Source organism: Symphalangus syndactylus, chromosome 21, assembly GCF_028878055.3.
Source record: "Symphalangus syndactylus isolate Jambi chromosome 21, NHGRI_mSymSyn1-v2.1_pri, whole genome shotgun sequence".
Lineage (NCBI taxonomy): Eukaryota > Metazoa > Chordata > Mammalia > Primates > Hylobatidae > Symphalangus > Symphalangus syndactylus.
The window spans coordinates 23172197-23659783 of record NC_072443.2 but is presented as its reverse complement, the minus strand read 5'-3'; the positions used below and the strand labels follow the sequence as shown (position 1 = coordinate 23659783).

The 487587-nt window shown below is 38.1% G+C and overlaps 1 protein-coding gene and 2 long non-coding RNA genes across 6 annotated transcripts; 2 read left to right on the top strand and 1 right to left on the bottom strand.

Annotated features, from left to right (window-relative positions):
- Positions 1 to 253: 253 nt before the first annotated feature.
- COL8A1 (collagen type VIII alpha 1 chain) lies at positions 254 to 152657 on the bottom strand. Of its 3 annotated transcripts, XM_063630587.1 has the most exons (5): positions 152570 to 152640; positions 98862 to 99031; positions 54851 to 54970; positions 8425 to 8755; positions 254 to 5203 (listed from the first exon to the last, which is right to left on the bottom strand). In XM_063630587.1, exons 4-5 carry the CDS (start codon positions 8750 to 8752, stop codon positions 3297 to 3299), a joined length of 2235 nt encoding a protein of 744 aa, XP_063486657.1. In that variant the 5' UTR covers positions 8753 to 8755; positions 54851 to 54970; positions 98862 to 99031; positions 152570 to 152640; the 3' UTR covers positions 254 to 3296. The 3 variants fall into 3 exon arrangements, with proteins under 3 accessions (XP_063486657.1, XP_063486656.1, XP_055115816.2); XM_063630586.1 differs by lacking the exon at positions 98862 to 99031 and having other exon boundaries at positions 254 to 5206; positions 152570 to 152657; XM_055259841.2 differs by lacking the exon at positions 98862 to 99031 and having other exon boundaries at positions 152570 to 152657.
- Positions 148524 to 452309, top strand: LOC134735473 (uncharacterized). 2 transcript variants are annotated; one of them, XR_010118622.1, is made up of 8 exons: positions 148524 to 148677; positions 149436 to 149557; positions 316162 to 316336; positions 360174 to 360291; positions 372742 to 373097; positions 373255 to 373374; positions 373757 to 373911; positions 452195 to 452309. It is a non-coding gene; the product is annotated as an uncharacterized lncRNA (long non-coding RNA). The 2 variants fall into 2 exon arrangements; XR_010118623.1 differs by lacking the exon at positions 149436 to 149557.
- On the top strand, positions 276314 to 290224 carry LOC129471360 (uncharacterized). The gene is made up of 3 exons (XR_008653564.2): positions 276314 to 276418; positions 282421 to 282503; positions 289863 to 290224. It is a non-coding gene; the product is annotated as an uncharacterized lncRNA (long non-coding RNA).
- Positions 452310 to 487587: the final 35278 nt, after the last annotated feature.

Genomic DNA, 487587 nt, shown 5'->3' with positions numbered 1-487587 from the left:
ACCGTGGAGATGACGGCAACACCCTTGACGTAGAGGAGCAATAAGATGGAAGGAGCCTGGTAGTGACTGGAACTACCATGTGAGTCCTAGACTGCTTATCCTAGGAGCTCTTATGTCAAAGAGGAATAAATTGTTCTGTGTAAGCTATGCTTATTTTAGGTCTCTATTTCAGTAGCTAATTCATAAGAGTAGGAATTTAAAAATACTTGTGAGGTTCAGTGTCAACTGAATGATATGAACAAGATGAGAAACACACTTTTAAAGATATTTAATGATGTTTTTCAAATCAGTACAAAAATTTAAATACAAAAATGATTTGCTATTGACAAGTCTCAAATCTGTCATGGAAACTCAAACAGGTTACCAGTCTGTTCACCGTTCATTGTATTCTATAAAATATTTGATAACAGTCACCCACTACAGACATTCTTTTCCCCTGTGGGATGTCATACTGCATTAAAACTCTGTATTTACATAACAATAATACAAGTTTGGTCCATTTCACATGGAAGAATTCTGGTTAATTTTGAACTAAATAGGGATTATAGCACAATCCTTAGACTTTAGACCATGTGGTTGTTTCATCTGCTTTTACACTAATATGTTAACATGTTGTGCAGCACTCAAAAAGGAAATACAGGCACATAGATAATTATTTAAAACTCTTTTTTAAATTAAATGGAGTATCATTTAGATCTGAGATTAGCACCATTGTAGAATGCTCAGTATTTGGCATAGATGTTGCTCCTCTTCTATCTAAAAGTTAGAAACCTATGTCTGATAATACACATACACACACATGCGCACACATACACACACGCACATATATATATATAGGCAATTGAGTAACAACCAATAAATAAGTTGGAAGATATTTTGAAAAGTGAAATTTGGTTTTAACTAAAAAGATAATTTCCCTCTTTCTTGGTGGGAATTAAAAGCCCATACATGTACAGATAAATACAAATAAAATTTTACAAATCACCTGATCTGACTTGCTTTTAAACCATTTCGGTGTGGCTATTTAGCAGAAGGAGTCCAATGGATCCATGTTGCCCCCATAGTCATCAGCCCAAACCAGTATCCTCAAGAACAACCCAAAGTATATTTGGCCACATAGATGCTGTCTGCTTTGAAAACAAAGGTTGTGGAGGACATCTTTTTGTTGGGAAAAGATTGTTGTATAATAGTAGTGACAAGAACCGCTGTGGTAGTGGACTAATTTCTCTTCTTAAAAATTGAGAAGAAATGGTGCTTGTGTACTATATAGGGAAATGAGCTATTGGCCAAGAGAAGAATTTTTGTGGTGGTAATAATGATTCAGATTTGACAAAGACACATTTCCATGTGTTTTCGTACCGTATTTATTTGTGTATTTTTCCATCTATATCTATCCCCTTAACTCACGGTTTTATTTTTGACGAAAATATACAAGATTCCACCACCATAACCCCACATTGTTGCTCCAAGTGACTAATAGAGTTAGCAGCAGGCTAATAGCAGGCTCGAAATGGGTCTTCGGTGTTTGGAGACCAGATTAGAATGCCCAAAGCAGTTAGTATGTGCCCAAGCAAAAACCTGGAAAAATATTTATTTCTCCTTTTCAGACTTGTATTGCCCTTTGATTTGTGCCAAGTACAGGATGACATTAAAAACACAGGCTCTTGTTCCCCTTTGACATTCTACATAGCCCTTCCACAGTCCGCTTCTAAAGAAACAGTTCTTTTCCTATAATTTTACTACCTACATCCAGAAGCAGCACATCCGTTTTTAAATTCGAAATTTCAGAATTATTTTTTTCAAATATTAATTTTTCTATGTAATTCTGAAACTCCCCCCTCACCAATTATGGCTTGGATTTTGAAAATGACTTTGGCCGGGCGCGGTGGCTCATGCCTGTAATCCCAGCACTTTGGAAGACTGAGGCAGGTGCATCACTTGAGGCCAGGAGTTTGAGACCAGCCTGGCCAACATGGCGAAAACCCATCTTTACTAAATATACAGAAATTACCCAGGCAGGGTGGCGCAAGACTGTAGTCCCAGTACTTGGGAGGCTGAGACAGGACAATTGCTTGAACCCAGGAGGTGGAGGTTGCAGTAAGCCAAGATCGTGCTACTGCACTCCAGCCTGGGTGACAGAGTAAGACTCTATCTCAAAAGAAAAAAAAAAATTGACTTTGTAACCTCAGATTATACATCAATTTGCATACATGCTAAACAGAGAAATGTCTTCAAAATTCAGTTACTAAAAATTACTGATATCTCCATGATTAGAACCACACTGTGGTTGTGTGTGTAGTCAAAGGAGGAGAATTTTTAACGCTATATAAGCATAACTGATAACTGCTATTAAAAATAAATATTCCACAAATTTGGAAAGTTATTGGAGGAAGAGTTTTTTTTCCTTGTAATTTCCAGGTGTTTATATTAGTTGGGCCATAGTAAAAATTACATTGAGGAAAGAAAATAGGAAAATAAATCACAGAAAAAAAAAAACAAATAGAAACTCTGGGGAACAAGTGAGTTAATTACTGCTCATGTCTCCATCCGGTTCTCTAGCTCCTTGAGGGTTACTGTCTAATGCTCCACAAAAGTGCCTTACCCAGTGCTTGGTACAGAGAAGGCACTGAATAAATTCACAATAGCCGATTGGTTCACCCATTCTTTTAGAGACAATAGACATGCAATTCTGGTGAGGACTGCTGTTACTAAAAGACACAGCCTCTGATATGAGAGAGATATCCCTTTGACTAAAGCATTACCAGGGTCCCCAGGGCCCCCTCCCACTGGGGCGGTAACACTACAGGTCTCCCCACCATACATTCCATGTCAAGGTATCTACACAAATACAGAGGAAATTAAGCAAGTAAATACGGTATGTAATTGTTATCATTTATATTTCTTTAAGGCATATTTATAAATATTTTAAAGTAAACAATATGAGTGAGTGCCTTTCATTAGCTGTGATCTTTCATACTGATATATTTTGACTGATCTGAATAAGCAGATTATTGTGGAAGCATATAACATAAAACAGCTAATATGATTCCAGTGGGTACAACCAAGTGTCAGTACTTGATACGTAAATCTATCCCATCATTCGCAATTACAGGCTGCTGTGTGGAGTATTAAACATGCATCTTAGTTTTTATTTGTACATGATGGTCCAAATTTTCACTTACATATAACTTTCCAACTGTATAAATGTTTTGAAGCAATTATGTTTTTCATTTGGATTTTTCTGGTGTGTCATTTTCTTCTATAAAATCTCTTTCTTTGTTTTTTGTTTTTTGTTTTTACATGGGATACAATAAATATCCTGAAAAGGAGGAGTGGACATACTGCCCGGCATACAGTCCTGCAGCCTGTTCTGAGGGCATCTGGAGGAACACCCGGTCTCCGGGCCTGAGCAGCAGCACCGCACTCCCAGATGCCTGGTCCAGGTAGCCCTTTTTGTACTCGTCGTATGTGTACATCACGGGCTCGTTGTTTTTGAATAGAGCAACCCACACGTTGCCCCCCTTGCAGTGAACGTGGTATGCAAAGTAGTAGACACCAGGGACCTCACAGGTGAAGATGCCCGTCTGCGGGTTGTAGTTCTGTCTGCCGTTATAGAGCAGTTTGTCAAACTTCACTGGGGCCCCCACCGGTGGGAAAGGTGCGGTTAGCTCGGCGGTAAAGGCAGGCATCTCGTAGGCTGGCCCTCCATTCTTGCCTTTCTTAGCCCCGTAGGCATGGGGGGGTTTCACGCCATCAATTCCCAGCCCCATATCTGGCAGATACTCTCCCTGGGGTGGTGGTGTAGGGGGCATCACAGCTGGGGGTCCTGGAGGTCCTGGAGGGCCTGGGGGTCCTGGAAGGCCAGGCTGGCCTTGAGGACCAAGGGCACCAGGCTTCCCTGGGGGGCCATGAAGTCCTGCCACTCCGGGTTTCCCTATACCAGGGAACCCAGGGGGCCCTGGGAGGCCCGGCTCCCCTTTGGGGCCTGGAATCCCAGGTGGTCCAATGGGACCGCTAGGGCCCCCAATCCCTGGGATACCTGGGGGGCCCTGTAAACCCTGATCCCCTGGGATTCCTGGCTCTCCCTTAGGTCCGAGAAGCCCTGGAACACCAGGGAGTCCTGGCACACCTTTTTGCCCAGCTTCCCCCTTGGGCCCTATGGGACCTGGCAAACCCCTCACGCCAGGAGGCCCTACTTCACCAAGGAAACCTGGCTTTCCTGGGAAGCCTTGAAGCCCTGGCTCACCCTTGGGACCTGGTGGCCCCTGTGGCCCTACAATCCCACCTTCTCCTTTGGGGCCAGGAAAACCAATAGCACCTGGAGGGCCCATAGGACCTGGGATTCCAGGCAGGCCTGGCTCTCCTGGAGGACCCCCTATTCCTGGGGCACCTATTGGTCCTTTCTCCCCTCTTGGTCCAAGAGCCCCAGGAACACCTCCCATGCCCCGGTCACCTTTGGGTCCTGGGAAGCCTGGTTTCCCAATCCCTGGAAGGCCTGGGGGTCCTGGTAGCCCTGGCAGTCCTTGCTCCCCTTTGCCACCTGGAAATCCTGGCTGGCCTGGGATCCCATCCTGGCCTGGCTTTCCAATTCCGGGTATCCCAGGAGGTCCTTGAACCCCTGGTACCCCAATAGGGCCTTGTGGCCCAGGTTCTCCCGGAGCCCCTGGCTTTCCCAGGGGGCCCTGGGGCCCAGGGAAGCCTGTCACTCCTGGTTTGCCCACTCCTGGCAGTCCAACAGGGCCGGGAGGGCCGTGCATCCCTGGAGGGCCCTTTACACCTGGCGCACCTGGCATCCCGAAGCCCTTGTCTCCTTTAGGACCCCGAAGGCCTTGAGGTCCTGGTAGTCCTTTGGGTCCTCGATCACCCTTTGGTCCTGGTTGCCCTGGTATCCCTGGCCCACCTGGCTTCCCAATGCCAGGAAGTCCATGAGGCCCTGGAGGTCCTTGTGGTCCTGGGATCCCCATAGGCCCGATTTCCCCTTTCTGTCCAATTTCTCCTTTTGCCCCAGGCATGCCCATGGCTCCTGGCTTCCCTGGCATTCCAGGCATACCTGGCTTTCCAACTCCTGGGTATCCCTGTGGCCCTGGTTTTCCTTTAATTCCAGGTATCCCATGACCTGGCAAACCAGGGGGCCCAGGCGGTCCTCTTGGGCCAGGCTCTCCACGGGGACCTTGTTCCCCTCGTAAACTGGCTAATGGTATTTCTACTGGGAAGAGAAGAGAGAGAAGGGGTATGGGGGGAGAGAGAGAGATTGATTAGTAGATTGTCTCTCACATCAACGAAGTACTGACACCCATTATTTAGTTCTGACACGTTTGCCTAATACTTATCAAGAGGAAAGACTAGGAATAATATGCTCATCTTCTAGAACTTAAAAATCAGGTCAGGCATGGTGGCTAGTGCCTGTAATCCTACAACTTTGGGATGCTCAGGCAGGTGCATCACCTGAAGTCAGGAGTTCGAGACCAGCTTAGCCAACATAGTGAAACCCCATCTCTACTAAAAATACAAAAATTAGCTGGGTGTGGTGGCACGCGCCTGTAGTCCCAGCTACTTGGGAGGCTGAGGCAGGAGAATCACTTGAACCCGGGAGGCAGAGGTTGCAGTGAGCCGAGATCACACCACTGCACTCCAGCCTGGGTGAAAGAGCGAAACTCTGTCTCCAAAAAGAAAAAAAAAAATAAGAAAGAAAAATCAAGCTGAGAATTTTTTTTATGTATTTGAGGTATTTTTTGATAACTGATATGTGAAGCTGCTTGTATCAGCATTGGTTAAGTAAAGTAGCTAAAAAGTAATGAAGAAGAAACATTTTTCCAAGTATAAAACTTGGAGATATTATGGTGTGTTTATTATAGTGAATTTGGAAGATTCAAAGATGTATAAAGAAAAATCACATTTGCCTATAAGCCCACTACTCAGAGATAATCACTTAACATGTATATATATTTTCATCTCATTTGTTCTGGGTACGTGTGTGTGTGTGTGTGTGTGTGTGTGTGTGTGTATGTATTTTAAACAATATTGGAGTCGTTATCCAAATTATTGTTGTATTTTATTTATGGAGTACAAAGTGATACTATGATTCATGAATACAATGTGGAATAATTAAATCAAGCTAAATATATCTGTCACTTCAAATATTTTTATCTCATGAGAAATTTGAAATTTACTCTTTCAGTGATTTTGAAGTGTGTAATACATTATTATTAACTATACTCTCTATGCTATGCAATAGATATCCAAAAAACAACTTATTTCTGCTGCCTAACTGAGGCTTTAAACCTTTCATCATCATCTCTCCATTCTCTCCCTCCTACCCCACCCCAAGGCCTCTGGTAACCACCATTCTCCTCTGGGTTTCTATGAGTTTGATTATTTTAGATTCCACATTTAAGAGAGAATATGCAGGATTTTTCTTCCTGTGCCTGGCAAAGTTTTTAAATATAATAATTTATGGCCAAGATATTTCCTCTTATGCTTAAATACAGTATGATGTGGAATATAAAAGGAAAGAATAGAGTTATTTTTTGTGTGGTTCAATAACATCTTTCCACATCTCTCCTTTAGAATTAGTAGATTTGCTTAATTTCTTGAATGTGCTGTGGGATTTCCTAAGCATCAAATATTAGTTCATTAATTTAACAAATAATTTCTCATATGCAAATCTGGCTTTTAAGTAGGAGAGATGAATAAGATATTTTAGAATGATAAACAGTATGGATGAAGTTGAGAGCTTGATTTAGGAACAAGAAGCTCTGCTTATCTTTCCGGTCTTGGTGTGAGATTGTGACTGGGTCCCTTAAGCCATCAGCATCTCTGCTTGCCTATCTATACAGCAAGAATAAGAATAATACAGCCACACTACAAGATTAGAGAATAGATGTGAAAGGTGTCACCGTTTCTCAAATTGTTATTGAAATACACAGCACATGCTGTTATAATGAACATGCTGTGCCTTTCAGATAAACATAACTCTGGATCTCCCATGCTGCTCGGACTAATGGATAACATGGAGAAATGAAATGTATGGTCCGAATATCTTCTTGGCGTAATACTTATGTCACTAGTAGCACCTTAATCCTGACCATTGTACTTTTCACTGAGCTACTGTCAGAGAATAAAATACAAACAGAGAACTCATATTATTTTAAGATATGAGTACCCATCAGAGTAAGTACAAGAAGTGCCAAAGGCCAGGCAAGCCATTCAATAAAGGAAGGAAAAGAAATGTCTGAGATAATCTTCTAAGTATAATAGTAGCTCCTAAAGAGAAGAAAGTCAGGAATACTTTCTTTATATGAATAGATATGATTATAGTACTATTCAGGCATGCTATTTCTAACCAGCGAATTGTGTAGTTACTGTATTGAGGAGTTATTTGGGAAGAGTAGGAGAGATGAATCAGGAATCCCTGGTGTCTAGTGCAGTGCCTGGAACACACTCTGTTCTTACTGAGGATTTGTTGAATGAGCAGTTGTAGCAACTCCAATTTCCTATGGTGCTTTAGCATTTGCTCAGCACTTTACTTACCATGTATATCACTGATTCTCTCAACAGTCTTATTTTACAAATGAAGAAAAATAGGCTCAGAAAGGTCAAATGACTAGGTCTCTCTCATTTCTGGCATCCAGGCATCTAGGCCTCTAAGTTCCAAATCCAGTAGTTCTCCAGAGGTGGAGCTTCCTGCCATTGTAGGGACTAGTGGGACTGGCTCCACTTCCTCAAAGGTAATTGCTGCTCTGATGCAGCAAGTGCTAGGTTTCTGAGAACTCCAGACAAACCAAATGAATTTATCGTCAAGTGTCTGTCACACTGAGTGCTAAATAAATATGCCAAGAAAGCAACAGGAGAGATTTTCAGGTGTCATCCCTAGATGCAGTCTATACTCTTAGTTTCCTTCTGTTGATCTATTGATTGACATATGTAATTAGAGTAGTATTAAGAACACTTGCACCTATCTAATACTTAGTTCGCAAAATGCTTTCCTGTGACTTTTCTTTTAACACAGAAGGTCCTTACGACATTATTCTCTTAGTTCAGAAGACTGACTTGTCACCTTTCTTTTTTTCACTGCTTTAGCTCCCAGCATCTGGCCCAGAGCCTGACACAAATAGGTGCTCACTATGGATAGTTGCTGAATGTTTGAATAAATAAACAATAAGGGGATAGACTATTTGTGATTTAATATATTTTATTTCATCTGATTCTAGTTAAAATAATAAAGCAAAACATAAATGATAATCTTATCTGTGTCTTTAAGGCTTGAACTTTTCAAGAATATGGTTAGAACACAGTAGGCATTTTAAAAATGCCAATAACAAATTCTAAAACTAAAGTTTCTAAAATTTATCTTCCCTCTCTGATCCCATAATTTAGAGATTTGGAAAGCCGTTGTTTTATAACAGCCTGGGAGTATGATGTTACCTTTGCCTTTCTTGGGTACTGCTTCCTTGCCCATTCTTGGCGCCGGTTGAATTTCCTTCATATATTGGGGTAGGTGTGGATACTCTTTGCCATACTGCAAGTGGGGCATCTCCTTGCCCATGGCAAGGCCATCTTTGGCCAAAGGCATGTGAGGTACTTGCTGACCCAGGGGCTGGTATTGTGGAATTTGTGGTGGCATCTGAGGAGGAATTTGAGGTGGCAGCGGCTTGATCCCATAGTAGGCACCAGCCTGAATGAGCCTGATGGAACTCAGGGAAATGGTAAGCAGCACTCCCAGCAGCTGCAGAGGGCCAGGCAGCACAGCCATCACCTGTGGAAGGAAACAATGCACCAACCTGGTTAAACTCTGCAAGGCCAAGTGACTTGAGTTTATTTAGAGATAGAATGGGGAAAAAAAAAGAGAAAGTCTTTAACATCAGAACTTCATGATAGAAGGCAAATGAAAAGGAAAATGCTACCTTTCTATAGAAAACAAACAAACAAAAAATAGAGAAGAGTGGAATCTGTCAAATGAAGGTAATTGGTATGAACATAGACTGTGGGAGAGACTTCTGGTTGTCCCCCATATCGATTCTGCCTTTCTTGCCCTGTTTTCCTGTCTTCACCTGGGAATAGAGCAGCCCAGAATGAAGACATTTCAGCCAGGCAGGGCCATTTCAGCCATTCTGGCCAATTGTGTATAGTTGTCATGGGTGTACCTTCCAGGAGGAATCCTAAAAAGGAGTGGATATGTCTTCCCCTTCCTCCTTCCTTCTGGCTGGATTGCTGATATGTTCCTGGAAACAGACCACACATCTTGGACCATGAGGTGAATGCAGTGCACAGAGAATGATAAAATGAGCTAGAATAGACCTCAGTCCTGGTTGAATACAAGATGCCATACCAATCCTTAAATCTGGACTTTGTTTACCCAAGAGAGAAGTGAAGTTCTATCTTCTTTAAGCCACTGTTAGTTTGGGCAGTCTACATTTGCATGAAACCTAATCCTAACAGAATACATTCTGATAAAAGGAGGCAAAACTGGTGACGTTAGTCTTTGTTAATAAGTGCCAAAATTGTATTCTAAATGGAAACAGTTAATAATTTATAGGCTTTATGCCACAGTAGAGATTTTTCATCTACCAGATGAGGGCTGCTTTGATGTAGTCACAAATAAATGTAAATGTAAAGAGCAAACAGGAACAAAGACTGCAGAAGTCTTCTGAGTTGAAGAGAAAATGCTTCTTCATGTGACAGTATGAAATATTTTAAAAATCACTATCATAATTATGCACCTTTATTTCTTGTATTAAAGTACTATGAATTCATTAGTTTAGAAATTGGTTAATTGGGCCGGGCGCGGTGGCTCACGCCTGTAATCCCAGCACTTTGGGAGGCCGAGGTGGGCGGATCACGAGGTCAGGAGATTGAGACCATCCTGGCTAACATGGTGAAACCCCGTCTCTACTAAAAAATACAAAAAAATTAGCCGGGCGAGGTGGCGGGCGCCTGTAGTCCCAGCTACGCGGGAGGCTGAGGCAGGAGAATGGCGTGAACCCCGGGGGACGGAGCCTGCAGTGAGCCGAGATCGCACCACTGCACTCCAGCCTGGGTGAAAGAGCGAGCCTCCTTCTAAAAAAAAAAAAAAAAAAAAAAAGAAATTGGTTAATTGGACTATTAAAGTCTATCTTTGTTCTTTTCTGAAAGAAAGGAGTTTACGAAGCAAATGAGTTGTATAAATAAGAGGGAGATGTTTAACTATTGATAAGAATACGCTGCTTCTAAGCCCATTAATAGCACTCTTCACAAATTGGCAGTAAACAGAATTAATATAAATGGGGCTTATCTGTTTATAAAAACCAGCTTGAAAAGACCTCTGTTTGGAAACGCCCTAGGCTTAAAACCAGACAGCCCAGAGAAGTTTATTGTTGGCAAATGCACACTAGAGGGCAAGTGTGATACACACTTAGGCCTGTTCAATATTCTGCCTGCTCACCCCCTGCCCTCTGTAGTACTAACGCTGGGCATACACCCACTCCATGCTCACACTTTATTAAGGGACTTAATGAAAATCTGAATCTTAAGGGGCATGTCATCATAGTGCTGGAGAGAGAGAGAGAGAGAGAAGTGGCAAATTTCTCACATTTTTTAACGTAAGTATCTTCTTGAAAACTTTGAAAAAACTTGTCTATAAATAATTCAATTTCCATTCTCTTGAGAGTTGTTTTCTTTGCTTTTGCCTTACTTAATTCTGGATCATAGTTTTCTACTTCTTAGAAAATGTGCATTGATTTTGTAATATCCTATTTAAGGGTAATGCCAAGAGTGTATACAGGCTACAAAAGGATTGGTTAATAAAAAGCACCTAAGAAAATATTTAAAATGAATCCCTATCACAAAATTCAAGCTTTACAATTTTTCTAAACATACTAACTAATCATTTTTCCCCTGAAAAAATGAGGAAACAGTTGCTAGGCCCATTTTGGGTTACTAAGATGAATATAATAGGGTCGATGGGCCTTACCATCAAGGAGTTTGTACTTTTAGTGGGGGTGACAGATGTGTAAACTGTTATTGAGTAGCAAAGGATATCTAGCAAAAAGTAAATTTTCCTCCTACTTCTGTTCTCCAGTATCTAAAATCCCTTATGTTTGAAGCAACAATTTTTCCTCATATTTTTCAGATAGTCTGTGGATATGCACGTATAATATACATCCCTTTCAAACATAAATTGCAGTATACTATATACACTTCTATTTTTTGCTTTTTTCACTGAAAGATCAGTACTTATTTCTTGTCTAGTTATGTGTATCTAAACAAATTTCTTTAAGTTCTTCATTTATTAAAATAAGACTTGGATGTTCCCTTAAGTCTTTTCTAGCTCTAACATTCAATGTCTGTAAGACAGTTACTAGAGATCTGAAAGTGTTAATCCATACCAGAAATGTGTGGTAATATCTGGTAATGTATAAGCTGGTACTTAATTCTACTTTTGGGGATGAATGATTTTAATTATTGAACCCCAGACTTGTGGTGAAGTCCTTAATAATAAGCTAGCATATTTGGCCCTTGAGCCTTCCATCAATTCAGTGGATGTGTAGGATTATACTTCATAATCTTTAAACCAGGACAATCTAATGAAATACTGGAAAACTGGAAGGAGACAAAATGCCTGGAAGAATACCAGTTGAATTATTTCCTCTCATCGCTTGGCCTTTCTGTCCTGTAAACCAGCTCTTTAGGTCTGCCTTCTGCCGTTTCTCTGGCTCTTTATCTAAATAAACTTTGTTCAGTTTTAACTTGAATATTTATGTAAGGGCCCTGGTTAGAATTTACCGCTTTACTTATTCCTACTAATTTTTCTCCTGTCCCTGAGGATATTTTTGGTGGTCAAAGTGGTGTGGTGGTTCTCCCAAATCACTCAAAAGAACATCAAATTTGGGTAACTTTATACAAACACCTGGCGAGAAAGAAGGAGCCTTGGAATTTTTGCTGGGAAGAAATTGTGATAGTGGGTTTTCTTGCCTCTCTTTCTGAGAATGTGGAGCACAATAATATTGTGAGTTCTCCTTAATATTTTCTTTGATTTCTATTTGTTCGACAGCTGGTGTGTGTGTGTGTGTGTGTGTGTTTGTGTTCTTGAACATAAGCATATCTAATGTGTGTGAACATTGAATCTTTGCCAGCCAGGCTGGCTTAGTGATGGGTGTCATGTCATATGACAAAAGCACTGTCAAAGAAGTCAACAGACTTGTATTTAAGTTTTGGCTCTGCCATTCTTCATGCCTATGACCTTGGACAAGTCCTTTATGTTCGCTAAGCCTCAGTTTTCTTACCTGTAAAATAGAAATTATAATCTCTGCCTATCCCTCAGAGCTGTTCGGGGTACAAATGATAAAATGAATTCTTCGTAAGCCAAAAATGACTATTGAGATTTAAGTTATTATTAATTGAGTGTGACCAGAAAGACAAATCAAAACCAACTAAAATGTCAAAGATTTTCAAAGAAAGATACTAGCAAAGTAAATGTGAGGTTAACTGCAATAATGATAACCTAACATGAATAAAACAGTAATGGCCATTAGAATGCACTTGTTAAAAATGATTTAGAAAAAGAACAGCTGAACCAAGGCAGTCATTCATTCATGTGTCAAAAATTACCAATCCTAGATATTCTGAACAGCCCTAAATGGCTTCCTATATTTGGGCAGGGCTGCAGAGAGTTTCATATTCCTCATATGACCTGTAATGTATATAACAGAATAATGTGATATATTTATTAACAGAACAATGTGATAGATATTTTAAATGCTCGTCAGCATTCTATTTGTACATTTATCCTCATTGGCTTACTATACAGAAGAATGTTTAAATATTTAATCTGTTGGTCCTTGCCTTGAATCCAACTTTCCCTTTCACATAGGCTAACACAGCATGTCTTTGTGTATGTATGTGTGTCTCTGTTGTGTGTGGTGTGTATAAGCCTCTCTAATCAGCTCCTGCGCTGGTCCTCTGTGCCTCCTACTTGTACAAGATTTGTAGTCTCTCAAGAGCCTCAGATTTGCCACCCTAAAGCAAGGGAAAGTCAGGCAGAATCCTCTTCCAGTGTTCACCAGAATTGCCTTCCTGATTTTTCCATGCCTCTCAAAGAAAATTCTCTCTTGATTGCATTTCTCAGGGCAATTCATTCATTAGATATACCTATTGAACACCTACAAATTGTTAGGAAATGTTCTGAGTATTGGAGATACAGTGGTGAATTAGAGAGTGAAGGTCTTATCTTATTGAACTCACAGTCTAGTGTGGAGAGACAGGTGATAAACATTAAAAATAAGTTTTATAATTTGAGATTTGAGTGCTGTGAAGAAGCAATGCAGGTGTCTTAGTCATTAGGGCTGCTATAGCAAAAATACTATAGGTTGAGTGGTTTATAAAGAACAGCAATTTCTCAGTGTTCATGAGGCTGGGAAGTTCAAGATCAAGGTGCCAGCAGATTGGGTGTCTAGTGAAGACCCACTTTCTGGTTCATAGATGACACCGTTTTGCTGTATCCTTACACGATAAAAGGGGCAAGGGAGCTCTCTGGAGTCTCTTTTATAAGAGCACTAATTCTATTCATGAGGACTTTGCACTCATGATCTAATCATCTCCCACAGGCCCCACCTCCTAATATCATCACTTTCAGGGGGGGTCATATTTTACCATATGAATTTGGGGACATAAACATTTAGTGTATAGCAGCAGGGTAAAGGGTTCAATAATGACGGAGTGGAAGAGCTCCGATGTTTTGGAAAGAACAGTAGGGAACGACATCTGAGGAAGTAAATTTTGGATAGAGATGTGAAGGTTGAGAGATTTATCTCTCATAAGACAATGTATGGGGAAAAAGGAAAGAGTCCTATTTACTACAATGTTAGTTGAAGGTACCTTTCACTAATATAGACTCATTTCAAAAGTAGGTTCTTCATCCATGCCTGACCTCATTTTGACTTCTTTATTTACGATATTCTTTTTTCCTAGAAGATAATTATTTTCCTTTTGTTTCTCTGTAGATTTCAGTCCTACCATATAGTTTTCTCTGGTTGTCATAACAAAGTATCTCAGACTGGGTGGCTCAATAGAAATTAATTTTCTCACAGTTCTAGAGACATTGAAGTTCACGATCAAGATATTGGCAGAGTTGGATTCTGCTGGAGCCTCTCGCCTTGGCTTGTAGATGGCAGTCACCTCGCTGCGTCTTCACACGGTCTTTCCTCCATGTGTCTGTGTCCTAATTGCCTCTTCTTATTTACCAGCCACACTGGTCACCTTAGTGACCTCATTTTAACTTAATTTCCTCTTTTAAGGCCCTATTTTCAAATACGCTTAAATTCTGAGGTACTTGGGGTTCAACATATGCATTCTGGGGGACACAACTCAGCCCATAACACCTTCTTTCCTCCAGACCAACTCTATTCCTGCCTCCTCTGTGAAGCCTTCCCCACCTTCTCCATTATTGTTATTCTCCTAAAGTTTAATACAAAGTCAAATGTAATTGTAACCAAGCTTATGTTTTTTTCCTGTTGTTCTTTGTCCATTAGACTAAACATGATTGTAAGCTTTCTGAGGACAAGAATAATTTGACTTGTCAATATTTACTGATGGATCCTCATAATCAAAAGTCTTAGTGTGTTGATAGGGGCTTTCAAAAATACCTAATTCAGCTTCACTCCCCATTGAAAATTCTACCTACAGAGGTTGTTGATAGAAAGCTCTCATATTTTTGACTTGGATATTAATAGTGATGAGAACATTTAAAAGGCAGCTCGTTATTTTGTACAATTTTGTTGCTTTTTTAATTATCTAAGCAACTTTTAGAGAGACTTACCTTTTTTGATTGGATATGGAGGTGCACATGTACCTTACTATTTGTAGTGGAGGAAGGGAGGGCATGTTGAGAAAATGAATCCCAAAACTAGGTCATAAGATAAAAGATGGGCACATGACCTTTTATTGTTATGCTAAGATCATTTTCAAATAAGCCCACCTTAGGGTCATCTGATCAAGGATATGTACCTTTGTTGCAAAATTGATTAGTATTAGAGATATTAACGACTCTAACTATATTGATCTATGACCCTTAGGTAAGTAACTCAGCATTATCTCAATATTGTTTTTTATTTACTGGAAAAAAGACCCAGGTACTATGTAGTCATGAGGTGCATAATGATGCTTCAGTCAGCAAAGGACCATATTTTTACTGGTGGTCCCATGAGAATATAATGGAGCTGAAAAATTCCTGTCACCTAGTGAGGTCTTAGCCATCATAATGTCTGTGGTGCAATGCATTATCTTTTCTATGTTTAGATATATTTAGGTACACAAATACTTACCATTGTGTTACAGTTGCCTACAGTATTCAGTACAGTAACATGCTGTATAAGTTTGTGGCCTAGGATTAATAGGCTATGCCACGTAGCCTAGGTGTGTAGCAAGTGGTACCGTCTAGGTTTGTGTAAGTACACTCCATGATGTTTGTACAATGACAAAATCAGTTAATGGTGCATCTCTCAGAACATATTCTCGTTGTTAAATGACACATAACTGTACTTCAAATACATTATATCATTAATCCCATATCCATTTCTTAGGTCTTTTTTGACATTATAGTTTCTAATTGATAATATCCCCATCCTATATTTATATGATTGATTATTTTACTGAAATTCAAGACTGTATACAGTTATTCCTGTTACATTCCTAGTCAAAAATTGAAAATTGTTATTTAATTATGTGTAGGAGCTGCCATCCAATATATTAGCTGACAAAGTTCCAGCTTTGTTTTACAAGGTACAGATCCGTCTAACTGCACAGTCAGTTTTCTCCATCTTGTCTTCCAAATATCAAGACCCTCTTTTTGCATGAAATAAGGAATTCTTCTGTTACGTAAGACAAGCTCTTAGACAGGCTTTCTTACTCTTTGGTTTTCTGACTAGGAATACAAGCTTAAAGTATTCATTAAGTCACAAAGCCACTGGCAAGGTAAATATGCTGAGATGGAGCCTGATACAGTTTGGCTCTGTGGCCCCACCCAAACCTCATCTCAAATTGTAATCCCCATATGTCAAGGGAGGGACCTAATGGGAGGTGATTGGATCATGGGAGTGGATTACCCTTTGCTATTCTCATGATAGTGAGTTCTCATAAGATCTGATGGTTTAAAAGTGTTTGACAGTTCCCCCGCAACCCCGCACCTTGCGCGCATGTGCTCTCTCCTGCTACCTTGTGAAGAAAATTCTTGCTTCTCCTTCTCCTTCCATCATGATTATAAGTTTCTTGAGGCCTCCCCAGCCATGTGGAACTGTGAGTCAATTAAACCTCCTTTCTTTATAAATTACCCAGTCTCAGGTAGTTCTTTATAGCAGTGTGAAAATGGACTAATAGCCCAAATAGATAAGCCTGTCAGATTCTGGTCAATCAATCACATGGAAGCAGTGGGCAAGACCATCCAATAAACATTTACTGGTTTTGGTCAATCTGCTCATTTACATCTACCAGGTTGGCTATAAATGTAAAACAGCCTAAATTATATGCTTCACTAACAAATCCTGAATTCTGTAATTAAGAGCAGGCAATCACCCCCATGTACTAGCTATAGGCAGATAATGACCTCATGGGACCAAGAAAACTTGAGAAGTCAATTAGGTTGTGCCCCCAGCTCTAGAAATGAGCCACACACATAATGCCTCTGAAATGAATGGCCAACCACCACATTCCAAAGGTTCTCCAGAGGAGATTTTACAACATTCCCTAGTAACCAGTTGTAGGATTTCACCTTAGATTTCTTAATATCTAATCCGAATCTCTTCTGCCGAACTGTAAGCTCATTGCCTTTTTTCCACTCTCAAAGGAGTTGGGAAACATCTGGAGAATATTTTTCTTAAAATAATAGCTCACATATTTGAAGTTTGCAATTAATTTTTTTTGTTTCTCTAACTGGAATAGTGTCAGCAGCTAAACAGTTTATATAACACTTGAGAAAACCCCTAAAAAAGAAATTCAAAGTAGAATATATGTTTTTTCTTTCCATAATATGAAAGCATCATTGCTTTCAGAGCAGAAAATACCTAAGTTTTAGTTCGGACCCAAGTAAGTCACCTATCCTGACTGGGCATCAGTTCCCTCATTTGCAGAATGAGAACATTAGCTATATGACTTTGAGGTCCCTTCTACTTCTAAAGTTTTTTTGTAATTGTGAATGTGAAGAACATATCCCCACACTTACAAATAAATAATGTCAGGGGCCGGGTGCAGTGGCTCATGCTGGTAATCCTAGCACTTTGGTAGACAGAGGAAGGTGGATCACCTGAGGTCAGGTGTTTGAGACCAGCCAGGCCAACATGGCAAAGCCCTATCTCTACTAAAAATACAAAAATTAGCCGGGCATGGTGGCACATGCCTGTAATCCTAGCTACTCGGGAGGCTGAGTCAGGTGAATTGCTTTAACCCAGGAGGCGGAGGTTGCAGTGAGCTGAGATGATGCCACTGCACTCCATCCTGGGCGACAGAGCGAGACTCCATCTCAAACAGAAATAAATAAATAAATAAATAAATAAATACATAATACTAATTTTAGGAACTTAGGTACTCAAGGCTTTGTATGTCAGAAAGATCAATCTCATACTTGCAGTTACTTTTCAATATTGCACTCTCCCTTCTTACAGCTGGCGGTGGAATAATGATGGAGAGTTTGTACACCCGCTACCCCCCGTAAATATTCCTCTGGTCAAATAAGCTATACTTGTCCAGAAACCAAAGGAAGAAATAAGAAACGTGATTTAGGGACAATAATAACAATAATACATAGCTTTTTTTTCTTACCATATTCAAAGGTTTAATACAAATGTGAAGCTTACTGAGAAACCTTTAAGAAGTGACTATAAAAGATAAAAACTTCCTACAATGTGTGTGCTCAAAAATTCCTGCAGTCATTCAGCAAATATTGATTAGGTTTCCAGTCATAAGAATGACAATTACAAAGTATGCACATTGGAAAGGGGAAATGGGTAGTTAATGAGTGTGACATAGTCATGTTTTAGGAGCAACAACAATTTTGTAAGAAAAACGGAAGATCTAAAATCCAGAGGCAGCTCTACAGTAAAGTAGGGCATTGGGAGGGCTCTGTAAGAATAAGGTCCTTGCCATTCCATGGACCTGGCGATACACAGCAAGGTGAGTTCCTTCTTGGTATGACTCTAGAAGGACTGCGGAACACTGTTACTTACATGAACAGCTTTCTGCTTTCTCGGCACTAGTAGTTTGTGTAACCAACACAATGTAAAATAAGTGTTTTAAGGCCCTTTGCAAGGGAGAGATGTGTGGGGAAATTTCATCTAATGTAATCCATTAAAGTGGACATCGTAAAAATATTTATTTAGAGCAAACAACTATAATGTGTTATGTAAAATATACATTTTATAGCATGTTTCTTGGGGGTCCAATTGTTGAAGTTTTGTTTAGCTAAGGTTATTTTAAATCATATAACCCTGAATGACTTGATATTAAAAGTTAAGCCAAAGTTAAGTTTCTGTCTTACATGGGGAGAATATTAAATCATATCAATACACTTGGAAAATAAAAATAATTAATCAATGTTTTCTAAAATTGGTTCCTCCTACCCCCTCACCCACCACCACACACAAAGGCACCATTCAGTCAGAATGGCAATCCTACTAAAGTTGCAATATTTAGTCCTGACAATTTCTGAATTATGAAAGAACTAAAACATCTTGACAATTTCTTGGTCAGTGAAAATGTGGATTTGTTCTTTCCTTGGTGCATGGTTCAGGAGTAGCAGAAATCATTCCACAGGACTGTTCCCAACAATAAATTTAAATTGAAAAACATTTAGTTCTAAACCTGGGGCTAAGCCTAAAATACTCAATTGTGATAAATCATCAGCCACAGAGAGGGCAGTCTCTAAAATCCACCACTTTTCAACCACAGCCCCATCTAGATAATTAGCCTGTGTGGTAACATCCTGCTCTTTGAACAAAGGCAAAGCTCGGAGAGCAACCAAACCACAGCTATCTTGGTATTGGAAGTTCCGTTTATTTAAGGGGTGGAATTTATTTTGAGGGATAGAGAGATGGATGTGGTGTCTGGAAGGAAAAATCATAAGGTTTTCACAGTTAATCCACTGAACATTTTTCAAAGAAAAATGGAAGTGGAGAAAGGAAAGGGCAGAGTATTATGTAACAGATGCCAGGTCTTCAGGATATATCAGTTAAGGAGGCTGAGAGTGTAAAGGACTTTTCTTTTTATGAGCAAAACTCATTACAAGGCACCAGAACTTACAAGAACATATGGAATTTCGTTGATAAACATGGATCACAAATGTTATTTCTTAGGACTTAGAGTGTGAGTAGGGCACTGAGCTGGAGATGGGAGACTCGGAGTCTTCTCTGTAAACTTCTCTATCGTGATATCCTTGTAAACCTTTCAGGTCTTCCTTTACTAAACTGTAAAATGAAGGGAGTGAATTAGATGGGGGATTGGGGGTTGTAGAAGCCCAGTGCCTACAGGAAGTAGTGAGGGGCATGAATGAGTCCAGCTGGCTGACTAGAGTTTGTGATGAAGTTAGCAAGAGCAGAAAGTATGAGCTAAACTGCCTGAATTAAATCCTGATTCCATCACTTATTAGCTGTGTAATCTTAAGCAAGCTACTTAACCTGTCTGTGCCTTGGTTTCTTTTTGATAAATTGCTGCTGATGATAACGTTACCTGTCTTATGAGGTTGTTGAGAAGATTAAGGGAATTAATACAAGTAAAGTGCTTACAACAGTGTCTAATATGGTAAGCACTTTATAAGTGTTAGCTATTATTTAAATTAAAAAAAAGAAAACAGCGGTGGTGGTGGAGGAGGAGCAGTGGTAATAATAGATGGGAACTTGAGCACACGTTCCATGACACTTTGCTTCACTGCAGTCTCATCTTGAAGAATTTGTAAGGTAATGATTTTGTTTTTACACTGCTCCAGAACTGTTTCGAAAACTAGGCTTACCAATTGTCCCCTGGTTCAATGTTCTTGAGATCGATGATAACTTTTACTCATTTTCAGGATGCTTATAAGATTCTATTTATATCTATGTTAAAGGTCTTAGGCTTAGCTCGAGCTGAATGACAGGATCATGGAGGCATTTTTCTAAATCCCCAGTCTGAGTATGCAATTTAAGACTTTTCATTGCAAGGAAAAATCTCTGAAGTTCTCTTTGTCTGAAGAAAGGCAAAGTAAAGACAGTTTCTAATAAGTGAGTAACAAATATTATGTCTGCTTGCCCACTTCAGTGCAGCACGTCTCCTACCTGTTAGCCACATGGAAACACGAGTTCAAAGGCTGGATCTCATCCTGCTCCCTTTCCCCCAGAAAACTGGCCACTCTGGGGAGCCTTCTTTGTATTGACTGCAAAGGGCTTTGGCTTTGAAATTCAGAGAACTGAAGACTTTTCTGCCAGGTGATAGCAGCAGGTTGCCCTTGTGGGAGTGACTATAGAATTTAGGCTATCTTTTACTGCTGAAGGAAGTAAAATCCACAAGTAATACATATATAAACCTTTAGGTCAGCAAAATCATCAGCTTACAATCACTTTTTAAGCTTTATCTTTCCATGCTGTTTTGGGGGACTTGAATAATAATATTGCTACAACAAACATTTATTTATTGTTTATCATATTTAAAGAGTTATGTCTAAAAGATTCATTCCTTACCCATAGACCTCTACATAATTTTGTGTATGAAGAAAACACAGGATTTGTGTATGAAAAAACACAGACTTAATTCAGTATATACTTCTTTTTATACATAGTGAAAAGTAGTATCCTCACATCTAAAATGCCAAATAGATCTCAAACAATATTTAGCCATAGGTATTTGCTGAAATACAAAAGGTTAATTTCCCCCCAAGTGAAGTAAATCTGTAATGCATTTTATTTTGAAAAACTAATTCTTGGTGATAAATTCTAGAAGCTGGCTTGGGGAGGGACATGCCATGTAACAGCTCACTCAAGTGTCTGGGGGAATAGAATCAAACCTTTATCTTTGGGAATTCTCTTTGCACTTAGTTCATAACTGTGCAGAAAGTAGTCTTGACAAATGCTTGTCAAATGGCACCATTTTCATCCTGCCTACCCCTTTTCTAAATGTTGAAGTACCATGTTGGTACTTGAGAGAGCCATACTTGAGAGAGCACCCGAACACTGGATCGATGTTACTCTTCCCCATGCCTACTGTTTCCATTCTTACTCTCCTGATTTTGTGTCCTGAGGTCTCCTGCCAGCTTACAAGAATGGAAAATCCTATATAATAGCCATTCTTTCTTAGAAATTAATAAAGAGTGCTATTTTTTTATTTTAAAAGCCCTGTAAAGAATGATGAAGGGTTGACCGATGGTAAAATATTCTTGAGATCAGTGATAACTTTTACTCATTTTCAGGATGCTTGTAAGATTCTCTTTATACCTATGATAAATGTCTCAGGCTTAGCTTGAGCTGAATGACAAGATCATAGAGGCATTTTTCTAAATCTCGTCTGAATATGCAATTTAAGACTTCTCATTGCAAGGAAAAATCTCTGAAGTTCTCTCTCTCTCTCTACAAAAGTAACCTCTAAGACCCATTTCCTTGTTTGTAAAATCCAGATTGTTGGACTAAGTGACCCCAATGTTACTTTTAGGCCTAAAAACTCACTGTCGTTGGCCCTACCCATCTTAGTTATTTTTGTTGTTGTTGTTGTCTTTAATCGTGCCAGGGACTGGACTGAGTCAGGCAGTAGGTTATTGGAGTCGAGTATTAACATGAAATGGGATGGGTGTTGAGAAAAAGGAGGAGAGATGAGCATTTTATTATTTCATATTCATGTGAACTCTTCAATAGCACTTTGCAAAGTTCCATAATTCTTTTCTCTGTGATGGTCTGTTTTGTGGGCCACGTCCTTGCCATGAATTTCTGTCTCCTTGCTGTGGAAACCAGCCAAGGATACATTATTGACCACCTGCTCACTTTCTTACACAAGATGTCTCCCCAGACTTATTTTCTTTGCTTTCCTCTCCTGCTGGTTTATAGCTTTCCCTTATGTAGCAATAAAACTCTTTGAAAGTTCTCTTAAGGATGAATTAATGCCACTTAAGTATATTTCCGTTAGCTGCCCTTTGATGGTTCTCTTTAAAAATAAAGGGAGAATTGGGGCAGCTTGGTTCTTATTGAAATTTTCCTTCCTTTTGCTTTAAAGTTACCACTCCTCAAAAACAGTTATACTCCAAGAGAGCTTTGTTAACACTAGAAAAACGTCTGGGAAATATTGTCAGAAGACAAACTTACCATCTTTCAGTAATTTTTTTTCCCATTGGAAAGATATTTACACTATAAAGAGACCCAGCTCAGTCTGTGTGAGCTTTCCTTGTATTCCTTTAAATACCAGAAAGTGTGTCTGAATTCCGGAGGAGCAGAATGCAATCTTGTTCTCCACCCTCATAGCAAGCAGATTAAGGATTGGTTGTCATGATTCCAGTTCAACTTTATGCAGTCTGAAATTTATTTTACTTTCCCCATCTTTTATATTTTATTCGTCCATCTGAATCTCACAGTTCTAACTCTGAGAGTTGGGAAATGTGGTGTCTGTCCTGAGCTCGCCACCAGCCTCTGTGACTCAGCTTCTGTAGGTTTCTGGCTTCTCTGCTGTAAAACAGTAATAGAATCTGGGTATTGAGGAAAAGATTCCCCCAAGACAGGCACTACTCTCTAGTGGAGTATTTTTCTCAAAGGTGTTCAAACCAGAGCAACTCCATCTTGAATAGGGGCTGGGTGAAATAAGGCTGAGACTTACTGGGCTGCATTCCCAGGAGGTTAAGGCATTCTTAGTCACAGGATGAGATAGGAGGCCGGCACAAGATACAGGTCACAAAGACCTTGCTGATAAAACAGGTTGTGGTGAAGAAGCTGGCCAAAATCCACCAAAACCAAGATGGTGATGAAAGTGCCCTCTGGCCCTCCTCTCTGCTCATTATATGCTAGTTATAATGCATTAGCATGATAAAGGACACTTCCGCGAGCACCATGAGTTTACAAATGCCATGGCAATTTCAGAAAGTTACACTATATGGTCTAAAAGGGGGAGGAACCCTCAGTTCTGGGAATTGCCTACCCCTTTCCCAGAAAACTCATGAATCCACCCCTTGTTTAGCATATAATCAAGAAGCAATTATAAGTATTCTTAGCTAAGCAGCCCAAGCTGCTGCGCTGCCTATGGAGTAGCCATTCGTTTATTCCTTTACTTTCTTAATAAACTTGCTTTCACTTTATGGGTTTTCCTCAAATTCTTTCTTGTGTGAGATCCAAGAAACCTCTCTTGGGATCTGGATTGGGACCCCCTTTCCGGTAACATTTTCATTTATTCCTTATTTTTTTTGCTTACAAAGTGAAACTAACCAGGGGACATTCAGTGAAGTTTGGGGCAGTGTTGATGACCCATTCCCCTGAGCTCATGACCACACACCACTTTAGATTTCTTGTTTATCCCATTCAACAAACATTTTTGAACTACCATGCTAGGAGCTGTAGAGGATTCAGGCACAACTTAAAGGTCACTTCTGCCTCAATGTCAATCCAAGGCAAAGACAGAAATGAAAAAAAAAAAAAAAGCCAAAGAAACCAGTCCTGCTTCCTTTCCTTATCAGACTTTCTGTTTTTTCCCCTTTTCTCTTTTACCTGTGGTTTCCCTGATTCTTTGCCCTTTCCCAGGTTTCTGAGTCCCATCCGGTGCTTACAATCTCATCAGATCACTTTGAACTTGAAACACAGTAAAGACTAATGTCCTTCACAGGCCACAGTGGGACACTGAATCAAAATCATCTTCTTCCTCACTGGTTCAGGGGCCAACTTCTTGTAAGCAAGAAGGAAATGCCAATGTGATATAAGTAGGGTGGCATTAAAACTCAAAATACCTCCTCCATAGGTCTGCTGTGTGCCTGAAATTTCTATTAAAGTTCCAGAATTGTAAGCAAACAAAATAAGGAATAAATGAAAATAGTCCACTAGATGGTAGTGCCTCTTTTGGAGGGATCTTTTCCTCAATACCCAGATTTTATGACTATCTTGCAGCAGAAAAGCCAAAAGCCTACAGAAGCTAAGTGACTTACCCACAGTCCAAAGATTTGTATGACAGATGATTGATCTATAATGGAGAACAGGGCCCAAGGAACTGGGACTCAGGAAATTTAGGAGTATTGGGCCTGGGACAGTCTGGGAGGTATAGGTGGATTGCCCTGGCTGGGAATAGGTAGAGAGTAACATGGAGGCACAAGGTAACAGGAACCCTAGAGAAGCCTAGCCTCATCATAAGCCTCTCTCACAGTTTCTGGGAAGAGAGGCTGGCCATCATGGCACAATTAATTTGTGTCTATCACATCACCACTTAGAGACAAGAGTTAATGTATTCAAGAGGAAACTCCTGCAGCCTGGCCTTGCAGGAAAGGAATTGACCTCCACCAAAGCTCCATGGAAACTGGTTACAGTTTACGCATGAGACGAACAATCCTGATCATTGGCAAGGCTTGGACCCCAGCCCTCTTTTCCTACATCATGCCAAAGAAGGGTATGGTGCTTCCCACACATGCACATGGATGGGGCAAATCCTGCCACTAGCCCACCATGTTAAATAGCTAGAGTTATAAAACTTGAATCTCATATGCCAGATGGGAGAGCACCAGACAGCCTGGTGCTTTCTTTAGCCATGATTGATGAGTGGCAAGGAGAGACTGGAGCCCAGGTTCTGCTGTGTCTTATTGGTATTTTATCCCTGATCACATCAGGGGAAGGGCTGATGCTTCTCTAATCATGTAGTTTTAAATGCTTTATAATGCAAGGGGCAGGAGACCTCTTGTAGCATCTGACTTTCAGGCCTGCTGGATCGTTGTGTACGACCCTAGCCAGGAATGTGCCAACATAACAAGGGATCCTCACACCCTCTACTGTTTCTTCCTCTATACATTTTCCCTAATAAACATTGCTTGGCCATTTACTTTGGTTTGCTCAACAATCTCCAGATCCATTCTAGTGCTCAACTTGAAGATTGGAGGTCTAAGACTAGAGGAATGTAGAGAAATGCCTTCACCTATTAGTTAATTCATTGATCGACTTTTTCAGTACTTAGCAAGTGCTGAGACACAACAAGTGCTGGAGACTCACTAATGAGTGGAGAATGAGGCTCTTGTCCTGGAATGACTCACAGTCTAGAGGGGTTGCCTAGCTGAGGAGTTCACTCCTCAGACGCCTTCCCTGTGTCAGTTTCAATCTCTGTGAAATGAGTAACAGGGAATCATTAAACTCTTGTTCATGTGTGTTGGGCCGGATATGAGCAGCCCAAAACACGTGTTGGGCTTGGGTAATAGTTGCCAACATTTTTACAATCTCGTGCTGGCTTCTGTCCATCTCCCAGCATGTGATTAGGCTTCTTCTGCTCTCCAATCCTTGATGTGTATCCATAAAAAACAAACTTATTTTAATATCAGTCTGAACAAGACTTGCAAAGAATGCAAATGGAAGACATTGCATAGCAAACATAAATAGCTTTTGAATGGTCTCTGTGAGGACCTGGCCTTATAGAGGTGCACACTGAAAAAAATGATGAGTTATTCATAAGAACTCTGAGGCAGGCTAAGCATTACTAAATATACATATTTTTTGGCATATAATGATATTCTGGATTTTTTTTAGAGGAACCATACTAGATTCTTGCTGCTGGATTCTACTTGTTCTGGCTTCTAACACAATCAAATAGCACCATAACTTGTGAAGAAAATTCTTTTTTAAAAAATGTATGTCTATCGGGTTGGGTGTGGTGGCTCATGCCTGTAATCCCAGCACTTTGGGAGGCCAAGGCAGGTGGATTGCCTGAGGTCGGGAGTTCAAGACCAGCCTGGCCAACATGGCAAACCCGCATCTCTACTAAAAATACAAAAATTAGCTGGGCGTGATGGTGGGTGCCTGTAATCCCAGCTACTCAGGAGGCTGAGGCAGGAGAATCACTTGAACTCAGTAGGTGGAGGTTGCAGTGGGCCAAGATTGCATCACTATATTCCAGCCTGGGTGACAGAGTGAAACTCCGTCTCAAAAAAAAAAAAAAAAATATATATATATATATATTATATATATATAAAATCATCTACTTACCTATATATTCATTTTCTAACCTATCATTTCTCTCCCCTGCATAGTTATCAATGCAGGCATAATGGTACAGAAACACAGGGTAAGCTACATAGGGTAAGCTATGCATGATCCTGAGTTCTGATTGGATATAGAAATAAACATTTCCAGCATTCGTTAAAGTGCCTTTTGGATTGAACACATAAAATGTAATTATATATTATAATTTACCTAAAGCTTTTCCTTTAAAGACCTCAAGTTAATACAAAGTTACTTTTAAAATAAAGATCCCTACAATAAAGATTCTACGTGAATAGAAATAATATCAGCTGAGGCTTCGTTTTATCCTGTCCTACTCATGAAACATATAGGTGTAGATAACAATCAGAGGAGAAACTTCATACTAAAATGCAGTGATAATTGGTTAGAGGAGGGTTTGGCTCACTCTTGACTGCCATTCCCCTTAAAAACCCAGAAGAGCCTGCTCACTATGACGTGGAAGCCAGTCATTAAACTGGAACTGCCATGGCCTACTTGAAGTCTTGTTATTATTAACAATTCAAACAACATATTTTGTGAGGGCTTAGACTGTTTTCAAACACTATTACGCTCTACTAATAATGACTATATTCAGTCACATCACAAACTTTGAATGAAGGTTTACCAAGTTCTGACACTGCGCTAGATGCTTTACATAAATTATCCCATTTAATACAATCCCAGTAACCCTGGGAGGCAGTTGCTATTATTATAATCATTTTGAAGACAAGGAAATGAGGGCCCAAAGAGGTTAAACCACTTGCCTGAGGTCATCACACAGCTAATAGGTAGCATAGTAGGATTTGAATCTGCTGGTCTATCTCCAAAGGCCTCACTCTTTAGGACTACTCTGGATTCAAGACACTGGAAGACTACATGGCATCAATGCCTCATTGTTATGTATGGGTTATTTGTTCTCATTAGTACAGACATCTTCAGGCTGGCAACATCCTCTCCAGGAGGCCACAAAACACACTCCCTACGAGTTCTGGCCGTTGTTCGGTGAGCCCTGGATCCTTTGGCATCCCCATCAAGCTGCTTGGGATTACTCCTTGAGATCCTCCACATAAACCTGCTCCCCATTTTTTAATAAGATCTAATTTTATTTCATTCTGCCATGTATCACTTAATTTCTAAAAACTGACTTTATTTTTTAGGGCAGTTTTAGGTTTACAGGAATATATGGGAGAGTACAAAGTTCCCATATATTCCTCCTACCCCTACACTGGCACAACCTCCCCCATTATGAACATTCTGCTCCGCAATGTTGCATTTATTACAAATGATGAGCCTACACTGAAACGTCATTATCACCCAAAGTCCATTTTACATTAGCATTCACTCTTGGTGTTATACATTCTATGAGTTTTGACAAATGCATAATGACATGTATTGTACTGAGTAGTTTCATCGCTCCAAGAATCCTTTGTGCTCTGCCTGTTCTTTCTTCTCTACCCACCCTCCCCAACTGCTGAAAACTCCCCATCTTTTTACTGTCTCCATAGTTTTGCCTTTTCCAGAATTATACAGTATGTAGCTTTTTCAGATTAGCTTCTTTATTTAGTAATATGCACTTAAGATTCCTACATGTCTTTTCATGGCTTGATAACTCCTTTGATTTTAGCACTCAATAATATTCTATTGTTTGGATGTACTATTATTTATTTATGGATGTGATCTTAAAGCCACAGTTTGGGCTTCCTGGAATTCTCCTCTGACTTAAGAAAAAATGCATACGGACTTTGCTAGGTAGTAACTGGATACTTTAACAGACCAACATTGGAAGGTATTCATGACTGACAATGGTATCATTGGATTACTCCTTCAGAATAAAACAGTTGTCTTTTACTAGAGTTCTGGTCACCCAAGGAGGAATTTGTGACGGGGAAGCCAGGAGTCTGAGGCTCACTCAGGACCTTTGAGGGAAGGTGGCTTGTTAATGGCCCCATATGGCACCATATGGACACCTCATCCTACAGAGGGGGTGAGCTAAGATCCCTTGAAAACCTAGCCATGCCTAGTATTACACTTTTGGTCCATTTGCATCTTCACAGTTAGCGTTATGGGATTTTCATGAAAGCAAAACACAGAAGAGACGCTGGCTTATTCACAGCTGCACAGAATTAAAATCACAAAACTAGCTTGATGAGCTAGAAAGGCTCCCACTCAACCATGACTGTTTTGCAGAAAGCACAATTAGGCTTGAGGGGCATTAATTTCAAGTGGAGTTTACGTTGCCTGGCATCTTCTTGGCCAGAATTTATTAAAAGACACCTTTTTGCCTCACACCTAATAAATGATGGTCATTATAGACCTCCAGGTCACTGAAATATCCTCAATGACTTCTCAATCATTACATTTAACCTAGTGATGTTAAAATTAAACTTCTAGTTAGAATTAGTATATTTTAAGTTGCAATTATTCAAAAATGGTCATCAGTCTTTTCATGAATGTATTTAACTTTGTTAGAGTGTGATTATATGAATATTCTCTCTTATTTAACAAATGTAAATCAGGTCATAGCATTCTTTTAAAAACCCTCCAATACCTTCCTATTATTCTTTGAATAACATACAGTCTCCCTTTGGTGACTTACAGATCCCTATCTTGTCTGATTCTTTCTTGTCCCTAATTCCATTTCCACCTGTTGAATAAGCATTGGCCACACTGACCTTCTCTCTGTTCTTTGGATTCACCAATTTGGTTCTGCCAGGGCCTTTGGGCAAGCTGTTTTTTCTGCCCAAAAGGTCTTCCAGCTCTGCACATGATTGGCCGCTTTTCATGTCATGCAGGTCTTGGTGAAATGCTGTCCCCTCAGACAAGACTTCCTTGACCACTCTGGCGAAGGCAGTGCACAAACCCAGTCACTCTCTATCACATTGCCTCATTCATAGCATTCTCAATAGCTGAAATTATCCTGCGTATTTAATTTCATTGCCTATCTCCTCTGCCATGTTTTTAAACTCTGGAAGAGAAGGGACCTGGCCTATCTTATCACCACGCTGTTTCCCCAGTGGCTGGCAAATAGTATGTGCTCCAAAAAGTGTGGAAAAAAATGATTGAATGGATGACAACATGGATGCTAATCACTGTCCTTTGAGTATGATTCTGTGTCTTGTGAATATATATGTATATGCATATATGTGTGTACCTCTTGGTAGAACACCTCTTTTCCATTCTCTCTTTTATTGTCACCTGTGCTATCAGGAAGCCCAGTTCACTGGCTGTCATTTATTTCTGCACTCTTAAGTGCTTAGCACAACATTTGACACATGGTAGTTGATGAATACGTGTTTTTGAGTGAATAAATAAATTTGTAGGCAATGCGGATGAATCTCTTTAAAAAGCAGGCTATGCCATTTTGGCGTTGATACCGTGAAGGACACACTACTCTACAATGTGATACCTTGGCATACTGAGTGTTTTAAGGTGAAGGTAATTGAGAAAACCTCAGAAGCAAGAAGGTCACGCTTTGACCTTCTCCTGCCTTTCTTTCCTGAAATGAGCCTAAAAGAATTCTCTGACCTACCTCTCCTGAAAGTAGGTCATACAACCCTCATTCCAAACATGTCCTGCTCTATACCCAGAGGCCATGAAGAATCTGAACAAACAGGCCTTGCTAAGTTCCCACTTACCCCCAGTTAATTAACACTAGACCATACCCTTTTGTTCTCTAATCATACTTCTGCGCAACTGTTCATTAAAATGTTTGTCCTGGGTCTTTGGGTCTTCATTTCTGAAGGCTCCCATGTCACATATAACTTATATTAAATAAACTTGTCTGTGGAAGCTTGAATCAAAACAAGAAATTGTATGATTTTCTCTTGTCAATCTGTCTTTTGTAATTTTTTTTTTTTTTTTTTTTGATGGAGTCTAACTCTGTCGCCCAGGCTGGAGTGCAATGGCGCCATTTCGGCTCACTGCAACCTCCACCTCCCGGGTTCATGCAATTCTCCTACCTCAGCCTCTTGAGTAGGTGGGACTGCAGGTGCGTACCACCACACCCAGCTAATTTTTGTATTTTTAATAGAGACAGGGTTTCACCATGTTGGCCAGGCTGGTCTCAATCTCCTGACCTCGTGATCCACCCACTTTGGCCTCCCAAAGTGCTGGGATTACAGGCGTGAGCCATCGCGCCTGGCCCAATCTGTCTTTTGTTACAGGGGTCCCAGTGAAACTTACAATGGGTAAGGAAAAGATAGTACTTTGTCTCCTTTACAGCATATAGCAACATGATGCTAATATTGGGAATGCCAATCTCTAATGAAGCTTTAATGACAGGACACTGTCTCACCAGCCCTCTGAAGTCCCTGCTTTTTGGAAAAGTTTCCTTTTCCAAGAAGCACATGAATAGTTGGCAGGCTACCAAGGAGGCAGATAGCAGAATGTCTGCCCTTATCAACAACTAGAAACCTTGTCAATCCAATATCCCTAGTAAAATGATGGCAGTCTATGTCAGGTGTTAGCCCCATGGCTCTTGTCCTTCGGGAAATGGTTGGATAGGATAAGGACTGACATTTATTAGATGCCCTTCATATGCCAGGCAGTGTGTTTGGTGCCAGACATACATAATCTTATTTAATTGTGACAACACTACTATGAAGAGTTGTCAACTTAAAAATAAGTTGAGGAACCAGAGATTCAGAATATTGAGTTACTTGCACAATTTTACATACCTGATATTGACAGAGCTAGGATTTCAGCTTCTTTCTGACTCCATATGCCGTGCTCTTTATACCACAGGCACCACAAAAGCAACCAAATAACAACAAAATCCTTTCCTATATGATTCATTTGAGTTAACAAAACCCTCTTCTGAAATGCAAGTACTCTCTGATAGAGTTATCCTATGAAGTCATTCACACACATGAATAACTTAGAATTCACATGTGTCTGAATAACTTTGATAAGATTAACCTTTACCTATTCTCTAATGGAGACCATTATCCCAGTGAGAAGGTACCAGTTGGAATGAAGGGCTGGGCAGATGGAGAGTTTCTGAGAGTATAGCCTCTCAGGGAGGAAGACCTCCGGTAGAGTTAGAGACTGGGGACAATAAGAAGGGTGAGGGTGGTGTCCAAGGACTGCACCAACCTGGCTCTGTACTAACCTTTTTTATCAGGTACTCAGAAAGTTGTTTACTGAGAATTCTGACTGGTAAGATGGTAAGTGTATGAGAGCCAGCATAGCAGGAAAGTTATGTGTATGAGATCTAAAGCAGACCCTTAAGCTTCAATGCTGTCTCTGCCCCTCATGGTCTTTGTGACCTTGGTCAAATCACTTACCCCGTGCTCTTCACCTATAAAATGATGATATCTAGAAATACATATTACACTTGGGTGCTGTTAAGGGTAAATGAGATTTCTCCATATACAGTACTCTGAAAAGTATCTGGTAGCTAGTGATTCATAAATGTCAGCTGTTAGTGTGCAGTAGCCCATACCATCTGACAGTCCTATTTGCTATCAGCAGATTACAAACTATGAGTCCCATGTGATCCTTCTAGTACATGTAAAATCAGACCAGGTGATTTGGAGCTTGATTGTAGGAACAACTGTGCAAAAAAGAAAATGTCTTTCAGTATTCCTTAACTTTCAAGAGTTTGAGTTTATGGGAGCCCCTTATCCAGGAATGTAGGACCTTTCTGAGAAAAGGAATGTTTATTTTGCCCTTACAACTCTGCTAATAATTTGCCTTACTGTCGCCAATTTTGATTTTATTTTGAATTTGAATGGGATTAGTTATGTACTGAGCTCAATCAAATGTGACTTTTATGCAGACAAGCTTCCATTGTATTTTACTGTTCATGACAATCTCCTTATATCACCTTCAACAGGAGAATGGGGCAATATTCTTGTTCCAGGCCCAGGAAATTGATATAATTCTTCTAGTATTAGTTTCTCATGCTAACTCATTCTGAAAAATATGACCTTATTATCATTAGTATTATCTTTACTTCTCACTCCTTTATTTTGGGGCATTTGCTTTGTCTTTTATAATATCTTACACCTCTATACCTTGCTGCATGTTAAGACTCAGAGGTTCAGTGGCAGGATGCCTTATATGTTGATCCACTTTTTGGTGATCAACTGAAAGGGTGATGATGGGCTACAATATAGTTGGGTTGCGGCAAAACATTCATCCTAATGAAATGTGACTTTATGAAAGAAATGCTCCTAATCATCTCAAGGACTGAGCCAGGTCATCACGGGTAAATGAAAGGTATTTGAGGTTTCTTTCTTTTTCCAAAAAAACATGTTGGGTCCACCAGCTGTTACCAAGAATATTAATAAAAATCTTGTCAGCTTAGAGTTATTGCTGTTCCTGAAGAAAAGATAAATGTATGTAGTTTTAAATCTGGACATATGAGGTTTTAAAAATATTGTTGTAGAGTTCTCCTGGCTACATTTCCTTAGCTCTTTTCCAAGCCTTGGGCTGGAGAAACTTAAAAATGTCTCTGTGCCAAAGTTAAATATTAAATGAAAACCTTGTGTCTGAGGAGCTCTAAGATTAATAAATGGTGGCAAAATAGGTAAGATCCTAAATCATCAGAGAAAGCAAGCTCTAAAATGAATGAAGTTGTATTGTAAAAAGTGTCAGCTTCTGAGCCGTAGGATCAAACTCATAGAGAAAAGATGAACCACAGAGTATTTCAGGCTTGGAGGAGGCACCATGTCTTTGAAGGTGTCACAGTACTACACTTATTATTGTTAAGGTAGAATGCAAAAACATATCTGAAGGAACCAAAAAGAGTTAATGCTTTATACAAATTTGTGATGAAATATCATAAGAGAGTCCCCCTCCCCTAGAGGACATCATTTTTTTTTTTTTTTTTTTTTTTTTTTGAGACAGAGTTTCGCTCTTGTTGCCGAGGCTGGAGTGCAGTAGCATGATCTTGGCTCACTGCAACCTCTGCCTCACGGGTTCAAGTGATTCTCCTGCCTCAGACTCCCGAGTAGCTGGGATTGCAGGCGACTGCCACCACACTTGGCTAATTTTGCATTTTTAGTAGAGATGGGGTTTCTCCATGTTGGTCAGGCTGGTCTCGAACTCCTGACCTCAGGTGATCCACTGGCCTCGGCCTCCCAAAGTGCTGGGATTACAGGCGTGAGCCACTGCACCTGGCCAGGACATCAACTTTAACTGTCAGTGGTACTGGCTTCTGAGAGGCAAGTCCAATTATTATGGTGAATATTAATTTTAATAGCTTCACATTTTTCCTTGAGGTTGATTATATTCTTTCTCAAAGAAAACACTAGGGGAAAATGAAGTATTGTTAAAGGATTATATTAATGAGGAAAGAATATAAAAGTTTACTTTTTCTTCTCCAGATAATTGTAGTGATAATTTGCTTCCCAGCCTTAAGTGCATGGATTGAATGAGCTGTTAAGTCTCAGTTCTTCTTTCCCAAGTATGCCTCAGTGATTGGGGATCATGTGCTGTAAGGTGGCCTGCAAGGTGGAAAGAGCCTATGGGCTGCAGAGTCCTAGCCACCTGGATTTGGATCCTGGCTTTGCCACTGATCAGCTTTGTAACCTTAGAGAATACACAGCCATATCTTAGCATGAAAAATGGGAATAATAATCCCTATGGGGATCATATTTGGTAACAAATGCTGATGCCTGACAATTAGCAGAAACTCAACAAAGGGTAGCTTGACTAATATACAGTATATAGCCTTTGTATTCTTGCCACTACTGTGGTTCCAGGATCCAATAGGATATTAATATTCTTTTTACCAACCAGCTCTGGTACCTTCGGCACATCTATGAACAAAATTGTCCTTAAAAGAAGTAATATCTCCTGGGTCTGTTGAGCTAACATTTGAGATATAAATACTATATATTAGCCTAAGAAAGAAAATACCTGTGGTCACAGCCACTTTGTGTTGCATTGAATGGTGTTTAGTACACTTTTCTGAAATTGGAATGTAATTTTAGTAATTTTGGTAAGGCATCAGAAGATATATCTGTTGTGTTAGAGAAGAGAATGGTATTAAAAACATCTAGTAACCATGAAATGTTAACATTCTTAGGTTGGGTGCCAAGAACATAGATTTGACCAAAAGGAGTTAAAGGACCAATCGAGCATTACTCTGGTTACAGGGATCCCTGACTTATGTGAATGATATTGAGAAAATACCACATTCTAATGACGTAAACTAGAACTAGATGTAGAATAAGAAGTGTTCCAAGCTTTACCTTGCAGAAGGCCTGGGGACGAATTTGGGAGGGGTTTGTACAGCAGATGTTAACATCACAAAAGAAGGAATTTGGCCTCCAAAAAGGATTAGACTGGTGCATGTGCTTTGAAACGTCTTGGATACAGCAGTCCTGCTGTAATTCCTTCTGGCTTCATTGTAGAGTGTAAACAAGAAACGACATGGTTGTGGATTCTCATTGTACTCCCTGTTCTACTAGATACCCTTTGCTGAATGGATGGGATGTTGGCTGGGGACTGTGAAGTTCATTGTCTTGCTGTTGGTTGGTGTGAGTTTGAGCAGTTGTACCAGACTGGAGCTAAGACTGAAGTCTGTGCTTTCTGTTATTCTGAGAAGGGTGAAGCCTCCTCTAAGACAGAGCAGAATAGTGAATCAGCTGATAATGATGATAGCCAAGACCATGTCTCTGTGAGCCATTTCATAATGTAACTTGTTACATTGCCTACACTTGGTGGCCAATGCAGCATGTATTATATTCTGTTATTCCTTGTTGTATCGTCTTTGTTATTTTTTCTGTTAACTATTATTATTAATAACTGTTCTCTTAATAACCATAAAGAGAAAGTATGGTTAACAACTTCATCAATCCCTTAAAAAATGCAACTATTTTATGTGTTGAATGGTATCATATTTATACTTGAATTATGGGATGGTTTGACATGACAGCTAACATTTATGGAGAACTTACTATTGGCCAGACACTGTTGAAAGCACTTTACATTGATTAATTTATTTAAGCACCTATATTGGTTAACTTATTTAATTCTTAGAAAAATCTGCCTGACTGCAGAGGTTGCAGTGAACCAAGATCTCGCCACTGCACTCCGGCCTGGGCGACAAAGGGAGACTCCATCTCAAAAAAGAAAAAAAGAAAAATCTGCCTGACTGAAAGCTACTACCATAATTATTCTTACTTATCTATGTGGAATTCGAGGCACAGAGGTTTTAAATAGCATGTCAAAAGTCCTACAGTCAGTAAGTAACAGGACTGGAATTTGAGCTCAGGGAATCTACCTCCAGGTTCTAAGCACTTAACTACTAACAACATATTACTTGTTTGAATGGGAACTTTGAATATTGAATAGATCGTGGTGTACATGCACACACATATATGTACAGAGGCACATACATACTTTCCATATTCGTGTAACACAATTGAATTTGAAATGTTATACAAATGTTGTTCTGCTCTTTATATTCATTGAGCTGCCAGATTAAAACTCAGAGTTATTGAAGAATACAGCAGGACTTTATTTATTAAGAAATCTCTGAATATCTCTTACATGCATAGAACTCTACCGTAAATTGGAAACAAAAATAAGGCACAATCTCTAATGTCTTGTGAACCCTAAGACAAGAAAATAAGAAAATTCTCATGCACAAAGCTTCTATATAAAAAGTTCAGTTAGGTGTTAAGAGAATTTGGGAGTGATATGGTTTTCCAGGCCTCTGGTGGGTGATGGTCACTGGGCCTGAAAAGGAGGAGGCTGTTCTTACCGCAGAGAAAGCAAGAAATCCTGGGTCAGCCAACGAGACAGTTCTTCTAGGTCAAGCCTCCAACTACTGGAGTCAAATGCATGGTTACTTGGGGAAGCCTGGTAGAGTAGATGGTGACCAATTGGCTGAGCTGGCTAGTCCTTGGGTGGTAGATCACCCCAGGTGAAAGCAAGAAATCTCAGGTCAGCCAAAAAGAGAGTTTTTCTAGGTGAGGCCTCCAACTCCTGGGGTCAAATGCATGGTTACTTGGGGAATCACAGCAGAGTAGATGGTGACCAATTGGCTGAGCTGGCTAGTCCTTGGGTGGTAGACCACCTCAAGAAGCAGAACATGGTACTGGGTGCATGGATTCTAGAGCCACACTGCCTGGGTTAAAATCCCAGCTCTGAACGCTATTACCTACGTGACTTTAGGGAAAGTTTGTTTTTTTTTTCCAAAAATGTTTTTGTGCCTCATTTTCCTTTTCTAGAAAATGAGAATAATAATAATAATACTGACGTCATAGAACTTTAATGCAGATTAAATAAGTATATGCATGTAAAGTGTTTAGAATGATGTCTGGCATGAAGTAAGTGCGATATAGGTATTAACTGTTATTATTATTGTTATCATTAGTGGTAGAGGCAGGAGTGGATTCAGAAGTTTAGACAGGCAGGAGTTGCACAGCCTATCTTACTTAGAACAAATGTAAACCCAAGGAACCCATCCTTCCCTCTCATCTCCCAGAGTACATTTCTCTGACTTCTGCTTATTTTGTCTTCTAAAGAAATTTATGACAATGAAATATGTGCTTGTATTCGCTCCTCTTAATTAAAGTTATTTCTGTGTTAGATAATAATTCATTGTTATGATGTCTCCTTTGGAATATATAACAGGCTGTGTTTCTTCATTGGCTTTGGACCATTGGAAACTGGGGCAGGAAATCAGATGACTGCACTTGCAATTCAAAGAGCAAGTTGCATAATCCTCAGTGATACCAAGGTGCAGATATCTTGCCTTATATGAAGCTAGGGATCTTGAATTTCTAGTTCCAAATCTCTTTTGAAATACCTTTCTCTGCCACCTAGAAGGTATGAATGAAAAGCATGCAGTTAAAGAGGTTGATTCCCACTTATTCATTACAACAAAGGGGACATTAACTCCAAGTACTACCCAGGTTGGGCCAAGAGGAGCCTTTGGTCTGACTGTTCTCCAGCCATGTCTCCCCCAGCTGCCATGGGGTGAGAAGCCAAAGGATTGTGCTATGCAGAGCCCACACTCCTAGACCATGCTCTGGATGCACAGGATCCTGGAATTCTCTGTGCAGATGATCTTAAGCCCTTTCTAGTGTCTGCACAGGCTTTTGTTCAGGGTCCTGCCTCTTGACATACACTGTATCACTGGGGTGCAAGCCTAGGACCAACGTGGGGCTAGGGAACAGCTGTTTGCTGGAGGCTGTGTATAGAGTTTTGCTGTGTGAATGGGGTGTTCACGTGCACGGCTGTGAAATCTGTTGTGGTCCATGGCAGAGTTGAGGGTGGGAACAAAAGAACTCAGCAGCAGGCTGGTCTCCCTGCATCTTCGCATTCAGAACTCCAAAGAGTCTGAAAATTTGAACTTTATCTCCCAGCTTGATATGAAGACATATTGCCAAGGCAGAAGGATAGAATATAATTTTTTTTAGCAGTTTGTTAACTCAACTGATAACTTTTAAGTGTTTACGTATGGTATCTGGACCTTTATTTGTACTTTTGCCCAAAGCATGACAAATGTTAGGAGTGGGCCTGATTAACATAGATACACATTAAAAAGCCCACGCTAAAATGTGCGTGATTTTCTTTGCTGGTATCAAAGTGCTCAAGAAATAGAGCAGCCAGAGGAGAGAGCAGAGGAGAGCCAACGAAATACCAGCGATGACTATCTATTACCATTTTTATTATTTTCTTATCTCAAAAATGAGATTTCTGAGAAGGGAAAATATGATCATATTAATAAAAACCAATAACGGGACAGTTTCACTAGAAGAAAAAGCAGAAGAAAGCAGAGAGAAAAATCCCTAGAGGTCAGTTGTACCAAACATGGCATGTATCCCCTCTGTGTTAGCCAAAGCTGTGGTGTCTAAAATTTATTGCTGGAATAGCCGGAATTCTTAATAAAAATTCCATGAAACCTGGGGGCTTCTGAGCAGCATATGTGAAATTAAGAGAAAAGAAGTATTTCATTTTCTGTAAAAGTCACAAGTACAAAGAACAAGGTGTTAACAAGATAACAACTAGATATGAGAGGGTGTCTGTTTTCTTCTTTTCATGTTCCATATGTTTTCTCTAGATATCTAAAGCCAGAGATATCTAGATATTTAGATATCTAGATATCTAAAGTCAGAGAGGATTGGAGAGAGGGGAGGACTCCATTTTTGTCCCCTTATTGTTCCTGGGGAAATTTGTGCATAGGCTGCTCCTGCTTGGCGAGGTAGCATTCCTGACATGCACACAACTGCCTGACTAATCCTGACCTAGTAGTTACAGCTTCAACACAGGCTGCGAATTTATTCCTGTATCATGTGCAAGGAGGTGCAAACTAGCAATAGCAAGTAGAGAAGAAACTTAGTCTTAGAAATCTGACTCTTTCCATTTAAATTTCAACTCCGAGAATCAGCTGGGGACTCCTTTGAGGAGTCAATCTCAGTCTCTTCATTTACAATCATTGTGTCCTCTGCCAAGTTACAGAATCACCATAAACCTCAGTTTCTTTAGGTGTACCATGAAAATAATAACTAACCTTTGAGGTTTGCAAAAATTGCCAAGACAGTGCCAGGTCCACAATAGATGCTAAGTGTTTTGGAGCTCCTTCAAAATCAGTGTAGTATTTTAAGAGAAATTGGTATATATTTATATCAGATATATAGTGTTTCCTTTTTTATTTCAATAAGAAAAATTCTACCCCTCCTTAAGTTTATTCAATCATTGTTTCTATATACACGTCATGTGGGTATAGTTCTGGAGAGTAAGTCTATTGGGAGAGCAAATGTGAAACTAGAAGATGTTCTTTGACTATTTTCTACCTCTCTTCCAAAGAGTAAAAAATTCATCTGGCTCCTATTTTCTGCAGAATTTTGCTTATTTGAAATGTTCAAGACATCAATTGATCTGACTTCAAACAGACGAGGCTTTGCTGGCTATGTAAAAGCCCTGTTTGTGTCACTCCCAAGTCTGGACTTTACAAGCAGCCAATTCCCTTCATACCTTAGTAGAGGACTTCTTTTTGGCTGCCTACCCTCTGTGCTGAGCTAAATGTCAGGCTGGGAATGGAGGCGATAAATCTCTGTGGGTCTTCATAGTTAGAATTTCTCCTGTTGCTTCTGATAAGGAAATGACAGAGTCTCTCAGGTCTACACATGAATGTCAGAGAAATTTGTAATCCAAATCATGTTTAGCTCAGAAAATGGTAAGCAAAATGTGCTAAACCTGGCTTTGAGTTAAGTCAGATGGTTTTGAGGGTTTGGGTTGTGAACGTAGAATTTATGTTCATTCTCGACTAGATTGCCCTTGGACATTTTTAGAATAAAAAAATTCCTATCTTTTAAAATATTCTGACTAAATATTTAATATTTCTCTATGGGAGAGGGGTCAGCAAAATTCTTTCTAGCTGAAGTTCTTTGCAAAGAAAGGATCTTTTCTTTGCCTAGTAGAGCCACCTCACTGTTTGTACCCCTCCCTTTGCCTCTTACCATTTATTTTGGTACTTCCAAGTTTCATGCTAAGCCTCAATGACTGACTGAAATGAATGTGATTGGAGACCAGGAATTCCTCAAAGATGGAAAGATTTTTCTATGATGTATTCACATGCTCTGAGATGACTAATGAAGCCAACCCTGATCTGGCCAACTCCCTCATGAGCACAGTGAAAAGACATTCTCAAAACAAGGAATACCTTTTTTTTTTTTGAGTCTCTAGTTGATTTTGAGTCTTTTCTATCCAACAACATCACTGACAACATTCACTGTCTGACATTTTAGTAGAAGTGGTAAAAATTGCTTCATATAGCAGCAATTCCTAGGCCTTACTCTCATTTGCCTAAGACTCAAAAACATATTAAAGAAGAGGAAGAGAATGATGTGATTGTCCATGGTAGAAATACTACATGGGTTTGGTTAGCCAAGTGGCCCCTTTCAAAAGAACCATGATCATACTGTAGGAGAAACCCATTTAAAATGTTCTCTCCCAAGCCTACAGCCAGTCAGCTCCTGAGGATGATTTTGTTGGCACAAAGCAATACAATCAATGAGTTTGGCACAGTCATCATTTGAAGTGAATTGTTCTATCTATTCTTTTTACGGTTGAAACAACTGGCTTGGGTTTTATTGATTTAACTAGCTCTTTTGGTGTCATGTAGATACAGCTTTTCAAACTAATAAAGCAGAGTCATTGTGTGGCTAAAAAAAAAATTGGTTAATCTGAAAATCATGTACATTTGATCTTGGAGTGTGTTTTTTACTTATGTTTGAACATGGATGTGTCTGACGTCCTGAGGGTTCATTTCAAGCAAAATATTGAATCATAGAATGAAAAATCTACCCAGATATTTTAGCCCTCTGTAGTTTTCCCTTTTTCTCATGTTTATGCTATGACTTGGGACAGGGTAGTTTAGGAAATCATTTTGAGGATATTTCTAGGATAGAAGTCTTTCTGTCGCTTTTTACCCTTATAAATTTTAGAAGCTCTGAGAGAACTGAGAAATTACATAGCAAATACAACTCCTTTGCTTTCATTTGTTATGCATTTGCTAAATGCATTAATTTAACAAATACTTTCTTACTGTCTACTGTGATTCAGGCACTGTACTTCTAGACAGTGACAAATAAGACTGGTGAGATTCCTGTTCTCGTGGAGCTTGTATTTTAGCGAAGGGAGCAAGACAATAAACCAAACAAAATAATTTTAGATAGAGGTAACTGCTTAAAAAAAAAAAAGGAACAGGCTCTTGTGATGGGTTGGGAGTAGGATCGATGCAACTTTAGATGGGCTATCAAGAAAGGTTTTCCTGAGGAGGTGGCAGCTGAAAGAAGCCAGCCATATGACTCTCTGGACAGTGTACAGGCAGAGTGTTCAGCAAGTGTCAAGGCCAATAATAGTCCTTTATAATAAGAACTAAATGAGCTAGTATGTGTAAAGTGCTTAGAACAGTGCCTGGCATCTATAAATGCTAGTTGTTTTGAATTCACTAAATATTCATTGAGTGTCTACCAGGTTCCAGTCTCAGTGGTAGGCGCAGGGAATTAAGGTTTATAAAGAGAGAGACCTGACTTCAAGGTGCTCAAGCCAGACTTCAGTGAAGTATTCCTCAATGTGTGGTTTACAGACGACTTGTATCTTACTCACTTGCTTTCCTGGTTCCCAGTCTTCTCTACGTGGAACGTGATGAGAAAGGCTTGGGGAGTGGACCAGACATGTGCATTTTCTACAAGCATACTCTAGTTGATTTTTATGTCCCATAAAGGTTGAGAACCACAGTCCTAATGAATAGGTTGTGATTAAACTGTGGTTCTTTTCAATACAGTATCTGTTACAGCATCCAGTATAACCAATTGCCCACACTGCAAGAACACCTCATAATATTCAAGGGGAGCTCTGCTCAGTTTGTACAGCCATAAATGTAATGGAATTATGTTTCACAATTAACATCCTGAAATCCTCAGGGCTAACTTTTTCATTGATCTTGAGCTGGCTGGGGGAAGTTGGATTAACCTGCTTTTGGCTATGGTTTGGAAAGTTTCCCTCTCAAGTGTCATTTAAAACCTGACAAAGAAAAAAAAGGTTTTTACCTTTTAGTAAGAATGTGCTAACTAATGTTTGCCGAAAGTTCTTGAATCCTGGAAGATATTCTACTTGTAAGCAGATTAGCCTAACTGAAATTCCTCCTTTGGGCTCCTGCTCATACCTATTTTTAAAGTGTGATGTCACCAAAAGGCGAGATGAGAAAGATTTATTTTATCTGTCTGTAACATTCTACTGCTAGCTTGATGCAAAAGTAAGTTTTTGCCATTGAAAGTAGTGGCAAAAACCATGATTACTTTGGTACCAACCTAAAAGAATGTATTCTATTATATTTATTTTTTCACTTTAGAATAACTTATACAAATTTTAAAAGGTTTTAGATTCAAAGATCTCAAGGAACACTTGATACAAGGATAGATTCATGTTGATCAGGCTGAGTGACGGTAGCCTCTAAAATCCAGTCTAGATTCTATGCTGTAAAAGTGTGAGGCTTCTGTTTTCTCATTAAATACTTTCTGAAAAGGGCCTTAGTTTGGGAACAGATGTATCCCATTCAATTCCTTCTTCATTTCTCATTTTTATCTCTTTACTAGTTTTCATCCATAGGTACTCAATAGCTACGACAGATAAAATGATGGTGATGGAAAAAAGGCCAGCCCTGAGCATGAGGTCAGAACTGATAAAGGTGAATGAACTGATAGAAGTTTAAGTCAGGCTAGAATCTTAGACATGGATCTTAGAAGATTAGACAGAATTAACAAGGCAGTCAAAGAAGTCATCTTTTGGGGCTACCAGCCTGACAATTATGTAGTTATTTGTTTAACTTTTCAGGTTGGTAGTGCTCCCCAACAAAGAGTATGAAGAATGGGTGAGAAATGTAGACCCCATAAAATCTGCAGGAACCTAAGATAAAAATCTGTTAATGCTTAGTCAATGTCATGAATGATCAATAAGAGGTTAACTGTGACACCAGAGAAAGAGTGTATTAGACAAGAGTTGCACCCCGAGGAAGAAAAGTTTCTCCCAACATTTTTATTAGGTTTCACCTGACAACATGAATTTTGATGTAAAAACAAGTAGAAAAGATTCATTTCTATTTTATTTTTCTCCTTTAAATTCAGCAATTTATTCAAGCTTTTCTTTATTCATTTTTTTATTCAATAAAGATTTGCTGAATGCCAGCCATTTGCCAGGTACAGTTCTAATTGCTGGGGATACAGCAAGAAGACAGAAAAGTCCCTGTCTTTCTAGAGTTTATATGCCACTAGAATTTCATTTCTTCTTCATCTACAAAAGTGATCATAGCTAATTCAGATCCATCAGAGAAGCTAAAATATTTAAAAGGAATATTCTCTGTAAAAAGTAGGGACTGACAAAGAAACCAAATTTCCTTGGAATTTAGTGATCCTTCAGTTTTCTCTGCATATGAATCTTTACACTACTGTTTACATAGTTTTGGCTCTATGCTGGATTTACTGGTGATTTTGGTTTGTATCCCCAAAGTGAGTGTTTTCTTGATCATGCATAGGTGATGTGATGGTACTGTCCCCAAATCTTTGAGTCCAAGTTCAGCACAACATAGCTGCCTGGAAATTGAAGTCCCTGGTTCCCATAAAAGAACCACTGGCTCAGAGACCAAGCACATTTCTTCCCATTTCTACTGTAACATTTATTTCTTGAGAGTATAAATCTCAGGAAATAACATTCTTTGTAACTGAAATGTGGACATTTACCTTGTACTTCTTGGAAGAGTTAGGCGCTAAGCTTCTATTATTCATATTTATAAACATGTCCTAAACAGGAGGCATGATTTTATAATTCATGAGTCTTTGAAACTATTTTTACAAAGGAACACTTAGAAATATTACATCATATCAGAACCATGGTCTGGTTCAGAATTCTAAGAGTGGAATACTCCATGTGGCAGAATATAATTATTGCTATACATGGCTTATCCTAAAACAGGTGGTGACATTTTCTAAAGATTCTTGGACTAAAAGTCTTTTTCACTTTCAAAAATGAATTCTCAAATCAAGTTCACTGGTACAATTAGAGGATTATAAGATTCAGAAAATGATTCTACCCCAAGCTCCCCTATTTTGATAAATGGTATTCGTACTTATCTAGTCGCTCAGGCTCAAAGTGCAGGAGACATTCTCGATATCTTTTCTTCTCACACATCCAATCCATCTGCAAGTTTTATGATCTCTTTAATGAAAATGTATCCTGAGTCACTGGGCACCGATCATGTTTTGCCTGGACCACTGCCTTACCTCCCTATCTCCATTCATGTGCCGAGTCCAATCTCCCCAGAGAAACCAGAGTAATGATTTAAAGAAGCAGACTAGATCCTGTCACTCTGTTCAAAATCCTCCTGTGGCTCCCCACCCCAGTTCATGTAAACTCTGAACTCCCCTCCACAGCCTGCAAGACCTGAGTGATCTGGCTCTGCTCTCTTCTTTGACACCATCTTCTGTTTAGTTACGAGGCTCTGGCCAGTGGTCTTCTTGCCATCTTGCAACAAGCCAAACTGGTTCTCAACCTTGGGACTTCCCATTTGCCTGAATTGTCTTCCAGATCGTTGTGTTGCATGGCCTTGCCTTCTTCAGATCTCAGATCACATGTCACCTCCTCAGAGCGGCTTGTGTTGACCATTCGATTTTAAACAGCATCCCTCATCCTATCATTCTCTATCTCTTTCCCTTATTTGATGTTTCTTCGTGATCAACATGGTATTAGATATTTATTTATATTCACATTTATCATCTCTTCTCCAACTAGAAAGAATGTAAGCTTTAAGTGTAGAATGGCATTTTTGGCCTCATTCACTGCTAAACTCCCCAACCTAAAACAGTGCCAGCCACATAGTAGATTCTCAACACATGTTGGTTGAGTGAATTAATAGAGTGTTTACTATCCTTGAAGTCTAATTCATCATTTACTTCTACTATATTTGTATAAAGAACTTTTATAAAACTCAACTATCAGAGGGAGTCATCTTATATCAGGATTTGATTGTTAAACTATAATTGTGGGGCCAAGCAAGGCCTAATAACTAGGATATATGAACCCTCACTTATTTTTTCAAGTTGTTTAAAGTTTCTTTGCTTCAATTTCCTTTGTTTTTCTTTACACTTCTGTGCGTCAATATCTTTATGTCTCAAATGGTGTTGATAATAAACTTATCTAGCCAAATTTTAGGGTTGCCTTGGTGACTAAATATGTGCAAATACTTGACATGACATCAAGAAATCTACTAAAGTGAGGTACTGATAGTTTACCCTACTATATTTTAATTGTTACCTATTATTCCTCCGACTCTGTCTATGTTTATTTTTCCTTCATTACCATGAATTTGATGCCAGCAAGTCTTAGCATGTTATACATATACAGGTGCAAAGAAACCTAGTACTGTAGTACTTTGGTTTGATAACTCTGGTTTGGTCTATTGAGATAAGAAATTATTTGGTAACTGAGATGTTTTAGATAAGGAGCTAAAAGGATTATCAGGGACCTGGTTTTTAAATCCAAGAAGATCTCTGGTAAGAGAAGATTGGAGTGAGAGGGGGTTGGACCTCAATCCACTGGCAAATATGTGATCTTTCTGTACAAGTTCTTTGGTGAGGACCCTTGGGAGGCAGAGAACAGGCAGGGATGCAGAGCTCAGGTCCACAGGCCAAGTACAGTATTCAGAAAAATAAAGGAAATGCGTATCTTTCTTATTGAGCTCTTTAATTCTCCCACAAACACCATGAGTGTTATTGTTTACTGCTAGCACTTATGGACGGTAGACCAGGAGATCAAATCTCTTGTCCTGGCTTCTTTCACACATGAGAGACAATTTGAAAAAAAAAACAGTATAGTTATTATCCATGATCTCCCTCTTTGCTCTTGTGATTGCATTCAGTGGATAACTTGAGCAGCTACTCTAAAATTTAGTCTGACTTTACAGAACCCCCAAACCACATCTTTGGGAATTACATAACTATGTAAACTATGGTTTTATTTTTTCTATTTCATAGATGAAAAAGTGGATCTAAGTGACTTGTCTAAGATTGTATAGCAGGTGGAAAAATGATTCCAAATCTTAATCCAAGTTGGTGCTCATTTTGTTGCATTTGGCTTCCTGTAGGTAGAAACATTTCTTTAATTATTGGATATGAACTGATTTCATTTGGAAGGATCAGAAAAAATTTATTTATTCACTGTATACTTAATAAAATTTTGCAGACCCATATCTGTAACTGACAACTGTTTACAAGTACTAATTGTTTCAGCAACTATGTTTTAAATTGATATAAGAGAGACTGGTTAGCATAGTATCTTCCCAGTAGCTGTCTAGGTTCAATCCAAGCTCTACCATTTTACTGACTGGGCAACCTCAGGCAAGTCTTTTCATTGCTTTGTACATTTGTAATTTTATTTCTTGTCTCCAAAATGGGAAAATTTGTATTATCTCATTGGTTTGCTGTGAATAATTGAACATATATAAAGCATAGAACCATGCCTAGCACATAGTGAGTACTATATATGTATTTATTTTTATAGTACTGAGATACAAATGTAGATAAGACTAGAGCACATTAGAGTTTATCCTTAAGGGTTCTCATTTTGAACATAGTTTTGTGTAAAAAAAAAAAAATAGCAGTTTCTAAATGAAAAAGCATTTCATTCTGTAGTCTCTTGATGCAGTAATTCAAAGTCATCACTAGATGGCAATTGTGATCCATGCGACTTCAGCTGCAGCAGGTACTAACTGATGGGTCCAACACTGGCGTCAGTGTTTTCTATACCTTACAGCATTGAGAAGTCAGGCAGTTTCTTTCCCACAAAGTGAGCCTTTAACAAAATTCCAGTCAGCAAAGCTTTCATTCTGTGGTCACCCTTGGGGCTCGCCCGTAGGCACCTAGTCCTTCTGATGGCAGCCTCACAGAAGTGTGGGTTTACTTGCCTGCATCTTATCATATTAGGAGCGCCTTTCACCAGATAACAACAGGGCAGTGTCAGGATCCTGTGTCTAGGAGATCAGTTAGTGGTTCTTAAAGTGTGGTCCCCCTGCCAGCAGCCTCACCATCATCTGGCAATTTGTTAAAAATGCAAGTTCTTGGGCCCCATAAGATCTACTGACCAGTATTTTAATAAGCCTTCCAGATGATTCTGATGTCTGCTAAAGTTTGAGAACCATTGAGATAAACCAGTGCATAGCATCATATATAAAGGTTGGTGCTGGAAGGGTCCTCAGATAACATTTTGCCCAGTCCTGCCATTTTGCTGAGAAGGAAAACTGAGGTCCAGAGAAGTTAAATGACTTACTACAAGTCATAGCGGTAGGCATGTGGCAGAGCTGGGCTCCAGGGCTGGTGAGTTGCATGTCCCAGCTTTCCTCATATACCCATCTCCCCTTCTCCCCCTCTAAACTGAGGCCACTAGGCGCACATTCTAGCCTGACACCTACTCATGAAATTAAAAAGTCATTTATTTATGCAGGAGTTTGTTCATTTCAATAGATATTTCTATGGTGATAGAAAATTGAGTGTGATGAATTCACTGTAGTCCAGAGTGTGTGCACATGTGTACATGCATGTGTGTGGGGGGGGGGTATGTGGGGGGCGTGAGGGAGAATCAAGTAAAAGTCACCATCTCAATTGATAGGAGAGGGATATATGCAGAGTACCATGGGAAACAAGTGAGTGCAATCAGGGATTAGGTAACACAGGTAAGAGGAAAAAACTTTGGAGCTGACCTTGGGTGATAAGTAGGAGTTCAGCAGATATAGAAGTCAGGATAGGGCATTTGGGGAAAGGGATCAGAATATACAAGCACATGGAGCCATGAAATAGTGTAGGGGGATCACAAGAGTTTTGCTTGAAGGGAAGGGTGTAGTGGAAGAGTGATCATGTTATAAATAATAATAATATTACTACCACTACTACTAATAGCTGGGACTTATTAGATGTTAACTGTGAGCCAAGCCCTGTACTAACCATTTTATATCTATTATTGATTTAATTCTTAAATAATTTTGCAAGAGTCTACTCTTATTTCTACTTTACAGATGACAATGAACATGCCTGCACTGTGCTAGTTTCCTTAAAACCAAGTGTTACTATTTTCTATTTCTTAGACCAACATTAAATTTAGAAAAAGAGCTTTCATGTTTACTTCTTCCAGGATGTCCATAATGCAAAGTGAGTATCTATTTACAGGGGATGAGGAGTATATTCTTAATATATATAATTTTATTATAAGCATATTTTCATAAATGCATTAAATCAGGAGGATTTTGGCAATAATTTGGATTTTTTAACTCAAAGAATGAATGTCCCATTATTCTTCAGCATATCAGCAACTTTAGAAGTAGCCAGTTTTTCATGATAATAGAAGAATTGTGTCTTAAAAGTGGCTGAGAACGCTCATTTCAATTGCTTGACTCACTAAAGAAAGGAAGCTGAGTAATGAATGAATAACCTGGTCTGAAATCATTGGTCTGTTTTATTTTTAGTTTTAACTTTATAAGTGTTCATTGTGAATGTGCTTTCCACAGTCACTGTTAGCGTCTTTCCTTCATTGCGTAGGACTGCCCACAACCAAACTAAAAATTTGAGTTATAATTAAAGTTCTAGTAGGATTCAAAATACCTAATTTTTCCTAGGTAAGATTCAAGATGTTTCTGGATTCTTTAAGATATTTTTGAGTGATTTTACTTTTTCCTGAGAAGATAAATTTTCTTTTCTTTTTTCAGAGTCTCGTTCTGTTGCCCAAGCTGGAGTGCAGTGGTGCGATCTCAGCTCACTGCAACCTCCACCTGCCAGGTTCAAGCAATTCTCCCTGCCTCAGCCTCCCAAGTAGCTGGGATTACAGGCACCCACCACCACACCTGGCTAATTTTTGTATTTGTAGTAAAGGCAGGGTTTCGCCATGTTGGCCAGGCTGGTCTCGAACTCCTGACCTCAGGCGATCTGCCCGCCTTGGCCTCCTATGTTGCTGGGATTACAGGTGTGAGCCACCATGCTTAGCCCTGAGAAAATACATTTTCTCTTCCTACTTTCTCATCTGCAAAATACTGGCATTGGAGGAGATAATCTAGAAGGCCCCTTCCAGCTCTAATGGTCTGTGGATTTATGATTTAATGATTAAATGGCACAAATAACTCATTTCTGAGTTTTCTTTGTAATAAAATTTTAGTATTCATGAAAGAAATTATAAGACCAAATCTCTCTCCATAAATTTTTAAATGGCATCTCTAAAATAGCTCTATATTTCACTTTTTAGGATCACTGAGACTCTATCCAGCTCAAAGATGTGTTTATGTATTTCCATCTGACATTTTACACATCTTAGGAGCCAATAATAAGGCCAGTTTTAAGTAGATGCCATTAGAAATGATTGATGGCCAGTTTATGTTTTAAGGTGAAAGAGGTACACTTTAATGATGCTCTGCTTTTCTGATTGCCACAATAACAACTTTCAGCTTTACCAGCCCGTATTACAACTTTGATCTTTACACTCATGTTCATAGCTGCAGGTGAAATGCTTTCTCAAGAAAATCTTGAAAATTCAATCCAATTTTTAACCTTCCTTGTCTAGAGAAGTTGAATAGCCTACAGGTTGCTTTATCTTGAATCAAAGAAAGGGCAATAACACCTGGAAGGAAGAACCTATTACATTTATTATTATTTTTTAAAAATTTTGTGATTGAGAGCAAAATTTGCGTTTTTCTCCCCCTGGACAATTTTGTCTTTATCACCTATCGATTTTGGAGTCGATTACAATATTTTCTGTTTACCAATTATAAAAGCAATGTATGTTTTTTTGAAAAATTTACAAAAGAGTATACATAGGTGCACAAAACTGTCTCAAATTCTGCCACCCAGAGTTGGCTATTAATATTTTCTTTTTATTTAATTCTAGGTAAACATGAACATTAGGAAACTGGGGCCAGGTGTAGTAGCTCACGCCTGTAATCCCAGCACTTTGGGAGGCTGAGGTGGGTGGATCCCTGGAGGTCAGGAGTTCGAGACCAGCCTGGCCAACATGGCGAAACCCTGTCTCTACTACAAATACAAAAATTAGCCAGGTGTGGTGGTGTGCACCTGTAGTCCCAGCTACTCAGGAGGCTGAGGCAGGAGAATTGCTTGAACCCAGGAGGTGGAGGTTGCAGTGAGCTGAGATCATGCCACTGTACTCCAGCCTTGGCAAGACTCTATCTCAAAAAAAGAAGAAAAAAAGAAAAAGAAATTGGCAACAAGTTATACATTCTATTTTGAAATATTCTTTAAAAAATTAATATATAGTTAACTCATGCATAATTTTAAATCTCTACCTTCAAAGGTAACTTGTTATCACTATTATTGTATAAAAGTTTATAAAACTCTTTAGTTTTCATTATTTTGTGATTTTCTTAGAGCCATTTTGATTTAGGTTCCTTTTGTTTGTTTGCTTTCATCTCTCCTTGTTCTCGAAAATATTTAAGGTAATTTCAGCACCTCTTCTTCCAAGTGAGTATAATGGAGGAAAGCAAACCTCTGAAATTCAAACTACGTAGTTTATTTTTTAATTTTTTTTTACATAAGACCTTTGCTTTATGAACAATAGGTAAATTTTAACAAACTGAGGAATAGCACTGTAAAGATTTGTGTTGGAACATAAAGAAGCCCTTTAGAACATGAATAGTGACTCCCCTTTTATTTAGTCATAAGTATGCATTTTTCAAAAGCATGTTCATAAACCTATCAATCAGTGCTCTCTTTGAGGGTAGAGCTCTGGTCTTATTGCTCAATATTCCCTCAGTGTCTAGAACTGTTCGTAGTCCATTATATTTTCTAGGTAGATGCTTGTGGAGCTTAAATGAATAAAATAAAATCAATTCCAAATATTCTTATACTGTCGTGATAGGTTATGATTTTAAATTGCTTTGAAATAAGAAGCAGTAGTGGTTAAGACCTTTGGTTCTGTTCCGTCTTGCTGATTTTCAAAGCCCTGTAAAGATGAAGTGAGAGAACCTTGGTGTAACTCTTAGCATGGTACTTGAGCCCACATAGTAACTGCCAAGTAGATGCTAGATTTTAGTTATCTGTGCTATTTTTTACTGTACATATTTTTTCTTCTAAATAAGAACTCATTTTTCCTGAGGACTTTCAGTTAGATTGTTCCATAACAGAAATAAGCTATTTATTTAGGGATTGTATGTAAAATATCTTAAAGACTTTGTAGGTAGAATAAAACATACTGTACAACAAAGTTATATATAATTATTATTTTACATAGTATATATGAGCCTAACAGTTTAATGCCTCATTCATTCATAATGTTTAATGGGAACATATTTGAAAATAAAGAGTGCTATAGAGCCGTACTAATTTATAGTTCTTGCCATAGCACTTTTACTTCTAAGTCTCTGAAGTATTCAACAGGTATAAAATGGACCCTTTTAATGAATGAGCAAATTGGGGCATCAACTAATGAAGCCAGATTTTTTCCTGCATGTGGAAGATGTGTGAGAATGCCCAAATCATTGCCGCTAATCTACCTTGCCCTCTGTTTGACAGCATCTTAGGGAATTTGTATCAGCCACATCAAGCCAGGTACATAAACAAGTCCAGTACTGTGAAATTAGTATGTGGGCTCTGAACAATGGAATCCTCTGGTCAGTGCTGTCGCATAGGGACAATGTGAGTCACATATCAACTTTATGTTTTTTATTATCCATATTAATAAGTAAAAAGAAACAGGTGAAATTAATTTTATTAAACCGTATTTGGTAATATTTATTAATATATTTATATTTATTTTATTTAACTCAAAATATTAAAAATATTATCATTTCAACATGTAATCAATATATAAAGTATTAATGAGACATTTTACCTTCTGTTTTTCATTCCAAGTCTTAGAAATTTGGTGTATATTTCACACTCACAGCACATCTCAATTGGGACTAGCCACATTTCATATGCTCAGTACCAGAATGTGGTTAGTGGCTATCATATTGAACAGTGCAGCTATAGTCATTCCTGCTTTGCCACCACTGGAGGTGCCAGAGGGTGGCAATGTGGTGTAGAGGAAAGACAAAGACCAGCCGGGAATCTTAGACTATGACTGTTCCTGATTCGAAAAAGCAATTTAGTTTCACTGGGTCTCAAATTCCTCCTCTTTATAATGGGGATCGTTAATAACTGCCATACTCTTTTCAGGAAGCTGTGGGGAAGATTAAATAAGATATTGTATGTGAAAGTGCTTTGTTAGATCATAAAACACCATACACATGTAAAGCATTATTAGCTCTTTTATTGTAGATTTACTCTCATGACTTGCCCAAGGCCACATTCCAAGTTGGTAGGAGAATGAAGGATAGAATCTGGGGCTTCTGACTTTCAGCCATCTGCTTCAGCTGAAGGCTATTCATACCAAGCTAGTTTTAAAATTTCTTTTTATTTTTAAAAGTCTTTTTATTTTAAAAAATTGAGGAAGGAAAACAGTGGCAGTAAGAAGTAAATTCCATATTGAACAGTAAGGGTCTTCTTGGCCACAGTCATAATATTCTGCAGTAAAATTATACATACAGAATATTTATATACTTATATACTCAGAATTACAGCCATCGAAAATTGGAGTTTATTGCTGTCTTATAATATAAAATCCCATGTTCTTCAAAGTTTCAAACAACTTTTAAAATGAACTGTGGTTTCCCCACTCTATTTATTTCCAAAGTGTAGTACAACCACAAGAAAGCCCTTCCGTAGTGGGCTTGATTAATAAAACAGATATGGATCAATTCAACAGGTTTTCCATGGATATTTTTGGTTACAGATGTAGCTCATTAATTCCCATGTGTGGGACACCACCTCTCTAGTGTAAATCCAAGAGACACATTAATAGCTGAACAGAAAATGGGAATAATTCAGTTCAACCCATATTATTTAGTACATACTATGTGTAAGGCACATTAGGTATCTTAATGAGAAGAAGCTTGATTTTATGATTATTGTCACTTAGAGGTATATGTTATTTAACTTGAGGAAAATATAGAATCTGTCTACCAAAATGTCTATGTTCTATCATTCAGGAATCTATATTTTTGGAAGGTAAAAGGATCAGAAAGAGAACTCTAGATTATTAAAAAAATAATTTAAAAAGTTACATTCTGTGCTTTTGGAGGGCATGCAAAAGATTAGTTATCATGATCCATTTCCATTTTCTTAGTTGTATGCCTATCATGGTGTTCATATTTAAGCTATTTTGGTCATTATTTACATTCGTTTCAAATACATTTCTTCATAGAACTTAATAAACTACATAAAACACTAAGAGTTGTATAGTATGTCAAGTTAAACCAAGTCCATTTTTACTGAGAAAAAGGTGTACATTCAAAAAATTCTTTAGTCTTTTTTTCAGTCAAAATTCATTTCAAAAATACTTTCAGCTGGTTATTTTCACTGAAAAACTTATCATTTGTAAGCTTCAGGCCTGCCTGGATTGATGACCATGTTGAATAAATGTAATTTTTATTTTTACTTGCTGAATCATTGCTGTTGACCATTGAATGAAATAGTTATTGAATAGCCTTTAAGTTTTATTGCTTTTGCACCCTAGTTTAAAAACAAAGAGCTTAATTTCTTAAAAGTTCAATAAAATGTATTTTTGATATTTCCACCAGAACTTTACAAGCAATTTCTCTCCTCTGCCCTTTAATAACCACGTTCTGCATTTTTATGATTTAGTTTAACATTATTTTTATACTTTTTTTACTGGGAGAGCTCATCAATGCTCTTGGCAGTAAGATTTTGTTACAAGAAATTGAGAAGTGGAGCCTGTCATTGGCTGCAACAATTATAAAGTTTCTCTGGGTTGAGTTCAGAGGCTTGCTCTGACATTATGACTGTTACCCACATCATGCCCCCTTCCTCAGTTTTTCTAATATCCACAAGTCCTATAATCTGCTGCTTCAATGAGCATGTATTTTTTTATTCCCGGGGTTTGCATTATAAATATTTCATTTGGAGAACATCTGGCTTTGATGGAATCCAGGCAAAATAATTAGTGGTACCTATATTAAAAATGTAATGCCTTAGTAAAATCATTAATGTATTTGCGTTTCTCCAGGAACTCTAAATGGATGCATTCTAGACAGGATGCAGTCAATGAGGGATTAATGATAGGGCTAAATGCTGTGCTTTTCCTTTTGTTCAGGTATCCACCCCGCCCCAACAAGAACACGAAAAATCTGGGGAATCTTAGCAATTCATTCTCTTAATTATGAAATAAAATTAAATCGACTATAAAAACTATTGTACTATTATATATTAGGAAATATTGAGTCGTGTGTCTACACTTAAGACCAGGCAATAGTAATAAGCGTAGGATGGCTGTGGATACTATGAGATAATGTCTACTTGTCAGAAATGGATGGTATGTTGTGGGTTTTTTTTCCATCAAAGTTTGAAAATTAATGATGTATTTTATGTTTTTATTGCTTCTGCTGAGAAATCAATTAAGGAATAAAAGGGATTCTGGCATGCTGTTATTATTATTTTTCGCTGGGGGTATATTCAATACCACATACAAAGAAAACCATTTCTGTCATATCATGCTCTGTTTCATTCATCCTAGATTGTTTTTAGGAAAATTTAGTACATATCACTTCAGTCATCTGAAAGGAATCATTTCTTCATTACAGCTCATAACTTAAAGCTATAAAATATCCAGAAAAAAATTGGCCCAATTAAGAGAAATATGATAATGGTAGAAAAACACATGTAGACATGACTGAGAGATGATAAGATTATTTTAATTTTCCCATTTGCACTGGAATTATTTATGTTACAAATCTCCAGATCTTTTATTACTTAAAACCCTCTGCTGAATCATGAAAAGAAGCTTAAGTTTGCAATTTTCCTCTGCAAAATCTAACTCCTAGCATCTGGTGAACATTTGGATACCTAGTCAAGTTCTACGGAAATGATTATTTTAAGACTCTATTCAACATGCCTAGACTTAAAAATCAGCTAGGATCACACTCTGCACATGTATTTTACTACAGGGGATTTGAAAACCTAATATTAGTAGCGATGGTCTCAAGGCTTTTACAACGATGGAGATAGGGATGGGAGACAGGACATGCAGGCAGGCTAGACACTGAGCATCTGCCAAGGGCCCTTGTGCTCCTGGACAGTGATCTGCGGCTTTACCTGTGGACCACCCAGACCACTGCCCTGCCCTCTGTTTCTCCTCACACTTACATTTATACTTGACAGGACTGCTGAATCAAAGACCAATGTCCTTGCTGGTGCCTTCCTGTAATACCTCTGGGGCTGATTTCTGTCTCTTCAGCAGATGCTGCTCTGCCTTCACAACAGCTTCTAAAGTAGAAAAAAGAGGATACTTTTACTCGAGGCAATTAGAAGTGCATTGTCAAAGTGTATTATTCTGGATCTTAGGAGAACTTGCATAATAGGAATGTATAAATACATAAAATGCTATTAGTTTATTTTTCTGCTATACTATATGTAGTTTTTGTTCAAATAAACAACAAATTGTATATCTTTATTGCTTTTCATGGTTATATTATATGATAAGTTCTCACTCGTTCAGTTTCCATTAATACAGATTGGAGATAATTGGAAAGACTTTGGGCATTTGCCATAGAGAATGCAAATTTATGAATAAATATTAATAATACCTCAGGGAAAAAAGTTAATTTTACTTGAGAAAAGTGAACTTTTTAAACAATACATTTCCTATCAATTTACATATAGCAGTATTTGAGTTATAAATTATTCTTGGTTATTTATCAAATCACTTGTGATGGGGCTTTAATATGGTGACACTTTTATGTTTTCATTTGAGTTTTTGGCACAATTTAACTAGTTGAATAAACTTTGTAAGTTCTCTATACCCTAGACTTTTTACAAATCTTATGGGATTTGTCTCCAATTAAAATGTATTTCAGAAATTTAACTCCGTTTTGGGTAATAGATACTCTCTATTTTATTTTCGTGTGTTTCACAGGAACTTGTTTAAGAAATATCAGCCGGGCGGGGTGGCTCACGCCTGTAATCTCAGCACTTTGGGAGGCCGAGGCAGGTGGATCACGAGGTCAGGAGATTGAGACCATCCTGGCTAACATGGTGAAACCCCGTCTCTACTAAAAAAATACAAAAAATTAGCCAGGCGTTGTGGCGGGCACCTGTAGTCCCAGCTACTAGGGAGGCTGAGGCAGGAGAATGACGTGAACCCAGGAGGCGGAGCTCGCAGTGAGCCGAGATCACCCCACTGCACTCCAGCCTGGGCGACAGAGCAAGACTCTGTCTCAAAAAAAAAAGAGAAATAGAGATACCATCTCACACCAGTTAGAATGGCGATCATTAAAAAGTCAGGAAACAACAGGTGCTGGAGTGGATGTGGAGAAATAGGAACACTTTTACACTGTTGGTGGGACTGTAAACTAGTTCAACCATTGTGGAAGTCAGTGTGGCGATTCCTCAGGGATCTAGAACTAGAAATACCATTTGACTCAGCCATCCCATTACTGGGTATATACCCAAAGGATTATAAATCATGCTGCTATAAAGACACATGCACACGTATGTTTATTGCGGCACTATTCACAATAGCAAAGACTGGGAACCAATCCCAAATGTCAACCCTGAGACTAAGGATCATTTAACATTGAGTGTTTACCACATATTTTTAAAAGAGGTTCTTTTCTCTTTATGATCCAGAAGAATGTCCTTTAAAATAATTTCTAATTAAAAGACATTTTTGTTGCTGTTAATGTGATGACACTTTTTTACTTTGTTATTCATAATACTGTGAGAAAGAGTGCTACAATTACTGTTTATGAAATGAATCAAATTATTTAATATTCAAGCACCATTGCAGGAACTAAAGGGAACCATTAGCTACACAGGCAATGTGTAACTCATTGTATTTCAGTTAATTTTTGAAGAATGAGCCAGAAATTTGGCACAGTACTAAGCAAGAATTATTTAGTTAGATTTGTTTTTTCTTCTCCACACAGCAGCTGCATAATTAAATGTATCGTCTGACCTGCATTTATAAAGTGAAGTTTCAAATATGTCACTGATGGAAATCTAAGGATGAAAAGAATTAAGAATTAAATTAATGCAACTACAATACTTAGTACTTAAAGTATTTGAAGACCAAAAAGTAATTGTTCTAAATATATTAATTGGTAATGTCCTTGATGTTGTAGACAGATGCTTAAAAATAATTTTTGAAAATGAATTATGAAGCAATGAAAGAAACCAAAAGATAGATAAGCATATATAAATACTTAAAAACCAGTTGCAGGTGAAAATATCATGAACAAAATTAAAAGATGAAGGGGAGTTTGCTTTATTCCTTAAAAAATGTTATACCTTATGGAGGTTTTAAAACATGGCCAGATTCTTTGTTTCTCCTGTGTGTTCTCTCCCATTGAATCTGGGAGAGCTTACGAACTGATCAATTGAGCACAGTGGAGCAGGCATTATGTAACTTCTGCAGCAGGATCACAAAAGGCCATGAGGCTGACCTTTTTTGCTGGAACATTGTTTTTTGGAGCCCTGAGTCTCCAAGTGAGAAGTCTGACTACCTAGAGACCACCACGCAGGAGAAGCCATTTGTAGGCACTGCTGTTGACAATGCCAGCAAATCTCAGCCTTCCTTTTATCACTGCCAGGGTACTAAACATGTGAGTAAAACCATGTTGGGCCCTTCAATCAACCAGTTGCCAGATGAGTAAGTCATGAGAGCAAAAAAAGCTTCTAGACCTACCTCAATTCCTGACTCCTAAAATTGTAATATAAAATGTTTGTTGTTTTATGCTGCTAAACTCTGATGTGGTTTATTATGCAGCAAAGATAGCTGGAGCATACTCTCTTGTATTTATGATATTTTTACAACAGAAAGTTGGAAAACTGAATGTGGAATACACTCTGGGAAAAGTTGTTTGCAAGAATTAAAAAAACAGTCTTAGTATCCTTCCAATATAAAGAGCTCTTACAAATCACCAAGAAAAAAATACTAACACCATATAGGAAAATAGCAATTAAATTTACAAAAGAAGATATTAAAAAGCTAATAAACATATTAGAAAGCCTTCAATCTCATTAGTAATGAAAGGAAATGCAAATTAATCTATGAAATTAAAATTTCAGTTATCAAATCAGCCAAGATGAAAATATATTTAATGTTGGTTGGGTTAAGTGAGAGTATAAATGGCACAGACTTACTGGAAAATAAATTGACATTATATACCCAGAGTTTTAAAAATATTTATATTCTTTGATGCTTCTAGGAATTCAGATAAGGAAGTAATCAGAAATAAGGTAAAATAATATAGAAAATGTTTACTACAGTTCTATTTATAGAAGTATAGAAACGAGCTAAAAATCAATACAGTTAAATAAATTATGTATTTTATATTATAGAATATTGTTTTATTATTTAGAATGGAATTTTCAATATTTTTCCTTTGTTAAATCTGATCTGGGCACACCATAGCAGAACAGAAAAATCTTGGTACGGACACATAGACTGAGCTTTGAATCCTAGATTTGCCATTTACTTTTCCTGGTGATATGGTTTGGCTGTGTCCTCACCCAAATCTCATCTTGAATTGTAGTTTCCATAATCCCCACATGTTGTGGGAGGGACCCAGTGGGAGGTAAGTGAATCATGGGGGTAGTTACCCTTATGCTGCTCTTGTGACAGTGAGTGAGTTCTCACAGTATCTGATGGTTTTGTAAGGGGCTTCTCACTGCTTCACTTATACTTCTCCCTGCTGCCACCATGTGAAGAAAGACATGTTTGCTTCCCGTTCCGCCTTGATGGTAAGTTTTATGAGGCCTCCCCAGCCATGCTGAACTGTGAGTCAATTAAACCTCTTTCCTTTATAAATTACCCAGCCTTGGGTATATCTTATTAGCAGCATGAGAACAGACTAATACAGTAAGTTGGTACTGGTACTGGGGTGCTGCTATGAAAATACCCAGAAATGTGGAAGTGACTTTAGAACTGGGAAACAGGCAGAGGTGGGAACTGTTTGGAGGGCTCAGAAGAAGACAGGAAAATGTGGGAAAGCTTGGAACTCTTGTTGAATGGCTTTGACCAAAATGCTGATAGTAATATGGATAATGAAGTCCAGGCTGAGGTGGTCTCAGATGGAGATCAGGAACTTGTTGGAAACTGGAATAAATGTCACTCTTGCTATGTTTCAGCAAAGAGACTGGCACATTTTGCCCCTGCCCTAGAGATCTGTGGAAATTTGAACTTGAGAGAGATGATTTAGGGTATCTGGTGGAAGAAATTTCTAAGTGGCAAAGTGTTCAAGAGGAAGCAGAGCATAAAAGTTTGGAAAATTTGCAGCTTGATGATGTGATAGAAAAGAAAAACCAAATTTTCTGGGGAGAAATTCAAGCCTGCTGCAGAAATTTGCATAAGTAATGAGGAGCCGGATGTTCATACCAAGACAATGGGAAAAATATCTCCAGAGTATGTCAGAGACCTTCACAGCAGCCTCTCCCATCACAGGCCCAGAGGCCTGGGAAGAAAAAATGGTTTTGTGGGCTGGCTGTTTGCACCCTAGGGACTTGGTGCCCTGTGTTCCAGCCTCTCCAGCTATGGCTGAAAGGGGCCAAGGTACAGCTTGGGCTGTGGCTTCAGAGGGTGCAAACCCCAAGCTTTGGCAGCTTCTGTGTGGTGTTGAGCCTGTGGGTACACAGCAGTCAAGAATTGAGGTTTGAGAACTTCTGCCTAGATTTTGAAGGACGTATGGAAATGCCTGTATATCCAGGCAGAAGCCTGCTGCAGGGGTGAGGCCCTCATGGAGAACGTCTGCTGGGGCAGTGCAGAAGGAAAATGTGGGGTTGGCCCCCCCACATAGTCCCCACTAGGGCACTGCCTGGTGGAGCTGTGAGAAGAGGGCCATTGTCCTCCAGACCCCAGAATGGTAGAGCCACTGACAGCTTGCATTGTGCACCTGGAAAAGCCATAGATACTCAATGCCAGCCATGAAAGAAGCTGAGAGAGAGGCTGTACCCTGCAAAGCCACAGGAGTAGAGTTGCCCAAGGCCATGGGAGCTGACATTTGCGTCAGCATGACCCAGATGTGAGACATTGAGACAAAGGAGATCATTCTGGAGCTTTAATATTTGGCTACCCTGCTGTATTTTTGACTTGCATGGGGCCTGTAGTCCCTTCATTTTGGCCAATTTCTGCCATTTGGAATGGGTGTATTTACCCAATACCTGTACCCCCATTGTGTCTTGAAAGTAACTAACTTGCCTTTGATTTTATAGGCTCATAGATGGGAGGGACTTGCCTTGTCTCAGATGAGACTTTGGACTTGGACTTTTGAGTTACTGCTGGAATGAGTTAAGACTTTGGGAGACTGTTGGGAAGGCATGATTGTGTTTTGAAATGTGAGGACATGAGATTTGGGAGGGGCCAGGGGCAGAATGATATGGTTTGTCTGTGTCCCCACCCAAATCTCATCTTGAATTATAGTTCCCTTAATCTCCATGTGTCATGGGAGGGACCCAGGGGAAGGTAATTTAATCATGAGGGTGGTTACATTCAAGCTGTTCTCAGGATAGTGAGTGAGTTCTCATGAGATCTGATGGATTTATAAGGGGCTTTTCCCCCTTTTGCTTGGCACTTTTCCTTGCTGCTGCCATGTGAAGAAGGACATGTTTGCTTCCTGTTTCACCACGATTATAGTAAGTTTCCTTAGGCCTCCCCAGCCATGCTGAACTGTGAATCAATTAAATCTCTTTCCTTTATAAATTACCAAGTCTTGGGTATGTCTTTATTAGCAGCATGAGAAGGGACTAATACACCTGGATATTTGGAAACTTGATTTACCACTTTGACTTGGATTCTTCATATAAGGAAAATGAGCTGTGTACCTATTCCATTGAATATGGTGATGATTAAAAGAATTTATGTATTTATAAATAACAATGCATAATCATTTTATTTATTAGTTTTTGCCTTAAAACAACAAAAATATATTCTCTCCAAGTCTGGAGTCTGGAAGTCTGAAATCAAGATATTGGCAGGGCCATGCCCCCTCTGAGGGTTCTAGAAAAGAATTCTTCCACCCCTTCCAGCTCTGGTGTTTGTTAACAAGCCTTGCTGTCTCTCAGCTTGTAGAGGCATCACTCCCATTTTGTTATGTGGCCTTAATAGTTTTATACTTATATTTGTGTGTTTATAAATAATAAGCATAATAATTGTTCATGAGTGTTGTCTCTTCTTATAACCCAAGGACACCATCTGATCTCCATGTCTGAATTCACACCACTTTCCAAATTTACTGAAAGTTCTTTCACTCTGGCTCCTTTGATACCTCCATTTCTACCATAATCCAGTTTCTATGCCATAGTGAGATCTTGAGAACAAAAACCAAAACCAATGAGTCAGTTTTCTTGCTTACATCCCTTCAGTGGTTGCAGTTGCCTTAAACACACATCTACTCTTGCTCTACTCTCCACACAGCAGATGAGGTGCACTTTGAAAAATGTAGATCAGATCATGGCATTCTCCTGCTTCTGTACCCCAGTCCCCATACCCAATAGCTCCCCATGGCACTGAGAATGAATCTAAACTTATTTCCTGGCTGCTATGCCCCACATTATTCCCACTTGCCTTCTTTCCAACCTTGACCCTTCCCTTCTTATCCTTCACCCCTGGCCACACTGGCCTTCAACTTATGAAAAACAGAGCTGATCCTTACTTATAGGGCTTTGCCATTCCTCTGTCTATAATGCTCTTCCTCCAGAACACTGCATGGCTGTCTGGACGCTTCACCAGTTCAATCTCCTCTTGAATATCACTTCCTCAAAAAGGTTTTTCTTGAACATCCAATCTAAAGTTAAGCACTCATTTTTATATATCTTTAATTCTCTTTAATTCTGTAGTAACAGTGATAGCTTCCTTACTTAATTATACATATTGTTTATTTTAAGTCTGCCTCAACACCTATCGTTCTTCTCTCCCCAACTACTCCAAAGCAGGAAACTTGCTTTGTGTACTGTAACATCTTTTGCAACCAGAACCAGGCCTGGCACGTGGTAGGCATTCCATAAATATTTACTGGACTCCTTACAAATAAATATTCTTTGTACTTTTGAAACGCAGAACTTAGCACTACAAAAGAAATGTCATGACATGATTTTTAAAAAAGAACAGAAATTGTAAACTATATGGGCATTTTAAAAGACTTTAATGGTTCTGATTAGAGTTAAGTACATAGCTTCAATTTTGAAAAAAGAAAGCCCACAAATGAAATTACAAAAGCATAAAATTATTTCATGAGTTCGCTGAGAGGTCTTTTGTCAAATCAATATTTTAAAAACTACCACCACTCAACAGGCTCCTTGCTTTGAAATGAATAACGTTCACTTCTCACCAATATTTTTATTGCTGCCGAATATGTGATTTATTTACTAAGGAACAAGTCTTAATAAAAAGACTTCCCTTTCAGCACTGAAAGTGTTGAAAAAAGTGTTTCATTTTTGGAGGCTAGTTTAATACAAGCTTCCAGAATGAGATGTCTTAATGACTCCATTGAGTGCATGGGAATTCAAGCTGTTTCTCTGTCATTCACTCTGGGGTGCAGGAAACTTAGTGGCTGGGCCTCAGTGGCCAGGTATGATAACCAGACTCAAAATCTGAATTACAGATATGTCATAACATTTCAAAAAGTATATAGTATTCTCTCAGATGATCAGGCAGAAGTTTTTTTTTTTTTTTTTTTTTTTTGAGACGGAGTCTCGCTCTGTCACCCAGACTGGAGTGCAGTGGCGCGATCTCGGCTCACTGCAAGCTCCGCCTCCCGGGTTCACGCCATTCTCCTGCCTCAGCCTCTCCGAGTAGCTGGGACTACAGGCGCCCGCCACCACGCCCGGCTAATTTTTTTTTGTATTTTTAGTAGAGACGGGGTTTCACCGTGGTCTCGATCTCCTGACCTCGTGATCCGCCCGCCTCGGCCTCCCAAAGTGCTGGGATTACAAGCGTGAGCCACCGCGCCCGGCCCAGGCAGAAGTTTTTATATGCACTTCAACATAGCCTATCTTCACCAGTTTTGAATCTCCTTCACAAAGCAGGCTTACCACATTCTTATGGTTCCTGAAGGAAGAGGAAACACATATTTGTTAAACATGTCCTTTGAGCCAGTCTCCTTCCTAATTGTGTTATCTGCACAGTCTCATTTAATCTGTGCAGTAAATGAATAAGGGTAATGGAAATAAAGATTCTATTCTTTCATGCAATGTTGAAGGAGAAGATTAGTGAATGAGGAATCAGGAAAAGAAAGGAACTGCCTATTCTTATCCCATTGACATCATCCCAGCGTTTGGCTTCAAGTTTCTTAAGGGATACCGTATTTTATTTTACTGATTCATGGCAGTTGTCTGGAGCATGACAAATGTTCATTGATCAACAATGCTATTAAATTGGGCACAAGGTTTCCATAAGAACTGCACATTTGTGTTGTATTAAAGTGCCAGGATTTAGAAAAAGACAATTGGGTGAGGCATCTTGAGGTTCCTTTAAGCTATTCTTACCTTCTCATAGAGTAGTACATCTGATTTGGTTTCATGCTACTTATAATGCTTGGAGAGCTAGAGGAAGGGGTGGGGAGAGATAATTTCCCTTTCTTTACCCATCTGAAGGAACTCTTTAAGCCTTTGGCTGATTTTTACAGAAGCTAAAGGTTGTATAGTCTCATAAAACTCAAGGATTATGACATCCATTTCTAAATAAATAGAATCAGTTCTGAACTAACAGCTAATCGTGATAAATTAGAAGAGAGGAAAAAATTCCCTAAGATTGTACTAAGGCACCATTGAGGGTCTAGACTGGTAGATCACTGGCTTTCTTTTGAGTACATTATGGTTAGAGAGACCTTAATTTTCCTTTTTTTTAAAAAATAAAACCCATGCAATGGTCTCATGACCATATTTAATGGTTTCAAAGTTCAAAGAAGCCAAACCTAAATAATCTGGTAAAGGAAAACACTGAAAAAATCTAAATAACTGAAGTATATATGAAATCTTTGGATTCTATTAGTTTGGAATAAAGAAGGTAGGTGTGAGAAATTAACACTTCAATATGTAAGTAAGTTTGAGAAATAGCAACATTAGCTTAGAGAGCTGGAGAACAGAAGCTTCCATAGTTGGAAGCTAAAATTAGGCCATCATACTATAATTTAAGTGGCAATGTTTGACAGAAGATACCTATAAGATTTTCATTCTAGTGCATCCTTCTGATACTTTTGCAATAGATGGAAATATATCAAATGTTTCCCAGAATTCCTCATTCTTGTTGAGGAAATACGGAAGGTGAAATACTAGCTTTTTTTCAAATGAAACAACTGGATGAACCTTCAGTCAGGATAACATATTGAGAATATAATGGTGATGCAGGACATGGTCAGAGGTCTTCTAAATAACAGAGGTCAGGAAAAGACAGGCTTTTCCTAATGGTAAATATTAAAGGAGAACATGGCAGGAAGTCTTCTTTTACTTATCCAGATATTTGAGAGTATAGAGCAAATCATAAATTGAACCAAGAAGAGTGAAGTAAGTGAATTCCTTTGCTTGGTCTAATAATATTATGACATACTTGTATTCAATTATCTTGACATTTACATGATGATCCATTCATATATTTAACCATACAATTAATTAATTGAATAATTGATTAATTAATTAAATACTATAGGTCAGCTAAGATGGCCAGTGAAGCCATTTGTATTGGGCAAGTTTAAAAAAGAAATTCATCGAGTGACTACAATTTGACTTAGTTTCTCCTGAGGTTAAAAGCTGATTTATTCCTGTCTAAGAGTAATTGTTGATATGGATTCAGTAAGAGCTAAATCATTAAAATGATGTTCTATAAAATCATTTTATATACCTTTAAAATAAATGTGAAAAACTTCAAGTGTATTTTCGTAGTCGCTTGCCCTGCAGAACAACCATAATCCAGACCATGGTAGGAGGGAGCAGGAAGGAGAAAAATATGTGCTGTGTGTGTTTGGGATATGATCCAGGTTCTGAAATGCTCTAGAATCTGGGTAGAATGAGCAGGTAGAATGAGCTCTGTGCCAAAACACTTTATGATGTGCTGCTTCTTTCAGGAAATGTAACATTTTACAGTAAGAAAAGTTTTCAAACAGACATTTAAAAGAAGCTAAGAGAAGAACTTTCTTATGGCAGTGGGTGAGCTCCGCAATGTCCTTCTGTCCAGAGAGAGTCCGGTGAGAATCCAACTCATGGATGATTCCTCTTCTTCCCATAACAATCAAAATACATTGCCCTTAATCCAAGGTAAAATTTGATTTCCAGAGAGAGCACTCCCCCCAGAATTGCTCTAAATTAAGCCTCGTTCAGTAATAGTAACAGCTGTTGTTTATTGAGGATGTCTTACATGCCAGGCTCTGTGTCAAGTATACTTTAACTATATTATACATCATTTAATCCTTACCACAATCCAAAATAAAGTTGTGGGGTGGGGGAGGGGGGAGGGACAGCATTAGGAGATATACCTAATGCTAAATGACAAGTTAATGGGTGCAGCACACCAACATGGCACATGGATACATATGTAACAAACCTGCACATTGTGCACATGTACCCTAAAACTTAAAGTATAATAATAATAATAATAAAAGATCATGTAATCTTAAATTGACTATTACACACACATAGACACACACACCTCCAAATATATCATATGAAGCCAGAGTCTATGTTTTGTTCCCTTTTCTTTCCCCAATACACAGTGAGTGGCTTATAATTGGTGCCTAGAAAATATTTGTTGAATTAAATGAAATGTCATTTCCTGTGCTTTCTGTGAGAAACAGGTTTTCATCAATCATTTTGTTCTCTGAAAACCTAATTTTGAAGACCCTAGATATGAAAAAGCATTGGAATTTTTTAACCTAACTAAGAAATGTGGATTGACTTATCTCTGTCTTCTTGGGTCAGTGAGGAAGACTGATGTAAAAGAAGGTTGGAAGGGGTTGTGTGGGAATCAGTGGGAAAGAAGAAATATTAATCTTTGTAAAAATGACTTCTGTTCCCTCTAGACTATAAACACAAAGAAATAAGAAAAACAAGATACTGTGAACTTGATAGTCTTCCAGGGTGTGTCTGAGATTTAATAGCCTGGTATGGCAATGGGCACTGGCAGACACTGCTCTGAGCTGAGAACTCCAGCAAGACTGGATTTATACACAAGAGAAGGACGGATCATGGTGGAAGGAAAGCATGCAAATAAATGCATTTTGATTTCTGTGCATTTTAGGCTAGACTTAGATTTTCTAGCTGCTGATTGGGCCCTTGTCCACACTGCTGACTGCCCTGATGACTCCTGACAGACAGTTATCACCTTGGTATGTGACATATAGGAGGACTAACCAATGACACAGATTCTGCAAACTGAGTCCTCTCTCTCCAACTTTAGCTAATCCATGGGATTATTTTTTGAGCATCCAGTCATGTCAGGAACCATTATTGTCAAGGACAGTCACATGGTGTCCACCTGCATGTACACACAGTGTCGTGCAAAGCAAGTTAAACAGACTCCATCCTTCACCTTCAGGAGCTTGCAATAAAAACCAGACAATAGTTGTGGCAAACACAATGGGGTAAACAGACACACAGCTGTATAAGCGGAGAAGTACAGCAAATTAGTGAATTTTGGTATGAACTGTTAGTGCATGTGCTGTTTGTGGGTTGGAAATGAGAAGAAATTCTGCAAGATGAAGAGAATTTGTGTGGACTCTGTGAAGGTAAGGAAGAAGAGGGCTGATGGTGGTGGGATAACCATCCTGCTCCTTTCAATTAGGAGAGAAAGTTTTCCTTTGGAGTTAAGGGTGAGGGTATTTCCTTCAGAGGAATCTACTCAGAGGGTACATGTATTGCTACTTAGGTTTAGGTTTTTCTAAAAGATTTGGTTGTAACCAACTGACAGAAGGAAAATAAAAATTGTAGTAAGCAGGGCATAGCCTGCCAGAGAAATTTCATAAGCCTTCTTTCCACTGGAAACTAGGCTAAAAAGAAAATAAAACAAGAATGTATTATAATTGAACATTTCACTTATAACCAACTACCATATGCCAATTAACTTTCCAAGGAAATGATTACTTCGGTGAGTTTTGTTTTTGTTTTTGTTTTAAGGGGCAATATTGCTTGCCACTGTCTAGCATTTACAGTCTTTGACATCCTGAGCATTGTCAGGAACTAATCTGGACTTGCAGAGAATTCAGCTGAAAGCAACTTCCAGGCAGGTCTCTACCTCAACCACCCTGAGCTGATAGGTATCTCTCTTCTTTTAAGTATATTCAGATAGAGAATTTGAAAACCTCTCCAGGAATCTTTTTCAGGGTTTATAAAATCTTCACTGCCAATAAGATCTTTCCATCTAACTTAAATTCCTTTGGTTCTAATTTAAATTCATTTCCTCTTTTTTGCTTGTTAGAGAGCAGAATACTACTCACCAATAGGCATTTCTCAAAATACATCTGCTAAACACACATCTTAGGCTTCCTTCCTGAATGTACATGACTTCATTTCAGAAGTCATCTATTTATTACACACACACACACATACACACACACATACACACACACAACTTTGGTCTCTGGTTTTTTCTCAAGATAACCCACTACAGATCCCTTAAAATTGTGTTTCCATAACTAATTTCATGAGGTTTATTCTACAAATATTGACAGGTAAATATGTTCTATTTCTCTAATTCCAATCAGATGTTATTTACTAAATCATAATCGTCTATAAGAATGTTGGAATTTGTAGTTTATGCTTCCTTGGAATGGGTGAAGTGAACGATAGTCTCAAGATAGTGATGGTCACTTCCTAGCTCTTAACACTTCAGGCAAGAACATTACCTCTAGATATCATGATGAGAGGAATGCCTTGTTTTGCAACTATAAAATGAAGAGATGGACAAAAAATGTTAGGTTTTATTCACCTTTAATACTCAACAATTCTATGAATATGTTCTAAGTATTCCTTTGGCCAAAAAGAGCAGCTGTTTTCTTTTAACTCTCATTAATTTTACCCACAATGGTCAATGTGTGTCACATTATCACTGATTTCTCAAGCGAGAACTTCTAAATTAGTTTTTAATTGTTTTACTCAGGCATAACTTACATATTTTAATATAAGTTTTGTCAGGTACCTACTCCTGCTTATATGACAGATTAATGTCAAAGGGTGTAAGTTTACAGCTTGGTGGGTTTTTGCACATGCTAAATCATTTTGCAGTTAATTATTGCCTAAATGTCTTTGCAAGGCCATTGATATCATATACAAGAGTTTTTATTAAAGGGCTTTTATGCCACTGGAAAGGAGTCTGTAATTCTCAATCTCTTTTATTCACATGGATGTGTTTCCTGTCTTTCATGTCCTGGAATCTTTTAAAGCACATGGTAACAAAATGAGCCTTTTGAGAATATGATGACACAGAGAATTCCCTTTAGCAGGTAATTCCTTTATTTCAAAAACTTAAGTACTAGGGATTAAAAAAATTATGTGATCAAAAGAATCCTCAAAAGTAGGGCATTGAAAAAAGTCCATAGCATTGAAAAAAGTCCATAGCAGCAATATGTTGATCTGTTTCTCCTGTGATTATCTATTGAGTATCAATTTTCACTTCATTTCCTTTTAAACTTTTGCTGAACTTTGAATTAAGCAGAAAAGGGCACATCAGAGTTAGCCACATCACCACCCGCATAAAAAAAACCCAGTGCTGCAATCTTCTCAGGGATTTTATAATAAAGGTGGATAGACTCTTCTGTTCTTTTGTCTTTTCACATATCAGCCTGACTTTCCCCTGCCCTTTCACTTGCAGACATACCTTTCTTTAAAGTCATTTTCTGCTTGACTTGAAAATGTACTTCACCAAACCTGATGGCTAATTAAACAAAGGAAGTCTGAATTTAATTATACTCCAGATATCAAAATAGGATGAATAATTGTTATAAAATTTAAGCCATTCTTCTTCTATTACAACTGTATCAGCATTTTATTTTCTACCTCAAACAACGAATCTGCCTGGGTTTCCAGCCATTTCCTTTGGCCTCCTGTGGGCATCCCCAGGGTCCCTGTCTCCTCTCTCTCTCAACCCCAACCATCCAGGCTTTGCTTCCCTTCCCTTCCCTTCCCTTCCCTTCCCTTCCCTTCCCTTCCCTTCCCTTCCCTTCCCTTCCCTTCCCTTCCTTTCCCTCCCCTCCCCTCCCCTCCCCTCCCCTCCCCTCCCCCCTCCCCTCCCCTCCCGTCCCTTTCCTTTCCTTTCCTTTTTCCTTTCCTTTTTCCTTTCCTTTCCTTTCCTTTCCTTTCCTTTCCTTTCCTTTCCTTTCCTTTCCTTTCTTCTTCTTCTTCTTCTTTTTTTTTTTTTTTTATCTAAATTGTGGCTTCTGTGACACTGAGTGCAAAACAGGTGTTCTGCTCTCTGGCTGGCTGATGGGTCTGCTGAGCCATCCACTGACATTTTAAATGTCTTTTCATGTTTTTGACCCATATTACATTACACAACTCACATTAATTGTTCCCTGAGTAACATTTGCACTTTTTGACCACTGGGAGTGCCTGCCTGGCAGTCGCCCAACTTGGTGCTGGAGTTGGCAGTGAGCAAAGGGGATGGCATGTTTGCTCTTTTGTGCTTCACTATCTGTAGTGGTACTCCCCAAATTCTCAGTGTCTTGGAGAATGCTCTCCATCAGCCCTTTCATCTTTTCCTCCCCTTCTTTCCTTTGGTTCACCTGTCTTCTTCGGCCCATTCTCCGTTTCTACTCACCACACTGAAATCAACAAAGCACTGAGGGAAAAGTGAGGGTAAGGGGATCACTATGAAGGTCTTTCCTCCCATTCACTTTAGTTCTCAGAAACTCCTCACCATCCTTCTAAAATCTTGCTTTAAATTAATTCTTCCCCACTTTTGATTCCAAAACCAAAGATTGTCTTTTCTTAATCTCTAATCCAGTACTTGGTTCTGGTTTTTGAATACATGACAGTTCTTTCATTTTCTCAATGCACTGACCACTAAGAAGCTCATTTTGCTATGATGAGCCAATTCACACAGAGCTCAGAGCAATAGAAAAGATTGTTTTAATTTAGGTTCACTTAGGTATTTATGTCAGCTTGCATGATACGTTTATATGAAAGGCTGCCTTTTGGTGAATGTAATTCCCTTGAAATATCCTATTGAGGATCTATAACTATTATTTTTATAATGTTATCGCCTTGAATTCTGAGAAAGAAAAATTCAGATTGGCAGAATTCTAACCATATAGGAAGTTACCCATGGTACTATATTGTTGTTTAATATACATTAAATATTGATATCAATAACATATTAAATGAAAGGTCTATAGGAATCTGGAACTTTTTTGTTCCATATCTATCTTACCACTTACCTCCTTCCTTGAAAATTTTCCATCTGTCATTCAATATTAGAAAATAATATAAAATGTTCTGAGGCTGGGTCAGCCAATGCACAAAAAGTTAACTCGCCTTCTTTGCTCTAACCTTAGCAGAGAGAGATCTACTAGTTCAGTCATAATATGGTATTGGGAAGGTAGCCAAGTGAGAAATTTTGAGAAATTCTATAACACAATTAACAGATCTAATTGGATCTACTTTTGATAAGAACTGCCTACCCACAGAGTATGGGTTCATAAGGTTCAGGATAGTTTTGGTCTTAGAGACCACTGCCACAAAGATGGGTCTGTGTCTCAAAACCATAAACGATTATAATTCTAGTAATGTGGACTAAAAAATTTACCAATATGCAAATGAATACCAAAGTTGATCTAGCTCAAGGCAAGTGTTAGAATTCTGAGAGTCCATTGAAATGGAAGAAATGACCAGAGTGATCATTCTGAAGCCCATGTCACTCACTCACTTAAATAATTTACATTGCCTCACTGCTGTTAGAATCTAAGTCTGGGTCCCTAGTACTGTACTCATAGCCCTACTGACATCTACATCTTCTTTTCTCCTCTCTTCACCTCTCACTTCATCTATACAGAACTACATTCATTTAAATGAAGTCACCATACTCTCTTACCTTCTGGATATGCCATACATTGTTACCTCTGATTTTCCTGGCTAACACTCATGCTTCACATTTCAGCCTGGATGTCATTTCCTCCAGAAAGTCTTACCTGTTCCCATGAGTTTGGATTAAGTGTTCCTCATATCTGCTCCCAAAAGCCCTGTACTACCTTAGCAGAGCAATCACTCTGGACAGGAATTGCCTGTTGATTTGTCACACCAGACCTGAAAATTAGGACTCTGTCTTGCTCACTGTTATATTCTGAGTGCCTGTCACATTTTAAGGCTGTTGTGAGGAGTAAATGAAATTTCTTATTCATTCAACAATTATTTCCTGAGTGCCTACTATGGGCTAGGAACTCCTTTTGGTTGAAATATATTAGTGAACACACACAAATTGTAAAAAATATTTGTATCTGCTAAAAATATGCATATATAAGTTACCCAACACAGAGCCTGAACTATGGAGAGTCTTTTTAAGTCTTTAATGATAATAATAATAGTAATGATCAAAAGCTAATATTACTGAATGTCTACTATGGGCTAGATACTTATTTAAATATTTTTTCACATATTTCTCAGTTTAATCCTTATAACAAGTCTCTGAGCTGGTGCTATTAATATCTCTACTTAGTAGACAAGGAAAGTGAGACACAGGAATGGTAAGTAACTTGCCCACACAGAGTTATAGAATCAGAATGCAAACCCAGAGTGTTTAACATTTGAACCTGCACTCTTAACTTTTTATTATTTTTGTTTAATATTTAATATTCTATTATTATCATCTTCATGATTGTAACTGTCATGAGGTACTCAATAAATTCATGCTAAATAAGATGAAGCTGGAATATGAAATCTTTTCCTAAGATGTTCCCAATGCCACTTCCTTGTATAATGATGCTGTGGCATTCTGGTACACGTAAGTATGCAACTGATTTTTTTTTTTTTTTTTTTTTTTTTTTACTAATTTTGGCTCATAACATTCCATATCATTTATCTTTCATCACATGGATTCAATAAAGTTTTTCTTACCCCAGAAAAAAGGTTAACTTCTAAGGACAGGACTTAGTGCCAGAAATCAATGCTGCAGAAGTAGAAACCTCAATTAGAAACAACTATCAGTCACTTGGGCAGTTTCAAGTGGATTTCCTCTACATTTCAAAGAAAGGATTGTAGGATGGAATTAGAAGTAGCCTATCTTCTGTCCTTCTCTGCCCTCTCTAATTAGTTCTAATTAGTTCAAAACCTGAATCAAACTTGCCAGTTTTCAGTTTTTGTATTAGCATTGAGGATTCCCAAAACTTAACCAAGAACAGTTGGAGAAACAAGAAAATGTTTGTTCTCCTCTCTGGCCCCCCTGCGTAATCAACTGAGTATTACTTGAATACCTACTCTCAGCTCATTCATTACAATGTTCTGCTCCACAACAGTTTGGTAAGGCTAAGCCATGGTACTTGTCTTCAAGCGGCCATCATCTAATTGGGAAGATAAGATGTGCACAAGAAATAATAGGGATAACATAATACACAGTGGATTACTGTGTTCTCAGTTGTGTGGACTAGTCTTGGGGACTACAGGTGCTCATAAGAAAGGGAATTTGATTAAGGCCAGAAAAATGAGGGAAGATATTATGGAGGAGATGGGAAGCTGGGTCTTGCAGAGTGAATGGGAATTGGATAAACGAGGGAGATTATTGTGCATTTGGGGAAAAAGTTGGCAATGGAATGGATGTTCGTGAGATTGCAAAGACCCTGGTCTGTTTAGAAGAGAAAAAACATTTTAGAGACTGATGAACAATATGTGTCCACGTAAAGGGTAACCTTGAATAACAAGAAGAACAGTAATAAAATATTTAGAGCTGGATGAGCCCTCAGAGAGTATCTGAATTGAGCAATTCCACCACAACAAAAAATGTAGCTCCAACTTTATCTACAGCCCTAGTTTGGGCAAGTCAAGCTCTCTGAAAGATCATCATTAGTTAAAAAAATAAGAGCCATCACTAGAGTAAGAGAGGTTTTAAGTTATATACCTAATTGGGGTTTGGGCTCAGTCTGCTGTTAGCTCATTACTAAGTTGCATGACCTTGTAAAAGCTACTTAATTTGGTGAGGGCTCAGTTTTCACATCTAGAAATAATAAGTTTCAACCATTTTATTTCTAGTGGCACTCTGAGCAGTTAAGATTTGTGATTTAATGATTTATTTTGCATTTTTGAACCGATATAATCTTTTATCATGTAACTAGATTGTCAGACTAAACTCAACTAACAGCCTAGATTCTCTTAGATTGTTCTAAGTGGTGTATTGGATGTGTCGTGCCTTTGAGGGACCATAAACAGTCCAAACATCAGATCAAAGATTTTAAGGCTAAAATAAGCCCTGCCAAGCATAGGCTGAAATGGAAAATGGTGCTTTGTTAGTTACTTTACATAAATGTGGTGGTGTTGCTGATGATATAATGAGTAATATTTGTTATTTACTAAATGCCTATTTTGTGCCAATAATTTTACATAAAATATGTCATATAATAACCCCTCATATAAATATTATCTTCTATATATAGCACAAAACAGAGATATTACTACTTTCTTAAATTCACTTAACTTATCAGTGGCAAGACTGAGATTCAGTTCCAGGACTGCCCATACACAAACCTATGCACTTTTTGATAGGAAGCATTGTCTCCATGCTCAGTGAAGAATTCAGAGGTATAACATTGCTAACATTTAACACAGGTCTTGATTCCATATGAAGCTGGGAAAATTCAAAGTGAATGCTGAAGAATTAGACCCCTTGGAAATAATTAGGATTTTGAGTTCCCTATTATGTTTAGGCCAGAGAGTCAAATGCCATGGCTGGAATTTAAAAGGGACTGAACAATCTTATGACTAATAATAGCATTTGTAGTCATGAGGATTGAGACAAAAAAGGAGCAAACAGCAAGCTTTAGAGTCAAATATTCAGCACCAAGGGGTTAGAAAAATACTTTTTTCCTCAGTTCAAATGTCATGCAAAGAAGTGCTGAGGGTTGGCTGTAATTGTGGCTTGTGTCACTAATAGGGCTTTTAGGAGGGGCATCATGAGTCATCTGATGTAACAGGAAGGACACCTACTACGTTTTCTGTCTAGGTTTTGACTTTGTTTGGAATTGTTGACAAACTATGCTGATTGAAATTTTTATTATTTAATAAGCTTCCTTTTTGTAGCACATTTTAGAACATGCATATAAAAGTTTCACTGTCAATATTATTAAATGAATCTATGTATTATCTTCAGGGAGTTAATGAATTTGCATTTTGGTGCTAATCATTCTGATGGAATGTTTGTCTTACAAGTATTTTTTTCCAGTGCAACTGCCTCAGTGTTTAAGATGCTGGTCTGATGGGTGAGCTTTCACAGGGTGTAAGAATTCAGATAAAAAAGGTGCTACCCCACCAATGTGAGAATTAGATTGCTCAAGATAGTCTTTTCCATTATGTTCATGCATCAACCAGTTTTAGTAAATAATTCTACTAAAAGAACTATTACTCTGTACTCTCCTGGTTAATTATGGCCCTGTAATTACCCACTTGTGTATGATGGAGTATGGTAAACTGAGATGTGGCACACCAAGTTTTAATTTGGACTCAAATGTGTATCACATAGCAATCAGTTTGCTGATTGCAAATTCTTCTACCTTTGGACGAAAAGGGTTATACCACTGTAAAATTATTTTAATAAAGGCAATCTGAGAAATATCCCAGAGTGAAGGCATAAGACCTTTTAATTCTCTGTCACAGACTCCATGAAATAGGGAAATGCAATAGAGTGTTCAGAGTCATCTCCAGGAGTCCACTAGTCTTTGCAGAATGGTCTAGAGAGTAAACACTTCAAGCCCTTACCCCAACCCCACTTTAGTATTCCCACTTGCGAGTGATGCAATAAAATCATTCATTTCGAGGGGAGGACTGCAAAATAAAAAGCCATGTCTTTGCTTGTTCTCTTATGTTTTTATATTCTAGAAAAAAAATTATTCTTTCTTTGCTGACAGCTTATGTAGCTCTGGCTCCAACAAATTTTTGCTTGTTCTGAGATAAACACAGAAAAAAAGCATTGGGAGGTTGGGAACTGTCATTACAGATACAAGTTCTGATACATAAAAAGCCTCCTGCTTCTCAGGACAACATGGATAAAATGGAGAACATTTAACTCATTCTGCCTCTCTGGATTAGGGTTATTCATGGGGAGCCAGTCTCAGGAAAGGGCACTACAACCTACCCAAGGGCAAAAGCCCAGTACTTCAAATCATTCTTCATTCTCCTCTTTCCCTTGTTTCTCACATCTGAACGATCTGTAAGACCTGTCAGCTCTATCTTTAAAACAAATCCCTAATATATTCACCTCTTACTGTTCCACTAATAGTCCAAGCCACAATCATTTCTCATTTGTTTACTGCAACAGTCTCTTAAATATTCTTCCTGTGACCACTCTGGTATCCTGCATCCCTCCTGACCTCTAACTCTCCACCCAGCAGTCATATAGATTCATTACAATTATACAACAGATCATGTCACCTCTCTTCCCCCAAATCTTTCAGTGACGTTTTGGTGGTTTTAGAATGACACACAAAGTTCCCTTAGGCTAGACATCCTATGTGAATCTCCAACTCCATCGTAACCTGACTATACTGTGCTTGTTTTCCTACAACCACAAAGACCTTGCTATTCCCGAAACACACCAAGCTTATTGCTCCCTAAGGACTTTGCATTTACAATGCTTTTGGTTTAGAATATTATTCTTTCAATTTTTAAAATTATTCCTAAATAAAGTAGCTAAAGTGTTATTTCCTCAGAGGGGCTTTCCCTATGTAAAGTGGTTCCTTCTCCCTCTATGGCACACCTCTGTTTATTCTTTATGGCACTCGTCATCTGAAAAATTTTATTTATTTATTTTCTTATTCAATATCTGTCTTTCCACTAGAGTGTGAGCACTTTTAGATAAGGAATTTTGCCTGCCTTGTTCTTTACTTTATTCCCAGAGCCTAAGATCATGGCTTAAATATTTGTTGAATGAATGAAGAATGGATGGATAAATGAATGATAGATACATGGATGGAAACAGGTCCCTGGGACTACTGTCAACAAACATAAAGGGAGCTGCTCACAGGTGGCCAGTAGGATGCAGAGTATATTTAAGTTGTAATTGCCCCAGAACAAAGGTCAGTTCCTCAGATAGATTCCATTTCATCATTCTTCTGTTAACATTTTGGAAGCACTAGCTACCTAAATCAAAAGCTCCATGAGTCACTTGTTTCCTTGAGAATCTGGGAACTTTATGGGATAGGCTTTAGAAATTGCTTCCTTCTAGCCAGCCTGTCCAAATGCTTATGCTTTTCTTTCATAGTGGAGGGCACCCTTGGGGAAAATAGAATGTAATCCCTGGTCATGATGTTGAGGTAGGTCAGGTTTTAGGAAGTCCAGTACAGCACTAAGTTGAAAACAGATGGTCTGAATACAAAAAAGATAGAGCTACTTGCATTACAGCCACAATTGTGTGGTGGTGGTCTCTGGCCCACTAATCATAAATACATGTGTTTTTAGACAAGTCCAGGGAGAGCTATGTCAGGGGCTCTCATTTAAAACATGGAAGTCTGAATTTGTCATCCAAGTGCATCTATGGTTAAACTCCCGGGTTGGTTGTGTTTTTCATTTGCCTTGATTTTAAGTGTTAATCTGGAGATACATCCATAATGTCTTTTTCTCCTCCCCTCTCATCACAGCCACAGGCTCCTGGCATTCTGTTTTTATATAGGAAACCAGATTAAGTAAAACAGCTTCTTCTATAAGATAAATCCTCCAGTGGCCAGTCTGGGGCAAGTTGGCTCCTCTTGTGCAACTACATACTCAATAGAACACTGTTAAAATTTCTTTTAATTGTATTTTTTTTTCACAAATCCATTCCCAGAGCTTATAATACTCTTAAACGGTAAGCCAAGCAATTACAGTGGCAACCTTATTGAAACAATACCACTGCTCCTTGAGAGAAGGATTAAACAGGGCTCACGACAGCCGTCTGGCAAGGTGCTTAGCTCACCAGAGGTTGCCCAATGCTCAGGATCAACGGCTGAAAGAATGCTTTAGAGGGAAGGCACTGAACGTCTTACTGATGCAGGTTTCAAGTAACCTTGCTGTAAGAGTTTGCAGCTTTATTCCATAGAAGCTCGTGGATTCTGTTTTAGGAGGTGCTAAACCAATTGCCATTTAACAAGTGTGAGCTTTACTGGTTTCTCTTTTTCTTAATCTGTTGCTTGAGGGAGCATCTGGCATCTAGCAAGTTCTTGGGGTAGCAAAAATAAGACTATGTCCTGTTCTAATTCCATCTTAAAATTTAAAGAGGCTGCACGTGGGGCATGAGAAGACTAAGTGGTTGAAGGGGTTGTTCTTGGCTAAGTTCAATGTACTTCATGACATTAATTCTGGCTTTATCTTTACTACTTGTGTGAACTTGGGCAAGTTACTTGAATTTCTCTGTTCCTCAGCCTCCTTATCTGTAAACTGAGGACAATAAGAAGAAGTAACTCTCAGGACTGTAATCAGGATTAACTGAGATAATGTTTGTAAAGCACACAGCAGAGGCCTGACACAAATCAAGGACTAATGAATATTAGCTACTATTATCAGAATTTTTGTTACTCTTTTCCAGCTTGCTCACATTGCACAAGCTGTTCTCAACTTTGTGAAAACCTTCCTTTCTCTACATTTGAGTCTATAAAAGACTTGAGATGACTTTCTGGCTCAAATATAGAGAAAAAGAGAAATGTAGAGAAAGAAAGGCATCTCAAGTCTATTATAGACTTCAGTTGCCTTTGTGGCTCAATTTTCCCAGTTTGCCTGAAACTGAGGGGTTTCCAGAGATGCAAGACGTTTAGCAATAAAACAAGGAGAGACCTGGGCAAGCCAGGGTGATAAGTCACTCCACTTTTGGAAAGCTTCCATGTCTGTCTAATTCCCAGTTCTGTGATTTCTTCCTTAGACTAAGTAATCCTTCAAAAAACAGCCACTTCTGAGGCTTTTTCAGATTCACCTTGTTTCTGGAAAATCTTTAGCTCTTTCCTTTTATGCCATCATCTCTGCTGATATGGGGCAGAAAAGGAAATGTAGTGTTTCATACGCCAAGAGAAAGTCATATTTGTTAGGCATCCTCAGCTGCCTTTGGTTTTCAATTCAGGGCCTATAAATCATAAGCCCGGATGTCCGACAGGCTGGGAGGTGGACTGTGGAAAAGAATCACGATAAACTGAAATGACTTTTTGCCATTGGCTTGGCCAGCACACCTTGCCAAGCGGTTTTCCCCTCAATTTTAAACAAATCAGTGTTATAAAGGGAAATGTACTCCATATGTTGCTGATGCCTTTATCCTCAATTCACAAAAATGCCATCTTCTTAGAGAGGTAGAGTTTCCAGGAATTGTTTGGAATCTTTTTCCTCAAAGAAAGTACCACTTGAATAGTCACAAATAACTAAGTTTCTTTTCATGGTTGTTGGTGAGGATAATAACATCTGATTTTGGTTTCTGCCACAAATGGCCCCAAATGCATTCTCTTCTAACCTTTTAAAACCTTTCATTTCAAAGTATGACTGTATTGCTTTCCAAGGACTACAGGTTTTCTGTTTTGCTCACTTCCAAGTTTACCTGAATTTAATAGAGGTCAACAAAACCCTGAAAGGCTCAAGTATTTTTATTAGTGGAAAGAAAGTCACAAACCAAGAGTATTACTTCTATTTACTGATAGCATCAAAATGCTTTTTTCCCCCACCAGCCTTGGTTTGGTAGACATAAATCATCATTAGGAAGATAGAGAGGTAGAAAATATTATCCCTATGTTGCTGACTATTTTTGTAAAAGCATTCTGTTAAGAATAAAACTACTTAGTTTGACCTTATAATTCTCTGTATCCCATATACTCTCTGTCTACTCTCAAAGTAAAATTCACCTTTTTCCTGTGATTGCATCAATTTGCTGCTAAGCCGTGATGTGATTCTGTTTGTCAATGGTCTGAGGACCAGATAGGCCTGAAATCCTTTGCCATTTATCAGTCGGGGCCCCACTCCCACATCCCCCAGGTATTAGGTCACCTCCATTTGTTTGTCTGGTGAGAACTGGCTTCGTTTTCCAAGGCTGGAGGCCAGATTGGTTCAACACCAGAATAGGAACCTGGAACTGACATTGGTTTTGCAGATGTGCAAAAGAATCCCAGGAGTTTTGAAAAAGGAAAGGCGAGAAAGGGTTTTGAAAAGAGAAAAGAAAAGGTTTTCAGAAGGCTGAAAACAAAACAATTAATCATGTGGTGACTATTACATTTGTTTCTATTAGTGACTTACTTTCCCTGTGTTTTCAGACTCTAGTTCAATTCCCTTTTTATGTAACTACTGAATAATGATCACATTTTGGGGGGCTTTCTCTTGTTTGTTGTTTCTTCAAGCCTGAGGTTTTCAAATTGTCTCCTTCTAAACCAGAAAAGGAAGTGATTTCATATGTGAGATAATGAGGTGAAAAAGCAGGACTGACCACTGTGAAGATTTGCAATTGAAAAAATAATTTAGAAAATAGTCTTGGAATTGTCACAATAAATTGCCTATAGTGATAATTTTTTCAAGACCCTCCCCTCCACCATTTATAGTTTGAGAACATATTTGCCTTTTGGTACCCATTAAGAGTTCCAAAATGGTGGATTTCATCACCTTTGGGTAAGGCCCTGGAGTGGAGCCAGAAATTCCATCAAGAAAATAAAGTATATATTTTATCTACCTCACATTTACCTACTTCTTCAAGATATTATGATTTTAAGCAGAAGTTTCCAGATTCTTAATAGCATAGGGAGCATTGACCCAGGACTCATATAATCTGATTTTGGATGTTAACTTTACCACTTAGCCATTTGTGTGAATGTGGGCTAGTGATTTAATGTCTTTAACCCTGTCTCATCTATAAAATAGGAATAATGATAATAATATTAATAACACACATGCCTGGTCCACATGTTAGCACACCCGTGCCTGGCACAAACATTATTGTTAACAGCCAACAGACTGGCTGCTCCTCCTGACAGTAGCTGACCAAGTGGATTAAACTCATGGAAGGTTTGTGAAAAACCTCTTTCTTTATGCTCGAATTTCCACAGCCTTGGTTCATTAAATGCTATTTGGAATTTTGCTCATGGGCCATTGGCAACTTAGCTTAGTTTAACAATGTCCCTTTTATTTGGACATAACTGACATTCCTTAAAATATACATAACTTTATTATTTTCTGTATTAAATCCTCCTATTGGTGCTTGGAGGGAATGGAGATAGTGGAGTGGGCTTATTTTTTCTATGCCCTGTGGTTTTTGCTGTGTCACAACCTGTTCCTCCCCATGATGCCATTTCCTTTGTGGGCGGGGCAAAGAGAATATTTGGTGAGTAGCTCAGGCAAAAGTCTGGGAAATATCGCAGTTCCATGGATGACAGTGTTGCTGCTCTGCTCTGGGATTCCCAGGTCATCTTTTTTCTAGTTTAACATATAACTCAGAGTTTTGTTTCAGTGATACAACCTTTTTAGTGTTAAATGTGTGTGCACATGCACACATACATGCATGCATACTCTCGATGAAATGCAGAGTTAAATGGCATTTGAATGAGTGTATGGTTTAAAAAATTTATAATGGCTATTTAAATAGCCAGTATAGTTCTGAGATTCCCCTGTCCCCTCCAACAAAATAAATAGCCTGATAGCTAGGTTCTCCTTACACATGTGAAGAAGGGAGTTGGCTCTTAAAAGGAATTTCCTTATGCGTCATTATCTCTCTTTAGCTGTATCTTGATAGGAAAATTCTTTGCATCTTAAGCTTTGTTCTTAAAAACGTTTCAAAAAACATTACACCAAAACACTCATCTTCTGGGCAGAAATTAATTTTAATCACTGATAATGCCTCTGTTGCTATTCACAACATTGATATGATCACACAGGTCAAACCAAATAGATATGGGGTCAGATTCAATATGGAGAGGCATATGACATTCTGTGGGTACTAGTTTTTGGCTAAATTTCTCATAGAAACATCTTTTGATTGCTTTATTGCCTTCTTTAAAAAGTGGAGTGAGATTAGTTCCTGAAACACAGGATTTCTTTTAAAAAATAGCTCTGCAAAATTTATTTGCTGTAATTTGGGTCAATAAATATTTATTGAGCACCAACTGTAAGCCAGAGACTGCCTAGCTTTGAAAACCCAACTATGTCCCTGTACTGAGAGAGTTTATGTTCTGATGTAGAAGATAGACATTAAAGAGGTCATTGCCAGAATGATGCAGGGTTAGACAGGGACTATGGAAGGGTGGAGTGTGAGACTGAACTCAGTATAGAGCAGACGTTCTCCAACTTTCATGTGTATATGGATCTCATGGGAGTTTGTTAAAATTCAGGTCCCTAGGCCCTGGGTAATTCTGATGTGGGTGGTCCACAGGCCACATTTGGGAAACACTGATATAGTGGGTCAGGGAAGGCTGCCTTGAGAGTGAACAAGGTCAAAAGGATGAGAAGGAGTTGCATTTCTAACTGGTTGGAGGACGAGACGTCTAGGCAGACAGAAAGAACAAAAAGGGCCAAGGAGGCCAGAAGGGTAGGCTACATTCCTTGGTTGGGGCGGGGGTTGGGGTGTTAAGCCTGCTTGTCCAGGGGCAGAGCCTTGGTGTTGTTGCTTCCAGGGGTTAGTCTAAGGAAGGTAACATTTAGGGTTGCATTCTCAGGTGACCATTTGGAAAGCAAGGCCTAGTTTTCCAGGAAATACTTCCTAATACCAAAAAGGAAAGAAAAAAATAGAAAGAAAGAAAAGTATGCACCCCGGGTCTAATTTCACCCTCAGACTATTCCCACTACTGGAAATGAAGTGGTTGGAAAATGCCTTTATAAGCAAAATTTGGTGTTATAATTAGAAAATTATCTCTCCCTAGAACATTTTGTGAAATTCTGCTGTGAGGTGTCAACAGGTCTTTGTGGGGCCCTATCCAGCAGAGATCAACTAACATGTAAAATACAACAGGGTTCCAAGAAAGCCACTGTAAAATCTCAAGTATGTGAAGGAGTTTGGTATGCTTGCCAGTATGGTTTTTCCGAAAAAGAAAAATTCTTCAGAGATCAAAGAAGGGCAGAGGAAGTGGGCTCCAGCCTCGGGTGGAAGGTTTTATCATCAGAATAATTCAAGCTGGTGATTTTCTGGCAAGGCAAGCCAACGGGCCAAGTTAGAGAAGTGAGTGTCTTAGCTTTTGACGTGGGCCAAAGAGGAATGGAGACCCAACAATGAAGGAGAAATGAGGAATTAGGGACAGGCACTCCCTCTGAGTTATGTCTCTGACCACAGTCTGTCTTGAGGCATCTGGCATCTTCTTCAGTTTCCAGTTCTAGGACAGAACTCACTCAGTGCATGCACCCTTGGATGCCTGCTCACCACATAAGCAGTGACGTCTTTGAGAAGTGGTTGAGGATGATGTAGGGGTAGCACCATTAACACTCTGTGATTTTCCCTTAATTTTTTTTAAATGGAGGGGAAATCATGCTAAACCAAAGAAAAAAGAAATCAGACACAGTAGTCTCTGGAATGTGTGTTGTTGAAGGGTGAAGGATGAGGCAAAGAAGGTGCTGGATGGAGTTCACAGCTAAGAGGGGAGCTCTGGAGTAAGACTTTTAGGTCCAAATCCTAACTGTCCCACTTAGTGGCGGTGTGATTTTGAAGCAGTCACCTAACCTCTCCCTGCCTCAGTTTCTACATCTGCAAAAAATAAAAAATAAAAAATAAAAAAAAATAACAGTATCTGTCTCATGGGGTTGTTGGTAGGATTACTTGAATGAAACGTAAGGCTCTTAGAGCAGTATCTGCACATAGTAAGTGCTCAATTAAGGTTAACTATTATTTTATTAAACATATACATGGACAGAGACTAGCAGGTTTTTAATCTTATTACTTTTCTTACTTATTTATTTTATGTGTTTGTTACTAGATGGCACTTTCTGCAGTTTTGTCTCTGGAAGTGCCGCAAGTTCGGCAGGGCGTGGGCCCAATCATGTAGATCCTCTGTCTTCCCTAAACTCTTACCTAGCGAATAGGGATCAAAATCAAGAGGAAGCAAGGGACAGCCCAGTGACCTTTTCCTAAACACACCTGCCACGCTTGTAAGGGAGAGTTGAACACCTGCACTCCCTCGGGAGTGATGGCTAGTTACAGGCAGAAGCAACGAGGACAATAGTTAGCTAACTGAGGCTTTGAAGCTCCTTGGTTTTACCACTAACATGAAGCAGAGAGCTCTTTAGTTGGATGTGAAGTCAAACCAACACTTGGTGCCCTCTGAGGGCTTGAGAGCCTGGTTATTCAGCCCAGAAAGTTCTGTACTGCACCTTTTCTCAGACCAGTGCAGCTCTACCCTCTTAGTGTGTCAGCAATGGTGGTGAGACGTGGGTTAATTTACTGTGTGTCTTTTGATAACTGAACATGTTTCCCTTATCACAGGGCCTGCTAAAGAGACCGCGGCCTTACCTGTGGCCTCCGTCTTACAACTGTACAGCGTGTCTTCATACATATTCAGGGTATCCTCTTCACCATACTGCATTTCACTTTTCTGTCCTTAGTTCCAATTTAACTCATCTTCTTTACTTATTTTTCATCTATTTTATCTTACTATGTTATTTGTGTCATTGTAAGTTGATCCAGATCCTTTCAGAACAAGGAGAGCTAAACATTTGAAAACATGTATATAAATCAATCCAAGGCACTGATCATCAAACTAGATTGGTGTAGCTCCTTTACTTACATTTAGCTCTCTTCCCGGGTACTCTATGAGAATGTTCCTTTTGCTGTGATTTCAAGAAAATCCAATATTACTCATGAACAGTAAAGTTTATAAACCTTTCTTAAGTAATTACTAAAATCTACCATTGCAGAGCTGTAAAGGACAGAGCTGAGTTAATTATTTAGAAGTGATATGAAAATATGCACATCAAGACGACTGAATTGATGTCATTTATGTTTTATAGTGAAGGCAGCCGACACACTCTGGACTTAACCAGTCCTAACCAGCCAAGGAGTCAGAACTGTTTATTATGATCAAAGATAAAGGGAATTTGGTAACAACACAAGGCTGTCAGTCTGAAAACATGTTTAAAGTTTTGGAATTCTAGTGCTGGAACTCTTTTTAGGGTTTGGCAATGTTTCTCTATTTTTTCTTAGGAGAATGACTGCATCAGATATGGTTAGCACCTTCTGTTTCAGAAAATGACTGAACATCCAGTTCTCCTGAGCTGGGTTCTAGGTAAGGAATGAATAATAGAAAAAAACCACTCTGGGAACAAAGCTGGTTTTCATTGAGAAAATTTCCTCTGCTTTTAAAAATGAAATTATGTTAGGAAAATAGAAGACCTGAACCAGAGATTAACATCCTTTCCTACTGTCAAAAGTTCACACTGTCACTATTTTTCCAGTACTGAGGAGGGCAGGCACAAACACAAACCTGTGTGGTCTTTTTTGCTGGGTGTATAGTGGAGTAGGGTGAGGTTGTACAGAAGGTGAGATGATGTTGCCCTTTCCTTTTCCAAAGTGTGCATACAGGCTACATATTTTTCCTGACCCAACAGTAAGTTATTTACCTGTCACTCAGTTGACTGTAGTTATAATTAAGGACCATACAACTTGGATCTTTTTCTAAAAATACCTAAGATATTTATGAAAGTGTGGAATAGAAAGATACAAAAATGTAATGTATGCTAAGAAAAAAATTGACATTTAAAAATAGGTATTATTACTTATTCATTATCATATTTGTTCTATGCTGGGTAAAAAACTTGGACAAATTAAATTAATAAAATAATTATTTATCTTTTATTGTGTTCATTATGACTTCCCCAAAAAATATCATACCTGGGGGCAGGAGTTTATTCATCCCCAAGACAGGAGCAAAGTCTCCCTGCTTCTTATAAATAAGTGAACTTTTGAGATCTTCTCATTTTAGGAACACGAATCATTGTCTTTTTGTGCTGACTGTTATATAAATTAAGTGATCTGTCATGTATTAGAGTTTTATCAACCAGTATTATGATAGATATCTCTCTTGGAACCTTTAGAAAAATTGTACCATGAGGCTTTCTCAGCATGCAAATAATTCAAGTACAAAGAAAGGGAGAGAAATAAATAAAATCAAGGGGTCTGCTGTCCCTTCTTCTGGATTCCAATGCTCTCTTTACATTAAGGCAAAGGCAGCATGTAAGTTCTAGTAGAGAAAGAATACAAATAACCTTTCTATTTGCCACTGGGACAAGTTCCCAATGGCATAAATCAGTAGTTAGAAGCTCAGAACATAGATTGCCTATAGAAACGGTGGAAGTTGGACATTAGGCTGGCCCTCAGAGGCCTACTTAATTCATAACAGAGGCTCCATAAATTTGTTAAATGAATAAATTAACTTTTACATGATTCACTAACCTGGATGTACATCAAAACTACTTGGGGATTCGAATGGGAAACCGGGTTTTTGAATTAAATAACTCTACCATTACCTTGTTTTGTGGGGGCTGAAAGGAGAATAACATATAGGCCAGAAGAAAAAAAGGTGTAGAGAAAGTTGTCATCTATTTCTGAGGTACAGAGTCACACCTGTCAAATTTGAAAGGTACATGTCTTGCTGGGCTCCTCTTCCGCCTTGCAATATGTTCTTTCCCAAACTTCTGGACATCTAGTCCCTTCCTGCTGCCCTATGCTGCCTGCTGGGAACTTCCCCTAGGACTGCCACCCTGTTCATGGGATCCATGTTCAAAATTGCCTGGCTCAGCCTCTCCTCTCTCAAATCAATTAAAACTCCTGCTTTATCAGGGGCTCTCCAAGTGGGTGAAAGAGAGAAAAGCCCTAAGCACTCCTAGAGGTGCACTTTGTAAGACTTACAAAGTGCGCACTTTGTAAGACTTACAAAGTGCGCACTTTGTAAGACTCAGATTGGTACTTTGGAAGTGTAATAATGCAAAGTAACCCAGATTGTTCAGAGTCTGCAGGGCTTGGAGAATGGACCAAACCTGACAGCAGGATGGATTGAGGACTCAGCGGGCCAGCGCTGGCAGGAAGCTGACCCCAGGGCTGCTCCAAAGAGCAGGGGCTGCTGCTCTGTGTAATTTGACCCTGATATTAACTACTATCTTTGCATATTTTTTCTTTTCAATATAAAAGATATAAGCCTTCACACCAACATGGCACATGTATACATATGTAGCAAACCTGCATGTTGTGCACATGTACCCTAAAACTTAAAGTATAATTAAAAAAAAAACAGAAAAAAAAAGATATAAGCCTTGTCCTTCTGACAAGGTTGTAAAATCTTTGAGTGTAGGAAAATCCTATGTGTAGTACTGCTTTTGCTTTCCCTTTAAAGTGTTAAGGCACTAAACAGATTCTCTTTGAGCTGAATTTGGTTCTTGGTTATCTGGTGGGATTCATTCTATTCATTCAATTTTTAGACAATCTTCAAAAAAAGTGAATGAGAAAAAAATCATTCTTAAAGTATTATTTTTAGTACATAATTATTTATGTATCTGTAGTTACATTTTACCTAACTATATATGTAAACATTTTACATAATTGTGTAAAAAGTACAGCTTTTTATTAACATTACACATCTAATTTTAAGGGTTCTAAAATTCTGGCACATCATGAAAGAAGCTAATTTAGTTATGCTTCTTTTTGTTTTAAGATAGTGTTCAAAACATTTAATCACAACTTTCTCTTAGAACTTTTGGCAACCAGGCATTGAATTAAAAAAAAAAAACTGTAGATGAGAAGTGAGTAAAAAATATATCCACTGTGGAGAATTTCTTTATAAGTTTTAAATAATTAGAGAAACACAGGTTGTCTAGGAGTGAGGGTTGAGAATCTTGAATGGGGAATATCAACAGAGAGATCACTGAAAGCAAACTTTGGTTCTTTCCACATGCCTCTTAACTTTGTGCTGGGCAGGCCTGGCAAAGAAATGTGCAAGGCCCTCTTCCAGTATTGCAGTTGACAGTTCTGGTAACCGAAACAAAGTCAATATGAAATTCTACTAATAACTCCGATATTACTGCCTTGTAATAGACTTTCTCCTTTTTAACTATGTGACACAGTCAAGTGTTTCTGACTCATTATCTACAAAGTGCAACATGGTCTGTGAAATAATGTCAATAGAATGAGGAAAAATGATGTTTCTTCTTCCTATTAGGACAACCCCTAGTGGTCTCATTCCATTGATATTTGCATCAGTTTTCCTTGCCTCTGCATTTAACATCTTTCTTGAGGAGTGGTAGAGTGTAGAGGTTAATAGCATGACCTCCGGAGCCGGCTGCCAGGTCTGTTCTCCTGGCTCTGCAATTTACCGTCTGTGTGACTTCTCTGTTTCAGTTTTGTCATCTGTAAAATGGGAAACAGCGCAAATCTCATAGCTTGTGAGACGTAAATCAGTTAATACAGCACCTGCATATGTTTCCTTAGAGTCTAATCTAAACAGAGCAGCCAGACTGATTCTCTTAAAATATGACTCACATCACATCACTTTTCTGCTCAACACCCTCACTAGTTCCTTATCTTCATTAATGTGAAAACCAAGGTCTTGCTGATGCATTATGAGGTCCTGCATATTGAGGATTCCTCTTTGACTTCAGCTTCTGCCATTCTTCCCCCTTGCTTACTAAGCCCTAGCCTCACCAGCTTCCTTGCTTCAAACACACCAAACATGCCCCCCATTCAAAATATTGCATGGGCTTTTCTCTTGTCTTGAAATCCTTATAGCTCACTCCCTCATTTCCTTTAGGTCTTACCCTGAAGCCTTCCTTGACCGTGTCTACAGAAAAGCAACTCCACCTAACAACACGTTTTCTTTAGCTTTCTATATTTTTCTCCACAGCACTTTACACCATCAGATACATTCTGCATATACTTATTTGCTTGCTATCTCTGACTACTTACTAAAATGTGAGCTTCATGAAGGGTCAGCAACTGAAACAATGCCTCACCCATAGGAGGTACTGAATAAGCATGTGTTGGATAAATGAATGAATTGATAAATGAATGAATAAAAGTACTTAGAATAGTACCTGACACACCTGACATTAGCTGTCATTGTCATCGTGATCATCATCACTCACAGGAATTGAAATCTGCCCTGCATTGCCCCTGGAATATTAGTAGTCAAAAACATGTTGATTTAATTGGAAATGATAACTTATCTTTATGTTCTCTTTGGACACTAGTCAGTCCTTAGCTACAGTTACTAGAGGCAACTAGACTCTAAGTTAATTTTGCTACTTATATTTTATTGCATGACAATAATGGTTAAGACCTGGCTTAAGCAAAAGTGTGGTGCAAGTTAAGTTCGGCATACTTCATCTCTCTTTTTTGCACTTTTTCTTCTTTTTGTGGGCTTTCTGATACTCAGACCAAGGCTCTATTTCTCCCATTGTGGGGAGAAGTGTCTTATAGACAAACTCAGAGTTGTTTGTTAATGACTTTAAGTATCATTTCTCAGGAATGTTTAAATTTCATGACAGGGCACTAGAGAGGGTAATGCTTAGCCCGAAGTTCAGAATATCTAAGAGTGGATGCTGTTGATGTGTGGTAGGGCTGGGAGACAGTTAGCAGAAGTCTTTCTATTGCCTTTTAAATAACATTATGAAGGAGACAAGTTCTTAGGTTCATGCATAGTTAGTGGCTTATATTACCTCGTTCTTCATCATAGGCTCCTTCTGAACAATAAAAATATGAGAGGGTAGAGGACAGTAATGGGTCCCAATAATATCAAAGTGCTTTCTAATTAAGTTTTTCATTCTTTCATGTAAAACTTGAAATAGTTTTCCATATTATAACTATGTGAAAAGAGCATGGGATTGTGAATTAGAAGTCCTGGCCCTGTCTCCAATTAAGAAATATTAATATTTCCCTGAAAAGGCCTCAGTGAGGCATGCATGGAGGATGATCTTCCAGATCTAAAATTAATGATTTCTAGAGTTATATAACTCCAGAAGTTGGAAGTTGATAGCTGAGAGATTCAGAAACAGACTGGAAAAGGACTCCACAATTCAAGAAAATAAACTACTTTCAAAAGGACAAAATTAGGAGGATAACACCTCTCACTCAACGAAACTTCTGCTTACTCTAATTTCCATTTTTGTACTACAGACTCAGGTTCCAAGAAGTGGAGGAGAATGCAGATCCCTGTGGGCATGTGTTGTGTCTCATTGATAACAAAATACTCCACTGCCAAAGGACATGCCTCTCTTTCTCTAGTAAGGAAAATTCTCACCCATTATGTGTAGGGGTAAAGCTTTCTAAGGGAAAGTTTGTGCTGTGACCACCCATATTTTGTTTGGCTCTAGTTAGCACCATTATTTTTCTCCTTTCATGTTTTAAATGGGGTGAAATTTGCAAGCAGAAAGGAAAACACAAACCCAAGATCTTTTACTATATATGTGTTTTGTGAAAAGTAAATTGAAACCAAATGAATTCAAGACTGATCTTTTTCTTAATAGACTAAACTAAAAATGAGTGTGTTTCCCGGTTGCCTCAGCCAGGGCCTTGCTATGATTTTAGATGCCTCTCAGTGAGCTGTGAGTGACCTCTGGTCCTTATCAGAGGAAAAGAAATTCATGCTATTGTCTGGATATTTCTCTTGTTTTGCTTTTCATGTTGTAAACAACTCCTTCTGAGCTCAGGAGCCTGACGCAAAATCATGAAGCTACGGGAGGAAGAGTGAGAAGGCCTATACGTGGGAAGCTACTAGAACTTTCCAAGTGTAAGTCAGCCCACGTATAGAGACGTAACTTCCAGAAAATAACCAGAACGTGGTCCAAATGTCCAGCATACACATGGCCAGGGTGTGTTTATGTGTGCAAACACATGCGTGCACACAACACAACTTAAAGGATGACTCAGCCATGTTTTGGTAGTGACAGCATGTCTGAGTCTGGGCCTTTCAGATTTCATAATCAGCTGATTTAAGAAATTTCAAAAACAGTCATCTTTTCTCTTGAGATTTTGGTAAAGGTGGTAAAAATGGAAAAAAGGCAGCCAAATGGGTTTGGCAGAATTAGGAGTATTCTTTCTGATTCTCAGTTTTGGTGGTTTGGAGGTTAAGCCCACTGAGACAAGTAAGTAACAAAGATGATATATGAAGACTTCTCTCCTCTCACAGTAGAAGGTGGTGAGAAACTTACTGCTCATCTAAAAGGTGACTTCAGGTACCAAGTGGGGCCAGAAGAGCGTGAGGGTGCATGTCTATGCGGTGGGAGAGTGAGCCTGTGACTCCCAGTGGAGTGTTTGTCTGTCTGTGCTTGTCCCTCTTCTGTGAGCACCAGCTGTGGAACCTGGAGCACACCATTTCATGCGAGTTCTTTTTTTTCTTCTAAAAAATTAAAAAAAGCAATAGGATACACGTGCAGAACGTGCAGGTTTGTTACATAGGTATACGTGCATTTCATGCTATTTCATGCTCTGCATCTATAAAAATGAGGGAGTTTCCACGAGGATCTCTGAGCTTCCCTGTGCCCTTGTACCTTGTTTTAGCATCTTGGTTCTCAGAGCAGCAGTTTCTATATCACTTGGGAGTTAGAAATGCAGAGTCTCCGGTCTCAGTCCAGACCGACTGCGTTGGAGTCTGCGTTTTCATGACAACCCTAGATGACTCATGCGCACATTAGCACTGGGGAGGCACTGCTCTCTAATCGTGTTTTTTATTCATCTGATTATTTAATCAACAGCCAGGAATTTCAGCACACATTATGAGCAGGACTCTGTATTAATTATGACTAGACTGTTTGATCTGTACTTAAAATGTTAAAAAAGACTGTATGTTTGTGTAAGAGTGTGTGTGTGTGTGCATATGTGTGTGTGTATGTGAGGTGGTGGGGGACAGAGAGAGAGGATGTCTATTTATTCAGAATGGAGAGTTTACTTGATTCTTAAAATTTTGTGATTAAAAAGTTTTAGCTTGCTTTTTTCCCCTTAGAATGGAAAATTAGCTATATTTTTGGTTAGAATGGAGAAAGCCCTGTGCTCAGAGTGCAAATGTATTTGAGAAAGTAAAATAAAGCCTAAGAAAGAAATGTCTCTAAAAGGTCTTTGAGTTGAAGCTCTTAGATAATTTTTCATAGTATTATCTGGTGTTAATTATATTAACCTTTGATCACCTGTCTGTCCAAGTGCAGTGCTAGGTTCTGCAGAGGACAGAAACATCATAAAATTCTATGATGTGAGAGCAGGAAAAGGAAGGTGGACAGATTTAGTCCCTCTAAGCTCCTCACTGTGCAGATGAGAAGACTAAGGCAGAGACAGGCTGTGATTTACAAGTCCAGTGTTTGCCTTTAGATAACCTAAAGTAAGGCCGGGCGCGGTGGCTCACGCTCGTAATCCCAGCACTTTGGGAGGCCGAGGCGGGCGGATCACGAGGTCAGGAGATCGAGACCAAGGTGAAACCCCGTCTCTACTAAAAATACAAAAAATTAGCCGGGCGTGGTGGCAGACGCCTGTAGTCCCAGCTACTTGGAGAGGCTGAGGCAGGAGAATGGCGTGAACCCGGGAGGCGGAGCTTGCAGTGAGCCGAGATCGCGCCACTACACTCCAGCCTGGGTGAAAGAGCGAGACTCCGTCTCAAAAAAAAAAAAAAAAAAAAAAAAAAAAGATAACCTAAAGTAAATGTTAATGGGGGCTGGTTCAAATGTTGATGGTGTGAGTGGAGGAGAGTTTACAGATGAGAGAGAAATGGCTGGAGTAGTCTCTAGAACTTGGACAATTCTTGGCTGTTGGGTAGTAGCAAAGTAGGGAAGTGGCTGTAGAGTTTGGATACATGTGATGGAGAGAATGGTATTTTAATGAACATACGCGGTGGGTGTGGTGAGAGGAAGTTTTAGTTTTGAATTTATCACATGGAGAAACTCAGGAGCTAGCCTATAAACTATTCTACTAGTGGCACTTCTTTCTGCTTTTCACATCCTCCCTCATTTTGGTGGTCCTCTGCTTCTTCAAATTTGACTTATCTTGCCCGCTTCTATGGAGCATTCCTTGACTATAAAACTTCACTGTACTCCTCCTCTAATGCTTGGAGCTCACATTATTCGCATCACTTTTGAATACCTAATGATATACAGCTGCAGATGATCTATTTTATTCAACATTAACACTGACATTCGTCATTCAACAGTCTCAGTCTCTCCCATGGAGCATACATTCTAATAGGAAAGACATGTCATAAATAAGAAATATACATACAGTACATACACAGAGCAATTTCAGATGGTGACAAGTGATATAGAGAAAATCAAATACAGTGATGGGATGGAGCCTGGGGGCTACTATTGTATTAATTTTTTAATGGAGTGGTTTAGCTTCTAATTGTGTATGTTTTCTCTCTCCAACTAGAACGTAAGGAAATTGAGGGCAGAGATCCAGCTTTCTGTTACTTTGGCATCCTTCATAATTTCCTTTTGAATCAGTGAATGACTTGAACACTTACACTAGATCCTTCTCTGACATCAATTCTGCTATTTCTCTTACACAAATATTTGTATTCTGAGCTGGCCAGGTAGCACTAGTTCTATCAGTAAGAAGAAAAATACACATTGTGGAAGACAGTGTGGTGATTCCTCAAGGATCTAGAACTAGAAATACCATTTGACCCAGCCATCCCATTACTGGGTATATACCCAAAGGATTATAAATCATGCTACTATAAAGACATATGCACACATATGTTTATTGCGGCACCATTCACTATAGCAAAGACTTGGAACCAACCCAAATGTCCATCAATGATAGACTGGATTAAGAAAATGTGGCACATATACACCATGGAATACTATGCAGCCATAAAAAATGATGAGTTCCTGTCCTTTGCAGGGACATGGATGAAGCTGGAAACCATCATTCTCAGCAAACTATCAAAAGGACAGAAAACCAAACACCGCATGTTCTCACTCACAGGTGGGAATTGAACAATAACACATAGACACAGGGCAGGGAACATCACACACCGGGGCCTATCAGTGGGTGAGGGGCTGGGGGAGGGATAGCATTAGGAGAAATACCTGATGTAAATGACGAGTTGATGGGTGTAGCACACCAGCATGGCACATGTATACCTATGTAACAAACCTGCACGTTATGCAGACGTACCCCAGAACTTAAAGTATAATTAAAAAAAAGAAGAAAAATACAATTTGGTATGAACTGGATTATAAATTAGGAAGTGAAGAAGAAATGCTCAAATGTGTATCCACAAATTTTTCCAAAGAAATTGGTCTTCCAAGATGTAAGCAGGTGCACCGAATCTTGAGTATCTCATGTCTTTTAACTATCTTTGATCAGTGAGAATTTGTAGCCCTCATTGTTAGAATTGCGTATTTTTCAAGCTGGAGACACTCCTAGGTGCTGAAAGAGTCTCAAATCACCTTTCTAGTGCCAAAGCATTTTCAGTTAACTCCCTAAAACATGCTTTTATCTCAGCTTCCCCCATCTCTTTAGGCAATTCCAGCATTTTAAACAATTTGGTTGTTTTCCTTTTAACTTCCTAATCTGACTAATTTAATTCTGAGTCATAAACTTATAAAGTTTATTAGCAGATCTAATCATTCCAAAGGTTTCTTTATAGCAGCCACCCCTTTAATGTCTCCTCTAGTTAACAGGAAATATTTGATAGCTCAAATATACACTCAAGTTCTTTGTGTTATTTTAAATTTTGTGTATATTTCAGGTGGGGATTATAGCAAATGGACTAAATTACAACATGTTATTTTTGTTAAATGTGAAAACTCAAGAAGAAAGTGGGTTTAAGAGGTCGATGGTGAAAGTATGACAAAGTAGATTTGAATCTGTTTCATGAATTACAAACTACCTCTATTTCTGAAACTTCGGTTACCACAGTAAACTCTGGTAGTCAGAATCTGGTGTGAGCATGGCTGGTTTTTGTTTCTGTTATGATGGTGCATTAACCGCGTAACCCTGGGGACTGATGAATGGCTGCTCATTGTCTCTTTGCTGGAGCCCTGGTAGATGGAATCTCCCGCCAGCAGCTGGCCATATGCAAACAGGCCTCCAACATCTTTGGTGCTGTGCTGTCTGCCTGTCCTCTCAGAGGGATGTTCCCTCCAATCTGCTCTTCATCTTTGGTTTCCCTCTTTGGCCCTGTTTCAAGCTTTCTTTCTGCCTTAGCCGCTGTGGTTGCTCTAGGTGAAAATATCCCAACTGTCAGATTTGTCCTCCTCAGTCCAGGCTTCTCCTGGTAGGGGCCCCTAGCAGATCCTTCCTACCCTGGTGGATAGGTCCTGGAGAAGCTCTAAATCCTGTTAATCTTGAGAATATTTGAAAGAAGAAGTTATTCTTAAATATCCAGGAATGGAAAGTGCTACAGAAGTTGAAACTTTTGATATCTTCACTCTTTCTGTTTAGTCTATCAGATGTTAGGATAAACAATATTTAGAATTCTAGAATTCTAGAGTTTTTAATGAAAAAACGATTTACCTTTATACTCACCTAGCTGATACTCTTTACTTTGTTTTTTTTAATTCTTTTTGAGATGGAGTCTCACTCTGTTGCCCAGGCTGGAGTGCAGTGGTGTAATCTTGGCTCACTGCAATCTCTGCCTGCCGGCTTCAAGCAATTCTCCTGCCTCAGCCTTCTGAGTAGCTGGGATTACAGGCACCTGCCATCACGCCTGGCTAATTTTTGTATTTTTAGTAGAGACAGGGTTTCACCATTTTGGCCAGGCTGGTCTCAAACTCCTGACCTCAAGTGATCTGCCCACCTCAGCCTCCCAACTTGCTAGGATTCCAGGTATGAGCCACTGCTCCTGGCCTGTTTTTTAAATTCTTTAACAAATTTTCAGTGATTCTTATATGCCAGGCTTGGGGGCAAGTATTCTAGATATAATGATGAACAAAACCTTTGATTCCTGCTCTACAGAGCCTATATTTTGTGCAATACATGTTAAAAAGAAGGAAAACAACAAATAAATGAATGATTAAAAATTGTGGCAATGCTATGATAGAAACAAAAGTAGGAGGGAGAGAGGACCGGGAAAGCAGGAAAAGAGAAGGAGGGAAAGAGGGAGAGAGAGAGTAAGAGAAAGAGGGAGGGAAGGAGAAGAGAGAACATCCAATCCAGCTGGTCTTCTGATTTTTAATTATTTTTATTTTTTATGGAGAAACCTGACCAACTAACTGCAAATCTCACCCATGGTGGTGAAAAAATTCTTCAGTTTTCTCTTGGAGTTTTTTGATAAAAAAAACAAGAGACCATGACAATTCAATTGTCTTAAGACTTATGCTGGTTTATTGCCAAAAATGGCTTTTAAATTGTTTAAAAATCATTTATGCTTTTCTTGTAAATTTTAACCATTTTCTTCTAATCTCTTAAGATTAACATGCTTTGTGGGGACCACTATGACTAATATAAAATACCTCTTGAGTAATTTTTATTTTGATTACATGTTGAAATGATAATATTTGAGAAATATTGGCTAAGTAAAATATATTATTGAAATTAATTTAACCTGTTTCATTTTACTTTTTAAATGTGACTGCCAGATAATTTATAATTATATATGTGGTTCTCATATTTCCATTAAGTAGTACTCCTATAGGATCTTGGTATGAAAATTTATTTATTATTTGGTTGGATTGTGGTTTAAGATGAGTACTCTTAACAACTATTACTAAACAAAAGAAAATATTTGGCCAAAGAGGATGTTAATTATATTCCCTAATATCTGTCTTTTATAAGAGTTTACTGCAGCTTTTACTACTGCCAGTAGTAAAAAGTTTCTTGAGAACCAAGAAAGTATGCATTTTGCTGAGTTCTTAGCTTCCTTTCATGCTAGACATTTTTATTATTTGGCTAAACTTTGTAAATCACCTAATCTTGTCACACTGAAGAATGCTGATCTATCAATAAAGCCCTGCAATCTTATATAAGATGAAGAGGTTAAGAACAAAGAACCCCTCAAAGGTACAAAGATTTGCAGGTAGCAAAGAATTGAAGAATGAGGAAGATAATTGATAATTTAGATTTATCAGGCATAAAACAAATACTGAAATTAACTTTTGATTTGACATATTTAGTTTGACAATTCTCTGATGTGATGATCATGTTAAATGCTATGAGGGAGAAGAAAAAGATCATTTTCAAAGCATGCACATGGCACTGTGCAGTTCTTTTTTTCTTTTCTTTTTTTTTTTTTGAGATGGAGTCTCACTTTGTTGCCCAGACTGGAGTGGAGTGGTGCGATCTCAGCTCTCTGCAACCTCCGCCTCCCAGGTTCAAGTGATTCTCTTGCTTCAGCCTCCTGAGTAACTGGGGCTACAGGCACCATGACCAGCTAATTTTTATATTTTTAGTAGAGATGGGGTTTCATCATGTTGGCCAGGCTGGTCTCGAACTCCTGACCTCAAATGATCTGCCTGCCTCAGCCTCCCAAAGTGCTGGGATTACAGGTGTGAGCCACTGCACCCAGCCACTTTTTCTTTGTTGTAAGTACAATTATCTGTCGCATGATAGTGATGTGTTTTGAGAAATGCGTCATTAGGCAGTTTTGTCACTGTGTGAACATCATAGAGTGTACTTACACAAGCCTAGATGGTAGAGCCTACTACACACCTAGGCTATAGATATAGCCTATTGCTCCTAGGCTACAAACTTGTACAGCAAGTTTCTGTGCTGAATACTGTTGGCAATTGTAACACAGTACTATTTGTGTATCTAAACATAGAAAAGGTACAGTAAAAATACAGTATGAAAGTTTAAAAATAGTGTACCTGTATAGGGCACTTTACATGAATGGAGTCTGCAGGACTTGAAGTTGCTCTGGGTGAGTCAGTGAGTGAGTGGTGAGTGAATGTGAACACCCAGGACATTACTGCCCATTACTGTAGACTTTATAAACATTATATACTTTGGCTTCATTAAATTTATAAACATTATTTTTCTTCAATAATAAATTAACCTTAGCTTATTGTAACATTTCTTCCTTTTAATTTTTTAACTTTTTGAATATTTTAAAATAACACTTAGCTTAAAACAAACATTGTACAGCACTACAAAAATGTTTCTTTCTTTGTATCCTTATACTATAAGCTTTTTTCTATTTTTAAATGCTTTTATCTTTTTACTTTTTAGACTTTTCTTTTGTTAAAAACACAAACACACACATTAGCCTAGGCCTACACAGGGTCAAGATCATCAATATCACTGTTTTCCACACCCACATCTTCACATCTTATCCCACTGGAAGAACTTCAGGGACAGTAATACACATGGAACTGTCATATCCTATGCCTTCTTTTGGAAAACCTGCCTGAGGCTGTTTTACAGTTAACTTTTTAAAATATACTTGGAAGGAGTACACTCTAAAATAATGATAAAAATATGATATAGTAAATACATAAACAATAGCATAGTCATTTACCATCATCAAATTTTATGAACTGTACATAATTACATGTGCTATACTTTTGTTTTTATTTTTGTTTTTTTTAGACGGAGTCTTGCTCTGTTGCCCAGGCTGGAGTGCATGGCACAATCCTGGCTCACTGCAACCTCTGCCTCCCAGGTTCAAACGATTTTCCTGCCTCAGCCTCTCCAGTAGCTGGGATTACAAACACGCACCTCTCAAGTAGCTGGGATTACAAACACACGCCACCATGCCTGGCTAATTTTTATATTTTGAGTAGAGACAAGGTTTCACCATATTGGTCAGGTTTGTCTCGAACTCCTGACCTCAAATGATCTGCCTGCCTTGGCTTCCCAAAGTGTTGGGATTACGGGCATGAGCCACGCGTCCGGCCACGTGCAATACTTTTATACTGCTGGCAGTGCAGTAGGTTTGTTTATACCAGCCTTGCCACAAACACCTGAGTAATATGTTGTGTTATGATGTTACAATGGCTACAACTTCACTAGGCTACAGACTTCAGCTCTATGGTGATCTTACAGAACTACTGTAATACATGCGGTCTGTGGTTGACCAAAACGTCTTTGTCTTTATATAGCTCATGACTGTATAGTACCTAGGACTTTTTCTCAGGCAAAACCTAGAATAGTCTTGAGGCAAATTGAAGAACACATTTGACTTGCTAAGACCAAATGCAGTGTGATCAATTGTTCTTTCAAATGGTTTTGCTACTCTTCCTGATTTTGATAGTACTAACTTGCCTTTTTTCTTGGTCACCGTCAGTAACAAGAGTGAAAAAAGGAGTGGGAACAAAATGGAAAAGAAAAGATTGCCCCAAGGCAAAAGAGACTTGTTACCAGGGAATATACAAATGTCCATTAAACTCAGTATTAGTTTAGATATGGCCATAATATTATTTTCTCAGCCTACTATCCATTTTTCTGTGGTTGTTTGAGATATACTTGGTTTTTGAGCTACAGAAGGTTTCAGTTATTTTAGACAAGGTAAATGCAGGTTGCTGAGGAGTTATTTATTAAAACTGAGCTTGTGAGCATCCTGTGCCATGGATGCATGTTGTTTCTGCCAATTTTCATAATTGAATCACACTTGATGGTGCTGGTGGTGGTTGTGGTTGGTGTGTGTGAGTATGGGTTGGTGGTGAGAGACGGAGGAAAGAGGAGAGTAAACATCTGGCCCAAGTATTGAGGCTTTACTACCACCTGGAAAAGGAATGAGACACCCTGTAACTCAATTCTTCTCTAAGTATCTCCAGGAATAACGTAATTTCATTAAAAAGTAGTCATTTTTAGGCTTAAAAAAGGGCTTTTCTGCAAGAAGAAAGCATTGGTATTCATTTGTTGTAATATTAACACTTGGCAATTTAATCCTATCCCTTTGGTAACATTCTCTTGAAACGTTATAATAAAGCACACTGGAAAACTAATAACAAAATCTGGGTTCTGTTCCTAATTAGTTGTTTGGTTTCAGGAAATCAACTTTACCTCTCTGGGCGTCAGTTACCTCACCTGTTGAAAGAGAGGGCTTGGATTACTAGAGGCTTTTTTTTTTTTTTTTTTTTTTAAAAAAAAAAAAAACTCACTGCTAATTCTTCCCTTAGAATGAAGCCCCATGAGGGTGGCTGGGTGGCAGTGAGGTAGGTAGAGAGTGCTCTGAGGGGCCAGGAACAGAGTTAGCAAACCTGTGTACTGGCCCACCTGGGGATCTTATAAAAAGGCAGATTCTGGGGTGAGGCCTGAGTTTCTACATTTCTTCCAAGAAGACCCCAGGTGATGCTGATGCTGCTGGTCCATGGACCACACTTTGAGTAGTAAGATGCTAGATGACTTCTTCCCCAACTTTCTCATTCCATAGGTGAAACTGGATCCTAGAAAAGCAAAGTGATTTACCCAAGCTCACACAACAGTTGGGTAGTACACCCTATATAAGAATTCATGGTATCATGACTATCAGTTTGATTACAATATCACTTGCTACATCTCTCATATGGCTTCTGCTGCTAAAAGCCATTTGAGGATGACATTTTGTGGTTCACCTGTCTTAGGAGGCGTTCTGGGCTCAGTATTTTGGCCACATTATCTCATTCACTTTCACAATGTCATCTCAAACGATATGCAGCGCAGTCATCCCTTGGTATACCCAGGGGATTGGTTCTAGAAATTTGTGCATGCTCAAGCCTGCCATCAGCCCTGCAGAACTTGCATACAGGAAAAGTCAGCCTTTTGGTATCCTGTGAATACTGAATTTTCAAGCTGTGCTTGGTTGAAAAAAATTCATGTGTAAGCAGACCCTTGCAATTCAAATCCACATTGTTCAGGGGTCAACAGTGGTTGTTAGGAAAATTAAATTTGTTACATTAACTAATTTCATGGCTTTAATCTCCATTTAGAATTCCCCTTGCAGGTTTGTGCATTGTGCACAGAGAGGAAGTAAGAGTCCTCCAGGGAAAATATCCTGTTTGCTGATTCCATGAATTTTAACAGCTGTCCGTTTATGCTCCTCAGGTGATATCAGCTACAACAAAGATTGTCTTTAGATTACTAGGGCCCACATTCTGTGGAACATTATGAGTTAAGATAAAATGAAAGTTAATTACTTCTCAAAGCAAAGAGGTAGCCAATACAAACCATGCTACCACCAGTAAAATAACTGCCACATTGTCCTTCATGTTCATCATCCACATCCGATAATATTTTTTGAGTCCCTGGGGGTGCAAGGCAGTGATTAACAAAGTTAATCAAGAAAAGACAGCCTGTACCTCTAGGGACTTTAAAAACTAAGGTAGAATGCATTTTAAAATATCCATTACCCTAGAATTTGTTCCCACCTTCGTCTGAGGAAAATAAAAATTTTTCTAATCTAGATAGATCAGGATTTCCCAAAATACATTCCGTAGAATATTAGTCTCATGAAATGCTCTTAGAGAAAAAAATGTTTTTTATCACATAAATTTAGGACTGACTGATTAATACATATTTTCCTTTAAGTTTCACAAAGTACAGAAGAATATTAAAGTATCAGAAGTTTTATAATATATATGTCATTTTAACTTTAATAACATTTCCTAATCCTATTTGACCACAGATCTTACCCCTATTCTCCACCCACTCTTCCTCATGTAATGCCTGTTAAGATCCTATAGAACTAACCGACAGTGGCATGCACTTTGGGAAATGCTGATTTTTCAATTTGCTTTGTCTATAGTTATCGGGCTGATGTCTTATGTGGAATGTGTCAGTACAAATTGTTTGGAAATGCTGTTTTTTAAGGGCATGCGTTTTAACTGTCATATTTTAAAGAAAAATAAAAAGGAAGATTTTTAGGTAAAGTGTGTAAACAGTAGCCCGAGTTTTTCTTTCTGGGTGTGACAGCTTTCAGCATTTCTCCATGAGCACTTTGGTTCACTGTCCTTTGCTGTTCTCTCGTCTTTGAGAAAGTTGAATAGATGGGAAGACATTTTTAGAATTCAAAGTTAAAAATTCAGGCTTTTGCTGATGTTGGTTGCGTCCAGGTCTGTGTTTTTCAAAGTATCATATGTGCAGCTAATAGTGAGAAACTTTTAAGTGGCACATGGATGAATGTTAAATAATTTATAGCCATGTATTTTATTTAATGTGTTTTAGAAGAATTACATATTGCTAAAGTAGTATTTATGTTTAAAAAAGTAAGTCAATTTAAAGATGAATTCCAAATAAATAATGGCAAAAATTATGAAAAGAAGTGTACAAATGACTAAAGCTTGGGAATTAATGCCTAGAGGATTAAGCAAGAAATGGGTTCCAGGGCCTGGTCTGTATCTTTTTAGAGAGGCTATCACCTCTGTGCCTGAGAACAATCACAGTATAATGGAAATAATGCTGGGTTAAGATTGAGAAGATTGTGGTCTGTGGAAACAAAGACAGTATGACTTGATTTCTGCGACTAAGGGCTCACAGCTTTTGGAGATGTTGCATATTAAGTTTCTACTCTTAGTCTGATATCCAAAGAATTAAATGCCTCATGTGTAACCCTACACTTAAACAGGCCATGTAGAGGAGTTAGTGTCAGTGAATAAAACTCAACTCTGACTTCCTTGGACAAATAACATTAGTAATAAATAGAGCCAAAAATGCTGAGATAAATGACTTACACTTGCCCTTTTAAATTAGTCATTAATTAATATCGCTGGATCTTTTGCTTTCTAAGAGTTATTGCCTTAAAGGGGCTATTACAATAATTTGGCTGCTTTCTGTGTAGAATAGTGGTTCTCTACTGAGGGTGATTTTTTCCACCTATGGGACATTTGGCTATGTGTGGAGACACTTTTGATTGTCACAACTGGGGAGGGGAGAATGTCTATGGGCATCTAGTAAAAGTCCAGGGATGTTTCTAAAACTCTCACAATGCACAGGTCAGCCTCCTACAGCAAAGAAATATCTGGTCCAAATTTCAATAGTGCTGAGGGTGAGAAATCCTGAGTTGGACTGACTTAGGCAGGAAGAATTGAACATGATGATTACAGAGCTCAATCACATGGGCTCATTGGGCATATTCGAACATAATTTTTAATGCTGCCAATTCATTATTTTCCTTCAGAGATGAAGTAATAATAATACAGTAAACTAGCTGTGGTGTGCCGAATAATGAACCTCCCAAAATGTTCATGTCTCAATCCCCAGAATCTATGAATATATTGTTTTCCATGGCAAAGGGGACTTTGCAGGTGTATTAAGTTAAGGATCTTGAGATCTTGAGATTGGGTGACTATCCTGGATTGCTTGGGTGGGCCCAATCTGATCACTAGGGTTCTTATAGAGGGAAGGTAAAAGTCAGAAAGGAAGATGTGATGCCGAAAGCAGAGGTTGGAGCGATGCGCCCTGAAGTTGGAAGAAGAGTCCACAAGATAAAAAATGCAGGCAGCTTCAGAAGCTGGAAAGACAAGGAAACATTTGCCCCAGGAGCCACCAGAAGGAATGCAGCCTTATTGACACCTTGGTTTTAGCTCTGTAAAACTTTTTTGGATTTCCAATCTCCAGAATGGTAAGATACTAAATTTGTGTTGTTCGATGACACTAAATTTGTGGTGGTTTGTTACAACAGTAAGCAAGAAATACATTATCATTTGGCATAATTTGAGAGTAGATACGTGTTTCCACATATAACATAAATAGATTTCATATTTTCGTTGTATTAAAACACAAAATACAGCTAAACCTATAGCTATTTGGAACATTTTATTCCCTTAAAGGTTTGGGAGGCATTTTGGGATTTTGCATGAATATTGATGATCATACGGGTGAAGTGCTTGTGGGTGTAACAGCTGGTTGATAGAATCCTAAATCAGCCAACTCTTTTGTGCTGCCTTCTTTCACGGGCACTTTATGGGGATAATAATCCATCAAATATGTTGGAAGATGCAGAATACAAGGAACTATTGTGACAGTAGCTGAACAACTATTTGCAAAATTGCCAAAATGATAAACATTATGCTCTTACTTGAATGGTTTCATTAACTTTTTACAACTATGTTAAGTTGGTTGTTATTATAATGTTATTAGTATAATAAATTTCTCACCAAATCCTCACTGAAATGCTGCTTTTCAGTTTGAACCCTGAATAAAGATGGTGTCAGTTTTCCCTGGTCCGTATCAGCTACGTGTGGAAGCAATTGGATGACATTAAGAGCACAGCAGAGTCTTATACCGCCAGCACCTAGTGTATGTATTCCTAGGTGCTCTGGTGTGCACATCTGCAGCCTCCTGCCCAGGCATAGCTCCCCACTCTCAACCTCATCACATGGAGTGCAATTCTGTCATCTACTCCTCTCCATTTGTGACATGTGAAAGTTGTAGACACACACACACATGAACAGATAAGGATAAGTAACATTTGCATGATGCCTAACAGCACACAAAGTGCATTTTGCCTCCATTATCTTACAATCCTTAGCACAAACACTGTTATTATCAATATTTTGCAGATTAGGAAATATGGGCCAAAAGAGTTTCAGTGACTTGTCTACTGTCAAAAAGGCAGTAAGTAGTTGAGGAAAGACTTGAATGTTAGTTCTTTGACCTGGAAACCATTGGTTGGTCTGCTGCTAGGTGGCTCCACATTGCCTTTGGATTTTCAGAGATGGACAGTTACAGGCCGGGTGCCGTGGCTCGTGCCTGTAATCCCAGCACTTTGGGAGACTAACGCAAGAGGATCGCTTGAGTGCAGGAGTTCAAGACCAGCCTGGGCAACATAGCGAAACTCCCTACTCTATAAAAAACAAAAAAATTGGCCAGGTGTGATGGCTCATGCCTGTAATCCCAGCACTTTGGGAGGAAGGCAGGGGTTGCAGTGAGCCAAGATCGTATCATTGCTCTCCAGCCTGGGCAACAAGAGTGAGACTCTGTCTCAAAAACAAACAAACAACCCCCCCCAAAAAACAAACAAAAATTAGCCAGGCATGGTGGCATGTGCCTGTAGTCCCACCTACTTGGGAGGCTGAGATGGGAGGATCACCTAAGTCTAGGGAGGCTGAGGCCACAGTGAGCTGTGATTACGCCACTGGGCAACAGAGTGAGGCCCTGTCTTAAAAAAGAAAAAAAATAGTAAGAGATGAGCAGTTACAGAGCTCGGCCAAAGTCATTGTGATGATCACACTGAGCACTTATAGCTGGAGTGCCCACTATGTGGTCCAGTCCACTTGCTCCTAATGTTCTCTTGCTCTGAAGACTGTATTTCTTTGCCTCTGGGCCATGAGAGACCTCCTATTGAATCTTCACTGTTCTTCTTCTTAGGATAGGATAAGGAAGGCATTTCTCTGACTTCTGGTTTTCATAAGACCCTCTCCTCAGGGTCTTTCCTCCTTTGTGAATTCAATCTTTCTCTAAATTTACTCTCTCTGAAATCTACTAAATAAAGCAACTTGGAATGAAATAAATGATTAGCTACTTTATTATTCTCTTTTCTTCGTTTTCATACATTGTAACAAGCTTTATGCTAAATCAAATGAAATGTATCATTAATATTACATAGTGTATTGTAGTAAATTATATTAAAAGATGTCTGCAGGTCTTTGGTAAAAAATGTAACTAATGGTAAAAAATGGTTCTATTATTATTTTGAGGATGCGACATGTTGTTTAAATTTACTATGCATTGTCTGGGAAATTTTAGGACCTATTGAGGGCTATGTGATTAGTTCAGATGAAGTGAGTTGATGCTTGGTTACAACTGATTACAATGATTTTGGTTTTGTGTGGATTTTTCAAAACTAGCTACCTACCTCTGGGAGATTTTTGTCCTACTATTTGATGAGGGAGATAACATTAAGATTTATTAGAGCCAAAAGTATTTTATGTAATATTGAAAACAACAAAGATAAAAATAAAACCTCTCATATGGTTAAAAAGGTTGCCAACTCCCTTGCTGTGTGCCTCACATGGGTAAGGTAGTCTGACTATTATATTCATATTTATTTAATCATGGAGAACTGCCATGGTAAATAAACTAGCACTCTTATTAAGAACTTATTCTATTTATTACCATATTATAGACTTAAATAAATAAAATCAACATGATTTGGCCATAGGCTTTTAGTATCCAGAGGAAAGTTCTGTATGTATGGATTGAAAACAAAATCATTTACGCTATGTGGAAAGGTATCAGAAGAAGAATTCTAAATGGAAAACCAACATAGGAGAATTAATAAAAAGACTCTACGATTCCATAACATGAGACAGAGAGAAAAGGTAGAAAAAATACCTATTGCAAAAGGGCATAGTATAGACTGTGCAGGGACGGGTGAGTCTCACTTCTTAACTTCAAGTTGACACGTTTATATTTGGCAAATTTCTAAGATCATGCAGAAACTAAAAAAGACATAAGATTAGCAAGGATAGAAATAATATATTAACTTTACTATCCAGTATAATGTGACTAAAATAATATTATTTCATGATTCTACATATAAAATTAAAAGTAGAAGCCTGAAATATATGGCATTTGGAAGATACTAAGATTTGGGGCATACCAAAAGCATGTAAATTCTTATTCCTCCTCATTGCTTTTGATGATGGTAAGACAGTGTTAAGAAGTATTCCTTTCCATTAGCTTCCAATGCTGCATTTTGCATCATCTGCATTTGTTTTCTTAGAGTCTGAGCTTTCATTTTAGTTGGTTGATGTCATTTTTTCTGAGTTTTTATTATATTAAGAATACATTTATTCCTCAGAATGAGGCACTAAAATGGCATATTAATATTTTTAAAGATGGTAAAATCTGCAAACTACTTGGAAAGATTTACTTTATGAATAGCATAGTTCAGTTTTAAATATCACTGGAGGAAGTCGGTAGAAAAGCAATGCCTTTCATTCTCCCCTCCCAGCTGCAATTACGCCAGCAAATAGGATGATAATTCAGTCATGCTAATCTAGTCCAAAAATATTTCCATTTCTTTTAAGAGTGAGACCTTGAGGTCCACTTGAATTCTTGTACCGCCTCTTCTTCCCAGTGCCTTTTTAAATTTTGGCAACATTTTGCAATTAGGTAATGGAAGCACAATTCCCGTTCAGAAAATTACTCTACAAGGAGCCAAATTCAGACATTATAAAGTAAACATACAACTCTACCTTAAGAAATGATTCCATCATTAAAATAAATACTGACAATTCACAAATAGCAATGGGAAACGGCTTATTGAGATCTGACTACTGTCCATTTCAGCAGGAAAAAGATGTACAACTGGGTTGAATTGAGTGATAAACTCTAAAGATTAACAATTGCATATTCAATATGCCTTACTAACCTGTTCTATCTTTTTACAGTTTTCAGGATCAAATGCCAATAAATGATACCAGTACCCCAACCCTCCTGCTTTAGGAAGGCAAGCAGAGAGATACATTTGAGTCTGAATCCTGACTCTAACCTGGTAGCTAGACAGATAGCCTTGGGAAATTTGTCCAGTTTTACACATTTAAAATAGAAATAATGACCCTTGCCTTACAAGATTATTTTTAGGGATATAGAGAATATATACAAAATGTCCAGTACAGTACTAGGCACCCAGGAGGAGCTCATTACACAGTGATTAAATTTGAGAAGAGCGCCCTTCTTGTAAATTCATGCTCTAAATTTGATTCGGTGGCATGGTGGCCTTCCATCACCTGCTACATGACAGGCCTAAACAAGTGCAGAACATCATGGGGATTTCAGACCCGAGAGCACTGAAGTAGTGTCCAAGAATCAGAACCTGAACCTGTTTGACCGCTCTGAACAGTGTACATAGTCAATTCACTAAAACAAAACAAAACAAACAAACAAAAAAAAACTTCATTTCAGTTTTTGGCACCTAAACCTAATTTCATGAAATGTTGGATTTTTTTTTTTTACCTTATTGTTTTGGTCTTATAGAGACAAAAGTCCAGTCACAGCACTTCTGTTGGGCTGAAAGCATGCACTTAGGTAAAAACAGAATGTTTGCAATATGACAATATTGGGTTAAACATTTGGGCTTTTCTTTCAGTGTGAGCTTGTTTGTGGCACAATCAGGGTAACTGGAAAGAATCATTGGATTGAGAGGATTCTTGAGGGTTCATTTAGAATTACTGAGTCACAGAAGTTCAGGCTGGAAGAAATCTTGTGGTCCTATCCACCTGCTTCCCAGAAGGACAACCCACTCCTTTGAGAAAAAAACCCTAAAATTTACCCTGTCCCTCAAGAGCTGCCAAAAAGAGAGTTCTGAAGTTTTAAACAATCATGAGGGATGCTTACATATTGTGCCTAATTATAGGTCTTCCCACATCTAAATGAAACAAAAACTTATCTCCATTTTCAATGAAAAGTCTTATTTTCAATGAAATAAGTCTTAGTTTGTGAAATAAGTTCCAGTTTATATATTATCTCCTGTGATTTTCTTTTCCTTCTTTTCCAGCTGAGAACTTTCATTTATTTATTTTTTATTCAAGCATTCTTTAACAGATATTTTATTAGTAGCTACTATGTGCCAAGCCCTGGCTGGGTAAAATTTTGGTAAATATGGAAAAGAGCAAAGGACAGACTTTGACTTGTAGAATATAGAGTCTTATGGGGGAGAAAGGCATGTAAAAATAATTAAAATATGATAAGTACTATAATAAAGCTATGAAAAAATTCTATGAGAATTCTACAACTCCATACCACTTAAGGCACTTCTTTTAAAAAAATTTCATATTCATGTTATTTAATTCTGAACATACAAAGGAGAAAGCAAACAATGACCCTACTGGTGATTTTTCTCTCTGGACTTTCAAAAAGTTCATACAGAAGATAACGATTCTCTGTTCTATTTTTCTACACTTCGTGGCATATTTCACACTTAATGTCAGCGAGTTCTTTCCTCTGCAACCTAAATCCCGTGTTCAGAAGGTAAAGTGGGGAGGGAGCTCGTGCTCACTGAGTGCTAAACACAGTGTTGTGTGGTCGTTATTATTTTTTTTATTTTTCAGACTTTATTTACCGTTGAATTTCTGATGTGAGTGTGTACATGCTCAACAGATACTGTTCAATAGGTAAGAGAGGAAATTGAGCATTGGAGGGCTTAAGGGAGATGTCTGAGGTCACAAAGCTGGTGATAGCTTATATGTTCTATGGTCTTTCTACATCTCTAAACCACTTAAGGCACTTCTTTTTTTGTTTTTTAATTTCACATTCCTTTTATTTAATTCTGAACATAAAAATCAGACCAGAAGTACCCCAACCTTATAAGGATTTAAAATATTTATAATACAGAATCATGATGTAACATGTTACATGTCCTTGTTAGTGAGCAGGTGATTATAATACTGTGACAAAAGCATGCTTAGGACACTTCTAATTATTATCATTATTATTATTATTGAGACAGGGTCTTGCTCTGTCATCCAGGCTGTAGTGCAGTGGCACAATCTTGGCTCACTGCAGACTTGACCACCCAGGGCTCAAGCCATTCTGCCACCTCAGACTCCCGAGTAGCTGGGATTACAGGCATGCCCCACCAGGCCCAGCTAATTCTTTTTGTTTTTTAGTAGAGACAAGGTTTCGCCACGTTGCCCAAGCTGATCTTGAACTCCTGCCCTCAAGTCATCCTCCCACCTTGGCCTCCGAAAGTGCTGGGATTACAGGCATGACCCACCAAACCCGGCCGACACTTTTAATTATTTCACAATTGGTGGAGATGGAGAACTTTGGATTTGTATAAAAGGCCTTCCTACATTTGAAAGTTAAATTCAATAGTTTCCCTTTCTTATTCCAAAGAAAACTGCAACTAATTATGTGAGACTCAGTCCATCTCAGAGAGGCAGCAGAGCCTCATGGTGAAGAGAGCTGGCTCTGGAGCTCAACACCCTGGTTGCATATCACACTCTGCTGCTTGCTAGCCATGTGATGACTCTTAGTCTTCTCATCTCCAAAATGAGAAAAGTGGTAACACTTTTTTTACAGGGCTGTTGTGAATGAAAGATGATAACCAATGTAATATACTTAGCACAAGCCTCAATATAGAAGCCCTTCATACACATGAGCTAATATTAGCCTCATATCTGTCCTTAGTCTTAAGATATCCCTGAGAAGTGGTGAAAATCTCCCTTAGTGACTTGTTTCGGGGACCCAACCAGGAAATAATTTGGGTCTAACCCAAAGCACCACCTGCTGTTGTAATTGAAAGCAGTCTTCTTGGGTTTTAGTCTTTGAGGAAATAGAGAGCAGCTGGTCTTTCATATTCTTGATGACTTTTATTAAGCCACACTTCATAGTTTTTGTTTCTAGACTAAATACACTCCCCACTCAAAATCTTTCTACCTCCTTTAAACTTTCTTCGTAAATCTTTTTTTTTAAATTCCTCCCTCCAATCTTTCAGTCTTCTTTGGACCCTATGGAATAAGGCCACTGGTGTGAAAATTTTACGGATGGAAAATACGAGAGCTTTTTCTCAGAAAATAAGTAGGGTCCTCTTTTGAGAAGTGTCTGTTCATACCCTTCGCCCACTTTTTGATGGGGTTGTTTGATTTTTTTCTTGTAAATTTGCTTAAGTTCTTTGCAGATTCTGGATATTAGCCGTTTGTCAGATGGATAGATTGTAAAAATTTTCTCCCATTCTGTAGGTTGCCTGTTCACTCTGATGGTAGTTTCTTTTGCTGTGCAGAAGCTCTTTAGTTTAATTAGATCCCATTTATCAATTTTGGCTTTGTTGCCATTGCTTTTGGTGTTTTAGTCATGAAGTCCTTGCCCATGCCTATGTCCTGAATGGTCTTGCCTAGGTTTTCTTATAGGGTTTTTATGGTTTTAGGTCTAACATTTAAGTCTTTAATCCATCTCGAATTAATTTTTGCATAAGGTGTAAGGAAGGGATGCAGTTTCAGCTTTCTGCATATGGCTAGCCAGTTTTTCTAGCACCATTTATTAAATAGGGAAACCTTTCTCCATTTCTTGTTTCTGTCAGGTTTGTCAAAGATCAGATGGTTGTAGATGTATGGTATTATTTCTGAGGGCTCTGTTCTGTTCCATTGGTCTATATCTCTGTTTTGGTACCAGTACCATGCTGTTTTGGTTACTGCAGCCTTATAGTATACAGAAATGCAAATCAAAACCACAATGAGATACCATCTCACACTGGTTAGAATGGCAATCATTAAAAAGTCAGGAAACAACAGGTGCTGGAGAGGATGTGGAGAAATAGGAACACTTTTACACTGTTGGTGGGACTGCAAACTAGTTCAACCATTGTGGAAGACAGTGTGGCGATTCCTTAAGGATCTAGAACTAGAAATACCATTTGACCCAGCCATCCCATTACAGGGTATATACCCAAAGGATTATAAATCATGCTGCTATAAAGACACATGCACACGTATGTTTTTGTGGCACTATTCACAATAGCAAAGACTTGGAACCAACCCAAATGTCCATCAATGATAGACTGGATTAAGAAAACGTGGCACATATACACCATGGAATACTATGCAGCCATAAAAAGGATGAGTTCATGTCCTTTGTAGGGACATAGATGAAGCTGGAAACCATCATTCTGAGCAAACTATCGCAAAGACAGAAAACCAAACACCACATGTTCTCACTCATAGGTGGGAATTGGACAATGAGAACACTTGGACACAGGAAGGGGAACATCACACACCAGGGCCTGTTGTGGGGTTGGGGGAGGTGGGAGGGACAGCATTAGGAGATATACCTAATGTAAATGATGATTTAATGGGTGCAGCACACCAACGTGGCACAGGTATACATATGTAACAAACCTGCACATTGTGCACATGTACCCTAGAACTTAAAGTATAATAAAAAAAAGAAAATGAATAGGGTCCATAATTGCTGACCTAGAATTACTGGAAAACCTTAACCAAGATGGTTGAAGTAACAGTTGCTAATGAAGTAACTCAAGAATGGAAGTTTTTGTGGATATTAAAAATACACCCCAATCCATATTTATGTATCTTTCAGCTACAGTAATTAATCTTGTTAATGTGTTTTTCTCAACTCCCAAATAGAAATTCTGACTTGGTCACTGCCATGCCAGAAACAGATTGAACCTTTTCTACAAATATAAACCAATTTGCAAAAAGACTAGAATAGTTCTGAAAATGCCTGTGGAGATAATTTATCTCATCTCTCTCGTTTGACAGATGAGGCAAGCAAACTTAGAGAAGTTAAATGACTTGCTCAAGATCATATACCAAGTTAGTGAAAGAGTGAAGTATTTTGACTTCCATTGCAAGACTCTTTATTTGATATTAAGAACTGTCTCTCCTGCTGATGATTTCAATAGGCTACTATTGATGAATGAAATGCAATTGTCTAACAATGACTGGAAACTCTATTATAGAAGGAAAGAGGGAGACTTTCCACAACTTATTGGATAGATATACTTTTTCCATTTTCTGGGGATTATAGAGAGCAAACAGTAATGAGATCCTATAAAGAGAACATAGATGTGAAGGGTTTTGCTTCCTTGTTCTCTGTTCTTTTCTTTGCTATTATACAAACGTCACTTCTCATGTGTCCAGCTTCTATCTGGATTGAACACAAAAAGAGAAGTCAGTAGTAATATTATTTCATATTCTTAAACTGATCTTCCTAGGCTTTGACAATTACCTAATGAGTATTTTCAAGCACATTTTGGACTTGGAAGATTGCAACCTTGGCTCAGAAAGAAACAGTCTTATTCTTCAGGCTATTTTTCTCAAGCTCTGAAAGCTTTAGTGAAATAATGCGCATATGGTGCTCATCTCAGATGACTGCTAGAAGTTGCCGAGTTCTTTATCCATAAGAGATAGCTATGTGGATAGAGTGAGTATGTATGTCAATATTTATATGGATAATCATCTGTGCTTTTCATCCCTCAATATATAGGACAATTTAATTTCTAGTGGGAGAAAGAAAAATCTAAACATATTTTAAAGTATAAGATAATAAAATGAATCCTAAGGAGTTGGTTTTTGAATGAATTGTCTTGTATTCCCAATGTGAAAAACACTATCTAATACATTTTTGCTATTTTACTACTATCTTTCCCAATGACTTCACCTGAACAACATTAGTAACTATTTTTGTAACTACTAGTAACTATTAGTAACACCTCAATAACAATAGTAATTATTTTTGAGGAGAATAAACCATTCTGTCACGGATTTTTTTTTTATAGCACACGTAAGGGAGTCTTGAGAGGCAGCATAGTGCAGAAAATGACAACAACAACAACAAACAACCCAGAAAAATGGAGGTCTATGCTACTATCTGGGAGAACTTCTAGATGCCCAATGTGCTCACATTTCTTGGTCTCAAACCTTCTCTTCAGCTGAGCACAATGCTGGCAACATATCCTTCTGGTGCATTCACCTCCCCTTCCATATTCACCATTGTCTTTCCTTTCTAAAAGTCTTCTCTGGGCCAAGGAGGAAAATATCCCAGGCACTTTTATTACATGCTGTATTGTGTCCAAGTCAGCATGGCCAAGCAGTGGTTGAGAAACAAACCAGCAGTTGTTTGAGAACTATCACTGGCCAATGACTCAGCCCCCAACATTTCAGACAAGTTGTTTTGGGAATTGTATGGCCTCAAGCAGGGAAAAGGCAGACTTGCTCACCCACATGCTAAAGGGTCGAAAGCAAGGAAGATGGTAATTTGTTCCCCTGTTTAAATGTGTTCCACCCACTCACAGCCACAAGTGGGAGTGAAGGATGGGTTTTTGACCTAAGGGTGGAGCCATACTGGTCCCCCTCATTTCCTTGTAGGGATGTTGGGGAGACCAGTGAGATCATGTCTATAAAGTGGATTGACTGGAACGTGCTCATGTTGTCCAATGTGAATTATGCTAGTAAGATTTTCTTTAATTTTTCTTTTCTTTTCTCAGTCACAAACCATTGGCAACCTGTGTAGATTTTCCCATGTCCTTACATTCAAGTCTCTCTGCCAGCACACTCTGGGTAATTCATTTTTGGTTTTGTGTAAACGGCCAAGTCCTAGCTCTTTGTCTTGTGAAGCCTTCCCATAGACAGCTGAAGCTGTTCTGAGTGAGGAACTGTATGGAAACGTCTGGAGGAGTAAAAAGAGGATTTCAAGTTGGCCCTGAATTCTAGCAAATTCATCATAAATTCACACATTATTTGAGTACTTTCCACCTTGCCTGACGTAGTATTCAGAAATTCTCTATTAGTTCAAAATTGCTTCCCTAAACACTTTGTATATTTTCATGTGACATACTATAAGATATTCTGCATTAAGAAGCTATCTGATTTCATGTAAGATTATGCCTTTAAGAGACTTTGGACTATCGTGTATTAATTTATCCTTATTTTGTACTCTCCCTGTAAATAAAATCAATTTAAAACAAGGCTTCTTGGTAAAGACCATCGAGGCTAGGAAGAAACTGCATCAATTAACGAGTGAAATAACCAGCTAACATCATAATGACAGGATCTAATTCACACATAACAATATTAACCTTAAATGTACATGGGCTAAATGCTCCAATTAAAAGACACAGACTGGCAAATTGGATAAAGAGTTAAGACCCATCAGTGTGCTGTATTCAGGAAACCCATCTCACATGCAGAGACACACATAGGCTCAAAATAAAGGGATAGAGGAAGATCTACCAAGCAAATGAAAAACAAAAAAAGGCAGGGGTTGCAATCCTAGTCTCTGATAAAACAGACTTTAAACCAACAAAGATCAAAAGAGACAAAGAAGGCCATTACATAATGGTAAAGGTAATAATTCAACAAGAAGAACTAACTATCCTAAATATATATGCACCCAATACAGGAGCACCCAGATTCATAAAGCAAGTTCTTAATGACCTACAAAGAGACTTAGACTCCCACGCAGTAATAATGGGAGACTTTAACACCCCACTGTCAACATTAGACAGATCAACGAGACAGAAAGTTAACAAGGATACCCAGGAATTGAACTCAGCTCTGCACCAAGCGGACGTAATAGACATCTACAGAACTCTCCACCCCAAATCAACAGAATATATATTCTTTTCACCACCGCACCACACCTACTCCAAAATTGACCACATAGTTGGAAGTAAAGCACTCCTCAGCAAATGTAAAAGAACAGAAATTATAACAAACCATCTCTCAGACCACAGTGCAATCAAACTAGAACTCAGGATTAAGAAACTTACTCAAAACCGCTCAACTACATGGAAACTGAACAACCTGCTCCTGAATGTCTACTGGGTACATAATGAAATGAAGGCAGAAATAAAGATGTTCTTTGAAACCAATGAGAAAAAAGACACAATATACCAGAATCTCTGGGACACCTTCAAAGCAGTGTGTAGAGGGAAATTTATAGCACTAAATGCCAACAAGAGAAAGCAGGAAAGATCTAAAATTGACACCCTAACATCACAATTAAAAGAACTAGAGAAGCAAGAGCAAACACATTCAAAAGCTAGCAGAAGGCAAGAAATAACTAAGATCAGAGCAGAAATGAAGGAGATAGAGACACAAAAAACCCTTCAAAAAATTAATGAATCCAAGAGCTGGTTTTTTGAAAAGATCAACAAAATTGATAGACCACTAGCAAGACCAATAAAGAAGAAAAGAGAGAAGAATCAAATAGACGCAATAAAAAATGATAAAGGGGATATCACCACCGATCCCAGAGAAATACAAACTACCATCAGAGAATACTGTAAACACCTCTACGCAAATAAACTAGAAAATCTAGAAGAAATGGATAAATTCCTCAACACATACATCCTCCCAAGACTAAACCAGGAAGAAGTTGAATCTCTGAATAGACCAATAACAGGCTCTGAAATAGAGGCAATAATCAATCGCTCACCAACCTAAAAAAGTTCCGGACCAGATGGATTCACAGCCGAATTCTACCAGAGGTACAAAGAGGAGCTGGTACCATTCCTTCTGAAACTATTCCAGTCAATAAAAAAAGAGGGAATCCTCCCTAACTCATTTTATGAGGCCAGCATCATCCTGATACCAAAGCCTGGCAGAGGCAAAACCAAAAATGAGAATTTTAGACCAATATCCTTGATGAACATCATTGCAAAAATCCTCAATAAAATACTGGCAAACCAAATCCAGCAGCACATCAAAAAGCTTATCCACCATGATCAAGTGGGTTTTATCCCTGGGATGCAAGGCTGGTTCAACATATGCAAATCAATAAATGTAATCCAGCATGTAAACAGAACCAATGAGAAAACCCACATGATTATCTCAATAGATGCAGAAAAGGCCTTTGACAAAATTCAACAACCCTTTATGCTAAAAACTCTCAATAAATTAGGTATTGATGGGACGTATCTCAAAATAATAAAGCTATCTATGACAAACCCACAGCCAATATCATACTGAATGAGCAAAAACTGGAAGGATTCCCTTTGAAAACGGGCGTAAGACAGGGATGCCCTCTCTCACCACTCCTATTCAACATAGTGTTGGAAGTTCTGGCCAGGGCAATCAGGCAGGAGAAGGAAATAAAGGGTATTCAATTAGGAAAAGAGGAAGTCAAATTGTCCCTGTTTGCAGATGACATGATCGTATATCTAGAAAACACCATCGTCTCAGCCCAAAATCTCCTCAAGCTGATAAGTAACTTCAGCAAAGTCTCAGGATAGAAAGTCAATGTACAAAAATCACAAGCATTCTTATACACCAATAACAGACAAACAGAGAGCCAAATCATGAGTGAACTCCCATTCACAATTGCTTCAAAGAGAATAAAATACCTAGGAATCCAACTTACAAGGGATGTGAAGGACCTCTTCAAAGAAAACTACAAACCACTGCTCAATGAAATAAAAGAGGATACAAACAAATGGAAGAACATTCCATGCTCATGGGTAGGAAGAATCAATATCATGAAAATGGCCATACTGCCCAAGGTAATTTATAGATTGAATGCCATCCCCATCAAGCTACCAATGACTTTCTTCACAGAATTGGAAAAAACTACTTTGAAGTTCATATGGAACCAAAAAAGAGCCCGACTGTTGTGGGGTGGGGGGAGGGGGGAGGGATAGCATTAGGAGATATACCTAATGCTAAATGACAAGTTAATGGGTGCAGCAAAACAACATGGCACATGTATACATATGTAACAAACCTGCACGTTGTGTACATGTACCCTAAAACTTAAAGTCGAATAATAATACAATTAAAAAAATTTAAAAAAAAAAGAAAGAAATGATCCAACTTCAAACATTTGATTTTCATGCAGACTTTCAGCAACACAGTTGTTGAGGAAAGTAACGTATGCTGATATTCATTCTGTGCTGGCCATTGTGCACTCAATTACATTCCTGGGTGTTTGCCAGGGACAATTTCTAGCATTTTTTCCAGGTGGTGAGGTATGTGAGTGTTGTTGCTTTTACCGAACAAAATGTAGAGCCTGAGCTGCATAGCCAGAATAGAGAGTCAAGTCATGATCTGGGGCTGGAAGACTTTTCATGTGTGAGGCAGTGGCAGGATATTGCTTTCCTTCTTGTCAGCCACACCTTCAAGGCTTTTTTTTTTTTTTTTTTTTTTTTTTTTAAAAAAAAGGAGACAATACACTTTATCTCAAAGGTATATTAAAAATGGAACAGAAGTTGGGTGGAGTAGCAATACCACAGTCCAAAACCTTTACCTCCTGGTTGACAGGGTGGAGTGAGCAAGGCATTCCTTGCCAGGCATGTTTATCTTGGCCCATAGGACCAGCAGGGAGGTACGAAGGCACACTCTGGCCACAAAGCTGAAAGGTTCTTATGTTACCTCAACTCCCTCCATTCCTGAGAGATTTCCTATAAATAGTCTCAACGAAAGTATTGATTGAAAAAAGGAAGGGTTATTTGGATTCATAATTTTCAAAGCACCCATTCATGAAAAAGCAAGAGATCATAAAAATTGATAGCATAGGATTGTTTCTTTCCACATGCCTTGAAAGTTTCCCAGAATTAACGAAATAATTGGGCTAGGTTATGGAGATGTCTGTGCAAAAACACCTCATGAAAATTTGAAATATAATAATATGTAACATGTGTTGGGAACTATTCTAACTGCGTTATGTGTAATAACTTATTTAGCCCTTTTTATAAACTTATGTGGTAGGCACTATTATTAACATCACCATCCTTATTGTTCAGATATGGAAACTGAGATACACAGAGGTTAAAAAGCTTCCCCATGTCACACAATCAGTAGTAAGTGACTGAATTCAAACCCAGGCAGTCTGACTCCAGAACTGGGAATTGAATCTTAATACCTATGCTCTGCCACCTCTATTAAAATGGCACATAAAATGATATTCTAAAAGAAATCTCCCAAAACCAATAATTATCTTAGAATCAGAGTGAAAGAAAGGCAGGAAAATAAAATAATAAAAAACAAGAAAAAGAATTTCCTCCCCAAAATATTGTTCTTCAAAATTTACTTTTATATAAATGTTAAAGACTAACACTGTTTAATGCAGTGAATAAGAAAATCATATTATTCACACCAAAGGCAAGAAACTGTTTTAATATATAAGGAGGTATAGAATGATTTAGACAAGCTCATGGGTGGTAGTCCCATAAAGGATTTTGAAAGGAAGCACAATGTCCCTAATATCCGAGTCTGAAAAGTCTTTTGAGTCTTTTTAGCTAGAAAATTTCAGGACTTTTATTCTTGATCAAGGAGGGCAACCAAGCCCCTCTCCCTAACATTTTGGCATCAAAGTAAGTGATACTGAGCTATGTGTTGCCCATTCAGTAATCACATGTAGTGATTTTGATAAAATTATGACCTTGCATCGGTTTTACTTACAAAGCATTTCTTAATTGTTAAAAAAAAAGTCTACAAAAATGAGAGTCAACATGTCTAAATCGTATGTGAAAAGTTCTTTGTACACTCGAGGTATATATCTGGAAATAGTCTGTCCAATTCATGAAGGGAGCTAGAAAATCTGGTTCAGAGACAGTCCTGGGATATAGCATGGGGATATGGAATGGAAACAGATGATCTTCCCTGGGTGGGTGGGTGGAGAGACTTGCGGAAATTGAAAGTCTAAATCTGAGGTACTCATGGGATCTTAATCATAATCCAAGCAGTGCACGAACACAAGTCTAAGATAAAAATTGTCTGGAACTGGTGAAATATATAGAGCTCCACAAAAGAAAATGGAGAACTACTCCAAAAGGAATTTCCACAGCTCGTGGAATAATCAGCATACAGGTGTGAGGCAACTCTCTGAAGATGAGCTCATAGACCAAAATTATAAAGTATTAGCAGAGACTCCCTGCTTAAGGAAGTTAGTTAATGCAATAAATGGAAGAATTCTATTAGACAAATTAAATTATTGATAGTATAATTATCTTTAAAAGACTTAAAAATAAGTGTGTTAAGAATGATCAATGATAATGGAATGAATAAATTTTATGAGAAAACAAAGGCACACTGAAAAAAAAGCATTTTTTTAAAAAAGAACTAAATATAAATTCTAGAAATAAAATATATTTATTAAAAAGAAAATGTGTTATAAAATTTTTAAAAAACCTCAAGAGATGAATTAAAGGACTAGATAAGCTGACTACATAAGGAAAGCACTCAATGTAATCCAATGAGATAAAAAGATGGAAAATACAAGAGAAGTTAGAAAAACATGGAAGATAGCTATGAGTAGTTCCGATTGACATGGAAATACCAAAATATGAACCAAAGTAATAGTTATTTTTTTCCAAAAAAGAAGAAATGATGTTGCCTACATATAAGAAATTTAGAAATTGAAACAGAGAATAGGTTTTCTACCTCTCTTTTCAATAGCTTTTCTGAAAACAAGGAAGTTAATTAATTCTTACTGCTCTGAGCTGTGGAAACTTCCTATGGATGAGTTTTGTGTTTGCCTCTGTGGAGCCCTTCAGGTTTCACCAGTTCTAGATTGCTTGTGTCTGTTCTCTGTTAAAAGCTCTCAGGCTCTAAAGTGGCTAACTCAGCATAATTCAATTAGTGTGTTCTATTGAAGACAATAAAATTGAATAAAGTTTCCAAACACCTGCTTTTTTCTCTTGTAGCAGGTTGGGTATATTCTAGATAATTAAATACTTGCTTCTCTCAAAATTTGATGTCTATATCTCGGCTAGTTTGAGTTATTCTCTAATGAACATGGGGGTGCAGGTACCTTGACATACTGATCTCATTCTCTTTGGATATATGCACCCAGTTGTAGATTACTGGGTCATATGGTAGGTCTATTTTTAATTATGTGAAGAACCTTCTTACTGTTTCCCATAATGGTTGTACCAATTTACATTCCCACCAACAACGTACAATGCTTCCCTTTTCTCCACATCCTTCGTAACACTTGTTATGTGGAGTATAAAAAAGTCAAACTCATAGAAACACAGTAAAATAGTGGTTACTATGGGGTAGGCGGTTGGGGACTGGGAAGATGTTGGTGAAAAGACACACCATTTCAAGTACAAGGGATCTATTGTACATCATAATGACTACAGTTAACGTATTGTATACTCGAAGATTACTGAGAGTAGATTTTAAGTGTTCTCCACAAAGAATATGAGGTAATGCATATGTTAAGTAGCTTGATTTGGTTATCCCACAATGGATGTTAATATCAAAACATCATGTTGGAAACCACAAATATATGTAACATTTTTTGTCAGTTAAAAAAACGGATGTACATATCAAGAGCTGTAAGTTTTCTACCTTAGAACATCCTCTCATCAAAGACATTAAAAAATGTTTTTGAGCCTTACCACATCTGAAGAATTATCTTCCCTACAATCCTCTCAAACAATGTTTTGAAATCACATAATCTTACTTATTACTTGTATTTTTCATATTTGTTTTAATAATCTTATTCCTATTCCTTTGAGATCATCTTCCTTCCCATTAGTTCATGCTCCACATTCTTTTAAAAAATTTTTTCCTTGAGGATTTTGATTCAGTTGTAGATTTATAGAGAATTTGCAGAAAGGAGTTATACTTTTAAATAACCCCCCCAACAACACGCATTTCTAACACACACACATTACACAAATGCACACACACACACACACACACCCCAGATGAGCCTGAATGTGCTACAACTGGGGAAGAAAGAAGGCAAATAATTCACCATCTCAAAAGGCAGTGAATGGGGGTACCTTAAACCGGCCATAGATATATATGTGGACTCTAAAAAAGTTGAACTCATAGAAGTAGAGAATAGAATAATAGTTAGCAGGGGCTGAGGGTATGGGGAGGGAGGAAATGAGGGCTTGTTGATCAAAGGGCACAAAATATCAGACAGGAGGAAGAGGTTTTGAGATTAGCTGTACAGCAGGTGACTATTTTCAAAAACAATGTGTTGTATAGTTCAAAATAACTAAGAGAGCAAAGTTCAAATATCTCACCACAAAAAGTGACAACTAAATGAAGTGATAGGTATGTTAATTATTTTGATTTAATCATTCCACACGGTATACATATATCAAAAAATCACATTTATAATTATGATTTATCAATCAAAACTAATATTAATAATAAGAAAAAGGATATCTTTACAGACTCTAAGACTCACCAGCTTTCTCTCCAAAAAACTGGTTCCAAGTGTGTTTACTCATCAACCTAGCAAAGGATGACTAAATTTGACTATTATTAGGTCTGACTTCACATGAATGGAAGAATCGTGAATGTGTAGTTCTATTCAATGTATTTCATGCAAACATACTTGAGATGCAAAAAGAGAGATGGCTGTTACTACTAAATTCATTTTTGGTTCAAAAAACTTCCCATAATGGTTCTTATTTAAAAATATTTTTCTTTTTAGTGATTACTGCTAGTGTCAGTTTGATGTTACCTTGTCTTCACCTCATTGCAAAATAAACTCTTTAGCTAAATACAAGAATATGTATATATTTCACACCAATGCAAAAATGCTGAGTTATATATGAATCTATGAAAATATAAACCGTCTCTTCTTTGGGTCCTGGAGGTGATGTATTGCATGTTTTTGAGTCAGAAATTATACAGAATTTTGGAGCTCAAGAAGGCTCTAGAAAACATTTTTTCTGCTGGAATGAAGTGAGAGAACTAGTTGTAAAAATTTCAACATTACTCTATGTATCTATAAAGCACTTTCTCCCCCCAAGCCCACCCCTCAAAGAGCAGGGATCACACCATGGCAATTAGATATTAGAATTGAAATATAAACTTTCTTTCTGTTCCATCAGGGACTGGTTGTGACATAGCTTCCCTCTATCTCTTTAGCACTTGTAATTTTGTCTCTCCTATCTTTCTTAAAGAGATAGAGGTTGACTTATATGGTTATTATGTAGGATATGGAAGTGGGATTCCATTTCTAGTACTACAAAGGCAGTTCATTCTTTCATTCGTTTATTTATTCACCATTTATTGAATATATATCATTTGCTAGACCTATTATCTCTGAGCCTTGGTTTCTCCCTTTATAGTCTTAAACTCTAAAATTTGCTGGTTCTAAGCAAACATAATTCTTCTCAATTATCTCAGTTAATGGATATTATGCCATTCCAGTTTAACTACAGACATTAACAATGCTGTGCTTTTTAATGACTCAATGCATTTACAGACCCTGCTCCTGTCTGGAATGACCTTCCTTTTTGTATTGATCTAATGAGTTTTCACTCTTTAAAATTCAACTTAAATGACAACCTCCTAGTTTGGTTTAGAGTGTATCTCCTGTGATTCTACTGCCCCTGTGCTTTTCTCTTTCACAGCATTGATCATGTTTTACTGTAAAATTATGAGGCAGATAAATTCTAACATATCCCCCAATTATCCCTTTGTCCCTGCCTCTCTCTCTCTCTCTCTATATATATATATATATATATATACATATAATTTTTTAAAGACAAGGTCTTGCTCTGTTGCTCAGGCTGGAGTGTAGTGTCATGATCCTAGCTCACTGCAGCCTTGACCTCTTGGGTTCAAGCAATCCTCCCACCTCAGCCTCCTGAGTAGCTGGGACCACAGGTGCAGTCCTCCACACTTGCTAATTTTTAAATTTTTGGTAGGTATTCGGTCCAATTTATTGCCCAGGTTAATCTCAAACTCCTGTCCTCAAGTAATCCTCCTGCTTCAGCCTACCAAAATGCTGGAATTTCAGGTATGAAGCACCTGCCTCCATCTTGTTAGAAGATTCTCTCAGTTGCTGTTTTGACTTGCATGCTTTGATGAAGAAAGCAGCCATGCTGAGGAGGCCCATGTGGCAAGCAATCAAGGGTGGTGGCCTTCAGACAACAACCAACAAGAAACTGAGGACCTCAGTCCCACAGGCCACAAAGAACTGAAACCTACCAACAACCATATGGGCTTGAAGGTGGATCTTTCTCCAGTTGAACTTTCAGATGATACCTCAGCTTCAGTAACACCTTGGATTGCAGCCTTGTGAGTGACCCTGAAGCAGAGGATCCAGTTAAGCTATGCCCAATTCCTGACCTACTAAAGCTGTAATATAATAAATGTGTATTGTTTTATGCTGTTAAGTTTGTAAGTAATGTGTTATGCAGTAATTTACTTGTCAATTTGTTTATTTTACTCTTTCTTAGATTCTGACTTCTTTTGACCTGACACCCTGTGTTATTCATCAGTGTATCAACAGAAGCTAATACTGTGCCTGGCATATTACTATACAGCTACTTATTAAATGTTTTCTGAACAGTATGGTAGTAAAGTAAGTTCACTGGATTTGCAGAAAGGAAATCATCTGCCACCAACTTTATAAACTCCTTTTCATTCAAGTTCTGAGCCTCAGGTATTTTTATGTGAAAAATTAGAGTTAGACTTAATTAGAGCTTAGCTCTAGTAGTTTCCATATCTCAGTTTTTCTCCTTAAAAGTAAATATTAATGATACATGTGAAATGGCATTATGTTTTAGAAGATGACTTGATCTTCGATGTGTTTCTATATTCTTTTTAAGTCTGGTATATTTTTAAGTCTGATGTGTAGTTATGGCAAGAATAGTGTATTTTTTACTTGTAAAAATGACGACTTTACTTAAAAGAAATCCCCAAAGAATTAAATAATGAAAACACAAAAGTTGGAATAAACTTATGAAAAATTGAAATCATTTTTTAAAAGGGCATTTGATGACATGTAGCATGACATTTAACAGCTTTCCTAATTAAACGGACCGAAAACCTGATAACACAATTTTAGTCAGGAATTTCTTTTTCCACACTGACAGGAAACATTTGTTTTAGCCAGACGGTTTTTAAAAATGCTATTTATAATAGCATTGCCAAAGTTTAAAAAAAGGGAGGTCTACAAATTCTCATTTCTATTTTTTTAAATTTGCTGTGTTATCTTTTCAAATATTTTTTTCCTTTTACTGAATGCTTAGCTGATAGGAAAATCATTATTAACTCAAATACTGATAGACATTTTTCACATTCTGCTCCAGCTCATATGGAGAAAATAGTTCTTATTAAGCATATTAGATAATTTTTTTATGAAATCAGTGTATCTATCAGTTGGAGCTAATTTCTTATGCATTATTTCTCCAAGGAGATAAAAACCTAGGCAGAGAGGATACTGAATATTTGTTATTTAAAAGAGGAGTAGATGAGGAAGTGCAATTGTTTTTCTTTTATGTAAGACTTGAGCTACCCATCTGCCCATTTATGGACATTTTATTTCTTCTATTTTTAATCTGTGAAAACAGACAACCACTGCAACACTAATTACAAGAAGGAATTAACATTCCTCGTGCTTTCTCAACACAATACTTCTGTATCTTCCCTTAAGCGCATCCTGTCTTATTAGTTCCTGTCTTAAGAAAGGAACAGGAAAAAAATGATCAAATTCACTCTGAAGTACTGACAATACATTAGAATAGAAGAGAGCCACATCAGACAGAGAAAAATTCTTCCTCCTAATAGTAAGCGATAGATGATCTTCTAAGGAAAGCTGTACAATCTGTATCTGAGGGAATCTCTAACATACCCAACAACAACAAAACCCCACTTGTTTAAGTAGAGTATTTTTGAGTCCTAAGGTCAAAGAAGATAAATCTTCCTGATATTTCTTTTATCTCCATCACTCACAACACAAAAGTGCTGCAAAAATTAAGGTATACTATCTTTTATTATGTATGGAACCAGCAACAAAAAATGCTTAATGATGCCTCTTACAAGAAAATAAAATAGTTCCATGGCTCAAAACAAGGAACCCAAAGGAATAGTTTAGGAAACTCAGAGCTCATTTGATAGGAAATTGTATGAGTTAAGAACTAGGGTTTGGAACTAAATAAATGAGGGTTTGAATTTAGGTTCTGTCATTGACTAGCCAAAAACCACATGCCGTGCAAGTTACTTAACCTTCCTGAATCTGTTTCTTCATGTACAAAATGCAGATTATGATTCTTTTCATACACATGTAATGAATACAAAGTAAAATAATAATATATAATAAATGCTTTCCACAGAACATGCTACAGAATAAATAATAAATGGGCAATAAATTATCCTGGTCCTGTATTGATAGAAAAGGAAAATAAAGAGTAGAGGTTAAGTCTTGCCAAATGTCATGTATTTAGTTTGAGAACTTGTGGTGGAGCAAAGGGAATTTCTTCCATAAACTTGAAAGTTCATTACGCAAATATTTTTCTACTTAGTTCCTATAGCATTTCTTTGAGAAAAGTAGATATTACCCCTTAATACTGAGGGAACAAAGGAAGGACAGAGAGGGAAGTGGGTTGTATAAGCATAGGAGACAAATTTCAACAGAAAGTGGAAACAAACAAAATTAGATTAATCCACTCTCCCCTACCTTAACTTTCCACACTAGTCTAAATTTTTGTTCCCTGGATGTATATTACAGATACATGTGTCTAATGTGTTTGAGGAGGATCCAAAAAAGTTGGTGAAACTGTGAATGTGAAAGCAAAACCACATCAACTGTCCCACTTTATCTGAGTGTGGAAGAAAGACAACCCAGTGACAAGGCCCACGATATGAATCAAATCTCAAGAAGGATGATTATACAACAAACGTTCTGCTTCAGTATTCTGATGGCATTCGATGCCAGGAGCTAATGAGACATTTTGAAGCTCAAGGAGCTCAAGGAACTTGCAGCAAGCAGAGATGAAAGACTGTCTCATTATCAAACAGTTCCGTTTTTAATTTCCTTCTAAGTATGAATTTAATTTTTAAAATATTGTCCCTGTTATTTCCTCACATGGGAGATTTTTTGATGATTAGAGCACCTGGGAAGCCATGCAGCCAAGAACCTTGTGAAGTTTCAGAGTGGGGTTTAGATATTCATGTAGTGGTCTGAAGTCTCCAAGATTTCATCAGGATTCCAGACATGACACCTACAAGTTTCTTCCAGAAGATTTCAGTTGGAGGCCTGGAATTTCTGATCAACATCTCAGGCACCTACTGCTCTATCAAGAATTAATTCAGGCTGGGCGCAGTGGCTCACACCTGTAATCCCAGCACTTTGGGAGTCCGAGCCAGGCAGATCACTCGAGGTAAGGAGTTCAAGACCAGCCTGGCCAACATGGTGAAACCCCATCTCTACTAAAAAAAAAAAAAAAAAAAAAAAAAAAAAAAAAAAAAAAAAATTAGCTAAGTGTGGCAGCAGGCACCTGTAATCCCAGCTACCTGGGAGGCTGAGGCAGGAGAATTGCTTGAACCCGGGAGGTGGAGGTTGCAGTGGGCTGAGATTGTGCCATTGCCCTCCAGCCTGGGCAAAAAGAGCGAAACTCTGTCTCAAAAAAAAAAAAAAAAAAAGAATTAATTCAACAAGTATTTATTAACTGTCTCCCCACTGCTTCCAAAACAAGGCACTATGCTAGCCCCTGAGAGAGGTGTGAATATAAAAGGCAATATTTATGTGGCATAAGTAACTGGATGCTAATGGGACTTTTCCTATTGCACTGAAATTGGTGTGTATGGTCCCAGTTGAAAACAGAAAGATGGTCAAGTCTAAAAAGATTCACCAATCGCTCTTCATACCCAAAGGTAGATGTACTAAGAGACCCCAGAAGAACCAGCCCTATGGCAAAGACACCTAACACTTTCCCTCTCCTCCATGTTATCTGAGAAAGGACATAAAGATGGGGGAAAGTTGGAGACTAAAACCGTCTGCCTGTAGAGAAGTCAGCGATCATGGTGAGAAGCTTTTCTGTGAGAGGGAGGAGATGGTAAGTACTTTCTATTTCCCAAAGCCAAGTGAGAGGCTGGGAGTAGAGAGGCAGGCAGCTCTAAGAAGCTCTCTTGTGAGAGTTGAGAATACATGCAAGAAGGAGAGAGCCTGGCACCTGCTCCTTGGACTTCTAGTCTGAGAAATGGCAACATGGAAGGGGATGGGAGAGCATGGAGAAGCTCACATCCCACTTTTGGATGTGATGAGGATGTGTGAGTTTCTTGGGAGTCAAGTGGACTTTAGAGATGGTAGCTGGACTGAAATTCCCAGGGGAGAGCAAGAAGCTGCAAGTAGGACCTGGCATCTGAAGGACAGTGGAAGCTAAGTTTCTGCTTCAAGGAAAAATGCAGTGGAGAGGCGCACTCCTCCCTTTCATTCCCTCCAGCATTCTCCAAAGAACTCCCACTTATGTCCTGGAGAGAAGCAGCACTGGGGCTGCATGGCCATGCCTAAATATTTGACAGCCGGTTGATACTACGCAATTAAGATGCTTCAGTCGATGGAAAGCAGGTTGCAGATAGCAGGTTGAATACAATTTTTAAAAAGCTAGTCCAGGCCGGGCGCGGTGGCTCACGCTTGTAATCGCAGCACTTTGGGAGGCCGAGGCGGGCGGATCACGAAGTCGGGAGATCGAGACCACGGTGAAACCCCGTCTCTACTAAAAATACAAAAAAATTAGCCGGGCGTGGTGGCGGGCGCCTGTAGAGGCTGAGGCAGGAGAATAGCGTGAACCCGGGAGGCGGAGCTTGCAGTGAGCCAAGATTGCGCCACTGCACTCCAGCCTGGGCGACAGAGCGAGACTCTTGTCTCAAAAAAAAAAAAAAAAAGCTAGTCCATTTCTTCTCTCTCCTCCCATCCCCAAACACCTGAGGACCTAGGTCTCCACACAGGGAAGTGGGAAGATGGATGTCGGAGTCGGGACATGCCCAGCATCCACAACAGGGCACTGAGCTGGGAGGAGGAGTAAAAGAGCAGGGTACAAATATAGCTGTTGGTGGGAGAGAAGAAAGATTTGCATTGAATTTGAGGTTAAAGTTTTAAACGGGATTGAGCCTTTAATTGCTGAAAGTGACCATGAAGTTATAGATGTCATTAAAGGACAGCAAAAGATGGCTTAGTAGAGCCAGTCTGAAAGCTGTGATTGGAGAAAAATATCTTGTTACATTAATTCATTCAACAAATAGTAGTTGAGGGCCTAAGTTGTGCCTGGCATCACTCCAGGCCTTGGGGAAACAGCAAGCAGGGAACAAAAACAAAGTCCCTGGTCTTGAGAGCTTACATTCAAGTGAGGAAAGACCAATAATGAACAACAAACAATTGTATAGTTGCACAGTGGATTCTGTTTAACCATATCCTTTCTATGATGGGAGAATGTACTTAGAAATTCTACTTTGGTCCCATGGATAGACTCAATGCTAACGTTGCTGTTATACACAGAGTATTTGGTAACTAGGGTTAGGCCTTTTGTGTTGGAACTCCTTCCCAACCCCCAAATCAATGAATTGTGAGGGAGTGTCCATTGTGTGCAGGAAACTGTGTAGGGGAGTTTGTAGAATTGGGGCAGGACATAATTTGATAGAACTCATAGTTTTAATCAAAGATGGTATGCATTAAAAAAACCTACATTAATCATTTTTCTTAGATGTATGGAGAAATTTTACAAATATTTAAGTTAAAAATATTCTCCCCAAAAAACAAAATCTGGCTTCAATAAGGGATCCAGATCTCTCTCTCTCCATGGGAAAAATTTCACCATCTTCACTACTTTCTTTGACAGTTTGTTTCCTCTAGTGTAGATTTCTCATAATTTCAGAAATCAATTAAAGAGGGAAAATGACAGTAAGCATTGTTGGAAAATATGATTTAAAGGTCAAAGAGTTAGACATCAGCTTGCATTGGAATTTGGTAAATTTATAGAGCTTACTGCAGCGAAAAGACAAAACAAAACACCGCCACTACCGCTTGGATTAGAATTCCTTTAAAAATAAATCCCCAAACAACTGATATTTGCTTGAATTTTGCAGCCCAACATTAGCAAAACATAGAGGAGGAAACGACAATTTTGAGAGGCCTTAGAGCAAACAGCAAAAGGAGTGATCCCTGTTGTGGCACAGGGTTAGTAAAAGTGAGGAGTGAGCTGGGCTTGGTGGCCTGCCCCTGTAGTTTCAGCTGCTTGGGAGGCTGAGGTGAGAGGACTGCTTGAGCCTAGGAGTTCGAGGCTGCAGTGAGCTCTGACTGCACCACTGCACTTTAGCCTGGGCAACAACAGAGTGAGACCTCACCTCTCAAAAAACAATAAAACAAAATTTAAAAACATTATTTTTGCAAAGTAAGGAGTGGGCTATGATAGGTGTTGACTCTGTTGAGGAATACTTAGTCATTCTCTATAAGCATTCCTCATTATTCTCAGGACTTGTGATCAAATATCTGAAATCCTTTTACACCTGGATTTGTCAGAGTGGAGTCATCTACTGGGAGTGAGAACATGATACCTTTGAGAAAGTCGAAAGAATGCATCTGGATCAGAGATACCATTGTTTTTCTTCCTTAAGCAGCCCCTACTCCAATATGATTGGGGTCCTTATGAAAAGGGGAAATTTGGGGACAGAGACAAATATGCACACAGGGAGAACTCCATGTGAAGATGAAGGCAAAGATTGGGGTGATGCATTATCTACAAGCCACAGAGCACTAAAGATTGCCAGCAAACCACCAGAAGCTAGTGGAGGCATGGAACAGATATTTTCTCTCAGCCCTCCACAGAAACTAACCCTTCCAGCCTATTGGTCTTGAACTTCTGGACTCCAGAATGGCTGCAAGTCACCCAGTTTGTTGCATTTTGTCATGCTAGCCCTAGAAATCTGATAGTCATTATAAGTACATTGTTATGAAAATTGCTTTTCAAGTCAAAAGATAGATCAAATATATCCTTCCAAGTTAATACATGCATATATACAACATCTTTTCAGTGACTGCATGGGATTCTATACAATGGCTATTTCTCATTTGAAAGACTTGCATGTTTTCTCTATCTTTTCACTATTACTGTAATTAACAACATTATTCTATTTTTTTTTTTTTTTTGAGACAGAGTCTCGCCCTGTCGCCCAGGCTGGAGTGCAGTGGCGTGATCTCGGCTCAGGGCAACCTCTGTCTCCTGGGTTCAAGCGATTCTCCTGCCTCACCCTCCCCAGTAGCTGGGATTATAGGTACTCATCACCATGTCTGGCTAATTTTTAAAATATTTTTGGTAGAGACGGGGTTTCACCATGCTGGCCAGGCTGGTCTCGCACTCCTGACCTCAAGTGATCCGCCCACCTCGGCCTCCCAGAGTGCTGGGATTATAGGCATGTGCCACTGTGCTCGGCCCATATTAACCATTTTTAAGTGTACAGTTCAATGGTGATAAATATATTAATATAGTTGTGCAACCAAGCTCCAGAACTCTTCGTCTTGCAAAATTAAAACTCTATACCCATTTAAAAATAACTCCCCATTTTCTGCTTCCCTCATCCCCTGGCACATCATTCTACTTTCTCTGTCCGTAAATTTGACTACTCTAGGTATCTCAAATAAATGGAATCATATAGTATTTGTCATTTTGCAACTGGCCTATTTCACTTTGCATAATGTCCTCAAGCTGTTGTAGCACATGTTAGAATTTTCTTCCTTTTTTCGGCTGAATAATATTTAATACAATATATATGCCACATTTTGTTTATCCATTCATCTATCAGTGAATATTTGGGTTGCTTCTACCTTTTGTCTACTGTGAATAATCCTGCCATGAACATGGATTGTAAAAATATCTCTTGGAGACCTCACTTTCAGTTCTTTGGAGCATATAACTAGAAATGAAATTGCTGGATAATATGCTAATTCTATTTTTATTTTTTTAAGGAGCTGCCATTATGTCTTTCGTAGCAGCTGTACCATTTTATATTCTCATCAACAGTGCACAAGGTTTCAATTTCCCCATATCTTCACTAACAATTGTCATTTTCTGGTTTTTGTTTTTTGTTTTGATACTAGTCATCCTAGTTGGTGTGAGGTAGCATCTCACGGCAGTTTTGATTTACATTTTCCCTAATGATTAGTGATGTTGAACATCTTTTCATGTGCTTGTTGACCATCTGTATATCTTCTTTGGAGAAATATCTATTTAAGTCTTTTGTTCATTTTGAATTGTGTTTCTTTTTGTTGTTTTGATGAGTTGTAGGAGTTTTTAAAAAATGTTCTGGATATTAACTCTTTATCAAATATATGTTTTGTAAGAATTTTCTCCCATTCTATCATCTGTCTTGTTACTCTGTGGATTGTATCCTTTGATGAACACCATTATTTTTATATCCTAAGACATACATATTCATCTTTGCACATTTATCTTACATGTGAGAAGGATAGCTTCTTAGGTTGGAATTACTAACTCACCCTCTAAGAGCCATACCAATTTAGCTTCTTACCAACAGTATGTGATCATTACCCCATTTCCATTTCCTTTCCAGCACTGCATGAGGTGTATTTTAAAAATTGACGTAGACATTGAGAATGATGTTTTCATACATGCCACTCTGTTTTTCAAACAGTAAAAGCCTGTTACATTATGGTTAGCTATTAAACAAATTTGGGCCAAATCATGTTCCCTGGAGTTTAACATGTACATAAAGTAAAAACCTGTAATTTAGAAATTGGTTCTGCCCCCAGCTCTAGGGTAAAAAGCTCTTACTTTATTTCTATTATAAGCTTTCTAACTGGTTCTTATACCTCAGGTGATTTACTTTAATGACTAATAAATGGTGCCATTTTATAAATGAGTAAATAAGTCCACCCCAATTCATAGCTAGAGAAATATAGGAGAAGCCCATATGCCAGAACAATTCAGTGTATGCCAGGGATTCAGTCTCAGCCCAGAATCCTTCTACCTATTGCCAGCCCCCTTGCACCATCACAGACTTCCGGTTTTAGGGGCTGGAAAGGCTAGGCTGACTGCAAGGATGTAACAACAATGATGGGAGATGATGTCCCACTGATTTGGTGGGAGTTATGTCACTGCAATTGAGAAAAGGACCTGTCTCAGGAGGATATTTCTTTTATGGTTATATTTAAAAAATAATAGTTATAGGAAGATAATCATGATTTTAGGTCTTGGGACCAGAAGTAGAAAAAGGCATGCTTTCCCCCTTCAATCATACCACCTGTATAAAGGCATATGAGGTCCCTACACTGACTTTGGAGAGCTTATGCAAAGCCACAGTGCCCTTAGGAATTTCCTCCTCTTTCCCCGCTGGAACTTTCTGTACAGAGCACTTGTGACGCACCACACTCACTTGTCCTGCGTGATTCCGGGTGGAATGTAAATGTCTTCCTGTTCCTAAGGTTCTCTACTGCAGTTTATTAAAAACCAGAGAAGCTGGGTTCGTGCTTCCACACAGTTTTTCTAGTTTATTGGCTCTATTTGCTTGTAAAAATATGTTTTCAATTACACCTAAAAGGTTTGATTCAAACTACTCTGGGAAAAGCAATATGTATTGTTTTTCCTGCCCAAATCACATATATTCTGGTTCATCGGGAATTTAAGGTGCAGTGCGCTGACTTCAAATGGCCAGCAATAGAACAGGGTCTCGGGTGGAAGGTAAAGGATAACCGTAAGCTATAAATAATAGCAGAGAAACAGAAATCGAGTGTTTATTCTGGACTCATTTTGAGCACGGCAGATTATGGACACGATCATAAAGGACAAAAATATATATCAAACCCAGGAGAAAAAATGAGACTGCTTGGAACACAAGATCAAAACAAGGAATACTAATTTCAGGTAAACCTCTTTTTCTGCCATAGAACTTTCTAGAAATGCTTTTGTGAGCCAGCCATATCTACTTATTTTTCTTTGTCAATAATACAAAATTAGGGCTTTAAAACCACAGTCTCAGTGGGGCTAAACGGGACATTATTGTTTTCCTCAGAGGAGTATTCCCTTAGAATGATGGGATAGTTATTATTATTAGCACTTTATCCAGGTCCTGGACAAGGGAATATTGTTTTATTCACTGCTGATTAAACATTCATCTGCCCAGAGAGAATGCACAGATGGATTATACTGGACCATGCCCCAAACAGGGAAGGGGAGGCAGCAGTGAGAAGTTAAGTGGGAGTTGTGACTAATGTGCCGTGAAAGCACTGGCTCCTCCACATACATATGACCCTTGTTGAAAGTTCTAAGGTCCAACCACGAGCCAGCTAGGCGTTAGATCATCATAGATGAAGCAGGGTGAGCGTGGCCTTATCTATGAGTCACGTACTACATGTGGAGCAACTGGGGTCTCACAGTGCTGAGCTAACCACCATCAGGGAAAGGTATCTGCTTTCTGGTCTTGTTCTTCCTAGTCAACCAGCTATTGTTTTTGTCTCCAGTTCCAGCCTGAAGACCTTAGGATGCGTAAGAATCACCTAGAATGCTGGCTTGAAATGCAGATTTCTGGCCTCAACCCATGAGACTCTGATTCAGTAGAGCCAGTGGGGATGTGGAATCATGACGCAGGTAGTCCTTAGACTACACTTTAAAACACTCTGGGAAACTTTGCCCACAGTGAGAATGAGAGGGACTGATTGAGTGATGTGATTATCAAGTTTGCTTACCATTATTGCTAAGGGCCTGTCTTAGATCTTTTCTTCCTGCCTTGAACTGTTGGTTGCTAAAGACGTCTTGTTTTCCGACTTCTTTGATTAGACTTTTGGCCACTCACTTTTCCTAGACCCTTGGTTGACCTTTGTATCTGCCAGTTTGTCTCTGATATCTGCTTCTCTGAATATCATTTGTTATCCTTCCTTCATTCTTTCATTAACAGCACTGAGTACCTGCACTTGGTTTCAGGCTCTGTGCTGGGGAAAGACTGCTTGGTAAGGCAGACTCAAATCAGGCTGTAACTTGGTTTACAGGCTAGCCATGGAGACAGTTAAACAGAAACAGTGAGAGTATTGGATGCCATAGAGGGATGCTGGCAATGTGAGAGCACAGGGCAGGGCCACTTTATCTAGGCCAGAAGGTCAAAGGAGACTTCTGGGAATGCTTGGGGAGTTAAGAGGTGATGAGAAGGCAGGGTGTTCTGGGAGGAGAGAACAAAACATTGTAAATAAAAGCCCTAAAAATTAAGAGGTCTGACAATTTCAAAGAAAGCTGTGACTGTAATGTAGGGTGGGGCTGGTGACAGCAGATGGTATAGCAAGGAATGGGGCTGAGAAGATGGGCAGGCCCAGATGATGAAGGCCTGAGATGGTGTCAAGACTCCAGTGGAAGGCTATGAAATATCTTTGAAAGGTGTTTTTTTTTTTTTTTTGAGATGGAGTCTTGCTCTGGGGTGCAGTGGTGCGATCTCGGCTCACTGCAGCCTCTGCCTCCCGGGTTCAAGTGATTCTCCTGCCTCAGCCTCCTGAGTAACTGGGATTACAAGAGCACGCCATCACACCCAGCTAATTTTTGTATTTTTAGTAGAGACGTGGTTTCACCATGTTGGTCAGGCTGGTGTCAAACTCCTGACCTTGTGATCCACCCGCCTTGGCCTCCCAAAGTGCTGGGATTACAGGTGTGAGCCACTGTGCCCGGCCCTCTGAAAGGTTTTAAACAGGGGTGAGTCACAATCCGGTGTGTACTGAGAAAGAACACTATGTGTGGCAGATGGTGCAAACAATTAAGAGTGAAGTCTCCAGAGGGTAGGAGGCATGGGGTGAGGGGCACTTAGAGAAGAGGTGAGGGAAAATGAATGAAGATAAATAGCTCCTCTACTGTATCAGGAGGGAAGGTGTAAGAGACGGCCTGAAGCTAAGATGCATTAAGTTGAGGGTGTTTCATCCTCCTGGGGAGAAAAGAGTAAAGACACTTTTGAAACATTTCTGAGAGCATTTTAGGTAATGAGATTTTAGTACTGAAATAAATTATTCAACTGGGTGATATGTAGGCTATACCAGCTACTCAGTCTTATCAGCTAAAAGATGACACTAGCCATTTAGAAATGTACCGATACTATTATTTTTCAGACTGTGAGTGTTTTTAAAAATTAGAATCAAAACGAAGAAACAACTGTAAAATAATTAAGAAGTCAGGTGCATGCTAGGTCTAATAAATGAGTTAACACCCATGAAAGCCCTTAGTACACTAGTGTCACATGACTATGTTAGATTGTGACAACATCTAAGAAAACAAAAGGCATGACATCTGATCAAGCTTGGGATGTGATCATCAATTTTACTGTAGGAAATGCCTTAGTGAAGATTCTCAGTACGTCTTTGGCTTTCTGAAGCATATAGATCTTTTCCTCCCATAAAAGGATGAAGTCAGTTTTTTAGGTACAAAGCTATACCATTTTCCTATTTGTCCTGAAAGCAAGTTCAAGCTGAGAAACCATCTTAAGGTTTGAATGAGGAAGTTCTGATAAAAAAAGGTACAGAAAAACCAACTCGAAATTCCACTGAAAGGCAATGTTCAGCCATTTCTTTGTCAAGAAAGTTCTGACAACACAGAAGGGCTTCAATGGGGATGGCATGCCCAAGTGGACTTTTCTCAAAAATGCATAATACTGGACAGATTTGGAATGTGCTGTTCTTTCTGCTAAAGACATTTTTCCACTCTTGGCCTTCCAAAACCCAGAGTTCAAAGCTTAACTACTAGTTTTTTATGCAGGAGCAAATTGACCACAACACTATTAGAAAAAGACGTGAGTCAGTGTGTTTGGCTCTTTGTTTCTTTATTGTGTTCTTTGGAAAAGAAAGATTGTAAGGAAAGAAAAGCAGGGCAAGACTGACGGCCTTTGCATCTTTTCCTTGAGGGGTGTTTGCTTACAAAATAATAACCCCAAACTGAGCTATTATTGAGATTTATATTAAGCATTTTCAAGTTTTGAAATAGGAACAAAGCCCAACAGACCCCTGTGAGGCAAGCTTTTTTTTTTTTTCTCATTATACAAATAGATAAATTGAGTTACTGACCAGTGAAGTAACTTCCCTGGTCTTGGTTGCATTAAATGAAAAGAAAGCACAAACTTAAGATTTGGGATTTTAGATAACCACTTTGATCATGTCAAGCTGACAACCAAAAAGTTAATAATGTGTTCTACTGTGTGTTAGGGAGATGAGGTTTTCTAGCTTAACAGGAATTCTATTTCATATAATTTATATGTATTTATGCATGTGTGTTTGCATAGACACACACATATTAGAATAACCTCAACTTTCCACAATCTTTAGGAAATGAGACGGTTTGGATAATTAAAATTTTCCCAATAGCTGATATTTTATACCTTTAAGGATCAAAATATACTTGTTTTGATATATACTTAAAATACATAATGTTTTTCATTTTTAAAAGATGCTACCAAATATGTCAATAAATTTATAATTAGCTGCGATTCAGTGATTCTTTTAAAGATGTCCTCAAATCGTACAACTATTTGTGTCCACAGTGAATGCCATTTTGCTTTCTAAATTCTTGTGTTTGTATAGCTTCTTTTTTTCTTGCTTTCTTGTTAGGCCTCCATACTTTTCTTTCTTCCTTCTGTCAATGCACTTACTTGTTGCAGCTCCTCTCCTTTTTCTAGGTCAGTGCTTCAAGTCGGCTATGTTCTGAGAACTCAGAGAACCATTTGTGTTAACATTATTCATGAAGTAAAGGTAAATAGGCTCAAAGTGAAGACTCCACATGACTGCTTACGAACATAAACCTTAAAGACCATTGTCTTTTATTCTCTGTGCACTTTTGTTTTACTTTTTGTCCTCAGTTGTGTACTATGAAGTTGAAATTGTCAAGAGTTAGAATTTTAGATAAATGAAATATCACTTTAAATATATTTTACTTCTAAAACTCAACTTGCAATAATTTAGTTTTTCTCCAGCGATTCAGATACTATTTACCCAATGAGCATTTACTGAATGCCGAGTGCCTCTGTCTGCTGCAGGGCCTCAGGACCTCACAGTATTTCAGGGTCATTCCTGGGACCACCAGTTTTCATTGTATAGTAACTTGATGGCAACAAATTTAAGATCTTGTAACCATTTTAGTTGAAAGACTACCATGTAAAGACAGTTTCCTGTTTTGTGTATTTTAAATCTATGTGTGTTGAGTGTCTCAAAAGACACCTATTAGGTAGCTGACTTTCTAGCTTTTTGGCACCTAGTGTGTGGGATGGGTCTTGAATTAGTTATCCTTGACAGTCCTTGAGTGAGAGCCTTCTGCTGGGTAGAGATGGGTATGATGTGAGAGGACACTTGCCCCAGGGAGGGCTCAGAGAAATGCAGAAAAAGTGGCCTCTCTTCCATAGTAAAAGGAAGAAAGGTGTTTTCACATTCCCCGTGCATTTGTTCTCTAAGTGGCTTTTTACTGGTTTCTGTGCCTTTCAACTGCAACCTATGGGTGCAATAGAAAGAGTCCTTGTTGGCATCTAGCACAGGGCTTGGCACATGGTGGGTCTCAATAACTATTGAATGAATGAATAAATGAGGTTGGCATGGAAGTCCTAACCAAACAAAACTGGGATAATAGAACTTGAGAAGAAAAGTCTTAAAAAAAAAACTCTTATGGTCCTTCTTCCTTTGTTTTTATGAACTAAAATCTCTTCCACTATAGCTTGTAATTTCCTTTATTCTCACATTGTGCTTTTTTTTTGAGACAGGGTCTTACTCTGTTGTCCAGGCTGGAGTGTAGTGGCACAATTACAGCTCACTGCAGCCTCCACCTCCTGGGCTAAAGTGATCCTCCCACCTCAGCCTCTTGAGTGGCTGGGACTACAGGCATGCACCACCACACCTGGCTAGTTTTTGTATATTTTGTAGAGATGGAGTTTTGCCATGTTTCCTGGGCTGGTCTCAAACTCCTAGGCTCAAGTGATCTACCTGTCTTCATCTCCCAAAGTGCTGGGATTACAGGCGTGAGCCAATGTTCCCAGCCACACTGGGCTTCTTAGAGCCATTTTCTTAAGATAACCTGGACTGATTCTTGGTAATTAAGACACAGGGGTAAAAAAGTCAGGACATTTCTGACAGGAAAATTGAAATCATGTAAGGTAGAATTGTGATAGTTAATATTGAGTGTCAACTCTATTGGATTGAAGGATGCCAAGTATTGTTCCTGGGTGTGTCTGTGAGGGTGTTGCCAAAGGAGATTAACATTTGAGTCACTGGACTGGGAAAGGCAGACCCACCCTCAATCTGGGTGGGCACCATCTAATCAACTGCCAGCACGGCTAGAATAAAGCAGGTAGAAGAAGGTGGAAAGAGCAGACTTGCTGAGTCTGCTGGTCTTCATTTTTCTCCTGTGTTGGATGCTTTCTGCCCTCAAACATTGGACTTCAAGTTCTTCAGCTTTTGGAGTGTTGGACTTACACCAGTGGTTTGCCAGGGGCTCTCAGGCCCTCGGCCACAGACTGAAGGCTGCACTGTCGGCCTCGCTACTTTTGAGGTTTTGGGACTTGGACTAGCTTCCTTCCTCCCCAGCTTGCAGATGTCCTATTGTGGGACTTCACCTTGTGATCATGTGAGCCAGTAATCCTTAATAAACTCCCTTTCATAAATACATCTATCCTATTAGCTCTGTCCCTCTAGAGAACCCTGACTAATACAAGGACTCTGGTACACTGACATTAAATATTGTAGGGAATATGCATAGGGCTTAAGGAGATTTATTGGTGCATCAAAGTACAGGGGCCAGGATGCATCTAGGATGCTGGCAGCCTCAAGGAGAGTGTAGTAGAGCACAGCAGCACAAAACTCCAGAAACTCATGAGGTAAGATCTTAGATGAGACATTCAGAACAGCCAGATTTTTCCTGATGATGCCACAGCTGCCCACCACACACACAGAGACACACACACACACAACCTACACGTGGACTCTATATATACTGTGCATTGACATGGTGAAGGGAGAGAGGTGCCTGTGAACTGGACAGGCATTGTGCAACCAGCAAAATTTCCTTTTTGGGGAACTGGTGGGGAGATTGAACTCTTGCCATTTAGTGCAAACAAAGAACAATTAAACAAAAAACAACCCCCCCACCCAAACCAAACCAAAACCAAAAAAAAAGACCAAAAATGTCAATCAGCCCATAAGTAGTTTACACTGCCACCATGACCAATGCACAGCAGGACTCTGGCATAGTAAAAAGCTCATTAAATGAGCTACAAGGCACAGAGATCCTTAGTGCCCTTATTTGCAACATGTAGACAGCGACACTTGGAGTTGCTGCTCACCTAAATGACCGCTGTGCTGGCACTTAATTAAATATTTAATAATTGGTTTTCATTAGTATTAAATAAATTTTTATTGAGCACCTTCTGATTAGCAGACACTTTCTTACATGTTATCTTATTTAACTTTCACATCAATCCTGAGAGGTAAGTTTATTTTAGAACAGAGGAAGCAAGGACTTGGCAAAACTTACTGTCTTGCCCAGGATGGCTGCATTGTTCAGTGGTAAAAGTGGGACTTCATCTCAGGGCTTCTTATGCTAACTTCAGTGCTTTTTATTCAGGTCATGGTAGTAGCTTCCCATAGATAATTTAAGGTATTTTATTTTGTCCGCATAAATTACACACATTTGGGCATTAAATAAAAAGGGGGATTTAAAACTATCATTTAAAAATTTACAGACAGGTTTAAAATGGGTGTCCTTTAAAATCATAAACTATACAGGAGATAACCTACAAAACTATTCCTGCTGACTAGCCCATCAAGACATGTTAGCTGCCATATTATTGAGGAGAGTTTGGGTTCTCTTCTTGAAAAGCACATTCTCAATCACTTTTCCCTAAGCAAACCTTGCAGGTCGGTCTGCCTTCTTTTGCTGCACTTTCTTTTTTTTTTTTTTTTTTTTGCTACCAGGATGCTCCAAACTATTTCTGGATGTGTTAAGATTAAGCCTGGATTAGTAGAAAGAAGAGGACTTCAGGGATGGGATGATCCCAGGTTTATATTCCAGTCCCAACACTCACTATATTACTGATATAAAGAAATTGACTTAATCTCTGTAAGCCTCTACTGCCTTATGTGTAAATTGTAGATAAAACCCCTCCCTACCAAATTCAAATGAAGGAATGTACATAAAATAAATGTAGTAAACTGTAAGTTTCTCCACAAAGGTTATTATCATCATTATTCATAGATTATTTTCATGTTTCAAAGTTCCCAAATTAAGATCCTTGCTAACACTCTTTTGCTGATGTGGCGACAATGAATTCTATTTCATAAATACGAGAAGCTAAACATCTCCAGTGTACTTTCTCTGTGGAAAAGGAGTCATGGATTCTTCCTTTAGCCACTGGCTCATGTCTGCAGATGAGAATTTTATTTATATGTATTCAAATGTGATTTAAACACTTGGTGATTCTTTTATGGCTAGATATAAAAAATTTACAAGTTAAATGTTATTGCTATCTTTACCATTGACTCTAGAGCTTTCTTACGATACAATTTGTAAACATTTTACAAAGCAGAGGAAAATACACACCCATAATTATTTCTCGATGTTGTCTGGCTCATGACAGCAGGATAAAGTCTTTTATTATTTTGGAGTTTTCATTGAAGGTTTTTCCAGTCATTCCAAATAAACTTAGCTGTGAATGGAAAAGATACAGCTGATTGCCCTGGCTTCTGGAGTGGCTCTCCTGCCCTTGTCCTGCTCTGTGCTGAGTCAGAAGGAAAGCATGTAGGGTAGCCGACCTCTGAAATCATAAACATCTCTGTAAACTATTGCTGTTAGAGATTCACTCTGGCTTATTTTCTGAAGGCTTACTAATAGGTTAGAATCTAATCTGCAGACAGAATATTTGATCACTTTGCTCATGGCTTTGCCAGGTACGGGATTTTATTGCATGATTGGCCTCTTGGCATGATGATTCCTGAAGGGCTGTCGGTAAGCCAGCAAGTGCCAGGGGCACATCATTGTCAAATTCCCAGACATGCTACCTCCCCTGACCTGCTGGCGGAGAGCTTAGCCTTCTTCACAGTGTTTCAGGTTGTCCACTGCAGAACACAGAAATAGATACAAAAATGCTCTGGGAAAATCTATGATAAAGAACTACTTTTCTTTAAAAGGTGGTGAGGTTTCAGGAAGAAAGAAAAGCAAAAATCTGTGAGCTGAACTTGTTTCCAATACCCAGGTATAGTCTGTCTCTGTAGAAATGGTCATATTGAAGACTGAAGCAATTGTATGTCTCAGCAGGCATTTAAACCATGCTTTTTCCCCAAAGGGAAAAGAAATGAGATGGTAATGAATAATGGAACTTTTTCATTCCTCATCTCATTTTGTTTATATAGTGATAAAGAATCCAGGCAGTGATAGGGTGTCATTCTGAGGGATTTTAAGCCACTAAAATAAAGGAAAAAAAGGAGGCAAACACCATTTGTACAATATTATTAAAATTACAGATATAGGGAAGAAGACTTCTTTAAAATAACATAACAGTTGGCAAAAGACCCTGTAGTCAGGCAATGCACTGAACATGATATTTAATGAACACTACTGGAGTCATTGCATTCACTGGGGATAGAAAAAAGCATATCTTATTCAATTGTTTCAGTAGTTTATATGCTCACCAAGGGACCTAAACCATAGCACATAAAAAGTTAAATAGTTTCTTGTTCAATACAGTATCCACTAGCCACATGTGGTTATTTAATTTTAAATTTAAAGAGATTAAAATAAAATGTAAAAAGTCCAGTATCTCATTTGTGCTAGCCACATTTAAAGTGCTTAGTAGTCCTAGCACTTTGAGAGGCCAAGGTAGGGAAAGCACCTGAGCTCAGGAGTTCGAGACTATCTTGGGCAACATGGTGAAACCCTGTCTCTATTAAAATACAAAAATTTAGCTGGGTGTGGTGGCACGTATCTGTAGTCCTAGCTACTCTGGAGGCTGAGGCAGGAGAATAACTTGAACCCCGGAGGTGGAGGTCACAGTGAGCAAAGATCATGCCACTGCACTCCAGCTTGGGCTACAGAGTGAGACTCTGTCTCAAAAAAAAATAAAATAAAATAAAAATAAAGTGCTTAGTAGCCATACGTGGCTAGTGGCTATCATATTGGAGAGCTCAGCTGTAGAAGGTAGAATGATTCCATCATTGCAGAAAGTTCTATTAGACAGCCCTGACTTATTCAATACAGTGTATAGGTGACATATTACTGACATTTAGAGTAACTGCTTGTTAGTTGAGAATAGGGAAGGATCAGTGCTTGTTATAATATTGATGAAGGCTGTAATAGGATTTTGAAATTATGGTTATTCTGACAGGTTGAAAGGAGAACAGGGGACATTTTCTGTAGACAAAGGAAAAAGGAATGTTTGGGGGAGTAGTAGCCCATTAGGTTTAATTCCTGTTTATAGACTTGAGGGAGGTGAAGACGAAAAGAAGCTTTGGAGTGAGATAGGTTGTGAGACTCGACTGTCAAGCTAAAGTGTTTGTTCTACATTTCATAATGCCATTAAATCCTTTTGAGCAGGGTACTAACAATCCTGGGACAATGGTCACATGGAAAATAATTTTTCTTTGTGTAACCTGGTATATGGAGCACCAATATTAATATTAGAATACCATTAGGCATTCATCTTATGCCCCATGGTTAGCTGCAGAGTTGAGTCAAAGCTTAGTAACACTGTGTATGTGTGTGTGTGTGAGAGAGAGAGAGACAGAGTGAGCAAGAGAGAGCACATATTCATGCTATGGGATGGGGAGGAAAGGGAGATGTGGAATGTGGAAGCTCAGTTCTTGGTTCTCTCAGAAAACCACACGGAAGACTGGGGTAGTGTTGGTCATTTCATGAAGTCCTAAAGAAATCAGGATATTCTAAATTTTATTCAGAATGTTTATTCTTTCTAAGATGTATTGATGAAATAAAGAATATTTCAGAATGGAAAGGAATTTCTACCGTATCTGGATATACCCCAATTACATCAAAGCTTCAAGAATGAACTTAGGCCAAATTGTCCCTTTTTAGAACAATTTATGGGGACAGAGAGTAGCACAATTAAAATCTTCTTTATTCACCATCACCTCATTTTATTCCCCCACCCCTATTTTTCTCTTTTCACATTTATTAAGCCCTTATTATGTGCCAAGCATTGAGGGTGCAGAGGTAAATAAGGCACAAATCTTTCTGCAAGGAGCTCACGGTCTTTATGGAGATGGATACACAAATTAAACCCATGCCATCATAGAATGGAGACAACTGTGGCAGGGCTTGAACAGAGTTCTAGGGAGTCTGGAGGAGATCCACGAGGCAGCTTGGGTCAGGCTGATTTCAGGCATGTTCTCACAGAGGGGAAGATACTTAATCTGAATCTTGGAAGAGGAGTATAAATTAATCTAGTAGATTAAGTGAGAAATACTACAAACAGAGAGGGAAGATCAAGAACAAAATCCAAAAAGCATAGGAGAATGTGAGCATGGGGAAAAAGCTAGGCTTTATTTCCTTTTTTGTCTTTGGCACAGGATAAAGGAAGGGCTTGAGGTATATTTATTTCTATATATACTCTCACTGCAGGCTAAGCAGCAGGTGTAGGCAACATAGACATTTTCCTAGGTGACTGTCATGGCTTGGGGGAAACATTTAAGTCATCTTTACTGTCATCATCTGGCTATGGTTTATGGTAAAAGCCATGCCAAAGAGAATAATCTGGGGAGCTAGATACAAGTTCATTTAATGTGCCGAAGTGCCTTTGCTCTAGTGTTTCTCAGAGAATCATGGAAATTTCTATTGCCTTAAGAATGACATGCCAGACTGTCACTCTTTTTACCGGATTGGTGCCAAGCAACTTGTCTTCACTTGGGGAGAGTTTATGGACTAACTTTTAGCCCTTAAAAATTACCCTAGGGAGAAATGATGTTTTTTGTTTTGTTTTGTTTTGTTTTTTGTTTGTTTGTTTTTTGCTTTTCTAATTGCTCAGTCCTTACTTTTTTGGCTCTGAAATGACAGCATGCTTTTAGATAAAAAAAAACAAAAAAGAAAAAGAAATTAAAATCACTGTATTAAACAAGAAACAGAGCCAGTAAGCAGTGTCTAGGAACAGAGCCACTAGAATTCTCTCACTTTCTTTATGAGTCAGAGGCGTTGTCATAGGAAGTTTATTTTTATTTTTTTCCTTTATGATAGGACAAGGCTTCATGAGAGGCAGCACAGCCGGGCAGGAAGACCATGGGCTTTGGAGTGTGACCTGGATAGAGGCACCTTCTCTGCCTCTTCCTAGCTGTGCGGCCCTAGGCAAGTTGCTAAATGAGTGGAGGCTTAGTTTTTCTCGTTGTTAAATTGGGAATAATAATACCCTTCTTGTAGGGTTGACATGGGGAATATAGATAACGGGACTAGCACAATATCTGGTCCTGTTAGATAACAAATAGCTTTTATTATTATAACCGTTAATGATGTGTTTGAATTTCTCCCTTCTCCTTTAGATGACTATGAGCTACTTATTTTCTTAAAGGAGAGGGTGCTCAACTGTGACACTTATGGGATACTGACCTCCAGGCACTAACTTTGTGAAGTGGAAAGATAATTCCCAGAGTAATGTCCTAAGAGAAATAGTAAATTGTATGGAGTGGGAGGTCTGAGTGTCATAAACGAAATAATTCCTCATTCAGTAAATTACACCAGAATATCAGTGTGTTCCTCCTACAGAAATTAGCTCCCTATTGATGGTGAGAAAGCAAATGCTCAAAGAAAATATTTGGCCAACGATCTTGGTTAGTTAATGATAGTAAAGATAAAGCAGGGAATTAACAGCTCCAGAGACTGATGAGCTAGTTCAAAGAATTATCTAGGCTCCTTGTTTATTGAACTTAATGCTCATTGTTGGCCGCTTCTCTCTGTACAGTATCCAGAGAGTGGGATGGAAAGGAAGAGACAACTTCAGTTTGTCCAGTGTTCTAAAGATTTTTTTGGGTAGAAGTAGAGGTTGAAGATATGAGAGAGAGAGAGAGAGAGAGAAAGAGAGAGAGAGACTTGAATAATAATTCTGGCATTCTTGCTATTATGGTAATAAAGAATTGAGCCATAGAACCAAGGCATGTTATCTGCTTCTTTTGTTCCTTTTTCACCTGGGTTTTAGAAATCTCTCTACATATCTCATAGTGCCATTCAGTATGTATTACTTAACAACTAGCAAGACTGAAAATACCATGTTCTGACTGATGTTGAAATAATGCTGCAGGAAGTGATTCTTAAACTATTCTTAAGCTGTTCCGTAGAATATCAGTCCCAGGAGATGCGCTCAGGCAGGGTAGATCTGTCATCAAATGTTTAAGGAACACTCAATTGTAACATCTTTGAAGGATGAAAATATATATAGCATATAAAAATTTCTGTGAAGTCATGCAGTGAATAAAAATGTTTAATATTGTTTCATTGAGTGTTTCTAAAACTTATTTGACCACAGAACTTTTTTCTGTATAAACATGGATGAATCCCAGGTAGTGGTGTTTTGAAAGACACTTTGGAAAATGTTGAAGCAAGAGATACAGAGATTTTATACAAAAGTCATTATTAAACAGTTATCTTTCTCCAGTTAAAATAGAGTTTTTAGATCAGAAACCCTGTATTGTATGTGAGAAATTCCCCTTTGGCTGGTCTCAAAATACAGATTGGTAAGAATATAAGCCTTTTAAGACTCTTTAAGCCATTTTCTAATTATTATTTGTTTTTTTACTTTCCACTTACCCTTGATCTTGTTTGACCTTTTGAGATATGTGGGATTGACCTCTGTATTCTGAGAAACAAAAATGCTCTTTCTATATCTTGGAAGGTTATGTGGCTATTTGACATTTTATCCCATTTTGACTGATTTTGTATAAATACTTTGAGCCCTTCCTAGGTACTGTAAATATAATCCATTTACCATACTAAATTAGTAACCATAAAATGCATGCTTAATTAGTATCTTTCTGAAAAATACTTGACAGGACCTCACATGTCTCTAAGTGGTAAAGAAGGTAGTTATTTAAAAATTGTTCTGCTTAAGATAAATAAATTAAGGCGCAGAGATGATCAGTGACATGCATCTTGCCCCAGAGAGAGTCAAGGTGTTTTTGAAATTAAAACACTGAAGATTTTCTGGTGATTCACAAGTCACATGCACACCAACTCCATAGCTTCATCTCTATGGATGCAAAAAATGATCTTAGAGGATTGCTGTTTTGCTGTGAATGTCATAATTTTTACTAAGCAAGCAGCTCTCCTCTGGTGTGCCAAGGATTTTTTTATGGTCCTAATTGATCTCTATCCCCCAAAGGGTTCTGAATTATGCAAGTGTCTCAAGTCTTAACAAGCCATCCCCACACAGCTGTGCAATGGAAATGTTCAACAGAAAGGTATTCACTTCAGTCTAGGCAAGACCCTGGCTGCTCCCTGGAGAGACCCAGGTTTAGGGGAGCAGGTTCTGGACCCTCTGAGCTGGAGAAGCCTGTTTGGCCCATTTCTGTCTTTTTTTCTCCCAGCTCCCTTCCCCTTACTCTGCTGACAGGGAGGGTCTAGTCACTGCAGGCTTCGTCAGAAGTCTTTGCGCTTGTCTCTCACTGACCCCCAGCTGCCAGGCTTTGTTTATTACTGCATTGAGCATTTAGATTCAGTCTTGGCTGGTGGTAGCCTTGGAAAGAACATTTTCTAAGATTGTTTTAGTTTTCTTTCAAATAAACTTCCACAAGCCCGGACATTTCAGGCATTGCTAATGCCAGAAATGTGGGTGATTTATTCTTAGAGGCTTAAATTAGGATTTTTTTTAAAAAAAGAAAACTAACAATGTGATGTACTACTATGGTATACATTTTAGCCATTGGTTTTAAGGGACAGTTTTCTCTGCCTTCGATCTGAAAAATTTAAATCTAAAGGCCCCTTCTGGGACCACATCAGTTTCTATTGAGACACCCAGCCCCTGGCTCCCTCTGCTGGTGAACAACCTCCCTCTCCATTTGGGCAGCAGGGGATTGTAATTAACTGGGGGTTGGAAAAGGGACTAGGCATGTCCTTAAACTAGAACTGTGGATCCAATAGCATATTTTTTGCCACAGATCCCCTTTCTTTCCTCATTCTTCCAACCTCAACAATCTTGGCTACCTAACTCACAAATTCGTGGCTCCCCCTAGTGCCTCCCTTCATGTACTTTTTGGCTTTAATCTTATGTCTGCCATTTAACAAGAAGCCGCTTGTTTGGATTGATAGCATTGATGAACACCATGACTCCTGGACTTTAAGACTGGGCAATCGCTAAGTAGATCTTTAAAGAAATACAATAATGTACAATCATCACTGAATTTATGAATGAAGTTTAGGCTTATCGTCAGAGTGTAGACAGCATGCTAGTTGGAGGAGAATCCTAAATGGGATGATGGCTTGAAAATGCGTCCCACCTGCCCCATCACAGTGCTCTTCAGTCAGCTGTTAATATTTGAAATCCTCCTACTGAACTGAAGGCAGCTGCAACTTAACCCCTCTGCTGCCATAAACTAGCAATAATTGCCTTAGAACACAAAGCCTCAATTATGGAGGCCATTGGCCCAGACTTCCAAAAAGCAGCTGTTTTATCTAGCTAACAGAAGGGACTAAAGAAGCTCCCCAATAGGCTAGATACATGTTATTTCCTAGAGAAGTTGACAGCTGACACCCACACCCAGGCCTATTTAGTTAGAGTTGGAAAAGTAGCACATGAAGTGATTAACTGTCTTCAGTCTCAGCACATCAAATGATCCAATGCCTAAATATCCTGTGATGTAAACACATCAACTGGAAGCTTAAGAGAGACAGTCTTCAAGAAAGACTTACTTAAAAGAATGTTTTCACAATGATGCTTAGCCATAGACTGTGTTAAATTTAACATATAATAAATCAATTTTAGAAACACACTATTTCGGAGATATGGAAACAATTGTCAGGCATGCTTCAGAGGAAAGTGAAGAAGCATCTGGGCTAACATCTGTCTGCTTATTCAGGGTAAATTGTTTACAGAAACAATACAAGAATATTCTTTCCTGCCTTCATCACTTTCTATGATGGACTAACTTTATGTCTTACCAATAATTGTGTTGTTATTTTAGCAGAGAACATTTCAATGACTTGACATCCATGGAGTTATTATCCTGGGTCAGAGTCAAGTCTAAAAGGAGGTGAAATAAGGTTCTTTTCCCACTTGAGGTCCAGTCAAGTGATAAGAAGAGTTTTAATAGATATAGTACTTATAAAGCTTTCACACCTGTGTGATCCAGTCTTCAATTAGTGTTGTATTTAAAGAACCCTGACTCAAACAGAAAGTCATCTCTCAAGCACTTGAGAGGGTCTAGTTTTAGAGAATCCTATTAAAATCTCTTGTAGCATTTCAAAACTCTTGGAGATTCTCCCTCCTCTGTTTCAGAGGGATAAACTTTCTTGGCTTCACTGACTTGTCTCTATACTCTTGGTCCCTTGATCACCTCTCCCCTCTGTTACAACAAATCTTATACCTACACATTCTGACCGATGTGTCCTTTAATGTTTTTCCTGATTATCCGTTATGGATATTTTGCTCTTTCTCTCATTAGAGGCTGAGGAAGGTACAAAATGGTTAAATTGGCAACACTGTCTGTTGGGTGGAAGAAGAGGAGAGTTACGCTGGAAATCTCACATTCTAATACATTTGTTCTCTCAAATGAATATTGGAACTAGATCTTAAGCCTCCTGTAAAAAATAATACAGTTTCTAGAACTCAAGTAAATATGGGAAGAACTAGTGAGAGTATTCCAGACAGGAGAATGGCTTAGCCATTGCTAAGGCTAAAATGAACTCTCCTACATTTCCCAAAGCAAGGGAGAATCTTAAACTCAATACATTTGAGACCTGAGTCACTATATGTCCGTATAGACTCTATTTTCTACAAAGTAAAATTTACTTTGTAAATCCCTTACTTTGTAGAAAGTAGTTTTATAGACTATATTTTCTACAAGTAAGAAAGGAGTTTAGGAAAATGGATATTTTATACTTAGCTTTTTTCACCATTCATTCACCCACTCAACACAGATTTACTGAGCAGCTACTATGTAACATATCCTGGGCTGGTTAAAAACATACCATCCCTGTGACGGTGATGACCATTGACTTCACTCTTCACAAGAATTTATGTCAATGTGTCCTAGACATTTGGTAGTAGAGGTATAGCTGTAGTCCAAACCTCTACCAAGCTATGGTTTCTGAGAGCCCTGTATGTTAAGTGCCTACGGAATGCTCAGCATAGTCAAAGACACCTTAGATTATACCAGGAGCCACACTGTAGTTATTCAAGATTAAGCACTGGTTGGAGACTCTGGCTGTATGAACTCCAGTCTTGGGTGTGCTGTACTCATCTGGGTGGCCTTGGGAAAGACATTAACCTTTCTGATCTTTTGCACCTGTAAAATTAACTTTTAGTTACAATTAGCTCCAAGGTCTTTTCCAGCATTTATCTTTTGTGATTCTCTAAAGTTTTTTTAATTTCCAAGAAGTTATAATAGGTACTGGATAAGTAAAACGGCTTTGAAACCTCATCTCAGATATTCTGTTGGAGGCAAGTAGCAATTTTAAATTACTTTCTTCTAGGTATGTGAATTAAAGTTTAGAAAAATGTGAAACTTTTACATTTGATTGGGTGAAAATTTATATCCTATTTAAGAGAAGTATGAGGAAATTTTTGGTAATGAGAGAAGCCACAAGTATGAGTGGTTCTTTGGAAACTTGTTCTATGAGAATTAAAAAGAGATTTTTTCCAGTGAAAGAACAAAGGAGATGTCACAGAGGGACTATGACTGCATCTGCACATCATGAAAGATTTGCTGAAGGAGAGAAGGGTCAGTTTTTGTTGTCCAGGAGGGACAACGGAAGTGAGCTCCAAATAAATAGAGGACACCGAAGGTGAATTGTCAGGTGTGTGTTCATATTTTACATAGTCAGCTACAGTTGTTGCTTTTGCTCTTATCCTACATTGAGAAGTTAGAATTCATTATTTTTATTTTAATTGATTACTCTATGATCAGTTTTGGTGAACACTTTTTGTTTTATTCACTTCAGTTTGAACTGATGCAATTTCAATGGCTTCATGGATTTGAGTACACAAGGCTCCAGGCTTACAGACATTCTAACCTTGTGTAACTCCCATTAATCCCATTCCTGCAATCTGCTTGAGGAAAAACTATGGAGAACCTTCTTCCTCAAACAACAAACACAGTTACTAAAGTGATAGAGGGATCTCTGATTAGCAGCTTTTCTCTGTTGGTGTTGAAATGTGGTTAATGCTCATACTTCTCACTCCTTATCTCTCTAGAAAGGGGAAGTTCAGTAGAGCTATAATTTAGTACTGTGGGGTGTAACCTGCTGTTAATGTCTGCCAGGTCACTGGAAGATCTTCTTCATTATACTCTTAGCATTTTGTGACAACTTTTGAACACGTTCTTTAAAAAAATGTGTATTCCTAGATGCTTTAGGGATTAAGAGATCCTTTTCACACAATGCTAAAAAGAAAGATTCTCTAAATTCCAAAGGGCATTCATTCTCCCCTTAATTCTCCTCTCCTCTCCTTTTGGTTTTCTTTTCACTCAATAGTTAGACCAGTACCCCTTTCACAAGAATACACTCAAGTTTCAAGATCTGTACCTTCTTTAACTTATGTACATATATGTTTATAGGGGTCTGGTTGAAGAGAAGGAGGTCAAGGCAGAAACACCTAGCTCCCAGGGGGTTACTTGGAGGACCAGAGTTTTTAGGAAATATGGTGTGTCTCAATCTGTCTGCAAGTTTCCATACCAAAGTGGGTAACCATGGATAAGGAGTAAATTGCTGTTTCTAACTTTTAACTTGCAAATAAGCACTCAACATTACACTTTTCAGGAGACTTAGGGTTGGTTTTGTTGACATGACCCATCCATTAGTTAAAAACATGTTTTAAGGAGTTTATTTTTTTTTATTTTTTATTTTTTACTCATAGTATAGCTTTTAGAATTATGACTAGCAAATTACTGTGGGTTTTTAAATATGGGGCAAACCTGAAATCATTTTCATCATTAGAACCAAGCTGTTCTTTTCTGTTAAAGAAGGAGGGCTAAGGAGAAGGGCACAGTAGAGATGGATCTTATACTCTCATTGATTAAAAAACAACAAACAAATAAAAAGACAAGAGCAGACATGGATTTTTGCTCTTCCCCATCCTCTCATGTTCACATAAACGAAGGTTGGGAGAAGTTGCGTTTCGTAACAGAGCTCCTAATCTTGCTTTTCTCCTAGGGCACTTCTGTGATTCCTCCAGCTTCTCTTTCAAGTCACTTTTCACCCGAATCTTCTTCTCTTTGATTTTTATTTCATAAATAGGAATAAAGTGGCATATGTTTTCTGATCATGAAAAGGATATCATTTTATAATTTTGACAATAGTAGAACATCTAAAATGCACATTTCTGTAGGATCAGCAAGCCCTCAAAGTCAGTAGAGCGCCCTTCTTGTGTCTCTAGTGAAAGGGGCAGCTTCTCATCTTGTCTTTTCTGAGAAACATTAAAAAGTCCTCCCAAGCCTGCCACAATGGCATTGGTTGGGTATAGTCATGGACTTGATCAAGAGGCAGCTATATAATGGCAAAAAGAGGGGACTAACGTGAAGTATCCACATCTCATGCAGAAGGGGAGATTTGGGGGCGACTACATGAAACTTCAACACTGATTTTTCTAAAAGCTTAAGAAGAGCAGTGTCATCTTGCTTGGTATGTACCCTATGGAGAAAGGATAGCTTTGCCCCTGGGAAAGTTAGGTCATGAGCAATCTAAGATGATCTCACTCAGTTATTTAGGGGCTTGAACTTGATGGGACATAGGGAAGGCAGTTACTGTTTAACGGTCCATAGCTGGTCCGGTGGATTAATTGCCAGAGAAAGCAGAAGCAAACCCTTGGAGAATACTTTTATCCCCAAACTTAGGAATAACTGGAAGCTCATTTAAACTGGGAGCATTTCACCCTCCACCCCAAGAAAAGATAACTTCCCTCCAGGGGATCTGGTGAATGAAGCAGCGTATTTTCATCCTTGTGATAATGGGTGTGAGTCAGGCACTACCATAAAAGAAGAATTAACTTGAATGTGCCACATACTTGGTCTGGCCTTGTCCCATACCTGTACTCTTGTCATGGTTGATTACCTACGTACATCAGATATAAAGCAAGCAGTCTGCATTGTGGCATGAGATAAAAGGTATGTTAATATGCTCAGGTCACATACTATCTTGGCCAATAGTAATTTTATATCATTTGCTTAAAGGAAACTGCACTTCTTGCAATATCTTTTTCCAATGAAGAAAAATTTAACATGACTGAAACTTTACATATAACTCTTGCATTTGAGTAACAGCATTGAATCTTCTCCATCTCAAACAGAACTTTTAAATATTTTTATTACTTTTGATATGCAAAACTAAGGAGAAATGGTTTGGAAGACCTAAGTTAAATTTCTAATGAGTCTTGTTTCTTTAATGGGGAGAATTTTATACAGCTTTGATGAGTTTTTTCTTTCCACATGAGATAATATAAACAAACAAAAAATAAAAAAGTGAAACATTTCCCTTCTTACTTTAAGAACCTTAAGGGCTAAAGGAGTGGTTTGGTTTCCTGACTGGCACTTTTGGTTTGCCGTCTCTAAGTGAGCTTGAGCAATTCCTCAGAGGAAACATTTGAAGAGGGTTTTTCTCCCACTTGAGAGAGTTTCATCCCACACAACCCAAAGAATTTGATGGCAAACTTCATGGACCAAGTGTCTGGTTTTACAGAAGTGGCTGTGGAGTATATTTTTCCTTTCACAGGTGCACATTTATTCTACCTTAGGAATAAGAAGAGATCATTTTATTTTAAAGAGGATAGCTTAAACACTGAATATCTCTGATAATTGGATGCCAATCAGGTAGGTTGTAATTTACTAAATGAGGGGAAAAAAAGGTGGAAAGAAGGATTAAAACTTCCAAAGCCTTTCTCGCTGATCTTTCTTTACAACCATCTGGTGTGCACAGAAGTATTGTATAATCTGGCCTGTATTATTCTCTTACTGTGAAACATATTGAAACGCTTTATGTTTAGGTGAGTGTACAGAAATTCATGAAGTTCTTTTATACACTTTCTTAGTTCCATCACAATTCTCATTTTAGGATGTCATGAAAAGATAGCCTGGTGAGAGAGCACATTCTACCCTGGCTTGTAAATTTGGATTTGTTCCTTCCTATCTACCAGCCACCTGATTACTTACTGTCCCCATGCAAAGGGCACCCGTTCACATCATTTTTTTTCCAAGCGCTAAAACCTGGAAAGATATTTTTTTAAAGGACTCACAGAAGCTGTCTTGGGGGTTTGGAAAACATCACAAAATTGTTAGCAGACCTTTTGACTGTGCTATTTTTAGTAAGTTAACTGTGTTCTTTTAAAGTACATTTTTGACAATGGGACAACGTTTTCCTTGCCCCCACTGATGTGTGAAATATGTACAGTGAAAAACGTCAGTACAACACCCCAAACAGATACATTTTAACCTCAGCAACAGTCAGCAACAGGAGAAAAAGTGATTTAAAAAGAGAAAGGTTTCGCAATATTTATTCTGCTGTTTCTTCCCTGAAGGAGCTTTTATTTTACCATTCAAACAGAAGTTTGTTTTCAAACCAGTTGCTAGTTAAAGGAGCAGCGGATCGCGCATCCCTAAGAATCAGCTCTAACCAAACAGCAAACGCGTTGGCCAGAGGGTGACTTATTCCCCCACAGCAACCCCTGGTAGGTGAGCTGCCTGCAGAAGTGCTATCTTACCTTGAGCACGTAAGATCAGGGAGAGAGGCTCGCGGGCTCCCACGGAGAGGATCGGGGAAGGGCTGTGATCCGCTGCTGGTAACATGCACTTGGCTTTTATGGGCAGGTGGGAGGAGCTGCTCCTCATAGTAGGTGGGCAGGGAAGGAGCGGCGGGCGGGCAGCCTCTGGAGGAGCTGGACACTCTTCTCTGGGGAGGGGCGGGCAGAGACGGGAGCCTGCAAGGCGGAGGAGAGACGACGGGGCGGGGGGAGGGGAGGCGCGGTCACGACGGAGGAAGGAGTGGAAAAGGGAGAGACAGGGAGAAGGGAAAAAAGAGAGGGAACGAGAAGTAGAGAAAGGGATCTAGACCACAGATGGGGAAAGGTGGGGGAGAAAATGAATAGCAGAGGGAGAGAGAGAGAGAGAGAGTCTGGGAGGAAAGGGGAATTGGAGTATTTTCCGTTTTTGCATGACATTTTTTGGCAGGGGAGTTGTGGGTGATTGTGACTTTCGAAGGTGTTTTCTGTGGATTTGGGAATTTGAAAAGCTACATAGCGGTCCGGGAGAACTGAAGGGTTTCTAAGCGAGGCAAGGGAGGAGAAGCTGGGCGTCTGGGCAGCAGAGCCAAAGTGCAGGGTGGACCCGGACCTGGAGCTGGAGGCATTGACATAGCCTGGAGCCAGGCAGCCCCCAGCCCTCAGCCCCGTCCCACCGCCCGCTGGTGAAAACCGCCCCATCCCTCTCCCTCCAGGCAAGACTTATTAGACAAGAAAGTTCCTGCCCTCCCTGTCCTCTGAGCATCCAGAGGCCCCTTTTGAGACTTCGGCATCGTTAAAGTAAATCCAGCAACGGGGAGGATCTGCGTGGACTTGCTTGTGGAGAGAGGAACCTCAGAACCAGCCTGGGTCTTCCAGCATCTGCTTATGTAACATAGGATTTCAGAGCTCTCTGCCCTCTGGTTATTTTCGGTATTTAAAACTCTCTCATTCCTAACAATCGGAAAACGTCTTGGTGCCACAGTTCTTTCTCAGTGTGTCTTAAACATTAAGAGAGGATTCAACCAACAAGTGGCTAAAGGATCAGTCTGAAATTACTAAGAAATGCATTCAGAGAAAGAAAAACAAGCTCCTTTCGCTGCTGAGTGGTGACTCACTTCCTAGCCCAAGCCTGATTTTTGCCACCAAAGGAATTAAAGCATTTTAAAAGAGAACCTGAGACTTGGGGTGGGAGATACAGTACCGGGAGGGGGAAAAGGCGGGAATGGGACGGGGGAGGATGGGTAGGCTACAAACAATAAAGGAACGAACTTGTACTGAATATGTATATATGTACTTGATTCAGTGTTCACAGCAACCTTATGAGGTAGCTATGATTCATATTGTGCAGATTTTTATTTTTTTAAATTTAAAGAAAGGCATCTCTAAGAGTTTAAATAACTAGCTCAAGCTAGCGAGAGGGGGAGGCACAGCTAGCGAGCTTGCAAACTTTAGGCACTCTTCAGTACACCAGGCTGCCATATAGAACACCCAGGTTGGTCTCAGGTTAGATCCTGATGTCATTGGCTGGTAGCAGGCTCCAAGAGAAGGAAACATGATGGTGAAGAGCAGAATTACTCAAACTTAGCACTACTGAAACTTTCGGGAGGATATTTCTCTGTTGTAGGGATCTTTCCTGTGCATTGTAGAATGTTAAGCGGTATCCGTGGCCTCTACCCACCAGATGCCAGTAGCGGTACCCACTCCGCACTCTCCATCCAGCTGTGAAAATAAAAAATGTCTCTAGATTTAGCCAAATGTCGCTGAGGGGCAAAATCCCCTCCTCTTCTTAAGAACTATTGGTCTAAAAAGGGTCCACAACTATAAAAAAGCATTTTAAAAGAATCTATTAAGAAAATACCCAATAGTGCCATTTGGATAATAATTCTTACGTCCATATGTGCCGAGTTTACACTGCACTTAGTTTTTTACATACGTATTTCCATCTGTTAGCTTCAAGAGCTCAAAGCCTCAATTGCTTCCTTTGTAACTAAGCTCATTCTCAATTGGTTACATCTGGGAGTCAACGAAATAAACTCCCATGTGCCTGGGATATGAAGCAAGAACAATCATATATGAAATAAAAAATTTAAAATTTTTATCGTAAACACAAATTTGACATTAGAGTTTTCAAATTTACTCACAATGTTTTGCATTATTGATTATTTGCCTTAATTTTTTATCTCTATGTTCCCTATTCAAATTATATTCAATAATTTTTTGGCTGCACAAAGTTATAACTAGTGGCTTACTAGCTAGCAAAAAATAAGTGCTCAATAAATATGTATAGTCTCGCTAATTGAATAAACAGCAATATTGAGTACTGACAATAAAGAATGGTCAGCATTTGTTAGTTTAATGAATGCTTAGAAAGCTAAAACTTTCACATCAACTTTCTGCCCATTTGCTATTTGGTTTTACTCTCTTCTTACCCTCCATAACTCAGTTTTCCTCTTCCCAAATAGTATGTCTTTTGAAGATGTGGCCAAATCTACTGAGTGAAGTCTGTCAAATGAATAACACTTGTTACTCGACCTAGAAATAGGACTGCATTATCTATTCTTGGACATAACGCTGAAATCAGATGTGATTTTATAAGCACAATACCACTTTTGGAACTTTTTAATTTAGCAAAGAATTGTGTTCTGGGGAAACAAAATGGAACTTTTAGAGGAGAATCTGGGTGATAAAACATGTTAGTAAATACCCTTATCAGATTACAACAAATCATCTTTTCAATCCTAAGTTAATGCCTCTCAAACATTCCAGTTCCATCACATACATGTGAAAAACAAAAACGAAAACAAAACCAGAAAGGCAAGAAAAGCACATTTGAAGAAAAGACAACTGATGGCTGTAGGCTGAATTTCTCTTCTTATTTTTAATTCTTTCTTCCTTTCAAACCTGAATATCCAGCCAACATAACAAAAGCACTGCTTTCGTTTTGTTTGGATGGCACTAATAATTAGTTCATTTCTCCCATTCACACTTGCCTGAATCTGATTCAGTAGCAGATCTGGACAACAAGTCAGGAACCCAGGAATGTGATCTCTTTGCTGACTCTTAGTGTGCCCTTCCTAGAATCTCTCTGAAGGTGACTGAGGTTTGAAATGACCTAGTTTGGTCTTCTGTGGAAGGAAAGGAATCCAATGACAACATACTAGATGCTCTGAAGTTTCCATTGTGTGGCTATAACAGCTACAGATCATTACCTTACTTTTGAGAGCTTTGCAAATGTAATCCTTTTTTTTGGAGTTTATTTAGAATTAATCAGTTAACAAATATTTATTAAGAATGGATATCAGACAATGTGAGGTATTCAAAGCAGAGGAAAATATGACATCTGTTCTCACAGAGGAAGAAAAGCATGAAATCCTGATAGTTGAATTTTAGTAAAGAGACTTCAGGGAGGAGGTGGCATTTGAGCTGAGCCATGGAAAGTAGCATTTGAATAGACAAGTGATGGACAGTAGTACGTTTCAGGCAAGGGAGGGTATGTGTGCAACCAGGGAAATCACAGGAGTATTCAGAAGGTGGTGAATTGGCCAGCATGACTGAATAGAAAGGTCCGTGTAGTAGAACAATGAGGCTGAGAAATGGAGAGGACGGATGAGGAGGGAAGAGGTCACCTCAGTAGTCTGAACTATAAACTATATTCTGTAGGCAATGCAGAATCAATGAAGACTTTTGAGCAATAGAATGGCATGGTGAAAGTGGCATATTTTCAAGATTTCATTTTTCTTTGAATATAGGGTCTTTATTGTAGCTTTGCAGATAAATGCTTGCCTGTACATCTCAGACTGTTAGCATACTTAGAAATAGAGAAAACAGAGTGTCTGCATCCTGCAGACTTGGAGGCCTGAGCAAGGTGGCAGAAACAGTAGTGGTTCTAGCCCAGTTTTCCCTGGAGTGCCCTGTATGGTTGTAGGAAGGGGGTAGGAAGGCAGGACCCACTTACGGTGTGGCCAGGATGACATATGGGATTCACATAAAGAGTGATGTCTTCTCTGTGTGTGAGGAGCCCAGTCTCTTTCTCATCTGCTGTAGCTTTACATTATCCCTAAATAATATACCTGATCCATGAGATCCTTGAGTTTTCAAGGATTTCTGGATTGGAAAACAATGTGATCTGGCTTTAAAAATTGCACATTCACATCTATGTTCTCAAATAGTTAATTTTTAACTATTTGTTTTTGCTGCCCATGTCAGATTTCAAACTCTAATTCTTCCTTTCACTCCTTAGAGCTTTAAAATGCAATAAATGTGGCTTTGGCCTAAGCAAAAGTCACAGACAGGTGTGCTCACTTGAAGTAAATCTGACAATTTGAAATACGGTGTACAGAAATTTGCTCTCCATCTATCAAATGACTCATCAGTCAGTCAGTCTTAGCCCGTGCTAAGCATGACCAAATATGATTGTAGTCTGTAAGGCACTTAAAATTGCCAACTCTCCTAGGGCGTTTAAAATGGGGTTTTATTTACAAAAATGGAAAACGCTTTACAGCACAGAAGAAAGGCACACCTCTTACGCATTCCAAAGGACCGTTGGATTTTGTGAGTCACTGTTTTCCTGTTGGCCCATAGGGTAGAGCTGACTGTTGCGGGTGACCCCACAGATGACTGCCTCACAGCTCCTGCTGGCTTTGTAAAGAGCAGTGCATGGAGAGTCAGGAAATCTGGAGTTTAGTCCCAGCTCTGCCACTGACTACCCAGGTGAAAACTTGCGGCAGGTGTTTTATCCTTTTTGGCCTCACTGTTTGCATTTGTAAATGTGTCTGCATTTGTAAAATAAGGGGGCTTAACCAGACCCTCTCTAAAGTTCTTTCCACCTTCCAGATGCCGCTGTGTGCCAGTTGGTGGGCACTCCACTCACTCAACATCCCCATGAAGTCAACTCAACATACAATGATACACATGCTCAATTAAGGTATGTGTATTAGGGTTCTCCAGAGGAACAGAACCAGTAGGAGATACATGCGCACGCACACACACACACACACATAACACACACACACACCAGTAGGATATATATGAGTTTATCAGGGATAATTGAATCACATGATTACAAGGCAAAGTCCCCTGCAAGCTGGCGAAAGAGAGAAGCGGGTAATGGCTCAGTCAAAGTCTGAAAGCCTCAAAACCAGGGAAGCTGACAGTGCAGCCCTCACTCAGTCTGAGGCCGAAGGCCCGAGAGCCCCTAGGGGGCTGCTAGTGCAAGTCCCAAGGTCCAAAGGCTGAGGAACCTGGAGTTTGATGTCCAAGGACAGAAGGAGGAGAAGCTGAGTTTCCAGCACCACACAGGAAGAGAGAAAGAGAAATCTGACTTAAAAAGCAAGCTACTTATCCCCATTCTTCCACCTGCTTTGTTCTAGCTGCCCTGGCAGCTGATTGGATGGTGCCCACCTGCACTGAGGGTGGGTCTTCCTCTCCTAGTCCACTGATTCAAATGTCCATCTCCTCTGGCAACACCCTCACAGACCCACCCAGAAACAATGCTTCATCAGCCATCTAGGCACCCCTCAATCCAGTCAAGTTGATGCCTAGTATTAACCATCACAGCATGGAAGAGCTCCTAATTCATTTCTCCAGTGTTTGCTACAAGGAGAGTACCCCTTAATATTAAACCTTATTTGTATCCTAGGTACAGAATCCAAAAGGTGGGGCTTACCATTGTTCCTTAAGTAGATCTTGACTGCAACCATTACCTCTCTAAGTTTCAGGGCTTGGTGGGCATCTCCCAGACCCAGCCATCAGCCTTTTAACTCTTTTCTTCTGAAGTAAGTAGTATTGTCCTTTTGATTGATGGAAATGTAACCACACCACACAGATCTCTGGTTTCTGAAAAATTTCCCTATTGTGCCAGATTTACTTGATGCCTGAATACATTAGCTTGATTTCCTAAGAAACTCTCTACTCTTACTGTAAACAGTTCCTTCTCCCCAGTCCTGTACCCTTTATTTAATTAGGAAAAATTTGGTCACCCTTTTTGCTATAGACTAAATTACTGTAGCTCTTTCTAGTCTTCCAAACTATTCGACTTTTATTTTGGTCTCTGAACCCTTTTCCCAGCTTTCACTCTCCCTATTACCAATGTCAACTAAAGTCACCTCAATCTTTTTTTATTCCTTAAGGAATTTAATTGTTGAGATTCTCTCATGGGGGCAGGGCAATGGAGGGAGAGCAATGTAGCCCAGGTATTTTTTTCCCACTCAAGGAGAGAAAACTAAAAAGCCTTCCAGGGCAGTAGAAATAGAATTCACTCCCGCTGTGTGCTATCTTGGACTCTAGCTACTATATGGCAATTGTCTTTGTCCTAGACTTCTCTGATGAATAATTATCTCTGCTTCATCTTCTATCTTCTGTTCCTTCTACTTATGGTTTAGTCTCTTATGTTCTTATTATTTACCTCATGTTTGATTTTAGTAAATCCAGTACTTTCTGCTCAGAGTTATCATATCTTATACAGCCTGAGATTTTTCATGATTTGAAAACTCTGATTTGAAAGGCAAAAATGAAGATCTGAGATGAGAGATCTAACAGGTGTGCTGGCCTGGGACTGGCATGTCCGATTCCCAGATCACTTCCCATGTTGCCTCGAAAGTAATCACCGTAAACCCCAGCAAAAATTATGTGATTCCCTTGTTCAGACATTGTTGATGGCATCACAACATTTACAAAAAACCCTAAATTTGTGTTTGACATTCAAAGCCCCTTTCCAAGGTTCAGGCCCAGTCTTTATTTCCAGTCTGATTTACATACTTTATGCTTCAGTCAGGGGAAACAATCTGCTTTTCCAAATGTTTGTTTGTTAACTTCTCAGCTCCCGCACGGTGGCTAATGGAGCTCCTGCTGCTGGGTCCACCTACGGACACATGCTCAAATCCTTTATTAATTCCATGCCACCTTCAGGAAATGCTTTCTGGTTAGTTTTCTGAACTGCCCAGGAAAATTGGTACTTCTCTTATGCAATTTTTTATAGTCTACCTTGTCTTATATATATGCTAACCTCTTTTCTTTGCAATTTTACTGCTCTTTCCTTGAGAGCCTAACCCTTTTTCCTGACACTAAGCCTAGCATAGACTAAGGTGTTCAATATGTATCTGTGGATTGTAGAGACTAAAAAATAATTAAATGCTCTCTTATCTTTCCCTATTCCCAGCCCCCTTTACCCCATTTGGCTCAAAACAAAACAAAAATAAACATTTAGAATTTCCTGGTACATTTCTTGCAGGGTCATAGAAATGAATTCTGAAGATCAATATGGCTTGCTTCCCATTTCTGAGGATTTTAAATAGTCTGGTAGGGGAGAGAGGAAGATAAATAGATAATTTCCCTTCACTGAGGTAAATTCTATGGGCAAGGTAAGTATGGGACTCTATAGGAGATCTAATGGAGCCTGCTCATTGGAGGGAGCTTTGAGGTGGTTACTGAGAATGCCAGGTGTAAGACAGAGAATATCTTTAAGTAACACACAGAAAAGAAAAGCTTGGTTCATCTCTGGCTTTTTGGGATGAAAAGACAATGATATGCTTTATATATTTTGGTTGAATATCAGGAAGGTCTGGCTACATGTTGGCCAGGAAACTAACTCTTCCTGCCAGGTGAGTCAGTCGAGGTGGGAGGGTTATTTGAACAGATGTGTTTCAACATTGCTTTGAAATATAAAGGGTCAGAATATACTCTTTTGTAAATATCACTGCACACTAAGAGGTTTGCCTGACTGACAGAGCAGAAGTTACACCTAATGCTGAATGCACTTGAGAACTGCAGCACTTATTTTTGGACCCTCTATGATGGCTTGACACCCTCATGGTGCCTAGTTCCCATTTATTTCCCTTAAAGACAAATAATCTTCTAAGATATCCTTAGAGAGTCTCTGTGATGAGGGGGAAAATTTAGAGCCCCATATACCTTGGCTTCTATATTATTTATGAATTTATTCCCTAAATGTGGACATATAATGGTTGGCCCTTGTCATTTCTGCTTAGAACCACCATATGGTTTTGTGAGCACATTGAGCGTGCCAATACCAGATCTCTTCATTTCTGGCAGCTGGTTTGTTTTCCTAGAAGGAAAGTCAAACTCTTGGAGTTTCATTTTATGCATAAGGAAATAGGTAGGTCTCTTTGCCAGAACATCACAGCTATTGCACATGACTAAATGAATTTTAGATCACTAGGTAAGGGAGTGGGAAGAGAAATGACCTGTTAAGAAATGAGACTTAAATTCTTGTGCAAAAAAAATGCTCTGTAAGTTGTAACTCATAGTTTTGGCCTTCTTGAATTTTACAGAACGAATTTGTGTCATTCTGTCTTGGTTTCATTTTATTTTTCTTAGTCTCATTTCTTCTGCTTTCTAATTTCCTTATTCTCTTACATTTTCAATTTATCCTTTCTGCATGTTGCATTCTTTCTTTTGCATGTTGCACTTCATTTATATGTCTTTATTAGACTTTCTGTGCTGTATTTATTATCATAGGGTATAGAGTTTTTTTTTAGACAGGGTCTCACTCTGTCACCCAGGCTATAGTGCAGTGGTGCAATCTCATCTCACTGTGACCTCCACCTCCTAGGCTCAGGCAATCCTCACATCTCAGCCTCCCAAGTTGCTGGGACCACAGGCACGTGCCCCCACACAGCTATTTTTTTTTTTTTTTGTATTTTTTAGTAGAGTTGGGGTTTCACTATGTTGCCCAGGCTGGTCTCGAACTCTTGGGATCAAGCAGTTCTCCCAACTCGGCCTCCCAAAGTGTTGGGATTACAGGCATGTGCCACCAAGCCTGACTTATCATAGAGTTTTAGGAGGGTATTGGGATCTCATCTGGCCACATGGCAAAGGAAGGACACCTGTTCAGGATCAGATGGGCTTCTTCATTCCCCACTCTCTCTGTAGCTGGGCCAGGAGGGTTTCTCACAGCTGGTGACATTTATCAAGATAACTTATGTTTATATCTGAACAAATGCCTATTAACTATTATTTTAATTTTTGTTATCTTGTCCGTCCTTCTACCTTCTACATCATATATTTCTCAAATAGAGGGGTCCAAAAGACTGTGGGCTCCTTGAAAGCAGGAAATGCTGTGTTACGCAAAGCACTAGTATAGGGCTAACCACGCTAATAAACATGAATTGATTTATTTTCATTTTTGAGATGAGGGCTATATACGTCTTTAAAATCCATGAATATATTTTCCTCTGATTTTTTCTCTTTGTGACAAAAATATTACAGGCACATGTAAATGATAGGTATTTGGGATATTGTTTTTAGGTCCCAAACTTGGGTTTTCATTTTTGAAGGGGATGCCAGTATCAGTGGTTTTCTCATAAATTAAGAATCCCACCTTGCATGCTGCTAGTATAGGCAAGAGTTTGGGGTTTCATGAGGGGAAGAAGTTGGCCTATTATGATAAGCATTTGATTCAGTTGAACATTTAATTCTATGTTCCTTCTAAATAATAATGATTCTCTGTGGAACTCTAATGCCTTGGAATATTAACAGATGTTACATAGCAAAAAATATTTCGAATCCATTTATGTCTTAGAAATTCTGCATTATTAAAATTAAACATATTTCTTTATTGTAAGTCTATTCTAATCCTTGAATGGCTAACGTCCTTTTCAAATTTCAAAAGTGAAATGTCATATATAGTGTTTTCTGAGGTTATTTGACTGAAAAACCAACCCCATACTCTGCCTGCCCTCTGAGGGGCTTCTCACAGAACTAATGCTCTGTGGGCCCTAAATTAGGGAGACTGTAAAACAAATGGCTACACTGGGAGGCCGAGGCGGGTGGATCACGAGGTCAGAAGATCGAGACCATCCTGGCTAACATGGTGAAATCCGGTCTCTACTAAAAATACAAAAAATTAGCTGGACGTGGTGGCGGGCGCCTGTAGTCCCAGCTACTCAGGAGGCTGAGGCAGGAGAATCACTTGAACCTGGGAGGTGGGGCCGAGTGAGCCGAGATTGTGCCATTTCACTCCAGCCTGGTGACAAAGTGAGATGCTGTCAAAAAAAAAAAAAGAAAAAAAGAAAAAAAAAGGCTACACTTCCACCACTGGTGCTACTACCAATACCAACATCACCACTCTCTCTTAAATACAGAAAGGCCTTGAGGCTTTTCAAAGACATTCCATATGTATCATCTCATTTCATTTTCATTGGCTATGATTAGTATAAGGCAAGTAGTATTTTAAAACTTGGTAGATGAGAAATGAGACACACTATATCAATAGTCGTGCCTTAGTATGTCAAAAAATTTAATGAGTTTCAGTGATCTGTGTAAAGAGAACACAGAGCCATGACTGAGTAATTCTTATATAGAGTTTTTCTCTGTTTTTTATTTTGTAAACATTTGTCTCTGTTTCAGCACTCTGTCCAGAGGAAGTGTTTCTAATGTGTGTAGTGATTTCTGCATGATTTCAGATACTGTCCCATATGGACAGAGATATGCTTCAGACTCAGCATTAACATGCCAAATGCATTTATTTGCCTGTGTAAAACAGATTAATTTAATGTTAGATCATAATGGAATTAGGAGAAAAAGAGTCCTTATTGAAGTCTAGCCAAAACATCTCATTTATAGCAGAGAATTTGGTACAGATTTATTAGAAATTCTGCATATAGTCAACTCATTTTGAATGTTTTGAAAACTTTCCTCTGCCCCCACTTTTTATATGGGAAAGGAGTGAGTGGTACCAAACAGATTCATTTCCTGATGTCCTTGAATGACACAGATTTATACAAAGTCATTAGGTGCAGAAATAAAAATAACCAAAGTAAAAGAAAGTAAATAAGATATATAGAAATCTTCAACTGTAATCACTGACCTTTAAGCAATTTCAGGCTGAGAGGCTTCAAGGGTGTTGTAGCATCTGCCCTGACACCAGGAAGAGACAGGACAGTGTGGTGGGATGCTGAAGCGCTGCTCTAAGACAGAGGCTCTGACATTGTACAGATATCCTCTTTTCCCCTGCTGGAGGATCAGTATCAATTTGGCTGAGATGCTTACCTAATGATTAATGCCAGCTAGTGGGCTAAGGGGTCATCTTGGAGCACTGAACTATTCAAGACTCAGGAGACATAGCTGGAGAAACCAGACTGAGACTTGAGTTAGGAAGAGCTGAGAGTCAAATATCAGTGTCTTCTCCATTACATCTTCAGTGCCTACCATGGTGCTTGGAACACAAAATTGTGTTCAATAAATATGTATGGAAAATATGAGTGATGAAAACAATGACAGAGGTACTAAGTCTGATGGGGACAGGCAGGATGGAAATTGGGGTGCAGTGCTTAGTCAGCGAGAGCATCAAGGGTGAAGAGATAAAACCTCATGGTGCCAGGTTCTGGATTAAAAATGACATAGTGGTTGGAAACAGGAAAAGAAGAAAACCAAGAATGTGTAGAGTATATCACTCAAGTTGTCCTTATTAAAGGAGAAGCAGATTGGTAGTAAACTTCAGATATACACCCTCATGGTTGTATGTCATATGTATTATATACTGGCAAATTCTTGTTAACTTTTTAATAGTATAGAATCAGTTCTTCTTGACTAGTCTTTATAAAAACCTGAATTATGCAAAACTTTTAAGGAGTTGGCAAAGAAGTAGGAAGACTCAATGGGGATTTCAAATCTGGTTTCATCTCCCATCTGGAGAAACTAGGTAAGCCCCACACTCATACACAGATACACAGTAAACAGGATGTATGCGGTGGCAGAGAGGGTCAGCATATGTTGTAAGTTTAACCAGAGACAATCTACATTAGCAGGATTATCAACGTGGAGATGTGGAAGAACCCATATTTCAAGTGACAGTCTGAATGGATTTTTTCTGGTCCTTGTTTATCATTGTTTGTCAAGTCCCTAGGGTAAGCTTCAAGAAGCAAGAGGTTTAAGACTTGTGTCGTTCTTATTAACTTTCACATTGCATTAGTAGTGGTTAAAGCTCTGGTTTCTATTTATGCCATGGGTCTGTTTTTAGCAAATTTGACTTGTGGCAGTTTGCCCATTATTGACATGTTGGTTTAAAGCATATTGGCAATGGAGAATGAGTGGCTTGATTTTCAAGAGATGAGAATGTAAATGTAAATGTCTGAGTTATCATGGGACTGACCATGCACACACTTCACTTGTCACCATCTCATTAAGTCAATTTCAAAAAAGAAAAAAAAAAGATTGAATTGCCAGACTTCTTTGCGTGCATATCTATTGTCCATATATGGGAATCATTAGACTATGTAAGTGTTGCCTTTTTGTACTCATCTGTGCTTCATGTTCACTGGGTGGAGTTATTCAGTAATATAAATATAAGTCACAAAAGTCCTAGACAAAGAGTTCTTTGGGCTGGGGAATAACATATGATTTTTAAAAATGTGTTTGTTGCTTCCATATGAGTTTTTGTTTATGTTCTGGATTATAGCCATTGCCACCATTGTGCAAAAGCCAGAAAGAAATTTAATCGGGTGTTGCTCATAGGAGTTGAGATTTATTATAGTTTTCAGTTTTCACTACATCTTACTGAGTCAATGAATCCAGAGGCAGCATACCTCCACTGCAGAGGTCTAAGACAGGCACTTTCAAAAAGATTGTTTCATAATTCTGTAAAATTATTTCAGTCTCTTTGTTAAGTTTGTCTGGCAGAATTCCGAATTCCTTCTCTGTGTTATCTTGAATTTCTCTGAGTTTCCTCAAAACAGCTATTTTGAATTCTCTGTTTGAAAGGTCACATTATCTCTGTTTCTCCAGGAGTGATCCCTGGTGCCTTACTTAGTTCATCTGATGAAGTCATGTTTCCCTGGATGGTCCTGATACTTGTAGATGGTTCATTTGTGTCTGGGCATTGAAGACTTGGGTGTTTATTGTAGTCTTGTCAGTCTGGATTTGTTTGTGCCTGTCCTTCTTGGGAAGGCTTTCCAGATATTCAAAGGAACTTGGATGTTGTGATCTAAGCTGTATCTGCTTTAGTGGGTGCCCCATGTTCAGTGACACTGGTTCTTTCAGACTCATAAACGTACTTACCCTGATTGTCTTGGATATGATCCTGGAGGATTCTCTTAATCACCAGGAATAATCTTTTGTTCTCTTCCCCTACTTTCTCCCAAATAAACAGAGTCTGTCTGTTCTGAGCCACCTAGTGCTGCAGGCTGTAGTGACACAAGCATCCCCATGGCCACCACCACTATGACTGCCCTGGGTCAAACCATAAGCCAGCACAGTGCTGGGCTTGCCTAAGGCCTGCTGTAACCACTTCCTAGCTACTGGCTATGTTTTCTTAAGGCTCTGGGGCTCTACAATCAGCAAGTGGCAAGGCCAGCCATGCCTTTGTGCTTCGCTTCAGGGTGGCGAGGTCCTCCAGTCCCCAGGTAAGTCCAGAAGTGCTGTCTGGGAGCCAGGGACTCCCAGAAGTCTACCTAGTATTCTACTGTACTGCAGCTGAGTTGACATTGAACCACAAAATACAGTCCTTCCCACTCTTCTCTCCCCTTTCTAAAGGCAGAGGAGCCTCACCCTATGGCCACTGCCACCACAGGCCCACCGGGAGTACCGCCAGGCTACTGCTGATGTTTCCTTGAGGCCCAAGGGCTCTTCAGTCAGCTTGTGGTGAATGCTGCCTGCCCTGGGACTCACCCTTCAGGGCAGTGGGCTCCTCTCTGGCCCAGAGAGGGTCCAGAAATACTGTCCAAAAGCCAAGTCCTGGAATCAGGGACCCCAAGAACCTTCTTGACACTTTACCCCACTGTGGCTGAGCTGGTACCTAAGATGCAAGACAAAGTCCCCTTTACTTTTCCCCCTGCTTTTCTTAAGTGGAAGGAGCCTCACCCTAAAGCCACCACAGCTGAGAATGTGCTGAGTCTTACCTGAAACTAGCAAGTCTCAGAGTCTTACCCAAAACTAGCAGGGTCTCAGAGTCTTACCCAAAGCCCTGACATAGTACCTGAGTTTCACTGCTGATTATTCAGGGCCAAAGGGCACTTCAGTTAGCAGGTGATGAATCCTGCCAGGATTGGGTCCTTCCCTTCAAGGCAGCAGGTTCCCTTCTGGCCTGGGATGTGTCTAGAAATGTTGTCTGGAGCTAGGGCCTCATGAGTCTGATTGGTGCCCTATCCTGCTGTGGCTGAGCTAGTAACCAAGAGGCAAGACAAAGTCCTCCCCACTCTTCCCTCTCCTTTCCTCAAGAGGAAGGAAGGGACCTCTTTTGGAGTCATGAGCTGTACAGCCTGGGATTGGGGAGGGATGATGCCAGCACTTCCTTAGCCAGCCTGGCTGGTGTCTCAGTGCGTCATGTCCTCCCTGGCCCCCCCAAAACCCACCGGCCAGGTCCACTGACTCTGGGCCCAGTTCAGCACTAGGTTTTGCCTAGGACTTGCAGTCCTTGTGGCCTAGACTGCCTTTCAAGTTTAGGACTCCAGGGCACTGAAGCCCATGGTGGCAAAGCTTGCAGGAACTCAAGTTCCCACCACTGAGATCCGTGATTCCCTTCTAGCTAGGGCTGGTTTAAATGCTCCTCCTGTGGGCAGTTGCCCGCTGAATTTGGTCTGGTTTTGTGTTCTGTTATAATAAGGTGGCGCTGAGTTCAATGCCTCACAGTTGCTGTGATCTCCCTCTCCCAGCACACAGAAATGCTCTCTGTGCCAAACCACCACTGCCAGGTGCGGGAACAGAGGGGTGGGTGTCAGCAATTTAAGACTGATTTTCCTAACTCTTCAGCGCATTTTTCAGCAATATGAAGTTAAAACTAGGCACCGTGAGTGCTCACCTTTCTTTGGTTCTTATGAAGGTGCTTTTTTTTTTTTTTTTGTTTTGGTGTAGATAGTTGTTAAATTGGTGTCCTGGGTGGGGATGGGAACAATTTGTAGTGCCTTCTATTCCACTGTCTTGCTCTATCCCAATTCCCCTGTTTCATAATTAAAACATGGTCCTATCCATTCACATTTATTCACAGATAAAAATGCATTTAAAAATGATCTTACTCTCCTAATTAAAAGTTCCCTCAATCCTTTTTTATGTCTAGTTTCCCTATGTCTAGTTTTTGGTTTCCTGCAAAACATCTGGCTGATGATCCTTTTCTAAATGTATAATTCATACATTATTTTACATTTCTCTAGTTTATATCTATTTGTCAGTGTATTCCCTTCATCTATGTAAAATAAATTAATTTCTGAAAAAAGTGACGCTTTCAGAACTCAGTTAAGAAATTCCATCCTTCGCTCTTCCGTGTTTTTTTAGTATCTAGCCTTGGACCTCTCCTAGCTGCTTCATTGACTGTTAAAGTTTCTAAAAATCCTTTCCCCTTTTCTGCCTTCTGTATCCAAACTGTTGTTCAGTCCTGTTTATTTGATTGACATCTCACTCATCAATTCATTCATTCAGCTTGCACTTATTGAGACAAAGGAATAGTCAGTCTCAGGGCACCATGGGCACTGCTGTCTATAATATTCCATTCCCCATTACTGGCAGAGTTCAGGCCAGTGAATCACTTCTCATTTAGACCACTGAACTTGCCCTTTATGGGCCTTAAGACAAGAGCCATTGTACACAGGTGTGACCCACGATAGTTCAGAATACATTAGAACTGAGCATTCCCCTGTCCAGTACCACACTTTTGTTTCTTGATATTTTGACTGTGTTCCTCATTCTTAATACTTGGCTATGATGGTAGGCAGAATAACGGCCTCCTAAGGGTGGCCACATCCTAACCCTTAGATCCCATGATACATATGTTACCTATGCAGATGAGGTTGAGTTATAAGTTTTAAAGTGGGAGGTTATCTGGGATTCTCCAGATGGACAAAATCTCATCACCATTATCCATTCAAAATATTTCCACTCCACCCCCTTCCTAGCTGTAGTCAAATAAGTTGTCAAAAATGAAGAAGGGTCAGAAAGATTCTGCCTTGCTGACTTTAAAGTTGGAGAAAGGGTTCCACGAGCCAAGTGATGCAGGTGGCCTCAAGAAACTAGAAGAGGCAAGGAAATGGATTACTCCCTAGAGTCTCCAGAAAGAAATACAGCCTTGTTGATGCCTTCATTTTAGCCCGTGAGATGCATGTCAGACTGCTAATTTACAGCCCTGTAAGATAGTGTTTATGTAGTTATAAGCCACCAAGCTTGTAATAATTTGATATAGCGACAAGAGAAAACTAATACAACTTTCCTCGTAGCCATAGGCTTTAAGCAGCTTCCTGATTGGGTTTGGCATTTCCTGCCTAGTGGCTTCTCTATTTTGACCTCATTATCTACTTTCAACCCTGTCTCTTGGATCTCAAAATGAAGACATGATACATGCCTCGATATCTGATATTAACTGAGAATTTTTTTTTTGTTTCTTTCCTGACACATTTCTTTGGGCTTACCAACCTAATTATTTTTTTTCCATCTGTAGTACTTTCCTCCTGCAATATATCTTCTAGACTAGTCTAGATTTCAAGGGTTTGTATTATCTGACCTCCAGTTCTCTTTCTGATTTTATCTCCTCTAGCTCCTCATGGCCTAGCATGTTCCAGTTAAATTATGCTGCTCACCATTTTCATGTACAACTTGTCCTTTGGAGATTTGGATGTCAAGGAAGGATAGGTTTTGCTGTAGAAACAGAAACAACAATATATCCATGTGGGTCAATTGAGGACTCATGTACCTGATGAAGCAGCTACCATCTCAGCAGTTGCTGGTCACTATGCAGTGGAAAAGAGAGAAGTGCATGAAGTCAGCAATTATACTTGGCCCAGAAGAAACATCTGTCCCTTTGGTTCTCAACCCACTATTCAAAGCAAGTTATATGGCCCACCCAAGGGGACTATGGAGTATAAGTCTATCATTATGTGGAAGATAGCATTGCCATCGGTCTATAACCCGCTGTAAGAGGCATTGGGGAATAGCTTCACATCTACCAAGTCTGTCCACAGGTTTACTCTCCTGTAAAGAGGCTTCCTGGGGTGTACTTGGTTATGAAATGGTTAATATTACTGTGTCTTCATCTTATCTGTCCCATGTATAATGAGCATTTGAAGGGAGATAACATGTTTGTTCATTCAATCACCACAATCATGCACTGAAGTCCTACTGAATGCAAAGTAGCTTTGAGTGCTTTGGAGACTATAATGATGAAGCTGAATGCTGCAGGGTTACAGTGTCCACTAGGTGTAGGCAAGGGCTTTGGGAAAATGCTCTCCTCAACTTTGGCGGTCATGAAGGAGGTGGTCAGGAAGGCAGGTGGGATGAATACAAAAGCATGTTGGGCTTATCAGTTTTGTCAAGCACTTGCATAGGCATTTGAAGATATTTGTCTAGTTTACTTCACAATTTCTGAAGGAACTTGCAATGAACCAAGTTTTATGGAATTTCCTTCTAAGGAATATTGTTATTGCAATAAAATAAACTTGGTTTATTGGTTATTGCAATAAACCAAGTTTTATGGAAAAATCTCTAAGGAAGTGTTGTGCAAGAGAGGAAAGAACACATGCTTTGGAATTAGGCATCTGGACTAGATTCCCAGATCTGTCTTAGATTACTGTGTGATTTGGGAAAATTACTTAACCTCTCTGACATTTGGTCTCCTTATCTGTAAAATGAGTAATAGATTCTTCAAAAGATTAATGAGAAAATACAGAAAATGCATTTATTGAGAGACCTACACTAGGCTCTAAATAAACATTGGTTTCCTTCAATCTTCCTCATGGGACATATTAGGTACTAATATTTCATTTCACTTCATACCAGGTTCTATATAACCCTGTTTAAAAATTGTTCTATAAAGACATTTATTTTGTATAAGTTTGACTGTTTATGTAGATTTCTTTCCTTTATGGTACTTTTTATTGAGATGTAACTCACCACAAAGTTCATGCTTTTGAAGAGCACATTAAATGATTTTAGTATATTTGCAAAGTTGTACCAATTTTATAACATTTCATATCCATTAGCAGCCACTCCCCTTCCCCTGGTTCCTGGCAACCATTAAACTACTTTATATCTCTATGAATTTGCCTGTTCTGAATATTTCACATAAATTGAATCATATAATATGTGGCCTTTTGTGACTGAATTCTTTCACTTACCGTAATGTTTAGAAGGCTCACTCATGTTGTTACATGTATTTCATACATTTTTATTGCTGAATAATATTTCATTCCATGAATATATGGACACTTCAGCTGTTTTCACTGTTTGGCTATTATGAATAATTCTATTTTGAATGTTCATGTACAGTTTTTATATGGCCATATGTTTTAATTTCTCTTGGGTATATCCTAGGAATGAAATATGGTATCTCTATGTTAACTATCTGAGGAATTGCCATTGTTTCCCAAAGTGGCTGTGCTATTTATATTCCTATCAGCAATGGATGAGGATTCCATTTCTCCAAATCCTTGTCAACATGGGTTACTGCCCATATTTCTAATTATAGCCTTATTGTCTGTCTTTCTGATTATATCTCTCCTAGTGGGTATGAAATTGTATCTCATTGTTGCTTTGATTTGCATTTCCTTGATGACTAATGGTGTTGAACATCTTTTCTTGTGTATCTTAGCCTTTTATATATTTTCTTGTCTTTGGAGAAATGTCTATTCAAATCAGTTCTCTTTCTTTTTGCATGATTTCCTCTTGTTTTAAAATTTTACTTCTTTTCTTTAACTTTTATTTTAAGTTCAGGGATACAAGTGCAGGTTTGTTTTATAGGTAAATTTGTGTCATGAGGTTTGTTGTACAGATTATTTCATTACCTAGGTATTAAGCCTAGTACCCATTAGTTATTTTTCCTGATCCTCTTCCTCCTCCCACTCTCCACCCTATGAAAGGCCCCAGTGTATGTTGTTTCCCTCTGTGTGTCCATGTGTTCTCATCAGTCGGCTATCTTTTATAAGTGAGAACATGCGATATTTGGTTTTCTGTTCCTGTGTTAGTTTGCCAAGGATAATGGCCTCCAGCTCCATCCATGTCCCTGCAAAGGACATGATCTTGTTCTTTCTATGGCTGCGTAATATTTCATGGTGTATATGTACTATATTTTCTTTATCTAGTCTATCATTGATGGGCATTTAGGTTGATTCCATGTCATTGCTATTGTGAACAGTGCTGCAATGAACAAACATGTGCATGTCTTTATAATAGATGGATTTATATTCCTTTGGGTATATACCTAGTAATGGGATTGCTGGGTCGAATGGTATTTCTTTCTTTAAGTCTTTTTTTTCAAGATGGGGTCTCACACTGTTGTCCAGGCTGGGGTATAGAGATGTGATCATGGCTTGAACTCCTGGGCTGAAGTGATCCTCGTGCCTTAGCCTCCTGAGTAGCTGGGATTAGAGACACGACGCTTGGCTAATATTTTTTTTCTTTTTTTTTGTAGAGACAGGTTCTCACTATGTTGCACAGGCTGATCTTGAATTCCTGGCATCAAGTAATCCTGCCACCCCAGCCTCCCAAAGTGTTGGGATTACATATATGAGCCACCATGCCTGGTCTGCTTCTTTGTTTATACTGCTAGGCTTTCTAATTACTTCAAGGGAACACACATTCGAAGTCCAAGTGAGGTACCAGCTCCTTAATTGCAAGCTATTCAAGGAAAGAACACTAAACTGTGAGCCTGAGATCTGGGGCCGAGCCCTGGCCCTGTCACATCACACTGTGCCTGTGAGACCTTGGACAAGTAGCTACAAACCTTAGCCTCCTCATCCAGTTTATCTAGTTCAGTTAAGATGATCCTAAGTCCACAAAATGTAGTATTGAGCATCAGTTATTAATCAAATGTGGTGCAAGTTCCTGGGAAACATAAATGAATAAGGCTTGGTTCCTCTGCCTGATGCCCCTTGATATCTAGAAATACTTAAATAGGTATTACAACATAAGAAGATGCGGTTGCAAGGAAGAGAATCAAATCCTGTACAAGCTCCAATAAGGGAGCAACTTGCTGTCCCCAAAGCCATTTGAAGAGGCTTCAGGGAAGAAAGTCTCTGAAATGCCTTTCACACTGAAAATTTCCTGAATCTATGACATCCTGCCTCTTCGGTGTGCACATTTTGTTGTATTAAATTGAGATATTATATTGCTTATGAAGATATGAAGCCATATAGTTAATTATGTTTATTGACATCATGTTTATTGAGATTACTAGAAAAACTCTGTCAAATAGAGTGTTCCCTAGTTTTTGGCTCTAAGGGGCAGGGGCAACTTTTCTTTGTCTTTGCATCTCAGTCCCTAGTATATGTTGAATGAATGAATGCTTTTAGACAGAAGGGGAAATTACAGAGTACATTTTAAAGGCCTCAGCTATAATTTTTTCTCTCATACTTGAGCTCCAGTAAGAATATCTACTTCGAGAATACTTTAATTCTTAACAGGAAAAATTCAGTTTCCTTATGGAGAGTTCGGTAATGCTCTTGGTTAGGAGGCAGTTATTGCTCCCTTTTTACCTTGTTCCAAAGTTCTTTACACAGTCAACCAAATTGAGTACATATCTGTTCCTTTTCCTCCAATATTAAATTAAAAGATTTGGAGAATTCTATAGATGGAGAGGATATTTTGGGATCATTTAAAATTTCAATCCTTTATTTTTTGAGACAGGAGTCTTTCTATGTTGCTCAGGCTGGACTTAAACTCCTGGAATCAAGCAATCCTCCATCCTCAGCCTCTCAAGTAACTGGGACTACAGGTGCACACCAGCACACTTTGCAACCCTTTATTTTATCGAAGAGGAACCTTGCATCAGTTATGTCAAATGATGTTGTTTAGTCCAAGTCTAGGATTCAGGCCGGCAGTCACCCTCTTTGTAGGTTTTCTTCCTCTTCTACATTCTGTTTGGTCTCTTAAAAAATAAGATTAAGTAGTCTGAACAGAAACGAATCCACAGCATCTTTTAAATTGTAGGCATTAAGTCGAAGTAGGCAATAAAGTAATTTGAGCTCTGATAAACTTTTTGATAGACTTTCAAAAAAGTCTTCCTAAGACTGACTGTGTTAGCCCAGGCTGTCATCACAAAATACCATAGACTGGGTGGTTCAAACAACAGAAATTTATTTTCTCACGGTCTGGAGGTTGGAAATCCAAGATTGGGGTGCCAGTATGGTTGAGTTCTGGTGAGAGCCCTCTTCCTGGCTTGCAGATGGCCAACTTCTCGTTGTGCCCTCACATGCTGTTTGGGCAGACGATGGTGGTAAATGCATTAATAGATTGATTCTTCAGTTTAACAATTTCCTCCCTGCTTCCCGTCCTTCCTGCCTGACTCATAGGGAATATTGGGGTGAGGTATTTATAACATAATACTTTGGAAGAATTTATCTTTATTTGCCTGATAAATATTATGTGTGTGTATGTAGTAACTGAAATACATAATACATATTACTATTCCTTAGCCAAATTTAAATATTGTTTCCAATCACCCCTCAGAGCTTCTATTTGAACTGCAAACATGGAAAAGACTGTAACATTTACTAGTGGAGTAACTGGGAATTGGATCTGTTATTATTCAAAGTGTTCAAGCAGAATCTGGCTTGCATAAATATCTGTTGGGGATAGGATAGAGGAGATTCTAGCACTGAGTGAGAATTGGAATAGATAATGCTGGAAATTACTTCCAATTTTAAGATTTTATGACCGTCATCAGGATATCACGTAGGCTTGAGATTTGCCTCCTCTTTTCTGCTGAACACCCTTGACAGAGGCGATAACAAGCCATGAAATGCCCCTAAATGCAAGTGGCTGAAGGGTGCAAGGACCAAAGCCAGATTTCTGAAATCCACCATCAAAATTGAGAGCTGGCTGCGTTATTAGTATGGTGGATGTGTTATAATGATTTTGGAGTATTAATACACTAATGTTGAAAAGGGAAGATATTACCACTACCCAAGGAGCATATGGTTAATACAGTGAGAATAACAGAAACAGCTACTCATGAAAGAGTGCTTTATATTAATAGGTATTCCTAGCAACATTCATTATATTTATTTAATATTTTGATGTAAAGAAAAATGCAAGGAGCATTAATTACCATCTCGGAAACAAATACCATAGCTTACTTTACCCAGTGGTGCGTGTCTGTTATTTCACAAATCTGTGAAGTCCTTGGGAAGGCAAGTCATGTTGTAGAAATATTTCTGCTGCCAGCATCCGGCACAATGATTAGCACATAGGAGCCATGCAGTAGTTCTTGACTGAATGAATTAATGACTATATCTGAGTGATATGGGTTACTTATTTCCTATACTTATTTTAAAATTTTCCTTGTATGTTTGTGTATTTTAAAGAGTGTTGGTGGGAGTATAAATTAGTTCAGCCATTGTGGAAGACAGCATGGCAATTCTTCAAAGACCTAAAGACAGAACTACCATTCAATCTAGCAAATCCAATTACTGGGTATATACCCAAAGGAATATACATCATTCTATTATAAAGACATATGCACATGTTTGTTCATTGCAGCACTATTCACAGTAGCAAAGACATGCAATCAACCTAAATGCCCATCAATGATAGACTGGATAGAGAAAATGTGGTACAACTACACCATGGAATACTATGCAGCCATAAAAAAGAACAAGATCATGTCCTTTGCAGGGACATAGATGGAGCTGGAGGCCATTACCCTTAGCAAACTACCATAGGAACAGAAAACTAAATACCACATGTTCTCACTTATAAATGGGAGCTAAAGGATGAGAATACATGGACACATAAAGGGGAAGGACATACACTGGGGCCTTTCAGAAGGTGGAGGGTGGGAGGAGGGAGAGGATCAGGAAAAATAACTAATGGGTACTAGGCTTAATACCTGGGTAATGAAATAATCTGTACAACAAATCCCTATGATTCAAGTTTACCTATGTAGGAAACCTGCACTTGTACTCCTGAACTTAAAATAAAAGTTAAAAAATTAAAAATAAAATAACTGGTTTTGGTGAAAAAAAAAGTGTGCTGTGAGTTATAATAGACTGTAATAACCTATATGTGTTTAAAGCATATAATTTGATAAGTTTAGAAAACATTCTCACAATCAGGATAGTGAACATAGACATTATCCCCAAAAGTTTCTCCATTCTTCCTTTTAATTACCTTTCCTGCCCATACCACTTATCTTTTCCCTAAGAAACCACCATCTTTTTGTCACTATCAATGAGTTTTCATTTTCTAGAATTTTATATAAAAGGTATCCTACAGTGTATACTCTTTTTTGTATTGCTCCTCTCAATTGGTGCAGTTATTTTGAGATTCATCTATGTTGTGTTGTTGCATGTGTCAGTAGTTCATTCCTTATTTTTGAAAGCTCATTAGTTGTTATTGAAGAGTAGTACTACATTGTATGGACATACCATAATTGTTTATTCATTCACTTATTGATGATTTGCATTTTTTTCTAGCTTTTGGCTAGGGCGAATAAAGCTGTCAAGAATACTCATGTACAAGTCTCTATATGGACATATGCTTTATTTTTTCTTGGATAAATACATAGGAATATAATGGCAAGATCATATTGTTTGAGGTTTAAATATGGTATGTTTTAAAATTTTTAAGAAACTGCCGAACTTTTTTGAAAAGTGATTGTACCATTTAAAATTTTCACTTGCAGTTTATGGGGATTCTAGTCCCTCAACTTCCTTACCAACATTTGGTATGGACAATCTTTTAAATTTTAGCCATTCTAATGGGTATGTAGTGGTATCTCATTGTGGTTTTAATTTTCACTTCTGTACTGACTAATTCTGTAATGAACATTTTTTCATGTGTTTATTTGCCATGTATATATCTTCTTTGGTAAAGTAACCATTCAAATCTTTTGCATATTTGCATTATATATATAATATGTAATATATTTATGTATTTTAAAATAATAATATATTTTAAATATATATGATATATATTATATTTAAATTGAATTGCCTGTTTACTTATTACTGAGTTTTTATGTTTAAACACATAAATCATACTTTTTTTTTTTGAGACAGGGTGTCACCCTATCTCTCAGGCTGGAGTGTAGTGGCATGATCATGGCTCACTGCAGCCTCTACCTCCCAGGCTCAGGTGATTCTCTCACCTCAGTGTTCTGAAGAGCTGGGACTATAGGCATGTGCCATCATGCCCAGTTAATTTCTTTTGTGTTTTTTTGTGGAGATGAGGTTTCTCCATGTTGCGTAGGCTGGTCTTGGACTTCTGGGCTCAAGTGATCCACCTGCCTGGGACCTCCAAAGTGTAGGGGTTACAGGCATGAGCCACCTCACCCAGCCCTTAAAAAGTGTATTATTGATTCAAGTCATTTATCAGATATACTTCTTAAAAATATTCTTCTGTGCACTTTGATTTGTAAAGTTAGAAATACAGTCCTAAGCACTCTATGTTCTACATACTTTATGTAAGTACAAATATATAAAACAGTACTTAGTTAATACTACTTCAAACCAAGCTTATAAAAATAAGACAAATGACGATTGTGCTGTTCTAAGCATAGGAAGCAATAATGGGGTCAAAGCAAGGTTTTCAGCTTCTCATTTGGATTACTTTTGTTTTTTCTACTTGCTAAACACTTGCCTCACATGTTCCTTCTTAGCATGCCAAAAATTATCTGTCTTACCTATATAGAGAAGCTAGAAATGTGAAACACATTTTTGTTATTGCACAATATATTATTTCCTTAATTTAATATTTAAATTTTTTATCAAGATAATGCATACCTATTGGTAGATAATATAATATTTATAGACAAGGCTTATAAAAAGTCAGTAATTCTCTGATACATCTCTCGCTATGCTCAGATACCATCACTATCAACTCTGTTAGCTGCCTTTTCTGGAATTGCCTCCATTTTTCTAAATGATAGTCCTTTGTATGTGTGTGTGTGTGTGGGGGGGGGGAGGAGAATCGTCCATTTTACTTTATTTAATTTTTATTTTTATTTCAATAGTTTTTGGGGTACAGGTGGTCTTTCAGTTACATGGATAAGTTCTTTAGTGGTGATTTCTGAGATTTTAGTGCACCCATCACCTAAGCAGTGCGTACTGCACCCAATATGTAGTATTTTATCCCTCACCCCTTCCCAGTCTTCCCCCGAGTCCCTGGGTTATCCATTTTAGACTTCATCTATTGACTTGCTTTTAGGATAGAGGAAAATTTAGATCTTCTAAATGCCTTTGTTTATATATCCTCTTAATTTTGGTTAAATCAATAGACAGTAGTCATAATAATAATAGTGCAAATAGTTCCATGTACAGCTACAATGTATTATGATTCCTTTCTTTTCTTGTATATCTATTTTGCCTGGAGTTAATTATTTATTTCAATTTTATCTTGCACAATTTTCTTTGTACCTATTCTTACTATTTCCCATTTGCTCTATCAGATGGGTCATATACCCATAGTATTTTTGCCTCACATGGTCAAGTGTTTTGGTTAATATATTAACTATTTTTTTCCCTTGAGATCTTTCCTGTTGAAGTCCCTATTCTTCTGCTCCAAAAACACTGCTCTTTGAGCCTTCTGCATAGCTGTTACCCTGGGCTTAACATTCATACTTGTTTTCTTGGGTTAAATGTCCCATAGCCTGGATCTTGTCTTTTCCTCTTTGGCTGGAACACATACTTTAGCGCCTTCCCAATAAAGAATGCAAAGAAAACAGCATTTACTTTTCCCTCAACCTTGATTGACAGTTTAGCTAGATATGGAATTTTAGGTTGAAAATAACGTTCCTTCAGAACTTGAAAGGAATTTCCCATGGTATTTTATCATCTAATAGTGCTCTTGAGAATTCTAATACAATTCTAATTATCTTGAATGCAACTTTTCCCTTTCTGGAAACTTCTGCACTCTGTATCCTGGTTGCTTATGGATATTTGTGATGATGTGTGTGCAATAGGTCTTTTCATTGTGTGAGCATTTAGTCGATTCTCTTAGTCTGTGGAGGCATGTCTTGATGGGGAAATTTTCTTGAATAATTTAACTGATGATTTTCTTCCCCCCATTTCTTCTGTTTCTAGAACTCCTGTCAAATGTTGGAATATTCTAAACTTATTATTCTCTCTCTCCTATTTTTCAGTTTTTAAAATCTTCTAATTCTATTTTTGAGAGATAGCTTTGATTTATCTTTTAATCACTCAATTGAATTTTTTATTTTATCACATTTCTGTTTTCTAAAAGTTCTTCATTATTTTTGGATTGTTTCTTTTTCCAAGCACCCTCAAAAGTACATCTTTCTATTTTGTGATGCTGTTTCTTACTAATCTTTTTGAAAATTTAAACTTATTGATGATTTTTTGTTTCTGTTACCTGTATTACCTGTATTCTGTAGAATTCTTAGCCTTTTTGGGTTCTGAGATATGAATCAGCTCAATTTTAAATTCTGGTTGATCTTCCTATAGCAGATGCTGTTGGTGTCCTGCCAGATTCTTTTTACTAGGCTGCTGCACACATTCCTCTGCTTCAGGGGATGGTGCTTGCTAATAGCTTACATCTGCAGCCTTCTTTGGAAGCTGTTGTCCTGATAGAGCATTGGAATGATCTCTTGGTGGTACAATTGAGGGATCCACTGACACCTGCCAATGTTGGGCACTGCTCTTCAGGATACTGTATTTGCTCGAAACCAGTGACCTTTGTATGTTTTATTGTCCCCAGTAGGTAGACTATATGGATCTAGAAACTAAGGAATATCTCAATAAACTTGGAATTGAAGGTATATACTTCCAAATAACAAGAGCCTATGACAAACCCACAGCCACCCTCATACTCAATGGGCAAAAGCTGGAAGCATTCCCCTTGAAAACTGGCACAAGACAAGGATGCCCTCTCTCACCACTCCTATTCAACATAGTATTGGAAGTCCTGGTCAGAGCAATCAGGCAAGAGAAAGAAATAAAAGACATACAAATAGGAAGAGAGGAAGTCAAACTATCCCGGTTGGCAGATGACATGATTCTATATCTGGAAAACCCCAGAGTCTCTGACCAAAATCTCCCTGACCTGGTAAACAGCTTGAGCAAAGTTTCAGGATACAAAATCAATGTACAAAATCACTAGCGTTCCTATACACCAACAACAGCCAAGCGGAGAACCAAATTAAGAAGGCAATTCCATTCACAATTGCCACACACACAAAAAATACCTAGGAATACAGTTAACTAGGGAGGTGAAAGGTCTCTACAACAAGAATTACAGCACTTCTCAAAGAAATCAGATGACACAAACAAATGATAAAAATTCCATGATCATAGATAGGAAGAATCAATATTGTTAAAATGACCATACTGCCCAAAGCAATGTACAGGTTCAGTGCTATTCCTCTCAAATTCCCAATAACATTCTTCATAGAATTAGATACAACTATTTTAAAATTCATATGGAACCAAAAAAGAGCCAGAATAGCCAAGGCAATGTTAAGCAAAAAGAACAAAGCTGGAGGCATCACTTATCCAACTTCAAAATATGCTATAGGGCTGCGGTAACCAAAACAGCATGGTACTGGTACAAAAACAGACACATAGACCAATTAAACAGTATAGACAAGTCAGAAATAATGCCATATACCTACAACCATCTGATCTTTGACAAAGCTGACAAAAACAAGCAATGGAGAAAGGACTCCCCATTCAATAAATGGTGTTGAGATAACTGGTTAGCCATATGCAGAAGAATGAAACTGGACCCCTATCTTATACCATATATGAAGGTCAACTCAAGATGGATTAAAGACTTAAATGTAAAACCTCAAACTATAAAAACTCTGGAAGATAATCTAGGAAATTCTATCTTGACTTAGAACTTGGCAAAGATTTTAGGATGAAGACATTGAAAACAATTGCAGCAAACACAAAAATTGACAGATGGGCTCTAATTAAACTAAAGAGCTTCTGCACATCAAAAGAAACCATTAACAGAGTAGACAGACAACCTACAGAATGGGAGAACATATTTGTAAACTATGCATCTGACAAAGGTCTGATATCCAGCCTCTATAAAGAACTTAAACAAATTTACAAGCTAAAAACAACTCCATTAAGAAGTGGGCAAAGAACATGAACACACAGTTTTCAAAAGAAGACATACATGTAGCTAACAAGCACATGAAAAAAGTCCAATATCACTGATCACTAGAGAAATGCAAATCAAAACCATAATGAGATGCCAGCTCACACTATTCAGAATGGCCGTTAGAAAAAGGCCAAAGAATAACAGATGCTGGCAAGTCTGGGGAGAAGAGGAAACGCTTATACATTGCTAGTGGGGGTTCAGCCTCTATGGAAAGCAGTGTGGCAATTCCTCAAAGAACTTAAAACAGAATTACCATTTGACCCAGTAATCCCATTACTGGATATATACTCAAAGGGAAATAAATTGTTCTACCGTAAAGACACATGCAGGCATATATTCATTGCAGCACTGTAGAATATATGCCTGATAGAAAAGATGTAGAATCGCTTATAGTGAGCCAAGATTGCGCCACTGCACTCCAGCCTGGGCGACAGAGTGAGACTCCGTCTCAAAAAAATGAAAGAAAAGATGTAGAATCAACCTAAATGCCCATCAGTGGTAGACTGGATAAAGAAAATGTGGCACATATATACCATGGAATACTATGCAGCCATAAAAATGAATGAGATAATATCCTTTGCAGCAACGTGGATAGAACTGCAGGCCATCATCCTAAGCAAACTAACACAGGAACAGAAAACCAAATACAGCATATTCTCACTTATAAGTGGGAACTAAATAATGAGAACACAGGGATATTAGGGGGTGAACAACAGACACTGGGGCCTACTTGAGGGTGGAGAGTGGGAGGAGAGAGAGGATCAAAAAATACCTATCAGGTACTATGTTTATTACTAGGGATGATGAAATTATCTGTATATCAAACCACTGTGACATGCAGTTTACCTGTATAACAAACCTGCACACATAACCCTGAACCTAAATAAAAGGTAATAACAAAGAGAAATTAAGGGATATAAGTAAGCATGATCCAATTCACATTACCATGAAGCTCTAGGCTCTGTAAGTCTAGAGATCCTGGTTCCCACAAGGGAAATTCTTTCACCTGGGAACACAGAAAGCATTCAACCTAATTTAAAACTATGTCCCTGGTGGCCTAGTGGCTAAGAAAAACCAAATAAAAACAAAACTACAGCTGACACCTGGCATCGTGGCCTACCAGCAGGCAAAGAAAGGAATTGTCTATTGGGAAAGCTAATTTTGACCCTTTTCACCATTGAAGTGGTAAAATTACTGCCATATGAAGAGGCAGGGAGGAATACATTTGGCATTCAGATGATCCACTGGGCCAGTATGACATCTCTCGATAAAGTCACACCCAATCTCAATTGTAAACTGGCAAGTGAAACAATAAATGCTTGCTAACAAGAGGCTTTGACTACTCAGGGATGAAGGCCTGTGTCTTCCTAATAGCTAAGTCACCTAGATTATCAGAAGTGCTATCAGAAGGGGAGGAAATATAGAAAGGATGGAAGAAGAGGAAGATGTTGTATATTAGTTAAGGTCTTGAAACCTATTTCAGCAGGGAGGCAGTAGCTCATTCCCAATAACTCTCCTCCTGTAAATTTTACTGGAAATTGCAACCATTAGAACTCTGAAGAAGCAGTGACCAGATGGAGTACATTTAAAGTGAGAAGCAAGTGGCCTAAGCTGTGTAAGTGATGGCTAGAGAAGATACTGTTGGTACCATTTACTAAGGGTGTACACCCAGCCTCCAGCTGTTGGAGATGCTGGCTGCTCTAGTGGCTCACACCTGTACACTTCTTTGAAAGATTGTCCTTGGCGAAGGGGAGCTTGTTGGTTCAGAGACACATGGGAGATTACACTTCTCTCCCTCTGCCTGGGGCAGACCTGTAACTGACTGATGCAGGGATATAATAGCCCAGCATTCTTCTGTCTGGAAGGGATAACCTTTTGGTACTATTTATCCTCCAGCACTCTTTGTGGGATCAGGCTGAAGCTAGACTTCTCTGAAATCACATTTTTGCTTAGCCTTTTCTTATGCTCTAGCCAACGTCCCTCATTTTCCTATAAGTTTCTCCTGAGGGTATTTCATCAATACGTCATTTACGCAGGAATCTCCATTTCAGGCTCTGCTTCTAAGGAACCTGACCTAAGACCTTTCTAGGTACTTGAGATTGTATTCCTCCATAAGCTTAGTTACCACCGCTCCATTAGTTTTCCAAAAATTTGCTGAAATTTCTCACACTCTGATGTTGTCTTACTCATAATTTATTTTGTTTTTTTAGAACTGATGTCTTTTTATTCCTCTACTGACATTGTAGCACATTTTTTGGAGAGAATAGTTACATGCATATGGTCAATCTCATAAGGAAATTTAAGTTGTCTGTATATAAGAATTTAGGTTTACTCTGTATTTTCTACTAAATATACCATTTCCACTAAAGATACGAAGGGCTCCATTAAAAACTTTTTTTGATAAAAAGACAATGAAACAGTATTAAACAAGACTGTCAGAAATTCCAAGAATAGCATGTTGGGGTGAGGTCATCCATTTTGCTTTTAGTTTAGTGTTTTCAAAAACACATTTCATTTAATAGAGTGACATGTATGAAATGTCTACTTTGATCAGATTTACTAATCTCTAAAACACCAAATTCCAATACCTTTGTTAATGGGATACAACTAGAGTTATAATTACAAACTTCACTAAATTTTCACCAACTTTGCTTAATTTGTTATTGTTTTCTTAAAATTAATTGCCATGGTCATATTTCTTGGCTTGCAACCAGTGTGTATATGTATAAATATCTTTAATGATTATGTGATATATGTCAAAATGACTTGATGATGACAAGCCAAAAACCTACTTTGATTCTTAAAGAATTTTGTCTCCATTATTTGTAGGCCCATCCCTACTGCATTGTGTTGTATCTATTTGTGTATGTCTTATTTCCCCTACAGAGTTGAAGGCAAGAGCTATGCCTTATTCATCTTTCTATCTCCACAGTGTCTATTACTATTCTGATACATTGTAGATACTCAACTGGGTATTGGTTTAAAACAAAACAAAACAAAACAAAAAACAAAATACTCATCAAATATTTCTGTTTTGAGAAATTTCTTATAGTCACCAATGACTTGCAAATTGGTTGTGGTATCTCTATCTTTAATCTCTTGCAGGCAAATAAATGTTTTCCCTTGGGTCTCCATACACATTCTTGTTGCAAATAAGACTGGATCAAGGATTGTGGCAGAGCTGGTTTGAGAACCAGTTACCAACTCATAGCTCAAGTGAAGTCATTCTTGGTGCAGCTGGCTGGCTCACAGTCATTCAGTTTCACTTTGCAGAGGTGCACACTATTTATGTTCTTCCTCTTACATCTGCAGAACTGCTTTTAGAGTCAATGAGAATTACAGGGTTTTAGCACACTGGAGAGGTTGCATAAGACTTTATTTTGTGTTTTTTTTTTCTTTTATTGCCAGAGGACAGGATTAACATTTGGGTGATAACACAAACAGTGTTATAGAATCCACATAATCAAATAACTTCACAGTTGGGAAGGACTTTAAAACTCACTTAGCTGAATGCTCACCACCTCTACTTTAAGCCTAAGAGAGGTGATACTTAAAGACTTGAAGTTACTTGACTAGGTATAGCTACTGTTGAATGTAGGATTAGTGATGTTATCTCAATGCAGGTGTATTTTAGGAAACTGATGCTCAGTTGTTAGACATACTAAAGATTGTAATGCATTTCTATTGTATTCAATATCTTAAAATCTCGGTTGATTGGAATATTAAAAGTTAGTGTTGTTTAGTTAATTTTTGCTGTAATATTAAGGGACAAAGCTTTTAGTATTGAAAATCATTCTAACATACATCGATGTATGCTCCTACTTTGGTATCCATGAGGCTATGGGGGCCATTTTAATCCTTAACCAGTGAATAATAGACTATCCTTGGTTTAGGATGGTTAGTGTGAGATTGCTAACACTGATCCTGATCCCAGGACACACAGGAATACTTCTAGAGCAAATTCCTTATGTAAGTTTGTTTTAATGACTTCTAATTTTTCTGACAGAAAGTTGACCATGTTTTTAAAAAGTTTAGATTATTTGAAAGCCAGAGCTAAGTAAGTTCTGCTAATTTAAGAGTTGTTCTAAAAAAAAAAAACCCGTTCTTTATTTAATTATTTATTTTAGAGATGGGGTCTCTCTCTCTTGCCTACGCTGGAATATAGTGGTGTGCTGATAGTTCGCTATGTTGCCCAGGCAGATTTCAAACTCCTGGCCTCAGCCTTCCAAGAATCTGAGATTAAGATGCAAACCACCATGCCCCATCACATCAGTCAGAAAGGCTATTACTAAAAAGTCAAAAAATAACAGATGCTGCATCTTGATACCAAAGCCTGGAAGAGACACAACAAAAAAAGAGAATTTTAGACCAATATCCCTGATGAACATCGATGCAAAAATCCTCAATAAAATACTGGCAAACTGAATCCAGCAACACATCAAAAAGCTTATCCACCATGATCAAGTGGGCTTCATCCCTGGGATGCAAGGCTGGTTCAACATATGCAAATCAATAAACGTAATCCGGCATATAAACAGAACCAAAGACAAAAACCACATGATTATCTCAATAGATGCAGAAAAGGCCTTTAACAAAATTCAACAACCCTTCATGCTAAAAACTCTCAATAAACTAGGTTTTGATGGAATGTATCTCAAAATAATAAGAGCTATCTATGACAAACCCACAGCCAATATCATACTGAATGGGCAAAAACTGGAAGCATTCCCTTTGAAAACGGGCACAAGACAGGGATGCCCTCTCTCATCACTCCTATTCAACATAGTGTTGGAATTTCTGGCCAGGGCAATCAGGCAAGAGAAGGAAATAAAGGGTATTCAATTAGGAAAAGAGGAAGTCAAATTGTCCCTGTTTGCAGATGACATGATTGTATATTTAGAAAACCCCATAGTCTCAGCCCAAAATCTCCTTAAGCTGATAAGCAACTTCAGCAAAGTCTCAGGATACAAAATCAATGCGCAAAAATCACAAGCATTCTTATACACCAATAACAGACAAACGAAGAGCCAAATCATGAGTGAACTCCCATTCACAATTGCTTCAAAGAGAATAAAATACCTAGGAATCCAACTTACAAGTGATGTGAAGGACCTCTTCAAGGAGAACTACAAACCACTGCTCAACGAAATAAAAGAGGATACAAACAAACGGAAGAACATTCCATGCTCATGGAAAGGAAGAATCAATATCATGAAAATGGCCACACTGCCCTAGGTAATTTATAGATTCAATGCCATCCCCATCAAGCTACCAATGACTTTCTTCACAGAATTGGAAAAAACTACTTTGAAGTTCATATGGAACCAAAAAAGAGCCCGCATTGCCAAGTCAATCCTAAGCCAAAAGAACAAAGCTGGAGGCATCACGCTACCTCACTCCAAACTATACTACAAGGCTACAGTAACCAAAACAGCATGGTACTGGTACCAAAACAGAGATATAGACCAATGGAACAGAACATAGGCCTCAGAAATAATGCCACACATCTACAACTATCTGATCTTTGACAAACCTGACAGAAAGAAGAAATGGGGAAAGGATTCCCTATTTAACAAATGGTCCTGGGAAAACTGGCTAGCCATATGTAGAAAGCTGAAACTGGATCCCTTCCTTACACCTTATACAAAAATTAATTCAAGATGGATTAAAGACTTAAATGTTAGACCTAAAACCATAAAAACCCTAGAAGGAAACCTAGACAATACCATTCAGGACATAGGCATGGGCAAGGACTTCATGACTAAAACACCAAAAGCAATGGCAACAAAAGCCAAAATTGACAAATGGGATCTAATTAAACTAAAGAGCTTCTGCACGGCAAAAGAAACTACCATCAGAGTGAAAAGGCAACCTACAGAACGGGAGAAAATTTTTGCAATATACTCATCTGACAAAGGGCTAATATCCAGAATCTACAATGAACTCAAACAAATTTACAAGAAAAAAACAAACAACCCCATCAACAAGTGGGAAAAGGATATGAACAGACACTTCTCAAAAGAAGACATTTATGCAGCCAAAAGACACATGAAAAAATGCTCATCATCACTGGCCATCAGAGAAATGCAAATCAAAACCACAATGAGCTACCACCTCACACCAGTTAGAATGGTGATCATTAAAAAGTCAGGAAACAACAGATGCTGGAGAGGATGTGGAGAAATAGGAACACTTTTACACTGTTGGTGGGACTGTAAATTAGTTCAACCATTGTGGAAGTCGGTGTGGCGATTCCTCAGGGATCTAGAACTAGAAATGCCATTTGACCCAGCCATCCTATTACTGGGTATATACCCAAAGGATTATAAATCATGCTGCTATAAAGACACATGCACACATATGTTTACTGTGGCACTATTCACAATAGCAAAGTCTTGGAACCAACCCAAATGTCCAACAATGATAGACTGGATTAAGACAATGTGGCACATATACACCATGGAATACTATGCAGCCATAAAAAATGATGAGTTCATGTCCTTTGTAGGGACATGGATGAAGCTGGAAACCATCATTCTTGGCAAACTATTGCAAGGACAAAAAACCAAGCACCGCATGTTCTCACTCATAGGTAGGAATTGAACAATGAGAACACTTGGACACAGGAAGGGGAACATCACACACTGGGGCCTGTTGTGGGGTGGGGGGTGGGGGGAGGGATAGCATTAGGAGATATACCTAATGTAAATGACGAGTTAATGGGTGCAGCACACCAACATGGCACATGTATACATATGTAACAAACCTGCACGTTGTGCACAGGTACCCTAAAACTTAAAGTATAAAAAAAAAATAACAGATGCTGGCAAGGTTGCAGAGCAAAGGGAATGTTTATACACTGCTTGTTGGAGTGTAAATTAGTTCAGGTATTGTGGAAAGCAGTTGGCGATTTCTGAAAGAACTAAAAACAGGATTATCATTCCACATAGCAACTCCATTATTTGGTATATGCCCCCCAAATATAAATCATAGGGTACTACCATGAGGACACACGTATATTTATTGCGGAACTATTCACAATAGCAAAGACAGGGAATCAACCTAAATGCCCATCAATGGTAGACTGGATAAAGAAAATATGATACATATATACTGTAGAATATTACATAGCCATAACAATGAATGAGATCATGTCCTTTGCAGCAACAAGGATGGAGGGAGCTGGAGGCCATTATCCTAAGTGAACTAACACAGGAAGAGAAAAACCAAATACCACATGTTCTCATTTACAAGTGTGAGCTCATCTTTGAGTACACATGGACACAAAGTGGGGAACAACAGACACCAGGGCCTACTTGAGGGTGGAGGGCGGGAGATCAGTGAGGACTGAAACACTGCCTGTCAGCTGCTATGCTTATTACCTGGGTGATGGAATAATCTATACACCACCCCCCTGTGACACAAAATTTACCTATGTTACAAACCTGTATAAGCATCACTGAACCTAGAATAAAAGTTAAAAAACAAAAGAGTTACCACATTTCAGTTTTTACATATGGCTCTTCTCACAGGCTTCCTGACATATGCGGTTCTGTATTCACTGAGGCCACTGCTGACCTGCGTGTTACTTCGTAACTCTTGCAGAATTGTTGATAGTGATTTTCTATGACTTGTGAGGTCAGTGAGAATTTGAATAACAAAAAAATGGAAAGAACTCCTTACCTTTCTCTTTAGAGCTTGGTTTTGTGGAAAATCTTAGAAAGATGAGGCATTAATAAACATTTTCAAACAGGATAGATTTTTCTGACTAGAGGGGACCATATAAGTGTATATGGAAATGTTTTTGGGTTATGATGTTCTGGAATTTGTCATTGCAACTAATTGAAAGACTTATGAACCTGTGAAAGTCCAGGAGTTGTGGTAAGAACTGTTTTCTTATTCCAGTCCCACCATGATATTATAGAATGACTTGAAAAAGTTATTTCTCTGGATCTCAGTTTCATTGTTGGGAGACAAGAAAATTTTAGACTAAAGCTTTAGGGTCTTTTTCAGCTCTGTTCATGTTTATTTTTTGTTTCTCACACACAGTTTTGGCACATAATGGGTACTCATTCAAAAAATACTGACTGATCCTGGCCTTCACAAAATCATGCGGTTCTAAGAAAGAGAAGTGGTCCCACGGGTTGGGCAAACAAGCAGAGAAAGATATGGATGAATAAACCTACAAATTGAGCGTCTCGCTGAAGTGTATCATGAAGAAGATCTGCCTGGCTCCAGACATTTGATAGCATGCCTAATTACTTTTGACAAGTAGAACTGCTGGTTATAAAAGTTATGTCAACATCTGAGTGAGGCGTAGAATAGCAGTACCTAACATCTTAGGGAAGGCTTATAACTGAGACACAAGAAAAATAAGGCCAATAGGAAGGGTATCCAAGTAAATTAGAATAAAGTCCAACCTACAGAATGTTCTCAGCTGAGGTGTAAAAGATTCAATTGTAATTGGCAGAGAAAGTATTTTCTTTCTACATGAGAAGAGCCAGGGAGAACAATGGAAAGGACCCAGCAAATAAATGAGACATTCCAAAAAGATGGAGAGACTGATGTGGCTATGTAGCTCAAACTGACTCCCTCCAACTACTTTTTATATTATCTTACCTCTTCTCAAAAACAGTTTCCTCTTTTTCTCTCCCTTGTGTCTTCCTGTCACTTCTTGAAAGACTTGTTATTTAGATTACGGCTTCTGTATACCAATGAAAACTTGAACTTGAACCATTAAGTTGAAAGATTCTTACTCAAAGGCCCCTGAGAGATTCTGACAACAGAACTGCTTCTGGGGACTTGAGAAATGACCAGTCTCTTTGATTTCCTAGGGGAAGCCACCACAACAAAGTCCTCAAGGTCAAAGCTCAGTTTTACACTGAACAAGAAATTGCAAATTTTGACTTTTTGGTGGGTTCACAGGGAGGTCACCAGGACTAGTTCCTACACACATTGCCAGTAACAACAGACTTGTCAACAATAAGAAAAAAAATGCTTGGAATATTGTTGCAAAGTCTCTATGGATGGATTTAAAAATTTGATGAAGACCGGGCATGGTGGCTCATGTCTGTGATCCTGGCACTTTGGGAGGCCCAGGCAGGCTGATTGCCTGAGCTCAGGAGTTCGAGACCAGCCTGGGCAACATGGTGAAACCCTGTCTCTACTAAAATACAAAAAATTAGCCGGGCGTAGTGGCAGGCGCCTGTAGTCCCAGCTACTCAGGAGGCTGAGGCAGGAGAATTACCTGAACCCAGAAGGCGGAGGTTGCAGTGAGCTGAGATTGTGCCCTTGCACTCCAGCCTGGGTGACAGAACGAGACTCTGTCTCCAAAAACAAACAAACAAACAAACAAACAAACGATGAAATGATTGATCAACTGGATGTAAAATCTGATTAAGTGGATCAAAGAGCAAAGAGTGACTTAGAGTGCAACTGTAAACACATAAACTTAGGTGTAGTAAGGCAAAATTTCTCATTTCTGTGACTTTTGCAAGGTTAAACTTATAGCTTTGTTGTCTTTTTCCAAGTCAAGGCACATTGACTCAGGCTTCTTCCTGTGTCCCCTCTCCCCTCAAAAGTGATTTGATGTTCTTCTGCTCTTTTGAATCTCTATTCACTCTATTAACTCTTCTCTGATATTTCAGGCAATAGTCTCAATGAACCTTGGAAATCAGGTCTAAGCTTGCATAGGCAGACTTTCATCAAAGCTAATAATGTTGCTGAAAATCCAGGTCATCATTGTTAAACATGGGGTCTTTCTTGACCTGGCAAAACATCACAGCTATGTCTGTGTTTGGAGAACCCAGGTTGTCTGAAAAGAAGCATTATTCATTTACAGCATTTTCTGCATTGTCCATTTAAAGTATCCTTTTTGGAAAGATTGTACCAGGGGTCTCTAGACCCTTTCCAGTGATAACTCCTAGATAGGAGAGTGAAAGTTTTGTCCATAAGAAACTTGACATTTCACTCAAGAAAAAATACTTTTCTTCTAAAAATTGGGAGGCACGTCTGAAACAAAAGAGACTTAATTCAAAGACAATTATAATTGTTTCATAGCAATGATGAGAATGTACTAAGACAAAACTCAGTTGAAAGGTCTATCTTGGATTGGAAAGTGAACTGTCCAAGAAAAAGGGCTTGGGCTCTTGAAAAGCCTGATTGCCAGTGGACAGAAAACGCTTCATACTGCCCAGTCACTTTAATGTAAGTTTGGGGAGAAAGAATTTTTGTTTTTGATCTTAGTTTTCAGGCTTGTTGCTTTAATATATCATTGTTTTTAATGTAAACATTTATAAAATGTTTAAATCCTATTTGAGTCCCTGGAGCTGTAAGCTCCTTTTGCACTGATTAGGGACTGACTATAGACCAAGTCCTTGGTTTTGTTTTTCCTCTAGGTAGAGTTGTAATAAATTTTTCCCCATAGTTTGGACTTTGGGAGTTGGCCCACTGAGCTCAGTGGCTATTCTCCCCTTGCTTTCTCAGGAAGGACAGCAGATAGCACTGCTGTGGAATGCTGCTGAGAGCTGCAGGACAGCCCACTGAGAAAGCCCTTCCTAGGGTCAGTTTGGCAAGAGCCACAAGAAAAGAGGGTGAGGGTTAATGACTCCCTTCGTGTGGCTTGCTGGCAGCGATACTTTACCTCAAATGGAAATTTCAGAAGTTTTGGTACTGCTCACAAGAGCATTCCTGGAGTTGAGTAGTAGAAAGCAAGGCCAAGCATAATGTAGTGACTCTGCTGAACACAGCTCTGTCTCCAAGAACTCATCATCATCATCAAACAGCATTTATTAAAAGCCCACACGCATATGGTGCAGAACAAACCACATTAAACAAGCACAGTTGGGCTGCTCGTCCTCTGGAGGGCCACAATTTAAAACACGAAAAATCAACTCTGCTTCTGTTAGGCTTTGTTCTTACAACCCAAGAACATTGAGAAAGATCAGTTACACGTTGAAAAACATTAATACAAATAACAATTATTGTTACACTAAAAATAATATTAAATTAATATAGATAAAAGTTATTTAGTACTTTCTCGGTGCCAGTACTATGCTATTTGCTCATATTATTGCAAAACTCTATGAAGTAGGTGGCATTGATATATGTATTTTATGAAACAGGCAACTGAAGCTTAGAGAAGTTAATCATTTGCTTATGAAAACAAAGCTACCAGGTAGCAGAGCCAGGACTTGAACCTGGGTTTATTGAAATCCCAAGATCATATGGGCCATATTACCAGATCTCATTAGAGTTGACAATTGGCCTTGGGTTGCTTAGTAGAATAGTTATAGTCACAATATAATAATTTCTACACTTTTATAGCATAGTAATTTATCTATGACTTCAGTAAAGTTCATTAGCTCTTTATTTGAAATGGTGCTGATTCATTCATTAATGGGATTAAGAATTTTCTTCATTAATGGGATTAAGAATTTTCTTTGTCATGGCAAACCGGTGGGTCTCAAGGGTCTTGACTAGAATACACACTAAATTGAATAAGGAAGACTAATCTAGATAACTTCTCAGAATCACCTAGACCACAGAATTTTGAAATTCATGCTTCCTATAATAATCTATGCTGATTAATAATCTTCATATTGGAGGTAAGAGGATTCAAGTAATTTCAACCTCTTCTTACTATATTTTTTTCTAGTTAAAGCAGAGAGCTGACTGAACAGTAGTTAGTGGAATTGCACAAAATGAAATCTATTTTGGGAACCATGCCCTCTCTTCTTTACCACTGTTCCTTGCCTATAAGGCTGAGCATAATGAGTGGCAGCATGGAAGTTAGGCAGATAAAAATTTGTATAAACAAATTTTATAGACGGCACAGCAACTCAAAGGTGGAGAAAAATCCGGGAGTGGAGAGGATGTGCAACTTACAGAACACACCTTGTGCCATAAAGAAAGCTTATTTCTTGACCAAAGAGTTTGGTCCCTCCCTATTTTTGTTTACTATTGGCTATATACTATTAATTTCTCTATATTATAAAATAATTATTATCCTACCTGTTTATATATTGATGTTTATGAACATCTTCCCCAACTTTAATATTCAAACTACATTTTTGCTTAAGCGTATTGATTTACCTGTTTAAAACATCATTTGTTCTCTTACCTGAACATTATGCTGACTTTTATGGACACATCTTCGAACTATTAAGCTAAGTAATATTCAAACTATTTTTTGTTGTTGTGGAAGCATGTGGTGGATGCTGTGGTATGCTTTCTGCATTGCCCCTTCAGGTCCGAAGCGTGCATTCCCACACCTGCGAGAAGTATTGGCTGTAGACATTTCATGGCTGAGTACCTCTTTGGAGATTGCTGTAGAATAAAGGGAGCTGCTTTGCTAAAGGTTATACCCTCTTACTGGAGTTAGCTCACATCAAAGAACTGGTCTATGCAGATGTACAAAGACCTGAACTTTTTGTCTCAATTCTGGAAAACTTGGAAGAGCCATTCTAGCTCCTGGGCTCTTGAAGGACTGGCTAAGACCTGTTAGAATTGCACACTGACGTTCGACTTCCCCGTCTGTCCAATTCTTATTTCTCATTCCTTTATGAGTATTGTTCCATCTTAGAATCTGTTTCCTAGGGAACCCAATTTAAACACCAGTTAGAATGTCTGAGGAAGCAGACTTTAAAATGCAACTTTGAAGCTGGATCCCCTGCTGGCTGCAGGGAAATGAGAACCCTGCCACTGGTATTAGGTGGGGAACTGATAGCCCCTAGCATGCTATAGCAGTGCAGTTGTTAGAACTTTTACAAGTTCTGAGTTGGAATAGGACACGAGTGGAAGGTAATGCACTGGCAGGAGCAATATCTCAGGCATTTGAGCAGTTCTAGGGAAGTAGCAATTACCAGGCCAAGGGAATCAGATTGCTTTCCCTAGATGCTAGCAATGCACTGAAGAAGAAAGACAAGGAAAAGCTAAGGGTGATTAATCCCCACTTTAAGGTAAAGTATGAAAGCCAGGGGGCTTTCTTGGCAGCATACAAAATGAATTTTGTCTTTTATAAACAGAAGAAAAAGTCTAAGATCAATTCCAGGACTTAATTATGGGAATAGTGGAACTGCAGAGAAGGTTGTCATTTCAACCTCAGCAAGTCTACTATACCAAGATCAGGGCCTAGGTAGGAAGCAGAAGGACTCTTAAGATTTGAAATGGGGACATCTAGATTAATTTCCTCAAAAATCCTTTACCTGCCTATTTCTTTGAATCCTCTGGGCCCACATAAGTAGCCCACTCCCCAATAAATCCTGTTTGAAGATGACACACAGGCTTTGAAAGACAACACATGCTCTTTTCAGGAACTCTCCTTACCTGCACTTCTGGGCACCAGATAAAAAAACTAGAGTTAATTTACAATATAACCCAGCCAGAGATGTGCTGGGCTATATTATTTCAAATATCAAATTAGAAGAGGTTTACAAAAGGTAATAAAATCTGGTTAAGGCCAGATTTGTAGAGCTATAAGTTGGTGTAACATTTTTGAAAAGGTATTTTGTAAAATATATTAGCCTTAAACATACTCCTATATTGATCCAGAAATTCTCCTTCTTAGAAACTATTCTGAAGAAGTTATATATATAATATCACACACACACATATAATATACATAGACAAAAATGCCAATTGGAAGGGATTTTTTATGACGGAATCCATTTGAAAACAACCAAATTTTCAATAATAGAAAAATGTCCAGGTAAATTATGGCACATAGTAGAATGTATTATGCAGGTATGTAGTGTTAATATGAAGCAACTTAAGGATAATTATGACATGAAAATAGTCAAGATAAAGCTAAATATCATGTCAAAACACAAAGACAGAGACTTTGACAAGATATTAAAAATGGTTTTCTCCCCCGGTAAAGTAATAAATACATTATTTTCATTTTATCTTTTTAAATGTATATTTCAACCCTTTCCAAGAGAGAATTTTTAAATTTTACAATGCGGCAAATTTTATTTCAGAAAGTAGACCTTGTGGTCTAATCTTTTACTTCTGATGCTGAGCTACAGAGACAGAGGTGAAGGGTGGATAAGTAGGGGATGGTTCCTTTTCCTGCTTGTCCCCAGAAACGCCTGGTTCTTTAAATGAATCATTTGGTTACTTTGACTAGTAGGAAGCAGAGTCAGTGTCCATTATTAGAAATCTCACCCAGTCTCACAATTGTCTCAAACTTTGTAAAAAATGAAGTTCATTTGGGAGGCTGAGGCAGGCGGATCATCTGAGGTAAGGAGTTCGAGACCAACCTTGCCAACATGGTGAAACCCTCTCTCTTCTAACAATACAAAAATTAGCTGTGTGTGGTGTCGCATGCCTGTAGTCCCAGCTACTAGGGAGGCTGAGGCAGGAGAATCGCTTGAACCTGGGGGGCAGAGGTTGATGTGAGCCTCGTTTGCACCACTGCACTCCAGCCTGGGTGACAGAGTGAGACTCTATCTCAGAAGAAAGAAAAAAAAAATTAGGTTCAGGGTGTGGGACTGAATTGTCTTCTCTGAGGTTGTGAAAATAGAAAATATCTTGGAATTATTAAAGCTGTTTGGGATGCAATCTGTTAGCATCTTAAAAAAATCCATTAGTCTCTATCCTGGAAATCTAATTCATAGGAATGAAAGCATTGGCATATAATGACACATATATAGTCAATACTGCTGTAACACTTGACTTTTAAAATGTGAATTTGTTGGAGTGAAATTGATATATTAGGGAACACATTGAACATAATGTGGATTTTGCTTTTGCTTCTGCATTATTTTTTCTGTGAGAAATACTAGAGGATGGCAGGAAACTGCATCCGGCTGAACCAAGCTGCCTGGCAAAACACAAAACAGACACCTCAAATATCTCCCGTTACCTCAGTTCACCGTGTTATGAGCTGTACCTATCCACATCTAGTATTCCAATGTTCCGTCTGATTTCAGATAACCATCCATCTACCACTTCACAATAATTCACAAATTGCAACCCTACTGCTGCCCAGTTCTTCATGCAAATTTCAGGTTTTCTTCAAGGTTAAGTGCCATATTTATTATAGTATTTATGTATTTCTTAATGTGTATTTAACACACGTATTACCATTTTAAACCATTTTTTAGGTTCCTATCTTTTTTATATGTTGCTGTTTTGGGAGACTTTTTGAATGTTGTGTCCCCAACCCATTTTTCTCCAGAAGCTCTGTGATTTTTATTGCACAATTTTGCATTGCATAGTGATTTTCAGGATGCATATATTATCTTATAGCAGAACTGAGTATATAAGATTATTTACTGCAGCTGAGTATATAAGACTATTTACTCTGTTCGTAATGGCTGAAAACAAGAAACAAAGTAAATGTCTTTCATAGGGTATGATTGAATAAAATGGGTTTATTCGGGCCATGGAATAGTGCAGTCTTTAAAAAGAGCACATTAATGCTATAAAAGCACCTTAGAAAGATTTTCATAATGTAGTGTAGCTATATATATATTTTAGTACCTACTATATGTCAGACACGATGTTATGCTCTTTTGGTATGTAGTTTACCTAAAATTATGTTTGGGCACACAAATGTAAATGAGTGCAATGGGAGTTTTTAAAAAAATTTTAAACATTATTATTATTATTATTATTATTATTATTTTATTGTACTTTAAGTCCTAGGGCACATGTGCACAAGGTGCAGGTTTGATACATAGATATACATGTGCCATGTTGGTTTGCTGTATCCATCAACTCGTCATTTACATTAGGTATTTTTCCTAATGCTATCCCTCCCCCAGTGCCCACCCCCGACAGGCCCCAGTGTTTGATATTCCCTGCCTTGTGTCCAAGTGATCTAATTGTTCAGTTCCCACCTATGAGTGAGAACACGTGGTGTTTGGTTTTCTGTCCTTGTGATAATTTGCTGAGAATGATGGTTTACAGCTTCATCCATGTCCCTGCCAAGGACATGAACTCATCATTTTTTATGGCTGCATAGTATTCCATGGTGTATATGTGCCACATTTTCTTAATCCAGTCTATCACTGATGGACATTTGGGTTGGTTCCAAGTCTTTGCTATAGTGAATGGTGCCACAATAAACATACCTGTAGATGTGTCTTTATAGTAGCATGATTTATAATCCTTTGGGTATATACCCCGTAATGGGATCACTGGGTCAAATGGTATTTCTAGTTCTAGATCCTTGAGGGATCACCATACTGTCTTCCACAATGGTTGAACTAATGCATTCCCACCAACAGTGTAAAAGAGTTCCTATTTCTCCACATCCTCTCCAGCATCTGTTGTTTCCTAATTTTTTAATGATTGCCATTCTAACTGGCATGAGATTGTATCTCATTGTGGTTTTGATTTGCATTTCTCTGATGACCAGTAATGACGAGCATTTTTTCATGTGTCTATTGGTTGTGTAGATGTCCTCTTTTGAGAAGTGTCTGTTCATATCCTTTTCCCACTTGTTGATGGGTTTGCTTTTTCTTGTAAATTTGTTTGAGTTCTTTGTAGATTCTGGATATTAGCCCTTTGTCAGATGAGTAGATTGCACAAATTTTCTCCCATTCTGTAGGTTGCCTGTTCACTCTGATGGTAGTTTCTTTTGCCGTGCAGAATCTCTTTAGTTTAATTAGATCCCATTTTTCATTTTGGCTTTTGTTGCCATTGCTTTTGGTGTTTTAGTCATGAAGTCCTTGCCCATGCCTATGTCCTGAATGGTATTGTCTAGGTTTTCTTCTAGGGTTTTTATGGTTTTAGGTCTAACATGTAAGTCTTTAATCCATCTTGAATTAATTTTTGTATAAGGTGTAAGCAAGGGATCCAGTTTCAGCTTTCTACATATGGCTAGCCAGTTTTCCCAGCACCATTTATTAAATAGGGAATCCTTTCCCCATTTCTTGTTTTTGTCAGGTTTGTCAAAGATCAGATGGCTGTAGATGTGTGGTTTTATTTCTGAGTCCTGTGTTCTGTTTCATTGGTCTATATCTCTGTTTTGGTACCAGTACCATGCTGTTTTGGTTACTGTAGCCTTGAGAGTTTGAAGTCGGGTAGCGTGATGCTTCCAGCTTTGTTCTTTTTGCTTAGGATTGTCTTGGCAATGAGGGCTCTTTTTGGTTCCATATGAACTTTAAAGTAGGTTTTTTCCAGTTCTGTAAAGAAAGTCATTGGTAGCTTGATGGGGATGCCATTGAATCTATAAATTAACTTGGGCATTGTGGCCATTTTCACAATATTGATTCTTCCTTTCCATGAGCATGGAATGTTCTTCCATTTGTTTGTGTCCTCTTTTATTTTGTTGAGCAATGGCTTGTAGTTCTCCTTGAAGGGGTCCTTCACATCACTTGTAAGTTGGATTCCTAGGTATTTTATTCTCTTTGAAGCAATTGTGAATGGGAGTTCACTCTTGATTTGGCTCTCTATTTGTCTGTTATTGGTGTATAGGAATGCTTGTGATTTTTGAACATTGATTTTGTATCCTGAGACTTTGCTGAAGTTGCTTATCAGCTTAAGGAGATTTTGGGCTGAGACGATGGGGTTATCTAAATATACAATCATGTCATTTGCAAACAGGGACAATTTGACTCCCTCTTTCCTAATTGAATATCCTTTATTTTTTTCTCTTGCCTGATTGCCCTGGCCACAACTTCCAGCACTATGTTGAATAGCAGTGGTGAGAGAGGGCATCCTCGTCTTGTGCCAGTTTTCAAAGGTAATGCTTCCAGTTTTTGCCCATTCAGTATGATATTGGCTGTGGGTTTGTCATAAATAGCTCTCATTATTTTGAGATACATTCCATCAATACCTAGTTTATTGAGAGCTTGAAGGGCTGTTGAATTTTTTCGAATACATTTTCTGCATCTATTGAGATAATCATGTGGTTTTTGTCATTGGTTCTGTTTATGTGATGGATTATGTTTATTGATTTGTGTACGTTGAACCAGCCTTGCATCCCAGGGATGAAGCCAACCTGATCATGGTGGATAAGCTTTTTGATGTGCTGCTGGATTCAGTTTGCCAGTATTTTTCTGAGGATTTTCGTATTGAGTTCATCAGGGGTGGTGGTCCAAAATGCTCTTTTTTCACTGTGTCTCTGCCAGGTTTTGGTATCGGGATGATGTTGACCTCATAAAATGAGTTAGGGAGTATTCCTTCTTTTTGTATTGATTGGAAAAGTTTTAGAAGGAATGGTACCAGCTCCTCTTTGTATCTCTGGTAGAATTCAGCTGTGAATCCATCTGGTCCTGGACTTTTTTTGGTTGGTAGGCTATTAATTATTGTCTCAATTTCAGAACCTGTTATTGGTCTATTCAGGGATTCAACTTCCTGGTTTAGTCTTGGGAGAGTGTATTTGTAGAGGAATTTATCCATTTCTTCTAGATTTTCTAGTTTATTTGTGTAGAGGTGTTTATAGTATTCTTTGATGGTAGTTTGTATTTCTGTGGGATCAGTGGTGATATCTCCTTTATCATTTTTTATGGCATCTATTTTGATTCTTCTCTCTTTTCTTCTTTATTAGTCTTGCTAGCAGTCTACCAATTTTGTTAATCTTTTAAAAAAAGCAGCTCCTGGATTCATTGATTTTTTGAAGGGCTTTTGTGTCTCTATCCCTTTCAGTTCTGCTCTGATCTTAGTTATTTCTTGCATTCTGCTACCTTTCAAATTTCTTTGCTCTTGCTTGTCTAGTTCTTTTAAGTGTGATGTTAGGGTGTCGATTGTAGATCTTTCCTACTTTTCCTTGTGGGCATTTAGTGTTCCCTCTACACACTGCTTTAAATGTGTCCTAGAGATTCTGGTATGTTGTGTCTTTGTTCTCATTGGTTTCAAAGAACACCTTTATTTCTGCCTTCATTTCATTATGTACCCAGTAGTCATTCAGGAGCAAGTTGTTGAGTTTCCATGTAGTTGTGCAGTTTTGAGTGAGTTTCTCAATCCTGAGTTCTAATATGATTGCACCGTGTTCTGAGAGACAGTTTATTGTGATTTTTGTTCTTTTACATTTGCTAAGGAGTGCTTTACTTCCAATTATGTGGCCAATTTTAGAATAAGTGCGATGTGGTGCTGAGAATAATGTATATTCTGTTGATTCCTGGTAGGGAGTTCTGTAGATGTCTATTAGGTCTGCTTGGTGCAGAGCTGAGTTCAAGTCCTGTATATCCTTGTTAACCTTCTGTCTCATTGATCTGTCTGATATTGACAGTAGGGTGTTAAAGTCTCCCACTATTATTGTGTGGGAGTCTAAGTCTCCTTGTAGGTCTCTAAGGACTTGCTTTATGAATCTGAGTGCTCCTGTATTGGGTGCATATATATTTAGGATCGTTAGCTCTTCTTGTTGAATTGATCCCTTTACCATTATGTAATGGCCTTATTTGTCTCTTTTGATCTTTGTTGGTTTAAAGTTTGTTTTATCAGAGACTAGGATTGCAATCCCTGCTTTTTTTGCTTTCCATTTGCTTGGTAGATCTTCCTCCATCGCTTTATTTTGAGCCTATGTGAATCTTTGCATGTGAGATGGGTCTTCAGAATACTACACACTGATGGGTCTCGACTCTTTATCCAATTTGCTAATCTGTGTCCTTTAATTGGGGCATTTAGCCCATTTACATTTAAGGTTAATATTGTTGTATGTGTATTTGATCCTGTCATTATGATGTTAGCTGGCTATTTTGCCCATTACTTGATGCAGTTTCTTCATAGCATCGATGGCCTTTACAATTTGGTATGTTTTTGCAGTGGCTGATACTGGTTGTTTCTTTCCATGTTTAGTGCTTCCTTCAGAGCTCTTGTAAAGCAGGCCTGGTGGTGACAAAATCTCTCAGCATTTGCTTGTCTGTAAAGGAGTTTATTTCTCCTTCACTTATGAAGCTTAGTTTGGCTGGATATGAAATTCTGGGTTGAAAATTATTTTCTTTAAGAATGTTGAATATTGGCCCCCACTCTCTTCTGGCTTGTAGAGTTTCTGCCAAGAGATCTGCTGTTAGTCTGATGGACTTCCCTTTGTGGGTCACCCGACCTTTCTCTCTGGCTGCCCTTAACATTTTTTCCTTCATTTCAACCTTGGTGAATCTGACAATTATGTGTCTAGGGGTTGCTCTTCTCTAGGAGTATCTTTGTGGTGTTCTCTGTATTTCCTGAATTTGAATGTTGGCCTGCCTTGCTAGGTTGAGGAAGTTGTCCTGGATAATATCCTGAAGAGTGTTTTCCAACTTGGTTCCATTCTCCCCATTACTTTCAGGTACACCAATCAGATGTAGATTTGGTCTTTTCACATAGTCCCATATTTCTTGGAGGCTTTGTTCATTTCTTTTTACTCTTTTTTGTCTAACCTTGTCTTCTTGCTTTATTTCATTAATTTAATCTTCAATCACTGATACCCTTTCTTCCACTTAATTGAATCAGCTATTGAAGCTTGTGCATGCATCATGAAGTTCTCGTGCCACGATTTTGAGCTCCATCAGGTCATTTAAGGTCTACTCTACACTGTTTATTCTAGTTAGCCATTCATCTAACCTTTTTTTTTCAAGGTTTTTAGCTTCCTTGCAGTGGGTTTGAACTTGCTCTTTAGCTTGGATAAGTTTTTTATTACCGATCTTCTGAAGCCTACTTCCGTCAACTTGTCAAAGTCATTTTCCATCCAGCTTTGTTCTGTTGCTGGCGAGGAGCTGCCATCCTTTGGAGGAGAAGAGGCGCTCTGATCTTCAGAATTTTCAGCTTTTCTGCTCTGGTTTCTCCCCATCTTTGTGGTTTTATCTAACTTTGGTTTTTTATGTTGGTGACCTACAGATGGGGTTTTGGTGTGGATGTCCTTTTTGTTGATGTTGATGCTATTCCTTTCTGTTTGTTAGTTTTCCTTCTAACAGTCAGGACCTTCAGCAGCAGGTCTGTTGGAGTTTCCTGGAGGTCCACTCCAGACCCTGTTTGCCTGGGTATCACCAGTGCAGGCTGCAGAACAGCAAATATTGCAGAACAGCAAATATTGCTGCCTGATCCTTCCTCTGGAAGCTTCTTCCTAGAGGGGCACCCACCTATATGAGGTATCTGTTGCCCCTACTGAGAGGTGTCTCCCAGTTTGGCTACACAGGGGTCAGGGACCCACTTGAGGAAGCAGTCTGTCTGTTCTCAGAGCTCAAACACCATGTTGGGAGAACCACTCCTCTCTTCAGAGCTGTCAGACAGGGACGTTTAAGTCTGCAGAAGTTGTCTGCCACCTTTTGTTCAGCTAAGCCCTGACCACAGAGGTGGAGTCTTGAGGCAGTAGGCCTTGCTGAGCTGCGGTGGGCTCCACCCAATTCAAGCTTCCTGGCTGCTTTGTTTACCTACTCAAGCCTCAGCAATGGAGGATGCCCCTCCCCCAGCCAGGCTGCCACCTCGCAGTTTGATTTCAGACTGCTGCACCAGCAGTGAGCAAGGCTCCATGGGCATGGGACCCGTCGAGCCAGGCATAAGAGAATCTCCTTGTCTGCCTGTTGCTAAGACCTTGGGAAAAGTGCAGTATTTGGGTGGGAGTGTCCCGTTTTTCCAGGTACAGTCTGTCACAGCTTCCCTTGGCTAGAAAGGGAAATCCCCCGACCCCTTGTGCTTCCCGGGTGAGGCGATGCGCTGTGTGCAATGGGAGTTTTTAAGAACAAACAGATTAACAAACATAAACATAGATAATTGGTGCTTCCCAATTTGTTGCAGGATCCAGATTCATAAATAATTCACTATAATACAAGTCAAACAGTGACCCCAAAAGGCTGATGGGGTTTTCCAAAAGATAAGTGTTACATGTTAGTAATATAGCTGAGGGAGAAACACTGTCCTGACTTAAACTCTAAGCATTTTAGACATGATGAGTCAGGTAAAATATATATGTATCTGTATGTACTAATGGAGTTTTTAAGATGCTGACAGATTGCATACCAAACATATATATGTATATATATGTTTTTATACATGCTATTTTATGTTTACCTTTTAACTTTCCTGAAATATAGGCTCTTATGAGCAGATTTATTTGGTAAAAAAGAACAGTTATCAAATGCAGTCTCTTGTTTGGGTGAAGGATCCATGGCTAGCGTGTTCTAGCATGTCAGCTTATGCTTATGAATTCTATGCACTCCTTCTGCAAGAAGAAAGCATAGCCAATGGGTATTATTTATAATACATTCACTATAACCACTCAGAATTTTTTCTTTTTTTTTGAGACAGAGTCTCTCTCTGTGCCCAGGCTGGAGTGCAGTGGCATGATCTTGGCTCACTGCAACCTCTGCCTCCTGGGTTCAAGAGATTCTCCTGCCTCAGCCTCCCAAGTAGCTGGGGTTACAGGCGTGCACCACCATGCCCAGCTAATTTTTGTATTTTTAGTAGAGACCGGGTTTCACCATGTTGCTCAGGCTGGTCTCGAACTCCTGACCTCAGGTGATGCACCCACCTCGGCCTCCCAAAGTGCTGAGATTATAGGCATGAGCCATCATGCCTGGCCCAACCCCTCAGAAATTTGATGACTTTTTTTCCCCCTGATATATCACAATGATTTCAACAGTGAACATTAATTACATGCAGCCAGGAATACAAATCTTTTTTCTCTTCAAACACCAAAAAGAGGCATCTACTTGTATTTCCTCTATGCTCACGATAGTTCTTAAAAATACACACATCACACACAACTTTGAAAAACATATTTTGATGGGGTTGTTTGTTTTTTTCTTGTAAATTTGTTTGAGTTCATTGTAGATTCTGGATATTAGCCCTTTGTCAGATGAGTAGGTTGCAAAAATTTTCTCCCATTGTGTAGGTTGCCTGTTCACTCTGATGATAGTTTCTTTTGCTGTGCAGAAGCTCTTTAGTTTAATGAGATCCCATTTGTCGATTTTGGCTTTTGTTGCCATTGCTTTTGGTGTTTTAGACATGAAGTCCTTGCCCACGCCTATGTCCTGAATGGTATTGCCTAGGTTTTCTTGTAGGATTTTAATGGTTTTAGGTCTAACATATAAGTCTTGAATCCATCTTGAATTAATTTTTGTATAAGGTGTAAGGAAGGGATCCAGTTTCAGCTTTCTACATATGGCTAGCCAGATTTCCCAGCACCATTTATTAAATAGGGAATCCTTTCCCCATTTCTTGTTTTTGTCAGGTTTGTCAAAGATCAGATAGTTGTAGCTATGCGGCATCATTTCTGAGGGCTCTGTTCTGTTCCATTGATCTATGTCTCTGTTGTGGTACCAGTACCATGCTGTTTTGATTACTGTAGCCTTGTAGTATAGTTTAAAGTCAGGTAGCGTGATGCCTCCAGCTTTGTTCTTTTGGCTTAGGATTGACTTGGCGATGCGGGCTCTTTTTTGGTTCCATATGAACTTTAAAGTAGTTTTTTCCAATTCTGTGAAGAAAGTCATTGGTAGCTTGATGGGGATGGCATTGAATCTATAAATTGCCTTGGGCAGTATGGCCATTTTCACGATATTGATTCTTGCAACCCATGAGCATGGAATGTTCTTCCATTTGTTTGTATCCTCTTTTATTTCATTGAGCAGTGCTTTGTAGTTCTCCTTGAAGAGGTCCTTCACATCCCTTGTAAGTTGGATTCCTAGGTATTTTATTCTCTTTGAAGCAATTGTGAATGGGAGTTCACTCATGATTTGGCTCTCTGTTTGTCTGTTATTGGTGTACAAGAATGCTTGTGATTTTTGTACATTAATTTTGTATCCTGAGACTTTGCTGAAGTTGCTAATCAGCTTAAGGAGATTTTGGGCTGAGACAATGGGGTTTTCTAGATATACAATCATGTCATCTGCAAACAGGGACAATTTGACTTCCTCTTTTCCTAATTGAATACCCTTTATTTCCTTCTCCTGCCTGATTGCTCTGGCCAGAACTTCCAGCACTATGTTGAAAAGTGGGCAGAGGACATGAACAGACACTTCTCAAAAGAAGACATTTATGCAGCCAAAAAACACATGAAGAAATGCTCCTCATCACTGGCCATCAGAGAAATGCAAATCAAAACCACAGTGAGATACCATCTCACACCAGTTTGAATGGCCATCATTAAAAAATCAGGAAACAACAGGTGCTGGAGAGGATGTGGAGAAATAGGAACACTTTTACACTGTTGGTGGGACTGTAAACTAGTTCAACCATTGTGGAAGTCAGTGTGGCGATTCCTCAGGGATCTAGAACTAGAAATACCATTTGAGCCAGCCATCCCATTACTGGGTATATACCCAAAGGACTATAAATCATGCTGCTATAAAGACACATGCACATGTATGTTTATTGCGGCACTATTCACAATAGCAAAGAGTTGGAACCAACCCAAATGTCCAACAACGATAGACTGGATTAAGAAAATGTGGCACATATACACCATGGAATACTATGCAGCCATAAAAAATGATGAGTTCGTGTCCTTTGTAGGGACATGGATGAAACTGGAAAACATCATTCTCAGTAAACTATCGCAAGGACAAAAAACCAAACACCGCATGTTCTCACTCATAGGTGGGAATTGAACAATGAGAACTCATGGACACAGGAAGGGGAACATCACGCTCCAGGGACTGTTGTGGGGTGGGGGGAGGGGGGAGGGACAGCATTAGGAGATACACCTAGTGCTAAATGACGAGTTAATGGGTGCAGGAAATCAACATGGCACATGGATACATATGTAACAAACCTGCACATTGTGCACATGTACCCTAAAACCCTAAAGTATAACAAAAAAAAAAAAAAGAAAAGAAAAACATATTTTAAGGTATAGGAAAGTAGAAAAGAAGGTATAAAATTATAATTATAAAGAACTTGCTGTGTACATATGGCTTCTGATATTTAAGGAGCAAGTTACAGGATGTCAAATCTGATTTCTTTTTTTTTTCTTTTAGAGTTAATGAGAAAGGACAGGAATATGCCTTTAAATAGAAGAGCAAGAATTCTGCAATATGTTTTTTATAAGCCATCAGCAACTTGCTAATAGATTTCTTTTCTCTTTGAAACCGTCAGGTTGAAGGCTGAGCGACCCAGTCTCATTTTCTACTGAAGGGATGGTAACTTGTGGCTTCTCCACTTAGGCTTATTAGGTTTATGATCCTGTCATCTCTACAGACAGCTTCCTTTTAAAAAAAATCACACACTCGTAACAGATAGAATGCAGGTATATATATAAACAGTCACTTCTTTGAATGGCTCTCAAGTTAGATTTGTCTTTGGGTTGTATATAATATATTTTTGCTTAATTTAACTTGCCAAGAATTATTGAGTGATTCGAAAGACTTTGCTGTTCAAAACATTTTCAAAATTACCCTTCAACTGAGGAAGAACTTGTCATAAAATACATAGCAAGGCAAACATAAAATTGTACTTACGTAGTAACAAACATTGCTGAAAAGGAAGAAGAGTCGCTGAGCTAGCAAATTAAGATTTTTATTTCTATGGCTATTATTTTCACTGACTTACAACCAATCTCTTTGACACTGTTATTTATATCTTTTTCTAATTCTCACTTCATATAATAATTGTTGAAGCAGAAACAGTTTCTCAAATTTGGAATTAAAAAGAATTGCCATTTCCTGAGTGCACATTGCTACCAATGTTGCTGTAAGGAATAAATAACTTTTGAATCCAAACATAGGAATCTGTAGCAGTTGCCACAAACCAAAGAATCCTCAAAATTTAATATTTTCTTGTTTTTGTTCCAACTTCTCATTCTGGGATAGAGGAATGCTGGGATATCCTATTTTCTGCCTATGATTTCTGTGGTCCTTTTTGTTTTTGTTTTGTGTTTTCTCAATACAGAAAATGTCTGATTAGGTACTTTGTTGACTCATTCTCGTTTAAAGGGAGGTGGCAGCATCTTCCCACTGAGCTCTGTTCACCAGGCAGCAGCCTCTGTTTCAGACCGAGTCAGGTAGCTACCATCCTGGTGGGAAAGCTAGAAGAGGGAGGGACATGATACCTGGGGTTCTTTGCCCAATCTCAAAAAGAGGGCTTCTCCTCAATTATTTTATGCTACAACTTTGTTATTTGCTTTATCCAGGCCAAGTCGAAAGCATCTCATGATTCTATTATTGTTTATTTTGATTTACTTTGGCTTGAGACACATGTTGAAGCTTTTTATTTTTTTTTCTGTTGAATGGCTGACTGTTTGCATTTCAGAATTTTACTGTTAGAATTGTCATGTAGCGTGAGCCAAGGTTCTTTGGTTTCTACCAGATTTTGATTTCACTCATACCAATTAGAGGGAGTTCCAGCAGTCAATTTCGTCTTAAAAAGCAGTAAGTTGTCTGTCATAATTCTGGTCATACCAATAGCAAGGTCTTCTAAGGCAGCTCTAGAAAACAATTACAGGAAAAGGAATTTTGAAACATGATTTCTCTTGCTGGACTCAATCACTGAATATTCTAAATCAAGGTTTTCCCATTTCTGCCTCAGTTTCTCCACCTGGAATATACAAATGGTGTTGTATAGGGTATAATATAGGAATGATGCTTTACTGGGCCATAAATCTAAATAATTATAAGACCTTGGCAAATCCTTCAAGTCCCCTTTTAGAAGATGCACATTTGAAGTTACACTTAAGCAAAAATTATTTAAGAGGTTTGCCCCCCAAAGCACTATTAGAATATATAAATCTATAATCATGCTTGAAAACATTATTCTTAAAAAGCCAACAGCAAACTGTGTAGAAAAGTATAATGTGGAAAATATAACTGTGTAGAAAAGTATAACTGTGTATTCAAGTATAATGCACATGAAGAATTCTCATCAGACCAGCTGAATTAAATGGCAGATGGATATGTAACATCTTGGTATGTGGGCAGATTTAAAATCTAAGTGTTCACATTTATTAATTCTAAAAATGTATAAATTTCCATTGATTTGAATCAGTGCAAACACACAATATCTACATTATTCTACTTTTCCAACGTTTCTAATAAGGAGATTTTTTTTCTCTGATATGAACAGAAGTATATCAAGTTTAGGGCTAGAAATTTGGGTCTCCAAATAAAAATCTTTGCAGGAGTCATGATACTCTTTTAGCTATTTCTTTTGCATATGCTTTTGTTTCATGAGCCTTCCTGCTTCTTGATCTGACCTTTTCAGTACCATATTAAACTGTCAGTTTCTAGTGCTTATCTGGATTATTTTCAGACCAAGCACATGGATTTTATAGTAAGTTGTTATAACACCATTTTGACTCCTTAGTAACTCTTTCTCATCATAATAATATTCACATTATATGGAATCATGTGTATTTTGCTAGGCTAGGGTAAGATGAGGGTGTAATATAGAGAATGTGTTTTAAAGCCATTTATGTAAAAATGAGAATCTGGATGAATGCCATTGCCGTCCAGCTATTGACCTGCAGGATGTATAACGTATACCACTGGCATGGAACATAATCTGAAGTGATTTAGTAGGAAGGATAAAACATCTTTACTGAGGTCTGAGGGGCAAAGGAATACTTTTCATAATAGTTTTCCTGAACTTAAGCAAAGAATATTAATATTTATGTACATTCTTGTGAAATATATATACCTTTGTTACATCATTTAATACAGCCTCTCCAAAAGTAATGTAATAGAATACATGAAACTGACAATGCAATTAGGATTTATCTCTCAATTTTTATCTTTGAAAACAGCTCTGGAGTACTAATTAACAGGAGAGCTGTCAGGAACAAGGTGAACACAGATTTGACTTCGTTTCAATTCATTCATGCTCCACTTGATGCTGGATTTGGGCAATGGAAAGTCTGCCTGAGTGCTGGATGATGGTCAGTTGAGGACCACCCAACTGTTAGTATAACTTAGGCAAGGGTCATCAAAGGACCCCCTACAACAGCGATCCTATTCAGTAACTCCTGCATGGTGCCTTGGATTTGTAAAATGCTTTCGCATCTATTTTCCTTTTTGAACCTCACAAAAATCCTTTTGTCTAAGTAAGGTAGATGAAAATATTCCAATTTTATAGATGGGAGAGCTCCAGTTTGGAGGGACTAAGAAACTTGCCCAAAGTTACAAAGTAGTAAGGGATAGCTGGGGTTCAATTACAGTTCTTGGGACTTAAGTCCAGCACTCAGCCTCTATAGGCTGCAAGTAAGGTGAGACAGGGAATAAATCTACACATTGTGGAAATCACTCCTTTGATGGTCTGTGCTTAATAACAGACTGAAATGCTCTGGGCCATCTTAATTACTGAAATATCCAGATGCTATAAATTCTCTTTAGTGCTAATTACTGATGTAACTACTTGTGTTTTTGTCTGAGGGTTTGAAAATTCTTTCAATATTCCAGGTCATTAATAACACCAGATGTGCCAGGAAAAGCACATGGTAGCTTTAAGTTATAGAGGGCAATTCCCAGGCAAAAATAGCCCCTGTTGTATTTGTCTTTAATAAGGATTATGGTTTGTTTCTTAATCAAGATAACATCTAAGGAAGAGAAAGGCAGTCAGCATAGAAGGATTTCCTTAAACACCTTCCCTCTTCCTGTCCTGACTCTCCTATCAATCCTCTCCAAATATTCTGGGCATGAAACAAAACAGGCAACTGCTGTTTGTGGACTGAGAATTGCTTCCCAGATGTCTCCTTAAATCTTGATCAGTTCTGTGTCAGATTTGGAATGTTTTAACCTTACTACTATAATCTTGAGTTCCTCCAGTGACAATCCTGAATAACCACCTTGAAAGGCCATTCCACATAATCTTGGGGAATGTCTCTTGAAGCTCAACTGTTCCTCAAAGAATTCTCATCTCCACCCTTCCTGGTAAATTTGCATTTTCCTCCAGCCATTTGTCTCACAGAAACCAGGAAATCCATAGCCTTTTGACCCAATCTGAAAGGGAAGTTTCCCAGGAAGACTTAATGAAAGAAAGCAAGCCACAAAAGAGGAAGAAATAAAAAATGACTCAAAATGGCTTCAGAGCAAAAATAATCAGTTGATAATTCTGTGGTCACATAAACCTTTTGTCCCAGAAATATAATGACAAAGATTGTTCATTTTACATGTCTGTATGCTTTTATAGAAAAGATCTTTTTGAATTTTTGAAATTCTCTTTTAATACTTTGGTCATCAATCAGTTGTCTAGAAGGTAAAAGTAATTGATTATTTTTCTGGGGCATCTAATTTTTATTACCTATTTATTGATCTTCTACTTGGTGCAAACTATTGTGTATGTTGCTGGGAGGGGTGGTTTGGGTACAGTGAGGAAATATGCTGATTCTTACCCTCAAGGAGCTACATTAAACTATTAAACAAATTTTCTAATTTTTGTGGGTACATAGTAGGTGAATATATTTATAGGATACATGAGATATTTTGATATAGGCAAGCAATGTGAAATAAGCACATCATGGAGAATGGGGTATCCATTCCTTCAAGAATTTATCTTTTGAGTTACAAACAGTCCAATTATACTTTTTAAGTTATTTTAAAATGTATGATTGAGTGATTATTGACTATAGTCACCCTATCGTCCAATCAAATAGTAGGATTTATTTACTCTTTCTATTTTTTTGGTACCCATGAACCTTCCCAACCTTTCCCTGAGCCCCCCACTACCCTTCCTAGACTCTGTTAACCACCCTTCTACTCTTTATTCATGAGTTCAATTGTTTTGATTTTTAGGTCCCACAAATAAGTGAGAACAAGCAATATTTGTCTTTCTGTGCCTGGCTTATTTTCACTTAACCTAGTTATCTCCAGTTCCATCCATGTTGTTGCAAATGACTGGATTTCATTCTTTTCTTATGGCTGAATAGTACTCCATTGTGCATATCTGGCACATTTTCTTTATCTGTTAATCTTTTGATGGACACTTAGGTTGTTTCCAAATCTTAGCTATTGTAAACAGTGCTGCAACAAACATAGGGGGTGCAGATATCTCTTCAATATACAGATTTCCTATCTTTGGTATATACCCAATAGCGGGATTGCTGAATCATATGGTGGCTCAATTTTTAGTTTTTTTAAGGAACCTCCAAACTGTTCTCTGTAGTGGTTGTACTAAGTTACATTCTAACCAACAGCATACATGTGTTCCATTTTCACATTTTTCACTGTTGGCATATAGAAATGCTACTGATTTTTGTATGCTGATTTTGTATCCTGCAATTCTATTGAGTTTGCTTATCAGTTCTAAAAGTTTTCTTGTGGAGTCTTTAGGTTTTTCCAAATATAAGATCATATCATTGGAAAACAAGGGTAATTTGACTATTTCTTTTCCAATTCGGATGCCCTTTATATCTCTCTCTTGTCTGATTGCTCTAGCCAGGACTTCCAGTACTATGTTGAATAATAGTGGTGAAAGTGTGCACCCTTATCAAGTTCCAAATCTTAGAGGAAAGGCTTTCAGTTTTTCCTTACTCAGTACAATACTAGCTATGGGTCTGTCATATATGGCTTTTACTATGTTGAGGTATGTTCCTTCTATCTCCAATTTTTTGAGGGTGTTTATCATGAAGTGATGTTGAATTTTATAATGTCAAATGCTTTTTCAGCATCAACTGAAATTATCATATTTTTTTTTATCCTTTATTTTGTTGATGTGATATATCACAATGATGGATTTGCATATATTGAGCCATCCTTGCAGTCCAGGGATTAAATCCTACTTAGTCTTGATAAATGTTCTTTCTAATGTATTGTTGAATGTGGTTTGCTAGTATTTTGTTGAGAATTTTTGCATCAATATCCAAGGAGTTACATTAAAGGAAGATAAGAACAGCACATTTAAAATAAATTGGGTTAAATTTTACACCAAGACAGTGAAAATTTTAAAGCTACAGAGAAGGGACACATGGCTCTGTAAAAAGGACAGACTCTTCTTGAGCCCTAATAAAGTTTATATAAAATTGACTAGAAATAGCTATTTCATTCATTTTATTGAGTCTTGGATACCTTCTTATTTTTCTTCTACTTTTTGTTAAGAGTTATTTACAAATAAGAGCAATTATTTGGGGGTATCTGAAATGTAAGGTAGAGAGGATTCTGACCTTCAGCTGTATTGGTGCCCTGAATGATTTCTGGTGTGAATTTCTGCCAGGCAGTTGATGGAGGACGCTGATAAGTCAAGCTTGGTGAGGAGATGACTTGGAATTGATGTTTTATTGAGTCCTTGTCAGAATACATGCTGGGATTCTCAGAATCAGTGAGATGATATAAATATAACAACTGAAGACATCTTGCCACAAAGCTTAGAGACCCTTAGAAAAGCAGACTTTCTCCATTAATCTCTTGCTTAAATTGTATAGACTAAGGCCAGACATGGTGGCTCACGGGAGCCTTTGGGAGGCTGAGCTGGGTGGATAACTTGAGCCCAGGAATCCAGGAGTTTGAGATCAATCAGCCTGTGCAACATGGCAAAACCCTGTCTCTAAACAAACAAACAAACAGACAAACAAACAAACAAACAAAAACCCAGAAAACAAAAAGCATAGACTGTTTTCAGCAAGCAGGGGCCTCCTGCTAGTTGGGAAAACATCTGAAAGCTTTGGAGGCTCCCTGTTTCCTTCAGGTAATAGTTTGATAAGTTTATTTTTTTTTTCAATAACACACCAATGTGCCTAAGGTGATAAATCACTTGAATCACTCAGTAAACTAACTTAGCATAACTGGAATTCATGATCTATCCCTATACTTATTATCCTATCTCCTGAGTGATTAATTAGTTGCTATACACCCCATGCTTGTTAAAAAAAAGTCATTGTGTGTGTGTGTGTTTTTTTTTTTTTGGACTTCACGGCTTAACAAAAGTCCGTAACTGCCTTAAGTAAGAAAATGGTAGAAAATTGGAATTGTCTTTCATTTCTTAATTCTTTAACTTGTGCAAGATAAGTTTCAGACCTGACAACAAAAGCAACTAGAATTATTTCTCTCTGTGTATCTCTTTATATATTTCACATATACCCCAAAATGTATTATGAGGAAAGAAAATAAAGCTGGTCAAATATCTGCATAAGACAATTTTAGGAGACCCTTCTTTTTGGGAAGTGGAATGGGGTAGGGGGATGTACCATAGTAGTCTGTTACATAAATTAAAAGAATGCTGTAGACCAGTGGCTTTGTTGTTAACTTCATCTGCCTCAGAGGAAAGGAAGACTTCCTGAGTGCAAACATATTTTGTGAAAAGGAGTGGGGGTCTTTGTTGGAAAAAAAAAACAAACGAAACAGTGGAAAGAATGGGATGCTTGGAAAAAACATATTTTAAACAGTTGGACAAAGACAGCTGGTTCATTTTTTTTCTTCCTGCCAAGCCATTTCTACTTAGGATTCAAAAAAAAAACCACAGTTCGATATTGAATTCAGAACCAAATTTTCAAAGAAATTCATTGCCAGGGGACATACATGGAATTCCCACCAATAATAGCATAAAACATGAAAGGATAACAGGCTGACCTCCCAGTGTGGTCTCTTCTTCTGGAACACCAGGTAACCAGCTAACAGTGTATCTTTGTACATACACAACTTGTTGCTAGATTGTAAGTGACTTGAATTTCAGTTCTTAATTGGTTTCTTTTTTAATTTTTTTATAGCAACTTAGTAAATAATAGATACTCAATAATTGTCAATAGTACTACATTTAGGATTACAATTCAGTGAAACTGCTACGATCTCTGTTAGTGGGGTCTGTGAAGAAGCAGGCACAGGCACCAAGACAAGATTAAATTTGCAAGAATATTTTAGGGGAAATTTTTAGGGAAAATGCCTGAGAGCAAAAACAAGGGGGGAGCTGGGAAAGACATCAGTTTGTAAACACAGGTCTAACAGCAAATGAAGGCGAGAAAGAGGAGGAAAGTTTGAGTGGAAACATGTTTGACTGAAGCAGAGTTCTAAGAAAAGGTTGACCTCCCTGCTGAAGAATCCTTGGGCCAAAGTTGGCTATCAAAGGAATCTTGCATTTCCCAGGAAAAGGCCTGACTTAGTGTCCCTGTTTCACTCAATCACTGGCCTGGGAGTAGCTGGTGGAAAGTGTGACCTAGGAGCAAAGACATTGATGAGATTTGAGAGTGCCACCTCTGGAGCTGTTGTCAATAACCCGCCCTGCAGAGGGAGATCCAAGAGGCGTAGTCTCATGGCTAAAATGTAGTCTTTGGTCAAGTTTTGTGCATTTCTCCAGCAACAAGGGGAGCTTTCTTTTGAGAGCATCTATTGGTGGCTGTGAAGATTAACTGAGATAATGTATATAAAGGGCTTAGCACAGCAAATAGCTTGCAGTGATAGTAAGAGACAGGTCTTTTCTTATTATCATTAATAATATTACCTGCCTAGCTACTATTTTCTGAACCTTGTTATGTACTAAGCATGATGATTGGCACTTTGTATGCAGTGGGGCATATTAGGAACACACTAGCTTTGATGGTAGACAGAATGGAGTTTTAAACCAGGACGTGGCACTTACTAGCCATGTGATGACATTGGGCAAATTATTGAAAGTCTTTGAACCTCAGTTTCCACATCTGTAAGACAGAGAGAAAATATCCACCACAGAGGGTGGTGGTAGAGATAGCAAAGAAATAAAGTGCTAGTGACTAGTACATACGATAAATACTATACATGGTTTTTGTTATTATCATTTCTAAGAGTTGCAAGAACTCACAAAAATTATCGGTTCTGAAAGGCTTTCCCGTGTGGACTACATCAGCAGGGCTCTCCATGTCCTGAGGTTTTCTTCACGATTTGGCCAACGGAAAGATCTTGCAGGATCCTGTGGCAGGGAAAGACGGTGAGGTCGAGGATGTACTATCCCTTGGCCCCTTCCTTGTGACACTGGCTGTGTCCCTTTACCAAAAGTCACAATTCTTCTCAAGATAGTGGACTCCAACCAACTCTCCTCATTCTGGATTCTGATAATTGCTTCCTCCTCTCTCTCTTTCAGCTGGTGGTTCAAACAGCTCTCACTCTTTCTAGGTTACTGAACTAGGCTTTGTGGTTCCCCCAAACTCACACATCCTTCAGAAATACACCCTTTCTCTGAATTATTGTACTTTTGGGTATGCCTTCACTTTCCTATTCGGACCTCCTTTCTTCAACTCCACACCTTCTCTCCATGAAATTAATAAGCATTAGATGTTAAAAAATAATGACCTTTTAATTAGGGAACATGAAAGACAAAAAGGGTGGTAAAGTATTTGGGATTCTAGCACCAAGGTAATTGGTTTAATTTAAGAAAAACTCACAAACTCTTTCAAAGAAAATGGTATTTGAAAACAACCATGCTAAGACTTAGGGAGTAGAGTGTGGACAAGAAGCTCCACCTCTGACTGCTGAACCCCTGCATGATTTGGGGTGTGTCCCTTAACCTCTCTAACCCTTGAATCAGAACATCAGCAAATATGGGACTGAGATCTTTTTGGCTGTAACAATACTGGCCACCAAAACATTCTCTATGGAGGGATATTTTATTTTTTGGTTCTTGGAGAGGTGCTTTGAAATTCTCCAGTAAAGGACAAATGTAACAGGGCAGATGACTTTTGTTTTCTGTTAGTGTTGGATTCTGCTTGGAAGAACCTTCTAAAGCTGAGGACATTGACAGGAAAGATCATAGGGACTCCTGTTAGTGGGGGATGGACAGGCAGGGAAGCTGATCCAAGGGAGGGTTCTCTTGTTTTTCTGGCCAGTATGAAGTCTAATATTCCTGAAGTAAAATAGTTTGAAATCAATAGTCCCAGGTAGAAACAGATTATTAAAGGAAAAAATGGAAAATCAGACACCATCAGTGTGAACATGAAAGCTCTAGCCAGCAGACAATTTCAAACAGATTTGCAAAGGAATTTTTTGAGAGCTACTCAAATGGGATTCTGTGTTTTCTTGGACCTCAGACACCAGACATGGGGCTCAGATGATACCTATAGATTTGAGACAGATGACCTGTTCTCACTCTCTGCTTTTTGGCATTGAGAACGAGCAAAGAGGGCTTTCTTTTTGGGTGGGAGATGTTTTCTTAATGGCTACAGGAAAAGTTTTGGCTCTTGGTCCGGAAGTGGTGACACACCACCCTAATTAATTATATTTAAAGGATATGAGCAAAACTACATTACTGAAGAGAAATTGGATTGGCTTTGCTTTCTTCTTGGGGGAGAAATTGAAAGTGCTCAGTAGCTGAAATAATAGATGCCAGGAATTAGAAGAAAATAATAATAAAGCCTAACTCTGAATAGGGTAGGGTCTTTCCTCTTTCTTCATATACCCCTGGCTGGCTGTCTTTTGCAGGTCTAAGTTAGGCACCCCTTGTGGTCTTACTTCATGCCGCCATTAACCTCTCTTTTGAAATGACTGGCAGTTCACAGAGCACACTTTCTCATCACCACAGTCCAGTCAGTCTCCTTCGTCTCAGGTGCCAAAAACACCCAGCACAAGGAACACAAGGCCAAGTTGAGGGTGGAGTGTGACTCCCTGTCCAATATTTAGTCGTAGAAAAAACAGAACATATGAATCAGATGTTCTTGTTCAATACTTACTACTTTGACTATTTTGGGCAAGTCTCTACCTCACTCAGGCTCATCTGTAAAATGGGGTTATTGTTAAAACCCAACTTCTATTATAGCTGTCTTTATATGTAGACATGCTATGTAAACTGGAATTTACTATGTAAAGCTAGTTGTAATTAGCATGAACTATGTAGTAAAACCACTATTTTTTTCAGTTTGTTTGTTTCCTTGTTGCCTTTTGTTAGATAGTAAACACTTTGGGGAATTTACCTCTGTGCAATTGATCCATTCATATTTATTGAGATTCTGCTTTGTGCAAAGCCTTATGCCATATGCTATGGAATATATAAAGGTGACTAGCACATGGCCCTGGCTCTCAGATATACAAACTAGTCAGAAATTTGAGACTCTTGAAAATAACTACTAGTGAAGTAGACTATAATGCTATTTTTTTCCTACCTTTCCCAACACAACCTTCATTCCCACTCCAAATGGCCCTAGTGGGGTTGTGACCATGGACCAGAGTCCTCAGTATCAAGAATGAGTTATCATGGTATTGGAATTAATGAGTCACAACCATTTACCCATTACTGGAACACTACTTAAATTCAAAGTCCAGGCAGCGGGGCTCTGATTCGACATTGCAAGAGAAAAGCTTTTTTTTTTTTTTCCTTTCTTTCTTTTTTTTTTTTTTCGGTGGGTCACTAATCTGGAAATAAACAAAATTGGAATTAAAGAAAATTAGTCTGCCCTTGGAGAGAATAAGGCCACACAGAGAGGAGCAGAGATGAAAAATTAAAAAGAGTCAGAGACTGAGATCTGATAATGTCTTCAGGCATGATTGTATTCATGGTAAAGATGCATCACTCCTTTACTTCCCATTTACCTAATACATTCTCTTTTGACTCTCTTTTGGTGTAAACCACTTAGGGCAGTTTTATATCACTTGCAATTAAATGGGCTGTGGTAGACAGACATTTGGCTCCCTTGTGTTCCTCCTGTGAATATGTTATGTTACATGGCACAAGGAACTTTGCAGGTATAATTGGGGTTACTTATCAACTGACCTTAAAACAGAGAGATTATCCCGGATTATCTGGGCAGGTCTAATCTAATAACATAAGCACTGAAAAGCTGAGGTCTTTATTTGGCTAGTAACAGAAGGGGAAGTCAGGGAATTAAGGTGCTACTGTTGGCTTGATGAAGGGGTCGTGTGTGAAGGAAATGGAGGCCTTATTTCTATAACCACAGAGAACTGAATGTTACTCAGAAGCAGAATCTTCCCCAGAGCATCCAGATAAGAGCCCATCCCAGCCAACATCTGGATTTATTCCTTATGATTCCCCAAGTAGAAGACCCATTTAAGGCAGGCTGTACCTGGACTTCTGACGCACAAAACTGTGAGATAATAAGTGGCTATCGTTTAAGACACTAACTTTGTGTTTATTTGTTATGGCAGCAAGAGAAAACTAACACGTAAGTGAAATAAGTGGTATTTTTCCATTTAGTAAGGTTTATGGAGCCCCTGCCTCATGTCCAATGTCTAGAGCCACATGGACACAAACACTAAGTAAATACCAAAAATAATTACACAAAGTTCTCTTCAAAGGCTTTATGGCCTTTTTATAAAGAATGCTTGGAAGAAAAAAGAATGCTTGGTACAGTGGCAGGACAATGTCTTATTTATCTCTCTGTCTCCTGACACCTTCCTGGCACATAATAGGAGCTCAACTTCTTTTTTTCCCACTAGACTGAATGGTTTTACAATACTGTTGATTCAACAGCACATGGTACTGGGGAGTCAAGAGCCAAAGGCTTTGGTGTGGTTTGGAAGTTATGCTTTCGGGAATGTTTTCTGCTCTGGTCTTCAACTTATATGTGAAGAAGGAAAAACTTCTTTAAGTGCTTAGGTTTACTTCTTTCTCTTTAAAATATAGATCTTCTTGGTGTTCACAATGATCCATATTTTGATTCATTACTAAGATTAATTGTGATTATTTATGGCTTATGGTTTAAGTGCCCCAACCATCAGCACATTTAAGGCTTAATGCCTGGAGCAGATTCAAGAATCAGCAAATTCAGCAATTATACCTGCTTCTCAAAAATTTAATGTGATTAGGCTTAGTTAGCATTTTCTCCTTGGTGACTACTATCAGTGCCCAATCTAGTTATCAGTATTTGTCCCTTGTCACGGTTCCAGGTTGTCCAGTGTGCACTGGCCCTCCCTTTGCATGTTGATACTCCAGGGTAAAGTTCCTCTATACACCAGTCAGATGTCTGAATTCTGTCCCCCTCACTCCTTCGATCCCTGCCAGTCCCAGTTATTAGTTCCTCTCCCAGGGCTTGTTTGAGATTTACAAACAACTCGTCCTCTACACTTTCCACTACTTCCAAACTGCCTCCTTACTGGCTTACTTCCCCTTATTTTACTGCTTATCTCTTACTCAGGAATGGGGATGCAACTTATATGAACCCACATTTACTTTCCTTGTGATTCTGATACCTAACAGGAAATATCCACATACTCTTAAATTGTGATATCCTTCTGTAGGATGGCTAATGAATACTTCGCATTTCTGAGCTGTGAGAGTTTAGAGTTTCAGTAACTTTGATCCATAGAAAATATCTGGGCAAAACTAAACAAACAGATAAAATAACTATTCTGTCATGATTGAGTCTGTTCTACAGATGTGCTGTTCTTGACGTCCTTACTTCTGTCCTCAGAATCATATCTTCACATCTGAAAGGAGGCAACAGCATTGAGCAACAATCTGGGACTCTATTTAATATCTTCCCTTGAGAAGTGTTAAATGTTGCCATAATCTTGACAGTTCAAAAGCTAGTCATGTGGTTGATATTTTACCAATGAGATGAATGTGGTATCACTTGTCCTTTAATTAGTTCTGTCAGTACAAACTTGGCAAGAGATAATAGTAAAGAGATATTGGCATTTAGGCGTGTTCATACTTACTTTTATGATTTAGGATTATGACAGCTTTCATGGTCAGTATCCTAATAGCAACCCTGTCTGGTTTATAAATTCTGAAATTACAGTGTTTTACTTCTTTCCTATTCCTGCAGGTAGAAGCAGCAACACTCATCAAACACTGCAGTTTTGATCAGATACGGCCATGTAGCCATGAAAACATTTTATTTTATATTATTTTTTAATTTATATTTATTTTATATTAATTTTATTATTTATATTTATTTTTTATTAATCAACTGATATTTATGATTCATGTGGAAAAGTAGGTCTTTCATTTTCTTTTTTTCTGACAAAGTTTGCTGTATAATTTAATCTATTTGAGTGCTTTTTTGTTTTTTTTTTCCAACTATTCACTGTGTTTTGCGTGATCAAAGTTATTGTCTTCAAAACTAAAATAAAGGGAGTCGTTTGTCTTTTCCATATTATTATTACAGAGCCTTGGAACACATGTATGACCATGCTTTTTACTTTTCTGGTTTGAATTATTAGAATTCAGAACTTGTCCTTGGCATTCTGCTAATAGAAAAACAAATGAAGAATTATTCCCTTAATGATTAAAAAACTTATCATTTTTTTCCATGCATGACATTTTCATGAAGGAAAGAAGATAACAGACAGAAGCTGTTTAGGCTAGGAGAATAAACAATAATAACAATAGCTACTGTTTATTAAATGCCTAACCCATGCCTGATAATTTATATAAATAATGTCACCTTCTATTTCTGATAATATGGTGGGACAGATACTCAAATAAACTTTCCCAATGAAAACCATTAAAAAATGCTATCTAATAGTGCTTAAAAGCATCAGTGAGCAGGCAATAAGGTAGATAACTATCTGGCTAAAATCTAGGTTGATAAAACAGAAGTCCAGACAGCTAAACTACTGCTAAATTTTACTTTATCCAGAGGACATTTACTGAACATAGTAGCCTTCAGATTCAATTTCCTCACAGAGTTACGAGACAAGAAACAGAGACCATGGGACACTGGGACAAAAACACTCTCCCTTCAACAGAGAGAGTGAACAACAGGGAGGGTGAACTATAAATTCCACACCCTCCACTAAGATAAATATTTGGAAAATATGAAAGAGCTTAAAAGTCACACAGGAGAGGGTGAGATATCTAATGTAAGTATAATTTGAGTTTCAATAAAAAAAAAGAGAATGGGAAAAGGTAATATCGAAAGAGATGATGGCTGGGGATTTCCCAAAATTATTGAAAGACATAAATCCTAAGATACATAAATTCCAATAAATCCAGAGCAGACATTAAAAAAGAAATCCTTACCAAAATACATGAGTAAGCTACAAAACACCAAAGACAAAGAAAATATCTTTAAAGCAGTCAGAAGAAATAAACTGATCACCTATAGAGAAATGGTTGACAGCTGATCTCTTGCAGCAACAATGAGAGCCAGAAGAAGAGAAATAGTATATTCCGTATGGTAAGAGACAATAATTGCTGAATAGGAAGTTTTAACTGAGTGAAACTATCTATAAATCAAAGGCAAAATGACAGCATTTTCAGGCAAACCTAAAGTGAAACTCAACTGACTACCCAAAGATCATCATTGAAGTACTTTCTAAAGGATATATTTCTTTTTATTTTTTATTTTTAAATTTACATCATAGTATTAGATTTTCCCCCTTCTCTCCAACTTTATTTTAGGTTCAGTGGGTACATGTGTAGGTTTGTTATGTGGGTAAATTGCATCTTGCTGAGATTTGGTGTACAGATTATTTTGTCACCCAGGTAATGAGCATAGTACTAGGATAGTTATTTTTCCATCCTCACCCTTTGTTCTCAAGCAGGCCCCAGTGTCCATCATTCCCTTCTTTGGGTACACGTGTTCTCAGTGTTTAGCACCCATTTGTAATGAAAAGATGTGGTATTTGGTTTTTTGTTCCTGTATTAATTCACTTAGGTTAATGGTCTGCAGCTTCATCCATGTTGCTGTGAAGGACATGATCTTGTGCTTTTTTTTGTGGCCGCATAGTATTTCATGCTGTATATGTATCACATTTTCTTTATCAGTCAACCATCGATGAGCATCTAGGTTGATTCCATGCCTTTCCTAATTATGAATAGTGCTTCTATGAACATATGTGTGCATGTGTTTTTATGGTAGAATAATTTATTTTCCTTTGGTATATACCCAGTAATGGGGATTGCTGGGTCAAATGGTAGTTTCGTTTTATTAATAAGTTCTTTGAAAAATCTCCAAACTGCTTTCCACAGAGGCTGAGCTAATTTACATTTCCACAAAAAGTGTATAAACATTCCCTTTTCTCCACAACCTCACCAACATCTGTTATTTTTTGTCCTTTTGGTAATAGCTATTCTGACTGGTGTGAGATGATAGCTCATTGTGGTTTTGATTTGCGTTTCTTTAATCATTAGTGATGCTGAGCATTTTTTCATATATTGGTTGACCACATATATGTCTTTTTTTAAGAAGTGTCTGTTCATGTCCTTTGTCCATTTTTTACTGCAGTTGTTTATTTTTTTGCTTGTTAATTTAAGTTTCTTATATTAATAGATTCTATATATGAGACCTATGTTGGATGCATAGTTTGCAAATATTTTCTCCCATTCTGTAGGTTGTCTGTATACTCTGTCGATAGTTTCTTATGCTGTGCAGAAGCTCTTTAGTTTACTTAGGTCTCCTTTGTCAATTTTTGTTTTTGTTGCAATTGATTTTGGAGCTTTGTTGTAAAATCTTTGCCAAGGCTGACATCCAGAATGGCATTTCCTAGGTTTTCTTATAGGTTTTTTGTAGTTCAAGGTTTTATATTTAAGTCTTTAATCCATTTTGAGTTTATTTTTGTATACGCTGAAAGGAAGGGGTCCAGTTTCAATCTTTTGCATCTGGCTAACCTAACCAGTTATACCAGCACCATTTATTGAATAAGGGGTTCTTTTTCCCATTGCTTGCTTTGTCGATTTTGTCAAAGATTAGATTACTGTAGGTGTGTGCCTTTATATATGATTTCTTTAATTTGTTCCATTGGTCTACATGTCTGTTTTTGTAACTTAACCATGTTGTTTTGGCTATTGTAGCCTTGTAGTATAGTTTGAAGTTGAGTAGTGTGATGTCTCCAGCTTTGTTCTTTTTGTTTAGGATGACTTTGGATATTCTGGCTCTTTTTTAGTTCCATACGAATTTTACAATAGTGTCTTTTTTTCTACTTTTGTGAAAAATGTCATTGGTAGTTTGATAGAACAGCATTGAAATGGTCATTGCTTTGAGCAGTATGGCCATTTTAATGACTTTGAATCTTCCTATCCATGAGCATGGAATATTTTTACATTTGTTTGTATCATCTTTGATTTCTTTCAGCAGTGTTTTGTAATTCTCATTGTAGAGCTCTTTCACCTCCCTTGTTAGCTGTATTCCAAAGCATTTTATTTTATTTTTCTGTGTGGCTATTGTTAATGGGATTGCATTCTTGATATGGCTCTCAGCTTGGATGTTGTTGGTGTATAGAAATGCTATTGATTTTTGTACATGGATTTTGTATCAAAGGATATATTTCTAAATAATATATTTCAAGAAGGATGAAAATGATTCTAGATGGGAAATCTGAGATGCAGTAAGAAATGCAGAGCAAAGATTATGGTAAATTTAAATAAAGGTGGCACTTTGGGAGGCCAAGGCAGGTGAATCACCTGAGGTCTAGAGTTCAAGACCAGCCTGGGCAACATGATGAAATCCTGTCTCTACGAAAGGTACAAAAATTAGCCGGGCATGGTGGTGTGCACCTGTAATCCCAGCTACTCAGGAGGCTGAGGTATGAGAATTGTTTGAACCCTGGAGGTAGAGGTTGCAGTGAGCTGAGATGATGCCTTTGCACTCCAGTCTGGGCAACAGAACAAGACTCTGTCTCAAAAAAATGAAGGAAAGAAAGAAAGAAATAAAGGAAGAAAGAAAAGAAAAAAGCAAAGAGAAAGAAAGAAGGGCATGAGGAATAGGTCAAAAGTAAAATACTGAAACAAAAGGTGGAACTAAAATACTGGAAAATAATAGCACTTAAATTGGGAAGAGAATGAATAAACTTAAAATTGTGTTGTTCAAGAGAGAAATGAAGATTTTCTATGGTATGAATGTTATAATTTCTAGGAAGACCATTAAAATAGTAAAAATGGTACATGTCTTTGAAACTAGTAGAGGAAAAAAGGTGATAAAAAAAATAACCAGTTTTAAAAAGGCATGAAATGAGAGAAAAAAGGAATCAGGAAAAGGCAAGATAAATAGAACCTAATAGCATATCTCAAAATTAATGAAACAAAAATGGACAGAAATTAAAGATAAATAAATAAATTCTCAATTATAAAGGATGTTTTAAGATATCTATCAGAAGACAAGTGATGGAGCAGATAAGGAATCAGTAAGGGAAATGAAGATTTAAACAATACAATTTACCAACTATATCCTAATAGACTTGTGTAATATTGTACTCACACAATGCAGAATACAAATTCTGTACAAGAACACAAGGGACATTTGCAAAAATTGACCATATAGCGAGTCTCAATAATTTCCAAAGTTACCTGTCATTCTTTGAACACAGTTCAGTTAGGCTAGAAATCAACAACCAACAGATAACCAATAAAACTTCATGTATTGGGAAATTACGAAATACATTTCTACATAAACCACAACTTAAATAAAATAATCTTAGTAAAGCCAGAAAATATTTAGAATGGAATGATGGTGAAAATACTACCATTAAAACTTATAAGATGCAGATAAAGCAGCAATTAGAAAGAATTCTAGCTTCTAATGATTATATTACAACAAAAACAAAGATTGAAAATTAATGACTGATAAAGAAAACTGAAGTAAATGCAGAGAATCTTGGAGAAAGGAAATAATGAAGATACGAGCAGAAATTAATGTAATGGAAAATAAGCATAGAGTAGAAAGGATGAACAAAAACAAAAGTTGGTTGTTTGGAGTGACTAATAAATTTGACAAATCTTTGATCATGGAAAAAAGAGCTATCCCAAGTAAATAATACGAAGAATAAAAAAGAGAATATAATTGCCACTATTAAGGAGAAAATAAAATGATAGTATGAATAATTTCATGCCAGTTACTTTGAAAATTTATATGAAATGGACAAATTCCTAGGAAAATGCTACATAAATTGATTTTAAAAAATAGGACACATGAAAGGTCATAATCATTGAAGAAATTGAACAGGTAGTTAAATATCTTCCCACAGAGGATAACTCCAGACCTAGATAATTTATCATGCTGTCCAGCCAAACATTCAAAGAGCAAATAATTTCAACTTTATAGAAACAATTTCGAAACAGAGTAAAAGAGGGAACATTTTAGAGTGAAAGAGAACTCATTTTATTTTATTTATTTATTTTTTGCGACAGAGTCTCATTCTGTTGCCCAGGCTGGTGTGCAGTGTCATGATCACTGCTCACTGCAGCCTCAATCTCCCAGGATCAATTGATGATCCTGCCTCTGCCTCCAGAGTAGCTGGGAATACAGGTGCATGCCGCTATGCCTGGCTAATTTTTGTATTTTTTGTAGAGATGAGTTTTTGCCATGTCGAGGCAGGTCTTGAACTCCTGGGCTCAATTGAACTTCCCACTTCAGCCTCTCAAAGTGCTGGGATTAAAGCGTGAGCCACTGTGTCTGGCCATTCATTTTGTGAGGCTGTTGTAACCTTGATATCAAAAACCAAATGTGGACAGTACAAGAAAGGAAAATTCAAGGCAAATCTTATTTAGGAGGATAGATAAAAATAATCTTAAGCAAAGTATTCTCAAAGCCAACCCGGCAATATATGAAAAGAATAATACATTATACTGAAGTTGTGTTTATTGCAGGAATGCAAAGTTTTTAAGAAACATTAGAAAAGTCAATATTTTTCTCCATATTGACAGATAAAAGCAAAAAGCAATATATCAATAGATGTTGAAAATCATTTCATAAAACTCAAAATACATTCATGATACAAATTCAGAACACTAGAAATAAAAAAGAACTTGTTAACTTGAAAAAAAGCAACTAACAAAACTTTATTACAGAAATAAAACTTAATGGTGAAACTGAAAACTTCTCCTTCGATACCAGAAATAAAAGTTTGCCTATTTAATTGCATTAATTAACAGAAGAAAGGAAAAAAATAATGCTAGCATAAAAATATAAACTATAATAAACTGGAAATAAATCTAGGAAGGGAAAGACCTTTCTGGAGGAAATCATGTTATCTCTAGCTTTTATAGCAGCTCTGCAAGGATATTAGTATCATCCATCAAAGCGGTAAAGCAGCTTACAAAGATTTCACATAGCTGGGAAGTAGAGATGTGAGGATTTGAATCTAGGAGCGTTCAACTCCAAGATCTGTGCTTTTTCCCAAATAGTGGCCCTAATTTTGGGCATCCCCAAATGTGCTCAGCCCTACATGACTCCTGAGCCTTAGCTGCTTGTCCCTTTTCCTAGCTAGAGAACAGTGACAGGTTGTGTCATTTCTAAGGTATTAAGCACTAGCTGTATGACCAGTCCCTAATCTTAGGTTGTCTCAGCCTCCCTTGAGGGTAAAACCTGGCCATTGACATTGTTTCCAAGGGCAGGTGTTTCTAGGGTGAGCCTTGGCACAAGTCTCACCTCATTGGAGGAGTCTCTGCCCAGAAGGACTGAGTGATGCAATCTAGAAATAGTGGGGAGAGGAGTTGAGCTGGGATGAAGTTTGACCAACGAGAGACTGCAAATGAGAAGGAGCTAGTAATCAATAGCTTGCCCTTCCTCATCCACCCTCTACAAAGGACTCTTCTAGGATCTAATGGTTCCATGTGGCCACTCTGGAGATGTCCCTCCCTTGTGACTGAGCAACCAGCTGTTTGTTCTTATAAAGCTGTGGCCAGCAGAATAATGCACCGTTTTATATGTGATCTTCCTTTTCCCTGACTCACTCTTCCTTTTACTCTTGCTTTCCTGAGATAAAGCCCCCCAAACACTAAAACCTTACAATGGGGTCTGATTTCCAGGAAATCTGAACTTGGACATCTGCTAAGTTTCAGCTTCTCCAAAGTTTAAACAGTATGTCACAGTCTGTTAGTAGTTTATGCAGTCATTTTCAGTGCATCACCATCAGCATTTGAAAACATAATGAAATAGAACAGAAGCAAAATATCAGGGTATATCTTATATACTGAAGATAAGCACGATTTCCTAAAACTGTTGATTCATGTATGTGTGTATGTTTGAGGGTGTGAGTATGTGCATACTGAGTTGTGATGTTAAATGTGTATTTTGCTGTGTGTCATTGTCAGAAATGTTTGAAAGTCACTGGTCTAGGCAGCAGCTACATGAGGTGATGAGTTCGTTATAACTATGACATCCAGTTGTGCATTCACAATGTCCTATCAATGGAAACTTTTGGTTCCCTAATTTCTTACTTTGAAAAGTATTAAAATGTCTTAAAAGCCCTCATATGATTTTCCTAAATAGAAACAGCTTACATTTGCCTAGCAGTCATCTTAGAGGAAGAATCTTTTGAAGTATTATTTCTTTCGCTGGAAGCTAGATGGCATGCCTTATTTAGAAAAACAAAGAGGATTATCTAGTGAATGAGGTTTTATTTAATCATGTCTAAATGTGTTTATTTATTTATATGCCTTTGTGAGACTATGGTCGAATAGGCAGATACATTTTCTAGTAGCAGTCATTGACAATCCAGGCAACCAAAGTAATATGCATCTTACTTTTTCTTAATGGTGTTTATATTTTGAAAAATATGTTCACTTTTTCAAGTTTGATGACTTATTGATACTCCTTGAAACATCCTGATTTGGAGAATGCTAGGGGTTGGGAGAGGGAATACAAGTCTCAAAGCTGTGAATGCAGTTGCTAACTTTAAAAACAAACATGCAGGGCAACTTTTAGTTTATAGTGTGTGTACTGATTTAACCTGAAGATACTAACTAAGAACAGCTGCTGAGTTGCACGTGGTTAAATTTTCTGAGATAAAATACTCTGGCAAGACACTTGAAAAACAAACAAGAAAGTCTGTGAAGACAGATGACAACCTTGAAAGTATGATCCAAAAATCAGATAAATGGCAAATGTTGTGTTAATCTCTCTGATTCTAAAAAATATTTTCACTATCACCAGGGAGGGTAATTTGAATGGATTCACACCCTCTTCAAAATGCAAGGACATTTTGAAGTTAAGTTGCCAAAGCCTTATTGAATTCCTTTTAATGTTATAGTAATTCCTAAGTAGCAGATGGATGGACCTAGCTTTCTCACTTGATAGTCATAACACAATCTACAATTACTGCCAAGCCTACTGAGAATTTAATACATTTGGAAATCTCTGAAGAGAAATTTTGAAATTCATGCTATCTACACCCAGATGGTCAAATCATTAAAGCTTGGTAAAGATTATGAGAGGTTATCTCTTCCCCATTAGTTATTATACAATAACTAGTGAGCACCGCTCTGTGTCCAAATAATAAGGAGTTTATAGACTATTTTGAATATTTTTACTTATTCATAAGTATTCGTGATATGCTAAGTAAATTTAAAGAACAATATTTAAGGAGCAGAATGAGTATTCATTTCATTTTTGTTGAGCTATTTCAGAAGGTATATATTGACCAGGGTAGATTTGATTCAATATTCATTATTCTTATTGTGGATTCAATAGTAACAAAGGTCAACTATCACGTAAAGGGAGCACACTTTGCAGAAGTAGCCTTGGCCTAAGATGACAGGTCTGCTGCTCATCTTCGTATCTGTACAGAAGTCCCATTTATTGTCTGCTTGTTATTTGGTCTGCTTGTTGACCACCTCTGTGGCAGATCACAATTCCATTCTCTCCCCTGTATGCATCTTCTTTGCCATGTGACTGTTCAGTTTCCCTCATTAAAAGGCTACAGTTTATTTCCTCACCCTTGACTTTGGGGATTGGTCACAAGGCTTGTTTTGGCCAATAGAATTAGTTGCAAGTCTAGGGTGCCAGTTATGAACCTAGGCCCTAGAGACTTTGTGTGTATTGACTTGCTGTCTTGTGCTTCTGCAATCCATGAGAATAACGTTCCCAGGCTAGTCTGGTAGTCTTAAGAGAGAGCTGAGAGACACATGGGGGTGGGGTGGTAACTATTCAGTCAAGTCCAGCCGGGATTAGCTACCTCTAGTAGACCTGCACTGCATGAGCTAAATAAGTGCTTATTGTTGTTTGCCAATAATGTTTAGTAGATTTTGTTATGCAACATTATTGTAGCGATAATTGATTGATAGGCCCTCCAAATCCACGTGTGATTTTCAGGAAATTTCTTGGCCATGTCAGATTTTAGAAGTTGATCTTTGTCTTGTGGATTAAATAAGGAATTAATTCGAGCTCTGCAGAAACAGAAAATTAAAAACTGCACGTTATCACTTATAAGTGGGAGCTAAACAATGGATATATATGGACATGTGGAGTGGAATAACAGATATTGGAAACACCAAATGTTGGGAGATTGGAAGAGGGGTGAGAGATAAAATGTCACCTGTGGGGTACAATGTACACTATCAGGATCTTGAGTATACTAAAAGCCCAGATTTCACCACTGTGTAAGATATGCGTGTAACACAACTGCACCTGTACCCCTAAGTCCAGAAAAATAAAAAAATAAATAAAATGTGGCTTTTCAGGAATATACACATTTGAGTTAAGAGAATAAAGCAATTTGCAGAACAACAACAACAAAAAAATGGATTCCTGGCTTTATTCTTGAGCTCTAGATCCATGTACTTACTCTTTCTGGGCTCACAAAAACATCAAACAGCGGTCAAGTTTGTCAGGATATCACTTGACCTCTACACACCATATACTAAAATATACATATGTTCAGCTGCTCTGGCTGAGACCTTCTCTGTATTTAGTCAGGTTCCAAAAATCACATCTCCACTAGTTCTTTTCCTTTCTCTTCATGTGCAAGGTTATAGGAGGCTTCATGTTGGAACCCGACTGAGTTATGAAAGCATTCAAAGACACCATTACCTCAAGTAATTTTGATATAACGAGGATTTATCACTGGGTACATTGAAAATGTTAAAATTATTAGTACAATTGCTGCAGACTAAACTTCTTTCCCTAGGTATTATTTCTGGAATCTCCTAGGAGTTTATTGAGTAAAAAGTCTAGGATTACAATCACCGTGCTGTACAGTTCCTACCTTATAATAAGTTAATGGCTTCCTACAGAAAGAACCCATATGTGACTATGCCATATCTTGTCCAGCTGCAGATGTAATGCTTCAGTAAAGATTTCTAAAGGATGTCCTAGCCAGAACAATCAGGCAAGAAAAGGAAATAAAAGGCATTCAAATAGGAAAAAAAAAAGAAGTTAAATTATCTCTCTTTACTGATGATATAATTCTATACCTAGAAAACCATAAAGACTCCACCAAAAGGCTCCCGGAACTAATACATGACTTCAGTAAAGTCTCAGGATACAAAAATTAATGTACAAAAATAAGTAGCATTTCTACACACAAATAACATTCAAGTTGACAGCCAAATCAGGAAGACAATTCTATTTACAATAGTCACACACACAAAATACTTGGAATATGTCTAACCGAGGAAGTGAAAGACTTCTACGAGGAGGACTATAAAACACTGCTGAAAGAAATCATAGATGATAAAAACCAATGGAAAAGCATCTCATGCTCATGGATTGGAAGAATCAATATCATTAAAATAAATATACTGCCCAAAGCAATTTACAAACTAACAATGTCATTCTTCACATAATTGGAAACATCTATTTTAATTCATATAAAACCAAAACAGAGCCTAATTCGGCAAGCAATCCAAGGCATCACACTACCTGATTTTAAACCATACTGCAAGGCTACAGTAACCAAAACAGTATGGTATTGATATAAAAATGCAAAGCAGTGTAACAGGATAGACAAACCAAGAATAAAATCACACACCTACAAGCATCTGATCTTCAACAATGTTGATAATAACAAGCAAAGAGGAAAGGACTCTCCTTTTAACACATGGTACTGGGATGACTGGCTAACCATATGCAGAAGGATGAAACTGGACCCCTACCTCTTATCATATACAAAAGTAACTCAAGATTCAAATATAAGACTTAAAACTATAAAAATCCTAGAAGAAAACCTAGGAAATACTCTTGTAAACATCTACCTTGGCAAAAAATTTGTGATTAAGTCTCCAAAAGCAACTGCAACAAAAACAAAAATAGACAAGTGGGACATAACTGAACTAAAGAACTTCTACACAGCAAAAGAAGCTAACAGAATAAACAGACAACCTACAGAATGGAGGAAAATATTTGCAAGCTGTGCATCTAACAAAAGTCTAATATTCATAGTCTGTAAGGAACTTAAATGATTGAACAAGTAAAAAACAAAAAATTCAATTAAAAATGAGCAAAGGACTAAACAGACACTTCTCAAAATAAGACATACACGTGGCCAACAAATCCATGAAAAACTGCTCAACATCACTAATCATCAGAGAAATGAAAATCAAAACCACAATGAGATGCCATCTCACATCCATCAGAATGGCTATTAATAAAAAGCCAAAAAAAAAGAAAAAAAAACAGATGTTGGTGAGTGTGTAGAAAAGAGAATGCTTATACACTGTTGGTGGGAATGTAAGCTTGTTTTAAGTTTTTTGAGAAATCTCCAAACTGTTTTCCACAGGGGCTGAGCAGTTTGGAGATTTCTCAAAAAACTTAAAACAGAAGTACAATTAGAGCCAGTGATTCCATTACTGGCTATATACCAAAAGGAAAATAAATGGTTCTACCAAAAGACACATGCACTTGTATGTTCACTGGAGCACTATTCACAATAACAAAGACATTGAATCAACTGAGATGCCCATCAATGGTTGACTAGGTAAATAAAGTGTCATAGATATGTGCCATGGACTACTATATAGCCATAAAAAGAACGAAATCATGTCCTTTGCAGCAACATGGATGAAGCCATTATCCTAAGTGAATTAGTACAGGAACAGAAGCCCAAATACCACAGGTTGTCACTTATAATTGGGGGCTAAACATCGAGTACACATGGACATAATATGGGAACAAAAGATACTGAAGACCACCTGGGGTACGGGTAGGAGGGGAGTAAGGGTTAAAAACTACTTTTCAGGTACTATGCTCACAACCTGGGTGACGGGATCATTTATTTGTACACCAAACTCAGTGACACGCAATTTACCCATATAACAAATATGCACATGTACCCCAGGAACCTAAAATAAAAGTTGAAAAAAAATCAGGAAATTCAATTTCCATAGAAAAAAAAGTTCTTGAAAAGAGAGGTCCTTCTCATCTACTGGGATCTCTGTAGCTTCTGAGTCACTCCTAAAATTTCCTAGGCATGTTTTACTTCTGCTCTCTCATCAAACAGAAGTGGGTGAGTTTAGTACTAGGGTAATGTGTGTCTTCTGGCATATACAGTCAAAATGGCACCTCTGGAATACTTGTAAAATATCGATTACATTTCAGTTAATTTTGTTGGATATAATGAAGCTCAGACCAAGCTCTCATGATCAAGAGAACGTGTACATATGAAACTAGCATAATATTATTATGAATGCCTAGAAATTTTAGATAAATTGTCCTGTGAGACACAGGATGGAATAAGATACTATCTATTACTTCCACCATTGAAATGACTGCCTTAAAACTGAAATGTTTAGAAAAATTCACATTTTCTGTCTCTATTTGAAGCACTACCTTCAATATAGGTTCTCTAAGTATTTGATTGAGTTTAGACGTAGGCTTCTGGGTGTTCCCAGGGAACAAGGCTATTCTAGAGATGGCCCAAAGATAGCTAGCCAGTGCTCTGTATTTATTTCCTATGACCAATGCAATTATGCTCCTAGTTCTAGGACTAGGGACCAGTCACATTTTGGGAGAGATTAGTTTAGTAACTCTCAAATTACAAACCACTTTAAATTCACCTCATTGGAGGCTTGCTAAAAAGAAATTCTAAAGCCCCCCTCTAGAAGCTATATTGAATCAGAATCTTTGGGCAGAGGCCTGAGAATATTCAGTTTAACAAGCTTCCTGAATGATCTTAATACTCGGAAAGTATCCTGAGAAACAGGCCATATCTGGCTCTCCTGAAGCTTTAAGCCTCCTTTGGCCGTATATGCCAAGCTTATTGGGCATTTTAATTGTGTTCTGGATTGCCTCACCAATCAGTCAATACATATTCTTGCCAGGTATGTTATAGGATCTAGTGAGTCAATAGGAAACAACTGAGACAAAGGCCTCCCCTCAAGGAGTTGACACAGTTTCCTGTAAAATGCCTTGATCCACTAGCAAAGTTAACTCTTTCTAAAATCACATTTATGTAGGTCAGGATAATCCAGTGGCTCCTTAGAGTTCAAGAGTTTGATAAATGTGTCTCCTCAACTTAAAGATGGCCCACTCTTATAGCTACACTCATACCACTAGCAGCCCAGTGTCTGAGCCTATAACTACAAACTCATTTAGCTCTCTTGAGCTGAGGTACCCAGCTTCTCATTTTCTGAATTCCTTGAAACATGCTCACTGAACTTAAGGGCAAGTGTCAAGCTGCCTACTTAGAACTTTCTGGCATAGTCACAGCTGAACATATTGAATCTCAGAAAGCTATTTGTTGTAGAAAGTTTTTTTTTAGCTTAGAAAACTCATACCAACTGTTCTTGCTTATTTCTTCCTAGAAATATATGCTGAGGTGCAAGACCCCCACATGAGAAATATGAAAAGAATCCTCAAATGTTTTATTACTCTGATAACACATGGGAAAAATATGTGCTTGGAATTCCATTAATATAGGTCATAAATTTCTCTGTGAGTTAGATCAGGTAGGTTGGAGAATATAGGGACTACTCTGTAATAAATCAGTACTCTGTATTAGATCTGGAGGAACCTGCTTTCCCAGACAAGAGTATCTTATGTGGCTTCCCTGAAGAGACTTAATTGGCTCTATACGTTTCCTCCAGGGCACACTGACTCCCCAAAATGTAACAGTCCTTGTCTCTGAACCACATTCCAACTCAGTCTCTGTGGATGCCTACAGAGAACATATGAACCTGAGTTGAGACTCCAAGGGATTGCCTAAAATATCCCAGAGCACATGGGCTATGTCATGAAATGTGCTAAAATTATACTAGAATTGCCATTTAAAGCTTGTTAGGTCTGTCTGAACAGTGCTGACACTCGTGAGACATTGTGGAGGCATCAACAGAGCTTGCTGAGGCCCTAGAAGCAAAGAGATATTTCAGGAGCCCAGCCTAGCAAGTTCAACACAGGCCAGGAAGGACCCTGAAATACTGATGTAGAGGTTATATTATTCCTTACCCATACCCTCCATGATTCCGAATGTACCCAAGCATCCATCTGAGACTTGGCCCTTCACAAATGCCAGTAGAGTCTGATTTGTGAATGCTGACTTTAGACTGGACTGTGATCAAATATGCTTCCTGTGAGTCTTTGCTGTCTCCATTTATCTACCACCAGACCTTGAGAGCTAAGAAAATATTGCAGCAGATACACTTAATGCTTCAGCCAGACTCTGGTATTAAAAGCTACAATGAGGGTGGGAGATTGAAGAACCTTCTAGCTACAAATGTCAGCCTTGCAATAAAAATCACAATTGGGAACCTAACCTGACAGAGAAGCCCTAGGGAAAGGAGCTGTCCCTGGTGTTGGTGCTGATTGCCCACAGCTTGTTTGCCCATCAGGAACAGGAAAAAATACGTGGGAATAGGTTGATGGTCTTAGTGAGTCCCATCTGGAAAGGCGTGAGGAAAGGAGAGAACAGAAGAGAGGAGGAGAAGAGGAAAGAAAAGAGGAAAAGAGAGGAAGAAAAACAGCATTGATATGAACACAAACTAGATAAAGATGATCTGTTTGAAGGGCTGCTGTTTCTCTAGGCCCTTTGCAGGTAATCATGGAAGAATCTCAATACCTACTTTACAATATGAGGGAAACCAGATACAACCTAATCGTAGGATTGTTTTGCCATATCTCCAGTAGTCCATTGTTGGAAATAAACTTTTGAAATGTCAGAATTATAGTATAAGCAAGTTTAATTACAAATTTACAATGTGAAGCTACTGCCCAGTTTAAGGAGAGGGCCATTTAAGTAGAGGTTATACAAAAGGTCTAAAAAAAAGAAGCCTTTGACCAGCATAATGTTTTCTGTTTAATCTGAAACCGTAAGTCATGCTTCTGTTAAGCAAAATCAGCAAAGTGTATCCAGACTGATATCCTAAGTCTATAACCATCATAAAGTGTCCATCAATAGGAAAAAAGTATAAAATACCCTGCTGATTATGAGAGAGGTCTCAACAAATCCATCCTACTTTATGGGTGGTGCCCTGGAAATAGATGGTGCTTGTTCTTGCTTTGATTTTTCTTTCTTTATGGTCTGTGGTTGTCTTTTGTGCACCATGTTATTTCCCTCACCAATTAAATTTAGAGTTTAGGGTAATGAAGGGGAGACCTGGCACTCTATAGCCTGTAGTTGAAGCGTTAGCTGCATCTCTATACCCTGCTTTGAAGCTTTGCTCTGTGAACACTAGACATCAGACAGAAGCTGGTCCCCTCCTACATTCCTCATCTTTCCTGGTTCTTGTCCTACTGTCTGATGTTTATCTTTCTATGGGCATATCGGACATAAGAGCAAGTTCTGCCTATTTGGATCCTAATGCTAGATTTTGTCTGGCATCATTGTTGCTATGTCTTCCACTTTTCCATCTAGTGACTAATTTCAATCACTGTCTTAAATCTCTTTTCAACAAAGAACTATGAAAGGCAGTGCTATATAGCAAACCAACCCAAGAACAGAAAAAACTGGATATTTTGTTTATCCAATCTATCTTTCTCTGGTTAGGAAGAGAGATTCCAAAGCCAGATTGCCTGGGTTTAGATTATATCTCTGGCCCTGACTGGCTATATTCTTGAGCAAGCTACTCAAACTCTCTGTGCTTTGGTTTCTTTATCTATAAAACAGAGATTGTTACAATGGAGCCTACCTCATGGGACTTTTTTGAGCATTCACTGAGATCCATTTCCTCTTCTATAAACTGAACCAGTGAAAGCTTAACTCATGCTTTATATGCTAGTTGCCTTACTGCTATAACAAAATACCACAGACTGGGTAATTTATAATGAACAAAATTAATCTTCTCACAGTTCTGGAGGCTGGGAAGTCCAAGATTGAGGGACTAGCATTAGACAAAGGCCTTCTTGCTTTGTCATCCAATAGTGGAAGGTGGAAGGGCAAGAGAGGCCAAGAGTTACCAACCCCACCCAAGAGAGTGAAGCCCTCATGGCCTTATCACCTCTTAAAAGTCCCACTTCTTAATACTGTTACAGTGGCAATTAAATTGTAACATGAGTTTTGGAGGGGACAAACATTCAAACTGTATAGCACCTTACATCATCATATCTTTTAGGCCTTACAAGCCTTTGAGGTAGGGCCATTATTATCCCCATTGTATAGTTCAGGTCAGAGAAACTAAGTACATTTTTTGGAGATTAAACACCCACTAAATTGTGTGGCTAGATCTTAAATATAGGTCTAACTTCAAAGACTGAGCTTTTGACATTATATGACCTTAGATTGGCTAATTGTTCCAATCCAGGCCCTTTTCTGTAACTCCTAGGCTCCCCCCAAGCCTTTATCTTACTTAGCCCTGGTTCTCAGCCCTCAGATTATGCAGTTACTTGGGTATAGCAACATAGATAGAAGGGATTTATTGGCCGGGTGTGGTGGCTCACGCCTGTAATCCCAGCACTTGGGGAGGCCGAGGCGGGCAGATCACAAGGTAAGGAGATTGAGACATCCTGGCTAACATGGTGAAACCCCGTCTCTACTAAAAATACAAAAAAAAAAAAAAATTAGCCAGGCTTGGTGGTGGGTGCCTGTAGTCCCAGCTACTTGGGAGGCTGAGGCAGGAGAATGGTGTGAACCCGGGAGGCAGAGCTTACTGTGAGCCAAGATCGCACCACTGTACTCCAGACTGGGCAACAGAGCGAGACTCCGTCTCAAAAAAAAAAAAAAAAAAAAGGGATGAACACTGTAGAGATGAACACTGTAAGGATGAAAAAAAAAGGGATAAAAAAAGGGATGAACACTATAGGGATGAACACTGTAGCAGGAATGAACACTGTAGAGCAATGACCCTTTTGTCTCCTTTCTACTGAGTTCCGCTCATTCAAAAAAGTAGCCATCTAGCTGTGGTCTTGACTGATGGGGCCAGAGGGCTTCTGCTTCACACGAAGAAATCCAAATGGGCATATGCAGGTGTATCTTGTGTTCATAGTGACATTCCTCCAGAAACTCAGTGTGGATGTAGCTCAGCAAAATATGTAAAAGGAGCTTATGAAAAAACAAAGAAGAATTTTTTTGAAAGTCAGAAGGGTTTTAACTTAGAAGAATATGTTGAATGAATCACTTTGAAAATATTCTGTTCAACACCAAATTAGCAAAATGCAAGATATTTCAAATAGAAAGTTCATTTTAAATTCAAATAAAAACAAAAGAAAATTAACTATGAGAACATTTCCTTGCAATGAAATCTAAACCCTATGCAAAGACTTTCCCTAAATTCGACTTTGAAATAAAGTTTGTGTGTGTGTGTGTGTGTATGTGTATTTGTGTTATGTGCATGTTTTGTAGATCCTCTTTCCCAACAAAGTGATGCAAGAACCCAGTTTGAAAATAATAACATTATGGGTCCTTTAACCCAAAGAAATTCCAAGCTTGCTAAGCTGTTTTTTTTTTATGTTGCTTTTTTTGGACCTTTCATGCTGGAATTTATGTGCTTTAGAAGTGTTAAAGGAAAAAGGAAACCCTCAAACTACTCAAAGATTTGAGTCTCACTGTTATCTAAAACTGTGGTTAAGAGAAAGATTAATAAAACAACAGGCCCCAGTGTGTGGGGTGGGGGAAGGGGGGAGGGATGGCATTAGGAGATACACCTAATGTAAATGACGAGTTAATGGGTGCAGCACACCAACATGGCACATGTATACAAATGTAACAAAACTGCACGTTGTGCACATGTACCCTAGAACTTAAAGTATAATAAAATATATATAAAAGATTAATAAAACAATAAAAGGAATTAATTAAAACCTTCCATAAAAAGGAAGCAAGCATCTAAAAATAAAAACCACCATAGAGAATAAATAATAGAACTATTCAGATTAAATGAGTAAGTCTTTCCAATTATTATACTCTCAAGCACACTGAAGGAAAATATAGTTCTGTAATTATTACTATTATTGTTCTTAGGTAATTAACTTATGTTATTAATCTTTCCTATACAGAATGCTTTACTGTGTAATTAAATGTCATAGTATTCATGGATCCTACAGAGTCAGTGTGATTGTTGACTCAGAGTGTGACTATGTTTTTTCATTTTGAGGTACTCAAATGAAAGAACTAATACTTTTAGGTGACAAATGCTTTCCTCCTTTATTCAGAAAAAATATTTTATTACTTTTTAATATTTTCATATCCATAAAGAGCAAGATTTATCTATTCCATCTTGATGTTCTCTTTCAATTTTTTTATAATTTCAATTTTTATTATAGATTACAGGATACACATGCAGGTTTGTTACATAGTAAATTAAATGATGTTGAGGTGTGGAGTTCCAATGATCCCATCACCCAGGCAGTAAGCATAGTACCCAACAGGTGGTTCTTCAGTTTATGCCTTCCTCCCTCCCTCCCCCATCTAGTGTCCCAGTATCTGTGGTTCCCCTCTTTACATTCATGTGTATTCAAAGTTTAGCTCCCACTTGTAAGTGACAATATGTGGTATTTGGTTTTCTGCTCTTGGGTTAACTTGCTTGGGATGATGGCCTCCAACTCCATCCATAGTGCAAAGAACATGATTTCATTCTTTTTTATGTGGCTGCATAGTATTCCATGGTGTATATATACCATATTTTGTTTATCCAATCTATTGTTAATGGGTACTTAGGTTGATTTTGTGTCTTTGCTAGCAAATAGTGCTGCAATGAACATACACATATATGTGTCTTTTTGACAGGGTGAATTATTTTCCTTTGGGTGTATACTCAGTAGTGGGATTGCTTGGTTGAATGCTAGTTCTGTTTTAAGTTCTTTGAGAAATCTCCAAATTGCTTTCCACAGGAACTGAACTAGTTTACATTCCCACTAACAATTTGTAAGCATGTCCTTTTCTCCACAGCCTCCCCATCATTTGTTGTTTAATAATCACCACTCTTGACTGGTGTGAGATGGTATCGCATTGTGGTTTCGATTGGCATTTCTCTGATGATTAGTGATGTTGAGTAATTTTTCATGTTTGTCAGCCACATATATGTCTTCTTTTGAGAAGTGTCTGTTCATGTCCTTTGCCCATTTATTATTAGATTTTTTGGGTTTTGCTTGTGGATTTGTTTAAATTCCGTATAGTTTCTGGATGTAAGAACTTTGTCACATGCATAGTTTGTGAATATTTTCTCCCATTGTGTAGGCTGTCTGTTTACTCTGTTGGTAATATCTTTTGCTGTGCAGAGGCTGTTTAGTTTAATTAGGTCCCATTTGTCTATTTTTGTTTTTGTTGCAATTGTTTTTGGAAACAGTCATAAATTATTTGCCAAAACCTATGTCAAAAAGGGTATTTCCTGGGTTTTCTTCTAGGATGTTTATAGTTTTGGATTCTACATTTAAATCTTTAATACATCTTGAGTAATTTTTGTATATGGGGAGAGGTAGCAGTCCAGTTTCCTTCTTCTGCCTATGGCTAGCCTGTTATTCCAACATCATTTATTGAACAGGGGATCCTTTCCTCATTGGTTACTTTTGTTGATTTTGTCAAAGATCAGATGGTTGTAGGTGTGCAGGTTTATTTGTGGGTTCTCTATTCTGTTCCACTGGTCTATATGTCTTTTTTTTTTTTTTTTCTAGTACCATAGTGTTTTGATTACTGTGGCCTTGTAGTATAGTTTGAAGTCAGGCAATGTGATGCCTCAGACTTTATTCTTTTTGCTTAGAATTGCTTTGGCTCTGTTTTCATTCCCAATTAATTTTAGAATAGGTTTTTCTAATTTTGTGAAAAATGACATTGGTATTTTTATAGGGATAGTGTTGAATCTGCAAATTGCATTGGACAATATGGCCATTTTAATTTTATTAATTCTTCCAATCCATCAGCATGGAATATTTTTCCATTTTATTTGTGTCATCTCTGATTTCTTTCAGTAGTATTTTGTAGTTCTCATTGTAGAGATCTTTCACCCCCTTTGTTGGATAAATTCTTAGGTATTTAATTTTCTTTTTTTCTTCTTCTCTTGTTGCTTAGACTAGAGTGCAATGGCACGATCTTGGCTCACTGCAACCTCACTGGCTATAGATAGGCAAAACTCAATAGTTTTGTTGACTATACTAACAGTAATGATATAAGTTTTTACCCTAGATGCAATTAAAAGCCACTAAAAGGATATAAGGTAGGAGATAGCAAAATAAAATAACAGTTACACTTTTTTTTTTCTTGAGACAAAGTCTTGCTTTGTCACCCAGACTGGAGTGCAGTGGCGCGATCTTGGCTCACTGCAACATCCGCTTCCCGGGTTCAAGCGATTCTCCTGCCTTGGCTCCCTGAGTAGCTGGGATTATAGGCACCCACCACCACGCCTGGCTAATTTTTGTATTTTTAGTAGAGACGGGGTTTCACCATGTTGGTCACGCTGGTCTCGAACTCCTGACCTCAGGTGATCCACCCTCCTCAGCCTCCCAAAGTGCTGGGATTACACGCATGAGCCACCATACCAGGCCATTATTTATTTTTTGTGGCTATTAAGAGTGCGATTGTGTTCTTGATTTGGTTCTCAGCTAGAACACTATTGATTTATAAAAATATTACTGATTTTTGTACGTTGATTTTGTATCCTGAAACTTTGTGTCATTTATCAGTTCCAGGAGCCTTTTGGGAGTGTCTTTAGGGTTTTCTATATATTGAATCATAACATTGGCAAAAAGAGAGTCAAAAAAACAGTTTGACTTGTTTTCCAATTTTGCTCTGGCTAGGACTTCCTTTTTTTTTTTTTTTTTTTTTGAGACGGAGTCTTACTCTGTCACTTAGGTTGGAGTGCAGTGGCACAATCTTGGCTCACTAAAACCTCCACCTCCTGGGTTCAAGCAATTCTCCTGCCTCAGCCTCCAGAGTAGCTGGGATTACGAGCATAAGCCACCATGCCCGGCTAATTTTTGTGTTTTTAGTAGAGATGGGGTTTTGCCATGTTGGCCAGGCTGGTATCAAACTCCTGACCTCAGGTGATCTGCCTGCCTCTGCCTCCCAAAGTGCTGGGATTACAGGCATAAGCCACCATGCCCAGCCATGGCTAGGACTTCTATTACTATGTTGAATAGAAGTGGTGAGAGTGAACATCCTTGTCTTGTTCCAGTTCTCAAGGGGAGGATTTCAGCTTTTGCTCATTCAGCATGATGTTGGCTGTGGGTTTGCCATAGATGGCTCTTAATATTTTGAGGTATGTTCATTTGATGCTAGTCTGTTGAGGGTTTTTATCATGAGGGATATTGGATTTTATTGAAGGCTTTTTCTGCACCTACTCTAATGATTGTATGGTTTTTGGTTTTAATTCTTTCATGTGGTGAATCACATTTATTGATTTGCATATGTTGAACCGACCTTGCATCCCGGAAATAAATCCTTCTTCATTAAGATGAATTAACTTTTTGACGTGCTGCTGAATTTTGTTTGCTAGTATTTTGTTAAGGATGTTTATGTCCATGTTCATCAAGGATATTGGCCTGAAGTTTTCTTGGTTCATTGTGTCTCTTCCAGATTTTGATATCAGGCTGATGCTGGCTTCATAGAATGAGTTAGGGACAAGCCCCTCCTTGATTTTTCAGTAGGATTGGTATCAGTTGCTATTTCTATGTCTGGTAGAATTTGGCTGTGAATCCATCTGGTTTAGGGCTCTTTTCGGTTGATAGGTTTCTTATTACTGATTCCATTTTTTTTTTTTTTTTTTTGAGACGGAGTCTCGCTCTGTCACCCAGGCTGGAGTGCAGTGGCGCAGTCTCGGCTCACTGCAAGCTCCGCCTCCCGGGTTCACGCCATTCTCCCGTCTCAGCCTCTCCGAGTAGCTGGGACTACAGGCGCCCGCCACCACGCCCGGCTAATTTTTTGTAGTTTTAGTAGAGACGGGGTTTCACCGTGGTCTCGATCTCCTGACCTCGTGATCCGCCCGCCTCGGCCTCCCAAAGTGCTGGGATTACAAGCGTGAGCCACCGCGCCCGGCCTACTGATTCCATTTTTAAACTTATTATTGGTCTCTTCCCACTTTCCTCCTGATTCAATCTTGGGAGTTTGTGTATTTCCAGAAATTTATGAATTCCTCTAGATTTTCTAATTTGTGTGCAGAGAGATGTTTACAATAGTCTCTGAGGATCCTTTATATTTCTGTGGGATCAGTTGTAATATCATCTTTTTCATTTCTAATTGTGCTTATTTGGATCATCTCTGTTAATCAAGCTAATGATCTATCCTCTTCAATTTGTGCAAGTGAGATTTTTTTTTTCTTTCTTATTCTTTCAAAGAACCAACTCTTGATTTTATTGATCTTTTTAATGGACTTTTGGGTCTCAATTTCATTTAGTTCTTTTCTGATTTTAGTTATTTCCTTTCTTCTACTAGCTTTGCAGCTGGATTTGAAGTAGGTAGAAGTTGTCTAAAACAACTCCTACCTCTTTTTTCTTATTTGGAGCCACCTCTCCCCCTTATATGTGCACACCTGGCTCCATAGAATGTTCCCCATTCTTTGGCCACTTAATGACTGTGTTTGATGTTTTCCGATGCTATTTCACTCTCTGCTGCTGCTACCTAGAGTACCTTGACAGAAATCAATGTCCTACACATTTTCTCACTTTCTTCCTTTTCTTCAGATCTCAGATACTCTTTCCTTCCCATTGTTCTCAGTTGATGACCTTTCTTGTTATTCGATTTGTCTTCAAATGTTCATGGGAAATGCATATTACAAAAAAACTATGCATGGATTTCAAAATTTTTTACTAAAATAAACTTGTACTTATTATAACATGACTGAATGGAATCTAGTTGAAGACACTAACAAGGATAAGAAATCAGTTTAAAAAGAGCTCCTGTCAGTGTAACATGAATCCTGCTAAAATTGAAGTCAGAACAGCAAATTTATGGCGAAGCTTGCATAAAAGAATGTTGAAATTATTGATGCTTTATAAAAAGTTTATGGGGGAAAAACCCCAAAGAAATCAGCAGTTTAAAAATGGATATCTCATTTTAAGAAAGGATGAGACAATGTTGGAGTTGAAGCCCATGGTGGCAAACGAACCACATCAATTTGTGAGGAAAAAATTAATCTCATCTGCACAAATTGAAGAGGATTGATGATTAACAGCAGAAACAATTTTCAACACCATAGACATCTCAACTGGCCCAGCTTACACAATTCTTATGGAAAAATTAAAGTTGAGCAAACTTTGTACTCAACTAGGGTCAACATCATTGCACCCAGATCAGCTGCAGATAAGAGCAAAGCTTTTGATGGAAATTTTAAACAAGTGGGATTAAGATCCTGAAGAAGTTCTTTGAAGAATTGTTAACAGGAGGTTGAAAATGGCTTCACTAATATGATCCTGAATTCAAAGTACAATCAAAGCAATGGCTACTAAGCAGTGGAATTGGTCCAGTCAAAGCAAAAATGGACCAGTCAAGAACCAAATTCATGGAAACAGTTTTTTGGGGATACTTGAGACATTTTGCTTGTTGACTTTCTGGAATGCCAAGGAAATAACATTATTAGAGTGTTTTGAGCATGTTAGTCAAAGCTTTGCAGAAAAATGCCTGGGAAAGCTTCACCAGAGAGTCCTTCTCCATGAGAGTTCTCCTGCTCATTCCTCTCGTCAAAGAACAATTTTGGAATTTAAATGGGGCACGATTACCATCCTAATTTGGCCTCTTCTAACTTCTTTTTGTAGCCCAATCTTAAAAAATCTGTAAAAGGTGCCCATTTTCTTTTCAGTGAATAGTGTAAAAAAGTCTCCAGTGACATGGTTAAATTCCCAAGACCCTCAGTTCTTTAGCGATAGACCAATGGCTGATTTCATTGCTTACAAAAGCGTCTTGAACTTGATGGGGCTTATGGTAAGAAATACTGCATATTTTTTATCTTTCAATTCCATGTCCATGGGCTTTTTGAAGTTCTCTATCACTGAAGAAAAAGAAGCAAGTAGAAAAGGACTTTCTTTTCTACCACCAAATAATATCTGTACCAGTATATTGTACATTTAGTCCCTTTCAGATATACCGTGTCTACTCTTTTCTACTGTTAAGTCCTCCACTTGTGCACTGGATCTTGTTTTCTGTTGTCTAACCTAGATTTTTCTCTTGCCCATTTCTTTCCAACATGAATTCCTTCAGTTCTACTGGATCTTCCTATCAGCATATAAACATGCTGTAATGTCTTGCACTTAAAAAAAAAAAAGCCCATGAAACCCTCCTTTGATCTCCTTGTTATTTTCCAGCTGTTTCTCCATTTCTTTACTCCCTTTATATGAGGCAAAATTTCTGCAAAGATTGCCTGTTATTGCCTCCCTTTTTTTTTCTTTCATTTCCTCTTGAACTCACTTAGTGAGGTTTGTCCTCATCATGCCATGAAAACTGAATATCAGTGCTCTAGGTGTTCCCAAATTCTGTGGTCAATTCTCAGTCTTCATCTTGACCTTTTGGGAGAAACTAAAAGTGTTTATCACTCCTTTTTACAATGCACTTTCACACTTGGCTTCTAGCACACCACAATTTTTGGTGTTTCTTTTTTTCAGGCTTCTTCATCTGTATTATTTTGTGTTAATTAAAAATCCTTGGCTGGGCGCAGTGGCTCATGCCAGTAATCCCAGCACTTTGGGAGGCCGAGGTGGAAGGATCATGAGGTCAGGAGATCGAGACCATCCTGGCTAACATGGTGAAACCCCATTGCTACTAAAAATACAAAAAATTAGCCGGGCGTGGTGGTGGGCGCCTGTAGTCCCAGCTACACAGGAGGCTGAGGAAGGAGAATGGTGTGAACCTGGGAGGCAGAGCTTCCAGTGAGCCAAGATTGTGCCACTGCACTCCAGCCTGGGCAACAGAGCAAGACTCTGTCTCAAAAAAAAAAAAATCCTTTGTTGGTCCTTTCATTACTGACCTGTAAATGTTGGAATGACAAGAGTTTCTTGGACTTTATCAATTTCCCATCACACTTATTCTTTGGGTCATCTTATTACGTTCAATGATTTTAAACACTATCCACTTGTGTCTCCAATCTTAATCTCTCCTCTGAGCTCCAGACATCTTAATTCAACTTCTTACTCAATATTTTCTTTTTTTTTTTTTTTTTTTTTGAGACGGAGTCTCGCTCTGTCACCCAGGCTGGAGTGCAGTGGCGCAATCTCGGCTCACTGCAAGCTCCGCCTCCCAGGTTCATGCCATTCTCCTGCCTCAGCCTCTCCGAGCAGCTGGGAGTACAGGCACCCGCCACCACGCCCGGCTAATTTTTTGTATTTTTAGTAGAGACGGGGTTTCACCTGGTCTCGATCTCCTGACCTCATGATCCACCCGCCTCGGCCTCCCAAAGTGCTGGGATTACAAGTGTGAGCCACCGCGCCCGGCCCTTACTCAATATTTTCATTTTAAAGACCAGTATATAGCTCAAATGTAACATGATCAGAATTCTTAATTTCTCCCACTGACCTGAGAAGTCAATGCTATTCACCTGGTGGGCTTAGACTATAAACCTAGGAGCCAATCTTAAGTTCTTTCTTACAAAATATTCACCTTTAATCTTGAAACTGTTCTTGTCACTTCTACTTTCAAAACATACTTCCACCCAAAAATTTCTTATTGTTTTTACTGCTATTATCCTCGTCCAAGCCAGTATCAACTTTCTCCTTAGCTCTACCTCTCAGGTGTCCATTTGTTCAGCAAAGACTTAGAAGGTGCCTGTAGTGTATCAGGCACTATGCTTGGTGCTAATTTTGCAACAATGAGTAAGTCAAATAAAAGCCCCTTCTCTCAAGAACTTAAGTTCTGCTTTAGGGAGATGCTTCCCCATTGGCCTCTTGGATCTCCTCTTATTCTTTCCCCCATTCTTCACATAACAGCCAGAATAATCTTGTAAAAAGCTGAATAAGATCATTGTTTCCCTGCTGAAAGCCCTCTAGTGGCTTCTCTACCCTCCTCTTCACTCCTCCCCACCTTCATTTATTCCATGACAGCCATACAAAACACATTAAGCTCATTCCAGCTTCCTGGACTTTGCACATATTGTTCTCTCAGTGAGAAAGTTCTTCCCACATTGTTTGCGTGGCTTGCACCCTTACTTCATTCAGACTCTGCTTAAATATCATTTGGAGAAAGTTCCTTTGATTAACCCTCACCTCTCTCTCTCTTTTTTTAGACACAGAATCTTGTTCTATCACCCAGGCTGGAGTACAGTGGAGCTATCATAGCTCATTGCAGCCTCAAATTCCCAGTTTGAGTGATGCTCTCATCTCAGCTTCCTGAGTAGCTGGCACTACAGGTGCCTGCCACTCCACCTGCCTAATTTTTTATTTACAGAGATGGGGTCTTGCTATGTTGCTCAGGCAGGTCTCAAACTTCTGGCCTCAAGCAATTCTCCCACTTCAGTCTCCCAAAGTGCTGGGATTACAGACATGAGCCACCATGCCCAGGCTGATTAATCTCTTTTGTATAGCATCCCTTCATCATTCTCTATCCCTTGATCTTCATTTATTCTCCTTATAGCATTTACCCACCTGACATGATACTATCTGTTGATCTAAATTTTGTTCATCTTTTCCACAAGAATATAAACTAATTGAGGTAGAACTTTTGTCTGTCTTGTTGCTTGTTCTTTGTCCAGAACTCAGAATGTAGCTTGCCATATGGTGGACAATGAATTGATGAATGAAAAAAACATTGATGTCATAATGTGGAAAAAGCTTACTAAACTTGGAATCCAGAGGAATCAAGACAACTGGGTTCTAATCCTGGTTCCCTCATTGACTAATTATGAATCATTTGACTTTCTTGGATCTCAGTTTCTGTCCAATGAGAAGTTAGGACTGTGAACTTTTAATACCTCAATTCTACCATTCTCAAATTCTGTGTGTGTGGTGTTTTCACTTAGAGACCATCTCTATGTCTCAACCCTAGGCACAAATAGGCCTTACGGCATGTTTTTTTCTAGAGCTCCTGGGAAATAAGCACAGGACTTTTCTTTCCTCTATATCCTGTCAAGGTTGAAATCCCCTTCAGGAGGGAAGTCACAATATTTGCACCTGCACAAACATTTCAGTGGAGAATCTCCCCAACTTGCCTACTGAAAGGAAGAAGCCAGAGTTGTGAATTCCACATGGAAAGAGATTCAATTGTGCTTTGATCAGAAAGTTCATTACATTTGCTTCAGATTGCAATGCATATTCACTCAGGCCTGCGATCACTTACTCTGTGTTAGGCAGAAATCTTAGTGGAAAAAAAATAGCATGTGTGTACAACTCCATCTGTGTGAGTGCCTGCCAGAAACATTTATGAATCACTTGTCTCCTGATAGACAACTTGCCTTCTTAGTTTGCAACCATATTTCCCACAGATGTTGCCTTTGAATTAGCCATTGTCTCATTTAGTTTTGAATGTTTTCTCTGATTTGAGACTGTAATATGGGCAAATCCCACCTACCATAAAAGCTGGCAATACTTGCCTAATATTGAAGGAAGGAGACATTTAGAGCAAGCCAGGGAGCTGGAACACCGGATCAGGAACAGACACTTCTCCACAAGTTTAGAGTTTGGTATTTCTCAAGTCCTGGCCTGAGGGATGTTTACTCTCAGGTTATACAAAGTCCCAGCTTGGGTTCTGGAAAAATTGAACTGACAACTTTGCCTGAAAGAAGTTTCTTGCTAATTCCTAGGTACAACTTGATTTTATTAGACCATGGCTATTATTGTGAGGTTTATTCAGAGCAATGAAGATGTCACTCACTGTGTCAAATTCATATGTATGGTGGCCTTTATTACCTGGCAACATGCATTTTGTTATATATCAAATCTATGTAGAGCCATATTATCTGGATCTCAGATGTTACTGAGAAATGTTGTAAGGTAAATAGATATTTTGGGAAATATCTGGGACTTAGCACACTGTACTTAATAGAAATATATTTATTGTCTTCACTTTTAAGTTACTCTGCCACTTTGCCATTTAACCTCCATTGACTATTAACTTCAATTAGATTTTTCCTTCTCTTTTCCTTTAGAGATAAAATTAAATAAAAATAAAAACTTCTAAAGCAAGCTCTATTCCTTTATAAATACTGTCTAAACGTGCCAGTGGTGTGTCCAATTTTAGATACAAGAGCTTAAAGTTAAATGCAAATTTTAATTTTCTTTATAAATGAGATGATGAAAATCTATTGTGAAAAGGTTATGAGAAAAAAGCTTATCTTGTAATTGCAGCCAAGATCCAAGCCATTATTTAAGACGTGAAGCATTTGGCAACAAAGAGATTGTTGTCATTAAAAAGGAAGCCCAACGCATTATTCTTGGGCTGAGAAAAAATAATTTAGCTGTCATTGTTATTTAAGGAGTAACACCAGAAGATGGGAGACATTAAAATAAGCAACTTTACCTCAAGAAGTATAATCTTTTTTCCCTCTAAGATGCAGAGGTAGTTAATAAATATTCGATGATTGATTTAAACATATTAGAGAGAGATTCACTTGTTAGTATTTATCATCTAGCTAAATTGTTTTTTTTAATGTATACAACTGAGACGAAGCCAATAGAACTTTACCACAGTGGTTGTAAAGAGACAAGAAGTTATTATTTTTCATTATACCATCAGCAGACTGAGGTCTGTAACTTGATACTTATGCAAAAGGTTACTAAATTGGTAGCTATTCTTATAAAATATTCACTTTTGGAAAGAAGGTGAGAACGAGGCCACTGAAGTCATCTTGGCTTCGTTTACTTAAGCCTGGGCAAAGAGGGAAAAGGGCACTAGAGATTTGCATAGGTAAGTATTTAGAAGGCACTATTGTTTTTAAAGGCTACAGAAATGTTCAATGTGCTTATCTTCAACTCCTCCCAAATAGTTCCTCCAAATGCCCCATCCCTCAGGGGTTATTGTGAATCACTGTCCAAAATAGTCTGGCTGTCTCTTTTTTCATTCGCTTCTAATGTGGTGTTCTCTCTCTTCTTAGTATGAGAGGAAAACAATGGACATCTCTCAAAGATGTTTTCAAATGGGCTTCTTAATCTAACATACTATCTCATAAATATACCTTTTCTTTGTCTATCATCATTGCCTTAACCTTGCATTGCACTTCTTTTTCCATTTTTGGGGGTGAGGAAAGAGATGGCACATTAAGCTTAGGCCTTTAAGGAGAGATTAATGAAGGACTATTTTTCAGGGTGTGAGCAGCCTTAGTGGAAACCACCAAGAGATGGTAGAGTACATTAATCTCATAGGTCTCTCATTCTCTTATCTTCTACTGGTGTTTCCCATTGACCACACCCAGTTGAAAGCTCAAGGGGCTCCTTGATGCAGGTCAACCTTTGGAGCACAGAGCAGGGTGGAAAAGATTGATGTGTGTATACAGGTGGACAAATAGAGGTTATTCACTGCATGGATTACTTCTGGAAAGCTATCAGTTTCTTCCTTTCCCAGCACTCAATGGGCTGCTTTCTTATTCTGTCAGTTGGTGTCTTCAGCAATCCAAAACAAATGCATAATTTTTAAAGTGAATTGGGAACTCACATTCAAAGGGAAGGGAAAATAATCAAGGATTCTACTGTATTTTTGCTTCCCATACATAGTCTTAACCAACTTAAGCAGAACACTGGAAAGTGAATCTGCTCAAATATATAATCTTACCTTGTAGTCCCAAGTGCAGTATAAATGAATATGGAATGATGTTATAAATTATTCCAGCCACATGCAAATAATTGAGAACTCATCATAGTAAAAATTTTATTTTTTCTTACTATAATTCTATTTAACTTATTCTTCCCTTTTCTCTATTTTTATTCCTTCTCCAATCAGTTTTTTCAATCTGTACTTTCTTGTCTTATGTGCTTTTAAATGCATACCCTGCTTTTTTTCCCTGATGCTGATGAAACCATTATTGCAATTAGCTAAGATACCATCAGTAGTGTGTTGCTTTCACCCTCCTTCCAGAATAGGTAGTTATAAACTAGATTCTTCAGACTGAGAATTCTTGACCAAGAAAGGAAAATGTTTTAACGATTGACTTTTTATATATTAACCTCTTCTCTTTCAAAACCTCTACCCTGTAGTAGGTTATGGAAACCTCCTTCATCTCATGGGGGATGTAAATTTTGCTTAAGTTTGTGAATGTCTCCTAGTCCTCATGCCATTTCTCCATCAGACTAATGGCATTCCTTCAGGTTTCATCTAAATGCCATTTTTTTTTTCAGGGAAGCCTACTGTAAGTCCCAAGACAAGGATAAATCTTCTGTTGTAAAACTACACTATAATAAATCTCTTGTATCTGTCTTGGTCTGATTATAAGCTTCAGAAGAGCAGAAACAACAAGTGTTCTGTTTACTTCCACATCTCCTGACACCAATCATGTAGTAGACACTCATTAAAGACTTACTGAGTGGAAATTGAATCTGACCTAGTTAAAGACCAACCAAGCTGCAACCAGGCTGGTTTGGAAGCTCAAGAGCTTTATCAGTCATGTTAGGCTACACCACACTGTCAGGCTTTTTAACAAAGACTTTTTTTTTTTTTTTTTTTTTTTAACAAAAGACATTGTTTGGTCAGTAGCAGGATTAAAGTAGACTTTTGCATTTAGCTGCAAATATAGTGGAATTGCAAGTTTATTGCAATTTACAAAATTCCAAAAGATAATGGCAAATATTTTTGCCTATTGCATTTTTGTAAGTCTTTATTTTGGGAAGAGGCTGAAAATTTAACCTTCTTTTCATGGTCTCTTTCTTGTCTTATTTATGTCTAAAAGAAACTGATATGAAATGAATTGGAAACTTTAGGATTCTCTTTGTTCTTTTTAAACTCTGTTATTAAAACAATATGGAGAGAACACTGAAATTGGTCTCATAAGCTCCAGGTTCCAGTTCCCAATCAACCATGTTTTCTCTTCTGTAAAACACAGACAATAATAATGTCAATTGCATAGAATTGTTGTGAAGGTTAAATGAGATGATTCACATAAGACATTTAGTGCAGGGCCTAGCAAATAGCAAGTGCTCATTAAATGATGATGATGGTGATGATAATGGTGATGGATGCTAAATTACTTAATATATCTGAATACTTCCTGTTTAATCTACGTCACAGTATTGGGAAGTCATGTAAAAATGAGAAAAAATATGTGAAAGCACTCTGGAAACTACCTAATTCTAATGTACAACATTAATAATAGTAACAATGGGAGTGGTAAGTAATGGTAAGCATAAATGTTTCATGTGGATCTAACTCTTAAGTCATGCAAGAAGCACTCAGTTCTGTTCAGAACACACTGTGTTCTGTTTCTCTTTCTGTTTCCTTGCTTGGGAAATCAAGAGTTATGATTAGGAATGTAGTTTAAATGAGCCAGCAAAACACTCATCAAATAGTTTATTTTCCTAATCTTAGTGTATCAATTTCAAAACCTGAAAAGTTCATTTCATATTTCACAGGCTCTTTTATATATAGTGTCATAAATGCCAAGAAAGTTGTTGACTTAACTTTACATTTGTGAAAAGTAACCCTTGGTTGGCAAACAAATACTCCTGAACTGAAGGAGATAAGCTTCCTGTATACTTGCAAGTCGCTGCTTTTTTTGTTGTTGTTTCATTTTCAAGAAACAAAAGACTTTTGGTTGCTTAAATTCTTATCACGTATAGCACAAATTTCCAGATTCTCAGCTGTGTTGAGGTCTCTAGCAGAAGTTCATTGCATTTTCTGCCAGCATTCTCCTTTAGAGGTGCTTTTACAACCAATCTTTAAGCTTGCTAAGGTTCAAATCACAGCTAACTCTTCCTGTTCAGAGCCACCGATGAAAGATATATTTGAGAGAACCTAAACGTGGCAAAATTCTGTGCATAATCTCAGAACTTCAACTTTCTATCCCATCAAATTTGACTTAATAAAACTTCTCTTTCTCTCCTCTTTGCTTAGCAATATTAATGAAAAATGAACACCGGGTAAGAAACAGAAGGAAAAGTGGTAAAAATAGAGGATGGAGTACTTAAAATGGGTAACTAGCCTTTGAAGCATTTTTATTCACGTTATTCGGCAGATGCCTTCTGAAAAGTTTTCTGTTCATCAGAGTCATAAAATATTAGCCTTAGAAGCTGCCTTGAAGACCACAATGAGTTAACTTTCTTCCTTTGCCAAGGAAGAAGCGATTACTTCAGCAACTGGTGGGTATCCCTTATATACAAGTGTTATGCTCACTGTGCTTTTCTGCATCTCTCTTGTTAGGTCTTGGTTATCACATAAACACTTGCCAGCAATCAGTATAATCAGTGTTGGCAAAACACAAATGTTAATGCCTTTTAATCAGCTAGGCTTTTAGAAAACTTGGGCTGAAAGCCCGGAATAATCCTACTTAGCTCTACAGATGAATGGTGCAGCGAGTTTTAAGAATTTTCATTCTTAATTAATGATGGTGACAGAAATGGCAGTTGTGTTCACAGTGATAGAAAAAAACTACGTAGTCATGTGTTGTGTGGGCATGTGGATGTGTGTGTCCTGACCTCACCACATGTTTCACATTCCCAACTTTCTTCTTACATTTCCTTCTAGCTTCTGTATTATTTAGCAATAAGCCTGGGGCAAGACACTGCCTTTGCTACCAAATGTTAGTGGAGCAAATACACCATTAATATTTCTTTGGCACATGGAGAGGTGGGACATCTATGCAGTTTGTCCTTCCCAGATATCCTCGTGTAGACCAAGTTGACCAATTTCTTTTCAACACTCAGGCCCTTTTGGCCATGGGCCTATCTCTGTTCCTTCCATTTCCTTTCCCTGCTTCCTGATAAGAAGTATAAGATTTGATGCCCTGAGTCAGAGGGTGAGGATATTTCTACTGCTAGCACATGCAGGTCAAAATCTGCTAGCACTTCTGCGGGTTCCACACCCACAGATTCAACCAAATGTAGACTGAAAATATGAGGAAAAATAATTGCATCTGTACCGAATATGTGCAGACTTTTTTTCTTGTCATTATCTCCTAAGTAGTACAGTATAATAGCTACTTACATAGCATTTATGTGTATTAATACATAGCATTTATGTGTATTAGATATTATAACTACTCTAGAGATGACTTAAAGATTATTACAGAATGTACATAGGCTATATACAAATACTATGTCATTTTATATCAGGGACTTCAGCATCCTTGAATTTTGGTATCTGTGGGGGGTACTGAAACCAATCCCCCACTGATACCAAGAGAGGACTGAAACCTTGGAACCTAGTAGTTGACACCTTAGAACCTAGGCATTTAATAATAAGAAAAAAAGCCATTTAGTCACTTAAGCTTGTGATTTTGGAACAAAGTTTTGATGAGTAATCAGGATGAACAATAAAGTTTACTTGATTATAAGAAAAGAGCTGCATTTCAAGAACTATGTTCACCTAAAAATATTCTCCATAATTAGAACACTTTGGATTTAAAATCTTACACTGAAGTACGTGCCAGTGATTGCCCTAAAAACCTTTCAATGGACAGTTACATATCCTTGATGAAATGAGCACTATAGGGACGCCACTGTCTAGTTTCACCCTAATACTTCTGCTGAGGCTTTTCCTCCACACCTCCACAGCCTCTCTGCCTGTCAAGAACTCTACTCTTTGGGAGGGGCTTAAAGTACCCTAAGCTATAGAACACAATGAGGGGTCTATGTAGTGTCTCTGGATGGAGGGCAGCATACTCCAGACATGAGTGAGCTTCATTTTGCTGGCATTTCCACTGTGGCTTGCCAGCAGCTGTTGATGCATGGTGTTTTCTGAGAGAGATGAGCAGCTAATGTGATCCTTTAGCATGAGCAGATGAGGAACTCAAGCAAGGGACCTTGAGGTGAGAGAGGAGGTGGGGATGGGCTGCAAACAGTGGTTTTGCTTTGACTTCCAAGAGGATCCCTGTGCTGGACAGACAGAATGTTTTCTAATACATCAGCTTCTTCTAATCATAGGTCCCTCCCCCACATCAGGGTTCCCCTCCACCCAAAGTTGTTTAATTGGTATTCTTTGAGAAACACTTTTATTGTCTGAGATTATGACCTTTCCCCATTTTTAAACTTAAAATGCCTGTTGTTCACAAAGTGAGGGTGATGATAGATGGTATTTCTTGTTTTTGATGGGCCAACTTGGCAAAATTGACACTTGGCAGTTTTCTGACAATTCTCTACATTTTATTAAAAATTTACTGGCTGTTGAATTCCCAAAGTTGGGAAACTAGGGTGTTCAGGTCTTCAGGAACAGTGGTGGCCAGGAAAGCTTGGAGGGGAAAAGGAAGATCTTGCAGACACTGTAAATAAGGCAGACAAGGACATCGAGTGCCAGAGGAAGGGAGGAGCAAACAGGTACTAGACAGGAAATGGGTTAAGTCAGAGGAAGTGAGATTAAGCAGCAAGGAATGGGCCTTGCAAAATCGATAGAAAGGAATGTGAAAAAGAAGTGACCTCAGAGGCAGGGTTGCAGCACAGGTGCCTGATGAGAGGACAGCAGAGCTCTTCCCTGGTGCATGTGGTAGTCTTGGAACTGGAATAAATGCCAGGTAAGTCAGACCTCGAAACCCCACTGCTACTTTGTCATGATGAAGGAGTAGAGGTTGCTAGAGGCTTCTGATTCAGTAGAAAGGGAACTCTGATGTGATATCTTCCTTCAACTTAGAACACACATAGAGGGGCTAGCCATGGGGTTTTCTGTATTAACAGAGGTAGGGAAATGTGATAACAGTGTCCCAGGCTGCCAGGACAAGGGGAGACAGGCAACTCTCCAAAATCTCCTGAACATAACAGGAAATAGGAAGATCAGCATCTTCACCCAAAACAGATATTGTTAATGTTTTTAACACTTACATCCAAATATAATGGATGATAAAACAGATAATACATGGCTGTTTCAATTCATATTTTCCTGATTAATAGAGATTCAACAGCTTTTCTGACGTTCAGAGTCGTTTGTACTTCTTTTCAAATTGTCTATTTGAAATTGACCATTTAGTTTTCCGGTTATTAGAATTTATTAAGGGATAGAATATGGTGTGGTTTTGTTTTTGTTTTTTTTAGAGACAGTGTTTCACTCTGTTGCCTAGGCTGGAGTGTAGTGGCAAGATCATAACACATTGCAGCCTTGAACTCCTGAGTTTTTAAAATTTTTACCTATCTATTTACATATGAGATTAAGATCTTGACCTTGGACTCAGAAAGCCTGGGTTCAACTCTTGGCTTTGCTACTTATGTGTGATCTACTTCTTAGAGCTTCGAGTACATAATCTGTAATGAGGAAATTCTATATAAAGGGCTTAGCACAAGATTTGGCACCTTACATGAATGGTTGTGATTGTATTTAATAAAAAAAAATTCAGATCACTAATAATAAAGACCAACTCCACTCATCCACTCTAGTCAGTTAATTCTGCTTCAACCTGAAACTTAGGCTGGGGTTAACACTGGGGTTTCTATTCTGAGTTGTGCTGTTAACTGCTATTCCTGAGATACAGGATATATACTATAGATATAGATACGGATGAGATATTATTGCACCTCATCTGCTCTCCTTGTTATGTATTAGTTACCTCTTATAAATAGTTTAGAAATTTGAAAATATGCTTCCATGTCAAAAGGTTTGGAAGGTTTTGCTATGTGGGATCTTGACTGAGGCAAAGTACAGAATCAAGCAGACACATCATTATTGAGTTGTAAGTTATGATAGCAGTAACTGAAGTGAATGATGCTTTAAGTATATGAAAAAGGGAATAAAGTTCCAGTTTTCTGCTAGAATATTTTGGAGAATTACTTGTCATTATTTTCAATAATTATAATATGAAACTGATAATATAATTTAAAATATCCTTATACAATGGGTATAACTAAGGTCATTTCATAAAAATTGATCATTTCTCTTAAGAATTCTATTAAGAATATATGCGACCAAATAATTTTGAGAGAAAATATGGAATGTTTCTTCTTTTTCTTTTATTACTGAATTATGTGTAAAGCTATAAAATGTTACATAAAGGACTTATAAATGTCACCCCAGTCTCTCTTACCAATAATTTTTATTTTATGAAACTGGAATTTCTATTAAAATGAAATAGGTAGAATTAGGAATTTACAGTAATAATCTTGATAGCTCTGTGCTTCAGAGACTATTTCCCATTGATCTCTACAAATTACATGGAACTTTTGAGAGGAAGCAGATGTTATGTCCTCTTGGTGGATATCAAATGCATGCGGTCATGAAGGGGCCTGTTGAGTGAAAGCATGCAAGAAACAAGACTGGCATCACAATCTAAGTCTGTCAGTTCCCAAAAGTGGACCCCTGGGGCTCAAACAAAGCCAAGGGTTGAGGCAATTAGGTTGATGATTACTTCAACTGCCCTGCTTCTTGCATCTCTAAATGGTGCTTCTATCAATTCTAGGAAAATGAACAATTATGAAACAGTGTTTGGATTTACTTCTAACTCAGGTGGCTTTCCTCATTATAATCATATAGGCTGTTGTGAATGGCATAATGTCTATTCATCTCCAGGTTTTGCAGAATGAGAGAGATAAAGTAAATGGGCCATAATTCTTTATTTTAGAAGGAATTTGTTTTTTAAATGAGAATGTAAATGGGATGTTACATGTGAACATGGACATGACAGTATCAGGCCATCACTGAGAACAACCAAGCATCTGCTGGTATCATGTGTGGTAAAACTTCAGCTGAATGGACAGAAATATAATCAGAAACAAAGTTTTTGTTGGTGGATTAACACCATCAGGATTGACCTTTCTGGCTTGGTGACTGATGGGATTACAGGATTAGGTGCACCAAAGAAGTCATCTCAAGTCTTTACAGGTTACTTGTTACACCGGAGTTTTGTCTTTCTGACTCTCATATGTGCTGCTCTATCATGGAATTTTCACGCTCCATGAAAAATTAGATGTGATTTTTTTTTTGAAAGAGGATGAAGACAAGGGATTGAGAGAGGGAATTCTTTTTAGATAATGGCAAATATAGTGAATTTTACTACTCAGAAAAAAATAACTCTTAGATAAGTTTCTTAGAGATCTCTATTATATAATAGCACAAAATATACATGGCCATGATGTGTTTGATCCAGGCTGTCATGAGTGAATGACACAATTGAAAAGAAACTAAACTCCCACACACCCAACAAAGTCCAGGCAATGGTGTTGATAACCACTATACACAGACTCAAGGGCATTTGGTGCCAGGTTCCAAGGGAGCTGCATTTTATCTTCAAGTTAAAGCCAGCCACAGAACTATCACCAGAGGCTGAGTATGCCATGCTACTGAGCAAGATCTCCTAAGAGTGGCACAAGGCAGCATTGCAGCTGGACTGCATGGGACAATGAAACACATCTGGACTACAAATGGAACACCTGGGTCCTAGTCTCAGCTTTGTCCTTCAGTAGTTGTGAGTTCATGGATAAATCATTGTACTTTTTACTATCCCCACTTATTTGTTTGTGAAACCAGAAGATAGGAATAGATTATTGTATTAGTCAGGGTTCTCTAGAGGGACAGAACTAATAGGATGGGAGTTTATTAAGTTACACGAACACATGATCTCACAATAGGCTGTCTGCAAGGTGAGGAGCAAGGAGAGCCAGTCCGAGTAACAAAACTGAAGAACTTGGAATCCAGTGTTCAAAGGCAGGAAGCATCCAGCATGGGAGAAAGATGTAGGCCGGAAGGCTAGACCAGTCTCGTCTTTTCATGTTTTTCCTGCCTGCTTTATATATTCTGGCCATGATGGTGGGTGACTAGATGGTGCCCACCCAGATTGAGGGTCCGTCTAACTTTCCTAGTCCGCTGACTCAAATGCTAATCTCCTTTGGCAGCACCCTCACAGAGACACCCAGAATCTATACTTTGCATCCTTCAATCCAATCAAGTTGACACTCAGTGTTCACCACCACAATTATTTCCAAGGTTTTTTTTAGCTCTAAAATGTTAATGATTTGCCAGTATAACTGGCAATCAATTGTCACCCTTTTTCTTTCATTTGTTTTTCATTTTTAAAGTGAAGGGTTTAAATGTATAATGTTTTCTCTTGGTTTATCCATATGTACTTTTATTTCAGTGAACGGAGAAACACAATTGACATTTAAATTAAGGACTATTGCAAATATGGTATCTGTCTTTCTTGAGGCTATAGTTCTGTAGGAATAAATAATATTCTTTGATAGCTGGGATATGACCAAAATTCCACAGAAATAGGACAAAACAATGCTTACCCTAGTTGCCAGAAAGTTGGCTTTCAACAAATGCATAATTTTCTGGTGTTTTTGATCTCAAACTCCACCCTACTGCAAAAATGCAATTTGAGCCAATTACCATATCCAGGGATGAGGTAAATTTAATCTCTTTTTGTTCTGGATGAAATACAACTGATTTTTTTTTTTTTTTTTTTTACTATTTTGGTACAATCTTCAATAGGAATCATTATCCTATTTAATAGACTATATTTTTCAAAAATATGTGGGCAGTAAAGATAGTATCATAAAAATTATATCCACCAAAGTCAATCTTTCTAATAAATAGTTGGCAGCTCTAAATTATAATGAGAACCTCTAATTTATTTTGAGCCCCCAATTTATTAAAAATGCTTTAAAGAGATATCATCTATATTTTATTTAACCATTTTCCATTAAATGTACAGTTTTGTCAGATTAATTTTAGTTAGATTTAAGCAAAGATTCCTTCTTCCTTTAAAAATGTAATGTTTACAGGCTAGTCTGCACTCATTTAGGTATTTCGTCAAGTATGATGTTTGTTTTCTATCAACTCACAATTATGGAAAACCCTCTCCATAATAAAATAAAATAAAAGCATACATTCACGATAGAGTCACAGTAAACATATATGGCATGCATGTGATACATACACATGACAGAATTAACTCTTTACTAAACAGCGACTGAATATCTGCTGTAGTCAGGCGCTTTATTATACACTGGAGGTACAGCAGTGAGCCCAAGAGACACAATTCCTAACTCACATAGCTTATTATCAACAGGGGAATGATCGCTCCAAAGGCACGTGAACTTCTTTCTCACACAAGTGTAGGAAGTGCAGTAAGCACCGTTGCTGCCTGATGTGGCACAGCAATACTGAGTCTACGAACCAGAAGGAACTCAAAGATAACTTTTGTGGAGTCCTGTGCACCCACCATGGACCCCAGAAAGAGATATTGGATATTTCTAGATTCCTGTAGGAGCAATTACAAGTACTTTAAGAGATATTTCTGCCTCCAAACTGGATTTTCATTTTTCTGTTTGACTTCTTATGCTTTGGTAAGCATGAGAGGCAATATGATCTGATAGCTAAGAATCTGAGTTCTGGAACCAGGCTACATGGGTTCAAGTCCCAGCTCTGCTATTTTGTAGTTCTGGGACCTTAGACATGTGACATACCCCATTTCCCTCACCTGTGAGATAAAGATGATACTGTTATCTACCCCACTGATTTATTGTGGCTTATTGTGAATACTACATTAATTAATAAACATAAAATGCTTAGAGTACTGCTTGGCATATAGGAGGTACCCAGAAGATATTATTATACATAATAAAAATCTCACCCAAAATATATACATTTGGGAATTATTTTCTCTATATTTTTGTTATAATACATTATTTTGGAGGTCTTTTTTTCTTTTTCGTTTTGAGAGAAACCTTTGTTAATGACAAAAAAGACCCAATTTTGATAAATACGAAGATGCAGGCTATGTTTTAGGGGCTTCTCTCCCTGAAGCCTCTCCATGACTTGGTTCTGGTCCCCTCACTTTCATCCTGCGGGCTTCAGGCTCCCTATACAACAAAAACACAGAACAGATGTTATGAGGCTGAGCTAATGGCCGCCCATGGCACCAAGCTCTTCGACTGATGGGTTCAAAAGCCTTTCCTCAGCAATTCAAGAGTGCCAAGAATGAGTGGGCCAAGAAGGAGAGTTACGGCTCTTTGCAAACCCAGAAGGAGCAGTTCTCAGTCTGCATTTGACATGTCTGAGGCTTTAGAAGACCATTTTGTGGTACAGTTGAATCCCCAGTGTGCTATGTTCCCAGGGAAGAAAACCAATAACAACAGATCCCACAACTCATACCATTTACTAAATGGGCTTCCTCGCAAGTGGGGCTCTGGGAGGAATCTTACAATTTCCTGCTGCTTTGTCTCTGAAGGGTAAGCAAGGAGAGTTGTTCCCATTTCAGCTGCTTTTGTTTCTTGAGACGGTGTGGAGAGCGTGGCTATGTATTTGATTATCGTTTTTGCTTCCATTCTGCTTGCCTTTTTGTCAGCTTTGCCTTTTATGCTGCCTGATAACCCTCAAATTTGAGATAAAATTTAAGCCAAACTTCTAATTTCACCTGTTTGGGGTTTTGGATTAGAAGAACTCTCATATCTATCTTTCAGTCTCAAAGAAGACAGAAAGTGGAGGGAGCAAGATGACAATATGGGGCAGGACATCTCAGCCAGCTGAAGTGTTACAGAAACACCGCAGACCCACATGAGACTCACACCAGAGTCTCCAAAGAGCTTTTTGTTATCTGATTTAACTAACATTAACTTTTTTCACTTAAATATGCTTTCATGTAACTAGAATAAACAGAACTTAATAATTCCCTAGGGATCAGATTCCTATTTCTGGCAGGATTTTGTAATCAAGTCCTTGAAACATGTTGTGTCTGGCAAACACTGATGTTCTAAAGACGTAGTTCACCGCATTTTTGAAGTGCAAAACGGTGCAGTTTTATCCTTCAAAATGCAGAAATTCATATTCAATAGTCCTTGACTTTAACCAGTTGATCTTTGATGTTATTTTTAATATTTTTGTGTCCCACTCTCCATTTGAATCCTTGTGGCTTGTTGGCTTACCCAGAAGGGAACAGTTTGGAGACTGAAGACTTGAGCTAATAACTGTCTTAGTCATGAGAGTGCAATACCATGATTTGGGTGTCCTCACCTCTTGGGTACCTTATATTCTCTCCCTGAAGAGAAATGATTTGGCTGACGTAAGAAATGATTGAGCTGTCACTTCAAAGAAATCAGGACTATAATACATTAATAACTAAATTAGGGAAATTCTTATTATTTGTTACCAATTACCTGTAAAGAACTAGAGAAATGATCTTGAAAATTTCTCCTTTTGATTGATGAGAAAACTGATTAGAAGGACTTTTATGATGGTAACAGTGATGTTTTTAAAATTTTTTAATTTTAAATATATTTTTAGGGCTTTCAAATGACCTTTTAGTTTTAGTGAAGGATAAGAAGTATTTGAAGAAAAGGTTGTTATAAAGAAAATAAGAAAACATAAGGATTTTAATAAATCCAGTGAAAGAATAGTAGAATGGATAAAGGGAGGAAGGGGCCAGGGTTGCATGAGACTGTAATCGGTGAAGAGAAGAGTGGCAGGCATTTGGGTCTAGACTCTAGGGCACTGAGAGGTCTTGACACATGATGACATCAAATTAATCATTTAAAACTGAACCCAGGCCGGGCGCGGTGGCTCGCGCTTGTAATCCCAGCACTTTGGGAGGCCGAGGCGGGCGGATCACGAGGTCAGGAGATCGAGACCACGATGAAACCCAGTCTCTACTAAAAATACAAAAAATTAGCCGGGCATGGTGGTGGGCGCCTGTAGTCCCAGCTACTCGGAGAGGCTGAGGCAGGAGAATGGCGTGAACCCGGGAGGCGGAGCTTGCAGTGAGCCGAGATTGCGCCACTGCACTCCAGCCTGGGTGACAGAGCGAGACTCCGTCTCAAAAAAAAAATAAAAAATAAAAAAAAAAAACTGAACCCAAGCTGAATATGTTCTAGGTGTTTAACCTATGTTTGCTCTATTCCTCTTGTTTCACTACTACCCTATGCCAAAAACATATTTTTTGCTTCCTATACATGCTCAGTAATGCTCAAACTGGAAGGAAAAGGAATGGGTAGAATTAGAATGGGTAGATTTGATGAAGAGGGTGTTGAGAATGGCATGAACACTGAATGTGGCAAAAACCAAGATATGCTTGTGCAAGAGTAAATATGCCAGCACGGTGGGAAAAATAGGAGATACAACTGGGAAAATGACAGTTACTTTCTACATAAGTTCTAAAAAAAGTCAAATCTGCTTTTTGGTTTCAGAAGCTGAGAAACGCTGGGATCTTGAGAGGTCTGTGGTTCTCTGGCACTGTGTTTTCTGTGTATTTCCTGGGTGCGCTTCCATTAACTGTAATAAAGACATATAACACTCCAAGAATTGAATTTAACTCCACCACTTTTATTTAGTTAGTTTTCATCCAAGATCTAGTGTTTTTTTAAATGCTGGATTGCTGGGCTTCTGCTTATTTTAATATGATGTAAAGAAACTATACTCTCAAGTGTCATCTTGCATGCTGGTGCTTTGAAGACTGAAATAGGAGAAGGTCTGAGTCATTGCCGTAGCCAGTGGTTATTTTCCAGTTCCCTCTCTGTTAACATGTGGTCATTAATATGTTGTGATAAAACATATGGTTCCATAGTTTAGCATAGTTTCTTGTTGTTAAAGAGGCCAGGGTGTCTGAGCATACCTCAAACTCCACAGCACATTCTGGCCACCCTACATTCCTGCCTGATCTCCTCCCATTATGCATACACAATTCTGTTCCAGAAATCATACTAAACTTTTCTCTTTTCTTTCCAAACATGCCTCAGTGCCTTTGTACTTGCTATTTTCTCTTCCTGGAATACATTTTCCTTCTTCTAAGACTGGTAATCTACATTTCATCCATCAAAATTGATTTAAAATTTGGCTTCTTATGTAGAATCTTTCCTGACTCTCCTGGGCTGACTTCATGAATCACCTTTTTGGGGACTGCCAATTCTATGTCCTCACAGTACTCTTTAGCCTCTCTAGCTCAATAATATGCGACTGAAACATAGCTCAGCTAATTTTTATAATTCCTCAATGCAACTATTCATTTAATGTCATCTTTCCAAAACATTATATTTAATGTATAAATAATTTCTAAAGGAAGGCAAATCAACTTACCACTTTTTTCAACACCCCAAAGTTGAGTCTGTACATTTTAAATATTGCTCCTCTAAAGACATCTCAGGACCTTTGTCCTTTGGCAGTGGTGTTTGAAGACATGAGAACTCTTTGTTTTTCATAATCCATCCTGGAGATTTAGGCAGTTCCACTTTTAGAACTGATAAAATAATTCTAAGATGTGTTCAAGAATAGCAGAGTTTTAAGTTCGTTTCCTATTTGATGAAACTTTTGATTTTTTTTCCCTTAACTGAATTATGTGTCACTGAAAATTAAACAACTTCCTTACAAATTTTCTGAAAACTTTAAGTGGCCAAGTATTTAGAATTTTCCTGGTAGTAGTCTGTCAGGACCTATGTATTCCCACTAAACTCTTTTAACTTTAAAAATTCTATGATCTTTCCTCAAATTTGGAAACTTTTATTGCCTTAATTTCATGACTTGTCATGTTACAGTGGTTGACTGAGTATAGAACTTTCATTTTAAGGTTGCATCATAATTTATTCTCTTTGAAGACAGTAAAAGCAACAGCAGTCTGAATTTATGGAAATTGTTCAACAGTTTCTTTCTCTTACTCTCTCCAATATTTTATTCTTCTAATTTTCTTCCTGGGAAGAAACATGTGGAAGCTCCAGTGCTTTACAAGAATCTAGGGGAGAATACAGGGATTACAGAGAAAGATCAATGTGATTTTTTTTGTTTGTTTTGTTTCTTTTTTTGTTTTTTGAGACAGAGTCTCACTCATGTTGCCCAGGCTGGAGTGCAGTGGTATGATCTCCGCTCGCTGCAACCTCCACCTCCCGGGTTCAAGTAATTCTCCTGCCTCAGCCTCCTGAGTAGCTGGGATTACAGGCGCCTGCCACTACGCCCAGCTAATTTTTATACTTCTAGTAGAGACGTGGTTTCGCCATTTTGGCCAGGCTGATCTTGAACTCCTGACCTCAGGTGATCCTCCCACCTCAGCCTCCCAAAGTGCTGGGATTACAGGCGTGAGCCACAGCACCCGGCCCCAGTGTGAAAATTTTAAATTATTTGAGAATGGGCTTCAAACTCTCCTCTCTTTAAGGGGAGGGGATTTTGTCCACTCTTTTTTTTTTTTTTTTTTTTTGACAGGGTCTGGCTCTGTCTCACAGGTTGGAGTCCAGTGGCGCAATCTTGGCTCACTGCAACCTCCAACTCCTGGGCTCAAGCCATCCTTCTATGTCAGCCTCCCAAGTAACTGGGACTACAGGTGCATGCCACCATACTTGACTAATTTTTTTATTTTTTATTTTTTGTAGACACAGGGCTTCGTCATGTTACCCAGGCTGGTCTTGAACTCCTGAGCTCAAGCTATCTGTCCTCCTCAGCCTCCCAAAGTGCTAAGATTATAAGCGTGAGCCACCATGCCCGGCCTGCTCTTTCTTTTCTCTTGAAAATGTGATAGTCAGAGCTAGGACAAGTAGAATTGTTGAATTTGTAAGAGCAGGATAGATTAAGATGACACTTTCATTTTAATGAGGAAACGGAGGGACAGAGAGATTAGGGCCTTGTCCAAGGTTACACAATTAAGCAATCCCAAAAACCGGAAAAATTTCAGAGGCAAGTGAATAGGCCTGGCTAAAACAGAGGGGATCAGGTTTTATTTAGTTTCGGGAGAATAAAAACATTGGTAGGTGCAATTGCCTTGGGGGTAAAGATGCACATGTTCGTTACATCTGCATGTCCTTCCAAACATTCACAAACATATGGGAATGAGTTATAAGTAACAATGAATGTGAGATAGCTCCATGTTTTAGTGACTTACTTTTAAATCCCATATCCCACTTATGTTCTACTTTTAGCTGTATTGCCCCTGGCCCAACACATGCTAACTGGATTGTTTCAAATACCAGACATGTAACAGACACTAGCCAAATAATTTTATCAGTACTCCCTTACTTTTGTAATATATTCTCTATAATAAAAAAAAAACCTTGAAATGGCCTATTTACGCATCAAATGGAGACTTTTAAAAATAAATTATGACAAGGTTTCCAACATGTATACCTAAGTGGAAAAAAAACAGAGATAGAATAATATGCATTTTATGCTTGTGGACATTTAAAAATATTCATGCGTGTATATGGGAAATTTCCAGGAGAATACACAAAATAAGTAACAGTGGCTATGCTGTGTAGAGGGACTGGGGGTATGAAGTGAGACATAAACTTGTTTTTTATTGTATAGAATTTGTATACAATATATGTGGGTTTTTCCCTTCATATTTTAAAATAATTAAATAAACACATGCATTGCCCACAACACATTTCCTATCAAGGACCTTTAGGTGAAGTATGGGAAATAGAGCTAATTTTCTCTCTCTTTTCTTCTTTTTCTTTTGCTTGCTGTGCCAGTGGTCTTTTTTCTGTTTGCTTTCAATTCCATCTCCCTCCCTTTCCCTGTAGGTTACAAGATAGAACACCATGTGAGCTGCATTCCCAGGCTCCCTTGCCGGGTGACTTTCATCTAAGGTTAGCCAGTAGGGGGCACTGGGAAGATACAGGAAGGAAGGAGCAGGAAAGAAGGGAGGCTAGTTCTCCCCACCCCTCTGCTCCTGGTGGCAGCTCTGGTCCAGTCTCCTCTGTGCTTTAACTCCCTCTTTAGTCCCAGCTTTGAAGAGGCAGTCCTGTCAGAGTTCCAGCATTTTTGCTGGGCCCAGTGCCTAGACCCTAGGAATATCGTCCTCTCCTTTTGTCCTTCCAGCTTCGGGATATTAGCAAATTTCCACTGTTAATAAGTTTTTGATGGCACCTTCCTTCATTTACTCTTTCAGCTATTCTAATACCTTTATAATTAGTTCCCACATTAAATTATCTTATTTAATTATTATATGTCAGGACTCTGTATTGCTAGCTGGGCCCTGACTGATAGAGTTACTATTGAAAGTGAGATGCTTCTAGCTCCTATATTTTAAAAGTTATTATTTGTGTATAGGATAGCAATTAATTTTATGCATGATTTTTATTACTTATAATCCTATGTATTCTTTTATTTTCTCTTTGAAGTTATTTCTAAAGATTTAACCTGACGGCCTTGGCTGGAAATTAAAACCAAGAACCCTCAAGCCTTCAACCTCCTAATATGGCTATTTCAATTTGATTTCCTGTTTGACTTGAATTGTTTGAGAATGTTTCAGTTCTTGGTTTGTTGGCCTTAATTGTTAATGCAAATTTCTTATGTCTGGCATCATAATTAAAAACTATTATCTATGTATAGCTCTTAAGGAAAATCTTAATACATTTTCTAGTGTGAAATAGTATAGATGACATTCTTTAATTAGAATACAAAATTTATGGAAATTTTCTTTATGGGCTATTACCTGCCAACTTTAACACATTTTCCATTTGTCTTTAAAAGTTGCTTCATTTGATTTTATATATGTGTGTATGTATATAACATCCATATGATTATGTTACTTTTTTTTCCGTATTGGTACTTATTTTATTTTATTTTATTTTATTTTTTGAGACTGAGTTTCGCTCTTGTTGCCCAGGCTGGAGTGCAGTGGCATGATCTCAGCTCACCGCAACCTCCACCTCCCAGGTTCAAGCAATTCTCCTGCCTCAGCCTCCCGAGTAGCTGGGATTACAGGCATGCACCACCACGCCCAGCTAATTTTGTATTTTTAGTAGAGACAGGGTTTCTCCATGTTGAGGCTGGTCTTGAACTCCTGACCTCAGGTGATCCGCCCGCCTCGGCCTCCCAAAGTGCTGGGATTACAGGTGTGAGCCACTGCGCCCAGCCGGTACTTATTTTAAATCTATATCATTTGTCAAAGACTGTGTGTATGTTTTGTATTACTATCCATTTATGTCTACTTCCAGTTTTTTGCATTATGCATTTTGATGTTATATTATTTGGTGCATAGATACTAAGTATAGCTAGGTAGCTAGGTCTTCATTATGGAGTATATACTTCATCATTATCAAGTCCCATTCTTTGACTAACTTAATAATTTTTGCCTTGAAATTGTAACTTGCTTTTTAATTAAAATGTCCTGGAATGTTTTTCTCTAATACATCTTTGAATTTGTTTCTAATTCATTTACTTCTCTTCATGGATATGCATATTGGATCTTATTTATTTGTCTTCCATATTAATTTTAGTTTATCTTCAATTTTTCTTTCCAATGATTTTGAATTATTTTTCTCCTGTTCATTTTACTCGGTGTTTTCAAGTCTAACTTCCATAATCAAGTCTGTATTTTTGGTGATATCCATTAAACGATGTCTGCTTCTAAAGTGGATTTTATTTCTGAATGAGTCATATTTCTTTCTTTTATTTCCTTGCTAAATTCTGCTAGCTTACTTTTATTATCCTTCCATAGGCTTGTCTTTTCTTCTTTGAGCCATTCTGTCTTGTTCTAAATACTTCTTCAAAAAGGCTTTATTTAAAATTGTTTTTCAATATCATTGAAAATTATTTGAGGAAATAATATATTTCTTCTATAATTGTTACATTTAATTTGTGTGCCTCTTTTGTATAATTTTTTAATTTTTTTCTTGTAGTATCTCTATATGTTGGTTTTATTCCAGCTTCTTTCTGGTATTTTTCTCATCTTTAAATGGGGCCATTGTTTCGGGGGGTAGCTAGCTATTTGCTAAGCAATAGTCTGAAAAAGGGCTGGGGAAGTAAGTTGGGGCAGAAGATAGCTTTATTATGGTTATGCTGTTTCAATTCTTTTTCCAAAGTTTCTGCCAGTGGACAGATTTTTGCTCACTTCTTTCACAGATGTGCCCTTTCAGTTTGCTTATCTTGCAATGGAGCAATGTGTTGGAATTCATATTTATTAGTTTTACTTTAGCAATTTTGAACAGCAACTGTAAAACAGCAACTGTTACCCACCATTTCTCCTTGCCATATTGCCAGCCTAGTAGTTTGAAAGATGGTGTGTCTGCCTCCTTCATCATTTGACCCCACGTTGCCTGTCACTCTACAATTTGCTGTTTCAAATAAAAAATCCTGGTCAGGCACCTTAGGGCTGTGTCTCTTTCCTTTGTAGAATTCCATGCTCTGCCTGAGGTCTGTTAAGGTATGCATCTATCACGCTCAATTGAATCCAACTCTCACTGTATTCCTCATAGTTTTTGGTTTGGTATTGTAGTAGCTAATATCATTTAAAATGGAATTTCCTTTTTTTTTCTTATTGTTATTTTCAGCCAATTTCAGAGAAGAGAATAGAGGTAGAAGCATCTTTACTTTGCAATCTGTAACTGTAAGTCTGTAGGCCAGTTGCTGTCAGAATGGTAACAAGCATTGCTGGGTTCACTCCCAACAGTTTCTGATAAAGCAGTTCTCCGGGAGGGTCCTAGAATTTGCATTTCTACAATACAAGTTTCCAGGTAATGATGATGTTGTTTGACTATGGGTCATACTTTGAGAACCCCAGCTTCAGGTTATTTATATAATAGCAGCACCATCTCTAGGCTTACCTAGTAAGAGATAGATTTGAATCACAAGTCATAAATGTCAGATGGAATTTTGCTGAATTCTTCATGTAAAATGGGAAATCACTACGTGTTTTGTAAGACTGCTGTGTACAGACTTTCTTAAAGGTCAGTGCAAATGTCTAGGGCTATTGACTCAGTGGAAACAGTTTTGTTCATTTTTTTCCTCAAATAATCAGTTTTACTCAAGATTGAGCTCTTTTCCCGGCTGGTCTCAAGTTTTCTAAATGTAATTAATGCTCAGACTCATGTGTTTAAAGTATATTTAAACAGTCACTTATTTCTCTGAACTTCTATCCATAGTTTTTAGCTTTGAACTACTCAGTAGATATCTGACATATTGAACTGAGCTCTACCCATGTATTCCACCTGAATGCTTTTCACTCTGGCCAATGTATTTTCAGGTTTGACAATTTGATGACTTGCTCATCTCTATCTCAATTTTCCTATCTTTCCCAACATAGGACAGAGATTGGCCCAGTAAATGCCATGTTTCAAGCAGCAGAAAGCCCAAACACACTTAAAACTCAATGATTCAGGTTAATCTAGAGAAAACTAGAGATTCGATAGAGGTAATGAATTTTCTGGCTATGTATTAATAATGAAACCTCTGTAGTTATAATAAGCTTTAATTGGGTGAAAGATTTACTTAAAACTTAAAAAATCAGAAGCTGCATCTGGGGAAACAATTTAATCTTTTGTTTGTGGTTCATGATAACTTTTCTCAATGGTGTCATTTCTGCTGCCCATAAATTGTAAGCTGCTCTACATACAGAGTTCAAACCTGAATCTATGCTGTGAGCTGAAGGATAATTCTGGCATTTGTTAATCTACACCAGAAATGCTGATCTGTAATAATGGGAAGCTTTGATGACTGGAAAGTACTATAATCTCCTTTAAAAAAAGTAATGCTGTCAATTAGAGGAAGGCATAATGGGTCCTTAATTTTAGCAGGGGTTCCAGAAGCATTTATTGAGTTTAAACCAAGTTCAGAGCCATGTGCCTGGGAAAACTATTTGAAGATAGGCACAGTTGTCAAAAGAGCCAAAAGAACAAGGGCATCATAGCATTTTCAAGTCTTTTACACTTTTTTTTCTCTTTACAATCCCTAATAGACCCAGCTCACAACTATATAGACAGCTGTAAGTGATTTACCCATTAAGATCAAGAAGAAAAATACTTAAGGATCAAGTAAGAGGGTTGCTTTAAAAATCAGCCAGAATGAATTTAAAAAAGAAAAAGTTGGCTAAATAACAAGATGACAACTGTCAGGCCTCCCAAAATACTGTTGTTCGTTAGGGCCTGACCCCATGGTTTTGGATGTAGCCTGGGGTATGAGTGCTGCTGAGTGTTTGCTACTGCAGACTTACTCTATACCCTGGCCAGCCACCACAGCCTCTGTCACTCACATGGGAAAGACACTTTTCTCCTTTATTTAGTGAAAGGCTGCTGTGGCACTCACTTGATGAAACTACATTAAAGCTGTACAGTTATGTGATAGTTACCTTCCCTAACTTCCTGGCATGTCATTTCAACAGTGTGCCTCCCTCCTGGGAGGGCTATAGGCTTCTCAACACATGGCCGTAGAATATCTGCTTGTGCCTGGGTAAAGCCCCCGGGCAGTGATATTTGTCCATTTTATATTCCCATGTGCATATTTTCTTTTCTCAGTTGTGCCATTATCTAATAGAAGTCTGTTTGTGTTTCTCACTGAAGACACACTATTAATATTAATAACAGTAGCAACTGCTTTACTTACTGTTTGTCATCTCTAATTTCCGTAACAATTTCAGTAGCACAGTTCTTAATATCTCCACTTCACAGATAAGAAACTAAGGTTTTGAGACAAGAGCTTGTAGCTCATATCAGGTGTTACTAGCATTCAAAATTAGCTTTGTCTGAATTCAAAAACCCATAGCTTCTTCCCTATAACCCTCTATGATATTGCTTTGTCTTGCTTTATATTATATGGGAAAAGTAGTAGCAGAAATTACTTTCCTTTGCATTTCTAATGCAATACTGTGGTCTATAGCCAGGAGGTTAGTGTAGCAGGATGACTTGCTAATTTACAGAAACCGAAGTGAAGAATGGGCTAACTCAGAGATTCAAAGTAGCCTTGGGTTGATTTTTCAAACCTCCAGTCCAAGAAGAATGACAGAGATTGAGCCCACATAAACCTGGCTGACAGAAAGCTGCCCATAGTATAGGTGGTTAATTTTGTACAACTGAACTTAGAGCTTAGGATAGGAACATCTGACTCCAAAAAGGGGCTGACCAGTTGAAAAAGTCCACAGTCCTTACAAATCTCAGAGATTTGACTAGGGAAGTAGAAAGCGGATTTAGCTTGGCATGTGAAGCTGCCGAATGAAAACATTTCAAGTATGCAACCTAGACTTGTTTTTTCCCCCCTGAAAGGGACTAATATGGAAATCTCTGCTCATAGAGACCCCTCCGGAAGTTCTTCACATTACTGTGAGTATCATTCTTTCTCATAAGCTAAATGTACATGCAGCTAAGGAATAAAGCATTCTAGCTATGTATTTGTTAAAGATTAGGCCTGCACTGGAATTTTATAGCATCAATGAGAGAGAGAGAATGAAAGAAAACCCCAAAAAGATAACATTGAATTAAAGTGCAGGTACTAGTCTGTGAGTGCTAAGTCTCAAGATTAATTGACCAGTCAAAAACTAAGACCAATTTACTTTCCAAGGCCTGGATGTCTAGGCTGCTCTATTTAATCAACACAGCCAGTAGTTATTTATAAATATTGATGCCTTTATTTAAAAAGTAGAGAAAAAATTCACCAGAAAAAAAAGAAATCAGAGTATTTCATAAAAGCTTTGCAAATTACAAATATAAGAATAATTATCAGGCCCACAAACTCAGAATTAACTTCTCTTTTCCCAGCTCCTTCTTCTACTTTGTAATACTTCTCACAGTAAGAAATTTTGGCAACAAGAGCATTTATTTACAGCAAACAGAATTTTTTCACAGAACTTGATTATTATGAAAAATGAACAGAAGCAACAACAGCAATAAAAGCCCAAAGAGGGAAACAAGAAAAGTAAAAGAGTAATTGAATTCCTTTAATCCCTATATTCTCCGTGTCCTCCTTGAATTCATATGTTGAAATTCTAACCTCCAATGTGAGGGTATTAGCAGTAGGAGGTGGGGCCTTTGGAAGATGATTAGGTCATGAGGGTGGATCCCTCATGAATGAAATTAGTGCCCTTATAAAAGGGACTCCAGCAGAGAGCTTCCTAGTCCTCTCTCTGTCATGTGAGGACACAAGGAGAAGCTGGCAGTCTGCAGCCCAGAAAAGGGTTCTTACTGGAAATGACCATGCTGGCACCTTGATCTTGGATACTTCTAGTCTCCAAAACTGTGAGAAATAAAATTTTCTTACTTATAAGTCACCCAGTGTATGATACTTTGTAATGGCAACCTGAACTGACTAAGGTACTATAGCCAAAGTGAATGTGATTTTTGACCCTTGTGTTCTTGATCTGTTGGCTGCAGCAGAAGTGTGGACAGAGGCCTGTCTTTAATGCCTCTGAAGCAGGCTTGGCTTCTCTCTTCCATGCTGTCCCATGGCACTTTGTACATAGAGTGGTGTCACTCATATGTACACACTCATTTTTCTCAGAACGCAGAAATATACGGAGGTCTGAGGTTGAATCTCACATGACTTCCTAAAGAAGGTCTGTCCTTTATAGTTGCTTTACTCATTACTGCTAAGGAACTTTTTACATTTCTTGATATCCGCTGTCATTTTTGTTTTGTTTTGGTGTTGGGGGAAAGCAGATGTAGGATTGAACAAGGGAAGGCGGAAGCAAGAAGATGAGGATGGCCACTCTCATTTGCTTCAGTGGACTGTTTTCAATTCCTATTGTTAGAGAAGTGAGTGTCAAAGAACTGGCTATTCGAGAGAGTGTTGGAGATTTTGGCAAGCAGAGATTCTTTGGAGCCCAGGTGGAAAGTGAAGTGCGGAGTTGGGGAGAAATGCTCATGCCTTCTGCAGACTAAGTTTTGGGAGCTTCTGGAGGCAACTCCCTTGGCAGGCGTGTTGGAGTTCTCAGGGCCGGCAGTGCCAGAAATGAGGCTTCTCAGGCCCGAGTCTGTGCATCATAGGATATCATGTTGCTCCTTTAAGCAACTGAACTTCTTGAATTTTTTGAGGAGTTCTTGGCCATTCCAGGCTCTTGCTTCTCCATGAAAAGGGGCAGAGCAGAGATAGCTTCTGACTTAGAACCTCAGATGGATCAGTCAGCCATGGACTATTCCCATCTTTGCTGTGAGAAGTGGCATTCTGGTGGGGATTGTGTTGAGGGATAGGTTGTTCTGATTACAAGAAGAGCAGAGACTCTGCAGAGGGGTGGAGAATGTTATAGCCAATATTTTCCAAATCCATTGCATTTCGCGGTAAGTGGGGAAGAAACAAAAAGATCCAGGTAGTAATCTCCACAGAGAACGACACTGAACCTTTGTAGGCACGTGGGAAGAGTTCTCTCCCCTTCCCTTTCCTCCTCCCCTCTCCTCTCCACCCTCCCTTTTTCTCTTCCATTCTGTCCTCTCCTCTTTTCTCTTCTTCACCTCTTCTTTCTTTTCTTACTTTCTCTCACAGTTTATGTTTCTAAGAAGCAAATGTTAAGAATAACAGAAAACAATGAGTTATAATCCTTGTCAGCTTTGATTGAAACTGTATTAGTCAGTTTCCAAGGAGGAACACAGGAAACTCCCTAAGTATGTAAAATAGTGGAAGCTTAATAGAAGGACTTGATTATATGCATGATGAGAGATCTGAGAAATGAAACAGAAGATAGAGAGGCAACCCAGAGATTAGCAACAAAGAATGCCATGCCAAGAGAGACTAAGGGAGGGACATTTTTATGGGATCCCAGGGATTGAGGGTCATCCAGTGGAATTTGGAACTGTGGCTGGCCTTTCCTGCCATGAAGGCATGCTGGAGACACAGCCTGAAGAAAACAGAGAGGTAGAAATATCGGGCATTTCCTTTTTTCCTGCTCTCCAATTTTCCCACAAGTTACTTCTCTTTAGCAAATGCCAGAGGCCCACTGGGAACTTGGGGAAGGCAGCCTGCAGGAGTCAGCACATCCTTGTTACAGGGCAAAACATGGTGCCAGGGAAGAATAGATTTGAGAACAAACGCACAAAGGAGCAGCCTGCTCTACTTTATAGGAGGAGGCTTCTAGGTAATGTGATGGAGGGTGTGTGTGTGTGTGTGCATGTGTGTGTGTGTGTGTGCGTGTGTTATGAGTGGTGGTGGTGGTGGGGTGGGAGTTTTTCAAATTGAGAGAAATTTATAACTTTACTGCTAGAAGAGTTTATGCTGGCTTGATACTCAACTTTCAGACCAAGAGATCATATTCAAAGTGAATTCATTTCACAGACTTCAGCAAACATTACACTCTGCCACCAGTTCAACTGAGCTTATCTAAGATTGTATTCAAAATGAGTGATAGAAGACAGAATTTTTTTTTTCTAAAATGCAGAAACAGCCAAACAGTTGAATCAAATGATGTTTGGTCTTTACACTGAAATGATAATACTCATTTCTCTTTAGAGTAACTGTGGAAGAATTAAACTTAGAGGAAGCAGATGTGTTTAATGTATTCATGATGTTGTCACCAAGGATAGCAAATTCATTTGGATAAAATACAAATTTGCATAAAGGTTAACATAAAAATCAACTATTTAAGCATTGAAAATGTTTAATTAACCTTTATTTTCTTTTTCATTTTTATGTGTCTCTTGCTTTTTCTGTTTTCAGCCAAGAGAGACAGTACTGAAATGTCATTTTAAAAATGTTGATTTTGCAGTATTTCTCTGCCCTTGGGAACAGGAAATACCTAGAATTCTGCTAGTAAGATGGTTCTCATGAAATTTCTAGTGTAATTTTTATAATGAGGGGGATTAAATATGTTTGGATGAGTATCCAACTTTGAGAACTTGGTCACCCTGATGCTTCAGACCCATTAACGTTTTCCCAAAATGTTCCCTCTTCCATATGTTAGGGAATTACATTTAAGATCAAGTAATGAGGATAATTGAGTCTATGCTGGTTTTGGATTTTATGCTCCTTATGAATGTGAAATAGATTAAATAAAGGACACTTGAGAAGTAATGAATTCCAAAAATAATATCAATTGTTGTACCAAAAGCTGAGCAAGTGACTTTTCTACAGCATTAAAGTGGTGTTGACCTTTTCTCTTCAGAAAGAGAGAGGTTGGGGCTGGGTAGTAAGTAACAGTCAGCTGTCTAAAGGCCTCTCAGGCTACCTAGACAGCATTTTGGCTTGCATAGTAATCTGGTCATCTGCGTCATCAAACTGATTTAGCAATAAATTCATAAAACAATGTTACATGAAGGCCAAAATTGAAAAAAATTATGCTGGTCTCCTGTCTTTCTTGTATCATGGAAAATAATTTTCTATCTTTTTGGTATTTAGTTACTTGAGATCCATTCCTTATGCCTACACTTACTCTTCCTATAGATGATTTGATTGGCTTAGTCAACATTTGAGAGGGGAAAAAAGCAAACTAATGGTCAGTGTGCCCACAGTGTTCTAGTCACTATGTGAGGTGCTTGGTAATGCTTAAGATACAGAAAAGGCATTATGATATTGGCAAATGGATAGCTTGTTTTTGTCATAGCTGTAGGCTACAGTCAGTTAACACTACTGGATGTAAATGATGGAGTGTAGGCGACATAGCTTAATGAGGTTAACATGAGCTTTGGAGTCGAGTGAGCCTTTGCCTGTTTATTCTCAAGTTCCTTCCCTTGTATCCCTCTCTGTATTGGAGAGAAGCTATTCTTGTGAATTAGTTCCAAGACTTCCTTGCTAATCAGCTTCTCCCTAGAAGTGGCATTGGAGGGCACTGGTAGGAGATAGGAGGGTGGGAGGAAGAGATAACCTAGGGTGCTTGCCTCCATATCTCTTTGCTTTTAGTAGTGACTGTGTCTCTTGTGAAACTCCAGCTCCTGCCAGGCAGCTTGTTCTTCCATGGCCCCAACTCCCACTGTCTGAGTCTGTTTCATTTCAGCTTCTACGGCATATACCTCCTGAGCTTTAGTAACCTCGTCTCTTCCTTTATTTGTCCAACTCTGGGGATGATAGTCTCCAGTTGAAAATTCCTGGTTGCTTCCTCTTCCAATATTTACTCTTTGGAATCTTCTAACACCTTTGTGACTAATACCCTGTGGTAAACACCCTCTTGAATTTCTGAGTTAAAAAACACAGGTATTATGTTCTTGGCTACACCATGAATGAATGATACAGAGTCTGATAGATTCAAGTTAAAGTCTGTGTTTGACCTGTCATGAGCAATGCATTTGGACAAGTTATTTAAACTGTCCAAGGCTGTTTTCTCATCCATATAGTGGGGTTAATACTAACCTCCAAAAATTGTAATGGAGTTTAAATTAGATTTTTATCATGATACCTGGCACATTGCAGCATCCAATAAATCTTAGTTCTTAATCCTATAATTAAAAAACTGGGGCACTGTTCTCTAAACTATCTAATACAGAGAATCCTAGGGAAACAAGAAAAGCATCATGACTGTATGAGTAAAACATCCATTTAAGAGGGTGTGTGGGTTGTTGGAAAGGTCATGGAGTACAAATTGGAGTTGTTTGGACATACTGACTATGGAGAAGAGCGGATTGTCTGGGAGCAATAGATGAGACAAGGGTGTATTCCAGGGAAAGGGTCAGCGGGGAGGCAAAAGTCAATGTTGGCTAAAAGACCTTAAGGCGTGCCTGTGGAACAAGAAGAGTGGGTAACAAGTAGTTACAAAAGCTGAGGGCACATAAGGATAGCTTCTTGCTGTGGGAACCATGAGAAGATTAATGTAAACCCAAAGTATCAGGGGAGGGTATTCCCTTATGTAAAAGAAAGCAATGCTCTTATACAGTTTTGATAAATGTATTTGTAACATGACATAAGAACTCTCTTATGACATATTTAGTAATTGGAAATGGGAAGCTATTTAAGCAGAAAAAGCTTATAAGTTTACCCCAACTTATAGAACCACATTCAAGGAAAACCTTTGATAGCTGTCCAAATCTTAATTGTATTAGATATGTCCTTAACCTCTTTTCTTTTACTGGAAACATCATGTAGAGTAATAAAGTTTATTCATGTGACAGACATAGGATTTATGATATGTTCCATTTGTCTGAGGCTGCAATGGAAGAACATTTGTAAATATGTTTACAGGGTGACATGAGCTTGAAAGGTAGGTGCTCAATTAATGAAGATTTATTTAATTAAATGTGTACTAAATAAAATCATTCGCAACATGAGATGACACATTTTCCAAAAATTTAACAAGAGAATTATACAGAAACTGCACCTGCATTATGAAATAATGAACTTGAGACTACAAAATTTGATACAAATGTAAGATATTGTTGTTATTCAAAAAGTAGCTTGAATAACATAACAAGAGTTCTTGGCATTAAATAATAATTATAATTTCGATCTGGTAGAGAAGGGAGTGTAAGGTGTTTGTATCTTTGATTCATATTTCAGTAAACCATGGTACAAGTGCAGTGGGCCTGGAAAATACAAATCCAAAGCAGACTTGAGTCTGCTTTTGATGATCCAACATTTGGGTGGGATGCAAACATTCCAGTTCAAGGTATGTAACAGACTGTAATAGCAACACAATAAATATACACATTAGGTCTTCCTCTCTGTAGGGCTTGCCTTTTCCTGGCCGCAGAGAACAAGAGGATTAACCTGCCCCTCCCCTAAAATGGCTCACATTATCTTTATCCTCAGGCTAAATCTGATACCAAGTAGACTGCATATACAGTTGCTTTGGGTCCACTGCTTGACAAAGGAAGCCCCATTCTTTGTATGTAGAGGCATATAGTACTTATTCTGTTAGCTACCGTGAGGGACACCTGTTGCCTTTGCTATTTGGGAAAACTAGAGATAACTTCTCACTCATAAGGTTGTACTCTTCAAGAGTATTGGGAATACTTAGGAATATATATTTGGGGATAAAGACATGGAAATTTAAAGCCAGAAGAAAAATTCCGGTGACTCAGTCTTATTTACACACGGATTGAAGTTAATACATTTAGTTAACCTATAATAAACTATATAACCTGTATAACCTATAACACTTCATGAAATTTTCCTTTTTATGAACTTACACTTTTTCATAGGATTCTTTGCTGATGCTCCTACCTTATCTTTTTCAATATTTCAAATCAACTTTCCCTGATAATTTTGTATGTTGCCTAGACACAGCTATTGTTTTATTTTGGGGAAAACAACACAGAAAGTCCTAAATGAAAACAGAGTGGAGCTTCTTTCAACTATAACAATATGCTGAGATTTTTATTTCAGCAATATGCTGAAAAATAAATAAAGTTTCAAATAGCCACTCTGAGAATCCTAAAATGCTCAAAGACATTTTGGCACCATTGATAGAAAATTAATTTGTGGTTTATTCAAATTATGCTACATGAGGAGAAAATAGCTCAGTAAATGAGTGGAAACCAATTTCTTAATGTTTCTCACTTGCCTAATTGTTTTCCAAAGAAATAAATAAAAAACACTCAAATAGAAAGTTCATAAAAGTATACAAAACATGCTTATGGCCACAGACTTCCTCTCATGCTTTCATAGCTTTACATTTTATTTTTGAACCCATTGCATATATTGCTCCTCAACATTATCAACATTAACAAAGCACAATAGTCACCCATTTCCAATTGTTTTCCCCTTCTCCTACTCTTTCTTCTTATATCCCCCATACCCCTCCTCCTTTTCCTTCTCTTTCTTCTACCCTCCTCCTCTGCCTTCCCCTTTTCAACAAAAGAATCTTTATTAAGCATTTTCTGGGCATAGGATACTGTGGGCTCAAAGGTGGGCTGTAAAGAGTTCACTGAAAGAATAAAGGGGGTTTCAGAAATTAGAGTTCATTGTGGAGAGTCTTTGGGGAGGATGGATAGTGGAGGAATGTTCAAGAAACAATGAATCCATGTCTGATGGGGAGAAAAGAAGTAGAGGAAGTAATGAGAGGAAGGTAAGTGTTGGCCGGATTATAAAAGCCCTTGAATGCTGTTTGGATTTCATACTGTAGGCAATAGAGAACAGTCAATGGTATCTGAATGTCAACATATGTTAAAGAGTGATTAGGGAAGATAAACGTATTAATTAAAGGTTCAGCTGGTCTAACAGAAACCATCAGTAAGAGTGGCTTAAACAAGATAAAAGTTTATTTCTCAGTTTATTAACAGTCTAGACCTAAGCAGTCCAGGCTGGTAGATAGGCTCCACAGAGTCAGGGCTTCGGTATCTTCCCATCTTACTACTTCACCATCCCTAGGGCTCATTCTTGTTCACATGGTCTGTGACAGCTTGCTTCTGTTTCCATATGACTGCTACAGGAAAGCAGGATGGAGAGGGCAGGTGTCTAGCTAAAATACAGAGGTTCTATTCATATAAAAATACTAAGAAACAAGGGTCAAGCATAATTAACCTGGCAGGCAGCAGTGTGCAGAATACACTGGGACAGGGAGTCTGTCTTTGTCCCTTTCAGTCCCATAACTATCCTAGAACCAGCTTACAATATATAGGGTTCTGAATCATGTTTCCTGGCTCTTTGGGGAAAATTAAACTATTTCATGGATATATTTGGTTACAAGGAGATGCAGAATGGTGCAGTGGAAGAAGTAGCAGACCGATTGTCAAGTGAGCTGGGTTTAAGTCTCAACTTATAACTTCAGTGACCTTGGGCAGATGACCCAAAATTTCAATCTCAGTTTATTGTCTATGTATAAGGTTATAAATACTTTTTCCTTCTTGTCACAGTATTTGAAAAAGAGAAAGGTACTGTAATTCGCTTGCTGTTAGTACAGAATATAGATGTAAATATTTATCTATGTAGAAGTATGTGTCTGTATTCGATAGATTTTAAAAGGAATAACAGAATAATATAATCAGGAACAAGCATGAAAATAGCTATGATTATGACTTTGATTTTTTTTTCTGACTTTGATTTTTATTTATTTCTTTATCCTCAGTGCCTGGCATATGATAGGCCCAAGACAATTTGGTTGAGTTTATTTATTGATAAATAGCAAGTTTTACCTTAAAACATCACATCCAGATGTTTTTAGGGAAATTATTTCTATTTATTTATAGTTTGTCAAGCCTTTTTCCATTTTATGTCTCTTTATAGTAGACTACATGGTAGAAAATAAGTGTGATTTAATACAAAATTTCTCCGTTTTTTATATTATCAGAAATCTAAAAGTGTATCAATTTAAAAAGTACTTATCAGTTACATTTTTCATTCTCTCTCTCGCTCTCTTTTTTTTTTTTTTTTTTTTTTTTGAGACAGCGTTTTGCTCTTGTTGTCCAGGCTGGAGTGCAGTGGCGCTATCTTGGCTCACTGTAACCTCTGCTTCCTGGATTCAAGTGATTTTCCTGCCTCAGCCTCCCGAGTAGCTGGGATTACAGGCACCCACCACCACACCCGGCTAATTTTTTGTATTTTTAGTAGAGACAGGGTTTCAGCATGTTGGCCAGGTTGGTCTCGAACTCCTGACCTCAAGTGATCCACCTGCCTTGGCCTCCCAAAGCGCAGGGATTACAAGAGTGAGCCACTGTGCCCAACCTCATTCTCTCTTGAATCATCTTTTCCTTTAGGCCTCCTCTCATTAAGACTAAGCCAAGGCATGGTGGCTCATACCTGTAATCCCAGCAGTTTGGGAGGCCGAGGCAGGCGGATCACTTAAGGTCAGGAGTTGGAGACCGGCCTGGCCAACATGGTGAAACTCCGTCTCTACCAAAAAATACAAAAATTAGCTAGACATAGTGGCGTGCACTGGTAGCCCCAGCTACTTGGGGAGGCTGAGGTGAGAGGATTGCTGGAACCTGGGGGCAGAGGTTGCAGTGAGTTGAGATCGTGCCACTGCACTCCAGCCTGGGCAACAGAATGAGACCCTGTCTTAAAAAAAAAAAAAAAAAGATTAAGCCAAGAAGGTTTTTTGCCTTGGAAATGAGTCTCAAAGATGAGTTTTTGAGTCCATAGTATTAGGATGGTTTTGATATCTAGTTTTTTTTTTTGAGGAAGAAAAGAATTTATTAAATTTCTAACTCTCTCCCACAATAAACATCAAAAACCAATCCTTGCATACTTCCTTCAGAGAGTTTTGTTGTAAGCCATTGCATAGAAATATTGGAGTCTGTTTTAAGGAAAGTTCTCATCAAGGTACTTAGGTTTTTGTTTTTACTTGTTTTGTTTTCCCATAAACAGAAAAAGGTAAGAGGAAGAGAAACAAGAAAGCAGATGTTATTGTCCTACTTTTCCTCTCTTGGCCAAAACCCTAAGGAGTGGGAGTGAAAGGCAGAAATACCCAGATAGTTTTGGGAAACTCCCAGCATAGGGAGGCTTGCTCCTCACTTTTCAAACAGGGAACATTGAAGTCAGCCCTTTAGAGAATTTGTTTCTTTCCATATGTATTGGAGTCTTATGATGGCAGCCAGGTTAGACAGGCCACACGTGATGTGCTGGTAACCTGTAGTCTGAGTGTGGCCTTTAGGGATTCTAAATATTTCTGTATCCCTTGGCAAGTAGACACCTAAGCACTAAAAACAGGACAAGGAAGTGGCAGAAGGTGTTAAACTGATCTATGCCAGGCACTGGTTTCATTTCAACAGATACCAAGGAAGGATTCCTAAGGGCAAGACCAGATCTACTGCTATGTGGTAGACAGGGAAGAAAACAGCCATGGAGGATATGCGGAGTCTCCCCACTATGCAGATGCCATCTTTCGAAGATGGAGCAGGAGGGAGAAACTCCTAAATAAGTGAGACACTTTCAGTTGACTGAATTAACTCAAAGGAAGTCATTCTAATTTGAAAGAGAAGGGTTTTGTTTTCCCTCCTGCCTAAAAATGTGTTCTGGAAAAAAAGTTATAGACAATGGCAAAAAAATATAGGATATATCTGAATTGTCATATATACTACAAGTTTCAGTCCTGCTACATTTCAGTCCTACTACAAGTACTTAAAGTATCTAGTACCATCCCAAAGTGAACACTGACATTTGCTGACACTTAAAGTATATACTATTTTAGTCAGAGATTGCATAGTAAGATATTCTCTTTTATATAAAAAAGAAGCCATTGATTCCAGAAGCTTAATAATTTCTGAATTTCTTCATGACTAGGTGGTAGGGTGGAAAAATTTAAACCCTTTAAGAGAAATCCAACTGGCCATGATGAGCATTTGCCAAAGAACTTGGAAGCTCCATGAGAGGTTACTGAGCATCCTGTGGAAGGCGCAGGATGCAAAGGTAAAAAATGCTTATTGCCAAAGGTAGGGCCTGGAGGCAGAGCCAGGGCCCCAGCTCCATTTGCTTTTGTGCCTGCTGTTTGGCTTGGCAGAAGCAGACTCTTTTCCAGGAGGGAAATGATTTTTACATCGGTCTGTAGACTAAGAGGATATAGACTCAAAAGAAAGGAGGATTGAGTTGTTCTGACTAACTAGGTTTGGTTCATTTCCTTGGAACCTCCCCAAACACATTGATATTTTTGTAAGAATTAAATGAAGGCAGTGATGGCAAAAGAAGACATTGTAATTGCTGCCTGAGTTTCCAGTTAGTGTAATATCTGCTTGTTAATGTTTCTGAAATGGTTCTGTGAAGGAAAATCCCAAAGAAGTCATCTAATCCATCTTCCTGGTGTGCAGGATCACTACCTACTATTTATCAAAGATAAGATAGTTACATCTGACCCAAAAGAGATACTTTGGAGGAAGCATCACTGCTGAACAGGCCTGTCCTATAATTAAGGGTATATGCCAAGGAGCTCATAGTCAGGGAGATAGTCAAAGAACACACATTTACAATGTAACAAGTATTTTGGTAGTTGATCATTCATGTGTCACACTGTTGTTAAACACCGTCCTTGTGCCAGGTTCTGGGCTAGGTGCTGGGGACATCAAAGAGATTGTTATCTAACTGGAGTGGTAAGTTTAAATGTTCAATACGGTGAAAAAAGTTCTAACGGAAGGGCTAACAGAGCCCTCAAGTAGCATGAAGAGTGATGATTGGGGATCTGGGTTGGGGAATCAGAGAAAGCTTCATGGAGAAGGTGATATTTGTGAGAATTTTTTATAGATTGCCACATGAAGTCACCTCTGTAATACAACAGGTGCATGATGAATATGCCATTTTAGGGTTGTTCATAAAAAACAAGTGAGGCTGGGTGTGGTGGCTTGCTCCTATAATCGTAACAGTTTGAGAGGCCAAGGAGGGAGGATCACTTGAGGTCAGGAATTCAAGACTAGCCTGGCCACATAGTGAGACCTTGTCTTTACAAAAATTAAGAAAAAAAAATAGCTGGCTGGCTGCATTGGCATGCACCTGTAGTTCCAGCTACTTGGGAGTCTGAGGTAAGAAGAGAACTAGCACCTGGAAGGTCAAGGCTGCAGTGAGCCTAAATGACGGAGTGAGACCCTGTCTCCAAAAACAACAAAAACAACCAAACAAAAAACAAGAGAATAAAAGTGAATTGATCAACAGGAGGGATTGTCTTTAGAATGCTTTTTAAAGTTAACCTGAAATGAAAAGATTAAGCCATTTTTCATAGCTTGGTTTATTTTTATTATTGCTAAGGTATAAACAGCTCTATCATGTTGCATTGTGCTTGATGACTTGGGGAATGATCATTATGAAGGTCAGAATCTGCTGGAGCAAAGGTATGAAGGGAAATGAAGTTTGTCAGAGATATTTTCTATTTACTTCATCTTCTCATGCCCTTTATCTCTTGGACCCTTCTCCTCTTTCCCTTGACAATTGTGATGTATAACTGGGGTTCACCCATTCTTCTCTCTCTTTGCTGGTTAGGAAAGAAATTGATAATCAAATTGGCATTTAGGTTTTAGAACTTAATGATTTAACCCATACTTTAGGAACTTTGATTTTCTTTTTTTTCAATTATACTTTAAGTTTTGGGGTACATGTGCACAACGTGCTGGTTAGTTACATATGTATACATGTGCCATGTTGGTGTGCTGCACCCATTAACTCGTCATTTAACATTAGGTATATCTCCTAATGCTATCCCTTTGATTTTCAAAGAAATTTATAGGAGGAAGACAATGCTTAGCTTAAAAAGAATGATAATGATAAAATGTCTGATATGAAGACATTTAGATGGTAGAGAATGTACTTTTACCAAGTGTCCTTCCAAATCCCTGGAAGAAATTCTTCCCCCTTTGCTTAGGTGACTACCTTGATTTACAGCCCTCCCTGAATATTTCCCTGAAGGATTTTTAGATTTAGTTAAGCTATAATGACAGAGCCAATAAGACTGTTAACTCCTAGTGTAGTTATGATATATTTACACTTTGTAAACTCATGAATGAATTCCATGACTTAAGGCTTACTTATGTATGTGCAAGATCTACATTTTTATTCCCAGTGTAGACTTGAGTGGCGAGGGTAAAGAAAAAGGAATTGGCAGAAAAAAGTATGTGCATGTGTTTACATATAGCCCTATACATACATGTATGTGTACGTATTTATGTGTGTGTATGTGTGTATGTATACATGCATGATATATCACACAGCATGTCATTGCACTACATGATGTTGATTGTGGCACCAAGAATCACAAGGTCTGGGAAATTTTCATTCAGTTCTTTTTGTGTCTGGCACTCTCATTTTCTACCCGCAAGGCATGTGAACTTTTCAGCTTATGAATTGATTGCTTATTTTTAGCCGTTTAACCAGTTGGGCTCTATCAGTCCAGAGCAATCTGATTCTGGGATGATTTCCTGGCAATACTGAGTGCCGATCCTTTTTAGAGAAGGCGTGCAATCAATTGTTATTGACAAGATTTTGATGGTTTTCAGTTTCCTTACTATGTAGTTCTATACACGTTTTTGTATCAATGTACATTTCCTTTGTTATTTTAGTTTATTATCTTGTTTTATATGCTATTACACTATTTAAGGTGATTTTTTTCCATCTTAATTTTCCAAAATAATCAATGGAGAATTCTCACTGATTTTCCACTGATTATTCTGGAGAATTATCAATATGTTGATCAGTATTGAGCCCAACTACCAGTACACTCTCTTTTTCCCCCTTCCAAATTTTAATTTATTTTCTCTTCCTAAATTTCAACAAAATTCTAAAGCTCCCACTATGTCTAATGGGAAATTCTCACTGTATTTAACATTGTATTTGTTTATTACTTTCATTTCAGTTGCTTATCATTTCTTATGAATGTCAAGTGGAAGAAACAATGTAAAAAATTTAATATCCCTGCAACTCACAAAATCATAAAATCTAATCTTCAGTTTGATGCAAAGTTAAAAAACAACCCAAACTGTCCAAATGTAACTTATTGGAAGCACTTCCAAATTGATTCCAAATATTCTTTTGTAGCTGTGGGTCTTATTTCCCTCTACATATTTGTTAATTTTCCTTCCCCCACCCCAAGTTTCAGAAAAATGAGAGTTCAAACAAGTACCATATGATCATGGAATCTCATAGTGATTAGGTTACATAAGACTTTCGTGGTTATTTTATTCATCTATTCATTGTGTTTTTAAATCTCCTTCATATACAGACATCCCCTCTGAGAGATAATCTGGCTTATTCTTGAATTCCTCTTAAGAGAATTATTAACTTTCAAAACAATGTAGCTCATATTTCAACAACTATGTCAGAAATATTCTCCTTTCATGACCTTTCTGCTCCTAGCCTTAGTTCTGGAGTTATCTTAGAGTTATAACCTTTTTGGAGTTATCTCGAACAAGTCTGATTCTTCGATCCCATGCAAACCTTCAACTGTTGTTTGTCAACAACTATGGGTCCCAAAGTCTTTTTCTCTCCTCACGTGTCCATCATTTCCTGTTTCCTTGATCATTGCTTACATCATATGGTAGACTCTTGTTCTCAGGACATGCTCAGTTTATAGGCTTCCTAGAGTGTAGTGCCCTAAACTGGACACAAAACTCTGGGTTTGGCCAAATAGAACTATCATCCTTCTTCACTCTAAAATGATAAACGTTCATCAACATATCCCAAGATTGCATATTAGGAATTTTGGACATTATATTTCACTGTTGGCTTATCTCAGGCTTGCTGTTGATTTAAACCATAAGTCATGTTTTCACCTTTCATGCTGAGTCCTGTGTCCTTCAAACCATAAGTCATGTTTTCACCTTTCATGCTGAGCCCTGTGTCCTTCACTACCCAGAACTCAAACTGTTTTTGGACTTCAGTGAAGTATTTTAAAATTGTCTCCTTTAAATTTCATCTCATTGTATTCAGCCTGGCTTGAGAAGTTGTTTTTGGTCTTTTTTTGGTCTTAAATCATTCATAATAATTTCCAGCTTTCAACCATCTACAAATTTGGGATACCCATCTTCCACATTTTTATATGAATTATTAATAAAATTATGTGTTATGAGATAATTAAGAAAATTTCTCTCTAGGTTGCCACTGATACACAGATAAATGACTATTGCATAGCATACAGTTATTCAAAAATTACAAATGCAACTAGTCAAATGGTCATCTCCCTTGTTTTCCCATATTAACAACTAAGCTATTTAGAGAGACTTTGTAAAATGCAGCTGTTACATGTTCCATAGCTATTACATGTGGCCTTTTGGCCTGCCAAATAGGAAAAACAGGTTAATCTCATGTGGCCTATTAATGAACTCATGCTAACTACTAGTAGAAACTAGTTTCCGTCTTCTGAGTGAGGATAGCTCACTGTCCTTTGGTGTGTGCTATTTCCATCTCTCACTCTGTTTTGGAATAAGAAAGACATTTGGTGGGTCTGCAATACTCCTGATCCTCTATTGGTTTTCCCATTTCCTCATGGGCACACATCACATTTGCATTTCTCTCAGCCACAGGCATTAAAATTCTCTCTGATAGCATTATAGAGCTTGTTTAGCGAATGTAAATGTTCTCTTGGCACTTATGTAAATTTTAATACGTTTAATAAACTTAATTCTCTCCTGCTGTGTTTGTAGCACAATATCCATTCTGAAGAACATTCTCCACAGAGAAGATGGAGATCAAATGAGAGATATGGGCTTTCACTGTCTCTCCATTTTCTATCAACTCTCAAAAGTGGGCTTCAAAGTGGTCTATAGGTCTTCAACATTCACTGTTAGAGGAATAAAAAGATAGGCTGCAGGAAATACTTTCAAATCACATATCTGATGAGACACTTATATCCAGAATACAAAAGAACATTTGAAAGGCAATAAAAAGTAGGCAAAAGATTTGAGTAGACACCTTACCAAAGAAATAAATGGATGGACGTAAGCATATGAAATGATGCTCAACATCATTAATTAGCAAGGAAAGGCAAATTAGAGCCACATGAGATGTCAATGCACACTTATTAAAAAAGCTTAAAGAGAAAACTGTTCATATCCAGTGTGGGTGAGGCTGGAGAAGAACTGGACCTCTTACATTGTTGGTGGGAATGCCAATGGTTTGGTCACTTTAGGAAACAATTTGGCAGTTTCTTATAAAGTTAAATATACACTTAGCATACAAACCTAGAAATGTTCCTCCCTAAGTATTTACCACAGACAAATGAAAACCTACATTCCCACAAAAACCTGTATGGGGATGTTCACAGTGGCTTTATTTGTAATTGTCAACAACTGGAAATAGCCCAAATGTTTCCCAAATGTGATAAAGTCATTCAATAGAATAATACACAGCTACAAAAAGGACAAACTATTGATATATGCAACAACATGGATGTATCTCAGATGTATTATGCTAATGAAAATACCAGGTCTAAAAGGCTGAATACTGTCCCATATAAATGACATTCTTTCAAAGGAAAACTATAGAGACATAGAACAGGTAGGTGGCTGCCAGGGGCCGGCATGGGGAGTTTTTTTGGATGGTGGAACTGTTCTTTATCTTGACTGTGGTGCTGGTTACACATGATCATATGTGTTTGTCAACCCATAAAACTGTATACTAAGAAGGGTGAATTTTACTGGATCTAAGCTAAACCTCAGTTTAAAAAATGAGTATGTAGTTTTTTGTTCTTCTTATCTAAATATATTTTGTTTTTGCAAACAAAACCATTTTAGTTTTTCTAACATATTGTTACCTCAGCCAAAAGATCTTTAATAATACCTGGACATAACTTCAAGCCTGTCTTGGTCTGTTCAGGCTGCCATAACAAAATACTCCTATAATTGGTGGCTTATAAACAATAGGAATTTATTTCTCCCCGTTCTGGAGGCTGGGAAGTCTAAGATCAAGGTGCTGACAGATTCTCACTTCTCCATACATGGCCTTCTCTGTGTAACTTCACATAGTGGAAGGAGTGAGGAACCTCTCTGAGGTCTGTTTTATAAAAGGACTAATCCCATTCATAAGGTATCTGTCCTCACAACCTAATCATCTCCCAAAGGCCCCACCTCCTACCATCACCTTGGTGGTTAGGATTTCAACATATGAATGGGGGCAGGTGAGTACACATTTAGTTCATTGCAGACACTGACCATTCAGATCTCCCTTTCCAAACCCTTCCCTCAAGGATTTTTTTTCTCATCATAGAGTTCTTTAGTGTATATCTGATTATAGTCCTCAGGATCACAGCCCCCTAACAATCTTTGCTGTTTTTCCCATAGATTAATATAGCACAAACCTAAAGGCCAGATTTTTAAAAAAATTTTTTTCAAATACCCTTGAACCCTAGCCCCAGTTTAGCATTTGGGAAGGGCTCTGCAATGATGAAATACACACAAATTAAATATGTCTGGTATGACCACATTTTCCTGGTGCTTTATAGAATCGTGAGGTTTTAAAAACCACCACTAGTGCAGATCGGATTTTCCTTGTTTGTCAATGAATATGGAATGTGGGGTGGAAGCATAGAATCACAGAATGTTCAAGCTGGAAGACACTTAGAGTTCATCTAGTCCAATTCTCTATTTTACAGAATCAAAAGCTTCGTTGCCTGTTGGCCATTATCTGGTAACTTCAGGCACTCTCTGATCTCGCATTCCTTGGGCTCTATCCAGACCCAGGTCCAAGATATGCTGTGCTCCTAGAGAAATGCATTCCACTTGGCTAAAGCAAAACAAAACAAAAGCCCAGCCACCTATTCTACTAGCAGACAAGAGTATAAATATGCAATTCTGAGGGTGCATCAGCGATCAGCTATGCTGTGGTTCAGTAAAATGAGGCTTCTTTAAGTGGCCCTTGGGTTTCCTCTAAGGTTATACATTTTGGGTTCCTTTAAGGTTTCTGGTGGTCTAATAGTAAGGACTTTAGATGATATATTTTATGTATTTATTTATTGAAATTTAACGCAGTTCAGGCTGAATATCATCCTGGATGTTCAGAAGTCTTCTTTCCTTCTTTCTTCCTTCCTTTCTTTCTTTCTTTCTTTCTTTCTTTCTTTCTTTCTTTCTTTCTTTCTTTCTTTCTTTCTTTCTTTCTTCTTTCTCTCTCTCTCTTTCTTTCTCTTTCTTTCTTTCTTTCTTTCTTTCTTTCTTTCTTTCTTTCTTTCTTTCTTTCTTTCTTTCTTTCTTTCAAAAAAAACCCACCTACCTCCAAGCCTGCTCTACATTGTTTAGTAAATTTCTGAGAAGGAAGTTCAAGGCTCTCTCAAAAAGGAAAACATAAAGTTAGGTTTTCTCCTGCTCTTGGCTTCTCAAGAATAAAGTTTGTGGCAAAAGTACAGAACCACCAAGGTTTGGAGTTCTCACTACTGAGGATGGATGGGTGATATTTGAGGAGATAGTCTCAATGGGAGGAAAACAAGGCTACCCAGCTCAGTTGTTTATTTCCCTTTCTCTCAACCAATTTACTAAGAGACGCGTCTGGTTCCTCAGTTTATTTGTCCTGTTGATTATTTTCCTTACAATGATGTTTCCAAAACATGATACTGTCACTTTTAATTTTCACCTCTCTCACCAGAGCCCTTCCACTCTCTTCTGGGCACTAGCAAAGTCACTGTCCCTGGGGCATAAATTTCTACTTGAATTGAATTGGCAACTGTTCAGGTGTATGGAGCCTCTGATTGTTGAGAAAATGTGTGCTTTTGTGTCATTCTCTCTAAAGTCTTGTCCTTCTTGTGTCCAGGGTACGTGGAAGAGCTAAATTGTTAAGGTGACTTAGGTTTGCTGTTTTCCCTTTTTGTTTTCTTGCTTGAGAGTGCGGATATTGTTTGGACTGGAAAAACTCTCATTAGAGCTTGATTTGGGGGCTGGGCAGGGCTTGCTGGGGAAGCACTTATTTCCCTGTGAAGCTGGCCACCTTCCTTTTCAGAGTTCCCTTTTGGAATTTCTCTTTGACATACTCTTCTAACTTCTTCACTCCTGCTCTGGTTGGCAAAGCCCCATGAAATGTGAATATCCTGTGGGCTGCCCTTGTATCTAGTCCTTGCCACTCTCTGCCACCCAGGTCCTATCAAGATCCAATCTCATGCCCCCTAATAATGCTCCTTAGATGTGGTCTCATTTTCTTACTTCCTCTGAAAGGACAGTTTAATCTGATAAGTAAATGTAAGGTAAGAAACTCTTGTAGATTTTAACAGCAGCCATCCAGAGACAGAGAATCTGTTAGTGCTCTCTAAACTAACAGAGTATCTCCAAGAGGAAAACGGGGAGAGCTGGGGAGGGCATCCCACATTGAGGGAGCCTCCTTTGCCCACCCTGGCCTTGGGACTGCCCATAGCATTTCAGAACAGTGAAATTTATACCTGCTCTTGGGCTGCATGTGGCTTTTTGTGTTCACATGGGCCTCTAATGTCTGTATTTCACATCCCATTATCTTGAGCCTTACAAGCATCAGCAGTTCTGTGGCTCTTCCGGTGAATGCTGCTTGTGAATAAGCCTCTCAAATCACAAAATGGGATGAACTTTCACTAAGGGAAAAAGCACGGGCAATATTTAGCCAATTCCCAAAGCCACTTGGAATATATGTTGATTTATTCTTAGGAAAAACAAGACTAGAACAAGAAGTTTATTAAACATTAAAATTATTTAAAAAGTTAATGAATAGCTGTTTATTAACATGCTTACCTCCTTCTTCACTTCTCCAAAAAGAAAGGAGCGGTATTTATACCCCAGCAGGACTTGCTTAAATACAAGGAACGCCATCTAATGAAAATCCCGTGCTGCAGGCTGAGCTGGAGGGAGCATCGTGAGTGGCTCAGACCCAGGCCTTCAAGGCAAGGGACAGACACCATCTTACTTGGTTTGCGGTGGAATATCTGGAAAAAGCATTGGTTACATTTTTTGTAACCCTTGGCTAATGAGTCCCAGTCGGTGGAGGCTGAGCTAAACACCACACAGGCAGCAGACCATCAGTTCGCTTCTCATGAATGCAAAGAAGATGTCATGGAATCAGGTCTTGTCTTTTCATGTAACCTGGCAGCTAATTTCTCCCTTAATTAGTTACAACACCATTTATGCAAAACAAAGGATTTTCTTATTTCCTTAAACAAAAATTGTGCTGGAATTCTAGAATTTATTTTCTAAGTGTGTAATTAAGCACATTACAAAAAATCATAATTGCAGGTCAGAGATTTTCTAGTGGAGACTGTTACCCATGTTCTCAGGGTGTTGACAGGAGGATATGCTTCATCTCCTTGGTCCTGCCCCCATGTTATAATAGCTAACAGTTTTTTGGTATTTTTAAGTTTGCAAAGAGTTTGGATATGCAGAATCTCAAGTGGAGTTCCTTATTAGGATTCGAGGGGGAAGAAAAGAATCATAGAGTAAAATTTTAGAATATTACTGCTTGGGAGGCCTTTGGGAATCATTTAGTCTAGCATTTTCCAAATTGTAACCAGTAGAATACGAGTTCTAAAAAATGATATTTGAAAATAGAGTTACAGCTGGGTGCAGTGGCTCACGCCTGTAATCCTAGCACTTGGGGAGGCGGAGGTGGGTGAATCACGACGTCAGGAGTTCCAAGATCAGCCTGGCCAACATGGTGAAACTCTGTCTCTATTAAAAATACAAAAATTAGCTGGGCATGATGGCACGTGCCTGTAGTCCCAGCTACTTGGGATGCTGAGGCAGGAGAATCGCTGGAACCTGGGAGGCTGAGGTTGCAGTGAGCCAAGATCCTGCCACTGCACTCCAGCCTGGGTGAAAGAGTGAGACTTCATCTCAAAAAAAAAAAAAAAGAAGGAAAATAGGGTTCCAAAATCAAATGGGTTTGGAAACATGGGACACTGTTTCCCCTCCTGGAGATTTGCAGTTCATATTAACATATTATAGGCTTTGGGGATTCCCAAAATGAAAAAAAAAAGAAAAACACATTAAGTTTCTTTTAATGCAGTATTTCCTACTATTATTTGATTATGCAATATCTCCCCTCACCTCCTATTTTTTTTTTTTTTTAACATTTAAGGAAACCAAAGCCTTACAGTTACACGGTTAATTGGTGACAAATCCTCGATTTCACAATTCTCAGGCTCCAGATTATTACATCACTTGCTAAGGACTATGAAGTACTCTGACTGACTCACAACCGAGGACTTGTGGAGTAGTGACTGGGCCACGCGACTGCACTCTCTTAAGATTTTGGTTTGCCAAGTCATTCTGAATCTAATGATCTTCGGGTGATTCCCCAGACTGAGGAGGAAGCAACAGCAGCTGTGCGTTGGGCCCACAGAAAGAATGGTGGAAGACTGCAGTGTATTTTGAGTTTCTGCTTCGGAGGGGAGGGTTGGTCCTGATGCCCACAGACAAATGGCCTCCTGGTTGCAGTCAAGGCCAGCCCAAGGCAAGTCAGTGAAGATGTGAAATGTGACTTCAGAAAAACTCTGCTCTTTTTCCATTTTACTTTATAATCCTTGATATAAGTGTAGCTACACCTTCACATCCTCAGTGCTTTTGATAAAAATTCTGCTCTGAGAGCTTTTATTCATATTAAATTATAAGTGATTGATAGCTACAGTTAAAGTGTTTCCTATCCCACAGGGATTTCCATTCCACCCTAAACACTGTGCTAAAAAAATAAAGCTCTAAGGGTGGGTCTGGAGGCGAATGGTGAGGGAGAATTTTTTCCCCTACATGGGAACATAGGCTCTGAAAACCACATTGGATGGATACATATCCTTTTCATGTTTAAATAAAAAATAAACATTTCTGATACAACCCAATTTAATACACATGTCTTGACATTTTATTTTAATATTTCTAGTAAGATATCTTTTTTTTGCAAGATGGAGTAGCCTTACTGAGTCCCTAGGGTACAATGTGACTTGATTCTTCACACATGAAGAATGTGGTTTCATTTTCTCAGTTCTCTGATAAGTAAATGTAAGGGTTCTCTCTCTTCTTTGAGGAGATAGGAGAACATGCTCAGTGCTGCATAGTACTAAACACTCATTAATTCCTTGACAGTGAGTAGCTGTCATATTCCGGACCTGGGGAAAGAGAGACACCTAGGTCATGGCTTTTGTCCTCAAAGAGATTACCTTCAAGAGGAAGCATTCATAAATTTATATAAGCAGATAATAATAATTTGATAATTTCTATAATGGAGATCTATCCCAAGAATGTGGGAATAAATCTTCATGTCAAAATGTTTTGAGTTCTTTGACAAAGTCAATTCTGTCTGAAAAGTACTTTAATAGAACACAAATTTTATGCTATTTTTCAGGCCTCAAATCTAGGCCAGAGTCATGGGTAGTGCTTAATACATAGACAAGTTTCCTGTATGATGTGTGTGTGAGGTGAAAACCTTTCCACCCTTACCCTACTCCCCCCACTGCCATCATAAATGGTACAAACTTTTAAGGTGACATTTGTGTTTAGTGTGGTCTGAAGGCCTTTGTTATTGGAGAAAGGCAGCACACTAAGATAGCGAAAACCGTGGATTTAAAAAATATTAAGAATTACTTGGATAGCCAGCAACTTCCTTAGTAATTTACAATAGAAAAGAAAGACTTAAAAAAGAAAAAGGGCCGGGCGCGGTGGCTCACGCTTGTAATCCCAGCACTTTGGGAGGCCGAGGCGGGCGGATCACGAGGTCAGGAGATCGAGACCACGGTGAAACCCCGTCTCTACTAAAAATACAAAAAATTAGCCGGGCGCGGTGGCGGGCGCCTGTAGTCCCAGCTACTCGGAGAGGCTGAGGCAGGAGAATGGCGTGAACCCGGGAGGCGGAGCTTGCAGTGAGCCGAGATCGCGCCACTGCACTCTAGCCTGGGCGACAGAGCGAGACTCCGTCTCAAAAAAAAAAAAAAAAAAAAAAAAAAAAAAAAAAAAAAAAGAAAAAGGAAAATGTGGTCATTAGGCCTTGACATCTCAATTAGCTTTTACTAAAGCTAATCCACCCAACTACGTTTACAACATATTGGTTAGGCACATCATCAGGAATTGAGATGGCAGGAATCAGCTAAACTTGCTTAATCAGGGCCTTGTTGAATATCCCAGCAATGTAAAACCCCAGGCGGCGGATGCAGGTGGTAACCAGTGTCCCTAGGAGTTGTGCAATGTGGAGACAGTATCCTGTCTATGAATGTCTTGGTTTACTCTGTGTCCCTCTTTTCTTACATCTGCCACATGTGAACTCATAGGGCATAAGTTCAAACAGTTGAATTCCAGAGCTATAAATGACGTGGATTCCCTCTGGGAAGCAGTATTGGAACAGTTTCACACCCAGTTTTTGAAACTGACATGTTTGGGTTTAAACCATGGCTCTGCCCTTTACTAGCTTGTGTGACCTATGAAATGGGGAGATTTATAACACTAACATATAATGAGATCATTTAGGCTAACCACTTAGCGCCTGGCACAGTATAAATATACAAATACATGTTAATTGTTATTATAACCTTATCTCCTATCCCTCCATTTAAAAAGCAGCTTGGGACTCAGTAATGTGAAAAGATTTGTCTTATGTCTTTTGTGGCTAGTCAGTAACAGTCAGAATTAATTTAGTGTTGGCCTTAATTGAGCCGTGTGATTTGCTCAATAGAATTTTATATTTTAAGCCACCTTTGAACAACCATATAGTAAGGCTCCATTTGATCTTTCTCCTTTCTTTTCACACGTACACCATGACATTCTTTTTGCAAACATTTCAGTAGTTTTGGTATTGGGCTTTGAATTGGTAGCCTTAATATTCTGTTTTTCAAAGTCTGTTTTCTGTAAAGCTAAACCGACGTGGACTGTGCTATTACTCTGCCCAGATTCCCTCAAATCCCTTTTACTGTTTATGTCTGTGAGCTTCCCCTCTTTTGTTTGTTTGATTTTCTCCTAACAGTCCTCACTTGCAACTCTTCTGGAGCTGTGCAGACAGCCAGAAGTGTCCGGGATTTTGTGTTCCCCGATCACTCCACTCCACTCCCCTAAGCCCTTAGCCCATGAGTGTATCTTCAGGAATATGAAGGCCCAGCCCCTGTGCTACTGGTCAGGACAAACTCTGAAGTGTGTCTTATATTCCAGACTCCCTTTGGGGATCAGGCTGAAGCTAGGACTTTACCTGAAATCCCACCTTTGCTTGGCTGCTTTTCCTTCCCTGTCCCAATTTCCTGGTTGGGAGTGAATCACTCCCACGTTTGTTCACATTTTATCTCTTTATTTATTTATTTTTTTGTTCGATCAGAGTCTGCTTCTGGAACCCAAACCTAAGGGACTCAGCTATGTTTGTATTGACCTACTATCAATAAAGAAGATCCTTATTTAAGAACAGGCCACCTTCTGTTTTACACATACACTTTCTGACCCTAGAAATTGTTCAGAAGGTGGAATGTTTTGCTGTTTCAATGAGATCACATGTGTAAAGGCTCTTTGTACACTGCAGGAGCTATAGAAATGTGAGTTATGATTGCTCAAATTTCATTCCCTTTGCTCTAATTTTGAGTTAGGGGAGAGAAGGCCGGCCTGTAAAGTACATATCACAGTTTCTCTTTCTCAGCTTTCAACTGCATGGGAGTTTGTATTTCTATTTCTAATACTCCATTTCCTCTGCTGATAGCCTGCCAGGGAGGTGAATGTAACAGGTCAGGAAGTAGACTTCTCAGAATAAAGAATGCAGAATTGGAATGTTTGGTGCACCCAAGGTTAAGTGTAGAGTGTGTCATATGAAAGTAGTAGGTATACTTTTTTCATAGCATTTAATATTCCTTTATCCTTAAATTTTTAATAGGTTTTTATATACGAAAGTATATAAAAGTATATACTTTATTATAATTGTCAACTGTATTTTTGTAGTTTTCTTCTCTCACATTTCAGAGAGGGGAGAATTTAGCCCTTACTTTGAAAACAAATACACAAGGAAGAAACAAGCTTATTACAGACTAGAATGTTCCTCTATTACATGTACTGATCCAAAACTTTAGTCTAGTTACTCCTCCTGAAGCTCATGTTTAATATTTGGAATAGAAAATGCTTTTCTATTAAAAAATCCAAAAGAAATTAAGATGTTGGGCCAGGCGCGGTGGCTCACGCTTGTAATCCCAGCACTTTGGGAGGCCGAGGTGGGCGGATCACGAGGTCAGGAGATCGAGACCACGGTGAAACCCCGTCTCTACTAAAAATAAAAATTAGCCGGGTGTGGTGGCGGGAGCCTGTAGTCCCAGCTACTTGGAGAGGCTGAGGCAGGAGAATGGCGTGAACCCGGGAGGCGGAGCTTGCAGTGAGCCGAGATTGCACCACTGCACTCCAGCCTGGGCGACAGAGCGAGACTCCGTCTCAAAAAAAAAAAAAAAATGAAATTAAGATGTTGATTTTTTTCCCATAAGATCTCTGTTGTGGTGACTGCAGTGACTGTAATATCTTCTGTCATTGCATTTGTAACGGCTTCATCAAAAATGAGATTGCCTCCCAAAGGGTGGGCTGGAAGTTCCCCATCTGCAGTCATTGCTTGGGCAGCATCTATCCTCTATTTCCACAACCCACCATGTTTTCTGGAATAATATGGGTGCTCTTAGTAACTCATGCAAGGGTGGCTGTTGAAACTCTGACCGGGTCATTTTGCTTCTGTATGTTGTTGATTGTATAACTTGCAACCAGTGGCAGAGCTCAATGGAGAACTTTCCACCTTCTGTCCACCCTGCTCTCTTCTGGCCACAGCCAAGAGCTCTAGATTACAGAGATTCTGACTGGTGAATTTGGAAGTACTCACTTCATTTCCCAGGAGGTCCAATTCAGGATATACCTCTAGTTTAGAGCTGGTTGTGAGAGTTATGCAAACTAGCAACAAAACTGGGAGATTCCAGACGCCATTGCCCTGAAGGCCTTGGGCACAGCCCCGGGAGTGCCTGGCTGTGTGGACTTGGAGCTGAGGGCCCTGGGACTGTATGTGACACCACTACTCAACACACAAGAGATTCCCAGCTTAGCGCAAAATAGGTTTTTGTTTGATTCCTTCCCAGTGTTTACCTAATTTAAACTCTGTACTCTAATTTAAACAATTGGTATGTTTGCTCTCAATAAATCAAAATGAGATGTTCTGAATAATCCATTTGGTACCAATGGGGAAAAAAAAAACCCACTGTTGAAATGTATGATTGTTATTTTGGTGAAAACGTAAAGAATAAAATTATTCTATTTATGAAGACCCTGATTCTGGTTCTCTTTTCTCTCATTTCTAGCTTATAATTCTGGCTTTAAAATCCTAGATGAGTTTCCTGCCAAAATGTACAGTCTCTGTTTGTGACTGAATAGCTCAGAATATTTTTTTTTCATATAAAGGAGAATTCCCTTATTCCATCCAAAGGATTATAAGACCTCAGTATGTATGTTGCTGCTGAGCTCAAGATCCTTAAAAGCCAGTTTTGGTTTGCTGCGACTTATCTGAGGTTTTTCACTACGTCCAACTCCACCCTTATTTCATACATATTCTCAGAAGCAAATGTTTTAGAAGAGTGCAAACGCCATGAACACTACTTGGATGGGGTTGTCTCTCAGCCCCTGGGCATCCTGAAATACTCAAGACTGCTTTTGCTTGCATGAGCAGGTTTTATTGAATTAGGTTCTGATTTCTTGATGAAGGACCTCATCTGTATTGTATTTGCCATAAGCAATGCAATTGATACCCTTTGGACACATCCACAGACTGTAGGCCATGTGATATTGGCCTTTAGGTAAGTCAGAATTGAAATATTACATTTTCCCACCAAGGCATACCTGACTCTGAGCTCTTGGCACAGAGCTCAACTTATCAATTAGAGAGAAAGATGGTGACCAGGGAACTCCAGTCACTTGTGGATCATTGTGGGCAACATGAAGCCAGGAATCAAAATGCAGCCATTTCATCTTTGTTCACATTTTATCACACACGTTTACAGGAAATTCGTAAGATGCTTCATCTAGTGCTCCAAAATCACATACACTTCCTCTTCTTCTGGAGGGGATGGGATTCAGAGAAGGTAGGGGCTTGTACACTTCTGGCTCCATCTTCTTCTCTATAGTTTTATCATAGATCTGCATAAGAAAGCCAGCTGTCAGTAAGCCTTTCCTCATACTTAGCAACACCGTTGTAGCTAACAGCACAGCACAGCTAACACAGCACGGCACAGCACAGCTAACACAGCACGGCACAGCATAGCTAAGAACACTATTGTAGCTTCAACAGCACAGCACACTGTTTCTCTGCTTAGTGAGGTGTTGAGGGTGGCAGAGAATAAAGATAGAAACGTGTCCTTGGAGACAGGAAACTTATTATCTAGTTGGAGTGAGTCCTCCTGTGACCTCTTGGCACTGGAGTTTCCCATGAGTAAAATGAGAGTACTGGACACCCTCAGGCAGGAGGCAGGATGGAGAGTGGAGCAAGATAGACTCACCTGGGTTCACATTCTGGTTCTACTGTTTGTTTCCAGCTCTTAGACCTCAGGCCACTTTCCCAGTTTCTCTAAAATGAGGCAAATAATACGTAACTTATAAAGATATTAGGATCAGAGGTAGTATATACAGAACATCGAATTTTTCCTAGGCACTTAATAAGCAGTAGCTATTACTATTATTACCTACTTCAGTGTGTGTGTTAGAAACTTTGTGCATCCAAAGAGCATCATCTACTCATTCCCTGAGCGCCTATCTTTTGATTAACTTATGTTTCTTTTCCGTCAATATCTCCTGTTATCTTTAGGGAGATGTGTAGGCAAAAATGAACCTAAATGCAATTCTTTTGCCTCACTATTATTTGGAGTTTAGTTCTGCCAATATTTTTTGAACTTAAGTTACGTTTATTAAGTCTATTTTGTGCCAGGCAGTGTGTGCCATGTGCTAGGAATACAAGAATGACTGGGTGTACTCTGTCTGCCAAGTGCTATTAATTCTGGTGAAAGAGAAGAGAGAGAAAGAAACAGAATATTTCAATGCAATTTGATCAGTGCTATGCACAGGGTGTGGCAGACACTTGGTTTCCTCCCCAGTAATAGTTCTGTCTTCTTTGTAGTTGATAGAACTCTGATTTTGTTCTGACTGACAGAGTGTCCAGTTAGATTCTCACATCCCTAGGCTCCCTTTATGCTAGGTGTGGCTGTGTGATGGAGATCTGACCAGTAGGGCACATGCAGAGGTCTGATGGAGATTCTGATAGAATTGTAGTCCTGATAATTTGGGATTAATACGGGGGACTCTGCCCTTCTACTTTTTTCCTATCTTGAACATGAGCATAGTGCCCAATGATGCAGCAGCTATCTTGTGATTATGAGAGAGACAACCCTGAGGGAAAGTGAGAGAATTCCAGAGATACCAGCCCTGATGCCACTGAGCTACTGAACCAATGCCAGCCGCTATCTGGATCCAAAATCTTGTTATGTGAGAAAAATACACTTGTATTTGTTTGAGCGGCTGTGAAGCAAGTTTTCTACTACTTGCAACCAAAGACATCCCTAAATGTCTACAGGCATAAGGAAGAAAAAGTCGTATTTCTTGTATAATACAAAGTAGCTTGGAGGAAGCAGCCACTTTAGCCAGAACATCTGCCCTCTGGTGGATGCACAGTGCTGGGCAAATGGCCTCTCCTTTGGCAGTGAGGAATTTCCTATCCATTGTGTACTGTTTAAAACACTTCTCAGGCTGCAATCGATAGAGACAAAAAAAAAACAAACAAAAGAAAAAACAACAAAAAAAACACTTGTGGGAACCTTCCTCCTGAGAGACTTCTGTCTAATTGGAGACATGTTCCTGTACAATCTTTAATGCAATTAGTCACAATATCACCTGAGTGACCCCTTGGGCTGAGGGACCTCACGGTTCCCTCTGACTTAGATCACGCCAGAGCCATCCGCAGTCCACGTTTCAGGTTAAACCTTTCCTGCATTTTCCAGAAGTAGGGCCTTGGAAACCCTGACCGTGGCCAGATTCACAGATATGCAGCTGCCAAGACTAACAGACTGGTAGACAGTCTTTTCGCTGCCCTCACAAACTCCCAAAGAGATACCTGTTTTTTCCAGTAATTCACTTTCTCTCTCTCTCTCTCTGTCTCACCCTTTTCTTTCTCAGGCACAAGTTGAGAGTCTCACAGATGGTTTTGGGGAAAATAACTGCTTGTTCTCAAACATGCTGTTGGGAGACACATTCCTCTCCCTCCCTCCCTCCCTCCCTCCCTCCCTGCACAGTTCCTGGCCTGCCTTGGTCCTGTCTCCAGGAGATCATGACGCTGCAGCCTCATTCTGCAAGTCCCCATACCTTCCAGCAGTCCTGCTGGCAGTCTGGGCTGCTAGCATTTACATTTTTCTTCTAAGTATCTTGGCAAATAGGAGGCTTTGCCTCTCTGTTTTGAGCCTGGCTTTTAATTGTTAGGCTGAAGGGAACATTTAGCTTTGTGCCCACAAACACACAGACTTCAGGGAGCCCTTCCATCTCTTCCTCCCATGCCTACCTGTAATTGCTGAGGTGTGGCTCAGGGTGCAAAACAAACAACCACAGAGGGAGCTGGTTTGAATTAGAGCTTCATTTGTGAGGAGGTGAGACAGGATCAGCTGGGCATCCATAGGCTGTGAGTTGGCATTGAGGGCTGGAAAAGAAGCCTTAGGGGACCCATGACAATGCTGTAGCTATGATCCAAAGTAAGGACAAGCACAATGTGAGTTCCCAAGTTTAGTTTTGGTGAATTCCAGGCAGGTGAGGAGACCGGGAACTGTAAGCAAACACTTAGAGAAAGTGAATTCAGACGTCACCAGTGACAATAACCATTGGCATAAAAGGCAAGTGGCAGCTGACATTTAGAAGAGACAAGGTATGTGTTAAAGTATGGTCTTGTCTGAGTTTTCAAAGGCCCTGAAATAAGTAAAACTGCCCCTAACTAACACTCATTCCTGCCTCTGCCTTAAACTTTATGTAAACTTCTGAGTCTTGGTTTCTTCACCGATAACTTAGGTGAAGTATGTAAGTTCTTCTCACAGGATTGTTTTGAAACTTACATAAATTGACATCTTCAAGAGAACTTTATAATCTGTATTATTCCTCACAAATTAAATTTTTTATTTCTTTTATAATTTTTAATGATTTTTATTAAGGTATAGTTGATAAATAAAAATTGCATATATTTACACTATACAACATGATGTTTTGATGTATGTATACATTGTGAAATAAATAGCTTAGTAACACGTCTGTAACCTCACATGCTTATCATTTTTGTTGTGAGAACATTTATCTACTCCCTTGGCAATATTCGAGTCTACAATGCATTATTATCAACTACAGTCATCATGCTCTATAATACATCTCTAGAAATTATTTATCCTGCTTAACTGAAGTTTTGTATTCTTTGACCAACATCTCTCCATCCCTCTAACTTCTTCCCCCTGAAAAATCACCACCCTACTCTCTGCATTAATAAGTTCACAACTTTTTTAGATTTCTTGTATAAGTGAGCTCATGCAGTGCTTGTTTTTCTGTTCTTGGCTTATTCTACTTAACATAATGCCTTTTAGGTTTATCCGTGTATTTCCCACTTTTTAAAGCCTCAATAGTATTCCATTGTGTGTGTGTGTGTTTGTGTGTGTGTGTGTGTGTATCACATTTTTTTAATCCATTCATCTGTAGATTAACACACATAGGTTGATTCCACGTCTTGGTTATTGGGAATATATATACACATACCCAATAGTGGGGTTACTGAATCACATGGTAGTTCAGTTTTTATTTTTTTGAGGAATGTTAATATTGTTTTCCCTAATGACTTAATTTACATTCCCACCAACAAGTGTGCAAGGGTTCCTCTATCTTCACTTCCTTGTTAATGCTTATATTTTGTCTTTTTTGGTAGCAGCCATTTTAATAGGCATGAGGTGATATCTCACTGTACTTTTGATTAGTGATGTTGAAGATTTTAAAAATATGACTGTTGGCCATTTCTATGTCTTCTTTTGAGAAATGTTTATTCAAGTCCTTTGCCTATTTTTTAACCTTATCATTTTCTTGCCATTGAATTGTTTGAGTTCCCTATAAATTTTGGAAATTAATCCCTGATCAGAAGAATGGTGTGCAAATATTTTCTTCCATTTCATGGGCTGCCTTTTCACTCTGTAGATTGTCTCCTTTGCTGTAAAGAAGCTTTTTAGTTGAATAAAATCTCTTTTGTCTATTTTTGCTTTTGCTGCCTGAGCTTTTGAAGTCATACCCAAAAATATCATTGCCCAGACCAATGTCATGGTGATTTTCCCCTATGTTGTCTTTTGATAGTTTTACAGTTTCAGGTCTTACGTTTAAGTCTTTAATCCATTTTGAGTTGATTCTTGTACATGGCATGAGATGAGGGTCCAATTTCAATTTTTTTTTGCTTGTGGATATTTAGTGTTCCCAACACCATTTATTGAAGAGATTGTTCTTTCTTCATTGCATGTTCCTGGGCACCTTGTCAAAGATCAGTTAACTGTAATTGTGTAGATTTATTTCTGGCTTTGCCATTCAATTAAATTGTTTCATGTACCTGTTTTTATTCCAGTACCATGCTGTTTTGATTATTATAGCTTTGTAGTATTTTTTAAAACCAGGTAGTGTGATGTCTCCAGGTTTGCTCTTTTTGCTCCAGACTGCCTTGGTTATGCAGAATCTCTTGTGATTCCATGTAAAGGATTGTTTACTATTTCTGTGAAAAATGTCATTGGAATTTTGATTGCATTGAATCTGGATCACTTTGGGTAGTCTAAACATTTTAACAACATGAATTTCTCCAACTCATGAATTTGGGATACCTTTCCATTTTTTTTTGTCTTCAATTTTATCAATGTTTTATGGTCTTCAGTGTACAGGTATTTTACCTCTATTTCTACATATTTTACACATATTTTAAAGTTATTGTAAATGGAATTGTTTTCTTAAATTATTTTGCAAATGGTTTGTTGTTAATGTATACAAATCTACTGACTTTTGTATGTTGATTTAGTATCCTTCACCTTTACTGAATTTATCAGTTCTGAAAGTTTTTGGATGGAGTCTTTGGAATTTTCCATATATAAGATTACATCATCTGCAAACAGAGACAATTTTACTTTTTTCTTGTCCAATTTGGATGCCTTGTGTTTATTTTTCTTAATATAATTGCGGTAACTAGCACTACCATACTATATTGAATAGAAGTGATGAGAGTGGGCATCCATCTTGTTCCTGATTTTAGAATAAAAGCTTTCTGCTTTTCACCATTTAGTATAATGTTAAATGTGGGCTTGTTATAAATGGCTCTTATTATGTGGAGGTATATTCCTTCTATACCTAATTTGTTGAAGAGTTTTTATTGTGAAAAGATGTTGAATTTTATCAAATGCTTTTTCTACATCTCTTGGGATGAGCATATGATTTTTATCATTCATTTTATCAATGTAGTGTGTTACATGTATTGAACTGCATATGTTGAGCTATCTTTGCATCTCCCCAAACAAAATATAAATCTCATTTAATCATGGTATGTAAATCTTTTTATGGGCTGTTAAATTCAGTTTGCCAGTGTTTTTTAAGGATTTTTGCATATATCTTTATCTGAAACATTGACCTGTAATTTTCTTTTCTTATAATGTCTTTGGCTTTGATACAGACTAATGCTAGACTTGTAAGATGAGTTTAGAAGTGTTCTCACTGCTTCAATATTTTAGAAGAGTTTGAGAAGGATTGGCATGAATTCTTTTTTAAATGTTTGGTAGAAATTACCAGGGAAACCATCAATTGCTGAACTTTTCGTTGGGAGGTTTTTGATTACTGATTTAGTCTCTTTACTTGTTATTGGTCAGTTCAGATTTTCTATTTCTTTATGACTCAGTCTTAGTGGGTTGTGCGTTTCTAGGAATTTATCCATTTTTCTGGGTTATCCAATTTGTTGATATATAATTGTTCAGAGTAGTCTTATATTTTTTTTTTGTAGCATCAGTTGTAATGTATCCTAATTTATATGTAATTTTAAGTATATGTGTCTTATCTCTTTTTTCCGTAGGTTTGTCAGTTTTGTTTATTTTGCCAAAATATTAACTCTTCAGTCTCATTGATATTTTTTATTGTTTTCCTAGTCTCTGTTTTTGCTGTAATTTTTATTATTTCCATCTTTCTGATGACCTTGGGCTTAGATTGTTTTTCTTTTTCTAGTTCCTTGAGGTATAAAGTTAGGTTGTTTATTTGAGATCTTTATTCTTTTTTTTGACAGAGTCTCTCTCTGTCGCCCAGGCTGGAGTGCAGTGGCTCGATCTCGGCTCACACCAAGCTCCGCCTCCCGGGTTCATGCCATTGTCCTGCCTCAGCCTCCCAAGTAGCTGGGACTACAGGAGCCTTCCACCACGCCTGGCTAATTTTTTGTATTTTTAGTAGAGACAGGGTTTCACCATGTTAGCCAGGATGGTCTCAATCTTCTGACCTGGTGATCCGCCCACCCCGGCCTCCCAAAGTGTTGGGATTACAGGCGTGAGCCACTGCACCCGGCCTGTTCTTTCTTAATGTAGGAACTTATGGCTATAAATTTCCTTCTTAAAAGTGATTTTTGTTGTAACTCATAAGTCTTGGTATATCGTGTTTCCATTTTTCTTAGTCTCAACATATCTTTTGATTTCCGTTTTATTTCTTCTTTAACCCATTGGCTGTTCCAAAGTGTGTTGTTTAATTTCCACATATTTGTGAATTTCTAATTTTCTTTCTGTTACTTATTTCTAGTTTAACAACAGCATTGTGGTCAGAAGAGATACTTGCTATGATTTGAATCTTCTTGAATTTGTTAAGACTTCTTTTGTGGCCTAAAATAATCTATGCTAGAGAATGTTCTGGGTGCAATTGAAAAGAATGTATATTGTACTGCTCTTAAAAGTATATGTCTTTTAAATTTTTAAAATTTTTGTGGGTACATAGTAGGTATGTGTATTTATAGGGTACATGAGATGTTTTGATACAGCCAAGCAATGTGAAATAAGCACATCATGAAGAATGGGTATCCATTCCTTCAAGAATTTTTTCACTGAGTTGCAAACAATCCAATTACTCGCTTTAAGTTATTTTAAAATATACAGTTACTATGGACTATAGTCACCCTGTTGTGCTATCAAATTCATTCATTCTTACTCAGTCTCATTCATTCTTTCTATTTTTTTGTACCTATTAACCATCCCTACCTCCTCTCCAGCCCCCAAAACCTTTCATAGCCTTTAGTAACCATCCTTCTACTCTGTGTTCATGAGTTCATTTGTTTTTTGATTTCCAGATCTCACAAATAAGTGAGAACATGCAATGTTTGTCTTTCTGTGCTTGGTTTATTTCTCTAAACATAATGAGCTCCAGTTTCATCTATGTTGCAAATGACTGCATCTCATTCTTTCTTATGGCTGAACAGTACTTCGTTGTATATATGTACCACATTTTCTTTATCTATTTACCTGTTAATGGACACTTAGGCTGCTTCCAAATCTTAGCTATTGTAAACAAACATAGGAGTGCAGACATCTCTTTCATATACTGATTTCCTATATTTTGGGTATACACCCAGCAGCATGATTGCTGAATCATATGATAGCTCAATTTTTAGTGTTTTAAGAAGCCTCTGAACTCTTCTCCACAATCGTTGTACTAATTTACATCCCCACCAACAGTGTACAAGGTTTCCCTCTTCTCCACATCCTCCCCAGCATTTGCTATTGCCTATGTTTTGAATATAAGCTATTTTAACTGGGTGAGATGATATCCCATCATAGCTTTGATTTTCATTTCTCTGATGGTCAGTGATGTTGAGCACCTTTTCATAAGTGTGATTTCCATTTGTTTGTTTTCTTTTGAGAAATGTCTATTCATTTTTTCCCATTTTTTGATCAAATTATTAGATATTTTCCTGCAGAGATGTTTGATCTTCTTGTATATTCTGGTTATTAATCCCTTATCAGATGAGTAGTTTCCAAATATTTTCTCCATTTCTTGGATTGCCTCTTCACTTTGTTGATTGTATCCTTTGCTATGCAGCAGCTTTTTGATGTGATCCCATTTGTCCATGTTTGCTTTGGTTGCCTGTGCTTGTGGGGTATTGCTCAAGAAATTTTCACCCAGACCAATGTCCTGGAGATTGTTCTCCATAATTTTCTTGTAGGAATTTCATGGTTTGATGCCTTAGACTTAAATGTTTAATCCATTTTGATTTGATTTTTGTATATGACAAGAGATGGGGCTCTGGTTTCATTCTTCTGCATATGGATATTCAGTTTTCCCAGTATCATTTACTGAAGATATTTCCTTTTCCCCAGTGTATGTTCTTGATACCTTTGTCAAAAATGAGTTCACTGTAGGTGTATGGATTTGATTCTGGTTTCTCTATTCTGTTCCATTGGTCTATGTGTCTGTTTTGTGCTAGTACCATGTTGTTGGGTTACTGTAGCTCTGTAGTATAAATTGAAGTTAGTTATATAGTTTGCCTTTGTCCCCACCCAAATCTCATCTTAAATTGTAGTTCCCATAATCCCAATGTGTCATGGGAGGGACCTGGTGGAGGTAATTGAATCATGAGGGCAGTTACTCTCATGCTGTTCTTGTGATACTGAGTGAGTTCTCATGAGATCTGATGGTTTTATAAGGGGCTTTTTCCCCCCTGGCTTACACTTCTCCTTGCAGCTGCCATGTGAAGAAGGCCATGTTTTCTTCCCCTTCTGCAATGATTGTAAGTTTTCTGAGGCCTCCCCAGCCATGGTGAACTGTGAGTCAATTAAACTTCTTTCCTTTATAAATTACCCAGTGTTGAATATGTCTTTATTAGCAGTGTGGGCATGGATTGATACAGTCAGGTAATGTGTTTCCTCCAGTTTTGTTCTTTTTGCTTAGGATAGCCTTGGCTATTCTGGGTCTTTTGTGGTTCCATATAAATTTTAGTTTTTTTGTAATTTCTGTGAAGAATGTCATTGGTATTTTGATAGAGATTCCATAGGATAGTATGGACATTATAACAATATTGATTCTTCCAATCCCTGAATATGGAATACTTTCCCATTGTGGGGGTCCTCTTCAATTTCTTTCAACAGTGTTTTATAGTTTTCATTATAGACATCTTTTATTTCCTTGGTTAAGTTAATTTCTAGGTATTTAATTTTAGTTGTGGCTATTGTAAATGGAATTAGGTTTTTATGTCTTTTTCACATTGTTGACGGTTGGCATATAGAAATTCAACTTTATTAAATTTAGTTATCTGTTCAAATGTCAAAAGTATTGTTCAATTCAGTTTGCTAGTATTTTGCTGAGGATTTTTTTTGCATCAATATTAATCAGAAATATTGACCCATAGTTGTCCTTTTGGATGTGTCCTTGTCTCGTTTTGGTATCAGGGTAAAACTGCCGTCATAGGATGAGTTCAGAAGTATCCCTCCTCCTCTGTTTTTCACAATAGTTGGAGTATAATTGTATGAGTTCTTTAAATGTTTAGGAGAATTCATCAGTGAAGTCATCAGGTCCCGGGCTTTTCCTTACCAGAAGACTTTTTATTACAGCTTCAATCTCATTACTTGTCATTGGTCTGTTCAGGTTTTGGATTTTTTTCCTGGTTCAAGCTTGTTATATTGCATATATCTAGGAATTCATACATTTTTTTCTAGATTTCTTAATTTATTGGCATATAGTTGCTCATAACAGTCACTAATGATCATTTGAATTTCTGTAGTATCTGTTGTAATGTTTCCTTTTTCATCTGTGATTTTATTTATTTGGATCTTCTCCCTTTTCTCTTAGTCTGGCTAAAAGTTTGTCAATTATGTTTACCTTTTCAAAAATTCAACTTTTTGTTTTATTGATCTTTTGTATTTTTAATTTCAGATTCATTTATTTCTGCTTTATTATTATTTTTATTCTACTACTTTTAGGTGTGGTTTGCTCTTTCTTTTCTAGTTTTATATGATATGTTGTTAGATTGTTTATTTGGAGTGTTTCTTCTTTTTCTATGTAGACACTTATAGCTATAATATTTCCTGCTAGTATTGTTTTTGCTCTATCCCATAGGTTTTGGTATGTTGTGCTTCCATTGTCATTTGTTTAAAAATATTTTTCAATTTCCTTCTTCAGGTCATTCAGAAGCATATTGTTTAATTTCCATGTATTTGTATAGCTTCCAAAATTGCTCTTGTTATTAACTGTTAGTTTTATTTCATTTTGGTCACATAAGATGCTTGATATTATGTCAATTTTTAAATGTTTTCCAACTTGTTTTATGACCTAATGTGTGATCTATCCTTGAGAATGATCCATATGCTAGGGAAAATAATGTATTCTTCAGGTCTTGGATGAAATATTTTGTAAATATCTATTAGATCCATTTGGTCTATGGGGCAGATTAAGCCTGATGTTTCTTTGTTGATTTTCTCTCTAGAAAATCTGTCCAATGCTGAAAGTGAGGTATTGAAGTCTCCAGCTATTGTAGAGTTGTGGTCTATCTCTCTCTTTAGCTCTAATATTTCCTTTTTATATATGGGTACTCCAGTGTTGGGTGCATGTATATTTAACATTGTTATATCTCCTTGCTGAATTGACCCCTTTATTATTATATAGCAACACTTTTTGTCTCTTCCTATAGTTTTTGTCTTGAAATCTATTTTCTCTGGTATAAGTATAGCTGAATTTGGTCTGGTTTTCTTTTCTGTTCTAACAGAATGGCACTGAGGTCCATGCCTCACAATTGCTCTGTCCTGCCTCAGAACCCAGAGATACTCTCTGAACCACACCACCACTGTTGGGGGTTAGGGAGGGGTGGTATTGGTGATTCAGGACAGTTTTTTCTATCTTTTCAGTGCCTCTTTCAGCAATATGAAGTTCAAACCAGGTACTATGAGTGCTCACTTGACTTTTGGTTCTTATGAAGGTGTTTTTTTTTTTTTTCTGTGTAGATTGTTGCTAACTTTGTGTCTTTGCAGGGCAGGTGGGAGGGGGAAGGGACAATCAGTGGAGCTTTCTATTGCACCATCTTGCTCTGCATCTCTTCCCATATATGTCTTATATGTCCATTGGTCATCCGTTATTCAAGTTTGCTGTTTCCTTATTGATTTTCTGTCTGGATGATCTATCCATTGTTGAATATGGGATATTAAAGCTCCCTACCATTTTTTTTTTCTATTCCTTCTTTTAGTTCTGTCAATATTTGCTTTATATATTTAGGTGCTTCAATGTTGGGTGCATATATATTTACATTTGTTATATCCTCTTGATGAATTGACCCTTTTATCATTATATGATAACCTTCTTTGTTTTGTTTTACACTTTTTGACTTAATGTCTATTTTTTTCTGGTATAAGAATAGCTACCTTTGCTCTTTTTTGATTTCTATTTTTATGGATTATTATTTTCCATCTCTTACCTTTTAGTAGATGTGTGAAAGCTGAAGTGAGCTTCTTGTACACAGCATGTAGTCAGATCTTCTTTCTGTATCCATTCAACCATGCTATGTCTTTTGATTGGAAATTTAATACATTTACAATTAGTGTGATCATTGATAGCTAAGGACTTAGTATGCCATTTTGTTGTTTTCTGATTTTATTGTTCTTCCTTTCTTGCTGTCTTCTTTTGTGATTTAATGATTTTCTGAAGTAGGGAGCTTTGATCTTTTGTGAGCCTAGTACAGGACTTTTCTTTGCAGTTACCATGAGGCTAACATTTTATAACATCCAATTTTAAGCTGATAATAACTTAACTTTGATCCCATACAAAACACTGCACTTTTACTTCTTATCCCCACATTTTATGTTGTTAATATCAACATGTACATATTTTATATATTGTGTATCCATTAAGAAAGTATCATCATCATTTTAATACTATTGTCTTTTAACTTTTATTCTAGAGTCAGAAGTGATTTATGCATCATCATTAAAGTATTCTGAATTTTACCATATTCTTGCCTTTACAATGAGTTTTCTAGTTTCATATGTTTTCATGTTTCTAGTCAGCATACTTTCATGTCAACTCAAAGAACTTCCTTTACCATTCTTGAAGACAGTTTTAGCAGTGATAAACTCACACAGCTTTTGTTTGTCTGGGAAAGTCCTTATCTCTCCTTCATTTCCGAAGGATGGTCTTGCCAGGCATATTATTCTTGATTGGCAGATTTCTCCTTCAGAATTTTAAATTTATTATCCCACTCTCTCCTGTACTGCAAGATTGCTGCTGAAAAATCTGCTATTTGTCTTCAAGTGTTTATATTTTATGTTTCAAGTTGCTTTTCTCTTGCTGCTTTTGCAATTCTTTTTTTTTTTGTCTTTGACCTTCAAAAATTTTATTATAATGTGTCTTGGTCAAGATCTCTTTGTATTTAATCTATTTGGTGCTCTGAGAGCTTATGGATTCGAATGTTCATTTTCTTCTCCAGATTTGGAAAGCTTTCTCTGATTACATCTTTAAATAAACTTTCTGCTCCTGTTTCTTTCTTTATCTGTTTCTTCTTAGATTCTCATATTGCATAAATTGGTTAACTTGATGGTGTCCCATAATTCCTACAAACTTTATTCACTCATTTACATTGTTTTTTCTTATTGTTCCTGACACTGGGTAATTTTGAATGAACTGTCTTAATCTCATTGACTATTTTTTCTGCTTGATTGAGTCTGCTGTTGAATCTCTCTATGAAATTTTTAAAGTTAGTCATTGTGTTTTTTAGCTCAGACCAGAATTCCTTCTTGTTTTTCTATTTTTTCTATCTATTTGTTGAACTTCCCAGTTTATTTGTGTGTTGTTCATGATTTCAATTAATTGTCCTCTTGTAGCTCATTGAACTTCTTCAAAATGATTGTTTTGAATTCTTTGTCAGATAGTTAATATTGATTTAATTAGGGCTGGCCACAGGTGCTTTATTTCTTTGATGGTGTCATGTTTCCCTGATTGTTCATAATCCTTGTGGCCCTGCATTGCTGTCTGTGCATTTGAAGAATTAGGAATTTATTGCAGTCTTTAAAGACTGGATTTGGCAGAAAAAGCTCTTCACCAATCAGTCTGTCCAGAGGTTCTGGGCAGGCTTTCTAGCATGGTCCCCAGGAAGGCTTTCTGTTGTAGTCCTTGGCCAGGCTGTCCTGATGCCTGGGTCAGCAGGTGGGTGGTCCTGGCCCCTGGATATGTGAGATTAAGCCTGGATTCTGGGTCCACAGAGGCTAGTCTGGCACCAGGATGATCCACCAGGGTGAACTTGTTGACTGGGTTCACAGGGTTGAGCTAGAGTCTAGGTCCATAAAGGTGATCCTGAAGCCTGAGTCTATAGGGGCAAGCTTGGGTCCTAGGTCTTCGTGGGACAATGTGGCACTAGAGTCCATTGGGGTGGACCTGTTAGCTGGGTCCCAAAAGGGGTCCTAGATCTTGGGTCCACAGGGATGGGCCTGGATCTCGTATCAGCAGGAATTGACCTAGAGCCTGAATCTTCAGGGGCTGGCCTGGCAGTGAGATTGGCCTGAAGCCTGAATCCGTGGGGGATGGCCTGTTGGGTGGGGGAGTGGGCCTAGAGCCTGAATCTGTGGGGACATGCCTAAGTCCTGGGTTCACAGTGGTGTTGGCCTGGGCTATGGAGGCTGGCCTGATATTCAGTTGGACTGGGTTCTTTGTCAGTAGGGGCTAGTGTGGAGCTAGGGTTATGGGTACTAGTGCAATGTTAGGAAGGGTCTAAAGACTGTGTTGGTGAGTCCTTGCCTAGAGTCTGGAGCTAAGGGGGAAGCCTAGAGCTGGGTAGACAGGGGCTGGCCTGGTGCTGGGAGGTGGTTTGGAGCCTGGGGCTGTTGGACCCCGCCTTTTGGTAGGGTGGGCCTGCCATCCTGAGCAGGTCTACAACCTGAGTTTTCAGGAGCTGGCCTAGGGCCTGGTGCCACTGGGACTAGCCTAATAGTGGGTCAGGCTCTGAGACTGAGTCTGAGGGGGCTGAACTGGTACTGGAGTGGGCTGGAGACTGGAGCCCACTGTCCTGGAGTGGGACTGGCCTGGAGACGGGTTGTGGTGTCTTGACTGATGCTGGGTCATACTGGGGTGTGCCCCTTGCTGGAGTCTGAGGCAATGTTCCATTCTGACGTCACTCTTCTCCCCGTGATTCGAAGGGTATCTCTCTCTGATCTATGGGAGGGATGACATGGATAATGCAAAACTCTCCTTTCTACCCTTTTCAATGCTTTTGTTACTTTTGTTCTATATCCAAGTCCTGTAATCTATCACCTGGCTTCCTTAGCTTTTGGAAAGCTGGAAAGCTGAGGCTACATAGAACTAGAACTTAATTTTAGGGGTTCAGAAGATAAGGGCTGTAAATATCCAGTTCTCCTCCACTTCCAGATATACAGCGACTGTGATTCCTCTGTTCCTTGAGGTCAGGCATTGCCTAGAAGTGACTAGAGATGGCCAGTGAGATGCAAGCAGGAATGACATATCTTGTGTAGTCCCCATTAGGCCCTATTACTGGTGTGGGATTTCCTGCTCTCTCCCACTGCCACACCTTCCAAAGGGGCCGTGTGTTTCAGATCGTGCAATGTGTTGGGGAGGTGGTGGGGGGTAGGAGTAGAGGTTGGGGCAGCCTCTGCAAGCCTGGGTTTTGTAGAGTTGCCACAGCAGGGACAGTTGCCCTGGAGAGTATCCTGAACTGCAGAGGATTATTGCGTGAATGAGAAGTAAACATTTATGGTACTGGGTGGGGTAGCACAACAGCATAAACCAGCCCATGCTGAACAGTACAGATACATGGAGATGAGACTTTTGCTCTTCTCTTGGTGGCTTTCCTTGTGCTTTGCCTACGTCTAAGCAGCCAAACCACTGAAGAGTTTCCCACTTCTCTTTTGTTCTTCCTCTATCCAAAACTCAGAATAACAGATGTGTGAAGGATTTCAGCTACTGGAACTGAAGGGAGGAAATGGTTGCTCCTTTTCTCTTCAAAATTAGTCTTGTCAAATTGGTGGTCTCCACAGATGCCAGGTCTGTGTTCTCAGGTACTTCTCCCATTCCACATACGGCCAATCCCAACTTTATCCCAATGCTTCAATTCTCTGAGCAGAACAATGAAAAATAGAAAGTGGCATCCACAGGAGCCAGGGACCCCCCACAGAGGCAGGAGGCATTGTGACACTTTAGGGGTCCAGGTTCCTCTTTGGAAACAAACAGACCCGATGTGTGCCACCCACAAATACAGCTGTTGAGGAAGGAAGGGATGTAGCCACAAACAAAAAATCTGCAGAACTATTTCCTGGCAAGAAATAATGAATGTGGTTTGGTGTTCCCTTGAGCTCCCCCCAGGCCCCAAGGGTATGAAAACAGTATATCTCAAGTGACTAAGAAAGGAAGTGTGTCTGAAATGTACTTTAAATTTTTCCTGTGGGTTTGTGTGCCATCATGTCTTCATTCTACATTTTTTTTCCAAATATACTTTATTCCTGAAGCTTTTGGAATTTGCATCCCAAAATCCATGTGCACATTATTTTGATTTTATTTAATTAGGTGTAATCATAGATTAATATAATTGCCCATAGCATTTACTAAAGGAACTACTGCCACATTTTAAAAAATACTGTAAAATGTAATGGTTACATTTTGCACACCGATTAAAAGTTGGTTAGTATTTAAAACAAATATGTCCAAATCAAAAATGGAAAAAACTTATATTGACAAAAAATACCTTCCCAGGAACATTCTGGCTCTTTATTTCTTTTGCTTTAACTGTGCAATAGGGATAATGACAAGAAACCTTGGAGTATGCCACCTTATCTAAACCATTGGCTGTTAAGAAGTATTCATGATCATTATATTAGTTAAATACAATTAGGAAGTAAACAGGACCTATTGAAATCACGTTCAATTTTGTGATTTTTATTAATTCAACGATAAAAAATTTGGTTAGCTTTGTTTTATTTGAACTCACTCCATTTAATAAATTTTAAAGATTTTTCTTCTCTCCTATTAACTAAATCACATTTCTTAATTTCTAGTACAAAATCCTAACTTCACATTTCTGAACTAGGGGGAGAAAATCTAACTAGAAGTCAAAGTATGGGAACATTCTAAACTCAAATTGAGTCTAATTAAGTTTTCTGTTACATGTGATAACCCAGCATTGATTGTGGCGATAAACGTAACCACTGTGGTAGGGTTTGGGCAGATCTTGTTTTCTTTGAACTGAGAGAGATAAATGCACATCTCTGTGTCCAGCTTTTGTTTACTCAGATCTCATCTTTGGATACTCATTTCTGACCCTTTAGGGTCAATTCCAGATAAAAATTATGACACAGATATCAAGTTAAAACACGGATTTTGGACAAACCCTGTCCTCAGCTGTGCTCATACGGTCCTTATGGCCTTGATAGGAAAACTTGCAGGCAAACCTGCTGACAAGATTTGGCCTGGGGTGGCTAGATCTGAATGGCTATCATGCACAGAATTAGAAATTGCTTAGTTCATTATGAATTCTCAAATTATTCATCATGAGCATCTTTTTGCTGGAGCTGCCAGGTGAAACTAAAAAGTCAAAAGGGACTCTGTAATCTGTTAAATGATTTTAAGCTTAAGGAGAAGCATCCAACTTCTTAAGGTGGATGGGAATCTAGTTGTAAAAACAGGATATGTCTCAACCTATGTCTATTCTTAGAGTCTGCTAAGATTAGTACTTGTCTGGAGTCTCTAAAGGAACATTGTCAGATTTGTCTGAATAAAAAGAATTGATCCTGAAACTATGATCTTTGGAGGCAATTGAGGCTGGGGGAGGAGAAAAAAGTTAGCTTCTCATAATCACAGCCATTCCTAGTCTTCTTGGATTCCCTTACACAGATGGCTATCCATGAAATTGTTTCTTGCACTGGTTTATTTTTCAGTGTCATAGACTAAAACACCTGTTCAAAAAGCTTATTAGCAGTAAGCTGCCAATGGGCCTTTGAATGTTTTAAACAATAGTGTAAGGACGAAAAAGCAACATCTTTTTTTAACACATCACAAGGTTAATGGCTGAATAAAATACAGATTAACAAGAGAAAAGTATACAAATTTATTTAATGTAAGTTTTATGTGACATGGAACCTTCAGAAATGAAGACCCAGAGAAACCGAGAAACCTGTGTATTTTTATACTTAGGTTTGATGAAGAGTGGACAGTCACGGGGAAGTCTGATTGAACAGAGGGGTTATGACCTAATGGTAATAAACTGGGGTAGAGGAACTTAACAAAGCCTGTTCATAATCTTCTTTGTGATCCTGTGTCTTCAAAGATAAGAACATTCCTATCTTCCAAGTATTGGCTGGGCACCTTTCAAACAAGGTGCATGAAACCTTCCTTTATTTTAGAGGAAGGTTGAAGAACTCTTTTATGTCCTTCTTCAGGGGAAAAGGGTAGGAGCATGTGACAGAGACTTTCCAGCTTCAGCTGTTTTCTCAAAATGCCAAGGTGCCACATTTTGGGGTAGTGTGTCCTAAACCCCATCAATATTCTTAAAGAGAATTCTTAATTAAGAGCAGTCTGCACTAACATTTTATAGATTCAAAAGCTTTTCCATTGACCTATTCCATTGGGCACTACTACTGGACTGAAATAATATATTAAGATAAGTGTACCAGTTAAGATAGTCTAAGTAATGCTTGGTTAGAAAAAAACAACAACTAAAATTGTAAAGGTTTAAAACATTTGCTAGTACTTCATGTCCATGGTGGGTTGGCTTGTGGGGGTGGGAGGGTGGGAAAGAAGGATGTGTTCTACATTGTCTTTTGTCAAGAACCCTGATAGGAGAAACTAAATGTCCACACTGCCATAATGTCAAGTCAAAAAAAAAAAAAAAAAAAGAAAGAAAGAAAGTCAGGGTGGGAGGAAATGATGCAGAGCATAAAGGAAGAAAGCAGACGGCATAATGATTCATAAAGCTTCCTCTCAGAAGTGACACACATCACTTCTGCTCACAGATCATTGGCCAAAGATATTTATATGGCTACACCTAACTTCAAGGGGCAGGGAAGTGCAGCCCTGTCTAAGAAAGAAAACTAAGCACTTTGGTGAACAATGTTAATGACTATCAGACTAAACTTTAATTCATGTGAACTCCACTAAATGCTTACGTGTATTTAATGAAGAGTTTATCTGTCAAGTCCCTGTGTCTTACAAAGACAGCTAGAGGCAGCTAGTCTTACACCTGTACTTCTGGTAAATTGTCCTCTCCATAGACATGGAAATTAGCTTCAATGTAGCAGCAAAGCTTAAAGGAGCAGGTGAGTAGTTAGCTAGGAGTATGCCACCATATCTAAGCCACTGGCTGTAGAGTATCATCTATGGGGTCATGCATAGAAGGGGCCAGGGAATGAGCAAGTACAAGATGGCACCCTAGTATAGTAAAAGATAAGACAGGAGTTGAAGTCAGAAGACCAGTTTTAGTCTCTAACTTTGCAATTTACTGCATGAGTGATTATGTGTCCATTGTTTGTCCTCTAGGAGCCTTAGTGTCCCCACCTGAAAGATAAAGAATCAAATGGATATTACATGCTAAATATTTTGTGACTCATAAGCACTACATAACCATCACAGAAAGGAAGAATATATTATTCTGAACCCTGGGCTTGTCTGAGCTGTGCACAGATTTTAATGAATCCCTGATTCTGTCTCAGAAAATAGAATTACTATTTGGCATGGTACCAATCCATTTCTTTTTTTGAGACAGAGTCTCGCTCCGTCACCCAGGCTGGAGTGCAGTGGCTCAATCTTGGTTCACTGCAACCTCTGCCTCCCAGGTTCAAGCAATTATCCTGCCTTAGCCTCCCGAGTAGCTGAGACTACAGGCCTGTACCATCACACTCAGATATTTTTTTGTACTTTTAGTAGAGATGGGGTTTCACCGTGTTAACCAGGATGGTCTCGATCTCCTGACCTTGTGATCCACCCGCCTTGGCCTCCGAAAGTGTTGGGATTATAGGAGTGAGCCACCGCACCTGGCTTCCATTTCATTTTTATATAAGTCAGCAACTCTAATTTTAAAAGTACAAAATGTAATACTAATAAAATGGTATTTTATGATACTTTCCAGAATTATTTCATACCATAACACCCAGAACCCATATCAACTGCCATCATCAAACAGAGAAAAAGACCCTAAGAAACTCGGTGAGTGATAAAATAACAGAACAGAAAACAAACTTCCTGAACACAGAAAATGAAGTCTCCATGAAGGAAGGCAAAAGATAAAAAAGAGAGACTAAAATGTAAGTTGTTATATCTTTATGCCTGATGTTATAACATTAGAAGCCTCTACATTATGTGCAACCACCTCCCTTTATTATATCACACATTTTGAGTATTCAGGAGCTCTTTGCTCATTCAATAAATATTATTGCGAGCTTAGCAATTGTAAATTTAGGTTTGGAAATATTTTTGGTCATTTTAAAAGCTTTAAGTCTTCCTTTCTTTCCTTCCTCCTTTCTCTCCTTCCTCTCTTAGTTCTTTGTACATTTATTAACTACAGAGCTGCTTCGTGTCATGTGGAGTGCTGCTCTTAGGGATATCAATGTGCTTAGTGTATTTTCCCTGCCCTAGAAGGATGCAGAAGCTAGCTGTAATATGTGTATAAATAGGATGTTACAGGACCAAGAAAAAGAAAGTAACTGTGTTTAGGGAGGTCAGGAAAGGATTCACAGAAAAGATGGCATTTGAGTTGAGTTTACTATGTGCAAAAGGTAGGGTAAGAACTGTGTAGAGAAAACAGCTTGTGCTAAAGCACAAAGATGAGAAATAGCCTCATGCATCTTGAACCTCAAATGATTCAAAGTAGCTCATACAGAGGATATTTGTGGCAAGATAAGATTACACAGATAGGCAAGAGCCTGACCATGGTGGTCTTTATGGGCAATAGCCAAGGAGTTTGTGGGGTGTTCTAAGTGGACTTTAAATAGGCAGATTTTAGAAAGAATACTAACATTGTTACTTAGTAAAAATGCACACATTACCCACAAGTGGGAAAAATACTGTTTACTCTCAAGTTTATAAATTTGTGAATTACTGCATTAATCTATGTGTTGATATCTAAAGTGACCTTTTACTTTGTCTCAACAACATTATCAAGATTACTTTCATAAAGCAGGAAATATCCTGTCCTGATCTCCTTCAGAATAATGTCATAAAAAACACTGGTCTCTTTTAGGGAACCTAATCTACATACCCAGTATTTTAACTCCAAAGCATTTGAGTGTGATTCGTTTATTGGAGTTGTGCTTGACTTTTGTGTAGTCATTACAAACACAGACACAGAGAATGTCCTTGAGATTTTTCCATTGTGTAACTCAGTGCTAAAAGCTTTCAAACAAATAAAGCTGGCATGCAATTTCTTTCTCTTTCCCATGCCATCTCAGTGGTGCCAACAACCCTAAGTTCTTAACAAGCTAATTTTTGATAGTCAAATAACCAAAAGTAATAGTTCTATGGTCTTAATTTTTCACACTCAGTTCAACTTTGTTGCATGTTGTGACAATGAAGACCTTTGGAAAAAAGTAAGCATAAACTAATGACCATGATTCAGATACGTTACCAAGCTGGAAATATTTTGGTCATTGTAGCTGGATGCCTTAAAGGAAAACTCAGTAATACATGCTCTCTTTTCTGTAAGTGTAACATTTACACATTTATTTCAGACTCATAGATTAGAAAATGTTTATAGTAAATTTAAATTGAATATAAGCTATAGTACTGGGATATTTTGTTTGAGTATGCAGCCAAAAATCTTGATTATCTGTATGACTACGATTGTAACATGCACTCTATTTTTAAATTAAAAATGGATAAGACCAATAAGATGGGTAATATTTTCTGAGCAAAACATCAAATGATTGTCCTTGCATTCTGACATCACTAGGACATTATACCTGGTTCTACAGAATGGTATATGAAAAGCAAAATCTGATTTAGTGAGTAGAGAAAGAACACTTGAAAGTAAAGTTTAGTTGAATATAGGCAGAAGCAGATCTTAATGCTATATGATGATGACATAAGATTAACCTTTTTCTTATCTCTGTAAGGCCTTTGTTTACTTCACCCTTACTGTGTTCATATTAAATGTTGGTCTCTGGGCCACAGCTAAAATGCAAAATGGTTAATTCTTAGCACTTAAAATTCTAAGGGCTGGAATTCTGGTTTAGATAATATATTGGAAAAATACTTAGCTAGTCAGTTCACTAATGGTGTTTCTTGTGCTCCCCTCCTCCCTGCCAGCCATGGGGAGAACAGATGAAGGCTCTAAGATGGGTGATAACACTTCTGAGGTGAGGAGAAATGCTTCCTGCAGATATTTGCTGAATCCTGGATATTTTGTCCTTTGGAAAATATAACTAATTAAAGGCACAGCTTGCAGATTGGGCTTGGTTTAGGCATTGAGCCACTTCCAGGGAGAAAGAGAAACCAGCAAAGTTTTTGTTGGTTTGTTTGTTTTAGCTATTGTAGGAGGCTGGTGAGGGAAACTGGAAATTTTAGGGGCTTCTTCAAATGCTAATTTACCCCATATGACCTTGGCAAAATTATGGACATCTGCAGCCACACTAGAGATTGAGAAAGCCATCTAAAAGCTTCAAAAAGACATACTGGGGGAGTACCTTAGGCACTCCATTAGTCTCTAAATAAGACATGTGCTAGACTATTAAGACGCCTGAAGTGACAGGCTAAAGAACTGGGCTGGAAACTTATGAACAATAGAGCTGGAAATTCTGAAGTCTTTCAGAACTGCAGAGAAAGAAACCAATTAGGCTCTTAATTAAAAGCTTGAGATGGTCATTTTCAAGAAGATGACTGAAATAGATGTATACTGGGACTTACACAATCTATAGTCCAGCTCTAACCTATATCAATTCCTGACTCTGCAAAATGGTCAGCTGCTTAACTGAGTGACATAACAGAAGAAAGAGGAAACCCTGTCTGGTGAAAGATAACATTATTTGGACCCTCTTTATTTCTTTTATGCTTAATGTCTGACATACAATAAAATATTACTATACATGCCAAAAGACAGGAAAATTTTTATTAATAATGTAGAAGAAAAAGATAGAAATAGTAGCAGACTAATAAATGATCCAGATATCAGAGTTACCAATCAGGGCCTTTGTAATAACAATAATTAATATATTAAATAAATTAGAAAAAAGATATAAAGAATAGATGAAAGTATGGAGATTTTCTCCAGAGAATTATATTCTGTTAAATAAAAAGAAAGAGATAATATACAATTGAAAAATACAATCTCCACAATTAAGAACTCAATAGATGGATTTAACAGTAGATTAGAAACAGAAGTATACAGGACAAGTGAATTAAAATATAAGTCAATAAAAACACACAAAATTAAGATTATGGAAAAAATTAGAAGAAAAAATGAATAGAGATGTATAGGATGATCCAAAGGTCTAACATACATATAATAGGTATCACAGAAGTAAAAAGAGAAAATGGGTGGAATCACTATTTATATTTTCCAAACTGATGAAAGATAACAACTGAGAGATTCAAAAAGCTTTGAGAACCCCAATTTGAAGATAAACAAAGCAAACTACACCACAGTATATCAAAGAATCTTCTGAAAACCAAATATGAAGAGAAAAGCTTACGGTTGTTGACTTAAAAAGAGAAACACTAAGACGGAAATCTAACTTCTTAACCAAAATGATGGAAACTAGAAAACAATAAAATGACATCTTAAAAATGTTAAAATAACTGCCAACCTATAATTTCGTACACAATATTTTTATATCCTTCAAAAAATGAAGATAAAGATAGTTTTAGTCAAATAAAAAATAAAAGAATTTGTCACTAGTAGGCCCACCTTTGTAAAATTAAATGAACTACTCTCAAGTAGAAAAATGATTCCAGACAACCTACAAAATGGGAGAAAATTTTTGCAGTCTATCCATCTGACAAAGGGCTAATATTCAGAAACTACAAGGAACTTAAATAAATTTACAAGAAAAAAACAACCCCATCAAAAAGTGAGTGAAGGATATAAACAGACACTTCTCAAAAGAAGACATGTATGTGGCCAACAAAAATGTGCAAAAATGCTCATAGTCACTGGTCATTAGAGAAATGCAAATCAAAATCACAATGAGATACCACCTTACACCAGTTAGAATGGCAATCATTAAAAAGTCAGGAAACAACAGATGCTGGAGAGGATGTGGAGAAATAGTAATGCTTTTACACTGTTGATGGGAGTGTAAATTAGTTCAACCATTGTGGAAGACAGTGTGGCTATTCCTCAAGGATCTAGAAACAGAAATACTATTTGACCCAGCAATCCCATTACTGTGTATATACCCAAAGGATTATAAATCATTCTACTATAAAGACACATACGTATGTTTATTGCTGCACTATTCACAATAGCAAAGACTTGGAACCAACCCAAATGCCCATCAATGATAGACTGGATAAAGAAAATGTGGCACATATACACCATGGACTACTATGCAGCCATAAAAAAGGATGAGTTCATGTCCTTTGTAGGGGCATGGGTGAAGGTGGAAACTATCATTCTCAGCAAACTAACACAGGAACAGAAAACCAAATATTGCATGCTCTCACTCATAAGTGCGAGTTGATCAATGAGAACACATGGACAAAGGGAGGGGAACATCACACACCAGGGCCTATTCGGGGGTGGGGTACTAGAGGAGGGATAGCATTAGGAGAAATACTTAATGTAGATGACGGGTTAATGGGTGCAGCAAACCACCATGGCATGTGTATACCTATATAACAAACCTGCACGTTCTGCACATGTACCCCAGAAATTAAAGTATAATAAAAATAAATAAATAAAAATAAAAAGTAAACAAAAAAAGATTCCAGATGCAGCATGAAAATATAGGAGAAAATTTCAAACTTCAGGAGAGTACACATGTGGATAAATACAAATCACTAGTGGCTGTTATGTATGAAACAAGAATTGTAATGTCATATATATTTGCGTATAGTATATATTATATATGAAAAAACCTGAATTACAATGGAAACATATTATTATATTGCTGCAGGTAATGCAGTGCTTAGAGAGAAACTGCAGCACTACAATTCTGATTTGGCATGTTTCTATTTTATTTTAGTTCAAAATATTTTCTAATTTCTAGCTTAATTCTATTGTGGTCAGAGAATATGCTGCGTATATTAGACAAGAAGAAAGACTGCAAATCAATTATTTAAACTTACAACTCAAGAAACTACATAGTAAAAAGCACATCAAAACTAAAGAGAACCTAAGGAAAGAAATAAAAAAACCAGAAATAAACAATGAAAAGGAGAAAAATTAACAACATTGAGGCTTGAGACTTAAAGTTGATAAAGTTTTAATAGGATTGATCAAGAAAAAATAAAGAATCCATAAGTTTTCAGAATTGAAAATATACAGATCACAATACATTCAGTGAGATAATATTATGAACACTTTCTCCAATAAAATTACTGATTTGGATGAAATGGATTCATGACTCAAAAAACTCAACAACTTACTAATTTTGCCATAAGAAGAAATAGAAAATGTAAACAATCAGACATATGTGTTTAAAAAATTGGATTCTTAATCAAAACTTTTTCATATTCAAATTCTTAGGCCCACATAGTTTCACTAGTGATTCTTTCAAACATTTAAGAAAGACATAACAGCAATATTGTACAAATTCTTCCAGAGAAAAGAAAAAGAGGAAACACTTTCTAATCCTTTTAAAAAGGCACCCTAATATGGATTACAAAATTGACAAAGGCAGAATAACAAAGGGATATTATATACCAAGTTTTCTGATGAACATTGATGCAAAATTCTTAAGAAAACATTAACAAGTGATGTTAAGAAAACAATAACAAACTCATGTGAGCAATACATAAAAAATGATGATACATCACCATTCAGAAGAGTTTATTTCAAGTATGCAAAAGTAGTTTAACATCAGAAATTACTCAAGGTACTTCATTACATTAACTGAGTATAGGAAAAGAATAAGAATTCATAAGTAGATTTAGCAACATCACTGAATAGAAGGTTAATCTGTGTAATTTAGTAAGTCTTTCTAATAATCTAATAATAATCTAATAATCTGTGCAATTTAATAAGTCAGAAACACTTGAAAAAAAATAAATTTAAAACATTATCACTTACCAAAGTATCAAAAATCATATACCTAGTATGTTAGTCCATTTTGTGTTGCTATAACAGAATACTTGAGCCTGGGTAAATTATAAAGACAAGAATTTATTTAGCTATAGTTACGCCAGCTGGCAAGTATGGGAAGCATAGCACTGGCATCTGCTCAGCTTCTGCTGAGGGCCACATGCTAAGTCAAACTATGGCAGAGAGGGTCAAAGGGGAAGTAAATACATGGGAAGAGATACCAACAGTGAGGAGGAACCTTGCTTTATTGCAACCCCTTTTTGTAGAAACAAATCCATTCCTGAGGAATGAATCTGGTCTCAGTAAAGCAAGAACCTATTACCATGAGAGAGGTACCAGGCCATTTATGAGGAATCTGCTGCCATGACCCAACACTTCTCCCACTAGGCCCCATCTCCCAATACTGCCACATTGGGGATCAAACCTCAACATGAGTTTTGGTGGGGACAAACAAGATTGAAATCATAGCACACAGGAACGAATGCAATGAAACATGTGCAAACACCTCTACAGTCAAATTACAAAACATTATTGAGAAAAATGAAAGAGGATGTAAACACATGGTGAGGTATTCCATGTTCATAGATGGAAGACTCAATGCTGTTAAGATATTAATTCTGCTAAATTAGTCTACATATTTAGTGTAATTCTAATTTTTAAAACCAGCATACTTTTTATTAATGAAAATTGAAACTGCAAAAGGCCGAGGATATCCAAGACATTCTTGGAGAAAAATATAGCCAGAGGGCTTTTATGACTAGATATCAAAATTTATTATAAAATTATAGTAGTCAAGATAGATATCAAAATTTATTATAAAATTATAGTAGTCAAGACAGTGTGGTGTTTGTAGGACAGAAAAACTGGCCATCGGGACAGAAGATGTCTGAAGAAGAGCGAGTCCAGAGCTAGACTAACATAGTCACTGGATTTGTGACAAACAGTAGAAGAAGTTGCAATGCAGCGCAGCAAAGATATAATAGTCTTTTCAATAGATGATGCTGAGTCCTACTACATAGAAAATAGTCAAATTCAGATGGATTATAGATTTAAATGTAAAAGGCAAAACAATAAAGCTTTGAGAGGAGAAGTTTGATGATCATCTTTATGATCTTGGAGCAGGCAAAGACTTTAAAATGGGACACCAAAAGAACTATTTCTAAAACAAAAATAATGATAATTCAGTTTATATCAAAATTAATGACTCCCTTAAGAACCTCAAGGTACATGTATCCAGAATACATAAATAACTAAAAATCAATAAGAAAAAGGCATATAACCACTAGAGAAATAAACAAGACTGCAGTAGACAGTTTAATAGAGAATGTTCAATCTCATTAGTTATCAGGAAAATACAAACAAAAAAACCCCACTATACAACAATACTGTACATTCACTAGAATAGCTAAAACAGAGAGGGCAGAGAATCCTGAATGTTAGTAAGGACGTGAAGCCATAGAAATTGTTGGCTGTGAGTCACTGCTGGTAGAAGTCTAAATTGGTACAACTACGTTGGCAAACAGTTTGGCAATATCTTCCAAGCAATATGATGCCTAGGTATATAACTCAACATAAATGTCAACATAGCTTTATCAAAAGACATGTCCTGGTTGATCTTAGTAGGACTATTTATAAAAGTACAAAACTGAAAATTGCTTCAGTGCCTGTCAAGGGTAGAATGGATTAATGAATTGTGGTATCATCACAAAGTGAAACACTGTATAGCTCCATACTGTGGACAAATATTTTCCTGAGAACTCATCATTCAGAAATGTGTAGCTGCTTCCAGAGTGTGTCTAATACTATTGGAACAGACATTTCAGAATGAAACAAGAGGCCCAATGGGGTTAACTCCATGGAGGGCTCCATGAGCCTCTGGTGAGAGGGTTTGGCCTGTGAGAGGCAACGTTTCTATCATTTTGTGATTCAGCCCTCATTATTCCCATGTGGCTCAGCAGTATCTGAGCAGCTTGAGGTGGTGAAGGCATCCCTTAGGATGCACAGTTGTAGAGTGACTAAAAGTGGTCAGTCCTTTCAACCACTTGAATGGCATTTGCCCAATGGGATAGAGTTAAAGTATGTTTAGATCTTGAAAGTCATCTTCTTTTTTTGCTGGTTGTTTTTTGATGGGAAGATAGAGCTGGACAATATACCCACAGGTGTTTGACAAAAGTACTCTCATGTGAGGAGTCTTGCGTTACAAATCTGTCCCTGAGGCTGAACTTGCTATTACAATATGTTTTCATATGACACCTAATGTGCAGTGAGAAGAAAAAACAAGTGGAATATTGATTGTCTTTTCCTGACAATGAATAAGACAGAAACCCTTGATAGTTAAATTCATCTGCTGTCAAACTCAGTTTTGCAGTGTCTTTTTAAGAGCCAGGCAATTCTACCATCAAATAAAATATATTTTTTAATCCACATTACTATACTACTGACAAGTCTTTACTTCAGAACTCATCATTCAGAAATGTGTAGCTGCTTCCAGAGTGTGTCTAATACTGTTGGAACAGGCATTTCAGAAAGAAATGAGAGGCCCAGTCTCAGTAACTCCATGAAGGGTGCCGAGCTCCTCCGTTGAGGGTTTGGCTTGTGAGAGGCAATGTTCCTATCATTTGCCAATTTGGCCTTTGTTATTCCCACGTGGCTCACCAATAGCTGAGCAGAGTTTGGCTTCCTGTCAGCTGGGCACTTAGGTAGTATGTCCCTTGAGTCACAGTGTGACTAAAAGTGATCAGTTCTTGTAGTCGCTTTAATGATGTTTTGGTACTAAAAGAAAAAAAAAACAATTTTCAAGAACATTAATCATATTAACTCTTTTATATTATTATTATTATTTTTACATTCCCTGGCCTGAAATGGAAATGTCACTACTGGGCACCAGCCATCACAGACTTGGCTATTTAAGCAAAGTTGGGAGAAAACAGAGCTGGTGGCCAAGTGAGTTGCCCGAATCATTAAGAGTTGGAGTGAGTCCGGATACAGTTAGGGTTCTGCTCTTGCTACTTACCACTGTTCCTGGCAACACTGATCGTTGTGGCTGCGCCATGGGCCTCCGGGACTCAGGAATCTGAGCCTGTGATGGGAGAAGGGAAGTCCAAGTCCTCCCAGAAAGGAGAAGCCTCGGAGTAACCTCATGTGGCCTACATGTGCCTGGCCTCTGTGCCAGTCTGCACTCGGCTGGAGTACCAGATAATCCTTTCTGAGTCTGTATGGAGTCCCTTGGCCTCCACAGGGAAGGCACATTCAGGACATCGGGGCTATTTATCATGTTTTCAGAGCAGGCTCAGCTGTCTTCACTTCCCACTTATTATGTAACTCCCACAGAAGCAAAAAGATAGTTTCTATCTAAGAATATAGAGGGTGTGAGGAAGTGGGGAGAGAACATAAGAGAAATAGAGCTATTTCCAGGTAGAATATTCTTGACAGAGAAACATGGGAGGTCAAAGAATTTTAGAGATGGAGAGAGACCTTGGATGTAAACTTATTTAAATCCTTTGGTTTACATATGAAGAAACAAAGCTTCAAATAAATCAAGTGACTTATCCAAGGTCATAGGTATATAGATAGCAAGGTCAAGATTAAGACTTTTTTCCAAAGGTTGAGATTTTTGTCTTTCACTTTCTACATAGCTGTAATTATACACACTCACATACACCTTCATGTTTCAGTTAAGAAAATCGTATTTTTTCTTAAAATCTCCATTGTGTACTCATACTTCTGAAGTTATATAATATTGAGTAACCTTTTTTTCCACACTTATTTGTTAGGTCCAAGGATTGTTTCCTCTTGGCAATAGCAAATTCATCATTCTCTAGTTTCCCTACCTTAAAAATTAAGGGGTTTTCTTCTTCTTCCCTCCATTTGTCTGGCAGCATCCTCAATAAAAAACAAACAAGCTGTGAATCAGTTAAAAAGGGGGTCGGAGGGGGGCGGTCTTTAGAAATTGTGTTTAGCCCCATTTGGCCTTAGGAAAACATAAGAATTGGTGATCAAGTACATTCAGCAGGATGGCTGCCTTTCAAGGGAAACAATATCTGGATATTTCTATGTCTAGACCACAGAGGAAAAATGTTTCTTTGGTAATTAACCCACTGAAAGCAGAATAGGCCCATGTGGCTCTAAGAAATAGAGACAGAGAGGAGTTAGACAGATGAAGTTACTGAAGATTCATCCTACAGATGGCATTGTTGGTGATACATTTATAAAAGCTTGTTCACAAGTCTGTATTTCAGCATTTTAAATCCAGAGTCTCCATAGAGTGAAAAATAAATAGGGGGTGGTAAGAAGTTATTTGTTTTCTTAACCAGACAATGGTATTTTTTCATTTTACTGTTTTCATTTCACTCTCTGTTTGCATGCTACTGGTGAGGGTCTTGTCAGAAACCTTCCTTCCTCTGGAGTATGAAGCAGGGGCCCTATAATTAAGACTTTCAAGACATTTTTTTTATTGGGAATTAAGACTTTAAAAGGTTGCTTAAACAAGTAGTTTGTCTGGGTTCTGGAGATGAAATCTATCTGAATCTGGGTAGAATTATGAATCTCATTTGATTTGATAATCACAGTCTTTGGGTCTTGCTTCATTATTTACAAAAGCTAAATATAAGTTGACGTGTATTATTATCTAACTAAATAATTTATTAAAAAAATTCTCCACAGGGATAGGCCATGAAATAACACAGATTGCAGTGAAATATTTTGAACCTTTTATGTGGATACTATACATTGGCAATCATAGAAAAGGGAAAGGTTTCTTTTACATTTAAGTTTCCTAAGTATGACCTTGCATTTTCCTTCCACAACCACTTATAAAATGCTACTGCGGGCTTACCGAGATGTTTAAAATCATGGGGATCTGAAGTGACAGAATACACAGGGTCTATTTGAGAAATGCAGCCTATAGAGAGAAATAAGATAAAACAAAAACAAGTGTACGTATAATTAATATTACATAACTGATATAGCAGTGCCGAGAAATACACAGTACAAGCATGGCCACTGTGTGTGGTGAAGATAATTAGGGGAGGATTTTTACAAACCTCAGTTAATTGATGAAATAATGTTACAAGGGACATTTAAATAGCTATGAAGGAAATAAAAAATAAAATACCTCAAACTAATCTCTTAGCTTGATTTTTGTTTCCACATTCCCTTCTAAGCCTTTTCCATATGCAGGCATAATTTTAGGAATCTCCAATGGAGCATGAGTCCAGGCCTTTGCCTTCCTTCCCAGCTCCCCCATGCCTGCTCCATCTCTCCTGCTTCCGTCTTGCGAAAGCTCCCCCGCCCTCCACCAGGCTGCTCATCGCTGTGGGACCTTTCTCTTTGCCTGGAATCATCTTTTTCAACATGATCCCTCATCACTCTTCCTTTCACCTATTAGACTTCTGCTCACACTTTGAAGCACTGGCATTGCATTTTCCAAGAATTCTTCCTAGTATGTTTCCTACTCCTTCACTCACCTGTTTTTCTACTTTTTTTAAGCCTCACCTCCCTTTCCCTGCAGATTATATTAGATGCTCCTTCTCTGTGAGTTTATAAGAATGCTTTGCAATTTTTATCAATGTATTTACCATATTACATTTTAATGATTTATTCCTCCAACTATGATGTGAGCACTTTGAGAGGCGGAATTGTATCTTATTGAGGCTGTATTATTAGTGCCTGCGTTAGTGTCTACCACACAGAAATGGTTCCATAAACTTTACTGAATGAGTGGACTAGGGGCCACTCCATTGCTGGAGTATTATTCACTCATCCAGTGCTGAATGAATAATACAGAGTCCCTTTCCTCAAGGAGTGTATAATCTGGTAGACAGACAGACACCACACACGCACACACACACACACACACATCCCTCCCTGATCTCCCCCCACCCACTATAAGTTGTGCTAATACAATAAAGGAAACAAAAAGTGTTTTATGATAGAGAATAATAGACTAAATATGCCTTAGATGGGAGATTATAAATATTAGGTTGTGGTTCCAAACAGTGGATTCCACTGTGGTTTGTTCTAGCAGAAAATTAATTTATCAACATATAAAAGGTGACTCACAGGCTCTCTGAGAAGACTGGGGAACCAGGAACAATGCCCACACGTAATCCAGGGTCTGCTCCGGCAAAAGCAGCAAAGCCACCACCACTTGGCTCTGAAACTACAACTTTCACAAATCCCCACCCCACCAATGATGCTCAGGGTGGGCTGTCAGAATGTCCACACTTACTGCCCAGAATAGCTTGTCATCTCCACCACCTGCTTTCTGAAAAGTGAGTACTAGTAAGACTAGCTCGTCATGTTAGCCCCTTCTCAGTGGAAGGCTAACGAATCACAGACCTGTACTCCAGCTGCAGTGGAGCAATGGAGCTGGGAAGTTGAGTTCTGGTATTTACTTTGGGGAAGCAGGATTCACAATGTAAGTATTACTACATTCTTGGAATTTCTATTAATATAAAAGAATATTAAAGAGATGCTAGCCAGCCACAAAAGAAGGTCACTGTAGCTTATGAAGAAGCTCTCTGAGAAGGTAACATTAACATTGATACTTGAAGGATGATAAAGAACTGGCAAGGCAAAAGCCAGTGGTTTGACAAAAATGGTGAATGTTTTATTTATGGCAGGGAAATGCTTAGCAGCTTCCAGTAACTGAAAGAATTCCACCATGCCTAAGGAGTGATGAGTGATAGAGAGAGGGCCTGTGCTGAGACTGGAGGTGGTACCAATCATTCAAAGCCTTGTAGGAGATGTGAAGTTGTTTGTATTTAACTTGAAATGTAGTGGGAATCCCTTAAGGGTTCGAAGCCAGGGGGGTTGAGGAGATTTAATTTATATTTCACAAATTTTATAATGAGTGGTATGGAAAATAGATTGGAAAAGGGCAAGAGAGAGAACAGAGCGATGAGCAAGGAGACTATGGAGTTTTCCAGAGAGATAATTGTATACAGGGGTGGTGGGTGGCTGTGGCGACAAAATAGGCGAAATATGAAATATAAGTTGGAGAAAAAATGGCTGGACTTAACACTTGTCTATATTGTGAGTGCCTGGTTAAAAAAAAAAAAGAGATATTAGGAAGGACTTCTAGGTTTCTAATTTTAAAACTGGTGGGTAAATTCCTGAAATGGAGAAGACTGGAGAAGGGTCATATTTAGGGATGGAGGGTGTTTGTTGATTTTAAGAGTTTAGTTTGGGACATTGCAGTGGATACTGAGACTCACCACCCACAGCTGTGGGTATTACCCAAATAACCGAAGTCACAGAAATGTAGGTTATACTTACCTATGAACCTGACTCCTCAAGGAAGATGTCAGACATGCAGAGCTTATTGCCCCAGCTGTGAGAGTGCTGTCAGCAGACAGGCTTCGGCTGTCAGCCCCATCAGGAATGCCCTCAGCAAGCAAGACTTTCAAGACATTTTTTTTTATTGGGAATTAAGACTTTAAAAGGTTGCTTAGACAAGTAGTTTGTCTGGGTTCTGGAGATGAAATCTATCTGAATCTGGGTAGAATTATGAATCTCATTTGATTTGATAATCACAGTCTTTGGGTCTTGCTTCATTATTGCAAAAGCTAACTATAAGTTGTTGTGTATTATTATCTAACTGAATAATTTATTTAAAAAAATTCTCCACAGGGATAGGCCATGAAATAGCACAGATTGCAGTGAAATATTTTGAACCTTTTATGTGGATACTATATATTGGCAATCATAGAAAAGGGAAAGGTTTCTTTTACATTTAAGTTTCCTAAGTATGACCCTGCATTTTCCTTCCACAACCACTTATAAAATGCTACTGCAGGCTTACTGAGATGTTTAAAATCATGGGGATCTGCAGTGACAGAATACACAGGGTCTATTTGAGAAATGCAGCCTATAGAGAGAAATAAGATAAAACAAAAACAAGTGTACGTATAATTAATATTACATAGCTGATATAGCAGTGCCGAGAAATACACAGTACAAGCATGGCCACTGTGTGTGGCCATGTGATGCTGCCTCCAGGGGTGGGAAATGGGCAAGTCCAATGACTGATAAAGGCCTCCAGAGGTGGGAAATGGGCAAGTCCAATGACTGATAAAGGCCTGGCCATCTTGTTCCAACAGACAGTCTTAAAGGTGTACCAGTTCCAGAGCTCCTCATGGCTTAGCCAACACTGTTGTTGGTCCTATTTCTCCCTCTTCTCGCATCTGCTTTCTACAAGTATTGATTTCAAGCATACACTTTAGTAAACATCTAAACCCTGTCTTAGGATCTGTTTTCCAGGAAACCCAACCTGTAAAGTTGATACCAAGAGTGGTTTAAGAAAACAAGTGCTAAAATGGAGTTTTGGAGCCAGATTACCTGCTACTTTGCCAACAATGAAGACACCATCCCTGGTAGTAGGTGAAGCACAGAGAGCCCTGCTACAACCATCCAGTTGTCAAAGGTTTTACTGGTGGTACATCGGGATGGTATAGCAGTATAAGGGAATCCACTAGTTGGTTCCATATATCAGGCATTTGAGGAATATGGGTGAAATAGAAACAAAACAACAAAAAATTACACGTCTGTTGCTAAGCCTAACTGTTGCCCTGAATACAGATTATGAAAAACTAAGATTATGTAGAGAGCTTATAAGGAGTCACACAAGGAGGTTTCTAACCTTTTGGGGGTAGGGTAAAAAAAATTGAGAACTTGGCTGAGAGCTTGAATGACTGAGCTCTAAAGAAGTTTAAACTCCCAGTTGAGACAGGTCTGCTCTGCCACTGAGTTCTCTGGTGAGAAAAGAATCTTAATATATTGGATGGGAACATTTGGATTTATGCACCTGAAAATCTTGAGTCTCAGATTTCCCTAAACCCTTTGGGCCTGTAGAATTGGCCCACCACTTTTTCGTAAGAATCAGAATTCTCTTGTTGCCAGGGATTTGAGATGAAGAAGAAGACTCCCTCCAGCCAGCATGTGTCTTCCTTGGGATCTACTCTACCCTCCTTCCTGGGCATTTGATCAATAATTAGCATTGTTACAACAAAGCCCACCTGATGAGTGCTGGTCTTACTGAGATATAAAATGGACTATACACCAAAAAAGCTACAAGACCTAGCCAGCAGATATCTTCAGGAACTGGGGGAAAACACATCAGATTGATGAAGGGGGCCAGAAAAAAATGATAATTTTCTGGGTTACAGAAATTATTAATAGCACCCTGGCAAGAACTCCAGGAGATGGTGAATCATGAATCATGTCTACCTAATGAAACCTCCATAAAACCCCCTAAACTAGGGGTTTGGAGAGCTTCTAGGCTGGTGAACACGTGGAGGTGATAGGAGGGTGGCTCACACAAACAGCATGTAAGTTCTGCAGCCCTTCCTACATACCTTGCCCTATGTCTCTTTCATTTGCTCTTCCTGAGTTGTATTATTTATCATAAACCAGAATAGAGAGTAAGGAATAGAAAGTGAGTCATTCTAGCAAATTCCTTAGCATAAGGAAGGAGGTGTGAGAGTCTCTTGAATTTGTAGTTGGTTGGAAAAAAGCCCCAGGGTCTGGGACTTGTGACTGGCATCGAAAGTGGAGGCGGTCTTGCAGTACTGAGTCCTTAACTTGTGGGATCTGACGCTAACTTCAGGAAGTTAGCATCAGAATTGAATTAAATTTTAGGACACCCAGCTAGTGTACAGAGAGTTGGAGAGGAAAACCTCCTTGCCCACTTGGTGTCAGAAGTAGGCCAGATGTGGTGGCTCATGTCTGTAATCTCAGTGCTTTGAGAGGCTAAGGCAGGGGAATCACTCAAGGCCAGGAGTTTGAGAAAAGCCTGGGTTATAGCAGGACCCTATCTCTAAAAAATGTATTTTTTTAGTTAGCTGGGCATGGTGGCATGAACTTGTTATCCTGTCTACTCAAGAGGCTGAGGTGGGAGGACAGCTTGAGGCCAGGAGTTCAAGGCGGCAGGGAGCTGTGATTGCATCACTGCATTCCAACGTAAGCCTGGGAGATCTCATATCTAAAAAAGAAGTGCTCTATGGGTAGAAACAAATCATAGTTGTCAATATGTTTGGCACAGAGGTGAACTACTTGGCTACCTGTTGGTACTCCCTTGCCAACAACTGAAAGTAAATGAATGAATGCAGCACCCTAGTCTTAGAAGGACATGAAGGCCATGGACCCAGATCTCTTAGGGCTGAAGTCCGGATCATGTCATGGGTTAAGATATCAAGACCAGGATAGGTGCTAGCCGAAGGTAAGGGGGATCTAGAATTAATAGTAAAGAATGAGATAAGAAGTGCCATTTGCAACCTGGAGACCAGCAGTAGTGTAGAGGCTGTCATTCATCTAAGTAATCTTCTAGGTTTGCCCCAGGAAGAGAGCTCTACTGAAATCTTGAAAAAGCTGCTTCAAGAACATGCAAGAAAAAGTAGATATGAGACTCTCACAGGGTAGACTCCTCTCTTTGTGAAATTTCAGTTATACATGGTTAGACCTTTTTGTTTGTACCACAACACCAATATGTTCTGTCACTCCCCTACCTTTCTTAAAAATTCTCTCTTTTAAAATTGTGTTTAGTTTGGGTAAATTTTATTGATCTGTCAAGATCACTGATTCTATAGTTGTGTTAAGTTGACTGATGAGCCTTTTGAAGGTATTCTTATAGTGATAATGCAGATGTTTAATAAACAGTTGTATTGAATGTAATATTTTCTCTACTGATATATTAAAAATGAGATTACTCTATGACTTTCTTTTATTGTACTGTCCCAACTGGGTGTTGACATTAAAGTCTTCTAGCCTCATAAAATACATTTGCAGTTTTTCCAGCTTATTCAATGAATTAGTTTTTATTACACAGAGATTACTTATTGTATTTTTTTTAAGTGTTTCTTGTAAAGTTAACTTTTTGTGGTGTTTCTATGGGGAAGATTCCTTTTTTTTGAGGTGAAAGCCACATAACATACAATTAACCATTTTAAAGTACAATTCAGTAGTATTTAGGGTACAATTCAGTGGTGTTTAGTGTATTCACAATGTTGTACAACAACTAGTTCTCTTTAGCTTCAAAAAATTTTTATTGTCCCATAAAAACACCCCATATCCATTAAGTAATTACTCCCCATTTCCCTCTCCCCAAATCCCCTGGTAACCTCTAATACGCTTTCTGTTTTTATGAATTTCCCTAGAATGGATAGATTATATAAAAGGAATCATACAGCATGTGACCTTTTGTGTCTGGATTTTTTCACTTAGCATAATGTTTTACAGGTTTATCCAAGTTGTAGCATGTGTCAGTACTTTATTCCTTTTTATGATTAAGTAATGTTTCATTCTTTGTAATATACCCCAATTTGTTTAGCCATTTATTCATTGATGGGTATTTGGGCTTTGCTATTTTCAGGCTATTATGGATAATGCTGTTACAAGTTTCTGTATGGACATATGTTTTCTTTGTTTCTTTTTCTTTTTTAAAGAGTGATGGGGTCTTGCTCTGTCACCCAAGCTGGAGCACAGTGGCAGGAACGTAAGTCACTGCAGCCTCAAACTTCTGGGCTCATGTGATCCTTCTGCCTCAGCCTCTTGAGTAGTTAGGACTACAAATGAATACTGTGTGTACATATATTTTCATTTCTCTTGTGCATATACTTAGGAATAGAATTGCTGGGTCATATGGTAATTGCATGTTTTACTTTTTCAGGAACAGCCAATATGTTATCCACAGCAATGACATCCTTATATTATATGTTACTATCAGCAATGTATAAAGGTTTCAATTTTTCCAAATCCTTGCCAACACTTATTTTCCTTTTTTTTTAATTAAAGCCATCCTAGTGAGTGGTATCACATCTTGGTTTTGATTTGCATTTCTTTAATGGAGGATGATGCTGAACACCTTTTCATGTCCTTGTTGGCTATTTGTATATCATTTTGGGATAAATATTAAAGGAATCTTTAGTCCATTTTAAAATTAGGTGGTTCATTTCTGTTGTTGAGTTTTAAGAGTTCTTTATATATTCTGGATATCAAACCATTATCAGATATATGACTTGCAAATATCTTCCTCCATTCTATAGGTTGTTGAGGAGACTTTTGATTAATGATTAATGATTATTTTCTTTAGTGCTATATACTTTTCAAGTTCTCTGTATCTTCTTTAGTCAATTTCATATTTTTATAATAGTACCAGTTTTATTTATAAAATATATTTCTGTAAGGTTTATATTGTTCTCTGCTCGTAGCTTTAATGTCGATTCTGTTTCAATGACCTTTTAATATTCCTATAGTTTTGAGACAGAATCTCATTCTACTTCCCAGGCTGGAGTGCAGTGATGTGATCTTGGCTCACTGCATTCTCCACCTCCTAGGTTCAAGCGATTCTCCTGCCTCCTAAGTAGCTAGGATTACAGGCGCCCACCACCATGCCTGGCTAATTTTTGTATATTTTTAGTAGAGATGGGGTTTCACCATGTTGGCCAGGCTGGTCTCAAACTCCTAACCTCGAGTGGTCCACCCGCCTTGGCCTCCCAAAGTGCTGGGATTACAGGTGTGAGCCTGGCCAATATTTCTAATATTTTATTTGTCTATTTTTTATTGGGTAATGCATTATTGGTTTATAAATCTTGTCTCTTGTGCCTTTGTTTTCTATTTTATTATTCTCTACACTTAGTTACATAATTTCTTTCCTTTTACTTCCTTTAAGTACTCTCTGTTTTTCTTTCAATCTCTTAATTTGAATATCTAACCCATTATTTTCAAACACGCTTGTTTTATAGTAGAACTATTTCAAGCCTTAGGGTTTATCTACATGTACGACTTTAGCAACATGCTAAAACTTTTAAATGTAGTGCTTTTATTTTCCAAGTCTAAATGTTTTGTCACTTCCAATGTGATTTCCTCTTTATCCCATTAATTACTTGAAACTATAGTTCTTAGTGCACAAACATAAATTTAAAAAACTATTTTAAAATCATTGGGAACTGTTTTATTTTACTTTTACTTTTAAAAATGTTTTAATTTTTAATTTTTATGGTAGCTAATAGGTGTAGGTATTTATGGGCTACATGAGATATTTTGGTACAGGCACATAGTGTATAATAATTACATCATAGAAAATTGGGTATCCATTCCCTCAAGCATTTTTTCTTCGTGTTACAAACCAGTTTTACTCTTTATTTTAAAATGTACAATTAAATTAATATTGATTATTATTATAGTCTCTCTGTTGTGCTATCAAATACTAAGTCTTATTCATTCTTTTTACTTTTTTGTACCCATTAATTCTTCCCACTTCCCCCACAGCCCCCCATTACCTTTCTCAGCCTCTGGTAACCGTCCTCCTATTTATTCTCTATCTCCATGAGTTCAATTTTTTTATATTTATTTTTAAATTTTAATTTAATTTTTTAAAAATATAGATGGGGTTTCACCATGTCGCCCAGGCTAGTCTCTAATTCCTTGGCTCAAGCAATCCATCCACCTCAGTCTCCCATAGTGCTGGGTCTACAGATATGAGCCACCACACCCAAACCTGTTTTGATTTTTAGATCCTACAAATAATTAAGAACATCTTTTAACTGGGTTTAGAGAATGTTGTTCATATAATATCATTTCTTTGATAGTTATTGATTCTTGTTGACCTAGTCAATTTTAGAAAACATTCAATGTTGAAAAGACTACATATTCCCTTTGGGTACAGAGATTTTTAGTTGATCAATTATATTTTGCAATTCAAAAATTCTGTAATTTTACTAATTTTTAATGTGCTTGGTATATTAATTTCTGACAAGTGTTCAAAAATATGCTACCATGATTTGGGATTTGTAAGATTTATTTTTAATTCTGACAGTTTTCATTTAATGAAATGTCAGGCCTTTTATAGGTTAATATTTGTATTAGTTCATTCTCATACTGCTAAAAAGAACTACCTTAGACTGGGTAATTTATGAAAAAAATAGATTTAATTGACTCAGTTTCACAGGCTTAACAGGAAGCATGACTAGGAGGCCTCAGGAAACTTACAATCATGGTGGAAGGCAAAGGAGAAGCAAGAAACTTCTTCACATGGCAGCAGGAGAGAGTACGAGTGAGGGGGAAGTGCCACACACTTTTAAACCATCAGATCTCCTGAGAACTCACTATCAGCAGAACAGCATGAGGAAAATCACCCCCATGATCCAATCACCTCCAACCAGGTTTCTTCCCCAGCATTGGGAATTACAAGTCAACATGGGATTTGAGTGGAGATACAGAGAAAAACCACATCAATATTAAATGCTTGTTGTATCTTCCTGTTAGATTATTCCTTTTATTATATAGTACTTATCTTAATTTCCCATGATGTTTGTGCATTTATTTCAATTGTATTTGATGTTGAGTTGTTATACCAGCTTTATTTTGGTCAAAAAATATCTGAAATATCTTTTGTTGTACCTTTATTTTCTGTGCGACTTTATCATGTGTCACTTTTAGGAGTTTACAGTGCTATTATTTTTTTCTTAGATCCCAATCAGATCATCTCTGTTATTTAATAGATGTGATTATTTCATTTACATTTATTACTATTAATATTTTAGACTATTTTAAATCCAATTTTATTTTCACTTTTGTTTTAAAAAAATCTTTATTTTTGTCTCTCTGTATACCTTTTTCTGCTGCTTTATTAACTCTTTTCCTAATTTGTTATGGATTGATAAAATTAAATTTTTTTCTTCCCCCTGCTTTTTTTGTTTTCAAGTAATATCTTCCTCTCTATATATATTTTTTAATTTTATTTAATTATTATACTTTAGGTTTTAGGGTACATGTGCACAATGTGCAGGTTTGTTACATATGTATCCATGTGCCATGTTGGTTTGCTGCACCCATTAACTCGTCATTTAGCATTAGGTATATCTCCTAATGCTGTCCCTCCCCCCTCCCCCCACCCCACAACAGTCCCTGGAGTGTGATGTTCCCCTTCCTGTGTCCATGAGTTCTCATTGTTCAATTCCCACCTATGAGTGAGAACATGCGGTGTTTGGTTTTTTGTCCTTGCGATAGTTTACTGAGAATGATGTTTTCCAGTTTCAACCATGTCCCTACAAAGGACATGAACTCATCATTTTTTATGGCTGCATAGTATTCCATGGTGTATATGTGCCACATTTTCTTAATCCAGTCTATCGTTGGACATTTGGGTTGGATCCAAGTCTTTGCTATTGTGAATAGTGCTGCAATAAACATACGTGTGCATGTGTTTTTATAGCAGCATGATTTATAGCCCTTTGGGTATATATCCAGTAATGGGATGGCTGGGTCAAATGGTATTTCTAGTCCTAGATCCCTGAGGAATCGCCACACTGACTTCCACAATGGTTGAACTAGTTTACAGTCCCACCAACAGTGTAAAAGTGTTCCTATTTCTCCACATCCTCTCCAGCACCTGCTGTTTCCTGACTTTTTAAATGATGGCCATTCTAACTGGTGTGAGATGGTATCTCGTTGTGGTTTTGATTTGCATTTCTCTGATGGCCAGTGATGATGAGCATTTTTTCATGTGTTTTTTGGCTGCGTAAATGTCTTCTTTTGAGAAGTGTCTGTTCATGTCTTTCGCCCACTTTTTGATGGGGTTGTTTGTTTTTTTCTTGTAAATTTGTTTGAGTTCATTGTAGATTGTGGATATTAGCCCTTTGTCAGATGAGTAGGTTGCAAAAATTTTCTCCCATTCTGTAGGTTGCCTGTTCACTCTGATGGTAGTTTCTTTTGCTGTGCAGAAGCTCTTTAGTTTAATTAGATCCCATTTACCAATTTTGGCTTTTGTTGCCATTGCTTTTGGTGTTTTAGACATGAAGTCCTTGCTCACGCTTATGTCCTGAATGGTATTGCCTAGGTTTTCTTCTAGGGTTTTTATGGTGTTAGGTCTAACACTTAAGTCTTTAATCCATCTTGAATTAATTTTTGTATAAGGCATAAGGAAGCGATCCAGTTTCAGCTTTCTACATATGGCTAGCCAGTTTTCCCAGAACCATTTATTAAATAGGGAATCGTTTCCCCATTGCTTGTTTTTGTCAGGTTTGTCAAAGATCAGATAGTTGTAGATATGCGGCATCATTTCTGAGGGCTCTGTACTGTTCCATTGATCTATGTCTCTGTTGTGGTACCAGTACCATGCTGTTTTGGTTACTGTAGCCTTGTAGTATAGTTTAAGTCAGGTAGCGTGAGGCCTCCAGCTTTGTTCTTTTGGCTTAGGATTGACTTGGCGATGCGGGCTCTTTTTTGGTTCCATATGAACTTTAAAGTAGTTTTTTCCAATTCTGTGAAGAAAGTCATTGGTAGCTTGATGGGGATGGCATTGAATCTATAAATTACCTTGGGCAGTATGGCCATTTTCACGATATTGATTCTTGCAACCCATGAGCATGGAATGTTCTTCCATTTGTTTGTATCCTCTTTTATTTCATTGAGCAGTGGTTTGTAGTTCTCCTTGAAGAAGTCCTTCACATCCCTTGTAAGTTGGATTCCTAGGTATTTTATTCTCTTTGAAGCAATTGTGAGTGGGAGTTCACTCATGATTTGGCTCTCTGTTTGTCTGTTATTGGTGTACAAGAATGCTTGTGATTTTTGTACATTGATTTTGTATCCTGAGACTTTGCTGAAGTTGCTAATCAGCTTAAGGAGATTTTGGGCTGAGACAATGGAGTTTTCTAGATATACAATCATGTCATCTGCAAACAGGGACAATTTGACTTCCTCTTTTCCTAATTGAATACCCTTTATTTCCTTCTCCTGCCTCATTGCCCTGGCCTGAACTTCCAGCACTGTGTTGAATAGGAGCGGTGAGAGAGGGCATCCCTGTCTTGTGCCAGTTTTCAAAGGGAATGCTTCCAGTTTTTGCCCATTCAGTATGATATTGGCTGTGGGTTTTTCACAGATAGCTCTTATTATTTTGAGATATGTCCCATCAATATCTAATTTATTGAGAGTTTTTAGCATGAAGGGCTGTTGAATTTTGTCAAAGGCCTTTTCTGCATCTATTGAGATAATCATGTGGATTTTGTCTTTGCTTCTGTTTATATGCTGGATTACATTTATTGATTTGCATATGTTGAACCAGCCTTGCATCCCAGAGATGAAGCCCACTTGATCATGGTGGATAAGCTTTTTGATGTGCTGCTGGATTTGGTTTGCCAGTATTTTATTGAGGATTTTTGCATCAATGTTCATCACGGATATTGGTCTGATATTCTCTTTATTTGTTGTATCTCTGCCAGGCTTTGGTATCAGGATGATGCTGGCCTCATAAAATGTGTTAGGGAGGATTCCCTCTTTTTCTATTGATTGGAATAGTTTCAGAAGGAATGGTATCAGCTCCTCTTTGTACCTTTGGTAGAATTCAGCTGTGAATCCATCTGCTCCTGGACTTTTTTTGGTTGGTAAGCTATTAATTATTGCCTCAATTTCAGAGACTGTTATTGGTCTATTCAGAGATTCAACTTCTTCCTGATTTAGTCTTGGGAGGGTGTATGTGCCGAGGAATCTATCCATTTCTTCTGGATTTTCTAGTTTATTTGTGTAGAGGTGTTTATAGTATTCTCTGATGGTAGTTTGTATTTCTGTGGGATCGGTGGTGATATCCCCTATATCATTTTTTATTGTGTCTATTTGATTCTTCTCTCTTTTCTTCTTTATTAATCTTGCTAGCAGTCTATCAATTTTGTTGATCTTTTCAAAAAACCAGCTCCTGGATTCATTGATTTTTTGAAGGGCGTTTTGTGTCTCTATCTCCTTCAGTTCTGCTCTGATCTTAGTTATTTCTTGCCTTCTGCTAGCTTTTGAATGTGTTTTCTCTTGCTTCTCTAGTTCTTTTAATGGTGATGTTAGGGTGTCCATTTTAGATCTTTCCTGCTTTCTCTTGTGGGCATTTAGTGCTATAAATTTCCCTCTGCACACTGCTTTAAATGTGTCCCAGAGATTCTGATATGTTGCGTCTTGTTCTCATTGGTTTCAAAGAACATCTTTATTTCTGCCTTCATTTCATTATGTACCCAGTAGTCATTCAGGAGCAGGTTGTTCAGTTTCCATGTAGTTGTGTGGTTTTGAGTGAGTTTCTTAATCCTGAGTTCTATTTTGATTGCACTGTGGTCTGAAAGACAGTTTGTTATAATTTCTTTTCTTTTACATTTGCTGAGGAGTGCTTTACTTCCAACTATGTGGTCAATTTTGGAACAAGTGTGGTGTGGTGCTGAGAAAAATGTAAATTCTGTTGATTTAGAGTGGAAAGTTCTGCAGATGTCTATTAGGTCTGCTTGGTGCAGAGCTGAGTTCAGTTTCTGGATATCCTTGTTAACTTTCTGTCTCATTGATCTGTCTAATGTTAACAGTGGGGTGTTAAAATCTCCCATTATTATTGTGTGGGAGTCTAAGTCTCTTTGTAGTTCTCTAAGGACTTGCTTTATGAATCTAGGTGCTCCTGTATTGAGTGCATATATATTTAGGATAGTTAGCTCTTCTTGTTGAATTGATCCCTTTACCATTATGTAATGGCCTTCTTTGTCTCTTTTGATCTTATTGGTTTGAAGTCTGTTTTATCAGAGACTAGAATTGCAACCCCTGCCTTTTTTGTTTTCCATTTGCTTGGTAGATCTTCCTCCATCCCCTTATTTTGAGCCTATGTGTGTCTCTGCACGTGAGATGGGTTTCCTGAATACAGCACACTGATGGGTCTTGACTCTTTATCCAATTTGTGAGTCTGTGTCTTTTAATTGGAGCATTTAGCCCATTTACATTTAAAGTTAATATTGTTATGTGTATATTTGATCCTGTCATTATGATGTTAGCTTGTTATTTTGCTTGTTAGTTGATGCAGTTTCTTCCTAGCCTTGATGGTCTTTACAATTTGGCATGTTTTTGCAGTGGCTAGTACCAGTTGTTCCTTTCCATGTTTAGTGTTTCCTTCAGGAGCTCTTGTAGGGCAGGCCTGGTGGTGATAAAATCTCTCAGCATTTGCTTGTCTGTAAAGGATTTTATTTCCCCTTCACTTATGAAGCTTAGTTTGGCTGGATATGAAATTCTGGGTTGAAAATTCTTTTCTTTAAGAATGTTGAATACTGGCCCCCACTTTCTTCTGGCTTATAGAGTTTCTGCTGAGAGATCAGCTGTTAGTCTGATGGGCTTCCCTTTGTGGGTAACCTGACCTTTCTCTCTGGCTGCCCTTAACATTTTTTCCTTCATTTCAACTTTGGTGAATCTGACAATTTTGTGTTGTGGAGTTACTCTTCTCAAGGAGTATCTTTACGGTGTTCTCTGTATTTCCTGAATTTGAATGTTGGCCTGCCTTGCTAGATTGAGGAAGTTCTCCTGGATAATATCCTGCAGAGTGTTTTCCAAGTTGGTTCCATTCTCCCCATTACTTTCAGGTATACCAATCAGATGTAGATTTGGTCTTTTCACATAGTCCCATATTGGAAGCTTTGTTCATTTCTTTTTATTCTTTTTACTCTAAACTTCTCTTCTTGCTTCATTTCATTCATTTGATCTTCAATCACTGATACCCTTTCTTCCAGTTGATCAAATCGGCTACTGAGGCTTGTGCATTCATCACGTAGTTCTTGTGTCATGGTTTTCAGCTCCATCAGGTCCTTTAAGGACTTCTCTACATTGTTTATTCTAGTTAGCCATTCGCCTAACCTTTTTTAAAGTTTTTAACTTCTTTGCCATGGGTTCGAACTTCCTCCTTTAGCTCGGAGTAGTTTGATCATCTGAAGCCTTCTTCTCTCAACTCGTCAAAGTCATTCTCCCTCCAGCTTTGCTCCATTGCTGGTGAGGAGCTGCGTTCCTTTGGAGGAGGAGAGGCACTCTGATTTTTAGAATTTTCAGTTTTTCTGCTCTGTTTTTTCCCCATCTTCGTCGTTTTATCTACCTTTGGTCTTTGATGATGTTGATGTACAGATGGGTTTTTTAGTGTGGATGTCCTTTCTGTTTGTTAGTTTTCCTTCTAACAGTCAGGACTCTCAGCTGCAGGTCTGTTGGAGTTTGCTGGAGGTCCACTCCAGGCCCTGTTTGCCTGGGTATCAGCAGTGGAGGCTGCAGAGCAGCGGATATTGGTGAACAGCAAATGTTGCTGCCTGATCATTCCTGTGAAAGTTTTGTCTCAGAGGAGTACCCGGCTGTGTGAGGTGTCAATCTGCCCCTACTGGGGGGTGCCTCCCACTTAGGCTACGCAGGGGTCAGGGACGGTATGATCTTATATTTGAAAAAACCTCAAGACTCCACAGAAAACTGTTAGAACTGATAAAAAAATTCAGTAGAGTTGCAGGATACAAAATCTACATACAAAATCAGTAGCATTTCTATATGAAAACAGTGAACAATGTGAAAAAGAATTAAAAAAGTAATCCCACTTATAGTAGCCATAAATAAAATTAAATACCTAGGAATTAACTTACCCAAAGAAGTGAAAGATCTTTATAATGAAAATTATAAAACACTGGTGAATGAAATTGAAGAGGACACCAGAAAAAAAAAAGAAGGAACATATTCCCTATTTATAGATTGGAAGAATCAATATTGTTAAAATGTTTATACTACCCCAAACAATCTACAGATTCAATGCAGTCCTTCTCAAAATACCAATGAAATTAATAACAGAAGAAAAGAAATACAAAAATTTATATGGAACCAAAAAGATGCAGAATAGCCAAAACTATCCCAAGCAAAAAGAAAAAAAGAACTGGAGGAATCACATTACCTGACTTCAATTTACACTACGGAGCTTTAGTAACCGAAACAGTGTAGTGCTGGCCTAAACAGACACAAAGACCAATGGAACAGAACAGAGAACTCAGAAACAAATACATACAGCTACAGTAAATAAATTTTTGACAGAGGCATGAAGAACTTACTCTGTGGAAAAGACAGTCTCCTCAATAAATTGTGCTGGGAAAACTGGATATTCATGTGCAGAGGAGTGAAACTAGAGCCCTATCTCTCAACATATAAAAAATCAAATAAAAATGGATTAAAGACCTAAATCTAAGACCTCAAATTATGAAACCACTGCAAGAAAGCACTGTAAAAAACCTCCAGGTGGAGGGAGAGCATCAGCAAAAATAGCTAATGCATGCTGGGATTAATACTTAGGTGATGGATTGATAGGTGCAGCAAACCACTATGGCACATATTTGCCTATGTAACAAACCTGCACATCCTGCACATGTACCCTGGAACTTAAAATAAAATAAAACAAAAAGGAGGTTAAGGATGTGAATAGACAATTCTTAAAGAAGATATACAAATGGTCAACATTACTAGTTATCAGGGAAATGCAAAATCAAAACCACAATGCAATAACACCTTACTCCTGAAAGAATGGCCATAATAAAAAAAATAAAAAAATAATAGATGTTGTTGTGGATGTGGTAAAAAGGGAATACTTTTTCACTGTTGGTAGGAATGTGAAGTAGTACAACCACTATGGAAATCAGTGTGGTGATTCCTTAAAGAACTAAGAGTAGATCTATCATTTGATATAGCAATCCCACTCCTGCGTATCTACCCAGAGGAAAAGAAGTCATGGTATGAAAAAGATACGTGCACACGCATGTTTATGGCAGCCCAATTCACAATTGCAGAAATATGAAACCAGCCCAAATGTCCATCAATCAACAAGTGGATAAAGAAAATGTGGTATATATATATATATACCATGGACTACCACTCAGCCATAAAAAGGAATGAAATAATGGCATGCACAGCAAGCTGGATGGAATTGGAGACCGTTATTGTAAGTGAAGTAACTCATGAATGAAAAACCAAATATCACATACAAAGGCATTAGAATGATACAATGGACTTTGGGGACTCAGGGGAAAGGGCGGGAGAGGGTGAGGGATAAAAAACTACACGTTGGGTACAACATATACTGCTTGGTTGATGGGTACACCAAAATCTTACAAATCACCACTAAAGAACTTATTCGTGTAATCAAATACCACCTGTTCCCACAAAAAACTATTGAAATAAAAAAATGATTTATAAAAAAAGAGTCATCATTAAAAATTTATATTAGAATACACACAGGTTGGTAGACAATATGGAGAAGTACATGATGCTAATCAAAGAGAAAGAAGAGAAGGAATTTGTAGTCTCGGAGAATGAGATAAGGATAGAACGTCTGTATTTCAGATGTAAGCAATAAACTAAGAAAACGGGGGATTAATCAAGCTCCAACAGCACCCGGTGCTCATTTCTTCTTGTGTCTTGTTCTTACTATCTTCTGTCGCTGTGCTTAACTTTTGCTGTACTCTAGTGAAATGACACTGGTGAACCTATAATTGTCTCCCCATTAACAAAAATATAAAAACCAGCACACTAATAAAACCTTGACAAACATTGGTGGAACATAAAAAAGGGAAAAAAGGAGGAAAGAGAGGGAGAGTTTAATAGTGCCAAATGGCTTTATTTAATTTTAGGGTTTATATAGTACCTTGTTTCAGAAATAATTTAGAGTAGCACAGAGTTGAATAATAGAATGGCTGAAGAGGATGGAGAAGTGGGAGCAATAAATTAAGAGACCACAATTCTTTATAGCTGTATCAGGTAAAATTTATAGTTTTAAAAGGGGAGGGATCTAGAATATGAGAATATATGTACATTGTACAACCCTTGGAAAGAATGCATTCACAAAAATTATTGCATTTTTATTTAAATAGACTACCACCACCATGAACAATAAATACTTTACTAGAAACCAAGATATTTAGATTGTGGTTTTTGGGTTGTAACGAACTGTACACTGGAGCAAGAAACTAGCCTTTCTGTTGTCAGAGTTATTGTTTATGAAATAAGGAGTTTGGAATATAGAATTTTGAAGATTGCTTACTGCTGTGAAATTGTATGATTCTGACTGCATGTATGGACTGATTTAAAGCCTGATTGTAGTAAGTGAACTTTGCAGCTTTTTTTTAAATAATGTATCCAAATAAAGTCAATATAATATAGTGACAAGCATTTTCTACCATTTTCTTTTAGGGAATCCTGAAGCTCTGCCACTTATTTGCTAAGTTGTTTTCTTCTATTCCCCTCATTAGATATTCTCCCACTTTTTTTCTCCCCTTTGCAGCAAACTTTTTGAAAGATTCCTTGATTTTCAGTGTCTCCAATGTCTTTAAATTTCCACCTCTTTGTTCTCTCTTAAACTCATTCCAGTCAAGCTTATACTGCCCTAATCCTCTAAAATTGCTCTTGCCAACATCACCAATGATCTCTGACTGTTAAATGCAGAGGTCGACTTCCAGTTCTTATCTTATGTAACCTATCACAGTGATCACTCCTTCTTTTTTTTTTTTTTTTTTTTCTGAGACGAAGTCTCGCACTGTCACCCAGGCTGGAGTGCAGTGGCGTGATCTCCGCTCACTGCAACCTCTGCCTTCTGGGTTCACGCCATTCTCCTGCCTCAGCCTCCTGAGTAGCTGGGACTACAGGTGCTCACCACCATGCCCAGCTAATTTTTTGTATTTTTAGTTGAGAGGTTTCACCATGTTAGCCAGTTTGGTCTCGATCTCCTGACCTCATGATCCGCCTTGTTTGGCCTCCCAAAGTGCTGGAATTACAGATCACTCCTTCTTAATATACTTTCTTCACTTAGCTTCCAGTTCCCAACATAGTCTTGGATTTTTTTTTTTTTTTTTGAGACGGAGTCTCGCTCTGTCACCCAGGCTGGAGTGCAGTGGCGCAATCTCGGCTCACTGCAAGCTCCGCCTCCTGGGTTCACGCCATTCTCCTGCCTCAGCCTCTCCGAGTAGCTGGGACTACAGGCGCCCGCCACCACACCCGGCTAATTTTTTTTGTATTTTTAGTAGAAAAGGGGTTTCACTGTGGTCTCGATCTCCTGACCTCGTGATCTGCCCGCCTCGGCCTCCCAAAGTGCTGGGATTACAAGCGTGAGCCACCGCGCCCAGCCGGATTTTTTTTTCTATGTTACTGATTGCTTCTTCAAAGATTCCATCTCAGTTTTTCCTCTTCTTCCTGTCTCTTAATGCTGGAGCACTTCAGTGTATCTCTTTGGTCCTCTTCTTGTCTCCATTTAAATTGACTTTTTATGTAGTATTATGCAATCCTGTTAAAAAATACCATCTGTATGCTGAAAACCCCTACATTTTTATCTCCAGGCCAAATTTCACTGTAAAATACCAGATTTATATACACATTTGCCTACCTGGCATCTCAAGTTGTATGTCTAATGGACATCTGTATTAGTCTGTTTTCATGCTGCTGAAAAAGACATACCCAAGACTGGGTAGTTTATAAAGAAAAAGAGGTTTATTGAACTTGCAGTTCCACATGGCTTGAGAGAACTCACAATCATGGTAGACGGTGACACATCTTACATGGTGGCAGGTAAGGGAGAATGATGATCAAGCAAAAGAAGAAACTTGATATAAAACCATCTTTTTTTTTTTTTTTTTTGAGATGGAGTCTCACTCTGTCGCCCAGGCTAGACTGCAGTGGTGTGATCTCGGCTCAATGCAAGCTCCGCCTTCCAGGTTCACGCCATTCTTCTGCCTCAGCCTCCCGAGTAGCTGGGAGTACAGGCGCCTGCCACCAGGCCTGGCAAATTTTTTTATTTTTAGTAGAGACGGGGTTTTACCGTGTTAGCCAGGATAGTGTCGATCTCCTGACCTCATGATCCACTGGCCTCGGCCTCCCAAATTGCTGGGATTACAGGCATGAGCCATCGCACTGGCCTATAACCATCAGCGCTTGTGAGACTTATTCTCTTCCATGAGAACAGTATGGGGGAAACCACTCCCATGATTCAATTATCTCCCACTGGGTTCCTCTCACAACATGTGGGAATTATGGGAGCTACAATTCAAGATGAGATTTGGGTGGGGACACAGCCAAACCATATCATTTTGCCCCAGCCCCTCCCGTATCTCATGACCTCACATTTCCATATCAATCATGCCTTCCCAATAGCCCACCGAAGTCTTAACTCATTTCAGCATTAACTCAAAAGTCCACACTCCAAAGTCTCATCTGAGACAAGGCAAGTCCCTTCGTACTATGAGCTTGTAAAATCAAAAGCAAGTTAGTTACTTCCTAGATACAATGGCGGTACAGGCATTGGATAAATGCAGCTATTCCAAATGGGAGAAATTGGTTAAAACAAAAGGGCTACAGCACCCATGCAAGTTCAAAATCCAGCAGGGCATTCAAATCTTAAAGCTCCAAAATGATCTCCTTTGACTCCATGTCTCACATTCAGGTCACACTGATGCACGTTCCTATGGTTTTGGACAGCTCTTCCTCTGTGGCTTTGCAGGGTATAGCCTCCCTCCTGGCTGCTTTCACAGGCTGGTGTTGAGTGTCTTGGAAAGCCACATGGTGCAAGCTGTCAGTGCATCTACAATTCCAGGGTTTGGAGGAAAATGGCACTCTTCTCACATCTCCACTAGGCAGTCCCCCAGTGGGGATTCTTTGAGGGGGCTTCAACTCCACATTTCCCTTCCACACTGCCCTAGCAGAGGTTCTCCATGAAGGCTACACACCTGTAGCAAACTTCTGCCTGTACATCCAGGTGTTTCCATACAGCCTCTGAAATCTAGGTGGAGGTTCCCAAACCTCAATTCTTGTCTTCTCTGTACCCACAGGCTCAAACTAAGTGGAAGCTGCCAAGGCCTTGTGCTTGCACCCTCAGAAGCCATGGCCGGAGCTATACCATGGCCCTTTTTAGCCATGGTACCTGGCTCTGGATTCTAATCCCACCTTTTCACCTTTGCACTCCTGATACCCTTTTAGCCTTTAGCTTGGCCCCTGGAGCAGCTGGGAGGCAGGGCACCAAGTCCGTAGGGCGCACACAGCAGGGGTGTCCTGGGCCTGCCCCAGGAAACCATTTTTTCCTCCTAGGCCCTGGGCCTGTGATGGAAGAAACTGCTGCAACGGTCTCTGACATGAGCTCTGACATGTCTCCAGGAGCCATTTTCCCCATTGTCTTGGGGTTTAATATTTGGCTTCTGGTTACTTATGAAATTTCTGCAGCTGGCTTGAATTTTTCCTCAGAAAATGGGTTTTTCTTTTCTATCACACAGTCAAGCTATAAATTTTTCAAACTTTTATGCTCTATTTCCCTTTTAAAATTGAATGCTTTTAACAGCACCCAAGTCACCTCTTGAATGCTTTGCTGCTTAGAAATTTCTTCTGCCAGATACCCTAAATCATCTCCCTCAAGTTCAAAGTTCCACAAATCTCTAGGGCAGGGGCAAAATGCTGTCTGTCTCTTTGCTAAGACATAGCAAGGGTTGCCTTTACTCCAGTTTCCAACAGGTTCCTCATCTTGATCTGAGACCTCCTCGGCCTGGATCTTATTGTCCATATTACTGTGAGTATTTTGGTCAAAGCCATTCAGCAGGTCTCTAGGAAGTTCCAAACTTTCCCACATCTTCCGATGTTCTGAGCCCTCCAAGTCTCTAGGAAGTTTCAAACTTTTCCATATTTTCCTATCTTCTTCTGAGCCCTCCAAACTGTTCCAACCTCTGCTTGTTACCCAGTTCCAAAGTTGCTTCCACATTTTCAGGTGTCTTTACAGCAGTGCCCCACTCTACCAGTACCAATATACTGTATTAGTGTGTTTTAACGCTGCTGAAGAGTGCTTTCACACTGCTGATAAAGACATACCTGAGACTCGGTAATTTACACAGAAAAAGAGGTTTAATGGACTTACAGTTCCATTTTGGCTTGGGAGCCCTCACAATCATGGCAGAAGTTGAAAGACATGTCTTACATGGCAGCAGATAAGAGAGAATGAGGACCAAGCAAAAGGGGTTTCCCCTTATAAAGCCATCAGATCTCATGAGACTTACTCACTATCATGAGAACAGTATGGGGGAAACCACCCCCATGATTCAATTATATTTCACTGGATCACTCCCACAACATGTGGAAATTATGGGAGCTACAATTCAAGATGAGATTTGGGTGGGGACACATCCAAACATTATCAACATCTGACATCCAACATGTCTAAAAATGAACTTTTGTTTCTTCCCTTCATATCTGTTCTGTTGACAGCCTTCCTTATTTTGGTTGATAGCACCTTTCAAGCTGCTTAGACTAGAACCTTAGCACCATCCTTGAACCCTCTCCTTCTCTCATACTCTATAGCCATTTCTCAGGAAATTCTATTGGGACAAGCCTCAAAACGTGTAATATAACCACTTCTTACCACTTCCTTTTCTATCTCAATGGTCTCAGCGATCATCATCTCTGGATAATTACCTGGATAATTACAATGCCTTCCCAACTGCATTTCTTGCTTCCATCTTTGTCCCTCTACAGTCATGATTTATATAATTTGAAAGAGTAAGGCAAGTAAAAAAAGTAACTTTTTGCTCAAAATCCTCTCATGGATCCCCATTTCACTCAGACAAAGCCAAAGATATTAAAAGTACTACAAAGCACTATATGAGCAGACTCTCCATTATTTCTTCAACCTTATCGTCTACTATGTTTGTCACTGGTCATACTGCCATAGTTATACTGGCCCTCATAATTTTCTTCTAGCCTATCAGCATGTTCCTATCTTTGGAACTCTACCATAGTCTAAAATACTTTCTCCCCAATAACTGCATAGCTTACATTTACCACTTTGAATGTCATCTTCACAATGAGGCTCACCTTAATGATTCTAAGCCCACCTTTTCACCCTTGCACTCTTGATGCCCCTTAACATGCTTTGCTTTTTCTTTTTCCTTGCATAGCACTTATTGCCTTCTAAAATAATACATAATTTACTTAGTGCCTTCTAACATGATACATAATTTATATACTATATATTTGTTATGCTTATTGTCTGTTTCCTTCCTCTAGAATGCAAGGGCCTGATATAAATATTTGTTGAATAAATAAATAATGTATAAAATAGATATGATGATTTCTAATATATAAACTAAAGATTTGGAAAGCAAAATTGAATTTTCATAAAGACATTTAAAACTTATCTTAAAGACCTCCCCCTAAGACATGTGCTTCTCTTTGAAAGAGAAATTAATGTTAATGCATAAATACAGATTATTTTTCATTTTATGATGTTATATTTTACGAGTTGATATCTTGCATTATTTTACATCTTTGTAGTGACAGTCAAGAACATGTAATTTACATTTACTGCTTGTCTGCTTTCTGTGACCTCATTCATGTTATTCCTTTCTTCCCTATTTTATTTCGTAAATACATGAGCACCAATTATGCACTGACTATGGACTAAGCACAGTGCTAGGCTCAAGGAACACTGGTAGGTACTGGAATGTTGATAAACATCTAGGCAAAACATTTCTTTTCATAAATTCAGCAGGCTGGCAGTAAATTTCCCCAGCAAATGCTTTTATAAAGAGAATCCCTGAAAGAAGTGACAGCTGCCTGTCTGGGGGATCAGTGATGCTTTAGACAAGATACATAAGGTTTAGATATTCTATGTTGTACTATAGTTTTAATGCTTTAACAAGCTACAGATGGTAAACTATGAAAGACTGTTTTCTAAATAACTCTCATACTTCTGTATATATAGTTGAGCATAGGCAAACACACACAGAGAAGAAATCTTAATTACCAATGCACTATGTTCAGATCTGGGTCCAGGAATGGACTAATTATAATTGCAAAACAAAGCCCCAAATAGAACAAAAATGTAAGAAATACTTTCTTTAACATTGCCCTCTGTTTTGGCCAGAGACGTAAATTAATAGGTAAATCCAAAATGTATACCTTTTTTATTAATGTAACATTAGTTTTTCTTTGCTCCTATAAATGAATGAACAAGAAACATGTTAAAACTGTAATTTTGAATTGGCACTGGGATAGGGAGAATAATTGCCCAAATATGTTCACATCCTAATTTCCAGAACATGTGAATATGTTACATTACATGGCAAACAGGACTTTGCAGATGTTAATGTTACAGACTACAAAATAGGGAGATTATCCTGTATTATCTAGCTAGCCTCAATCTAATCAGATGAGTCCTTAAAATGGAGAATCTTGTCTGGCTAGAAGGAAAAGAAAAGTGCAGCACAAGGGGAAGAAAAGAAATGGCAGAAGTACAAATCATCAGAGATCCCAAGTGTAAGAAAGATTTAACATGCTTTGCTGGTCTGAGATTCAGAGACCACATGCAAGGCTCAGAGAGATTTCTAACAGTAATCTCTGGCTGACAGTTGGCAAGGGAACAAGGACTTCAGTCCCAATCTGAAAGGAGCTGACTTCTACCAGCAATCTAAATGAGCTTTGAATGGGACTACTTATTTCTCTATTCTCCTGATAATAGCTCACCTAGCCAACATCTTGATTTAAACCTTGTGAAACATGGAGCAAAGAAACTAGTTACTTGTGTTGTTACATTTGTGTTGTTTTAAGCTGCTAATATAGACATCAATTAATTAACATTTCCAAGGCACCCAGCTTGGTTGAATTCTGAAAATTCAATTTGATGTCAGTTTCTGGGGTCTTATAATCGATACAGGCTTATTGAATGTCTATATCTCCAGATGTGCTCATAAAGCTTCAGTTTAACCTACAGCACGGCTTAAGTAGAGCATTTATATTTGAACCATGCCTATCCATCCTGTATACCATGATTTCTGTCAATAAATTTATCCCAGCTCCTAATACATCTTTATTTTACTCTGAAGAGCAACAGTTTTCCGGAAAGAGGCATTGGCGAGAAGGAGCTCCATTACTACTATGCTGGGGTAGTAATTCCTGGTTACAAAAAGGATCTCCCAAGAAAATATACTTTCTTGGCATTCTAAATGTCCAATTAAGAATTAAATGTCCAATAAACAGGACAATTACTTTTGCACAAGAGGTATATTCCCTGGACGGTTCACTAATCTTCTATTCACTATCTATTACATGTTAGGAATTATTTTAGGAATTGAGGGGATGAAGATAAAACAATAATCCTGTTCTGTCTTTACATTGTTACTGCCTTCATAGAGGTTATAGCCTGGGTGAAAGAGTTTATGAGCCCCTTGGGAGTGCTTATGGAAGGCTTCTCAGAGATGGTTGCTATTCAACTCAGACTTAAAGGATGATAAGGCTATGACCCATGAGAAGAGGATTTAGGTTTGTTCTAGCTAAGGTAAGGATCATGATCAAAGGCAAGCAGCTCAGTGTTTCTGTAGTGTGAAGTATGAAGTGGGAAAGGGGTGGAGAAGAGAGTGGATAAGTAGGCAGATGCCAGATCATGAAGAGTCTTGTATGTTATTCAAAGGGCTTGGTAGAAGTTTTGAAATTTAGAAGCTGAGTTCTCACAAGTTGAAGATTCTCTGTGTCTTTGTGTATGCACATATACACATCTGTATGTAATCATGTATATGTTAGTGTGCAGACTTGATGCTCAATACATTTTTGAAAGATTGGCTGGGAACAAAAGTAAGATGAAGTCTGAAAGCAGAGAGGAAAAAGGAAGAAGAAAAAGTTAAGACTGGATTTGAAAGGAAAACAAAGTGCCTGATTCAGAGAAACAATGCAGGGAGAAATGGGATCAGAAGTAGACTTTGATTAAATAGACGCAATACAAACCAAAAGAGAAAAGATTGCAAAAGCAAATAATGAGAACTGGCTGTATATTTATCTTTTCCTGACATAGGCACAATAATGTATGTGTGTGTGTGTGTGTGTATGTGTGTGTGTGTGTATGAATTAATATGTAGTTCATATTAGACTTATTTAGTTTTGCTTTTTGGAATTTGATATTAATGTAAATAGTATTCTATAGGAAACAATAGACAAGGTCAATACTAAGTCTTTTCAAGCTGTTAAGCAACCACCTCATTTTCAAATATGTAGAGTATTATGACTTTGTTTCAATGTAAAACTTGGCTCCAATTTATTTTAACACTTAGATTTAGTACGCCAGAAAATCAAACTGTAGCTGAACAACATTAAACTGTCTGAATATGATGATTTATACCATCTGACCTAAAAGAGCAAACTAAAAACAAAAATTACAGCCAGTCAGGACAGATGCACTTATGCAAGAGTACCTAACTTCCTTTCTTATCATTCTAAAAGCAATTATTTCTTGGTGGAAAACCTGCCATTTTCTCCCTTGGGGAAGGTTCCACAAATGTAGTGGATTACCTCAGCATCCCATTCCCTGGAAAACAAAGGAGCTTTTTGTTTTCTGAACCAAAACCTGTTTACCTCTTCTGTGAAGCAACTCCTAAAACAGCTATAATTAAGACAATGGGCAGAGCAGACACAAATGACCTTGTTTCACCAGACGTATATATTAAGCTTTGGAAGACAGTATATAAAAAGGTTTGTTGTTGTTAAAAAATGTTGATTTTCTTTCCCATTATGACCTTTGGAACAGAGATTAGAGGAGAGTCTTTACCTGCTGTCACTTCCGCATCTCCTAAAGCTTCTGAGACAACTCCTACAGTTTGCTCTTAGTTTAATTTATGTCATTTGGGATGGGCACTCACAAAAATGGGTAACTAGGTTTCCTTGGGTTCAGCTACCCAAAGCCATCCCATGTAACTCTCTTTCTAAATGTTTCTCTTTCTAAATTTGTATCTCTTTCTAAAAATGTATCTCTTTCTAAATTTGGAATGTAGTGAAAATCAGTGGAAGGAAAGAACAAGTAGGAGGAAGAGTCAGAGGAGTTTAGTTGGTTGACAAAATTGTATCATTCAAAGAAGTGGGACTATCAGCCATCCTCTCTGTGAGGCCATTTTTCTGACACCCTGATACCAAGATGTTTTTAAAAATTCTTCATTTTTTTTAAAAAAACCTTTCTTTCTTTTCTTTTTCTTTCTTTATTTTATTTATTTGTTTATTTTGAATGCCCCTGTAAGTGACATGGACTTTCCTCCTGAATTTTTAACAACGCTCTATTTCTGGAATTGGGTATCCGGCTTTCTTTTCACTGATTGAACTTGGAGCTTCATGTCTCTGAGCCTTCAATTCTTTAATTGAAAAATGAGTTGAAAAAAAGGGAAATGCTTCATATCTTTTCCAGCTCTGTGAGTTTTTGTCTAATTAAAATCCTTAAAACTGAGATTACTGAAAAAAGTTCTTAAGAGATAAAACTTTATACTGCCCTACTTTCCTTTTTTCCTTATTTCCCTCCCTCCCTCCTTTCTTCTTCTGCTTTAAATTTTATGCCACAAGTATTCACTTGCTAGGGCTGCTAAACAAAGTATTGCAACTAACAGAATTTATTTTCTTACTGTTCTGGAGGCTAAAAGTCTGAGATCAAGAGGTTGGCAGAGTTTGTTTCTTCTGAGGTCTCTCTGCTTGGCTTGCAGATGACTGTCTTTTCCTAGTGTCTTTACGGGTTTTTCCTCTGTACATGTACATATCTGTGTCCTAATTTCCTCTTCTTTTAAGGACCTCAGTTATACCGGATTAGAGGCCACCCTAATTACCTTATTTAACTAAGAGTTAGGACTTCAACATATGAATTTGGGGGTGGGGACACAATTCAGCCCACAAAACCACACATTGATTCTATATTTTGTCTCCTTTTTTGATATTAAAATGTCTTAGCTGAGTCCAAATTGAAGACTATGATTGAGTTGTGAACTCCTGAGAATTTGCTTGAATATAATGTGCATAAGAACTTTTGTAGATGTTGCTGAGAAAGAAAGTGTTCGTGTAAAGGGGGGTCTGAGAAGAAGAAAGGTGAATATAAAAGTAATAAAAGGGGGAAACATAAAACTTTCCTTTACCCTATTTTCAGTTCTGATCAAGTACTTTTGAACCCATAATAAGAGAGTTTCATGCTAAACTGCATAAGGCTTTGTATTAGTTCGTTTTTATGCTGCTGATAAAGACATACCTGAGACTGGGCAATTTACAAAAGAAAGACGTTTACTGGACTTACAGTTCCACGTGGCTGAGGAGGCCTCACAATCATGGTGGAAGGTGAAAGGCACATCTCACATGGTGGCAGACAAGAGAAGAGAGCTTGTGCAGAAAAACTCTCCCTTATAATAACTGTCAGATCTCATGAGATTTACTCACTATTGTGAGAACAGAATGGGAAAGACCTGTCCCCATGATTCAACTACCTCCCACCTGGCCCCTCCCACCACATATGAGAATTCAAGATGAGATTTGGGCAGGGACACAGCCAAACCATATCATTCTGCCCTGGCCCCTCTCAAATGTCATGTTCTCACCTTTCAAAGCCAATCATGCTTTCCCAACAGTCCCCCAAAGTCTTAACTCATTTTAGCATTAACTCAAAAGTACACAATCCAAAGTCACATCCGAGACAAGGCAAGTCCCGTCTGCCTATAAGCCTGTAAAGTCAAAAGCAAGTTAGCTATTTCATAGATACAGTGGGGGTAGAGGCATTGGATAAATACAACAATTCAAAATGGGAGAGATTGGTCAAAACAAAGGGGTTACAGGCCCCATGAAAATTCAAAATCCAGCAGGGCAGTCAAATCTTAAAGCTTCAAAATGATCTCCTTTGACTCCATATTGCATGTTCAAGTCACATTAATGCAAGAGTTGGGTTCCTATGGTCTCAAGCAGCTCTGCCCCTGTGGCTCTGCAGGGCATAGCCCTCCTCCTGGTTGCTTTCATGGGTTGGCATTGAGTGAGTGTCTGTGGCTTTTCCAGGGGTATGGTGCAAGCTATTGGTGGATCTACTATTCCAGGGTCTGGAGGACAATGGCCCTCTTCTCACAGCTCCACTATGGTGGTGCCCCAGTAGGGACTTTTTGTGGGGGCTCTGACCCCACATTTCATTTCTGCACTGCCCTAGCAGAGGTTCTCCATGAGGGCCCCACCCCTGCAGTAAACTTTTTCCTGTGCATCCAGCCATTTCCATACATCTTCTGAAATCTAGATGGAGATTCTCAAACCTCAGTTCTTGACTTCTGTGCACCCACAGGCTCAACACCACGTGGAAGCTGCCAAGGCTTGGGACTTCCACCCTCTGAAGCAACAGCCTGAGCTGTACCTTGGCTCCTTTTAGTCATGTCTGGAGTGGCTGGGATGCAGGGCACCAAGTCCCTAGACTGCACACAGCACAGGGACCCTGGGCCCGACACATGAAACCATTTTCTCCTAGGCCTCTGGGCCTGTGATGGGAGGGACTACCATGAAGACTTCTGACATGGCCTGGAGCCATTTTCCCCATTGTATTGGGGATTAACATTTGGCTCCTCGTTACTTATGCAAATTTCTGCAGCCAGCTTGAATTTCTCTTCAGAAAATGGATTTTTCTTTTCTATCACATTGTTAGGCTGCAAATTTTCATGCTCTGCTTTCCTTATAAAACTGAGTGCCTTTAGCAGCACCCAAGTCACCTCTTGAATGCTTTGCTGCTTAGAAATTTTTTCTGCCAGATACCCTAAATCATCTCTCTCAAGTTAAAAGTTTCACAAATATCTAGGGCAGGGGCAAAATGCTGCCAGTCTCTTTGCTAAAACATGACAAGAATTGCCTTTGCTCCAGTTCCCAGCAAGTTTCTCATCTCCATCTGAGACTACTTCAGCCTAGACCTTATTGTCCGTATCGCTATCAGGCTTTTGGTCAAAGCCATTCAATAAGTCTCTAGGAAGTTTGAAACTTTCCCACATTTTCCTGTCTTCTTCTGAGCCCTCCAAACTGTTCCAACCTCTGCCTGTTACCCAGTTCCAAAGTTGCTTCCATATTTATGGGTATCCTTTCAGCAATGCCCCACTCTTTGGGTACCAATTTACTGTATTATTCTGTTTTCATGCCACTGATAAAGACATACCGAAGACTGGGCAATTTACAAAAGAAAGAGGTTTATTTGAGTTACAATTCCATGTGGTGGGGAAGCTTCACAATCATGGTGGAAAGTGCCATCTCACATGGCAGCAGATAAGAGAAGACAGGTTGTGCAGGAAAACTTCACCTTACAATAACCATCAGGTCTCATGAGACTTATTTACTATAACGAGAATGTCACGGGAAAGACCTGCTTCCATGATTCAATTACCTCCCATCTGGTCCCTCTCACCACACGTGGCAATTCAAGGTGAGATTTGTGTGGGGACACAGCCAAACCATATCAGACATAGATAAATTTATCTTCTTTTGAAGGCATGAAAACAAAAATGCAACATATTTTTGGGGGAATAGTGTTTCTTCTTCTTAACATTCCCCCACCCACAATCAGACTACTCTGACACAGACGATAGGACAGCATTGGTAGACTGGGAGCTTAGTATAGTGTAGCCACTGTCTTAGTCCATTTTATGTTGCTATGAAGGAATACCTGAGATTGAGCAATTTATAAAGAAAGAAGGTTTATTTGGCATATGTTTCTGATGTCTGGAAAAGCTCAGGATTAGACAGCTGGTGAGGGTCTCAGACTGTTTCCACTCATGGAGGAAGGGGAAGGGGAGCTGATATGTGCATCATGGAAGATGGGGAAGGGGAGTTGATATGCGCAGAGATCACATAGGAATAGAGGAAGCAAGAGAGAGAGCGAACAGAGGTGCATGCTCCTTTTAACAACCGGATGTCATGGAAACTAATAAAGTAAGAACTCACACATTAACAGGAGGGAGAATGTCACTCAGCAGTTTATAAAATCTGTCTCCATGTCCCAAATACCTCCTGTTAGGCCCTAATTCCAACACTGAGATCAAATTTCAACATGAGCTTGGAGGGTCACATATCCAAATGATAGCTGCCACCAATAGAAAATATCTGTGGAAATTGTGATTGATAGAGGAAGACAATTAAAGCAGAGGCAGTGTCAAGGCTGCTGAATGGGAGACCCTGGTGAAAAAAAATGGAAACAACCTGAAACCTTAGGTGGCTTATTAAGGGATGGTGTTGAAGTCATTAATTAGAAAGTTCTAGAGTCTACTCAGAATTGTGAAGAGCTGGGTATTTACGTAAAGGAAATATCATTTATACCTACCAACTGGTAAAGCTGTGGTCTCTTGGGTTGCATTTGTTAATAATCTTCTATATAAATCACTTTTACTCCTTTTTTCCCCTTCACAGTAAATATTAGGCGGAGAATCTGTCATCTTTAAATGCCATCATGGACCTACCGACAAGCAGGAATTACCTTTGAATAATTTAAGTTATGCACTTATTTAATGCACATTTTTCCTCCAGTCATTCACTACATGATAAGAAATTGACATCCTACTATGTGGTAGTATGTGGTAGGCTCTATGTTTCCTAGTTTTCAAAACTTACAGATACTTTTAATGCTAGCAGTTTTCTCTAGAAGGGGAATAAATATTTACATATTTAAGAATTTTTATAAACTTTCTCAATTAATTAGATCAAAGAAAAGAGTCTAAGTTCTTTCACTTCTAGAAACTCAAAATCAGAAGGTAAGAGATATAAATCATAGAATATTTTTTAATATCTTAAATGTCAACTAAAAAGCCTCAGACACAGGCTTCTATGCTGGATTTCATGGCCAATAATTACCTTATGATGTGACAGATAAATTTTTAGCACATATAAAAGTATTAAAACTTGGAGTCAGATAGTTTAGGTAAAGAAGACTTGAGGGAAATAAATTCTACTACATCATTGTGATAAATATTCTAGAATAGCCTCAAATGACTGCGATGAAGAATGTCTTCTCTTCCATCTTCTTTAGTGGTAGGGTGCTATGGTTTAAATGGACATCCCCATCCAACATAGCATAATGCATGTGTTGGAAACCTAATCCCCAATGCAATAGTGTTGAGAAGTAGGACCTAGTCAGAGATTATTAGACCATGAAGAATATGCCTTCATGAAAGAATTAACGATGCTATTACAATAGTGAGCTTGTTATCAAGGGAGTAGTTTCCTTTTGAAGGGACATGTTTGGCCCTCTTATGTGTATGTGTGTCTTTCTCTCTTTGCCCACATGCCATGGAATGATACTGTAAGTAAGCCCTTGCCATATGCTGGCCCCTTGATCTTGGACATTCCAGCCTCTAGAAACATGAGACAATAAATTTCTGTTCACTATAAATTACCTAGACTGTGGTATTCTGTTATAGCAGCAGAAAACCAACTAAGACATAGGGTTTTTAATGCTTACCTGATACCAATATAAAGTAAATGAAAGCAGCTAAGTTTGAAATACAGAAGTTGTGAGCTAAAGGTTTTCATGTTACAAATGCATTGTTGAGTAGCATAACTTTAAAAATATGATGTGGGAAGAGGTTTTCTACAAAAGACAATGTCTCTGCTGTTGTAGGTATTATTGAAAGCCAAAATTTTTTAAATAATAAGAAAATATACAGAGTCAATTCCTTTGCACCTATTTTTCAGTAATCCGAATATACAGCCAATTTGAAAAAAATTCAGAACCTTCTCAAGAAATGAGATTGTTAAGAAAGTGAATGATTTCAGAAGTCAAAATCTGATGAAGTTGGGAGCTGTAAGAATTTCTCAAGCTTGAATATGAATCCATGGAATTAGGATGTTTTAAAATTTGGCAACTAATTTATGTTAGAATGAGTTATGGGTGCCAGACCCAAATAAGCAGACTAGATATTAATGTTTGTTCTGAGCAGGATTCAGCACATTGGACAGGGAGGCCAGTACTCTCTGGAAATAGTCAATTTATATTTATGGAATAAGAACTAGAAGTGTTGAAGCATTAGGATAAATTAAGAAATCGTAATTAGTGAAGAAGATTATTTCAGGTAAAAGAAGTTGCTGAGAATAATTATAATTTCACTGAGAACAGTATTTTTTGACCAGTATATACTGTAGTAACAGACACTTTGATTGTCTAGGAAATAATGGAGTACTACATGCACTAGATTTTTTTCTGGATGGATTTTGGTTTGTTTTTTCCACATTCATTGTGCTGAGCATACTTAAACTCTTTAATCTATGGTTTTATATCCTTCAATTATGGATGTTTTTCTTCTATTATTTCTTTGATAATTTACTTCTTTCTTTTTTTTTTAACGGAGTTTCACTTTGTCACCCAGGCTGGAGTGAAGTGGCACGATCTCAGCTCACTGCAACCTCCACTTCCCAGGTTTAAGCGATTCTCTTGCCTCAGCCTCCCGAGTAGCTGGGACTACAGGCGCGTGCCACCATGTCCGGGTAAGTTTTGTATTTTTAGTAGAGACGGGGTTTCACCATGTTGGCCAGCGTCTCGACCTCCCAAAGTGCTGGGATAACAGGCATGAATTTTTCACTCAATTCCTACTAGTTGTATACTGATGGTCCCATATCCGTATCTGTTTTATTTCAGTATTCCTTCTCTTTGCCTTTTAAGGCTGATTTCTGGGTCATCTTCTTGATCTTATCTTTTAAATATTTTAGGAATTTTCTTTAAAATTTCAGCTGTTTTACACCAAGGCATACAGAGTGATATAATGGACTTTGGAGACTCAGAAGGAGAAGAGTGAGAGGAAAGTGAAGGATAAAAAAACTACATATTGGTTACAATGTACACCATTTGGTTGTTGGGTGGACTAAAACCTCAGACTTCACCACTACTCAATTCATCCATGTAATCCATGTAATCCCAAACCACTTGTACCCCAAAGCTATTGAAATAGAAAATATTTTTAAAAATAAATATTCAGATGTTTTAACTTCAATTTCTGTTTTATTTTATTTTATTTTTTACTTTTTCTGTTTTTATCACATCTTTATTTCAAGGCTACAACATCTTCATTATCTGAAAGTATTAATTGTTACTGTATTTAATTTTTTTTTTCTCTGCATTATCCTGTTTCCTCCAAGTTCCTTTTATTAGGTTTGTTGTGCTTTGTTTCACCTTTCTCTTCTACAGTGGTGGATTTCCTTCAATATGTGTTAATCTTTGTCTTCTGCAAGAGTCAGGAACCAGAAAAGCTGATTGGAGTTCTGTGTGCATAGATACGGCATGCCAGTCAGTGAGCTTTCTTAAAAGCAATTGGATTAAAAAACAGGTATTTTGCTTTCAGATGTTACAAATGTCAATACCTGTATATCAATTTTATGTCTCCTCTAACCTTTCTCCGGAGGCTCCTCACTGCTAATGGTCAGGTGGTAGGTTTGAGAAGAATTTAGGGTTTCAGTAGTTACTGTGTAGACTTACACGTAATATCTTCATTTTCAATCTATTGCCTTGTGGCTGTCCTTTGGGCTTGGTGCTTCAGCATCTGGAGCCTTGCTGATTCACTGTCTCAAAGCAAATTCCTCCCGGAGTTGTAGAAGGGAGGCAGCCACCTGATGCTTCGTTAGGTTGGGCACCTGGGTCCTAGTAACTCCATAAACAGGCTTTCAAATCTCTATTTTCGGCTACCTGCCTAACTTACACCTTTTGCAGTTCTTCATGCTCCTAGTTGTTGAGCCTTTCTTGAAATCCTATGTGGTGAATTGGTTTACTTTTTATTAGTTATCTCCACTTTCTCCACCATATACACGTACTTGAATTTGACCTTTTGTTTTTTTTTCCTGCTAAGATCTTCATAATTCCTCCATCTGTTTTCTTTCTTTAAATGTTATAATTTAGATTGTAGATGTCTTTGTGTTTGATTAAGCATGTGGTTTATGTTACTGTTTCTTTAACTCTGATTTTTTTGTTGTAACTTTCAACAGAAAAAGGGGATGGAAAGAGCTCTACTCACCTGTCGTAGCATTACCAAGTCAATTTTCTTCTCACTTGCACAGACAAACTTCCTGACTTTTCTACAATCAATCTTTTTACTTCCTCACTTCTCACTCACTCTTCAACCACTTATAGTCTGGTTTCACACTTATCACTCTATAGAAACTATTCTCATTAAAATGAAAAAAGTTTAAAAAATGGTTTCACTTTAGACAAATTCAGTAGACATTCTATGGAATACTTTATAACTTTGAAGGTAAAATAATACAATTATCTTGGGGCCAAGTGTATAAATTTAAGAGTGGGATATTTTAATGTAGCCAGTTCATTTTATTGGCAATATCCAGGCATGAGTCTTTATTTTTGTCCGTGGCATTATACTTCTCCCTGTTCCTTGATTTTACATTAAAAATGAAAACATACTGAGTCTTAGGAACAGAACTTTCATATTCACTTGTCATATCCCAAATGTGTCCTGTTCTTCAAAAACTTCTACTCTCCTCAAACTATGGACATGCCATCTCCTCACTCATCCTCAGCAGACAGTGTCACCTTGGACTTCCCAACCAGCAAAAGTCTCCACCTCTTCCAACTTCTGGCCACTACATCTTTGCTCCTTTCCTCTTACGAGGGTGAAAGAGGGGCTTTTAATTTTTTTTTTTTTTTTTTTAACTAATGCTTCTGCCTAGACACTGGATTTCATTCTTTTCTGCTTCCTCAGGGCCTCTGCTCTTTTTATTATTTGCTCTTTTTCCTCCCTTCACTCTCTGTTGCCCCCTACTTGTCAACATTTTAACATGTTTCAAGTTTCCATCTTTAAGGAAAATCACATTTCTGATTTTTACATTTCTCTCCAAGTACCAAGTCAATTTTCTTCTCACTTGCACAGACAATCTTCGCAACTTTTCTACAATCACTCTTTTTACTTCCTCACTTCTCACTTACTCTTCAACCACTTATAGTCGGTTTCACGCTTATCACTCTATAGAAACTATTCTCATTAAAGTGAAAAAAGTTTAAAAAATGGTTTCACTGTAGCCAAATTCAGTAGACATTATTTAGTCCTATAGTCATTAACTGCTCTTCAACATTTAGTGTTACTAATCAATTCTTGATTCCAGAAACACTCTTTCTTTGGTTTTCAGTCAGGATGAGTTCACTTACACTGCAATAAAAAAAATCCTTTATATTTATAGAAAATTGACCTGGGACTTCAATCTGACTTCTCTTCACTCCTAGACATGGCTGATGAAACAGCCAGTATCTAGAACATGGCAAAATATTAAGGCAAAGGAAGAGAGAAAGCATGGGAAGTCATACACTAGCCCTTTAGCCTCCATCAGAAATAAATACATGCCTCTTATGTTTATATTCCATTGCCAAAGCAACTCACACCACACCACCTATCTACAAGGGAGCCCGGAAGTACAGATCTACCAAGTGCTTACGAGAACTAAAAATAATTTGGGAAACACACTAAGGACAATCATAAGCACCTTTACCACAAACTACCTTAGTATTCAAATTGAGGAAAGCAATATGAAACAAAATACACAATGTTTGGAAATGTTATTTTATCCATTTTACCAATGGAATGAATCAATCAATTATAGCCACATACAACAGGAATAAACATGGCTAAAGTGACCACCTAGATTGTACTGAAAACTAAATGTATAAGTCCATTCTGTATTAGTAACTATCTTTGTCCATTTGTGCTGCTATAACATAATACCTAAGATTGCATAATTTATAAATAATAAAAATTTATTTTCTCACAGTTCTAAAGGCTGGGAAGTCCAAAATCAAGGCACTGGCAGGATTACTGTCTGGTGAAGGACCATTCCTCATAGATAGGGGCCTTCTAGATGTTTTCACATGGCAGAAGAGAGGGAAGAGAACAAACCAACTCCCTGAAGTCCTCTTATAGGAGCCGTAAACCCATCCATGAGAGGTCTGCTTTCATGATTTAACCACCTCTTAAAGACTCTACCTCTTAATACTTAATACTGTCACATTGCTCATTAAGTCTCAGCATATGAATTTTGGGGGGCACACTCAGACCATAGTAGTCTTCTTGGGCTGATATAAGAAAAATACCACAAACTGGCTGGCTTAGGAATAAGAAACATGTATTTCTTACAGTTCTGGAGGCTGCAAATTTCAGGATTAAGACACCAGCAGATTTTGTGTCTTATGAGAGCCCATTCCTCATAGATGCTGCCTTCATGTTGCATTCCCACTTGGTGAAAGGGGCAAACAAGCTCCCTTAGGCCTCTTTTATAACACCCCTAATCCCATTCATAAGGGCTCCAGTCTCACAACTAATTACCCCGAATTGGGCCCCATCTCCTAATATCATCACTTTGGGGGTTAAGTGAATTTTTTGGAACACAAACATTTAGGTCATAGCACATCCACTTATTCAATAAATACTAAGTATTTACTCTATTTCCTATAAGTACTTTATACTTGGCACAGTGCTAAATGATGGAGATTAAACAAAACATAACAGAAGTAGGGAAAAACCATATAAAATTTATAATTTTTAATTCTGCTTACTAGTCATCAGTGAATTCCTTTACATATGTAAAAAGTGAATCTGAACATAATGTTTCCTACAAAATAGAAATTTGAATATTTGCAAATCTGAAATAGCTATTAAGAAGAAAGTAGAACTCTTTTAGTTTAATTGCTTCATAGACTATACTAATTAATTAAGTATATTCTGGTCCTTAGAGGTAGGTTATTAGGATCCCTCTTCCTTTCATTACCTAAATCAAAATCTTTCTTCAAATTAGCAATCTTATAAAAATTCCCAAGATAGCGGTTGGCAATTTCCAAGGGAGTACAATTTTCATTTGGAAAGAACTCTCTGGTGAGGTTATTAACATTTATTAATCTCTCAAAAAATATCACCATGTAAACATTCACAAGAGAGGAGGTTTAGAATGACTAGGATTATATCCAATCAGTGAATTAATATTTGGAGTGACCACCTGAAGTTCTAGACTAATTTCAAGCAATGCGTAAGAGTCTGAAACTGGAAACACAAATGCTGGGCTGCCACTCCATTTCTACTTCTTATATACACTTGCTCTTTTTCTGACAGAAAGGAGCGTGTGAACAAATGAGATAATAGCTGGAAACGTTAAGCCCTAGCCACCAAGAACAGAGAGCTCTCCAATTATAGGAATTCTTCTAAGTATCTATTTTTTTTTTAATCCCAAGATTTTTCAAGTGCTTCCTAGGAACATGCTGAGATGCAAAGAAAGTTAGATGAAAGATAGTGACTGGGAGCAGACGGTTACTTAGAAGTCTTGTTATGAAATATTTTTTAAGGTGGAAAAACCATGCTAGCACTTCCCAAATCAGGCCAAATTTATTTTAGCTTATGCAGTTGTTTCCTACTGAGTCAGTGCACTATAGAAGGCAGAGACATCCAACACTTCCGTAATAGGTCAAAGAAAAGAATCTGTGACTGGAGAAGAGAGAGTGCATGAGGCTCACTACAGCATGTCAGGGCTGCCCCAAGAATCACTGTGTGTGGAGATCTTACAGGGTGACTTTTTAATCTCAAGGGCAGGAAACATATGTATGAGTCAATTTACATAAATGCAAATTCATTTAAATGGTCTGTATTTGGTTACTTTCTGAAGGTTCATGATTATTTTAGTTGGATCTTTAGGACTGCAGGTGCCCTTCAAATGTAGGGCATTTTAAAAAGTGAAATATTGACACCTATTAAACAAAAAAAGGCAAAGAGTTAGGGCATACATATACAGTATAGGAAACTACAATTGTCTTCAAGATATATGTGACTTTTGATGCGGTTGTTTGTTTTTTTCTTGTAAATTTGTTTGAGTTCATTGTAGATTCTGGATATTAGCCCTTTGTCAGATGAGTAGGTTGTGAAAATTTTCTCCCATTTTGTAGGTTGCCTGTTCATGAACAGACACTTCTCAAAAGAAGACATTTATGCAGCCAAAAAACACATGAAAAAATGCTTATCATCACTGGCCATCAGAGAAATGCAAATAAAAACCACAGTGAGATACCATCTCACACCAGTAAGAATGGCAATCATTAAAAAGTCAGGAAACAACAGGTGCTGGAGAGGATGTGGAGAAATAGGAACACTTTTACACTGTTGGTGGGACTGCAGACTAGTTCAACCATTGCGGAAGTCAGTGTGGCGATTCCTCAGGGATCTAGAACTAGAAATACCATTTGAGCCAGCCATCCCATTACTGGGTATATACGCAAAGGACTATAAATCATGCTGCTATAAAGACACATGCACACATATGTTTATTGCGGCACTATTCACAATAGCAAAGACTTGGAACCAACCCAAATGTCCAACAACGATAGACTGGATTAAGAAAATGTGGCACATATACACCATGGAATACTATACAGTCATAAAAAATGATGAGTTCATGTCTTTTGTAGGGACATGGATAAAACTGGAAATCATCATTCTCAGTAAACTATCGCAAGGATAAAAAACCAAACACTGCATGTTCTCACTCATAGGTGGGAATTGAACAATGAGAACACATGGACACAGGAAGGGGAACATCACACTCCGGGGACTGTTGTGGGGTGGGGGGACGGGGGAGGGATAGCATTAGGAGATATACCTAATGCTAAATGATGAGTTAATGGGTGCAGCACTCCAACATGGCACATGGATATGTATGTAACAAACCTGCACATTGTGCACATGTACCCTAAAACTTAAAGTATAATAATAAAAAAAAATACATGTGACTGTAATGTTAAACTAAGATGTGTTCATTAGCATGCTCCGTAATCTAATATGCCTGAGATTCTCCTGAAGGCTTAGATTGAGATTCTAAGCAAAAGTCTAGTTTTCTAGATAGACTGAGACTCTGGCTGAGTCCTCCTTCTAAGATAAGTCCATAATCTCACCCCTATCCTTTATTCATGAATATCTCTGGCTCTGTCGTTACACAGCTCTTTAGTAGACCATCACAGTTCACTTAAAAGAACCAGAGGAACAGAGCAAATGTCCCACCTAGACCTATTTCTTTGGTTATTCAATTTTGGTGGAGAGAAGTGCAAAGGCATAAACTCCTGTGAGGAGACTGGAGACTCCAAAGGCATGAGACTTGGCCCATGATAAGTAGAAGAAAATATCCATATTAGGAAAGGGAGAGTTGCAAAGTCCAAGTCAAATATGACACCTTTGCCCCTTAACGTTTCCACCTGTGGATATGCATGCTTGATTAAGATGAAGACATCACTGGTTTCACATGGTTTAACTTGGTACTTACGAGCACCATTTCGCTTCTCAGTTTGGTTGCATCTCTGGCCAGGTTCCAATGATCTCACAGTACAAATTTTTGACATTAAATTTGTGCCTGTAACGCATTTTAGAGATTTTTGAAAAAATATTTTTATTTTAAGAATATTCAACATGAAATAAAGCACTAGCATATCTATTAATAACCTGAACTGAAACATACATACAATATAGATGATACAGAATTTCAGCAAACAGTCCCTACTGCAACATTTGCACTCAACACCCCTTTGTGTTTACAGTATGGTATTTTTCACATATACATTTAGAGTGGGCATTTGCAGTGTAACTAGCCATGCATTGTGTCTACAAATAAAACATTTAAATGAAGATAATAACATCAAAATATATTTTCAATTCAAATAAAAAATTTTACAAAACTTCAATTCAATAAACATAATACATTCCTTAAGAAGGTGTACAAGTGTAGTGATTGAGAGGACAGGCTGCTACCAGTAAGTACTTTTGTGAGCTGGGGCAAGATACTTCACCTTCTACCTCTCATTTCCTCCTTTGTAAATAGGGTAATGTAACTCCTGGAGGTGTTGTGAGGATTAAGTGAGTTCATATGTAGGAGAACTGCTTACAACAAGGCCTGACGCATAAGTAGGGCTCCATAAGTTTTGGTTGTTGCTGTTATTGATCTATTGCAAGCACTGCCCTTGGTGTACCAGTGCAAACAAAGGTAAATGAGGAGTAGTCCTTACCTTCAAGATGCAGAAACCTGAAATATATACAGAGAGTTTTAATTCAACTCAGGCTGCAAGAAGAGTTATAACAGAGACACAAAGTGCAGTTAGTAGTACCCAGGGAGGGCAGGTTTATAACAAGGGGTACATTTGATGTGGGTCTTAAGGAATGAGTAAGATTTTGACAGGTAGAAGGGAAAATGAGAGAACAATAAAATATTTTGGACAAATGAAGCAGAAGATAAATTTATGGATGTAGGAGATACAAGAGACCACATGTATTCCAAATTAGCTACAACGTAGTATACAGTATCATTGCAACTAACACTCTTTTCTGTACCCAGTGGCAGACTCTGCAAATCTATTTCAACATTGTTTCCTGCTGAGTGTGATTTGTCTCAGAATCCTTCTTAGTGTAGGGCTCAAGAAACAAAGATTACCTCTTCACCAATTTGGCTTGGGTAATGAAATCTGTTTGCTACCTCAGGTATAGGATAGCTCCAAGGTGCGGGGCTGCAGGGCGGGGGTGGTGATAGGAGTAGATAAAGTCAAAAAGTTAAAAAATAGTAATGATTGCTATATATTCAGTGTTTATTATATACCCTTATGTAGGTTATCTAATTTAATTCTCACAAAAAATATGTAAGGTAGGCATTTTTCTTTCCATTTTCAATATATAAAGAAACAGATTGCAAAAGTTAAGAACCATTTCCAAGGTCCCTTAGCTCGAAAATGTGGGAGTCAGAGTTTAAACTTATGGCTTTTAAAATCTAAAACCTGCATTCTTAATCACATTATGATACTAAATCTCATTTAAAACAACATGGAGGTAAACTGAAATCAGTCACAAGCCAGGTCTTAATTTCATGTTAATAATTTTTAAAATTTATTCTGTACATAAAGGGAAGCTATTGGAGGTTTTTGAGCAGAATAGTTTGATTAGATTTGCCTTATAGGAAGAAAACTCTGGTGGCAGGATGAAAAATATATGAAAACTAAGGAGACTGGAGACGGAACAATCAATTGGTTGGCAGAGAAGTGGGGGTATGAGTAAAAAGGAGATAATGGAATCAAATTATAGCTTCAAAATGAAATTCATAGGACTTGTTGACTGTATGAAAAGAGGTAACATTTCTGAAATTCTGAGTTTGGCCCCTTGGCAACTGACATGAGCAGGAAGAGAGTGAGTTAAGTTTGAGACACTTATGGAATATACAGATGGAGATTATCTATCAATTTGTATATATAAGGTTTAACCTACTAAGTTTTGGTCTAGTCAAAAAAACAATAAATAATGGACTAATGGAACTCTAGACAGTTCCAGGATATAACAAAAATTGGCACATTTCCCAATGACATTAAAATGTGTGTACAGTGGAGGGGAGAAAATGAGAAAAAAGTACAAGATTTAAGTTGAAAGAACAATGTGATGTTATCAGAGATATACTCCTTTTTTTCATTAATTCACTTCTTTATAAGCACAAGGTAGATTTATTATGTCGTTTTAATTCTCTCATGGTAGAGAATTCTTGCCCAGTCAAAAATAAACTTAGTGCTAGGGCTCTCAGCAGTCTGACCTACTTAGCTAAGTTATTATTACTATTATTATTATTGGATTTCTAGTTTAATTCTGATGAGAAAGTGTCAGAATGATAGCCCCTGGGGCTGATACACAGTAGAATACTCAATTTGTTGAAAAGCATGTAGGTTAGCAAATTTCAATTCCTGTGTTCTTTTAATCATATTGAAATTCTTGGGCATGGCAAGGTGTGAAAGGTATTTCATGTTTTTATTCCAACTCTAACCATCAATTCTAATTTATATTATAGTAATACCCAGTAAATGTTATCATTCTGAAGAATATTTCTGTGTAGCTGTCAGGTAATGCATGTATCTCCTTGTAGAACTTTAGTAAAGTAGCCAAGGCAGATAAGGAGACATAAAAAAGAGGGTAATTAGACACTAAAACTAAAAGTAGCCTACAGACATGAAAATAGATGGTGAGAAAACAGCACCCACTAATTCTTATAATAAGCTCAAACTGTGGTAGTTAATAGACTTATTAATCTCTATATTACAAATGCTAAATTTTCTAATAATTCAATATAGTATCTTGCATTAAAATAATTACAAACTTTCATAATGCAGTGAGAGTATAAAAGTGATTTGTGTTCAACAGCCAATAGACCTTAAGATAAATTATTAACCAAATGTTGAACATGTTTCTAGGCTCTTATGGCTTATACTAGAGAACATTGCTCACTAGTCTTGAGAAGTTTAGAGAGTAATACAGTCGTGGGAGATATATAATAATCATGAATGCATTCATCTGAGCAGTTGTTAAAGGGAATAGGAGATACAGCAAGCAAATTTTTTTATTTAGAGATGATGCAACTATTTATTAGAAAGAAAGGCCTCCCTTAAAAAGTAGGTTTTGATCTTTATGCTAAAAGAATAAAGAAAAGAGAAACTCATTCAACCTCCTAAAGGACCAAGATTTGGAAATTAATCAGTGCTGTTAGTACTGTTGAATTTTTTGTGTAGTATCAACAAAACCTTAACTGAAATATCCTTTATTTAAAAAGTTTAAGCAAATTAATTATTAAAGATTGAGTAAAATTGGCTGGGCAATAATTTTATGTTATCTACGCTCAGATAAATATGATTACTGATTCAAAACTGCAGGGAAAAGTGACAAATAATCAGGGTCTTGGCTGTAATTTTGATGCTTGGGTTGGGAGCCAGCTTCCTCAGAAATCAGCTCGGTAGTTCCCTCTCCTTTCATGTCCTTGGCATGCAGAGCATCTGCTTGTCTCCAGAGTCCAGCTGTGAAGAATTTAAGGGAGGCCTCTCCCAAGGGTGTCAGTCCAAGGTATGTTCTCCGTGCAGATTTCTACCAGAATCTCAACACAGCAAAGCTCACAATGTGACCATCTTTCTATTTGGACTTCTCAACAATGTGAAAGTATTTGTCATGCTCTTTCCACCTCTGCTACTATTTATTTAGTCTTTGCCTCTGAAAAGTAATGCCAAGAGGAAAATTTCCCACATTTATTTTATTTTTAGTGTGACATTTTGCTTTGAAACCTGAGCATGTAGTATAGGCAGGAAAAGAAAAAAGAGGCTTCACTCTTTTCCTCTTTGCATTAATACACAGACTTGGGAGGAAACTCAGGATAAATGATAAAAGTCATGGGCTTAAAAGATCTTGTGGAGTGAGTTAATATGCAGTCCTAATAATAGAGGTTTTATTGTACCTTCAAAGAGAGTCTTACTAAATAATTAAAAAGAAAGAAAGAAATGAACAAAAACTGGAATTTGAGTTCTTTATTCAGAAATTGAAAAGAAAATCTAAATTTTTATGCATTTTTTGGTTGCTGGGGCAGGTGGAAAGCAGTGAGAGGTGTCAGAGACTTTTTGTCTTTAATGTTTGTGCCCAAGAGGATAAAATTCAGTTATAGGTTACAAAAGAACACATCCGGTTTAATGTTGAATAATCTTTTGGGGATGAAGGAACTGGGTATCTTGGTATAAAGTAAAGGGAGGATACTATCACGTGCTGGGGTTTGACATAACAAATATATCAGAAAAGGTCATTAAAATGGAGACACACTTAAACCTGGTGAGAAAAAGGCAATAATGGACCTTCCATATACCACTTAAAATTACCCCATCATGACAAGAAGCTCTACATAAAAGAAATGCTATGATCTCACTAATTTTAAAACCTACACTTTTAGAAAACTAGTGGATTTTAGTAAGGAGAAACTTAATAGCTTAAGAATGTGATAACCATGATAAGGTATTGAAAAGTCAATTTTCCTAAGGTGGTTAGCATTGACGCTGTAATGAACTAAATACTTAGAAATTTAATTTGAATTTTCCAAACTGTGTGCCCAAGTGTGCATGACTGAAACATATTTTCAGAAAGCTATAAAATAACGGTATTTATTGACAAGGACTAATAGTCTGCTTACACAAAGAACTTTAAAAAAAAACTGAGGACTTCGAAGAATAAGTATAGAGTCAAGTATAATGCTACCATTTACAATTAGGGAGGGTTAGGAGTGACCATTGGGAAATGATGAATCTGCAAGTTATATTGAGTCATGGTTCATATTTTTTTTCATTTTAAATCTAGAATTCTGCATTTTTCTTTGCTTTTTTTAAGTTAGAAAAACTAGAAAGCCTTCCACAATTTCATTAAAAGAATATCCCCAATGTTTAAAGACTGTTTGGTATTTTATTTCAAATATCAAAAATATTTTCAAATTGTATGTGTTTTTAAAATTTCTAAAACAATAAAATTCCAAGACAGCTCACTTAATGAGCACTAGGGCCATAATCCTTTGTTACTGAAAAATCTGGTGAATAGAATAAGAAAAGAGAACTGAACTTACCCTCAGAGGACTGATTGGTCAATAGGAGTAGCAGGTGGTGTGTTCAAATTTGCAGAACCTGGGGACCATAGGAGACAGGAGAGTGAAGTCCTAAAGAGGGTTGTATGGGACATGCTGCATAAAACTCCAAGACTGTAAAGAAGGTTGAGGAAAAGGGAGTCTGGGATATGAAATCTAATTTTGGAAGGAGCAGGACAAGAACATTAAAGACAAGCGTTGTCTGCTTTACAACTCTGTATAAGCCCAGTGTTCATGATGTGCTCATGTTAACATTACAGGAAGCCAGAATGGACTGAATGTCACAGCCTTTATAAGCCACGCTGTGGCTTCAAGAAGAGATTCAAAGAAAAGACGATGCTCCCTGCCATTCCTCAGTGGCTGAAGTGTGTGGCCAGTCATCATTCGCTGAGCCCTTATTAGTGTAAGACATGCTGCGGAACCATTAAGATATGCTCTCATTTAATCCTCATACTAACCTAAGAGACAGCTAATAGTATCTATACCTCATCTCCACTTTTTTTTTTCTTACAGAAGATACTGAGAATCTGAGAGGTTAAATTACTTCAAAATCAAACAAAAAAAAAAACAATCGTAAAACTGGGATTTAACCCTCAAAGCATCAACTCCGAAGTTCAAGCTTTACCCCAGGGCCCTAAGACACAGGAATTAGCATCAGAAATGTCTCAAAAACATGATGCTATTTGGTTTCTACGTGCTTTAACTCAGCCCACATCAGCAGCCTCTGTGCTGGAGCAGAAATGGATGGAAAATTGCTGGGACTTTAGTGCTTCCTGCAGCCAGCCTCAGGCCCTTTTCTTCTACAGATTCTGGGATGTAAAAATCCTACTTCTGCTCCAAAAGGAGAAAATGTGACTTGCAAGGAGAATGTAAGTCTCCAAGAGGTAAAGATGTGAATCTCTCACTAGTTTCTGCCTCTCCCCATCCTCCTCACTCACTTCTTACTCCCCAGCATCAAAGAGCATGTAAGAAAGGACAACATTCGGAGGGGCAGGGCTCTTCAGCCCCTGCTTTGCTCTTTTCTAGGTACCTCTTCTTCTTCCTTGAAAGCCATTGCCCCTTTTATCAGTGTGACACAGCCCTTTGAAAACAGACTCCTTGTTCTTGGAGCTTGGCAGGGAGAAAAAGGCAAGAATTCATTTGCAGGTGAGTTAATTATTGTATCCTGTAAGGATGGCTACACTACAGTGCTGACTGTGGCATTTGCTACTTATTAAATATGATAGTTTATAATGACACTAATTGGAATGAAGCAACTTATAAAGCATGTCTCGAAACAGAAGGATTTTATCCCAGATAGATATGATAGTTAATTCCCCTTCCTCTTATTACCTTCCCCTGTGTCTATGAACACACGGACTAACTTTTCCCTATGGCTTGGCACAATACATGAGTAGAGGAGGCGATGTGGAAGGATAAAAACATTATTCAGGCACATGCTACGAAAGTTTCTAGCAGTTGGCAAGACTCAGTCTGACCTTTATGTTGAATTTTGCCATAGTTTTAATCACTTTACCATCACTTGCAGGAAAGAAAGCATCGTTAAAAATGCCCTATTTAGGGAAAACTTCAGAGCCAAGACTAGGTGTATGTTCTCATTATTTCACATGTTGTCAGAGTAACCAGTACAGTGAAAAGACAGCCTTTTGAAGAAAACAAGTTTGTGGAAACTGCTTAATTAAGGTAGGAGGACATTTTATTTCAATTATTTATATTTGTTATTAATATTTTTGACATTTCATATTTATGCAGCAATAAATACAATATATGTGTTTATTGCATCCAAAACTCTACTTCTAATTTCCTACCACTGTATGCCAAAGCCCTTGTAAATTCTATGTCTTTTGCAAGAATTTTTGGACTATCTACTGTATTCTTTATGTTTCTGTGTAGTTGGCCGATTTTTTTACTATAACTGGGATCTCATTGCAAAAATTATTAACTCACATATAGCTTGTTAAAAGATTTTCTAATGCGTTTGTCGATCAAAGGTAAGCTTAACTTTTTCTCTGTATGACAACTAACACACATAGGATAAAGCATTTGATTTTATAGTGATCATTACTACCGTCATTCATTTTATTTACTGTTCTTTTTCCTAATTTTGAAAATATCAAGCCTGTAGAAAAGTTGCAATAAGGGCCCTTTAATTAGATTTACTAGTTGTTAACATTCAGTTGTTTGGAAGTTAATTGCAGACATCATGACACTCACTGCCAACTACTTCAACATTTCTCTCCTTAAAGGAGAACGTTCTCCCACAAACCACAATTATAACTATCACTAAAATAATTAACATTGATATAATGCAATTATCTAAACCCAGTACATATTCAAATTTCCAGAGCTGTCCCAAAGAAATCTTTCTTTCATGTGCCTCCTTTCAGAATCCAATAAAGAATCATACGTTGCACTTAGTTTTCAAGTCTGTCTATCCCCCTTTAATCTAAAGTAGTTCCTAGCTTTTAAAAAATTTCATGATACTAATATTTTTAGAGTCCATACTTGTTTTACACAGTATCCCCTAAAATGGATATTTTCTCATAATTAACTTCAGGTGAAACATTTATGGCAGGACTAATACATAGGTGATGCTGTGTCCTTCACAGAACAGCCTATCAGAAGTACACAATGTCAGTGTATCCCAGTTTGGAGAATTTAGCTTGATTACTTGGTTAAGGCGTGTGTGCTGAGTTTCTTCATTGTAAAGATGCTCTTTTCTTTTTGTGATTAAGTAATCTGTGGGATAATACTTTGAGACTGTGCAAATATCTTGTTCTCCAATGATTCTAACCCTGATGGTTTTGGCATCCATGAATTCATACTGCTTGAATCAATCATAGTTACTACAGTGTCAGCAAATGATTTTCTAATTTCATCATTTCTTCCATATTTACTAGTTATGTTTCTATGAAAAGGAGCTTTTCATTCATTTTCTCTTCAACACTTGAAATTACTATTTTGAGGTATCAAGAGCTATTAGTTGCAAAGGAGTACAGTTGAGTTTTCACTTGTCATGTAACCGGGTTCAGAATAAATTCTGTGAAACTATTGGCCTAGTTTATTAGAGATTCCTTCTTTGTTTAATGTATTATAATTTATTCTACTTATTATTTGTTATAATGCACAAATTGTCCCAAACTTGGCAGTGGAAGCCCTGCTAAGCTCTGCTATTCATTTCAATTGCCCTATCCACTTAACTTCATCATTGGAAATTGGTTTTCAAGACATTTTTAAATAAACTGTAGTCAAATTGTTTGTAGTGATAATTCAACCCCCTTATCAAATTTATTTTTACCTGTGAAAAGTCATATAATGTTTCAGCTCCAACATGTCAAGAACTTGGAAGTTTTCACTCCTGTCATTATAAGATAAAAATTAAACATACTGAACACCATGACCTTTCTCAGGCCCAGTAGAGGCCTGAGGTCACATGTTGAATTGTCACCTGCAAACCAGGCAAATTCAGAGTTATTACCAAGATCTGCTTGCCTGGAGCAGAAGTCCCAGCAATAAATTTATAGCAACACTTCTATGGCAAACTTGATGAATTGTACATGCTGAGTGTGGATGAGCATATGGATGAGAAACTCCTAAGGAATACAGTGTTAGCCCCACCCCCCCACCACCACTTTCTTGGGCTTTACCTTCAGGAACTCCATCAGACTCTTATGGTAGAGTCAAGAAAGATCCCCTTGTAGCTTTGGCACAAGGGGAAAAAAGTGACTTACCCAAAGCATCACCATACAAAGGCTCACCCTCCAGGGTAAAAGATATTACTAGAGCCTTATCCCAACTGGGAAAAGTGCATCTACTTCTCTCTAGCTCTTTCTAGCCACCTTGTTTCATATAAGTGGTGAGTAAAGCTAAGAAATACTTGTTAAGGTCATAGCTGAGTGACACCGGCCCATGTAAAGACTGAGATTTAATTGTAAAGTTATGGAATGTTCCTTCCCCCCACCCCAACACCTTACCAACACACCAAAACACCTACAGAACACAGTATAACAAAGAATTACAGCTGAAAGAGGCACAAGACGTAGGCTCTCTCTGAGGAGGAGTTCTTAGGGAAAGCAAAAAAAAAAAAACAAAAAACAACACAGGGGAGACAAGAGCAATATATATAGAGAGGTTTGTGGCCTCTGGTATGTACAAGTACAGAAAACATTAAACACAGCCCAACCCCTAGCCAGATTAGCCTAAAATCTTACACTAAAGGCCAATTACAAAGCATGCTAAAAGAAATGTAAAATGAAGATAAAGGGGGGGTGGCCTGCCCCTCCACACCTGTGGGTGTTTCTCGTCAGGTGGGATGAGAGACTGAGAAAAGAAAGAGACACAGAGACAAAGTATAGAGAAAGAAAAGTGGGCCCAGGGGACCGGCGCTCGGCATACGGAGGACCCGTGCCCTGCACTGGCACCGGTCTCTGAGCTCCCTCAGTATTTATTGATCATTATCTCTACCATCTCGGAGAGGGGGATGTGGCAGGACAATAGGGTAATAGTGGGGATAACGTCAGCAGGAAAACATGTGAACAAATGTCTCTGTGTCATAAACAAGGTTAAGAAAAAGGTGCTGTGCTTTGATGTGCACATACATAAACATCTTGGTGCATTAAAGAACAGCATTGATGCCAGCATGTCTCACCCCAGCCTTAAGGTGGTTTTCTCCTATCTCAGTAGATGGAACATATAATCGGGTTTTACACCTAGACATTCCATTGCCCAGGGACGAGCAGGAGACAGATGCCTTCCTCTTATCTCAACTGCAAAGAGGCATTCCTCTTTAACATGCAAGAGAAAAACCCATATAACAAAGAGTCCTCTTTTTATGAAGACATTTTCCACCTTCAGTTGAATTAAGATGGAATTGCACAGAAAAATCATTTGTTATATTTGTGCTGTAAAATTTCAAATGTAACATCTGATTTATGACTACAAAGATCAATAGGATGGCTCATTTAACATGAGGAAAATTTAATTAATAATTCAATACTAGAGCAAACAAGAAGTACAATTAAAGAAATACCATTATAAAGACTTGTCAATTGAACAAAAAGCTGACTGTTTTTCTTAGGAATGGAGAAACTAAAATGAAATATTTGCATTGAAGAGACTTGCTGGTTTTATGGTCACATCTGCTAACCAGTCTGCATCCTTGGCTCACAAAGATCCCCATGATTGCTAAAAAAAAAGCCATGCTTTCCAAAACATTTCCCCTTCATGTAACCTAGCATATTTCAGCAGTCTGTGTTCCCAAGACTTGTGGTTGAAAAAATCTCAACTTCATGCCTACATTTCCTGAAAAGAAGATCAGCCCAGGGGTGAATCAGTAACACATGAAGCTTGCTCTCCAGACACAAATAGAAATACACATCAGAAAAAGACACTGGCATAAAGATGACAGAAACCTCACCATGTTGAGTTGGGAAGTCAATCCTATTATTAGTTAACAGAGATTGAGTGTCCTTTGGCATTGGATGGTGCCAACACCATTGCTAGGTGCTGTAGAGAACATAGAATTAGACAAAGTCTTGCCCAGGGGGTTCATAATCAAATCAGACAAACCAGACACTAACACAGTCCAGCAGTCTGGAGTGGAGAGAGCTGAGCTTACATGGGGAACCTAAGGTCATTCTGTCCATGAGAATTCTCAGTTTCGCTCCAACTCTCTTGTGTCAGAAAAGTCTGGGGAAAAACCTTTGACATACTATCATATGATTTCCATTTCAACATCACCCAGGAAGCCTGTTTTGCAAAGGAGTGCAGTTGAGTTTTCACTTGTCATGTAACCAGGTTCAGAATAAATTCTGTGAAACTATTGGCCTAGTTTATTAGAGAAGGGAGGAAAAACTCACAAGGCCAGAGTTATTAGGAGGAGAAGTAAAGTTATGTAGGTGAACATCCCACAGAGAAGCCTGGGGGCCAGACTTCTGCTGAGACTGTAATACATACTGTATAGACGACCATTTGGTGGTGGGTCTATTTTTACCTCCACTCTGTCATGAAAAGTCAAGGTTACATAAACGATATTGACAAGTGAGCTGGGCTGCTTGGCACCAGGTAGTCTGAATTTGAGTTGTCAGTTGTTAACAGAAGATTTCTGGATGTATCACTAACCCAGCTATTAGAAACATTGGAACCCGTTTGATATTCATAACATGAAAAACAGGATGTTGCTGTTCACATGGGAGTCTGAGATTAAAAAGCAGTAGTATGCATGTGAAAACTCTTCTCAAGGTTGGGTTAGATCATTTCCTGTCCTCCTATAGCACTTTAGTACTCACCTCCATCATAGAATTAATACTCTGTGTTAAGGTAATTGCCTATTTGTATCTCTCCTTAGCACTTAGACAGTACATGATACATGGCAGGTTCCAATACAAATGTATAATAAATAAATGCTGTAATGAACGTAAGCAAGCTGTAACTCTGCATACTCTTTGAAATTTCTGGAAAGAATTCAAGTATGATAAGTTTCAAAAATCTTCACACAGTCCTCCAATATCTTAACTTTTTTTTTTTAAAGACAGCCCATAGGCCCCAGTTTTACATTTAACATGTAAGATGTTTTTCACAGTTGGTTGGAATAACAAGAGTATCAATTTCCTCATCTAGTCCATAGTTCCACGTATACACAACCAGGTATGCATTATATACATGGAATTCCATCATGCTATTGTTTTTTGTATATAACAGTGCCTATGTAATTTGAACTCAGAATAATAACTGTTTGCGAATTTAAGAGCCATGTGGTATTTAAATAACAATTCTACTTTAAAGTTCCTTCAAGATATTTTGTAGATTTTTAATAGAGAAAATGACTTTTAAAAAACCACGTGTGAAGGTAATATATTGTAGACAGACTGGCTTCCAGTAAGAGCAATGGATTCTTATCCAGACTGTCTTGGAGTCCATCAGCTGGTGACAGACAGAAGAGCAGAAGAAGTGTGCCCCAAATGTCATGTAAACATGTTAGTTCTAACAACTAAGCCAAACCCAATATTGCTGAAGCTAAAGTGAATTAAAGGACCTGCCACACATATGTGGGTTATTCCCCCTCCCTGAGAAATAGGGCGTGGGAAAAGTTTGGCTTTCTGAAAACATCAAAAATAGCTAGAAAGGAAATATTTCTTTAGTTCTCTAATGGGCTGAAAAGGTAGAGGTTTATAATTTAATCTTAAACCAGTCTCTCATATCTAATATTTTGGGAAAATGCTGTCTTGTGCTGGGTTGAAGACCCTTTTTAGAGACTTTTTCATTAATAAGCAAACAGATTGGTCTTTTTTAAGTGCAAGATCTTTACACTTGGGTATGACTGTTTTCCCGGATTTAAAATAATTCCCATGTACTTTATTTCAGTTGTGTGGAGAAAAGTATATTTTATGGAAACACTCTTTTCTAGGAAATAAAATACCATGGAAGAATTATATAACTGGAACACAATTTCAAAAATCAACTTATCTAATCTACACATTTAGACATTAGAAATCTTTGGCTGTGAAAGTTAGTATGACTTACCCAAGATCATATGGCTTCTGAGTGGTGTTACTGGACAAGAACTTATGTCCAATGCTGTACTCCTTCCTTTAAAAATAATTATTCTTTGGGAGGCCAAGGCGTGTGGATCATGAGGTCAGGAGATCGAGACCATCCTGGCCAACATGGTGAAACCCCGTCTCTACTAAAATACAAAAAATTAGCCGAGCATGGTGGTACTTGACTGTAGTTCCAGTTACTCTGGAGGCTGAGGCAGGAGAATGGTGTGAACCCGGGAGGCGGAGGTTGCAGTGAGCCGAGATCACGCCTCTGCACTCCAGCCTGGTGACAAAGCAAGATTCTGTCTCAGAAAAAAAAAAAAAAAAATTGTTCTATTGTTTCTTAAACTTTTAATGTTGAGATAATTACAGATTCATGTGCAAAACAAATGACACAGAGAAATTCCATCTACCCTTTATCCAGTTTTCCCCAATGTTAACATCTCACAAAACTATACTGTAATATCACAATCAGAATACTGATATTGATACAATAGACATATAGAAGAACATTTACATCACAACAGGGATTCGTCATGTTGCTTCTTATAGCCACACCCACTTCCCTCTTACCCCGTTCAACTCCTTAATCCCTGACAAATAATTATAGTAATTTGTTCTTTATTTCTATTGTGTTGTCATTTTAAAAATGTTATATGAATCGAGTCATACAGTATATAACCTTAGAAACTGATTTTTTTTCAATTGGTTTAATTTTCTGGAGATTCTTTGAGACTGTTGTGTATCAGTAATGTTCCCTCCACCGCCTTTTTTTTCTTCTGAGTACTCTGTGCTATGATTGTATAACAGTTTGTTTAACCATTTACCTGTTGAAGGAACACCTAGGTTGTTTCCAGTTTTGGGTAATATGAATATATTTGTGATAAACATTCAGGAGACGTTTTTTGTGTACATAAGTCTTTATTTCTTTGGGATAAATTCCCAAAAGCTTCCCAAAGGTGTAACTTATGGGTTGTATGATAAGTGTTTTAGAAGAAACTGTCAAACTTTTTCATAGTGGCTGGACAATTTTACATTCCCACCAGCAATACATGAGTGATCTAGTTTCTCTATACCCTTGCCAGCATTTTGCATTGTCACTACTCTTTTATTTTCATAATTCTAAGAGGCAGGTAGTGATATCTCATTGTGGCTTTAATTTGTATTTCCCTAATAACAAATGAAGTCGAATATTTTTCCATGTGATTACTTTCCATCTGCGTATCTTTATATCTTCAGTGAATGGGTCTTTATACCCTTTGCCCATGTTCTAACTGGATTTTTTGCTTTGTTTATTTATTTATTACTGTTTAGTTTTCAGGGTTATTTATACATGTAGATACGGATCCTTTGTCAGATATGTGGTTTACACATATTTTCTCCGGGTCTCTAGTAGGTCTTTTCATCTTCTTTACAAGGCCTTTCACAGAACAAAAGTTTTGAACATTGGTGAGGTACCGTGTACTGGTGGTTTCCTTTATAAATTGTGATTTTGGTATCAAGTCTAAGAACTCTTTGTCTAGGTTTAGATTCCAAAGATTTCCTTCTATGTTTTTATATAATTCTTATAATTTTACATTTTAATTTATGGCCATGATCTATTTTAAGTTTATTTATTTATTTATATATATATATTTTTGAGACGGAGTCTCGCTCTGTCGCCCAGGCTGGAGTGCAGTGGTGCAATCTCGGCTCACTGCAAGCTCCACCTCCCGGGTTCACGCCATTCTCCTGCCTCAGCCTCTCCGAGTAGCTGGGACTACAGGCGCCCGCCACTACGCCTGGCTAATTTTTTGTGTGTTTTTAGTAGAGACGGGGTTTCACCGTGGTCTTGATCTCCTGACCTCGTGATCCGCCCGCCTCAGCCTCCCTCAAGTTTATTTTTATATAAGGTACGAGACTTAGGTTGAGGTTTTTTTTCTTCCTAAAAATATCCAACTGCTCCAGCACTATTTTTTGAAAACACTATCTTTCCTCCATTGAAATACTTTAGCACATTTAGCAAAAGTCAATTGGGCATATTTGTATGAGTCTATTTCTAGGTTCTCTATTCTGTTTCAATTTATCTGTCTATCCTCTACATTACTCACAGTCATGATTATTATAGGTATAGAATATGTCTTAAAATTGGGTAGACTAATTCCTCTCAGTTTATTTATCTTTTTCAACACTGCTGTAGCTATTCTAATTCTTTTGCCATTTCATATTCATATTTCATAATAATCTCTATTTTTACAAAAAAGCTTGTTAGGGTTCTTATTTTTTATTTTTTTATTTTTTATTTTATTTTATCTTATTGTTTTCGAGATGGAGTCTCACTCTGTCACCCAGGCTGGAGTGCAGTGGCGCGATCTCGGCTCACTGCAATCTCTGCTGCCTGGGTTCAAGCAATTCTCCCTCAGCCTCCCCAGCAGCTGGGACTACAAGCGTGTGCCACCAGGCCCAGCTAGTTTTTTGGTATTTTTTAGTAGAGATGGAGTTTCACCATGTTGGCCAGGCTGGTCCCGAACTCCTGACCTCAAGTGATCCGCCCACCTCGACCTTCCAAAGTACTGGGATTACAAGCGTGAGCCACTGTGCCCAGCCAGGGTTTTTATTATAATGATTTTTCTTTAAAACTGCACATCAATTTGGGAAAAATGAATCTTCCAATGCACGAACAAAGTATGTCTTTCTGTGTAAGTCATTGATTTATTTCATCTGAATTTTGTAATTTTCAGCATAAAAAAATTCCTTTCGATGGCAAAAACCACAATTACTTTTGCACCAACCTAATAGATCCTGTGCATGTCTTGTTAATTGTATATTTAAGTATATAATTTTCATTGGAGTGAAATGTAAATGGTATTGTTTAATTTCAGCGTTCATTGATAGAACATAGAAATATACTTGATTATGTACTTTTTACCCTTTAGCTTATAACCTTGCCTAACTCACTTATTAGTTTAGGAGTTTATTTTGGGGAGAATTTCTCGGGATTTTCTATTATTAGCAAACCAACCTTCGGAATACAGAAAATTCAGGTCCTTCCCAAAGTGAACCGGCGGTCTTCTCAGTCCATTCTTTCTAGGTAGTCACTTTATTTGGAAGAGGAAATTCTATGGAGTTGAGGCCATGCCTTTAACTTCTTTGTAGTTTGCTCAATGCCTGCTACTGCTATAAGAATTATAGCATAGTAACTAAAAGTTAGTCTCTGAAATCAGACTAGGATTTCAAAGCCTATTAAGGGATCAAATCCTGACCTAATCCTGTACTGATCTATCTGACCTTGTGTATGCTTCCTAAATTCTCTATGTTTTCTCAGCTGTAAATAAAGATAATAATAATATATCTCTCGCTAGATTATGTAGGGTTAAATGGAATAAAGCATTTAGCATGAGGACTAACATGGAGTAAGTGTGTAGTACAGATTAGCTGGTTACTAATATAATATGCTAATATATTTTACATGATTAATATAGATACAGACATTAATAAATACTTATTGAATAGCTCTTATATATTTTCCACTATGCTTTGGCTTTAAGCATTGCCTTGGAATTCATTTAAAACTTGCTTGGCATTTCCTGTCACAGAGAGAGAACTCAAGTAGTTTTGAGTGGTGAAGATTCTTCCACTATGTGTCATCATATTTTCCAATGTATTATTTTGGTCAACAGATTCCAATTAAATGGGGGAGTATTAAAAAACAAATTCAGTTGGTTTCCTGAAACACAAAGATGTGCAATGAACAATTTCTGATAATTCAAGTAATTTTAGACAGACAAGGAAACTTTTTTGCTTAGAAGTTTCCAGAGGAGCTGTCTGTACTACTCAGATTTATCCAAAGTTCTTTCTCACTTTGGCAGTATAGACCTGATTCTAAACATACCATGAAATAAGCTGTACATTTGGCTTAAAGGTTATTCTATCCAGTCCAAAATGGTCTCAAAATTATTAACTAAATACACATTGACTTGGAAGGAAGGAGAAAAAGAACTCAAGTAAAACATGTTTTTTATTGCCAAAATCTGAGTTTTCTTTCAGTGCCTGCTATAAGCTGACTAATACCCAGGACAGGCAAGAGGGAGGTGTTCTTTACGCTGTAAGTGTTAGTGATGATGTAAGTTGTAGTGGGAAACAATACAGGACTTTTTAAAGCTCTCATTGGTTTTAAAAAAGGAAGAAAAGGGTTTTCAATATTGAGTCTTAAAAATATTTATTTGCAAATTATCCTACTGTTTCTTGTTTCTTTTGTTTTGAATTACATCTTGCAGTTACCCCTGTACGTTTTCAAAATGTTCTCACTATCGTGGTTTCTACTTGTATGCTTTCAGGACACTGGCATTTATTTTTGACATTTATGAGACGAGAAATGGTCACAGAAAACTAGATGACTTTTCTTCACAAGCATACTGAAAACAAACAAAGAGCATCATTCCCACCAAGTGCTGAAGCAGCATATACTTTAATGCCTTATTTTGGTCGAGCCATTATTTTGGTCAAGTGATAATGGGTAAAAAGTAATTTAATACTATACCATTGATTTTACTGATAAGACAAAGCAAGAGGCTATAAGCAAATGCTGATAGTACTCCAAGGAAAAATGATTCCACTGACCATGTTAGCATGGTAATTTTTAGTGTCATCATGATGCCTTTCTAGTCTCTTTTTATTCAGTGATTCATATAGCAAAGAACTGCTGCCATGTTTCTAAGTTCAGGAAAATATTACTTATCCACAGAACCTTCACAAGAGACTCGATATAATTTAAAGGTCCTGTATGTTATAAATGTTAAGACCTAGATACTACTTCTATATAAAAGATTTTTTCATAGTCTATTAAGTTTTTAAAATAGATTTATTATTATGGAAAATAATTGGACGTCATAAAATGTTTTTAAAATACCAAAGTATAAAGAAAATAAAAGTAAACTATAATCCTATAGCCAAATAGTAACAAGAGTGGATATTTTGTAGGATACCTTTTCAAGTGCTTTTCTGTTCTATACATAAAAATAATTATTTTTAGAAAAAATTAGATTACACTATAAATTATTTTATAACTTAATTTTAAATGAATAACCCTTTGTAACCATTTTAATGTCAATGTTTATCTACATATCATTTTTAGTGTCTATAAAATATTTACCATCATTTATTTAGCCAAGTCTCAAATGATTAACAGTTGAGTTTGTGTGTGTGTGTGTGTGTGTGTGTGTGTGTGCAGGTATTGTTAGAAACAATCCAAAAATGAGATACTCATATATATATCTTTGTGAAACTCTTTTGCTATTTTCTTAGGGTGAGCTCCTAGAAATGGAATTATTGGATCTAATGGGAATGTTTCTAAAGAGTTTGGCAGTTATTGAGAAACTGTCCTCCAAATAGTTTGTATCTATTTATGCCTCCAACAATACTGTATTAGAAAGCGCATTTCCATATACATTATTGTTATCAAAAGTTATTATTCAGCTTTTTATTTTTTGCCAAACTTGTGAATGGAAAATAACAACAGTAAATTGCATTGGAACAAAAGTTTATATTTAATTCTAAGTTTTTACTTATTCATTCACTATTTAACTACTTGGTGATTACCCTTAATGATTAAATTCTGTAGCTCATGCTTGGTAATGGTGGTGGGAATGGCTTGCTAGAACTACACATACTTTAAATACAGAATAATTACTTTTTGAAGTTCCTCAATTTCTTCCAAATTCAGGACATCATCAGACAGATTTTTCTTGTGCAGAAAATTTATGCTTATTTAGACTACTTGGTTTTTATGGGAGGGGCGGGGGAGAAAAAACATAGATTAGATAGTAAAATAGTAATTTTATATTTTATTAGTATTTATTGAGAGCTCTGTGGTCCAAGTGCTAAATTAAACATTTCACATGAACTGTCTATGTTTTCCTTACATAACCTCATGTAGTGGTAGTAAAATGTTCCTGTTGTAAAAGGTGTCATGGCCCTAAATGATAACAACCATAATTTGAGTCCAGGTCTGCGTGGAATCCAGAGCTTGAACCATTAATTACAACAACATCCTGCTTTCTCTGAAGTGGTCTCACGCTAACGATGATATGAATCGATTCTTTCTTGATGATGGAAGAATGAGATAATTAATGCCAGCACATGCTACATCTGGTAGCAGCATTTTATTCTCTCATCAGAAAGTTAAAGAATGAAAAGGGAGGAGATTGCCTGCTATTTTTTTTTAACTTCCTTTAGTTCCCTCTCTTGCTGCCAGATTTCTGTTTAAGCCAGTCACGCAGGGCACGGTGGTTGTGTGAGAGCCGATACACTTCTCTTCCCACAGGCACTCATCCATTCTTGTTCTGTTTTCTTCATCTCAGGGGCACTGTATAATCTGCTGGGCCTAACTCATTACTCATCCTGGAGCCTGTCAATCCTCCAGAGGTCAGAGCATTGGCTTTGGTGGTTATGTGGTCCTTGGTCTCTGCCCTCTGGGAGCTGAGGGTGAGAGAGCCTGTCACATTTGAAAACATAAATCCTGCTGCCTTTCAAGACACCAGTCCTGCTGTGATAGACAAGCTACATTTTCTTCCCATTCTATAGCAGCAGCGGAACACCAGCTAAGACGTGGTATAAACTCCTGATTGTTTACAGGCTTACAGAGCCTGTGGAATGAATGCATAACTGTCCGCAAATATCTTCTAGTATTTAACCTTCATTTATTTTCCTTCATGGTTTAAATTTTCCATTGTGGGGGGAAACTCCTGGATCTCTAGCAGTGCTTGCTGAAGAATGTTAATTTCCCCTCATATTTTCACATCCTCAATACTAGCACAGAATAGGAATTCCTCATAGCTAGAATTATATTGACTTATACAAGAGAGACTTTGTTTGCTCATTTAACAAATATTAAATGAGAGCTGACTGTATGACAGACACTACTGAAGGCATAGAGGACTAAACCACGCAGACTAGATCCCCTCTCAAGGGATGGCATTGGGATAAGGAGGCAGCGATACTCAAATAACCGAATAAATAAGGTTAGTGGTGCATGCTATGAAATAAGACAGAGTGTTGTAATAGAAAGTGTTGGGGAGGCCAGTGGAGAAGGGCTACTTTTAAGTGAATGTCAGTGAGGAGGTGACATCTGAGCTGAGGCTTAGTGACTAGAGGAACCAGCTATGCAAAGGCCTGGAGGAAGAGAATTCCAGCATGAGGGATTAACAGGGACAAAGGCCTCAAGAAAGGAAATATCTTAACCTACTCTAGAAGGGCAATGTGGCAAGAGCATAGAGAGATGGGGTAAAGCAGGGAGAAGTCATAGATAAGAATAGAGTCAATCATGTAGAACCTAATGGACCATGAAAAAAGGTAAATTTTGTTCTAAATGCAGTAGGAGGCTACTGGAGATTTTGATATGGAGATTTAAAAATACCCCTTTCATATTTTCATAGCACTACTCTGACTTTTTTATAAATTATAGAGGAGCTCAAGTAGAACAAGATTTCATAATAATCAAAGCTAGAGATAACAGTGGCTTAGACCAAGGAGAAAAATGGTAGAAGTGAAAAGAAGTAAACAGATGTGAAGTATATTTTTTAGATGGAGCCAAGAGTTTTTGTTGATGGATTGATGACATCTACTAACATGAGGAAGACTCAGGAAAGAATAATTGGCAGGGGGTTGGAGTTTAGACCTCTGTTAGGTAGAACTAAAATTGATAGGTGCTTTAGAAATTCAAGTGAGAATGGCAATTGTGTAGTTGGGCTAAGTGGTACTTAGTTAAGGTTAGAGTTTGGAGAACATCTTTCAATTAATTAAATCCAAAATGAAGGGAATCTCAAATGAAAACATGCATAGTTTGGTATGGGGAAAAAACTTCTCAATCTAACATCTCTATTTTTGTCACTGACACCATTTTTCTCATTATCCATATTCAAAAAGTTATATTGAATTCCTTTTCTCCCCTTCACTTCCATATTCAGACACGGTATTTATCATCATGGTATTTATCTGCTCCAAGATCTTTGATGACTCCCAATTGGATAAATTATTTAGCCTTCTATACCTGCATCTTCATCTATTTTCCAGCTTGCTTTCTTCTATCCCCTATCATGAACTCTTGGCTTCAACTGAAAGTATCTCTCCAACTGGAGTCTACTTCTGCCATATCTGCTTCCTTGTCTGAGGTGGCTTTTCCAGTCCTCTTAGCTGAGTCTTACCTGCCTTTTGAGGTCCAGATAAAATTCTACCTCCTCCAAAAAATACTCCTTGGGTTCTCTCAAACCTATAGACAATGTTTGTCTTATCATTTGGACCATCATTTTCATGATCACTCTGAAATTAAGTGTGTGGTATTGATCACTGTCCATTACTCTCTTCCATGTCATTCTATTCAGGAAATCATATGCTTCTTTAGGGTAGAAATTTGACATATCTCTTGATAATTAACAATTGCTGGCCAAGTGAATTTGAAATTCAACTTAACCATGTAGTTTCCTTTGAAACATAGCTGAGACTATATATTTAAAATACAGTCATCTCTTGATATCCCCGGGGGATTGCTTCTAGGACACCCCTCATGTACCAAATTCCTCTGATGCTTAAGTCTGTTATAGGATACATGCAAGTTATATACAAATACTTTGACATTTTATATAACAGACTTAAGCATCAGAATTGTTTTTTTTCTAAATATTTTTGATCTGGATTTGGTTGAATCCACAGATGTGGAAGCCATGGATACAAAGGGCTGACAGTACTTCATTAAAGAGCAAAGCAAAACAAGTAAATCTTAGGTGGGGATTGAATGAAAGAGCATGTAATTTGAACACAGAAGGCTCACAGAAATTTTCTGAGGTTTTACTAAGAAAATGTGTATAAAAATCCTTTGTACCTGGCCGGGCGTGGTGGTTCATGCCTGTAATCCCAGCACTTGGGGGGCCGAGGCCGGCGATCACGAGGTCAGGAGATTAAGACCATCCTGGCTAACATGGTGAAACCCTGTCTCTAGTAAAAATATAAAATATTAGCCGGGTGTGGTGGCAGGCCCCTGTAGTCCCAGCTACTCGGGAGACTGAGGCAGGAGAATGGCATGAACTGGGGAAGTGGAGGTTGCAGTGAGCTGAGATAACGCCACTGCACTCCAGCCTGGGAGACAGAGCGACGCTCTAACTCAAAAAAAAAAAAAATCCTTTGTACCTATAAATTACCATCTCAAATTATTCTTAGCATGAGGGATTCATGAAATGAAACACTTGGGCATCCATATTGCAAATTTTAATGGCTTGGCTGGCACTATACCTTTGTCTCTGGCCCTATAGGACATTTTTCTTATACTCTGAACTCCTTTCATTTTTAATTAAAATGTTTAGAATTAAATAGCTGAAGTTTATCACCCTTGAATTAATGTTTATTACTATCTCCTTGTGTTGTTTTATTCATCCCGTTTGAATTGGAAAAAAAGATGCAGATATTAATTAGTGGCAAGCACATTTAGCAATATGCATCCTCTAACTCTTTTCTGAATCAATCCACCAAACTCTCTCAACCAGATTTTGCAGAAGCCTGATTGAGAAGACATGCTGCACCCCTTAATCATAAAAATTCATACATCAGCTTTGGCCTCTTTGAAGTTTTCTGCAGAAGCCAGAGTTGGAAAAACCACCTTTCATACTTTCTTGTTTGTCCACAAGAAATGAAGCACTTAAGAATTGAGATAACATATATACATGCTTCCTTCAGTTTATGCTGACAGTATATGCAGGGCGAAAGCAAAATATGTAGCATCTGTGTTAAGAACGTAAGCTGGCCCTCTAGCAATGTGGAGTCAGACGGAGCTTGACAGTGTGAGCCAGAGGGAACCACGTCCTGTGGGAAGCCCTAACAGCATCCACTGCTCTGACAGCATTTCACTTCCACCCTATTGCTATTTGACTAAACAGTCTCTTAAATGTTAATTGCCTTTTCCAGAGCTGCAGAGGGATTGCTAGTATACTAAGGGTAATTTTTAAAAAGTCATTATAAGAGGGGTGGAGCCAACATGGCCGAATAGGAACAGCTCCGGTCTCCAGCTCCCAGCCCGAGCGACACAGAAGACAGGTGACTTCTGCATTTCTGCTTGAGGTACCGGTTTCACCTCACTAGGGAGTGCCAAACAGTGGGTGCAGGACAGTCGGTGAAGTGCACTGTGCGCCAGCCCAAGCAGGGCAAGGCATTGCCTCACTCGGGAAGTGCAAGGGGTCAGGGAGTTCCCTTTCCTAGTCAAAGAAAGGGGTAACAGACGGCACCTGGAATATCGGGTCAGTCCCATCCTAATACTGCGCTTTTCCAACGGGCCTGGAAAACGGCACACTAGGAGATTGTGTCCCGCACCTGGCTCGGAGGGTCCTATGCCCAGGGAGTCTCGCTGATTGCTAGCACAGCAGTCTGAGATCAAGCTGCAAGGCGGCAGCGACCCTGGGGGAGGGGCGCCCGCCATTGCCCAGGCTTGCTTAGGTAAACAAAGCAACCAGGAAGCTCGAACTGGGTGGAGCCCACCACAGCTCAAGGAGGCCTGCCTGCCTCTGTAGGCTCCACCTCTGGGGGCAGGGCACAGACAAACAAAAACTCAGCAGGAACCTCCACAGACTTAAATGTCCCTGTCTGACTGACAGCTTTGAAGAGAGTAGTGGTTCTCCCAGCACGCAGCTGGAGATCTGAGAACAGACAGACTGCCTCCTAAAGTGGGTCCCTCACCCCTGAGCAGCCTAACTGGGAGGCACCCCCCAGTAGGGACAGACTGACACCTCATTCGGCCCGGTATCCTCTGAGACAAAACTTCCAGAGGAACTATCAGACAGCTGAATTTGTGGCTCATGAAAATCCGCTGTTCTGCAGCCACCGCTGCTGACACCCAGCCAAACAGGGTCTGGAGTGGACCTCTAGTAAACTCCAACAGACCTGCAGCTGAGGGTCCTGTCTGGTAGAAGGAAAACTAACAAACAGAAAGGACATCCACACCAAAAACCCATCTGTACATCACCATCATCAAAGACCAAAAGTAGATAAAACCACAAAGATGGGGAAAAAACAGAGCAGAAAAACTGGAAACTCTAAAAAGCAGAGCACCTCTCCTCCTCCAAAGGAACACAGTTCCTCACCAGCAACGGAACAAAGCTGGATGGAGGATGACTTTGACGAAATGAGAGAAGAAGGCTTCAGATGATCAAACTATTCTGAGCTACAAGAGGAAATTCAAAACAATAGCAAAGAAGTTAAAAACTTTGAAAAAAAATTAGAAGAATGGATAACTAAAATAACCAGTGGAGAGAAGGGCTTAAAGGAGATGACGGAGCTGAAAGCCAAGTTTCGAGAACTATGCGAAGATTGCAGAAGCCTCAGTAGCAGATGCGATCAACTGGAAGAAAGGGTATCGCTGATGGAAGATGAAATGAATGAAATGAAGCAAGAAGGGAAGTTTAGAGAAAAAAGAATAAAAAGAAATGAACAAAGCATCCAAGAAATTTGGGACTATGTGAAAAGACCAAACCTAAGTCTGATTGGTGTACCTGAAAATGATGGGGAGATTGGAACCAAGTTGGAAAACACTCTGCAAGATATTATCCAGGAGAACTTCCCTAATCTAGCAAGGCAGGCCAACATTCAGATTGAGGAGATACAGAGAACACCACAAAGATACTCCTCGAGAAGAGCAACTCCAAGACACATAATTGTCAGATTCACCAAAGTTGAAATGAAGGAAAAAATGTTAAGGGCAGCCAGAGAGAAAGGTCGGGTTACCCACAAAGGGAAGCCCATCAGACTAACAGCTGATCTCTCGGCAGAAACTCTACAAGCCAGAAGAGAGTGGGGGCCGATATTCAACAATCTTAAAGAAAAGAATTTTCAACCCAGAATTTCATATCCAGCCAAACTAAGCTTCATAAGTGAAGGAGAAATAAAATACTTTACAGACAAGCAAATGCTGAGTGATTTTGTCACCACCAGGCCTGCCCTAAAAGAGCTCCTGAAGGAAGCACTAAACATGGAAAGGAACAACCGGTACCAGCCACTGCAAAAACATGCCAAATTGTAAAGACCATTGAGACTAGGAAGAAACTGCAGCAACTAACGACCAAAATAACCAACTAACATCATAATGACAGGATCAGATTCACACATAACAATATTAACGTTAAATGTAAATGGGCTAAATGCTCCAATTAAAAGACACAGACTGGCAAACTGGATAAGGAGTCAGGACCCATCAGTGTGCAGTATTCAGGAAACCCATCTCACGGGCAGAGACACACAGAGACTCAAAATAAAGGGATGGAGGAAGATCTATCAAGCAACTGGAAAACAAAAAAAGGCAGGGGTTGCAATCCTAGTCTCTGATAAAATAGACTTTAAACCAACAAAGATCAAAAGAGACAAAAAAGGCCATTACATAATGGTAAAGGGATCAATTCAACAAGAAGAGCTAACTGTCCTAAATATATATGCACCCAACACAGGAGCACCCAGATTCATAAAGCAAGTCCTGAGTGACCTACAAAGGGACTTAAACTCCCACACAATAATAATGGGAGATTTTAACACCCCACTGTCAACATTAGACAGACCAACGAGACAGAAAGTTAACAAGGATATCCAGGAATTGAACTCAGCTCTACATAAAGTGGACCTAATAGACATCTACAGAACTCTCCACCCCAAATCAACAGAATATACATTTTTTTCAGCACCACACCACACCTATTCCAAAATTGACCACATAGTTGGAAGTAAAGCTCTCCTCAGCAAATGTAAAAGAACAGAAATTATAAGAAACTGTCTCTCAGACCACAGTGCAATCAAACTAGAACTCAGGATTAAGAAACTCACTCAAAACCACTCAACTACATGGAAACTGAATAACCTGCTCCTGAATGACTATTGGGTACATAATGAAATGAAGGCAGAAATAAAGATGTTCTTTGAAACCAACGAGAACAAAGACACAGCATACCAGAATCTCTGGGACACATTCAAATCAGTGTGTAGAGGGAAATTTATAGCACTAAATGCCCACAAGAGAAAGCAGGAAAGATCCAAAATTGACACCCTAACATCACAATTAGAATAACTAGAAAAGCAAGAGCAAACACATTCAAAAGCTAGCAGAAGGCTAGAAATAACTAAAATCAGAGCAGAACTGAAGGAAATAGAGACACAAAAAAACCCTTCAAAAAATTAATGAGTCCAGGAGCTGGTTTTTTGAAAAGATCAACAAAATTGATAGACCGCTAGCAAGACTAATAAAGAAGAAAAGAGAGAAGAATCAAATAGATGCAATAAAAAATGAAAAAGGGGATATCACCACCGATCCCACAGAAATACAATCTACCATCAGAGAATACTACAAACACCTCTATGCAAATAAACTAGAAAATCTAGAAGATATGCATAAATTCCTCGACAAATACACCCTCCCAAGACTAAACCAGGAAGAAGTTGAATCTCTGAATAGACTAATAACAGGTTCTGAAATTGTGGCAATAATCAATAGCTTACCAACCAAAAAGAGTCCAGGACCTGATGGATTCACAGCTGAATTCTACCAGAGGTACAAGGAGGAACTGGTACCATTCCTTCTGAAACTATTCCAATCGATAGAAAAAGAGGGAATCCTCCCTAACACATTTTAGGAAGCCAGCATCGTCCTGATACCAAAGCCTGGCAGAGACATAAGCAAAAAAGAGAATTTCAGACCAATATCCTTGATGAACATTGATGCAAAAATCCTCAATAAAATACTGGCAAACCAAATGCAGCAGCACATCAAAAAGCTTACCCACCATAATCAAGTGGGCTTCATCCCTGGGATGCAAGGCTGGTTCAACATACGCAAATCAATAAATGTAATCCAGCATATAAACAGAACCAAAGACAAAAACCACATGATTATCTCAATAGATGCAGAAAAGGCCTTTGACAAAATTCAACAACCTTTCATGCTAAAAACTCTCAATAAATTAGGTATTGATGGGACGTATCTCAAAATAATAAGAGCTATCTATGACAAACCCACAGCCAATATCATACTGAATGGGCAAAAACTGGAAGCATTCCCTCTGAAAACTGGCACAAGACAGGGATGACCTCTCTCACTGCTCCTATTCAACATAGTGCTGGAAGTTCTGGCCAGAGCAATCAGACAGGAGAAGGAAATAAAGGGTATTCAATTAGGAAAAGAGGAAGTCAAATTGTCCCTGTTTGCAGATGACATGATTGTATATCTAGAAAACCCCATTGTCTCAGCCCAAAATCTCCTTAAGCTGATTAGCAACTTCAGCAAAGTCTCAGCATACAAAATTAATGTACAAAAGTCACAAGCATTCTTGTACACCAATAACAGACAAACAGAGAGCCAAATCATGAGTGAACTCCCATTCACAATTGCTTCAAAGAGAATAAAATACCTAGGAATCCAACTTACAAGGGATGTGAAGGACCTCTTCAAGGAGAACTACAAACCACTGCTCAATGAAATAAAAGAGGATACAAACAAATGGAAGAACATTCCATGCTTATGGGTTGGAAGAATCAATATTGTGAAAATGGCCATACTGCCCAAGGTAATTTATAGATTCAATGCCATCCCCATCAAGCTACCAATGACTTTCTTCACAGAATTGGAAAAAACTACTTTAAAGTTCATATGGAACCAAAAAAGAGCCCGCATCGCCAAGTCAATCCTAAGCCAAAAGAACAAAGCTGGAGGCATCATGCTACCTGACTTTAAACTATACTACAAGGCTACAGTAACCAAAACAGCATGGTACTGGTACCACAACAGAGACATAGATCAATGGAACAGAACAGAGCCCTCAGAAATGGTGCCGCATATCTACAACTATCTGATCTTTGACAAACCTGACAAAAACAAGAAATGGGGAAAGGATTCCCTATTTAATAAATGGTTCTGGGAAAACTGGCTAGCCATATGTAGAAAGCTGAAACTGGATCCCTTCCTTACACCTTATACAAAAATTAATTCAAGATGGATTAAAGACTTAAATGTTAGACCTAAAACCATTAAAATCCTACAAGAAAACCTAGGCAATACCATTCAGGACATAGGCGTGGGCAAGGACTTCATGCCTAAAACACCAAAAGCAATGGCAACAAAAATCAAAATTGACAAATGGGATCTCATTAAACTAAAGAGCTTCTGCACAGCAAAAGAAACTACCATCAGAGTGAACAGGCAACCTACAGAATGGGAGAAAATTTTTGCAACCTACTCATCTGACAAAGGGCTAATATCCAGAATCTACAATGATCTCAAACAAATTTACAAGAAAAAAACAACCCCATCAAAAAGTGGGGAAAGGACATGAACAGACACTTCTCAAAAGAAGACATTTATGCAGCCAAAAAACACATGAAGAAATGCTCATCATCACTGGCCATCAGAGAAATGCAAATCAAAACCACAGTGAGATACCATCTCACACCAGTTAGAATGGCCATCATTAAAAAAGCAGGAAACAACAGGTGCTGGAGAGGATGTGGAGAAATAGGAACACTTTTACACTGTTGGTGGGACTGTAAACTAGTTCAACCATTGTGGAAGTCAGTGTGGCGATTCCTTAGGGATCTAGAACTAGAAATACCATTTGACCCAGCCATCCCATTACTGGGTATATACCCAAAGGACTATAAATCATGCTGCTATAAAGACACATGCACACGTATGTTTATTGCGGCACTATTCACAATAGCAAAGAGTTGGAACCAACCCAAATGTCCAACAATAATAGACTGGATTAAGAAAATGTGGCACATATACACCATGGAATACTATGCAGCCATAAAAAAGGATGAGTTCGTGTCCTTTGTAGGGACATGGATGAAACTGGAAAACATCATTCTCAGTAAACTATCGCAAGGACAAAAAACCAAACACTGCATGTTCTCACTCATAGGTGGGAATTGAACAATGAGAACTCATGGACACAGGAAGGGGAACATCACACTCCGGGGACTGTTGTGGGGTGGGGGGAGGGGGGAGGGACAGCATTAGGAGATACACCTAATGCTAAATGACGAGTTAATGGGTGCAGGAAATCAACATGACACATGGACACATATGTAACAAATCTGCACATTGGGCACATGTACCCTAAAACCTAAAGTATAATAAAAAAAAATAAAAAAAAATAAAAATAAATTAAAAAGTCATTATAATAAACTGTACTTTAGTCTATTTCAGGTTTTTAATTGTGTGCGAAGGGACAAAGGGAGCTATCAATAAAGTGGAATAACATAACAGAACTACAGTCAAAATCACTTGGCTATCTCAATAGATGCAGAAAGGCTTTCAATAAAATTCAGCAGCATGGAATACTACGCAGTCATAAAAATAACAAGATCATGTCTTTTGCAGGAACATGGATGGAACTGGAAGCCATTATCTTTAGCAAACTAACACAAGGACAAAAAACCAAATACCACATGTTCTCACTTATAAGTGGGAATTAAATGTCCACATGGACACATAGAGGGGAGCAACACACCTTGGGGCCTATCAGAGGGTGGAGGTTGGGAGAAGGGAGAGGATCAGGAAAAATAGCTAATGGGTACTAAGCCTCATACCTGAGTGATGAAATAAGCTGTACAACAAACCCTCATGACACAAGTTTACCTCTGTAATAAACCTGCACATGTACCCCTGAACTTAAAATAAAAGTTAAAAGAAAAAGAAAGTATCATTTGTTTTACCTGTGAGAGTGTCATTATGGCTATGGATTTTTAAAGTGCTCAAATATGAGAACTTTTCCTCTCAATATTTGGTTTCAGGATTGCTTATGCTTTTAAATATTCTTGAGAATTCTAAGGTTATTACTTTTTTATTTTTAATTATTATGTACACATATTAATTGTACATATTTGTGATTGGGCTATCTGTCACCTCAAGCATTTATCATTTCTTTATGGTAGGAACATTCCAATTTCACTCTTTTACTTAAAAATATTTAATAAATTGATGTTAATTATAGTCACCCTATTGTGCTTCTCACTACTAGATCTTATTCATTCCAACTGTTTTCTGTCCCTATTAACCATCCCTTCTTTATGCCCCACTCCCCACTATCTTTCTCAGCTTCTGGTAAGCATCATTCTAGTGTCTAGCTCACTGAGTACATTTTGTTTTATTTTTTAGCTCCTACATATGAGTGACAGCGTGTGATATTTGTCTTTTTGTGCCTGGCTTATTTCACTTAACAAGATGGCCTCCCGTTCCATCATGTTGTTGTGGGTGACAGGATTTCATTCATTTCATGTATGAATAATATTTCATTGTTTATATGCTCTGCTTTTTCTTTACCCATTCATTGATCGCTACTTAGGTTGATTTCTACTTGGCTATCGTGAAAAGTGCTGTAATAAACATGGGAGTACAGATACCTTTTCAATATACTGATTTCCTTCTCTTTGAAGATTTATACTCAGCAGTGGGATTGATGGATAACATGGTAGTTCTATTTTTAGTTTTTTGAGGAACCTCCATACTGTTCTCCATAGTGGATGTATTAATTTATATTCCCACCAACAGTGTAAAAGTGTTCCCTTTTCTCAACATCCTCGCCAGCATTTGTTATTGCCCGTCTTGTGCATTAAAGCCATTTTAACTGGGGTAAGATGATACCTTATTGTAGTTTTGACTTGCATTTCTCTGATGATTTGTGATGTTGAGCAGTTTTTCTTATACTTTTTGGCCATTTGTATGCTTCCTTTGGGAAATGTCTATCTATATCTTTTGGATTATACTTACTGATATGAATGTATTCAAATTTTAAAACTCAAAACAAAATATTTGTTTATTTATTTAAAATTATAATAAGAATCCAATTACATGTTAACATATTTTTACAAAAGAAGTACATTTTCCAAAGCAAGAAAAAAAAAAAAGCTAAGTGTGGCATTATTTCATGTTTACAAATCTTTAAGAGTTTTTTAGTAGAAGACAAATGGAGTCTCATATTTTCTTTTATATTCAATCCTTTGTGATATCACAGGTCATGTAGCCTCTGGAAAACTTCACAAGAATGGAGATAAAAAGGCAACCAGCATCTTAGTATTATTATAATAATAAGCCCCCTGAAAGGGTCTTAGGGACCACCAGTAGTCAACCAGAGCATGCAAAAAACAACTATATTAGAGATACATTCTGATATATTTAAAAATGAAAAAAAAGATTTTTGGTACTAACTTTACTATAACTAGGGGATGGAGAAAGTGACTGAGTATGTATTTGACACAATATTTTCCACAATTTAAGAATGGTTTAAACTAGGTGATGAGTACATGGGGTTCATAATACAAATTTCTTTCTGATGTTTGAATTTCCCATTAATAAAAATTTTAAAAAATAAAGTTTGCTTAAAGGAAATAAATTAAGTAAATAACAATACAAGTGTTTTGCAAATGAGGAAGATATTTGACTATAATACAACTATGATTACAGTATTGAAAATTTTGGATAAGAAAAATAATAATCTTAGTCTGCAAGAATTATCTTAGGAAAATATGAATGAACATATTATGAGCAATATTATATTATTGTAACATTTAAACTTTTTGGAAAGACACACAGTTTTAATTCCTTAATTGAAATTTGGTGAGTTTTTGCCATGAAAGCATCAACAGATATAAAGTTAATATAAATTTTTAAAGTTGGATGAAATGGAGTTAAGAGATGGTTTGTGTTTCAGTTTCCTAGACTATTTGTTTCTTACAGTAGTAATTAATAGTTAACAGTTGTCAAGGAAGTCTTCCCTCAGAGAAAACATCAATCGTAAGTGATTTTACAGGTAAGTTTTAACAAGCTTTAAATGATGTCATCATCTAATCTTATGTAAAGTCTTTTAAAGTGTTGAGAAGTATTAGCAAGGTCATCATTTTATTCTACAAGAATAATGTAAACTCCTTACCCAAACCAGAGAAGAGCAAAAGAAGAAATAAAAAGTATTGGCTCATTTCACCACAGGATATAGCTGCAAAAATCCTGAACAAAAAATTAGCAAACTAAATTTTAAAATGTATGAAATGCATGATATATCATATATGATCAAATTAAGCTTAATACCTAGAATTTAAGGAAGATTTGTTAAACATGCTTTATTCTATCAGTAGATTAAAGGAGAAACCTGGAAAACTGTGCCAACAGAAGAAGGGGAAAAACATGACAAAATTCTTAGTAAACTAAAATTGAAAAAGAATTTCCTAAATCTGATAAAGTTTTTCATAAAAAAACCTAAGTCAACATAATTCAAAATTTGAAAATATTAGAAGCATTTCCTGTAGAACCAACAACCATATAAAAATACTTGTTATACCACTTCTGTGAGAAATTATATTTGAGGTCCTAGTTAGTACAATAAGCAAATAAAAGCCTAATGATGGGGAAGGAGGAAATAAAACTGGTATGATTTGCAAATGATGTGAATGTCAACAGAAAAACCTGGTGGAACGTATAGATGAGTTATTAAAAATTATAAGAGACCTTAGTCAGGTTATTGGATATAAATTCAGTATTCAAAAGTCAAGTGCATTTCTGTATGCTAGGTACAAAACTTAGAAAATGAAATTTTAAAGAGGTAATATTTGCAATAACAAAAAGAGCTATAAAGAATTTAGGGATCAACCAAATAAAAATTTGCAAGATTTATTTACCGAAACTAACAAAACTTTACCAAACAGTATAAGGAAGATACATGTAAATTGCAAGATATCCTATACATGAAAAGATAGATCCAATATTGTCAGAATTTCAATTTTCTCCTAAATTATCTCTACATTCAGTATAATATGACAAGCCTATTCTAAAATTGATTTGGAATAACAAATGGTTGATATATATTTAAATAAGAATATTAAGGCATGGAGGACAGCCAGATAAAATACTTACTGTTGAGCTATAGCAAATAAGGGAGTGGAATATTAATGAAGAAATAGGCAAATTAACCAATGGAAGGGCACGCAGAGCCTATAAACACAATTATTTGAACTTTCATGAATGACAAAAGTGAAATGGCAAGTCACTGGGAAAAGAAAGAGGTATTTGATAAATGAAGATTGAATAATCAGTTATCTGTATGGGAAAAAAAGGAACTTAGTAGATTAAGAAATTTGAAAAGAAAAACCTCATTCTTTTAAGTCAAAATATAGCTGAAAGGTTTTCTAAAGAAGACAAATATGTTAGCCATAAAAGAAAAAACTAATAAGTTAATTGGGCTACAATTTTAAAATTATGTGTAAGAAAAAACTTCTTAAAGTAAAGAAACTTGCTTTCCAGGTACAAACTGGTAGTAGATATCTGTGACAAAAGGATTACCCTCAAAAACATATCAAGAATGCTTACAATAATAAAAGAAAAAACCTCAAAAGAAAAATCAGTAAAAGACATAAAGAGTCATATTACCGAGAAGGAAACACATGATCAAACATGAAGAGATGTTCAGAACTTAAGAAAATAAAACCAAAATCCAAATGAGTTACCACTTTACACCCACTTGGCAGAACCTAAGAAAATCTGACAGTACCAAGGCTTGGAGAGAATGTAGATCAGTGGAAACTCATTTACATTGCTGGTGAATGTAAATTGTTACGATGACTTTGGCCAGATTTGTGACTTTTCTTGGTGTATTAAATGAACAAATTGTATATCCCAGAAATTCAGAAAAAAAGTTACTTCTGGGCTGGGCACGGTGGCTCACACCTGTAATCCCAGCACTTTGGGAGGCTGAGGAAGGTGGATCACCTGAGGTCAGGAGTTTGAGACCAGCCTGGCCAACATGGTGAAACCCTGTCTCTACTAAAAATACAAAAAGTAGCCTGGTGTGGTGGTGCACACCTATAAATCCTGTTACTTGGGAGTCTGAGACAGGAGAATCTCTTCAACCCAGAAGGCAGAGGTTGCAGTAAGCCGAGATTGCACCACTGCACTCCAGCCTGGGCAACAGAGAGGGACCCTGTCTCAAATATATATATATATATATATATATATATGTATATATGTATGTATTTCTGTATATACTTAAGAGAAACTTTGAATGTGTACTGAAGATATACCAGAAATTTTTTTGGTAAAACTGTTCATAATAACACAAAATTTGAAACAAAATGTTTATTGACAAGAGAATGGATTAGTAAATTGGGGCATATTCTTATAATGCAATAAACCATAGATGAAAGAATGCAGTTCTATACAATAATATGGATAAATCTTGGTAAAAAATGCTAAGAAAACAACTAACAAGTATTAGCACACGCTGCAAAAGTATGTTTTTTTGTGACATTAAAAAATAAGCAATATCCAAAGTATCCATAAATACATATTCAAATACATATATTCATATACACATATATACACATATATATTTATAGATACATCTATACATGTATTTACGTATACATATATTGATTTTATATACAGACACACATATATTTATATGTGCATTATTAAAACTATTTTCACAAAGAAAGAAAATTATAAATGTACAATTCATTGTGACTTTTTTTTTGAGATGGAGTCTCGCTCTGTTGCCAAGCTGGAGTGCAGTGGTGCAATCTCAGCTCACTACAATCTCCGCCTCCTGGGTTCAAGCTATTCTCCTGCCTCAGCCTCCCAAGTAGCTGGGACTACAGGCATGCACCACCACGCCCAGCTAAATTTTGTATTTTTAGTAGAGACGGGGTTTCACCATGTTCGCCAGGATGGTCTCGATCTCTTGACTTCGTGATTCGCCTGCCTCGGCCTCCCAAAGTGCTGGGATTACGGGTGTGAGCCACTGCACCTGGCCTTTGTGAATATTTTTAATAGGTAATGGGATTCAGTATTCATTTTCTTATTTAACAATGAATGAATGAATGAATGAATACAAATAAGCAGTGCGTAGACCAAGGATGATAGTGTGTCATGAGCCAAGAATTATAATTAAATCCATTCTGTTCAGCTTAGTTCCAAAAGTGACAAGAAGAAAACATAATAAAAAATAAAACTGTACAAAACTAGAAAAATATGTAACTAACTGGTCTTGGGATAACATACGGCTTTTCAAGCATAAGAACATTAACAAATTATTAGGGAATTATTGGTAAATCTTACTATACATAATTTAATATTTGCAAACACCAAAATTGCTGTAAACATAGTGTAAGAGCAAATATTGACCTAGAGGAAAACATTTGCAAATAAGACACATGGTTAAAACTTTACATATATTAAGAGCACTTATTAATAAGAAACACATTAGCACCACAATAGAAGTGTGAACAATGACCATATAGAGGATTCGTAGGAAAACTATGAGACTCCAGTATGAATTTTTTAAAAATGTTTTATTTAAATGAATAGAAACAAAATAATAGTGGTATAGTATTTCAAGTCAAGTAAATAAGTCAGAATTCCTTATAAAGGGTAAAGATGATATTGATAAAAAGATGCTTCTACTATATTGCTGGTATAAAAATAAATTTTGACAAGCTGTCAAAATGATGTGATTATGCTTGAAAACTATGCTTGAAAATTCTTCTAGAAATCAGTTTATTTTATAAGTATTCATTATGTGACTTTTATGTGCCAATTATTGCAAAGCAGTAGCAATACCATGAAAAATGATCTTAGTTGCTGATCTAATTGACCTTATTGTATAGGGAAGAATATAAGCATTAATAAAATAATTACACAGAATTGGTAATTACCAAGCGTAATTACTTATATGAATGTAATGTACACATGTCATGTAAACATATAACAAGAAATCAGAGTTCTGGACATAAGAGGTTTCCATTGAAAAGTGGTAATTGACCTGAAACTTGAGGAACAATGAAGAATTAAATAGGCTAAATCAGACATGGTGCAACATGCCTGTAGTCTTAGCTATTTGGCAGGCTGAGGTGGGAGGATTGCTTTAGTTCAAGTCCAGTCTGGTCAAAATAGTGAGACCTTGTTTCTAAATAAATACAGTGAAAAAGGTGAATTCTAAGAGGGTTTAGAATAAGATTGGTGATTGAGGCAGTGATGAGATGATCTAGGGATTTGGGGTCCGTAGTAAAGTCTCTGGTCTTTATTCCAAGAGTAACCATTTAGTTTTATAGATTGTGTTGGCTGCTGCATGAGACTAGATTGAAGAAAATTAAGACGAGTTGTAGGAGCTCATTAAAGAGACTGTTTAAATTATCTAAGAAATATGTGATAGTAATTTGACTAGGCAAATGAACATAAAAGTTTGTTATAGTTTTATTTTATTCAAGTAAACAATGTCTGATATAATTTGGCTGTGTTCCCAACCAAATCTCTGCTGTTTCCCCACTCAAATCTTATCTGGATTATAATACCCATGTATCATGGGAGGGACCCAGTGGGAGGTAATTTAATCATGGAGATGGTTACCCTCATGCTGTTCTTGCTGTTCTCATGATAGTGAATGAGATCTCATGAGATTTGATGGTTTTATAAGGGGCTTCCACCTTTGCTAGGCTCTCATTCTTCTCACTCCTGCTGCCATGTGAAGAAGCGTTTTTGGTTCCCCTTCCACCATGATTTTAAGTTTCCTGAGGCCTTTCCAGCCATGCTGTGCTGTGAGTCAATTAAACCTCTTTTCTTTATAAATTACCCAGGGTTGGGTATTTCTTCACAGCAGTGTGAAAATGATCTAATACTGTAAATTAGTACCATGTAGTGGGGTACTGCTATAAGAATACCCAAAAATGTGGAAGCGACTTTGGAACTGGGTAACAGGCAGAAGTCAGAACCATTTGTAGAGCTCAGAAGAAGACAGAAAAATATAGGAAGGTTTTGAACTTCTTAGAGACTTGGAAGGCTCAGAATACAGAAAGACGTGGCAAAGTCTGAAACTTCCTAGAGATTTGTTGAATGGCTTTGACAAAAATGCTGATAGTGATATGGACAATGAAGTCTAGGTTGAGGTGGACTGAGATGGACATGAAGAACTTGCTGGGAACTGGAATAAATGTGACTCTTGTTATGCTTTAGCAAAGAGACTGGTGACATTTTGTTCCTGCCCTAGAGATCTGTGGAACTTTGAATTTGAGGGAGATGATTTAGGGTATCTAGCAGAAGAAATTTCTAAGTGGCACAGCATTCAAGATGTGACATGGGTGTTTTTAAAATTATTGAGTTTTATTCATTCATAAAGATATGGCTTGGAATTGGAACTTATGTTTAAAAGGGAAGCAGAGCATAAAAGTTTGGAAAATTTGTAGCCTGATGATGCAATAGTAAAGGAAAACCCCATTTCCTGGGGAGAAATTCAAGCCTGCTGCAGAAATTTGCATAAGTAATGAGGAGCCAAATGTTAATCACCAAGACAATGGGGAAAATGTCTCCAGGGCATGTCAGAGAACTTTGCAGCAGCACCTCCCATCACAGGCCTGGAGACCTAGGAGTGGTTTTGTGGGCTGGGCCCAGGTACCCCATGCTGTGTGCAGCCTAGTGACTTGGTGACCAGCTTCTCAGCCATTCCAGCCCTGGCTAAAACAGGCCAAAGCACAGCTTGGGCTGTGGCTTCAGGAGGTTCAAGCCTCAAGCCTTGGCAGCTTCCATGTGGTGTTGAGCCTGCAGGTGCACAGAAGTCAAGAACTGAGGTTTAGGAACCTCTGCTTAGATTTCAGAGGATATATAGAAATGCCTGGAGGTCCAGGCAGAAGTTTGCTGCAGGGGTGGGTCCCTCATGGAGAACCTCTGCTAGGGCAGTGAGGAAGAGAAATGTGGTGTCAGAGGCCCCACACAGAGTCTCCATTGGGGCATTGCCTAGTGAAGCTGTGGTAAGAGGGCCACCATCCTCCAGACCCGAGAATGGTAGATCCACCTACAGCTTGCCTGGAAAAGCTGCAGGCACTCAATACCAGCCCATTGAAGCAGCCTAGAGGGGGGTTATGCCCTGCAAAGTGAAAGGAGCAGAGCTTCCCAAGGCCATTGGAGCCCACCTCTTGCATCATCGTGACCTGGATGTGAGACATACAGTCAAAGGAGATTATTTCACAATTTTAATATTTAATTACTGCCTTGGTGGATTTCAGACTTGCATGGGGCCTGCAGCTTCTTCGTTTTGGCCAATTTCTCCCATTTGGAATGCCTGTATTTACACAATACCTGTACCCCCATTGTATCTAGGAAGTAACTAACTTGCCTTTGGTTTTACAGGCTCATAGGTGGAAGGGACTTGCCTTGTCTCAGATGAGACTTTGAACTTGGACTTTTGAGTTAATGCTGGAATGACTTGAGACTTTGGAGGACCGTTGGAAGTGCATGATTGTATTTTGAAATGCAAGGGCATGAGATTTGGGAGGGGCCAGGGTCAGAATGATATGGTTTGACTGTGTCCCTACCCAAATCTCATCTTGAATTGTAGTCCCCATAATCCCCACATGTCATAGGAGGGACCTGGTGGAAGGTAATTAAATCATGGGGGTGGTTACCTTTATGCTGCTCATGCTATTCTCCTGGTAGTGAGTGATAATGAGTGAGCTCTCACAAGATCTGATGGTTTTATAAGGGGCTTCCTTCTTTGCTTGACAGCATGAAAATTAACTAATACAATGTCCAAATGTCTTTTAAGCTGTGTCCATGTAATATGGTATTATTCATGCACCCACTGAAATTTGCTTTTGAAGAATAGTTAATGACTAAGACAAATATACAGTGATATAAAGTAGACTGGAAAGCCACACCTGCAGGATGTACTTTCATTGAAAAGCTAAAAGAAGGAGAAGGAAGAGAAAGAGGAGGAGGAGGGAGAAAAGTCTATGAAAATATTACTAGTTTCTTTGTTATGTAAGAGTATAAATGAAGGTATCTTCAATTGTATGTATTTCACTATTTAGTAAATTTTAACAGTAAGTGTATATTGTATTTAGAAGCAGAAAAAATGAGATATAATAATATAATTTATTTCATATTTCTATTTAGAAAATTATAGCCAAAACATGAATTAAAGAGACTCAAGAAGCACATCTGATAGATTTGCATGTGTAATTCATTTTGTAGATTAGTTAGCTGTCAAAGCAAATATGCCACTGGGATAATTCAGAGCTTTAAAAGCAGTGGTTTGGGTAACAGTATTTTCAACACCACCATGATAACTTAACTGGGCTATGAAATGCCCAGATACCTGATACAAAATTATTTCTGGGTGGGGATGTGGGGGTATTTCTAAAAGAGATCAGCACTTGAATCTGTAGACTGAGTAAAGCAGATGGCTCTCACCAATGTAGATGGGCATTACCCAATCTGTCAAGAGCCCCAGTGGAACAAAAGGCAGAAGTTTTGGGTGAGACATCCATCTTCTCCTGCCCTCAAATATTAGCACTCTTCATTCTCAAGCCTTTGGAAGTGGACTAAATTACAACACCAGGTTTCCTGGTTCTCCAGCCTGCAGACAGCATATCATGCAAATTCTTAGCTCTATAATCATGTGAGCCAATCCCATAATAAATCTACCCTTATACCTCTATCTCTATTTCTGTGTCTATATCTATATATCCTATTGGTACTGTTTCTCTGTAAAACTCTGACTAATACAACTACCAAAACCAAAATTATTCATCCTGTTTCTTTTAAGTGTCGGGAACATTTGTTGATCCATTGAGAGTCATAATTCTTGTGAAGATTTGCAAATCAAATGCAGATGCCTGACTGGGTAACAAAACAGAATCAAATGGGGTAATCAGCTTCAATGGTATGATTTATATATATTTTCATTTCTGTTTCTCCTCAGATTCTCCTGGTTTTATTAATATTATTAATAAATAATGTGAGCAGAAGTCAGCATTGCCAAGTAATTAAACCCACAAGTTCTTCAAGCAAACTGCCTGGGTTTGAATTATGTCTCCCTTCTTACTGGCTTTATGACTTGGAGCAAGACATTTAATATCTCTGTGCTTCAGAATCTTTATCTATGAAATGGGGATAATGGTAACACCTTCACAAGATTTTAACAAGTGGTGATGTGACTTGCATAGTGACAAAGAACATGGTTATACAGCCTAGAAAATTCTCAGTGTCTCTTCTGTATAGAAGGAAGACAGGAAGTGCCATCTCCAGGTTGCTTTGTGGCTAGGGAAAGGTTGAAACTCCTGTACCATCTCAAGTGTTTCCTAGGAATATGGGATCCATATTTCCAGACTTGTCCTAGGAAAAGTCTGAGGCATTGGCATAAGATGGCTTACTGACTTTCCAGCTGTAATACTGAAAATATTTTCATTTTCCCAAATGCACTGTAAGTACCAAGTGAAGAATGCACTGTACATAAAACCAGGCTCCCTAAACTCTTTGCTATTTATAAAGAACTTAATGTGAATTCACATAGTTATACTGACTTATTTCCTTATGTAGGTTTTATACTAAATTTATTTAAATAGCATTTTGGTTAAGTCCTCAAATTTAGCATTCTTTAAAGTACTTAAACATTGCTGACAGCTAAAATGTTTAGTTTTCTTCTCAATCCCATGACCAGCTCCCATGATTTAATGATTGACAGCAATGCACAATTATTTTCTTTTTTCTTCACAAAGAAAGATATCCTACAAGGATCATCAGAAATCAACAAGAGTAGATATTAGGGGCTTACTGGTTCTCTTTGAAGATTCCAGGTATTTAGATCTAAGTTGAACTGAGTTCAATTGATGAAGTAGAGCAACAAATTTGCTTCTGAACCTTGCTAATTCTTTAGTTCTAGGAAGTTGATGTGTCAATGATTACCATAATTCTTACCAGCTTAAAAAATATGCATAGTGAAAAGTCATAAAAGTCACTTCACCACATTAAATGTTGATGAAAGAAATTGCATCCTTAACCTTTGAGTCATTGATGTTGCAACAGCCCCATATCTTATAGTTCTTGCTAAAGGCACACAGTAGTTTAACAAATATTTTGCTTAACTGTATAATGCCTTGATTATAAAAGGTAAATGGGAATTCTAATCCTGAAAGGTTTTACATGTGCAGGCTCATAGGCCAAACTCAGAAGATGATGGGAGGACTTTGATTCTGTCGGCCATTTATTCACAGGAAGATCTGTTTAATAAGAAGTTCACTTGTAGGATTGGCTTTGCTGCAAGCATACCAACTCATTCTATTATTCTAAATATTATGACATTCTTTCCTCACTTGTAAAATTGGAAGAGATTTTTGGGGGAAGAAATAAGTGAGTAATTGTCTTGGATCTTTGGAAACAATTGTGAATTATACTGAAGGCAGTTGTGGTAATGTAAAATTTTTGGACACTTGAGATGAGCCATTTCTTGTGCAGATCCCATTTACTGAAAGCATCTGATCACACATCCAAAAACTCTCCCGGCTCAAAGTATCTTTGCCACCACGGTGATTTTGAAAGGTATCTACTGTTCTAGACTCACTAAAAATTGAATTCAGTAGTGATGATTTAGTGAATGTTATGGAGTGCAATACAGATCCTTGCTTTCAGGACCAGGACACTCATTATCCCAGGTTATAGGTGTTGGTTGCCAATAGCTCTGAGTTTCTCTCTGGGAATTCCCCTCAGCTACAGGAAGCCACCTCTTCTAAAGTTGTATTTCCTTCCCTGGGACAGTCTGCACCCAGTGACTGGCTGTTGATGAAGGTACAATGGCTCAACTTTATTGCTTCCATTTGGGACTACTCTGAAGGCGTTTCCCAGCTCCAGAGCTTCCTGGAGGACTGGATGAGACCTCTGTTTGATTGTGTTGCAGTTCCATTTGTCCCTCTCCCTAATACTGCAGTTTTTCCATCATTTACTGGCGTTGTTCCCAAGAGCTCTCTCCCACAAAAATCTCCTGCATACAAATCTTTATCTTAGAGTATCTCTCACAGGGAAGCTATTCTCTGACAGATGAAGTCAGGAGTGACTCCAGGAAATAGATTATAAAGTGAAAGTCTGGGAGCTGTATCTCCCTCTGGCCAACCGGTAATGAGGACCCCATTATAGAAGGCGAGTAGAGTACTCATAGCCGCTAGCGTGTTATCGTGGTTATTGTGAAAACTTTCACTAATGGTAAACTGGAACAAGATACCTGGTGAAAGGAAATGCAAAAGTATGAGAGCATCTTAGGCATTGGAAAGATTCTGAGGAAATAGTAATCATAAGGGCTGTGGAATCAATCAGACAGCCTTCGTTGGGTGCTACTGAGTCATTGAAGAAATACCTTAAAATGCTGATGATAATTAACAATTAAATATTAGCTCTGAAAGCTGGAGAGCTTTTTTGGTAGCAGAAAAGAGACTCAATTCTTGGAACTTGAAGGGAAGAAAAGAATGATGTAAGACTAGGAGAGTTCCAGAGAAAGTTGACTTGTCAACCATGGCAAATCTGACATGCAGAGATCAGAAGCCTATTATGAAGGCAGAGAATCCTGAGTCTAGAGATGGGGCCATTATGGGTCAAGTAATCAAAAATCCTGGATTTCCAGATACTCTGTTCCCTTTGGGCCTGCAGGAATGGCCCACACATCCCTTTAAAAGGCCAGTGCTTCCCCATCCTGCTTTAAAAGACAGTATGCACTCCTCTCAGGATCTGTCCCCATCTCCTCTCCTGACTACCAGACCAATATGTAGGGTTAATTCATAATATATCCCAGCCAGAGAAGTGCTGGATCTGCCAAAAAAGGAAAAGAAATGTATTCCAAAGGATCAGTGAGAGCCAGTCAACAGACAGTAGCAGGAGCCAGGAGTGTTTTTTGAAATTTGTTCCTGAGGTGCTGGATCGGGGGGCAGAATATAAAGTTGGATAAGCAAGAATTTATTTGCTGCTTTTCTGGGATATAGGATTTAACCCCTTGGTAAGACTTTAGAAGGAAGTATTAATATACTGCTAGGATGCTCCTTGGAAGCTTGGAAAAACAAAGACTGCTCTAAATGAAGTAAAAATACTAGAACTACAGTGGCAAACAGCTGAGAGAGGGATCAATAGGAAGAGAGAAGTGAACATGTTGGAAAGGATACACTACATATGGCTAGAAAACTTACCAGATGACAATGTTTGTGGGAGGGCTAGGCAGACAATCTTTTTACCGAGGGAATAAGGATTGCACTTGGGAGAGGGATACCAGTGTCAATGGGAAGCTCAGTGGTGGCTTTCCCTTTCAGATCAGGACTGATAGGAGGAAATGCTGTCACAAAACAGGCAATAAGGATGAAAGACGGCAGGTGCTTAATCATCAGAAGCAAGCTGTGCACAATTACTGTAATGAGAGGCAAAACTGGAGTGGCAATTCGGGGTCTGACCTGCACAGAGCTATAAAATGATTAATAGAATACAAAATTCCTGGGGAGAAAGATACAAAGGCAGCAAACAGGGATATTGCTTAATTTATACTTCCAAATACATGAAAAAATAATGATTAGGAGGCTGAGAGCACCTCCCTCAATAATATATCACAATCGTTGGCCCAGTTTCCAGACTTGAGCCAAATCTTGGGCCCAGAACCTGCTGACTGAAGGGGAGAGAGACTGGGTGTTCAGGACAAGGGGGCTCTGCAACTCTATGGTAAATATATATAGGAATAATTCCTCCAGTTCTTTCCCCAAAGGAAACTTAACTATTTATACATAACACCATATACTGGGAAAAGATGAATTTCCAGAAATTTCAGGGACTCTTGTACATAGGCTCTTAGTCGGCACGATACTCAGAAACAAGCATTGCCATGGATGTCCTTCTTACAATGGTGATTATGAAAGCCAGGTAATAAGTGGAGATCTGGCTCAGGGATGGCTCACAGGTAAGTTCTTATTCCTATCTCCAAATGTGTGATTCATTATGGGCACAACTCTCACATTGATTCCTTGGCCTGTGGAATAAACATTATCACGGTATGAAAGGTTAGGTGGAAGCTATTGGAGCTGTCCACTCTTTGTCCAGTCAAAATTATAAATAAAAACAGTATTGCATCTCAGCAAGAATGGTAGAAATTAAGACCTAAAGGAGGCAGAGATGATTGATGCTATCATTTAATTTACCAGTCTGGCCCCTGTGAAAACATTGGGATTCTATTGGATAACAGTATACTGCTGCAGACTCAACAAACTATTATGCTAGTCCCAATTGCAGCTTCTATGCCAGGTGTGGTATCATCACTAGAGCAGATTACCATGGACTTGGGTAGATGGCATTTGGCCATTGACTTAGCAGATGTGTTATTTTCCATCTCTGTCAAGAAAGGGACTTAAAACCAGTTTTCATTCACATGGAACAGACAATAAATATATACAGTCTTGGCCCAAGCTATATTAAATCTCCAACCTTGTCTTGTAATATATTTCCAAGAGACCTCAACTATCTGGATATTCTGCAGTATGTCATATTGTTCCACTATATTGATGACCTATGTTAATTGGAACAAATAAGCAAAAAGTGGCAAGTATGTTGGAGGCTCTGATAAGATATGTGTGCTCCTTGGAAAATCATGTATAGTCCAGAGGTGGAAGATACACCCTGTGAAGATTCAAGGACTGCTGCATCAGTGAATTTTACAGTGGTCAGGGGTATGCATGTAAATCCCCTCCAAAATAAGAAATAAACTATTAAAACTTATACCTCCTATCATTAGAAAGGTAGCACAATGCCTTGTAAGTCCCTTCAGTTCCTGGAGAGAAAATATTACATACTTGGGAATACTTCTTAAACCCACTAACCAAGTAATAAAAAAGCTATCTGCTCTTAGCAGGGCTGAACACAGATAAGAGGTCTGCAGGATGTCCAGGCTAGAATTCAGACAGCTCTACCATCTGGGCCATAAGGCCCAGCAGACCTTATGTTACCAGAGGTTCTGTGGTGAGGAAAAGCACAATGTTGAACTTATGAGCCAACTGATATCAGATAGCATCTGTCATCTACCACCTCACTGCTGAGACAACAGGCTTATGAGAGGAGTAACCAGAATGGCAAGAATAGAGGATATCCCCTATTTGTTCCCACTTACCAAAACTTATCTAGCTACTGCCACTTCTAAATATTCAGCATCCAGCAAAGGATACTAATACTGAGCCCCTAATATAGCAGAAGGGTAACCAGCCTATTGATAGTAAACTGATTAAATGGAATCACTCTTACTCTGAAGAAGACAGGAATTCATTCTGTCTTTCCTGCTGACATAGTCTTGGTTAGCCCTATCATCTGAGGGCTATAGAATATTGAATCAACTGACTAGATAATAAGATATCCTTCATAATAACAAATAAGACCCAAAACACCACCTACAACAATGAAATGGTTACAGTTGTGGGTTCTGTCACATGACAGCCCATTACTTAGAAGCTGCCCACCCAGTAGAGTGATGGATTTGCCTTTTGAATATTCAGTTCTGGCATCAGTGGGATATGTTACTCTGCAAGAATGGAATGCCATTCCCTAGAATGCAATACACACTCTAAATCAGGAGTCAACAAACTACAGTCCAAGGACCTGCCACCTTTGTCGTAAATAATGTTTTAATAGAACATGGCCATTTTCCTTCATTTACATATTGCCTATGGCTGCTTTCATAGTAAAGCAGCAGAATTAAGAGTTGCAACAAAGATCATATTGCCTGCAAAGCCTAAACTATTTACTGTTTGGCCTTTTACGAAAAAAAAAAAAAAATATGCTGACATCTGCTCTAAGTCAATGACTATCATATGGTGCAGGGTTCCCCGTAGGTTAAATACATTGGTTCTTGAACCAAATTGTGGAAATCAGAATATCCCCACATATCATCACCTCCAATGGTCCACATATGTGCTTTCCAGCCCAGCAACTTTACGTTTTTTGAGGCTAGGAGTTCTAGTTAACTGAGAAGGATAACGCTTCCTTTACAGAACACAGTAAAAATCCCATTAAACTCTAAGGTATGGTTTCTATCCAGTGACTTTGGGATCTCCATGCAAAGAGATCAGCACAAAGGGTAATAGGCTCTGAAGACGAGAAGGAAGCAGGATAGCTACTATACAACGAAAATAGGAAGTAATATGTTTGACAACTAGGTGATACAATAGGGAATCCTCTAGTATGCTCCTGCAGCCCTTCTTAATTTTGACAGTAGTAGTAAAGTGCAGTAGTCATGGCCTAGAACAACATGGTGACCTGAAGCTTATATTCTATGTGAGGGTCTGGATCACCTCACTAAATAAGCCACCTGGACCAGCAGAAGTGCTGAAGTTGAAGGAATTCTAGAATTGGTAGCAGAGAAGAAAGACGAGCACTAGTTGCAATCTTGAGACAGCAATATGGTGGGGTTTGTATTTTATCCCACTAACCTTCCTTAGTATAGTTCCCCAGAAAAAGATACCAACCATAATTCTGGAAAAGTGGATGGAATGAATTTATAATTGAAAGCAAATGGATCCAAGAGGTACAAGGGGTGACACGGAACTCATTTCTTTTCTCTTCAATATATTCAATATCAGTTCATACCATTCCTCTCTCATGACATTCTAGTTACATTGATCTCCTTTATAAAAACATTCCAAGTCTTTCAAACTTCTAGGCCATTGGGATTTTTCTTCCTACTGCCAGGAATGCTCTTCTTCTGGCTGTTATCATACTAGTTTCAATTTCTTCAAGTCTCAACTCATATGTCATCTCCCCTGAACGTCTTCACCAAACCACCCTATCTAAAATGGCCTTTTCAGGTTGTTCTGTATCATCAACATGCTTACTATGTAACATTTAACACAATCTGTTAATTATGTTATTTATTTACTGTGTCTTCCCCATTAGAATGTAAATTATGTAAGGGCAGGGAACTTGTTTGTCATATTCATCATTTTATTTCCAATATTGTGACTGGCACATACCAAGTGCACAGAAATACTTGTTGATTCATTCAACAGATAAATAAATTCAAAAAATTAAGTATATCTGGGTGGGAGTTAGAAATGAGCATTTTTAACAAGTAGCCCACATTGTCATGTTGATACAAATTTTCCTCATACCACATTCTCAGAAAGAATAATTTAGTAGTTAAAGAGTATAAAAAATTAACTTTCATTTACTCCTTATAAGGTATTTTGATAGTGATATAATCTATAATTTTATCAACTTCATTATATATCCATTCTCCACTTACCACTATATGTGTATTACCCCATTTAATATATACAACAACCCTGTTATTATTCCCATTTCACCTGTGAGGAAGCTAAAACTCAGAGTACTCAGAAACTCAGCCAAGGTTTATACATATGGTAAACAGATTCAGAACCAGGACTTGGGTTTGTCTGACACCAAAACCAGTGCTTCCTAACCTCTCCTCTATCCCATTTGGTATACAAATGGCTTCCCTCATCTGTTGCTTGGAGTGTATTTAGGAATACCATTTTCTAGTCTTCTTCACTTTTTTTCTTTTTGCTTGTCACTAACCAAGAAAGAAGCCATTACTTTAGCCAGATGGCAGTCAAATCACACCTCTTGGAGAATGAACCGACTGCCTTTACTTTAAATGGCACATAAATCTTAATATTTAAATTATCCTTTCAACATAGTGCCAGGAAAAATATAGGGGAAATGACTGAATGTATCAGAAATAGTCATAAATCCCTTAGTGTGGAAAGGTTTGAAGCTTTCAACAATGGAAAGGATATTCCAGGCTGTTACACATCTTGCTTCAGACTGCTGATTGAAAGACAATGCTTTCTCAGAAAAAGTAGATTTGAGGAGTTTTAGGTAGTATCATCAAGAATTTCTGATACCAAATTGATTTGGGAACCTTGCCAAAGCAGCATTTTTCTAGGATATTAACTTGTAGTCTCCTATTTGTAATCATGGATATATGTTTGCTCCATAAATGTACGTGTGTTGGATGCTTTCTCGTAATGATGATTATCCACTCCCAAATAGCATCCTGTTTTGTTCTTAGAGTGGATTCCTTTTTACCTGTTGGACTTATTTAGCCTAAACAACTGTCCCATTGGAGAACATAGAGCATGTCTTTGTAGCCTGGATTTTCACCAAAAGAGTCAATCAAAATAAAGAGTTGTAGGATTGTTAACTAAATTCAGGACTTAAGCGCAAATAATATACAGATGTTCCTTGGTTTACAGTAGGGTTATATCCCAATAAACCCATCATAAGTAAAATATACCCTGTCAGAAATGTATTTAATATCCCAATAAACACATTGTAAAGTTGAAAAATTGTAAGCCAAACTATCCTAAGTCAGGGACCATATGGACTTTGTTGTCTGTTATCACTGTTGTAGTAGCAGATATCAGAAAAGGAGAGATGGGGATTGATTGTTAACTGTGTTGCTTAGATACAAATTAGAATAAAGCACACCAAAGAAGCTTCCATTTTATTTCTAAAAAGTACATAGAGAGCCGTAGGTGAAAGAACTTTTGTTATCTAAGTCTTATAAGCTTTATAACTTGTTCTGCAGAAAGACTACTTAAAATAAATTAACTTCAGTAGCAGTGAACAAAGGGTTTATTGGATTTTACATTGAGAAATAAAATTAAAAATTTAAAAATATTCTTATTAAACCAATAATTAGGTTATTAAATGAAATATGGTTATGCTTGCAACTACATGATAATAATAGGAAGAAACAAAATATAAATCAAGGTCTCTCTTTTTTTTTGTGGTGAAATCATACAAAATTCATTAGCCCTATCTCTAAATGCAATCACATTGAGGGTTAGGGCATCAACATATGAATCGGGAGGGACACAACTCAGTTGAGAGCAACATGTGCTCATATCACAGCTCCACTGCTTCCTTCCTGTTTGAATTTGGACAAGTTATAAACATCTCTAAGCCTCAATTTGAAAATCTATAAAATATGGGTAATCCTATTACTCAACACACAGGATGCTGACAAGGATTAAAATAAACATTGCATTTTAAGGACCCGTTGTAGTCTCTGGGCATAGAATAAGCACAAAATAAATGTGATATTGTTATGAGTTTCCATTGCTATTCCAATACTGATCAAATGTGAAAAAGGAAAAAGCCCTCATTTCTCTTCTTCACGGTGGTAAGAAATGGTAAAGCTGAGGTTTGCGGGAAAGGAGAAAGAGTGGAAAGAAGCAGCCACCCAGAGAAGAGAAAAGCAGGATGAGTCCCTGAGACTTTGAGTGGGAGTAAGAAGAACATTTCTGTCCAAGAAGGAGCCTTGGTGCTTAGTTGCCCAAAGACATGTTACGTTTCCCATCAGTCTGTCTTTTCCAATAGACTCACATCTCAAGGGGTAAAATGACCAAGTTTTATAAACCTTTGTAATCCTTACATTATCTGAAATTGTGCTTTGCCTGTGGTCGATGCTCAATATTTTTATATAGTTTATATTATATGTAATAATTTAATTATATATTATTTAATTGTGATCATTCTATCTCTTTGCCTAACCAGTAGTTCTGGGGTCTTGCCACTATAGAGGATCAGGTCATCCAGATTGCTCTGAAGCATGCAGATTTGCTGGGGTCCTAAAGAAGCACAACCGTGTTAATCTAACTCAAATAATCATGACAGTCCTTCAGTTACTTAAGAGGAATGTTGAGATTTTGATATTTTACTATGAACAGGAAAACAGAAACCCTTAAATAAATTCCTAACTCCCTTTGAAGTCATCCCCTCTTTAGCCATGTTTTAAGTTTTTACATATTTATTGAAAGTGGTGTGTTTTAGTGGGGTTTCTCTTACCATTTGTTTGTTTCACTTACCATTGTTATTCTGTGGTTTCTAGATTATTTTTGTTTTTCTCCAAGATATTCTACTAGGTTGCTTCCTTATCTTCATTTTTTTTCCTTTTTCAAAAATATAGAAGTTAAAGATGGAAAAGATACATTGCTCATCCTCAAGCCTCTCTTCTTCCATGGTTGGATAATACTTTTAATAGAGCAATTTTCCAGCTTAGCTGAAAATGATTCAAGTGATGGGGTTTCCACCACCTCCTTTGAATGACTATTTCACAGACTGACAGATCTCATTATGTGGTCATTTTCTCCCTCATTCTCTGCCTACATTTTCTTTGCTCAATTTAATCCTCTTTCTCTTAGTTATACCCCTTTGGAAAACTCAGAAATTCCTCTCACCTTCTTGCTCTCTATTTTCCTAAAATATTTACAGATGGTTATTATTTCTCCTTAGTCATTATTTGGCCCAGTCATTTGAATTAGATCTTTCATTTCTCTGTTATCCAGTGCCCCTAACTTATTCAATATTTTGATATTTGTGCTCAGAACTTGTCATTTTAAAAAGTGTTCTGACTACTTCAGAATGAAAATTTCCAAACCTCGGCATGAGACTTTTTTTCTCAGAAACTTCAAGATAATATCCACACTCCTTGAGGGACAGAAATAATTCAGGGCCACAGTTGCCATTAGCTTCAGTTGTAACATTAAGCAATGTACTTCTGCCTGGATAAAATTCTCCTTGTTCAAGTCCTGTCTTTTCCATGAAACCCCATTCACAGCACTTGGCACCATTACGGGGATGGCCAATACTGCATTGTCTGAAAGAAAAGGAATACTTTTGCCACAGAGCATTTAGGAACATCCTGAAAGAGGCATCCTTCTTCTGAAGGAAGGATACGATTTTTCAAAAAATAAAATTTTAATTAGAAAAGAGAATTTTCTTTCAAATTTCTCTAAAAATCAAACTCACTCTCACTACATGCTCTGAGATCTCCAAAATGATTTCTTTTTCCAGGTGCAAAGTTTTTTTAAATTTCAATATCTTTTGGGGTACAAGTGGTTTTGGTTACACGGATGAATTGTATAGTGGTAAAGTCTGAGATTTTAGTGTGCCTATCACTCAAATAGTGTACATTGTACCCAATACGTAAGTTTTTATACCTTGCCCCTCTCCCACCTTCTCTGCTGTGAGTCTCCATATTTTATCACTCTGTATGCCTTTGCATACCCATAGCTTAATTTAGTTTTCCACTTCTGAGTTGCTTCACTTGGAATAATGACCTCCGGCTCCACCCAAGTTCCTGCAAAATACATAATTTCATTCTTTTTTATGGATGAGTAATATTCTGTGGTGTGTATATATACCACATTTTCTTTATTCACTCGCTGGTTGATGGGCACTTAGGTTGGTTCCATATCTTTGCAATTGTAAATTGTGCTGCAATAAACATATGCATGCAGGTATCTTTTTGATTTGGTGACTTATTTTCCTTTTGGTAGGTACCCAGTGGTGGGATTGCTAGATTAAACGGTAGATCTACTTTTATTTCTTGAAGTAACTTTCATACTGTTTTCCTTAGAGATTATACTGATTTACATACCCATCAGCAGTGTATAAGTGTTGCCTTTTCACCATGCCCGTGTCAACATCTACTGTTTTTTGACTTTTTAATAATGGCTATTCTTGCAGAAGTAAAGTAGTATTTCACTGTGATTTTAATTTGCATTTTCCTAATGATTAGTGATGTCGAGCATTTTTAAAATAAGTTTATTGGCCATCCAAACTCATTTTTGTTAGGGCTCTTTACAAGCCAGTGTTGTGAGATCATTTGAACATGATATTCTAAGAAATAGATGAATTGTTTAGAACTGTTACGTATTGTTATTTTATTAGTAACATAAATAAGGATGATGAGAAAAAAACATATTGCAAATATTATCTTTGGAGTTCCTAGACACCATCAATTCTGAGTTTCTTCCTTCTTGATCTCCTGGGTGGTCACTGAATGAGTCAGATGTCCTTTACTCATATCTAACTCATTTTTCCTTTTATGAATGACTATTCTCTTTTTTTTTCCTGTTGCTACTTACTCCAACTATTTTGCAGTGCCAAATTAAGCTACTAGGGTAAGCTGTTAACATTTGCTTTGTTCACTGATCTTGGAAATGATGAAAACATGGGACAGATACTTGTTAACTGGAAAGTCTTCGGTATAAACCTGTTAGAATCATAAATAGAGGCCACATAATAGAGTAGAAATACATGGACTTTGGAGCCAGATGGACCTAGTGTAGACATCTCTGCCTCTCTGTGTAATCTAAAGCAAGAACCCCAGCCATCCTATTACTGGGTATATACCCAAAGGACTATAAATCATGCTGCTATAAAGACATATGCACATGTATGTTTATTGTGGCACTATTCACAATAGCAAAGACTTGGAACCAACCCAAATGTCCAACAACGATAGACTGGATTAAGAAAATGTGGCACATATACAACATGGAATACTATGCAGCCATAAAAATGATAAGTTCGTGTCCTTTGTAGGGACATGGATGAAACTGGAAACCATCATTCTCAGTAAACTATCGCAAGGACAAAAAACCAAACACCACATGTTCTCACTCATAGGTGGGAATTGAACAATGAGAACACATGGACACAGGAAGGGGAACATCACACTCTGGGGACTGTTGTGGGGTGGGGGGAGGGCGGAGGGACAGCATTAGGAGATATATCTAATGCTAAATGACGAGTTAATGGGTGCAGCACACCAACATGGCACATGGATACATATGTAACAAACCTGCACATTGTGTACATGTACCCTAAAACTTAAAGTATAATAATAATAATAAAAAAGAAAATGTGGCACAAATACACACACAGACACACAAATAAAGCAAGAATCTTCATCTCTATAAGCCAGTTTTATCATATTCCTTTTCAAATATTCTTTTTCTCTCCCTCCTAATTTGGAAGTATAATCTGGCATCTACTTTTTACTAGTGATTGCTTTTTTATCTTTAAAATCTTACCTGTAACAGTTACATCTACATCATTTACTAAAATTAAATGATGTTATGATCTCCACCCACTGTATTTACTTGGCCAAATCTATCCATTATCTCCACAGGAACTAGACCTTTAGGATAGTTACACTCTCCCAGTGAATCCTTCACTTCTCTTCCAACTCTCGGGTTTGCTAAAATAGTTTTGTATTTTGCTTCCTTATTAATATATTTTTTTTCTTCACAGGATGTCTGTTTTATGACATGAATTCTCACTTACCTATAATTTTTAATTACATTAAAAGCATTTATTCAGAATTCACTGTGAATATTACCAAATTAACTGTGCACAATGATCTATTACAGGCACTGTTTTTATCTAGAGAGTTTGTACACAATTTTCTTGGCGAATCAGCCTGCTTTCTCAGGTAATTGCTTCAGTCGTAGTGCATGGAGAGAGTAGCTGAATAATTTTTGTATGTTTTTGATATCTGAAAATGAAAGATATCTTGGGGAGGTATAAGAATCTTCTATGATAGCACTTTTTTTTCTCATTAGTCAATAAACCTTGTAGCTATCTCTTGCATTTTCCAATGGTGAAGATGAGACATTTGATGCCAGATGGATGGCTTCCCCAAAGTGAATGATCCATGGAAAAGTAAGGCAGAAACCACAATGTCTTTTATGAGCTACACAAGGGCTGAATAATGGGGATCAGTGGGAATCCCAGGATCAGGGAGAGCTGTCTTGGAGGCTGACTAACACAGTAGTCTACCTTTTGTTCTATTGAGATTTGCACTGAAATAATTATAGATGTTTATATAGCTGTAAGAACCAATACAGAAAGATCCAATGCACACTTTGTCTAATTTTTCCCAATGGTAACACTTTGAAAAACTATAGTAAAACATTGTTAAAACCAGAAAATTGACATTGATATAACCTACCCAATTTCTATTAGCTTTACTAGTTTTACTCCTACTAATCTCTGTGTGCATGTATGTACTTGTGTCTGCATGTATATTTTGAGTTCTATATAATTAAATCACATACATTGGTTTATGCATCCAACACCTCAGTCAAGATACTGCACCACAAGTTTCCAACACCACAAAATTCCTCCTGTTATCTTTTCATAACTACACCCTCCTTCCTCTTGCATCACCTCTCACCCTCTCTTCAACCCTAATTCCTAGTAGTCACTAATGTGTCTTTCCTTTCTGCAGGTGAATACTTACACAGAATTTAGTCAAAGTATACCATGAAATACCACTTATAAATAAAAAAGAACAGATAATTTATACAAATAACTTGATGACTCTCCAGGGAATTATTCTGATTGAAAACAAAACCCCAAGTTTCTCTTCCTTCATTCTTTCTTTTCTTCTTTCCTCTTTCTTTTCTTCCTCCCTCCTTCCCTCCCTCCCTATCTTTCTATCTATCTTTTTTTTTCTTATTATACTTTAGGTTTTAGGGTACATGTGCACAGTGTGCAGGTTTGTTACATATGTATCCATGTGCCATGTTGTTTTGCTGCACCCATTAACTCGTCATTCAGCATTAGGTATATCTCCTAATGCTGTCCCTCCCCCCTCCCCCCACCCCACAACAGTCCCCGGAGTGTGATGTTCCCCTTCCTGTGTCTATGAGTTCTCATTGTTCAATTCCCACCTATGAGTGAGAACATGTGGTGTTTGGTTTTTTGTCCTTGCGATAGTTTACTGAGAATGATGGTTTCCAGTTTCATCCATGTCCCTACAAAGGACATGAACTCATCATTTTTTATGGCTGCATAGTATTCCGTGGTGTATATGTGCCACATTTTCTTAATCCAGTCTATCGTTGTTGGACATTTGGGTTGGTTCCAAGTCTTTGCTATTGTGAATAGTGCCGCAATAAACATACGTGTGCATGAGTCTTTATAGAAGCATGATTTATAGTCCTTTGGGTATATACCCAGTAATGGGATTGCTGGGTCAAATGGTATTTCTAGTTCTAGATCCCTGAGGAATCACCACACTGATTTCCACAATGGTTGAACTAGTTTACAGTCCCACCAACAGTGTAAAAGTGTTCCTATTTCTCCACATCCTCTCCAGCACCTGTTGTTTCCTGACTTTTTAATGATGGCCATTCTAACTGGTGTGAGATGGTATCTCATTGTGGTTTTGATTTGCATTTCTCTGATGGCCAGTGATGATGAGCATTTTTTCATGTGTTTTTTGGCTGCATAAATGTCTTCTTTTGAGAAATGTCTGTTCATATCCTTCGCCCACTTTTTGATGGGGTTGTTTGTTTTTTTCTTGTAAATTTGTTTGAGTTCATTGTAGATTCTGGATATTAGGCCTTTGTCAGATGAGTAGGTTGCAAAAATTTTCTCCCATTCTGTAGGTTGCCTGTTCACTCTGATGGTAGTTTCTTTTGCTGTGCAGAAGCTCTTTAGTTTAGTGAGATCCCATTTGTCAATTTTGGCTTTTGTTGCCATTGCTTTTGGTGTTTGAGATATGAAGTCCTTGCCCACGCCTATGTCCTGAATGGTATTGCCTAGGTTTTCTTGTAGGATTTTAATGGTTTTAGGTCTAACATATAAGTCTTTAATCCATCTTGAATTAATTTTTGTATAAGGTGTAAGGAAGGGATCCAGTTGCAGCTTTCTACATATGGCTAGCCAGTTTTCCCAGCACCATTTATTAAATAGGGAATCCTTTCCCCATTTCTTGTTTTTGTCAGGTTTGTCAAAGATCAGATAGTTGTAGATATGCCGCATTATTTCTGAGGGCTCTGTTCTGTTCCATTGATCTATGTCTCTGTTGTGGTACCAGTACCATGCTGTTTTGGTTACTGTAGACTTGTAGCGTAGTTTGAAGTCAGGTAGCATGATGCCTCCAGCTTTGTTCTTTTGGCTTAGGATTGACTTGGCGATGCGGGCTCTTTTTTGGTTCCATATGAACTTTAAAGTAGTTTTTTCCAATTCTGTGAAGAAAGTCATTGGTAGCTTGATGGGGATGGCATTGAGTCTATAAATTACGTTGGGCAGTATGGCCATTTTCACGATATTGATTATTCCAACCCATGAGCATGGAATGTTCTTCCATTTGTTTGTATCCTCTTTTATTTCATTAAGCAGTGGTTTGTAGTTCTCCTTGAAGAGGTCCTTCACATCCCTTGTAAGTTGGATTCCTAGGTATTTTATTCTCTTTGAAGCAATTGTGAATGTGAGTTCTTTCTTTCATTCTTTCATTTCACTTCAGCGGGAAGAATTTCCTTTAGCTGATAATTAAGAATACATTTGTAGTGTCAAGTTATTTTAGTTTTTTTCATTTCAAAATGTTTTTATTTCCCCTTTATTCATAAATAATAGTTTTTTTAGATACAGAATTCTCCGTTGACAATTTTTTTTATCACTTGACAAACATAGTGCCACATCCTATGGCTTTCTTGATTTCCAGTGAGAAATCTACTGTTATTTGAATTGGGACTCCTCTATAGGTAATATGTTACTTCTGCCTGGTTGCTTCCAAGAATTTTTTCTTTGCCTTTAGTTTTCAAAAGTTTATGTGTTTTGGTGTAGATTTCATTGTTTATTTATTTATTTATTTATTTATTTATTTATTTAATTTTTGGTGGTTGGAGAGGCTTTGCTCAGCTTCTTGGATCTGTAGGTCTTTGTCTTTAACATATATAATTTGGAAAATTTTTAGGCATTATTTCCTCAAATACTCTTTTCGTCTCCTTTTCTCTTCCCTCTCCTTCTGCGACGCCAATAATATGAACTTTTTTTATTGTTAACGTTAACTAGATCTGTAAAACACCAACAGTGTATAAGAGTTCCCTTTTCTCTATATCCTCACCAGAATCTGTTATCTTTTTTTTGTCTTTTTAATAATAGCCATTCTAACTGGTGTGAGATGATGTCTTATTGTGGTTTTGATTTGCATTTATCTGATGATTAGTGATGTTAAGCATTTTCTCATGTACCTGGTTAGTCATTTGTACATCTTATTTTGATATTCACCTCCTTTGTATACATTTTAATGAGATTATTTGTTTTTTACTGTTGAGTTGTTTGAATTCCTCACACATTCTGGATATTAGTCCCTTGTGGGTGAATAGTTTATAGATATTTTCTCATTCAATAGGTTGTCTCCTTGTTCTGTTGATTGTTTCCTTTGCTGTGTGGAAGCTGTTTATTTTAGTATAGCCCCATCTGTCTATTTTTCTTTTTGTTGCCTGCATTTTTGAAGTCTTAGCCATAAAATCTTTGCCTACACCAATGTTCTGAAGAATTTTCTCAATGTTTTCTGCCAGTAGTTTTATAGTTTTAGCTCTTAAATTTAAGCCTGTAATCCATCTTGAACTGTTTTTTTGCATATGAATGGAGATTGATGTCTAATTTTATTCTTCTGCATATGGATATCCAGTTTTTTCAGTACCAATTATTGAAGAAGAGGTCTTTTCTTCACTGTATTTTCTTGGTGACTTTGTTGAAAAACAGTTGGTTGTAAATGCATGGGTGTGTTCCTGGGTTCTCTATTCTGTTCTACATTGGTCTATGTGTCTGTTTTTATACCAATACCATGCTGTTTTGGTTACTATAGACTTGTAATATATTTTGAAGTCAGGAAGTGTGACCCCTCCAGCTTTGTTCTTTTTCACTCAGGACTGCTTTGGGTATTTGGGCCCTTTCTTTCACCCAAATGAATTTTATAATTGTTATTTGTTTTTCTGTGAAAAATGACATTGATATTGTTATAGGGATTGCATTAAATCTGTAGATTGCTTTGTACAGTGTGGTCATTTTAATATTAATATTTTCAATTCATGAGCATGTGATACCTTTTCATTTGTTTGCATCATTTTCAGTTTATTTCATCACAGTGTTTTTCTTTTTATTATTATACTTTAAGTTCAGGGATACATGTACAGAACGTGAAGGTTTGTTACATAGGTATACATGTGCTATGGTGGTTTGCTGCACCCATCAACCGGTCACCTACGTTAGGTATTTCTCCTAATGCTATTCCTCCTCTTGCCCCCACCCCTTGACAGGCCCCAGTGTGTGATATTCCGCTCCCTGTGTCCATGTGTTCTCATGGTTCAACTCCCACTTATGAGTGAGAACATGTGGTGTTTGATTTTCTGTTCCTGTGTTAGTTTGCTGAGAATGATGGTTTCCAGCTTCATCCATGTCCCTGCAAAGGACATGAATTCATCCTTTTTATGGCTGCATTGTATTCTATGCCATATATGTGCCACATTTTGTTTATCCAGTCTATCACTGATGGGTATTTGGGTTGTTTCCAAGTATTTGCTATTGTGAACAGTGCTACAATAAACATATGTGTGCATGTGTCTTTATAGTAGAATGATTCATAATCCTTTGGGCATATATCCAGTAATGGAATTGCTGGGTCAAATGATATTTCTGGTTCTAGATCCTTGAGGAATCACCACACTGTCTTCTACAATGGTTGAACTAATTTACACTCCCACCAACAGTGCAAAAGCATTCCTATTTCTCCACCTCCTCTCCAGCATCTGTTGTTTCCTTTTTAATGATCGCCATTCTAACTGGCATGAGATGGTATCTCATTGTGGTTTTGATTTGTATTTCTCTAGTGACCAGTGACAATGACCGCTTTTTCATATGTTTGTTGGCTGCACAAATGTCAGAGCTTTTTTATATGTTATTTGCTTACTTGTTTCTCTTCTCTTATTGCTTCCACGATCCTTTTTTTCTCTTGACCATTGAAGTGAACTTTGATCTACAACAGCTAAAGAATCAAAAGATATATATGGATTTTTATAGACAATGCTTTCAGGGATTGAGTTTCTTTCAGTCATCCCTAAAATGTGACTGTCTAGCGATTATGATGATTACAGTGGGATTTTTTTTTATTTTACTTTAAGTTCTAGGGTACATGTGCACCACTTGCAGGTTTGTTACATATGTGTACATGTGCCATGTTGGTGTGCTGCACCCATTAACTCATCATTTACATTAGGTATTTCTCCTAATGTTATCCCTCCCCCATCCCCCACCCCACGACAGGACCCAGTGTGTGATGTTCCCCACCCTGTGTCCAAGTGTTCTCATTGTTCAATTCTACAGTGGGATATTTTTAAGAAGCTGTCTTTTCTACCACTTCTGGCTCTACATTTTGAAATCACAGGAAAGAAGTGAGTGACACCCTCTGGGGCACAAGAAAATTGATAGATTGAGTAATAACAGAAAAAATATATTAATAATACAGATTTATTCTAAAATGTTTTTATGTAAATATGGTATAATCTTTTCCTAAAAATAAGATTTATCCAAAAACAGTTCATAACTTGCTTCTAGAAGATAAAGTTGACAATTATATATAAGGTCTTTTAATGTCCACTCCTCAGTTTAATGCAATTTTGTATACTATCATTATTTTTAAGATGACTTTTAAATAAAATTATGTGTAAGAAATATAAGAAATTTATAAAAATAAAAGAGTGAAATACACTGTCACAGAATATTATGCTATCAAAAATAACAACTTTTAAACAAAGAAACTATTTTAAGTATGCCAGCAAATATCTGTACAGATAATAGATTATATAGTATCTTCTCTTTTTTTTTCTTGTTCAGTAAAACTAGTGGTTTCTCGGTTTTGCTTATCTTTTGAAAAACAGCTTTTCATTTCATTAATTCTTAGTAGCCTTTTAGTTTCTATTTTTTTTATTTCTGCATGAACTTTATTATTTCTTTCCTTCTACTGATTGTGGCTCAGATTCCTTCTTGTTTCTTTAGTTCTTTGAGGTGCATCATTAGGTTGTTTATTTGAAATCTTTCTAATTTTTTAATATCAGTGTTTATTGCTACAAACTTCCCTGTTAGCACTGCTTTTTCTGTATCCCATCAGTTTTGGCATGTTGTGTTTCAATATTCATTTATTTCAAGAAGTATTTTGATTTACTCTTTAGGTTTGCTTTTCTTGACCCAATTGCCATTCAGGAGCATGTTGTTTAAATTTTGTATACTCATACAGTTCCTCTTTTTATTGATTTCTAGTTTTATTCCATTGTGGACTGAGAAGATGCTTAATATGATCTAATTTTAAAAAATGTGTTGAGATTTATTTTATGTCCTATCATATAATCTATCCTGGAGAAATTTCCAGGATAGATTACGTGTTGAGTGCTAATGAGAAGAATCTGTCTTCTTTAACTGTTGGATGAAATATTCTGTATATGTCTGTTATGTCCATTTGGCCTATGGTGCCGTTTAAATCCAATGTTTCTTTGTTAAAGTTTCTGTCTAGATGATCTGCCAAATGCTGAAAGTGAGTGTGAAAGTACCCAACTATTATTGTGTTGGAATCCATTTCTCCTTTTAGTCCAAATAATATTTGCTTTATATATATCTGGGTACTCCGATGTTGAGTGCATGTGTATTTAGAATTCTTATATTTTCTTGATAATTTGATCCCTTTATCATTATATAATGGCCTTCCTTGTCTCTTTTTGCTATTTTTGACTTAGAGCCTGTCTCTTTCTGCCTTCAGAATTCTTTGTCTTTGACCTTGGACAGTTTGACTATAATATGCTTTAAAGAAGACCTTTTTGAAATATATCTGTTTGGATATACATAAGACTCCTGTTGTATCTGGATGTCTAAATCTCTTGCTAGACTTGGAGAGTTTTTATCTATTATTTTGTTAAATGGTTTTTCTGTCTTTTTAATTTTCTCTTTGCCTTCTGGGATTCTGAAAATTAAAAAATTTGGTCACTTGGTGGTGTCCCATATGTCACAAACATAGTATTCATTTTTAAAAATTATTTTCTTTTTATTTTTGCCTGAGTGGGTTATTTTAAAACGCTAAAGTTCAAGTTTTGAAATTCTTTCATCTGCTTGATTTAATCCATTGTTGCAGTTTTGAATGCATTTTGTATTTCATTTAATAAATGTTGTGATTTTGGAATTTCTGTTTTGTTCTTTTTCATGATATGTATCTCATAAATTTGTCATTTATATCCTGAAATGTTCTCTGATTTGTTTGTATTGTTTCTCTGTATTCTCTTCTATTATTAAATTGTTGAGCTTCTTTAATATTATATTTTGAATTCTTTTTCTGAGATTTCATAAATGTCTTTTTGATTGAAATATGTTGCTGGAGAATTATTATGTTCCTTTGGAGGTGTCATGTTTCCTTGCTTTTTTATGTTTCCTGTGTCCTCATGTTGATATCCATGCATTGGATGTAACAGCTGCTTCTTCCAATTTTTTGAATTTCCTTTTGTTGTGCAATGGCGAGGACTTTTTTCTGGATATATGTCTGTGGAGTTGGTTGGTTAGGGCACTTTGGTTTTTGATTCTGGGTGTGTGCAGTAGTGTAGTCTCTGCATAATTTCTTCAGCTGTAAATAGTATCAATGATATCTGTACTTTCCTTAGTGGCTTAGTGTGCAGTTGTTAGTGGAGGCAGTGGTGAAGTTTTGTTGGAAATGGGGATGCTAGTTGGGCCTGTCCTCAGGCCTCAGTGATGGCATTGGCAAGCTGAGCACGCCCATCCTTGGACGCCAGTGAGCCATATGCTGGCACTAGTGTTAGCATGTCCAGGCAGGCCAATTTCTGGTCTTCCAGGTGGCTTGATTGGGTGCCAGTAATGGCTTTGGAGGCTTGGGCGGGTGGGCAAATTCTGAGGCTTCTAGGTAGTGAGTGTGGCAATGGGAGTGGTGGGTTAAACCTCTGGCTCTTGAGAGATTTGTACTGGTGTTGGTGGTGACTGTGACGAGCTGGACAGGCCAATCCTGAGGCCCACAGGAGGTGACATATGTGGGTGAGTGTCAGCTGTGGTGATAGCAGCAGGTTGGGTGGGCCTGACCTCTGGCCCCCTGAAGGAGTGCTCAGGTGCCATTGGTGGTAGACTGGGCTGGATGGTTTCCAGGTCCCTAGACAGCATGCCGGGACACTGCAGGGGTGAAGACAGGTTGGGCAGACCTGTTCTGAAGTCCCCTGGTGGTGTGTGTAGGCACTGGCCATGGTAGGCAAGAGTGAGGTGATATCCAGCACACTGACCGAATGCTTGAGTAGGGGAGGCAGCAGCACTGCAGCCCTGCTACTGAGGAGAGCAGGGTTGCTCTCAGTGGCAGTAACTGTATTCAGGCATCTGGGAAGCCTGTACTTCACTTCTGCTTTGGCCCCAGCAGTGGCAGCCCACAGTGGTGGTGCTGTGGGTCAGGGACTTTGCCCTTGGGGCATGTGAAAATTCATGATGTCTTTGCTGCTGCGGGCAGCGGGGTCATTGCCAATGGCTCATGCTTTTGCCCTAGCAGCAGCAGAACCAACTGTGGTAGGCTCCAACGCAAGATACAGTCTAATGGGGACTGGGCTCTCAATATGAGCCTTGCTATAGCTGCTTAAAGCTTACAGGTGTGTGGGACCCAGTGTGAGTTCTCTCCCTGTAGCAATGCCTTTATGTGATCTCCAGACACTCCTGTGATCTTCAGACACGCTCTGTGTTAGTCTTAGGGCCTGCAAGGGTCTGGAGAATCTACTGTGGCTAGGATTGTAGGAATCTGTGGTGGGAATATGGACCCCTGGGGGTCACTCACTTGCCTTTCCCCACATTAGGAAGTCTCTCCAGTCTCCCCAGCCAATCCTTGTCAAGCGGGCTGACTCATTTTCCTCTTTCTCCTTGTGCTGGGTCTTTCCTGTTACTTTTCTGTTGAATTCCAATGTTCTCTCTTAGATGATCCATTTGAAGTGTGATTATCTACTCACTCTTGTGGTTTTTCATTGTGGAAGAGGACAGCGAGTATCAGATGCCTCTAGTCAGCAGCCATCTTGAAGTATCTTCCTGATTATCATTTTTAATCTATTTTTTCACCTATATATTTCTTAAGATTTCATTTATGAATTTCCTTTGCACTTTGCAATTTATACTTTAAATTACACAACAAAATTTTTATTGGTAGCCAACTTATTTTCAATTTCTCTAATTTTTAAGTTTGGATTCTTCTGTATTTTGGTCCAAATACTCTTTTGTGTGTGTGTGTGTGTCTGTGTGTGTGTATGTGTTCTAACTTGTCTCCTTCATAAGGCTTTTATTAGAGTCTCCTGTTTCTTCCATTAGTTCTGCTTACAGTGTCCTGATTATTTGATGCCATCATCTTCTCATAAGCTATTATGTCCCTTAAATAGACCCATTGCCTTTTCTTATCAATAAGTGCTTGTGGGAAAGTGAATAATGGCATAGGGAGATTTTTCTCCAGGTGGGGATAAGTTTGGCAAGTTGATGCTTTTCTCTTGAGGCATTTAAGAGGAACAGGTTTTCTTCTTCAGGGTGAAATGGAAGCAGCTTGAAATTTACTGCTGGGGCCATTGTGTTAAGGAAATGGCCTGCTTTTTCTAGAGCGACACATAGCAAGTTGTATTTTTTTTACCCATTCCAATAAATTCACCTTAGTAACTGGCCAGATATCCCATGTGATTTCCACCCCAGGACACTTGGAATTGTGGCATTTGTCTTTGCACAGAAGCAACCCTTTTTCCAAGTCACTGGGCTCTCAGTAACACCCCATTCATGCACCTCATTCATGAATATTTAAGAGTTAATGTATGTCTGAATTCTCAGCCATGACTATTTAGGAGTTTTGTTCTTTAATAGAAAATTGTCAGGCAGAGTACTATTTGGCTTATTCTGCCTCTGCTAATTGGAAGAAGGTGAGAGACAAAAATTGGAGAAACTGTAGAAGATGGCTAAGTTCACACTGGAATAGACAAAGAGTTATTCACAGAAATAAATGAAGGTTACACTAAGAGTGAGAACATGAAGGGGTTTGAGTGCTTGTGTGGATGAGACTTAGGGAATTTGTGTTTTGGGTGTGGAAGTAGGAGAGATGTGGGAAACAGCTTATAAGTGTAGGTATCATTGAGACCAAAAGAGGCAAAAAGGAGGATTTAAAGCTTTACTTGAAACGTGAATAGAACTCCTTCCATCCTGGAAATTTCCTGAGGCACAGTAGTGTATGCTTAATCTTTAAAAAATCATGTTTAAATGTTGGATCAATGTCTCTCCGAATGCAACAGTTGGTGAAGATAAGGCCACCCAGCGACTAGGTTTTATGTGAGTTAGAAGACAGGCCATAATATATAAAGTAAAAGTCAGAGACTTTGGAGCCAGGCAGTGATTGTTAAAAAATCTGGTTTGACCAATTTCTTGCTGAATAAACAAAAGCATATTTAACCTCTCTATGCTAATTTTGTATCTGATAAGTGAAGATAATACTATCTGTCCATATAGTGTAGTATCTATCTATCTGTGGTTTTAGGATAAATTCTAAAGTCCAAGACATACTTTATGAAGGTTTTCATAATTTAGCCACTGCTTATGACCTCCTTTCATTGCACAAATTAGGAAAACCAGGACTCATTTCCATTCCTTGAATATACTATAATCTTTCTTTTGGCTTATATTCTTCCTAAAGGCTATTTCCACTGCCTGCAAATCACTCCTCCCCTCTCTTTTCTTCTGCATAACTCTCAGTCATCCTTTAGGTTTCAGCTTAAATATAATTTTCTGTCTCCAAGTCCCTTAGTCTAGTTCTCCTTTTGTTCTCTTTTTCTTTATTATAATAAATAAATAATGTCCTTTTTTATTATAACATTCGAAACATTTCCTTGTGATTATCTGCTTGTTATCTTTCTGGTTCTGTCTTTCTCACTGGTTAAGGAGGGTCTACGTCTTGCCATTATAGCCTCAGTTTTTGTCAAAATGCCTGACATACATTAAGTACTCAATAAATATTTGTTAAATGCATAAATGAGTGAACAAATGATGCAGTGCCTGAAATGAAGTAAGTGCCCAATAAATGGTTTCATTATAGGATCCTCTGAGTTTCATAAGTTAGAAGATAATTATTAGTCATAAAAATGGCTGTAAAAAGAAAATACTAGAGTTCCCTTAATTTCAATACATCCCTAGTTACAGATCTTCAAATCTACAAAGTAAAATAAAAAAGCACAGTATTTTTTATTAACACACATAATAACCCACATATCATGTAACGAGTGAGCATCCCTTTTGTTAATATTTATCCCATGTGTCTAATCAACAGTAAGTCACATACCAATATTTTCTACTAGACCTAAAAGAAAACCTAGCAATTATTCTAAACAGCATGAAATTGATGATGTGGAGACAAAAAGCTTGTCATATTTGAAATCCCAGGAGTCGATCAGATTTGCCATATAATTTTTCCTTCACAATCCTTCCTGCCCATACATATTTTTTAAAAAAGATTTCTCTTTTGTAACAGTGCACAAAAATAACCATAAAAAATTCAACTGTTTCCCACAAACCAGAACTGAGGTAGCTAAGTCCCATTTATCATAGTACTGGGTAAGTTGCCAGGAGTCAAAATACATTCCAAGTACTTAACTCAAGGGGCAAGTTCAAGAGCCCACCAGATCCTCTTGAGATGTTGAGAAAATAATTAATGAGGACAATTCCTGTCATGGTTACTTTTGTTTCGGCTCATTATTCTCACTGCCGAATTAGGAAAGACATTGAACAGCTCCTCAGAAATCTAGTGTGAAGAACATTATTCTCTCAGAGCCATACATTTTTGAGTGAAGTCCTGGCCAAAAAGATGGGTCTGGATATGCCAGACAAATTTAAATTGAGACAATCTTGCTTAAATAAAAAGAGTGAGGGCCTGGACACACTGTGAGTTAGAAAATAGCTTTTGTAAGCAAGAGACCTCATGTTTCTTGCAGACAGTGGAGACTTAGCCTGAGAAAGCCTTCTCAGTTGGGAGATAAGAAACAATGAACTACACATTCCACGTACCCAGGCTTTGTCTGACGTGCAGGTGATCCAAAGTTTTATTTCAGTAAGGCTACTAAAATCTCAGACTCACAATTTTTTTATAACTGTTGTTTGTTTTTTGTCCTTCCCACTGTACTGTATGCTCTGTGAGGTTATGGACTGTCTGCATCTTGCTTGTCACTATAGCTTTGGAGGCTTCTTAGGTCCATGCCGTTATATGAAGCTCTGATGTCTCATTTAGTCCTTGGTAGGCTTGCCAAGAATCTGGGTACTAGTGCCCATCTCATTCTCCCATTTAAAAGTAATTTTTCACAATCCACAGTGGTTACAAAAGAAAAACTTGAAATTTTTCCATTAAGCTGAAGTACGGACTCTCTCTCCAATGGAGGGCATGTAATATCTTCCCCATAGGGCAGATGTGAAACTTAGTACTGTTCCAATCTCTTGTAAAAGGATCACAACTATTCTGCTTTAAGAATTGAATTTGATTTGTGAAATGTCCTTTTGGGAGCTATTTCTCTTTATATTTTATAAAGTGTTGTTTTTAAGATGTTTGAAGATCTTAGTATTAATAGAGATGAATGTTATCTTAACATGGCATGCTCTTCCACAATGGCAAGTGCAGAAGGCTCTCTAGGGATAAAGTAGAAACTCTCCTGAACAAGTGGGATTGCATGTGGACCATTCTAATGAGAAGGATGTAGGCTCAATTTAGTTTAAACACTCCTATGCTAACCTTATGGTCCAGAAATCCTATGTCTAGAAATATAACCTAGAAAAATTCTCACATAAGTCTACAATGAAGTGGTATTGTTTATGGCATTGGAGTATTACAGCCAAACTTGGTGTCTGCCACTGGGGGATGTGGTTTAGTGCACACTATGGAATATGTGCAACAATAGAAGAAATACTTAATGTTCACAGAGTAGCACAAGCAGATTTACAAAAATTAATATTGAGTGAAAAAGTTAGAAACATATCCATCATACCATGCATGTACACACACACACACACACACACACAAAATCAATATAGCTATTCCAAGAGTACAAGTAAACAAGGGCTAATTTGAAAACATTTTGGAATGAGACCCCAGGGAAGGATAATAATAACTGAAGTGAGGAAGTGAAATATTAGGTTGGTATAAATGTAATTGCAGTTTTTGCATTGTTGGAATTTGCCATTTGATCTTGGAATACATTCTTTCTTTTGTTTTATTTACTTATTTATTTTTTTAAATTTTATTATTATTATGCAGCCACAAAAAATGATGAGTTCATGTCCTTTGTAGGGACATGGATGACACTGGATTACATTCTTAAATAAATATGGCTATGTTATACAGTGTTTCAGTGGGCTTTTCTCACTTTCTGTATATTTGCTAATGACTTATTACTTGCTGTTTATTTTATGTTTATTTTAGACTATGGAAATGATGTTAGAGAAAAAGCAAATTTGGGCAATTTTCTTATTCTAGTTCAAAATGTGTCATAAAGCAGTGGCAACAACTCCCAACATCAACAATGCATTTGGCCCAGGAACTGCTACTGACCATACAATACAATGGTGGTTCGAGAAGTTTTGCAAAGGAGAGGAGAGCCTTGAAGATGAGGAGCATAGCTTGGCATTTGAAACAAATTGGAAAGGTGAAAAATATTAATAAGTTTTCACTTCGTGAGCTAAGCCAAAATTTTTAAAAATTCATTATTTTAAAGCATTGTCACCTCTTATCCAACACAACAACAAACCATTTCTTGATCCCATTGTAATGGACAACGAAAAGTGGATTTTATACGACAACCAGTGATGACCAGCTCAGTGGTTTGACTGAGAAGAGGCTCCAAAGCACTTTCCAAATCCAAACTTTTACCAAAAAAGGTCATGGTCACTGTTTGGTGGTCTGTTGCTGGTCTGATCCACTACAGCTTTCTGAGAAGTATGCTCAGCAAATCGATGAGATGCACTGAAAACTGCAATGCCTGCAGCCAGCATTGGTCAACAGAAAGCCCAATTCTCCATGACAACACCCAGCTGCACATTGCACAACCAGTGCTTCAAAAGTTGAATGAATTGGGCTACAAAGTTTTGCCTCATCCACCATATTCACCTGACCTCTTGCCAACTGACTACCACTTCTCCAAGCATCTCAACAACTTATTGCAGGGAAAACACTTCCACAACCAGCAGGATGCAGAAAATGCTTTCCAAGAGTTCATCAAGCCCCAAAACATGGATTTTTATACTGCAGGAATAAACAAACTTATTTCTCGTTGGCAAAAATGTGTTGATTGTAATTGTTCCTATTTTAATTAATAAAGATGTGTTTGAGCCTAGTTATAATTATTTAAAATTCACGGTCCACAACCACAATTATTTGTGCACCAATCTGATGAATGATAATTTTAAAAAATGAATAATAAAGTGAGAAGTGAGATGAATCTTGCATAAATAGAAATGAACTCAACCTGAATTCCTCTCCCCATCTGAAATGTTGCACACACCTGCAACACATGCACACATAAATACACACATACAGTAACTGAGAATTTCTCAGTGGTTTGAACCTCCTAAAGATAGCTGCAAGTGTCAAATACACAATCTAATGGGGGTAGGAGAGGAAGGTAGCCCAAGAAAAGCTCACTAATAAAGGTTACCTAAAATCAATCTTCTAATCTTGGCTCAGTCACTTCCTCTGTATTACATTAAATAGATTATTACACTCCCTAGGTACCAATTTTCTAAAAAATGAGCATATTAGCACCCATTGCATGGGTAGTTATTACTGAGATAACATATTTGTGAAGAACTTCACACAATGTTTGACATATAGTGGGCATTCAAATAACATCAGTGTTCTTCTTTTTTCATCTACTTCCATTCTTTTTTTCTGCTTTCTTTTTCTGCTTAAAGTGAGATACTGGCCTTTTTTTGAGTGGAAATAATAATGATCAATTTTGGAACACTCTCATATTCCATCCATTATGCTCCATATACATAATTCTATAAATTAGATGTAGCTATCCTAATGATCATGAAGCTTGATGCTAATATTATGTTTTTCCAGATGAAAAGACTGAGGCTCTGAAAGGCTAAGCAACTCAACCAAGTCTATACATTAGTCCAGGCATTACCTAGACTACAATCACATTTTCCCAACCCTCACAGAGAAACAAAAGTGTTTGAACAGTTAATTCTTTTGGGAAATAATCCTCAAACTTCAGCTACTGTCTGGCTAACAGCGTGCCATGAAATGGATACAGTACAACATTGGCATTTTTCTTATGTTTGAGTGGTTCAAAAGTGACCACGAACTGAAAAAGACATAGGATGGGAGCAATAAAAGGAAGGAAAAAATCCAACACACCTCTGCAGACACGTCGACCAATGGAATAGAATGGAGAGTCCAGAAATAAGGCCGCACACCTACAACCATCTGATCTTCGACCAAGCCGACAAAAAGAATCAATGGGGAAAGGACTCCCTATTCAACAAATAGGGAAGTAAATGGTATGCAGTAAATGGTGCTGGGGTAACTGGCTAGCCATATGCAGAAGATTGAAGCCGGACCCCTTTCTTACACCATATACAAAAATCAGCTCGATAGGCATTAAAGACTTAAATGTAAAACCCAAAACTATGAAAACCCTGGAAGACAACCTAGGCAATACCATTCTAGGCATAGGAACTAGAAAAGATTTCATGATGAAGACCCTGAAAACAATCATAACAAAAGGAAAATTGACAAATTAGATCTAATTAAACTAAAGAGCTTCTGCACAGCAAAACAAACTATCAACAGAGTAAACAGGCAACCCATAGAATGGTAGAAAATATTTGCAAACTATGTGACCAACAAAGGTCTAATATCCAGAATCTATAAGGGACTTAAACCAATTTACGAGAAAAAAGGAACAAGCTTGTTAAAAAGTGGGCAAAGGACATGAACAGACACTTTTTGAAAGAAGACATACATGCGGCCTATAAACATATGAAGAAAAGCTCACTGATCATTAGAGAAATGCAAATCAAAACCACAATGAGATACCATCTCACACCAGTCAGAATGGCTATTAGTTAAAAAGTAAAAAAAGTAGATGCTGGCAAGGTTGTGGAGAAAAGGGAAAGCTTATACCCTGTTGGTGGGAGTGTAAATTACTTCAGCCATAGTGGAAAGCTGTGTGGCAATTCCTCAAAGAGGTAAAAACAGAGCTACTGCCCCACCCATCAATCCCATTACTGGGTACATCCCCAAAGGAATATAAAGCATTCTACCATAAAGACATATGCAATATATGTTCATTGCAGCACTATTCATAATGGCAACAACATGGAATAAACCTAAATGGTCATCAATGGTAAACTGGATAAAGAAAAAGTGGTACATATACACCATGGAATACTTCACAGCTCTGAAAAAGAATGAGATCATACCCTTTGCAGAAACATGGATGGAGCTGGAGAACATCATCCTTAGCAAACTAACACAGGAACAGAAAACCAAATACTACATTGTTCTCACTTATAACTGGGAGCTAAACGATGAGAACACATGGACACATAGAAGGGAACACACACAATTGGGGCCTACTTGGCGGGGGAGGGTGGAAGGAAGGAGAGGATCAGAAAAAATAACTATTGGATACTAGGATTAATAAATGGATGATGAAATAATCTGTACAACAAGCTCCCATGACATGAGTACCTGCATAAGAAGCCTGCACATGTACCCCTGAAAGTAAAATAAAAGTTTAAATGTGTTTAAGAAATTATGAGACAATTATAAAAATATTTCCACCCTTTTCATGGGCTTAGACTGTACAGTCTCTGAGAATAAGTATTTATCCTTGGAAGCCATGTATATATTTTGTTGAGCAACTACTCATTGGTCAATCAAAGGAAGAAACAGGTTTGTCTGAAATCCACCCTGGTGGAGAGATCTTAAGGAAACTTGTTCAACATGACTCTTTCCATGTAAGAGGAAGCAATAGCCTATCAAGTGGACAGTACCTAAGAGTCCTGAGTGGGGCTCAAAACAGGGAAAGTAATGATGGCATTTGGCCAGAGGTGGGAGCAGTTTTGAGAAACACAGGAGGCTGAGGAGCAATATTCAAGCAGAAATAAGTCAGAAGCCATTTTCAAATAAGTAAATCCAAAATTTCTTCTTATGTTAGATGAAAGCTGAGATTATATTGGCAAAATCAGAATTCAATCTCAAAACCTGTGTTCATTCTATCAGACTACAGTCTTTTTCTATGATTCTTGTGACTTAAATATAGACTTTTTGATTCCAATGGTCAAGCAGACATACCGATTTCCTTATACCTGCTGAGCTTTTTCATGTCTCTCAGTTAGTTCCACATACTAGTATTAGCTTGGTGCACAAGTAATTGCGGTTTTTGCCATCACTTTTAATTATGAAAACTGCAATTACTTGTGCATCAACCTAATAGTTAACACCTTCCACTTCTACCCCATTCATCAAGATCCTGATTAAGTCCCCAACTTCCCTCTGAGGTTTGTCTCAACATAACCTAGTTGTACTGATACCTCCCATTCCAGAAATCATATCACATCACACTTCCTATTGACATCATATAGACAATTATTACTTAATGTCTGAATATGCACAAATTCCACTTAGGTTTTAAGTTTTGTGTGAATAGACATCATGTTTTACTTCTTTTGTGGATCTTATATTTCTTAGCACAGTACCAGATACATAGTAGGTACAACTGAAATATGTGATCAAGTGATGGATTACTGATATTATTATTGATAATAACAATAACCCTTAATATTTCTGAGGAAGGAATATAAAAAGCAAGCAAGACAGATTCTAAAGAGGGAATATGATAAAGAAGGAATTATTATGTTAAACTTGATAAATGAAACTGTTTAGTCGGTGTTGCGTCTTTTTTGTGTACCCCTGTCTAACAATATGTAATCAGATATAAGCACAAGACGCCCACCCCCAACTTAACATTTAGACACAATATCATTCTTTCCTATGACTCAGTTAGATTATTTGACCATTCGACTATCCAAGACTATTTATTTCAGTTTTCTTTTCCTTTTTTAACCACTTCCCTGACCTTCCCCCTTGTTTGAAATCCATGGCTTTGATATATTGTCTTCATTACTGGAAATTCTAACTCTAAATTTCCCACAGCAAATCTGTAGTTTGAGAGAGCTTCTGGGGCATTGAGATAATTTTTCCCTGTTTTCCAAAAGCCAAGTTTCTTCTCCCACATTTTCCCAAGTCCCACAGCCAATTATGACCTGAATACCTCAATGAATTCCAAGGAAAAATGCCACTTTGCTTGACTGACCTCATCGTTGGGACTGTCTTGCAAAAGGGATACTTAAACATTTGTTTTTCTTCTTTTGAGAAAATTCTGCTATTAGACCTTTTAAAATAATTTGTTATTTCTCCAATTCTTTTGAGGTACAATTTCAAAAGTTTGTTTTAAAATATTACCCTTCCTAGATTTCACCAGTTTCTTTCTTTGTATTTAGGAGACTTGAAAAGAGTAACTTCATTAAGACAATGGAGGGAGTGTAGAGTCAAGGATCAGACCCATTTTATGATGAATTTTGAAGGGTCTGGCATGGTTTACCTACATGAGTAGTTGGGGTTTTGATTACAGAACATTGGTCATCAATTCTGGTGTGCATCCAAATGACCTATGGACATCTTTCAAGAATCTCTGTGTCTTGCCCATCCCCCTGGGATAGACTTAAAAGAACTCTGTACTGCATCAGGTAATAATTTATCCTTCTTAAGAAAACAGGTGGGTTCAATAAACTGTGACCATTGTTCTTAACTCACCCAGATCTCTGTGCCCTCCTGCTGAAAATCAACAAGATGCTACAATAAGAGAGAACATATAATGTTTGCAGAGTTCCCATTTCAAACTTTTTAGCTCTATTCAGAATTATGAGTGCTCATTGTTTTAGGTTTCTATTAAGAGAAAAACAGGTCCCTCAGAGTAAAGAATGAGGTAAGAGCATTATGATATAATATTCTCGTTATTTCTGGCTATATGTACAAGCGTATAGACCTCTCCAACATACCAAGAACAGTTTTTCTTTTTCTTTTAATTTTAAGTTCTGGGATACATGTGCAGGATGTGCGGTTTTTTACATAGGTAAACGTGTGCCATGGTGGTTTGCTGCACCTATCAACCTGTCACCTAGGTATTAAGCCACACATGCACTAGCTATTTATCTTGATGCTCTCCCTTCCCCACTACAGGCCCAAGTGTGTGTTGTTACCCTCCATGTGCCAAGAATAGTTTTTCAATTGCCCATTGCTCTCCCTCCACCAACAGAATTTGGTTGTCAGCTGCAAGAGAAACTCGTCTGGGTGCACTTCATTACTAAGGAATCCAGGCCTGCTCAGGGTTCAGCACTGTCCTTACTTATATCAGCAGTCTGGAAAGATTTAGGTGTCATTTGTTTGTTAATACCTGGTTTAAATAAGGGGAAAAAAAGAAACAACAGAACCATTTGGTTTCTGCTCTGTGCTGACTCAAAACTTGTGTTTCAATAGCAAAGATTCAGTGAGACCTAGCTCTGGAGGGTCTCATTTAGATATTATGCTAGCAGGTCTAGGGTGTGGCCAGGATGTTTGAATTTTAAAAATCTCCACAGGTGATTCAAATATGTGCCAAAGGCTTAAAAGTTCTGCCTAAAATCACTTGAGAAGGTTGTCCTAAGGTGTGCTATCTTGTCTTCTTTTCCGGGGCTGTCTGGTAAAGGAGTATGCAGAGAGTACTGTCACTCACCAGACTGCACTCCATTTCACAATCACCTTTGAAACCCTTCTATGTGCAGGTATTGTGCCAAGTGTTGGGAGTATCCAGAGCCCTTGCTCTCCTGGAGTCTATAGTCTACTACCTTTCTCTTACACTAGGGCAGTGAATAAAAGAGGTCTGGATTTCTACTTACTCCTAGGTGTGAATCTGTGCTCTGCTACTTAATAACAAGCCATCAAACCTCTGGGACCTTGGCTTCCTCATCAGTAAAAGCAAGGATTATAAGACTTTAACAGCATTGTTGTAATATATAAATTGTGTACATAAATAATATAGTCTTGTGCTTATGATCTGATTACACATTGTTAAACAGGGGTACACAAAAAAGACGCAACACCCACTAAAAAGTTTATCAAGTTTAACATAATAATTCCTTCTTTATCATATTCCCTCTTTAGAATCTGTCTTGCTTGCTTTTTATATTCCTTCCTCAGAATATTAAGGGTTATTGTTATTATCAATAATAATATCAGTAATCCATCACTTGATCACATATTTCAGTTGTACCTACTATGTGTCTGGTACTGTGCTAAGAAATATAAGATCCACAAAAGAAGTAAAACATGATGTCTATTCACACAAAACTTAAAACCTAAGTTGTGTACATAAATATGCTCTGCATGTGAAAGTATAAAGTATTATTTCTATTGACTCTCATACAGATTCCTTTTCCCCCCTTTTTGTTTTTGATTTTCTCTTTACTTTAGTCAAAAACATTTTACCAAGTTGAACTCCATCTTTGACTCACCATGCAGACTACAGCAAAGGAGTTATTATTTGGAGCTAGTTTCTTTATCTTGCTAAAGCGGGTATCACATTCTGGAAATGCTACAAGAATAATTTGTTTTTTAATGAAAAAGTCTTAGGTAGCAATAGCATTTGATGCCACTGTGATCCTACCATAAATCTACCTTTGTGATCTCAGAAACTTACTTTGGGCTGCATTAGACCTGGCTTTGGAAACTTTTTATTGGGTGTGAATTGTGTTCAGTGCAGGAATAGCCAATTTTGCTAGCTTCCCATCTTGTAAAAGTCACTCATCTCATTTGCATGATTTCCTTAGTTTTATGCTGCAGAGTTCCCAGGAAGATGGGGAAGATATTACAATGCTGCTTTGATACGGATGTTATTTGTTACAAATCCAAGAGTCATGGAGTCAAGAAAGATAAAGATCAGAGAGAAGATAGACAGTTAATTTTGCCATGCTAACCTTCATCTAAGATCTCCTTCACTTTATATCCCTTCTACAGCAATTGGCACATTCTAATTTGTATTCAAGTTACACATTGTATTAGTTTTGTGTTGCTACATTAATAGATTACCACAAACTCACTGGTTTAAAACAGCACAAAGTTTGTTAGCTTATAGTTCTGGGGGTGAAAAATGTGACATGGGTGTCACTTGGCTCAGATCAAGATGTGAGCAGGGCTGAGTTCTCTCTTGGAAAATTTTCTAGGGGAAAATTCGTTTTCTTGCTTCTTCCAGCTTTTCAGGCTGCCCACATTCCTTGGCTCATGGGCCCCTTTCATCTTCAACACTAGCAATATTATATTTCTCTGACCATTTACATCTTTCTTTGCTTATACATAGTCTCTCATTTTAAAGAATCATGTGATTATGGTGGACCCACCCAGATAATCCAGGATAGTCTCTCCCATCACAAGATGCTTAACTTTAATCACATCTGCAAAGTACTTTTTGCCATGTAAGGTGATACATTCACAGGTTCCTGAGTGGAGGGCACAAACATCTTTAAGATGGCTATCAATCTGCTGAACACATGTATATATGTCTTATTTCTTTTTATTAGATTGTAAACTCCTTGGAGCCTCAAATCTGTGTCCGATGTATTGTTGTATTCCTCACAGTATCTATCCAAGTCTACTGCTTACAACAAAGGTTTAGATTACAGCATTTGCTCAATGCGTCGGAAGAACTGAAGCAATTTCAAAGATTCATTCGAGAAAATGGCATACTCGTGGGACTTTAAAAATCCCTGAAAGAATGATTTTTGAAATATTTCCAAATCTACTGAAAAATTCCTGAACACTTAAATAATTTTATAAGTATATGATTACAAAAATTATTGTTTATTTTTGGTGCTTATACATGACTATAGGTATGTAACCATATCACATATTCCAGGATGCTCTGATGGTGTTACTTTCCAGCTGGATTTCCTGCTATCGGTAGAATTCATGCCTTAGTGTTTTGCAGCGATGGTAAGTACAAGTCAACAATTGGAAAACAGGTGCCATCGGAAAGACTCAGCACTGCATATCAGATGTCAGTCACAGAAGGGTCAGGGGGAAATTAAACATTACAGGGCTGGTTTGAGTTCTTTCCTTGGGCAGTTAACTTGCTGATAATTTTTCAAAGTTCATATCTAGTAGAATTGAATGTGATGTGTGGCTAGACTCCCCAAAAAAGTGGCTTTTGAGAAACATGTCTTATACAGTTTGTATCACAAAGAGTTCTGCAAGTTGTGCAAGGCAGCCTTTGGAATCTACAGCTGGCAAAAGAAATAAATATTTCCGTATTGCATTTAGCAATTGCTATGTATTAAGGCAATTTTGTTTAAAAATTATTAAGGGCTTTGTAGCACAAAAACACTGTTAAATTATACAGAAAGGATTCAATGTAGGAGATGGGGGTAGACTGGGGGATATTAGATATGCAAGCGCAGATGGTCTTGATTGACTCAAGAACACACCAGAGCCAAGCAGAAATATATGTTTTGCGTGGTTCCATATGCTGTAAAGAAAATTGCCCCAGCATCTTTCCTGTAAGAAAGTATGAAGAGGGAAGAGAAGGGGCAAGAATAAGATCATGTAGGGAAAGGTGAAGCAGAAATAACAGCAGCATATGTAGCAGATGTCTGGCCGACAGGAGCCAGGCAGGGAGGCAGGAGAACCAAATTTCTTCCCTGGCACGGGGGTGACTGAAGAGAGGAGGGATCTTCTGGGCCAAGGCTCAGGAGCACTGGGTGGAGGTCTGTTTTGTGGATAGTTGCCTTGCAATGTAGGTGTAACTCCCGAACCACCTTGCCTGGTTTGGCATAAAGACTGTTCTCCCATGAGGAATAGGTGCTTCTAATCCACCCAATTCCTTCCTTTTCCACAAAAATTCAAGACATTTGAGAAGAACCTGGACAACCTCAGTTACTCTGAACTCTATTCTGAGCTTTTTACAGGACTTAACTCACACTACCCTTGCAAGAACACTACTGTGAGGTAGGTTTTGGAGTGTTTCCCTCTTTTATAGATGAGGAAACCTAAGCACAAAGAGGTTCAGGAACTGGCCCAAGGTCATACAGCTAGTTGATATTGGGGCCAGGATTTGAAATCAGGCAATTTTGTTCCATGGTGCCTGCTTTTAACTCTTACCTCCCTTCATCAACACACTATGGACTGCTATCTTTAAACAAATGAGCCCCTTGAAAGCCGTGATTGCAGATTTTCATATTTATAGTCTTCACAGAACCTGTCGGAGCACCAACCCACAAAATAGATATTTCATTTTAGTAAATGAATTATTTACTTAGGTTTCAATGTCTTTTGTCAGAAAGTGGAAAAAGCCCTACTCTTGTGTTTTAGTTAGTGGGGATGCATTGTAAGGGGAATAAAGGAGGACAGGGTATAACCTCAAGAACTCCACGGTCAAACTTACAGAGGACTGGGCAGCTGGTCAGAATGCATCGGTTCCTCTAACATCTCAGCTGTGGTGGTGCATGGCAACCCCCATTGATACTCTGCCATGTTCATGGTTCAGTTTCCCCTCTGCCTTGTTCTCTACCTATTTTCTCTTTGAAACCTTCTACCGCTAATAAATTTTTCTACTCTCTCTCCTTCCTTCCATGTCATAACTTCTGCTTGAGAATTAAATCTGCAACCTATGGGTTGTGCTTCCTTCAGGCTTCTACCCCCTGTTTGCACCTTCTATCTTATTTCATTTATCTCCCAAATTCTTTCCCACTACTGACTCTGAGTTTGTACCTCTCTCAGTCAGATCTCTCCATGAGAGATGTGATGGTATCAGTCATTCCATTATGTTACTGAGTGGAGTTTTCCAGCTGGACTTCTTGTGGTTCTTGCTCAGTCTGTGGATGCTGCATTTGGATTGGCCATGCATTATCTGGACAGAGATATTGCAACCAGAGTTGAAGGGTAAGGAGTGAAGATTATAAGACATAAAGTGCAGCAATCTGTGAATGGAGAACCACCCTGAAGGGAGCCGTGGTCTCAGCAGAGACTCCAAGGTTTCTCAGAAGGATACATTACTTGGCGTGTCTAGTAGAGTCAAATTCGTAAGAGTGGACAAAGTTACAGCCTTAAGAGTGTTTGAAAGTCCATGAGAATGTGGTATTCCCAGTGCGCAGTGTGAAATAATGAGGCGAGCCTTGCAAAGAATGCTCAGTGTCTTAGACTTTAAAATTGTGCTAAACCTGCTTTGAAAGTGTTGAAATAAAGCTTAGATGATTTATCCTTCTTCAAGACTCATTTATATAGTCAATCAAACTTCAAAACATAGGAAAAAATGCAAACCAAAAGCCTACAACAAATTATACATATATAAGGGTTCCAGTTGCCAAGAATATATGTATTTTTGTTTTTGTTTTAAATCACAATCCAATAATAAACCTAATATTCAGTCTTGGCAAAATATGAGTCAAACTCATTTACAAAGCTTAGAAAATACAGAAATAGTTACAAAGAACATTTTTTTTTGTCACAATCTTAAATTTGTAATCCCTTGTTCCCTTTCAGAATGCCATATGGAAAGGAAACAACATTTTAAACGGGTTTTTGAAGAACTGCAGTTGACATGAATACCAAAAACCTTCACAAAACCACCAAATACTTGGCTAGCATTGAGTCTATTGGAGATTTTTAAAAGTCTGAAAACAAATTGTTATGTTAAAAGAAAAAGTCTTCAGACCATGGCTGACCTATCAACTGACCAATAACTTTCCTCACGGAGTATTTACATCACTCAGTCTTCAGAACTAGCAACTTCCCTAATCAAACAGCATTTCCCCAGTGCTTGGGAATGGCCCAGTGTATTGCTTCACCTTCCTTGAAACAGGGATGCACTATGTCTGGCCTGGCCAACTATCCAAACCACTTTTCTATATATCAAGAATCCAAAATAATTCCAGCAGACACTAAAGTACAATGTCAATTTGCCTATTCCCATCTCACATATCTTCCTAGGAAATTGAGATCAACACAGAATGCATGACATTTTTGCTCAAACATGGACCTTGGCAGATGTCTCAGAAATGCAGGAATGGATATACCGCTAGCTATAGTGCTAAATGAAACATCTTTTATATTGGTCATTGGTATACAATTATAAAGTGAATAATAAAGACAAAGGAGGTTTATGTTTGAGATTATAGCTTGAACCTGTTTGAAAAGGCTTCTAGATTTAAGAATATCGTGAATTCAAACAGGTAGGCAATATGGCATTACTGTAATAGGGATACAAAGAGCTTTCCTGGAGCCATAGTTCCTGTAAAATTTTCAAATGAAACATCTTTGCATTTCAAACTCCAAGTCAGCAGTTTCAGTAAAATTGTGTATGTCAAAAGAAAATATATCAACGGTGGGTTCATATTCTGATTTCCTTGGACTTTGCAGTGGTGATAATTAAGCTGTTCTCTCTAGAATGCTGGCCAAGGCTGAAAAATACTTATTATAGAATTTCAGATGGTAACAAAGCCTGCTTGGTTTATTCATAACAAGTGCTATGAGGTTTGAAAAAATGGCACTTAAACTGCATGGAGAAAAATGGGGCATCTTTCTGAACATCAGTGGAGATATCTGAAAACACTTTGCTGTTCCTCAACCTGAGGTCACGTGTGTACATTAGACCTTGTTCTACCTTTTGTGAAAAGATCTATTTGTCTTTGGGGCACAAAGGGAATAAGCCAGATAAATATCTGATGGTCACTCACATCCTCTGACTGCATGGCAGCTGCCCAGGGTTGAACTTCCCTTCTACTCATGCATCCGCTGATGAAAGCTCGGGCTCAGCAGCTGTTCAGAGGACAGGAAGGCTAGGGCTACTGTCAGGTCCTGACTCTGCTCAGTCATTCAAGCAGCAGCCTTGCCTCACATGACTCATTGCCCTACATCTAGGGGTTGGAAGTACCACGCTCTGTTGGCCTGCTGTGCAACTGACATTTCCAGCATCAACATCTTTTGGAGCCTAGCTGCATTTTATCTGATTAAGGATTTTGGTGAGGTGAGAAGCTACAAGCTAAAGCTGGTGCCTAATAAATAATAGGGTCCACAAATGTTTGTGGAAGAGTACATGAAGTTGATGTGATGACTATTAGTTAGTAAGTCTAGAGGGGAAAGGAACTTACTTCTAGGGGGAAAACATTCCTTGTAATAGTTAATAGTGTGAAGCCTTGGATAAAGATGGATAGCATAAAGACATTTATTAAATATGGCAAAAGATAGTGGGGAGGCAGCTGAGCAGTAATGTGGGGGTGGCAGTAAGAATGGCAATGGGTGGAATGTTTCCAGGGATAAACTTCATTCTACTTCACGGCTACCTCTGTTGCCCCAATCAACTCTCATCTTGGACTAAGCAAAAACCCCCATCATGGAGGGGAGCAGTGGAAGTAGATAAGTGAATCCCTCTCCATTCTGCATTCTTCCCAACTGCGTGACAAAGTGTTCTGGAAATACAGATACATGTATTTTCAACTCTCTAATAGCTGCCAGGGTAGCAGATAATAATTTACCTTATTTTATATTTTGCAGCTAGATTACCTGTCAAGGCCTCTTTTCAACTTTATCAACCCATTAATTTATAGCTCTTTGTGCTGTAGAGAGTGTTCCTTTCATTTTGCTCATTTGTATTCCTCATAGCATGCTGGTTTCTCAGAACTTATTTCTACCTAGCAGATGAAATTGGGCCTGGAGAATTTTGGTGAATTGAGCAATTCATCTCAATAAACAGGATAGGACCAGAGAGTAAGCTTAGAAGTTTTTGGAACACATGCTGTTGTAGAAGCCACTAGGCCCCGAAAGAGTCTGCTCATCTGAGTATCTACTTTTTATTTCATTTGTATTCATTTAAGATCTTTTGCTTGTGTGATCCCTCTGGCCTGTGGTTATTTTGAAGTGGAGTTCTATTTTTTTTTGAGATGGAGTTTCGCTCTTGTTGCCCACACTGGAGTGCAGTGGCAGGATCTTGGCTGACTGCAACCTCCGCCTCCTGGGTTCAAGTGATTCTCCTGCCTTAGCCTGCCGAATAGCTGGGATTACAGGCATGCGCCACCACGCCCAGCTAATTTTGTATTTTTAATAGAGATGGAGTTTCTCCACGTTGGTCAGGCTGGTCTCAAACTCCAGACCTCAGCTTATCCGCCCGCCTCGGCCTCCCAAAGTGCTGGGATTACAGGTGTGAGCCACTGTGCCCAGCCTTATTCTTTTTAAGCTTGACAGAGCGGCTGCTTTAAGATAATAAAGTATGTTCTGTTATGTAATTGTTGCTGAAGAAGAGACACAGGACTGGAAGCCAGGAGTTTTGTGCCATACATAAGCCCATGACTTGAGTGAAGCCTCGGGTGCCTTAGCTTGTCCATCTGTAATCTCTGCTTCTCTGAACCTCACAGGGATATTATGTGGCCCAAATAAAATCAAATTATTTTGGCCTACTTGGACTTGATGAACTCTGAGTTCTCTTCCAGTTCTGAAATGCTATAGCTTTTTACTGTGGGTGAAGGTTGAAAAAGACAGCACAACGGAGATTTTTAGAGGATCTACATTTTTTATTTCTACCAGTAAACGAGTGATGACAGTTCTTCAGCTCCTATCTTATCCTTGTCAAATAACAGTCATTTTATTCCTAGAGATATATTAGGATAAAAATCATTGATTTTCTCAGTCTAGCTACCAATGGTGTATGCTATGTTTGAGGATTTGACACAGTATCTTGGGTAATTCCTTACTTTCTACAGGACAAATGTAGTTGTCTCTGTTTCTCAGTGTTAGTTACTTCTTTCTCTACTTTCCTCTTTTATTCCCTCTCACCCTATGAACTTTCTCTGTTCCTCTCTCAGTTTGAGTTGACCTATGAGTTCCATTGTCTACAGATCATTGACCTCTTAGTTCAAATTCTTACCACATGGGGCCAGGCGCAGTGGCTCACGTCTGTAATCCCAGCACTTTGGGAGACTGAGGCGGGTGGATCACGAGGTCAAGAATTTGAGACCAGCCTGGCCAACATGGTGAAACCCTGTCTCTACTAAAAATGCAAAAACTAGCCGGGCATGGTGGCATGTGCCTGTAATCTCAGCTACTCAGGAGGCTGAGGCAGGAGAATTGCTTGAATCACTGGGAGGTGGAGGTTGCAGTGAGCCGAAATCATGCCATCGCACTCCAGCCTGGGTGGCAGAGCAAGACTCTGTCTCAAAACAAATAAAAAAACAAAAAACAAATTTTTACCAGATAGAATCTGGGCTACTCACCCAAGTCTTTGGATGCCTCTTCCTTTTGGTTTAGGAGTCTATCCTGGTTAAAATCTGAGGGAAAGAGGACATGAGTAGAAGACACAAATATGGGCTTCTACTCAGGGGCCATAAATAGGGCAGGTCTACTTCAGTTTACAACCCATAATAAAAGAGCTCCTCTGTAAAATTCAATACCTCTATCTGGTTATAGATGACAAATATTGTGTTTTGAGCACATGTTATATTTGGAGTCAGGAAGTCTTTGTTCATGATCCTGGTTATGCCTCTTACAATCTATGTGAATTTTTTATTAACAGTTTACTTTGTAGGGGAAGAGGATAAAATTAACACCTTCTATCCACTTCACAGAAGTGTGTAAATAATGTGCAAAAAATTTATATTTGTGAATTTAGATAATGTTATGCATTTTAATGTTTTTAAATTCATGCTATCTTCTACGATAAAATATAAAATCATACTCTATGCTCTTAACCCTTGTTTGATTGTTCAAATTACTTCTCCCACATACACACGCAGATCAAGGAGGCTTCCTCTGAAGGCACATCTAAAGTGCACTTGGATTGTAGCTCCATCTTTTGCTTTATTATGCTTTTCAGCACTTACAGTACATGACATTATATCATATTTTTGTGTGTTTACAAGTTTATATTATGTTGCTGTTATTGGAAGTTGAACTCCTATAGGGCTGTGCTCTTCATTTCTGTATCCTCAGTGCTTTGTCTATGGCATATAGAAGAGGCTTAAAAATATTTGTGGCATTAATACATTAATCTAATAAATAACGATTGTTGAATTCTCTGTCTGCCTCTGGTTCTATTCTTGAGCCCAAGTGAAGTATTTTGCAGAAATATCAGTATGGACTAAGGTGGCAAATAATTCTACAGTCAGCCAGGGTTCAAATTCTATCTACCAGTTCCATCTCCAACTGAAAAGTGTATGGTTATTACTCACTCTTCTTGTGCTTCATGGTCTGGTGGCAAGCAATCAGAATTCATACCCTACACATACAGTGTATGATAAGATTTCTCTTTTCAACCAGAGCAAAGCTATTTTCCATGGGGAAAATAGCAGGCGTAAGTCTTTGGTCAGGGCATGAGTATTTTATTTTCTGGTTTTTGACAGGCATGTGTAGAGAGAAGAACATGAAGGGAAATGAAAGCCATGTTGTCACATGTAGGCTGCTCTAGAAATGAAGCAAAGCAAATACTGTCCTGTCTTGAGAATTTGCCACTGTCTGAACAACATGGCTTTTTTGCCATCTAGGACCAGATGTCTTAGAAGACCGGTGCTATGAAAATCATTCCTAAATTCACACACACACATACACACACACACACACACACACACACGAAAAAATAACCAGAAAAATCTAAACTCCATGAGGTGAAATGTATCCAAGGAACATCTGAATGTCAATCTTATTCATCCATGATAGTTTTTTCTTCTAACTCAAAGCAGATGCCAATCATATTTTATGAGTTCCTGTGACATGTTTCAACACAAGAGATATACTAAAATGTGTTTTTAAAACACCTAAATAAGAAAGTGATTTTCCTGTAAAAGGAAAAGAAAAACATATTCATTGGATACAAGAGAGTGTTTCTCTCCTGCACTTCCTTTTGCAGCTCCATTGAATTTTTTTTTGCCTGCTAGGAGCTAGATTTGTGGAGGTCATATAGATTTCAGCAAGCAGTGTGTAGAGCCATCAGTCTCTGCCCTGGTTGGAGAATTTACTCCAAAGCATTTACTACTTCTCAGCTCCCACATGGATTGACATTGCACAAATTCCTGCAAAGATTATTGCCATATATTTAATTATCGACGTGGCTGATATTCCTTACACATTGCACAACAGTTTGTGAAAGAGAGTTCCAGAGTTTGCAGTGCATGAGCCAAAGAGTCTGTGTGCTACCATAGCTGGGTCTGAAAGATGACTGCACTTTCACCTGAGTTCTGAGGAGAGCAGAAGGACTGGGAAGAGTCCACAAGTACATGGAGATTTTTTCTTCATTGGATTACAGATCTCTTTGGCAATAGTAAACTTGAGAATACATCAGGAGATCAAGGCTCTTTCATATCTTCTCCCCAGGTATAGGAAGGGAATACTTATGTAAATGGATAAGGAGGATTATATATCCCAAGAGATTCCTACCTGCCAATAAACAGTCCTGGTTTTCTCAGGGGTATTCTGCTTGATAGTTACAGCATAACATACTAGCTTCATATAGTTATTGATTTAAGCATAGGTGGTTCCTAGGAGATCTTACTTGTTTATGGGTTCTACCCCATGGGGATAAAAAGCCAGTGCACCAGCAGGATTGCTCTTTATAATATGCAACTTAGAGCAAGCAATGCCACTTGACAAGGGATGCTTTTTGTGTTATTAGGTCACGTTTCTGGAATGGAGTTTATTCTAAGAGTGTTATTCAAAATATGTAACAATCATAATGGCAGAGGCACATCAATCAAAAGAAGTGCCTAACCAATAAGAATGGTCAGCCCCCATCCCCAAGAAAAACCCAGGGGGTCATACCATGATGGGCAGGTAGACATCAACTGTGTTTATTCCCCACAAACAGCTCAGCTCTTCTAAACTCCTAGATCTTACCTTAATATAACCAATCTATACTAGAGCCCCCTGATCAGACATTGCAGATGTGTGGTCTTTAAAAATATTTGATTGCATTTATCCTTAAAATTACTCAACATTAAAAATTCAGCTAGCATAGATAACTGAAGTAGTTTCTCACCTTTTTCCCCAGATAGTCTCATTAAAGATTAACTAACTCTTGGAAATATATATATATATATATATATATATACACATACCACTTGGACATATCTCATACTAATTTTCCTTTATCAGGATGTGGGTATATTAGTCTGTTCTTGCACTGCTATAAAGAAATACCTGAGACTGGGTAATTTATAAAGATACGAGGTTTCATTGGTTCATGATTCTCCAGGCTGTACAGGAAGCAAAGCTGGAGAAGCCTCAAAAAACTTACATTGATGGTGGAAGGCAAAAAGGAAGCATGCACATCTCACATGGTCAGAGCAAAAGGAAGAGAGAGAAGGGGGAGATGCTACACACTTTAAAACAACCAGATCTTATGAGAACTCACTCACTATCACAAGAACAGCAAGGGGGAAATCCACCCCCATAATCCAATCACCTCCCACCAAGCCCCTCCTCCAACACTGGGGATTACAATTTGACATGAGATTTGGGTGGGGACACAGACCCAAACCATATCAGTAGGTATAGCCTCAGCTTAGGATGTGACTTCAATTTGCTGCTCACTTAGGCTTCTGAACACAGGCTCCCTTTCCCCCTTTGAGACTGTGACATACTTAGGATTTCCCTTTTACATACACTTTGGCACTATTAGACTCATTACTTTACCATTTATTATCCTTCCTCCCTTCAATCGTGTCAAATGTCCCCACGATTTGCCACTGTGTCCTTTATATAATTATAATTTTAATTAATTCATTCATTCTTTTTATTGATACAGAGTCTCACCCTATCGCCCAGGCTAGAGTGCAGTGGCGTGATCATGGCTCACTGCAGTCTTGACCTTCCAGGCTCAAGGGATCCTCCCACCTCAGTCTCTGAGTAGCTGAAAATACAGGCACATACCACCACACCTGGCTAATTTTTGTATTTTTTTTTTTTTTGTAGAAATGAGGTTTCACCATGTTTACCAGTCTGGTCTCCACCTCCTGAGCTCAAGTGATCTGCCTGCCTTGGCCTCCTAAAGTGCTGGGATTACAGGCGTGAACCACCTCATCCAGCTTATAATTATAAACTACTGAAACCATTGATTGATTGACTGATTTATTGGCTTACCAGTTGTCATTGAGTGTACTAGAACTGAATTAGACTATTAGATTAAGAAATATTTATTTGACTTGTTTCTTTGTATCTCTGCTAAAAGTTTTCTTCAAGAAGGGTGTCAGAATGCTTCAAAAATAAAGAAAAAAAGTAAAAGAAGAAAGAACAGAGAGACAAAATCCTATCGATAGTAAAAGTACATCTTGTTTACTTGCACCAAGTTTCTAAAATTTCGGCCTTCTAAATGGCTTAAAATCTCTGCTCCTCGTCTTTTCTGTCTGTTTGTATTTATTTTCCCCTCTCTTTCCCTCAACCAGAGTCTCATCATTCTTGTATTTTATTTGTGTACTTTTTCTTATGCCCCAGGGTCACTGATTTGTGCCTGACCTTTCCGATGAATCTGGAAATATTTGAGAGACAGAAGGAAGTAGTGAAGTGGCTGTACAGACTCACCTTAGGCACTCCTTCCTACAACACCTCTATGCAAGATGATGGAAGGCCATCCCCACTCCATCCATTTACTTCCCGGTTGCTTGTTGTATACTCCTTTCGCTTTAAATTTGTCTCAATGCTGACTTCATCTATATGTAAAAAATATTTTGGAAGGGGAAAGGGGGCACCAACTCTTTCCATGCCCCATTTTCCATCTTGTTCCCAGCCAACTTACAGTGGTACTGCTGCCATTTCAGTGGAGACAGATGTTTCCTCTTCCTCAAATGTTTAGTGTTGCTACAAGATATGGGTCTTTTTTTATATGTTATGTCATTTCCCCAGGAAGGCTTCCCTAGACATCTCAGAGCATTAAACATATAGCATTAAAATATAGTTTTGCAACTGGGCTGTTTCACTGAACGTAAGCTCTTTGAGATCAGAATTTATTTCATTGTGTTATTACTTTTAAAATCTCTTTCCCTACATGTATTCCGGAGCTCAGCTTATCACAGTTTCTTATTAAATATTTTGGTGAATGTATGAATGAATTAATTTTTCAAAAAGAGAATGGGGTGTGAACATTTTTTAACAGTTCAGTAAAGCTCTTTGTACCTTGATCATAGGATTTTTTTTTTTCTTGTTTGGAAGATTGGGGTTGAGGAAAAGGGTAAACCCCAGTTGTCTATCAGCTGTGTGGGGTTAGTTTGAAGAATCCAAGAAATAATGAAAAGGAAGTTCATGGAAACTCATAATATAAAATGTGAAGTTATATGTTAATTGAGATTCTCCCTTATGGGAAAGGGTCAAGAGGATTTGAGAGAAAGACAGTAAATGATCATTTTTCATTCCTCTTGGTTACAAATATAACTGAATAAACTATAAAGCAATAAAAGTTATGTCAATACATTTTCTCCAAGTAATTTTAAAGCCCTATTTTTGCATTTTTACCAGAAGCTAAGAAAATTCAAATTTTCAGGTGAGGCACAGTGGCTCACACCTGTAATCCCAGCACTGTGAGAGGCTGAGGCAGGAGGATCACTTGAGCCTAGGGGTTTAAGACCAGCCTGGACAACATAGTAAGACTCTGTTTCTACAGAAAAAAAAAAAAAAACCCACAAAATAGCCAGGCATGGTGGCACACACCTGTAGTCTTACATACTTGAGAGGCTGAGGTGGGAGGATTACTTGAACCCAAGAGTTCAAGGCTGCAGTGAGCTGTAATTATGCCACTGCACTGTGTCTCTGAAAAATTAAAAAAATATATTCAGTAATGAAGATTAGAAAGAGAAGGGGTTTGAGGGCCAGCCAAACTTGGATTAGTCCCATTTTTGCTGTGAAAAGGTGATTGAATAAAACATTTTATGTCTTTAATCCACAGTTTACTCATTAAAAAAATGAGGATAAAGACAACTGCTTTTTTTGTGAGGTTATACGCAAACAATAGATGTAAAAGTGACTTTTGAAAAAAGTCTTTGTAAAACATTACAGAAGCACAAAATAAGGTATGGAATGAAGACAATTATCTTCAAGGCTATTCCCAGTCAAACCGGGCCCTCCTCTTTCAACTATGGAGGTAGATGTGAACTTTCTGACTTTTCATGTAAAGAAAATGGAATACAAAATTTCCCTGTTGAGAGAAGGAAATGTGACTGAGTGATTTAAGTCAACATGTCTAGTCTGTCAAATTCCTACCACTTTCTTTCTTTTTTTTTTTTTTTGAGACAGAGTCTTGCTGTGTCGCCTAGGCTGGAGTGCAAAGGTGCAATCTCGGCTTACTGTAACCTCCACCTCCCTGGAGGTGGAGTTGCACCTGGAATATATGTAGGGAAAGAGATTTTAAAAGTAATGATACAATCAAATAAATTATGATCTCAGGGAGCTTATGTTCAGTGAAACAGCCCAGTTGCAAAGCTATATTTTAATGCTATATGTTTAATGCTCTGAGATGTCTAGGGCAGCCTTCCTGGGGAAATGACATAACATATAAAAAAAAGACCCAGATCTTGTAGCAACACTAAACATTTGAGGAAGAGGAAACATCTGTTTCCACTGAAATGGCAGCAGTACCACTGTAAGTTGGCTGGGAACAAGATGGAAAATGGAGCGTGGAAAGAGTTGGTGCTCCTCTTTCCCCTTCCATAATATTTTTTACATATAGATGAAGTCAGCATTGAGACAAATTTAAAGCGAATTTGTCTCCTATTTAAGCAATTCTCCTGCTTCAGCCTCCCAAGTAGCTGGGATTATAGGTGCCGACCACCACGCTCGGCTAATTTTTTGTATTTTTAGTAGAGACAGGGTTTCGCCATGTTGGCCAGGCTGGTCTTGAACTCCTGACCTCAGGTGATCCACCCACCTTGGCCTGCGAAAGTGCTGGGATTACAGGCGTGAGCCACAGCACCCAACCATTTCCTACCACTTTCAAGCAGTGTGGCACTGATGGTTATATCTGAAAATCTTGGGACATTGAATAAATTTATCTGCATGACTTCTTCAGGAAGAAAGAAGCAGTGATGTATACAGGCCTCCCTTGGCTAATTGAGGCTTCAGCCTCATAAAACTAGCACATTCAAACATGATTTTAGTATTTTGACATAGGTTGTCAGTCTCTGGATGTGAAGGCTTCTTTACCCTTTAAGGTAACTCTGTTTTCTTTCTCAAAGAAATGGAGGATTAGGCCATGTTTTTCAAATAACTTATTCCAATGCCTTCTGGGCACACTCAATCTATCTGTACTCTGCTTGGTTTGGACTCTTTCATTCAGCAACAATGAACTGCCAGTTGCAGGGCACTGTGCTGCTCCATTATTCCCAAATTATATTACCATGTAGGAGAAGGTCAGCCACGTGATGGTAGAAACCAGAAATGATAGCAAATGCTCACATAATGCTTCTACAAATCCTTGTATTTGAAATAATGGTGAAAACTTACACGATGCTTACCAGCAGGGACTATACTAGAAATAATATGAATATATTTAATTTTCACAGTAATCCCATGGAAAAATTTAGAAATATACCATCTTACAGATTAGGAAAGTGAGGCACAAAGAGGTGAAGTAATTTGCCCAAGGTCACATACCTAATAAAGTCAAAACATGAGTGCAGACACTCCAGCTGCAGCATTTGTATGCTTAACCTCTGTATTACATTCTCTGGGGTGATAGTTTCAGATTTAGCTTTACTGGGAAGGGTTCAGCTTTAGCAGTTTAAATAAGTGAGATAATTTCTTAGTAACTGTGTAGATAACCAATGAAGATTATTTTTGAATATCACTAATAGAAAAATTAAAATTGACTCTATATAACCATATAACACAATCGATTCTCTTTTTTGAATATCTATTATATTTACTATAGGCATCTGAGTTTATTATACTTTAGCTGTTTTAAGTAGGTAAATTTTGCCTCCACAAGATTACAAGCAAGTGAAAAGAGTGACTATGACTTAAACTCCTATTGTACTTATTGATTACACACACACACGCACAAACACACACTTCACTGGTATATTTAAACTCCTGTAGACACAGTTTAAGGCAGGAAGTGGGTGCTCATAAGCAACATTGATTGGGTCCGTCACATTTTAATCTTTTATTTTGATACTTGTAATTTTGTTTCCTTCTTGCTTTAAAGATATTTATGGGGCTTTAAAGATGTAAAGAATTGTTTCCACTGCACCCCACATTTACCTCTTGGGGCAGCATTCCCATCAGACTACAGCGGGAATGCATCAGCTACCCTTAGGAATTGTGCTATCGCCACAATTTCAGAACCCGTTATTGGTCTATTCAGAGATTCAACTTCTTCCTGGTTTAGTCTTGGGAGGGTGTATTTGTCGAGGAATTTATCCATTTCTTCTAGATTTTCTAGTTTATTTGCATAGAGGTGTTTGTAGTATTCTCTGATGGTAGATTGTATTTCTGTGGGATCGGTGGTGATATCCCCTTTTTCGTTTTTTATTGCATCTATTTGATTCTTCTCTCTTTTCAACCAGAAAGAGTCCAGGACCTGATGGATTCACAGCTGAATTCTACCAGAGGTACAAGGAGGAACTGGTACCATTCCTTCTGAAACTATTCCAATCGATAGAAAAAGAGGGAATCCTCCCTAACACATTTTACGAAGCCAGCATCGTCCTGATACCAAAGCCTGGCAGAGACATAACCAAAAAAGAGAATTTCAGACCAATATCCTTGATGAACATTGATGCAAAAATCCTCAATAAAATACTGGCAAACCAAATCCAGCAGCACATCAAAAAGCTTACCCACCATAATCAAGTGGGCTTCATCCCTGGGATGCAAGGCTGGTTCAACATATGCAAATCAATAAATGTAATCCAGCATATAAACAGAACCAAAGACAAAAACCACATGATTATCTCAACGGATGCAGAAAAGGCCTTTGACAAAATTCAACAACCCTTCATGCTAAAAACTCTCAATAAATTAGGTATTGATGGGACGTATCTCAAAATAATAAGAGCTATCTACGACAAACCCACAGCCAATATCATACTGAATGGGCAAAAACTGGAAGCATTCCCTCTGAAAACTGGCACAAGACAGGGATGCCCTCTCTCACCGCTCCTATTCAACATAGTGCTGGAAGTTCTGGCCAGAGCAATCAGGCAGGAGAAGGAAATAAAGGGTATTCAATTAGGAAAAGAGGAAGTCAAATTGTCCCTGTTTGCAGATGACATGATTGTATATCTAGAAAACCCCATTGTCTCAGCCCAAAATCTCCTTAAGCTGATTAGCAACTTCAGCAAAGTCTCAGGATACAAAATTAATGTACAAAAATCACAAACATTCTTGTACACCAATAACAGACAAACAGAGAGCCAAATCATGAGTGAACTCCCATTCACAATTGCTTCAAAGAGAATAAAATACCTAGGAATCCAACTTACAAGGGATGTGAAGGACCTCTTCAAGGAGAACTACAAACCACTGCTCAATGAAATAAAAGAGGATACAACCAAATGGAAGAACATTCCATGCTCATGGGTTGGAAGAATCAATATCGTGAAAATGGCCATACTGCCCAAGGTAATTTATAGATTCAATGCCATCCCCATCAAGCTACCAATGACTTTCTTCACAGAATTGGAAAAAACTACTTTAAAGTTCATATGGAACCAAAAAAGAGCCCGCATCGCCAAGTCAATCCTAAGCCAAAAGAACAAAGCTGGAGGCATCACGCTACCTGACTTTAAACTATACTACAAGGCTACAGTAACCAAAACAGCATGGTACTGGTACCACAACAGAGACATAGATCAATGGAACAGAACAGAGCCCTCAGAAATGATGCCATCTATCTACAACTATCTGATCTTTGACAAACCTGACAAAAACAAGACATGGGGAAAGGATTCCCTATTTAATAAATGGTGCTGGGAAAACTGGCTAGCCATATGTAGAAAGCTGAAACTGGATCCCTTCCTTACACCTTATACAAAATTTAATTCAAGATGGATTAAAGACTTATATGTTAGACCTAAAACCATTAAAATCCTACAAGAAAACCTAGGCAATACCATTCAGGACATAGGCGTGGGCAAGGACTTCATGTCTAAAACACCAAAAGCAATGGCAACAAAAGCCAAAATTGACAAATGGGATCTCACTAAACTAAAGAGCTTCTGCACAGCAAAAGAAACTACCATCAGAGTGAACAGGCAACCTACAGAATGGGAGAAAATTTTTGCAACCTACTCATTTGACAAAGGCCTAATATCCAGAATCTACAATGAACTCAAACAAATTTACAAGAAAAAAACAAACAACCCCATCAAAAAGTGGGCAAAGGACATGAACAGACACTTCTCAAAAGAAGACATTTATGCAGCCAACAGACACATGAAAAAATGCTCATCATCACTGGCCCTCAGAGAAATGCAAATCAAAACCACAGTGAGATATCATCTCACACCAGTTAGAATGGCCATCATTAAAAAGTCAGGAAACAACAGGTGCTGGAGAGGATGTGGAGAAATAGGAACACTTTTACACTGTTGGTGGGACTGTAAACTAGTTCAACCATTGTGGAAGTCAGTGTGGCGATTCCTCAGGGATCTAGAACTAGAAATACCATTTGACCCAGCCATCCCATTACTGGGTATATAGCCAAAGGACTATAAATCATGCTGCTATAAAGACACATGCACACGTATGTTTATTGCGGCACTATTCACAGTAGCAAAGAGTTGGAACCAACCCAATTGTCCAACAACAATAGACTGGATTAAGAAAATGTGGCACATATACACCATGGAATACTATGCAGCCATAAAAAATGATGAGTTCATGTCCTTTGTAGGGACATGGATGAAACTGGAAAACATCATTCTCAGTAAACTATCGCAAGGACAAAAAACCAAACACCGCATGTTCTCACTCATAGGTGGGAATTGAACAATAACTCATGGACACAGGAAGGGGAACATCACGCTCCGGGGACTGTTGTGGGGTGGGGGGAGCGGGGAGGGACAGCATTAGGAGATATACCTAATGCTAAATGACGAGTTAATGGGTGCAGAAAATCAACATGGCACATGGATACATATGTAACAAACCTGCACATTGTGCACATGTACCCTAAAACCCTAAAGTATAATAATAAAAAAAAAAAAAAGGAATTGTGCTATCTTGGAGGTAGGAAGTAAAAGGCAACTTTGGGAAAGTGGAGGTAGAGTAGTATGGACGAGCCATAGTGGGGTATGTTTCTCGTGTCTTAAAGGATCAGATACTGAAAGCCAAATAGCCTCTCAAAATAGTATTCCACAAGACTGTTGTGGATAGGGGAGGGACTAGTGTCTGAGTTATGTGCGTCTCTCTTCATCAGGCTCATTTGTGCAGTAGCTTGGCTCATGAACACCTGACTACTCTGGATGTTAATTCTAAATATGGAAAACAATACATTCACATGAGATTTGGGATTAGGATGACTCTTTATACTACTATGTTTTCCCTTAAGCATACCTTGTCTGTATTCAAACTTCGGCAGAGTGGCAAAGAGAAATATATACACGTATAACACAGGCAAGTCAGGAGGCAATTCTGTTTTAATATGCCAGGTTTTATGAAAACCCTCTTGATTTCCTAGGTTTTATGAAAAAAAGAAGGTATTTTTATGAATGGAGTAAACAATTTTATGTTGAAAACTAAAATGTAAAATATATTTCTTTTGGGCCTTTCTATTCCTTATTAGTAGGGAACAAATAAAGTTATTTTATATCTCTTTTATTAATAATTCCAAAGTTTAGTTTTAACTTTTGAAATTAATTTGTTTGTAACAGATGGTAACAGTACAACTGAGATATAGAATACAAATTGTTGTAAAGAACTACTAATTTTTTATTTTAAGATTATTGATTTGTTTATTAAGCACACATACGATGGACATTACGCTAGCACTGACAGTACAGTGAGTATAGTGATGAACTCCGTGTGTTTTAAGCATATATCTCAAAGTACCAATTAAATCGACAAGTAGAGGCAGTTGAAATACAGGTTTCTGCCTCCCTATGTTGATATTTTATATTCCTTATAAACTGCATTTGTGGAAGTCATTTGATTGAGCTGAGGATGCGTAGACATGACAATATTGTATGGGATAGAGAAGCACAGCCTGCTGTTTTGAGGGTTCAACACAAATCTGATCTACCTCAACAAAAATACCATCAGAGAGGATGGTAGTGACCCACATTGCATGAAGGCCTTAGTATGGGAATGGAGGAGTAGGACTCATCCCTAAGGACTCCAAAATGAGCAAAACTGAGCTAAGGCTCTAACAGGCATATCCGACACCATACGTGAGCCAGAGCTCTCCAGTAGGACAGGAATATGTGACTGTTGTGTACACTTAATGTATCCAGGGAATTATAATATAATCACTTTTTTCACTGGAACTAAATTGATTTCACTGCTAAAGATATACTGAACCTAGATCAAGAGAGCTTGTTAATAAATTTTTGGGAAGAATGGAATGCTGTGGATGTATTTAGATAACTTTTAAAAGTTAACTCATAATTAAAAGCAGTTGTGACGAGCCTTAATACTGGTATTTGTTTGTGGATTAACTTTTTTTTTTTTTCACTTCTAACCAAGTAGCCCAAATAAGTGTTGTAAGTATATATATTTGTACCAAACACAGCCTCATGCACATCCTGTATGTTAGGTTTTATTTTCGTTGTGTCCATTTATTCAGTCTTACAAACAAAAGAAAAAGGATTAATACCACATGTATGCCTATTCTTCCCTTGGCTATGCTACAAACTACTTGATCACTCCAGAAACAGATCAAGCATAGGTTTAAAGCGGATGTCCTTCTCCTCGCTAAGATTTTTTTTCATGACAAACATCACTTGGATACTCTGTAAGAAGTTTACATTAATATCATCTTGATTAACATGATCATAACCTATGTTCACCTTTTGTGTGCATAGAAATGAGAGACTTGGAGGACTACTACTGAGTGATTTACAGTCTCATATCAGAAAGAAGGCAAATATACAGGTAACATTTCTTAGCAGTTCCCCCACATACATTCATTTAAATTTCTTATTCACTTATGCTTCTGGAGTGACTACAGATATTATAGAGTAAGTGAAATCATTTGGTCCTCCAAGGCCTAACTATAAAATACATACTATGATCTATACTTTGAGTTAGGTAAAATATATTAGAGAGAAAATGTCAATAAACTATGGGCTATAGACCAAATCTGAATTATTATTTTTGCAAATTAAGTTTTATTGGAATACAGCCACATATATTTGCTTATGTATTGTATGTGGCTGCTTTGACACTAAAATAGCAGAGTTAAGTATTTGCAACAGAGAAACTTTAGCCTGCAAAACCTGAAATATTTGCTATCTGGCCCATTTTAGAAGTTTGTGAATGCCCATGTAGCAGAAAAAGAAGAAAGGACACTCCAGTCAAGATTGTAACCCTGTATATAGCAAACATTAAAGCGTTTAGATAACCAAAAATAATTTAGAGATGGCTCTGAGGTTTTTTTTTAGGACTATTGATTTTCAATAATAACTGATATCTGGAAGAGACTTCTGAGAAAGAAAATAAACCAAAATAATTCTTGAACTTTGCACAGAATGGATCAGAGAGTCTAGATTCATGTTTATTTTCTTGTGTTTTATAAAATAGCTTCAATTTGTCTACTAAAATTTATCTGCTAATTTATCACAAACTTTTTTATATTTAGCATACTAATAATAGCTGCTTTAAAGTCCTTTCTGTTTATTCTATCTTGGAGCCTGTTGATTACCTTTTCTCTTGAGAATAAGTCATATTTTCCTGTCACTTCACTACTGAGTAATTTTGTACTCAATTTTTGATATTATTGATGTCATGTAGTAGGGACTCTGGATTCTGCCATGTTATTCCCAAAATAGTACTTATTTTGTTTTTTTTAGCTGGCAATTACCTTGGTTGAACTCAGACTTCAAATTCTGCTTTTGCATAGCAACTCAACTCTAAGTTTAATTCTTTTGCTTTTAGTTAAATAGCTTGAAGTCTGTGCTATGCATTCATAGCTTATAGACTTTGGCAGACTGTGTGCACAGAATCTGTGACTCTCCCTCTAGTGCTGTCTCCTCCTAAATGCCCCCTTCACTTAATAGAAGATATACTCCAGGATTTTTGGCTGAAAAATATAGTGTGCTTTTAACATTATTATTATTAGGTTTTAACTCCTTTATATGGTGCCAAGTAGAGCTTTCTCAGCTGAAAGATGTAAAAAACAAAAACAAAACAAAACAACAACCACAACAACAACACCTGCTTTTCTTCCAGGTTCCAGAATCTGCCTGCTGTTTTGCACTATCCAGTTCTTTCAGATAAGTTCCTTTGCATTTTGTCCAGAGTTTATGATTGTTATCTGCAAGAAAGTCAATCTAGTAAGATTTTTTTTGGCTATTCCAGAAAGAAAATTACTTCTATGCATGTCAGCAAAGACTCAATGGAACCCCTATGTAAACATTTGTACACGTAGATGTCTACTTTCAGGAATTTGGGCTCATAATTTCTAGCTGGCTCAACCTCTCAAAATTTGATCCACATCACCTCAACTCAGGGAAGCCTACTGAATTCTCTTTGTATTCCCCAACTGTTTATTTATGATTTGGTAATTAAATCCAGGTAGAAAGCCAGTATATGTATGGGACTCATGTCAGTTTGTCATCTTCTCTTAGGAATCAAAGTTTTGCATTTCCTGCTTTTACTATGTCTGGAAGCAGTTGTTTCACATATTTTCCCCAGATTTTTAGTTGTTTACAGTAGGAACCTAAGCTCAATATTTGTTATTTCATCATGGCTAGAAGTCCTGTGGATTTATTTTTTTAATAATATTTAAGGAATACAATAAATAATTAGATGCACACATACTTAAAGTATTTTTCTAAGTTTAAAAATAAAAAAATCTTATTATAAGACATTTAGAAAACATGGAAAAGAAATAAAAACATTCTAAAACCTAATCAACAACACACAATTATTCATAACGTATTGAATTCTGTTGCCAAGATGACTGCAGAGGTGCCTATGCCCCAGGTACCAGTGCCATTACTTCTCCAAAGCCCAAAGCCATAGTCTTTCCACTCATGTGCATGCTTCAGGCTTCAGCTCCATGACCACTGCATAGGCACCACCCATCAAACACTAGTGTCACAACCACTGCAAACAAGTTTATAAACCAGATCCAATACTAAGGGGAATCTCCTCAGCTACAAGTTCCCAAGAGATCAGTAAAGCCTTAGCAGCTATTACTGTGAAAGACCCCAACAACCCTCACCACCACTCACTGCAGACATTCACAGCTTTGACCCCTAAGGACATCTGCAATCTTCGTCAACACTGATCTCAGCTAACAGAGTTGGATAGAGACTACACAGCTGCATTCTCATGGATGCCAGAACTGCTATGCACCACCTAGAAAATGGCCTTGCAACCCCTTACCCATGCATAGGGGAAGGTGTTTTTATAGTGAAAGTACCCTTTAAAGTTTAGAAGAGGTGACTGCTCTACAAAATGTGAACACATCAATGTAAGGCAGCAAGAAACATGAAAAACCAAGATATAAAACCTCAAAAGAATACAATAATATTCAAATAGCTGATTCCAAAGAAATGGGGTTATAAAAATTGACTGACAAATAATTCAAAATAATTGTTTTAAGGAAGCTTAGTGAACTTCAAGAAGATATAGAAAAACAAATCAATGGAATCAGGAAAGCAATAAATAACCAAAAATATAAATTTAACAGAGATTGAAATTATACAAAAAAATCAAACAAAAATTCTGGAGCTGAAAATTACAATTAATGAAATAAATGGATTAATAGCCAAATTGATGCAACAGAACAAAGAATCTGTGAACTCAAAGACAAGTTATTTGACAATATACAGTTGAAAGAGAAAAAAAGAAAAAAGAAAAAGAATAAGGCAAGCTTACATGATTTGTGTATTTAATTTTAAAAAGTGAATTTTTGAGTTACAGGATCAAGAAGAAAGGGACAAAAGAGTAGGAAGCTTATTTAAAGAAATAACAGCATAAAAATTTCCAAATCTGGGAAAATATGTCAATATCAAGGTACTAAAAGTCAAATGTTTCCAATAACTTTCAGTCCAAACAAAACTATGCTAAAATATGTTATAACCAAACTGTCAAAAATCAGAGACAAAGAGAGGATCCTGAAAGCAACAAGATAAATAAAGCAAATCACATACAAGGACGTTTTAGTAAAGTTAGCCACTGATTTCTCAGGAAAAAAAAAAAAAACTTATAGGCCAGAGAGAGTGGAATGATATAGTCAAAGTGCTAACGGCATCTTTTGAGAATAAAGAAGCTATAAAAACTTTCCCAGACAAGCTAAAGCTGAGGGAGTTCATCATCACCAGACATGTCTTGCAAGAAATGCTAAAGAAAGTTCGTCAGGCTAAAACAAAGGATAATAATTATTAACACAGAAACATATGAAAATATCAAACTTACTGGTAAAAGTAAGTACGCAGTCAAATTCAGAATACTCTAATACTGTGTGGATGTTGTGTAAATCACTTATGTCTGTAGGACAAAGATCGAAAGACAAAACTATTAAAAATAATGACTACAATAATTTATTAAGAAATATACAATATAAAAATGTAAATTTTAATATCAAAAACATAATGTGGGAATGAGGTGGAGAAAACACGTAAAGTTATATTATGCAATTGAAGTTAAGTTGTTATCAGCTTAAAATAGCCTTAAAAAACCACCATATGGTGTTTAATGTAAGGCTTATCGTAACCACAAAGCAAAGACCTGCTGTAGATACACAAAAGATAAAAAGGAATCAAAATCTACCATTAGAGAAAATTATTCAATCACAAAGGAAGACAATCTCAGCATGGTGGCTGATGCCTATAATCTAAGCACTTTGTGAGGCCATGGCAGGAGGATCACTTGAACCCAGGAGTTTAAGACCAGCCTGAGCAATATGGTGAGACCTCATATCTACAAAATATTTAAAAATAAAAAAATTAGCCTGGCATGGTGACATGCGCCTGAAGTCCCAGCTATTCAGGAGGCTGTGGCGAGATCACCTGAGCCTGGGAGTTCAAGGCTGCTGTGAGATGTAAATCTGTCACTGCACTCCAGCCTGGGCAACAGAACAAGAACCCATCCCAAAATAAATAAATAAATAAATAAATAAATAAATAAATAAATAAATAAATAATAAATAAATAAATAAAGTCAGCCCTCAAGAAAGGAACAAAGGATACACCAAACAATCGGAAAACAATTAACAAAATGGCAGTAGTAAGTTCCTACCTATCAATAATTACCTTAAATATAAATGGATTAAATTCTTTAATCAAAAGACATAGAGTAGCTGTGAAACTACTAGATGAAAACATAGAAGGAAAGCTCCATGACATTGGGCAATGACTTTTTTGGATATGCCGCTAAAAGCATAAGGAATAAAAGCAAAAACCGTCAAACAGAATGGCAACAACTAAAAATCTTTTGCAAAGCAAAGGAAACAACGAACAAAATGAAGAGATGACCTACAAAATGGTAGGAAATATTTGCCAACCATACGTCTGTCTGATAAGGGATTAATATCCAAAATATGTAAGGACCACAAAAAATATCAAGAAAACAAATAACCATATTTAAAAATGGGCAAAAACATAACTAGATAATTCCCAAAAAAGACATACAAATAGTACATGAAAATACGATCAACACCTCTAATCATTACGGAAATGCAAATTAAAACCACAGTAAGATATCGCCTTATACCTGTTAGAATGACTTTTATCCAAAAAAAGATCAATATTGGCAAAGATAGAGATAATAAGGGAATTCTTTTACATTGTTTGTTGGAATATAAACAAGTACAGTCATTATGGAAAATGATAAGTAAAAAACTAAAGGTAGAACTACCATATGATCCAATAATCCCACTTCTGGGCATTTATACAAAGGAACTGAATCAATATGTTGAAGAGACACTTGCACTCTCATTTTCATTGCAGCGTTACCCACAATAGCCAACATATGGAATCAACCTACATGTCCATCAATAGACAAAGAAATAAAGAATACGTGGTATATATACACAATGGAATGCTATTCAGCCTTAAAAATTGGGGAAATCCTGTCGTTTGTGCCAATGCGGCTGAATCTGCAGGACGTTAAGTGGAATAAGCCAAGCACAGAAGGACACATGCCACTTGTTTTCACTTATTTATGGAATGTAAAAAAGTCAAACTCATAGAAACAGAGAGAAAAATGATAGTTACCAGAGGCTGAGGGTGGGAGGATTGGGGAGACACTGGTGAAAGAACACAAAATTTCAGTTAGAAAAACTAAGTTTAAGAGATCTATTGTATATTATGGTGACTACAGTTAATAACAATATATTGTATAACCGAAAAATTGCAGAGAGTAGGTTTTAAGTATTCTCACCATAAAAGTAATAAATTTGTGAAGTAATGCATAAATAGGTTATTTTAGCAATTCCACATGTATGTATATATATGAATATATATATATATATCTCAAAACATCATGCTGTATTTGATAAATATATACATTTACTTGTCAATTTAAAAAATTATTAATAAAAAGATTAACAGTTAAAGGATCATTCACAGCTCCTAGGTAGAAGATAATAGATCCAAGGCATGATGACAGCTAATATCCTCTTTGGGTGGCTTTTTGGTCTTTCTTAATTGAACAAAATTATGCAAGCCATTCTAGTACGAGCTTCAACCATGCAAAAAATACTTCCTCAAGTACTTGTCAATGTAGTTGGCATGGTATTGCTCTTTTGGCTCTATACCGTAGAGATAGGTAAGGAGCTTTTACTGGCAGAGTGCTTCATGCAAATAGTTTAGATATTTTTTTCAAGTGCTAAATAAAAAATAGCAGAAAGAATGCATTCTTTCTATAAAAAATAATAAGAGACTCCAGCTCAACTCTGGGAAAAGCTGTTTGGTGACAGACACAGTACCTGGACCGGGCAGAGGAGTGGAATCCAAAGGGAAACTTAGGAGAGCATACTTCAAGGGTAAGCTTTCCTCCTGGGCTGCAGAATTTATCCAGCAGCACATAAACCAACTTGAATCAATTGAAGTTCAAAATATATTACAGTAGAGTTTTCATGTTTTAACTTCAATTGCTGATTTATTTTCTGCCCTTTCTATTTTATTCCTTTCTACCTCTTATTTTATTTCCCTCTTCCCTTCTCTTTCTTCTATCCTTTTCATCTCATCTTCCAGTCAAATTACCTCAGATTTTTCTCTGATGATTTTCTGCATCTGCTAAAATGAAAATATATTCTTATACTTCAAAGAGGACTGCAAAATGTTATAAAATTTTCTTTCTGTTTTTATAATGTGTTATTTTCAGGGGTGTATTTAGTTTATTCTTTTCTTCATTATCTAGGGAAAATTGTCCTTTCACTTGTATCATAGTCTTTCATGGATCCCATGCTGTTACCTGTTTATTTCTCCTTAAACAAGGAAAAATATACCCAGACCCAGTTTTCATCAGTGGACCAGGTAAGCAAACTGCTTTTGGCTCTGCATGTTCTCTAGTTGAATGGTGGTCAAACTCTCTTCTAAGATCTACAGCCAAAGACAGGTGATTAAGTATGAACTGCAGTCCTACACTTAGTGTCTTTCAGTTTGTTGGACTGATTTGGGACTTTTCTCAATGTATAATATATGGCTAAAAGGACTCAGAACATATAAAAGAACAAAAAGCCCACAGTTTTAAGTTTACATTGTTATTTGGGATCTTTTTGCTGGGAGTTAGATGGCAGTGTGGTTTTTAAAATGTAATCATGAGCCAGTTAGCACCAGACTGCAGAGCCTTGGGCCTAATCCCAGATCCCCTGCATCACAGTCTTTAGTGTGAGGAGGAGGAAGACCCAGAAACCTATATTATGTACAGGCTCCCGGGTGATTTATGTCTACATCGAGAACATCTGCAATAATGCTTTGCATGTGGAGACTTCACTACCTGGAAGGCAGCTCAGTACTTCTTGCCCATCCCAGCTTCTCAGTCAATGAGTCCTCTCGATAGATGAGCTGTAGACCAAGAAATACTGATGATTGAAGGTATAAAGAGAGCCTGCATTTGGCCATCACAAAAATCTAGCATCACAGTGAAGAGAGCTGCCAACTGTTCTGTCTGGTGAGGTATTTTGTTCCCTCCCTGGACCAATCAATGAACAGACTGCAGGGAGAGCTAAGGGGATTTTTAAATTATTGTCTGGTGAGTAGGTTTGCTTTATTTCTAGTTCCCCTGCCTTAAGCATTCCACAGATTGTAATTTTTCCTTCAATTCCTTTGGTCTAAAAATTAAAGGAAATTCTCCCCAAATTGTCACTGTGTTTCTGGAAGCTTTTACCTTTTTGGTGTCTACATCCTCAATTTTCATAAAAGGTTGGAAGTGGTTATGTTAAGGCTTATTGGCTCAGAAATCCTGATAGGTATATACAACTATTTGCTTGTCTTGGAGTAGAGTTGTAAAAAATTCACTTATACTTCTTACAATTTCATTTATATTTACAGATCTTTTTTAAATTACGGGAAAATGCAAAAAATATATGACAGCTGTGCCTATTCATTGAAACTAATGTTAACATTTTGCCATATTTGTATTATCAATTTTGTATGAAGTAAATAAAATATTAGAGGTAAAGTTAAAGTTGCTTTTATTCCCCCTACCCATTCCCCTCTGCTCTCCCTATAAGCAATAAATATTATACCTGTAATAGTCTAATCTATTTAAATATACATATTATGTTATTTGTAATTTTATTAATATAATTTATTGCATGCTTTATATTCTGCCAGTTGATTGTTTTTCCCCTTAAACTTGTGGTTTGAGATCTAGCCATGTTGATATATTAAAATCTGCTTAATTTCTTTTATCTACTTGACAATATTCCTTCCTTTGTATATACCTCATATTTTTCAACTCTGTGATTGCTTCCAATTCTTAAAATATTATAACAATGCTGTGATAAACATTATTGTTATATTTACTTGTGTACTTGTGTAAGAGTCTTTTTAGGTCATATACTCACAAGTGTAATTTTTGGGTAATAGGCCTTGCCTGTTTAATACTACAAGATACTATCAAGATTCTGATTTTTTGTTTGTTTTAACTTTGAACTACTTTTTACTTCTACCATTAAGGCACAGAATATTCTGTTCTTCTAAATCTTTGCCAAGAGTTGCTAAAATCCGATATTTAATCTTTGTCCAAATGATGTCATACTTGCAATAATTTTACCTCCATATAAACACGCCTCCCTATTTAGTTCCCTCATGTATCCCAAGCACCTAGAACAGTGCCTAGCTCAGAAAGACTCCATAAATATTTTGTTGAATGTTGAATATATTTACTTGAGATTCAGCATTTTCTTCAGCAAGTACATATTTACTTGCTATTCAGCATTTTTCTGTGTATTTCCTGGTTTATTTCCTTTGCTCATTTTCTATTGCATTCTCTTTTTCTTATTGATTAAAGGAGCTTGTTTATATATTCCATCCACTAATTTCTTGTGGTATATGTTGCAGACATCTTTATCCTATTGTCCTTTTCTTAATCAATAGATTATTTAGCTGTTTTAGGCTTATATAAAAACAGAGAGTTCCCATATACCCTCTCAACCTATCCTCTACTCAAGTTTTCTTTATTATTAGCATGTGGCAGTAATGTGGTATGTTTATTATGGTTCATGAGCTGATGTGGATACATTATTATCAACTAAAGTCCATAGTTTACATTAAGAATCACTCTTTATGTTGTACTTTCTGTGGGTTTCGAAAAATGTATAATAAGGTGTATCTGCCATTGCAGTATTATGCAGAACGGTTTCACTAGCCAGAAGCCCTCTGTGCTCTTATTTGTCCTTCCCTACCTCTCTCCAAACCCTTGGCAATTACTGATCTTTTTACTCTTTCCATAGTTTTGCCTTTTTCCAGAATGTCATATTGTTGAAATCACATATCATGTAGACTTTTCAGACAGGCATCTTTCACTTAGCAATATGTATTTAAGTTTCATCCATGTCTTTTTGTGGCTTATTAGCTTATTTCTTTGTATTGCTAAATAATATTCCATTTTACAGATGTACCACTTTTTTATTTTTTAATTTTTAAAATTATTATTATACTTTAAGTTTTAGGGTACATGTGCACAATGTGCAGGTTTGTTACATATGCATACATGTGCCATGTTGGTGTGCTGCACCCATTAACTCATCATTTAGCATTAGGTCTATCTCCTAATGCTGTCCCTCCCCCCTTCCCCCACCCCACAACAGTCCCTGGTGTGTGATGTTCCCCTTCCTGTGTCCACGTGTTCTCATTGTTCAATTCCCACCTATGAGTTAGAACATGCGACGTTTGGTTTTTTGTCCTTGTGATAGTTTGCTGAGAATGATGGTTTCCAGTTTCATCCATGTCCCTACAAAGGACATGAACTCATCATTTTTTATGGCTGCATAGTATTCCATGGCGTATATGTGCCATATTTTCTTTTTTTTTTTGAGGTGGAGTCTAGCTCTGTCGCCCAGGCTGGAGTGCAGTGGCACGATCTCGGCTCACTGCAAGCTCCGCCTCCCGGGTTCATGCCATTCTCCTGCCTCAGCCTCCCAAGTAGCTGGGACTACAGGCACCCGCCACTGCGCCTGGATAATTTTTTGTATTTTCAGTAGAGATGGAGTTTCACTGTGCTAGCCAGGATGGTCTCAATCTCCTGACCTCATGATCCACCCGCCTCAGCCTCCCAAAGTGCTGGGATTACAGGCATGAGCCACTGCACCGGGCCTGTGCCACATTTTCTTAATCCAGTCTATCATTGTTGGACATTTAGGTTGATTCCAAGTTTTTGCTATTGTGAATAGTGCTGCTATAAACATACCTGTGCATGTGTCTTTATAGCAGCATGATTTATAGTCCTTTGGGTATATACCCAGTAATGGGATGGCTGGGTCAAATGGTATTTCTAGTTCTAGATCCCTGAGGAATTGCCACACTGACTTCTGCAATGGTTGAACTAGTTTGCAGTCCCACCAACAGTGTAAAAGTGTTCCTAATTCTCCACATCCTCTCCAGCACCTGTTGTTTCCTGACTTTTTGATGATCACCATTCTAACTGGTGTGAGATGGTATCTCATTGTGGTTTTGATTTGCATTTCTCTGATGGCCAGTGATGATGAGCATTTTTTCATGTGTTTTTTGGCTGCATAAATGTCTTCTTTTGAGAAGTGTCTGTTCACATCCTTTTCCCACTTTTTGATGGGGTTGTTTTTTTCTTGTAAATTTGTTTGAGTTCATTGTAGATTCTGGATATGAGCCCTTTGTCAGATGAGTAGGTTGCAAAAATTTTCTCCCATTCTGTAGGTTGCCTGTTCACTCTGATGGTAGTTTCTTTTGCTGTGCAGAAGCTCTTTACTTTAATTAGATCCCATTTGTCAATTTTGGCTTTTGTTGCCATTGCTTTTGGTGTTTTAGATATGAAGTCCTTGCCCATGCCTGTGTCCTGAATGGTATTGCCTAGGTTTTCTTCTAGAGTTTTTATGGTTTTAGGTCTAATATGTAAGTCTTTAATCCATCTTGAATTAATTTTTGTATAAGGTGTAAGGAAGGGGTCCAGTTTCAGCTTTCTACATATGGCTAGCCACTTTTCCCAGCACCATTTATTAAATAGGGAATCCTTTCCCCATCTCTTGTTTTTGTCAGGTTTGTCAAAGATCAGATAGCTGTAGATACGTGGCATTATTTCTAAGGGTTCTGTTCTGTTCCATTGGTCTATATCTCTGTTTTGGTACCAGTACCATGCTGTTTTGGTTACTGTAGCCTTGTAGTATAGTTTGAAGTCAGGTAGCATGATGCCTCCAGCTTTCTTCTTTTGGCTTAGGATTGACTTGGCAATGCAGGCTCTTTTATGGTTCCAAATGAACTTTAAAGTAGTTTTTTCCAATTCTGTGAAGAAAGTCATTGGTAGCTTGATGGGGATGGCATTGAATCTATAAATTACCTTGGGCAGTATGGCCATTTTCACGATATTGATTCTTCCAACCCATGAGCATGGAATGTTCTTCCATTTGTTTGTATCCTCTTATTTCATTGAGCAGTGGTTTGTAGTTCTCCTTGAAGAGGTCCTTCACATCCCTTGTAAGTTGGATTCCTAGGTATTTTATTCTCTTTGAAGCAATTGTGAATGGGAGTTCACTCATGATTTGGCTCTCTGTCTGTTATTGGTGTATAAGAATGCTTGTGATTTTTGCACATTGATTTTGTATCCTGAGACTTTGCTGAAGTTGCTTATCAGCTTAAGGAGATTTTGGGCTGGGACTATGGGGTTTTCTAGATATACAATCATGTCATCTGCAAACAGGGACAATTTGACTTCCTCTTTTCCTAATTGAATACCCTTTATTTCCTTCTCCTGCCTCATTGCCCTGGCCAGAACTTCCAACACTATGTTGAATAGGAGTGGTGAGAGAGGGCATCCCTGTCTTGTGCCCATTTTCAAAGGGAATGCTTCCAGTTTTTGCCCATTCAGTATGATATTGGCTGTGGGTTTGTCATAGATAGCTCTTATTATTTTGAGATACCTCCCATCAATACCTAATTTATTGAGAGTTTTTAGCATGAAGCATTGTTGAATTTTGTCAAAGGCCTTTTCTGCATCTATTGAGATAATCATGTGGTTTTTGTCTTTGGTTCTGTTTATATGCTGGATTACATTTATTGATTTGTGTATGTTGAACCAGCCTTGCATCACAGGGATGAAGCCCACTTGATCATGGTGGATAAGCTTTTTGATATGCTGCTGGATTCGGTTTGCCAGTATTTTATTGAGGATTTTTGCATCGATGTTCATCAAGGATATTGGTCTAAAATTCTCTTTTATGGTTGTGTCTCTGCCTGGCTTTGGTATCAGGATGATGCTGGCCTCATAAAATGAGTTAGGGAGGATTCCCTCTTTTACTATTGATTGGAATAGTTTCAGAAGGAATGGTACCATTTCCTCTTGGTACCTCTGGTAGAATTTGGCTGTGAATCCATCTGGTCCTGGACTTTTTTTGGTTGGTAAGCTATTGATTATTGCCTCAATTTCAGAGCCTGTTATTGGTCTATTCAGAGATTCAACTTCTTCCTGGTTTAGTCTTGGGAGGATGTATGTGTCGAGGAATTTGTCCATTTCTTTTAGATTTTCTAGTTTATTTGCATAGAAGTGTTTATAGTATTCTCTGATGGTAGTTTGTATTTCTGTGGGATCGGTGGTGATATCCGCTTTATCATTTTTTATTCTGTCTATTTGATTCTTTTCTCTTTTCTTCTTTATTAGTCTTGCTAGCAGTCTATCAATTTTGTTGGTCTTTTCAAAAAACCAGCTCCTGGATTCATTAATTTTTTGAAGGGTTTTTTGTGTCTCTATTTCCTTCAGTTCTGCTTGATTTTAGTTATTTATTGCCTTCTGCTAGCTTTTGAATGTGTTTGCTTTTGCGTTTCTAGTTCTTTTAATTGTGATGTTAAGGTGTCCATTTTAGATCTTTCCTGCTTTCTCTTGTGGGCATTTAGTGCTCTAAATTTCCCTCTACACACTGCTTTGAATGTGTCCCCGAGATTCTGGTATGTTGTGTCTGTGTTCTCGTTGGTTTCAAAGAACATCTTTATTTCTGCCTTCATTTCATTATTTACCCAGTAGTCATTCAGGAGCAGGTTGTTCAGTTTCCATGTAGTTGAGCAGTTTTGAGTGAGTTTCTGAGTCCTGAGTTCTAGTTTGATTGCACTGTGGTCTGAGAGACACTTTGTTATAATTTCTGTTTTTACATTTGTTGAGGAGTGCCTTACTTCCAACTGTGTGGTCAATTTTGGAATAGGTGTGGTGTGGTGCTGAAAAAAATGTATATTCTGTTGATTTGGGGTGGAGAGTTCTGTAGATGTCTATTAGGTCTGCTTCGTGCAGAGCTGAGTTCAATTCCTGGGTATCCTTGTTAACTTTCTGTCTCGATCTGTCTAATGTTGACAGTGGGGTGTTAAAGTCTCCCATTATTATTGTGTGAGAGTCTAAGTCTCTTTGTATGTCACTAAGGACTTGCTTTATGAATCTGGGTGCTCCTGTATTGGGTGGGTGCATATATATTTAGGATAGTTAGCTCTTCTTGTTGAATTGATCCCTTTACCATTATGTAATGGCCTTTTTTGTCTCTTTTGCTTTGTTGGTTTAAAGTCTATTTTATCAGAGACTAGGATTGCAACCCCTGCTTTTTTTTGTTTTCCATTTGCTTGGTAGATCTTCCTCCATCCCCTTATTTTGAGCCTATGTGTGTCTCTGCACGTGAGATGGGTTTCCTGAATACAGCACACTGATGGGTCTTGACTCTACCCAATTTGCCAGTTTGTGTCTTTTAATTGGAGCATTTAGGCCGTTTACATTTAAAGTTAATATTGTTACGTGTGAATTTGATCCTGTCATTATGATATTTGCTGGTTATTTTGCTCGTTAGTTGATGCAGTTTCTTCCTAGTCTTGAAGGTCTTTACAATTTGGCATGTTTTTGTAGTGGCTGGTACCAGTTTTTCCTTTCCATGTTTATTGCTTCCTTCAGGAGCTCTTTTAGGGCAGGCCTGGTGGTGACAAAATCTCTCAGCATTTGCTTGTCTGTAAAGGATTTTATTTCTCCTTCACTTAGGAAGCTTAGTTTGGCTGGATATGAAATTCTGGGTTGAAAATTCTTTTCTTTAAGAATGTTGAATATTGGTCCCCACTCTCTTCTGGCTTGTAGAGTTTCTACTGAGAGATCAGCTGTTAGTCTGATGGGCTTCCCTTTCTGGGTAACCCAACCTTTCTCTCTGGCTGCCCTTAACATTTTTTCCTTCATTTCAACTTTGGTGAATCTGACAGTTATGTGTCTTGGAGTTGCTCTTCTCGAGGAGTATCTTTATGGCATTCTCTGTATTTCCTGAATTTGAATGTTGGCCTGCCTTGCTAGATTGGGGAAGTTCTCCTGGATTATATCCTGCAGAGTGTTTTCCAACTTGGTTTCATTCTCCCTGTCACTTTCAGGTACAACAGTCAGACGTAGATTTGGTCTTTTCACATAGTCTCATATTCCTTGGAGGCTTTGTTGATTTCTTTTTCTTCTTTTTTCTCTAAACTTCTCTTCTCGTTTCATTTCATACATTTCATCTTCCATCACTAATACCCTTTCTTCCAGTTGATCTCATTGGCTACTGAGGCTTCTGCATTCGTCACGTAGCTCTCGTGCCTTGGTTTTCAGCTCCATGAGGTCCTTTAAGGACTTCTCTGCATTGGTTATTCTAGTTATCTATTTGTCTAATTTTTTTCAAAGCATTTAACTTCTTTGCCATTGGTTCGAATTTCCTCCTGTAGCTCGGAGTAGTTTGATCGTCTGAAGCCTTCTTCTCTCAACTCATCAAAGTCATTCTCCTTCCAGCTTTGTTCCATTGCTGGTGAGGAGCTGCGTTCCTTTGGAGGAGGAGAGGCGCTCTGATTTTTAGAGTTTCCAGTTTTTCTGCTCTGTTTTTCTCCCACCTTTGTGGTTTTATCTACCTTTGGTCTTTGATGATGGTGATGTACAGATGGGTTTTTAGTGTGGATGTCCTTTATGTTTGTTAGTTTTCCTTGTAACAGACATGACTCTCAGCTGCAGGTCTGTTGGAGTTTGCTAGACGTCCACTCCAGATACTGTTTGCCTGGGTATCAGCAGCGGTGGCTGCAGAACAGCGTGTATTGGTGAACCGCAAATGCTGCTGTCCTATTGTTCCTCTGGAAGTTTTGTCTCAGAGGGGTACCCGGCCATGTGAGGCATCAGTCCGCCCTTACTGGGGGGTGCCTCCCAGTTAGGCTATTCAGGGGTCAGGGACCCACTTGAGGAGGCAGTCTGACTGTTCTCAGATCTCCAGCTGTGTGCTGGGAGAACCACTACTCTCTTCAAAGCTGTCAGACAGGGACATTTAAGTCTTCAGAGGTTACTGCTGTCTTTTGTTTGTCTGTGCCCTGCCCCCAGAGGTGGAGGCTACAGAGGCAGGCAGGCCTCCTTGAGCTGCGGTTGGCTCCACCCAGTTGGAGCTTCCGGGCCGCTTTGTTTACCTAATCAAACAACTAACTGGGCAATGGTGGGTGCCCCTCCCCCAGCCTTGCTGCTGCCTTGCAGTTTGATCTCGGACTGCTGTGCTAGCAATGAGTGAGACTCCGTGGGTATAGGACTCTCCGAGCCAGGTGCAGGATATAATCTCCTGGTGTGCCGTTTTTTAAGCCCGTTGGAAAAGTGCAGTATTTTGGTGGGAGTGACCCGATTTTCCAGGTGCTGTCTGTCACCCCTTTCTTTGACTAGGAAAGGGAATTCCCTGACCACTTGCACTTCCTGGGTGAGGCGATGCCTCGCCCTGCTTCGGCTCAGGCACGGTGTGCTGCACCTACTGTCCTGGGCCTACTGTCTGGCACTCCCCAGTGAGATGAACCCGGTACCTCAGTTGGAAATGCAGAAATCACCTCTCTTCTGCATCACTCATGCTGGGAGCTGTAGACCGGAGCTGTTCCTATTCGGCCATCTTGTCTCCTCCCCCCCACCACTTTTTTTTAATCCATTCACCTATTGAAGGACATTTTGGTTCAAGTTTTGGCAATTATATATATTGCCAAATATATATATATGTAAAAGCTGCTTTAAATATTCATATCCAGGTTTTTTTATTTCTTTTTTCTGCATGACATGAGTTTAAGGTAAATATCAAGAAGAATAATTGCTGGATCTTTGGGTAAGTATGTTTAGTTTTATAAGAAGCTGCCAGATTATCTTCCAAAGTACTGTACCATCCATCATCTTTTAATTTTTATCATAAGGAAGTATTACATTTTGACTTAGTTGCATTTTCTTCATGGTTTATAATATTTGCTTTATAAAAAATTTATATTAAGCTGTGTGCAGTGGCTCACACTTGTAATCTCAGCACTTTGTGAGGCCAAGGTGGGAGGATTGCTTGAGCCCAGGAGTTCAAGACCAGACTGGGCAACAAAGTGAGATTTGTCTCTAAAAAAAAATTAGGCAAATGTGGTGGCATGTGCCTATGGTCTCAGCTACATGGGAGACTGAGGCAGGAGGATTGCTTGGACCTAGGAGGTCGAGCTGAAGTGAGCCATGTTCATGTCACTGCACTCCAGCCTGGGTGACAGAGCAAGACCGTATACTACTGCCTGCAAAAAAACTCTACAAAATAAAATGATGCTATAAAATTATAAAGTATCCTGTGAAATCTCTCTATGAGTAACAGTTTAAAATTTTATTTTTATAATAATTTCTTGAAACTGGCATTCCCAGCCTTCTACATCCTGTCCTGAATCTAATGCTTTCTTCTTATCTTCAACACAACCTTTCTATTTAGGCTACATCAGTCTTCCAATTGACACCAAAATACAGCATAAGGAGCCTCACTTCTTGTCTCTGATCATGCTTGTTCCCTTGCCTGAAGAGTTCATCCTTGTTGCCAAGTTCAAATTTTATTTCTCCTTAAAAATTGAAATAAGTTCAAGATTCCCACTTATTGATTCTCTTAAATACCTGAAAGGACCAGTCATGGAGAAAAATTCTTAATCTTTGGGATTTTCTCCATGGTAATTCATTTGTTTATATATATACATAGATATATACACACACACATATATACATATATATACATATATATAATGTATATGTATATATATAAGTATATATAAAGTGTATGTGTATATATATATATATATATATACTTTTAAAGTTTAATTTTTTGGCACTGCAACATAGGTATCATTTGTTTATATATTGTAGGAACTCTTGATTTTTCACATCTCTCCTAATTTATTCCTCCCTTGTAAGTCATGTGGTATACTGCCTAACTATTCCGGAAAAGCAAAACTCCACATTTTATCTCTTATTAAAAATCATGCTTGGTTTAGACATGTATAAGATGAAATAATGATGCTTTGTGGCAGCAGAGTATCTTCCACCTAATATCTATGACAACAGAGTGCTCAGTGGATAGTAGATTCAAATATCAACATACATTATTTTTTTCCCACATCTGTGGTATTTCACACACACTGTGAGAATCCACAGCCCAGATGAGCCACAAGAGAACAGCCAACATTCCTGTTCTAGAGAAGCTTGTATTCTTGGCCTGGGTGCTGGCTGACTACTTTCAATTTAGCTCTGGTCTGTTCCCATATTCCAATAAATTTCCTTACCACATTCCATTCCTCAGACTTCTCCCTACCATGATCTTTCCACACCCAGACTCTGCCTTCTACATGAAAGATTCAAGATATGCAGAGCCATGGTATCCATCAAGCATTTATCTGGGCGAAAAAAATAAGATGATTTGATAATGTCAGTATGCTTGATACTCAATTGGTTTTCCCAGCTGTGACAGGATTTTCCACAGAAGTGTATCACTGTAAAAAATTTGAAAATATTTATCAAAATTATCCTGTCATCTCTAAAACATAAATGTTGAGGATCCCCAGCCCCGACCTCAACAGAATGGCATGTGCCTGGATAAACTATAAAGTCTTTCGTTAAAAGATTGGACACATTTGCTAAGCAGGTTAAGAATTTGGAGGAAAGCATAAAACAGGCCACAGTCAGGATGGCAGGAAGGACACAGTTCACCAAGATCAAATAACTTAAAATATTACAAAGCAGACACTATCTCTTCAACTTTTGCTATTATTCTATTGTTTTCCTCTTGAAAAATGCATGCCTGATGATGATAAGGATGACAATGTGGTGATGGTTTTTAGGAAAGGGATATCACCAGGATTACAAATCTTCACTAATGTGAAATATAAGGCTTCATATTGATAAAATTATTGCATCATTGACTCATTTGCATATTTCTCAAAATTAGTTTAAGTTACTAAATTTTTTTAAAAAGAACATAAGTACACTATGGAGTTATGTATTTTATCCAACTTAGGATACAAAGCCAGATGCAGATGATAAAATTAGTATAAAATCAGAATTATTCTAAGTCTCTTCAGAAGGTGCATATTGGGGATCAAATTAGCATCTCTCAAGTAGTCTAACACAGCTCATTACTTTTTCTCCAGCATAGGAAAGTTACTTACCTTTATTTTATTTGTATATTCATATATTTATATATTTACATTTGGTTAAGCATCAGGCAGTTGATTTGCATTTAGATTGTGTAGAATTGCTTTATATATATGTGTGTGTGTGTGTGTATAGATACATACATATATTTTTTAAATAAAATCCAAATCTAGTAAGGAGAAATAGTGAATCTGATAAGGATGTGCTTTATCTCACAATCTTAATTAATAAGGAGAAATTCACGCCTGTAATTCCAGCACTTTGGGATACTGAGGCAGGCAGATTACCTGAGGTCAGGAGTTCGAGACCAGACTGGCCAACATGGTGAAACCCCATCTGTACTAAAAATACAAAAATTAGCCAGGCATGGTGACACACGCCTGTAATCCCAGCTACTTAGAAGGCTGAGGCAGGAGAATTGCTTGAGCCTGGGAGACGGAGGTTGCAGTGAGTCGAGATAGTGCCGCTGCACTCCAGCCTAGCCAACAGAGCAAGACTCTGTCTCAAAAAAAAAAAAAATAATAATAAAATAAATAAGGAGAAATACTCACTGTATGAGAGATGCTCTGGAACTGAGACCAACAGGGCAAATAGCAGAGTTCAGACTTAACATTATGCTCATGCTATAACATGTCCTTGAGTAGAAGAATGAATGGAATTGATGAATTTGGGTTTAAGTTATATTTGTTTGTTTCGGTTTGGTTTCTTGCAGAGTCTGAATGATTAACTTTGTATAAGTAGAAAACTTAAGTATATAACTTTACCACAAAACAGATAAACTTGTCACCAATAATTTTGGAGAATAAAAGTGTCTTTGTTTGATATCCATTTCTGCTGTTGACATCCAATAACAATATATGTCTGTGTCATAAATTGGCTTGAAATCAGTTATAGCTGCCTAATACCTGCCTACTTTTCCAATTTGCTTTGCTAGCTTCCTCTCATGCCTTCAGCTCCAAACTACTTTCTTCAGTTGCCCAAAAGACATGGCTTTTCTAGTCCTACATGCCTTTGTATGTGTGGCCGTCGTTACCTCAGTGGTTCTGTGTGATCACTGCACTTAATACCTACTTGAAATGCTGCATTTGTGCCAAATGACCTTTACATTCCTCTCTTCAAATTGTCTCTTTAAAGGCATTGTTTGTAACATACGTCTTTGCATCTTCTGCATTAAAATAGACTCAGTAGCCACTCAAAATATGATCATTCAATAAATATATAAGACATATATATTTATGCTCAGGATGTTAGAAACCAAAAGAAAAGATAAAAGAGGTTAATTTGGTGTGAGGAATTCACGCCCAAATACCCTTTTTTTCTCAGTGTATGCTGATTCTTTCTGTTCTTTTACATGTGTACACTCAAATAAAAGCCCTACTGTAGTCTTCATCGGGTCTGATGTTTGTAAGAGAAGAGAAATCACCACGTGCTTTCCAGGAGCATTCCCTGGATAATTATTGGTACCTTTGCTGCAAATACATAGCAAATTCTGGACACTGTGTGGGTGTTCCAGTGGCCTGGCAGTCATCCTCCTTATCAGTTGAAACCACACAGTTTCATTTACAATTCAACAAAAAGCTCTAATTTCCCACTTGAACTAGGATGTGAGCCCAGTATTCATAGGGAATCTGAAATGGGGAGATAAACTCTGCTTTAACTTAAGATCTCAGGAAGGTGTGAGGCTGAGCCTACTAAATTTTAGAGGCAGAACACTGTGTGAAGAAGGGAAGATGTCTTTCCTACCCCACATCTGACATTTCCCACAACTTTATAAGCTACCAACTGTAAAGTTAATATGCTATGGCTATTATACCAAGGAATATAAATTCCGTTTTTTAAAAAATTATTTCTCACTTAGACCAACTTGTTCAGTATTTATGAAAATAATGCTTGCTTTTTTGCTTTATTCTGTGTATTTCTATTTTTCATGTATTAAATATATTTTTAATTTTAACGTAAAATTGTAAAATATGTAATGTGAAATTCACCATCTTAATAATTTTTAGGCATAGAGCTCAGTAATGTTACGTACGTTTACATTGTGCAGCCAATCTCTAGGACTCTTTTCATCTTCCAAAATGAAACCCTGTCTCCATTAAACAGCAACTCCCCATTTTCTCTTGTCTTCCAGCCCATGGCAACCATCACTCTGCTTTCTGTCTCTATGAATTTGAATACTCTGGGTAACCTCATATTAAGTGGAATCATACAATATTTGGCTTTCTGTGTCTGGCTTATTTCATTAAGCATGATGTTTTCTCTTTTTTTAACTTTTATTTTACGTTCAGGGATACACATGCAGGTTTGTTAGATAGGTAAACTGTGTGTCATGGGGCTTTGATGTACAGGTTATTCATCACCCAGGTAATAAGCACAGTGCCTGATAGGTCATTTTTTAATCCTCACCCTCCTCCCTGCCTCCACCCTCAAGTAGGCACCACAGTCTGTTGTTCTCTTCTTTGTGCCCATATATATTAATGTTTAGCTCCCACTTACATATGAGAATATGCAGTGTTTGGTTTTCTGTTCCATGTTAATTTGCTTAGGATAATGGCCTCTAACTCCATTCATGTTGCTGCAAAGGACATGATCTTGTTCCTTTTTATGGCTGCACAGTATTCGATGGTATACATGTACCACATTTTTTAATCCAGTCTACTACCAATGGGAATTTAGGTTGATTCTATGTCTTTGCTATTGTGAATAGGTAAAAGAAAATGCTTATACTTTTTAAATTTAAGTTTTTAAAAAGTAAATACTGCTAAATAAGAGTATACACATAACTTCTATTGACAGAACCTATTTTAATTGTAGAATCATTTGGTTGAGAGTGATTTATTGAGATCTTATATTTTAAAGCCTATTTTGACATAAAAGGAATAGCAGCAATCGTAAAGAGGTGTTATGAATTCCTCAAGGTCACCCAGCCTTAATTTAGTTCTTGGACTTCAACCCATTCTTCTGAGCTTTAGAAAGGTGTCTTTTATTTTAAAAGATGATATTTTAGACATGAAGTCCCTGCCCATGCCTATAACACCATCTTTTAAAATAAAAGACACCTTTCTAAAGCTCAGAAGAATGGGTTGAAGTCCAAGAACTAAATTGCGGCACTACTCACAATAGCAAAGACTTGGAACCAACCCAAATGTCAAACAGTGATAGACTGGATTAAGAAAATGTGGCACATATACATCATGGAATACTATGTAGCCATAAAAAATGATGAGTTCATGTCCTTTGTAGGGACATGGATGAAGCTGGAAACCATCATTCTCAGCAAACTATCACAAGGACAAAAAAACCAAACACCGCATGTTCTCACTCACAGGTGGGAATTGAACAATAAGAACACTTGGACACAGGAAGGGGAACATCACACACCGGGGCCTGTTGTGGGGTGGGGTGAGGGGGGAGGGACAGCATTAGGAGATGTACCTAATGTAAATGATGAGTTAATGGGTGCAGCACACCAACATGGCACATGGATACATATGTAACAAACCTGCAGGTTTTGCATATGTACCCTAGAACTTAAAGTATAATAAATATATATATATATATAAATAAATAGAAAAAGTAAAAGATGAGGAAATCTAGGACAAGATTTAAATAATAATTTGGTATGATAGAAGATTATTAAAATAATTTCAGGCCATAAATTTGAAATGATACACATTCTCTTCAGACAGTTTGTGTATAAATAAAGTTGACTGAAGTTAGAAATGCTATTGGTGTGTAGCCAAAGGAAAACTACTATCAAATGCAGAGTGGTGTTAGTTAAGTAAATGAATCCAGTGAAGATGTCTAGATCTTCACATAGCTCAGTGCTTGTTACCATTTTCCAAATCTTTTTTATTAACCCATTAATTTTTGAGTAATACATAAAGAGAAACGGCCAAGATTTTAAAAAGATGAAAGTAATCTTCTCAAGGAGATTTTAATTTTTCTCAGGAAATAACTATTGCTAAAACACAAAACTTCTTTGCAAGTTTTAGTCATGTGCAATCTTTCTATTCCATAGCTTTAAAAGCCTGGCCTACAGGAATGATCGTAATTGAAGGCCATGAGGTTTTATTTCCTTGACTTATACGCTTAGAGAATTTTATCCTAAAGTTGCCAACCAAGTCAGATATTAACATATGATTTAGCAATTGTTTCGTAGCCAAGAAACACTCTGTTCATTCTGTTCTTAACAGCTGGATTCACCACATAAAAAGTGATCAAAGACAATAGTTTATGTCTAAAATACACAGACAAAGATATTAAATTTAGTAATTTGTTTTAGAAGTATGTGTAAACTAGGCATCAGTCAAAATAATCAGTGGAAATTTTTTTTCATGCTGAGCTTTTATGGGCTGAGAAATAAAAAAAAGATGACCAGAAGTCTTTTTCCACCCTCTTGCACCCTTCCTTATCTCAAACACCTCATGCCATTCCAGAATTTACAGAAGCCTCAATTATGAGACTCTACCAGACCCCAACTTCCTGTATTAATTCTCTTATCAAGACTTCTACTTCCCAAATTAAAATATACTTCCCTGTATCTCACCCACTCAAAGCTCTTTTGACATAGAAGAAAAAGTGGCAGTCCTAGATAGATGGTATGACTTCCTCAAGGTCTCCCAACCCTAGTTTAATTCTTGGAGTACAACCCAGTTCTTTAGAGCTTTAGTCATGTGTCTTCTATTTCAAAAGGTGATAAAATTTAGGATAAGAGTAAAACAAAAGTTAATCTTTAATTAATGTACTATTTTCTCATGTTATTCATTTGTACTTATGATTTCCAAAGATTTCTGCTGGGCAAGGGGGATGAAATATATTTGAGATATCAATAGATCTTAAATTAGACTACATAGGGATATTCCTACCTGCGGGTTGTTGTATTAGTCGAGGTTCTGCAGAAAAACAGAATAAATTGTGTTTGTGTGTGTACGTGTGTATGCATGTATGTATGTATGTAGTATATGCATTATTGCACTTGGCAAACTGGAGACCTGAGAGCTAAAGATGTAGTTCCAGTTCAAAAACTGGCAGGCTCTAGACCCAAGAAGAGCTGGGTTTCAGTTTGAGATGAAGGTGGAAAAAGACCAATATTCCAAGCAATGAGGGTTTAAGGAATTCTCATTTACTCAGCTTTTTTGTTCTATTCAGGTCTTCAATTGATCGAATGAGGTCCACTCACATTAGGAAGTGTTATCTGCATTACTCACTCTACTCATTCTTTTAAATATTAATCTCACCCAGAAACACCTTCAAAGACACACTCAGAATAATATATGACCAAATGTCTGGGCACCCTGTGGCCCAGTAAACTTGACACATAATTTCTTTTTTCATTATCTTATGTATTTATTGCATGTAAGTGACTTTCAAGGATCATTTTGCCAGTTGGATTTGTAATCTCAGGGGCAGTGATCCTAAGTACTGCTATCCTGGGGCTGGTGTCTTTAAAGTTGTGTGTGGGTTTTGATTTGTGTTGCTTCAGTTTTAGGGGAAGATCATCCCCAAGCTTCTCCCCAGTGCAGCTCGTGAAGAAGGCTCCCTGCGTCACATTCACTGTAATGCAATGACATTGATCCTGACCCTTAACCACACAGCCAAGTATTTGTTGGAGGCAGATATTAAACTCTTCCATAAATACTTTGGGGATAGGTCCTTTCTTGTCATGTTTGTGCATAGTGATTCTGGTATACAATAATGCACACTCGAGAGAATGCAGGCATCAATTTGTTGGTATGGGAACAATCTATTTTGGGGAGTAGCACTTTCTTTTTTTTTCCTTCAATTCTATTTTAAGTTCAGGGGGTACATGGACACATAAAATTAACCATTACACACGTGGAAAAAGAATCAGTTTTCATCTGTGAGATTAGAGACAGCAGAACTGGGAGCAATGGGCAAAACTCATGGGAGACTCATTCGAGCCTATTATAGGAAGATGTTTTTAACAGGTGTGACTATATTAAAAAAAAAACTGTTCTGTAAGAGAATGAGCTTCCAGATCTTCAAGCTTAAGCTGAATGATTCTCTGTAATGGATGCTTTAGAAGGAGTTTCTGCTTTGACTGAAGGTGGCACTGCATGCCCCGCCCCCCCTCTCCCCCTGCGAAGGGTTTCTACCCAAAGAAGTATGATATGCTCAATATTTCGAAGGCCAGTCTTATTTTCATGTAATCTTGGCCAACTCTCTCTTCTGCATATCACAGCTAGAGGGATCTCTTTAAATGCTTATCTGAATGAGTAGATTTGTTAAGGAAGTTCTTCTAATAGAAGCTAATGAGAGAAAATAGAAGGGAAGAAGCCAAGCCATGTCTCAAACCTTAGCCTTTGTCTAAGGTAAGGTAGAACAGAAATTACAAGAAAAAAACAAACAACCCCATCAAAAAGTGGGCAGAGGACATGAACAGACGCTTCTCAAAAGAAGACATTTATGCAGCCAAAAAACACATGAAGAAATGCTCATCATCACTGGCCATCAGAGAAATGCAAATCAAAACCACAGTGAGATACCATCTCACACCAGTTAGAATGGCCATCATTAAAAAATCAGGAAACAACAGGTGCTGGAGAGGATGCGGAGAAATAGGAACACTTTTACACTGTTGGTGGGACTGTAAACTAGTTCAACCATTGTGGAAGTCAGTGTGGCGATTCCTCAGGGATCTCGAACTAGAAATACCATTTGACCCAGCCATCCCATTACTGGGTATATACCCAAAGGACTATAAATCATGCTGCTATAAAGACACATGCACACGTATGTTTATTGCGGCACTATTCACAATAGCAAAGAGTTGGAACCAACCCAAATGTCCAACAATGATAGACTGGATTAAGAAAATGTGGCACATATACACCATGGAATACTATGCAGCCATAAAAAATGATGAGTTCGTGTCCTTTGTAGGGACATGGATGAAACTGGAAAACATCATTCTCAGTAAACTATCGCAAGGACAAAAAACCAAACACCGCATGTTCTCACTCATAGGTGGGAATTGAACAATGAGAACTCATGGACACAGGAAGGGGAACATCACTCTCTGGGGACTGTTGTGGGGTGGGGGGAGGGGGGAGGGACAGCATTAGGAGATACACCTAATGCTAAATGACGAGTTAATGGGTGCAGGAAATCAACATGGCACATGGATACATATGTAACAAACCTGCACATTGTGCACATGTACCCTAAAACCCTAAAGTATAATTAAAAAAAAAAAAAAAAAAAAAGAAATTACAACACAGAGCTGATGTCATAAACTGTGAGCTACCCTGGGAACAATGTCTCCCAGCATGCTGCATCTCTGGGAAGAGCAGCTCCAGTTGCTCGTCGACAGTCCTCTGAAGCAAAGTGTGGGAGTAAACCTTTGGGAGGACCGCATGGAGGAGTTAAGGGGTGGGAGCACAGAAAGAAACCAAAAGGGATTCTGAGAGGATCTAGGCATAGAATTAACACTGTTCTAATCTTGTTTCATTTTAGTCTGGGATGATATGAAACCTTGCAGATGACACACGTGGATCAACCCATGCAAGAGTAAATCACTCAAAATCTTACTGCAAAAGACAATGGCCATATTTGCCTTTACAGAAAAAGATAAATCTTCCTTGATATATTAGCAGAATCTATGAAGAATTCATTCATTTGTTCTTGAAATAAATATCAAGTAGAATCTCTGAACTAAAAGAAACTTCTATGTTGCAAAGCTTTTCTTTTTTCCAAATAATGTAACAGTTTAGAAAACTTGAGAGGTGGGGAAATGTGCTTTCATTCACTTCTGTGGTTTTCTGGAACAGAGCAATAAAAGTAAGATTGACATCTTGCTGACTGTTTAACTGCCAACATTGCCACCTGCTATCCTGAGGCAATAAGCAGCCTTATTGGCACCCTTGTGCCTGGAGAGAAAACCAAAAGATGATGAATAGCCAGTCCCTAAAATCAACGTCATGCACAGCAGTGGCTGGCACAAGATGAAGTGCTTGCTAAGGAAATAGAATGGCGAATTGAAGCTCTCAGACCATTGATCAAACTTGTTTGTAGCCAACCTTCAGTGTTTTGTTTCTGGCTGCTAGAATCTCACTACCCTTCTTGGTCTAAAGGAAGCCAAAGACCCTTCATCTGTTTATACAGACCATATGTAATTACAGACAGAA

What these genes read in the sequence shown, in the direction of transcription:
- COL8A1 (XM_063630586.1), bottom strand. Translation starts at nt 8,752, where the DNA reads ATGGCTGTGCTGCCTGGCCCTCTGCAGCTGCTGGGAGTGCTGCTTACC. An exon ending in AGTACCCAAGAAAGGCAAAG is followed by an intron (nt 5,207 to 8,424) that starts GTAACATCATAC and finishes TTCTCTTCCCAG; the next exon opens with TAGAAATACCATTAGCCAGT.